The sequence below is a fragment of the Perissodus microlepis genome, chromosome 17, assembly GCF_051167445.1.
Source record: "Perissodus microlepis isolate ML-2025 ecotype Zambia chromosome 17, ASM5116744v1, whole genome shotgun sequence".
Classification (NCBI taxonomy): Eukaryota; Metazoa; Chordata; class Actinopteri; order Cichliformes; family Cichlidae; genus Perissodus; species Perissodus microlepis.
Window position 1 is genome coordinate 9753848 of NC_140477.1, and position 434013 is coordinate 10187860.

At 40.5% G+C, this 434013-nt stretch overlaps 6 protein-coding genes and 6 non-coding genes across 46 annotated transcripts; 7 read left to right on the top strand and 5 right to left on the bottom strand.

The window, feature by feature from the left end:
- Positions 1-5442: 5442 nt before the first annotated feature.
- Positions 5443-93050, bottom strand: wnt5b (wingless-type MMTV integration site family, member 5b). 2 transcript variants are annotated; one of them, XM_084909912.1, is made up of 8 exons: positions 92461-93050; positions 47568-47657; positions 17166-17314; positions 16191-16278; positions 15751-15910; positions 12130-12422; positions 7531-7689; positions 5443-7445 (listed from the first exon to the last, which is right to left on the bottom strand). In XM_084909912.1, exons 2-8 carry the CDS (start codon positions 47583-47585, stop codon positions 7146-7148), a joined length of 1167 nt encoding a protein of 388 aa, XP_084766038.1. In that variant the 5' UTR covers positions 47586-47657; positions 92461-93050; the 3' UTR covers positions 5443-7145. The 2 variants fall into 2 exon arrangements, with proteins under 2 accessions (XP_084766038.1, XP_084766037.1); XM_084909911.1 differs by lacking the exon at positions 92461-93050 and having other exon boundaries at positions 47568-48429.
- Positions 39739-43569, top strand: fbxl14b (F-box and leucine-rich repeat protein 14b). Its single transcript, XM_084910704.1, has one exon. It carries the CDS (start codon positions 40415-40417, stop codon positions 41615-41617), a length of 1203 nt encoding a protein of 400 aa, XP_084766830.1. The 5' UTR covers positions 39739-40414; the 3' UTR covers positions 41618-43569.
- trnak-cuu (transfer RNA lysine (anticodon CUU)) lies at positions 80014-80086 on the top strand. The gene has a single exon. It is a non-coding gene; the product is annotated as a tRNA-Lys (tRNA).
- On the top strand, positions 81958-82030 carry trnak-cuu (transfer RNA lysine (anticodon CUU)). The gene has a single exon. It is a non-coding gene; the product is annotated as a tRNA-Lys (tRNA).
- On the top strand, positions 86068-86140 carry trnak-cuu (transfer RNA lysine (anticodon CUU)). The gene has a single exon. It is a non-coding gene; the product is annotated as a tRNA-Lys (tRNA).
- trnak-cuu (transfer RNA lysine (anticodon CUU)) lies at positions 86760-86832 on the top strand. Its single transcript has one exon. It is a non-coding gene; the product is annotated as a tRNA-Lys (tRNA).
- Positions 89320-89392, top strand: trnak-cuu (transfer RNA lysine (anticodon CUU)). Its single transcript has one exon. It is a non-coding gene; the product is annotated as a tRNA-Lys (tRNA).
- A 14673-nt stretch (positions 93051-107723) lies between the features above and the next one.
- LOC146369221 (ELKS/Rab6-interacting/CAST family member 1-like) lies at positions 107724-263770 on the bottom strand. 16 transcript variants are annotated; one of them, XM_084909639.1, is made up of 24 exons: positions 263564-263770; positions 253379-254202; positions 251032-251109; positions 250671-250826; positions 229183-229430; positions 228909-229080; positions 225157-225231; positions 224114-224269; positions 221763-221855; positions 219993-220160; positions 219726-219893; positions 217115-217252; positions 214392-214532; positions 211525-211665; positions 209160-209353; positions 203971-203982; positions 193048-193183; positions 190344-190475; positions 185015-185068; positions 181287-181447; positions 149037-149184; positions 139229-139336; positions 130591-130776; positions 107724-109716 (listed from the first exon to the last, which is right to left on the bottom strand). In XM_084909639.1, the coding sequence occupies exons 2-24, from the start codon at positions 253877-253879 to the stop codon at positions 109579-109581; spliced, it is 3504 nt and encodes a 1167-aa protein (XP_084765765.1). In that variant the 5' UTR covers positions 253880-254202; positions 263564-263770; the 3' UTR covers positions 107724-109578. The 16 variants fall into 16 exon arrangements, 11 of the variants coding, with proteins under 11 accessions (XP_084765765.1, XP_084765766.1, XP_084765764.1 ...); XM_084909640.1 differs by having other exon boundaries at positions 221772-221855; positions 263490-263770; XM_084909638.1 differs by having other exon boundaries at positions 263490-263770.
- trnat-cgu (transfer RNA threonine (anticodon CGU)) lies at positions 140895-140967 on the bottom strand. The gene has a single exon. It is a non-coding gene; the product is annotated as a tRNA-Thr (tRNA).
- Positions 263771-267306: 3536 nt separating the features above from the next.
- LOC146369223 (E3 ubiquitin-protein ligase TRIM39-like) lies at positions 267307-271883 on the bottom strand. Its single transcript, XM_084911099.1, has 2 exons — positions 271792-271883; positions 267307-269838 (listed from the first exon to the last, which is right to left on the bottom strand). Exon 2 carries the CDS (start codon positions 269618-269620, stop codon positions 267977-267979), a length of 1644 nt encoding a protein of 547 aa, XP_084767225.1. The 5' UTR covers positions 269621-269838; positions 271792-271883; the 3' UTR covers positions 267307-267976.
- A 2425-nt stretch (positions 271884-274308) lies between these two features.
- LOC146369224 (ninjurin-2-like) lies at positions 274309-313070 on the bottom strand. 8 transcript variants are annotated; one of them, XM_084909956.1, is made up of 5 exons: positions 312789-313070; positions 277935-278071; positions 277713-277792; positions 276789-276978; positions 274309-274826 (listed from the first exon to the last, which is right to left on the bottom strand). In XM_084909956.1, the coding sequence occupies exons 1-4, from the start codon at positions 312882-312884 to the stop codon at positions 276809-276811; spliced, it is 483 nt and encodes a 160-aa protein (XP_084766082.1). In that variant the 5' UTR covers positions 312885-313070; the 3' UTR covers positions 274309-274826; positions 276789-276808. The 8 variants fall into 8 exon arrangements, with proteins under 8 accessions (XP_084766082.1, XP_084766085.1, XP_084766087.1 ...); XM_084909959.1 differs by lacking the exon at positions 276789-276978 and adding an exon at positions 277262-277441 and having other exon boundaries at positions 312789-313069; XM_084909961.1 differs by lacking the exon at positions 276789-276978 and adding an exon at positions 277278-277441 and having other exon boundaries at positions 312789-313068.
- A 20050-nt stretch (positions 313071-333120) lies between these two features.
- Positions 333121-428710, top strand: wnk1b (WNK lysine deficient protein kinase 1b). 12 transcript variants are annotated; one of them, XM_084910682.1, is made up of 38 exons: positions 333121-333732; positions 336753-338369; positions 377894-378066; positions 382682-382902; positions 383651-383808; positions 391517-391605; positions 392364-392503; positions 392731-392810; positions 393052-393258; positions 393830-393899; positions 394121-394314; positions 395892-396194; positions 397955-399382; positions 401632-401721; positions 402471-402545; positions 405694-405957; positions 407467-407537; positions 407671-407824; positions 408003-408119; positions 408821-408943; positions 409088-409139; positions 409358-409492; positions 409906-410782; positions 411059-411378; positions 411463-411521; positions 411921-411977; positions 414423-414537; positions 414619-414692; positions 414843-415130; positions 415248-415498; positions 415719-415794; positions 415885-416002; positions 416586-416783; positions 417186-417278; positions 420342-420383; positions 422006-422178; positions 422579-422635; positions 423195-428710. In XM_084910682.1, the coding sequence occupies exons 2-38, from the start codon at positions 337440-337442 to the stop codon at positions 423618-423620; spliced, it is 8298 nt and encodes a 2765-aa protein (XP_084766808.1). In that variant the 5' UTR covers positions 333121-333732; positions 336753-337439; the 3' UTR covers positions 423621-428710. The 12 variants fall into 12 exon arrangements, with proteins under 12 accessions (XP_084766808.1, XP_084766806.1, XP_084766796.1 ...); XM_084910670.1 differs by lacking the exon at positions 395892-396194 and having other exon boundaries at positions 333122-333732; XM_084910675.1 differs by lacking the exon at positions 395892-396194 and having other exon boundaries at positions 333122-333732; positions 417186-417257.
- Positions 428711-434013: the final 5303 nt, after the last annotated feature.

Sequence of the window (434013 nt, forward strand, 5' to 3'; positions counted from 1 at the left end):
TATTCTGTATTCACTGAGATATTTGAATGCTAATCAATAAATCAATAAATCAAATCAAACAAAAACATGTTTACATGCGAGTTTCTTTGGTTTGCTTTTGCAGATTATAGGACTTAAACAGTGTATTACTGATCACAGTTGCTAACTACAGGCAAATTATTATGTTGATATACCAATAAACTGTTCAGTTATTGGTTGTCTCTTCTATTACACCAGCTCTCTGCATCTCCAGCATCCATGAATCTTCTCTGTGCTCTTTTTCTTTCTTTTTTTGCGGTAAGCTTCATATTCAACATCCTTTGTCCAGTATATCCACTATCCTCCTCTGCACATCTCCAAACCATCTAAGCCATGCCCCTCTAACTATGCCTCCAAAATGCTCAACCCAAGCTGTTCCTCTTTTCTAACCTTGTCCTTTCTGGTCACGCACGATGAAAATCTTAACATTTTCAGTTCCATCTCTTGTCTTTTTGTTAGTGCCATTGTCTCTAAAACATATATCATAGCAGGTCCCACTACCATCTGACAAACATTTAACTCTTGCTGCTATCCTTCTGTCACAAATCCCTCCTGACACTTGTCTCCACCTGCTTCACCCTGCATGTATTCACTTCTTCACCTCTATTGTGCACTGTCTGGTATTTAAACTCACCTGTCTTGCATCTTTACTGTTACACCTGTCTCCTTCTCATTCACACACATGTATTCTGTCTTGCTTCTATTGTATTTCATTTATCTTCTCTCCAGTGCATACCTATACATCCTCGGGCTATCTTCCACCTGCTCCCTCCTCTGACTATAGATCACAGTGTCATCCTAGCCATCATAGTCCATGGAGACTCATGTCTGACCTCATCTGTCAACATGCCCATCACTATGGTATTAATCAAGGTATTTCTTTCTACAGCTATTATAACATGATTGTTAGCAATGTTCACTGACGTGCTGATGAGAATTAGAGGACTGCTCGACTAACTGCTCTCAACGGTCTCTGCCCCGAGTGCTGCAATTGTGGCTGATTCTGTGGAAATGGATTATGCAAGGCTCTGGTAGCTGAGTGTGGGCCAACACGGGGTGGTTCATAGTGTCATTGAACTGCTTAAGCAAGTTCACAGTACCATTTCAATTCAGTTTAGTTCAGGTTTATTTAAATTGCGCCGAATCACAACAGCAGTCACCTCAAGGCGCTTTTTACGATTAGGTAAAGACCCTACAACAATCCAACAACCTCCTGAGAGCAAGCACTTCACAAAGCTAGCATTTAACAGGAAAAAACCTAAAGCAGAACCAGGCTCGGAGGTTCTGCTGGAACCACGTGTTTAACAACAGATATTGTCTTACTTTTAAGAAATAGTATTTGGAAAGAGTGACTTGACTCTGAAAACACTAAAATCTTATATCCACTGCTGCGCTGAAACAGATAATCTCTGTGGCAGGCAATGCATGACGTTACCTCAGAACTTTGACCTGATTATATCTGTGTTCTTCTGTTGCAATTGGGATATCTTATCACTAAAGTTTTATCTTCTTTGAATTAGTGCATTGGATTGATTCTATATAGATTACAAAGAGACAGATAAAACAAGGATGCTGCGTGTTACAAAAACAAGTACAGTTAAATAAAAAAATTTGAGAAAAGAATTGGATTCATTTGCAAAACAAAGAAGTTGGTAATATTGACAAGATCTCATATAACTTGTAAATTATAATTTTATATATCTTTACCGAGGTTTTAGAACTTTTGTTGATGATAAAAAATGTTTTTAAGCAAATCAGTTTATCTCAGCGACCATCACAGATTTCATATCTTCTTACAAAGGTTTCTTGTTTACTTTGCAGTGTAACTGATGTTTCTTCAAATGTCAAGGACTTAGAGCGCATGAGTACATAATGTGATTTTAACCTTGTGTACTGATACCAAAACTGATAATTTTTCTCTTTTTAAAAGCACATGACAAAGTGTGCTCAGTTTCTCTGCTGGGAAATACAGCAGACAAACTACACAATGGAATTAGTTTTCAGCGTCGCACTTTAAATGTTTACGTGCAAAAATAAAGCTTGGGAATTGGATTTTTTCTTCCAAATGCTTGATTAGGAAATGATCTAAACATTTGCTTATAAAACACCTTTTCAGCTCCACAGCTCTCTAATGAACTCACAGTCGTGTGGTCATGCAGGTTTGCATAACCTTGATTACTGTTGCACCAGGTTCTCGTTGCTAATCCAGCATTTAAAGCTTTTTTTTTTGTTGCTCTGTGTTATTTTGGAGTTTGTGGCCATTTGAATGATCTGTTGGTTCTGTAACAAGCGGAGAAACACAGACGACTTGCCTGCTTTATTAAAGTCAGGAAGATGGTTTTATTTGGCTAAATAATGAAATCATAATGATTAAATGTTTCATGAACATTTGAGCATTTACAAGTCTAATCTATGCACAGTAAACCTGATCATGTAAAAGTAGAAAATTAAGAAATGCCGGGGAGAAACTGACTTGATTTCTCTCAAATAAGTCATTGTTTACATCACATTATAAGACTGCAGACAGCAGCAGTGTTTCTTCAACTGTTGCTGGGATCCAGGTATCCACAACATGACACAACACACCTGTACACACCTAAACCAGATTCACACCTGTGTTTTCTTCTTTGCTAAGGTAAGTGTCACTCAGAGTCATTTTCTTTTGGATCACACTGCCAACTATGGTTAAAATGGTTAAAAATGATCTTGAAGAGAACAGCATATTAAAATTGCAAATTGGGTGACTGTTAGTGATAGAAAAGTTTATCTGTAATTAAGAATAAACTCATCTCCACAGGTTCAAATAAAGCAATAGAAAGTTTTATTTTAGCAAGCTTCCCCCTCCCCCATGGTCACTTGCACGTGTCCTCGCAGGGTTTACAGATGAATAGAACACCTGATGTTAACTGTGTAACACCCACCAAACCTGTTAAGGTTACCGCACCTCTCATTCTCTCCTTCACAGGCCAGGGCAAGTTTTAATTACTAACTAACTAACTAACGTAGCTTTCAGTTAAGCAAAGTTGCCAAGCAAGACAAGAAGACTATGCATTTCTAATTGTTTGGTTCCTTAGGTGTAGTTTGCTAGATCTGAATACTGAGTCTGTTTTGGCATAACACTTGAAAAGGCCCTGAATAATTAACAAGACTGGCTTAACTTGATGTTAGTATATTCTCGTGACGCCTGGTTGCTTTATGTTTGGCGTCACTCTTCATTAATAAACATGTTGGTTTCTTACATCTTTCCTCATTGTGCAGTGTTTTTTTTAACCTGAATAAGCATTTTGTGTAATTACAAACCGTGCGATAAACGTCAATAAAGGACGAAAGAAGTTGTTGCTGTATTGATGTGGGAACTGACCATACATGGTTTTTCCACATCTACAGAAGATTAGATATTCTGGTTCATTGGGACTCAGTGATCCGTTCTGCTGCGGCCAAATCTTGCAGAAAGCATATGGTTGAATGAGCTTATGGATAAGTGTCTGAGCATCTTTGGTTAACTTGGTCTTTGAGCTCCGAAAAAGACACAAACAGAGCAGCCGACTCAGAAACAGGCTTTTGAGTTACTGTGCGCATATGTGTGTGTCTGAAAAAGTGGGGTTGTGTCTCTCCTTCAGTTCAGCTAATCCAGATCAGAGAGTTTGCATATAGATCTCTTTAACCACAACAGCTGCTGGATAATCTATAAACACCACGTGTGACATCCCCATGTGTAGTTTGCTTCTGGCATAATGTACAGCCTCAGTAAAATGATGAAAAGCAGCTTTGTCTTGATGCTAAATACAGTAACTAAAATAAAATGCAGTTGAATACCAATGAAATTATAACACTTTATCACCATGACTCACTATGGTTTGTACAAAGAACAACATGTTCTGCATATTTAAACGCATCAGATTTGTTGTAGTTCACAGCTATTTGCTGTTATTTTTTCTCCCATAATGGAGGATTTCAGCCTCTTAGGTTGCTTATCGCTGGACATGGGACAAGCAACCAGAGCTTCCAACTCCTTCTCCAACATGTGGGGAGGACAGGTTGTACAGGAAATGAGCTCATTGCTCAATGTCAGAACACCTCTGAGAAAGGAAACAAATGTTATGATGTTATGATAAATTGTGAGTCATTGTCATAGCAATGTAGTCCAAGTGTATAAGGAAGAAAATATGCCGTTAAACTGGTTAGGCTAAACAACTAACAAGCTGGCAGTCAGACGCCAAGAGGTCTTCCTGGAGCCGGGTCTCATTAATGGTGTTCCTGACTGGTTTGCAAACATTTTCTGGTCAACAAAACATGTTTAAGTCAGACAGTTTGGCATCCATACTCTTCTGAACTATAACATAACCAGTAATATTCTCACAGGATGAGAAGGCCTCATCAAAGAAAGGAAGAATTACTCACTGTTGGTTGTTTGTTTCAGAGAGTTCAACTTAGCAGCATCACAACAGCAGATGGCTGTCAGGTAAAAAGGATTAGACTGACCATCAGGTTACACTTTCACTCTTCTAATCTCCATTAAATGCACACATATGCCGATGTGCCACAACATTAAAACCACCTGCCTAAAACGGTGGAGGGCCAACATGCCACCGAAATAGCAGTGACCTCGGATGTCCCCTTGTGTCCAGTGCTGAGATACTGAGAGCATACCTTCTGCTTCCTGTGGGTCCCCTAAGGATTTTCCTTGTTTAATTACACACCAATGATTTTTTTATGTGATTAGGATCTGCAGAGCTTTGGTGCTGCCTCGTTTTGTAGTTTTGTCTGGCTGAAGAAGGCCAATTCTGCCATGGAGCTTGTTTTAATATTGTGGCTGATAGGTATGCATTTGTAGATACACAACCAACACGTGCACACTGAAATGATCATACTACCTAACCAGCAAGTGCAGATTGCCTACAAAAGTAGGTGAGGAGGATTACAGAGGGACAGCGCTGTAGGTCGGTCATGGTGCTCTGGTCAGTAGTCTAATCCAATTACTCGTGAGCAGCTAAAAGTAATGGGATCGTTAGTAAGGTCACCGTACAGACCTGCTTAACCGTGACTGTGCACTTGACATTCAGCTTTGAGCAAATTCTGCTGGGATATTTTACAGTTGCAGATGCATTATGAAGCCATCCTGCTGGTTCCATAAAGAGGCTGTGGGAGAATCCAGCCTTGATGATTTAGATATAAAAGAGCAGAAGAAGAGTCCAGGACTGGACAAGCTGTTTGGCCATCTGATGGGATCAAAGGTCTCAAGGAGGCGTGAGAAAATTAAGAAAACTGAATGATTAATAAGCGTAAGCTACTAATAAATCAGATCCTTAAGGTCATTTATGAATATACATCATATTTTACTTTTTCTATATTGGAAAAAACCAATGCATTCACATAAAAACAATGGACGTGAGAACATTCATGTCTTTAGGCTACTGTAACACTGATATGATCAAGAAAGAGTAATTTAAGGTTCATTTAAATGTAAATGTGCAGATTAAGTCGAGATTAAATGTCTTGTTGTCCCTAATAAAGTTCTGCCTGTACCTGAGAAAACAGCCACCCGATGACAAAGACGTGTCTGTGCTTATTATGTTGATGGGGAAGACAGGGAAAAATGCTGGCCCGGATAAAAACTTTCCCGGAAGAACTGCAGCAGACTTAAAACACAGAAAACCTCATTTTTTCAAAGAGTAGTTTATCAAAAGAATACACAGTAATGCTCATGTATAAAAACATAGAAAACAGGAGAATCAAAAACAATAATAAAATATACTTTCTGTTCTCGTCTACTATTTGTTCTTTTTGTTAAACGTAATAAACCTGCAGTCCTCTCTGTTTTTGCACGTCCATGAGTTTCCACGGCGCGCTCCGTCCTCGCCTGCTCACTCTGTCCTCTTCGTGCCAACTGCATCTAACATCTGTATCACAACTGAGCCAATAGAAACGGGCTAAAAATCACGCTACGACAGGACTGCTAAGTCGACACCACGGGGGCTGTTTGCTGCTCTTATCGAGTTGCGCTACAACGCGAGATGAAGATGTCCACTCACAGCGAACGTGTCTCTCAGTGTGGCTTCATTAAGGCAGGTACAGCACATTAATCTCACTAATGGAGGTTTCGCTCACTTTACTGTCACGTGAAGGTCACGGAGCCGGACGGCTGGTGTGAGCTGCTTGTTTAAACAGCCGTGGTGTCAAGATGGCTTCAACCACCAAGCCTCATTAACCTGCATAGTCACACTTGTCAGGTCACGGGTGCAGGATTACTGCTTTGATGATACAAGGAACAGCAGCAGCTACACCCTCTGCTGCTACTTGTACAAAACAGGTGGTGCATTTAGTCTTTTGAAGAGTTTTTTTTCCCTGAACCTCACTGTGTTGTGAAACAGAAACAGATGCAGCTTGTGCGCGCATTTGTGTATTCCTACTTTTCATTTATTTATCTTTTTGATTAATTTCCTACCTTATTTACACCACCAATCGGAACTTTTCTGCATTTCTGCCGTGCATGATAACACATCTCTTAAATTCAGAATCTCTCTTGCAGGGTTAAAAGGTCAGACAACATACATGGTGACACAAGTGATCACTTTTCCCAAAGCATCAATAGATTTCTCTGAAGGGTGGGGTCCAAACTGTGTCCTGGGTTTATTTGAGTCTCTTTAAATAGCAATCAAGAGTTGTGTATTTATTTATTATTTAATTATATATTTATTTTTTCATCTCACACCAGTCACATCTCCTCTCACAGATCCAGTTGTTCATCCTCAGTATCATTCATTGTCCATCAGCTTTGCTTGTTTCCTTTATGATTGTGATCAGGACTCCAAAGACGACAGCAGAAAGCGATGACAGAGGGTGGGGAGAAATAAAAATCCGAGGTGTCTTTTGCCCTACCTTTCCATCCATTGATGTGTTATTTACTTCCAAAAAATATGCTGCACAGGTGCTATGCAGTTTTTATTTTTTTTTATTTTTTTTTTGCTTTTTGCTTGGCTTGATGTGAAATGGTGGGAGATGAGGACATTTGTCAGAAATCTGATTTTTGTGCGTCTAATCCTGAACAAAACTCTCGAAACATCACCGTCCCGTCACCTCCGGCGCCCTTAGTCGTCACCGCCGCCTCCTCCAAATCCTGAAGTGCGCTATTTACACACAAACTGATCCACGAGCGTCGTGCAGCGTTTGCACTTGACGTAGCAGCACCAGTGGAACTTGCAGTGGCAGCGCTCGTGCTTGTAGGTCTTAAACTGGTCGTAACCTCTGCCGCAGCACATCAGCTCGCAGCCGTCCATGCCCTCCGAGGTTTTGTTGCAGAGTCGGCCCTGGGTGCCCAGCGATCCTGTCGTCTCATTGCGGAGGCAATAATCCGGGCTGGGGTCGATGTAGACCATGTCCTGAGTGGTGGGTGGGTTGAAGCGCTTGTCTAGAAGCTCCAGCTTTCCCTGGTGGATCAAGGACAGAATTAGCAGAGGCAACACTTAAAATGGTTCCTGAGGGAGGAGACAGAGACATGATTGGATTTAGTACCTTGCGTCCGACCCGCATGGCTGCTGCGCTGTCGTATTTCTCTTTCAGGAACTCTCCAACACGTCTGAAGTCGGCCAGCTGGAGCCAACAGGTCTTCAAACTGCAAGAACCCGAAACTCCATGACACTTACAGGCCACATTAGCCAGGTTGTAAACCGCCTGTTGGAGTAATAGAAAAAAGACATAAATGTTAAATAATCAAAATGTATACAGAGATCAAAAACCCCCAAAACTCCACCTTAGTTTTTACACAATAAAGGTTCACTACAGACACAGATGTAGACTTTATTTAATCCCACATGGGGGAAATTCACAAAGCACAGGAAGAAAAAGTGAATAAAGAGATATTAGTAAAAAGAAAAATAGTCTACATACTATACTACTAAAGGTTACTATATACAGTAAAATACACTAAGACAAGTGCAGTGGGAGGGATTACTATGCACAAGCTGAAGCAAAATAACCCATGTTTCTCTTTCCTCCTAATACCTGTCATTGTGATGCTTCAGTCTCACCTCCAGGTCAGCAGCTTTAGCTCCAGCTCTGTGGTGCAGATTTACAATCGATTTGCTGCTAAGCTGCTGCCATCTAGTGGTAAAAATTTGTAACTGCTCAGCTCTCATCATTACAGCGAGCACATAGTGAGAGGGGAACATAAAAAAGCATCATGGAGCTGCTACACTGCTGGAACGGCCAATTAAAAGACCCCAAAATATAAAGAAGAGATGAGTCGTGCAAACGTTGCTGCACACACACACACACACACTGCAACATTTTCTCCAAAACTGGCTTTGTGGAGGCAAAATTATCTGTTTATTTAAGAAACCTCTGTTAGGTGGGCTATACAATGAACGCAGAGTGAAACAGATAAACAGGAGGGAAAATGGAAAGCAAAGAAAATGATTTTTTTCTCCATATGTGCTGTTCTTCGACGCTGCTGTCAACATGACTCCACCAAAGTAAAACAAACAGCTGACTTGGAATAAAAGGCCCGCTAACTGGAGGAAATGTTCCTCTATTGTAAGTAGTCTTTCCCACATAGTTCCCATAGAAAAAACTATCCCTTGAAAATAATTGGAACATGACAATTATTGATTTAAACACATCAACATGAACAAGCTTTTTTTCCCCCTTAAGATAAAACAGCTCCTACTTTACAGCGTTTGGCCTTGTTAGAAAAACAGGAACAGGAAATCTAAGATTTATTGTCCTCACAGCAGTGGGCTTTAGGGGGAGCCCTTCACCCCTGCAGCTTTACCAGGTCAATTAAACCGCAATATAAACAAACCAAACAACCCACACCCACACCCCAAGCATAGACACACAAACAAGTACAAATTGTTCTTGGTATTGTGCAAGCACCTACAACAACTTAAACAAACTCCAGCGCATCTCCACGCAATTCTTGCCGAATCGAGTTCTTCTGACTCCCGATTTCCCCCGATTCAGCCTCAGACAAACGAAACCCATCACTCTGTCTCCTCACACTGCCTGATCTCAATTACCTTCTCACCTCTGTTAACCCCGGCGTCCCAAACAGCCTCCCCAGCGACCCCCACCTTCCACCCCTGTTCCCTCTCCTCTACTTTACTACCCAGCAGGCATAGCACTCGGCACCCTCCAATCCCATGAACCGACCTCAGTGACCCCCCCATCAGACGGGGAACAGGGGACAGTGTCATTTTGTGGAAGGGTAAAATGATTTTTGGTGATTCTCTCTTTGATACGTTCTTAAGTTTAACTTAAACTGAAAGAACAGAAGAAATAGAAAGGCCATATAATACAACCTTTCAGAAATGTGTTGTAGCTTCAGAAGAATGGTGCAACTTGGGACTCTGAGAATTAAGAAAAACTTTCAGATATAAGTTTAAAGGGGGAAATTCTCATATTTTATGACTCCTTGCCATTTTTACGAGCCTTTGTTTTCACTGAGACTCCCGACTGTGTGGTTTATGACATGTTTACAGCGACAGTAACATTTCACGTAACAAGGATGAGGAGGCCATTACTATGTTTTTCTGTGCTAATCTTCCCAATTAACATTTCTCCACAGCCAGTGCTTAATTTTGTGACTTTGTTTCATTTCCTTCATTACTGTGAACATCATTGTTTGATGTATAGAGCTTTTCATTACATACTACCTGCCAATAGCCTCATGTTGCTCAAACCAAACCATGCATGTGTGTGTCCAGCATCACACTCAGCTATTTGGTAGGTCATGCCTGCTGGGCACAGTGACACTGGACCTGATGAACACACACACACACACACACACACACGCTCAGTGATCCGTGGTGGAGACACAGTCTCTGTGTCAGGCACAATAGGTTTTTACTCAGACAGGGTTAGGGATTTAGGAGCTGTGTGTGTGTGTGTGTGTGTGTGTGTGTGTGTGTGTGTGTGTGTGTGTGTGTGTGTGCGTGCATGCAGAGTGAGAAACAGAGAACACAGCCCACCCTTTGTGACAGCGTAAGCAGTGAATGAGGAATGAAAATGGCAACACGTTTCCCTGCCTCATCCTCTTTTTTGCTCTGTGAAGGATAATGTTGCTATATTTGGCTACATTGTTGCCTATATTTTAATCTAATCATGTGAAGGAGGACTGAAATTTGTTTGCTTCTTCAGATGCTTTTGATGCTCTGTAACGGGCAGGTTTAGATTCCTTCAAAGATTGCTCTAACACTGAAAGAAAAAGCAAAAAATGAACTTTCAGCTACATGTGTCCACCAAGCTGCAAAGCACCAGTAAATGTGTTTCTACACTGGGTGAAACTGGCCCATGCATACTCTATCTGCTTGTGCCAGCACTTAATTGAAGCTTCTGGATTACCATACTTATGCTGAATTAAATAAACTGAGTTTTTAGGAAACACTTGGGATGTGCTGGGTGCGATTTTCTCGCACATTTCATTGCAATAAAGTAAGATCTGATATCTTTGGAACAGTAAGGCACGATACTACAGACAGTGATGACATTTCACCTCCAAAAAAGTAAAGACAGATAAGCACCTAAAGTGCCACATGATACCCCCCCCCCCTATTAACAAAAGGACCCAGGGGCTGACATACTGATTGAAAATGATCTTGTGTGTTCAGAGCAGAGGCATCTCAAAAAAGGCCGGGAATGTATGTCTGGCTGTTTTTTGGGTCTGTGTAACAAGCGCTGCCTCATTTGATTTATGTGGAGACAGTGGAAGTTAGTAGCTCTCTGCGTGTGTATTTGTGTGTGTCTGTGTGTGCGTAAGTGTGCGAAAGTCTTTGAGAGTCACAGAAGTGTGACCGAGGTCCATCCCTCACCCTGTGTCTCTGTCTCCAGACGTTTGTGCACACGGACGACCACGTTGTCCACCGCTCACACAAATCAAATGAGGCTGCAAACACACACACACACACACACACACACACACGGACACACACACACACACACACACACACACACACACACACACACACACACGGACACCGCTGTCACCTCCACAAAAGCCCTGTGGTTTGCCTTGTTCAACCAAGCAAGACAAATCCTGCTTAGGACAAACCAGCGTGTCCACGATAGAAAGACAGAAAGCAGGGTGGGGCCGGGGGGATAGAGAGAAGGAGAGAAACTGTCTTCCTGTCTGTGGCTCTCCTCCTTTTCATCTCTCCCTTTGCCTCTCTTCCGTTTCGATGGACAGACAACAATGAAAGCAAAGGATCAAACGGGAGACAGGAGGAAAAGTCATTCAAAAAAGCATGCGTATGTCACTGAACTGTGCGTGTGAAAGGTTGCTGCAGCAGTAGATCTTTCCCTCATATACTCTCGTAGAGCCCCAAAGGGACTCTCAGCAGAAACACAACCTCTCCAGACCCTCACCTTTGACCTCTGACGCACACATGCACAAAACTAGGCTCACCGTCTCATACACAAATCAAATGAAGCTGAGGTGAGCACACACACACACACACACACATGCACAGGCAGCGTCTCTGTCTTGTAAACAGCTTAAACAAAGCTTCTCTAAGTGAAGATAAACGTGTTCTCCTGTTCCAGGGAACACCAGAATGGGCAAATGGAGAGTTTACGAGAAAGGTGTGTGTGTGTGTGTGTGTGTAAGAGAGAGAGAGAGAAAGGCAAGAGGTTTCTTTCTCTCCCTACCTGAGAACCTTCCAGACAACTTCAGTTACTAGATCATTTGTTGAATCACCATCATTGCCATTGTTCAGTAACTAGAGTGGAAAGGAAGCTTAATGACCATCATACCACCCCAGCTTTGAGTCTGTCTCTCTTGTTTTTAATGTCTTGTAAAATTTCCTTTAAAGCCCCTCTCAGTGTTGGATTTTTGTATGTCTGTGTATGTGCCTGTGTGTTACACCGGAGGAATGTGCTCTGACCTGTCAGCCCCGCCAGACTCCAAGGGCGTTACCAGTATACCATTTGGACCCTCCCAATAAATAACCCCCACACACAGGCATATAAATACTGCCCGGTCAGGCAATCAGAGGCCCACTCAGCTTACACACATTCCTGACAGGGAAACATATGAAGAAGACAACAGTAACCTTGGGAAACTTAACACAGCGATGGTTTTGTTGAGAGATAAAGCTTTTTTTCGTTGTCCCATACCTGTCTCCCTGCTTCATTATTATGCAAGTTCATCAGCATCCGGGCATGCTCGGGTGACCCTCGGGGGTAATTCTTCTCCCTCTCCCTGGCGTCGACAAACTCCCGAGCAAACCTGTAGCCGTAATGCACATTATCACCGCAGCCACCCCAAAGCCAGTCACGCGGCAGGTCTCTGGGGCGAGCGGCGCGGCTGCAGCCGCAGGTGGAGAGCTCGCCCTCGCGGCACGCACGGCTGACGGCATTGACCACACCGGCTGCGCTGATGGCGTAGGTGAAGGCTGTTTCCCTGGAGCCTGATGGAGGAAGGAAAACAAGAGTTAAGCATGTGAATTCTGACACACAGTAAAGCTGCAGTTTTGCTGTCACATCACTGACAGGAAACACAGGTAGCTGCACAGCTAAATAACCCCTTCTCTCTCTCTCTCTCTCTCTCTCACACACACACGCACACACACACACACACACACACACAAACACACAGCTAACAGCCCCACACCCCACTTGAACTAACAATAGACAATAGAAGTGATTTGAGGCCCTGACCTCATACCTGGTTAACTCCACAACTTTAAATGCCAGATCATCCACGTGCAGCATTTAATGATGTAAACATATCAGTTTCTCCAGCATATCAGTTTTCCTCATGTGGTCGGCCTCTGGGTATATCTGTCCAAGTACTGGCTACTCAACCATAACGTTAAAGTGTTACTTCTACCAGATTACAAATCATCATTGCAGCACTCATGCGATAAGAACTGAACTCGTGGAGCTTAGAGCCAAAAGGAAATACATCTGAAACATTCCTTCCCAGTTTTTTACTTTAAAGAAGAGAGATTAGTTAAAAAAAATTAACAAATAAAGAACTTTCAGAAGAATTGTACTGCTGTATCCTCACCATTGTATGGGGCTAAAAGAAATCTGAGTGATGGATATCCTAAAAGCAAATAAAACCGAACTGTCTGCATGACTCGATGGCTCCAGAGATAATCTGTTTGTGTAATTTGGGTGAACTGACCCTTAAAGGAGATAACATGTAGGAATAAGAAGAAAGGAGCTGGGCAAAAATCCATGGAAGAAACTTCTGGGAATGTTTGTCACACTGTGCATTTAATGTAGATGGTCATCTCACAACAATTTACATAATTTCCAGCCAGAGTAATGCACTTTGAAGGAGTTTGCTTAAATGCAACTAGCTTCTAATAAACAACTGTGTTTTTACAGCCTTGGTCGCTCTTTGAAGTGGCCTGGGTGCAATACATTTCACAGACTGGTCCATATTAATGATTTCCATTCACTAACACCAACGTGGAATACACAAGACAGCCTGCTTGTCCTATTCTCTGCATTAATACACACTTCAGCGCACAAAGAAGTGACAAGGACAAGGACAACGGCCTGACAGGTGGAGACTAAGTGCTCTGAAACACCATGATTTACATGAGAATAACAAGGAGCTTTGAAATGCTTTTCCTGGTAGAGGCAGCATTCACTGAGATGATTAGCTTCAATATGAGTGTTTGAAAAGGGCAAAATATCTGTATTTAAAATATACCATATGCACGACCTTACTGAGTGATCTCTACACCCTCTGTCCTTGCTTCCAGCATAAAGCTGCTACAACAGTGCTTATTTAAAGAGTAACCTTACACAGTGCTTACCTTCAAATTCAATTTAAATAAAGATTTAAACAAAATGTGCTTTTTGTCTTTCTCACCATCACCTTACTGTCATGGTCTCTACAGCTACAATATTGCAGCTTTTTTTAAATATTACCCTACTTCACATTATTCTTATACACATACAAACCATTTATTAGTGTTTATGCCATACTCTAATATACAGAACGCAAAACTTTCACTTTCCTTGTTGTTGTTTTTTTTTGTTTGTTTGTTTGGTTTTTTTTTTTTTTTTGCACTTTTATTATTTAAATAGCGCACAATGGTCTCTATATTAGACAATTTCTGTGGCCCCGAATCAACAGCAGCCAGTCAAGACAGGAAGGTATGCATGCAAATATCCGTTCATGTTATGCAGCAGGATAAAGAAAGCCAGACAAGACAGGGAGATAGAGAGCGAGTGGTTTTATGAGACTGCGGAGCCTAGACTTCAAATAGCAGGTCCGGATCTGCCGGCTCGGTGTCAGCTCATCAGTGCATTTCAAAAGAAGAGCCGCAGGACAATGGACCGACTAACACCTCCATATAAACCTGGAGCTAGACTGTCAACACAAAGACAGGCATGGAGGCAGAGTGAGAGAGCCCGCAGCGGATTTGGCACATACTTGTTGATGAGGCGATTCCCACATCGCCTGCTGGGAATTAGACGCGCAAGTTATCGATCCGAAAATCTGCGCTCCGGGTATCTGTTTATTAAAATACTGGAGATATGCATAAAGCGTACATGCCTTTCCTGTTTTATACCTACGGAAGGCTTCCTTTGTGACCGTCTTTTTAATCGAAGGACTAAATTTTTCGTTTTAGTGCGCCTGCGTAAAGTATACCGGCTTTTTTCACGGTAATAGTTGGGTCGAAATGAATATTTCAGATGTTGTCATATGTTGGATTTTTAATGAGGTTTTTCAGTCTGAATTTGAGTTCTGTTTCTCTTTATTTTATAATTTCTTGGGATCGTTAATGATCAATTTCTTTAAATAGAACAGCATGCGCTTGGCATTATCATGCCTAAAATGCGGAAATGGGAACATTTTGAGGGACATTTATTTTACACACATATTATATTCTAATGACATCACTTTTTATAATGAGAAATATGGGACATCTTAATATCTCTAAAAATAATTTTACACTGTCCTTATATATGTGTGTTTTATGTGTATTTATATGTTATATGTAGCATCTGGCTTAACACTATTTACGTGATATGTCTTTTATGCTAATCTTAATGCCACTGCACTAACAAACAACAATCTTTCCACTTCTTCTGTTCTATTTCACCTCAAGTTACCCGTCTTTTTACCACATAACTCATATCTATATATGCCATATTTTATTGGATACAATTACAGGCTAAAAAACAATGTAATCAAAACCTGTAGCTACCTATTTTTTAGAATGTGACCAAAAAGTGGAATAAATCTTCTTTTTAAAACTGATAATCTTAAAAAAAAATCACCAGAATAAAACTATAAGAAAGAGGAGACATATGCTGCCACAATGAAGTAAGAGCTGTAGTTGAAAGTGAGCCTTTGGCTGGATGCTGAGCCTCTGTTATCTGTTGCTTATATGGTGTTTTGAAACAGGCCATCACACATTAGCTGTGGTGCCGCTGACATTTCTTTATCTGTCTGCTTTTACTGAGGGCCATAAAACCCACACACATGTAATTTGAATTTTCTAGGATGGTAGGAGCTCAGTTTGAAATATCTTGTGTTTAAGAAGCAACAGAAACAGAGCTGACATACAAAAAAAGCACATGTAAGCATTTATAGAATAGTTGGTGATAGATTTTGAAAAGATAAAATCCCAGAAAAAGAATTGAAAACACAAGATTGTAATTTGCTGTTAGTCTCATACTGTCTGACAGATTTTAAAGGCACAATATGACCATTGTGCCATGCCCTTTTAATCACATTTTTTTCCTCCTCAGTTACAGTAAACTCACCAATCTGCATGACCCGCCCAAACACTGAAGTGTTGTCCACTGTGCTGCAGTTCCACCTCCTCTGTCTGAACTGGTACTGACATTCCTTGATGCCTGTCTTGGCTCCATCTCCAATATAGGTCATGTGGTCTTGGTACAGCTGGCACAGCTTCCTCTGACCCTGCAGCAGCAGAGATAAGATTAGCAGACATTAGCTGGTTAACAGTTTTATATTTCAGTGGTACCTGCAGGGAAATTGCCCTTTTATTCGACCATCTCCCCGGTTAGGTTGCAAAAGGGTACAGAAAAGGAAGTGACAAGAAGATCAGGGCTTATTCTTTAAAAAAAATCATGCAGAAGAATCAGGGGTGCAAAACTGAGATATGCTTTTATTCTAACAAAATAAAAGCCTTGTTGACTTAGAGGAGAATCGTTTCCAAAGCACACAGATACTAACTTACCTGGGAGAGACCAGACAGCTGACTGCAGAGAGGCTGAGCTCCAATAATGTACATCTCTGGCCGCTGCATCGGGGTCAGACCGAGTGACCTGAGAGACAGAGGTCATTTCAACTGAGAATTTACCCTTTAAAAAACCGTAGATGATGAAATTAAAACAGAAATGCCTCAATCTGAGTTTATGGAATCTGTGACTCCTTTGTGAGTAGAGGTCAGCACAGCAGAGGGCAAAAATTCAGACACATGCTGGGTTTATTGGTACAAGTGGCCAATAAAATATAGATAAGAGTCTTCTGGTGAACATCTCTGCAGCCACTTCCTTTCCTTTCAAATCTGACTGCCTAACACAGAAAAATCATGTAATAATCTATTCAGATCACCTGGGCTTTGAAAGTTTCCCTTTTAGTCTTGAACATGAGTGCAAACTACTGAGTATCTCAGGCTGTTTTAAGGGCTAGACTTCTAAGATGGACATCTGGTCCTGTAATTTCATTCTGACCTCTAGCAGTATCATTCCACAGAGCCACCCTGAACTGGGCCACCGCAGTACGTTTTTGTAAGTCAAAAACAAGTGTGGCTAATTTGCGATCCTGTAGGCACAGCAGCAGCCCGCCATGCAATGCCATTTGGGGCTCAGCCAGAGTAAATATTGTGACAGAGCCTTCACATTTGTTCCATTCACTGTTAGTGTCCCACCACTAGCGCACCACGCAAAACTAACCCCCAAAACACACACACAAGCACAGATGCAAGAAGCAGCACAAAGTGAAGCCATGGCTCAAAGAAATTCCATTCATTATGCTTCAGCATTACAGAAATCAACAAAAATTGGTCTATTGTGCGAATCTGATGTTTTTCTTATTTGCTCTCTTGACGGCACAAAATTTGGGGAGGGTCATAATTCACTCACCCACGTTTTAGTCGCCGTTAATCTACTAACCATAACTTTCAGAAACCAGTGCGCAATCATTTACTTACCACCACGAGTTCGCGTCCACCATCAGCAGTTGCGAGCTGCAGACAAGGAAGGCGGCAGCCAACAGCAGATGTCGGACGGCACCGGTTCGTTTTGTCCGGACAGGCCTGTTGTCCATGGTCCGCCGCTTCAACGCCGGGAAAGTGCTCTGCTGAGGAGACATGAGCAGTGAATGAGGAGTCGTCCTGCTCAGTCTTTGACGGTTTAGAGGCCTGACAGGAGGCAAAGCGGCGGGTTTGAGTACGACGAAATCTGCTCCTACCGACCACTTGTTTCTGCCTGCTGTATCCTCTCGTCTCTAGTTTGATCAACTATATTTACAAAAAGCAATTTTTAAAAATCCAATAAAAAGACGGAGATTGTAATTTTCAGGTGACCTTACTGTCGTTGGGTAATCTGAAATCACATTAACGTTTTCCTAAAGGTCAAATAATCCAGTTTATTTGCTGAAATCCCAGGTCTAAGTCGTGCGTAAAATAGTTTGGAATGAGTTTGGATTTTACGCACAGAGCGATATGAATTCTCCCTGGAGAAATCCAGGGCCTTATGATAAAATAAATAAAACAAAAGTAAAAAGTGCGATCCCGTTTTTGCCTCAAGAAAAGATTAGCAAGGATATCAAAAAAAATAATTGAGCAGCAAAGCGACTGTTCCTTGCCCTTCCTGTCCCCTTACGGCCACTCTACTACCACCACCACTATCTCTTTCTCACGCACACACACTCTCTCGTATACACTCCTCCTCCTTCTCTCACCCCCACTTCACCTCAGAACCCTCTTCTGCCCTCCCCTCCTCAGTCCTCTATACATTATGCACCGGTGATTGTGTGCAAGAAAATCAGATGACTATTTAACACTTTGAACTTTCAACGCCAAACCACTTCTAACACCTGTGAGGACTATGAGGTTGTTGTTCACTGGGATTTGACATGAGCAAAAACTTGTTAGATAGACAGAGATTCTCTCTGGTGACCATTTTTAAGCATCACCTCCGGAATAACACAGCTAATACCTCTTTCTAATCCCTTTCCCCCCTCTCTGATCAGCGTTTGGTAAACGGTCCATCAAGTTGGGACATTTTACTAAGTTAAATTAAAAATGAAAAGTGTTTATTTATTTACGTTTATGTCTGGGTGAAACGTTATCAGGACAGTGTTTCAATGTTTAAACTGTATATATAAAATATATTTTAGTAGAGGGATTAGTCTGGGGCGTTTAAGCGCAATACGCGAACAAAGTTCAAAGACGTGATGGGGGTCGAACGTTTTGGAAAAACCTCAATCAACCCTACAAAAAAAGTTCACGTGGGTCAGATTCCTTTGACTAGCTGAAGTGAATAATTTGTTTGAATAAAAGGTGAGTGCTTCAAAATCGCCTAATCCTCTCTCTTTTGGTCAGCAAATATAAAAGGCGATGCTACCACGTCTTACACACACACATTTCACATTTGTAGCTGGACACACACACGCGCGCGCGTTCAGGAGTAATGAAAAGTCTAGAAGTAAAGAGAAGGCGTGTTGAAGCGAGTTCTCCTCAATTCATAACCCGGTCAAAAGCAAACTACGATGGGTCGGTGGGCGGTGAACCTGCGGAGGAATAGGCTCTGTTTAATGTGGTTCAATGCCTCTCAAAAGAGCGCGTCCACAACCGGAGGGAAGAAAAAGGAAAAGACTGGACTAGGAGTTCCTGAAGTCCAGAGAAACTACTCAGAACATTAATCAAGCAGGCAAGCAGGTATATACTGGGCTTCGTTAGAGCAGTGACCACTTTTAAAACCACCATAAGGCTCACCAAGTTCAGAAACAACGACGGGATACGAGAATATTACGACACACTGCCCACAGGTTATAGTGGCTATACGTAACGAAACTTTATAGTAGCATAATTTAACACACAAAACGATGGTGAAAATCCTTTGCTGCCTATATATACGTTAATTGTGTAAAATAAGACAAAAAAAAATCTAATTAACAACTTAAGGTGTATCCCGGGTGCGTAAAAACCTATGAGGATCAAAAATATCGAATTTCTCTTTTTAAACAATTCACTGAGAGAGGTTTAGTGAACGGGGATGTGTATTTCCCCGTTCACTAAACACGGAGTTTCTGTCGGTGTCAAAGTGGAGCGCGCTAACAGAGAGTGGCATGTCTCTCGTCTCTGCATAATAATAGACCTGCAATAAACTTCCCCAACACGCACACGCATACACACATTTAGTTTTTAAGTGATCTAAGTGGCAGTCACATGTGACTGACATTCTGCAGTGTTTTATGTGAGCGGGTCAAAGTCTGACAGTGGAATAAACGGACTCTTCGAGCCCAACAAAACCAAAACTGCATAAAGTTGTAGATGAAAACTTCTTTATTTTGACTTTCGCCAGTGACATTTCACTCCGAGGTCTCTATGACAACTGTGTCTTCATCTGGGATACACACATCTACTCCTCCTCACACAGTGACCCAAATACACGCGTTCAGATTTTCTTTTTCAGTCAGTCTGCATCCATGCCTTCATACAGCGCTCTGGTAGTACTCATATAGTCATGCCAGTAAAGCTATTAGGATTAAAGTGAACTGAATACTTCAAGCATACATTTCCACTCTATCGGTTTATGACTACAAGGAGACAGTATGTGCTGCAGGATGTTGCTATTTTATAGATGTAAAATAAGCAAATTTATTTAATCTCATTCTCAGTGCTATACACGCCATTATGTATATATACTGGTACTGTAAGTGAACATAATGAGAGGCTGGGACACAGCACGCAGTTTGAACGACACTGCAGCTCCATCTACTGATGCCTTGCTGCACAGCATTTGTCACTAAAGGTTACCTTTAACCTTTAACTTTATTTTTAAAAGTCAAATCAAATAAGAAATAAGTCACTTTCAGTCACTTCAAGTCTTCCGCACACTGTTTTTTCTAACCCCTTTCCTGAAGCTGAATCTGCATTTTGGAGAAATGTCTACAAATATAAAGAGGACTCTCCTCCTGAGAATCCGTGTAATTAAAAATAATCAGATTGATTTCGGCGCTAAAGAGAAAAACAGGTCAACCACCTATTCTGGGACATGACCTACAGCTTCAGAACTACAGGAGCGGCGCAAGCATGATGTGTGTCAGCTGAGACTGGTTTACTGCCAACTTGTGATGCTCGTTTAGAAACACAAGGAGGCGCAGTTTATCCGTAGCGCTCGACACAGTCAAAGGAAAGGGTAAAAAAGACGAAGGGTGGGGCGGGGGAGAGGCACAGAAAAGTTGGACAAAGTGAGATGAAGGAGGGAAAATAGAGAGGGTGAAAGAGAGAGGGAGTGCCCAAGTAATGGATACAGAGAGAGAGAGAGAGAGAGGGGAGTGGAGAGAGAAGAGAGGGGGGGACTTGTCCCTAGAGGATATGAGCAATAGCTATGCAACAGGGAGCAATGCCTGAGAAAGTCGGCAGCTCCTCGCTGGATTAACAACAGCCTCACTTCTTATTGCCTACAGTGCCAGAATTCAGCAAAACAACCAGCCCGTTCTCTCCTGCAGGGGAAGCGGCAGCTGACGGAGCCTGAGCTGATTGCCTGGAAGCTGCTCGGGACAAATTGTTAAATATTATTTTTTAAAAATCACTGTCACTGCTGCGAACTGACTGTATTTAGAGGGAAATATTTAAAGTAGACTCAGCAACTGAAAGACAATTGAGACTTTGTCTAATCATGTTGGGCACTTTTTTAATGTACCTGCTTTTACTTTTGTAGGAAGCAGGAAAACCTTGGCCTTGTGTTTGAGTCAAGGAGACCACCTGAGCTTGCATCAAAATCAGATGGTGTTTCCTGTCAGGGCTACTGCATCAGTACTAACACAGTCCAATTAGGCAGTTTATAGTAAAATTTGATTTAAAATAGTGTATTATTAAAATTAAAGTAAAACCAATTACAACATTTTATTTAAAAAGTAACCAAATACTAATGCTGTGGTCAGAAGTTTGTATTCACTCATCATAAGCATGAATTTCATGGTAATTTCAGGCTTTTGTTAACTTCTTTGAACCCATCTTTTTCCAGGGTGAAGTGATTGTACAGCATACATCTTTGATGGCTTTAAAAAAGAAGAATTGGGTGTACGAGTTTGCATTTATTTGAGATTTTCTGTAATTCACAAACCTAAGGGTTGTTGCATCATGATCAGATGCTTTTGGTAGCCATCAACAAGCATCTGGCATATTTGTGGCTGGATATTTGACCACTCTTTTTGGCAGACAATTTCTTCAGTAGTGTTGAGGTTGGGGGCTTTTGGAAAGCAGCTTAATATTAGCCCGCTTTATCCATTCCAAAACCAGTTTCGATTTGTGTTTGGGGTCATTGTTCTGTGGGAGCACCCAGCTGTGTCGAAGTTTCAACAGTCTAGCTGTTGACTTGGGGTGAAGTTGGAGAATTTGGGGAGAGTCCTCTTTTATTTTTTCATCCGCTTTTTGCAATGCACCACTGGCAGCAAAACAGCCCCAGATCATGATGCTACAACCACCATACATGGCGTATGGTGCAGTGTTGTTAGGTTTAAAAGCCTCACCTTGAATCCTTCAAACACATTTCTTTTCATTGTGGTCAAACTTTGTCAGGTCTGACCATAAAACCTTTCCTCAGAGGGTATTTGGCTCGTCCATGTGGGTAGCTGCGAATTTCAGTGGTGCCTGAAGGTGTTGATTTTTTTTATCTTTCTTGGTCGGGATCCTCTCAGTCCATGACAATGTAAAACTGGCTTCACTATGGACAATGATCCTGGTGGTTCAGCATTTTCCAGTTCATCGCAAGCTTAAGCTTTGGTGGTTCCTGGACTGTTCCTGAACATCCTAACCAGTTTTCTTTCAAATGAGGCTGACAGTTCGGGTCTTCTTCCAGACTTCTGCAACGTGGTGACACATCTGAAGAACTTGGAATCTGCAGTTATTTAGAAATGGCGTCCCGCGTTATGAAATCTACAGTACTCCTCCATCAATCTTCACCGAGGTCCTTGGACTTGATGTCAAACAAATCATTTTTATGCTGGCAAAGAGAAACTACCAGTTGCAGTCAATCATAATCATTAATGAGAGGTTAATAGGCCTTGGCCTTGTCAAATTAAAAGACATTGTAGAGGTTTCAGCACCACTTGTTAAAAGATTTTTATTAATTTTATGTTAATTTTGACCCTTTGTGGTTTAGAGAAAATCGAAAATTAATTGTCCAAAACTTGTGCATCCAATTCTTGTTTTTGAAAGTCATTAATGATGTACGCTGTACAATTATTCCACCACAGAAAAATCACATTCATACCTATGATGAGTATGCGGGAATTTCCGATATACAATTTCATAAATTATAATTACAACGTATCAAAAAACTGGACCCAACAGTGACCGTTATTGTTTTGTTTATGATTACCACTAATGCGTTCACATTTAACTTTGTATTATTGTAGGGTCTTTGTCTTACAATATAAAGAGTCTTGAGGCAACTGCTTTTGTGATTTGGCGCAACATTTAACTGCATTTTAATTTTTCAAGGCCGACTTAATATGAGCGAAACAGCCTTGACTCTTACACAAGTGATTTTCTAATGTCTTCTAATGACTTAAGACATGAAGCCAGAAGAGAAAAATCTGCAGATATGACATGAGAATTTTACCATCCATGGGTCAAAATCATAGTAACTACAGCTACTGGAAAAACGTCAAGTACGATTAAAGATTTACATGTTTTATGAACACTTAAAGCACAAATGCCTGAAATTTTCATTGGGTGCTGCCCTCTAAATGCAAGAGGTGTTTATGTAATTTGTTCACAATAAAGATATAGTATGAGCATAAACAAGTTTATTGCATTCAATAGGCAAACAAGACTGTGATTTTTCTGCTACTTCTATCTGAAGGTCAGAAGTCCTGCAGAGCTGCAGAACATTGAGCCTGTAGATGGCCGCAGGGATTCAAGGGTTTTCTCAATGAGGCTTTTGCAATGCAGACGTCTGTATATACAGCGAGTTCAAACACCAGTTGAGCAGTTGAGGAATAGTCTTTTTTATGAACAATGCAGCCAACTAACAACTAATATTCTACGCACTATATAATTAATCCATTTCCACAATAAACACACAGCCAGATTAGATTTTACTGAATGTGTTTAATGAAGGGTTCGCAGTGATTTATCACCTAGCACACCTACTCTGTCTACTGTGCCATGACAGAAACTGTATTTTCAAATGAAGCCTCTCCTATTCCACGCACAGCTTTAAGCCCCTGCTGTTTTCTTTGGAAAACAACAAGAAGAACAACCTGGAACAGATATATAATATTTACCAACTTTTGTGCAGACGCTCAACAAAGAAAGCAGCAAGAGAAAGAACTGAAATTCAGCCACAGCCGCACGTGATGACGAAACTACCTGCTTCGCTTACTATACCAGCGCCGCTCTCGCCTTCTTTCTGTCATCCCGAGTGCTCTTCGTGTCTCTGTTCCCTTTCCAAAACACACACATGTGCACGTACACAATCACACACGTGTGCGGCAACAGACTGCTGCGGGGAAATCTGCTGCTTATATCATCCTCTCTCACTCTCACACACACATACACCCCTGGGGGAAGTTCAGCGGGACTTGGAAGCAGCTGAGATGGGCCCTGGGCTTTATATCTGTCTCTTTGTTTTTTCGGTGTACATGTGTGGTTGCATGTAAAATGGCCTGTGAAAACTCATTCTCTTCTATTCTGTTTTCCACCCTTCATCACCCCTCTCTCTCTCTGTGCTGTCCCCCTCCTCCGTCACACTTGCGCTCCCCTCTCTTCCTTCATCTGCTCCATCCCTCCTCTTCCCAGCTCTGTCCACCCCGCCACCACCCCCACCCCCAGCCCCTTTCCTTGTCTCCATCCATCCTTCTGTCAGCTGGCAGAAGATGAGTCATGCCTCTAGCTGGGAGGCTAAAACTCTCTCTCCCTCTTTCTCTAAATATATCTTCTCTACACTTCTCCATCGCAGTCTTTCTGTCTCCTTTTCCCTCGTTCTCACACATCTCTCTGCCCTGCATCACCATCTGTTTCTCTGCATCTTTCTGCTTTGTTCTGTTACTCCACTACGAAGCCCGTGCCTCCTTCATCTCTCAATATCTCTCACGCGTTTCTGTTTCTCTCTCTCAGTCTGAAAGTCAGATTGCCGTCTTTGTTCTTATCTGTCCCTCTCTCCAATCAGATGTGCAGAAAGACGTCCATAAGAAGTCGCTCTCACGTTCCCTTTTCTTTAATGTCACGAACACCAACACTTTCTTTTTACTCTTCACTGTTCTTCATTTAACATGTCCATGAAGTGTGTCTCGGTACTGTATATCTGGTGCTCGATGTTACCACATATGCAATTTTTGTTAGCCTTGATTGCATATCTATTTCTATAAATGTATATATAGGACAACTATTTCTTGTATGTCAACATACTTGGACAGTAGAGTTGGTTCAGCTAAAGGCATATCAGGTTAAAGTATATGGTTTTGTATTACTTTGCCAAAAACAAAGCCATTTAAAATATTGCAAACAAGTGCACAATGACTGGGTCTGAGAATTAAAGCCGACAGAGGAAGTACCAAAAACCACAGTTGCCTAAAATGGCTACTTGTGAATGGCTCCAAATGTGGGTCAATACTTGTATTGCCCCATTTCAAATGCCCAGATTTACAATCTACATAACCAGCTGTCTATGAAAGTCTTTACAGCTGATGTGCCTCTTTACGGGGGTCAATTTTTATGCCATTCACCCAATTAAATTGTATTAAGGCATAACGCGTGGCAGCTTGGAGTGACAAATGGGTGCGGACTAAAGGGACTTTGATGGTTGGTCTACACATTGTACTTGCTAGCTGTCATCAACAGCTACCCAGAATTAAAATAAATAGGAAGTGGCAACTGCAGCTGCTATCGTGTTTTTCATGCAGTTTTAAAAAAAGAAATCTCTACTGCTTTTTCGCACTTCTCTTTATGTGGTGGACTCTGCTGTCGCTCCTTTTCCTGTTCAAGCCCATTTTGTAGCCAGTCAGCATTTAACCTAACTGCAGTGTCATCTCCGTCCAACTATGTGCTTTTCTTTGCACTGAAGCACATATGCATAGGAAACATACCAATAATCCTGTTCCAGGTTGATTAGCTGTCTGTTAGGTACCACCTAAGTGAACTGGACTTCATTCATGTTTGTGCCAATGGTGACCACAAACAACCATTTTTAATGAGAGTATGACACAAATGCTATGATTTGCTGTTATTTTCTGCTCTATTTTGTGTCTGTGTGATGCATACAGCTTATGGATTCACCTTGCTTATCGTATTAGCAAGCAATACGTGATAAACACTTCGATCTGATTCAAACGACACAAACAGACACTTTAGTCAAACTCAGTCCTTCAAAGCTGTACTCCGCAAACAAGGGGTGACATCAGGATGATTAAATTCATCTTCTAAAGCAGCTGCTTGTTAACGCAAATATTTAATCAGCCAAACACATGGCAGCAACTCAATGCTTTTAGGCATGTAGACATGGTCAAGACAACTTTGGGAAGTTCAAACCGAGCATGAAAAAGGGGAAGAAAGGTGATTTATGTGACTTTGAACGTGACATGGCTGCTGGTGCCAAACAGGCTGGTCTGACTTTTTCAGATTTGCTGATCTTTTGGGGTTTTCCCCACACAAACATGTCTTCGGTTTACAGAGAATGGTCGGAAGAAGAGAAAATATCCAGTGTGCAGCAGTTCTCTGAGCAAAAGTACGTTGTTGATGTCAGAGGATAATGGCCAGACCAGAGCTTTGAACCACTTCAACCACTCATCAGGACCAAGGTATGCAGAAGCATCTTTGAACACAAAACACCTTATGACCCCACCATCTGAATAATGATGGGGTCATAACTTGGTGTAAACAACATGAAAGCATGGCTCCATCCTGCCTTGTATCAGCAGTTTATGGTGTTGCTGGTAGTGTAATGGTATGGAGGAAATCTCAATCCAATGTGCAATTAACAAATCAGCAGAAACTGTGTGATGCTGTCACGTCAATCTGAACTCAAAAACTCTCTGAGGAATGTTTACATACCTTGTCAAATTTATGGTAAATGGCCTGTATCTGTATAGCGCTTTAGTCCCTATGGACCCCAAAGCGCTTTACACTATATTCAGTCATCCACCCATTCACACACTGGTGATGGCAAGCTACATTGTAGCCACAACTGCCCTGGGGCACACTGACAGAGGCGAGGCTGCCAGACACTGGCACCCTCTGACCACCACCAGTAGGCAACGGGTGAAATGTCTTGCCCAAGAACACAACGACTAAGACTGTCGGAGCCAGGGCTCAAACCGGCAACCTTCCGATTACAAGACGAACTGCCAACTCTTGAGCCACGATCGTCCCACGATCGAATCTATGTCACAAAGAAAAAAGGTTAATTTGTTGCTCGGATTTAAATCAACTCTGTTAAGAGTAAAATGGCATTGTGTTTTCTTGGAGTGTGAGTGTGAGTGCAAGTGGCGCAACTGAGAAAATTCTTGTTGGCACTGGACAGGAAACCTGGGAGAGGCTGAATCCCTGATCAGAAAGCCCAGGGAGAAGCCACTGAGGCTGGGCCAGATCCCCAGATTCCCTGTGCCCTGGAGTTCAAAACTACACTGGTCTCTTAATCCCCTCCCTGGAGAAATTAACACACAAACAAATACGCACACACAGCAGATGTGCACACATACAGAAATTCATGAGCATGGTCATGTAGAGAAAAACAAACACATTTTTGCTCTCTGCCTCACTCACCCTCATACACATGCTTCAAATGAATGTCAAAAGCAACTTCTCCACCCTCTGGGACGGAGAACTGAATGTCTTTGTGACATGGAAGAGCTCTATACGCACTCACACATATCAGAGTAACACCAATAAGAAATTGGCCCATAGAAAGTTATAGTAAGACACACAGACACGGTGTGGGTCAGAACAACTTTCACATGCTCATCAGGGGATGAAACAGCGGAAGTCTCGGCTGGTCTGGCCTGATTTAATGCTCGTCTCTGAATTGATTCATATGGCCTGTAAATCCCTGGGAAGCCTTCTTCTGTGTCAGGTCAGAACACACGCAGTCCTGTTGCCATCACTTGGGAGGACATTCAGTTGACTTACATTCATTTCTCAGGGCTGTACTTTGACCCAAACCATAATTTCTATATACTTAGCAGAAGTTTTACCCTTGCCTTAAAATAAACCAAGTATACTCTCACAAAGTTGACAGCCTTCCAATTTCAACTCTTTCAACATTTTTTTATGCTTCAGAATCATCTTAAAATAGATTCAATTCATGTTTTATTTTCAATTTTTTTGTGTCACTAATCTGCATAAAACAATTTTGATTTTGATAATAACAGTCTGAATAATCCTTTTATATATTACTCAAGGTATCTTTTGCAGTTATGAGAGCCTCAAGTCAACCCAGGAGTGATTCGACAAGCGTCACAGATCATGCTTTAGCTTCAGGACCAGACTCTAAATCAGGTCCAGTATCATTAGATTTTTGTGTGTTGTAGTGTTTTTGTGGCAGTATGGTCCTCCTGAATGATCCTATCACCACCATGGTTAACTTTAACGGCGATATTAATGGGGATGCTCAGTGCTGGCTGTTCCCACATAATCTGTTTTGATTTTTGGCTAATATGTTCAATCTTTGTTTGATTAAGGCATAATCAAAAACCTCTGGGAAGCTAACAGCTGGCTGTCATGTGACTTTTTATTGAGGGATGGCCTCCAGTTGGCCACTTTGATGAAGGCCCAGTCGTTGAAGTGTAGCACTGATGGTTGCCCTTGGCTCTCATTGCTAGTACCCATTGGGATCCTGGTTACCTGTTGGCCCAGGATCATTCATTGCATTCATTAATAAGACCTTGAGATGGAGCTGGACACCTTCAGTTTATCGTTCGTTGACAGCATCCAGTTTTGTGGGCCTCCATGTAATTATTTCATGCCTTGGTTTCTACTTTGATGTACACTGTGTGAACTTATGTAGACAGCTGTGTGCATTTTCTAATCATTTCCAGTAAACTCACTTAGTTACAAGTAAGTTGCAGAAGTATTTCAAGTAGCACTGAGAGACGTAAGACATACAAAAGCTTAGGTGCAACCATCCATTCATCTATTTTTCTCCCTTGTCTTTACCTTACCTTGGCCTTCTACAATAGAACATCAGCATTGTGATGTTCATATTCTCTCAAAGATGAATTGTGCAGAGGTCGATTACCATTATCATCACAAAGTCCAAGGTTTTCTTCAACTCTCGTTCTCATCATCTGCACGTAATTTTTGCCATAAACCCATATAAACATGCATACTTGTTGCTGTGGAAGCAGCTATCTGTCATTTAATGTTTATAACGACGACACCGGGACATGTCACTGTAGGCAAATGAGAGAGGAGTCCCTGCAGTTTATAGAAAATTTAATTATTATCTTATTTTTACTTGGGAAGACGTACTTTGCTAAATTTTATTTGAAAAGGATTGTTCAGAGGATTCAAATCTAAGCTGTTCTGTGTACGAGTGGCAAGCGACCAAAATAATGTGAGATTAATAAAATGAACGCAACCTAAATTTGGAATTAAATCTTTTTCGTTATTTAAAATATCTTTGATGTGGGAGCCAGCTGGTGAGTAAAAATCTGTTTGGCAGCGCATTTATCAACTGTTGGCGAGTCATCTGTGTCCTGAATATTTTTTATTTTTCTCATTCAAGCGTTGATATTTCAAAGACACGTCTCGGTATGAAAGCTCAAGTATTTTAAGATTTATTTTGGTCTTATGTTTGGTTTTAGATTTTGACTAAGTCCAGTTAGTGTTTTTTTAAGCCTACAGCTTGCTTGTGTGACTTTTGCATTTCTTAAAGAAGTCCCGTGTTTTCCAGAGTGAGTTTCACACCAATTTAACACAAGTCTTAACAGGTAAAAACATTTGAACAAATTCTGGTTAAATCGTTTGAATAGCTCTTGTCTTGCGGGAGGACTCAGGTGATTGTGCTCAGTCTCGTATTTGCTCATTGCTCTGGCATTGGTATACGCACTGTATATCCACACCACCGAGAGTAATTTCTAGGATTGAAAATGAACTGTTTTACACTTTCATGGGTCCCGGTACAAACACAGAGACATGGAGAGATCCTGTCAGGCTAATGCATGCACACACACATCCACAGACACAAGCACACACATAAACACACACAACAATATGCAGGCTATTCATGCCAAAAGATGACAGAGTGCATTGAGAAAATGCCAAAATGCTGACTACTGAGGGAGAGAGAGCACACGGACTGAAAAATCTCCTATGTCAGACTGCAGAGCTGGCAGAAAAGAAAAGCATTGTTGAAGGGACACACACACACACACACCTAGGCAGCCTGTGTGGTGCAAAAAATTGGAGCAAAGCGGCAGTGCATAACATAGACACACACTCATAGACATGCATGCACACATGCAATCTTTGAGGCATTGTGGTGAGATGGAAGCACAGAAGAGCTGCCAGAGAGGGAGAGAGAGGTAGGAGAAAGTGCACAAAAATGAACAAATAAAAAGAAATGGAGGTAAAGATAGATAGAGATGGATGTAAAAAAGAGCGACACAGATACACAGAAAATAGGCTTGCAACTCCTGGCATTGACCTCCTGGTGTCTCCACCCTTTTGTGCATCACCCTTTTTGTCTTTTTGCTCTTAATGGCCATGTATATTGTGCCATAACAGAAGGAGAAGGAGACTGTGCAATAATGAAAGAACATCTGTGGGAAGGAGGCATCCCTAAAACACAAATGCCAAATGGCTGCTGGACCAGAAAGCAGCAGCAATCCCTCAGATCCAAAGCAGAAAAAAGTAACATCACTAAGTCAGACAGCAAGGCGTGAACAGCTGGACAGCTGGACAGCACAAAGATCTGATCTGATTATATGATTACCTAGGAGCAGGCAGGTCCCCACAGGGGTACAACTCCTTCAAACCCCTAGTTGATAACCTGCCTCTCAGGCATCATAACAGCACAGGAATAATGCTCAGAAGGGCATCAGAAGGAAAAGCAGAGGACAAATCCACCAGCACTATACGACAGAGCAGTCATCCAAGACTCTAGCCAGACTAATCTGAGCCCCCCCTGGATTAACTGCAACAAAGCCTCAATGCCCTCGCGGATCCTAGAGTTCTTGACACTTTAACCCTCACTGATAACCTTCAAGAACTCAAGCAACTGAGGAAAACAACACTGGAAGTTAAATCAAAGGCCATTGCACAGCTCACCACCAAGTGTCGCACGTACAAAGGTGATGCTGCTGTTTTGCTGTGTCCCAAACTCCCCTCAGCCAGCTCAAAGAGTGAATATGGATGCACACTCAAAAATGGAGTGACCATCAGCCACCTCCTACGCATGGATGACATCAACTCACTGTCAGTGCCAAAGCTGGATGAGTGTAGCAAATGTCATCAGGACACTTACAGGACACCTACATGTACCTGAGTATAGTACAGACCAAGAAGGTCTGCAACAGTTAAATACCTCCAGAGATGGTAGACAGGTGTTAAGAATCCCTGCTCAGTGGTAGGAAGTAGACCTAAGCCTTGAAAATCATTAGATAATCAGCTAGAATAGTAAGCTGGACACAGAAAGAAATACATCATAATGATGTCAAGACAGGAAAACTTCTCACAACACACAGAGGGTTTAACCCTAAGTCCAACACCTCAAGGCTCTATGAGCAATGCGATGAAGCAGAATAAGGAGTGTTAAAACCAAAACCTGGGATGAAATAAGGAACATCTAACCCTAACTACATCAGGAAGATGGCCCTTAGGATAACCTGGCCTGAAAGCGCTTCAGGCAGAAGACATATGGTGCTAAAGATGAGGAAAAGCAAATACTTTGAAAGACCAGAGGTGGAAGGAAGTGTCTGATATCAAGAGGTATTACCAGAGGCTTAAAAAGGACAAGGAGCACACAGAGACTCTGACCATGGCAGGGCATGAACAGGTCCCAAGTACCATATCCATGAAGGCAGATGTCTATCACAGTTGACAGGACCCAAGGTTCAGGCTGCATGAAGATGCCCCTGAGACACTCCGGTACACAGCAGGATGTAAGATGCAAGCTGGGGCCAGCGTAGACTAAAAAGCTCAACCAAGTGACCGGGATAATGTACAAAAACATCTGTGCCTCATGCGGATTATACGTCTCCAAGCCCCGCTGGAGCACGGCACTAAAAGCAGCTGAGAATAACGGGGCTAAGATCCTGTGGGACTTCAAGTTCAAGACAAGCAGCTGCTGGTTAACCAACCAGATATAGCGGTGGCTGATCAGAAGCAAAAGAGAGCAGTTGTGATAGATGTGGAAATCCCATCTGACAGTATAACATCAGAAAGAATGAGCACAAGAAGATTAAGAAGTACCCGGGGCTGAAGGAAGCCTAAAGTGATCACCACAATGGAAGAGTGGCTCCAGCAGCATTCCATCCACAACATCAGAGGTCTCTGTCCATTAGAGTGCAGTCCTAGGGACAGCTAAGATACTGTGCAGAACCCTGAAACAGGTTTGCCTCCAGAATTTTTTCATAGGGGTGGCCATATGGGGGCCACTAAAAATATTTAGGTGGCACACCAAAAACATAACAGTGCAGGGGCGCAGTAGAGGGGAGGGGTTGACGACAGGAAATCGGGAGGGACATACAAAGTGACGTAATACGAAGGGCAAAAACTGTATATTGCAGAAACAAATAACAAGTTAATGTTTCAACTCATTGTAGGGTGTCTTCCTCTCTCTTGTGATCATGTTTTTTTTTTTAATTATTACCAACATAGGACAGTCTTGCCAGGGGGCCCACTTGGGGACCAGCAAATTTTGGGGGTTGGCCAGTGCCCCACCCTCTAGTGGGGGTCCCTGCTCTGAAACTCCCTGGCCTCTTGTAGAGAACGTGAGCTTAAAGAAGACACACCAGCCCCCATGTGAGAGGGAGATTATTAGAGAGGGAGAGAGAAAGAGAGATGCAAGAAGGGAGCTGGGAGGGAAAGAGGGAAGAGAAGAGCAGAGAAGCTTTGAAGGCAGGTGTAAAACACACACACACACACACACACACACAACCATGTTTAAGTACTGTACAGTTGAAGCGAGGCAAGACCTGAAGGAACATAAAAGATTTAAGGTGTACAGTGTACAGCGTGCATATGTGTACACACCCACATGCATCTTAGGGCCATTGAGGTGTTGTTACTGTTTTCTTTCATATGCTGGTGTGCATGCATGCATGTGTGTGTGTGTGTGTGTGTATGTGTGTCCGCGCACGCATTCTTTATGTTTTGTTTGTGTGCTAAAAAGAAATATAATCTACCGAGTCATGGTAATATCCTTTCAGGAAGGTGTTGCCATTCAGGGATATGTGTTGACACACGCCCATGTAACCTTGGCAACCAGCAATTGCTGTGGGTGCAGAATCACATTGTGGAGGAGAGCAATTATCCAGTTAGAGTCCTCCCCTGAATCATCAAATACAGACACATAAAGTTACACACAAACACATGCACAAAAAGACAGACACACACACACACACGTCTGGTCACATGACGAGTAGAGTCTTGTGTTCTAGAACACTTTGGAAGCACACTCTCTCTTTCTCTCTCGCTCTTTCTCTCTCACACACACACACTGAATTTTTCAACCTCTATTTTAACATACTGACACTCTTTTCTTCTACTTCCCTTTTCCGTAGTCATTCCTCCCCCCCACATCTCACTTTTTGTCTTCCTTCTCTTATCCATCTATCCCTCTTCCGCTGCTCTCTCACTCAGTGTGAGTGCTAGCTTGGGCCCAGCGGGTTTTCTAAGAGGGGTATGACACACCACAGCAGCAAGACGACGCACACACACACACACACACACATACAGAGCTGTGATGTGAGGCAGACAGAGGGAGACAGGAAAACAGGAGAAAAAAAAATGCAGTGTGCACACCACACGCACACACAGACACACACACAGACACACAGGCAGGTCATGCAGAGACAGACTCAGCTACTGCTGCTGAGGAGAAAGCCTGTGGCATATAGACCTGCCTCTCAGTTTTTATGTCATTTCTAGACTATTTATTTACGCATCTTTTACCTCGTCGCTCTTTCTTTCATCATGCTACAGATGACGAGAGCGACAAACCAAAGACACTTTTGGTGATGTGTATAAAGTTTTTTGAACAAGCCAGTCTGGCTACAGTCTTAAGGTCAATTTTTGGTATGAATACACAGAAACAAGTTCAAAATCCATGTACGGTTTAGTTTAACTAAACAGATTATGGCTTTCTTCTTTCACCCCTGTTGATTTCCGGGAGGTTTGTCCAGCAGACCAGAGCTGGCCACAGTTTAGCCACATTTAACTGAGAGCTGGTGTTAATCTCCCACCATGTTTAGATCTCAAGGTGTTTGCTGTATCATTATATGGCTTGGTATTCATGTCAGGTTTGCTATTTTGAAAATGCATGACACACTCTGTGCCCGGATACCAAGGACGTAGGTGTTGGCAGCCACAGGGGACAGTGCAGTTAACTGCTTTGTTTTTGCCCTTGATGAAGTTACAGAATATAAGCTAAAAGCAGAGTGGGACATACTAGGTGCTTTGCATTTATAAATACAGCCTTTATGTTTCTTTGATGTGTTTTAAAAAGCTCAAATCGATGTTTGAACCAAATACTACTATGTTATCTATACTTGGCTACTTGCAAATAGTAGTAATAATATTCACACTGTATATTTTAAAGTCTAGAAGCGGTCTTCAATATAAGCCATGGTGTCGCAGTCATGGTGTAGTAAGACAAAATTACAGAAGTCCTTTTAATTTTTGCTTTTATTTTTCTTTCTTTCTTTTTTTAAAAAAAATTATTATCATTATTTTTTTTTTTTTACAGAGGAGTCTCCCCCTGCAGCCCATTAGAAGGACTACATATTAAAGCCTTTTTGACATTGGCTTCACCTCATACTGCTGATTTAGACTTTTACCCACACCGGTTATGATGTAACCTATCTGAGGGGCCGTAGCCATTATTCATGCTTGCGCATGGTGTTAATTACCTTGTGCGGTGCTAACCACAATAGAAAAGAAATAAAATCCTGGGACTTTGTTGTTTTTCTCTCCTGCCTCCCCACTCTTCGTTGTGATCACGTGTTTTTCTTGGTTTTTTGTTTAGCTAATTTTGTCAATCTCTCACATCTGTGAGTCCTGTGACTCTATAATTATTATTCCTTGTTTTGAGGTGATAATCCTTTTTCTTTCACTGTGAAAAAGTAGCCGTCAATGCATAGGAAGAATCAGGCCAATCACGATAGCTGTGATCTGCGCTGATGTGATGTGCGCATCAGGTTCCAGCATAGAGTTTCAGACGGTTTTGCAGTTACAGTGTACCAAAAGAGCATATTTAAAACAGAAACCTAAATCCCCTGTTAGTCCCACACTTTTTTTTTTTTACGCAGTTTATGACTCTGCACTGTTCCTAACCAGAACTTTGCAGATGAACATTTGTGTATCTGCTATTTATTTTTTTTTTGGATTTTTTTAGCTTTGCTTCTGGGAAAAGGCAGAATTAATAGATGACAAAGAACTTATTTGTAGCAACCAAGGGATAAAAACCATTAAAACTGTCCACTGTGCTTCTCATCAACATCTCTTTCATGTATTTTGTGTTTCTTCCTCTGCTGAGTGAATTTCCCAGTGGTTGTTCCCTTTACTCTTAAAGCCAGCAATCAGTATTTAACCTACACATAGTATCATTGCCCAAAGGTGACTTGCAGTTGAGTTGTTGCAGGCAAGCATGACTCTGTACTGGCTGGATCCCCATAATACTTCTGTGTTCACACTGGAGGCACGAGTGTTTTCCAGCCTGAGACAGATATTTTGATGAATGTTTATACTTTATGAGGCACACACAGTTACAAGCAGAACTCACAGAGAGCACCTTGTTGTGGATTGGGTTTAAACTGTCGGGCTAGTATGAGCAATTCTTCGTGCTAAATTATAAACACTGTTATAACACATCTTGTATATGTGCTCATTCTAATTCATGTTGGTAATGTTTTAACGCTATGATTCATGGCAATAATTTGGAAGAATTGTGAAGAGAGGCAGAAAGAGAACGTAGTGAAACAATGTGTGCATACAGTACAATTTCAGAGAGACAGAACAGACAGTAACACAAATTAGGCTGCGTACTGGAAAACATTTGTTTGATGTTGTTAACGTAGAGTAGGGCATATTAGTCCCAGCTCAGCTGAGCTGAGACTAATATAAGTCATTTGAGAGTTTTACATGGAACAAAGACAGTGAATTTTATTTTCTATGTCTTTCAGTGCATATGCATATAAAAGGATATGGGGAACATGGTCATGCAAAATTATTAAAGAGATCAACAGCCCTTTCAGTAACATTTGGGCTTTGCATTAAGACGAATCTGAACAGCCATCATGAGGAAGGAGAACAAGAGAATAAGAGGGAGAAGTGGGAGAAAGGAGAGTTGCCGTCAGTTGTGCATGGCTGCTTTTTTTTCCACGTAAAAGCGGCGTTTTCTGCAGCCCCTCTCCCTCTGTCTTATCTGCACCTGATCACTGTTGCCTCTCTCCTATCGCTTTGCCTCTATGTTTCTCATCAGCTCTTCCTCTCTCTTTGCTATCTCGCAGCCACTCTGCCACACTCCACGGGCTACAGCAAACGGCTCCCCTGTCGTTTTATCGCACATACACGCACGCATGCACACAAACGCGCACACAAAGAAGCCCATGCGTGCATGTGTGTGTGCTTGAGAAGATGCGAACATTTAAAAACAATCGTGTTTACATGACGAAGGCTACAGAATCACATAGATATCCTGTAATGTGTATGCATATAGCAACTGACAACCTCTGCTGCTGAAAAAATTAAGCCATGCAAAAAAACTAGAGTTTCTCATAAGACTGCCTACAAAAAAGTTTTAGTTTCATTAGATAATTTAGAAATCAATAATAATAACTGAGACAAGGGATCTTGTTTATAACTAACCCTTTTCGATTTGGTTAAGACTTAAAGTAAAAGGCTTAGCTGTAGTTAGCATCAGTCTGCTCTCTAATTTAATTGAATAATGTCAAATAATATGACTTGCTGTGAGGTATAGTCTATCTGAGAAGTTTGTGCTCCAAACTTCTGAGCACAAACTTCAAGTATTTTATTAGTGTTGCACTAAGAAAAGATATCTGTATCTGTGCCGTGCAGTTTATGAAGACGGCTTGCTAACAAAATTTCCTTGCTTTTTCTTCTTCCAGCTTATCACTTTAGAGGTTGTTACAACTGACTATCTGCCTTCATTTTACCCTATCCCTAACATCTTCCTGTCACATCTCAGTCACACCAACCCTTTGCATGTCCTCCTTCACTACATCTTCCTCTTTTTTTCTGACCTGGCAGCTCCATCTTCGACATCCTTTGCCTAGTAAATCCACCATCTGGATATCTCCCAATCATCTCACCCCCTAACTTTGTCTTCAAACTACTCGATCTGAGCTGCCCCTCTGATGTACTAATTTCTTATCCTTTCAATCCTGGTCACTCCCAATAAACATTTTACAATGTTCAGCTCCACCTCCTGTCTCTTTGTTAGTGCTACCATCTCCAAATCATATCAAAGTAGGTCTCTCTACCATCGTATAAACCTTCCCTTTCACTCTTGCTGCTCTCCTTCTCTTACAAATCAAATCTCATCTCCACTCTCTTCTTCTCCTCCCTTGAGCATTGCCTCTTGCTACGGATGGTTGAACCCAGGTATTTAAACTTATCTACTTTTACTACCTTTGCTCCTTGAAGTTTCACTGTTACACCTCTGTCCCTCTCATTCACACAGATGTATTCTGTCTTGCTTCTACTGACTTTCACTCCAGAGCATGCCTCCACCTCTCCAGGCTCTCTTGCACCTGCTCCCTGCTCTCACTACAGATCACAGTGTCACCTGTAAACATCATAGTTCACAGTGACTGCTGCCTAACCTCATCTGTCAGCATGTTGTTGGCATGTTGTTGGAAAATACTGACAGCGCATGGACGGACAGCCCAACAGATGCCACCACTGTCTCACCGTCCTCATACATGTCCTGCACCACATCACATCAATAGTGTTCTTTCTCGGCATGAAGCCATGCTGCTCACTGATCATAACCTCTCTTCTTAACCTAGCTTCAAAAACTCTTTCCCATATCTTCATGGTATGTCTCATCCGTTTCATCCCTCTGTATGAAAAAGTTTGCAAACATTAGTTGATAATTTAGCACTACACCCACGATGGTCACTTTGCAGCAACAAAATTACACTGCTGCTTTGAGATGCATCCACATACACATATAGACACAGCTGCCTTAGCAGTGGAGCATATGGGGCACTGGCATTCCTGCTACTAAACTAAGGCAATAAAAGTTATAGTTTTGCCAGCCATATCTTATCATTACACAGTCCCTGCAATCATCCACTAGTCCCCTTAGTCTTAACCACTAAACCAGCCAGGGTCATGGGGGATGGAAGCTATAACACTGGGTGAGAGGCAGGGCATACTGTGATCAGGTCAACAGTCCAGCACAGGGCTAATACAGAGAGACAGAGAACCATGCACACTAATTTAGAATTACCAGTTAAGTTAACATGCACGAAACCACAGAAACTACAAACTACACACAGATTCCCCAACTGAGCAGTCAAGCAAATTCATAACCAATAACGCTCTGGAAAATACTGACAGCGCATGGACGGACAGCCCAACAGATGCCAGACAAATCATGTACAAAGCAAGAAATATCCACAAATCTATCACACTGTAATATATTCACATGCACGCCGCTCCAAGTGAGCGGCTGCAGCACAACGGCTTGCCTTTCTCTTTCGTGCTGTGTGCATGCAGAAAGAGTAAAAGTTTCAGACGAACACTCTGAAACTTTCTTGCAATTCCCTACGGCTTTTTGATTCATCCAAATTGTTAGCACTTTGTTGCAGTTAGTAGATTTTGAAGATGCCCTCATGAGGACTGACTCTCAGATTTAAGACTGTTCAGGAAGGTTCACTTATCCAAATCATGTTTGAATTTGTTCTTTGGCTATTTCATTTACAGAAATCTTTTTTTAAGATGTCATATGGGCTACACAATATATTTCTATACTGAAATATCCATTTTTTTTCTTTCTAATAATCATTCCCTATCCTTATCGACTTGTCTACATAGGTTTCAGATGCATTCTTGGTTTATGAAACATCCTAAATCTAACTAAATTAGACTAGTGCAGGTGATGGTTTCTTGACTTAGGCAACAAAGGTAAATTTTAAAATGTACCTTTATTGCTATAATTGGTCATTATTATGGTTTGATACACTGAATAAGCAACATTAGAAAACATCTATATATAGCAATCTATTACTGAAACTCACACACACTGATATATTCTCAGTGCCATCAGCTGAGACTAAAATAAGTCTTTGATTATTCAACTATCAAAACATAACCAATGCCAGATGTGAGACAACAGCTTCAAAGTTTGCTTCTTTATGAGAGACACATGAGAGAAAGAAAGCCTTTGACATTTTATTTGCTTTACACTTTATAGAATATTTTATTACCACAGTAATCTATGCTCTAACTTTAATGTATGTATCTTGTGCATTTGTATATCGCGAAGCTATTAGTTGTAAAAAGTGGCTGTAGAACGGCAACCTTATATGTGTGTGTGTATGTGTGTGTGCCTGTGTAGTGAAGGGAGTGACCCACACACACTGACACAACCTTTGATGTGGTCTTAAGGCTTTGGTAACTTTCTGCCAAATACCAAGCCAATAAAGCATGTTCAAATTAATTAAAAGGGATTTTTACTCACGGGTTGTACATTGTTTTCAGCGTTATTTAAACTATTCTTTAAACTCAGTTTTGTTTTATTGGAGCCACAGTTATTCTTCCCAGTATTTGACTGATGACATGTTGATTGATCGTCTCTGGAAAAGTACATTTATTTTCTGGTTTTGCAATAAAGTAAAGTGTTGGAGGAGAGTGGACGGAGAGGGGCTGTTTACAAAAAAAGACAATGAACGCGCCTGGCAGCTGTAGAAGCGCTCTAGTTACAACACCAACAACAATAACAAAAATTCAGAATAAAAATACTAAACGTTCATGCCAAGTAAGCGGACTGAAAGGAGCTTCTCCACTTGGCTTCCCTGTGTTTCCCGTGTGGTCCGCTCAAAGGGTTAAAGCCCAAAGTGAACTGAATTGTAAGAAGTTGGTTTCCAAGGGAAACTGTTCGCACCGTTCCAGCTGAGGCGGGACAAACCAACTGTGTGACACGGAGGGGGTAGGGGTGGGTCGATAAAATAGCGAATTAATTTCAAGCTACATCTGCTATTAAATCATTGTAAGAACGTTTCGGTGTAACGACCTGCTATTAAAACGCCCGTAGTAACGGTGGTTGTCGTTAAATACATTTTAAAGAGACGAGGGTGATATTATTACTTCCCTCCACCCCTTCGGTACAGCTAGAGTGCTGGGGTCCCTGCCAAGTCGGTTTGAAAAGAGCAGACAAAGGCTTTGAGCCCAGGACGCCCCTCTCTCTCTCTCTCTCACTCTGCCTATAAAGCCGCTCCAACTCTATCTTTTTTGCTTTTCTACCATGGGGTCGCTTCTTAATACGTGTCGGTAAGCGAGTTGGTTTTGTTTTTACTTTCTTAATCTGAAATGTATGACCGTCTGGATCCTCGCACGGCGGAGAGAGGAAGGCTTTTTGTAGGTATAATACAAGGAAGCGTCGTCTGAGAGAGGGAGCGAGAGGGGGAAGGATTGACGCTTTTCCTCCTCTCCTCCTCCTTCTTCCTTTCGCCCCCTCTCCTCCTCTTTTTGGCGGAGAGAGGGGTTGAGGCAGGAATAAACGCTCTTTTTTGTTGTTTTTTTCCCCTTTTTTCTTTTTTAATACATTTGAATCCTACTGCGCAACCAGACCGGATCACGTGGCACTGGAGGGAGTTTGATCGATTTTGCACAGTTCAGTGTGAGAAAAAGAGAGAAACACACAACTCCAATTTCTTCTTCTTCTTTTTTCTTTTTTTTACTTCTGTGGATAGCTGGGACTGTTGATACTTTTGCATTTTGTGCGAGAGAAGGGTGTGATTGAGTTGAGTCTTCTGTTTTTCTTTTAAGCCTTGGAGGTGTGGAGTATTAATTTTTATATGCCTGGGTTTTGAAAAACAATGGAGACGCACATTTCGTGCCTCTTCCCAGAAATTTTGGCAATGATTTTCAGTTATCTGGACGTGAGGGACAAAGGCAGGGTAGCCCAAGTGTGCATCGCTTGGAGAGACGCATCCTACCACAAGTCAGTGTGGAGGGGGGTGGAAGCCAAGCTGCACCTCCGCCGGGCAAATCCCTCCTTATTCCCCAGCCTCCAGGCCAGGGGCATCCGGAGGGTCCAGATCCTGTCTCTGCGCCGCAGCCTGAGCTATGTCATCCAGGGAATGCCAAACATCGAGTCCCTCAATCTGTCCGGCTGCTACAACCTCACGGATAACGGGCTGGGCCATGCGTTCGTGCAGGAGATCCCATCACTTCGGGTTTTGAACCTGAGTCTGTGCAAGCAGATAACAGACTCTAGTCTAGGGAGGATTGCTCAGTATCTGAAGAACCTGGAGGTGCTGGAGCTTGGTGGCTGCAGCAACATCACCAACACTGGGCTTCTGTTGATAGCCTGGGGCCTCCACAGACTCAAGAGCCTCAATCTGAGGTCCTGCAGACATGTCTCAGATGTGGGGATTGGACATTTGGCGGGCATGACCCGTAGTGCAGCAGAGGGCTGCTTGAACTTGGAGTACCTGACCCTCCAAGACTGTCAGAAACTGACAGACCTGTCACTCAAACACATTTCCAAGGGGCTGACCAAGCTCCGGGTACTGAACCTGAGCTTCTGTGGGGGGATCTCAGACGCAGGGATGATCCACCTCTCACATATGACTTCCCTGTGGAGCCTCAACCTACGCTCCTGTGACAACATAAGCGACACGGGGACAATGCACCTTGCCATGGGCACCCTAAGACTCTCTGGGCTTGATGTTTCGTTCTGTGACAAGATAGGGGACCAGACTCTGGCGTACATCGCTCAGGGGTTGTACCAGCTCAAGTCCCTGTCTCTGTGCTCGTGTCACATCTCCGACGACGGGATAAACCGGATGGTGAGGCAGATGCACGAGCTGAGGACCCTTAACATTGGACAGTGCGTGCGCATCACGGACAAAGGGCTGGAGCTCATAGCAGACCACCTCACCCAGCTGGTGGGCATCGACCTGTATGGATGTACCAAGATCACCAAGAGGGGACTGGAGAGGATCACACAGCTCCCCTGCCTTAAAGTGTTGAACCTGGGACTCTGGCAGATGACAGAGAGTGAGAAAGTGAGGTGATTGGAAATGCTTGGTTTTTTGTTTTTGTTTTGGGAGTGTGTGTTATTTTTCTTTTTTGGATGGAGACAGAGCAGGAAAAGGGAGGGATGTGTGGGCAGAGGAGTTTCTTTTCTTATTTAAAAAGAGAGAAATCCTTCCTTTTTCCCCTTCTGTGTAAGGTGTGCTTCTCCCATGTGACCAGGATGTATGCTCAAAATGTTTTATTTTTCTTTCTGTTGGCCTTGCAGGACTGAAATCAGTGTTTGACTCCAATATTCAGCCTGGCAGAAAGCAATTCAAAACTTCTGTCATGAGCTCACGAAAATCCGTGTTAAACGCAATGTTTTGATCTCAAATCAAGTTTTAAGACCTCACAAAAACTGGACTTGGGACTAGAATAACTTCAGCTTGTTTGTCAGATTTTGTTTCCAATCAGGTGTCGTTTTCCCTAATGGACGAATCGGCTTCTCTTCCTCACACTTGCTTCCAGAAAATTCTGGATGCGAAAACTTGCATCCATCCTTAAAAGTCAAAAAGCGAGGTTTTAAAACTTCAATGTGGGACTTTTATTTTTGCAGTGAGTCTGAGGCATTTACGACTAATCTCCGCTACAGCCATCACGCCTAAAAAAAAAAACAAAAAAACAAAAAAAAAAAAACCAACACACACACAGACACACAAAAAACATTTGGCTACCTCGTATGTGGTTATTTTCAAAGGGTGTATACTGTTAAGAAGGAAAGAGAGACTGGGAGAAAATGTGCCTAAAGGGACTTGTGTCTGCCCCCTCCCCCATCCCTCCATCGCCTCTCTCTACCCTCCCTCCCTCTTCCCTGAGCAGAGCTAGAGAAAGGAGACCAGGACACAATCTAACTACCTTTGTTAATTTACCCCCATAAACAAGAGCAATTTCCCAGAGAGAGCCACGAGAGGGGGAAAGGGGAAGGCGGGCTGTCAGATCCAGTCAGAGAGTGAGAGGACGTCGCTTTATGCAAAATACATTAAAAACCTGCTTGAGTGCAAGAGCTTTTTATATTGTTCAGTTTTTCCTTCCTTTTTTTTTTAAAGGGATAAAGTCCAACTTTACACCCTTTTAGAGATGCATTGCATTCAAGCTTTGATCAATATAAAGGAGATGCGATTGCAAGCCTGTACCTGTAGTGATTCTATAACGATAGATGCATGTTAAAGGTATGATCGGACCATCGTTAAAAACCCAGTGTATGTCCTTAAAGGATTATTAGGCTGTAGGTATTTTTGTTGTGAAAGGGATGCTGGTGGAGATAAATGTCAAGTGAATGTTGCTCAGAGCGTCGTACTTCAAATTGAAGTGATTTCTATATCTTAGCCTTTATTTGTGGAAACAAATCAGGGTTCGTGGCTTTTCTTTTCCCACGTTTATACCGACACATTCATATTCATGTTGCTCTCACCGGTATATAGAGAGAGGAGGAGGAGTTTTTTTGTTTTTTTTTATACCCTTTTCTTTTTCCTACCATCTCTCACCCTTCTCCCCCTGAATAAAAATACCCCAAATCCATTTTGAGACATGCTTAGAATAAGGAGTAATCGATTATTTTTCTTTCTCTCCCTTCCCGTCTCTGGTTACAAGCAGAATGCGTCTCTCTCACTCACTCACTCACCCTCTCTCCACCTCGCTATTCCCCATCTCACTCTCTCTCTCTCACACACACACACGCATTTAGGCTGTACACACATGCACACGCGCGCACGCACACTGATGCCAGTGTGTGCGCGTTTTAATGTAATGCAATGACCTGCTAGAAAATTAATCTACGGATGTGCGTCCTGCTGAAAAAGCTGTGTGTGAGTGAGTGTGCGTGCGTGTGTTTGACAATAAAAAGATGTACTGTATATTATGTGTTTGTAAAGAGAAAAAAAATGCAGAATCCCAAAATTAAATTGTTTTATATTCTTACGGTTAAAACAATTAAAGATATTTATATAATGAACGAACGAGAGCGGTGTGGATTACTTTTGTGTAGGTGTAGCGCTCCATTGTTTTCTGTTTTGTTTTGTTTTGTTTTTTTGGAGGGGGAATATAAAAAAATACCCACAAGGTATTTTAATCTTGTTTCCCATAAAGACAATCACAACTGCTCTGCTCTCGTCCTACAAAGATATATTCCATATTCAGGCGCATTGAAGACAATAAGGTCTCTTATTTTCATACATTACTCCCAATAATCGCCCACGCATCTCTGAGCATTGTCCCTCATCAGTCCTGTCTTGCTTTTCAAAAGGGCTGAAAAAATTTCTCTTGTGTTGTTTTATTATTTATGAGCAGATTCAAAATGGATGCTTGCCGTCTTGATTTGGCTGCCAGGGCCTGTGTAATTAATTATCACCAAGGCGTTTATTGCAGGAAACTGTTCTACCCTGCTGATTTTTTCTAATCGTAAACGTCTGTTTTGTTTTCTTTTTTGTTCTCTACAACGCTACCAAAAGGTGTTTAGCTTAACTGAGTTCCAGATGCAACTCTCAGGGGTTTTTTGGGGGGTGGGGGGGTGGGGGTGTATTTGGTGGATTTCCTGGTTTAAATGAAGGGTTTGGGGCATTTAGTCTGGATCCTTTTCGCAGTGTTTTACTTCACATGTGGCAGAGCTGCGTCTGTGCAGCTGCATGTGCGGCGTAATGAGATCTAAAAGTTGGTTAGAGCAGATCTCCCTCTTCTCTGCTTTCCATCAGGACGTGTCCTGTGTGTGAAGTGACACCACACACACACACACGCACACATAGGGGGTTGCCAGGCCAGTCAGTAGCCATTGTCTCCCTTTAGAAGTTAGAAAGGCAGGTTTGGGTGCTTTTTTTTTCTTCTCTTCCTCTCTTTCTCCTCCTCTTGTTCAGTCACGCATACCAGATCCTAGACCAGGCAAGAGACCCCTCTCCCCCTTACTTTGCCCCCCCTTCCCACCATGCACACACACACACACGCACACACACAGACTGCTTTTTAGCATTCCACACCATCATTCAAAGCATTTAAGCATTCCCTCTCCCCTGACTCTCTGTCCATGGGGATTTGGGGATAAAGGCCAGCAGAGGGATTGTTGACCACAGGGACAGAGAAAGACAGAAAGAAAGACACACACACTCACAGAATGCCAGTGTTTGCTGTTTCTTAAGTTTGCTTTAGCTGGCCTTTGGTCTTGTGCAATAACGCTGCAACCAGTGCACACTGAGATGTGGAAAAAAGAAAGAAAAAAGAGAGACACAGTCTGTGACATTTTGAGCAGCTTTGTCCCAGAAGCATCTCAAACCTGTTTGTCAGCCACAGAATGACAGGACCTATGAGCTACTGTTGCTGATGTAATTTGACCCTGCATTAGTGTTGCTTTAAATCTACCAGAAAATGTGTGTTTATGTGCTAAATGCCTGAGTTAGATTAGGAGTTCCTACATGCTGCAGCAAGGCGACATGAAGCCATAGGAGTAAAGTAAAAGAGGTGTGACACTGAGGTAAAATGTAGCTTGGATGCTGTTTAATGAATAGAAGTGGGAGATGTACAACGCAACTAATTGTTTCTTTATCATTTGACATTTGTGCATGCAGACCTTTACCGAGCAGATACGGAAGAGAAGGTCATATCGTGGGTTTCTACAGAAAGGTCGGCAGGCTGAAGTGTAGACTGACGAAGATGCAATCAGCTACATTCAAATGATAATGCAATACTTTAGTAATCCCTACAGGGAAAATCCCTTTTTGTCCACTACACTCCATAGGGAGGTCAAAGGTCAGACTCTGCTCCTGAGCCCCCCGCTGCTGGGTGCTACTGGGGGACACACGAACACAGTGAAGAGCTCTCATGTTTTAACATTATATCTGCTTGCTCCTCACTGTTTTGCTGTAAGTCCCTGGAGGTTGTCCGGAAGAACTAAGAGGCATCGGCCCTTCCTATTTTAAAATATTGAAGGTTTTCTTCTCAATTGAAAACAAAATCTCATCAATAATTTAGGAGAATACAAAAATGAATGTTATTGTACAGAATGACTCAATTTGCATTTCGAACAAATAGAGAGAGAGCTGAGTGAGTTTAAAACCTGGGTGTTCAGCATTATGTGCTTAGTAGGCATGATATATCACTCTGTGCATAGACTACAAGTACAAAAACCAGGTTATACCAGTGTTTTCATGAACAGTAAAGTAACTTGCATGAAGATATTGTGATTTGTGTAAAAACTAAACATGTGAGCTCATTTGCACTGAATGTTCTGAGTGCACACTCTCCTTTAGGACAGTTGCACTTCTCTTTGGTAATAACTGTACAAATGCACAGCAGGAAAAGCCGTCCCTCTTCCTGCAGTTTTGGTTCGTTTTTTGCACATGACACGTGCATCATTTATAATCCATCTTAAAAAGCAGTGAACAGTTTGGCTCCTGCCTGATCCTATACTATAGGACATAGTTAGGGTCACAAGAATGTTAGCTTTTGGGAGAAGAAGCTTGTCTGCTTCAGTTTAAGTCAATTAAAACTGCATGCTAGCTTACAAATTAAAATAGCTGTAATTTCCACATCCAATCCAAGGTCCTATCTTCTATGGTTGCTTAATGATATAATCTCTCTTTAGCCAGCAAAACCAAATGTCCAGACATGATTGATCCACATGGCTAACAAAGAGGAATTTACAGCTTCAGAATAACATTGAGAGCCACTGCTATGCTTTTAAGCTCTACTTATCCTTGTTGATGAATATCACAAAAGGCTGATCACCTGACTACCACCACCCTCCTCAGGTTTTCACTTTGTCGTGGATCCTAAAGGTTCAGCATTGCGCTCGGGCAAAGCAGCGTGTGCACTGTAGGAAGCTCGGATGAAAAGGACTTCATGTAAAGAACATGTTGTAGCTTCCTCTCAGTGAGATTGTCTCTTCCCCCTCACAGATACTGCCTGCCTGCCTGCATGACTGACAGCTCCCAAACAAAGTTACTTCAAAAACTTACAGGCACTTAAATCAGACAAAACCAACATTTCTGCTGCATATAGGTCACTGAGAAAACCTTTTTATACTATTCATAGTGCTGTTTTTGCTTTTGAAATCTGTTTTGTGTGTGTGTGTGTGTGTGTGTGTGTGTGTGTGTGTGTGTGTGTGTGTGTGTGTGTGTGTGTGTGTGTTTGGCCTGCAAGTTGTAAAAGTTGAACTGTGACTTGTCACGTTGCGCTCTGAACCACATTTCCTGTCAGGTGGAGAGGAACGGTGTTATGTATGTGTGCGAGAGTGTTTTACTGCTATCATTAAAGGAATAGTTCGCCATTAAAAGGCGAACTGGGGTTTTTCACAACAAAGCAGCAGGGATATTAGCAGCGGAGTGCTACTGCCCTCCCCCACATGCCTTTGGCTGCAACAGCTTCTTGTCTGTCTCTCCCGTCTGCTGTGTTGTCTGTCTGTCTGTCTGTCTTTCTGGCCTGTTTTTAGATCTCTGCCTGTCTGCTGGTCAGCTTTCATCCTCGCCTTTTTTTTCTTATTCTTCTTGTCAACTTATTTTGAAGCCTTATTTCCTTCCTGTCTCCTCACCTCTCTACTTCCCATTCTTATCTTACCTTTGTCATTCTCTTTTCACCACCAACTTTATTTCTCTTTTTCCTTTAGTGCTCCTTTCTTATCTTTCTCATTCTTCAGCCCCCGCCCTTACAATTCCCATTTCTTTCCCCACCATCCCTGCCTCCTTCCTCCTCTTTGTGGCACCTGGTGTTGAGGTGTCACTGAGGTACAGTGGACTGCTCTACCGTCTGCTGTAGAGCTGTCCCCAGGGCCCTCGGGGGCTCAGTGTGTCTATGTGCTTCAGTCTGGATAACTTTTTTTTTAAACCAGCAGCTCCAGTCAAGAACATGTACCACTGCTTCTGATTTAGGCATCCATGCACATACTGTACACACTTTTCAGAACCAGTGTTGGTCAAAAATAGCATTAAAAGAGCAGAGGGGGGATGGTGTGGTTTTATTGTAACTTACTGGTTTTAAAGCTGGCATAGTCAGGGAAGAGGCAGAGAAGCGGAAGAAAAAGCACCTCTGTCCGACAGTCTGCTGTAGTCAGCACCCAACCTGTAGATAGGAACAGTGGCAAGGCAGTAAAGCAGAGAGAGGAAGATAGAAAAGTAGAGAAGTGGTAAAAATTGAGGAGGGGAACGGGGAAAGAAACACATGAGAAAAAGTTGAGGTTGGTGAGAAAGAGAATGAGAGGGAGAGAGGAATCTGTGAGTCACTGTTTAACTGTGGGCTGCAAGAAGTCGGCTAGCCATGTTAAAATACCGTCTGTGCGCACACAAACACACACACACACGCTCCAACAATATCTGGCTCAACACACACATGTGCACACACATATTAAAATGACCTATGTAAAAGAATAAAATAAAAAAAACAGTTGTGCTTTTTTTGCCCAGTAGACCAGCTAATTATTTTCAGTTGCACACGAGGCACACACACACCTCTGCTGCACATTCCTATCAAAGGAATGAGCTGCTTTTCTACAAAGGTAAGACTTTAGGGATAAGTCAAAAGAGTTTTTTTCCACTTCTGAAAATCTAACTTTTACAGGAAAAGATGGAACACTGACATTATCCAACCTGTAACTGATGAATTAGTGAAAAACCTTCCTAACAAATGAATTTGATTATTTTTGCCTGCTAGACAGAGGCGAGTCTGTGGTTCTAACTGCTCTAAAGACACACATCTAACATTTTCATGTCTTCATCTTAGTTTTTACATTTTTTTAAAATTTGGTTTTCGACTGCAGCAAATGTCTGCTTTTATTACGAGCCAATCAGTTGATTAAGGTATAATTTCCTAGAGGTGCTAAAGGTAAAATAGTGGGATCACCAGACAGGATCCCATTATTCCTTTGAGGAAAACAAACAAACTGGAGAAACTCACTGATAAAAATCTTAGTATTTATTATTAGGCAAAACTTCTTAAGTTTTATTAAGAAGAATACTTTTCAGGGACAAGAGGTAAAATCTAAATCTGAACATTTCACCTCAAATTATCACAATATGCACGGAGGTCAGGAGAAAGGTACAACAGTGAGTACAGCGATCTTGTCAGAATTGACAGAATTATGGATGCAGAAAAAACATCAAATTTTGATGTTCCAATACCATCTGGATTGATAACAGCTTCATCTTTCAGAAAGCAATGACCCCAAATGTGTGAAAAAAAGAAAATAATCAGTAATCAATTGTCCTCAAGTAGCTGGACCTCAACATTATTGAAGCAGTGTGGGATCATCTTGAGAGACAACAAAACAGAGGGCAGCCAACATCCAAAGAGGAGCTTTGAATGTCCTTTGAGAAACCTGAAGAATTATTCCTGAAGACTATTTAACGAAAGGTCAAAGTTTGTCTAAGAGGGTTTAGGGTGTGTTGGAGAATAAATGTGGTCAAACAATCGCAAACATTGACCTTCAAGCTCATTAGAGTTGTACAAACTCTGTTTTTGCCTTCTATATTGTACTTCTGGGTATGCTCGCACATGCTTCAATAAATCTGTGCACTTACTTTCCAAATTTTCTAGCAAAATATAAAGAAATGAAATGTAACTCGAAACTTTTGCACAGTACTGTAACACACTGCTACTTTGTAGTGAATCCTCTGGGGACAATAAGTGCTTCCACTGTTTTATGCCACTGCACACTTGTTGCATTTGAGATATTTCACTGTGCACAAATTGGGTGACTAAACAAAAGAGCTACATTGCCATATTCTGGTAGTGTGGCGTAAAGAATCAGTTCAAGTTATGCAAGCACTCAGTGACACCCAAGATGGCGTGTTATTGGCTCCCCAGCTGTCAAAACCCGGACATATTCAACGTATGATTAAAATAAAAGAGGACTTTTTGCATATTTGATAATCATTTCACAGTGACTAAAGCAATAAATCACTCTTCAATCTTAGATCCTCTGGGTGTTCAACTTTTTATTAAGTCATATACCGCTGTGGGCTCTTTGAATTTTCAGTCCGTCATCATCACCATTATGGCTATATAGTACAGAGTTTTTATAAAGATATTTAAGCAAGAGCTATGTTAAGAAAATGATCAGCGTCGTTACATTTGCCAGACAAGCCATTCTGTGCTGTTTTCCGACAGATTGGATAAGGAAAACAACACACTAAATCTTTCATTTTAAACATAAGATGTTGCTTTATTCAAAATCAAAACATGGACGTTGTCGCTGAATGTTTTATGAAAGCCTTGGCAATTACAATTGGAAGACTGAGAATTATGCAGCATGTGATGCTGACTTCTGCTCCCTATTTCTGCTCCACACGGAGAACGGCAGGAAGGAGGCGAAGGACGGAGAGAGGAAGAGAAAGAGGGAGAGAGCGAGAGAGAGCCTTTCTTTGTCTTGATGTGAAACCACGTGAAGCTCTGACAGAAATGTGACAGATACCTGCAAAGTCAAAAACCAACAGGCTCGCACTCATTCTAATTTGTCAGGTGAGACAGTGTGTTGGGAGCGTGGGTGGTGTGCTTGTGTGTGCTTGTCTTCCCGCATACGTATGATTGAAGGCCCGCGTGCATAATGCATGTGCGTAGACACTCGCTTTGAGTGTGTGTTCCTCTCTGCCAGCTCTCCGTACCTTCCTGTCAGTTGAACTTGTCATTCAAGCATCAATAAAGTGAAAACTTTTTCTTTCTCTTTATTTTGTTAAAAAAATTTGTCATGCTTTTCTCAAACGCGGGAAGCGGGCAGAAAGGGAGACAGAGAACTGCAGCAGCAGTCGATGGGGTTTAACATGTGTTTGACAGGGAACACTGTGCAATGGAGCAGTTTTCACTCCATTAAAATGACTTTTCAGAGATGTTTTTTGGGGGATGGGAGTCTTTAGAGGGCAACAGAGGGCAGGAGGAAGATGCTGAAAGTGATGCCATCACAGATACCTGCGTTACTGCAGACAGTGAAACATGTATTTAACAATGTAGAAACGGCATGGCAGAAAATGGTGAGCTTTAACCTTAAAATGCATATATTAGACACTTTAAATGTCCCTAAAAGTTATGCGTTATGTTTTAAAAGCCAGTTCAAACTGCAGAGGTGCAATAGCTATGAAAAAGAAAGAGAGAAAAAAAAAAGATTCAGGCAAGTTTCTTGGAGTATGGGCAGTTTTTCACCAGAGAGCGCAAACATGTTGAGATCCAAAAATCTATATTGATGCAATAGCTACAAAAATTCAAGGCTGAAAAATAAAAACACAACAAATCTCCTCAGACTTTAACATCAGAGGTGTGGAGACCAGCTTTCTTTGGCATTTGTGGTCTTGATAAAAACCTACAACTCCAGTCAGCGGTGACTGATATTAGAATGGTAATCACGAGCTTTCCTTCTATAAAGGAAGTTGAAAAAATACATAATACATGCAGTAGCCCTTTAATGCAGCACACTGTGATAAGGGCTGGACTCAGGTGTATGCATGGACTGTTAATGCTCTTGTGAAAGTGAAGTCAGCAATGTTGGGATTGACTAGCTCTGACTGAGAAGGGAATTAAGCGTATTTGTTTTAAGAGGTGCTGGCTCACCTACACTGTAGGTTTCTAAAGGGCAAGGTTAGGACGCTCTAAAACCCTTTACACAAACTGGTTCCACTATATGATTAGGCACACACACATACACACACAAATCACATCTTCGGAAGATCAATACATCAAACCTTGTTCGCTGAGAGATAGAAAAGCAGCTGCATCAAATATACAGAATCCACTAAATAAAGAATGCAAGCTATGTGCAAAAGTCCTGTCAAAAAGAAACCCGTCTAGCAGCGGTCTCAGAGGATGAGCAGCAGTCTCTAAACCGCTTTTCTGAAGAGGACACAAGACAAATGCTTGGGGTGGGCTCAGACCAGCATTTCACAGCAACTGACTGGGGAAAAAAAACAGTGTGACTGACTGATAAATCCATGTTTATTTTGAGAATAAAGCCAGTAACAGATGGGTTAGGAGAGATAATACAGCAGTTTATTGAACCCAGACTGAATGCTAAAATCTGGGTATGTTTTGCTACTCTGGAGCTGAACACCCACAGCGACCGGACTGTGCTCCCACTCCCCACCTTCACAACAATCGTGTTTGCATCTTTGGGAGCATGATGCACACTAAGAAAAGCAATTCCAAACTCTTCAAGCTTTGCAAGAACTCTGTGACACTGTTGACACTGTTGTTCCTCCAAAGCCATCACAGCCTTATAACATATTTATAGGTGCACGTGAAGACTAAGGTAAGCCAAGCCTTCAGGAAGCTCTTACTATGGGTTATCTGGTTGTGCACAGAGGGGAAAGCTCAAGTGAATGCTGTTGTTAAACAAAAAGGTGGGGATATTGAATAGTAAGATACAGAAAAAGACCAGGATGATCAAAAGCAAAAGGAACCCTGAAGTGATCCAATCACAAGGGAATTCTTAAAAATTAGCCCGCGAAGGTGTAAACTGGTTCAGAGTACTGGTCTATCCCTGTTCATTTCAATTAACCCTGGAAGTGGACATTTAAACCATAAGAAAATCTCCATCAAGCAGTTATTTAATATTCAGTATATAAAGGCATTATTGAGACAGAGGAGTGCTCTTATCTCCCTGTGAATGAATTATAGTTTCCCAATTTGCATGCTGAGCGAATTTAACTCAAAGTGCCTCAGACTCACCAGAGTGAGTCCACCAGAGCTGTAATGTCCCTGCTGATAACCAGCCTGTCAACTCAGGATTTGGTAAACGCTTGATTCACACTTTATAAGAAATATGGGGGTTTTGATTGGTTTCTATGTGTAGGCGTGCGTGTGTGGATCTGTAAGAAGTCCTATGGGAGGAAAAGAGATTCACACTGGAAATCTTTCCAACTGTTTGCACTTGTCCAGCCTTATTGCTGGACCTTTTGGGTTTTTTGTGTGGAAAAAAAAGAAAAGCTGTAAGGCTTTAAATATTACAAAATTCTATTTAAATAATTTATGCCCTTGGAATGTTTTATTTTGAAAAACAGCTATACAAACGTCATTCTTTTCCAAGTTTTTCAAGACATCCATTTTTTAATAGTTCAGATAATACGTTTGAGTAATGTCTATTTAAATGGAATATATTTCTATTTGCATAATAATAATATTTATATTCGTTTTTTCTTTGGTGGTTAGCACCATCGCCTCACAGGGTTTGACTCCATGAACTAGCTGGGGCGTTTGCGTGCATGCACCCACAGTCCAAAGACATGCATGCAATATTAGGTTAATTGGTGATTCTAAATTGGCCGTAGGTGTGAATGTGAGCATGAATGGTTGCCATAGATTGGCAACCTCTCCAGGATATACCCCTCCTCTTGCCATATGACAGCTGGTATAGGCTCAAATTGTGACCCTGATGTTGGCTAAGCAGAAGAAGATGGATAGTTTCTCTTATTTCTTTTTTCAGAAAAGTACCACATGTGGTCAGTGTTGAGAATTTAAGTCAATACTGGTACCATAGATACCAAAATTCAAGACCAGGCTGGACAAAACCTAAAACCCGTCAGAGGAAATTAATATTCTGACACTCTGACAAAGGGTGTAATTCTTCCCCAAATAATAGCAATTTATTACAAACATTTTGATCAGAATAATTGCAGCTCATTGCAATAAAGCATGGATTGAGATGCATGGCAGCAGGTGAGTGATGGCAGATTTATAATATATATCTTTCAAAATATCAGTTGAAACATGTGAATTGATATGGTTCAACTGATATGATCAAACTTAAAGAAACCCGCCTTAACAGGTTTGTTACCGGACAAAGAGTAAATTAGGCAGCGACATACAGGTGTATACATGATTAGAGCTCGAACTACATGAAAGAGAAAATAGATATTCTAAAAAGAGACTAATGTAAGAGTGAGAAAGAGATATGGGAAGGGGAGTGAGAGAAGATAAATAGAGAAACTGAGCGTGGAATACAAAGAGGAGACTGTGCGTGCGTGTGTGTGTGCACCAGGTGCGTATCTGCAGTCCCCAAGGTCCTTCTAGCTGTCTTCTCCTATTGATTAGTTCATATTGATCTGGCCTGACACACACACACACACACACACACAGCATGATTCACTTGATTTAGCCAGGCTTTGACACAGGGGACATGAGGGTACATTGTTAATACACACACACACACACACACACACACACACACACACACACACACACACACACACACACACACACAAACCCCGAATCCTTCCATCATTTGGCCCTCTTAAAAGGACAACCATCTTCTCTCACTGACACACACACACACACACACACACACACACACACACACACACACACACACACACGAGCGCACGTGCGTGTGCGTGCTTGACAAGCAGCAAACATTCACTCTCCCTGTTTACTCATGTGCATTGGTTGTCTGGCAAACAGGAAGGAGAAACAATGAGACTGTATGAGGCAAACTGTTGATAAATCTTTTTGCCTGTTTTTATTCCCTCAAAATTGTTGGACTCTTCTTCAAACGCCATATGTAGCACTGTATGTTTTGTATGTTGCAGATATGCAACAGTAGCTAGATGATATCACAGCTAACCCTAACTGTAAAGCTACTGTAATCAATATTTTTAACAAAAAATGTGATTAATCATATTTGTGGCCTCTTTTTTGACAGCAGTGTTTAATTATATTAAGGCTTTCATTTATGTATTTTTTAGGCGTGTGAGCATAGGAGTGCCATTTCATCTTATTTAGCATTAAGTATTAATGACCTTATAAGGGCTTGCTTTGCAGTTTAACTGATAAGTACAGTGCTGTACAAAAGTCACCCTTTATGTCTTTATATTTTGATTCCATGGAGCCAGACTTTCTTTTCATTTTTAAGGTGGTATTGAAGAATAGTTCTCCAGGCATTCTGAAAATCTTTCAAAGTGTATTCACTCATTTTCGGTCTAGTCCTTGTACCTGACTATATTCAGAGGAATGATTTTGATTGTTAAGCTACTTAACACAGTTCTATGAATAAGTTTGAAACCATTTGACAAGCATAAAATTGTATTTTTTGCACCAACATGGCACATCTCAGCATGATGTGGAGTGTGTCCTTAAAAAATTTGAGCAAGGCGAACAAATGGAGGACAAAAGAAAAAGTGGCAGGCCTGAAAAACTATCCACAGTAGATTAACAGTATCATATGAAAGTTATGTAGGAAATAAAATCCAGCATTGACCTGACACATAACCTGAGGTCTTGCCCTTCAGTTGATCCATCCACTGTTCAGTGAAGCCTCGTTAGAAATGACAGAACTATGAATGCAAAAAGGTACTGTCAACTTTTGAACCACCATCATTAGGCATAAAGAAAGCTCAGACAGGACCACTCGAGCTTCAATCCGAGGAGACTTGTTTATACCCCACAGACGGACAGCATTTGGGCAGAACGTCCTCTCTGTCAAGGGAGGCCATCTGTGGAACAGTCTTCCTCAACCCATTAGAGAATGCTCTACACTCAATTTGTTTAAGGCAAAGGTTAAAAACTGGTTATGGACAAATCAAGTGTGTGATCATGTATGAGTTGTATAGTTTTAATGTTTTATTTGGGAACAGAATGGTGTGTATGTGTAAGTTTGGTGATGGAGTTTTTATTATGAATGAATGATGAATTTTTATGAATTATTATGTCTATTTTTTATGCTTAAGGACAACAGATGGAAATTAGCCCTTGGCTATAATCTGGTATGTTTACATTCATGTAATTTTTTTTTTACATTTATGTTCATTAACATGCACTGTCCTAAATAAAATAAATAAATAAATCTGGAAAGCACCTGATTGGCTACAGCTGGCAACTCCCTGGCAAAATAAAAACGCACAGTGAAACACTACTGGTCATGGATTGGCTACTTCAGAGCTTGTACCTCAACATTATTGAAGCATTGTGGGATCATCTTAAGAGAGAATTGAACAAAACGCAGCCACAGCAGCTAACATACTTTATATACATTAGATGCTTATGTCATATCTGCTGTTGTAGCCATCAAAATTAGTCATTGCAGATTTAATGTATTTTTTTTTTTTCACAATACCCTGATGCTCTGACAAAACAGTTAAGCAAATAAGCAAATGCAAATACAGTCGACTGCGACTGCAATCGTAGCAAAAAGCACAGGTTTGCAACTGTAGGGCCACCAGTGCTTAACAGCGGTTCCCATTTTCAAACACAAGAAGAAGAAGAAAAAGGCATTCACTTCAAGACAAGGTGCCCTTGAGCAAAACATCTCACCTCCAACCGCTCCTGAGTCGTTTAGTGGCAGCTGCTGAAGAGTGTTTTTTGTTCAGGCCAGATCCCAGTGTGACTGTGTGGAGGTGTGTGAAGGTGAAGTAGGTCTAGGCTCACAAAGAGTTTATGCTTGCTCTGTCTGTGTCTACGGAGATGGAAGGGAGAGGAAATAATGTCAAAAAGGTGAGAAAATGGTGAAGCAAGAGTCTGCTCATCAACAACCCTCTAATGAGAGGGTTTGGTCTGGTTGCAGGCTTCCTGACACATATCAATATGTATACTCAATATGATACACACCACACACAGACACAGCCCCAGATCTTTTAAAAAAATGTATTTGTCCTTCATCCAGCCTCTGTGCTACACTTTCCTTTCCCCCCTCTTTGTCTCTGAATCAGAAGAAACGTCACTGTCTGTCTTTCCCTTTAGTCTTTCGTGTGCATGTACGCATACACATACACCGACACACCAGTACAGTACGTGCACAGATACGCAACCACCTGCACCCACAGAGACTAAAACACACACACATACACAATCACACACACACACGCATAGACTGCCTTCTGCTGCTGTGATGGCTCCGAGCTGTCAAAACACCCTTGCTTTCTCTCCCTCTCTCACCAAAGCAGCTTGACTGAGCTTGTCTATGCAGGTTCACAGAGACTGCTGTCTATCCACCCTCATTCTTTCTTTCCTCACATTCTCCTCCGCAGTTTGCATCTTGATTTTGCTTTCTCGAGCTTTTCAGCCCTTGCCCACATACATTTTAAATAATGCTTTATTGTATGTCCCTGTTTATTGTATTAGGCTATCATTCAAATGTCTCGGTGGAACGTTAAGTGTTCATAAAGGTTTATACTGACTTGTCAAGGTCTTTGTTCACAACACATTCCCGCATTATGTGAAACAGTCACAAAATTGAATCCATTGTTTTGTTTTCCTCTCCCCCCCTTTTCTTGCTTACATGGACACCAACTTTTATCCTCCAGTTTGTATCCATGCGTGTGAAGATTTTTTACACATTATTACTCACAATACAGTTTGAAACCCAGTGAGTTTTGGATTTTATTTGGAAGGGCTTTTACATGTGAGTTGTGCTTTTACTTGCTGTTCGGTTAGGTGTAGGCACCAGAACTAAGACCAGAGGTTTTGGATACAGTGTCACATTCTTCAAAGCTGTAATGTGCCCCCCTTAGAGAAGCCTCAAAAACATAGACAATGTAGACACAAATCCTTCTTCCCATTGAAATACATTGGAAGGTCGTGTCCACAGTGAGGCAGACAAACAGACGAGGTGCTGTTTACGTGTGAATGTGTAATTTTTCCAATAATGAAACGGTTAAATGGCATTAGTACTCTTAAGTATGGTCTTTTACGGCCCACCTGTGGTCCAGACACAACCTGGTTATTCTGTTTAGTCTCAGTTTGCACTATGCTGGCTTAAGTTGCTGACATAGTCCATAATGGACACAGATGTTGGCAGCAGGGTTCATGGTGGATGTGCACTGGGTGCTGTTTACACTACACCAGCTGCCTGCCTGCCTATGTGGTTCACCTATGCACAGTCAGCCTTGTTTCATGTAAAGGAGCATCAGCGGTTCCTCTACGTGACATTTATGCCAGTATGATTTAAGTCTGAAAATGCTGCTTAGATGTGGAAACAATGTGCATTCACGTCACTAATTTCCAGCTGAATTTTCAAACCTGTCCACTCCTGGACATCCTGTTTTCCACTCCTGTATTTGTTTCACTAAAAATGTTATCACTGTATGTATGAAATACTGCAGATTCCAAATGCTACCATTTTATTACAATCCTCTGCTTAGCCTGGTAATCAAACGCTGCTTTATGCAGAGGGAAAGTAAACTGACCACACAGGCATTGATATGGGTTGATGAGATGCCTCCCAGCATTCAAAATGAGTTGCTGGTGAGGCAGTTGGTTCCTGCACCTTTCTGCTCACCTCTAGAGGTGAGCAGAAAGGTGCCCTTCTGGGCACATCTTTTTCTTTAGCCTCTCCAAGGATTTGAAAAGTAGTAACAAATTGTGACTCGGAGGCATAATTTGTGAGGAAAAAGGCGTGCTTTTAAATTTAGCCACCTTGTTTTCTGCATTACAGGCATCACATTGCATGTGTCGAGGCTAGATGAGGCATTGTTAAAGCCTTACATGCTTATTAAAAATTAATGTAGTACTCAAAATATATAAGACATCAAGGTCATAACACACACGTGACCTGTAAAATCTAGTACAGAGCACACAGATGATTTTACTGCACAAAAAAACATGATGTTAACAAGTCATGTGTGCAAGGCAGGTAATTTTTTCCCCCTGAAATAGTTCTTCCTGGTAAAATATATGCCTGCTCTCTCTCTCCTAGTTTGATTTGCTTCCCTTTTCTTTTCTCAGTCTCTGCTACCACACACACACACACACATACACACACCACACGCAAGTGCTGTGTGTTTGGCCTGCAGCGTGTGCACAGTGGGGAGGAATCAACCGTATGGCAGGCATGAGGACGAAGCCAAATCTGGCTTGTACACATGGTGTGTGGCCGTGTTGCCCTGTGAGTGTGAGTGTATGTGTGTGTGTGTGTGTTTAGCTAAAGGCAGCCTGCACTTAAATATATATCAGGGGCAGCGGTTGCCTAAAGGTGAAAGCTGTGTGGTTTTCACTGGAAGGCTGCCGAACGAACGAATGAAAACCACTCTCCATTCCCTCGCCAGCTACTGTCACTCTACCCCTGAGCAAGGCACTTAACTGCTGGATAAGAGCAGCAATGTGAATAGAAGCTAACTAGCGTTTCTCATTGCTTAGAATAAAGTCGTATATTTTCTGTGTTACTGATTGCACTCTAATCATGAAAGCTGAGATATTGGGAACAAATTTATAAACAAACAATGGAAAGATTTTTTTTAAAAACGCACCATCTAAATGGTACTAATCACTAATAATAACCTCTCTCTCCATAGGAAAGCAGTGGCAGGTATAAAAGTTAGACTTGTTTTGTAAACTGCAGACAGTTTGAGTTTGGGTCTTCAAGCTTGAATTGTATTGCAATGGCAATAACAAACTAGAACATTTCTGTGTATCTAAATGCGAACATCCATGACAAAAATCCATGCTACCTGCATGGACACCTGCACAAGAAAAACACATGACTATTCTTACACAATCCCAAATCCGATTACAATCAAGTATTTAATTATGCATACAAATGGTTGACAATTTCAAAGCATTACCACTGGTCTGCATGGAGGAATATTAGAGCTTCCTTGAATATACAGATACTGTCTTTGCACTTTCCTTGTGCATGTGCAAAGCGTCAAAACACTTCTCATAAAGCATGGGGAAAGCATGTGTTTCTGCATGCGTGTCCAGGTCTGTGTCAATATATGCTGCCTGCAGGAAAATATGCATGTAATTTAATTGTATGCGCATGTGTGCGTGTATTGTATACTGCGTTTGCTGCCAATATGCAAACACACATTGAGCGCATATGTGTGAGAGCGTCTCGGCTCGTGGTGGTTTTGTAAGTGCATGAAAATCATTTATTTATGTTTCACTCTCTCTGTGTCTCTTTCAGTGTGTGTGTGTTGAATACAGAGTCAATTTTTGTCTTGCAAGCGTGCTCTAATAGCTACTCTTTGCTTACATGCGAAGCTAAAGGTTAGGCTATCATGTCTTTATTTTTGAATACTGAATGGTGTGTTTATGTTCTCCATCTCTTTTCCCTTTTATATCTTGGCAATGAATACATATATATATATATATATATATATATATATATATATATATATATATATATATATATATATATATATATATATATATATATATATATATATATACATATACATATATATATATATATATATATATATACATATATACATATATATATATACACATATACATATATATATACATATATATATATACATATATATATACATATACATATATATATATACATATATACATATATACATATATATATATATACATATATACATATATATACATACATATATATATATATACATATATATACATACATACATATATATATACATATATATACATACATACATATATATATATATATATATATATATATATATATATATATATATATATATATATATATATATATATATACATTTCTTTACCCTAAATCCTCGCCTCTTTGCCCCATCTACTCTTTGACTCCTCTAAATAGCTATCAGAATTGTGTGTGCGCGTCTGTGTGTAAGGAAGCTTTAAAAATGCATATATTCTATAAGAGGAAAGAGGAAACAGAGCGTGGTGAAAAGAAAAATACAGCCTCTGTGTGTGTTGTCAGTTGACTTGACATCTGATCTTGCTGAGTATGGTAAAGAAGAAAGTGCTGAAAGTACTCTGTGTGGGGGATCCTCTGTGTGTGAGCGAGTGTGTGTGAGCTAAAGTGTGTCTATGGTATTTTGTGGCCTGTGTGTGTCCTCGATTCTGTGTGGGTGGTGAGAGGAGGGAGTAAGGGAATAGGGTGTGTGTGATTGCATTTAGTTTAAGTGTCAGCATGCCTTCGTGTGTGTCTGTGTGTGTGTGTGTGTGTGTGTGTGTGTGGTGAGCAGGAAAAAGAGAGGGGGAGTCAGACAGTGAAAGAGAAGCTGAGAGATGGATGGCAGGGAGGGTGACGAGGGAGGAAGAAAGGAAAAGGAGAGCAAAGAAAATGCTGAAGAGAAAGTGAAGGGAAAGCAGGAGATAAGATGGAAGGGTGTTATGATGGAAGGAAAGCCAGTGCCCGTTCTTCTTCTCTTTCTTATTCCAGTTTATGTTTTAGGCTTCTTCACTGTTGTATAAATGTTATATGAACTGCAGATGCTATGAATGAATGTTACATAAAAAAAACTCTCTTTCTTCTCTTTTTTTTGTTTTGTCTTTTTCAGAAAAGATCTCCCCAGAGTTTCTCCTGACAAATAGACCAGTTTGATGCACACATGAATACACATCACATGTGACCAACTGCTTCTTTATTGTCTACAAGCAGGAGAAATCCTTTTACCTGTTTCTTCTTTATTTGTGTCCTTGTGTGTATTTTATGAGTTCCATCAACAGGAAAGTGTCCCACTGAAGGAAATCTATCAATGTTTAATCTCCTGTGTTCTGAAAACGCACTCTTGACAAACAAGAAACAAGGCAGAGTGAGAAGGCATGACTCAAAACAACGTAACATATCGAGTACTTGTACCTTTTGGTTAGCTGAACAAAGATTTTGAACATACATGCAAAAAAACGGGGTAAAAAAAAAACTGGTGAATGCAGGCAAGGCAGGCAAAGAGGAAATTTGCATGTTTCTTCTCTTCTTTCCTTCATTTGGATTGCGGTGTTGATCTGTTTCCTGGATCGTTGTGCTGGCATCATAAAAAGCCCATAAAGTCATCAGTCAGGAAAATGTTTAGTTTGGACAGCAAGGCTTCTATAGGGCTTCTATGGTCATTACAAAGGATAGCGGTTTAAAATGCTTAAAAAAAAGTGGCTTCACTTTTCAGACCTAAAATTAAAACTACAGTCTTTGTTGTCTTTTGTGCTTCTTTCTCTTTCTGCTGTAGTAGTTAGCATTCCAGTTCAAGCGAGATGTTCAGCCAGTTAGTATTCAACCTACGCATAGCGTCATTGTGTAGAGGCAATGCACTGCTGGCTTGTTCAGGGACTGCACAAAAGTGCAGCTCTGTAACCTCCACACTGGTTTAATTCCCATAATCCTCTCAGCAGAAGTAGAAAGCTAGTCAGACAGGCTGGAACCCCCCTGGCAACCTCTGGTCACTAAGGAAAAATGTGTATTCCTTGAGGAGTTGGTGAGCGGTTGCTGGGTAAAATCAGACACAAAAAAGGTGCAGCACCAAAAGCTTTTTGTGATTGTATATGTCACCAGAAAATTACTGCGGTCACCATATCTGCATTAAAGATGCTGACTTGTCTGCAAACAGTTAGTAACTAACCAGCCAGCAGTTGGTAAACTTGAAAAGGGGCAACGCAAATCCGGAACAGAGAGCATTTGCCTACAAAGCAGAAGGTGCACCTTTCTGCTGCAGGCAATGCTTTTCAAATGGGACACTTTTCACTTTGAAGGGGAAAAGTCTCTATTTCCAGCTGAGTCGCACTCTAAACGTTTCATTAGCAGTCAGCGACTAGTTGCAGAGTTTTTGCAGAGAACTTATACAAACTATAAGTGACTGTGGCAACCTGCTAACAACCAAGAAATCACAGCCACTTGCCAATATTTCCCTGACTCGCCAGCTTTCCATGACTGGGGCTTTAGCAATCAATATCACACCTTCGTCCAGCAACCACTTGCAATCATTTGGGGAATACAAATTTTTTCCTATACCAGTGGTTGCCAAGTGGACACCAACCAGTCTGTAGGCCTGTGTAACAGTGACCTAAGCAATATTTGGATTTTCTTTCCTGAATTAAAACAGATTTATATTACTATAAGCTCATCATTCTTAGATTTGAACATCTTTTTCTACCTCTGCGTCTATTTTTACACATGAACCCTGGACAGTGTTTTGAGAATTCCAGAAACTTTAGCCATTGTCCGCAACTCTGTTAAACTCAGGGCTACAGTGTATGTTTGAGAACAGCATTAGATGTCAAAAAGAAACAAAAGAGAAATATCTAAAACAAAGCTGATGTGGATCAATCAATAACTGTAATTTGTCTATTTGGATTGGTGCTAGAGTGAAAGGAAAGGTGTCACGTCACTTCATTCATCTTCATCTCTCTCATGTGTTAAAAGTTTAGCTGGAAACAAAATGAAACAGGGAGGACACTTCTTTGCAATTAAATGCGTATTTTAAAAGGAACAAGAGGGTAATTTTAATCAAAAAGCAAAACACACTAGGGTTTCATGGGCATCTTCTTCCATCCTTCCTTTTTTTCAGAAGAAGGAAGGAAAAAAAAAACATGAGCCGTGAAAGAAAGAAAAAAAAAAACACAGATGTCTGATGTGTTAGAGAGATGAAAGTATGTCACACCACACCGACTGAACATCCCATAGGCTATGTTACTATGGTGCTGACACAGGACTTCAATTAAAGCTAAGAGACCACTGCCACAAATGCATGCAGACAAGACAGTGCAGACAGGCCTATTGACTTGTGTGGCAACACTGTCCTGTCACCACATACAGAGCTACTCTACCTCTGTGACCTCTCCCCCCCCCCCTCCTCTATTCTCATGCATGTGTGTATGTGACACTTTTCACCTCCTTTTCACTTCTCCCCCACCTCCTCTCCTTTCCTACCATCTCTCATTACTATCTCTTCCCCACATTTTAATCCCGCTCCTTATACGCCCCCCTTTTTTTCTTCCTCCATACAGCTCTATCTTCCCCGCTGTCTTCCTCTTGCCTCTTCCTTCCTTTCCTTTTTCCCTCCCTTCCTTGCCTTCATCCAATCCTTTTTTGTCTTAAAAGAATTCTGGTCAGGATGAATTGATTGGAGACACAAAGGTGGAAGATGCTGGCATTTGTTTTGACATTTCTGCGCATATAACACACACGCATGCAGAAACCCACATAAATACACGAGTGGCTACATACACAGATAAACCCGTACAAATAAGAGAATGTCTCACCAATCCCCCTGAGAGCATGCTCGAGGAAGAGACAGAGATTTCCTGCTGTGTTTAGAAGCTCTGGCAACACTGCTTCACAGTGATGCCAATACGTGAGCAGAAAAGAACAAGAGGGAAAAAATGCACATATAAAGGGGGTACAAAGAGTAGAAATAAGGCTTAGAAAATAGCCACTTGCTCCAGTCATTTACACTGAAAGCTTTAACACTACGATTTCATACTGACAGTTTCATCCAGCCAAGGTATCACTAAGAATGCCAAATCAGGGGTTTCCTATTAACCATTAACATTTTAAATAGTTGGGTAGCTGCACTGTGAGCGTGGTAAGTGACCATCTAGAACCTTCTTCTTCTTCTTCTTCTTCTGGCTGCTCCCTTTAGGGGTGATCACCCTCCATCTCATCCTATCTCTTGGATCCTCTTCTGTCACACCAAGCATGTCTTCATTTATTTTTTTTTAAATGTTTTTTAAGATTTCTATATAACATCCATATATTCCAAATTCGTTACAGATAATTTCAAGCCTTTTTATGGTTTCATTACAATTACAATTTACAGATCACTGAAATCTGAAACACACATTATTAGAATATTTACGTTTTTTAAATTTGAGTAAATTACTACTCAAACAGTATCAATACCATGTATTTCTCAGTCAACCATAATCAGTCTGCTGACTTGACAGTTGTCCAGATGACTATTGTCGACACCCTCCACCAGGAGGATAAGCCACAGAAGGTCATTGCTGAAAAGGCTGGCTGTTTGCAGAGTGCTGTATTGGAACATATTAATGAAAATGTGAGTGGCAGAGAACAGTGTGGTAGGAAAGGACTTGAGGAAGCTTCAGAAGGAGTGGAGTCAGGCTGGTGTCAGTGCATCAAGAACCACCAACACAGATGTCTTCAAGAAAGGGACTACAGGCGTTGCATTCCTAATATCAAGCCACTCCTGAACTAGAGACATCAGAAGCATCTTACCTGGGCTACAGAGGAAAAGAACTGCTTCTCAGTGGTCGAAAGTCAGACTTGAGAAAGAGTGGAGAGGGACAGAATCCAAGGTGTTTGATGTCCAGTGTGTCTAGAAGTTGATCTTGAACTACTGTGGCTTCCAGGTTCTTCGTGGTCACATTTCTGCTGAGGCTTGCAGCGCAATGCTGGGAGTTTGGTATACATGACGACAAAAGCTCTGTGGGGAACTGCCACTTTAATTTTTTTGATTGAGCTCAGGAAATATTATAAATGCAAGATAGTGGAGTTTGGATTTTTATGATCTAAGATCCAAATATTAAAATAAAAAAGAAAAAGAGCTTGAAATAATCAATTTTACATATAATGAATATAGGAAATATTACCTTTTTTAATTAAACTAGGAACTAAATGAGCTTTTTTGTAGTTTTACAATTTGTGAGATGCACAAACTAAGTGCTCACAATGCATTCTGGTTCCACGGTGTGAAGTGCTACCGTTCTGTCAGAGGATACTGGCGTTGTAGAAATATGCACAAAACGTTTTTTGGCAATGGTAATCAAGGTCTTTATGCAGTGAGACGATGCGAAAAAAAATGTGAAACTAAATATTTTGAAGCAGAACTTGTTGTGTTCTGCTAACGATGTGCTTTTTGCAGAAAATTCATCCTCAAAAAATGCACTGTGAAAAAAATGAAGTCGGTATCAGAAAAGGAAGAAACCGAAAATCTGGATTCATCCACACTGATTGCATTGGTAGTGGAAAGATTGAACTCTTAAGGCCTTTACACACTGGATGCGTAAAATCTGTGCAACTATTTAATGCGTTAAAAATAATATTCAGATTCACCTAGACACACAGCTAACAAGTACTCTGGGTCAACCGGCTCTCTGAAATGATTTCTTTGCCTCCTTAGAGTTGGTGGTCCCAGCTTTGCCAAAAAGAGCTCAACTGCTCCACTCACATCCTGAAATATGTGCAAAGATGGTTGTGACACAACTCCTGGATTAAACCATGTAATTCTCCCAGCTGTTGCCTCCATGTGAGAATTTGATGCACTGAGAATTTCCATTTCTTTCTTTTGCTGTTTAGAAACATCAGAACCAGTTAATCATGGCTTGATGTCAACTCCACTTTTTTCAAATTTTCAGTGTGTGTGCATACATTACATGTCAAATCTGGATCTGAAAATTTTTCAATTTCGTGTTTTTTGAGATGATTTTTGATGTATTTTTGAGTTTCTTTTTTTAAGAGCACCAAACTCAACGGCTGGAGTGTCCATTTTTGTGTGTGTTTTAAACTTTACTTTTGCTTCCACTTGCTGGTTAGTCGCTGAAAGCTACATAGCTAGGTTTTGGTTAAAATGCACCCTGCATTAAACCTGCAAAAGGAATAAATTACACTTTACATGTTTGTCAAAACAGGACCCAAATGCAGAATGGAGGAAGCAGAAATACTGAATGAAAGAAAAAATGTCCAAATAATCCAAACAAAACAAGTACCTAAGGGCAGGCACAATAGCTTGAGGAACACAAAAGAGTATGTGGAAAACAGGTGGGAAGGAAAATAGACAGTCTGATAACTGATAAAGGGACAATGCATACACAGGGTTGTTTGGTGACAGGTGAAAAAAGGTGAGTACAGATGCAACCAATAAGGACGGGCAGACAATTACAAAGGTGTGAAAACAAAAAGGAAGCAAAACAACCACAGATGAAAACAATAAGTCATTACCAAAATAAAATGAAAACTGATTACAAAGAAACCAACACATATGCAAACAGACGGAGGGACAAAGAGCTAAAAGGATGGAAAAGCTATCAAATGTTTATTAGATTACAAACAACAGGAACAAAAATTCAAAGAACAAGAAAGAAACCTAACTCAAGAGATCACCAAAGTGGAAAGATATTTTGACCAGGATATGTTTGTCAATGTGCATATTAAACAAATATGTAGGACTCCTTTCTTGAATTTGTGCAATATCTCTAGAATTAGAAACATCCTGTCTCAGAGTGATTCTGAATAATGAGTTCATGCATTTATTACTTTTAGGCTGGACTACTGTAATCCTAAAAACTCTCTGAAAAGCCTTAAGCTGATTGAAAATCCTGCAGCGACAATATTACCAGGGACAAGAAAGACAGAGCAAAATTCTCCTATACTAGCTTCTCTTCTCTGGCTCCCTTGATCAATCCAGAATGGAATTTAAAATCCTGTTCCTCACATACAAGGTCTTGAATAATAAGGCCCCATCTTATCTTAATGACCCTATATTCCTGTAACACCCCAACAGAGCATTTGGGTCTCAGATTGCACGCCTGTTTGTGGTTCCTAGGGTATTTAAAAGTAAAATGGGAGGCAGAGCCTTCAGCTTTTAGGCCCCTCCTCTGTGGAAACAGCTCCCATTTTGGATTTGGGAGACCTACACTCTCTCTACTTTTTTAGATTAGCCTTAACTAGAAGCATATAGTCAAAGACATATCTTTGACTAAGTGGGAAATGTGTGTCTGTTTGACCCTACAGACACACACAAACCTTAAATCTTCACCTTAAGGTGCGGTATGTTTTAGGAAGACTTGGTTTTTGTCCCCAGAAGGGAGGTGCGTCCCTACAACGACTAAAGGGATTCATGTCCCTACAATGTCAGTAATACAAGTACACCCACACAAATACACGGCTGCCTGTCTGCAACGGTGCTATTTATATTTAAAGAGTGGGTCTTTTAAGTGAACCCAGTGTGGGACACACACACACACACACACACGGTATGTTTTATGAGGACTTGGTTTTTGTCCCCAGAAGGGAGATGCGTCCCTACAACGACTAAAGGGATTCATGTCCCTACAATGTCAGTAATACAAGTACACCCACACAAATACACAGTTGCCTGTCTGCAACGGTGCTATTTATATTTAAAGAGTGGGTCTTTTAAGTGAACCCAGTGTGGGACACACACAGAAAAAGGCACACAGTCTGTCTCTGCAGGCAGGTATTCACTCAAAAAGCTTAACCTCATTCACACTAAAGCTTAACTTTAAAGAGCTACTATTTTAGTATTATATAGGGATTCAGTCCCATGTTGCTTTCTTCATTAAAGAAGCAACGCTGCAGCACTGGCCCTTTTGTGGCTTTTGATCAGTGGAACAAATTAAAGTAAAACCTTCAAGTCTGATTTTACTGCAAATCACTCTGTCTCCATAGTTAAAATGAATTTTGTGACTGTAAATGCAAGCAAGCATAAAAACACAACTCACTGTGGTTGTTTATATTCAATGAATGTCTTCTCATTTGCTTTGGGTTTTACATTTGTGTGGATGTGTGAGGTGGGTAAATGACTCAAGAGAAAAAGAAGAAAAAAGATCAGTCAAATCGATATCTGTAACAGATCGGAGTGCCTTAACACATCTGGACCTGTGGACTGTCTGCAGGGGAAGACTAAGGGTAGAGGGAATACATTAGAGGAGTATTTTGCACTGCCTTATGTTTCCAGGACCTCCCACCCTCCCATCTACTCTCCTTCTCTCCTTTTCTCTCTCCAGCCAAAGGAAAACTCCTCCATGCCCTGCATTCCTCTCACATTCCTGCTCTGGGTTTACCTTCTCCACCTCTCTTTCTGCAGCAACATCATCATCTCCTCCTCCTCCTCTCTTGCCTGTGGCTGTCTGTCTGTTTCCACCTCTTTTCCTTCTTCTTTTTCCTTTCTCTTGGGGTCTCTGTTTCTCTCCTTCTCTTTCATTCCCTCCTCCCTCTTTCTTTACCAGCATGCTCCAGTAGGCCGGTGAAGGCAGGGGGCTCGCCTGAACCCTCCACCCCCAGCAGGGGCCCTCCAGCTCAGCCTGGCTGGCTGGCAGGCTCCCTGGCACACTTCCAGCACACACAAAAACACACGCACACTCACATAGCTTCTTTCTTTCTCTTCTTACTGTCTTCTGTTTATCAGCCTGTCTTTCTTTTTAGAATTCTTCCCTTTTTAATCACTTTTCTTTTTTCCTTTTATCTGGTTACACTTAGCGATGTGTGCTCTGGCTTATTTAGCACTGACTGCCCACAAAGATGACACATTCACTGCATCTTTAATCGATTTCTTGTCCAAGCTCCATTATATACAGCACAGTATATTATCCAGTATAATTAATGTAACTAGATAGATAGATAGATGGAGAAGAGAACTATATATATATATATATATATATATATATATATATATATATATATATATATATATATATATATATATATATATATATAGTCAGGTTCAAAGCTTTGCAATGACCACAGTTTATTCTTTACTAAAGCAAAAATGAAATAGTGCAGGGTATGAAATGTACTCAGAGTATAATTGTAAAAGGTAGCTCTTTTAAGGACATTTTTGTGATCACTTTTTGTGCAAAGTTGCCTTTTACAGACATGTCTTTGCTTTGCACTTTTTTTGCCTCTTTTATCTCTTCGTCTTTTCCATGAGTTGCACCAGAGATGGATAAACCAACAGGATTTTCTTTTACGTATTCCTGTTACCTCCAAATTGGTTTCATATTTTACAATAACCAATAACTCACACCAAAAAATGTTAAAACTAAGGAGCAGAAAGTAGAGATAAATAGAGAGTTAAATATACCCAAAAACTGTACTGAAGTACAGCAACAAAGTATCTGTACTTTGTTACGTCCTATTTCTGGTAATGAGTGACCAGATGTGTGGATGTGAGCAAGTGTGGACTATTGCTGTGAATGTGTGTGTGAATGGGTGGATGATTGTGTATAGTGTAAAGCGCTTTGGGGTACTTAGGACCAAGTAAAGCGCTATACAAATACAGACCATTTACCATTACCATTTATTGCTGTCCATTTTGTGTTTGCAAACAAGCTAAATCAATTAAATCTGCCCACTTTCTATGCCCGCTTTTCACTCGTTCTTTGAGTGTGGCAGAACAGAAGTGTTACAAAGATGAAGCAGATAATGAGCGAGTGAGTGCGCGCGCCCACTATGTGTGTGCATGTGTGTGTGTGTGTGTGTGTGTGTGTGTGTGTGTGTGAGAGAGAGAGAGAGAGAGAGAGAGAGATCCTACATAATTTGGTATTTCCTTTTTAGACAGTGGAGGAAGGGCCAGTGCCCTCGCTCATGCACATGCGCACCACACACAGCTCCTGTTTTAATGACCCCTACATCTGCCTGTAGGCACTATGAGAGAAAACAGCTAGATAGATACATAGATAGATAGATATGCACTGAAGGTCAGAGTTGAGAGTTCATAGTCATGACAAACAAATGCACACACACACGCACACACACACACACACACACGTTTACTTCAGTGTGTGAGTTCAACTGGAGGTTAGACCTTCAGGCTCCACAGCTCAACAAGAGAGAGAAACACGGAGAGAATTCATAGCAGCTGATTCAGCATGGAACTGACTGGTGTGATTATTGTAGACCAGAGGGGACAAACAAGAGGAAATCTTCCAGTTATATAGATAATTTCTAGAGGAACAAAATGAAAATTTAAGGCAGATGGTGGCACAAAGCAATTGGTACTTTAGTGGAATGAAGGAAAGGCAGAAAGAACTGAGAGACTGACAATAACTCTTTTACAACTTAAGCAACAGCTGAAGATGTTACTGTGTCTCCAGACTGTCTCTCGTACAAACACACACTCACAGGGCCCTGACCTTGTTGATGGCAGCTGTCGACAGCACTCTCCGTGCACAGTCCAGAACTACAAATTCCCCCTCAGTGTGTGCACACAATAATCCACAGAAGACATCTTTAAAATGATTCTCTATTTGAGAAGGCCTTATTTCTCTAAGTTTCCACATACTGCAGATTTTCTAGCTAGTTCATACTTTGCCAACTTCAAGTCAAGTAATTTTACCCAACGTGGGGCTTGAACACAATGAGGTTAAGAGCCTCATACTCTTAAACTCAGCCCACACATTCACAGCTAACGTGAATAGTGACACAGACTATGGTGGCATTTTTATCAAAACAAATTATTGACTGAATTATCATTTTTAAGCATGTTTCTATTATTATGTTTAGTGAACACAGCCAAAATTTCACCTTTGTCGCTTTCTTTCAAATCTGCATATTGCTCTGCTTTCTTCGTTTTGCTGCTCATGGTCTTTATGTGTGTGATATGTGCCTAATTCCTGTCATTTGGGATTTATAGGTTACACAAATATACGTGACTGCTACATGGCTTGCGTGCTTGCTTTGCACATTGTTGCGTTTGTACGACATTTGTGTTTGACTTCTCCTTACTCCGATGTGTTAGCCCTTTGACAGACTGGCGACCTGGACAGGTCACATAAAGTATCTTCCAGGTCCAAAAAAACCAAATACCCCCCCCCCCCCCCCCCAAAACCCCCCCCCCCCAAAAAACAAAACACTGGCACTGGAAAAGAAAAACATTCAAAATGTGCAGTCCAAACTACATCAAGCTTTTATACTGTATGTGGTAGATTTTGAGTTAAGAAACTCCCGTATGGTGCTGATAGACACAGATTAGTTTGAGTGGAGAAAAGCGGAGAAATTTTATGTAAAGTAAAAACTATGTTGAGCATAAGTGTAATGTTGGATTTGATTTCATGCCAGATACATATTGTGAGTCCAAATGGTTGATTAAAATCTTTTGATTACAAAATGATCAACATTAAAAATTGGGCTTAAACCCTTGACTATTTTGATGTTGAAAAAAAATCCTGTGTGAATTCCACAGCATGTCTGTTGTCCTGTCTTCCTCCTCTCACCCCAACCGGTTACAGCAGATAGCCGCCCCTCCCTGAGCATGGTTCTTCTGGAGGATTCTTCCTGTTAAAAGGGAGTTTTTCCTTTCCACTGTTGCCAAGTTCTCGCTCATTGAGGGTTGTCCGATTGTTGGGAGGTTTCTCTGTATTATCATAGTTTTGATTTGGCACTATGTAAATAAATTCTGTGCTTAGACACATGATGTAGTTGGACTACCTAAAACACGTGTACATGTCCCAACACTCTTTTGATCAAACTTTGATGACACTGCTACAGAGGAGGATTGGGGTCACTGACAAAAATCTCTTTATGGGTTGTCATTCAAAAAAAGTATTGTAATGTTTTTTAATGTAATGCATTTTATTACTTTCTGAAGAAAGTAATTTGTTACACTATTTGTTACATTGCTTTCCCCTGGCGCCATAACAAGGGCTGGAACTGCGCCATGATTACTTGTTAGAAAACCTTAGGTTACAGTCCCACAAGCTGACACAAATCCCTACTCTAATGATGACACAAGTTCGGTTAGTGTGAAAATAAAGCAATCCCCACTATGTGTCTACTGCAGAAACATGTTCAGGTCCAAATACAGGCTACAATGCTAAAAGCCTGACTGCTCATCACTGCCTTTGTTGCTACTTTAAAATCAGTATCTGGCCTCTGGGCTGGGGTCAGCATACACTCAGCTTTGCAGTCAATCTGTGTTCATGGCTAGCTGTTAGCATCTGTTTGTGCAGATGTTGTTTTTTTGTGCAATAAAAAAAAATAATGTCTACATCTCCACTCCTCAAAAGTTTCAGACTGCTCCACCATTTACCTCCTCCCTGCACACAAACCAAAATCGATGATTATAGCACAACTTCTCTGTATGTATTATTGTAGTGTCTACCTTAAAGCGCCTTGAGGTGAGTGTTGTTGTGATTTAGTGCTGTATAAATAAAACTGAATCAAACTGAACGGAATTTAATTGGATTAAAATTACTGTGATTTCGTATGAATTTGTCATGAATACTGAGTATCGCGAAGATGTTCCCTATAAAACCTTAAAAAATGTAGCACTGCTGGAAAATCAAATAGATAAAGATTTTTTAAAAATCCAAGTATCGGCTCTGCTTATCACTTAGGCTTTGTTACCTTTAAAGTTCACAAGAATAAATAAGCTTTACACGTCATCAACTGAATACAAAGCAACAGAGGGGCAGACTTGTTGGATGCGTTTTTTTCCAATAAACAACATGTGTTAAAAAACTTTAGTGCCAAAAATACTGTCAGGAGCAGGATTGGAACCCACGCCTCCATTTGGAGACCATAAATCCCATGAGTGAGGAAGGACTGCATCCTTGAATCTGGCGCCTTAGACCACTCGGCCATCCTGACACCCACACTGCTGACGGCTCAGCAAAGTCACTGATGATTTAAAACTCAGAGACCCTTAATATGTTTCACAGTCTGTTATAATTAGTCACTGTAAGGAAAGTGACGTGTTTTAGCTTTTTTAGATCAGATCTTTCCATCTGATAGAAGAATGGATGGGGTGCCTGATGAATGCCTGGACAGATGGTCTCGTAAAAAGACAGATAGGTGAAGGATGGATGGATAGATGGATGGAGGATGGAGAAGGGAGGGTGGTTAGGGGAGGGGGGCAGGCGTGTTTGATCCTCCCAGTAGAAATAATCAGCAAAGCCCTGGAGCCCTAAATGTGTGTGCATATATGTGTGTGTGTGTCTCTATATGTGCGCTGTGGGGTTTTCTGGCTGCATGCCAAGACCAGCTCCTACCAAGAGATAGATCAAAGACTGCGCTCTCTCTTTCTTTCTGTCTCTATCTGTCTCTCTTGCTCATATTTCTCACAGTCGTTTCTTCCCCGTCCCTGCTCTGTGCCCTGAAAACACTCCTCTATTTTATACCAGAGGGTAGAAAATTACAACTTTTCCTCTGGAAAAAGAGAAAAAGAAAGTACAGCAATGAAAAGACCAAAGCAATAAAGTGCAATGTGAAGACAAAGAAAGAAAAGGGAAATCGCACAAAAATCCTCACTTTTTTCACTTGGTGTTGGGGTTGAGGTTATCACAGGGTTAAAAGTTTGAACACATTAACACTGACTTTTTTTTTGTTTTAAGGCCTTAATTTCTGCTCTTCTAATTTCTTCTGTTCACACCTAACATCTGCACTACTCCAGAAATCTTTTGGAGACATAAGAGAGAAACTTCTAGAAATGCTGCTGACCCAGTTTTGGTTTGAAAAAACTCACAGATTGGGTTTTAGCCTTTGGGCACAAGCTGAGGCTGTTAGAAAGAAATTACGGGGACACCCTTGTAAACTCCCTGATTCGATTTTGGCAGCCACAAAAATTAAGGCAAGGCTCACACAGTGATGTCCTCCTATTTGTGTACGTACTCCTTTCCAATTCCCATGGCTTCTTCTGTTGAGGTTAAATCTAGCACAGGATTGCTTTGGAAAACGTTACACCCAACACTGCCCATTTTTCAGTAGTGTAGTAATACAGTGCATTGCTGTACTAAATTCAGTAATTACCTTACAGTTACAATTATGGCCTTACTTGAATTCGGTTTGTGTGCAGGGAGGAGGTAAATGGTGGAGCAGTCTGAAACTTTTGAGGAGTGGAGATGTAGACATTATTTTTTTATTGCACAAAAAAACAACATCTGCACAAACAGATGCTAACAGCTAGCCATGAACACAGATTGACTGCAAAGCTGAGTGTATGCTGACCCCAGCCCAGAGGCCAGATACTGATTTTAAAGTAGCAACAAAGGCAGTGATGAGCAGTCAGGCTTTTAGCATTGTAGCCTGTATTTGGACCTGAACATGTTTCTGCAGTAGACACATAGTGGGGATTGATTTATTTTCACACTAACAGAACGTGTGTCATCATTAGAGTAGGGATTTGTGTCAGCTTGTGGGACTGTAACCTAAGGTTTTCTAACTAGTAATCATGGCGCAGTTCCAGCCCTTGATATGGCGCCAGGGGAAAGCAATGTAACAAATAGTGTAACAAATTACTTTCTTCAGAAAGTAACATAATCCATTACATAATAAAATGTTACAAGTACTTTTTTTGAATGACAACCCATAAAGAGATTTTTGTCAGTGACCCCAATCCTCTTCTGTAGCAGTGTCATCAAAGTTTGATCAAAAGAGTGTTGGGACATGTACACGTGTTTTAGTTTTTTGTAAAAGTCCAACTTCATCTTCTGCCTAAGCATAGCGCCAAATCAAAACAAAAGATAAAGACCCTATGATAATACAGAGAAAACCCCCAGAATCGAATCAATCCTCAATGAGCAAGAACTTGGCAACAGTGGAAAGGAAAAACTCCCTTTTAACAGGAAGAATCCTCCAGAAGAACCATGCTCAGGGAGGGGCGGCCAGCTGCCATGACCAGTTGGTCATGTAATAACTAATGATTAATTAAATTACATTTAAAGACATGTCTGGTGTTACCTTTTCCTTACTCACAGTACTTGATGTTCGTCTTCTCAAGCATTTTCTATGTGCAACTAATGCTATGCTATCTTGTTTACATCAGCCATGAATATTTTTGCAGCTGAGCCGAATACTTGTCTGGGTGGAGAGTGCCAAAGTTTTTAAATAAAAACATCTTAGTTTGTAGGGATTATGGCTAGGACAGGGGTCTTCAAACCTTTTCTGGCATGCCCCACTTTATATTTTCCCACAATTTTATCAAGCGTTAACAATAAATCAGGATGCAGATAATCTTACTGATGACCCATCTAATTTTAGGGTTTTGTTTTAGTCATGTGTAAAATTGGCAAATCTTCAGACACCAGAAGATGTTTAATTTCAAAAGAAGTTCCATCCTTCATTTTTCTTGTTAAAAACCTTTACATTTAGGAGTTCTAAATAGGTGACATTTTTATAAAAAGATCTTGACATGAACCACACTCAAACCTTAACCCAACTCTAGATGGGTCACCAGACACCTGGTGGTTGCTAAGAGGTTAATTATGAGTGATGCAAATATCAGGGCACCGGCATTCATGCAACTCAGTTTCATGCCACATTTTTCCCCCTTATCCAACCTGCGGTGGCTTAATGAACACATTTTATAGGTTAAATTGTATGAGATCCGTTCAAAGCCCTTGCAGAAACGACTCCCATGCTATTAGAAAACGTGGTTTTTAAAATCATCAGCCAAGCAGAGGATCTTCAAAACTAATAATGAAGCATTAAAGCTCTAAAATGTAACATAATAACATCTTTTATTTCACAGCTTGCAATGACATTCACAGTAATCATCGGCACGCTTGAATATTCTCCTGGATATTGTTCGCTTTGCAGTGTTATTGATCAGGGAACTGAGGCTCATTTGCACTCTGCATATGCCGTTCTGCATAACAAAATCCCCTAAACGTCTAAAGATGTAAATGTAATTGTGAAGATAATGTATTTTTGCTATCGAGCATGCTGCACTGCGTGAACTGCACTGTGTCATTAAACCAACACGTACTAACCCTTCGCAAACAAGAGCTAAACTTTCCCTCCTCCTGTTTCTCCTTCTCTTCTACGTGTCTTTTCATGCAGCTTGCAGATTGGGTCATGTTTTTTCTTTTTTTTTCTGCCATACTTAAGCAATATGCAAATAGAAACTCAGAGCCTCTCACAAAATCCCAATCACTCCCTTTCTGACCCTTTTCCGTTTTTCCCTTCTTTTTTTTTAAAGGCAACCCGCCATCACTCATCTTCTCTCTCGTCCAATGCCTTTTTAGCTTTGTCGCTCAGACCATCTCTCTTTCTCTCGCTCCCTGTCCCTGCATCCCTTTTCCTCCTGTCACCCCCCCATCTCCCCTTCTTTCCATCCACAATCTATCCTTTCCAATCTTCCCTTTTCCCCCTCTCTCTATCATGTTTCCCCCCCTCACACACTCACACTCTCTTCCTCTACCAGTAGTCATTCTACTTATAGCCTCGCCATAAATCAAGCTGTCATTCTCCGTCATGCTCGCTGCATCTCACTGGGGCTCATGGCACATGCACACACACATGCACGCACGAACACACACACATAAAAGGGATAGCAGCCCACACATACACAAGCTCAAATGCAAGAATATACATATAGACCAGTATTATGCAGATAACACACATGCGCTGCAAGTGTATAGGCGATACTGATTACAATAAAAAATACACACACACAAACACTTCCTTTTTTAATGTGACACAAACATACAGTTTTTGCACAAACTCCAGTGTCCAAAAAACGAGCTGACATGCAGGATATCACACAAACACACACACACAAAAAAACACAAATACACACACACGGAGCAGTTGAAACTGTCCCAAGATCTCAGGGCCCAACCACCACCTTAAATTCTTCCCTCCTCTTTACCGGTTCACGTCTCTGTACTGCTCACCTGTCTCTTAGGCTGAACTAAAAATACATATACAAATTTTTACAAAAACTTCATGATTTTCATATATTAAGTAGTCGTAATCGTAAGCTAATTTCACACACACACACACACACACACACACACGCAGTGCAGGCCTAAACTTTTCAGGACTTTCCCGACAGAGGTGCAGGTGCAAATGCAAATGTCTGACGCAGCCACACTGGACATTGGTGTAATTAGGAAAGCTCGGTTAGACTTTGACATAAAGTAACATGAAAACACAGGTGTCGCCAATGACATTAATGTAGGTTCTGTTCGTTAGGTGCAGAGCCTCAGTTAGCATCATTAGTATCACCTGTGTTTACATGTCAAAATGACTGCGAGGAAAAAAGGTCTATTAGCATGGTGGGTGGCAGGAGCCAGTGTTTACCCCATTTCCCCTGAAAGTTACAGAAACCAAAGGAAGTAAAGGGCAGCTCACTCTAAGGCTGAATCTCGGTTTGAAAATTGCTGGGAAAAAAACACGATAATGTAAATACGCAAGTCTACAAAACACATGTCCAGTCTTTTTCAGACTCATTAATACCTTTCTTCGATTATTCCTTTTCATGTACCCAGACTTTCTCTCGATACGTGTCCGGAAACACACTTTTAATAATCACACTTCCCCTTTGGCTGTTATTCAGACAGAAATTTGGATATTATTTGAAACAAGCAATAACAGCAGCATGTAAATGTATTGTGCTGAAGATATATTTGCTCTTTTTAAAACCACAGACCATCAGCTTATTTCCTCCTGTCCTTCCGTGACCAAAGCAAGAGCCTCATAAAGACCCCTAGGAGTTTGAGGATTTCATGGGGCTTTGTGTTTGACTGTGTGTGTGTGTAAGATACATGTGGAATTCAAGGTCATGTAATCCCATGGCCTTCACTGTTATTGACACATACAGCACATTCTATGACCTGGACTGGCCTTGCATGCATACACAATCTTTAGACATTAAAAACATTCATACTGATACTTTGTGGGTAGTCGACAACTTATACATAATAATTCTTTATCTGGTGATATTGGATATTGTGCCTATTGGTAGTAAAAACATTTAAAAACCTGCCTGTGTAATTAATAAGCTAAAGCCACTGGCATACCAGACACACAGAAGGGGTCCTTTTGCATCTGTATCTGTACCTGGGTGCAACGTTAGCAACTCAGCACATCAGGTGGGATGCCTCCTTTCTTTTTTTTCTTTTTTTTTATGAGTAACCTATTATCTTATTAATAAATCCTACTACTAAGAGAACTACTGACCAATCACATTTGAGCAGGCTGCTTGCAGCAAACACATTTGCCAAAATTCAGTTTGAATCCCTTTGGCTGTGGTCACTGATTTATTATTTTTCCATTAGATTTGAGTTGTCCAAGGTTGCTGTGGGCTCTCCCATGATGCACTGAGCCTCTGTCCTCTGTTCCCTTTTTCTACAGTTTCATATAACTATTGCCTTTCCCCCCCAAACTGGTCAAGGAAGATGAGCTTGAGCATCCCTAACCGTGTCACACAAATTAATTAAAATTTTGAAGCTTCTCTCATATTGCAACTCAAATATTTTGCTTCGACCCAGACGTGGATCAGGGTGCTTTATTTTCACGTTCACAGGCAAACTACAGGGTGGTACAGCCCAGCGTCTAGCATCAGACTCAAATGCACTGTGATAAGCAAACGACAGGTCAATCAATCAATAAACACATGTGTTAAAATGTACTAATGTATGCAAAATCTGTGCTTCAGATAGCTTCCTTTGTCTAATAATACCCAGCAGTAACTAGAGATCTAGTGCCAGCAACGAGTTGTAACTCACAGACACAAATGCAAAGATATAGATTTCCAAGGTCGCATTTCAGACATTCACTACAGTATCTTATACAAGTCCCCCACTCTTTCTCTATGCGCTCCGCTGCTCTCCTCTTCCTCCTCTTCTGCATTCTTCTCTCCTCCTCCCTCCATCTCTTGCCACTGTCTTTCACACAAACCACACACACACACTCACACACACACATAGTCTCTGGAGACATGTCCGTTGCTCTGACCTATCTCTCCTGGGAGTGCTGGCTGTCTGCCCGGCTCTCTTTTTTCTCTCTTGCTTCACACATTCTCCCTCCCTGCATCTTTCCTCCTCCTCTCTCTGTGTCTCTCTGTCTATTGATCTATCTGTTTTTCTAATCTCCTTTTGTCTTCCCCATCTCTAATCCTCTCCTCTGTTGCATGTCTCCCCTGCTATTGCATCCTCTTATCTCTTTATCCTTTCTCAGCCCGATTCTGCACTTCTACTTTTCTACCCTCTTTTTCACCCTCTCCTCCTTTAAAATCCGCTCCTTGCGTCTCTTTTCTCGCAATGCTTCTCCTTTACACATTCTCTGCTCCTATTGCTTTCTAGGCTTACAGGGTGCCAGTGTGGCTGCGGGGCTCAGCCCGGAGCTCTCTGCCCTGCTCGTGCTGCTTCCTGGGCACCGTGCCCACAGAATAGTTAGGCAGGACTGAAGGAGAGCTGGAGGGGTGCGCATGTGTGCGTTTGTATGTATCGAATGATGTGGATAGGGGGAGGGGTGGGACAGAGAAAGTGGATAGGGAAGAAAGATTGAAAAGAAAGGAGGAGGGGAGTTGTTGACAGGCAGAGAAAGAAAAAAGAGGCAATGACAGAGAAAGAAGAAATGATTTTTGATGAGTCACACTTTGCTAGCTGGAGTTTACTGTGCAGCACTCGGCGTATGTTCAACAGAAAAATGTGAGTGTGTGTGTGTGTGTGTGTGTGTGTGTGTGTGTGTGTGTGTGTGTTTTTCAAACGACAGTAAAATTTTTAACTATATTTAAATAGAATCACTCTGCATTTATTACAACACATCTCAAATTTGTATCTACAGTCTTTTTTTGTTAATTGGTTAATTTAGTCAGAAATACTTTGATTTCTTCAGCAAATTCAGCAAACACCAAGAAAATCTAGTGATGTAAGCGAGGAGATTCAGTTAACTGTCTCAGAACTGCTGCAATTACAGTTTGTGGGTATTGTCAAATTTTTTGGAGTGACTATTACTTGAAAAAAACTCATAAATGAGCAAAATATTCCGATCCCAAGGAGTCACATGCTGCTGTTCTGTCAGATGCGGCCATGATGCACTTGCTACTGCAATATTGCACACCTAGAAAGGATGGTCCACTTTTAAAGAGATATGAAGTCCATACTGGGAGGCTAGCAGCCTAAGCAGAGAAGCCCAGACCTCCCTCTCCCCAGCCACCTCCTCCAGCTTGTCCAGGGAAACACCAAGGCGTTCCCAAAATAGCTTAGAGATATAATCTCACCATCGTGTCCTGGGTCTGCCGCAAGACCTGCTCCCCAGAAGGGCATGCCAGGAACACCTTACCCTAGAAGCCCCCGGAGACATCCCAGTCTGAGGCCTGAACTACCTAGAGTTGCACCTTGTACAGCCCGGCTAGCTCAGTCGGTAGAGCATGAGACTCTTAATCTCAGGGTCGTGGGTTCGAGCCCCACGTTGGGCGCATCTGTTTTAGAACAAAATTAATTTGAGTTGGACCATATCACCACTATCACCCCCATCCCTTGTATCCTCACAACAACCCCGTCATTGGCATTAATGCCCTTTGCTAATATATCACTAGCCAATCATGTCCAAGCTATCTCAGCTTTGCCTCTTCTCATTTTGATGCTGTGGGGGCAGCACTACCGCTTTCATCAGTTGGTTCCTATCAATGTGGAGATATAGTGGCCTATTAGTCCTCACCCTGTCTCTAAGGGAGTGGGCAGCCACCCTTTGGGGAAAGCTCATTTCTGCCACTTGTATCTGAGATTTTGTTCTGTCTCTCACTCCCGACCGTGTAACCATAGGTGTGGGTTTGTGATGAAGCCAACAGAACCACATCATCTGCAAAGAGCAGAGATAAAATCCTGAGGTTTCTGCCACCTTTGGCTTTGCCTAGAAATGTAAAGATTATGAACAGAATTGGTGACAAAGGGTAGCCCTGGAACCCTCCAACAGCCAGGCAACGATTGTACAGATACCAAAAACAATTATTGCTCAATTTCATATTGTTTACAAAAGGAAAAGTCAGGAGATTTTACACACGTATCAGGAAAATTTACAGAAAATGTACAGGATTTATGGATTTCATACATGGGGGGGGAGCAAAATGGGCAAATTGCTATGGAGGAAACCAACTCCTGTGTTTGATGCCGATATATGACATTTGGTACACACATGTAACATCCTGAGATATACAAAAAAATCCTCTTGAGGCCATGCCCTAAACCCATCATACTGTCAATTTCAATCCAGCATTTAACAATTCTGGGTTTTCTACTTTAACAAACTCCTGCTAGACATGAAGTTTGACTTTTTTACTTACCTTCTACTTCTGCTTTTACTTGCTTGTTAGGTTTGGATCCCAACACCTTTTAGGTATTTGTGAGACTCCAGCAACTCTGACAACACTGCAGTATTTCATGCTCTGGCATGAGAGTGGGCTGAAATAACTGCTACCAAATTAAAGTGGGGGAAACATGCAGTGCTGTTAATTTAACTTCTATTGCACACATTTGGAATGTTATCAGCGTGCTGAATAACCAGTTGCTATATCAGCTGCCATCAGTCCCATTCATATAGTCTGTAGATGGCTCCTCCACTTGCAAATAAGTAGTTATCACCTCATTCAGCGGTGGTTGTTCTGTGGATAAAATAGGTACTTCCAGGTTAAAATAGCAACACAATTCTAATTTTTGGACGCTGGACAATCACACATTGGTTCAAGATCCATTTTATTCACATTCTATTTTATCACATTAAGTTGTTTACTTTTGTTTTCAGATGCTATTAAGATGAAGAAATAGCGACTTTTAGTGTTAAAATAAATGCCTTTACCACGTGAAGCATGCAAGCAGGCTTACAACATTTACCATCTCCTACATAAGCACTGCTGTTCCAACTGAGCTGGCAATGTGTATGGGACTGATAACAACTGATAATGGGCATTCTGTCAGGATGTGCTGCGGAGGACCCAAATGGAGGACAAGGAGAGACTGAATACTGAACAAAAGCAAACCTTTATTGTGGCTGAAGAAATTTCCCAAAACACATAAAGGAAGAAAGAGGGAAAAACAAAGAATCCACACTGGAAAAACACAGAAACTCACAGAGTGGACAGCACAGCAGGGGATCTCTCTGATTAGGGATGAGCTATGAGTAGGTGGGGAAAACAATGCAAAGGCGGAAACTGTGAAGAAAACAGGAGGGAAGACAAGGAGCAAAAAACTGCAATGATAGAGACGAGAAACACTGGGGATAAAATGCTACTGAATTTGTAACCGCTCCAGTTTAGTTGTCTATGTTCATGTTCAGACACAGCTCAAGCACACAGCCCGGCTAGCTCAGTCGGCAGAGCATGAGACTCTTAATCTCAGGGTCGTGGGTTTGAGCCCCATGTTGGGCGAGCTATTTTAAGCACAAAAAGTTAGAGCTCACTGTCATCGCACTTTATCCCTCTTTCCCTTACATTCTCATAAAATCCCTTTGTCATCCAAGATGGCCAATCTACCTGCAGAGAAAGGTGTGGCACGACCAGTCTGTGAGCCCTTTCTGTCAGAGAAGAGTTAAGTAGAGCTGAAGTGAAATTCAGTGTTAAAAACAATACAAAGCGTTCACTGCAGCCAGTCTTCGCTTTTCGTACTGAATTGTGGGGTTTTTTTTTCAATGTTTGTAGTTCAATAGAACAACAACAAAATCAAAACAGAAGCCATAACTCATGAGATTTAAAAAAACAGGACCATGAAAATTTGAAGACAATTCAGAGGAACTGGCAGGCAGACCGCAGGTGGATGAAGTAAAAAAGAAATCATATGAGAGAAGGACATTTTTTGTTTCATCCAAGGGCTCTGGACCTCTGTGTTTAACCTCCCTTCTACAGATATAACCAATAATTTAATCGTTTTGATGTTTGATTGTAAATGTAGCGCTCCTGATGACTACACTACATCAGATTTAAATGTCCATAGTGACATTACATAATAAGGAAAGGCTTTGATAAACAGTAACCAAACTTACAGGCTGAACATCGGCCAGAAACACCTTCTACCTTTGTTTTGGGCTCCTTAAACTTGACTGATCTTATTTCCTGTTTGATGTGCATTCTGTATGGGCGACTGCACTTAAATTGATGCTAATGGCGAGAGACTGAATGACAGAGAGAGCATCACCACACCTGTAACCAGCTGCATGCAGAGAAATGCAATTCCCCTGCTGGTCACTAATGGTACGGCCCTGCTGGAGTGGAAGCAAATGGCCTGGACCCAACCACGCATGATGGGAATGAAGAAGGGGAGGAGGATACTGGTCAGGCAGTGGTAGAGTGAAAGAGAGGAAGATGTAGTAAAGAAAGGTTGTAGGAAGAATAGCTGCGATTTGCGATTTTTATTTGATCAAAGTGACCAGGACAAAAAGGAAATCCACAGAGGATGATGGGCAAGCGAGTGGGGGAGGATTCACACCAGCGCTTAAAATGTCGCCTTCAACTGCCATCTCTTCGTAGCACTGATTATCTCCTCCATCTCCTGTCCTCGCATTCCTATCTCCCTCAGTTTTCCTCCTGCTGTATCCTTTCATCTCCCCCTTTAACCTCTCACCCCTGCCCGAGCCTCCCTCTCTTCTGCTCTGTTAGGTGTCCAGTATCTCAGAGAGGAGCCCCAGTGATGCAGTGCCCTCTGTCTGCGTTCACCGTTACTGCAGCAGCAGCTCGTTCGAAAACTTCAGCCTCTGTAAACCCGCAGCAAGTCCTCTGACGGTGAACATTTGAGTGCTGTGGATTTAGAGCGTTGTGATTTATGGCAGCTGTGGCTCGTAAAGCCACATAAAAAACAATTATGAAGCGAAACAGCGCCATAAAATTGTGATAAACTTCAGATGTTACAGACAAGAAAGCAACTTGTGACAGTGTAAAACGTGATGAATGACCGTTTAGCAAGAGGCTGCTTCATATAAAGGCATTTTTTAAGCCGAGGTCCTGCTGTCACTGCACCACGACACGACGGACCCCTGAACATTAACTGAAGGTGATGACAAACACAATTCTGATCTCGATTCAGGCAGCATGTGCGCCTGACAGACGATGCGGCAGCTCAGCAGTGGCAGATGCTGATGTGAAATATATGCTGCCGGATGTGTTAAAATATGCAGGATAAAAAAATTCAGGGGCTAAGTGTTTTAACCCTTTATGCCCGAAGATTAGCAGGGTTTAAAAGGTTTGTGAGCTGCTGCCCAAAACAGCCACTGCCAACAGCTTTATGAAGCAGTGCTAGGATATCGTTACTGTTTCATTGCAGTTTGTTAATGCACTCCAAAGTACAGTCACTAAATTGTCTTTTTTAACAAAGCGTTTGCAGAGATTGCTTTGTCTCGATTTTCATTTAAAGGATAATGCAAACTCTTTTTTTTTTTCTCTTTTCATTAAATATCTCATTAAAGAAATGGATTAAACAGTGACAGTGTTTTAATTTTAGCATTGTGAAATGATGTTGGTGCACAATTTACTCAATTAACTGCAGGCCCTGGCCTCTGTTGATGTTCAGTGCGGGGTATAAAGCAGCCCGGAGTCATAAAACCTCAAAGAAAGTGGACAAACATAGGTGAAACAGTCTCCTCGTTATCCAGAAAGCTCATTTGGGAAAGAGTCAGTGTCCTCTTTCTTTTTTCTTTTTTTTTTATAACGCAATGCAGTGCTCTGCTCCTGTCTGTCCAGTCTACAAAACCTCAGCAACAATCACTTCCTAATAAATCACTTCAGCCAATCAGTGATGGATGTGTTTTTGAAAAACAAAAATTGCGCACGTATTTGTGTGTAAATCAATGTCGTGTGCTCGCTCTGTGATTTTTCCCCCTCCCACCAGACAATGCACTAATGTTTTGTTGATCCTTCTGCACACACACACACACACACACACTGCAGGCAAGAGTGTACGATAAACACAAGGAGGATGCTCAGAGGAGAGAGACTGGGAAAAAAGAAAATAAAGGAATTCTTGAAGAAAAAGGTAGAAAGAGGGAACAAAACAAAGATTCACGACTAAAATGACATTTCTTTCTTTTTTGTTTTGACATCAGAAACAAGATAGTGGGAATAAATTTCTGATTTAATCCCCCGCCCCTCGCCCTCGTCCCATGAGTGTGTGTGGGTGTGCTGACAGATTTGGTATTGCCTCAGTTCAGAGATTGGCTACAGAAAAACACACTCTGTAATTATCTAGAAAGAACACCTGGGCACAGGGAATCTCATTATATTGTAACCACTCCTCCAACACACACACACGGAAGAAAATACACAACAGAGTGAAAAGAGACCAAAAAATAAAGGATGATTTTTTGCATAAAACAGAAAATCAAAAGACAAGATGAAAAATAGCAAGAATTCAAAAACACCTAAACTACATACACGGAGAGTGAGGAGCCTTTCTAGTTGTAAGAGCTTGAAACTCACTGTTGTGAGACTTTGTGGATCATACGCCGGCGTTTTATTATGCGGTAAGACTCACAAACAAGTGAAACCCGGCGATGGTGAAGGGATCATTTGAATTCATCTGTTGCCATTTCTCTAGCTGACTTTCTTTATTCCACGCGGTTTATATATTTTTTACAATTCTGCAAAGCACAAAGAAAACCGCAGTGACTGCAAAGTGATCCAAATCCGTGATGCATAAAACACAGCGCTGCAATTATTAAGTCATACAACACTCTTGTGTTCTCATTTTTATTCCCTTCATGTTTCCTTTGATGTGCTGCAGTAGCAGATCTTCACCAGTAAGAGGCAGAGTTTCCTCTCATCTGACTGACTAAACCTCACTCATTACCATCACTCTTTCTTTCTCTTCATCTGGACTTGTGCTTTCCTCTGCCCTTTCTTTCATCCATCTCCCTTTACATCCATCAGAAACAGTGCTCATTATCAATTTTATGAAAATGTTTTGCATTTGCTGTAAAGCAGCTCGCATCCTCCAAATGGGAGTCAAGTCGGGGGGTGTGCGTGTTTGTGTGTGTGCAAAGGAAAACCCTGCTGATGTGAACAGATGCATTCATTGCTGTGTTTTGACAGGCTGACAGCGGCCAGAGTGAGATGACCAAAAAGGGTCAACAAACAAGCGACGCACCAGACACACACACATACACACACGCGAACTGTGTCCGGTCATCTAAGGTAACGTGGCCAAAAAAATAGATCAGTGTGAAAAACTTGATTTTTTAAACATCTTAATGACACAACAAGGGGCATATCAAACCTCTAAGCAAGTTTCTTCTAAGAGAGTTTATTAAACACTTCCATCAGAATAAAAAGTTCCAAGCCAATTAAGGACAGGGCGATTTATACCTTTTCAGAAACTGATCAAACAAAACTTATCATTAAACAACTGGACTAGATCACCCTTACTGTAGTGCTTGAGATATTGTGTGTATCTTTTGGATCTCATCTGAGACCCTAACCTAGCTTGGCTAGCTCAATCGGTAGAGCATGAGACTCTTAATCTCAGGGTCGTGGGTTCAAGCCCCAAGTTGGGCGCAAGATTTTAGAACACAACACCCCCTGCACATGTCCACGCCATCTAACCCTCTAACTTTTCCACTACTGCCTTCACTCAGTTTCAAACGTTTTCCATTCAATTGGGTACCACCTGATGTGCATGGTTATAGCGCCGCAGCCAAAAGTGATGTCATATGTATGCCACAGACACAACACAACAATGGAAGATGTCACAACGATGGTATTCCTGCGGCTTTTTGTCAGACTTAGGGACCATGGTGCTTGTTTTTATGTGGCCATTTTGCCATTGCTGGGCTTCAAAAATGGTGGTTTTGACTTTTGTGAAGGAGCATCTCTTATGACTCATCGAGTGACGCCACTGACTAACCAATCGGTGGCATGCAGTCTCTTGACAAAGCATTTTCTTCACTATCACTCTTGCTGCTATCCTTCTATTCAATTCAGTTTTAATGGTCTAGCACCAAATCACAAAAACAACAGACCATGGGGGCTTTATATTGTAATGTAAGGTCATTTTATGTAAGGTAAAGACCCTACAATAATACAGAGAAAATGACAACAATCAGATGACTCCCTAAGAGCAAGCACTTTGGTGACAGCGGCAAGGAAAAACTCCCTACTATTAGCTGGTGCTACAGCCCGGCTAGCTCAGTCGGTAGAGCATGAGACTCTTAATCTCAGGGTCGTGGGTTCGAGCCCCACGTTGGGCGTGAATGTTTTTAGAGTAGACTTCAAATAATTGAAAAACAGTATTAAGTGAGAATGATGGGCCGTCCACACAACAGACATTTGGTTCTAAGAATGAGAATGAGAAAGAGTCCAGCAGTAATGATGTATTACAGTAGAAGACTGCCATAATAATAAAGAGCAGAACTAACTGCAATGCCCTTTTATAAGCAAAAGTTAATATAAATCAATTAAGAGGTGAAAGAGTTCAAACAACTATTACTAAGTCAAACTGGTCTTGGATAGAGTCCTATGGTTAATGCTCAGTCCTATCACTATCCACACATGCTGACGGACATTTTTTTAACAGTACATTGACATATTTTTTAATTAAAAATGGGAATAGGGAAACTGCTCTGCCTCATGAGTGTGACAGTCTTAATCTTCGTCGTACATTTTTTGACAAAAATAGAAAACGCCTTCATTAGGGTTTCAGCCAAAATAGTACTGAATCACTATTCAGTCAAAGAAGTACTGAGGCACACGAAGACGAAGAGAACAAACAAAGAGGAAACTAGGAAAGCGGGACAGAGTTAAAACGAAATGAGAACAGACCTACTGTAGTGAGCATGTGCTAAATAAAATGCTTGTTTGAGTTTTTGTTTGTGTATTGTCTATATCCTGCGCATATGTGTGTGACTGGCTTTCAACCTCAGTGCAGGTGTGTTGCTGATAGTTTTATCAGTGCTGGATCAGGGCAACTGAGAAGAAGGGAAAATGAAAATTTTGCTGTTTAGATTTACTGTATGTGCTGTAACACAGTTTTATTTCAAGAAACTTGCTCAGGTGTGCAGACTGCAGGTCCAAACTGAGGGCAGGGTAATGTTTCCAACACTGATGTCTTGATGTATTTTCAATTAAACTAACACTGATAATTCTCAGTTACACAGAACTATAAAATACACAGTTTCACAGTCAGTTTAAACTTTTGTGCATTTAATTTGGACATGAAAAAACTACAAATATATGAAGGTGAAATTGGTCAGTTTAAAGTGAAGATAAAGGAGACAACTTCTGGTTTCCTGTTTCCAGTACAGCAACCAGTCACGACAACCATACACAGGCATTAAACATCATCAACTGGACTTAGACATTTGAGTGTCCCAAAGAACAATATGCTTGTAACAGTACATCAATCGATCAAAGCACCCACGCCCTGATTTTAAGCTGCAACATCATCAAAATAGGTGAATTTTAAACAAATTCTCCCATCACACGGTTATTATGAAGGGGGGAATTAGCTAATTCTTTGTACTAGGCTGTAAAAATGCTATTTTCACAAGGTGTTCATGTTAACTGTGGAGTTTATGGGCACTGGCTCACTTTTGGAGCCTGCCTCAAGTGGCTATAAGAGGAAATGCAGTTTGTGCCACATCTGAGTTGCCTTCATTTTTTGACCGCAAGTTGAAGTCTCTTCAAAAGTGAAATAAACTGATAATTAATACTAAGAGCTATAGTCTATACTCATAGTTGGCTCATCATAAATTCTATTGTCGTGGGTTGAAAGCATGTGAATCTATGGTGAGGAGAGACATTTTCTCCTTTTCCTAGTTAGTTAAGACACAACAGTGCTCAGTAGCTGCAGCTCCTCTGGTGTTGTGTGTCTTGTGGCGGCATGGTGTGCGTCTCTCTCCGTTGTACCAGCCGCCGGATTTATAAAATGGTTTCAGGCCCTGTCAAGTGCCCAATAAACCACTTTTACTATTAGTGTAGGACACAGCTAGCATACAGCTGCTGACCACTGCTACCACTGACCATACACATCCGCATACGCTGACACACTGAGGCTGACATGCTCACACACATGTACGAGCGCACAGACAAGCGGGGCCAGTCACATACTTGCTGGTCAGACACATTTTTAGGGCTGCTGGAGTCGGGATCAGAGCCAAGCTCTAACCCCATCTCACTCCACCCTGTTGCCCCCAATGACATCATGTCATATCCTGAACCGCCGACTCATAAGGGCCAAACACACACACACACACACACACACACACACTCACACTGCCTTCACCTTGTAGTACAGAACTTTTTGGAGCATCAGCCTTATTAAAAACTACAGCATTAATAAGTAATTTTTAAAACACTGTACCGCAGTGCAAACGATGCATGTAGCCACTGTAAGGTCCTCCTGTCCTGTTTTGAAAGTTTTCTCACCGTCACCATTTTAATTTTCTGTACGATATGACCTGAAACTAGTGCTTGAGGGCGCAAAGACATCAGGAAATTACTCACTGAGGTCACAGATAAATGGCTGTTTTTCAATGGTCTTTTTGCAAGCACAGAGTCGCCCCCTGGTGTCCAATAAACAGAATGTAGGCTTCACTAAACAGACCTAGAAGTTGCGCGTCTTTTATGCTTTTTTTTTTTTCCATACATGAGCACATCGCATGACCGATATCATGCAATGTGTTCATGCGAATATCATATTACAATCAGTCACAGCATGTCTGTGCGACATACATGCAGCCCGGCTAGCTCAGTCGGTAGAGCATGAGACTCTTAATCTCAGGGTCGTGGGTTCGAGCCCCACGTTGGGCGCAAGATTTTTCTCGAGTCATTGGAGAAAAATGTACTTCCGTGAGATCATGTGCACACAGCTAATGCTGAAAATCATGCTAATCTGCATTTCACACCTCTCATAAATGAGGAATTTTGGGATGACAAAATAGTTTTTGCTAATATTTTATAGGGTATTTATTTTACAATACGAGGCAACTTTGTTTAAAAAAAAAAAAAACGTGTCGCTCGGTTCGCGACACAATCAGTTTTTAAATTTTAAAAGAGTAAGTTGCAAACCTCTTCACTGAAAACAAAAATACATCAGGGGAGGACTGGAGGGTTACACACTGAGAAGAATTCCAAAGATTCAATACAGCCAATCAGAAATAAGAGTTTAAAACAGCAGCTCTTCAGCTAGAGAGCTGAAGAGGCCATCCTCTTCAAACTGACCACCATCGGTGTGTGAGAGAGAGTCCAACTTAGTCATTAGTGCTCCTGGAAGCTGAAATACACACACGTGTGTCACGTAACGCACTGAGTGCAGACAATCCATTCAAAAACTTAAACTTGATTATTTTCACTTTAGATGAATCGCATGTTTGAACAGCCACTTTAATGAAATATTCCCAATTCCTATTCCTCATTCCCAAATCTACTGCTTCTGAACACGTGGGACACACACAAACACACACAGACCTTCTTGAATGACCTTGAGGACCCATTTGTGCTTGCAGACAAGCCATCTTCTCAAATGTCTAGTGCGGAGACAAATACACATACTCACTTACTCCCCTTCCCTAATTACCCAGTCCCAGGGGATGAGACACTCAAGAGGCGCTTCAGTTAAAGAAAAGGTCTTTCTCACCAGTTAGAGGGCAGACAGGCGGAGAGAGGTAAATGAATGAGAAGATGTTCAGAATACAGATTTGCTGGCACCCAAGTATACTTTAACTGCTCCACAGTTTCCACATGTTACTGTTGCATAAAACCGGGTGAGTCTAAAAGTTTGGTTCACTGCTCACCAAACCCAAACCAAACCCCAAGTTGAGAACATGAAGAAAAGTAATAATAGATGAGGCACGTGAAAATGAAGGTCCTGAGTGAAACAGTGAGGGGGATGGAAGAGAAAGAACAGAAGTTGACTGAGACGGGAGGGCGGAGGAAGAGAGATTATCTCTCTCTAATGGCTAACTTGTTGACAGCAACACTTTTCAGCACCCCTATCTACACATCTAATGTTACTATCTATCCTGAAACACACACACACACAGAGGCACACACATGCACACACACACCACCTCTCCTCTTGCAAGGTTTATCAGCCCGGCTGTCGGCTCGGGCCACATTTCATGTGGGTTTCGGATTTTAAAACCATGAGAAACACAAAGTGAGACGGAGACGTCACTGCCAGAGATGACCTCGACATTCTCTCAGCTCGTCTGCAGCCATAACATCGTGGAACATGAATCTGATCTGAGCCCGCTTTCAGATCCTGGGCAGACGGTTAAAAAACTCATCCTCTGCTAGGTCACCTTCTTGCAAACATGTCTCAGTTACAACACCAAGCTGCATTTGTCACCAGTTAATTTAACTTGTCTTTATAAATGATAATAAACTGCTTTTGGCTGCTCCCTTATTCACAAGGGGTCGCCACAGCGGATGGATGTGTCTGATTTGGCAGATGTTTTAGGCTGGAAGTCCTTCGTGACACAACCCCAAAGGTGGACATGTGAGAGTTTGAGGATTTATCCTCTCTCTTTTTCCTTTAAACAGAAATGTGCCACAATTGATTCTGCTGAAATATGAATATGAATTTATTTCTGTTTTGTAGGGAATGAAAAAGACACATCAGCCTCAATAACACTGCTAGACTATACAGCTAAAGTTTAAGGAGTTTATTATGAGAGAACACTTAATGGATATTAAAGTTATCCATGAATTTGGGATGAAAGTGTATGTGAAGAACCAGACAATAAGGTTAACCCAGATGCTATTCTTTATGTTAAATGGTTTACTTTTCCCATTGTTAGTGGTCAACAGTCACCATATAAACTTGAAGGTGCATAGGTCAGTGAGTGTCTCATTAACATGAACACACACAGAAACTTCTACATAAGGACACAAGAATCCATATTATCAAGACATTTAAATACACTTTCATGGTGCTATGGAACATTTAGATCTCACTAATGAACAATCCACCCTTTATAGACACAAAAAAGATAATTTTTTATTCAAAACTTGGATAGTCTGCTATGGTTTCCCATTTCCATGCATTTTTACCTGCTGATTGCACAGCTGGTCTCGAAAATACAGCTGTGACACTAAATTCAGAGGCCACAAACTGTATCATAAAGTAGATATTCAGTCAAAAAAGAAAAAAGAAAAATAACATTCCAGCTGCTACATCCAAGACTTTCGCGCAAAATAGGGAGAGATTCCTGGTTCAGTGAGTTTTACGCTGGGCAGCAAAATTAAATGGTGAACCAACATTCCCTCACAGTTACAGTCGGACTTAGTTGCCATCCAGTCCTCTGGTCCAGATGAAGGCAGAGCAATTTCTCTAAACTGAGAGAAACATTTGTGCAACATTTCGACCAAAATAGTTCTGGTCTGCACCGCAAAGCGAGAGGGCTGCCTTCATTTGGGCCGACGGGGTTGGCACACGCACAAACGCACAAACAGACACACTCTGCATTTCACCACTGTCATGTGCGAGCCAAATTCAATGAAATAAGCCCATTCTGTAAGTAGACTGTGACAACGGAAACATCGAGGGGACAAAAAGTTAAAATGGAACAAAGTCCCAAATGTTTTCACACTGACTTCAGATGTCCTGTTCAGAGAGCGCAGGAACGGCGAGATTTCAAGTTCAGATCTATGATTTAAAAAACCACATCCACTCTTGCAAAGTTTGAGTTTTAAAGTTACCTCATCTTGTGGGACAAAGATCAAAATCAGAAAAGAAACATGACACTGTAAAACTATCAGAAGTCATGGCACAAATCACTGAAAAGTTAAATCACACACCTCAAATCCACCGCTAACATTCCCATTGTGTACTTTGTGTTATCATCTCGTAAAGCATTTAAAACGAATGTGCTTACCTGGTGTGTTGTGCTGGATTAACGTCGTTGATCGGTTGTCCAAGAAAACTTTCTCCACCCACCATCAGAAGCGCAAACGACCGAAAATTGTTACTCTCTGTCCGGTTGGGAAAGTGCAGACAGATCGCTGTTTTCAATGGAAGGAGATATCCCGTTCGGGAAGATCCCACAGCAGCACGCTTCACAGTCTGACTTTCACTCCTCGATGTCACACGAAAGTCGTTGTTTGAGTAAAAAAAAAGTTGATTTGTGGGAATGTACAGAGGTTTGCGACTGACAGTATCCAGAAGTCCCGACAGAAAAGAGTGGCACTCGCTGCGCTGTGAGCTGTGCTCTCAGCAACAGGTGTCAGAAATAAAGTGAGATTTTTTTCACGGCCATCACAAGTTTCCAAACACTCTCCAACTAATTACGCACGCAGGGAAAAGGGGAGGAGGAGGAGAAGGTGGTGGTGGGGAGGAGGGAAGCAGAGGGGAGGGTGCTCCGCAAAGTTTTTACGCGTCGAGAAACAGAAGGAGAAGTGGAATGAAACAATAGAGCCCAGAGCGCGCGCTCTCTCTCCCTCCTCAACAATTGCGCTGATGTGAAAACTGCCCGCCTGGCCACCGGAGGAGAAAAGGAGACAGAGGCGTAAAAGAGGGAAAGGAGGTCGTTTTACACAGAATGAGAAGGAGAGTGTTTTTAACCAATGGGTCTCCATTTGGAGTCCATTAAACTCATAGCCTTTAAAACAGGGCTTTTACCCCTGAGTCTGGCCCCTCTCGCTATATTCTTACAAATAAACTTCACTGCAGTGAGTTTATAGGGTGAAAACTGTTGTTGGGTCAGCTATCTGATTGCGTTTCAATTTTAAAGGACTGCGTTTTATCAGACTGTGTGCACAACATTAACGTCACTTCAAATAAAAAATGATTGATCAATCAATGTAAAAAACACCCGGCTTTTCAAACTCCCGACAGAGTTGAGTGAAAATCAGTGCAGCGGACTCAAGAGTTTTTGCAGTACCGCAGGTTGTTAATTAAGTCATTTTTTGATGGCACAGGACTCTGGTAATTTTCGATCTTAAATAATTTTTATTTACTAAGAGGCAGGCATAAAGAAAGCACTTCTACAACTAGAAAGCATAGCAGCACGCCAAATACAGCTTTATCTTACGGGAAAATACATTTAATAGCATAAAAGGTGTTGTGCCAAAAAGGGTACCCGATGTTTATCTGTGTGTTCTTTGTGTAATGTCTCTGCTTATAACGGTAAATAGATTATTATCAACAAACAGCTATATATAAAAGTTATTATACCTGCTTTATAATACAATTAAAAAGTCATTTTTTGGCTACTTGAAATATTTTTCTAGAACTGTTGTGTTTGTACAGTTTCTGCTGCCCTCTTGGTCAGATCTTTCTTAAAAAATTCCATATTTTTAATCTTTTAATTACACTTTTTAACTGGATAAATAAATCCATCCATTTTCTTCCGCTTATCCGGGGCAGGGTTGCGGGGTAGCAGCCCAAGCAGAGAAGCCCAGACCTCCCTCTCCCCAGCCACCTCCTCCAGCCTGTCCAGGGGAACACCAAGGCGTTCCCAGGCCAGCCGAGAGATATAATCTCTCCAGCATGTCCTGGGTCTGCCCCGGGGCCTCCTCCCAGTGGGACATGCCCGGAAAACCTCACCTATGAGGCGCCCAGGAGGCATCCTTGTCAGATGCCCGAACCACCTCAACTGGTTCCTTTCAATGTGGAGAAGCAGCGGCTCTACTCCGAGCCCCTCCCGAATGCCCGAACTTCTCACCCATCTCTAATAGGGTGAGAAGAAGGGAGAGGCCAGCCACCCTTCGGAGGAAGCCCAAGAAGAAGATAAATAAAGGTTATACAAAAGTTGCTTTTAACAAACTGATGGCAGCTCCTACAAGAATGTTATTTGTGACTCAAAATGACCCGATATCAATCATGAAAGATATGTTTGACACATGCTTCACAGATTATAGGCCAACAAGTCATTTACAACAGTTTAAATACAAGCAAACACTTTTTGGCATGGCACTCTGGATACATTGTCATGATTATCCCATTTATACTGCAGACCTAATCTGCTCTGGAGTAGGTTAAGTCTGGAGATGACCAATCAGTTCTCTGGAAAATTGCATCGCAATTACTGGAAGATTAGTCAGACATCTAGTAAGAGGGTAAGTAGGGGTAAGGGTAAATTCTTAGACTATCAGCTTTATTTCTTGATTTTTCCTCCTGGCACCTGAAAACAATTTTACAACTCTATTATTCTATATGCCTCAATATATAATCCTAAAACGTGGCTTATACCGGTGGACCTTCTATCAAGCGCATAATTCCATGTTTTAATTTTGTTCTACTTATTCTTTACTTGCTCTCAGACCATTAAACACCACTGGCGTTGCAGATGAAAGAATAAGAATGCAAACTTTATCATGCACATCCAAATATTTGTTTAATTTAATGGAAAAAGAAGTGTAATCCTTCAGATTCTTCATTGCCTTGACAGGGCGCAGATATAACCTTAACTCACACGGTCAGCATTTGATGCGGCCTTGTCTCCCTGCTTCAAACAGTATAAACTTCAGTCTTTTTTGTAAAATCAGCCGCTCTGCTGCCAGTCGACTTATCCATGTCTGTGACTAGTCAGCCGCTGCCAACACTGCCCTATTCGTCTGAATGGACTTGCAACTAAACTGATAAACCCTGGGTTAACTTATTCAGGTAATAACCACGTTCATGTGACCAGTCGGCCTGACTGCCAGCATTAGGGTAAGCGAAACGAGTTAACAGAAGAACTTGCTACCCAGTACAGAGCCCAGGACGTCCAAGGTCAAATGTACCAGAGACAAAACAGGTCTTTTATTTTAGCAGATAACAGAATGTCACAGAGCAAAAGCTAGGATAGCCCCACGACAGGTCAACAGTCCATTATATAGCTGGGCATTAACATACGCCACCCAAAAAGCATGCTACAAGAAGATGTGTGTGTGTCCCTCTAACTCATGCTTCTAATCAACATTCGAAACAGATTCATAGCCCAAAGCAACGTGTGAAACCAGAGGGGTTAGTGAGCAATCTTTACCGGTAACTTAAAGTCAGAGTTGTCTGTGTCAGGAAAGTGGTTCTCTTATTACCGAGGTAAATCACCATGGTTACTCATACTCAACCTACTCGGGAGCAGGTTATGTTTCAGTTTAGAGCGCCACATTTTCACTGACTCTTTTATTTACAGCCTGTTTTAAGTGTAGATTGTCGGCTGGGGGAAGGTTTATTAATGTTTATTAATAAAATGTTAATTTTATACAAATATATAAAAAAATATATAAATGTCGGATCTAATCTGCTGCTAAGGGTCTCTTACACTGCTGAAATAGTAGAGCACAGATTAGAAACTGGATCAGGATGTATATCACATATATAACTATTCAGTCAATCAAATTAATTTCACTTTGAAGGCGGGAAGGAAAAACTCCCTTTTAACAGGAAGAAACTTTCAGCAGTGCCGGGCTCAGGGAGGGCCAGCCTTCTGCTGTGACTTTCTCTGAAGAAAAGCAAAAGGAGAGTTAATTATATTGTTTATCAAAGAGGAAACAGTCTAATCTTTAAAGTAGGGAGGGTGTCTGTGTAACAAATCCAAACTGGAAGCTGGTTCCACAGCAGAGGGGCCTGATATCTGAAGGCTCCGCATCCCATTCTGCTTTTAGAAACTCTAGGAATCGCAAGAAAGTGAGAGTGAAGTGCTCTATTAGGGTAATATAGTACTATGGGGTCTTTAAGATATGATGGGACTGATTATTAAGGACCTTGTATGTCGGGAGAAAGATTTTAAATTGAATTACAGATTTAGCAGGGGTCCAATAAAGAGAGGTCAGTATAAGAGAAATACGAGCTATTCCTTGTCCCTGTTAGTATGCCCACTGCAGCATTTTGGATTAACTGAAGACTTTTCAGGGAATTTTAAAACAACCTGACAATAATGAATTATAATAATGCAGCTTAGTGGTAATGAATGCATCAACTATTTTTTTTTAGCATGGATTACTGACCTATACTAGGCTATGAGACAGTAAGTAAGTAAGTTTAATGATTCAGAGCAGCAGTTATGTTAGAATAAAAGAGCAACATTACAATGTATTAACTCGAACCTGGTTCTGCTGCGTAAGGACCTGCCTTACCGTAGTTGTTTTTCTGACTGCTTCGGTTGTAGGTATACAAGTGAAAAGTGAGGCAACATCAAAGGACACTATGGCTTTGTATGGAGTCAGCATAAGTTTGTGGACTTTGTTGGTGAAGTCAGCGGATGATGTGTCTTCGGAAGTCCATATATACAGGGTGTGGTACTGCCAGGGTAAGAGCCGTACTAAGGTTGTTCCCTTTTAAGTTGTAGCTGTAGTTGTAGTTACTTGTGGGGTCTTCCCATATGAAGACCCCACAAGTAACTATGGTGCACCTCCCCACTGACTGGTAGTCTGGTGATGCTCTGGTCTTTATTTGGGGATGTAATAGGCTCCTTTTCTTGAATGGTGAGGTTGGACTTTTGCACTTTTATTGGACTTTCATTCTGATTTGCTCTGCTTCCGTTTGTGTTAGCTTATTATTTCTTATCACTGTGATGAGATCCATTATGGGCAGCTGTTGTGGAGATATTGAGCTCTTTGGCGAGCACGTCCTTTCCACGTTTAGTGAAGTCCTTATCGGACAAGTTCATCACCCATCCCGTTCGATCCTGTCTGTCTTTAGTTTTTATTTGCAGTGTTTGTAATTTCCAAAGTTGTCTTTCTTTGCCTTTCATGTACTGTGCCAACTGTGCTTTGTAAAGTAAGAGTGTTATGAAACATCTTGAAAGACTTAAAGAAGTCAAGTTGCCTATTTTCATCAAGCTTACGAGTACCATGACCTGGATGACTAAAAACATAGAAAGACAAGAAAATGCTTAGACATTTTCCATATCACCAGCTGAACAAACAAAACTTTAGTGACAATTCGAGCAGAGTTTGCTGTAACTTTATAGCTGGAAATCATTCAAAACACTTTCATGACACAGAAATATCTGACTTTAAGCTTATGATTGCTCCCTAACCCGTTAAATATTGCTTTGTAGTAAAGACCTAAGAGGAGGTCACCAGCTCCAGCTTTTAGATCAAGGGGAGCACAAATTATTTTATTTAACCAACAACCCTGGTAGACCAATAAAACACTAAAATTAAACTCAAAATTCTGAAAACAAGACGTCAGAGTACATTTTAAGAACCTTTACTATTACATATTTTTTTAAAAACCCCACACATCATAGGTAATACAAGAATTTATACCACTGATTCAAACTCTTCCATCATTATCCAGGTATTTATTGAAATATATATATATATTTTTAATAATCTAATCATAATTTATTTGTGATTAAGAAAATGACACTGCCCAACAGCATGCTGAACAATGGTGGCTTGGAAGCGATGAGGAAATTGATTATGCTCCCTTGGTGACACAGACATGGATGGCTGGAGACCCGACAGCCAAGTAGTCACTCCTCTTATACGTCTTTGAAGTCCATCGCCTAAGGCACCTGCACAGTTAGTGCATTGTAATGTAAATTCTCCAGGGACAAGTTTCCATGTTCACAAAAAAGGTACACAGGCAGACACTTGAACAGACCCTCATGCTCACCATCTAATAATAAAATTGACATAATGTGGCGAGACATTATAAGACTCGCCGACAGAGTGTGTAACTGTTGCTTACCTAAAGGGCTGTAGGTAAAAGTTGCTGTCGGGAGAAGGGTTTGGACTAATACCTCACACCTAGTCACTGGGATTTGTGCAGCACATCTTAATCTACTCACCCATCCTGCAAACATGCAAGAAAAATTCTTCCAAATTCAACCTGGCAGGTAAAGCTATGTCAGACCGTGCAATGCATTTAAAGTCAAACGTCGGTAAACAAATTCATTTTTATGCCTTTTTACTTTTTCTGAAGTTTTCTTTAAAGGCAATACACATGTTGCAAATCACTATCAAAACACTGGATTCACCTTTGGTTCCAATCTTCACAATAGAAACAATCTTTATAGTATCCAGACATGCACTGCATTTAACTGAGTAAATCCATTCTTGGGCATGAAACCTTTGGTGGAGGCAAACCTTTTGCCTAACCAAATGAAATTACACATACCTACAAGCAACCTTTATGTAGCCTATGGTTTTATTTGATTCTATGCAGATGACAGCGATTGCTTTGTGTCATTTCATGAGGACACAGTCTACATAAAGCATTCACACAATGAAACTCCTTCTTACAAGACTTGTGTAGAGGTTTGCGTATGATTTAACCTCAGACTAACTTTCACGTGACCTTGCGTTTGCAATTAACAATAAGAATCAGCTTAATTCCACTGGCTGTTGCTGCGCGGTAACCACTACACTAAAGAAACACACATGCTATTCTCACTCACGGTTCAAATCAAAAGTCTAGTCACCGTCAAGACAATAATAAACAACAACTAACTGTTTTCAACAGGACAGACACCATCACCCAAATTTTTATGTGGAACCAAAACACCCTGCACCACAATCTGTGAAACATGTACACACTGACACTGCCCAACTGTATGCTGGGTAATAAGCAGCTCGGAAGCCATGACTGTATGTGCTGCGTGAATGCGAATTGGCTGAAAACTTCGCTCTAAAAAAGGAGGAATGACGGGAAAAAAAAATGTTGGGATTTCTGTGTTTTGTATTTTTCATTTCAGATTTATATACAAAACATGGCTTTGGAAAACCTATTCGAACTCTTCCAACTATAATGAAGATATTTGCCGGGCTAGCGTGTTATTATCCACCATGACCTGTAGATTAAATAAATGTAAAGTGTCAAGTCAGGAGCGGGATTTGAACCCACGCCTCCACCCGGGAGTTGGACCTTGAGTGACCGCATCTTAGACCGCTCGCCCATCCTGACAACGGACACCTGGGGAGGTTACAGAGTCCGCCTGGAGAATACAAAGGTGAGAAGTAAGACACAAGTAGCGTCTTTTTTTTTTTTTTTTTTAAACTCTGTTTTGGTTGTTGCGACACAAAAGCGTAAAAGAAGAAAATCTTTAAGGGGTTGGCTGGTTTTTGTCTCGTTGTACAATTAGTTGTTGTCACTAAGAAATGTAAAGTGTACCCACGCGAAATTGCGGCCTTAGTCGTATTTTTCCTTTGGTCCTAACAATTAATTTTTTCGCGCAAACTTGCAAATATTCCTCGCATTTTTTTGAAGATGGTGAAATAGCCCAGTACTCAGAGGGGGAAGGTTTGAAAGTAGCCAATCCGAGAGCGTTACTCATCTCTTCTTACGGTATCCCAGCATTCCCGCATTATAACAGTTTACTGCGTGTGGGTATTCTGGTAAAGCCACTGGGGAACCTGCCCCAGCCTATCATATTCACCAGCTATAAGATGTGAGTGGAGATTGAGGCGCCTGAGAAGGGTGACTGATGGTTGGTGTTGAAGCCACCACCTCTGTTCAACAGTGGTTGTTCGAGAAATTGTTGTTGTGTGAGACTGTAGTCCAGGGTTCTTACTGCTAGATGGTAATTATGAGACAGTGTTTTTCAGGTCATTTTACTGGCCATTTATGTAAAAAGGGAGTGAATGTACCATCTTATATTGCTTTGTGGTTGCAGCCATTGCTTAATTCTCTGTGAGTGATAATCATGGTCATTGTGATTGGTGTACATGTGCATATCAACAGTCATTAAACGGAAGACCATGAACTGGCAACTTACCTTTTTTTCAGTATATCGTTTTGGGGTACTGTGCGTAAAATGAATTTTTTCATGTTCGGGCGTGTGGCAGGCAGAGTAAACGTAAAATCATAGCTTTATTTACACTGGCAAGAAGGACAGACGAACGGTATATGCACAGGATGAGACCCGGGAAGGGCAGACACAACCGGGGAACACAGCTGAACCAAATCTAACTGAAGAGACAGGGGAAGCAAAACTGAACATGAAGAACACATAATGAGGGACTGTTAAGATAAAACAGAAACTAAAATACACACTGACATCCAGACTACGACGCAAATCTGACCAAGACAAAAATATGGAGACATGACAGACCACAGGGGAACACAGAAGGATGAAAAACAAAAACAAGAAGGGATAAATATAGGGAGCAGGACAAACATGGGAACCACACCGAACCAGAGAGACCAGACACACACATGGGACAGGACCAGGGAGATAGAAAGGATGACAAATACTGAAACACTGAAGATAAGACATGGAGACAAGACTAAGACAGACTGGAATAAGGAACTAAAAATAGAAAATAGAATATTCAGGAACTAGAACATAATTTATCTTATACTTTCAAAGAAAAAATAACAAATAAATCATAAATAAATCCAGAACAAAACTCAAAATTTTGGGTCTTTGACCCAGTGATTTAATCCATTTTGGAATAAGGCTGTAATGTGATGAAATGTGGAACAACTGAAGCGCTGTGAATACTTTCCAGATGCACTGTATGTATCCTTTACAGAAGTGTTTTTACCTTCAGCATATAAAAAAAGGCATGGAACACAGATGCAGTATATCAAACCGCAGCATGAACCGGGCATTTTAATCAGTATAATGCTTCAGTTATCTAAGATTATCACATTTTTCCCTTTATTGTTTCTGTGGGTGTGATTAAAAAAAGATCCATCCATCCATTTAATTTTATTTATATGGCGCCAAGTCACATCAACAGTCACCTCAAAGCACTTTATATTGAAATGCGAAGAGCCTACAATAATACAGAGAAATCCATCCATCCAACCATCCGTCCATTTTCGTCCACTTATCCAATTCGGGCTCGTGGGTGGGTGGGGGGTCTGAAGCCTAAACCAGCTGTCATAGGGCGAGAGGCATAGTACATCTTGAACAGGTTGCCAGCCTGACAGCAGATGGTTTAAAGGTGAACAAAGTGAAACAGAGCTCTGTTAAAGAGGTGGCAGAGGTAGTCATGTGAAACCAAGAACCTGGACAAATGAAAAGAAACACAAGTGGACAGGCAGGGAAGGAAAAGAGGAGAGAAGGAAAATGTCATCGGTGTTGGAGTATGTTTGGGCTGTCAGCGGCTAACAGCTTATTTTAGGAGCTACACTCCGCTCACATTGTTTTTATTTCCTTTCCAAGGTTTTTCCTACCGCTCACTACCTCCTCCTGTCCCTTATGCCGAGCCAGCTCTCTCCATCTACTCCTCCCTTCCTTTTTTACTCCATTCATTTCACCTACTGCTTATTTACTTTACAAACCATTTATTAGAGACAACAATGCCACATCTGCAAGGAGCACAAAAAAAATGAACAAAAGACTGAAGCAACAAGCAAACCACAAGTGAGAACATTAATTATTGAGCATGAAAACCTAAACTATATATCCTGAGTGTGTTTGAAGTTGGACTGCTGTTTGTTTTGGTGTCAACCCTTTCTCACTCTCATCTCTGCTTTCTCCTTCTCTCAGTCACCCTCTCAATCATTTTTTTCTCAGTCATGTGCGATATGATGTGTGATGATTGAAACCACATTGTCCCGAAGCCAGTGCAAGCCCTCCTCATTTCCTCTGCAGTCACTCACTTCTTATTCCTCCTCCTGCTTTCCTCGTGGGCCTCCTTCCTCCCTCGTCTAGCTCGTATGTGGAAAGGCGGGAGCGCTGCGTGGATTACACGTGTTCGCATGTTATCTCAAGGACATCTGGGTTGGTTTTTTTTGGGTGCTGTGAACCACCAGTATCAGCAGCATCTTATCCACACATAATCTCTGTAAAGAAAGGTGCGGTGCATGAGAGTGACAAAAGATAGAGAAACAAATCCAAACAGGAGAAGAGATAAAGGATCGCTGCAAATCCCAAACACAAACCGATTACTCCGTTTTTATAACTGCATCAGAGCAATAAAAAAAAAAGAAGAAGAAGAAAGAAGTTTCCAAAGCACAGTAATTTTGAGCATCGGAGATGTCGGGCTCTTGTGTGGCAAGCTCCTCCCCTCTGGTGCACCCGGCAGGATAAAACAAACACAACTTCTGTGTCCCGCTGACTCTCTACAGTCATGTGAAAAAGGAAGTTTTCACAGGACTCTGTGCAGTCTTGTGAAAAACCAAGCACACCCCACGATTCAGTAGCTTGTAGAACACATTCAGCAGCATTAACTTCCAGTATTTATTTTCTGTATGACTTTATCAGTCTCTCACATGGTCACGGAGGAATTTTGGTCCACTCTTCTTTACAAGGTTTTCTTTAGTTCATTGAGGTTTGCAAGCAATCGATTGCACAGCTCTCTTAGGGTCTCACCACAGGACTTCAAGTTGGGCAGAGGTCTCGACTTTGGCCCATTACAGTACCTTAATTCTTTTCTTTTTCAGCCTTTTGTTCTGCTGGTGTTTCCATGGTTACAACATTTTCTTGGTGAGGTGAAAGGTCGGTCGTTTGATTCCAGCTGGACAGAACTTTAGGATTGCATCAGGAAAAGCAGCGGGTGTAAAACATGCAGAGTTACCCTTGTGACAAAATTTGTGGTTGGTCATTGAGCCTCATCTGCTCAAATCTATATAGACTATTAGTCCATATACACAGTTTGGGCCAATGTCCTGTTTCATGACCCAATGTCAGCCAAGTTTTAGCTGTCAGAGAGATGTCCTCACAGGTGCACCGATGGCTGACTCAGAGGCTGCAGAACAAGCCCAAATCATCACCCCTCCACCACCGTGCTTAACAGTTGGTATGAAGTGATGAGTTGGTATGCTGTGTTTGGTTTCCACCAAATGTGAAGCTGTGTACCATAACCAAACAGCTCCACTTTGGTCTCATTTCTTCAACTGACATATGAACCACATTGCTCCAGAAGTGTTGTGGCTTTTTCAAATGCCACTTTGCAAAGTTAAGCTGTGCCACATGTAGTTTTCAGAGAGAGGATGCTATTTCTGGCAACCCTCCAAACAAGCAAAACTTGTCCAGCCTTTTTCTAACTTTTAACTAACATGCTAACTGAGGCCTGTAGAGTCTGAGAAGTAGCTCTTAAGGTTTTTGTACTTTCTCTGATCATTGGGATGAATTTGCTGAAATATATATCCACTCCTGGTGAATATTGAGCCATTATGTTGAGTGAATGATCGAGAACAACACTTCTGCTTTTATAGAGGTGCTCACACTTGCAAACGATCAGTTAAATTGTATTTGATTAGCAGTACCAGGCTGCTGCTTACTATCTTAAGTCCTATGGAAGCAGTAAGGGTGAACTTAGTTTTTCATAGGACTGTATATCAAATACAATTTACCGCCACTTTATACAGATTTTGAACTAGAATGTTGTGATTATTATTTTTTCCTTATATAACTTGACCTATTACGTATGGACTGACAAAACCTGTTTTGTTACAGAGTTAGCCAGACTGAGATCATTAACATCATTGCAGTGGCACAGAAACAAAATGTTAACATTTTTAAATTGCTGAAGGACAAATCATCAACTGTTTATGGTTAGTCGGTCTTATCACTTGCACACATAAGCATACCTGTCATGTGAAAGTACACTGTGAGGTCTGTAGAGAATGATTCTGCCAGAGTGACTGTAGTTAATGAATGCAACTCCATTTCTATGATTTGTCTTTAGGCCTCTGAAGGGTTCACCCCTGGTTCTGTGGGATTGGCCCTGTGCTCTGCTCTGCTTTTCTGGAGCTGTTTCACAGTTTGTTTTTCTTTCTTTGCCAGCTTTAACAGCTCTCCAGATTCCTTTGTCCGTGGCGATGTGGGACAATACTGCACATGAGCAGCAGTCAAGAATCAAGGGGATTTAGCATTTAGTGTTGAAGTACTTGGAGCAGAGTGTTTCCTGTGATGCTTGTTCTTTCTGTCGCGCACAGCCTCAGTTTTCCAGCCCGAATGCACACATGCGCATATATAAAGAGCACAGATTTGTTGGACTGGAGCACAGATTTAGACTTATGCGAACTTGCAGGTGAATGTAGCTGTAATTGTTCCTTAAAAGTAAAATGATGTGGAATCATAATGATTGCAGGTTTTCTTTTTCCTCAAGTGAGGAATATCACATGCAAGCCTTTTGAAAATAATCTTAATATCTATATTTGAAAAGTGAACATTTAGACAACTTTAATATAAAAATATATCCTTCTTTAGTGCATATTTCTGATGTTTAGACATGCACTTTTGTGCACAGGGCAGGTAGAAGTACATTGTGCAAAGTTAGAGCTGTAGAAGAGATGGGATGAAGTGTTCAATGGGCCATGTTTCCACTCATTTCTACCTCCCTCCCCCTTCCTCTTTTTCTCCATCACATAAATCAGGGAGTCACAAAGGCGTATCTCTTTCTCCTCCTCTTTCTCGCTCTGTCCATCCCTCCTGTCTCCCTTCACTGGCTTTTATTGGGACAGTAGATAGAGAAAGCAGAGCAGATCCTCGACACACACTGACGCACGTACAAAGCGTTGCCTTATGTGAAGCTAAGCACCAGCATGTATGCTACATTTACAGACTGCCAGGAGTTGGTTCTCTGAGTGTTGTGTGAAAACCAGAATGGCCATAATAACAGGATGGCGCTTTGATCCCTAAATGGAAATTCTTCACAAGTGAGGGCAAATGTCAGGTGAGGGTCGAGGTTCAAGGTCAGGCGAGCTGGGCGGGTCTGTTAAACCAAATTTTCCAGCCGAATGAGCCTAACAACTTTAAACATCTGAGTCATCTTTTTGTGTTAATTTAAATTTAACTACTGTGTCATTTTCAGAAAATTAGCTACAATTACTCATATACACTTACTTTATTAGGTATACCTTAGTAGTACTAGGTTGGATCTCCCTTTACATTCAGAATAGGGCTGTGCGATATGACGAAATATATCCGATGACGAAATGAAAACATCTATCGTTTCAAATTATACGCTATGGTTTGTTTCGTGGTGTCGCAAAATACACTGTTTACAGCAATATTTTTGCATCAGGGCACAGAGAATACCAGCATAGCCAGTGAAGATGAGGAAGAACCAGGTAGCTCCAAACAGAAGGACCAGTCAAAACAAATCAAGGACCTTATTCCTAAACGAGGGGCTACCTTTGTAGCATGGACTTGGTTTGGTTATAAAAAGTCTGACACAAACCAGAAAACTGTACTATGCAAATTATGCTGCAAACCGGTCCCCACCACAGACTCAAACATGACAAACCTCTTCTACCACCTACGCAAGAATCACGTGAAAGAGTATGGAAAGAGTTATATAGTTTCATGCATCGGACTCTAGGTACATGACACCCAGCTGAAAACACTTCTTCCCAAGATTCACAGAATTTACAGAAAAAGCACTATTTTGTGATATATATCATTATCGGGATGAGAAATGTCCTATATCGTGATATGAGATTTTGGTCATATCGCACAGTCCTAATTCAGAACTGCTTTATTTCTTTATGGCGCAGATTCAACAAGGTGCTGGAAATATTCTTGGTAATCTGGTGACTGTGGAGGTCATTTGAGTACAACGAACTGTCAAGTTCAAGAAACCAGTTGATGATTTGAGCTTTGTGATATGTAGCATTAACCATCAGAAGATGGATGTAATGTGGTCACGAAGGGACGGACATGGTCAGCAGTAATACTCAGGTAAGCTTTGACATTTATACTATACTCAGTTGCTATTTAGAGGCCAAAAGTTACAGATTAATACACCATCAACACGAGCCTGAGCCGTTGATACAAGGCAGAATTCCAAATTCGGACCCCCACCTTCCAAACGTTGCAGCAGAAATGGAGACTCATCAAGCGAGTCAATGTTACTTTTAATCTTCTACTGTCCAACTTTTGGTGAGTCTGTATAAATTTATAGCCTCAATTTCCTGTTCTGACACCCAGTGTGGTCTTCTGCTGCTGTAGCCCATCTGCTTCAAGGTTCAATGTGTTGTGTGGTCAGAGAAGCTCCTCTGCATACCTTGGTTTTAAGAAGTGGTTATTTGAGTTACTGTTGCCTTCCTATTAGCAGACTAACCATTCTCTTCTAGTATGAAAATGTAGTTCAAACAAATCAAATCAAAATTTAGTTTATTTCATGTGTTGATCTAAAACAAGCTCAGGGCATTGGGGACAATTTAAAACGCACGAAACTGTGTGGTAGAGAAGTGGAACAGGATGAGGCTGTTCTGAAATATACTGGTTTAGATAAAGAGGACTGGGGGATGGAATATTGTCATTATTGTGGGCGGATAGGAAAATGAACCACAAGATAAGAGAAATAGTTCAGTGTACACATGAAAAAACACGGCAGAATGAAGGAGGCAAAGGGAATGGAAAGCTGAAGTCAGAAAAAAAGGACAGAACTACCTAAGTATGCTCACTAGCTGCTGTGAAAGAAAGTTAGCTTTTATGAGTTTTTTTATAGTAGTGGAACACAGTAGGGCTGTGCGATATGACCAAAATCTCATATCCCGATATAAGAATTCTATCGTCCGATAATGATATAAATCACATAAATGTAACATTTTCTGTAAATTCTGTGAATCTCGGGCAGCTCGACTTGCGGGAAGTGTTTCCAGCTGCGCGTCATGTACCTGGAGTCGAGTGTTTTAACTGATGCATGAAACGATACATTTTTAGACATAAGTTGTAACGGCCGCTGTTTTCTTTGTATTTATTACACGGCGTGCTGCAGGGAAAAGCCTGTTCTAACGTTTGAGTCTAAGGTTTATTTTTTAGCACCTGGCGGCTCTTTTTTACTTCTCATCCGTAAATAATCTGCTCTTTCACGTGATTCAGTTTATTTTGAAAAGTCTCAACAGGATCTTGAGCTTTACTGTGAAAGGTTTATGTGGAACATAAACAAGCGGACACGCGATGGTGTTACCGTCGTTGTTGCTAACCACAAAGCATAAAAACAGGCGCTTGTCCGTCTGTAGTGTGGTTATATTAAATATAAGAGAAAGAGAGAACTTTAAGAAATGAATATAGCCACTACAGTGACCATCAAAACGATGAAAAAATATTGCTGTAAACAGTTTATTTTGCGACACCACGAAACAAACGATAGCGTAAAATGAAACGATAGACGTTTTTATATCGTCATCCGATATATATCGTTATATCGAACAGCCCTAGAACACAGGATACTTTTTACATTTGATTAAAATTGATCAGAGGCCACAATCAAGCAGTGTTTTCTTCGTTTCACTTGTCACATATCCCAGAGAATCTGACAGCGAACAAACCAGAGAAAATAACAGGCATGACATGAGAAATAAAGATAAATCCATATTTTATTACATTCTCTCTCATTCTGATTTTTAATCCACAAGAAATTTAAAGTGAGTCCCAGTCATCATCACCCCCAGTGACAAACATTATCAGTATAAAACAGACAACAAATACTGAACTTACAACACACTCAGATCTGCTGGGGTCCCCTCTTAAAACAGAACCACAAAAAAAAGACATCTGAGGAACCTTCAACTCAGTGTGAGATTTCAGGTATCTTTGAAATGAAGCTTCTCGTTTGCACCCCTGTGACTTTAAGCTTTTTAAAACGCTGCTCAGGTGCCAACAAACAAAAGCTGTTTTTTCCTTTTTTCTCATGAGCGTCCCAGTCAGATTTGAGAGCGTAATGTGAATCTGTGTCTTTAGATTTTGTGTCCACCAGGTGTTTCTTACCAGGAAGCAGCGCTAAACAGTTCCCGTCATGGCCTCATCACTCAAAACAGTATAAGGGATGGGGGAAAAAGAAGGAAATTTTGCTTCAAGCTGAAACAATTTGAACCTCTAGTGCTCACTGCCGTAAAAGTTTAAATCATGCTAAGGCTGTCAGCACTGTGGGAGACATGCAGTGTCATTTCCACTGTAGACAACAAGAACAAGAAACTGAGTCTGAGAAAACATTCCCGGTGGACACAAAGCCTTCTGTAGGTGCAATACACATTCCCAATAACAGTGTCCAAGGAAAAAAAAAAGAAAAGACTTTGACGCATTACCTTATGCTAGCATACCAACCAACAGATGACGACACTTTCAGTTAAACAAGATTAGTGTTTAATATATATTACCAAAAGCAAAAAAATATATATAACATTTACTTTATATTTTCTCCCCTCCCAAAACAAAGAAAAAAAGACGTTTCACTAAAGGTAAATGAGTAAAGTTCAGACTTGACACCTCATGTTAACGCTAAAGGGATTGTCATAAAAGGGGTTTTCTTAGCTGAACCTAATTTTGGCATGGGCGCCATAAATGAAGGAGACGTGTGATTTTCTGTGGTGAAACAGAAAGTCAGACCATCCATGCCAGTGTGTCTTCATAAAGGGAGTTTTGCGAGTTATTTACTGTAATTTGTCCCTTTCATCAATAATGGGAAACAATAGATTAATGTGTCATGTTACCCCTGACGAAAGTTGTGTATGTGTTAATTAAACCGCTCCCTTTACAATTTACACAACTATCTAGAGAATACTGCTGAAAGAAACTGCATGTTAGGACATTTCATCAGACAAAAACAAAGAAAGTGGAAAAAAAAAGGAACCTAAAAATTACAAAGATAGCAGCAAATGATGTAAAGAGCCAAAGGCAGTTGAAATAAACATATTTTGAATCTGAACTAATACAATAATGTGGCAACAGCGTGTAAGAACCTGGCAAGCTCAGCTTATGTTCAACTTTTTGTTAAGGTTTGAAAATACTTTTTGCCCCAAGTCACGAATACAAATCCTCCCGTTGAATCCCAGGACATGGGAAGCTCGCTATAAGGTGTCGCATATGGCCGGTGCAGTGAGGGCTCTTTCTGTGTTGGGGTAGTAATGTAAATAAATGTAGATTACCAATTATTTCTAGCTGACTTGCATGCTGATATAGTGCTCTAAACAGAAAATTAAAGCAACTAAAGCCCAGTTTTCAGTAATAATTAGATTTTTTGTCTTAGTTCCCCTTTTCTGTGAAGGCTGGGAACGTATTCCTATTCATGTGCAGCACTAATTTTATTTGTGCATCGGGGAATTATGGGGCCAAGCTGTGTTAAATGTTTGCCTTCTGACTTTACATACGACTAAATGTTTGAATGTAACCTTTTTTTAAAAAATCATTTTCTGCCAGTGTGTGTGCATTAGTGTGTCAGCAGCTGTCCTCCAAGGCGTTGACAACTTGCTCTAAAATGTCAGGGCATCGGTCGGCGATCTGCTGCAGGACTTGATTGGCGTACTCCTGGAGCTCCGCCCCCTCCCTCTCACACAGTGCTAACTCCGCCTCCAACTGAGGAAAAAAAGGCCAGAAAGAGAGAGGAGAAATTTTAGACTTTTTTTTAAAGCCAAAAAAAGAAATACTTTCATGAAAAAACGTTCATATTAACTTTCTCTCTGATGGTGTTCAGGTCTGTAGGATAAATATGCAGCCAGTTCGTTTAGCTCAGAGTAAAAACTAACAGGGTGCCACTTCCTGGATTGAAAAATCAAAACAAGGCCAACTGCTGCCAAAAACTGCAGTTCCACAAATATCCACTAGAAGTTGTGTCCAAAACACAGAACGCCCCCCCCCCTACCAAAAAAATAAAAATAAATAAAAATAAATCACAAATTGCTGTCTGTGCAAAACTGACTTCTGGTGCTGCAGAAGTCTCAGCTACTCATTTCAGGCCATACTGCATTAAAGTTTTTTTCTTCTGACGTCATGTGAACATAACTAAAGGTTTGCCCATGACAATCTGTTAGCATCTGTTAGCTGAGCTTCACCTCAGCTAATGTTATTCACTGAACTGAAAAGGTGTGAAGTTAGTATCTTGTTATCTGACCAATAATACAGCTGGCTCTGTAGATAGTTGTCCTAACAGTCTGTTGAGCTTTTGAGTCAAATTGTGATATTTTATTTCTAAGTCAGCACTAAAAAACATCTTAACTGCACAACTATGCAACCTATAAACAGAGCTTGCTAGCATAAAATGCTAGCTTAGCATTTCACCTTATCGTGTAAATAAATAAATAATTTAGCTCCCAGACAGTCAAAATGCCCCCCCCCCCAAACAAACAAACAAAAAAGAATAAAAATGGGAATTACAAAGCACTGGGTGAAGTTTTTATGCTTGCTATATCTACTTTTTACCAAAAACAAACACAGCTAGCTTTAAATGAGAGCAACAAATTTATTTTCCATTAGATGTATTATTTCTAAACAATCAATAACATCTGACTTCTTGGTTGGTTAGAATGATTTGACATTTCCAGAGATAACAAAAATGTGATATGCTGATAAACTATTAAACTGAACAAGAATCAGGGTAGCTGTTTACACCTATATCTTGCTAAGCTAACTAGCAAGTGGTTATGTCTAAGAAGAACGCCAAACTATTCTGTTAGTATTTTGACTGATGAGAAGCAAAAAACAGTCCAATGGATGATCACTGAGCAGGGTTTAGGACACACAAACAAACACACACACACACACACACACACACACACACACGCATCAGACTTCAATCTTAAACACCAAATTGTAGTTCTTTCTGTTCGGACAGAGTGGAAAATTTCTCTGAGAGAGCGCTGATATTATTATCTTTGGCTGCAGTTGGGCTGAGACGTCAAACCTAACTGACTTAATGACCAATACATCTGTATCAATACGAGAGCCGCTGAAACGGCCATGTAACACAAGCCCACATTTATGTTTGTCTGTGTCTGTGTGTGAGTATATGTGTGTGTGTGAGGCCTGGGTCAAATATTGGCTAATATTCCCTTGTTAAGTCTTAACCTCTTCCCTCTGCTCTCATCTGTTATCCAGAAAATCTCAGTGGTATTTTATATCACAGTGACTTTATTCTTTATGTGTAAAACTGATGCAAGTAATAACACTATTAATGATTAATGATAATCTATCTAATAAATTACTTGGAAAAGGAAGTCATTATCCATATATCATGCTGTCTTATTAATTATTGGAAATAGGTTGTGTATAAAGGCACAATGAAAGTGCTAATCAAAGACACTATCAAGTTGCATTTTGGGAAATGCAAGATGTGCATCAGGGAATTTTGTTTAAATACTTGGACCAGAAAGACAACGAGCTGAACGTTTTACCACAGTTTTGAAACTCCTTTTGTTTAGCATGCAAGTCCCCAACTTTCAGGAAGTTAAAATGTAAACTGCTGAAATGTCATCGAGGATGTTAAAAAAAAACAACCCTCTTTTAATATGAATCCAATTTTGTATTGAATCTTATTAGTTGTAGATCCATCCATTTTCCCTGGTGGAGCCTATGACATTAGTGGTTACTTCTCAGTCACAGAAACAGAAAACCATTCATGCCAGCAATGAAACTATAGCTCATCATCTTATTCCTTTGCTTGTTTTTAGGGGTCACCACAGAAGATAATCTGTCATCATCACATCCTTTCCCCAGTATCCTCGTTTGTCACACCAACCCTCCTCTGCATGTGCTTCTTCGCTATAATCACGAACCCTCTCTGTAGTTTTCCTCTTGCCTGGCAACGCCAGCTTTAACATCCTTTATACGATATAGCCACTATCCCACCTCTGCTGTTGTCCAAACCATCTCAGCCTTGCCTCTCGACCTGAGTTGTCCCTTTGATATGCTTATTTCTCATCCTGTCCCTCTTTGTCACTCAAAAAAAACCTAGTATCTTCAACTCTGCCACCAGCTCTGCCTCCTGGCTCTCTGCTTCAAACCATACATCACATCACTTGCCTTTCAGTCCTGCTGCTATCCATCTGTCACAAATCACCCCTGACACTTGTCTCCACCCACTCCACCCTGTCTGCACTCTCTTCTTTACCTCTTTTGTGCACTGTCTGTTGCTTTGTATGGCTGACTTCACATATTTACACTCACCTGCCTTCACTACCTCTACTCCTTGCATCTTTACTGTTGCACCTGCCTCTCTTTCATTTACACACATGTATTCTTCTCTTGCTTCTACTGAATTTCATTCCTCATTTGTCCAGGCTGTCTTCTACCTGTTCCCTACTATCACTGCATCTTATCTACTTTCACTTAACTGCAGTGGATGGAAAAAAACCACACAGACACAAGGAGAACATGCAAAACTCAAAGTCGGAAACCAGAAGCTGAGAGGAAACCAAGCTACCTAAACTAAAACATACGATTTTGTAGAGCCAAAAAGAAAGTCTGACAGGCAAAGAATGCATATAATGGGAGAAGATAATCAAAGTAATATGCAAGAAGAGAATGGGACAGAAATGGAGAGAATGAGCAAGTTTGGTTCAAATTGGCATATTCGGAAAGCCCCATTAGTTTCAGACAGCAGGGAACAACCCCCCACAGCAAAAACAACAACAAAAAAATTAATGACTTATTCAGTCTTTCCAGGTGATGTAAGCAGAAAACAGATGCTTTGCAAAACAACAACTTTGGAGGTCTATGGAATAATTTTGACACGTTCGTTCAGGCCTCTGATGAATCACGGTTGCGTGGACGTGATGAGCTGTCAAACAGTGATGATTTTTGAGCACATAGTCCAACTTTTATCACTTATCTCTCTTTCTGTTCTATCTGCCCTCATTATCTGCACCTTGATTTTTTTTTTATCATTTCCACTGATTTGCTGTCCTCATTCTTACTCTGGCCAATGTCCTTGCACACTCGTGTTAGAAGAATCAGAAAGCCCCGTCACACTTTTTCTACACTGATGGTGTTTGCAGGTGATTTAGCTTAACGGCCTTGCATTTTAGTTGCAATCACCCAGAAAAAAACAGCAGTAAAGATAAGAGTGTAAGACAACTGAGAAGAGATAAATAGTTTAGTATCTGTCTGCTGCATCTGCTTTCTGACTCAGGCAACCTTGACCTACACCGGAGGAAAAAGACTTCAAAAAGTGCCTAAAAATCTGAAATTAATGGGTTAAACACAACTTAAAAACAGGATGACGATTAAAAAAAAACAAGAGCCATGCTATAATGAGATTACGTTATAGCACAATCCTCATGTGTTTTTAGGCATAAAATTGATCAGCAATGTCTTGAGGAAATAAAAAAAGCATGTTGGCTACCACCTCAATCATCTTACTTAACGAACACCAGAACAGCTGTAATAATTTGCACATTTAGTTTTATAAATTCAATGCCTCTTGTGTCCATAAGAACATATCACATCATGCAGAACAGTCGACTCTGTGGTCATTGGCAGCTTTTATTTAAAACCAGCTTTAGGAAAATTTTGATGTGTGCAGTCTGGAGCTTGTTTTTAAAATTTAGTCTGTCATTATTGGACTGGTGATTTAACAGAAAACATTACAATGCTGCAACATTTGTTACACCTCAGTTTAGAAAATCAGCTGTTCCTTAATTCTTGGGTTTTTGACTAATTACAATAACCAGCGTCTTCTTACACTCTATCCGAAATTGTATGCACAATTTTTACAAGGGCATACATTTTTTGTCGTAGGCTACCTCTTCTGCTCAACATTGGTTGATCCGGTTAGGCACAGCTCTGTCAAAATATCTGTCTTCTCTGTCCAAAATGTGAACATCTACAACAGGGGTGTCAAACTCCAGGCCTTGAGGGCCGGTGTCCTGCAGGTTTTAGATCTCACCCTGAGTCAACACACCTGAATCACATGATTAGTTCATTACCAGGCCTCTGGAGAACTTCAAGATATGTTGAGGAGGTAATTTAGCCATTTAAGTCAGCGGTGTTGGATCAAGGACACATCTAAAACCTGCAGGACACCGGCCCTGGAGGCCTGGAGTTCGACACTAGTGGTGTGCGGATCGATACTGAAATATAATATACCAGCAATTTATGTTCTAGAATCGATTCTCATATTATAATATCGATATTTTAGTACTCTGGGGTAAATTTGTAGTTTTTCCATTAAAATGAACGCAGTGGAAAGAAACTATACCATTCGGGTCGTCTAATTTGGAAGGAACTACTTCCTCTTATGCCTTTCATAGTCATATGCGAAATACGGCTGTATAAATGTGTCGCAGCCCATGGCGTGCACACTCACAACAATGGCTGAGCGCAAATAGAGTCATGTGTGGACGCGTTTTACCTCCACAAACAGCCCAGACGCGGTTTGTGATATATGTGGCAAGACAGTGAGGTGTTGTGGCAACACCACTGACCTCGTCAAACACCTCGGAGTAAATCACATCACAGAATATGATAAGCTTATGTTGAGGTGAACTGAAGAGGAGGACAGGGACAGGTGCTGCTAGGGCGAGACAGACGTCTCTCGCAGAGTCCTTTAGTGCTGCAGGCAGGCAACATGCTCAAATAGCGCACAACGTCAGTTTTTTTTTTATTTCTATATGATTATTCTGCATTATTAAGCAATAAAAACAAGTTGTCTGATGTCCTCTAATCATTATGAAGCAATATGGTTATGTTATTATTACAATTACATAATACAATTATATATTGTATTATGAAATGCAATGAAACATTAAGTTTTTGTACAGAGTATCGGTATCGGATCAGTATCACCGATACCACCCTGAATTTTACTTGGTATCGGATCGGAAAGGAAATCAGTGGTATCGCACATCAGTATTCGACACCTGTGATCTACAATGTAAGAGCAGTTTCTCCTATGATATACCATAGACCTGTGGAGTGGTTGTTTGGTCCTCTTATGTATAGGTCCTGGCAAACCTCACTGGAAGTTGTGCAGTGTTGTGCATGCTGTGCTGTGAAGCAGAGAAAACAGATGACTGGAGAGAGGTGATGGCCTACGACACCAAGAGAGCCCTTCCCAGGCGATCCAACTGCCAGTCCACCCTCAGCCATTTGACTTTAACAACTTACATGGCCATAGGGTGGGCAATGATTCACAAAGATGTCCTGACATGTCCCACTAGAGGTTAAATACCTGGGACTCCTCGCCAGCTTTTAAAACTATAGAAGGCTTTCGAGAGGTCTTAAAGAGGTTCTTTAAGAGGTCATCTTAAAGAACCTAAAAGAAATCCAGTTGCCTTTGAGTCAAGCACTATCGTGAGATGGATGATTGAGGATATAGCTACTAATTAATAAAGTTTAATTATATTAACAGATTTATAATTAAGGTCCCTGGTACACTAGCTAATAGGGTCGATGTCATTGATAACCCACGCTGCCTATTGGCAAAAGTCATATAGGATAGGTTATTTAAGTCACTTTAGCCTGTCTAGAGTTGCTACTTCATCTGCAAGCTGCTTTGCAACCTACGTCTACATGTTTCTTCTTTTCATTGTGTCTCAATCATGTTCAGATTTTTGTGATGTCTGCTCTGTTCAGTACCAAAGGTCTAACCGCTTTTCTCTGCATAGAACAAAACTGTACTGCCAAATGTAAATTGCTGCACATGGAATAACAATCATCTTTTAGACCAAAGTGGCCCTGACTGAAATTATTTCGTGACCGACTGTAAGGAAATCTCCAATATGATCCCCTTTTTCAGTAATGAAAACAAAAACCAATGTGATGACCTTGATTCCCCTCTTACTTCCCCCCTTTTTTCATGCCTGCAAGTATAATGGTCTCCATTAAAAAGCTGAGTCGCAACATTCTTAAATTGTTACAATTAACCCAGGGAGAAAAATATTCTCATAACTGATATCATGACTGATATGATGAATGATGGCCAGAACTAGAAAAACAAAACGCAGCTTTCTTTAGAAAATGATCAAAATTTAATACTCGGTAGGGGAAGAAAAAGTCTCTTTGTTGCCAAGCAATAGACTTCCTCTCTTGCTACACATAATCCAAAAGTCGTTAATGACCCAAAGAAATTAAATAGAAACAGTTTCCAGGTATGAGGTACTAGCTTGGATGTTTTGGTTGTAAGCTCCCATGGATCGTGTCTCATGCAATCACAGTGTGTGGTCAGAGAGAAATGCAGACGAAATAATGAAAGTGGGAAAAATTTGCCAGATTCATGACTCTTGTAACTGCGTGCGTGTTTGTGTGTGAGTGTGTGTATGCACATGCATGTATGTGTGTGTTTATAAGTGTAGGTGTTGGTGAATTGGTGTGTGATCCAGTGGTTTGGGTTTTGACATGCCAGGTGTGTGTGTGAGTGCACAGCGTGAGGCTAAAGCAAACGCTGTAAGCTTGAGGTCTGATTTATGGAGTGGCAGAGAGGATTGTGGGAAACAGAGAGGTAGACAGAGGTACACGTAAGATGTGTGTTTGTGCAATAGAGAGAGAGAGTTTGACGAAGATGATTTTTACTGCAGCCATTAAAGCTCCATTATGGTGATGGATTACTATCTATCATGCACACGCACACACACAGAAGCGCACACGCTGGTTATCAGCATGAGAATCAGAGTGAGGTACGGTGTGTGCACACTGACCCTTTGACACACACTGCAAAGGAATGCTTATATTTTCTAAAGAAACCGTAGAGATAGCGTGCTGAGATTAACGGAGAGAGAGAAACGATCAAACAGCAAAGAGGCAAAAAGACAGAAGAACAAATATATAACTAGAATGCATTAGTATCTGTAAGCAGAACAACTGCCTGCTGCAGACACACTAGCATCTTCTGCTTTGTTACTACAGTTTTTAAGTTAGAGATGATTATGAGGCCAGAAGTCTATGGATGCAGCTTGTAAACTAAGCTCGACTTGGTGTTACCCGTTAACTTCTAACTAGATCGTCTCAATTAAGAACTCCACTTCATTACAGGGAGTTCAAAAGAACTATACATATAGTACAATCGTATCTAGAGCCAGTTTTTGTTATTTGTTCCCTTTTTTTGGCGTTATTGTGTCAGGAACTGGTAGTTTACTGACATTAGTGATCAACAGTCTTAATTTCATAATAGAGGGGCTAAGATGGAGAAAGCAAAAACTATTCAATTTCTTTTCATTGAATTTCTGTGTAAATTCAACACAGATCCTTCACATAAAAATCAGTTGAAAAATCGAGGGTAGAGAAAGGCCGATGTACAATCCAATTAGTGCTTAATATAGTAAAAAACAACAACAAACAGAGCAGTTAAAACAAAAAGAAAAATACCGTGCTTAACACATTTATTAGATCTCCACCCAGTCTAAGGCTCATGCCACAGCTGCCTTAAATTAACAGCATTGGTGATTACCAAAACCTATTTTTAATGTTTTTGTAATGGTTAATCCATCATATTTTAATGCTAAAATATAATTATTGTTGTTTTCCATCAATTTTCATTTATTTTTATACAAAAAAAGCTGAAAAAAATTGTAAATTTTATTTTTTTCTGTGGTTTAGCTGTTGATTGTTATGCTTGATTAATTTAATTTCATTTAATTTAAATAATTTCTGACTTCTCAGAGAAGTCCAGTGTGCCAGCTCAAATCTGGGTATAAAAATGTAAATGTAGCTTTTTATAATAATAAATAATAATATTATTTTTATAGTTTTAAATTAGTTTATGACAGATTTCTAAAATATTTGTGTTTTCTTGTTTTTATAACAGCTGATCTAACAAATGTGTTAAGCTCTGTATATTTTTTATGTTTTTATATCGTACAGTACTGTATATTTGTTTCTTTTTTGGCAGATATTGGATGTCTAGGACTGGCAGGACATTTAGAGCTAGAAAACAAAAGTAGAAAGTTTATTCTTAACAGTTTGCTGATAAAGTGTAACAATAAAACACACAAACTGCAAGAACATTAACATGTTACAACTGACAGAAAAAAGTACAGCGCAGCAAAAAGGCAGGAAACGGTTAGGGTAAAAGGTGAAACGGTTGTTTTTGCATTAATGATATAATCTGCTTGAAACAACACTGGAGAGTGATCGGTGATGTCGGGATACAGAAAAAGTCTAGTGAGCAAATTTTTGCCTAATAATATCCCGCAAGAGCATAAATGCAGGAAGTAAAGATGCAATCACAGAAGGTTTATGGAGCTTCTCTGAGTGGTGCTACAGAAACTCCTTTATGAAGAACAGCAAAGGGATAAAGTATAACAGGCCTACACAGACGGTCATAATCCCTGTTGCTCTGCCCGTCTCTATTTAAACCATTATACTCTAACCGGCTTATACTGTATGTAGACTGCTTTAGAAGTTGGCTGCCTTTACTGCGCCAAGCCCAAAAGCACCAAAGTGTGTGTGTGCTTTCCTGCCCAGGCAGCTCAGCTAATAACACGAGCTAACAAGCTGCAGTGGGACTAGAGCTTGAGGACTTGTGCCTTAAACTGTTCCTTGAGGACTAAAACACTGCACCGTTCAAGCACCACAGTTTTCTAAAGAAAAAAATCATGGGAAGTGTTTTTCAGGCAATTCAGCATCACTTGGTAATTTTATTTTATTAGGTTATATAATCAGCCAAACTGACTACAGGAACATATTCATATTTACAAGCCCAGAGTGTGGGAGGAGTTTCTTGGGAGGGACACTCAAATTTGGGAGCCCTCAAACCGTCCGATAAAGGTGCTTTTGAATATATGTGTGGTAACTGTAACAGTGGGATACTTTTAAAGGGAACCAAACTTGCAGAGTGAGACCTAAAACCTTAATCGGCCCTAGAGGAGTGACTATATGTGGCTGGACTTACAACACTAATGGCTGCAGAAAAAAGCAGCAGAAACAGACTGCAGCATTGACTGTATATACTGTAGGTGTAACCTCCCAGAAGGCCAATCTGAAAAGATGGCAGTTTAATATAAAATAATCCACAGTTCTAAGGTTGTACAAGAATTTATTTATTTATTTATTCTTTGGTTTGATTTGGTTTTCTTGTTAAAATGAAAGTGCTACTTTACATGCAATGCAAAGGTGCAATAAAAATAAGCCTAGATGTTTTAAAAAAATGAATATGCTTTTAAAGAAGAAAGACACCAAGCAAGCTAAGGAGGGTCCAAAGCACTTTTCAAAAGCTGGGCAATTTATATTAATATATCTAAAAGCTTTATATTGAGCAGTTTCCCTCACTAGGACTGCGGCCAGGCAAAAATCTTAAAACAGAGCTGAGAAAAAGACGTAAAGAACCTGCGTGGTACTCACACTCGCTGTTTTTAAACCTATAGGTGCGCAATTTTTTAAATATATTACTTTAGTTTTAAATTAGTATTACAGCTCATAGCATGGCATACTGACTGACTCATCAAACTTACATCAAACACTTAAAAACTCCTAGGAAGTCAATTTTTTCTATTTATGATGTCAACATGTATCTGTAGTAATACACAAGGAAAAATATAAAGCTACTTATCATTTTGAATAAGAACAAGCACAACTGAAGTAAGAGGAGGTGTGTGTCTTGAATGATTAAAAAAAACTGTATAGCTATCAGTTAACACAGTTTTGAATTTTATCAACAAATTCTATCTTGGCAGTCAATGCCATGCCAGAAAATCATATTCCACATGAAAAAAAACTTCATTTGCAATTCTTCCTTAAAAAACACACACACACACACACAAACACACACATTTGTCTGCTTGCTTAAAGCAGTGAAAGTATGACATCTGCACAAAATTAATTGTTCCACAGAAATCTGTGTAAAATGTTTTTATGGCTATACTTAAATAAATTCCTGCAGCATGGCTATAGAGCATCAACAGGAAGCTGGTGAAGGAATGGCAGCACAAATACATTAAGCTGCACTTCGACAATAGCAGCCACTGTAAAAAAAAAAGTAAATAAATAAATAAAAAAACCCAAAATGCTTCAAATAGAAATAAAAAAATCTTAGAGTAGAAAGCATTTTCTTTGCATATCTTGTTGTGTTTGAATTGACATCTTTGACCTTCACCTGCTGCTTCTTATCAAGAAAAAGGGGGAAGAAAGAAAAAGATAAAAGTGGAAAAGGGAGGTAGAGATCGAAGGCAGAGCTAAAATGGTGTAAGAGAGAGAAACACAAAGGTGGTGGAGACTCAGCAAGGGTGAGTGACAATAGCAGAGTGTGGAGTGGGAAAAAATATTTCAAAGAACAGAGAAAAGCAAGAGAGGAGAGTAAAAAGACAGAAGAGGAAGGAGAAAGTGATAACCAAAGACAGGCGGAGATCAAGGGTAAAAGAAGTGAAAGACAGGAAATGACAAATGCATGTAAAAAGAGAACGACTGGTAAAGCCATTAAGACTGCATTCAATAAATCTGCATAAAAACCAGCAGCTTGTCTGTAATGACCGACGAAGGCCAATGTGTGTGTGTGACTGTGAAAAAGGTGCAGAGGACATGTGCATGTCTCACTGCGCCTCTTTTTAGCTGTATTTCTAAGTATATACTGTGCACTTTACTTACACTGTGAGGACATCAAAGTGTGTATACTGTTACACTGTGGAACTTCCCTGGTATGAAAACTTGGTTTAAGTCAAGTAATGGTTATGGTAATTTAGCATGAAATTAATGTGATGCATTGTCCTCTGAAGTCATGCATACACAGCTTTGTGTGTGTGTGTGTGTGTGTGTGTGTGTGTGTGTGTGTGTGTGTGTGTGTGTAATGATCGCGGAGGACCTCAGTGTCGTGTTTAGAGAAAAAACAATCATCCTCGAGCAGGAAGCAGAGCTGCCTAATGAAAGCTTAGAGAGACCCCAGACCACAATGCGACACAAATAGATGAGCCTTAATGTCTGCTCAGCTCCCAAACGTCTCCTCTCCACCCCTTCCTCCTCTCTCTCATCTACTACTCAACTCCCGTCTTACAACTTCATTTAAACACAGACAGATGCACTTTGATTTATAGCTAATTAATCAAAAAGCTCAGATGAAGGCGCAAGCAAAACAACTTCCCAAGTAAATGGAGATTTAAACCATCTACTTCAATCTAATCTAATCTTGCAGCAATCTAAATAACAATTCTGAGTTGTGAAACTCTCAAAGTTCAGCTTCTATCCTTCCACCATATATAGAGTCAAGTTGCAGTTTACACCCTATCCACCCAGGCTTGAATAATAGCGTATGTAAAAGTTTATATGATTGAAACAAACAATGGCCAGGTTTACAGTGACAGTAACGGGTTTATTCTTTAGGCTGAGTGAGCAAAATTTAAAGAATCCACCTCTGGGCTTTTAAGAGAATTCATGAAAACAACAACTTAAAAAATCTCCAGCCGCGACTGTTCGCTGGGGGCTGCACATTCACACTAAACTATTATGAAAGACAAAGCCACAAAACAGTACGACAAGCAGACAGGAAAAGTAGTTACACTGGAAAACTATCACCACACCTACAGTCTACAAAGTACACTTTTAAAAAAAACTCACAGTGGATGTTCAAATTCAGCATTAACAGATACACATTCTCACAACTGGGCTATCACTGCCATTGTTGTACTGTAGTCACGCTCTGCATTATCAGTTGTGATGTTAAAGTTCCAGCTCAACCCTGTCCTGTTTTTCTATGTCCTGTCCATCAAAAGTCTTCCAATCAGTCACAGACACATGTGGTCTTTGAAGAGGGCATCAATTTGCTACAGGGCATCAGGGTGTAGAACTGAAAAAACATGATAGTGTGCATTTGAAACCTAATTTGTACCTCTGAACAGACTTCAAAGTTTTAGTTAAAGAGCATTTTTGCTTTAACTTGTTATTATGAAATCTCCACTGAAATATCAGTGTTTAGATTGGTTGCCTATAAATCTTTCTTTTAGTGCTGCCACCGTGCTGGAATTTTCCCATGCTAAAGGGGAAGTATGTCAGCAACTGCACAAACAAACCCAGGTTAGCTGTAAGTCTATTAGCCTATCTTCAGAAGGCAATGCCACAGTAATTTTCTCACATTTTCTTAATTTATGAGATTGCACACCCCTCAAAACTGTAGTTTCAAACCTTTTCTTGTTATCCAAGGAGTCAAATACTTGTAAATCACAATGTGCTGAACACTGCTTTCACCACAAGAGTCTAATAGTATAAGCGATATGTAAAAGTTCTTACCAGATGTTTGCTCCAGCGAACATCTTCTATGTCATAACCGCAAACACCTCTGAAAGCCTACCGCAAAACCTGACGTGAACTTCCCGAGCAATGTCAGTACATGCTGCACAGATTCAGTATTGCAATTCTGTACCACTAATTCCTCCTAACAAGCAAACCTTGGTTTGATCGCAGGAAGAGACATCAGTCCCTGTTGGTATCCAGCTTACAAACATGTGAAGCTACTCGCTGTGGTAACCCCTTGTGAATAGGGGAGTCTCTGAAAGTAGATTCTTCTTTTTTTGATTTTGTATTGTTTTGCACAGTAGCATTCCTGAGAGTTAACTATGCTGTTAACCATCAGTCAACATGATTTGTAATCCAAAAACAGGTTAGTCAGTCAATAAAGTTGTTCCTCTTCCCTTAAGTGTTGCTGGAGTTCCTGCATTCTGAATTGTTTCATCCTCTCCATGCACCTTGGAAATAGGTGAAGTTGTGCCAGAAGTTTTTACTGTGATTTAATCCAAAAACAAACAATAAACAGCCAGAAACACACTGACCTGTGCATTCTGTTCATGGGTTAGAGAAAAAGTAAGGGTTAGTAAAAAAAAAAAAAAGGGTCAAGTAGCAGGATCAATTGAGGCAATGCTAATGTAAAAAAAGAAAATACTCACAGATACTACTTATGTATGTAAAAAAAGGCAATGAATGACTGAATTTTTACGGATGCCTATAGGTAGCGAACAAAGTTATTTCTTCTTTGTTGATGTTGGTTGCTCGGGTATTAGGAAAACAAGACAGTCAAGCACTTGCGTCTTACCGACAAAACCTGCTGCAATACCATTCAGAATCACTAGAGGGCCAAGTTATCTAGCACAGCTTTAAAGTCATTTAAAAGGGCCAATTAATCCTAATTTGAGAGATAACACTGTCAGTTATATTTAGAACTACTAATTTCACTGCTTTTATCTCCACATAACAGCTACAGAGTCTTTAGTTTTCTCTTCTTTACAAAAGCGACACGTCTCGGGCTGCAGGAGCAGAATGGTACATCTCCATTGCTGTGGAAGTTTGTTAAAAAGCCATGAGTCACTTTAGTAGATTTAACAACTGTGAGGCTGTGGAAACCTCACAGATTACTTGTTGTATAACTTAAAAAACAAGCAAAGAGAAAGCTCATTTCTCTCTGACAAGCTTATTATTTGGAGATCACACTGTAACAACAAAGACATTTGAAGTGTGTAATTGTGCGGTGTTTTCTTTCATTACAATGAGTTGTAGAGTCGTAAATATGAGGACTCGGTTTTCGTGGTGTTTCTCTAGTTTGAGTTGGCTAAGAAACAGTCGCAGCCACTCACTGGGAGCCGTTTGAGTTTTAGCAGATAGAGTGTCATGGGCTGACAATTCAAGCAGGATTCATAAGAGCAGTGATAAAATGTCCAACTCGGCCAATAACACTTAATACATTTTTTTTTTTTACAGGACCTAATGCACAAATGTCTTCAGTATGGGCTTAAAAAGACTCGTACACTTACACAATCTCATAGTTTTCAACAAATATACAACAAACTTGACCTTGACGGCTCTTTCAAATACTCGAACAGTACAGACAAACAGCCATAAACAAACACAGCCAAGCGATCCTTATACCTTCACTCTTATAGCCAGACGTAGGCCAGAGAGAAGCGCGTGAGAGAAAGCCTTCCTGTGTGTGCACGCGCGAGTGTGTGGAAGAATATGACGCCAGTTCTCTTCAGTGCTTGTTAGAGACGTCATTGAGTCATAAAGGTTATTATTATGACTATGGCACAGAAAACAGCCCTTTTAGTAAAACCTCTCTATTGGAATCATTGTTACTTTTGTAGTTCAGCCGAGGTTAAAGAGAGAGATGGAAACAAACACATAGAAACAGAAGAGCAAAATAAATGTCTCCGGCAGATCCATCATCATTACTGAAACTGGCCTTTCGCTAAAAGCTCACTACTGTGCTTAGCTTAGCTGAAAGATGACACGTAAAAGGCTGACCTGGATAATGTTAAGTTTCATTAGTCTAACACTTTCACTAAGTAAATGTCAGAACAGTGGATACGAGAGAGGGCCCAGTCACTCAAATGTCAAATTCAAACGAATGGCCTCATTTGCAAAAGCTCTTCGGTTCAGTTCAGTTCAGTCATTTTGTTGTCCCTGCTGGGAAAATTGGTTTACTGACAGGTTCTGAAGAAATCGCCCACAAAAAGAACAATATAAAAGCACAAAAAAACAATGCACAACTGCCACAAAAAGACATAATCCTGCACTTAAAAGAAAGAAAAAACACTAAAATGTATTTTTTTTAAAACATAAAGTATTAAAAGTTAAGGTACAGATCTACTTCTACTGCTTTTACACCTCACAAAAACACAACTGAAGTAAAAAAGAGCAGCTGTGCTTTAAAGATGAACAAACAAAACTTAAAGTGTGTTATTTTTTTAACCATTTTAAACATCACTTGCACATCTTAGGGAACAAACGCTCTTTCATTTTATAACATGTATCAGTCCACACTACTTCAACACATGCATGAGATTTATATGCCCTATATATCTCCCGCTGTTCTGAGCTTCTTAATAAATTAGGTTATGGTGACAAGTACGGGGTTTACGCCTCTTATACTTTGAATTCAGGTGTTTTCACTCATTGCCACAAGTGTATAAAATCAAGCACCTAACCATGCTGTCTGCCTTTACAAAGATTTGTGAAAGATTAAGACTTACTCACTGAATTCGAGTGTTGTATTGTAATAAAATGCTTCTGTCACAATGAGACAGTTTTTGAAACTTCTTTCCTCCTAGATGATCAACTGTAAGTGGTATCATTGCAAAGTGGAAGTGTTTAGGAGCCAAAGCAGCTCAGCCTCAAAGTGGATGACCATTTTCTCTGAATCCTGAGGCGCTAAGTGGGTAAAAGTCGCCGATGCTCTACTGACTGCATGACTGAGTCCCCTGTCATTAACATCAGCACATAAAGCGTGCACTGGGAGCTTCTTTCCATAGGGAAGCAGCTCCTGTAAGCGTAAAGTGACAAATACTTTTATCAAGTATTTACGTATTGAGAAGTATTTTTGTCAGACAAGAGCTATTTGACACAAAATAAAAACTTGTGTCTCGAAGGTGAATTGAGATTTCAGACACGTTTATCACTTCTCATCTTGAAATTGCATCATCACCAACAGCTACATGTCCATTAAATGCCAGCAACTGCAGTATTTATGACATGGACACAAGTTTCAGTCTTGCTGTGTATTATTTTTGGCCACCGTGTAATGAAAAATTCACACAGACGCTGAAATAAATACAATAAATGTAGTCCACTATGTAGAAAACAGCGAGTGATTTTGACAAAGCCTTCATACTTGTCAAATCTGAAAAGTGCAGTCGATTGATCAAAGCAGTGATGCCAGAGGATGACACACTGAAACGCACAAGATGCATCTAAAATCAGAACATTAAAAAACCCACAAAATGTCATATTTTGAAATAAAAGAAGCCTCTTTCTACAACTCTCTCCTTCCACCAGACAAGCGTGAATATATACACTTGATTACCCACTTCATCCTTTCATCTCTGCTTACCTCATATGCTGACCTTATTGCTCTTTAGCTTTACCACTCACTGATCCTGCCTGAAAGACTTATGAATGTCTAAGTCTGCCACCACGGGTTGGATTTGGTAAAGTATGAAACTAAGCCCATTGAAAAGAATATGTTGTCTACCCCAGCATTTCAGCTTTAGCATAAATTAATTAGCCGAAACAATTTTCTACATTGTAGTAACGGTCACTATAAAGCTTGATCACGAATCCCATGTTAAATTGTATCCACTGCTGTGTTCAAAGAGGATGCTTTTCTACACCGCTTACACTGGAAGGAAGTAGAAAATCAAAAATCTAGTTTCTTAGAGAACCTAATTTGTGATTTACTCGTGACCTAAAAGTCAGAATCTCTGAGCACAAAAGCGATATAAGAAATGTTGATGAAAGCATTTTAATGCAGCTGGACATATTGGAGTTCCCATAAATTCCAAGGTATAGAAAGTATTTAATACAAAGGGTTGCAGACTGAATTCAACCACTACACACAGAAACCCCCTAAAAGCTTGAATCAAGAGCCATTGTGCAGCTGTTTTAGTGATTTGGTTTTTCTTGTGATATTTCATGTACGGGCTTTTCTTCAGATTGTTTATGTATTTTTTGATGTCTGATAACTTTAGTGGAAACACATTTTTCTGTTTACGTTTCCTATTCCAGTGGTTTTAATACTGTTGTGTTTGCTGGTTGTGTGTTGATACTATTTTTGTAGAACTGTAGGAGTGTATTATGATTAGGATTGTTGGCACGCGTCTGCTACCTTTGGCACGTTTTTTTCTGCCGGTGTTTTTCATTATGTAATTACAGCTCTGATTTCTGATTGGTAATGGGATCTCACCTGGCTTTTATATGCTGTGATTGTTTGTCTTAAACCTCGCTGATGATTGCTGAAACACTTCCTTCGTTTTCCCATTTTGTTTTTTTTACAATTTTCAATTAAATATAGTGTTTATAGATTTATAAATCGTTGTGTTCTTTCCATATTTGTATTGTGCATTTTTGGGGGATAAGCGGCACAGCAGAGTGTTAGTAAAAGTTTTGAGTTTGTGCCGCATTACAGAAGCACACAGCAAGATAGACAAGCCTCCAATGGTCATTCATGATTGCTGTGCATTCATGTTAATCCATATGTGGGTGCCAGACATGTAGGTTTCTGCCTGTGAGATTTTGTCTGCATCTATGGGTTTTACATGCTATTTTAGTGTGAGCCTAATGGGTTTACAGAGTGCCAGGCATTTTAACAGAGCCAGGGAAAGGCTTGTAAAACACACACACTCACCACAAGACAGAGAAGAGAGGCTGGCACACTGGAACATGGTGGTCTGGAGGGAGTCTGTGTGCGCATTAAGAGGGTCAGCCAGGGTGATGCTGACACATGATGAAGGAAAACGAGAAACACGGGTCTGAATGAAAGACTGGCAGTGTGTGTGTGCGATTGTACATAGGCAGGGTTGGGGTCTTAAAAAAAAAAAAACAACAATAAAAAAAAACACATGGCGCCAAGTGGTGCCTGAATATGGGTGGGTTTGCAGAAAAAGGGAGGAAGAAGAAGAAGAAAGATTCAAACTGTGATGTTGTTAATGGAAACATCCCACTAAAAATAGTATAAAAAATAACTAATGAGTACAACTGCATTTCTAAAAAAAGTGGGACTCTGATTTATGAATCATTTGAACCCCATATTTATTTTAAAACAGCACAAACCAAATCTGCCAATCTGCTGTCAGTGCTAGGAGAAAGGTCGAATGTCTGTGCATAATTTTATACCTATCCATTTAGCGGATGACCACTGTACTGAACATGTAACCCTCACATATAGACTAAAGTCCAGTGAACCCCAGCCCTGGACTCTGCTGCACTCAGTGTGGAAACACTTTCCTCAGTACACACCAGAGCATCATTCATAACTTAGAGCTTCCAGTGACCAAACAGGGTTGGGAGTGGGTGTAATTGCTTATTCAACAGTTAGCCACACATCACTAAGGATGTCAAAGAAAGACAGGCTTTTAGGAATAAATACCCTTTGGGCTTGTCTACAGCATAAAAATAACTTAATTAACTTCTAAGGAAAGCAAGAGAACCGCAATTTAATCCAATATAAAATAAAAAAAAATCTGTGGGGCTGCATGGAAAGCACAGCAGATATGAACTCTACCACACAACAGTTCACCACGCTGGACACACAGAGGAGAGTGAAACACTCAGGGCTTTCTCTCTATGAATTTAATGATGTGTCCAAGAGGCTCAAAGGAGAAGCACAGCAGTTATTGCCCATCCACAGTAAAACAGTCTTCCCACCTTTATGAGTAAAACACCCTCAAAGGAGCTCACAGTAACACTGTCACTCTTTAGCATTAAATACCACGTCCCTCTAACAGATCTGTACCTCACACATTAGTCACCATTAGTATTTTCTGAAAGAGTTGTAAACATGTTCGCGATAACAGCTGACCCACTTCTAAACACACTGATCTCCAGTGGTGGTGTACAGAGGACTCTGTCACTAGTCTAAGCCACCTCTGAGTTAACATCTATAGGGCCCTTTAGCTCAGCTTTTCATGAACTCCAGCCTCACTTCCCAGTGCAGGAATTAAAAGACATTCATGTAAAGGCTTTATTGTTTTTTATGGAAAAATCCAAACAGGTTAAAGGAGAGCTTATTAGTTACTAAATTAGTTCTGAAAAAAGTTAATATAGCTCCTCCACCTCTCCTTTAGCTTCGTTCTGGTTGGCTGATCCACATAAACAGAAGGTTTGAGCAGCAGGTGTGTGGGTCCTCTGTGCCAAACCAGAGCTGTGTGCCTGAGATGACTATATTAAGAATATCCGCTCTCTCTTTACCAACTACACATCCAGCAGTGTAAAACAGAGTGTTTATAGCAGAGTGAAGTCTAAATTGTGGCTCGCGTGGATTATGTGAAGATATACTGACCCCATTATTTGAAACTTTGGCCACATTGTTGAGCATCAACATATGTATGACAGAAAATAAGGGATAAGTACCAAAGTTCCACTTCAAGGGCAGTTACATCAGGTATTAAATTTCTTCTTCAGCTTTATGTTACATGACGATTGGTAACCTTACGTGTATATAGTCACCACATATACAGCTACTTTATAATAATGCAAGGATAAGTTTGACTGCAGTAAAGACAGGCACAGCAATTTTTTTTGTAACTCTATTCTAGGAGTTCATTTTGCCCCTGCAGCAAAATAACAAAAATCAAAACATTGCACCCTGCCATGAAAATGGTTAATGCGAAAAAGGAAAAAAGTCATTTGCGGTGAATTGGGAAGGTTGGTCTGTTAAGCTCTTTTTTCCTCTGTTGTAGATTTGACTTGGATGTGGCCGTGAGCGCAGTTTGGTACAAATGTTTTCAATATTCTGAAAATGTTTTTATAAATATAAGTTAGGAATAAAATACTGCAGGCTACATTCAGCCTCGTTAGATAAGCTTTCACAGCTGCCCACATAATCAGTTTTAATAGAGTATGTTTTTCTTTTGAAAATGTAGATCTTCAGCCACTAGACCACAGAACAGTCTGCTTTTGTTTTTATGAAAGCAGGCTGATGGTAAAAAATGTCCACGAAAGGCCTCCAGACCATTTCTTTGTTCATTTAATGTACCTGTGATTAAATGAGAAGTTAATTTTACATATCGAAAGTTTATTTAAATCGACACCACGCAGCAGTGTTTTTGAAACACTTTGTGCTTAACGGAGACATTTCCTTGCATTAAGACACAAAAAGGGCTTTCATACAGACTGTAGAAAACTAGTCCCGCTGTACCCCAACCACACACTCTGTCACGTAGCTCTGCGAGTGTGTCTAAAGTTACGTTCTTCAATGCATACCACATGTAGCGACCATGCATTGCCTGATACGTTTTCAATATGGAGAAAAAGACAGAGAGGGAGACAGGGGAAGCCGCAGAGGGCCACAATTTTTTAAATTTAATAATATACTGTTTATATTGAATATCTGAAAACACAGCTGGTTGCCATGATAATGCAGCAACATCTAAGCAAGCAAGGTTGGCCAGTGTTTCTGTAACTTTATCGAAGCCTCACCTTTTCTTTCGTTATCCTTGATTCCCTTCCCATTGCTCTCCTCCCTCTCAAAGATGACAGCTCTTTTGACAGTGAAATAAATATACTTCTCTACCCTCCTTACTCTGCACTGTATATGAACCAACCCTTTCCCTGCTGCCAAAAGCTTGAAACAGAGTTTACTCCCAGTAAAATAAAATGTCTGAAACGGTTTTTGTTCCGCAGCCAGGCGCTTGTCGTCAGGTGACCTGCTGGAGTAAATCTTTTCAATAATGTCAAAAGCAGCGCCAAAAACCTGCCAGGCAAGCCCAAGTGTGTGCCCCTACTCCTACATGCAAACACACACACACATCTGCACACTCACAGCAAGAACAAGCATGCAACATCGTGCATGTCAACACATACAGCATGTAAAGGCAAGCACACAAACACACACAGTGGAGAGTTTTAAAGAATTGATAAATGAGGAGCGACTAAATATTATCGCTTTTTTTCCTCCACGCTTCTCAAAAATAGAACACGCTCTTGCTCTTTTCCCCCCTTTTTCTTACACACACAAACACTTTTTTTGAACCGCAGGAATGACTGATGTCGTTGCATTTCATTTTTTCCTTCCTCTCATCTCTCACTCAGAACACACCCAGGAGTCCTCACCTGTTCCTGCGTCATGCTGTGCAGCTGCGTATGCCAGGAGGCGGAGTCAGAGCGGTGATAGGCGGGGGGCGGGGCAAAATCTTGCAATATGATTGGGTCTCGCTCCTGACACAGTGAGGTCAGGTGACTGATGTACAGCTTCAGCTTACTGCGATTCTGATTAAGATCCAGGAGAGGAGAAAGAATCTGAAGGAGGAAAACAGAAAATTAATTCTTTTTTTTTTTGTTTACTGTATGAAAAATAGCAAAACAAAAAACATGAACAAAACAAAATTCCCCATAATAACGATTTTGCAAGAATACTAGACCAGATGGACATGCAGTGATGGGCAAATGTAAGATGAGTAAGACAAAGAAAATGAAGCAGAGGCACACTGAGAGAAAGCCAGAGAAAGCGCTTCTAATAATGAGGATCAGTGCACTGTTTTTAATTGCATACTGTCACAGCTGTGGCTGAGACTGAAAGAAGACCCTCATGGGCAGTTTTCAGCCGAGAAAACCATTTAAAGTAGTTCATTTAAAGAAAAACAATGTGCTCAGTTTCCACAAACACTGCACCTACAGCAGCTGATCCACTGTGAGCACCAAGGTTATTGTAGTTTATGGAAACAAAACTAAAAACTAAACATAAGAAAAATTCAATTAACTGAAATAATTTCATGAATTGAAAAAAGTAATCAAATCAAATAAAAATATCAGTGATATATGCATAGTTTCAGTATTTGTTAGCTTGGTAAAAGTCTTCTTACAGCTTGCCTGATGAGACACTGATGGATGTGTAATTGAGACTGCTTTCAAAAAGTTAATGCACACACATTCCCCTGATGATGTGGTGCTTCTTTCAGCAGTTTCTAGTAAAGTACAGCTTAACAATTTGCACATATAAGACACAATCCCCCAGCAGAGAATCTATAATACGCTTAAAACATGTTCAGCATAGTTACCATGGTGATTTAGCCAGGTAAAAAAAGAGAGCTGCTCTTTTCTGACAAGAGTTTTAAGGGTTTTTTTGAGCCTGGCGCAAAAACACAAAGAAGCCTGGCTGTGTTGAACTTGATTTATAGCACACCTCTTCTCAAATCACTTCCCTACAAATCAGTTGTTTTTATTTTTAGTAGCTGTTTTTTCACAAAACTCTAATTTTAACACTGGAAAAAAATTTACAGGGTCAAAAAACAAACAGATTTCATAGAATAGACTAGAATAGCCCTTTATTGTCACTGTACATGTACAACTGTGCCGGAATAAAATATAAATAGTAGACAGGAGGAATGAATAGCAAACAGGAGAAATATATACCAAAACTCAAAGGCACACAAGTTGCAAAGTGCTTGGAAGTAGTAGGAGTTCAAATAAATTGCAAACAAGAAAATATGGCAAAAAAATAGGAAAATAAGGCAATGCAAAGCAATATCAAGTAATTTCAGACACCACAGACTGTATGTTTAGGGCAAAGTTTACCTCGGTGCAAAGTAAAATTTGTTTTGGCTAATTCAGACATTTAGATTAATGAAAGACGAATTAATTAATGGAAAAATAGACAGAGGAAAGAGGTGAACATATATATAAAAACATATTTTGTTGGTAGACTGTCATGCTCACGAGTAAACAGAATACTGGAAGAACATATTAATCCCCACCAATCCACAGGTAATGGCTATTATGAACTCAGAAGTAGAAAGCCGATTCTCTTTAAAAAGCATCATTTCTTGTTGAACGTCTGACTATATAAGTGCAGATGAGCAAAACAGATACATGCATTCTAGGCGCATGACATGAGACCTCCCAGGGCACACACACACACACGCGCACACACACAGCGATAAGGCAAGCTGACACACACTGTTCTCCTTGGGGAATACTAGGATTTAAGTGCAGAGGAAGCATTTTAAGAGGGCTGTTAGTGTGTGTGTGGGTAAAGTATATTTAATCCCAGCAGCGTCTGTCCACACTCTGCGAGCTGTGCTCATCGTCACTCAGCATACCCACACACAAACACAACCCATGTGTTTCATTGACAGGATCCTCAGCGCAGTAACATCTTTCTCTCTAAACTCTTCCTCCACTTTTTAACCTCGTCACGTCTTCACTTTTTACACACAAGAACTACAAATATCGATGTGAATTTGCCTCAGGTTTGGGGTTTTATTATATACATTCATTTTACACAGAATGTTATTTGGTGAAGTCAGTGAATATCAATAAATGAATGATGATATGACATCATCAGATAAATATAGCAGGAAAAATAATAATGGTTTTTGTGTTGCCAAACACTTCATCTACATTTTTTTATATTTTTTCTCAATTTGATCTTGTGTCACTTAATTTTTATTTTGCATATTATTTATTTTTATTTTTCTCTGCTTGTCTATGTGTGTGTGTCTATCCCAGATACTCAAAGTCCTTAAAACAACTGGCAACACGGTGTCAGCCATCACTGGCTAGGGTGAAACTGGTCACAAAGAGGTACATGGTGCTACGCCAAAAACCTCCTTGTGCCTGCTTGGGTCACTTGTGAATTGTTGAAGTCGACCTTAGTTTTCATGGACGATGCCCACCTATCTCCAAACGCTCCCCAACTAGTTGTTGAGCGATAATGAAAGTTGAAAATGTGTGACACAAACTGAATGCAGAGACCATTCATCTTTAAAATAAAAGTTGTGCCCTTTGAAACACGTTGGCAGCAACTTTACTGAGGCCTTAATTGTAATGGTACAGCGAGTGTCATTGCAGTGTAATCTTGTTCTGGTTTCTTCATTTTCTTTTGCCGTTGCTTTACTGTTTGTTGATTCCCCAGGCAGCAAGCTGTAAGGAAAACCTGTATTTTCTCTGCAACATGCAGGCTTAGTCAAGTCTAGACTTTACTTGTGCTCCATGTCTCTGTGTCTTGTTCCATTTTTTATTGCTGATTAGTTGTCCATCACCCTGGTGTTACAGCAATGTACACTTGAGTATACTCAAACTGCTATACCCCCACCCATTTAAAGCTTCATCTTGTACCAGGCAGTACATCTGCTACATTGTCCATTTGGTTATATCTCCCAGTAGTAGTCAACATTATTGTCTGAGTTAAGATTATCTTGGTTTTGATTGTAGAATTGATAATCTGTTTCCTTTCCCGCCGCTTTTGTTGTTCACCTCCAAGGTTGCTTTAACCCCTGCCCTGTTTAGTCCGTTAACTCTGGTTTGTTTTCCCTCTTGGTGCAATTCATCTGTGCAGATATGAACATGATAATCGCACTTGGGCACAAACCAAATCAGCTGCACCAAGACCCTTTGGAGGAGGCCTGGTTCCAAATGATCTCCAGAGTAGTTTGTTTATGGTGAGAATGTGCCCTTGATTTGACCCAGCTATTGGGTCTAAATTGTAAGTTTGTGCCAAATGCACATTCTGGGTTGTAGCAGAGTACAATAAATGTACAGAGAATACAAACTTTGAAAATTATTAGGAATAAATTCTCCATGTTATCCAGCTTGAGCTATCGTGCACCTTTGCGTCAGCATTGGAGTACAGCTTTAAGCAGTCGCTTACCTGTTGCCTACTTGTCCTAGTCACTGTTAGCATGTTTTCTAACTATAAAATATTTATTTGGTTATCACTTAAACACTGACAAAAACATAATTTAATTGCTCTGGCATTTGAGAATCCTTTCGAGGTTAAGTTCATCAAAAGTAGATTGGATGGAGGGAGTTTGTGAAAAAAAATTGTACTCCATTCTTTAGTGGCATTAACGCAACAATGAAAAGTGACAGTACATCAGAGGAGCTGTCACTTGTGATTTTGAGTCTTCCCTGATTTGCTGCACAAACAACTGACAGAAAAAGTCTCAGCAATTTTGTGTTTTTCCAGTGAATCGCCAATACTCACCAGCAGCGAAACCTAACCCTAACACACACAAACACATAAAATATACACTTTTAAATGTGTGGTAGCACAAGTCAGCGCAACACACTCATACACACGCAGACACAAATAGGTTACGACACAGAAAAACATACATACACACACTCACACTCATTCATGGTGGTTATCAGCTTTGTAAATGGCTGCAGTTACAGTATTTTCCAGGGAGGACCTGCCAGTAGGTTACAGTCCATTACAAAATACATTACTGAACATTTCCCTCTGGAGGAGAAAGGGAGGTAGACCGAGAAGGAAAGAGAGGGAACGACAACATTTGGAGTTAAAAGGCTGAAGAGATTCTACACATTCGGCGTTTCAAGCCCTCTTTCTTTGGCTCTGAGTTATATTTGCTGATGGCAGATGTGCAGTGAGGCCGTTATCTCTCCCAGACTAATGTGTAATATGGCAATATCTGAAGAAAATTCTCCAAATTTGGCTTTACTGCTCTACAAACATACTTAACATATGTGTAACAGCTGTCCTCTCACACTTTGTAATTCATACTATTCTGTCAGAAAGCTTAAAAAAAAATCACTGTCCACACTTTCCAGACCTGCAGTGGAGCTCTGCGGATCAAATACAAGACGAATGAGAAACAGACACGAAGAATGGAAGGAATGACGGCGATATGAGGAAGACATTAGGAGAGAAATAACACGAGTTGTTTCCTTTTCTTTAAGTTCTATTATAAGAAAAATGGCGGAGGAATTATGGGATAAAATACGAACAGAAACACAGACCACTGAAAGTATTCGCAAGACTTTCATTAAGGTATACGGCAAATATGTGTCTACATGTTTTTCTTGTATTACACAGCCTCCAAAAGCCAACATATGCAGTGTGTGTGTGCGTGTGGTTAATGGGTCCGCAGTGCTTCTCAGTATCTTACTGTAGTATGAAACAATCCCAAAGGAGAAATAACTTTATACAGCACTGTGAGTCAGTGTGTGTGTGTTTGTGCTTCTTTATTAGACTCCCCTGCCTGCCTACCAGATTCTTACTGTTCTATGAAAGAACTCCATAGAGAGACATTCAGCTAGCCTCACTGATGGGATGCATTAAAAAAAACCCTCTATGGCTACATTATATGGTGAAATCAAGACTTTTCTTCCTCCGCAGAACCCTCTGAGACAAATACACACCAGCAAAAATGCACATATTTGTCCAGGATCAGCATCAGTAGTGGGTGTAGGCTTTCACTGCTCTGTAAGTGCTATCTCAGTGACCCAACCGATGAAGTCTTGGCTAGTAGATGATCTTTTAAACTGCCAAGCAAATGTATCATCCGGTTGTAAAACTGCTCGTCAGTTTGTTGCAGAGCTAAGACAGAGAGACCGACAACCATTCACTCCTACATGTCTTTGGACTGTAGGGGGAAGCCAGAGTACCCAGACAGAACCCATGCAGACAGGAGAGAATACGCAAACACTATACAAGAGGCTGCACGGCATTAGTGTTTGCCTCACATTAAGGTTCTGGGTTTGAATCCGCTGGTCGTCTGCGGGTGTTCATTGTGGAGCTTGGATCTTCTCTATTCGTACTCTGGCTTTCACCAACAGTCTAAAGGCAGGCTTGTTAGGTTATGTGGTCTCTATCTCTGCCTTAGCCCTGTGATAGACCGGCAACTTGTGCAGGTTGGGGATGGGCTTCAGCCCCCTTATGACCCGAAATCAGATAAGTTGTTAAGAAAATGGATTATATGGGGTGTGGTAGATGAGTCACTTCGAGCATGAGCCCATGTAGTATACATTATGACTATGTTCTTCATTGTAACTTAGCAGTCCCCAACCTTTTTTGCACTACGGATTGTTTATTTCCAACAATATTTTCACGGACCGGCCTTTAAGGTATCGCGGATAAATACAACAAAATAAAACCAGCACCGGTACCAGAAAAAAATAAGATTTATTCATAACACACGGGAAAAGACCCAGGGAAACCGAGTTCATGCTAAAAACCAATAAAAACCCTGAAAACCATAAATTTCACACCCGAACCTCAACTCTTGTGGCCCGGTACCAAACGACTCACGGACTGGGTCGTGGCCCAGTCCGTGGCCCAGCGGTTGGGGACCGCTGTTGTAACTGGATAATTTGAGGGTTTTGGGCTTGTGAGATGGGGAAAAAAATGGCAAAACGTGTGAAAAACTGTTTTGTTTCACAAGCTTCATTAAAATATTGGTGGCTTAATTGATAAGGGAAACAAGAGCACTCATAGAGCACAACTCTCCCTGAAGAGCGTGACCATAACCCGAGTTTCACCAAAATGAAATCATCTCGGGCTGTTATTGTATCTACCATCACACAAAATCTGAACATGATGTCTTTAAAACTGTGGATGCTAGATTGCTAACCAACAGCCAAACAAGCTGAACCAATTACATGTTTAGACTGTATTTTCAAACTGTTTAATCCAGCGGTCCCCAACCCCCGGGCCACGGACCGGTACCGGTCTATGAGTCATTTGGTACCGGGCCACGAGAGTGAGACTCGGGTGTGAAATGTATGGTTTTCAGGGTATTTTATCAGTTTTTAGCGTTATTTTGTTATCGTTTTTTTTCGTTAACTCGGTTTTCCTGGGTCTTTTCATGTGTGTTATGAATAAATCTTCTTTTTTTGGTACCGGTACTAGTTTTATTTTGTTGTATTTATCCGCGACACCTTAAAGGCCGGTCCGTGAAAATATTGTCGGGCACAAACCGGTCCGTGGCGCAAAAAAGATTGGGGACCGCTGGTTTAATCCACCTTACAAAAAAACATCTCAGAAATAAGTAATGTAAATGTAATATCACTTTCACTTCCATAGATATGGTGACAGATTTTAAAACACATTAAAAAACTCTGAAAAAGACACTTGCTAATTTATAAAATGTACATTTTCTACTATTTTTTTGTGTAGTTATGCATCTAATAAATCTGAAAGCTATTTGAAAAAGCAAAATACCATGAAGTGGCCTTGACAATGCCTGATGTGTCTTAAGAGTGCTCCCCTGTGTTTCTGTGCAGCAGCAGTTGTCTCTGAAGCATTTCATTGTCCAGCTGCAGCACAAAATCCCCTCACAGAATACACACAATCACTCACTGTGCGGATGAAATGTGCTATGGCAAATTACCAATCTTACACACCAAGAGAGTGTGTTTTCATGTGGCTATGTAAATACAGAGAGGTGGAAACAGAAAGAAAAGGAGATAGAGTATAAGCTGTGTGTGTGCTGCCTCTCTCAGCAGGGAGGTGCTACCTCTAATTAATAACCAGGGTCAAACTTAGATCCAATGGTGAACCTTTGGGCTTTTAGCATCCCAATGGGAAATCCATCTGGAGCAGCTGAGCTGCACTAAAAGCAGCATGTGCAGCTCATATGTGGTGCCGTCTCTGCACTGTGGTCTTAGTAGATCCAACCGTTTGGATGCCTTTTAATAACCACTAAACTTAGAAGAGCCTTTTAACCATTAATTGCTTGAAATGTGTAAATATTTCCAATTCACTTGTTTCAAGAGTTTAATGGGAACAAGTGACTTTGCCAGTTTGGCGTTGAAACCTGAACACTTGCACTACTCAATGCTCAGGTTTCTTTCTTTTTTCTTAAGAAAGACTGCTCTACATTAGACGTATTGTGCTTGGGTGTCTTTTGTTCTTTCTTGAGTTGAATCTTGTTACGCATCTACAATTAATGACCTTTGGGCTTTTGAAATACTGGAAAGCCCCCATTGTATGATTAAAAAAACAACACAGGAGCAAGGTCAAAGGAAAAACCTTCTTTTCATCATTTCTGACAGAAAAAATATACTTTTTACATAGCAGTTTAGCAAAGGTGCATATTTCCAACACTACATCACACATTTCAGTTGATTTGAATAAGAATATGGTCTCAGTTGGCATATGATTGACACATGAAGCTTACAATATCAAACCAAAGGCAAGACCCAAGTAGACTTGAGGAACAAGGGAATCATCCAAAAGATTAATGAAGGTTGAAATAATGAAATCATGGGTATAAAAATGCACAGGGAAAAAATAAATCATAAAAAAGAGTTCAGAGAATGCCAACTGGAAGAAATCCTTATCATGAGAGGATGAAATTATATTTAAGGATGAGAAATTGAACAAATGAAGCACAATTCAAGATTTGATGGCTGAAGGGAAAAGGAAAGGAAAGATGAATCACAGAATAAAAGATGCATTTCAAGATTGGATTTCAATGTTAGAAAGAATGGAGGAAAACTGAATAAATAAAAAACGATATGAGGCCACAAATAAAGTGAAATGACAGACAATGATGCCAGAATGAGATCACAAAGTCACGGATGAAACTAAAGAAAAGGAAGACGAATGACACGATGGCCATGATCAAATCCAAACAGAGAAGACGCTCACCCTTCTGTACACAATGATGGACTGAGGGTGAGGAAGAAGGCATGTGATTGGCTAGGCCCAAATGCCCTCCTCATCGTCCTATCGGTTAGTTCAGTCCAGCCGCAGCGTGAGTTCAGAAACAGGAAGTTAGTTTAGCAAAAAAGGGAAACTTAACAGAGATATAGAGAGTGCAGAACAAGTAATAGTGCTAAAAAATGGTTAACTTTAATTAGTAAATTTGAAGAGAAATAAGCTAACATCCAATAGCCCAGAAATGGCAATATGACTTGCTGGAAAGTCTTTCATTCAAATATTATTAAAGAAAATAAAGATTTCACTGGTTTGGCCAATGCACACCGTCCGGGGCAGTTATCTTACCTGGTCTGGGGAAGGTTTGTGATTGTTGGGCTGCTCTGAGTTTGGGGATGAAACCTTCAAATGATCATCCTCATAGTTGTCCGCCATCAGCTTCATCCTGTTCTGCGTCTGCAGAGACAAAAATAATATATCTCATTAGAAACACGTTTTTGTTTTTAGGTGGAATTTAGCACGATCATCATTATGACATTTGTGTTTTAGACGGAGCATAAACCAGTGTGTGTACGTGTGCGCGTGAAGTTAATTTGGAGAGGAGTAGATTTTTGAGTGAGTGCCATGAGCTTTGCCTGAAAAAGTGTGCATGTGTGTGTGTGTTTTTGTGCACAAGAGGAAAACAGTAACAGAGGGCTTCCCAACTGTCCATTTGTATTTGAGTTTCAAAAACTGGGTTGGTTCATCTTGCACATTTCAGACTGCAAACACACACAACCATCATGCAACCTGTTGTGTAGCTTGTTAACCGGCGCAGAAAAATAACAGGCTTGTTAAGTTGCCACTTGAGGGGAGATCCATAAAGACTTAGACAAATATTAGACTGTACACATACAAAGGCCTCCAAAACACTTTCATCTCCTCCTCCGCCGTATCTTGCTCTTCCTTTCCTCCATTCTCATTTCTCCTGTCTTTTCTCTGCAACCATCTTTTTGCTCCTCGGATTACTGTCACATCCCCCCCCCCCACTTTTCGTCTTGCTGCTCCATCTGTTTCACATGTTATAGTTATACTTCAGGTTTTACAGTAGGCCTGCAAAGTGTGAGGGGTGAGAGATGAAAAGCAAGAGATGGAGTCAGTATAAATCTGTAAGTCTTGTATACTCTAAATCCCCTTAGCCTCACACTGAGCCCTGCAAGGAACAGGAGCTTAAGCAGGACAGACTGAGGTTTTGTGTGTGTGTATGTATATATATATATATGTGTGTGTGTGTTTGACAAAAAGTAAAAAAAAAATTTTTATATGCATTTGTTTGAAAGCTAAATGAAAGACTGCACTTTTAGGAGTGTGCATGTGAGCAAAACGATCACGCGTCTGACAGTGTGTTACACTTGGTGAGTATCTGGACCTGCACAAACGAGCCCATGCCGCACTTAAAAACACCTATAAAGCAAACTCGCAGAGCAGACAGTTTATCTCCACACCACACAAGTTTGAAGATAAACACGCGCAGAGCTGTAAAGTCACCTTTATTAGTATCTGACCGCAACTTCCACCTGCCCTCCCCCGCAACCGTCGTTACACAAATTATTATTTTTTTATGCTGTTGTTGTAACATATGGAAAGTTCATATGCACCAGACACTGGCTTGGGAAACGCAAATTTAATGAAATTAAAAGAGCAAGTAAGACTTGGTCCAGACTGTACAATACACACACACACGTGATAGTTGCCTGCAAAAAAATATAAATACATATATCACTGCCACTTCACTTTATGTACATATGTAAAATTGTGTATTTTTTTTATTTGTACGCTATTGTTTTTCTCTTTTATTTATTCCAATTATTATCTCTAATTCACTTTTTCTTGCTGACCCTTGTGTTGCTGTAACGTGTGAATTTCCCCAGTGTGGGATTAATAAAGCCGGTGTCTTTGTTTGTTTCTATGTTCTTCTGAATGAAACCTTGTATAGGTTCAAAAGTGCTGTCGATTCACAACCTAAAAGCAAACACGCCCAACGTGGGGCTCGAACACACGACCCTGAGATTACGAGCCTCATGCTCTACTGACTGAGCTAGCTGGGCTAGAAAGCACTGCCCAACATTGCAGGAAGATTCCTTTTATACATCATATGCTTTATTTAAACCATGAGGTTTAAATAAAGACCTTCTTCATTTTCAACACAGCTGTAACTGCGCAATTATCTCAAACATGGGCTTGACATAGCAGCAACACCCTGGAGCCTACCAACTGAGCTTGTTGGCCATCTTAGCTAAGCATCTCTTTAGTGGACTGTGTCACACTGAAAGATGGAGGAAGAGGTCTCGTGTGTGGAGTCTTACGGTTAATTTCTAGAAATATGCCTACATGACTTATGCCAGGAGTTTGCCTCAAAGATGAAAATAGATAATAATAACCCAAAACCCCAGGTTCATATGGAGCACGTGACATAAAGCTGAACAGACAGATGTGCCTCTGTCCTTAGGAAAGTTTATTTCATAAAGGTTGAGAGATCGTAACTAAACATACATTAAAAACATTTGCTCCAACACTTGCAAAAAAGGCTCTGGGATCTGGAAAGCAAGAAACAAAAAGGAGGAAAGACAGTTAAGAAGAGGATAAGCTGTGTCAAGAGGGTGCCTGATTTCTGATCTCTTTAGTATCTTCTGTCCTACCTTTCTGTAAAAACACTTTATCTGTGTCCTGTCCTCTTTCTCCTCATCCTAGAGCTTTCTGTATCAAAATAATCCCCAGTTCCTCCCACTCTTCCTGTCTTCATCCCTCACCTCTGTCATACATAATACTTTTGAAGATTAAGTATTTTTACCCAAATACCTAATGCACTCCTTTCTGTAGTTATCTAAGCTCACTTTGCACTGATTTTAAGTGTCTTCTTCCCATCTATAAACACAGTATTTCATTTTTTCCTGCTTCATTCTCTCATTTTGAGCTCCATAACTTGATTTTATCTGTGGCCAATTCCAGCTTCTGTTTGTTTCCTTCCTTCTGCTTGCAACATGTCCTCTTTCTCTCCTCTTGTTTTCCTGTCTAGTCCACTATTTCGAGTTCATTTTGTTTATTTATTTATTGTTTATTTCTTGAAGAGCCACTTGAGGCTGGCTCCAAAAGCAAGTCAATCCCAATAGATTGACTTTGGCACCTTAAATACGGATATTAAATGCTGCAGAAATAAACATGTTTACAGGTTGCTACAAAATGAATTTGGTCTTTAAAGATAAGCAAAAGTCTTTGTTCTTTTTTAATCGCAATTTAAGGCATGAAGTGGATCACCCGAGCATATTTGTGCCTTTTGGCACATTATTAATGCAATAATATGACAAATAGTATGAGTTACAGTGTGGTTAATTGTACAAACAGCCCCATCCTGTTACATTCGTACCTTATGTCTATGTGAAGCAGCTTTCTAATTAATCTAAAAGTGCAGTGTTCTGCCGTCTCGTCCAATTGTGGTAATTTTGTTTCTAAAAGCTTTTAAAAATGACTATGGCCAAAATTCTAAAAAGAATATTTTTATTAGTCTTTAGTAAAAATCTGTCTTTAAATGATGGAAAATCTAGAGAGCAACATGCAAGAGGAAAAAAAATCCTAAAAATGAAGTTGATGCAAATCGGTGAAGTGGAAAGACAAAGAAGAAAGTATGGCTGAAGAAGTGTCCTCATTTTCCACTTTGGCCTTTCTTTACATTTCTCCTCTTTCGCTAGCTGTCAGGAATGCTGACTTCAGCTCATTTGTTCTTGTGCCAACTCTCTTTCTCACTTAATCTAATCATCACACCATTATTTCACTCCTCCTCCCTCAAGCTTCTCTACGTCTTCTTCCCTCCCCTCCGCTTCTCCCCCACACATCCTTCATACAGCTCGGCTGTAACTCGCTAGCAATCGAAAGAATGAGAAACAAATGAAAACGAGGTGAAGTGGGGGGGGGGGGGGGGGGGGGGGGGGGGGGGCTGCTGAGCCACGCTTGGAAGAAAATTATTTCATTACGATAACGCTCTGGGACATGAGATTATTGTTTCGCCTTTCTCTCCGGTGGCAATAGAAGCGCCTTTGTAGATATCTCTGCAATTATCAACAATGAAAAGTTGCTGAGTCATGGTTTGACAAGAACTATTTCATCATGATAAGAAATTAGATCACTCTTAACCCATTTTATATCAAGAAAAGAAAATTGTTAATAAGTGGAAAAATACAAATGATAATGAATTGTGTTTGAGCTGAGCGCTGTGGAGATTATTTCATTGCAGTAAGTCTCGGCGGTGTTATAAATTTGATTAGATCCCCATTTTTTCACTTGCCAGTAACACGGGAGGTCATCATAACTACAAACAAGAAGTGATGAAGAGTTTAGTGGGAAAACAGAGCATGAACACTATGAACTGTGATTCAGAAAAGAAGAACAGGGGCGTTATACTATTAAAGATGTTTTTAGTTCACAAATAAAGTGGAGATAATTTAATTTGCAAAACCAAAATAGGAAATCTAGAATGTCAGGACATATGTTCTAAGAATGCAAATATTTGTTGTGTAAAAAATAATTTATGTAAAGATTTAAAGATTAAAGATTTATTTAAATATGTTTTGACCCTTTATGGACCACATTATGGATGCGGACAGATCTCATTCAGGTCAGCTGGAAATACAATATCACCACAAAAAGAGCCAAAGTCTTAAAAATGTCCATATTACAGCCATAGAGGTTTGGACCGAGGACCATAGCCACACATACATCCCTGACCTGTAACTGTTAAACATGTGTCTGCTAAAGGAGAGATCCTGCTAATTCCTCACCTCCACCCTCTTCTTTCTATTGTACCATTTCATAAAATGTTACAAATATTATTTGTTCTTTGCTTTTGAAATTGAGTGCGTGGCACAGATGGAGTTCACAGAGAAACCAAGGACACTGCAAGATAATATGACAGTGACTTGTCAAGGTAGCCACACCAACTGCTTTTTCCTCAATTTGATACAAGCTGGACCATAATTTACAAAATGAACACTATGGTGTGTTGGATAAGACCTCAAACTAGCAACTAAAGCCATAAATGATAAATGGACTGATTCTTATACAACACCTTTCTACTCCAGCACCCAAAGCATTTTATACTACATGTCTCATTCACACAAGCACTTTTTTCTTGTGTACTTCCTTTTCCTGTACTGTGGGATTCTGTATCTTGCCCAAGGATACTTTGGGACATGGACTGGGGCAATCAGGGATCAAATCAACAACCTTGCAATTACCAGATGACCTGATTTACCTTCTGACCCACAGCCATCCCAGATAAAAAAAAAGTATGCTAGAAAAATGCCTATGGAGGTCAAAAATGAGGTGAGAAGCATGGTAACTTTTTACTTTTACATGTTAGATTCAGTCTACGGTATAAATGTGGTCACTACTGGCTTCGGAAAATCAAGATGGTGACAGCCATAAAATGCAAAGTAGAGCCTCCAAAGATGTGATGTTAAACCAAAGGCTGACTGCATCTTTCATATACACTCTATGCATTTAACACATAATATGTGTCAGGAAAAATCAGTTGTTAATATTTGAAATACACTGCACAGTCCAGGATCCATGAATACCAGTGATTTGCTGTAAATTCATCAGAAATTTACCATTGCATTGGATTTCTCACATTGGCACAGGTGGATTTTGTGCTAGGCAGGCAAGACCAATCCAGTTGTATCATATATTTGGGTTGTCACATGCACTTACGGCAGGTATGTTGAGAAATGTTTAGGGCTTCTGCAGATGTGTGAAAACTGCTTTAGAGGGAAGAGGAAGGAGACTGTGGGATACACAGGAGAGTGAAGAGAGCTGAAGTTACCTTGATCTACAGCCTCCTGCAGCTGGGCGTCAAAGGTTAACATGCAGGAAAAGCTTTCAGGGACACAGGTGCGTTTTAACGTATGCAGTATAAGCGCAACAAATACAAATCTTCTTTGCTTGTATTCACTGGTTTATTAGTCTGTTCTGACTAAATGTGCTTACAATCGCCATATCATTAGTACACAGCATTAATACGTTGCAATGGATTAACTGAAATAGTTTCAATCTATAATAAATCTCATATTAGATAGGGTAAGATCAATTCTACATGCCTGTTACTACTCTGCTCCACAAACAGCTCCATGGCACGAGAAATGTAATTCTCTGAATTTAACCTGCTCTGTAGTGGGCTCTGACAGCTCTGCGGCATAGGTTACTGTGCTGTGTGAAACCCAAATTCAGACCAGACTGGAAACAGTATTTAAGCACTCCATCAAAAAACACCCCAACTCTGACCTGTGACTCACTGAAGAGTGGTCGTCGTCAAAAAAACAAACTTCAAAAACTTTTTCAAACAACTTTTCTAACACACGCATAAGTGAACCGCATTCATAAAACTGCAAACCCAGAGTATTAACCCAAAGTTAGCTTGCTAACTGAAACACTACCTGCCACATGAGGCCTTACGACAACCAGAGTTTACTCTTCATCAAAAAACTCAGTTTTAATTTTATGCTATCACTCTGCCTCTGTCCACTTGTCAGTTAATTTATAAGCATCTAAAAGTCAATCCGTGACACAAGAAAATGCTACATAAGCCTCAGCTTACTTGATAACATTACAAACAGATGCACGCGTACACACAGGAATACTGAGGAAGTCTCCGCTGCGATCCATCACTGGAGACTGAACATTATGGCTCTACAGAGAGAATGGGAGCGAGAGAGAGAGTGAGAGACTTGGAGCTGTGCAAAACGTTACACACCCTTGCGTGCATGCGCACACTCATAGCAGCAGACAGTTGAGTCTCTGTGTTGTCAGTAACCACCTTCGAGACCCTGAAGTGTCATAAATGACTTCAAATAGAACGCGGAGACGGAGACGAGATGGAGGGATGAGGAAGGAAAAAAGAGAGAGGGTGAGGACTGTTACTCTGACTTCATTTGACACTACTTTCTAACACCTTGCACTTCTCTCTTAAACATCTATTCAAACACTGTGGCGTGCAAATGTTGCTTTTCTTTTGCATAGCCAATGCTTGTCTTTTTGAAACCTCGGAGCTTCCATACATTAAGTCAACTTTTGGCAACATTGAACACGAAAGTCTTGTGATAGCATTTGTATTCTGGGGGTCTTTATGACAAGTTAATCGGAACCATGGGATTTTAAAGTGAGTGTAAAGCGCTACGATTTCTGCTTAGTTATGATTTACCATGTGTCGTTATCATATCTGTATGCCTGGTGTGCACTGTGCTTACGAGATTGCTGATTACACACAGAGTATGCTTAGATAATACATTTTTATATGATCTAAGCGAGTTTAACAGACAGTTCCACCAGTGAAAGTTACATTTCGTGCAACTATCAAATTTAAAAAAAAAAAACAAACTTGGATGGTATTTCTGTAGGGTTCCTTTGTCTGGGATGTATTGGCAGTAATTGAGCAAAACATAAAATGGAAAGCCTGGTTGGATAGTGCAACAGATAACAAAGGTCAAAGGTCAAATAAAAAAAAAGTGAAATGTAGAAAAATAGTGCAAATAGAGGAGGGAAGGAAAAAAGTTAGAAAGGGATTCCCTGTACAGTAATTTTCCTGTTTTTTCACACTTCCATGTATAATTTAACAGCTGAATTTTGTTAAGATCAGTCCTGGGGTTGTTATTATGTATAATGTATGAAACGTAACACCTTTAGTATTTGAGTTCTTCCACAAAGCTGACAGCAAAGTTCGTGAAAACTAATCCCAAATGTACTTGACAGAAAACATCTGTTCGACTGTAATTATGAAAGGGCTTGTGAATGATGCTACAAGCCTGACAGTTAAGCCTGACAGTCTCTGCTTTTATTAGCTACTAAAAATCAAGCTTTGGCTGTGATAGAAGTAGACTCATCTTGAGCATCATAACTCTGTGTTTGGGGTTATTTGCTACTAGCTGCGTGTTTTAGCAAGTTCCTTTGTCAACGTGAAGCATGTTTTCTATCGATTTGGACTCCACACTTTGTTGCCCCTGGTCTCTGCTCATATTTGTGATATTCATGGACAGTATCTCATGACCTAGCCAGAGTGAGTCAGGTGTCCATTATGGAAACCTCAGAATAGTATCCTTGCTTTTTGCAGACGATGTGGTTCTGTTGGTTTCACTGGCGCGCAATCTTCAGCATGCAATGGAGTGGTTTGCATCTAAGTGTGAAACAGCCTGAATGAAAGACAGCACCTCCAAGTCTGAGGCCATGGTTCTTTGCCAGGAAGTGCTGGAGTGCTCTGGCTCCCTTTGGTTTGAGGGAATAACTGTCCCAAGCAAATGCTTTCAAACATCAAGAATCTTAATCAGGAAGTGGAACATGAGGTGGATTGTTGTGGCATTAGAAGGAGCACAGGCGTTGGACTGGACTGGTAATAAAGAGATAAGCCAAAATCCATCCATCCATCCATCTTCTTCCGCTTATCCGGGGTCAGGTCGCGGGGGCAGCAGCCCAAGCAGAGAAGCCCAGACCTCGCTCTCCCCAGCCACCTCCTCCAGCTTCTCCAGGGGAACACCAAGGCGTTTCCAGGCCAGCCGAGAGATATAATCTCTCCAGCGCGTCCTGGGTCTGCCCCGGGGCTTCCTCCCAGTGGGAAATGCCCGGAACAGCTCACCCAGGAGGCGCCCAGGGGGCATCCTTGTCAGATGCCTGAACCACCTCAACTGGCTCCTTTCAATGTGGAGGAGCAGCGGCTCTACTCTGAGCCCCTCCCAGAAGGCCGAACTTCCACCCTATCTCTAAGGCAGAGGCCAGCCACCCTTCGGAGGAAGCCCATTTCTGCCGCTTGTACCCGCGATCTCGTTCTTTCGGTCACCACCCACAGCTCATGACCATAGGTCAGGGTAGAGACGTAGATCGACCAGTAAATTGAGAGCTGCGGTTTTACACTCAGCTCTCTCTTCACCACAATAGACCAGTACAGCGTCCGTATCACTGCAGCCGCAGCACGAATCCGTCTGTCGACCCAAATATACTTATTCATACATTGCTTTTTACAGAACTTTGATCTAATATTCTGACACTCTTAATTAATGTATTAATGTATCAAGGGCAAAATGAAGAATCTTGTAGACACAGGGGATTAGTAGACACCCCTAAGCCACAGCTGTCTCGTCAGAGATCCGGTTAGGGTGCCTCCTGGGCACCGACCTTTGGAGGATTTACAGGCAGACCCAACAGAGGGGACATCCAGAACTTCCTGAAGAGACTTTATATGTTTTCTGACCTTGTGGAATAAGAATTATGCTTCTTAGCCACTGTCTATCACAACCTTCCTTGGTAGAAGGATGGCTTATGGTTTATGGCTTACCATAAACAAAAGTTAAGGTGTATATTAATTTAATACTGAAAGTTATCTACATTTACTACTGTGACATTAAACCTAAGCTCCACTAAAAAGTGTAGAGCACCTCATCGTATACTTCGTTGGTTAAGCAAGTTAATAAAAAGTAATATCACATCCAGAGAAATGATGAGACATACAGAGGAGAGAACAGTAAAGAAGAAATCCACCAAACTCCCAGTAGGCTCATTCACTAAGGAGTTGGTTATTTCAAAAGAGCCACGAGAACCTTAACTGCGTTATGGAGTGTGTGTGTGGGAGTGTGTGTGTGTATGAATGGACCTCTGTGTGGAACCACAGAGGCATTTGGTCATGTTTATATCCTTGTTTTTGGCCTGAGGGAATGTGTACACATTGGTGTGAGCATTTGTGTGCTTGAACTTATTAACATCTAACCGTGCCAGTAAGGTGACATGCAAGGTTTTGTGTGTGTTAGTGTGCATGTGTCTGCGGACAGAACATTTACATAAATACCAGTTCATAAGAAAATGTTGTCACCAGAACTCTGCTGAAGTTCAGAACTCTGTGTGTGCATGTGGTGAGAGTAGGAGTGGTAGGTTAATCCTAAATTTACCCTTTGTGGTTGGAGTGCTGCGGTTACATCTGGACTCAGTTTCTCTCTGCCAGTCTTGTTTTTCTTTACTACTCTTGTCACTGTCACCTCACCTGTGTTCCCCCTGCTTTTATTTACATTTTTTCCCCCAGATTTGGAACCTGCATTCCTCTCAAAAAGCTTTCCTGGTTTTTCCTTGGATGTCAGTGTTTGAGTCTTACCTGCTGTTTGAGCTGTTGAACCAGACTATCCTTCTCCCTCTTCAGAGCTGCGACCTCTTCCTGGGTTTTCTTCTTCTTGGACGAGGAGAGCTCCAGCAGGGCGATATTGGCATCTTTCTCACTTATCGCTGCCAGGAGTGCCTCTTGCCTGCGCAGAGACCAATCATGATTAGTAAAGCATTCATTTTTATTAAAATTACATCAAAAGAAAGGAAAACTGTTGCTTCACACACATTCTTAAAAGCATTTAATAATGCTCCTCGCCATAAAAAATATTATGAAATAATTTTTCACTAAGAATGTTTCAGGAGAAGTGCAGCTCCTGGTCTAGTTGTGGTGTTAATGACACTGAAACGTTACAATGACATTACTTAAAGTTGAAACTATCTGTGGTTAATCTAACGTTGGACACAAGATGCCTCTTTGTGTCAACACAGATTAAAGCCCAGTCTTTTCCACCTGTTTCTGTTTGAACGTAGAAATTGCAGGAATAGATCACCTTAAACTCTGAACCAGTACAACTATAACCAACGGCGTTGTTGTAGACTAATTTGGGTGAAGCAACCCTTTAATTTTATGGCAAACCCATGTTGTGTCAACCAGAAGAGCACACTCATCTTAACCACACTTAAGCTCTATATTATGAAAAAACACGAAGACTCTTGATGGTGACTATGATGCAAAGCATGCAAACAAGAGTTTTACAGTATTGTTGCTTAGACTCACCAAAATACCAGATGCTCATTAATGCAAATATCTAATCAACCAATCATATGACAGCAACTCTGTGCATTTAGGCATGTAGACACTGTCAACACGACTTGCTGTGCAAACCAACCATCAGAATGGGGAATGAAGGTGATCGAAGTGACTTTGTATGGTTGTTTGTGCTAGACGGGCTGACATGAGAAACTGCTTACCTACTGGGATTTTCCTGCACAGGGTTTACTTAAGAATGTTCACGAAAAGATAAAATATTCAGTGAGCAGTGGTTCTCTGTACAAAAATGCCAGAGGAGAATGGCATCAATCAGGAACTCAAATAACCACTTGTTGCAATCAAGGTATGTTGAAGAGCATCAACACATCAAAGCTTAAAGCAGATGGGCTACAGCAGCAGGGGACCACACACTGAATGCATCATTTAGGCACTGGAGCCTACTTGAGTGTTGTTGCTGACCATGTGTATCCCTTTATGACCACAGTGTACCCATCTTCCATCAGGATAATGAACTACATCACAAAGCTCATATAATCTCAAACTGATTTCTTAAAAATGACAATGAGTTTTCAAATGACCCACACAGCCACCAAGTCATAGTCCAATAGAGCACCTTTGAGATGTGGTGGAATGGGAGATTTACATCCTGGAAGAACTGTGTGATGCTGGAAATGGTAAATGGTCTGGTTCCTGTATAGCGATTTACGTAACTTGCTTCATTTACAAATTCATAGAAGGACTTTTTTTCTATGCTTTTTCAACGTAACTGCTTTCTATCTAACATTCATACACATTCATACTCTCATAGATGCATCAGTGTTTCCAGCACTTTGCTGAATCTATGCCACAAAGATTTTAGGCACTTGTGGAGGTAAAAAGGGTGCCTAACAAACAATATGTTCCTTACAAAGTGCCAAGTGAGTCTACTTCCCAGTGGTTCTTATCTGGTATGTCTTTATTTTATTCATCATCAACTTTTTGCACTTTTTGATTGGCTCTTCCTGCATAAACAGTTATATAATAAGAAGATACATGACAATGATGAAAAACTAGGGGAAAAATAGGGACAATCGTGAAAGTGCATATTTTCTAACTTGGTTGTAAGCACAAAACTCCCAACTCCCCAGTATTCCAAGAAGGGCTAAGAGCACATATTTGATATTATCTGCAATTAGCAATTATGTAAAAATGTATTTTCAAGTCTCTATATGCCTCTCTCTCCCTCCGTTTCCATACCATTCTCTAGTCCCTGTCTCCATTTCCAGCCGTTTTGACTCCGTCTATCTTTCCCTCCTGCCTGGATGATCTGGTTGACAGATAGATAGCATTCCATGTGGTCGAGAAGCACCAAGCCACATCCCATTCATCCCATCAGCCACAGATTGGACAGAACCACATTCAAGGACACCCAACGTTAAGAATTCTCAAAATTATATCTGTTTTCAGTCTAAATCGCTGCTGTTTTTTCCACAATCCCATAATGCTCCTATAAAGACTTGCCACACACAATCAAACAAGCACATGAACACATAAAAAATGCAACTTTGCAAAAAAAAAAAAAAGTGGAACACATTCACTTTTCTTTTTGTAAAAGTGTCTTTTTGCAAATACAGTTTTAAGACATTTAAATGTTAAAGTAAACTCAAAAAGAAGAAACCAGAATGCATCAACAACTCACGAATTAGGCAAAAAATGTCAAGAGTTTGGACATATTAGACTTGAAGTGAAATTGGTAATTGGTTTTCTGGGGATGTGCAAGAAAACGGCAGCTCCAGCTTTTTCCAGATTCCACAGGGCACCTTTAGTGGTCTTATAGAGTCCATCGTTTAGCAGTTCAGAGCTTTTTTGGCAACACGTGAAAAAGTAACAGCATATTTGGCAGAGGTGTCCATAATGTTTGAGCCAAAACACAGAAATCCACACTGATGTAGACAGAGGTATAATTTATTAGCATTTTTTAGATTCCATTTCTGAGCGCTTTTTCTCTTTACTCAACACGCAATTAAACCCTCCCTCTCTCCCTGTCACATACACACAGAGAGATACAGCGGTGCAACAAGGAATGCAGTGATGAGGGTGTCTAAATGAAGACAGATTACATGTTTAGACTGTGTGAAGACCCACAGATTCTTCGGTCAACCTCATGGACCAAACTGTCAGTGTACAAATGTCCTATCATGCATCTAAACTGACAGGGGAAGCTGGGACATGGGTCGGTAGATTAATTTCCTGGCCAAATTAGGTGCTGTCAGGTATCCCAGTGTTTAATAATAAAATGAGTTATTCGAATATTTTGGGTTTTTTTTTTTTTTTTTTTTAGTGATAGAGTGAGGGAGGGAGGGAGATCAAAGACCTACAGGTGAAGATCAAACACTACAAACTAGGGACAAATATCATTTGGATATGTTTGATGCCTTAATTATTTGCAGCATATTTACTGATAACTCAGTAAGTAAAAATGTCATTTGCATGTATTAGTGTTTCATTTTATCTTATGAGCCATGAGAAGACCTGCTGATATTAGAAATAACTAAAATTCTTATTATGATATGAAATTTAAAATAATGAGCAATCAGTGAACTACATGAGATTGATACTTAGCCCCATTTATGCCAGTTATACATAAACGTATTGCTTTTCTTTATCCCCCTAAGACCCGAACTCTTTCATGGCACGCATTTTTAATTTCTCTTTGCTATTTGGGCTGATTGGGACCTGATGAATGTAAAAACAAAGAATTATGTTTTTTGGGGTTTTTTTAACCTGATTTTTGTTCCTGAGAAAAATTAGATCCACATATGAGGACACTCGCTTTAAATTTCGATAGAACAGTGGTAGTATAACGTCCTCGTAAGTAAAGAAATATTTAGTATTTTGGTCTAGACAACCCAAAATGTGATGTCCACATATGTGGACGCCAGGTCCTAGGAGTTTAAGGTTTTTATACCACACTACGCATCATGCAATCAAAAAAAGGGTCTTTAACTCTATGAAATACTTTTCCTCGCTATTACTAAGAATGGTCTTTTTCTTCGTCTGTGAGCCAATCAATTAAATACTTTTTATACAAACATTAGCACATGGACTTTTTCATTCCAGACTGTGAGACACTGGAACAGTCTCACAGTCTTTCCCCTTTCCTTTTATACAAACACCGGTACACAGATTCTGACTCACACGTATGCAGAGAGGCTAATGGAACATTACTCTTGTTAAAGCTAACAGTGCGTCTAGTTTTATACCATATCTGAGGGTTACCTGCCAGCACAAGGCGCTTATAAACCCCTGGTGATAAAATCATATTTATTCCAGATGCACTTGTCTCATTCTGGGCCTCTCTGTGGCTCTCCCTTCTTCTCCGTCTGACACACACACACACACACACACACACACACACACACACACACACACACACACACACACAGAAACACTCTCTATGCTTGACATTCCCAGCTAAGCACATGCTTATGACAACTGATGGTTGTGGCTACTGCTATTGCTATATAATTGTTAAAGACAACTGTTTCGAGTGCAGCACTCTTTTGCCGAATCTTTGGATAATTCTACTGTGAAAGGGCACTTAAAACATAGTATGCTCTTGCCACTGTTGCCAATCTGTCCTTATCATTAAAAATAACAAAGACAACGAAGCCAGCACATTGTGGAGGAAAGGGTCCCAGTGGACGTGCAGCCTTAGATCTGTAACTCCCGTTTCAAGTCTTTCCGAAGCAACAGGATGAAGGAAGGTCTACTAACAAAGAATAATATCTTGTTAAAGAGGTTAGTTCTTTCATACTGTAAGTTTTCCATTTTGGAATACACCTTTTGGATTAAATCCTGTGGTAATTTTACACAAAACGTCTCAGTGACTATTTGACGTTGTGTTGGCAGTAGTGTATATATACACACGGTATCTGTCATAGGATTTTGTGTTGATGAGCTCTTTTCTCTGTCTGTTAAGCCAACAAAAGCACTGTATGAGAAAAACACATTCCTTGTTATTTATTTCAATATCACTGCTGTGATGGTGCAGTGGGTGAACCAAAAAAGATTTGCCATTGAAATAACATCATATATAACATGCTGATGAGACAACTTAACAATATTCTCACAGCTAGATTCCTGAAAGATTATTGTTGGATGGAATAAGCTCCATCCCATAATTCATTACCTTGCTGAAGCACCTTAACAGGCCAAGCTTTGGACAGCTGGCCTCTCATTTGATACAACTGAGGATACTTTGGAATACAGAGGAGTTCATAGTTGACTCAGTGACTGCAAGGTCCCCAAACAAGCCTAAATCATCACCCGTCCACCACCACACTTGACAATTAGTATGAAGTGTTTGTGCTGATAGACTGTGTTTGGTATTTGCTAAATGTGATGCTGTGCACTATGGCCAATCATCTGCACTTTGGTCACATCTGTCCAAAGAACATTGTTCCGGAAGTTATCTGGTGTGTAAACTTTTTAGAGTGAAGGGTTTTAGAGTGAAGATCTCTTGGAAACTTTCTAAGCATATTTGTTCATTCTTTTCTTTAATTGTACAGTTATGAACTTCAACATTTAACATGCTAACTGAGGCCAGTAGAGTCTGAGATGTAGCTTTTGGGTTTTTTCTGCAGTTCGTCTGAGCATTGCACGGTCTGACCTTGGGGTGAATTTGCTGGGACGTCCACTCCTGCAATTGTATTAATACACTCCTAAATGCTCCAGATCAGCAAATTGCCAAAACAAATGCTTGTATAGAGGTGCTGGCATTTGCTGTTAATTGATTAATGAAGTGCATTTGATTAGGAGCACCTGGCTGTTACTTAGATTCTTAAATTCCTAGCAGTAAAGGTGTATTTTTCACAATTCTGGTTAGAGTACCATGATTACTTTCTTTTCCACATGACATGAGAAACACTGAAAAACACTAAAAACTATTCCAATGATAAGTTTACTGAGTTGTCATCATAAATTCACACATACTGGTGCACCTGCCCGTTTTTTCCCCCCACATCCTATCACCAGACAAGGGACCAGATTTACTAAGCAGAAAAAAATGAGGGTGAGACTGTAACTGGAAACAAAAAAAAGCACAGATTTCAATGGAAAGTTCTGGGGCTCATCTACTAATGTGCAAAATGATGGCACAGCTTGGAACTTGTACTCGGACAAATATAACGTAGGAGCTGTTTTTATGTTTTCTTGGGGGAAAAAACATGACAGCGCAGACCACAGAGAGGCAGAAGAATGAGATGTTTTCTGTGGAAGAAATTGCAGGTGTCAGTGGAGGAAGTAAATAGCAACTGCTGTTAAAAAAAAACAAAAAACCTCATAATTGCAATGTCCATTCTGCTCACAGAAGGAATATCTGAAATTCACTGAGGTCAGTGAGGGCAAGGTAAATGGAGTCTACAGGGGAACGTGTATTCCACTGAGGAAATTTATAAGACAGCATGAACAGTAAGGAGATGCACAAAGTAGATATCACATTTATAGAATACCATAAACCTGAATCTGACTGGTAGCCTACATTTGCTCTACTTCTATGTTTTCTTATTGTTTTTTCTTTTACACCATCAGGAATTGTATACACTTACACACTTTATCAATATTTCTTACTGCAGATGATGACGTATGATTCACCTAAATCCCCTCTCCCCAGATTTAGCCTGAAACTCTCACAAACACAAGCCACAAAAATAACTTCTGTCCACACCTTTCCATCACTACCTTTTCACTCTGTAAATCCCGACAGTAGCTTTCAGTGCCAAAGAGCTTCGGTCTAGTCCAGGAACTGATTTACTGTCTTCTCAAAAAACATTTGCCAGTGGTGACTTCAATATAATTTTATGTGTAAATTTATGGTCATGGAAAATAAATCATGGTTAAAGTTAGAGACATATAACAATGGGAAAAAATTAAATACATGATATATGCAAGACAGGCTGGAGTAGGAAAATCAGAATCAGAATCAGAATCAGTATACTTTATTAATCCCTGGGGGAAATTATTTTTTGTTACAGTGCTCCATTATAAACCAACATTAAGACAAGACAGACAATACGCTAACTAAGAATAGTACAATATATACATATATATACATACATAAGTCACTCATAAATAAATAGCTGGAAAAGAAACATGTGTAGTTGTAGCTGTAACCAGTGTGTTAAGTGGATGCGTTGTACAGGGAGATGGCCACAGGCAGGAAAGATAAAAATATATTTATTACTCCAACAACTGCAGCTGCGTGATGGCATGCAGGCTTTGCAACCAGATTGAGGTTGCTTGTGACAATGACCACCACCCTTATCCACCACCTCGCTATATTGGACAGCCTTCTTATCATAAAGGGATGTAAACTGTTGGGAATTGTCAACTATCGGTGTAATTCATTGGCCAGGAAATGCTGACTAAAGATTTCAGTCCTACAGACAGTCCATATGTTTTCATTTAAGCCTTTTACAAGTTATTAACAAGTTTCCATCTAAAATTTCTCTCACTTATTCTCTATCAGTACTCCCCACCCACACTGCAGCTCTCGTTTCCATCATTTCTTTTCCCTCATCCTTCACCACTCGTGCTATCTCTCTGTCTGTAAAGAAGACTGGAGGAATTCTTTCCGTCATTTGGCGGTCGTGTGCCATGATGTCATCGCTGTGGCGACAAGGCAGACAGTAAGCAGATATACACAAATGCACCAGGCACCTGACCCCAACCCCAACACACACACAAACACACACAGGGGCTCTCTCCTTTCTAAAACCACTTAAGGCCCCTCACTTTATCACAAACCCTAATGCCTGGTCTTAGATCACTCGCATTTTTCTACACACACACACTAAAGCAGCTTCCCATGTACGCTGCATTATCTCTTCATGCTGTTGCCCTTTAATGCAATCTGCCATGTGTATATGTGTGTTTGTGCCTATACTACTGCATTGGTATTTTGTGTAAGGGTGTATGTGCATGCTCACAGGCTCTCTGTGTGTATTCAAAGCCTTATTCCTTGCATTAGTGTCTATATGACTGAAGTGTGTGTATGTGTGTGTGCCCCTGTGTCTGTAAAGTAGATTCAGTGCAGTGTGATACTGGCCAGTCTCTTTCAAAGACAAACACAGAGCTATTTTAGAAATAATCCCCGTTCTCTGTTCTCTGTTTCCGACTGAACAAAAAAGCTCTCCATTGTTTTCTGTGACACTGTCTGCTCTGGTTACCCTCGAGGCTGCTTGTGGGACGCCAGAGTTGACTCGTTAACCCCTGTATTACGCGGTGTGTGTCAAGCACTGTGATGGGACGTTTACTTTAAAAAAAAAAAACTATATTCATGAATTGTTAAGACTTTTTAATCGCACTTAAACTTTGATATAGTTTTTAGTTTTTTCTCCCCCTGGTGCATAGTACTCCCCGCAAAACCAGCTCGACCCCTACTTAACCAGTGTTGAGAAATAAGTGAGTTTCGAGGTAAGCAAAAACAGCAAATTCACTTAGCTGGCGACTGGGGATTCGGAAAAATATGTTAATTACACTCTATAATCACGTTAACCATCAGTGCTTTGGTTCTCTTTAAACAAAAGCCGACAGGAAAGTTTTGAAAACAGCGAAACAAAGAAAATCAAACTCATTCCAATCTCCACAAACTGAGATAATTCTTATTATTTATAGAATTTATGTAGCAGTTAAAGGACTGTGTCTGCTCTCCATTAACCCTGTAGATCTGCCCATGCCACTTCTGAGCTGCTTCACCAGAAGATGAAAGAAGTTAGAGAATTACAAATTTGTGAGCTGGTTTCTGTTTTATAGGTTGAAGAGATGCCTTAAAATATATCCAACTGCGTTGCATAGAACTGAGCTTTTTTTGGTTTTTTATCTAACCAACCAATAAGATGAGTCGATCAGGCCAAAGGAACCAATTTAGATGCTCTAGATAAACTAGAGCAAAAGCTGGCACACTAAAGTCGACAGCATTGCTATAAAACTTCAACTTCTTACTTCAGCTTCGATACAAATTTGTCTGGGGAAACAGAAATATATGATCAATCCTTTATCAGGTGTTCTTTTTCTCAAATTTTCTTTATTGTGGTCTATGTGTCAGGGCATAAAATGTGTAAATGTGCTCATTTTGAGCCCTGCTGTAAAAAGAGGGCACTGCAGTGGTGAACAGTGTAGTTTCACAGCAAGGTCCTGCTTGTGGGTAGTTTGAACCCAGGACCATCTTGCTATGAGGTGACAGTGGCTACTGAAAAAGACTGGGGCGCCTTTCTGTGTGTAGTTTTGTATGTTGTCCCTGGGTACTCCAGCAGTCCAACAACACACGTTAGGTTGAATGGTGATTATAAACTTGCTGTAGATGTGAATGGTAGTCTGTCTCTCTGTTTTAGCCCTGTAATAGACTGCTGACGTGAACAGGCTATATCCTACTGGGGTAGGCTCCAGCTTCCCTGTGATCCTGTATTGGATAAGGAATTAAGACAATCAAGTGCTATGGATATTTTGTCTTTAACAGACACGTATAAGGTACTAATTGGATAGGCTTGGATCACACTTAGACAGATCACACTGAAGAACATAAATTAAAACAATTTCAGACCTTACCAACTTAGCTTGAAGGTGACTTTAGAGAAAAATTGACACATGAAAGGTGGTAAATTTGGAAATTGTGTGAACAGGCATACCATTAACTAATGATAAAAAAAAATCCAGTTTCCTGCTTTTTCTCTTTTGTGCATGAGGAAGAAACAGGGAAGCAGCGAAGGGGCAAAAGATTGACTGTGATATTTTTGTTTAAGGTCAGCTAAAAGATCATTTTTTACAAAGAGGAGAGTGCAAAGTAGAAATGAGAAGAATAGCTCGGGGCGTTTCAGGAGCTCGGGGCGTTTCAGGAGAGGTAAGTGACGGAAGTGACGGGGAAAGGTAAGCGACCCATGTTGTAGGTGACGTCAGACGCCGGAGATTTGGCGGGAAAAAAAAAAGCGAATGGTAGCATAGAATTTAACAAAGTTTCTTTAAACTTCAGTATTGCCAAATAAACTAACCAACTGTCATATAACTAACAACATCTGTCCTATCATCTCTAACACCCTGGAGGACAACGAGGAGAGTTTAGACGCTCTCCAAGAATACATCGACCGGTGCTTTGAAGATTTAGTAATGAAGAAGGCCCAGAGCGCGTCTTCCCCGGCCAAAGCTGAGACGCCGTCATCTAAAAGATATCGCCCGGCAGACTCCCCCGGCACAACATCGCCTGCTGGCAAAGATATCGTCGACATCCTGGAGTCAATCGATAAGCGATTGTCCAGTTTCGATGCAAGGCTGTCCCTGGTGGAGATCTTACACCGGGAATTTAAATCTCTAAAAGAATCCCTGGAGTTCAGCCAGCGGCAGGTGGAAACACTTGCTGCGGAAAACGCCACGCTACGGGACTCGGTCAAATCTCTAACCGATAATGTGACCCAATTAAACATAGAAAATAAAAAAATAACAGAGACCGTTATAGATTTACAAGCCCGTAGCATGAGAGATAATCTGGTGTTTTCTGGTATTCCAGAGTCTGCCGGAGAGGACCCGGAAACGACCGTGAGAAGCTTCATTAAAATCCACCTGAAGCTGCTGGAGGACACGGTGAAAAACATAGGGTTCGATAGAGTGCATCACATAGGGGCTCCGAAGACAGGAAGTGGGAGACCACGTCCTATTGTAGCCAAATTCGGCCACTTCAAGCAGAAGGAGCAGGTGAAGAGTCGCGGCAGAGAGCTGAAAGGAACGGATTTCAGCGTGAACGATCAGTTCCCCAGAGAGATCCTGGAACGACGCAGGGTCCTCTTCCCAGTCCGACGTAGTTTTATCCAGAAAGGCTCCCGGGCTGTCATCGCCGTGGACCGGCTCTACGTGGACGGACAACTCTACCGCGACCCTGGCACTACTCCGTGGCTGTATTGACCGCACACCAGATAAGAATCCGCTACACTATTCTCTTCACTCACACTCTCTTGTATTAACTTTTGCTTAACTATGTAATTTCAGTTTGCTAATTTAGTATAACGTCACCGTCACTCTCCGCCAATGCTTTAATTGGAATGTTTCTGTTTTTATTTCTTTTTTCCTCTCTCTCTCTTGTCGCGCACCTTGCTCTTTGGTTTATTTGCTTCTCTTTTCTATCACTATGTCGATCACCTGTTTCCCTATCCATTCACAAACGACACTGTCTATTTCTACATGCTTACTCTGCACGATCACGCACACACATGCGTTTAAAGGCAACACATTTACAACAGCCACACAGCGCACACAGATATAGGACACATGCACACATTTGCTCATATTAGTTATTAAGCACACACACACATAGTCAGACCTATGGAGCTTCTTGCCGCGCATTTTCTTCTCTTTACTTACCAAAAAAAAAAAAAAATGATGTGTTTCCATTTTCCTCACCCGTCTAAGCGAGACACACAGCGTACATCATTAGCCACAAACACACAACTATGGGCATGCTAAGATTTGTCACATGGAATGTGCATGGAGCTGGCTCTAGGGAAAAAAGGTTAAAAATACTTAACCAACTTAAAAAATTACAGGCAGACGTTGTTTTATTACAAGAAACCCACATGCCTGTCACAGGTTTGAATAAACTTAAAACACCTGAGTTTCCTAATGTGTTCTCAGCCTGTTATAATTCTAGACAAAGAGGAGTAGCAATTCTAATACATAAAAATATTAATTTCACAGTACTTGATACAGTTATAGATCCAGAGGGCAGATTCCTAATCGTCAAACTATCTATACTTAACCAAAAGCTAGGTATTGTAAGTATATATGGTCCAAATGTTGATGACCCCTCATTCTTCCACGGTTTTTTTAGTACACTCTCCGAACACCTAGACTGCACAATTGTTCTGGGGGGAGACCTCAACCTGGGACTAAATGAAGAAATGGATAGGCTCAATACAGCAGGAACTCAGCGTAACTGGCAGTCCACAAATATAATCAAACAGTATATGAGCGACTTTGGTCTTTGCGATGCATGGCGCTCCCTTCACCCCAATAGTAAGGAATATACTTTCTTCTCACATGTCCATCACTCCTACTCTCGTCTGGATTATTTTCTGGTCAGCAGCTCACTGCTGAGTAACATTACAGACACTGAGATTCATCCTATAGCTGTCAGCGATCATGCTCCTGTATCTTTAACACTAATACAGATGAATAATACTACACCAAGAAAAAACTGGAGATTTAATACATCACTGCTCAAAGACGAAGAGTTTATCAAATACTTTAAAAAAGAATGGACTCTATATTTAGGCTTTAATGACATTCCTGGAACATCAGCATCTGTCCTCTGGGAAGCAGGGAAAGCCGTGATGAGAGGTAAAATAATCTCTTTCTCATCACATAAGAAGAAAGAAGAAAACAAAAAAATTCAGGAACTAGAGAAAAACATCAAATCCTTAGAAAAAGCCTATGTGTCACACCAAGATCAAGAAATATTAAACAAAATACGCAAGACAAAACTAGAATTAAATGAAATTATTAATAAAAAGACTAAATTCTTAGTACAAAGACTTTGCCTGCAAAATTATGAACACGGTAACAAATCCGGACAATTTCTTGCTAACCAGTTAAAAATCAATAAAGAAAAAACAACTATATGTGCTGTTAAAGATTTATCTGGGAATACAATATATGATCCTAAAAAAATAAATAACATTTTTAGGGATTTCTATGAAACTTTATATACACCACAAATAAACCCATCTAAAAACGAAATTGATCAATTTCTCGACAACATAATTCTTCCAAAATTATTAGACACCCAAGCAATAGCACTGGATTCGCCACTGACGCCAGGTGAACTCCAGGAAGCTCTGATAAGTATGCCCAATAATAAGGCTCCAGGTCCAGATGGTTTTCCAACAGATTTTTACAAAGAATTCTGGACAATTCTGGCACCAGTTTTTCACAGGATGTTGCAGGAAATCAAAGAAAATGGTAGACTACCACCAAATATGAACTCTGCAAATATCAGTCTCTTACAAAAACCAGGCAAAGACCCTGTATATCCCTCAAGCTATCGTCCAATATCCCTTATTAATGTAGACCTTAAAATAATCTGCAAAGCTCTCTCAAAGAGATTAGAGAAAATAACCCCCCTTTTAATTCATCCTGACCAAACTTGTTTTATAAAAGGTAGGCACTCATCAACAAATACACGTAGATTACTTAATTTAATAGACTACTCATGCAGTAAAAACACTGAAACCATAATATTTTCTTTAGATGCAGAAAAAGCATTTGACAGAGTTAACTGGAAATTTCTATTTGCAACTTTACATAAATTTGGTTTTGGACCCTGTTTCATAAACTGGTTAAAAATATTATATAACTCCCCAACAGCTTGTGTCAGAACAAATGACCAAACATCCTCCCGCTTCTCTCTTCTGAGGGGCACCAGACAGGGATGCCCACTCTCCCCTTCACTGTTTGCAATTTTTATTGAGCCATTAGCAGCAGCAATTAGACAGGCTACAACAATTAAGGGCATAAAATGTAAGAATATAGAACATAAAATCAGCCTTTATGCAGATGATGTGTTACTTTTTCTCCAAAACTCACAAACCAATATCTCTGGGGTAATTGCATTGATAAATTCCTTCTCAAGTGTCTCAGATTATTCAATTAACTGGTCGAAATCAACAGTTCTTCCGATTAATTGCTCCTTCCATAATTCTTCTCCTTCCCCACTGCAATGTGGAAATATAAAATATTTAGGTATCAATGTCTCTCCTAAACTTTCAGAATTAACTAAATTAAACCACATCCCACTTTTAAAGACAGTAGAAGGCGACCTGGCTAGATGGAAATCTTTACCCATATCACTCATGGGAAGGGTCGCCGCTATAAAAATGATGATCTTGCCAAAAATAAACTATTTATTTTCAATGATCCCAAATAAGCCATCACAAGATTGGTTCAGATCTCTAGACTCGTACATTTCTAAATTCCTTTGGAAAGATAAACCCCCACGTATCAGCTTAAAAACACTACAAAGGACCAAGGATAAAGGAGGATTAGATCTGCCTAACTTTAATCACTATTTTTTAGCCAACAGGCTTCAGTTCATCTCTAGATGGTTTAAACACACCTTCTTAGATGAACCTTGGATAGATGTAGAACAGGCACTATGTAATAACCTAGAAATTTCAGACCTACCATTTATCAGCTCAAACATCAAACGACATGAATGCTTTAAAAGCATCAATATTAGCTCTTCTCTGACAGCATGGTGGGAGTTTCTAAAAATGACAGAGTCTTCATTAATCCCATGCAAACGTACACCTATCTGGAACAACCCGGACATATTACAAAACAATAATATGATAAACTTTTCAGATTGGAGTTGCAAAGGAATTAAATACTTGGAACATATATTGGAAGGAACAGACTTTATTTCGTTTGACAGACTAGTTATACAATATGGGATCAACAAGAAACGATTTTTGGAATATCAACAAATTAAATCCATAGTAAAAAAGAAATTTAATCCCAGTGAAGCTGAATTACAAACACCACCAAGTGTGGTACAATTTCTTAGTCTAAAACCCCCCAAATTATTGTCTAAAATATACAGAACACTTTCTAAAATAGATGAATCAATATCCCTTCCTATTGCAAAATGGGAAGCAGATTTATCAATCAACTTAGACCCAAACCTTTGGTCTCAGATATGCTTAAAAACCTTTCAATGGATCAGAAATCCCAGTTTGCAATTAATACAATACAAAATATTACACAGAGTGCACTATACTGGTCATAGGATGTTCAAGATGGGCTATACGCCTTCCAACAACTGCTCACACTGCACAGCAAATACACCGGACAATTACATCCACGCTCTTTGGTTCTGTCCACCAGTTCAGAAATTTTGGCGTGAGATATGTGAAGACTTATCAAAGTGTCTGAAATGTAACATTCCAGCCTCCCCTTTAGTATGCTTGCTGGGCAACTTGGATGAGGTCACTGCAGAAATAAACACAGCCCACGTTGTTTTTACGGCCCTATGCATTGCCAAGAAAATGGTCCTCATTAACTGGAAAAATAAAAATAATCTTAATTCTAACCAATATAAAAACCATCTAATAGATCACATTAGTCTTGATACAACCTCTGCCATCACATTTGATCAATCCCTTTGGGCTCCTTTGATCGGCTTCATCACCTAGTGGGGGTGGGGGGTCATGGTTTGGTCCTGCCTTCGCTATTGTGGTTGATGTGGGGGTAGGGACGGCCTTAGGGCGTCTGGGGAGTCCCTAGGGACGTTTCCCTGGAGGGCCTAACCTGGGGGCTGTGGCCATGACCTGGTTAGAAGCTCTGGGGCTCTTGGATGGTGTTTTCCTTGTGGCTGCGTACAGCGGAGATGGGGGAGGGTCTGTGCTGGCGGACGTTGGTTACTGGCCTGGTAGCCTGGCTGCCCCTGGGAGGGTCCGGGACGGGCGTGGAGGCTTGGGGGTCTGGGGGTGCTCCGCCCCCCGGTCTGGGGTGCTGGCCGGGCCTTGGGGGCTTGGGTCCTGGCTGTTGTGTCGCCGGAGCAGTGGGCGGGTGGGTGCAGGGGGGCTCAGCCCCAGTGCAGGGGACCTCTGGTGCATCGGCCCAACTAGGGGGCTCTCTAACTGGTGGGGAGGTTGTTACATCTTTGCAGGTGGTCTCCTCACTACAGGAGCTCACTCTGCAGGTGGGGGGAGAGATATAGGAGAGGGGGAGAATGAACTCAACCTGGGTGTCTATTGTCTTGTGTAGTTTGGGAGATGATTGGATGATGGGGTGGGTGCAGTTTTCTCTGGGGTGGAGTCGGGTGGGCTGCCCCGGACTCTGTGGGGCTGGGCAGTGCTGCTGCTGCGGGCCCCGGTCCGGATGGGCCTGGGCCTCCTTGCCCTGGTGGGTTCCAGAGCGTGGGGGTGCCTACTGGGGTCAGCGGGGGAGCTGGCCCCAGGGAGGGGCCGCTTGCCCCTCCCTTTCTTCCCTCCCCATCCTCAGCTGCCTCCCTATTCCCGCTCTACCACAGGGGGAGGGGAGGCACTCCCCCTCTGTCCCCTTCTGGCCGCCTGTGCCTCAATTTTATTCTGCAACCTAGACATCCACATTACTCACACTCTCACATAACACATACATATAGGGCCTTGGGGGTGGGCACGTTTTACAGCATCCAGAGGATGGTCGTTGTACTCCAACCCACCTCTGGCGCTGGTGCCCTACCCTCAATTTTAAATGCATTTAGACACTGAGGGTTTTCGGGAGGAGCCGTGCTGCTCTCTGAGAGGAAGCTAGTACCATGCTCTCCTGAGTTTTAAATGCACTTTAGAACAGCACACAACAACATTACATATGAGCGGGCGTAGGGAGGTTTGAGGTCTTCACTCACCCCGGTTCTGTTAGCCGTCAGGGCTGGGGGGCTGGGAGGAGGTGCTGGCCGTCAGACTGGGGTCTGGGATGCGGGGCCTCCCTGCTACTGCAGATAAGGAGGTGGTCCGCTTGCCTCCACCCCAGAGAGAAGGGTTACATCTCCTGGGTCTAGGTGCGGCTTGCCCCTCTGGGGGCGGGGGTACCTGGACCTGGGATATAGAGTATGTTTGGGGAGTGCGACTGTCTGTGCAGTGTCTATTTGTGTCTGTCTACACGTTGGGTGAGTGCCGAGTATTTGGTTGTGCATATGGGGGTGGGAATGCACGTCTGTGTCCGCGTGTGCCTGTTTGTCTGTGTCTATATGTCAGGTTGGGTCTTAGACTCAACCTCTCTGGGTACATCTCAGGCCCTCTAAAGTACGGAGGCCTATCTCCCCTCACCACACTCCCTGCCGGTGGCTGATGCCCTTAGACGTTGGTGTGTTGGTGGTCCTTGTCATCTGGGGCTGGGCGCTCATGCATGTACCGGCTCACTCCTGGTGGCCGATTGGCGGGGCCGGGCGCCTGTGGCCCGGCTGGGCTCCTTCCGGGGGGTGGGATGCCCTCAGGCCTCTGGCCTCTGGGCCTGAAGCTCGGTCCTCTCTGGCACAGCTGGCTGCCGGCGGAGCCCGCGGGCACGCCACTGCAACCCCCTCTGGCCTCTGCTCCGTAGCTGCGGGGTGACCTCTCGTTTGGGGCTCTACTCAGCTCTTCCCAGGAGGGTGGCACGGTTCCCCCCCCTTTGGTGGTCCTCCTCGAGTCCTTGTACTCTGGGGCCTCTGGATATCTGGGGCCTGGATCTCCTCCATACCTGCTTCATACCCTGGTGGACGGGGCTATGGCTCCCCACACTCCCTAGCAGATCGTTACATGGAGAAACCTTTGGAATACAAGCATGCTGATCCACACAGGTATGCACACAGGTGTACACACGGGTGTTCACAGACGCGGACTACACCTTTCTTGGCTGCTGCCTCAAAGCACATTGAGTTTGCGTGCTGCACAATATCGTTTATTATTTAGTATCTACTGTTATCTACTGCTAGCTAGTTTATTGTGATGGTGCTGTTTTTATTATGTTGCTCTTTGTTGTTTGCTTTCTCTTCTGTTTTTTTTCTCCATACAGGTGATCCAGGCGTTTTGTTTGTTTGTTTGTTTTTTCCTTTCTTCCCCCCCTTCTCACCGTCTCTTCTCCCCTTTGGTTTTCTTTCTCTCCCTCTCTTTCTTTCATTCTTTCTCCCTGTCCTATCCCCCAGTCACGTCTGTCCCGTTTGTAGCAACCGAAAATAAAATAAATACATAATTATAATAAAGGTCAATCAAATGGACCAATATGGCAAGGCCATGATGATCCACTTGGTAAAATAAATCCGCTTGGCATCTTTCTTGGCCTTAAGACAACAATTCTGATGGCTAAAGATCCAAACGGGACACAAAAAAAAAAAAAAAAAAAAAAAAAAAAAAAAAGAAATAAGAAGAATAAAGCTGTCTGTCAGTTGTGGCTAACAACACGTGAACTCACACATATTGTGCAAACAGACACACAGAAACAGAGGTAGTGCTAAGATATTGATTGGAGAAATCTGCGATAGAGAAAGAGAAAAAAAAGGACTTCCTCGTTTTTGTTTTTTGAACCTTTGCTGACACGCTTTTAGCTCCGTTTCCGACAATCCTCGCATGCATAAGCACATCTCTTTGGTTGGTCCTGCTGCTCATGACTGTGCATAATCTAATTGTACGTGAGGATGTAAAATTAATAGATTTCTCCTCTTTCTCTCTCTCTGTCTCTCTCTCTCTCTCACACACACACACACACACACACACACACACACACACACACACACACACAATACACACACACACACACACAGTTTCTGGGTCTCCTGAGTGGGTAGTATTTCTCTCCCAGCTGACAACTTCTGTCCTGCGGCGGACAACCAGCAAGTAGACAACTCATCTGCTTCAAGCCCAGCTCCCTCACTTTCTCTGCCTCTCTCTCTTACGCACACACACACACACACACACACACACACACACACACACACACACACACACACACACACATTAAATATATACAGCCAGATTTATATCTGACATGGAGTTAATAGTTCCTGTAAAGCAAGCCTTTGCTCCACTTTGCCCTCTGCTCTTAGACTGCACTGCAGTACACTACACAAACTCCCAAACACAAACACTCTGCTTTATAACCCTACAAGAGAAAACAGTGCAACGAACGCACACATCGGAGTAGGTTTTATGAAACATTTGTTACTGCTGGCCTGCCATGTGTGGACCATCAAAGTTAAGCCAATAAATCTCTGGTTTATAGTAAACTATTTACTGTAGCGCTCTCCTGCAGAAGGGCCAACACAAAGTTTCACTTCACCACATTATACAACTGAAGTTATTAGAGAAAATTATCGACACCTACCGACGTGGTAATGTGCGATCAAAACTTTGAAACAGTTCTCTAGGGCTGCAATAAACACATCAAAGGGATAACGCTATGCTGAAAAGGCAGAAGAATGATAAAATGATTATCGGGAATTACAGCTGAGAATGGCCTCGAAGCTTTAATTCAATGCCAAAATCCAAATCCTGTTTACTGATCTGGAAAACATACGTTCTTATCAAGACTATAAAAACTGAGAAAAATAATAATGAGTGAAAAAATGATCCGCTTGCCGTCAGCACAGCAGCCAGAGCCTGATTTGGTAGAGACTTTGTTTTATGTTTGACTGACGCTGCCTAGATTAAAGTAGCCCGATGTATAACAACACAGTGAGAACAGCAGGATTTTTTGGGCAAGAACTTTTTGAGAGCAGAGTCTGTGTCTTAAACTATAATGGAAGTGGGTCAGAGATGCTGGACATGAATAATTTAGCATGGAGAGAGAAGACGGGATGAGAGACCATCTGAGGCAAGTGTTAGGGAAATAGGTTAAAGCTGGTGCATAGGATATCTGTGTGTGTGTGTGTGCTTGAGTGTTTGAGAGGGAGAGAAAAGCTCCCCTCAAGGAGCTGTTGTACATCAGAGAGGCTTAAAAAAAAGACAGCGAGACGGCAAACACACTCACACACACACACACACACACACACACACACACACATACACATACACAGCATTGACAGGGAAGGGAATAAAATAACTGGAGGATTTGGAGGGAAAACAAATCAAAGAGACGTGAAGAAGAAGAGGCAGGGAAGCAGACACAGGAAAGGGAGGTAGAGAGACAAAGGAAGTAAGAGGGGAAGAGAGAGCAAGACGGAGAGAAGGGCAGGTGGGACTACTGCATGACAGAATGAGGATCTGTTCTTGACATATTCCCCCCTTTTTCTCGCTCCCTTTTTTCCCTCTAAAAAAACTTCTCCCGCTCCCTCACCTCTCTTTCTCTTTGTCTGTCGCTCAGACGCTCGCACACACACACTTAAAAACACACACTGTGACTAATAAGAAAAGTGTAAAAATGCATTATCTATGGTGTGCGGGAGTTTGCTCTTCCCATGAGACCACACACACATACACACACACACACACACACTCACAAACACAGAGACACACAAAGAAGTGTGACAAAGCTGCAGCTCTGTGCTCACTGTGGTTCTTTACAGTAAATCCATTTCTATGCTTAGCTACTGAGACCAAGACATCTGCTTACAATCTGTCAGCACAAACTCACTCCTGCCATATTAACCAGTGAAAGTAATGGACACCTGTGAGTCCCACATGTTCACTGAAGTGCAATTTATCTTATGACTACGTAAGAGTAACTGAAATCTTTCAGCTGATCTTTATCGGCGTCATACTACTGCGTGTCAGTGGGTTAAGGGGAAGTAGACGGAGGTTGGATGCAACTTTCACATCTTCTAATCCATGGCTCTCGAAGGTTTGATGAATGACTACCACTTCTCGGAGCTAGCTTGTGAGGGAGGGCTTTACAGGAAAAATGTGCATGTCAAACACTTTATTGTTCAGAGGCGGGTGGTTAATGTTGCTAATTGTCCTCTTTGGACTGGTTTGAAGATTTTGAATCGTTAGTGAGAAGACTGATACATTTCCTGACCCTTGATGTAATTCTCTGTGTACTTTTTCTGTGCCATTTCACTACATCAACTATGCTTGGGCTAAATATATTACAGTACTTTATGGGCAACATAATGTGCTATTAGAGGTGGTCATTGGCCAATAGACCACACTTGGAATACCCATCTTCTAATAACACCTTAAAAACCAAAATACCCTGATCTTCAAATCACGCCGACATTCATAGATATTTACAGACAAGTGACGACTGAGCTGACACCTGCTGCACACAGAGGGAGCCTGCCCTTCAGCAGACAACCCATGTTGTAATTAGAGCGTAACAAGCATTCAGTTAAACTCCATCACTGGCTGTAGAGCTCGAACGCCAGCCGTGTGGCACATTAAGCTCTCTTGTGGCGCACCATGCACAAAAACACACACATGGCTGTTCTTTTTTTGTTTTGCATCAAACCTTTGCCCTTCATTTCATGGTGCCCATCTTCATTCATCAGCACGATTATGGGCAATTTTATTGATTTTGATATTGATCTTCATTTTCTAAAGATAGCATCCATGCTGCCTAATCAACATCACATGATTGTTACTACACTGTCATCCCTGTTTTAGTGAATTCCCTTTTCCTAAACAGCTCACTCAGGGCCAATAAGATAATTAATGCAGTGAGAATTCTTTGTAAAGAAAACCATTTTAACTAGCAGTGAAAAATGTGCACACTTATGTCTGCATTCTTTCATTTGTTAAATACGAAAAAATGATAGCACTATATAAAATTATAATTATACATTTGCAGCTTTTTCTTATTATACAATATTTGAAATTGAAAAAAAAAAAAAACTACTACTACCTACTACATTTTCAGAAATATTTGTGGGTGTTTTCTTGTTTGTTTGTTTTTTGTACTACTTGAACACTAAAGTGGCCCTCCAATGAGATGACAGCGCCAGCAGTGGCCCACAGCTCATTTGATTTTCAGACCCCTGTTTTAGAGCATTGGTTAGTGAAAGGAGACTGATTGTTTTCCTGGTTATGACTGTTTAAGAGCCTCCATGATTTCTCAGTGGATTTCAATTCTCATTAATTTGTGCAAAAAAAGCCAGCCAGTGACAAGAATGCATCACTTTGTTTCTCAGCTACAACATTGCTGATGTTTTGGTTTAGCAGACAAAAAACTGTGCTCATTACAGTGAACTACAGTGAATTAATGTGTCTATTTAGTTTGACGACAGTATATATAACATGTAGAGGCTAATACTTCATATTTGTGACTGAACTTTACCTTCTACAGAAGCAAAAACGCTATTTTTAGATTTATGCGGCGCAACACTAAACACAGCTGCTATTTCTTTACATTAGAACCAAATTAAAAATGTTTTTATCATCTTTCAATGTGAATCTTGCTCACAAAACTAAGAAAAGGCAAAACTCAAACAATGATTAAAGCTATTTCACTTTGAAATATAACCCATTGTTCCCATTTCCATCGTTTTATTTCAGTTAACAATCACTTTACTGCGAGCCAGCTTTCCCAAAAAGGAGGGAAAAGTCTGAAAAGAAAATGTTATCATTACATTACAAATATTCATTATACCTATAGTTTAACCATGATTACAAAGTTGAATCATCAAACTATTTTGGTCAATTTTTAGCTTCATCTGAAGCTGACTGGTTTGTCACTGGTTTGTTCGGTTCTCCTCTGCCGGTCTTATACTGCACTTTTATTATTCCCAGAATAGAAATGAAATCGTCTGGCACTTCCAACATACAATCAGAGGCTTTGAAAGAATCCACGTTTTGTTTTCTGTTTTTCGATACGTTTTCTCTCTTCATCACTCCCTCTCTCTCTTTAATTGCTGTTTAATGATCTGTTTGATGGCCTGGCACACGCAACCTGTAATCAGCCCGAGGAAAAGAGGCAACTTTAGGTTTTGCCGCATCCTTTTTTCCTTTATCTGTTTTTCCTCTCCACTTGTTTCTTTTAGCTGTAATCTCCCTGTTATAAATATAACCCCAACCCCCCCACCCACCCAACTGAGTTTAATTCAAAGAATTGGGCTACATGTCCAAAAAAATGTAGTAACAAAGCGTACATGATGCCAGCGACATGAAAGTAAACATTCACTGGTTTACAAGGATTCTTTTGTTTTTAGAAAATCAAATAAAAAAACCCCAAAAAAACACAACTTCTGAGTGAAGCGTGTCTTTTATTGTCTCTAGTTTACCGATTCAAATGTTTCAGATTCCTACAAAAAGTAAAAAAGAATCAGAACAGAGGCAGAGAGCCAGAGTGAAAGACAAAAGGGAAATACAGAGCGCACAAAAAAGTGGAGAGAAGAGAGCGAGACATAAAGCGTGGCGCCCTGATTTGAGCTTGTAAGACTAAGTGTCAAAACTGCGTGCCCCTTTTTGTCATACTAAGCTCTGAACATGTCTGTTACACACACACACACACACAAACACAGACTTGCTTTGGCACACTGTGGATTAATCTCATTGCTGTCTGAGGGGATCAAAGCGCATCTCTGTGCTTGGTGTGCTGCCACGAGCATCATGTGTACATGCATTCGTGTGGGAGGATGTATTTTTATGCATCTGTGCGTATGTGTTTGTATACATCTCCAAGCATTCCTCTGGGAGGGAAAGCTTCTCAGCAGTCTTGCTGTCTGTTTCTTTTCTTTTTTTTGTAAACGACTGTGTGTGTGTGTCTTACACATGCAGCCATATTGTTAGTGACAGCTGTAAAAAGCAGAGATGTCATTCCATTGACAGAGCCTTCGAAAATGAGATCTTCGACTACACACACACGCAAAAGCGTAAAAAGAGAGCCCGACACGTCATCGATTAGTTTCAGTATGTAGTGACAACGGTGAAGACACGGACGGTGGGAGATATACAGCTTGCCAAACAGAAATCAGGGAATAATGACTTTGCCAGACAGGTGTAGGCTTAAAAGAAGGGATGGCAATGAAGAGATGAATGGAAAGAGATGAAGAAAAGTGGAAGGGAGGATGCAAGGGAGGAGACAAAAAAGGAGGATGGAATGGACTGAGAGAAGTTATTTTAGGTTGAAAGATGAAGTAAAGGAGGGACGACAGGAATGAAGGGAGGGATGGCGGAAAGGGCGCAGGGGGAAGGAGTCTGGTAGGGAGATAAAACGGAGAACAGAGCAGCTAAGGAGAAATAAATTGAATTTATAGCATTCACCTTGAGGCATCAGCCAAGGTTCTCACTGCAGGAGACTGAAGACAGCGAAGCCGCTTCGTGTGTCTGCAGACTTTCTTTATGGCCTAATTGTACACGAGGCTCAAAATGTAGTCTTTGTGTGCACAAGTGAAAAAGACAAATTTGATATTTTTTTTCCTCAAACGGACTCTCAATCTACTAAAAAGCTTCATCTTAGTGGGTTAAAATCAGTCCAGTCTGTTGTGCGCACAGGAGATCCAGTTCTATTATATCCAGATGGAGTTTGGTGTTGCTGGGAATTTGAAGGAAAAAAAATTCTCAGTGAATCACCTCCTAATACGAGATTATCACTACTTTCTCAGCCCGAGGCAGCATCCCACACACAGATTAAATAACTAAAATGTTCTGCGTCTTTCTCTGCAGAAAGGAAATAACTGCCAGTGCTGCCAGTGACTTTGTTTGCCTGTTGCTGCAAACCTTGACGTCATGCATCGTCGCCCTGATTTCTTCTCTTCTTTGAGTTTCTTCAGTGTTTTTTTTTTCTGATGACCTGTTTACAACATTTGGTGCAACAGATGATTTCTGAGGTTCATAAAATGTTAAGTGAATTTTTCTTGTCTGGTAAAAATATGGTCAATAAATTAGTTGACATAAAGTTGTGCATAAAGGTAGGGCATGAAAGTAAAAGAAGGGGACATTAACCATAAAGTGTCATCTCAAAGATTGATGGATGAACGGAAGATGGAAGGCAGACAGAGATGAAGGGAATATCATTTCTTTGGGATATCATGCAGTTTTGTTGGATATGTTGTAAGTTGTTGTAGGACAGCTGTCTTTCTCCTTTTCTCTCTGCCAAAAAGACATTTTCTGCTTTTCTTTCTTTCATTTAATTTATCCTCTTACTCCTTCCCTCCCTAAAGCGACTTATACTTCCTGCCCTGACCTCTTTACTGTCTTTTCCGCTGCTTCCTCTGTGAGCCCCTCGTTCTCTCCTGCACATCTCCTCTCCTCTTATCACTTTTTAATTAGGTAAATTAACATTTGACACATTATATAATAATTTCAATAAAAAACCAAGGCTTTTGATTTCAAGAACAGAAATGATATGTATAGATACCAGTCGTCTAGGAGGAGAAAACAATCATGGAGACATGTTTACGCTTTAATCATTATAGCATGATGTATCGTGTTCTAGCCCTTTATGAGAGCAGCATAATTAGAACCCAAAATGTCTCAAAATCTCAGAATTAAGAAGCCAGAGTTTACACCTCAACAAACCCAGTTCTGTTGGAATGGAAATGTCATATGAAGATGGATGGATGGATGGATGGATGGATAGATGTCATTGCTTACAAATCCATATCCAGGATTCAACATTATTTGATCAATATATGTTTAACTATGTACAAGTCTAACACATTGAACATACACAAATAAAACCATTTTCAGCACGTAAACCAGAACAACAACAAACTACATTTTTACATAAACTAATCACGCTGTGTTTAACACCCGCTTAATCTCTGAGCTTATTTTATATCTATGTGACAAACACCTTAATGAACACTTAAGCTTGGGTTACTCTGCCCTTGATCTATAAAAAATGGGGACACAATGAGACAACTCAGTCACTGAGAGGAAGATTTCCTATATTCATGCAATTTATTATTTTTGAACAATTGTGTGAATTTTTGTATTGATGTACTTTTCTTGATTTCATCTGTACGGGTGTTCCACACACTAACTCCTCTGACTGTAATGCTGTCATATTTTACATTTGTCCTTACTACAGGCTTGCTGAACATAAGGATTCCTCTCAGGTCATGAGTATTTGGTCTTTTTTGGAACAAGTTCTGAATGTTGTGAGGTGAAGATTTATTTGCTGCTCTGTACATTGTTTGCGCAGTTCTGAGGTCAACCAAATCTTTAAATTTGAGAATATTTAATCTGATAAAAAGTGGATTTGACACAAACCGTATCAGATTTCCAGCACAACATGGTGGTTATCGCTGTCACATGACAGCAACAAGGTTCTGTGGCTGAGCCTGTTGGTTGGCCGAGTCTTTGCTGTAGCAGCTTCCATTTTTTTGTCGAGTCCTTCAAAAGAAAGCAACTGGAGGTTTGTAAAGATGTTTCACGTCCCATCCAAGAGGCTTCTTGAGCTCTACAACAACTGATGGTGACGAGAACTCACATGATGGTGGTGTGGGGCTTAGAGGTATCACACCTTGGCCCCAGTGATGGTAATGACCCACATTTTTGTTCATTATATGATTAATAGTGGGTTATTGACGCTCAGGACCACCTCCAGGGGGACAACCACAAGAGATGAAGTCCCAGTGATTCTCCATCAGAGATGATCCAATCTCCATCATCAAAAAAGCCTCTCGGATGTGGCTAATACATCTTCGGGGACTTAAAGAAGCCCAGCTGCTTTATTGTCTCAGCACTCAGGACTACCATGACCTGGATGACTGAAACCTGCACGAGTTTCCATGCTCTTCTTGTGCCTGCGTAGGCTTCCTCTGGGTCTTGGGTAAACTGTTGCTTCTAAATTGACCACAGTTGTTAGTATGTGGTTGTCTATCTTTTTGTGGTAGCCCTTGCGACCTGCCCACATTGTATTCTGCTTCTTGCTCAGTGTCAACAAAGAGAGGCTTCATGTCCACCGCAATTCTCATTGGATAAGCAGTCAAGAAAATGCATGGATGAATGAGAAGTTCAACTGCTTTGACATGTTTAACTGTAATCTGGGTGTTTGTGTTGACAGGATCTGGTCTTATCATGCTGAATGAGTTAAGGGGTGAAATATGTAACAACTCGTCATCACAGTAAAAATCGTAAAATTACAGCCTCGCATTAAAGGTTTTCTTGGCAGACTTTTCCCTGTGAAAAATAAAGGCATAAAGGGCGTTGCTGTCCATACTGTAAAGCCTTTTAAGGAAAAGAACCTCTTTTTGAGATGACTTACATCCATCGAGTCCTGATGGAGATGTTAAAGTTATGGTTCTGCTGGATTTACTGTCTCTTCGTCTTGGACAACGAAAACAGCTGCATCAACTGAAACATTACCAAACACATCACATGTACCGGGTTTCTAGCTTACTGGGAGCTAGAAACTGTCCCAACACATACAGCAACCATAAAAGATGGACACGGATGTGTGTGTTTGACTTTGTATGAAACTGATGAATAGAAATGAGGGAAAGACAGAGCGAGGGATGTGTGTTAAATGTCAGTTAAGCTGAACAGCAGAAAGCAAAATAGGCTTTAATTCATTTAGATTGAGATTTCAGACCTGACACCCTGCTGTTACGCACACACTGTCAGCACATTCCTGCAGCTGGCTGCGACACACAGTCGCACACACACACCTGCATATGCCAAACTATAGAAACACATGACAGCGCGCATGCACATCAACCCAAAGGAGACTGGAAGAAAATGAGCATGTGCATTTTTAATATAAACCCCGAAGAAAATAAGTCACGTGTTGGAACCCTGCAGGGCAGATGTGCGTGGCTCTTTTTGTGTATTTGTACTTGTGTGTGTGTGCATTAAAGTCTGTAAAGACATATAGTACCAGCTGCTGAGAACTACAGCACAAAGATAGACTTAAAGCCTCACAACTTTACATCGGTGTGTGTGTGTGTGTGTGTGTGTGTGTGTGTGTGTGGAGGGAGGAAACAAGAGAAGGTGAGAAAGCGAGACAGAACGTCAGTATGTACATTCGCTTAGCTGTATTTGGTATATGTTGCCGCATGGGAGTGAGTGTTTGTGTGTGTTTGCCCAAGAAACCACTGAAACATGCTGTATCATATATCATGTCTTACAGCAACATTAAACCTTACACCGATGTAAAACTGGGCAGCAAATCAGACATCAAACCCCCAAGAGTTAGAGCGGCCCGTGTGCGCAGAGACAGCTTCATGTGCATTACATTGAGATATATGAACACAAGGGACGCCGCCACCTTAAACATCTCATGTTTCACGTGTGGGAGAAAGCTAGAAACAAATGACGTGTTTGCTGACCGTACTCTAATGTCTTGTGAAAAATATGAGCAATGGCGTCATGGGCATAACTCACTGAGAGGCAAGTACCAGCTACCTGAAATGTCTAAATTTTTCACTAAGGAGGAACAGACACAGATATGCATTATCCCAAATGTGTGGAGAGACCTGCAACGGCATGAAAAATATAAGAGCTCTAAAATCCAGCGTTGTTGGATACTCAAATAAATTACATAAGCTCCTGAAGGCAATTCATGGAGGGTTTTTAGAGATTTGATAAGGTTGCTCTAAAACAGATACCAACTGAAAACAGTAGACTCAGCCAAAAGACAAACAAACTACAGCCCAGTGCATACTACTGTGCCAACTATAATCAGTATTTGTGAAGGAGATAAACAGTTAGTTAGACAAACGTAAAGACGTCTGTCTGACGTTTTATTAATTTAAGTAGGACTTGATCTATCAGTATGTTATACAAACATAATGTTTCATTGTTAGGAAAATTCTACACCAAAAAGAAGAGTTTGATGATAATTATAAATTTGTCTTGACGTTTCTTATGTGTGGAAACACCACAAAGAAACTTTAATAGTAAAACACACTGCTGAGTTAGAATATGTGTTAAAGATTGAGGCCAAGGGCAAGAGGGAAAAAAGAGGGGGGGGGGGGAGTCATTATTTGCAGACACATAATGAATGTATAATTCACTGATTTGTCACACTGAACTTTATTAATCTGCTCCAGAAACAGCAGAGGTTATCAGCAGAGTAAATATTTGGTTTAATGTAGAGTAGGTTTGATCTGTGTATGGAAACACGCAGTCACCTCACAGTTCAGGTTGCAAGCTGGAACAAAATGGCGACAGGAGCTTAATCATGGGAATCATGCTATATTTATACACGCATTCACACATACATTGAGGGGGTAGGAGAGGGATGTTAAATGATGCACAGACTAAACTGGCTGCTTGAGATTGTTAATTAGAGTCTGACCAATAATGGATTCTTGTGGCTGCTGCAGCAAAAAATTCCTATACTGATACACTGGACAGTATTTAATACAAATATATCCATAGGTTATATGTTAGACTTACGTTAAAGGGGAAATGTGACGGTGCCATTACTTATGATCTTGCCAGCTCTTTCTTTTAAAATCTAGCTGGCAATTTGTAGTGAAGTTCCCCCTCCTCAGCTGTGATGTTTTTTCTGGTACATGTGTGCCAACTTTTTCTACTAATAAAAATCTAATAATAAAAAAAACATGACAGAAAAGTTCCTGTTTTTCTACTATATACAATAGAAATTTCAGTTTTTTCACAAAAGGTAATTAATGCGCAGTTAAACGTCCTTATAGTGATGGAAAGGAGAGTTTCTTTGGTCCGGCTCACTTAAGACCAAAGTGGGTTGCATGTGGTCCACGATGTATAATGAGTTGGACATCCCTGGTCTCAATAACCTGGTGAATTTCAAAAGTGAGCATTGGATTTTGGAAGAAAGGATTTTCCCTATAATATAGCAAAAATAAAGGAATCTTTATCTTTAAAGCCTCTGATTAACAGTAATTCTTTTTGTTGTCTTGATGCATGCTCAGTCATCCAGGTAAGTAAATCTCCAAAAGTTGATTCTGTTCATCTGGACGTAGCGTTTGGTGGAGCTGATCACAGCCACAGAAACAGCAATTCGTAACAACAATATTGTAGAAGTGGAAGCAGAACAACTACGGACGAAAGTTTCGGCCTGTCTCAGCAATGCAAAGCCCCCAGCATCCAACATCACCATGGAGGAGAGGAAGCCACTCACATCACTTAGTGATGACAACAACATTATCATCCTTCCGGCAGACAAGGGGAGGTGCACAGTATTGCTAAACCAGAAAGACTATCATGAGAACATTTTGTCACTACTCAGTGATGAAAATACTTATGAGCCCCTGAAACAAGACGCAGGAAGTGGCTACAGGAAGAGGCTGATAGACTGTCTGAAGCAGTTAGAACAAGACAAGGCTATTGACCGGACCTCGTACCACAGGCTATACCCAGGGGAGTCTACACCAAGTCTGTATGGTTTACCGAAAATACATAAACAGGGTGCACCTTTAAGACCGAGGCTCTGCAGTCTATTTACACCTACAGACCAGTGGACACTCTTTCAAGGATGAGGATGTACACATCTTGGACAGGGAGGAACGCTGGTTTGAGCGCAGAGTCAAGGAGGCCATTTACGTGAAAAGGGAAAGACCATCTCTGAATCGAGGAGGGGGCCTAAGGGTACATCTTTCGCCATTTTACAATGCTGTGATTGCAGCCATACTCAAGGCCATTGATCAGTGGGCTTTGGTCAGTGGTTGTTGATCAATGGTCATGAGAATTTGCATAATTAAGATTAAGGAACTGACCTCCCAGCCCATTGTTCCTTCACTGGGCTGGTTTCAGTCATTATGGAAATGTACTGTTTATGAGATTGGGGAAACCTGCAGTCAGCTGAGACTGAAGAAGTCACTTGGATGAGTGACGAAATGTTTCTACCACAAAACGCTACGTCCAGATGAACAGAATCAACTTTTGGAAATTCTTTTTGTTTTGTTTTTTTACCGTTGAACAAGTAACATGGAAACTTCTTTTTTTAACTTTCAGCAGTCAGTCATCATGCTGTTACTGCTGTGTGTAGTCATGCCCAGAAGTACGATTCTGAACCGTGAAAAACGCCTGGTACTCTATACTTATGGGGTGGTCAGCGTGTATGTGTGTGTTTATATGACGTTAATATGTGTTTGTGTGTTCTCTGTTTGTAACTGTGTACAGGATATAAGAAGCATGTGTGTCTGTACGTAACGTCTGTGCCTGTTACGTAAATATTCATCATGAAGTCATTGTATGTATAAAAGAAATGCTAGATAGGGCTTGACATCGGTAAATCAATCAAGAGTGCGCTTGCACACGTGCGCGCACACACAGACGCAATTTCATGCAAACACAACACCACACATTCTGATTCACTGACGCCTGCAATAATCACACGAGTCATTGCTACACCAATAAAACGGTCCGTAACTCTGCTCACCTGGACTGTGAATGGACATGCATAGACTTACACACACACACTGTCTCCCTAAAAAAGAACAAAAATAAAAATGCAAACTTGGAGTTCAGGAAAACTAAATCACAATGGAAGCCCTCATTTCCCATGATCCAACAGTTGACTGTCCCACAATCTGTTTAAATAGACAGGGCATGCTGACAGTCTCTTTGGCATCTCTTTCAGCTCAGTGCACTGTTCCACTAAACTGGACCTTGTTGTAAGGTCTCAGTGAGGATATAAAATAGCAGAAGGGACTCCTCTTTGCTGCATTTAAGCTACAAACCCATCTATTAAACCGTACCTTGAGTTAGACTGTGTAGGTGTCTGTTAATGTAATCAATCATATTACGAGAGCTTTACAGCGGTACATGGTTATTGCATTATCGCAGTACTTAAGTATATCATTTTAAAGTGTGGAGAGAAAGAGAGAGAAGATAAAAGAAGAAAGAGGGGGAGGAATAAGAGGGGAGAGTTAATGAGGTGCCGGGTGAAGATCATGTCAATGTGACCAGTCATAGAAACTGAAGCAGCAGAAGAGACTCCTGGAGATATCAAGAGTTGATTGTTCTGTATTTAAATTCTAAGCAGTGAGAATAAATGAGAAACTTTGGAAACTTTATACTGTTAAACTAAAACTGAATGCAGCCTTTTTACGTTAACCTCTGCATTAAAGAGAATAACATAGCACGGCTGTGTGCAAAATGTACCACAAATCACATCTCTAGGAATTGTATTTTCAGACCGGATATTGACGTATGATACAGCAATCAATATTTTCTAGGACATTTGAGACATCACCCACGCTTTTATTAGATAACGATGTAGTCGAATAAATATTTTTAAAATGTTGAGATATGTCTAAAAGCAGCAGGTTTCCCAGTCTGGCTTCCCACAAAGCATACTAAGACTTTACATTTCACTGGGTAAATGATTTATACTCAAGAGTTTGTATGAGGTTCTGGTCAGTGTGTTGCCAACAGTGGATGGCAGTCGGCACACCACCAAGCAGAAAGGAGCACTAACCCGCACAGAAACTAAAGCCATGCAGAGTATGTGCATGTAAAAGAATTAATATAAATTTAAATGAACCCAATGGGGGGCAGCACGGTGGCAAGAAAGTCCTGAGTTCAATTCCACCATCAGGCCGGGGTCTTTCTGTGTGGAGTTTGCATGTTCTCCCCATGTTCGCGTGGGTTCTCCCCAGGTACTCCGGCTTCCTCCCACAGTCCAAAGACATGCAGTTAGTGGGGATAGGTTAATTGGAAACACTAAATTACCCATAGGTGTGAATGCGGGAGTGAATGTAAGTGCGATTGGTTCTCTCCTGAAAAGGAAGCCGATGGATGGATGTACAATATTTCAAACTCTTTCATCGCTTTTCAAGATCAGGGACATGATTGGAGAGCACACTGTATAATATGCCTTAAAAGCTCAATGGGCCAACAATGTATTTAGACATTTTTAACAATGTGATAAGGTGGTGCAAGCTGAGAAATATCCACACAATCATTTTCGCCATTCATTCATGTTGTGGTCACATTTTTACAGTTTTAGAGGGAAATTAACTATTTTTCCATTATATTGTTATTTTTTGCTGTTTTGATGAAACTATAACGCAGCCACATGAGATGGCTGAAAACTTAAATGAATAAAACTGAATGAACATAACCTTTATGAGGCAATGTGCACGTTTACGTACGCCGCGTGAAAGGACAGAAACACGAAATGTAACCAAATGTAACAGCTTAAATTTTTTTCAGTTAGATGGAGAGAAAGACTTCTTCTTACTTCATCTCCAGGACCTCTTCCAGGTGCTTCCGCCTCTCGGCCCGCAGCGAAGTCAGGTGACCTTCCTTCTCAGCCAGTGAGAGTTGAGTTGATGACAGCTTGGCTTTCATCACCTCCAGTTCCTGTTTCACCTTCTCCATAGCAACCAGCAGGTCCTCCACCTGACACATACAAGTTAACACAGTGTAAATATTTTGGCTCATTTTTTTTTCCTCGCCTTTCCTTTTTTTTTTTGCACATATTAGTCTTTATGTCTTCGAGCGTGTCGTCTATTACGGTGCATATGTGACCTACTGTGTGTTGATTTTCCTCCTCCTTGTTTTCCTTCCCCTGTCTCAGTTGTTTCTCTTTCTCCCGCTCTTCTCTGATACATATTCTGTGTCCCACTCTCTCACTGGGCATATATCAGTTTGTCAGTTTAATGTGAGTGAGGTCAGTGTGGATTTCTCTCAACGACGTAACCACTACACACACACAAGCACACACATTTTCTCTTTGGAAACCTTTTTCTTTCCTTTCCTAGTTATATACTACACACCTCTAAAGTTTTAAATTAGCATAAATTCGTCTTGCATCGCTGTTTTTCTGAATGCTTAAAGACAAACAGTGAACTTGAAGCATTGTCTCTGAGACCTTACAGCCAAATTAATGTGCAGTCTCTGCTTTATACTGAGATTGTAATTTAATAACATATTTATTTATTTTGCAAAAAAAACCTCACAGCTTTACAGTCAGATACGGCACCCTGGATAGTACTTTAAACACTGCTGAGCTCAGACAATATTACATGCCATGTGGAAGAAGTTCTTCTGACCTGAACCACAAAGACAGTGAGATCTTCTCTTCTTATTTCCCCTTAGTTTTATTTGGATAGCCATGTTATGTATACACATCCGATCTTTACATGTTTGGATATCTTTACTAAATCTATGGAGCCACGCATACACACAGACAGCCAAACAAAGTGTTGCTTTCACAAGATGAATGAACGTGTCTGTTTTGGCTACAGATGTTTATTTGTAGATGTGTATGAATGGTTTAGGTTGCATACATGGATTCTGAACGTCAGATTAGCTTGTAAAGAAAGATGGCTCAAACATTTCTGCAAACAAGTCACCATAAAGAAATGTGTGTTATGACTGATATTTATAATGGGATTCAGCATCTTCTCCACCACCACTATGATCTTAATTTCTGGCTCATTCTCTCCTTTAGTCTCTCTCCAGAGCACTGACGGTGATGCAGAAAGGCAGAGTTCAGAAAGTTGTTCTCTGTTGTTTTCTCATTAATATTGTGATACATTTGTGTACACCGGTGTCAGGTTCAGGAGATCGAAACAAAGGTAATCAAAGTCTGTGGTTTTATTCCTGTCCTTGGGAAAGATACAGACTTAAAGGCTGTATGTGTCATCGATGTGCAGGTTTGTGATAGTGATTCTGGTTTGTACAGGGAGTGCAGAATTATTAGGCAAGTTGTATTTTTGAGGAATAATTTTATTATTGAACAACAACCATGTTCTCAATGAACCCAAAAAACTCATTAATATCAAAGCTGAATGTTTTTGGAAGTAGTTTTTAGTTTGTTTTTAGTTTTAGCTATTTTAGGGGGATATCTGTGTGTGCAGGTGACTATTACTGTGCATAATTATTAGGCAACTTAACAAAAAACAAATATATACCCATTTCAATGATTTATTTTTACCAGTGAAACCAATATAACATCTCCACATTCACAAATATACATTTCTGACATTCAAAAACAAAACAAAAACAAATCAGCGACCAATATAGCCACCTTTCTTTGCAAGGACACTCAAAAGCCTGCCATCCATGGATTCTGTCAGTGTTTTGATCTGTTCACCATCAACATTGCGTGCAGCAGCAACCACAGCCTCCCAGACACTGTTCAGAGAGGTGTACTGTTTTCCCTCCTTGTAAATCTCACATTTGATGATGGACCACAGGTTCTCAATGGGGTCCAGATCAGGTGAACAAGGTGGCCATGTCATTAGTTTTTCTTCTTTTATACCCTTTCTTGCCAGCCACGCTGTGGAGTACTTGGACGCGTGTGATGGAGCATTGTCCTGCATGAAAATCATGTTTTTCTTGAAGGATGCAGACTTCTTCCTGTACCACTGCTTGAAGAAGGTGTCTTCCAGAAACTGGCAGTAGGACTGGGAGTTGAGCTTGACTCCATCCTCAACCCGAAAAGGCCCCACAAGCTCATCTTTGATGATACCAGCCCAAACCAGTACTCCACCTCCACCTTGCTGGCGTCTGAGTCGGACTGGAGCTCTCTGCCCTTTACCAATCCAGCCACGGGCCCATCCATCTGGCCCATCAAGACTCACTCTCATTTCATCAGTCCATAAAACCTTAGAAAAATCAGTCTTGAGATATTTCTTGGCCCAGTCTTGACGTTTCAGCTTGTGTGTCTTGTTCAGTGGTGGTCGTCTTTCAGCCTTTCTTACCTTGGCCATGTCTCTGAGTATTGCACACCTTGTGCTTTTGGGCACTCCAGTGATGTTGCAGCTCTGAAATATGGCCAAACTGGTGGCAAGTGGCATCTTGGCAGCTGCACGCTTGACTTTTCTCAGTTCATGGGCAGTTATTTTGCGCTTTGGTTTTTCCACACGCTTCTTGCGACCCTGTTGACTATTTTGAATGAAACGCTTGACTGTTCGATGATCACGCTTCAGAAGCTTTGCAATTTTGAGACTGCTGCATCCCTCTGCAAGATATCTCACTATTTTTGACTTTTCTGAGCCTGTCAAGTCCTTCTTTTGACCCATTTTGCCAAAGGAAAGGACGTTGCCTAATAATTATGCACACCTGATATAGGGTGTTGATGTCATTAGACCACACCCCTTCTCATTACAGAGATGCACATCACCTAATATGCTTACTTGGTAGTAGGCTTTCGAGCCTATACAGCTTGGAGTAAGACAACATGCATGAAGAGGATGATGTGGACAAAATACTCATTTGCCTAATAATTCTGCACTCCCTGTAGTATGAAGGACTTGTAGTGAAAAGCTTTGCATAAGTACATTAAGATTTAATTTGCAATTAAGAACACACTGGTGATGGAATGAGAACGGAAGAATAAGACGGGAACTGAGACAAAAAAACAGAAAAACAGAGAAAAAAGAAAAGGCATAGTGTTAGTTCAGGCAGGCCACAAAGTCAAGCTCAGCTGCAGTCCCAGCACATTAGCTGATCCCCACGGCACCTTCAGCAGCTGAAGGCTCAGCTGACACTCTTAAAGATTCCCTCCCAATCCATTCCCTGCATTATGCCTAAATGGCTTTCAACGTATGCCAGTACAACATAATTCCCCCACATTAGAAGGAAATGACAAACTTCTTTTGACTGAAGTGGCCCTGACTGAAATATGTCTCTTCATATCCAAACCCATATAAGGCCACTGAAAAAAGAAAACTAATTCATAGTGTACCGTATGCATGCCCCAAAACATTTCTACCAATTAACAAATCAAAGTCTTATCAATACAATACTACTTTTTTTACTTTCCATCAAAGTTGCATCTGTTATCTCATCAAAATGAACAGATCCAATAAAAGCTTTTGTTAAATGGCTTTTATTTTAATTTTTTTATTTACAACTTACTGTAAAAAATTAAGGAAATATAATAAAAATTAATATAAAATTAAAAGATGAACAAATGTAAAAAGCAGACGAGCAAGGTATGGGATGATTGTTTGTTACCTTTGACCACCTAAATCCGCTTGTGATGAACTCATGCATTGGAATGTGAGAGAGCTGCATACAAAATAACAGAGAAAGAGATGTGAGAAGAGGGAATGACAACAGTGAAGGAGGTGGAGACGGACATAAGGATGTAAAATGGGAGTAAAGGGATTGCTAGAGGAAAGGCGGAGAATACAAAGGGTAATGAAAAGATAGGCGCAAAGACAAATCAAGGAAGCCGAAGGAAGAAAAAGAAGGAAGAAAAGAAAAGTGATTGTTTGTGGCGAGAGATGTCAAAAGAAAGGGAGAAAAAATGCAAAAGAAGCAAATGCTAAGCTGATGAAAGAGAAGCAACCAGACAGAGGAAAATGCACAAGAAGGAAGACACAGACAGGCAGCAACATGAAATACAGTTCAGACTAGGGCTGTTCGATATAACGATATATATCGGATGATGATATAAAAACGTCTATCGTTTCATTTTACGCTATCGTTTGTTTCGTGGTGTCGCAACATAAACTGTTTACGGTAATATTTTTCATCGTTTTGATGGTCACTGTAGTGGCTATATTAATTTATTAAAGTTCACTCTTTCTCTTATATTTAATATAACCACACTAAGGACGGACAAGCGCCTGTTTTTATGCGTTGTGGTTAGCAACAACGACGGTAACACCATCGCGTGTCCACTTGTTTATGTTCCACATAAACCTTTCACAATAAAGCTCAAGATCCTGTTGAGACTTTCCAAAATAATCTGAATCACGTGAAAGAGCAGATTATTTACGGATGAGAAGTAAAAAAGAGCCGCCAGGTGCTAAAAAATAAACCTTAGACTCAAACGTTAGAACAGGCTTTTCCCCGCAGCACGCCATGTAATAAATACTCACAAAGAAAACGGCGGCCATTGCAACTTATGTCTAAAAATGTATAGTTTCATGCATCGGTTAAAACACTCGACTCCAGCTACATGACGCGCAGCTGGAAACACTTCCCGCAAGACGAGCTGCCCGAGATTCACAGAATTTACAGAAAATGTTACATTTTTGTGATTTATATCGTTATCGGGACGATAGAATTCTTATATCGGGATATGAGATTTTCGTCATATCGCACAGCCCTAGTTCAGACAAGACAGAAAGATAGTGGACAATAGAAGAGGGTTGTTTGTTAGGGGTAAGAAGGAAAAGATGGGACATGATACTAACCTGGAGTTAAGAGAGAGGAAGAGAGAGAAGCGTGATCATCATTAAAAAACGATTAGTGGATGGGGGGATGGTGGGAGGGTGCGAGGAGAGACAAGGTCTGGCTGGGAATGGACAGCAACCCCTTCAGTGTTCTGAGAGTGTTTCCGTGTGTGAATAAGGGTGATTTCAGCTTTTATTTTAAGCATAGGAAAGTATGAATGAAAGAAGGTGCACTGAGTTCAAGAATTGAAATTGTGTGGTTAATAAAAGACGGGAAGCAGGAGAAGAAGACGTCTGTCTTTGGTTTCGGAAGAGACGGACATGGTGTGTCATTCTGTTGACTCATTTCTCTGTCACCCCCACACACACAAAAACACAGCTTCCTTCAGCGATCACAAATACAGTAGTGACTAATGTCTTGCAGAAAAAGTTAACAATATTTTTATGTGGTGTTTATGCCGGAAAAACCCTGTTCATCACACAGTCGCACACACACACACACACACACACACACACACCTACAACTATGCAAACACGTGTTGTCTCTATAGCTGGACATAAAAGTTGTGTGTATGGCTCCCAATATGGAGTCAGGATGCGAGTATAAATGTCCCTGGTTTGGCCGCATTTGCATATGCGTGTGTACGCATGTGTGCCAACCCCATAATAAGTGATGTGTGTGTGCCTTTGAACAGGCCGGCCTCATTAAGGGAGGAAATTGTCTGCCTCTGTCATCATTTTATAATTTATTATGTGAAAGGTTAATTGCAGTGACGCAGTTGTAAAAAAAAGAAACACCAAAATATTTATTTACAATTTACTTGTGGGGACAGAGGCGAGTTTCCAGTTCCAAAACCAAACTTGGGTCCATCTGGCTCCAGCTGAATGCAACGCTGTGCAGCGCCGGCGTACTGTTTAAATAGCAGTTAGCACTTCTTTCTGCCGTGTTTGTGCGTGTGCATTTAAAGAAATAAGTATGCATGTATGTGGTCCGCCGTCTTGCATATTACTTGCACTGTCTGCGAGTGCCACATCCACATGTGCATGTATGTCTGTGCTGAAAGGTTGAGTTAGTGCTGTTGGGAGAGGGCTGCAGGAGTGTTTGGCTGCCATCTCCACTCATTCACCACACGCTGACGCTTTTTGCTCCTTCCTTCTCGACTGAAGCATTTTAACACGAGGACACTCTCCAGGACCCTGTCCTGGCCTAAATGGCCTCTGTTCTATCTAATTAAAGCTGTCACTTGTAGCATTTTGAAGTTTTTCCAGCCAAATGAACTATGATAGCTTAGCAAAATTACAGTAAAGACATTAAGCAGCAATTTTGTTTTCAGGTTTTTTTTTTGCTCCAGGAAATAAGCAACCATTAAACTCAGGACTCTGGGACTTTCTTTGAGGCTGAATTTTAAGACAGAATTTAAATAAAAGAATTATTAAATCATAAAAGAAACACATCAAGATTAAAAAGAAAGAACTCCTGTCTCCCACGTAGCAATGATGCTGCTGTAAAAAAAGAAAAAATGTGTTTGCTTTTCTTGTTCACCATCTTCATCTCTCTCTGTAGCTCTCTGCTTAGATGAAACGTCAAACCATTGACCTAATATTAATACTTGTGGCTTTCTGTGCTTCCTCACTGTGTGAACGAAGTCCAGCCAACTAATAACAGCAGCGAGGATTGTGTTTGACCAATGAGTGATGATTAGCTTTGCAAAATCTAGCCAAGGAACTTTGCTTTGGGCTTTTCTTGTGGTTCGTGAAAAGACTGTACTGAAAAGAGCTAAATTAATAATTTTTCTTAGCTTTGTTTAAAACTAATGTAAGGTTCCTGAGGGCTTTAGAAAATTCCTACAGTTAAAAACAGCCATTAAATATTGCTGTTTTGGCATTTTGAAAAGCTTTCCTCACCAGTGAGACCGGCCTGTCACGCACTCAAACACACCATATAAGTTTTTTTTTAAACATGCAGAGTTAATTTTTGTTTGTGCTGTAACTTCTACCGCTCTCTAGGCTAGGTCTCTCCTGAAAATAATAATAATAACAATCTTTTGCTAAATCTAACCATGCAGCTTTTAGTGCTTAAATCTTGATTAAAGGAATGAAAGGAAAACTAAAAAGCAAGTCCAAATGAAAAAACATCAATAAATCAGTGCAGTCAATGAAACTTTAACATATGATGATTCAACCCATCACCATTCATCCAACCAACCCCTGAATGTGGACATTTACATTCCTTAAAAGCAGGCTGGTATCTAAACTTATCACGAAAACTAAGGAAATGTTTTTGGTCGATTATTTATTTGTTGTAACAATTTTCTTGGCAGTAAGTCTTATACCATTGGAAAGCCTGTTTATTTCCCCTTAACTGGTGCCATATCTATGGGGAAAATGTATTTGTGGGTTGTGGCCATGGAAAACTTCCCAAAACTTCTCCATCAAACAAACCAAACATCTTATTCTGCTATTGACTCTTGTTTTGAGCTTCTGGTACCCCTGGTGCTGCTAGCACCCTGCTACAGCGGGTGATCCGGATGGGGCCCGTGCCATAGGGCAACTTCACGCTGGTGTTCCACAAAATACAGATTTCTTTACTTTGTGTGATGAGTTTATTACCATTCAATGTTGCCATGGGCAGTGTGTCAAAGAATGGAAAAGACCTTACGGATAACACACAGAAGAACCAGTATTTGACTGGCAAGTATGATAACATGTTGGTAAAATACAAAATGAAGATTTATTAATGTTCAAACACCACAAAAGGCATCTATACTGCTGGGAAAGCAAATAAATGTCAACTACCTGAGCCATGCTCCAGCAAATGGTTTTAGAATAAAACTCAATAAATTACATTTCCTAATTAGAATATCAGATATTCACACATGTTCGTTTCTTGCAACAAAATCCCAGAGAGTTAAATATCTAAATGCAGAATGCTATTTCTTCTTGGTTGCATCATTACATCAAAAGGCAAATTCAACCTGTCGTGCAGATCACCTTAAACATATTTTCCTGTTGCACTAAGCACCTTTGAAAACTTCCCGATCCTGACTAGAATCTGAAACATAAAAACAACACTTCTTGTTTGCACATGGATCTGAAAGAGCTACGTCTTATTTCACCTGTAATTACTATTCCGGATAATAACCTATCGTGTGTCCCCCAGGCCGGTGTCGTCTATCTGCTTGACTTTGCCCATGATCTGTCTTTCCTCTGTTCCATCTCTCTGCCTGCTACTTGTTTGGCTCTGGTGCTCATTAACATTTACTGCGGGCAAGGATGTCAGCAAAATACCTCAAAAGTAAAACATCTGTTTGCATGCCCGTCTTTACATGTCGGTCCAGAAGTAGTCCGGTAAGTAAAAGCCAGAACAGGCAGCCAACATTTAGCAGGAGTAATAACAATGGAGTCCAGCCGCATTGCCAACAGCTACAGCCGACCGTGTTTTCTCAGGGCAGTTTTCATCCGTACAGCCCACACAGTTTTTTTCTCCCACTTGTCAAAACGCATCCAGGCACTGAGGAACATTTCCCATCTCTATGGGCTCGTTAAGTCACTGGTACCCAGGGGAACAACACATATGCAGACTCCCTGTGGTCTGAGGTTGAATTCACCAAAAACCCTTCCGTTCTGAGCCTCCCTTAACACCGGTATGAGCTTTCCTTAGTGCCTCAATATAGATAAAACACATGACAAATTGGAGTGGTCAGCGCGCGCTTCATTTGAAAAAGCTGTTTGTGTGTTGCAGGCTAAAGTGGACAAAATGCAAGCTGTTCTTTAAATAGAGATGTATTTACCTCCCCTGCAAATGAAGAGTGACTGGACAAACACGCACACACACACACACACACACAGAGCCACACCTGAATGAGCTCAGTTGGCAAGTGTACAGCTACTGCCATTAGCCACTTTTGGCACTGCGATGTTTAGCTATGTCAAAAAGAGTTTTTATGTAGCTTTAAATATGTTTGCCGATATGTTTTTTCATCATATGTCCAAATGTGCCACAAAGTAAAGGAATGAATGAGGAAAATCCTCAAAAGTGAGGACATTTGTGTCTGTTTGAGAAAATAACTGATAGGGGTTGAGTTTAAGGAAAGGTTTGGGTCCTTATACATGCAGTTTCATGCGTGCGTGCGTGCGTGAGCAACTGAGAGAGACCGTACTTGCTTCTCGGCCTGTGTGCGTGCCTGCTCTTCCTGGGCGAGCACCACCTCCCTCTCGGCTGTGATCTGAACGCTTTCTCTCAGCGCTTCCTCCAGCTCCTCAATGCGCTCCTCCTTCTGACGGAGAGAGTCCTACAAAGCAAACGTATGGAAGAAAAGAGTATTAGTAGATGAAAAAAGGGATCCCAAAAGTTAGAACAAATAATCTTGTCTCAGACGTGAACGTCTGAACCAAATTTGTGCAAATCCATTAAAAAGTTACAGCAACTTTTCAGTCAAAACTGAAAATGTAGCTATGATGGGAATAGAGAATAAAGTCACTAAACTTAGTGGGATTCATCATCTGGGGACCCTTAATGTTAAATGCAGAATATATATATAGAAATCTATTCTATGTGTGAGTGATGGACATATATAAAACCAGATATATGTGCTTTAAAATTAAGATTTTCACAATTTTCACATACCTATGTTCTACATTTGTTATTATTATTAGTTCACAATACATCGTATTTGTCTTATATTGGGAATTAGTGCAACCCTTTAGCCATCCTATGCCTAAATCAAGCTGTTTCTACTTAAGCTAATTTTCCTTCTGACTGGCTGTTTCTCACTAACACAAGATTTGAGTGGCAGGCAGATGAGGCATCAGTGCTCTGACTGTGCCTCGAGATGACCATATAAAAGTCTCACTTTCACACAGAGCCAAGAGTAACAACTGAATCATATTAAAAAGGAATTAAATGGAGTGTTTAGAGCAATCTTTGTGGCTCACAAAGATGCCAGTGTGATTGTGTTTTTAATTTCTCCAAGCTATTTTGGAGTAGTTGGATCTAATAAGTATAAAAGCTAAGCTTCATCTTTGAACATGCAGTTGTTACGTACTAAATGATGTGCAAGAAAAGTCAAAATGCCATGTCCCCATGGGATGAGGCTGAGGCTAAAGACGATGCAAAAACTGCTCAGAAATTGCTTGAGCGAGGTTTAAAAAAGCCTCTGAAGTGCTCATGTGGCCTAGGATAATTGGAACAAGCAGAACCCGTGGAGGTCTGACCCCACAACAAGCAGGACCCAAAGGTTGTGCTCCCAACGCCCCGGTGCCACACAGCGCCAGAGATCCATTCTCCAGTGGGTCAGAGCTGCATGGGCACCACAGTTTTAGGCAGGTGGTCGATTAATATACATCATAACTTTTCTTAACTCAGAAGTTTCTTCGCATCACAACGTACCTACAAATGTCTTTTAGTAATTTTGTATGTGTGAGTAAATGACATGGCTAACTCATCTGGTTTTGTTTGACATCCATCATATAATTACAACGTGCTCTGAATTTTCTGTAAAAGCAGCTGCTTAGCATGCCCCTAGATTAAAACACCCTGGACACCCCCTCCCATTCATGTTTGCAGAACCAGAATAAAAGACTCAGAAACAAGAAAGTCTGATTTCCATCTCCCTGAGACGATTGTGATCACACATGAAGCTGTTTCTAATAAAATGACAACATGAACTTCCCACCAATTCCCCAAAAATAAGATTTATTTTTCTTCTTGCCAGCCAACTGACTTTGCTGGTTAAATTAGAGCTGAATGAATAACTACTGGGAACGGGGTGAGAGGGAGGGGACACTACAGTGGCCATGAACAAACCTCCAGAACATCTCCAACACATGTGCTGAAAATCTCAGTCGTCAGTGTTCCAACATTACTTGGTGTCTAACTATGCAGACTGAGATGGACTTTAATTCAAAACTTCTTATTTGTATTAAATGAAATTTATTGTCTGAATTACTCTCAGATTCCATTTACAGTCTGCAGTGCTGTTTGAGCTGTGCATAATGACTTAGCACTGACACACACCAGTTATGGTTGTAACCACTGCGGTCTCATATGTCTGAATGACTCACACAACCATCAGCTCATCTCCTAACCACACGCATACACATGAATGACAACTTTTGAACTCCTTTAACCAAAGATCAATCATAGCTAGAGGGTGCATACGCATATGCATTGAGTATTTTCATCTGCCTATAATCAGAGAGGCCACTGAGGTAAACAATTACTGGAAGTGGAGGAGGAGGAGGAGGAAGATGGACAGGAGGGGGGGGGGGGGGAATAGAGGAAGTGTGGGAATGGTAGTAAGAAAGGATGAAATTATAAAGAGAGAAAAGTGAATTGAAAGAAAAATTACATTCTGCAGATATATGAAGAAAACCGAAGTTAGAGTAATCACCCCACATATGTTCATCTGACACGCCCAGCACAGTTGGGGGGTGGGGGGGTAGCTTCCAGATCCCGGGAACCATTTTAAAACCCCACAGCACTCATTTGGCAGCTCTCTTCTTCCTCCTCTAATCACCTCTCCACCTATTTTATCAAACTTTTTCCCCTCTTCCCACCATTTGTTATCTCCTCACCTCTTCTCTCTCCATCTTCTATCTGCTCTCCCTGTCAATTATCCTCTTCAGTTATCCCTCTCACACACTCCCCGACTGAGAGCTGCATCATGTGTGTGTGTGAGAAAAAGTTTGACATTGCCTTAGGCTGCTCCTTGTCACATTATGATGATACAGTGTTGTTATAGCACAAAATATTCAAAGGACACCGAGAAGGGGAAAAACTTTTTCACCCTCTCATTTCACCCCTCCAACTTTCTACAGCTCTCTTTCTCCTCCTTCCTGCTTCCTCATCCTCCCCCTGCATACCTTTATCTGCAGCGAGCTTTCGTTCAGATTGTCCTCTCTCTTCTTGGCCTCTTCCATCATCTGGGCATTCCTGCTCTTTTCCAGCTGCTCCTTGTGCTTCAGGTTGGCCACCTTCTTTGATTGGTCCTTCATCTGTCTGTATAGACACAGAAAAATACAAAATAAACCCACAGTCACCACTCTAAAAAAAATAGGCTAAAAATAGAAATGAGATTTGTAATTTGGGCTCTGTACAATACCACAGTTGATTTTAAATTAATCAATATGCAGAAAGCACAGAACTTCAGCTTTAATTCAAGGGTTTTTTATAAAAGTTCTGCATTCATTTTTTGGAAATTAGAGGCATTTTTATCCATAGTGCCCCATTTTCAGAGGCTCTAAAATAATTGGACAATTGACTGACAAGCTTTTCATGGTCAGATGAGGCCTGTTCTTGGTATTTCATGACAAATCAACAAGAAGCTCTTCAAGAGCGCAAAACTCCATATTTACTTTTAAGTGAGTAGTATTATATTTTGTATATTTGTATATCACTTTGTTTTCTTTATTCTTTTTAAATGTCCTTTAAGATGTTTGCAGTGTAGTAACAACCAGCAAAGGGCTGCATGACAAGTTTATTTTGATTACAGGAATATTATGTAGAAATAGATAATGAATAATAAGTATCTATTTGTAATTAATAACTTGAGCTTATTATATCATATTATCAACAACAGTTCTCTAACTGACTACAGTAGGCAGCCATTTCTCTCTCTTTCTTTAAAGATTGATATTGTGGGGTCAATTTGAAAGAAAGGCACATGAAATTTTAAAGTGAGAGTAGTCCTCTCAGAATTCATCCAAAACTTTGCAAACTATCGTATTTATAGACAAAATGACACGCACGCAAACACTGCCAAAACAAATGACCTCCTCCGTGGAGGGAGATGACAGAATTATTTCCATGGTTAAGAAAAACATGTCTGAACACGGGAGTCACAAGACTTAAGGCAGAGAGGATTATTGCCACCTTAGCTTCAGTTGATCACTACAGTGAGTGCTCACCCATATCAAAGTTAGTGATAGCAGCTAGCTAACCTTATGCGAGTGTGTAACTGTAGTTCTGCTAGCTTGCTTTGTTAGTTTCCAGAGCGTGTCCAAATAAAATGTAAAATCTAAGTGATATTACAAAAAATCAGAAATGTGGCTTGGCTGTAGAAAATCATTCTTTTCCTTCTTTACCTGTCTCTAAGATCCTGATAATGTAAGTTGAATATCCACAAGTTCAAGACCATCCTTTTGCACTAATTCCCCTAAAATAAAGACTACCTAAAATATACTTTGCTGAAAAGGGTAGCATTACTGACCATACGTCGTTACAAACCCAAAGCCCAAATTAGAAAAGCTTCATGGCATCACACTGAGAAATTGCTGTTTAGAATGATGTAATTTCAAAACAGGTGCAAATAGGCAAAAGTACGAAATTCCAGCTTTGTACTTTAACAGATCTTAAAAACTCTCTCAGCCAGATCATACCCACATGTATACAGACAGCCTGAATATGCCGGTGTTTACAGTTAAAGGCAAGAAGTCTGGGTGATACAGTAAGACTGTGCGATTCTTTGCAGTACAATGTAGTAATAAAATTCCCTTGGGCTTCTATAACAGATCAGATCAGTAAAGAAATTCAATGAAAAGCTATGAATCAATGACAAGATGACATTTTTGATTTCTGCACGGTGGGAAGCACGGGGGTCTTTTCACAGAGGGATTACCGTGTGTCGGGAAGCAGAGTCTAAATCATCATCTGGGAAATGAAAGGAGACAGAGCGATAGTGAAAGACGGAGAAACAGCGGAGAGTAATTCCTCCTGGGAGAAGAATGGTTCGAAGAGTTTAATCCCTGTTTAAGCTTTCTGCAAGCCTTTGTGACTGTGTCACAGAACTATCGGCTATCACACCAGCTTGACTTGATCTGGACCTTTCATACCTTTCATGCTGCAGACATACACAGATGTGGAGTAACTCAAGCTAATGCCAGTAAGGTTTAACAAGGTCTACTGAATCATGACATAGATGAAAGATAAGTCAAACACGAAGGGTGAATGTGTAAGCATAGATTTGCCAGCGCATACACACTGACATTTCCATGAAACCAGCACACGTCCAACAAAGACAAAACTAAAGCGCTGACCAGCACAAAAGAAGGCGATCAAACTCAATAAAAGTCATTGTTCTCATACTATATATGTCCTTGACTCATTTTTATGTTTACATTTTGCACAGTAGGCATGCTTTCACTGTACAAATGTTTATGCATATGTGTGTGTTCCTGTTCTAAGTTTTTACAGGCTTGCAGATAAATCGTCATATCTGTGGCTGCAGCTGCCAGTAAAAAAGACCTCCAGTGAGGGGAATCCAGAGCGTTTGCTCTCATTGTAAATCCTTTTTACCAGCCGTAAACTGCATACTTTGTTTCCGAAGGTGTAAACAGGTTCACATGACCTTTGACCTTAGTCTGTGCACTACAAATCTCCAAGCTTAACTCTGCACATCTGTGATCCCACAGTTTACTTTAGTTAGAAACATCTGTCTGAATTAATGAGTTCAGGTTTATTTGTTTACATATAGAGTTGTACACACATTATAGTCTGCATTCAATTGCAACCTTTCCTTCATCGTTCTCATCTTTCATGTCTCTTTAAGCTACAAACTAGCTGCTATTCTAATTTAAACTAGCTAAAAATAATGAGAGTAATCCATCAAATATCATTGCCAGAAAGGCTGAGAAATGTTATTGGCAGTAGAAGGTATTATAAAATCCTCTATGTGTTTGCTAAAAGGTCCAGAAGGCCTGATTCCAAACTGTCCAGAGAAATTTGTAAAGTTGTAATAAAAAAGACTAAATCTAATGATAGAGCCAACATTATGCTGCTGCACCTGGCTGTTTAGCACTCACTGAATAACCATTAGTGTGCTAAGATGTGCGTGTATGTTAAAGAGCATGCATGTGTGCCTCATGTGCTTTTAGGGGTTCAAATATTAAACAGAAGGCAGATGTAGTAAGCATGCATTATCTGTGTTTTTCCTTTAACTTTGCACCATGATTGGGAAATAAAGTTGTATGAATATGTTTGGGAATGATGTTTTTGTGCTATACGCCCATGTGTGTGTAACAGGTCATAAACAGGCAGGAATGTTCCTATTGGAGGATTTCCAGGAAGCTTTCTGAGGTTTCTGACCTTCATGCTGCATTTACTGTACATATGTGAGAGTACGCGCATGTGGAAATAGACTTTTATTTTTTGGCGTTTCCTAATGACTCAACACTCGGTCCCCTGTCTTTTCACTTTTTCTAATGCTAAACACTTGCTTTGCTTGCTTTTTAGCATGTCGGTCATTTGCATTTGTAACTATCACACATGCGCATCAAACCGTACCAACTTCATCCTCCTCCTCCTCTCTCATTGAAATTTTCTTGCTTGCAAAATCCATTTCCTCCCACTTACATGCCAATATTTTGCATGTCGCATTATAATTACATGCATGCAAAGCAATTATTTATTTGCACTGAGCCAATGTTGGAGAACAAATGTACCGCTTCTCTTTTCTTTCGGGGTTCCTTTCCAAATGCAACATAACTTTTTCCTTTGGATAAAATGCTTTCATCAGACCATAGACCATTTCTATATTCTCTTCCTCTCCCTAGCTCTTGAATCTCCCTCTTTTGTCATTTCCATATCTAGTGCTTTCCTTTCTTTCCAAACTCCTTGAAGGAGCCAAAACAAGCTTTTATGCTATAATGATTATCATGTGAATATAAATCATACTTAATATGAAATTCATCCTCACAAGTATGCTGCACCTGTATGTTACAGTCCCTCTAAATGGTTTTAGATGTAATTTATAACGATCAAATGTCTTTGGGGTTGTGTCAGGAGCATAAAAATCTGCCAAATCAACCATGTGGAGCTACCTGCTGTGGTGACCCCTTTGTGAATAAGAGAACAGCTGAAAACCTCTTTATCAGACAAGACAAGGTAACAAAATAAGTTAGAAGTTATGCCTGGAACTAATAGTTACTGTCAATCTTGACTGAATAATCTGTAGTTCATTAAAACAAAACAAAACAAAAAAATAAAAATCAGACACAGTACAGTAGATCTTTTATCTGGTAGGTTAGTTAAAGGTAAAGGCACCATAAAAGGGAATACAGTTGATAGAATCAAATGGCTTCCATGGTCATCAGATCTCAATCTAACAGAAGACCTTTAGGATATGGTGGATTGGGAGATTACCATCATGTATGTGCTGCTGACAAATGTGCAGCAACTGTGTGATGCTGTCACGTTAGTATAAAACAAAATCTCTGGGGAATGTTGTCAGCAGCTTATTGAATCTATGCCATGAAAAATCACGGCCAGTTCAAACAAGGTGTATCTAATGAAGTGGCTAGTGTATATATATCTAACAAAAATGTGTCAGTTCATTTCTTTCTTTATATTTCTCCTCTCTCTGTGTTGAATAACAAACCGGGGGTAATATGAATGTACTGTTTAAAAAACTGTAGTTTGCATTTTACACGTTTAAGTAAAAAGCAGAACACTTCACTCGTTGCTCGGTGAACTTTCTGCCTCGGCTCAGCGGAGGCTCAGTGCCATTCCAAGTTGTTTTAATATGTAAAATACTTCCTTTTCCCTCCCTCTGAAATCATTTTCAACAACTGCTGCAAACCGCTGAAGGAGGAGGAGGCGGAATCACAGGAGAGCTCACTACCCACAGCGCTGTAAACACGACATACAAATGTGCAGTGAAACCACGTCCGCACACACACAAAATACGCACATACGCAGTTATACACGGGGTCGTGTTCCAAACACAACCTGCTTTGTATTAGATCTAATCTCTGGCTCGGACCACACACAAATATTTGAAGCACCCACAAGCAGTTGTGTACATACAGAGGCGCAGCATCGCGTAACACAACAACAAGCACCCATTTTCCAACATTCCCATATAAATGCACATAAACAAACACGATGACACACAAGGTAAATAGATATTATGTGTTAACATTCATACACACATACTGATATACTTGTTGACAGGATTTTGAACTTCCCTAATTCTTCCAACCCCCACCCAAAATATCCCCAAGCACTGACCATACACACACACATCTAATCATATAAACACAAATGTGCAACCCAGTCAAGCCTTCATTAAACCTTAGAGTTGTACAAAAATCATATCCTGAATATTGGTGATAATTAGCAGGAAAAAGGAAAACACACATGCACACAGACAATCTCACAAACTTCAGTAAACCTCAAACCCTTAAAAAAAAGAAAAACTTTTCAACCTCCCTCATTAGCATGTTGCTGATATTCAGGGACCCACATTAAGGTAGTATTAATATTACATTTGGAGTCCTGTATAAATATTTGATCACAAATGCTCGCGGGCCTCATGTATGTTTACTGCACATAGTTCGCCCAACATTAACATCAAGGATTTCCTTTTAAGTATTTGGAATTCAGTATTTCCTTTGAAAATACAGGAAACATTGGTCTGCTTCACTGAGCCCATAAAAACTATAAAATACAGAAAAGAAAAAAAAACAGCGAAAACATAATAGTTGAGTCTTTCCTGCTGTCGATGTGGTAGAAAAACATTTTGGAGGAATAAAGAAGGAGGTAGTTATTTTATGACTTGAGAAACAACTCTAGAAAATCCCTCAGGTAGAGGGTAAGTAAATTTGTGAAGTAAATAAGGAGTAAAGGCAGCTAAGACCCGTGTGCATGTGTCTACAAACCTTCACAGTGTGAGTTACTGGAAACTAACTGTAAAAACACTGTGATACAAACAGAAAGAAATCGCTTCTGTCCTTATGAAGATAAATCATATTTAAAGGGTATATCTAAACCAAAGTGTTTTGGTAATAGTAACAGTGTAAGCATGTGACAGAGAGCCAGAGTTGATCTTGGCAGTGTCTTTGTTTAACATGGTGAACCATGAGGTCCCGGAATTAAATACTGACGCTCTGTTTCTAAGTCTCATATTCATCTTTTGATGAACTTAACTGATCCAAACTGAGATTTTATTATAGATGAGTCGACTCACATTTAGCTCTGTATCTTAACGGTGCTTTTAACTCGGTGCATAAAACATAACCATACAGGGAAGGGAAATAGAGTTGCATTCCTTTTCTAAAACAACCTTACAAAGCACAGTATGAGGAAAAACATACATTACACTGAGTATCGGTAGCACTTTATGATAATGTCACACTAGTGACATTATCATCATTTATGTCACATTAAGCCTCCTTAGTATGCCATTTATAAATAGAGATATTTTACTATGACTACGATTACAAGTACTATTAGCTGTGATGTAGTAGCAGTGTTAGCTGTACATGGTGTAATGGATGGGTGGATAAACATCAGTATTTATAAATGGCATACTAAGGAGGAGTAATGATATATAAATGATGAATAAAATAGTTGACAATATTTTACATTACTATTGCTTAAAAGTATGACATTATTATAAAGTGCTACCTGAGTATCTACTGTTAACTGTACTATAGGCTTGTGATTCTTAAACAAACAAGCTCTTAAACAAAATTTAAATGACAATAAACAATTAATTGAACAATGTAATTATTCATAAATATTGATTGATTACAAGCGGAACATCAATGAAAGCGGCCATTTTTAGCTAAATTTGTTCTGTTGTTAAATGTTGTGTTGATAAGCTAAGTGATTGAAAAAGCTCATTGATCCAGCTGAAAAACACAGCCGAAAGCCTTTGTGTTGATTAAAGAAGCATTTGGTTTGGGTTGAGTGATGGTGCCTCCATTTAGAAAAAGCCAAAATGCAAGATTTCATACTATAGTTTGTGACAGTTTGTGAATGACGTAGGACAATCTTTATCTTATGAGTACCTTATAATGACAGGTACTATCCTCACATCCACCCGAGGAGCTACACTATAGGACAAAGATATCGGGCCACAGCAGTCTGCCTTTACAAACATTTCAGACGGAATGAGTGGATGGGAAATTCTGACTGGAAAATTTCTTTCCTCCTAGATATTCCAACTGTTTGAACCGTAAGCGGTATTATTGCAAAGTGGAAGCATTTAGTAACTCAGCCACAAAGTGGCAGACCACGTAAAGTCACAGAGCACGGTTGGTGAGGCGCACCATGTCTAAAAGTTGCCGGTGGTGTGCTGACACAATAAACCACCTCGGGGATTAACATCTGCACGAAAACTGCACCCTGGGAACTTCATGGCATGGACTTCCATAACTGAGCAGCTCCTGGTAAGGTGTAATGTGTAGGTGATCAAGTACCTGTATTTCTTAAACTAGACACTAGGATGTATTTACAGTTGCACACTGGGTTCTCCTACTTCTCTACTAGGATTTCACAGTTTGCTCTGTTCTGTGGAGAGACATGTAGACGCCATTGCATTATACTGTTTTTTGTCTTTTTGGCTATTTTAGCTATTCTTTGGTCTTGTTTTTTCTTTACTATTTTAATCAGAATAGCAATTTTAAGATGGGGGATTTTGGAAGAAGAGGGTTTTTTTAAAGATCAGCTTCCTCCTAAAAGGCTAAACTTGCAACACAATGTGCTACTGAACCGTACCCCTCCCCATATATTCTATTAAAATAAATATTTTTTAGTCAGTTAGACCAGTTTGGATTATTTAAGCGGTAGTTAAAAATCAGATCTGTGAATTCTTTTTTTTTTTTTAATTCACAGATTTTGTTATAGATTCAATGTGACTGCAGGGTTTTTAATTAGATAACTCTCAGCAGCAATCCCTACGGTATCACTGTCACCTATTAGCGGGCAAATTCCTACTTGTGTGTGTATGTGTATGTGCAAGTGTGAAAGAGAAAACAACAACAGCAACAAAAGAAGAAAATGTGCATGGTCTGTGATAGTGTGCGTGTGTGTGTCTGCGCGTTGTCAGCCATTAGCTGACAAATCCCTGCACCACCTCAATGCTCAGGACCTCAAACAGATACACACACAAACACACAGACCAAAGAAATTCCTTTTTAAGCTCCACAAACCTTGATGTCAGACATTTGGCAGTGGATGAGGAGTTCCTTAGCTCCACATGAAAACAACCCGTGAAAAAAAAATAAAACAAAAAAGCACAAAAAAGGACAGAAGACGAAAAGATGTCTTCTGTCGTCTACCAGACACCAAGGCAGTACTGTCTTTTCTTTTGTTTTTTTTTCTCCCCCTGAAGAGTTGGATCACAAAAAAACAAAATAACAGCAATGAAAAAGCTGACAAGTCGGCAGGGGGAATAGTGGCTCTAGAAGTTGAAAAAGAAAGAAAGAGCAAAGAAAGTGCTGGAAATGGGGAGACCTTAACAGCAGAGCTGAGCACACAAAACAGACCACCAGATTTATGCAGGAAACAGAAGGAAGAAGTGGTTATTATGTGGTTGATCACAATCCGTATGTCGGACAAATCTCAATATGACTTTGATATGTCGGTTTACAAAAAAAAAAGGCAAATTCAGGATTTTGGTTTCTGCATGCTGGAATCTCATTACATTATGACGTCTTGAGTGGGGACAGGAATATTTAAAAGTTAAACAAGTTTGGAAAGTTTGGACAATGAAACTCTAAATTGGATAGTTAAATGTTTTGGAAAATCAAAAAGATGCATGTCAGACCGGGTCATTTTCTATGTATTTGTTTAAGCCAGTCACCTGCCAAACCCCAGTATTGCTTGTAGGACTGGATGCATATGCCAGTCAAATCCCTCAGCAGTTGATTTTAATTGGCCAATTTTTGCATTACTTTTTTTTTTATTGTTTTGCTTTTTCAAAGGACTGTCTCTTTGATGATTCTCCTCGGTAAAGTTCAGTCGGTTATAGTGCCACAAGGTGGTACCTTCCTTCTTTTTGTTGTGTTGAACGAGAATTGAGAGTTGTACACAGAGACTGAGGAAGGAAGGTAGAGCAGGTTCTCTATCATTTAAAGGTGGTTCAGTCTCTGCTCCTCCAGTTCACCTGACGTTTCCCTAAACTGCTCACAATGCATCCTATTGAAGTGCTTTCTTAACAGTTAAAAATGTACTAAAAGTGAATAGATTAAAACACCGAATTCAAGCATGTGAGTGCGAATAGGTGAAGTAACAGCAGGAAAGCACAATATAAATATTGGTCCAATTACCATTCTTATCATGTATGGGTAGCAAATAGGGCTGTTCGATATAACGATATATATCGGATGACGATATAAAAACGTCTATCGTTTCATTTTACGCTATCGTTTGTTTCGTGGTGTCGCAAAATAAACTGTTTACAGCAATATTTTTTCATCATTTTGATGGTCACTGTAGTGGCTATATTCATTTCTTAAAGTTCTCTCTTTCTCTTATATTTAATATAACCACACTACAGACGGACAAGCGCCTGTTTTTATGCATTGTCATTAGCAACAACGACGGTAACACCATCGCGTGTCCGCTTGTTTATGTTCCACATAAACCTTTCACAATAAAGCTCAAGATCCTGTTGAGACTTTTCAAAATAAACTGAATCACGTGAAAGAGCAGATTATTTACGGATGAGAAGTAAAAAAGAGCCGCCAGGTGCTAAAAAATAAACCTTAGACTCAAGCGTTAGAACAGGCTTTTCCCCGCAGCACGCCGTGTAATAAATACTCACAAAGAAAACGGCGGCCGTTACAACTTATGTCTAAAAATGTATAGTTTCATGCATCGGTTAAAACACTCGACTCCAGCTACATGACGCGCAGCTGGAAACACTTCCCGCAAGTCAAGCTGCCCGAGATTCACAGAATTTACAGAAAATGTTACTTTTTTTTTTTTATTTATATCGTTATCGGACGATAGAATTCTTATATCGGGATATGAGATTTTGGTCATATCGCACAGTCCTAGTAGCAAATGTAGCATTTAGGAGAGCTACTATTGTATGGTCTATGCTTGATTCTGGAGAAAAAAGCACCAATGTGGAAATCTCTATTTCTGGATAAACGATCCCCATGAATAGTCACGTAAAAAAGAAAGTTTTCAAAGGCCTCTGTTCTCCTGTAAATAGCTAAGTACATCCTTAGTGTGTGCATAGGAATTAAGAGGGTAAGCATTTCATGACACTGTCCAGTCATTGTCCAGTCCAGACATAACCTCCTCTGTATGCCAAAGTGTTTTGAGGCTAATTTGAGGACATCTATCTAAAGCTTTGCTGAAACTCGATCATGCAAAAGCACAATGATCCCAAGCACGCCAGCAGAATGGATTAAAAAAAAAAAAGAGTCAAGGTGTTTCACTTGCTTACTTCCATTTACTTTTTACGGTTTAAAATCTTTAGTTTCAGTTAAACATTTATACGTTTCAGTGTTTAAGTTCTTTATCATTATATGTGTGATACTTATTAGAGGCAAGTTTTAAGAATTTCAGTAGTGGTGTCAAGAACATGTGAAAAGTGGAGTAATTTCTTTAGAAGAGCCACACAGACAGAAATCCAACAGAGATAAAAAGACCTCTGAGCAAAAGTTCACAGCTGTCCAAGTTAATTATGGAGATACATTTTGCTCGTTTGCTGTGGTAGCCTCAAATCTGAAGTTATTAAATGAAGCTCTGGTATCAAAGTTTAACTGCTAGTGTGGTGAAGACTCTGGCAGGGTGTTATAATGGAAAGTGAAAGGAAGAAACAATGTTTCCTCTTCAAAGCGGCACCAATGTGACAGCAAGAGTGAAGTGAAAGTCAAGGTGCCTCCTTCAAAGACAGACAGATATGATGAGAATTATTAAAATCAGAGTTTATGACAGAGTGAAGTAAGTGTCTTGATGCAAGGACACGCAGTATGACAATAAAGGAGAGAGATGAGAGAAATACAGGGAGAATGACGAAGGAAGAAAAATAGGCATGCTGTACTAACCTTGAGGCAAGACTGAGTAGAGCGGGAGACAACGTTCCATTGGAAAGTTAAAAGAAAGGGAAAGAGAGAGAAGGAGAGGGAAAGGTGAGAGGGGAAACAGGAGTTGAGAGCTAGGTTAGCCAGCTTGATCAATCTTCAAAGCACAGGAAAGACATAAGAGACAAAAGAACAGACTGAGAGACATAATTACCCAAAGAGAGACAGCAGGCAGACACTAAGACAAGAAGACAGGCATGACCAAGCAAACAGTTAGGCAGGCAGACAGTCTCATAAAAACAGGTTAGACTCAGGCTTTTCTCCTTTCAGTACAACACTGAGGGCTATGAGAGGCCCGCTCAACTCAAATGACCCCTACAAACATTTAAGGGCACAATGACAAACCATGGAAAGTGAGCAATTAGCCAATCAAAGCAGAAGCTGAGGGCAAGCTCTCTATGAAATATTTCTTCAATGGTTCAGATTTTGTGGATGACTTCTTTTGCTTCCCACTGGGGCCACTTAAACAGTTCACCGGTTGTGGATTTGCAAAGTCTCAAGCAAAGGGTAACCAGCATGCAATCATTAAGACATGAAATCTTAAAGAAAATTCATTTCCTAAACTGGCATACCCAAAACGTTTTCCATGCAATAACTCCTCATAACTGAACTTTGACTGAGCATGCCAGAGACAAATTGTCCATTACTGAGGAATATAACAATAAACTTCTCTAATTTCTCACTACTCAGGTCTACAGTCTACTTCTCGCCAAACCTCCTCCCGTTTTCTCATATTTCTCTCTTATCCTTTTCCCATTTCTGTCTTTTCCGCAAGTTCTGTTTTCTGTTTCCCTCTCCCTGCGACGCAGCCCGTTCTTTCCCTTCTCTGTACGTCTCCTCTCGTTATTCTGTTCTTTCTTGCTGTTTTTCTTCTTCCACCACGTTTCTTTCCCTTTCCTTTTTCTGTCCTCTCTACGTTTTCCACTCTTCCATCCAAATCCTTTATTTTGGCCATCAGGGCAGATTTTCAGCCCCATTTCCCCTCAGTGTGAAGTCACTCAGTCTGCTCCAATTACTGTCCTTGTTACTGAAATAAATAACCTGGTGCCATTGCAGCTGGATTTACACTACAGGGGAAACAGAGAGGCTTGATTCTTACCCTTGTTTAACCCACATCTGATCTTTTCATTAGTAATGCTCCCGCTGCTCACTTGTAGCCCAGGGTTAGCCCCGGTGCCAAGCTAAGAGTTGGCCTGTGGCAAATGTATTCTCCTCTGACATACCTGTTAGCTCCAGACAAAGTCGTATAATTCACAGCAGGCTTAGGCAGCTTGAGGATAAAATCAGCATTTGTACATATAAGGTTACAAGGTCATCGCTTGTGTTTCACAAAAGCCTTGTTACAGAATATAAGGTTGCTATCTCAAGCAGGGACTGCAAGCTAATTTTAACCATCTATCTGTTTAGACCAGCAGCTACGCTAAAACAGCTCACTGGTATCTTCAATGATTTATGTCCTATCAGATATAAGCAGCCATAACCAGAAACATCATAATAATCCTTAACATGGCAGTTATCAGACTTCTCCAGTCAAATTTCGAAAAGTAGACTATTAAGACAAAAATGTTATTCTTTCAATTCTGGTGCAAAAAACAAAGCAACTAGCCATGCAGTCTCTTTTTTACAAACATTTGTAAAAGAACTGGTTATTCTAAAGTGCTGGCTGAATTAGAGCGTGGTACAATAATAGGACGGCACCGCTGCAACAAGTCAGTTGGTGCATTCACCATCTGACTTGATGACGTCAGAGCAGGGTAGCATAAGCAGCTCTGTCCCAAGACAGAAAAAAATCAACTTTAGAAATGACAAGTGGAACTATTTTATATGAAATCTAAGGCTTAATGTTTTAAGAGGCAAATCCGCTACCACTATCACTGCAATCCACATGATATTTAATCGAAACAAAAGTAATAAAAAGGATATCCTGACATACCTTTTTGAGCTATGTCTAGTAATTTGCGGAAACCTGTGTATACAACACTGCCACAGTAAAGGAGCAGTGCACTCCAACCTACAGAAAATGTACCTCAAAGCCTGTTGCATCAGCCTATCAAAGAGATTGTATGGCTTAATCACTGAAATTAGCCATGGATAGTTTCCCTCATCACACCCCTAACAGCTAAATGAATCTGCTACATGATAAGATGTACAAAGAACTGCATATCCTCTGATATGACTGCTGTACAACACTTCACTTCACAGCAATTACTTTAAGAGCAAGTTAAATTTACTCATACTTAATCTAAAATTTTGTATTAAAGGACACTTTTCTAAGTCTAAATGTAACACTTTTCCACTTACCAAAGAGCAGCTTTCAAACTCCAGATATTAAATATCACTTTTAAGATGCTTTTATTTTATTGTACCCTACTGGGACAATGAAACATCTTTCCATATAAAACCAATCTGCAATTTTAATTGCTTATAAAGTTACTGTATAATGTTGTCTGTAAACTTAGTACTGCTGTAAATCTGCATCTGTGGCTACTGGCAGACTAAACATCACACATACACACTTAAAACACACATGTTTGAAGTTACCCGGTGCTGAATTATTAATAGTCCTGTATTTCTACTGGCCAAACAGAGACGCAGTGAATCTCCCTGAAATCATTAACAACCATAAATCTCGCAGTCGCATCGCTAAACGCACAGACAGAGAAAAGGAGGCGAATCTAGAGTTAGGATGGGTGGAGATTGTGTCCAAGAAAGAAACTGAAGTAAAAGATTCAAGAGACAGCAAGCGAGTAGGCGCTGACAGATGGCATAAGAAAGTTCAGAAATCAAAGGCATAAAAAGCCATACAGAGAGAGGAAGACAGGCGGGCTATAGACACCATCTGGCCCATTTAACCAATGAAGATGAACTCTAATTTCACAAGAGCAATGCATTCTCCATTATTCAACAGCAACAACTAAAAATGCACCAAACACACCATTAAAAAACTCAAACCACTAATATCGAACTGCTGTCCATAATATAAAGGCCACTGATTCTGCTTAAGCTGTTCTCATAACAAATTTCTTTACGTACTGGGGCTAAACAGACACAGAGGCACAACATCAAACAGGTATTCAGGTAAACACAGAGTTAGGGAGGCATGCAGGCAGACAGAAGCTACAGGCAGAGAAATAAGCAGATATAAGCAGAAAGTAAAGGCAGAATAAGAATAGCTAATGAGGTAGACATGGTGTACACAGGCAAGAAAGGTTGAGAGAAAGGTTAATCCAAAATTGCACAGCAAGGTGGAAAAGTGGATAGAAACATCTGAAAAAGAGTCTGAAAAAGAAAACGATTGTGGTAAACTCTGCAAGTCAAGCATCCTCTGCTGAAAGTGAAGCAAAAGTGAAGCGAGAAAACAGAGCCACTAAATGAAAGAGTTGCATCATTGACAGGAACAGAGGCTCAAAGAGTTTCGGTGCTGTACAGCAACTTCGGTGCCAAACTGTGCCCTCATTTTACAAACTTTGGGGAGCTGTTTGGCTTGTCATACTGCAGTAACAGGTGACTAAGACTTTGTGCTCATGCCTAGATATGTAAGAGTACAACTAGCTCCAATTTCTGGACGTGGGAGAGAGAACAGTACAAGTACACCATAACAGAGAAACTCAGCAAGTAGTGATCCAATGCCGCAACTCTTTGATGGTGATTATTAGTGAACATACTCAGCTCTGTCCCATGTGGAAAGGGCTGGCAAATACAAGAAAACCTGACGAGAGAAGATATTTTTCAGTGTTATACACAACCTATGATGAATGAAGTATATGTGTAAGATGCTGTCAGTCAATATTTTTTATCTAATCAATCCAGATTTATGAATTTGTTTTGCATGTTTTTCATCTAAAATCCAAACTTCTTGCCCTGTGGCTAATGCTTCATAGCCTTTTCCACATGGGTGGGGGTTATTATCACAGTGCTCTTCTGACAAGCAAAGTGAGTTTCTTTCGTGCAGTGGTCAGACAAATAACTGACTGACAGAGCTGTCAGCCACTCACGTGCCCAGGTAGTCCCATACTAGCCCCCCCATTGGCTGCTGAGAGGCAGCCGGGGCAGGGGCCTGTTTTCGCGACTGCTGAGAACGCCACAGATGAGAGGCAGCAGGATTTCTGGGATGTTACGGGATGTTATGAGCGCAAACACACACAAAAAAAAACATAAACGCACTCACACCAATGCGAACCAATGTGAATATACACATATTAGTGTATAAACATGAGAATAAGAAGGGGAATGGATGGAGAGATGAATTAGGGTGCAAGAAATAAAGCAGAAAATGGTAGGAGGAAATGGGAAGAAAAAGAGGGAGAGGAATGAGCCTGCGACAACTAATGAGTTCGTCTTACAGGAAAGATCACCAATGACTCTAATCGGCTTCAGATTCAGTCAGAAAATAAAAATAATGGGTGGTAAAGTGGAATCTGAGACAGTCTTTCACACAACCTAGAGACAGGTCAGTGACACCCTGACAACCACAGGTTGCTAGGGGAAAATGTGTATTCCCTGATCGATGAGTGAGTGAGTGGCTGTCACAGTCGCAAAGAAGGTATTCCACCAAAAATCTCTTTGGTTGCTAGAACACTGCTTTAGTCACCTGTAGTTTGCATCCAAGACGCCGATTTTGCAAACACTCATCATTATTCTCCGAGCTTTAGTGAAAGGAGAATCCTGGAGAACATCTGCTTGCAACAGTTTTTTCCATGCAAACTACTGGCAACCACAGCAACCTGCTACAGACTAAAACACTCATAGGGAGGTTTTCAGCACAGCACCGTTTGCTTTTTTGTGATCAATTACATGCTAGTGGCTACCAGCAACCTGTCATGGAATTTACTTTTCTCTAGCGAGTGGTGGTTACCAGGGGATCACTACTGTAACTGGTATTTAGACCAGCATGAATGAGGCTTTAGCAACTGATTTCACAGTCACTGCCAGCAAACTCCAGTAGCCCCTTACAGCCAGTGGAGGAATACTAATTTTTCCCTCGGGACCAATCTCTAGGCCTGTGTGACTGAGCCTTAGATAAACAATCATTTCACCAATAAACACAATTTATCCATTGATTTAGGTTAAAGGAAAGAGATACACAAGTATTAAAAGAAAACTGCTCAGTGTCGCTAATTGTTTAATCTACCATATTTATCACCCTTTCTTACCTCTCTAGTTCATGAATCTTTTTCTCCTTGTCATTCTTTTCATTCTCCATCTCCCTGAGGATCTCGAGAAGTCGTTCCACCTCAGATTGGGCCTTCCCAGCCTCCTCTTTGCACCGGGTCACTTCCTGCTCAAGGCTGGAGATCCGCTCAGAGAGTTCAGCGTTGGCCTGAGACTCTGCCGCTGCACTCTGAGCCTGGAACAGGATTTAATTATTAAAAATAAACCAAGTGTTAGCTTTCAAAATGAGGTGACCATCACGCGATTGAAACAATAAGCTCAAACCAAAAAAGGACGTGCCAGTAACAACTGGATGAGCTGGATGGATTTTAAAAAGATGCATGCTTTTAGAAAATTTTTAGTGGAAGTGTTCCTCTTAAATAAAATGACATTTAGCTCTAAACATTAGGCTTTAGCGGTAAGATACAAGATTTGTATATATCAGATTTTAGATACTGTATTTACAGTAGCATATAAAGCAAACTGTTGAAATAGACACCCCAGTATCGTAGAAATTATGTACAAAGCATGTTACACATTTTTTTAAAGGGCTCTAATTGTTTCCAAATATTCCTAGTGGTTTTTTTTCCATGTTTTCCACTCCAAAAAACTTGGATAAAAAGAAAATTTTTCTGTTTACTAGCGAGAAATGTGAAGGCCTGTGCTGGATGTATGTGCACATCCTTCACCTTAATTTAGCAGATAAAGTCTGAACAACAGTATTTCTTCAGTTTTGAGCAGTCTCATACTCAGCGAAACACAATACTGTTTTCTTCTGAACATTTCCAACAGGCGTCTGGGATGCCAGGGGACAAACAACACAGGTTTTGTGGCATAATATAAATTTTCATTAACCATTTGTATTGCAATGGCTTCATTCTAGTTTTAGCTGATTGTTTGGGGGACTTAAATTTTTTGGTCCACATGTCTCTAGCAAATCTATGATGGCTTCTTATAAACTTTTATAGAGTTTAGATTTTCAATTGTAAGATTTTCAAGACTAGACAGGTTTGGTTCCGATGCTAAAAGCTTATATTTGTATCAAATTAAATGTCTCAGCTGTGAATATTTAAAGTAATGACTTTTAAGAATGCCACATGTTTGACACAATTCACCAAATCTAAGAAAGATGTCATCTAATAAACGTCTCCTATCATTTTTACACCCATGTTAGACGATATTTTTAAACCACCCTCTGCCCTAACTGCTCTGAAATATCTGTTTCCCCATGGTAAGGAGAATAGGAAGATGAGGAGAATATAATATAAATGAAAGTATTAGGCATATGTGTTTCACACACTCGCAAATTGGCACACATATAACATTAAAAAAAAGACAAAACCACAAGCTAAATTTCTGGTAAATGTTAGCATGAACGATGAGAAAAGGTGAATAAATTTAAAAAGCATCTAAGTTTTAGTGGCTCTCTTCTTTCTTCTGCTCTGTTCATCTAAACATAAGACACAGAAAATGTGAGAAGAAGAAAGAAAAAAAACAAAGACAAATACAACAAGTTATAACCAGCTTAGAGGTTAGAACAGCTGTGTATATTTCCCAGAAGTAAATGTTGCTCTTGGGATGGACTTAGTGTGTGTGTGTGTGTGTGTGTGTGTGTGAATGCCTTGCTCCTACAATACATAAACCCTATTAGTTTTGGAAGTGTACAACAGTTTTCATAAGTCTTTATGTGGAGAGGAAATGTTTGAGAAGATCTGGGTGGAGCAGAGACAGAGAAAGACAAATAAAGGAAGAAAGAAACATCACGCACACAATGTCACATTCAGAATTTTTCCATCCGCGTTACAGTAAAAGAAAGAGACTGAAATCAAGTCTGATGAGTAAAACACCACACATTCCCCCCTTTTCTCTCACACACATATAACAACACACATGCATCCAGAAACACACACAGCTCTGGATACACATTCGGCATGTGATGGTGTGCTGTCTTCACCAGTCTGTGAAAGTGACTGTAAGGCTGTCAGCAAGCTGTCACACACACAACATTTTCTGGGCTGCTGTGTGGGAGAGCATACGTATGTGATATGCACACACACACGTGCACGTACACACTCTCTGCCTTCCTAGGAAGGCGCAAAAAGAAATGAGAGGTTAGGTTTAGTTTTCTGCTGTTTTCCTGCTTTAACTGTAGCTACTCTAAACAGCTTTTCACCTCTGAGTTTCATGCAGTAGATAATCTTGTAGTCGTCAGGAATGAGCCTAGAAAATTCCACCTGCTTTTGTCTAAATGCCTAAACAGGTGACATAAAATGCTTCGCTCTCTCTTTGAAAGCATCAGCGTTTTTGCTTTCATAGCTCTATGAATAATTTGCTATTTACTTTATATTTACAGCCTTTTCAGCTAACCTTCTTTAGTTGGTTCTCCAGCTTGATGCACTCCTCTTTCTTCTGCTCCAGGTTTATTTCCAAACTTTTCAGCCTGTTGTCCTTCTTGAGAGTCGAGGAGGCCAAAGAGGAAGCCTTCTCCTTGAGATCCAACACTGATGTCTGGGTGGAGGAAAAAACATTGGAGACAGCTCCTTAATAGTTATTACTTACTTAGCTTATTCTTCACACCCATTAGAAAAAAACAATGGATTAATTACATTTTTTTATTTTTTCCAACCTATAACAATAATGTTATATTTAGCAAAAATAATTATTATGAGGTAGGGAAAAAACATTTGTGTGCTTCTGATTATATTACAGAAAGAAATTCTTATTCATAATATGTGCTATTAGACAAACAGATTTAAAGTGATAATAATCTGTAAGCCCTTCTTAAACCCTTCGGTCATGCACTCTGTTTGTCATTACATTTCCTGTGACCTGTCTCTTTTCGCACTCTCAGGCTCAATCCGTCTGTCTGTGAAGTCTCTCTTTTTCTTTCTTTTCTTGGGATTTCCTCTTTTGGTAGGCGCAGTGAAACAGAAACCAATGAGACCAGAAGGAGAGACTGTCAGACATGTAATTTTACCCATGACTGACAATAACAACTCTAGACTCCGGATCATCATGTTTGACTGGGCTTTGGTCAAAGAAACCTTGCTCTGATTATATTTAGGTACGCATATATACTCCTGTTGTCAGACAAACCCCACATCTGCCTTCAGCAGCAGAGAGAGGAATGCTTGTTTTCTCTGAGAGTTTCCCATGTATTTCTGAAATTATATTATAGGACTGTGACAGGTTTTATGACCCCACAATCACTAAAATTAGTTTAAGGAATACAGTACAGTCAGACAGGGTACAGAGAACTTTTTACAGTAACAAGTAGAAAACTGCCCATTTAAAGGAACAGCCCGAGTTTGGTAACTTTACCTAATCAATTTCTTGTTGAAAAAGATCAATAGGAGTCTTCATATCAAGAATACAGTACCTCTATGCTAGCCAGCCTGTCATGGTCCTGGGTTATTTTGACCCAGTGTTCTTAGGTTTCTTATGTTTTTGTATTTTGTTCTTTATTCATTCCATGGTTCCTAGGTTGTTCAGTTTAGTTTACTAGATTTGCCGTCGTGTCTTTGCCCCCAGTGTCCCCCTCCACGTGTCTGAGTCCCCATGCCTCGTTTCTCCTCCTTGTGTTTTATTTCATGTTTTCCCCGGTCCGCTATGTCTGTGTTCTCTTCCTCTCTGGTCTGCGTCTCTGTGTACTTCCTGTTTTACTTTGATAGTCTCCCGTCTGTGTACGTCATTGTTGTGTTTACTCCTGCCGTGTCTCGTTACGATTATCAGTGTCACCTGTGTTCCCCGTGTGCTCCCACTTCCCTCATTAACCATCTGCGTATTTATGTCCGCGTCTCCCTCAGTTCTGTGTTGTGTTCTCCCACATGACTGTGTGCCCTGCCGTGTGTTTCCTCGTGAGTCAGTTCCTTTAGAATCTCCCAGTTTAGTTTTATATTATTTTGTATCGCCTTTAACTTCTGTCAGCAATAAAGTATTTTGAGTTCAGTCCTGTTTCCCGTGAGTTTGCGTTTGGGTCCAATTCCTGCCTGCACACAGCCTAATTGTGACACAGCCGATATCATTCTACACATCCAAATGTGATTGCTTTACCCTGCTTACAATTCTTGCTCCCTCTGCAAGCAGCTTTGCAACCCACCTCAACCCCAGCTCCTCATTTTCATGCTGCATCTAACTTTATCAATGTCATGTCTGATGCCTTCACTGTTTTTGTACTGGAATATTCCCACCTTGTGTTTTCCAGGTATGCATAAGGAAATCTCATCAACCCATCATTGCAGATGGCTGCTCCTCCCTGAGTCTTGTTTTGCTATTGGTTTCTTCCCTTTAAAGGGTTTTTTTTCCTTCCCACTGTCGCCAAGTGCTTGCTCAAAGTGGGTCATTTGATTGTTGGGGTTTTCTCTGTATTATTGTAGCTATGTTACAATACACAGTGCCTTGAGGGGACTCCTGTTGTGATTCTGCATTAAATAAAACAGAACTGAAATTGAAGACAATCCTTTACAATAGAAAACTGCATTTCTACATGTATTGCTCTCTAAAGTTCAATTCAGAATCAACAATTAACCTGACATTCATTTCTCTGGACTGTGGGAGGAAGCCGAAGTACCGAGAGAAAACCCAGAAAGTTACAGGGAGAACATGCAAAGTCTACCCAGAAAGGCCCCAGTCGCTCACTGGATTAGACCCTTATATGCCTTAGTGAAATAACTAAGGCACATAGTTAAATTTGCTCTTACTGCAAATCCTGCAGTAAACAATAGTTTAGTTTTTACGGTGTCCCTTCTGATAGTTGTGTTGCTTCTTAATTTTCTTTCTTGCCTTTTGGCTTTAAAGCTTCAAAATCAGCATAACAGGTCCCCTTCTAATCTCAACTTCATGAATTGGCTAATAGTAACTTTTATTCTGTTGTGCTGCAGGGTGAATAAAGAGAAAACAGAGTCTGAGAATGCTTTGTCATTCTCTGCATCTCTCTGTCTTTGCCTCTGCTGAGGTGTTTTTTACAAATCACAAAGGTCACAGGCAGAAAAATTCAGCTCTGATCATTGTTTCTTTTGGTTGTGGGCCTTGGATTTTGTTGTCAGGGAAACATGACTGTTTCATCGTTGTCCTTCAGCGAAAGAACTCTGGGAGGATTCAAGGTCTGCTCTACAGTGATAGATCAATCACATATTCTTGACAGGAACACAGTGAGGAAGGAGAGAGAATGTGTTTTTCTGACTTTTAGCACAAATATGGACGTGTGTTTTTAAATTCCTGAGAGTGTCTTCTACCTCACGGTCAGCCAGTTCAGCCTGCAGCTGGGAGACTTTCTCCCTCAGCTCTTTCAGCTCCTTCTTGATGGTCTCCACTTCCTCCCCCTTTTCCCGCTCCTCCCTTTCCCGCTGCTCCTTCAACCGCTCGATGATTCGCTCCTGGAGTGAAAAGAGAGAAAAGGGAGAGAGAAGGAAGGAGATTGGAGTGAAAGAAGGTAGTCAAGGTAGAAGAAGTGATGGAAAATAAGAGAGGAAAAAAAATCACCTCATACCCTCCAACAGTCATTCACAGTCACTCAATATCAAGTTTCTATACTAATAACAGTCATATTAAACTTTATGTACATGGCAGCTTTGACAGGATCTAACAGCCAACAGCGATTTTAGGCCCATAATATGTTTTGGCAGAAGATGTAAAATTCACAACCACTAAAATACAATAACCGATCTCTATAGCTTGAGAAGAACATAGTGGCCCGTTCAAGTCAAAGTACAAAAGTTCACACGTGCAAAAGCAGTGCAAAGAGTGTATACTGGGTCTGCAGTGTGTGTTATTAAAATATTATTATTATGGGTCCTCATTTGACTTGTACAAAATAAAAGCGGTGGCACTTTGGCTAAAGGTTAGTTTAAGGTTGACTTTAGAAGTAGTGTTAAATCTTACTGCAATAAATTCAATCTCTAACTCTCATCCTATATTATCAGGGGTTGAGCTATCAAACCTGGCACACAGATACATCTTGAATGTTCTTACGTACATCAGATACTATGATCTCACCATATTGCCTAACATTGACCTGTTAAATGTGATAACATGACCCTTTTTATCATTAATGCATCTATAACACTATAAAAGCATTGCATCTTTCTAATTTCACAACAACAGCATCTCATTGAAATCCTCAAAGCTTGAATATTATCATGGTTACTAAGCAGCCACTTGGATCTTAGATACACCTGCTCAACTGCTCATTAACACAAAAATTTAATCAGATAATCACATGGCAGCAACACAATATATTTAGATATACAGACATGGTCAAAATTACCTGTTGAAATTCAAGCCAAGCATTAGAATGGGGAAGACATGTGATCTAAGTGACTTTGAATGTGGCATGGTTGTAGGTGCCAGACAGGCTAGTGTGTGTTTCAACACTTGTTAATCTATTGGGATTTTGCCACACAATCATTATAGAAAATAGTATGAAAAAGAGAAAATATCCAGAGAGTGACATTTCTCTGGATAAAAATGCCGTTTTGATGCCTGGAGGTCAGAGGAAAATGGCCAGAATACCCCAAGCTTATGGGAAGGGAACAGATACTTATAAAACCACTTGTTACAACCAAGGTATGCAGAACAGCATGTCTAAATGTGCAACACGTCGACCCTTGAAGCAGATAAGCTACAGCACCAGCAGACCACACAGGGTGCCTCTCCTGTCAGCTAACGGGCAACTGAGGCTATAGTTTGCATAGAAAAAAGAAGATTGGAAAAACAGTGCCTGGTCTGATGAGTCGCAATTTCTGCCACGACATTCGTATGGTTTCCTGAACATGACAATGAGTTCGCTGTACTCAAATAGCCTTCAGAGTCACATCACGGACATCCAGCTGACAAATCTCTGTGATGCTGGAATATTATTTTCGCCATATTGTAGCAATGCTATGAAGAATTAAGCAATTAAAGAATTAAATAGTTACTATACAATCACTCTTATATTTCTCTTCCATCTAATTCTCTACCACCTCTGTTTTTCATATTTTGCACCTTGCACTTTAATGGTTAAACTCAATAGTTTGTAAAGACAAACCAATGAGGGTCTTCCTTAGTCAAGACTTTAATTAATTAATTAATTCTGGGTTTATTGGTTACCACTGTAACATCAACATTCTTCAAAATAATTATGATAACAGAATGAAGGATGCAAATATTTCAGTCATGGTTGTTTCTACCGTTTACAGAGACAAAAATACAGAATATAGCTGCAAACACCATCAAACATGAGTAATATTGTGCATAAAATTCAAGCACTGGAAAGTTAAAATGCAACATAATTCATCTCAGAAGCAGAAGAAGAAACGAAAGCAGGGCAAGGAGATAAAAATGGATGCAGAAAGGAAGAAAGCTAAAAATGAAAGGCGCCAGCAGAATGAAAATGAGAGGAAAAAAGCTCGTGAAAGCCGTGCGAGTGAAGCAGGAGTCGTCGGCCACATCATCCTGCCAACACTCACACGTCTAACTGACACCCTCAATATTAGTCACTGGACAATTAATAGGCCTGTTTCCTGTGCGCGTGCAAATGCAAAGGAGATTGAGTTGGTAACATAATCGTGCACAACACCGCAAAAATATATTCTCATCAAACACTTTAAAGTGTTCTGCCGCTCTAAATGTCGCTGGTTAGATTCCCAGAATCAGGGTTAAATCCCCACAGAGAGCAGAGTCATAAAACAGTCGGCTCTGTGGTTAAAGTACCTGAACGTCCAAACCCAAAGAGTGACCAATGAACTACTTTGAGCCATGTGGCTGCACATTGGACAGTTCCTAATCTTTTATGAACACAAGCTCTGGATGATTTAATAATGAAACAGCCAGTGTGATTATTGGTCGATTTCCATTTATCCAGAGCCATCTGGTCATCGTGTGGGTGGTCTGCAGTTTTGCTCATCAAGATTTTATTAATGCAACCTTGCTCAAGAGTTAAACGGTCGGGTGAGCGTGTACGTGCATGTGTGTATACCTTCTCAGCCAGAGCCTCCTCCAGCGTTCCCAGTGCAGTGTCTGTGTTTGAGGTGTCTGTCTGCAGAGACTTGACTCTGTCTTTCAAGCCACTCAGCTGTTTTTCTTTATCCCTCAGTTGATCCTGGAGGTTCTCTATCTGCAGAAAGAAAAGGAGAGAATAATTCTGTGGGGTTTTCAAGAATAATTTGCGCATTGACCACTCAGTGAGATTTTGTTGGCAGCTCTATTGGCTCTAAGACTCAGCCAAAGTGAAGTACTGTAGCAGGTGCTTTTAAGTCCACAGGAAACTGAACTTCTGCAGAAGAAATGCAAATATAGCAGCACATCTTAAACATGTGGACAAAGTGTGTGTATGTGTGTGATCACGTGTATCAATCTACATAAGCAACAACTTGAGCTTCAGGCAAGTCTGAGGCTCTTTGAGGGTTCAGGTTAAACTGCAGGGTGAAGGTTAGAATTACTGTAGGCTGGGGTTAGGGATAGTTTAGATGTGACTGCACAGGGAAACCATTATGTAAATGAGGGTCCTCGCAAAGCTAGAAGTACCAGCACATGCGAAGCTCTCTGTGTGAGAAAAAGGAAGGCGGGACAGAGAGTGATCACAGACAAAGATAAGAAGTTATGTCAACTTTGTGGTCTTCATTAAGAAATGGATGGAACAAAAGGTTGAACCATACAGAAATAACAGAATCAGGAGGAAAATAGAGCTTGAAAGCTTATGTAATGTCTTCATATGAGTGAACTTGGGTGGGATTATTGCACAATTTCAATCTCCCTCTCTTTATGCTTCTCTTGCCTTCCCCTTGCCAGAGAGAAAGTTAATCAAATGATTGGCAAACTCTCACAAAAAAAGACTGGAGTCAGATTGACATCACTGCAGGTGAGACACACACACACACGCAGCACTACAAAAATTGCGAGCATGTGTGTGTGTGCTTGTGTGTTCATACAGTAAAACATTTCCAGCACCTCATTAATCAACTGTTGACCTGACAGGTTGACTGACACGTTCTCCACCTCCTCCTCCTCTCTGCCTCCTGTCTCACACATGCACATACACACATATGTGAACACACACTTGACATTGAGAGGCAGTGAGAGCCTTTGATCTGCATTTCCTGAACCTGACACACACACATACACACACACACACACACTCACTGCTTCTCTCTTGTCCTATTTTAGTTCCCAAGTCATCTGTGATAATGACCCAATACAAAAACAATGATCAGCTATGTCACAATGTTCCTCGCAGCAGAAATCATCTATGTACTATTAAAACACGAGGCGGAGGGCCACAAAACGGAAAGAAGGTATTTTTTGTGTTTTCACATGAAAAAATGAGACCAAATTCATTTTTTTTTTTTCAGATGATATCAAGAAGGAATCAGCAGCATCTCTGCCTCCCTATCGGGCTCTGAACTGTTTTCCATTTGAAGATGGCAGAGGTCATCATTTATTAATCAAGAGGAACTCATTAGTATGCATCTAATGATTTTAAACACACTCTGTCTCTCTCCTCCCCCTCCCTGTCTTGCTTTATGTCTGTCTGCTTGATTGTCTGTATCAATTATCTGCACACAGTCTCCATTTCTACATTTTTTCTACAGGACACAAATGCTGCGACTGGGTGAGGGAGAAAATTAAGACGCAGAAAAGACACAAAAGACTAATGATGGAGGAATGCAACCTCGCGCTGGCTTTTCTGTAAGCTTTGCACTTACTGTGTTAGATGCAGTGGCCTAGATGACTGCAAGAATCTTCCTTTAGATATCGCCATTCAAAACCACTACAATAGCTGTTATGGTAGTTTGCTTAAATTGTCTTATTCCAAAAGCTCTTCCACCAACATATCTGACAAGCACAAGAGTTTTTAGGATAGCAGGGTGAATGTGTGTGTGTATATGTGTGTGTGTAGACAGCCAAGACAAGGGGTCACTCTGGCCCATCCATCTAACTGACAGCATTACCGCAGAGATACTCACAAAAACTACATAGTGAAGACCAGGAAAAAGTATGCAGAAAACACCAGAGACTTCAGTTTTGCCTAAACGGCCTGTCTGTGTGCAGCTGTGTCTTTCTTCTCACCTGTCTGTCTGACTGTTTGTCTGTCAACGTCTGCTTGCATGCTACATGCTGTGTTAGAGCCCCATCTAGTGGTCATAGTATTAAATGTTGGCATATTCTCAGAACACATTAAATTTTATCAGCATGAAAAGGAGTAAAGGTGTGTCTGCTTCAGCTCTAATGCATGTTATCCATTATCCAAAAAGTCTGAATATCGCAGTTTTCCTCTGGACACAAAGAGATATTAGAGGTAATGGTGATGCTGGTTTATTTGGAAGTAAGCTAGCACTATGAGGGCAACATGACCAGAATCAGCTAAAAGAAAAAAAAGTACACTGCCTCAATAGGCAGTGTACTTAATGATTATTAAGGATAACACTCCATAAATGCTCACCCTGTAACATTTTAAACCATAACAGATGCAGTGCATTAACCCAGGACTCTACAATTACTGGTTAGCTCAGACCTAAAACAGGGATCACAAGGACTTCAACTTTGCTTTATGTGTCTATATTAATGGAGTGCATTTTGTGTGTTCTCACCTTCTTCTGTAGAACATTAACTTTGCGTTCCTTGACGTCCATCATGTCTTTGAGGTCAGTGATCTCTCCTTGCTGAGTGCTTTTCTCCTCCGTCAGCTCTGATATCTGCTGACTCTTTTTAGAGAGGAGCGACTCCTTTTCCTCCAGTCGGAGACGCAAGGCATCCACCTGTGAACCCACAAGTAGGTACGCAAAAGTGCAAATAAACATTCACACACCAAATATCAACGGTGAAGCAGAAAGGTTGTAATGAGTGTGTAGCTAAACCTCAGTCTGTAGTATGGCAGCTCTCTGTTCCTTGGCGGTTAGTGACTCTTTGAGTACATCCACATGTTGTTTGCTGTCAGAAAACTGATTGTTCAGAGTGTCCAGTTTGGTCCTGAGAGCCAGCAGCTCGCTGTCCTTACGGCTCAGCTCTTGCTTGGCCTGTTCCATCTGAATAACACAAAATATAAAGGGACAGACAGATAAAAAAAGAGCGTGTAAAGGTGTGTACTGGAGAGGACGATATGCTTTCTAATATCATATATAAGCATTAAAATGTACTACAAGCTTTGCAAAGTAAGCACTCAGTCCTAATGTTAGTTTTAGCCATTACTCTGCAGAAGACCAACTGTAAAAGAAGAAACAGGTACAATAATAAGAAGTGCACGCAGCTGACTGATAATGCTTTTAAGATACAAATCTTTTTTTAAATGCACAACTTTACTGCTTTATTCAGAGGGAAAAGAACTTGTTATGGAAGATTGCAGATATTTTATTAAGGCCTGCAGACAAATCTACCCTTTACGAGTAAAAAGAGATGATGGTTGCGGTGATGGAGAGAGGTACAAGACTGCTACAGGTTTACCTCATCCACATAAAAAGTGAAAAACAAGAACAGACCGTGGTTTTAAACTCATCCCTCTTACAAAGGTTAGTGCGTCAGTTTATCTCCTAAAGCTGTGACTTTGATCAAATATATCTTGACACAATGAGGACCTTAAAAGAAAAGAACGGCCATTTATTTTAGTTCTTCTCCTGAAAAGTAAACAAAAGTTAGACATACATGGAAGTCAGTGCAGTATTAATCTATTTTGCTCTTAGCTATACACTTCAACTAATGGGTCAGGGTCAATTCTTTCACCTGGCCAAAACTCAGGAATCAAATACAGTAAACTGCCACATTTCGAGAAGTTGCGTATTACAATTTCACTCCTTTTAACATGAAATCCAGTTTGCAGGTGTTGTGATTAGGGGTGAATTTAACATGACACAGTACAAGAATGGACCCAAACCATACAGTAAATCAGTCATATAAAAGCAAAGCAAACCCAGGAGCAAAGTGGTCTAAACTAAAAATGGACTGAAACCTCATGCAAGGACAAAGAGAAGTGTGTTAGTGATACAGACACTGCAGCACAGAACAACTGGACTCTGCTGGAATTCTGTAGCCGTATCATTCAGACTGCTGCGTACGACTATTACTATCAAAAGCCACTGATCTCACACACAAAAAGAACTGCAATTCCTGAGGTGTTTATAGAGACTAACTTTGTCAGCTCACCAAAAGAATAGAAAATGCTTTCTCCTGGTGTATTTAGCAAAGTGTAGAAAACACATTTGCTAACCCAGGTTTTGGAGAATGGCTCGATTCATTTTAGACTGGCTTTAAACTCAACCTCTGTAATTCCTCATGTCTTGAACTGGTTCAAAACAGTTATAGGATGCAGATATATATATGCAAAATGGACCATGTTAATGGCAATATGATGCAATAACTACATGAGAAAAATAAGTACACCTCATGAGTGGATATTGGGTGAACGGTCCACGATGCTCTCTGCAGCTGGTGTGCATAGTTTTGACATTTGAATGTTATAGTTGCTTACTGCTGTCTGAACACACAGCATGCTACCGGGAATCTATTGGAAATCTACTAGAACTACGTTAGCCAGTCAAAGAAAGAAAGAAAGAAAGAAAGAAAGAAAGAAAGAAAGAAAGAAAGAAAGAAAGAAAGAAAGGATGCGCAAACAGACACAGAGGTGTGTCTCTTACTGCCGACACCTCCTGCTGAAGCTCATTGGCTCGTTGCCTTAGTTCCTCCATCTCTGACTCGCTGTGAGTTAGCTCTTCCTTCAGCTGATCAACCTGGCAGGAGAGGAGGGCATCAACATGGGTGCTTCCCATTAGCCAAGCTTTGCTTCTTGCTTCCCTTACTCGTGTTTCTTCCTTGCCTCTAACCTGCTTCCAATAAGTCAGAGGTGTGAGGGCAGCAACAGCCTGCAGTTTATCTTATCATTACTACCATTAGTATTAACATAAGTAACATTACAGCCTCTGCAGGTACCTCCGTTCCTGTTGTGTGCGTTTTGCCTACAGTATTATAAATAATACCGTGTTATACTGAACTGTTTCCACAACAGCCTGCCTGCTCCTTTTACTGCCCCATCAGATCAGCTGACCACTAGATAAGCACATGTTGACCGAAAGCTTTTGCTGGGAGCATCTGCTCTTCCAGCTTAGATTCCAAAAAATGCATTAAAAGGATTAAAAACTCCAGATAATGGTGTTTCTTGAATCAATTTTGGAGTGAGTGGCAGAGCTTTGAAGAAGGGCAAACATCTAATTAGCAAAATGGAGAGCACACCGGGCCATAACAAGTATGTTGCCACAGTTGCATCTGGCATGCTTAAATAATGTATATAACCCCTACATTGTTTTACAGTACTGTGTCCTTTGAAGACTTCTTACTGGAGCATTTCTGAACATGTGAAGAAGCGTGCATTATCTTTATTTTGATTAACAAATTAAATGGCTCTTTGTTGCTATTATTAAAAGCTCTGATTGAGGAGAGCTTTACACCTTCGATTAAATACACGTTAAAGCTAATAATGTCCAAAACAAGAATGCATCTAGTGTATTACCACAGATATGCATGCCAACAGCAATGAAATCCGACTATAAAAAGGTACACCATGTAAATTACTTCCTTCCACACAGCAAAATCTCCAGTGTTAAATTAACACTAGAGAGTGTCTATATGGGTCCACACCTCTGAGTGTTAAATACAACACTGTTGAGTGTTAAGTTAACACTTTTGACAGTGTTATATGTTTAAAAGTAACCTAGTCAGTTTTGAAGATTAACAATGGCTAACACTGAGCAGTGCTGATTTTCTAACACTGGAAAATAACTCAAAACGTTAGAAATATTCCAGTGTTAGAAAATCAGCACTGCTCAGTGTTAGCCATTGTTAATCTTCAAAACTGACTAGGTTACTTTTAAACATATAACACTGTCAAAAGTGTTAACTTAACACTCAACAGTGTTGTATTTAACACTCAGAGGTGTGGACCCATATAGACACTCTCTAGTGTTAATTTAACACTGGAGATTTTGCTGTGCAGTTTTGAGACACAAATCCACTTCAGAGAAAAACAAGAATATATCAGCTCGCGCACACAAAAAGTCTGCTGAATTTCCAAACTGGATCGCCTCCCCACACGACAGACGTATACAGCGTTTCCGTTTTAATGAGCACGGCTCCCACAGACACTTTTTATTCCTGACAGTGAAGTTGTATCCGTCAAGGTAGTGAGTGTGAAAAAGCAAATTTATTCTCAGCTAAGCAAGAAAATCCAGATATTGTTCAAAACACAAAGGGAAAAAATGGTGAGACAAGCAAATACAACCAGACAGGCAATAATGGAGCAAAACCACTTTTTTTTTATAGTCTCCAGCACATTGACTAAAATTTGACAAGATAGAGCAGTGTAGCCCTTTTAAATCATACTGGGACTTAAAAGGAAGTAAATACACAAGGTCAAACAAATCCTACATGCTAACTATTCTATTTAGAGTCTTTTGATGGATATAAGGATATATTCTTATTATTGTTTATATGTTTATTTGATGCTTTGCCTTCACTGCTGCCACCTTGTTGCTGACAGAACCACTGCCATGTTTGAGAGATGAAACGGTTTCGTATTTCCCTAAATTATTATAAGGTTTGTATCATTTTTTAAAGATTTTAAAGTTTGAATATTTCTGACTTAGTTTGAAAAGTGTGTCAATTTAAAAGTAATTTAATCTCACCTGAGGCAGTAAAGAACTGAATGAATGTCTGTACGAGGTTTGGCTGTTAGTTTGAGATATCAGTCTATATAAATCTTTGTGAAGCTCTTTTAGTTCCTATGACTTCCAGGGAATTCCTATGTTGTGAGACTTTATCAGCTGTTTGAGCCCCACTGCTACCTTTCAGACTTGCATGGTGGCCTCGTTACTCTATTTACAGGCAATTTGTCCTCAAACTTAACAACTATTCTCAACTCTTAATCAGTTTAATGCTGTATCCATTATTATGTTTCAGTTACTGTCTGGACTGTATGTGTTTGTACATTTATCACCTTGTTCTTCATGAACTTGGAGTGGGATCTGTAGACCTCCATCTGTTTGATCTCCTCCTCCCTCTCTTCACTGCTCAGAGCGCCATTGGATTTCAGCATCATCACCTCCTCTTCCAGCTCTCTCATGCCACGCTCCAACGAGCTGATTTTTGCATCCTGACAGGAGACAAACACATCTAACTAATCAGACCATAAACAAATATATATAGAGAGGTCTAAATGCAATTAAAGGAAGTCTACGTGAAAGTAATGTAAATGTAACTACTGTCGAATGCTTAAAGACTTTATCTAATAATCCATTATGTTTTTAAAATACTTGAATCTGTAGCTCAATAATAATCAGTGAAGCCCAACAGACATAGCAGTTGGTCAACTTTATCTTGTCAATATTAACTGCAGAGACAGAAAGACTTTTAACAGAACGTAACAAAAAAGATGCTTTGGGTATGTTTTTCCAGCAGGTAGTCGAACGCATTTAGAGGTCAGAAACACTAATGTCCAGTTCATGCTGTGTGTTGGATAAACCTCCGACTGAGATTCTGAAAAATTATTTGTTTTCTTCTTTTGAGTCTAAAATGTTATCCAATGCAACAAATATATTAATATGGGATATTTAAAGTCTTGTTTAGTGAAACTGCACTTCATGGTGTATTTGTGTTTATTCTTTACCTTATTTTCCATCATATTTACCCAGCAACCACATGTACACTCATTAAACTTTTCATTAACACTATTAATAATCAGCAAATCATACAGCAGCAACTCAGTGCATTTAGACATTGATGAAGACCAGTGATAGTCCCAAGTATTTGGACTGTGTAATTCATTCATGCTCTAGCAATCCTATGTCATTAATAGCTATAATATCCACATAATATGCACATTAAATACAGCACTACAGAATTAGCAGCATTTCAGATAATTTTTGTAACAATTTGTATTGTTGGGGTCAAAATAATCCTCTATAAATGTAGACATAAATTTAAATCCTTGTATATAGATATATACAAACACATTTCTAAATTACATTAGCATTTGTTTACCTTCATTTCGATGACTGTCTGCAGGGCCTTGGTCTTTGTTGATTCTGGAGCTGCTTCGTATCTCCTGTGCAGCTCCTGAGAGGCACAAACAGCACGATCAGCAGATGACAGAGAGGGAGACACAGTGGGATGGAGAGAGGGATGGGGCAAGAGAGGAGAAGGTCGAGGGCCAGGAGGCGAGACGAGAGCAACTGATGGGAAGGGATGGAGTGAGGGCTGAACCGTTGGTGTAGGACGAGGAGCAGGTGCAGGAAAGGATGGCGAGTGCTGGAGGGACGGATGAGCGGAAGGGTGGACAGAAGAGGCAACAAAGAAAGAGGGAAAGTGGGGAGGACAAGAGGAGGGGGTGGCAACTGGATGGTTGTAGTGCCGGTGAGAAGGAGGGGAAGGGACAGGGAAGGAGGGAGACGAACGCAAAAGGTGATGCCGTGATGGGGAGAAAGCAGGAGAGGGCTGGAAAGGGGGTGACACATGGAAAGGAGGGGGAATAGGGATCGAGGGAGAAACAGGAAAGGAGGGAGATTCAGCTAGAGGTTTCCCTCTAGGAGAAGCACTGGCTTTTAGCCTCCTTGGATCAATCCGGCCATCCCACATCATTTGAACTACTTGAAACAGCACTAATGACGCTAACTGTGTTTAGCCTGTGTTTAGATTTTAATGATCAAATCTGACAGCCTGAAATTGTGTTAATTCAATGAATTAGCTCCCAAGCTTCAGTATCCATGGATTAAGAAAAATATAAAATGGTTTAAAAGTCCAAATTAACCCAAAGTCCAGAGTGTTTTTTCTCTAAAATCATCAAAATTCTCAAAAACATGCTATCTCACTACTCCAATTTACTAAGAAAAGTGCAGTAAAATGTCTAGCAGGTCTGGCAGCTGTTACTTCATCACTAGTCGCTAGTCAAATGAAGTGAGACGAAAGTAGGGGGAGTGCAGTTGGAAGGGCACAAATAGAGAAAGAAAGAGCAAAGGAGGGAGTGAAAGAAAAGGGGAGGACACGGCTGTGTATGCATCACTGCTTTTCTTTGAAGGACACACACAAAGAGAGCTAATGCATAAGCCAGAAAGCATAAAAACATGTGAGTGAAAGGGATAGTAGGAGGCCATTGCTAGAGGCGATGACAAGGATGGTACAGATGCCCACACACACACACACTCACACACACACACACTCACTGTGCTATTCACTGAAAAAGTACTGATACAGCAATTGCAAAAACAAGAATGGAATTACAGCTTTAATTATGAAATATCAGAAAACATAACTGTAAAATTTAATCACTGCTGAAAAATTGCCTCCATCGTAATTTACTTTAGAGATTACGGCACCCTCATCTTAACCTAACACCTGTTTTCTGGGTCATTTAGAGGAGTTGTAGCTTAACTGACTGTCAAACCTGTGTCCGAGGTCTTTGCATGCACAAGTCACCTGACATCACTCGTGTTATATAATTATTTTTTCCATTTCGAAGGTATTTTTTGTTGCTTTAATTATATAAAAGTACATTGGCACACGAGGACTCGTTTCTTAATAGCCAATGCTGCCTAAATACTGCTATAGCCCTAATCTAGCCATAAGGATTTGATTACATACCAACTAGCAAAAGACAACTTTAAAACAGGAAATGGGAAAGGATGTCTTTCAGGCAATTGAAAAATGTCTTAATTTACACACGGCATAATTTCCTGCTATTGAAACGACATTTAAATATAAACCCACTGAGTATTTTTCCAGCGATTCTAAGCCCAAAACACATCTAAATAATACATAACTGTCTAAATTAAACTGATATCAAGTGTGGTTTCAAAATGAAAGTTAGGTGGGTGTCTAGATCACTCCTACATGTTATTTAAAGAGCTATATTTTTGAACAAAAACATGCTTAACATACAATTGTGTCTCAGACTTGGACCCCAGCAGTTCTAGTCCAACACTACACCTGTTGAGCCAATAAACAAAAATCTAGTGCACACTATGTCACATTTAATATGGATATATGCAAATGGCATAAACAAATTTTGAGAAAAATTCCTAAACCCTTTGACATTCAGTAACCATAAAGGGAAGACCTTTCTGTGTCCTAAAAAGAGCACTTTAAAATTAGTTCATGTTTTCAAAAGTCTGAACAAAAGGAAGGAAGGGAGGAATATTTTTAAGTTCTATATTTGGTGATTTTGCTGATTAATTACTTTATGTGATTAAGTGGCATTTTACAATCAAGAATCCAGGAGGTTCGATTAAAAGGCTGCATGTACTTTAAGCAGAGGATTATTTAATAACTGCACAGCAGCATCCCCATGAGGGACATTGTTGAAGGGTATGAAAATTGTGCTGCAGGACATTACAGTCTAGTTTGTTAATTAGCAAAATGAACAATATCCCGAAAGGAAGTGTCAGCACTGAATCAGGAAGTTAGCAAGACTTGCTCAATAGAAATTTGCATTATTTAGCACTGTAACATTCACTAAACTCTGTAATGAATCTTTACTTCAGATACTGCAAAATGTTTTTCTCATTCTCTCGGTTGGTTCCAGCTTTGTAATTTAACATCTTCGAAACAAAAACTCTGTCCAGTGTACTGATGCAGTGAGATGAAAAATCAGCCAGAAAATATGCAGACTCCCAATTGTTCTTTCTTATGGTCTTATCATTTGCTGTGATTAATTTACTGAAGTATGACTTTATATCACCCCTCTAACATTATGCTGCATTTGTGCATTTGTCACCCTGGCTAATGCATTAGTATACTGATATGTTTTTGTTGTGCATTTTTTTGTTCATGTTTTAGCTGACTTCTATATTTTGATTATTTGTATGTTTGCATGTTTTTACCACCTGTTTGCTTATATGTTGCCTTTCATATGTTGTTTTTTTATTGTTTTACTGTTTATATTTTCTTTTATTGTTCTATCCATCCAACCATTGTCTTCTGCTAATCCTTATCAGAGCCATGGGAGAATGGCCTATCCCAACTACCATATGGCAAGAGGGAGGTTACACCCTGGATGGGTCACCAATCTGAGTCCTCTGTGTTGCAGGACTAACAGAGAGACAGACAGCCATTCACAGTCACACACCTATGTGCAATTTAGAATCACCTAAACAGAATTTCATTGTTATTTATTGTTATCATTTATACTGACAATTGGTGGTTTGCATTTTTGCAAGTTTCTCCTGTTTTTTTGTTTTAATTTACCTTATGAGCATTCTGCCTTTGTTCACGCGTTGAAGCATGTGTAATCTCTGTCTTTAAAGGTGCTACATAAATCAAGTTGATATAACTATTATTATTACTATTGTCAGATATGAACAAGTGCAAATCTGTAATGTCAGAAAAATCTCTTAATCTTCAAGAAGACATATAGGTCAGTCAAAATATTTGTGAATTATTCCTGAAAATGCAGCTTAAAAAAACACTGAAATTGGCAGTATGTGCTGGAAGGATGGATGTAGTACACTGACAGCATTTTGCCACTAGGGGGGGCTTTTGTATTAAGAAAGTGAGTGTAACTTAAACCAGCAGAAGGAGAGAAAAAAGAAACGTGAGTGGAGAAACTGGGATAAAGTGTACACTTAAGACTGGAAGAAGCCAAGGGCTTTGCCTGGATATGATACACTCTGATGTGAACACATTCACATCTGGATATGCACAAAGACTCTCCCCTGCACACATGGTAATACTTGATTGCATATTGTTTCTTCTTTGCCAGTGACACACATACACATACACAAACACACACACACACGCACCTCTCTGAGTTGTAGCATCTCCTTGTCTTTTTGCTCAAGCAGACCCTCCAATTGGTGGATGGTCATCTCAGCATCGGCGAGTCGCCTCGTTCGCTCATGATCCTCCTCGGTTGCCCGAGATGACAGGCCTTTACTCTGCAACATTTCCAGTAACTTCTTGATTGACTCGTCCCTGTAAACAAGAAAACAAGGAAGTTAATAGCATGCTTTAGACAAGGTCACTGAAATCGTACCTTAACAAATTACATTTAAACTGTCTTTTTTTAATCTTTACCTGGCAGTTAGTGTGTGTTTCTGTGTGTCTATCCTCAACTCCATTTCTTCAACAGTCTTCCTCAGGAGGAAGAGCTCTTTGGCTTGCCTCTCATACTCAGCATGGAGGCGCAAGAAGTTCTCCTCTGTCATTTCTTGAGGGGAAATGGGCTGGCTTCCGAGGCCGGAGTAATCGGATTGGAAGAGCTGGTTGAGATCGCGCTGGATTCTGAGCTCATCTTGCAAAGCCTGGATGGTGCATTGAAGATGCTGGTGGGAGGGAAACAGGGATGTTCAGCTTACGAATGAAAGAGTGAGCGATTACTATAATGGATATTCCAGACCGTGCAATGTCCATCATAGCGACTGTCTAATGTCACCTATAATCCTTTACACCTATTGCTAGTCACTTCGCTTGCTCGGTCCAAAGTTGAGATAAGTTTAACTTGGTACCTGCTTTCTTAGCTTCACTAATGGTAATTTTATAAGTCATTGCTACAAGTTGCTAAATTTTATTGACATGCCACATACTATCCTATTGTACAACTAGACCTATCTGCAGAGATCTGAAAGATTTGTTGATCAGTTCTATTAATCAATCTTTCTTACTGTAGTTAACCTAACCTAATCTAAACCTAACCTAATCTGGTGATTATAAAAACTAAACTACACAGTAGTGAGGAAAAGACTAGGTGGCTCTTGTGTAACTATTATTGCTTACCAGACACTTCAATCTAATGACTTTTGTCTTTGTTTGACACCTACATGCAAACCATACTCAACCCACTGATTTCTATACCGTCCCTTCCTTTTGTGCATCTTTGTATGTAAGTGTCACACGTCTTGGTCAGCTTACTTCACCAACTCACTCTGTCTCTGTAATCTCACTGTACACCAGAATACCAATAAGCACATCTATACAGTAACCTTTGGTGTGTGTGGTAATTTGAGGTTACTGGGACATCTGCTGCCGTAACACTGGCTTTTTATCAACAGCTCCGTGTTGTTTTTCCACCTCCTTTTTAAGAAGTCTGACCTCATGCCTTAAACATGCTGGAAGGGATTATACAGTATCTCCAGGGTGACCCAGGAGCTCTTGGGGCTCACCAGTGCAAAGCAAAGACCTTTGGCCTGCTGTGGGTCATCCTGTTGTCATTGCAAGTCTGATAAGGATAAAAAAAAAATGCAACAGAGCAGGCAGTTTTAACCAGACTGTGGACCTTTGCTGTTTGCTAAGGTTTTTAGTTGTTTAGATCGTCAGCAGGAATACACCAATCAGAAATTCACAAGCAGTAGTCCTGTAGTAAAATGTTGCCTCATGTTTTGTTTAACTCAACGTAATCAGTGAGGGATTAGGAATTAAAAGGTAAAGAAAAGCTGAATTAATGAATCCCTAATGGGATTGCTCATTTTTTAAAGGCATATTACAAGTTTTCTAAACTGTTAATAATACAACCCAAAAATATAATTCTCTGAACTGGAACTGAAATGCACCATTCCTTGTGCAGTTAAATAACTTAATAAATATATTAAATAATCACATCATTTTCACACTTACTGCAAAACTCTAAACTCAGTTAAAAAGATTTTGCACAGTGATTTCATTTCTTAAACACAACTACCTCACACTATTCCTTCTTACTTCTGATGTCACTTACCAATTATGTGCCTGTGCACAGTCAGCAAGGTGAGATAAGAAGCTATAACAAGAATGGCTGGAAATAATCTGAGAAGCAGAGGAGCTAACATTTGAGCCGCGGTGACAGGCTGTGTTCCTGTTCTTGGAATGGCGATGGATGACATATTGTGATTGTGGTGTGGCTCCATAGTGTAGTGGTTTACAGCCCTGAGAGGAGACATGAATCCCTTTGGGGTTGTGTCAGGAAGGGCATCTGGTTTAAAAATCTGCCAAATAAAAGATGCAGAGCTACTGGCTGTGAAAACCCCTCGTGAATAAAGGAGCAGCTGAAAGTAGCTTCTTCTTACTCATAGCAGAAGCTACTTTCACATCTTTCTCATGCAACATTCTGTAATGTTTACAGGATTCATTGAATTCTTTATGCAAAATTATGCTGTGTGAGAAAAATGTCAAAACAAACACATTCATTCATTCACAATAATAGACATGGATGGGTCTTATGAGCCCTAAAATGCATGTGAAACCTGAATATGGACTATTTCATTTTATATTTTTCCATGAGTATGAGTAAAGCAGGACAAATAATAAAACCCAGTCTCAGCAGATTTACCACAGTCTTGAATATTTTGTGTATCCTGCGTGCATGTGTATGTTATTTTTGTAGAATTGCAAGATTAGATTGCAAGATTGTCGCGTCTAAGGGAGCACTGAGCTGAGAGGCAAAGCTTTCAATTTACCAGTTCATATGTGTCCCAAGCCTGTTTTGTGGTTATTAAATCTAAAAATGACTGCAAAAAATCAGGTTGTGAATATCAGCAGAGCTTCCTCTGTAGGGTGGCTGTGCTCAGCCTTAGAGATGCAATGAGGAGGAGCTCGGACATCCAGAGAGATGTCTGAATAGAACCACTGCTCCTACATGTCAAAAGGAGCATTTGAGGTGATTCAGGTATCCTGACAAGGACGTTTCCTGGTCACCTTCCTTTGGTAGTCTTCCAACTTAGCTGGGAGAAGACACAACCTGCAGATTATACTGTTTATCTCTGGATTCCTAGGAATTCAGGATCTCCTAGGAGAAACTGGAAAGTGTGGCTGGGTAGAAGGGCAGGTAGAATAACCTGCTAAGCCTGCTGTCACAGCAACCCAACTGATAAGGAGAACAAGAGGGATGGGTGGATGGATTAATGAACGGATAGATGGATGGATGGATGGATGGATGGATGAATGGATGAACGGATGGATGGATGGATGGATGAACGGATGGATGGATGGATGGATGAACGGATGGATGGATGGATGGATGGATGAACGGATGGATGGATGGATGGGTGGATGAACGGATGGATGGATGGGTGGATGGATGGATGGATGTGTGTGTGTGTGTGAGAGTTTTTTCTGTGGTGCTGTTTTTACATTTTTCTGGTATTTTGTGTAATGAATGCTCAGTAGTTTATTGCTTTTACAGGCTGTGTGTGATCCTTTGAGGATAAATCAACCAAGTTATAATTTGATTGTTAAGTTTTACCAAAAGAGTCCAATGTTTTGCAGATGTACTCTGAAAATTGTGTGTTTACAGTTTTCGGAGGAGCATAGAAGGTTTGAAAAAGTGTATCTTAGAAACAGAGAAGAGGCTTCTAGCAACACTTCACCTTCTTCAAAGAGAAGAGCATAAAGTCTGACGAGCTTAAAGCGTCAGCAGCACTTGTAGTGTAAGGATCGACTTTATTAGTGTCCCTGATGAAGGCCATGGGCTGAAATGCATCAATGAAATAATAAGTTCTTCATACTAAGAGTGTGGGTGGACCTTTAACATCTTCAAAAATGTATCTGTAATTAATAAACTGCAGTGTGTCAAATGAAGAAATCCCAAAGTAAATCATTAGATTTTATTCAAAACCATGCACAAAATAGGTCAAGATCGAGCTTATCCAACATGTGAGTAGCTGACAGACCAACTGAGGTAGCATATGTGTGTCATCTCTGTAATGTGTTCTAAAAGTTTCCTGTCAGGTAAGTATCACAGCCATCATGACAGGAGATGATGTGACATGGCTACCTCTTAGTCACACAAAAGCAGCACATTATAAAAGTGTGTGTGTGTACGCGCGCGTGTGTGATGTCACACTGATGTCCCCAGGCTGTTTTAAAATACGTCACAAACAACCTGAACAGCGGCCAGGTCATCGCAACACTAGTCATGGAGTATTTCCAGAGATAAAAATAATACAGGTACCAAAGCGCTGAGAGAGATGCACATGAGTGAGAGCAGAAGTAAACAGGAGAGGTTATTAAAAAAGAAGAAAAGATGAGATGCCATCGCTCCCCTGCAGCTATGATTGCTGAACACTGACGAAGAAAAGGGAAACGATTCAAGCAAAAAGGAAAAAAATGATTAGTGAGGAGACAAAAAGAAACAATCCTTAGATATAAAAGAAGAGAAAGAAGAAAGGAAAAGGAAATAGCAGCTGATAGTGATCACAAACATAGTGTATGCTCGTATAAACAGACACAAAAAATTGGATAAAAGGTAATACTGTAGCAACTGATGGTACTCTGCTTTATGTCACACGAGAGCCAGCGCAGCATCTCTTCTGGTTTGTTTCAAATTTATGCATTTGTATTGAACCAAATTAAAGATGGTGAACATCTTTATTGTCTTGATCATTTTCTCTCTTTATCGTATCGCCATGTGTGGGTCGGTTTGCTGACTCATACAAAAGCTCCTCACATGCACACACATCTGACGGCTGAGGCTGACATTTCTAGGACTCCCCTGAAGATTTAGAGCCAGACAGAGAGTGACAGAAAGCATCCCTTTCCTCACTCAAATATTCTTTCTCTGGTTTAATCCTCCTTCCTCCATCCCAACTCTAATTCCTACCTCTGACATGCAAACAATGACCCACCCATATCCAATAAAAATGCACCATAGCTTCAACTGCTTTAAATAAAGTGTTCACACTAAGTTAACTGATTGATTAGTTGCTCAAAAGACACATAACAATTTTTAATTATCATATCTTAAACACCTTAGTGATTTAATTCTGCTATATAAATTGCTTTGGCAAATAATGGTAACCTACAAATTAACTGATATATACACTCACTGGTCACTTCATTAGGTACACCTGTTCAGCTGCAGGTTAACACAAATTTCCATACAGCCATCTTTAGGGCTTACGGAGATCAGAAAAAGAGCGGTGAGCGGAGGTCCTCTGGGTAAAAATACCTTGTTGACGTCAGAGGTAAGAGGAGAATGGCCAGACTGCTTCCAGCTAATAGGAAGTTAACCGTAACTTAAATAACTACTAAATGCAGCCAAGGTATGCAACACAACCTTGAAGCATGGCTACAGCTGCAGAAGACCACACTGAGTGCCATTTCTATCAGCTAAGAACAGGAAACTGTGGCATTTTGCACACGCTGGAGACTGGAGGAACACTGCCTGGTGTGATGAGTCTTGATTACTCTTGCGAGATTCAGATGGTAAGGTCAGAATTTAGAGTAAACATCTACACCACCATCCTGCCTTGCATCAGCGAGTCAGGCTGCAATATCGTTGTTAACCATGTCCACTCCTTTATCACCACAGTGTACCCATCTTCTGATGATTGCTCCCAGCAGGATAATGTCCCACGCCTCCAAACTCATATCATTGAGTTCACTGTACTCAAATGGCCCCCACTGTCCCCAGGTCTCAGACCCAGAGAGTGCCTCTGGGATGTGGTGGAACAGCTGACTTGCATTATAGATACGCAACCAACAAATCTGCAGCAACTGTGTGATGCTACTGTATCAATACGGAGAAAAATCTATGTCATTCAGAATTATGGCAGTTCAGAAGGAAAAAGGGCCACAGTGTTCCTAATAAAATGTCCATTTGAGTGTATCTTATGACAGGATAACTACTTGGGGGCAACATTAAGAATACAGGGGAAAGCTGGAAAGCTGGCATGCCAAAAGGAATAAAAGAGAGAAACACAAATAACTATGCTCATTATTATAATACTGAATAGTATGTACTGTGTTTCATGTGCTATTCAAGCATTAATAAAACAAACCCATGCATCACATTCACACACACGTACACACACATACACACACTCACATCAAGCACCCAGAAGCATGTCAGAGTCATGGAAACAGTCATCCTCACGCAAATGCGAATCCATGTGCCTCTCCATTAAAGTCAACCATATGCAGTATGAACATACAGAAGCACAAAGTTTACACACAAACAATTCAGAAACAGAGCGCGCACACACTCACACACATGCGTGCAGAGTTTGTGTTACTGCCTTCCCCCTAACGCGCACACAGCTGGAATGTAGTGCTGAGAAATGCCAGAACAGGAGAAAGGGAGGGAGAAAGGAGGGAAATATTATAGGAAGCAAGAAGAAAATAAAGCAAGCAGAGTGGGAGATAAGGAGAAAGGGAAAAGGGAGAAAACAGTGTTAACTGTGTTTGTTAGAAACAGAAGGAGGCGAGAGAGAAAGTTCTGTTTTTCTTCTCAGTTTCTGCTGAGTCATCTGTGGCTATCACCTTTGACCCTGTCAAATATTTCCTGATTTCTCATGGGAATGGGGGCGTATGCACCAAACATGCATACATGTACACCGACTCGGTTTGAGCGTATGGTCAGAATCACGAAGTAAAAGAAACTTTACTCAAAGCAACACGTCATGGCTACTGAAAATAAGGAAATTTTTTACTTTCACTTTGCATCAGTTTTCTTTCTTTCTTCTTTGCAAAAACAACTCACCTAAGAGCGAAGAAAAGAAGAAAATCTAAACGGGGACAAAAAACATGAGATGACAAATCAAGATGATAAATCTCTCCCTCAGAGGAGCTGAAGCTGCATTTGAAATGTATAAATCAGATAGAATCCACTTATGTGAACACATTGGAGTAGGGCTGTTCGATATAACGATATATATCGGATGACGATATAAAAACGTCTATCGTTTCATTTCACGCTATCGTTTGTTTCGTGGTGTCGCAAAATAAACTGTTTATGGCAATATTTTTTCATCGTTTTAATGGTCACTGTAGTGGCTATATTAATTTCTTAAAGTTCTCTCTTTCTCTTATATTTAATATAACCACACTACGGACGGACAAGCGCCTGTTTTTATGCGTTGTGGTTAGCAACAACGACGGTAACACCATCGCGTGTCCGCTTGTTTATGTTCCACATAAACCTTTCACAATAAAGCTCAAGATCCTGTTGAGACTTTTCAAAATAAACTGAATCATGTGAAAGATGCAGATTATTTACGGATGAGAAGTAAAAAAGAGCCGCCAGGTGCTAAAAAATAAACCTTAGACTCAAACGTTAGAACAGGCTTTTCCCCGCAGCACGCTGTGTAATAAATACTCACAAAGAAAACGGCAGCCGTTACAACTTATGTCTAAAAATGTATAGTTTATATTGTATATTGTATGCATCGGTTAAAACACTCGACTCCAGCTACATGACGCAGCTGGAAACACTTCCCGCAAGACGAGCTGCCCGAGATTCACAGAATTTACAGAAAATGTTACATTTTTGAGATAGAATTCTTATATCGGGATATGAGATTTTGGTCATATCGCACAGCCCTACATTGGAGGACAGTGGTTTGAAATGTTTAGTGTGAGAGTAGTCAACTCCTTAAATGTCATGATTATTGTAAATATTATCTATAGAGGCTGTCATGACTGCATTTACATGCACATCAGCACCTGTTACACATCAGCATAAGTTACTCAAAAAGCAAAGTATACATAAAATCACAACCTCTAAAAAATATAACGGCATAGATTAAACACACAGGGTATGTTCTAAGCAGAACATAGACTATCACCTGTGATTTTCATTTGCTCTTTTACCAGATCCAAGGGTGTCAGATTATGTATTTTTTAGCAAAAATATCAAAATGTTCAATTCTATTCTATTTGAATTTGAATTTATTTGTATAACACCAAATCACAACAGTCGCCTCAAGGTGCCTTATATTGTAAGGTAAAGACCATAAAATAACATATATCAGACAAGCCCCCCTATGAGCAAGCACTTGGTAACAGTGGGAAAGAAAAATTCATTTTAACAGGAAGAAACCACCAGACTAAGTGAGTGCCACCCATCTGCTGCGACCAGTTGGGGTCGAGGAGAAGGAGACAGGAAAAATGATTAAATGCAAAGTGGTGTGTAAAGGCATAGAGAACTGAAAAGAGGTAAGTGAAGAAGAAACACTCAGTTCATCGTCCAAAGCCCCCAGCAACCTAGGCCTACTAGAGTGGTTCAGGGTCACCTGATCCAGCCCAAATTATAAGATTTGTCTAAAAAGGAAGTTTTAAGCCTAATTTTAAAAGCAGAGGATTTCTGTCTCCTGAATCCAAACTGGGAGCTGGTCCTGAAAGCTGAAGACTCTGCTTCCCATTTTACTTTCAAATACTCTATGAGGGGGATATGGTAATATGAGGTCTTCAAGATTACATGGGACCTGATTATTTAAAATCTGTCTTACTAGCATAACTGGTGAGGGTGAGGGTGACCCCTCCCATGACACAAATGACAGAGGGCACTTGTAGCAAGGTAGAGACCAAATTTCCAAATACTAGAAAAATTACTGGAACCAAATTTTTGCAAAAGAAAGTAAAATTTAGTAGGATACACTGGTGCTGTATGTTTGCATACTGAAATATCATTTATTGCTTAAAACAGAACATGAATGAGTCGATTAAAAAAAAATCATAGACAAATAAATAAATGATGTCTTGTAATCTAATGAGCAGTCTACATAATTCCTATTCATGGTTAGAGGAGAAAAGAAAATCCATTTGTGCGCATAGTCACAATTTTTCCATCCAACGTCATCCCTCCCTCCGGCCACCGCTCATCTGTCGTTCAATATTAACCATCCCTTCGTTATTACTCCTCCGTCTCATCCCTCGCTTATTCTGCACTCATTGGGTGAGTCATGCTTCCCCCTTAACAAAAAGACACACTGTGACAGAAACATGTATACACGACACACACACACACATTAGGATGGACGCATGATAATGCCCACACGCAGAGATACACACATATGCAGGAGACAACATAATGTTGGAGGCAGCGGTCATGCTGTGTGTATGTGTGTGTGTTTGTGTGCATGCGTGTGTGTAATGACCATGAGCAGTTTGAAAGAATCGCCCACTCAGGCATTAGACAACAGGCAGATTAACACACTCCCTCTCTTCTTTCTCTGAGGATAAAGGTGGTGGAACATAATGAAGAGGATGAAATCAAATGCAAAGAAGAAGAATGGCTGGAAGACACACGAGAATGCAAAAACAGCATTATTACATGCATCTATTAAAAAAAGAAAAAGGAAAAAATGAGGATGGAAATAAGTATGTGTGACAGAGGAGTATATATATGTGTTATATGTTGACCCTAATCAGTAGCTTCTGAGAAGAGAAGAGAAGAGAAGAGAAGCTCAATCATATAGGACTTTAGAGGCAGACTGAAGGGAAAAAAGACAAGCAGCAGAAGAAAACGTGGGGGGGAGTGACTGTACTGTAATTCTGTCCATTCCCCCATCAACTTCTCCCAAACTCACTCCTTATAAGGAAAGCCATGGCTACCGCAGGGACCCACATACACAAAAACGCAGAGAGAGAAAGTGAGAGGGAAAATTCGCAAAATCACAGCCTTGTGTGAAAGCAGAGAAAACTGACCCTGTGCTTCTTTTCAGTTTCAGATCGTTCTGTCTTTCCACTGTAAAACGAACACTGGGTCTTTCTGAAAAGAAAACCATGGGGAAAGAGTGCTGTTTCACCGTGTCTCTGCATTGAAGTTAAAGTTTTATAACACTCCTGAGTGTACAAGTCTCCTCCCTTTTCTCTCTCGCTTGTCTTGCTCTGTTTTCAGTTACAGTTTACTCTCTACATGCAATATAAACCCTTCTTGTGCTTTCTAGCCCACACTTTGTTACCTTTGTCGTCCTCTCCTCTGTCCATCTGTTTTTTGGTGCCCTGCTATCACTCTCTGTATTTACTTTATTCCCTCTTCCTTTCATCCCTCTCTCTCACCTATCTCTCCATCCTCACTAAATAAACACACAGGTTTGGGGACCATCTGTTACTGATGAGCATTTGTGTGTGAAAAACGCACGCACACACACACACACAAAATTCTCCCACCACAATAATTGGAGGACACACAAATGCTGGGATAACTGCAGGAATAGTGTTTTATTTATTTGACTTCAAAAGGTAGAAGGTGCGACCGTCTGACACAAGTACATAAACCTGCACATGCAAAATGACAGCATGCATACACAGACACACACACACACATAGAAAAAAACAGTAATAATGAGTCATGAGTCCACATGCAGAGGATGGAAAAAGGCACAGACTGCAAACAACAGAAGGAGAGAGGATAGAGACAAAGATATCATCATCACTGCATGTGGAGAAGTGACTTTTTAAAACTTTACTGGCCCTGCCTGCTGTCTTCTCCACAAGCACCCTGTATCACAGATCCTCTCAGTCAAGCATCAATCTCCCCACTGTGTTTAAAGAAAATCTTCCAGAAGCAACGTCTTATTTGTTAGTTTTTGACCATCTGTAATAATGTTCTTGAAACTGCAAAATGTGTATTGTACTTGTTAAATTAAAGACACAAAAAATGGTAAATGGTCTGTATTTGTATAGCGCCTTACTTGGTCCTAAGGTCCCCAAAGCACTTTACACTATACACAATCATCCACCCATTCACACACTGGTGATGGCAAGCTACAGTGTAGCCACAGCCGCCCTGGGGCGCACTGACAGAGGCGAAGCTGCCGGACACTGGCACCACCAGGCCCTCTGACCACCACCAGTGGGCAACCGGTGAAGTATCTTGCCCAAGGACACAACGATCGAGAGTGTCGGAGCCGGGGCTCGAACCGACAACCTTCCGATTACAAGACGAACGCCCAACTCTTGAGCCACGATCGCCCCAAAAATCAGACATATGGTTAAATGCAGTCCCTTAAACTGCACAAAACTATTTGGAATATAAACCAAAGGAAAACTATGAGATCAGGTATGAAACCCAATTTAACATACTGCTTTTATTATGAAATTCTCCTGCATTTACACTAGTTGTGCTTATTTCCAAATGAACAGCTTTCAATATCAACCACTATAGTGAAAAAGAGATTGATATTTCCATCTGCAACACATGTCCCCTTCTATGTCTATAAATGGCAAGCGTAAGGCAGTGAGAACGGAGCAGAACAGATGATCAGTTCAATTCAGTTTTATTCATAAAGCACCAAATCAAAACAACACTTATGGAAATTTATTTTTGCAATGTTAGAAAAAAAGTTCAACAATCTGAAGATCTACTGTGAGCATTCTCCTGGAGATTATGAAAAGGAAGAATTCCCTTTTAACAGGAAAAGCCCTCCAAACAAAGGAAAAAGGCTCAAGGAGAGGCAGCCCTCTGCCATGACCAGTTGGGAGGTGAGGGGGAAGAGAAAGAAAAAAGGAGATTGCAGAGAGACGAGGACAAAACACAAACTATAGATGAGAGAACACAAAAGTTAATGACATGCGGTAGTGGCAAATAAACACATGGGGAGTGAGGAGTGGAGAAGAAAAATTTAGTGCATCATGTGAAGTCTCCCCCGCAGCGTGAGCCAATAACAGAATAATTATGGGATGGTTCAGGGTTGCCTGATCGGGCCTGACAGCTCAAGGCTCTGCCACACAATGTGCTTTTAGAAACTCTAGGGACTGCAAGTAAGATTGTACTAAAAGGTCTTTAAGATACGATGGGTCTGATCATTCAAGTCTTTGTATGTGAGGAGAAGGATTATAAATTGAATTCTGGATTTAATAGAGTGCCAGTGAAGAGTAGTTAATACTGTAGAAATATAATCTCTCTTTGTAGTTCATGGTAGCACTCTCCCTGTGGCATTTTGGATCCAATCAGATATGCCACTGACTGTGAGACAGCAGGGAAGGAAAAGTGGGGCTAGAGGTGGGTTGCAAAGCAGCTCACAGATGCATAACATCTGTTGGCAGGCTAAAGAGACATTTATACTATGCCCTCAGAAGAGGCACAAATCATGCTTTGGTATAATTTTGGCCGATTGTGTCCCTATAAATTTTTATAACCTCATGTGGGTGGCATGGCTGAAGACAGGGGTATATGACTCTGGCAGCTTTTAGTGGCTTTTCAATGACATATCAGTGCAGAAGCTCAAAGATTCCCAGATCACGTTCAATTTCGTTACCAGCACTACTACAGAGATTTTGGACGAGTGGCAAAACCTACCATGCAGGCGAATATGGCACAGAGTATAAATGCGCGTGAGTCGTGGGTGACATTATTATTTGGGCACAACATGACCAAAACCATGATTTATGTGAGGTTTACCAATAGGATGTGTAGAAGGGTAGCAGCTGAGCCATCAGCTGAAATCAGCTAGCACTGAGTTGAGATGATCTTCTGGGATTGCAACTGAGCTTGACCTGATGTCATGCTTGAACAAACGCTACGCTCGATTTAATCTGGTTAAAGCCCTGGCTTCATTATAACCTCTTCAATCATCCGATTTTGCTGTATTGATATTTCCAGATCACAGAAATTGCCTTTATAGTTCAACGTTACCATAACAAATAGAGCTGAAACCAAAAGTAACCAAATAATAAATGGCCTGTATTTGTATAGCGCTTTACTTAGTCCCTATGGACCCCAAAGCGCTTTACACTACATTCAGTCATTCACCCATTCACACACTGGTGATGGCAAGCTACATTGTAGCCACAGCTGCCCTGGGGCGCACTGACAGAGGCGAGGCTGCCGGACACTGGCGCCACCAGACCCTCTGACCACCACCAATAGGCAACGGGTGAAGTGTCTTGCCCAAGGATACAACGACCAAGACTGTCAGAGCCGGGGCTCGAACCAGCAACCTTCCGATTACAAGATAAACTGCCAACTCTTGAGCCACGATCGCCCGATAAGCTAATTATAGGAAGAAGAAATTTCATCGGCTTATCAACAAGTAATTCTGTTTTTATTTCTAACCAAACAGAAATACCCATTTTACTCAGCTGACTGACTGAATCAGCGAACAGAAAAAGAGACACCGGAGATTACAGGGCTGAAGGGCTGCAGGTGGGACTCCTGGACAAAATCTTTACAGAGTAAATCTGTCTTCAAGCTCTGCTTTTTCTCTTTGACTCTTTCCATAATTCTGTAATTTCTCCTCTTCTTCTGTTTTATCTGCCCCCCCATCTCAGAGAGCTACATGTGGTTAAGACTCAGGTGTCTAGTTTATTGAGAAAGAAATATTTATCAAGGGCCAGTAATGACAAGAAAGTAGTACAGTGCAACTATTTCAATAGCATCTTATTTTACTTTTTATTCATGCACATACATTTCCCTTCATTTTTCCACATCCCGACGTTCTTTTTCATCACCTACTTTTAAGTCCGGTCTTTCTTTCTCTCCTGTGACATCAACACCCATCAGTCTTTCTCTACATTTCATCTGCAATCTTCAGCCCAATTTGTCTGTGCTATTCATCTCTCCTTTCACCACTCACCCCCCTGCTTCCACGCTGATCTATCCTCCACTCTCCTGATTTCCTCCCTCTGACTCGCTACATTTTATACATCTTTACTCAATCCACTCTTCCTGATCCATTCTTCACTATCCACCCCCGTCTTTTTTTAAATCTACGGCAGCATACAGATTGCCAGGCGAAGCATTTTCACAGCCAGCTGGCACAGAAACTCTTACTGGAAACATTTTTCTTTTCTGTGCAGTAAATGGAAATCTAACACAGGAAACAATTGGCGACGTCAGATTCTATTGGATTTAAACTCATTTGAGCTCATGAGGACAATCTTAGTGCCAGCTCGGAGTAATGAAATTAAAACTTAAATCTAGGTGTAATAACATTAAGTGCTGAGGAATGATTACAACGTAAGTTTTGAATCAGTCAGCACAGAAGCTAAAGTCCAAAGGATTTCTCTTAGTTTGATGTTTTACCTTTAATTCAAACTGTGCCTTGTTCTCTATTTAGTGATCTCTCAATTCATAAATGTATTTTATTGAGGATTCAGAAAAACATTTCCACCGCAGTGAGGGAAGAGACCTCGGCTCTGGTGGCACCATCCATTTACACATTAACCTGAAGGCCTGATTTACTGCCATGTTCATGAAGTGGAAAATACACTCAAGTGCCAGTTTGTGTTTCTATCTATCCAACTTTGCTGCTCAGGGCAAAAGAGAAAAGGAAAAATGACAGAAGAAACACGAAAGAAAGACTATCTTCTCTGTTTCTCCTCTCTGTTTATCTCCTCTATTCCTCCACCTGAAGGGAAAATGTCGCCCAGGTGTGTCGGGAACTGTGCACAACTGCCTGTTTGAATTACCCTCTTACTTATCCAGCCTCATTCACACTTTCACAGATTCATTTCTCCAAAAATAAACAGAAAACAGCACCTATGGCTTCAAGTTAGACCAATATGCAGTACATGCAATGCTTAGACAACTTTAAATGAATTGTAAGAAGAGGAATGCCAACAAATTCATATATTATGATGGGAGAAAAACATTTTCTGCCTCTCTACAGTGACACACACACACACACACACACACACACACACACACACACACACACACACACACAGTTTTATTTCCCATCAGCACCTTAACTATGAAGCTAAATAACTGAAAAGAATGAAAACAGTGCAGCAGTATAAAAGCGATTGGCAGCCAAAACAAAAAGACACACATGGGTGAGCGTGCATGCACACTCCCACAATCCCACAAACATCACAACACTGACATGTGCCTTCCAATTCTTTAAAATCCACAAATTTTTGCATGCAAGTAGAGACATATGCACAAAATAAAAATAGTAAGTACAGAGTACGTAGACGTTCTCTGCAAGATATGCACCTGCAAGTCTGTGTCTATGTGCGTGATTTGTATACACGCTTAACCCATATGCAAATACAAATACACAACAATACACATTTTGTGCCCCCGCAGACACACAAACACAGACACACACACATGTGCACACAAAAGCCCAATTGTACTGACGTGCACATAAGCCTGCCAACAAGGACACAGATTCCCTCATGGTACTCTCTTTCACATCCAGCAAACAAACACAACAAAAGATGCATACATCCAAATGACAATGCACACAAACACACCCTGCATAAATATAGAGAGCACAGCACATACATGCACGCACACATTTACATAATCACAACCACTCCTGACACGAGGCTGCTATCAGAAAACAAGCAGGTCGAAAACTCCTATTTCATACATACACACAGTCGCTCTCTCTCTCTCTCTGAGTGTCTTTCACACACATTCTCACACATGTTGCTTCTGACGTCACATGACTCGCCGCGAGTACAGTAGATGACAGATTGCCTCTAGCAGCTCCAGAAATGGACAGACAGAGCGGTCATTGTTCAGACGGGGTGATTCAACGCTGGGACAAACTGCAGGCAGTAAGACTCCTATACTTAAAATGAGGAAAACCTGTTAACAATTACAACGTGTAGCACAACGTGCATATCGCATTACACTTTAATCTCATTATTTAGGTTGGATTGCAGACCAAATAGCAGCATGTTCTGTTTTTTTTACTTCTTCTGTCGTGCACGGATTTATTTTTGGGAGAGAACACCAACAAATGGAAACTATGATGCTGAGTTGCTGGACGCCATAAATACTAACTGCTATTGTGAGTGTGTGAAGTCACATATTTTTTAAAGGAAACTGAAGGAAGCGTGACAGGGGAGAGGAGATACAAAAAGATAAAACTGCTTTGTTTATGAAACAAATTAACAAAGAGAGGGAAAGGATGGGGAGAAAGTAGGGAAAGTGATGCTTCCCTTGTGCATTCCAAACATTCCTTCATCATTTTTTTTCCCCGCACTCTCCCCTCTTCCTGCACGAAACATTGTACTTACCTACTGTGATCAAAGGGGTGGAACAAATCGGGTGAGCGCACTCAAACACGCACACTCAAACACATTTCAGAAAGTGAAGCAAGGCCGTGCACTAAACGTGACAAGTAAGACAGACAACACTGAACAGAGTGGACGTGTGTATGCAGATCAATAGATTTGTGAGACTATGGTGTGTCTATTCTTTTCCACGGGTGAAGAGTGAGAAGAGGAGTCCCAGACTAGGAGTGAAATGGTGAGGCTATCGAAGAAGAGATGGAGAGGGAGTCAGCAATAAGCAGGTGGAGGAATAACTTGATAACAAGTAGAAGAAAATTAAACAATATAAAGCAAATGAGAGTACAGCAGGAGAATAATAATCTAAACCTCAGCATGGACATGACACAAAAGCCTCTCATTTGATTCAACTGAGAACCTGGCAAATTTCCTGTATTTGCCCAAATTATTTGTTTTTGTTTTCATCTGAAAGACACATAAAACCTCTGTGAGTTTGTCAGAGCTCTGGAAAGACTAGGGATTGGTGTTGAGAACCCGTACTAAATTGGTACCTGTACCAGAACCAAGGTACAGATAGAAGCCAGGACAAACAAACAAAGTTTTATCCCTCCTATAACACAGTTGACTTCCGGTGTTAGGCGAGTTTGTTTAACATTGTTGTGTGTTTCTCAATCGCTAGACAGGAAAACAGTCTTTGAAAGATTTACCTCATTACAGGAGAGTCATGCTGGTTTAAGCACTTTTTGCTGAGTAGCCATTGCTAGCTTAGCCACAGGTGCTAGGCATAATAGCAGGGTTTATGCTTAAGAACACAGGATAAGCATTTTGTTCTGGTATAGAACTGACTACCAAGAATCGTGTATTTCTACTGTTATTGCTATCTCAACAGCCCTAGTACCAAGAGCATCGGTATTCATATTATACTAATAAAATCCTAACTTAAAGATTGTCTTAGCAGTGAGCTAAGACAATCTTTAAGAATGCCACACTAAACAAACCCCTTTAACTCCATCATCACACAAAAAGCCTCAGTGAAGCCTATTTTTGTATTTTTGCTCTATTTTTTTCCAATCATAAGTCAATTTAATGTAAGAAAGCAGTAAAAACACTCATCGAATGAAATGAGATGTGAAGTTTTGCATGATTTAACACTAAATAAAGTACACATGTTCAAAATATATATGTTCAAGCTATATTATTAATTGGATCTTGCCTCTATACATATGAGATCAAGGCTGCCTGTCTTCCTGGCTTTTACAATGAGACACTGAATGTACTTGTGAGGAAAGGAAAGACACAAGGAAGTCCAGAGAGAAAAAAGAGGAAAAGATAAAGAAAGAAGCTGGTGGAACAGAGGTAAAGATAGTAGGCTGAGCATGTAGGAGGAGGTGAATAAGTAAGGAGGAAAGGAGGGAAAGGAAAGACAGAGGGTGGAGAAGAGATGAGCATTCCTCAGCAGGGGCGTGAGCCACTGTGCATGTGTGTGCGTGTGTCTCCAAACTCACATATCCCAAAATTACTGGGAGGTAACTTAATTCGATTTCTAACGCGAAGATGATGGTGAAGACAGAGAGCGGCAGGAGGGAGGGTGGAAAGAGAATGTGAAAGCTGACTTAGCATGTGATGACAGAAATAGAAGAGAAGGAGAATGAGTAAGAGGGGAGAAAAATGGGAGTGGGAGGAAAACAAAAAGCCAGAAAACACTGAAAGAATTAGACAGAAAAAGAGAAAGTGGCAGGACGGCGAGAGCAGGCAGTGAAACGGATTGTGTTAAATGGGTGTGATTTATCTGGAGGAAAGAATGGGAATGAAAGTGAAAGGAGAGGGGGGGTGAGCGTACAGAACATATTTTCTAATAACACAGATCATGCCTTGGCATGTGCATTCACTCACTGTTATGGCACAGCACAGTCACACACATGCACACGCACAAAGCAGTGCATATGTGTGTGTGAAGGCAGCTGAGGATTAGTGTAGGGCTGGCAGCTGGCCAAGTACATGATAGATTAATCAACTTATCATGTGCTCCTTTGTTTGATCTATTCTCACACACTGAACCACTTTGAATTAATGCGGACACGCAAAACACACATCTAAACTCAGCTTATCAGGAGCCACGCACACACCGCGCATGTTCCAACACCTGTGAAACTGGCTGAAATTTCTCTTACACTGATTTAATATTTGGTGATGTAATTTCACAACCTGAAATCCTTTCCCACTTTTTTTCCGCATTTAAACATCAAAGCCTGTCACACACACACACAAACACACACGCATGCAAAGATCAGAGCAGGTGTTAAATTGCCAATGTGACAAACTAGTACATGGGCCAGTGACATGGTTGTATCAGCAAAAGTGGATGACACGATCAGTTCAGGTTTATGTGTAAAATGTTATAGGAACTGGTGACACCACTATGACAGAAATGTGACATCATCTGTTAGCTCGCCAATCAAGTATAAAGCCTTGTCTTCACATTAAGTACGGCTGCAACGATCTTTACAAGCTTTAGGTGTCTGCTGCCACCACCAAATCCTGGAATGACTCATTTACACTTAAAAACATCTTAAGACACCGTTTAACTCCACCTAGACATACCATCACCTTCTTCCAACAAATACAACCCCAATTCCAAAAAATTGGATTCTACATAAAATGTAAACAAAAAACAGAATGCAACAATTTATAAATCTCATAACCCCTTAATCTATTCATAATTGAACACAAAAACATATATAACCTGGAAAATGTACCATTATAAGGAACAAATAAGATCATCTTGAAGCAACGTTATTGAAGCAGCACATCTCAAAAAGTTCATAACAGTCTGCAAACATCTGAAAACTGAGGAGACCAGGTGCTGGACAGAGTTGCTGGACATTTGGGATTGTTGTCCTATTCTTGATTCTAGCTGCTCAACAGTCCTTCGTCTTCTTTAACCTGTGTTTCGTTTCATGATAGGCCAAATGTTTTCAGCTGGTGAAAGGTCTGGGATGAAAGCGGGCCAGTTCAGCACTCGGACTCTTCTACTACAAAGCCATATCGTTGTATTGGATACAGTACGCAGTTTAGCGTTGTCTTACTGAAATTTGCAAGGATTTCAGTTAAAAGACATCATCTGGATGGCACATGTTGCTCTAAAATGTGTATATTCTCTTCAGCACCCATAGTCCCCCGTACCATTAGAGAAACGAGTGCTATAACGCTGACAACATTCAAATCTATTTCCAATTGTCTAATGACCTGCCAGCTTCATTGAATCGTTTGTCTGACTGCTTGAAAGAGGTTACAGAGCGGCTGTCAGCCCTTTCTCTCATTTTAAATGAGAAGAAAACTGAGATTATGGTGTTTGATAGTCACACTCCACGAGACCAGCTAGCTGCCCGATTTGGTCCCTTTGCTGGCTTTCTTACAGATACTGTAAGTAATCTAGGTGTTTGTCTGGATAGTTCATTTAAGCTGGATAAACAGGTTTCCTCAGTGGTTAAATCTGGCTTCTTCCAATTTCAAAGGTCAAACACTTAATATCTGATCTTGAAAAAGTGATACATGCCTTTGTGACCTCCAGATTCGATTATTGTAACTCGCTCTACTCTGGACTCCAACTTGCTCACCTCCAAAGATTACAGCTCGTTCAGAATACTGCGGCTCGTCTCCAAACCGGAACTAGAAAGTTTGCCTCTATTACTCCAGTGCTCTCTGACTTACATTGGCTGCCTATTACATTTCGTATTGATTTTAAAGTTCTGCTGCTTACTTTCAAATGCCTAAACAACCTTGCCTCTGACTATCTGACTGACCTCCTCAGTCTCTATACTCCCAGCCATTCTTTACGATCTTCCGGTCAGTTACTTCTGGCCCAGCCCAGGCACTGCCTGAAGACTAGGGGTGATCGTGCTTTTGCCTCTATAGCACCAAACCTCTGGAATAGTCTTCCTGCTACCATTTGTGCCTCTGACTCCATTCAATCCTTTAAAGCACGCTTGAAAACTTGGCTTTTCCGACTAATTCTCACCGCTCATTAATTGCTGTATTGCTACTCATTTCTCTGGATAATCATGATCTCTCCCTATCTCTACTTACTAATGCTTTTTGTTTGTGTTCTCTACTTTCTCTATTTTACCTTGTTTTAATGACATACTGTTTAATGTAATCATTTACTGTTATTTTTACTGTGAAGCACTTTGGTGTACCCCCTGGTTTTAAACGTGCTATATATATATATATATAATTGTATCGTATAAGAAGCCAGATGGTGTCGCTCCTTTTTACCTCATAGGACGCAATGTCCATTTTTTCCTAAAAGTATTTCACATTTTGATTTGTCTGACTACTTTGCCTCAGTCCATTTTAAATGAGCTTTGACCCAGAGAGCAGTGTTTCTGTCACATCCACACTTGGCTGCTACTTTGTTTGCATGACCTATATTTGTAGATGGCACGGTGAACTATGTTCACTTACGGTGATTTCTAAAAGTCTTCCTGACCCTGTGCAGTGGTCTCCACATCAGAATCATGGCTGTTATTTCATTCAGTGCTATCTGAGGGCCTGAACGCCACAGGCATACAAAATTAAGTATTGTCCTCCGTCCCTGCGCACAGAGATTTCTCTAGATTTTCAATTATTCATAGTCGTGGCAATTCTAAGATGAGGAACATTATTCTGAAATTACAGATGCATTTTATTCCAGATAATTGCATTCTATCTATTGCCATTTAACATAATTAGTTTCAAAATGTTCTTACAGCTGCTTATTTTTCCATCTTTTTTTTTGTTCCATCTCTCATCTTTGACACATGTTGCTCCCATCGAATTAAAATCAGCTGACAGCTTCTGTTATAAGATTTGAAAATCATTGCATTCTGTTTTTATTTTTTATTTACATATTTTTCTTTTTTTTACACTGGGCTTGGACATGCAAGTCTATAAATGCACTGAATTGGACAAGAGTATCAAGATAAATAAACAACAAAAGAAAAAAACCAATTTTGCATTATTTGTCCTATTTATTTTCACTACTCTATTTTCAGTTCAGTTTAGAGTCATTGCTTAGCGTTGTCATTTATGCTTGTGCTAGTTTCTCCTTTCCCTTTGAGTTCACCTCCTCTTCCTGTGGAGTGAAGCCGACAGAGATAGGTAAAGTAAAAATATTAAGTGAGCTGACAACAACACATTGTGTTCCCTTAAGTGCAACAAACGCTTCTAAAGCTTAAGAAAGTGAGAGAGCGAGAAAGGGAGAAGGCAACAGGGGAAACTGCGTCTTTGTATCTTCTCAGTTAGTCACGTTGTGAAGTACCTCTAAACTGCTGGCCCTTTGCTGCTAGCATCTTCCATGCTGTGTTACTTAGTGTGAGTGACTGCAAGTGCACATGTCTGCGTGTCATCACTTGTGTAATATTTCAGCCTGCTGCATCACTTTCTTATCCAGATGGCTTCAGCAACAACAGACAGCTAGGAGTCCCCAACCAAGCAGCCTATTTCATCTGTTTACTCATCTTTGCTGATGCCTTGCAGCAGCAAGACAAATCCACCAGAACAGTCCAGAAAAATTATCAGGATATCATTTCTTTAGCATTTTTGCATTTAAAAAAATGGTGCTATACTAAGAGGAAGAGCTATGTCAGAGCTAGTTGAGGCTAAAAGCTGTCTAAAGCAACAGCTATAAAGACTTTCTACAAATCCAGGATGAGCTGAAATGATGGGGGAAATAACTGAAGTCTAAATAGGATATTAAAGTTGACATACTGCTCTGTCCATGTCTTAATTTGTTCTTCAGCTGAGCAGTGAGCTAAGCCAGTCCAGGGATATAAACAATGAATCACTGTATTAGATTTTGCAACACAGAAACACACAGAGACATAAACAAGCACACACAGACGCACACATCATTTCCCTACCTGTGTCTCTTCCTGTACGACTCTGTACTGTTCCTTCCAGACAGCCATCTTTGTGGCCTCATCCTTCCTCAGCGCTCTCTCTTTCTTCAGCTCTGGACTCCAGAACGTCTTAATGGAGTTCATAGAAGAACTCAACTTGGACTCTTTGGCCTCTAGCTGTTAGAATACAAAATCAAGCACAGTGACTTCATGTTAATAAATGTGTTTATTTGTTTGCATAAGCAAATTCTCCTTATAGCTATAATCTTACAACAGCAATTCCCACAGGAGGTCACAATGAAACAAACAGAAGATATCATATGTTGCATTATAAATGAATTTATCTTCATAGGCGTGGGTGTACGAGTACAAGCGTTCTTACGTCTCTGCGCAGCAGTTCGTTCTCCCTCAGCACTTCTCTCAACTGAGTCTGAAGGTCTGACATTGCACCTTCTCTCACCTGAGAACACACACACAAACAGTATTAGTCCACTATGTTTTTCACCACTAATATTAAAAGTTTCTGCTCATCCGTATCATTTTCATTTTTTCTGTTTGAAGCTGCCACTGCTCGCAGTTTGTGAAGTGATCTTGGACGACAACACTGAACATGAAGCACTCTGTGCAAAAGCAACAGCTGACGCTGAAATTCCACACAAATCTGAAAAAACAAACATGCGCAGCCATTTGGGAGAGTTACTGCCTTTAAAGTCTAACAAGGCAAATAATTAATCGCTAGAAGATCAGAACAGGGTATTCTAGATATACACCCATCAGCCCCTTCATTAGGTGCATGTGTTTAACTGCTTGTATATCTAATCAGCCAATCATATGGCAGCGACTTTGCATTTAGGTATGTGGGTATGCTTTGTATCAATGGTTCAGGATGATGGCGATGGTGTAATAGTATGGAACATATTTCCTTGCCAGGGGTTGGGCCCCATAGTTCACAATGTGCATTGCTTAACTGTCACAGCCGATTTGAGCACTGTTGCTGACGATATCCATCCCTTTATGACCAAAGTGTACCCATCTCCTGATGAGGACACTGTTTCCAGCAGGATATCACACCATGTTCCAAAGCTAAAATCACTTCAAACAGATTCTTGAACATGACAATTAGTTCACTGCACTCAGATGGCTTCCACAGTCACCAGATTTCAATTCAATATAGCACAGTCTGGTAGAACAGGTGCATCATGGATGTACACCTGATCGATCTGCAGCAACTGTGTGATGCCATCACATCAGTATAGACCAAAATTTCTGAAGAATAGTTTTAGCACTTCGTTGAATCTATGCCATGAAGAGTTAAGGCACTTATGAAGGAAATACCTAGTGCTGGCAAGGTGTACCTAATACAGAGGCCACTGAGTGTATTTTAGCAGGTCATGAATAACTGTGCTTAAATTCCTTTCATATACTACATAAAACATTTCACCAGGAATGAGAAAATCTTTAAAATATCAATGTTTCATTCATGATACCACCAGAACGACTCTATTAAGAATTAAACAGAACTTGGATTCATTTTTAACAAACAGACTCTGCTTTGGCTTTGAAAAACTTATTTGAGGTTTCTAGGCTGTGCGCAGAGCCAGTTTTGCAAGTGCAAAAGTAGACCAGGTTAAGGAAAACATGCATGTGAAATGCAGAATAGAAAACCCTGTAACAGTAATTACAGCTGAAGAGATAAATTTTATTTTTGCTGCTTTTTTAAAGAAATAAGAAACAAGTGGAGGAGGCGAGCTAACTCTTCAGAGATGAGCTAGCAGGTTATGACTACTAGTGCAGAGGGAGTAGGACGGCAGACCTTAGTCTATTTAAACACACTGTGTGAATGCCCACACTTTTGTTGTTTCATTTGGTGTAGGGCGGACTTCAGAGGAAAAATTAACCATTCAACTAAAAAATCCCACATGCTGCATCTAGACCACGGGTGTTAAACATGAGGCACGGGGCCATAATTGATCAGCCTAAAACTCCAAAGTGCCCAACTGGATTGCTTTGGAAAATGCTTTTGAAGAAGCGCATAAATTTTAGACTTTTTAACTGTATTTTCATTAGTTTTACAGCTTTTCTTACTGATACAGACCTTCCCCATGGCACTTCATACTACACCAAAGTAAATAAGTAACAGATAAACAATTAAATGACAGGAGGTTCCTGTTTATTCACTATTTACTAATGAAATCTATGATTACTGCAGTAGGATCGCAAAAAAAAAGAGGGCATTCTATCAATTAACAAAAATTATCCATTTTATAATTGCAGGACAGTCAGCACAGTGAGTTAGCACAACTTTTTCTATAATTTTACAATTTAAGCTCAAAGCAGCATTTCTTTTCTATGCACAAAAACTGACATTTATTGCTGAAATTTCTTTTTGATATTAAAATTTCTCTAAACTTCTTTACTCTGACAGAAAAAGGAGTCTAACTGGTCAGTTGAGGCCAAAGTGGTCCCATGTGGCTCATGGTGTAAAATGAGTTTGAGATTTATCACCGACACTTCTCTCTTTTTTAATGCTTGTTTCAGATTTCTGTATTTTGCTTAAATTGAGAGAAAAGTGAATTTTGACATCCCAAAACCATAAAGCTGAACTAGAAAAATCACCATTGAGTATTTACATAATACAGCACCTTTTGAAAATGTTTTCCCTTCTACCACACTTTAGGTATGCTATATACAAAATTCTGTCCTGAAAATAAGAAAATTCAGCACTTTACCTGTCTCATAGAGTGAGGCACAGTAGCCGCCTGTGGAGACTGGTTTTGCATTTCCCCACCGAACGCTATTGCATCACTGGGTACAAGCGCTCCACTTCCACCTCCTCCTCCAGAGTTTATATTAGGACTACTCCCCATTACAGCCGCTCTGACCCCATAGGGGACCCTGGCCCCAGCCCTCCCCAGGGTCATGGTGCTTTTGGGCAGCGAGGGATTCAACCCACTGCTCAGACTCCCAACGCCGACCGGGTCTTCAGCTGTGTCAGTGAAGTACATGGCACCAGTTGCATAGGCAGCATTAATAGACTGAATATTCTCCATGGATAAGGTTTTACCAGTGCCTGTAAGTCCTCCAGTGGAGCTGCTGCTGCTGTTTCGCCGGTGTCCTAAACGTGGGGAGCGAGGCAGGCGTGGGGAGCGACCGGGACTCCCAGATGCTGACCCGTTCCCATTGGATCCAACAACATCCAGCTTTGAGACGGAACGGGAACTGCCGTACATGGTGACAGGAAGAGTGGCGTGCACTACAGAGATGTGTGTGATTGAACAAGTAAATCAACTTAATCAAAGAAAAACATGCTCAAAATTAAAAAAATAAAAATAAAAAAAAGATGGATGTCCCCCACAAAAAAAAAAATCAGTCAGTCTTCAACTTGGGCTCTTTTTGACTTGAAATATGTCATAGTGGAGATGCAGCTGTGATCAAGGCCTTTTCAACACCCTTGCTGTAATCCATGGGCTTTGTTAGAAAGTAGGAATCAATAGGGCATCCCTCTGGATAAAGCAAGCGAGGCAGTCAACAAGGGTTTGGATGATGGGATCACCTAAAAAGAAAAGAGATGAAGAGACTTGATTACTGGACAAAGACAAGCTGCACTTAAGGCACAAAGGAATACGATTTTTACTAGGCTGTGGTTTGGATCAGCACAGTAGCTGGGTAATCACATCTCTGAGTGCAGCTAGCAAATACAAAAGCGATCTGATGAGAAATAAATTGCACAACATTTGCCGGTCATAGCAAAGGTTTCGTTACTTGTTTTTATTTTGAATCACTTTTTTATGTTAATCTGCTAACAAGACAAAATGTGACTGAAAATGCCTCTTGAGTTTCTAGATGGAAGCTTGACTATTTCAGACAGTCATTGCTGCAGCATTTGCACTGCAGCAGTGGCCACAAAACTGTGTCCACAAAGACACTTAAGGCACACTTAGCAGCCAGGCGTAAAGCTGCCACAGATGTCAGCATAAATTAACAGCAGGTTAAAGGACGACCTTACTGGCAAGAGTATTACACTGAGCTATATGCACACTCACAGCAAAAAAAAATTAAGGCTGATTTCTTTTTCTACAAAGGCTGCTTTGTCTCTCCACCACCCGTTATGCCTTGTTCTTAATCACACCGTGCACCATATCAAACATTGTGTCCTAGAGCTGTGCAGCATCAGATAACATTCAATCAGCTGACTTCATATTTGGAACAAGCTTTGCTTTGCCTCTGTTCATTTCAATCAGTTACATTTGTTTTGTTTGTTTGCTTGTTTGTTCCATTTAATTCAATTTAATTATGCAATAAGATGCCAAGAAAAAATCGTATTTAAAAAAGATGATGAATAAATTTCCAGCAGTCTGTATTTCTATTAAAGCCTCAATAAAGAGATCAGTTACAGTGGTAATTGTGCGTGCGAGTGTGTGTTGGATAAAAAATAACTTACTAAAATTGATTAGCCAGTCACATCAAACAGTTCTTTTAAATTTTTTTATTGTGGTGCTAAAAATGAAACACGCCATCCCGGCTGCGCTCGCCTGTGTAATCAATTTAAAGGAGTAATCCCAAATATTTTGAACATGATTTATGAGCCTGGGCTCACATGTTTGTGATAAATGTCTTTCAGGTTTCTGAAATTTCAAACTTCCTTTCATGAAGGCTATAAGCTTCCAGGGTTTCAAAACTTTTATCTAGTATGTGGAACCCACTTATTATGAATCGAGTGGACTAAGTTACAGACTGAGCACCAATGTCTAGGGGTGGAAAATGGTAAAAGTGAGTAAATGCAGACTCTTGTGTTAAAATTCCCAACTTAACAGCATGTTCACAGCTTCTATAAGTTTGTTTCACTACACAAGAGCCCTCAAATATGTTTTTTGGCGATGTTGGTGACGATCCTAGAAACAGCTGCGAATCTACAACACTGTGGCTGATGAAAAGAGAAAAAAAATGTGAGATCCGAAGATGAAAAAAAGAAAAGAATTAAGGTGTTGCAATCGCCCGAAAACCAACTGAAACGCTGTTTCCGGTGTAAAGAACGGGCCGAAATTCCTCCACAACAGAGAATGATGAAGTCATGCAGAAAACGATTACTTCAAGTTACTGTTGCTAAAGGTTATTCTACAAGCTACTGAATCATGGAGTGGATTTTTCACAGGACTCTGCAGAGACCTTTCTCTTTCGCACCATCCAACAAATCAGTGCTTCAGTCTGGAGGATGTTTCCATATTTTATTAGTCTTTTATTTAGAGCAACTTAGTTATTTTCCTGTGCCGACACCCATCTTTAGTATACAGAGTATATTTCAAACTCTAAAACAATTTGGTCTGTATACTCGTCGGTACAGAATTTCTCATTGTTTGGCTACTCTTTAAGCCAGTGATGTTATCTTCAGGTCAGTGGACCCAATGGACACCCACACTGGTCATCCGATCCATATCTCTTACAAGAAGTGCAGCTTCAGATACAGTCAGCGCACACAAGAAGGGAAACTTGTTTTTCTTGTGCCTTGCCTTTTCACTATTAAACAATAATCCTTACAGAAAATGCAGAAATATTTACCCTCTACTTACATATAGCTGTTTTATCTTGAAGCTGATGTTTATCTGCAAGGTCATATTTAAATTGTTGCACTTACTTTGGGGCATCAATTCAAAATAAAAAGAATAATATTAGCAATAAAAGTTAGATGTAAACAAAAAAAGTCCATTCCTTAGTTTTATTATTTAATTAGTTTCCCTGAGTATGTGAGTTGTGCAGCCCCTCAGTCAAACAATCTGAATTTTCCTTCACCCGAGCCTGGCTTTAAACAGGCGTATACTCCCCAGTGATGCTCTGCTAGGCACAGATCTTTGGCCAGGGAAACGTTACTGACAGCCAGTCAGTTACAGCCACACACACTCATACACTCTGAAACAAAAACAGGGACCATCTGCTCTATCCCCCCACGGGCCAAAAACACACACCTGGATAGAAACAGGCCAAAGACCTCCCTCTAGCACAAGCACACACCCACGCATGCACACACTGGCATACAGTATGGACATGCACATTCACACAGATCAAAACTGAGTAAAATTAATATATACGGAGAGATGAATCCAGCCATACAAAAAAAAATCCAAATAGAGACATTTCAAGTTTCCGCTGTGAGTGATCGTGTCATTAAAAACACAGATACATCTAACGCTTGATTTGAACATGAGTCTGTGGAGATGGAGACAGAAAGGGTGGATTGGGGGCTTTCCTCCTCCTTCCCTAAAGATCTGATGACCTGTAGATAATCCAAGTGTTCACGTCCCAATTCTTGCTTTAATAGAAAAATCTACAGAGTCAAAGTCTTTTTTAGGTTTTATTTAAGCATTTGTGGGCACATACAAGGCTGATTTTCAAATTGCTATGACTGACAAACTACATTGGGCACTGAGTGGTTGTGGCAATAAGATATTGGACAAGAGGCAGGGTACACAACGTACAGTCAGAATCTATCACACACACAGACTCTTTTTACTTTTATTTCCTTGAGGACCTCATGGAAAACACAGCACTGCCTGTGTTGTGTTTTCTGATGTTCAAGTCTGAGGGTCACATGAATAAACCACCAGTGTATCTCACAGGTTGAGGCTTGTGTTGGTTTGATAGCCAGAGCCAGAGGTCCAAAAATACACAACAAAAACACCACCAACAACTCACACAAACCCACCTATGATGCAGCTGGTATCATGAGATCAAACAAGCACTAGCATATGACTCTCCAAAACCCATCTGTCAAGAGGCTTGCCCTTCCTCACGCCATTTCTCACAAATGTAAAAAGGGCAATATTGCTCAGCCTTAAGAAACATCTGTTAAACAATGCTACACTGAAAGTTCAATAAAGTCATTCTTGACCTTGGAAACGGTAAAACTACACCTAAGGTCTATTCACTGGCTTAAATCAGATCAGAGCTTTTCCGTCTTTCAGTATTCATCAGCAGCTGGAGTTTGCTGCACTTGAAGACACTGGGAAAATCAGTGTGAACTATTAAACAGTAAATTTATTTTTATTTTTTTGCCTTATTTGATTAGAAATATTGTTTGAGCAGTTTTCAGTATTGGTGCTGATGTAGCTCTCTGTGGTGCTCTGCTAAAGCCACAATGTCTTTTGAAAATCCAGAGAATTCTAGAACAATGACACGCAACACGGGAAACATTTTAGCTTATTATGCTGTTCTACTGACACATCCATATAATTGAGGTTCACGGCCATTTCAACTGGAGCTGCTGTTCAAGTTGGTACTTTGACACACTGATCGCTAATGTTGTGCACTGTGCTCAAGTGTAATAGAAGTAAGGCTCGTGGGGGGGAAGCTTTCTGAACATTATTTTTTTGGGAAAAACTGATAAACCTTTTAGAAACTTTTACTGGATCTGACTATACTATACCTTTACCAGTGATCACTGAAATAAGCTTCTGACTCTGTCCGTTCATTAGATACAGGCATCAAAGATGGCTGCAAGTTGCAACACTTGCTTTGTTCATGTTTTCTTGAACCTCATAAAATACCCAACTAAACTACCAAGGATTGGTAACATAATAGCAACAAATCAGAAGGTGCAAGAAGAGACAGTCTCTAAGAACTCCCACTCTTGGAACTTCCACAGTTTCACTTTTCCTTTTTCTTTTTTTTTGATAGAAGAAGTTTTATGTAACTATGCACCTTTCATCTATTGTTTGGAGCATGCCATGTCATAAATTTTCAACTGTCCAATCAACATGGATTACCAGGATATCTTATGGGCAAGCTTCTTTGTGAGAAAAGGTTATTATTATTCCATACATATCATCAGTAATGTTTTTGTGACTATTAAAAATGATCATTTTGTCTATAACAGGTCTAAAAAAAACTATTTTGACAATTTAGCTGTTATGTGAGTGCCCTTTAAGTGAATTATAGACAATCTGAGTACAATGGGATTAAGGCTTCAGTCACGCAGGTCTAAACACCAGTTAGCGACTTCCTAGCAATCTGTGTATTCCCCAGCTAATGCGGTTGTAAATGTGGTTGTGATTCATTTCATTTCTTTATTTATTTCACACATGGTTCAACAGTGTTTCAGCAGGACGTAGAGAAGTTGCGACAGAAAGTACAAGTTTGTGCGAGTGTGTGTGTATGAACGGGACTATCTGCTCGACGGTCTTTGTTGATACGCACATTATGCAAACTACCTACGAGAAGCTGGGGACATTTCTGCTCGAAATCCACCGTGCAGCTGCTCACTTTTGTTTTAGCGTCAAGAGCCTGCACCACCACTGAGATATCTGTTTCTGTAAAGAAAACGTGTCCTCCGCCTTCTGGAAATATTGGACAACAGAGCCTATAGAAGCATCATAAAAACTACGTCTAAAATGAGTCTAGGTTTGACATTGAAAAGACGTCCACAATGACCACATTTGGATTATAAATAACCCGTACTTAGAGTTCCTACAAACATCAACACTAGACGTTCATTAGACGTAGAAAAAAAGAAACAAAACAACCCCTTCAGTGGACCAAAATTGTACGTCCAAAAAAGATGTCTTCCATACACGATACTACGAATGAGTATGGCAATTTGATAGCAACCAAAGCAGCTCCCGTGGTCACTTGCCAACTAGCGACCTTGGTTGTCAGGAGCTCACTGAGAGATTTTCATGCCTTTAACAAAAATGGAAAGGCTCCCCAAAGATTTGCTCTGACCTGATAATCTGGTGACAATTTCGTGCACCCCTAGATGCTGAAACTATAACAATCATAGAAGTATTTATGGTTGAACGGCAAGCCCTTAAATTTTGAGTGTAGACATCCATTATGTACATTGAGAGTGAAAAATCCCAGTTATTTTTGTATTACAAAATAACCACAGATCAATGTGTAAGTCAAAATCTAATCCCACACAAATAAATAACTTTTGGGCATTTTCAGTAAAAAAAAGAAGCTTTCTATACAATAACAGTATAACTACACTTCACTAAAGTTAACTTGTTAGGAGACAACAAGATATGTAAGACCTACAGAACAATGCTATACTTCATATCAAAATTTTACTTTTCCCTAGCTGATAAATACATATCCAATCCTCACTATTTCTGGCTGTTTTACACCAGTTTCTGATGGAAACAGAAGGGTTTTTAGATGCTAAAGGCTCCAGGATATTTACCATATAATTACTAGCATTGCTGTCTAGCAGTTAGTGACTGGTAAGTAGTGTCGAGCTGGGTTTTTAGAGATTTTATGCTAATAAACAGCTCCCTGCTGCAGCTGAAAACAGTGCTATGAGTGGATAAAAATGTATGCTGTAAAATTAAAACAACTACCTACAATGTGATACAAAGCTCTGCAGCTCAGCTGATTATCTTAAACACATAGAAGCGGTCATGTAATCTTCAGCCAAGATAAAAAAAAGACTATTGATTATAGTAGTTTTAATTAGCTCTAATGATGCAGATACCAATGCAGAGTTTGTGATAGGACCAGGCAGACATCCTAGATGGCTCAAACAGAAGATCTGGTCGAGAAAGAAGGCTTTTTTGATTTTGTTACCTAATATTAGCGGCAGATGGTGCTTGGTTAGAATACCTAGACTTGAATGTCTTGTTTTCTCTCATCACACTCATTCCTGTAATGCCTCATTTCCCTCTCTGACTCTCCCTTGTCTCCCTGATGCTTTCCCTTCCTCTCACTGCCTCTCTCTTTTACCATCAGCATTCCTGAAGGTGTTCAGCATGTTCTATTTATGTGGCAACCACACATCCGTCCGTCACGCCGCACAGTGCGACACAAAAACACACACACCACTCAACCTATACTTAGCCGGCTGGTATTTCAGTGTGGGAGACAATTTTGACAAAGTTCGACTCCCGCCTGAGGACTGGGGCTCATAAAAACACATTATGTTCACATTGAATATTACTATTTCTCCATTACTCTCTGTTCCTGTCAGGCTCGTTGTGATTTGCTGTGGCTGGAAAGGACTCACTGGTGCTGTCCAGGGTTACACATCTCACTGAAAGTCATCTCGACAGCCCCGCTGAAGGGGAGAGACGTACTCGTTTCCGAACGCAAGATTTAAAGAGATGCCGGCTGTTCACTAGGTTTTTTTTAAACCTGCAACAGGATTACTCCTTTGAAAAGCCGACTGCTCTTTTTCAAGAGTAGTCACGTTTGCGCACATTTTGACTCACATTTTGATTTATCCAACATTTATCCAACCTTCGTGGCTTAGTGGTTACTCTCATTTTTAAGCTACAAGTGCTGTGATAACACTATAGCTCTAATTTATCCATCCATACATACATTTTCTGCTGCTTATCTGGGTCCATCCAGGTTATGACAGTGCCAGTCTAAGCAGAGATGTCTGAGGAAATCTGTGGCATTCCCAAGCAAGCCAAGCAATGTAATCTTTCCTGGGTCTTCCCTCTGGTGTGCATCACAGTGCATCACATCACCAAGAAGGCACCCAGGACTCACGCAAGTCAGACTAAAAGCTTTTTTAAATGGTTTGCAGGTAAGGGTTAACCCTAACCCTAACCCAGGTGAAGGATAATAGCTTTTATCTTTCACAAAAGTCCATTTTCTCTTTGAGCAGCTTGATAGATTTAGGCCAAAGGTCACTCCCAGTATTGTTTCTCACTACATCACAATGTATTTAAGATTACTGGGGTTCATTTATGACAACTGTGCATTTCATAGCTCATTCCATGATGCTGTTGGTATTTAAGCAATGTATTATTAGTAATATCTGACTTGATGCCACACAAAGAAACCATCATCCATACTGATTAATGCATATAAACATATTTTTAACACATCTAACACTTTTCTGTGTGATTTTAGTAAAAAAAAAAAAAAAAAAAAAAAAGCCCACCTTTATCACTTAACTTGTGGTTCAGACAGTCTATTTAGGATCAGCTATAGATTATTTTCTGAAATGCCTTGAAAGAGGCCTTTATATAAACAGTGAATTCAGTGTTAGGCAGTAGATATCTTGGCATGATACAGATATAAAATTTGCAACTTTGGTCCGTGCCACTGGTCCTATTTGTAACACATATAATATGGCTTAGTCACTGGAAAGCCCAAAACTGATAAGGGACAGATACAATCAGCTCCAGGCTATTGTGTACCACAGGAAATTAATCTAAGATGCGGGCTGGGCAAACATACATGCATACATGCACTATAACTCGTACACAAGCACACACATCCACATCGTGCACAAAAAATATACACTGATGTCATACGGACGCAGCAACACACCGCGCTTATCTAATCTTGGCTTCTGCCTACATAACAAATATGGAAAATGTACCGTTGAGACAATTAACGCAAGCCAGGGAAGAACAAAACTAATTTGGGAGTGTGTAATGGAAGAGAAAGTGAGCGTGCAACTCCCCCAGGCTCTCCTTTAAAGAAGAATGTGATCATCAGCTTGCCAGGCTAAACAAGACTAAAAGCGAGAGGAGAGGGTGACCCATCTTCCCATCTAGGAACAGTCTCGCCCTGCCAGAGTGATTAAAAAAAACAAACAAACCACCAAAGATTATACGGTCTTAAGGTAAAAGCAAAGTCTGTGATAAGAAGAGCTGCTTTCTGTGTCACATGCTGGTGTTGCTGCAAAGCCTCAGGCCCTCAAGACAAACCCTTTTTTTTTTTACCTTTGATGTAGGGAGACTGAGACACTGTTAAGGGGTGTGGAAATTGTTCAGTCGGTGTCAAAAGTTTGCAGCCAGGTCATGCTAAGCTAAAAGAAAACATATTAGTATTTCTACTAAACCTAACTCTAAGAAGGGAGTGCTAGAATGACATCAAGGCCTCGTCAGACTAAGGTGTGTGGAGCCTGGGCTTTTAAAAATGTCCAGTGTTTACAATAAACTCAATGGAAGGAAGCAGCTCAGTTCCCTGACTGGATGTTCCGGAGGAGGGGCGGTGCAAAGAAATGGAGCTGTGAGCGTCCCCCACTCCCCACCACCACCCACCGTCCTGCCTTCATCAACACGATCATATCAAATCTATGTTTTTGCTCAAGTTTGCAAAGACGCTGTTGTCACTGGTTTTGCAAAATCAGTGCGTGCAATCTGTCAGCTGACAAAGAGCTGAGGCATCCTGTTGGAAATATTGCAACACAACTAAAAAAAAAGTCTCCACGGGATTATTATGGGGAAGAGACGAAACACTAACTCAAGCGATCGACTTCCTACACTTCAAGTGCCCCAGGGCGTATCAGCGATACCACATGAGATAAACCCGAGACAGTAATGTCAGTAAATGGGCGCTGTGATGTTACAGAAATATTATAGCCACATAGCGTGGATTTGAGAAGGGCTGTCAGCTTCATCTGCCGCCTGCAACACGCCGAGCAGACTGATAATCGCATTTGGAGGTACAATACAAGACGTAGTGTTGTAAGTCTACCGGCTGCACAGCTACAACTGCTTTACTGAACAATAAAAAGAGGGGGGGGGGGGGGGGGGCGGCTCACACTGTCGTTGTACCACAATGACAGTCAAGCACGCACGGAGAGCCCCATCACAGCTGACCCAAAACTGCTGCTGCCTCTGCTGCTGCTTCGCTTAAAGGAGACCATCAAATATTAATTATTTAATTATGTTAGTGCCAGTGTTCCTGTTATTTCTCAAATCCAAACAAACACACACACGCAGAGAGACACCACACATGTGGGGTTGACCCAATAAGTGGCCAATATGACTACAACACACACTCACACACACAAATAAACACAGAGATACACAAAGGCCTGTGTTATAAAGCATGCATGTGTGTACATACGCACACACTCAAGAGTGGCAAGGAACTTCCAGTACTCACTGCGGCTGTGTTAACGTCCCTGCCCTCGGTTGTGAAATAAGAAAAGAGAAGGGAAAAAAAGGCCAGTCACATACACTCTTCAGTTATTCTGCTGCTGTCAGGGGTTAAAGTGGCGTGTGGTGGCGGACGGTGAAACGAGGTGAAACGCTCTGTCTCGGGCTGTGTTCCCGTTTCCTCTCCGTCTCTTGTCTATCTCCTCTATCTTTCCCTCTTTTCCGTCTTTGCCAGCTCTACCACTGGTGGCTTCCCCACCGCTCTGCTCGGGCGCTCCCGTGACGTCACGACGGTGGAGCGCGCGCCTCCGACACGTACCCCCGCCCCCTCCCCTTTCCACCCCTCCATCCCGCTCTCCCTCCCTCTCCATCGCGTGCACGTCAAACCATCCTCATTAAAAGTCGCAATGACAAAACACCTCATGATTATTATCCATTTATCACGTGGTGATGTGTCACATATTTTTTTTTTAAAAATCGCTGCTTTTTCATTTAAATATACCTGAGAATACTATATTTCCCGAATTTGCAGACAAATAGAAATTGGGTTTGATCCTATGAACCTATTGTGGTTTCCTTTAGTTCTGTCATCCATACACTGCTGTGCAAAAGTCTTGAGCCACCCCTCATTTCTATATATTCTGTTTCCAAAGAGCCAGTCTTATTGTTTTTATTATTTCTTAAAGAGTGGCCTTGAGCAATAGTACTCCAGGCTTCTGAAGGTCAAAGTTTTTCTTTGGACATTGGCTCCATTTTCACTCATTTTTAGTCCAATCCCTTTACCTAATCATAGTCACAGGAATTTTCTTTTCTTTTCCTTTCTTTTTTAGACCTAATAAGGTCAGTGGTAAGCATAAAAACATAAAAAAGCCACCTAACTCAAGGGACGAACCAGTGGTATGTCTACCACTTGTTTAGCTTGCATAAAATTTATTTATTTATTTTTGTGCCAACAAGGCTAGTCCCAAAAAGCTATTACCCAAAAATTTGAGATCCTTAAAAAAATCAAGCAAACTGTGTGGCAGACAAAAGAAGTTTCAGGCCTAATAAAAATTCTACAGCAGATTTCTCCTTAAGAAATATTAAAAAAGGGAAAAACAAGGAGAAAAGGATGAGGTATGCCAAAATACACAAGAAATGGACTGAAAATTACGGGATGATGAATCCAAACTTAAATTTTTTGGTTCAAATTGTAATCAACAAATACAGAGGAGGTAAGGAGAGAAGTGCAACAGTGAGTGTCTACAGCAACCTGTAAACGACCTACTATCATGGACTGGGACACTTTTCAGCCAGCGGTGGTGTGGATCTCCCCGGGCTAAAGCTCATTTAAAAGGATGATGGTAGGAGGGTGAACTGTCAGCTTGCATTTTTGGAAAGACACCATCAGTGATGAAACCTAAACCACATACTGCATCTATTTTGTGATAGATGGTAGAATAGTTCATGCTAGAAGAGTTTGGGTGCTGAGCTGGCCTGCCTGTAGGACACATTTGACATATCATGAAACAAAACATAAAAAAAATATGACAAAGAAGGACTGCTGAGCATTTAGAATCATATATCAGACAACAATGGGACAACGGTGCTCTCCCAACAGTCCAGCAGCTGATCTCTCAGATTTTCCCAGATGTTTAAAGACTGTTGTAAAATAAAGGGGGGATGCTGCATAGTGGTAAACATGTCCCTGTCCAAACCCTTTGGAAATGTGTTTCTCCCAAAAATATTCCCCCAGTTCATGTTTTCATGATGCTGGTGGAAAGTGCGGTCTAACACGTTAGTCCAGAATCTCATATAAGTGTTCAACTGGAGTGAGATCTGGTGACTGTGAAGTCATATCATTATCATCCTCAACAAATCAGCAGTGTTAATTTACACTCACTCTTCTCTTGATGGCCGCAAACCATGCCAACAGAGCCACCAGATCCTGTTGTTGTAGTGGTCAAGGGTTCAGGCTTGTCCTTTAATTTATCTTCTGTCCATGTGGAGCGTGAACTAACTTACTCTTAAAAAACAGTAAAGCAAAATTTTATACGTTATTTGTCCGTACAGGTGTTTAATGTGACTTAAAAATAAATGTGGTATGATTAGTTAACTACCTAATACACTGACTCAAGCTGATCACCTGTTCTTTTGTTGACAGAACAAATAGCCCCTCTGACTTGTAAAACACAAATGTAACTAATGTTATTATGCTGCCCTATATTGATGTTCTTTTCTGCAGGTAGAAAAAACATCCCAAAACATAAATAATCTATATTAAGATGAGAAAAAATGCTCGGCCATTAAAAGGACGGCACAAGGATTTATCTGAAGGAAGGCAATACCAGTAAAGTTAACCTTTATCCTATCAGTCACAGAGGATTTATAAAGTAAACCTTTGGCTATGTGATTTTCTTCCTCCACACTAATGGATCTTTATTGATTTTATCAGATGATGGATTTGAGGATGAGTACTATTTTTAACTTGAATGTGAGAAGGCCATTTGGATGAAAACCTTAGTTCCTTTAGATCAGTAATAGCCAGATTCATCATAAAAGTCTACAGTACTTTTATGTTTTAACAAAATTATCAACAAAAAAATGTAGCTACGTCAGTCTTGAGTTATTCTTTATTCCATACCATATGACAGTCAGCACATTTGATTTGTAGTAAGATCAATTTTACAAATTTATTTCTGTGCTTTTAGTGAATGGGCCTGTCAGCTTTTTAGTGTGATGCTCGTAAGTTATACTTCAGATTTATGGCACTCCTGGAGCTAGCTGCTTGATGAGTAAATGACTGGAATACAGCATGCATACAGTATGTTTGCAGATTTCCCATAAGGTTATCCTCATCTTCTTGCTCTACATTCACTGGCCACTTCGTTAGATGCACCAGTTCAACTGCTTGCTAATTCAAATATCTAATCAGTCAATCACATTGGCAGCAAATCATTGAGGCTTTTAGACAAAGTTCAAACTAAGAATCAGGAAGACAGGTGATTTAAGCGACTTTGAATGTGGCATGGTTGTGGAAGTATTTCACAAACTGTTGATCTACTAGAAATTTTTCAACACAACAATCTTTAAGGTTTTCAGAGATTGGTTCAAAAAGGAGAAAATATCAAGAGAGCAGAAGTCATTTAGGTAAAAATGCCTTGTAAATGCTGGAGGTCAAATGACAATGGCCAGATTGCTTCAGGCTAACATTACAAAAAAGGTGTGCAGAAGAGCATCTCCGAATGCTTGAAGAAGATGGGCTAAGGCAGCAGAAGGCCACACTGTTTGCCACTACTGTCAGCTTGGCATCTTGATTTCTGCTCTGACACTCACATGTTAGGGTCAGAATATGGACCAAAACCTCCGATTAAAGTTTCCAGCACCTTTTTGAATGTATGCCACCAAGAATTAAGTCAGTTCTGCAGGCAAAAGGTGACCAGTCAGTGTATTGCATTATCTGTCTCTCTAATGCACTATTAACACCTGATCCTAAAGAAATATTTCCAACTAGATGCTAAGTAAGTACGCATGCACACAGACACACATTTACAGTGTCCCAGTTCCCTCGGCGCCAGTCAGTCAGACAACTAAGGTATAAATAGTCTGCTAGCTAAAGTTCCCCCTGAGAGAGGTGGACCAACACGGTTTTGTAAACTGTGTTTGCAAACTTCAACTGTGAGCATTTTTAAAGTTGTTTTTTTTAACACTCTCCATGTGTTGGGCATTCATAAACAAGGCATAGGTGAATATAATCTGAAGTTGCAGAAAAAAAAAGGTCCAGAAGAAATTTCTAAGAAATACATTTTTAATAGCAGTATAATACAACATACAACCCCCCCCCCCCCAAAAAAAAAACAGCTTGTCGTCAGATGATGGTTTTTGGCATTTTGTAAATCCATCTAGTCATTTTCATAAATGCTCCCAGCTGTAAAGGGAGAGGTTATACTTCAGAGAGGTCGTCAGTCCATCAGGAAACCCACACACTCACTGGAAGAACATGTAAACTCTGCACAGAAAACTCAGAACCTTCAGCTCTGCTTTTGGATGCACTGATGATAAGTTGAAAGAAAAGTAAAATTGTTGACTGAATTACACAAGACAGTAAAAATGTTGACAGTCAGTGATGTCAAAAGCAAAATTGTAGACAATGAGTCCAAAACTAACACGTGCATAAAATATGTATATAAGCATTTTTGACTATAAATGCAGTTAATTTCCCATGATGCCACCCTCACGGCCCTTTATTTCTAAGGCAGCACATCAGCACAATGGCTAAACAATGGTGCTACCTACTGGCTAAATACAGGTAATGCAACCATTTATGTTTATAACTACTTTGTACATGAATCCGTCCTCCTGTACTATGTCATTCTACTACGTCTGCTGCTTCTGAATTGTTATGAGGTCTTGGCTGCAGAACATGTTTAGCACTATGTATTCAAAAGCACGTAGCCTCTTCCTCAGTGATAACAACTTAATGACACGTGGCATTTTAAGTTGTGAGGTCCACAGTTAAGTTGTGATGGATATTTGGTTGGCAAAATTATTACCTATCCGAAAGATTCCAAAAACAGGATACAGCTTGCACCTGTTACTTAAAGGAAAACCAAGCAGATAATACAGAAGAGCTTTTAATGTTGATGGGTTCTGAGTGAAGGTACATCCTGTGAAGGAGTACATCAGGGTTCTGGTATCCACGTCATAGAACGAGACCTCTCCTTTCTCGTAATCGACAAACACACCAACTGTTTTGGGTCTCTGTCTCACATGCAAAAGAAGAATCTCGGAATCACAGGCAAAATATTGCACATCCCATCCAGTGTACCGTGCGCTTAATGTCCAGGCTCCATCTTTGGGGGTGGGAGGAAAACCCATGTGCTTGTTCACAGACTCTTTGACCACTCCCAAAGTCCAGACTTTACTCTTGCTGACACAAACCTCATAGTAGAATCTGCCTGAGGAGAATCCTTCAGTCGCAAGGACATAGGGTTGATTTAAAAATGGTCGCTCAAAAAGAGGAGAGTAAGGCCGTAAACGTATATTAAGTGTTAGTTTTTTGCCACCCTCGTACACCTTCAGTATTGGATGGGCTACATGGGGATCAAAAGTTAGAGTCATCAAATTGCACAGCTGGATCATCATTAGCTTGTCCCGAGGTGGTCTCCACTCCTCTTCAAAATCATATTCTCTTGATATCCCTTCTCCTTCAATAAAATCGTCTCTCATTAGTGGTTCTGCTGTAGCAGCCTGTTCAGCAGCATCACAGCCATCAGACGAATTGAGCTCATGAACAAGCATGCCCACTTCTTTACTGAGTATCTTTTCTATCTGAGCACTGTACTTCTTCACCATCCCCAAATATATCTGCTGACTCATTTTAGAAAGGCTGTCTGTAAAAGGAGGCACACCGTGGGACAGAGGTTTAAATACGTCCTTATTGAATGCAACGTAGTGGAGGGACGAGCAGCTGTGCAGGAAATGGAGATGGTCTTCTGTCTGTAAAAACTCTTCCAGTTCAGCTATCCCCCTTCTTAACTCGTCTACTTCTTCTTCCAGCAGAGCTATGTGGGTTTCAGCTTGTGTTTCTACTGCTTTGTGCTTCTCTTGGATTAGCTTAATTAGCTCGTCCTGGTTTTTTAGCAGAGAGGCCACCAGAGCTCCTAAAACCACAGCAATATCTGCTAGCTCTCGTTCTGATTCGTCCTTGTTTTGCTGAGCCGAGCGTTTGGCTTCCTTCACATGACTGGATTTGGTCTTTTCCATTTCTTTCATTTCTGATGTTAAGCTGTCAAGCCGGGCTTTCCCCTCTCTGAAAGCACGTTCGGAGGGGATGGTTACGTGTGTCACGTGGTCGTCTTTCAAGCACATGAAACAAATACACACCTGATCTGTGCAGCAGAAGCGCTCCAACATCTTGTCATGCTTCTGACACACCCTGCCCTTCAGGTTTGATACGGGGTCGATCAGCTTGTGCTTCTTTAGGCTTGCAACTCTCTGATGAGGCTCCAGGTCGGCCTGGCAATATGAGGTCAAACACACCAGGCACGTCTTGTGGGCCTTTCGCTTTGGTCCGATACAGGCATCACAGGGCACCTCCCCCGGTTTAGCAAGAACCTCTCCATCCTTTACTCTCATGCTGTTGAAACACTCCATCATATCTCTGAACTCTGTGTTGACCTGAAGCTGAGGTCTGCGGCGGAACCTCTTCTTGCAGAGGGGACATTGCGTTACATCACTGCTGTCCCAGTACTCTGTGATACAAGTCTTGCAGTAGTTGTGTCCACATGGAGTAGTGACAGGATCAGTAAATGTGTTAAGGCAGATTGAACAGAGGAACTGTTACTCACACAGCAAGCTGCTGGCTGAGGCCATGACTAAAAAACAAACGAACAAAGAATGAAGATGACTTAGAATTTCAAATAGACAAAACATTAAATTGTATATAAAAAAGTGTCTTTCAAGGTTTTACCCAGTAAAACTTATACATATATATGCCTAGCAACGCTGAGATTAATCTGTTTGACCTAATATTTTACTTTAGTGAAAACACAACTGAAAACAACATTCTGGATATCATATAATTATTTGGGTTTTTTGTTAAATTCCTTATTTGTAAGAACAAAAATCAACAGGTCAGCTCTTCTACACTTCAGTAGTAACTTTAAATATTATAGCACCGTCTTATATAAAACCAAAACCAAAAAATTTAATTAAGACATTTACTGAATTACTACAATATGCTACATACACTCACCAGCCACTTCATTAGGGACACCCGTTCAAACTGCTTATTAATGCAAATATCTGATCAGACAATCACATGGAGGAAGCTCAGTGCATTTAAGCATATCAACATGGTCAAGATGAGCTGCTGAAGTTCAAACTGAGCATCAGAATGAAAATTAAAGGTGATTTAAGTGACTTTGAATGTGGTATGGTTGTTTGTACCAGAAGGGTTGGTCTGAGTATTTTACAAACAGCTGATCTGCTGAGATTTTCCTGCACGACCATCTCTAGGGTTTTAAGAGAATGGTCTGAAAAAGACGAAATATCCTGAGGATGCCAGTTTTCTGGGTGATAATTCCTTGTTGATGCTATACAGTGGCTACACAGCCAAGGCACTTGGAAGAGCATCTTGAACCCTGTAGCAGATGGGCTACAGCAGCAGAAGACCATACTAGGCGTTACTCCCATTTACAAAGAATGGTAAACTGGGCTGCCATTCACATATGCTCATCAAAATTGAACAACAGAAGATTGGAAGATGTGTCTTGGTCTGATGAGTCTTGATTTTTGCTGCGATGTTCCGATGTTTGGGTCAGAGTTTGGTGTATACAACATGAAGGCATGGATCCATGCTGCCTTGCATCAAGCTCAGGCTGATGATGGCTGGATAATGGTGTGGGGGATATTTTCTTGTCACACTTCGGGCACCTTAATGCCAACTGAGCATCATTTAAACGCCACAGCCTACCTGAGCATTGCTGCTAACCCAGCCCAGTAATGTGTAACTAATGTATTGGCCAGTGCATGTATAAGTGATACTTCTGGTATTATCAGATTGTAAATGTGGTTTGTTTTGTTTTGATATTTCATTTGAGAATTATCTCTGCTTGAAACAGGTTAATCATGGAAGAAAAAAGAGCTTGATGTGTAAGACATAAATAGAAATAGGGTCACAACCAGTAAACAAAGATGTTGTAAGATATGGTTATATGCACATTCATTATTTCTACACTGAAACTTTAAGAACAAAATCAAAGCAAGTAGCAACCTATTCTAGTCTATGCTGGCAAAATACGGAACTAACTTGGAGATCCGGAAAGTCAAAGTTACATGTTATTAAAAGACAAACAGTTTTTAAAAAATAAGTTTGCTTCTCTTTGCCTATCGTACTAGCTTTAGCAAAGTGTTCTGCTTGTGACTTACTGCACACACACACATTCATAAAGCACAACCACAAAACCCTGAGATTTGTAGAAGTTGACCGACTTTGCGGATTAGCGTTTGCGTTTGGCACATCGCTAACACGAGGCTGTGTACGTCGAAAAGACGACGTTGTGTGGACGTTTGTTCACAACCATGACCTAACTATACTAGTTGCCAAAAAAAAGAAGAAGAGCATAAAAGAAATCTATATTTCTAACTTTATCAGAGACCGTCAAAGAGCTCAGCTCTACGCGGAAACAATGTGGAAGTCCAGGGATGGGTTCACATTTCTGCTGTCGTACCTCGCCCAGTTTTGACCGTATCACGTCGGCGTTTCAACTATCTTTGCGGAGTGTTTTAAAAGAAATTACACAAGATAAAAAAATGTCAAAGCTTACCTGCCCAAATGTAGCGTTGAGATTTAAAACAAAATGCAGCCTTTTCACATTAGGCGTGTAGTTTCATTTCCCATTTCATCATCCATCAGTTAATGCGCAGTCTCCGAAGGAAATAGGGTTTTTTTTTTAAAGAAAATTGTTTATTTATTTATTTTTGCATAACAACCCCTAATTTCTTTATATTTTACTTCTAAAGAGCCAGACTTTCTTATGAATTTTTTAAAAGTGGTCTTGAGCAATAGTTTTAAAATGTTTTTCAGTCCAGTCCTTGTGTTGAAGGGTTTTGTGTGTGTGTGTGTGTTTTGTTTTTCTTTGTTAAGCTAACACTGACATACGAGTAACTCAAGCATAAAAAATAAACCGAACTCCAGGGATAAACCAGTGCTGTGCCTACACATCCCTGGATTTAGTCTATTCTAATTCTTTTCTTTCTGATGTTACATTCTCAAACCCGGCTTTCCTGTCTAGTGGGATAATTGCAGAGGGAATACTTGTCACATCACTGCTGTGTCAGAACTCTGTGATACAAATCTTGTAGTAGTTGTGTCCATATGGAGTATAGACAGGATGGGTGAAGTCATGCAGACAGATAAATCACAGGATGATTTTGGTTTTAAAAAACAAACATTTTAAAGCACGACTACATTTACATTGTAACTAATAGCATCAAAAATGATATGTAGAAGGGGAAGATTTCAGCACCTGCCAAAGTTGCCAGAGCCAAGTTGACCACCTTCATCTGCTTTATTTGGCAAAGATTTTATGCCGGATGCCTAGCACGGGCACAGTCAAATGAAAGAGGCATTCTTGTTGAACTGACCAACATAATTGTTTATAAGATGGTGTCAGTGCAGATTCACACTTGAACTGACTAAAACAGTGATACAGCAAAAAATTCCTGTAGAAAATCACAAACTGAAATGATCAGACACTGCACACACTGTGCAAACTGTCAGCCTGACTGATTATCAAGTATTTTGAGATTGGTTGTTAATCTATAGGCTACAGACTTATGGTGCCAAAAACTAATTTCAGTTTTTTTATTTATCCTAAAAAAGTAAAGAGTATCGTTGACAGTTCTACTGGCTGCTCTCTTACCTTGATGAGGAGCACTGCCCTCAGTGGTTCCAGCAACTTGAGCCTTGCTTCTGTCACATTTTCCATATTTCTGTTCTCCACAACATCATTGGATGCCTTTGCACAGTGCAAAGGTGCCCCCAAAGTTTTGCAATTCAGATAGCAGATACTTTAGAAAGCAGTTTTAGATAGCAATTGTCATTTTTCACCATCAGGGGTGACTTTGAGGCATTTTGCCTTATTACTCCTACAACATTTTCTATCATTTGAGTTGCTGGCACCATTGTGCTTTTTCCTGAGATGATACCTTTTTACATCATTAATCAGGCTTACATGCAAGTTGACTCCATTAGTGTGGACAGTCCTTACAAGGAGATAACAATGATCCAATAGCACCTCTGACTTCACCTGAATCTGGGCCATTTCAAAATCAGTCCATATTCTCCCTTTCAATTTTCTTTTGATAGCCAGTAAATTAAACAGCCTCCTCTGGGAGTGAACCATCTTACTGTTGTTCTTCTTTTTGTGTACAGTACTCCCATTTCCACCACCTCCTGTCTCACTTTCTCATCTCATCTTCTGTCCATTACCAGCTCGGCTGAGCTGCAGCCAACTTCTGGAGAGTCTTGCAAATAATTTAATTTCTGGGGAATGATAGATGAGTTTAAAACCCTGTGGTCAACCTACCAAAGCAATGGACAATGCACAAAAGAGGTGAAGAAGTGAGAGCAACTAGGGTGGAGTGGATGGTGATGACTGTTGGGGTGATTTGTGACAGAAGGATAGCAGCAAGAGTGAAAGGTAACTATTGTTTGGAAACAATGGGATTTACAAAAAGACAGGAGGTGGGGCTGGAGGTAGCAGAGTAGAAGATATATGGCCACTTTGGGAGTGACCAGGGTTGACAAAATTAGACATGAGTATATCAGAGGGACAGCTCAAGTTGAGCGGTCTGGACAAAAGCTAGAGATGGTTTGGAAATGTGCAGAGGAGATATCTTTGCTATATTAGGCGAAGGATCTTTAACATGGAGCTGCCAGGCAGGAGAAAAAGGAATACCATAGAGAAAATTCATAGATGTGGTGAAAGGGATGCAAAAAGCTGATAGAGAGAGGAGTGTGCAAGGCATAGGGTAATATGGAAGCAGATGATCTGCTCCTAAAGGGAAGAACTGAAACAAGAAGAATAAGGGCAAGAAGAAGATAGCTTCTGGTCACCTTTTCCTGGAAAAAGTTACTAAAACCAAGAAACACCTGCCTTTATTCCAGTGCTAGTATTACACACATAAAATCAGACTTTATTATCTTCTTAAGAAAGCTCCATAAACCTGTTTTACATATCTGATAACATCTGGAAATATATTCCCTTGTCCATTTCCCCTGTCTGGTCACTAGCTGGCCCCATTAGATGAAGGCAGTGTGGAAAAAAAGAGCCCAAACAGTAAATTAGAGCTTTTATTGCATTCAAATAAAGTGTGATCCTTAGTTTAAGTCACTGAGAGGGAAATTGTTCTCACATGTTTTGATTTCACTGTTTAGAAACATGACAAAGAAGAATGAGTCTTGTGTGTTCGAGTTAGAGCTCAACAAACTGGGGACTATACATGTTACATGTAAGGAATGCATACAAATCTGTTAAAATGGATGTGTGCGCAGTCAGTTACCCATGAAATGCCCAAAACCTGCATGAAAAACTCTCTAGTATGAACAAACGTACATTTTAAGTGGTTGCAAGCATGCTTTTATGGTGGCGCAACTCTAAAAGTGCAATAGTTTACACATGTGCATGTGTATATCAGTGAATGCGCATCATAAGCCACGGGAAGTATCCAGTGCTCTTCATGGCAAAGGTACTGATGAACAAATTGATGCCTGAGGTGATGAAGACTATAATGGTGGTTATGTTGTTCAGGTAGTCCAGACGCTTTTGTAGAGTGGAATTGTTCAGGTTCCGACGGCCTGTGTCGCACACACACGCACACAAACACAATGGAGAAAAACAGGCATGAGAACAGATGATGACACATTTCTTTTGACCAAAATGCCTTATATATATTTTTAATCTGCCAAAAGAATAGTATAGATGCAGGCCCAAAATAACAATGTTCAGTAAAAATACAATAAGCCAAGTATAGCTTTCTTTTTAATCACTCGTTTTATTTAGCTTTTTATTCACAAAGATATTTATCCATTTCATTTTTTTTTTCTATTTTTACTGATGTCAAAGATGTTTTAAAATAAGATGTATATTTAAAATCAAAATAAGCTCTACACTTTTACCGATTAGGCACATAAAAGAAGGGAAGAATACATGTAAAATGCACAGAAAAAGTAGAGACATCTACAATAAAAAAGTACAATATTTGCACAAGCATGTCATTGGCGCAAATAAAACCATGCATGTTTAAATGACAGCTGGTTAAAGTTAAAATATTTTAGTTCGATTACAGTGTGAGAAATTTGACAAGTGTCTGAATAGGAATTAAGATGCAATGTTTGAACACGTGGGATTGTTTTCCAACTTTGTCTTAGGCCAATGTGTCATGCTACTGCACAGATGAAATACTGCTGCAAAGCATGTTGGTGGGTCTGTGCATGACTTAGATATATTTTCATAGTTTTGTGTGTCTCAAAAGTGGAGTCGAGCCAACAGCCAGCGGAAGAATCCGGTCCTCTTGGAGCCGAAGAAGCTGATGAAGAAGTTAATCACTGTGGTGGCGAAGATGATGCCTGTAGCAATGTTGTTCAGGTAGTCGAGTCGTTTCTGATTGGACACCACGTTAAGGTCCCTGCGGGCTGCAACATGCACACACATGCACACAGACAGACACACAAACACACAATTTCAAACATTTCAAACACAACCACCACTCTCACAGTTAACCCATACGTACAAACGTTCAGTAATCCAAACAACAGCAATATTGTTGGCTCATCACTCATGCTGCCCTCCATCCTCTTTGTAGTCTATGTGAGTTTGACCGGTTCAGATTTCACTGTAAAACATAAAAACTGAACAGGATTAAACCAAAGTTTGGATTGATGAGCAAGCTCTGTGTTGTGCCCATTGGAGAAACTGGCACTGTGACGCTAGCTCAAAAAGTACACCAGTCCTGTAAGACTTCCTTGTTAAAATGCCCAATGTACGTCCTGGTAACAAAATAACGTTTGGGCTCTACTGAGGTTTTGCATTGAACTTAACAGCAAACCATGTGATGTCATTTGTCTCCATTTTGAAAGTGTGACAAGGTAGGGTCGAACGAATAAGCTCTCAGTCACATAGTCTTAGAGAGCAGTCCGTGACTATCAGGAAATTATCGATCACAGGAAAAATGTAAAAAAAAAGACAGAACCAGCTAGCTAGCCAAACTTGCTCGCATTGGCTAGCATCTTAGTGCTCCACTTTCTCAACTTATTTTTGTCTAACAAATAAGTCACTTAGGTTTTTTACGCCCACCTTTTATATAGTCTGCGCAAGCAGCTTATTTTAATATATATACCATAAATCTGTGTGTTTTATAATGGTAAACAGCAAAGGATAGAGCTCAAAGACTGCGCAGGAGGGAAAAGTTAGCCCTGCTCCTTCGAAGAGAAGCTGCTCACGGCTAGCAAGAAAGCTAATGAGTATATTTAAAAATCAACTTAACTTTACTGGCATGACTGAGAGCTTGCTCCCACTTAGCTCTAAGACTGAATGTTGAAGCAATCTTTGACTGTAAAGTGTGTATACCTTTTAAAAACATTCATTCATCCACAGCTACTGAACAAACAGCTATTATGCTACAGTAATAGCTGTTTGTTCAGTGGCTGTGGATGAATGAATGTTAAAGGGGACTACTTTGTGGCCAAATTTGGTGTGTGCAAAGTTCAACATTTCATCAGCAACATTAATCAAATGTTTACGTTTATCAATGTACATACATTTGTCTGCTTAATCTGTCTCATAGAATAAAGCGCTGAAATAGCCATCGCAGCAAGCAGCTGCGCTGTGTCCCAAAGGCCGATTTAATAATGTTGATAATGAAAGTGAGGCAGATGATGCCGGTAATTAGATTGTTCAAGAAGTTCAAGCACCGCTGACAAGAAGGGAGGCGGGTCAGCTCCAATCGAGCTGCACTCACACATACACACAAATGGAAAATGCATACATGCATTGCACACACACAGATAACCAGAACACAACCATGCAGACAGAAAAAACAGAGACAGACACACATCTAGTTGGTCCACTGGCCCAATCCATCCATACTGAATTAAACAATACAATAGTAATATAGTTGATTAGTTAGTGAGTTGGACAATATGTTACACTGGTATGTGTTATGATTGTGTGCTTGTGTGACCACAACCTAGTTATGTGGGTCAGATCTTACTTTCTAAACAGATGTACATACTAGAACCATTGCCTACGTTACACAGTCAGAAATGCATCCTGGCAAAGAGGCCAGTGCGTTCCATCCCGAAGACAGTGATGAAGATGTTGGTGACAAAGACGAGAAAGATGGTGATGGTTAGGGTGTTGTTCAGGCTGTCCAGGCGCTTCTGGTTGGCTTCTTCATTGAGGTCTCGCCGGGCTGCAATGCACATATACAAACACATACCAAAAATAGCAACAAAACGAGAGCATAAAGTGCAGGGAACCATCATGTTTCTGTAGTTCTTGCATATAAAATGCATTAGATGGCTTATGGATTTTATACCTAAAGCCACTACCTTTAAACCTGCACTAGCTGTATTTGACTACAAACAAGTGTCAGTGAATTAGTGTGTTAATATGATGGGTTAAAAACATGGAAGATGGATTTCTGAGTCAGAAGATGTCCAGCCTAAATCTATAATGCCTACCGATTATGATGATCAGGATTCCAGCCACTATCTGAAGAGCCAGGGAAAAGGAAATGAGCGTCAGAACAGCGGCGTAATACCTAGGAACGAAAAGGAAATGCAATGCAAACAAAAGGATAGTGAATAGATAATATTTTTGGCAAACATAAATGCGATCATGGAGAAACAGCTCACAGGTAAACAGTTACGGTTTTGCCTTCTTCATATGTACATATATTGTACCTGTAGCCTGCACCCTGTTCAATGACTGTCTTCATGTGTGTAATGTTAGCCAGGAACAAGGCGATGTCCAGCATGCCTTCAGCTGCTGTTTTCTTAGTAGCATACAGGTTCATGTTCAGGTTGGAGGCTGAACCACCCTGCAATAGAGAGACACAGATTTCAAGTGGGTTATCTTACAATTTGTATCCACACACTTCTTTTCAAGTAAGTAGAAGTACAAGAGTGTAAGATACTGATGGCAAAATGCAGTCCCAAATATTCAGTCATTTGGTTACTAAATACCTAGCCATGCTTTTTACAAACTACATTTAAACTCATTCCAGCCATTATAATGCAGCAGGGATCTTACCTTGTAATACAAAACGTTTTCAGATAACTGTTGTCATGAATTGGTGCTATTTAAACAACACTGAATTGGATTCCTTAAAATGATCTTTTTTTAAAGTTATGCTGATATTGTGCTTTTGATATTATCAATTATCAGAAATTATTAAAAAATTTAACTCAGTAGCGTTCAAACACTCATCTCACCCCCCAAACAATTAATCAACAAATATAAAGAGCTAAGACAAATACTGTACTGAACATCATTTTCTTTAACAAGGAACTGGCCACAAGAGGGCAGCACAGACCAAGGATATGGTTACAGAATTTTCTATTATATTATTTATCATATTCAATATTTGCAACCAAAGGAAAACCAGAGATATGATGAGTGGGAAAGTCGGTATATTGAGTTCCTCTGATACTCCTCTATGCAATCTATTAACAGACAAATTAACTGTTTGAGAACTGCAAGAGAAGAAGTGCATTAGGCAGTTTGTGGCTCATGTTTCAGAAATTGAAATTGTGTGCATGTGTGTTGATGTACGGTTTTCTGTGCCTCTGTGTTACTGCAAATCTTCTTATCTCCCCAGGACAATGATTTGGTAGAGCAGCAGGAGATGAGTTTGACTAGAAAAGAAAGAATCGGCCTGGTTTCGTGGTTTTGGCAATTTGGCAATAAAAACGGTGTGTGCGTGTGTGTGTTTACTTGAATAATCATTGTTATGAGGACCTATTTGAGATTTTAAACCATTAAGGCGAGGACAGATTGAGTGGTCTTTCCTTTCCTTTAAAGGACTATTCAGAGGTTTGGATTTGGTTTTAAGGTTCAGGTTTTAATTACACTATTACACTATTTGGAGAGGTTAGAATGTGCATTACCATCTTTATAAAGGTAGCAATAGTGAGCGTGTGCAGTGAGACGAGAAGAAATGAAAACATGAGGCATCATTACGTTACTGTATGACTCACAGCACATATAAAGGGCTAAAATTTTCTAGATCTAATTGTCCTGCTATAGAACACAGACTGCAGATGCACATATTGGATTACATAAGACTTATCTATATACTAAAGTGCTCTGTTCGCAAATGGATGGCTGTGTGTATGCATGTGTACCATAAATCTGTTTTTCTTCAGCCTGCATAGAAAGAGAAATGCACTTAGGGAAGACATAGATCACATAAATGAAGTCAGTCATATTCACACTAAGGGCACATTGCACCTCATGACCTCACTGTGCTTTAATGTGCTTTGCTGCTCCAAAATAAACAGCGCTGACATTGTACATGTGCAGCAATTGTTAACACTTCAGCTCCTCTGTTTGCGCCGTGTCTGTTTTTATAATCACCAACCAATTGCGACTGATATTGATTTCAGCTTTTAAGCCATGTATATTCCATATACATGTGCATTAAGAAGGGTTATAGCAAGTATCTGACTTTATAGACAAGGCCTTTCATTAGGTTTAAATGGCCTTTAATGCAACCAGCAAGTTACATGGTAGTGGCTTACAGAAAGGCAACAGTAACTCAAATAACCACTCGTTACAACCAAGGTATGCAGAAGAGCATCTCTGAACACTCACACCATGTTGAACCTTGAAGCAGACAGTAGTCAAGACCGCCTAAACCAAGACCAAGACAATACCAAGACCAGAGGGTATCGAGACCAAGACAAAGTCGAGACAAGACCAAGACTGAGACAGAGACTTAAAAGTCTTTAAACTGCAGCCAGATGCTGCTTTGTTTACGGGTGTCAGGCATATTTATGTGTTTTTGCGATGCACTCGCACAGCCCTCCTCACCGCTGAGTCACTCACTTACTGAGAGGACAGACGCACGCTCCACTTGACTGTCGCGTCTCTCACCCTCTCTGTTTTTCACATAATGATATTATCCTATATCCTCGCATGTGATTGGCCACAATATGGAGAGATCGGAGCATAGCTGAGCCACTGTGTGAGAGCTGAGCAGCGAAAGGAAATGAAGTGAGGAGCCGGCTCTCGCTCAATGGGAGTCGACTCTTCTGATTCACTACAAAGCACTCTCTAAGCACGGCTCTTAGAGCTGATGCTTTTGTGCACGATACATGATCGAACGTTACGTTGTGTGTCATGGATACTGTTGACTCCAAATCTCCCGACCACTATGTCGCTTTGAGACAGCAAGACCGAGACAGCGAGACCAAGACAAGACCAAGACCACGTAAAAGTGGTCTCGAGACAGAGACCAACTCTAGCAGATAGGCTACAGCAGCAGAAGACCACACTGAGTGAACTAAAAGAAAGGAAGCTGAGGCTACAGTGTGCAAGGACAATCCACCAAAACTGGGACAGCAGAAGATTTGAAAAATATTAAGTGGTTGGATGAGTGTCAGTTTCTGCTGATGTATTTCTGCTGATGTAAACAACATGCAAGCGCTGCTTGATCCTGGCTTGTATCATGTATGCTACCTGTAGTAGCAGCTGTGTGATAACATCATGTCAATATGGACCAAAACCTCTGAGCAATGTGTTGAACAAATGCTTTTAGGAAGCAGTTAGTCTTCAATGTGATGATCTTTTGTTGGTTATATATATAAACCATCTTCATCAGGCTCATCTCTTCCTCTCAGGATGATATTACTATTATAATCTATCACAGGCAAAAACTATTGCATAGATCATGGTAAAGCATGACATGGCCACGGTCAAGCCACAAACCCAGTGCTGTAATGCTATGCAGTAATAAACACTGTGGTTTTGACACCCTCTAGTGGAAATTATCTGTTATTGAATAAATGTGGCGTGTTTTGTTGCCATGCCACAAAATACATAATAAATCATGTGGAAATCATAACAAAAGCAAAATCTGTTCCTATTTTTATAAGTAATGGCATAATTTAGGCTCGGGGGGGTGAATGCCCTGCAGTATTGGACTTCAACCCAAGAAGAAAGCTGTTAATAGCCTGTCCTTTTTAAAACATAATTCCATAAACGTAACCACTTGTTTATTATCTTAAACCCGACAATGAATCTGAACAAAGCAATCTTCTGAACTGAAATGTTTGTAGCTCTGCAAAAGCCAAGAGTCCAGCCAGCACACCCACACCACTCAGGCCTTTGCCAGATGTGCTGCCGTGCAAAAGTAAGCAGGGCTCACATTGCTTACTCTCTCTTTCAACACACCTTTAAAATAAGTGAAGCTGGTTTCAGATTTGTCCGCTTTTGATGAGGTGGTCAGAACACAGAAATGTTTGGATGATCGTAAAAGCCTGGCAGCAGTCACTATCACGCTGTTTTGCCAGTTTGCTGGCTCCGTGAACATATGGAAACGCTCCAGAAGTTGTAGAGTAGGTGCACTCTGAAGGATGTAAACACAACGTTCTTAAAGGTCACATGTTTAGGTGTCTTCCTTGCATTCTGACCACAACTGCTGCTAGCGTAGCCATTGTGTTTACATCCTCTTCCTTTCCTTTCACTCCACAAGTTCTGGATGTGTTCCTTCTGCATGGAGACGGCGATTTGCAAGGTGCGCTTTGGTAGCAAATAGCTTTCACTGACACTGTTCATATGAGGTCTGTGGCTTCTCATAACTGTGCTGCTGCAGTTTCTCGAGCAAGCTGTTGATCCTGACATTTCGGTTCAAGTGCCGCAAACCAAAACAAACTGTCCTTTCATCAATGAGGAAAAAGTAGCTCTGTTTTTACTCGGTATTTTTGAATATACTTTACATTGCACTTTATCCAGATGTTTACCAATCCCAGGATATAAAGTCTTGAAATGTTTCTGTGGTTGGCAGTTTATCTGTCATAATGTTGTGATTTTCATCAAAATAGTGCCTGTGGTGTACTTTAGTGCTCAAAGCTTGATTTCATCCTCTGGTACATTTTCATCCAGACTGCGTAGATCTCCGAGAAACTACTCGGCAATTCCCAGAACTGTAAGACTGTCAAAACACCATGAGCACATGTACCGCAGCTTTTCTGTGTTTAAGTGTGTGTGTAAGAGAGAGAGAGAGAGAGACAGACAGACAGAAACTTGGTAAGAGATAGGAGAGAGAGCACAGAAAGAGAGAGAAGCACAGGGTGGGTAGTGAGGAAGTGAGAAAAAATATGCAGCATTGGAAAGAGCGAGACGGGGAAAAATATGCCTGTACACTGGCATTTTTCCATCTTTTTCTCCTTTGGGGACTCGTGGTCGCACTTTATCAACATCAGCCTTGGGAGTGCTGCCAAAACACACACACCCACACACACACAAACACACACACACACAGACGCACACCACAACCAAAACATTGGAGTGGCCTATACAGATTTACTTACCATGCGTGTTGTTTAGTGTAATGTCTCTCTAAATGTACTGACTGCACTTTTATCATTCTTAATCTGCATTTATCTTTATTTATTAACACTGAATGATAGACAGTTCTTTTAACTTTTGTTTCACACACGGAGAGAAGTCCTTATTTGCAGCAGGGTTTAGGAGAAGCAGTTTGATGAGGTTAGGACAGTTGGACACATTTAGGCTGTAAAGCTGATCTGAGACAAGCTTTATCATGAAGAACCAAGATTTTTTTTCTTTTTTTCATGCAGAATTATTGAAATACTACTAAAACACCATTACACTGCCACTACCAGCCTGAACTGTTGATACTAGGCAGGATCAAGCTTGTATTTTGTTTACACTAACAGAAACTGAGGCTCATCAGACGAGTCAGTTTATTCCAGTCTTCTGTTGTCCAGTTTGGGTGGTTTGTCTATACCAGTGGTGTCCAAACCCAGGCCTCGAGAGTCCTGCAGGTTTTAGATGTGTCCTTGATCCATCACAGCTGATTTAAATGGCTGAATGACCTCCTCAACATGTCTTGAAGTTCTCCAGAGGCCTGGTAATGAACTAATCATTTGATTTAGGTGTGTAGACCCAGGGTGAGATCTAAAACCTGCAGGACACCGGCCCCTGAGGCCTGGAGTTGGCCAAGCCTGGTCTATGCGAATTGTAGCCTTGGTTCCTGTTAGCTGACAAGAATGTTACTCAGTGTGGACTTCTGCTGCTGCCCATCTGCTTCAAGTTTCAACATGGCGTGTGCTCAAAACTGCTCTTCTGCATACTTTGGTTGTAGTGAGTGGCTATTTGAATTACTATTGAATATCCCAGCAGATCAGCAGTGTTTGAAAGAAGGTCCTGAGTTCGACTCCACTGCTGGCACCTTTCTGTTAGCGGGGCTGGGTAATTGGTAATACCAAATTGCTCATAAGTGTAAATGTGAATGGTTGTCTGTGTACCTAGATTTACCCTGCCTCTCACCCTAAGGCAGCTCCAGCCCCCTCCCATTGCCCTAATAAGGATAAGTGTAATAAAATGGATGGTGAAAACATCTTTCTTCTCCATTGTCTATGTTCAGTTTTAATTCAGCAAGTTGTCTCCAAGCCTAAATGCACTGATTTGCTGTCATGTGATTGCTTGATTAGATATTTGCCTACCTAATAATGTGGCCGAGTAAAAACTTGGCATGATGATACAGAAGAAGAAGTTTACCAGAGTTACTACAATAAAAATATTCAAGTTATTCCATCAAACATTTCCCATAACATTTTAATGAAAAACAACATTTTGGCTGTTTTGTGGATCTCGAAGAATATTCTTGTATTCATTGTGAGCCATAAATAACAATTTCACTAGCTGGGCCCACGTCCTCATTTTAGGTTTGACAGCGTTTTAGTAGGTAAAGGCGAATGCTTGGACATGAATTGAGCTGCGGTTTGGAAAAGGCCTCGAAGGGGACTGGCAACGGCTCCCGGGCCTGGCAGATCCCTGTGTACTAAATAGAAGTGAAGAAGTTAAAGAATTGAAAAGGGGAGGGAGGGTGGGGTACGTAAACGAGAATGAACAGCTTGCAGAACTAGTGGAACCTATACAGATAAGAACCGGAAGGAGCGTGGTTAGACAGAGGCGTGATCCCGCTCCAGAAATTCTGATACATAATCTCCAAAAGATGCAAAGTAACCATAATTTAGTATGTTTACTATGAAATAGTGTAGAGTAAAGTAATATTCTTATATAAGTTAATGGTTCCCTATCATGACACTACGGTGGGAAGAAAATTTAAATTTCTGCACACAGAAGATCTATTTCCTCTTGTGGTTTTGAAAATTGGATTTATATAGTAAACTTTTCCCAGAACCACAGAGCCCCTGTAAAACTCTCATTCCCCCCCATCACTGAACCTTAACCATAGGCACTGTGCCATATCACATAGTGTACACAATCCACACCCAAACACACAAACCCTTTATAAGACAAATAATGCATACTTGCCTTATGCATATACTATGAGGCACATACAAAAATATGTTGCCCCACGTGTATTGGCAAGCACATTTGTTCCAATAATACACGCAAAAACATGCTTACAAAACTGTACATCTTTACACTGCTAAATGCACACACACATACACACCAGACCACATGGGAGGCCCCCTTCATCTTCAAAGGAAGTGCTCCACCCCTGTACTCTTATTGGTCACTGTAAGGGCCAATGAAAAGGGAAACCCAACTAGGAGTGGACCTCCGGTGTTCCTTTACTATCTTAATTTTACTGAGTATCTGACTCAGTGTAAATGTACTTGCTTGACTTTCTTGTTCTTCTTTCTTCCAAGGCTCTCAATGCCTAAAGGCAACATCTTTCTGTTTATTTTAACTGCCATTTAGGGTGAGGGAAGTGGAAGAAAGCAGAAAAGTACCTGAAAAGAAACAGACAGAAAGAGAAATAGTCATCAAAAAGGGAGGCAGAAAGGCAGTAAGATAAGATGTGTTTCCTTTCACTGGCTGAGGGGCAGCAGAGTATTGTCTCTAGTTAAGACTTACCTAGATTAGCTTGTATCCCACCCCGAAATAAAGCATGAGATTGGAAGAAGATGTGTCACGTCAAGTTTTCTTCAAAGAATTTCCAAAACACAGTCACAGGTTGTTGATCTCTGATCAGACCTATTACCTGCTTAAAGTCATGAGACCTATGATAGTCTAAGAAAATGCTCACATGCAAGAATTCGGAAAAAACAATATGCACCTTTGTGATGTGAAGGAAAAAGCTTGTGTGTGCACATTACCTGTTATGAGTAATGTCCAACAATGTTGTTGACCATCTTTCCTCCGTGTTAAGCATATAAGTACAGTACCGCAATGTTAAGTGGTCTTAGACCATGGCTTCTTTGCCCAAAGAGGTAAGGACTGACTGACACCCCCCCCCCCCACACACACAAAAGTTCTTCATGACAACTGAATTTTTTAGCATGGCTCACCCATTTGATGGAAGATTTGTAAGACTCTATAGTTATTAGGTTATTCGGGGCATGAGTGTAACAAGTTGGACCCCCTTTTCCAGCTAAAAGTGACTCACTTTATACTTTTTTTTATTGCTAGTCCAAATTTGCATCACCGTCGATATGCTATTTCACATTAGAAAAATCACACGGCACACCACCAAACAAAAATGCCACAAAAAGCATATTGATCATTGTTAAGGACCGGATACCTGGTCTTTAAGTCTGACGTCATTAGCCGTGTCTGGGCCCAAATTCTGCTGCAAGCCCCTAAGTCAAATGAACACTGCGGCATCACTGAGAGTTGAAAAACTGTCTAAATTCTTTCATCTGTAATAAAATGATCAGCGTTCTGCTCTACCAGGTGTAACAATTAAGTTTAACATCCAGGCATCCATGAAAACAGAATTTATAATATTTAACGGAGTTAGAAGTTAGCAGGGAGTTAGCTCGCTAGCTTCCATTTAAATATAATATACCATGTTCTGACTGAGGGATTTATGAAACAAATTAAAACGTACAGCTCTGCTATCACTTCCAACAAAAACGAAGACAGGAGAGTAAACAGCAGTGACGTTTGTAGGGTTACTGAAGTTTAGTTAGCTGGTATATAATGATATGCTACGTGATCGATAGCGCGACAAAGCTATGTTAGCATTATATAAACAGTAAAGCTGTAGGACGAACGCTAACGAACGGAGTACTTTTTTCAAACGTGAGGGTTCCTAATGGTTAGGGGCAAATACAATCGCATGGCAGGATGCTGTAAACAGACCAAACGTCAGTCAGGAGAACCACCGAGATAATCCATCCAAAATACAAGGTTAGTCATTAATATACTGCTGCATGGGCTGGGCTGTAGTTACATTGTAAGGGTTTAAAAACTGAGCTTTAAAGTGATTAGCAGTAATAAAAACCGAGAGAGGGGCTGAAAGTGATCACTGACTGTTTTTAGGGGCTTGTTGAGATTAAATAGAACAAGATACAAAGCATTAAAACATGTTAAAAACACAACAGCCTTATTAAATAAAGACTACTTTGGGCCCGGAAGCAGGATTCATCACGTCATCACTTAAAGAAAGGATAGCGGAATTGGTTTGGTTTGTCTCCAGTATACCTTTTTTCCTTTTTCTGACCACTACTCAAGCTAGGGCCTTCATCTGGGTCGGAATTTTCTCCAAGACCCAGGTTAGATTGACCACTTTTTCATTTCAGTAATTATCTATCGCTATTACTCGCAGCATTGTCTCACTTCTTCTGTTTTACTGCCAGTTGGCAACCCATTTAATTAGAGCAGGTATTTGTACTGCCCTCTAGAGCAAGAGAATGTAATTGCTCTACCCGTTACTCATGCCGGTCACTTAGAGTACTAATTAGGTGGAACCAGATAATCTTCCGCAGCACACCTGATCATTTCTCACAGCACACCTATGTGCCACGGCACAGTGGTTGGGAAAACTATTAAGTTTTGGTGTAAATTTAAAACTATTAAAAGCACTATTGAGTCACAAATTATCAAACACTGTATGAAGGTGCAGAAAAGTCAAAATGTAATGTCTCCTTATGAGGACACAGGGTCTCAAGAGTTTGAAATAGAAGTCAACAAACCAGTGAGTCACAGTCTGGTAAACCAAACAGGAGCATCTAGCAGCTAAAGTGACGGTTCTTTATCTGAGGCGTGGTAACAACCAAACAAAAATGAGACAAATGACTCCAGATTAAGGGTGTAAGATGTGACGTTTTATCCTATACTGGTAACCTGCCAAGGGTGTACCCACCTGTCACCCTTCAAATCCATTATGGATTTTGATTTTAACCTGAAGACTGCCACATTTGCCATCTGCTCCAGATGACAGGTAATGATGGGATGTAGTAAAGTAAGTAAAGTAAAATTTTATTTATATAGCACCTTTCAAGATAAAATCACAAAGTGCTTTACAAAGGCAGAAAACAGACATTAAAATCTCAAACAAAACAAAATCAACCAAAAGCAAGTTTAAACAGATACATTTTTAACTGCTTTTTAAAAGACATGACTGAGTCCACAGATCTCAAACTCAAAGGGAGTGAGTTCCAGAGTCTGGGAGCCACTGATACAAACGCTCTGTCACCTTTTGTTTTTAACCTTGTATGCTGGACAACCAGCAACCCCTGGTCACAAGACCTCAGGGACCTGCTGGGGTGATAAGGAAGAAGAAGATCACTTATGTAAGTTGGAGCTACACCATGTAGGGCCCTATAAGTCATGATTATGATCTTAAAATGGACCCTGAACTTAACAGGGAGCCAATGCAGTTGAATCAGCAGGGGAGTGGCATGGGAGTATTTGTGATGCTTTATCAGAAGCCTAGCAGCAGCATTTTGAACACACTGCAGTCGTTCCAGTGAGGCATTACTTAAGCAAGTAAACAAGGAATTACAATAGCCTAAGCGAGATGAAACAAAAACATGAATAATCATTTCCAATTCGGAACGTGACACAATGGGACTCAGCTTAGCGATATTTCTTAAATGGTAAAAACAAGAGCGAACCGAAGATTTAACGTGTGTGTCCAGCGTCAGAGCTGGATCAAATGTAACACCAAGGTTCCTGATGGAGGATTTAATATAAGAAGCAAGAGGGCCTAGATTTTTAACCATGAGGGGAACAAATTTTTCAGGAGCAAAGACAATGACTTCTGTTTTATCAGCATTTAGTTGAAGGTAATTACCAGCCATCCAATCTCTAACGGAATCTAAGCAGGACTGCAAGATTTGGAGCTTAGAAACATCAGGTGGCCTAAAAGAGATATATAACTGAATATCATCTGCATAACAATGATATGAAATATCAGAGAAAGAGCTAAGAAGTTGCAGAAGAGGAAGTAAATACAGTAGTTATTCTCAGTAGTTATATGTGCTCATCTGTTTCTCAACTTTATCAGTTCATCAGAATCAGAATCAGAATACTTTATTAATCCCGAAGGAAATTAGGGTTACAGCAGGCAGCACGCTAATGGCGCGTGCGCACTTACAAAGGAACTTTCTGACCAACTTTACACAAACATCACATTGGGGAGACATGTCAGAAAAGTAGGCTGATAGGGAAAAAAGAACAACGAAAGTACATAACATGAGGTAAGAGGAGGAGAAAAAACTCCACTCAGACTGAGCTCCTAGTGGGAGAACAGTTTGATAACAGAAAAAACACCTCAGCACAAAAAGCACATGACTATCAATACACCATAGAAACACAAGTTCATAATTTATATAATGTGTTTATCTTCAATACAGAATTACTTTAAAAAATACCAATTTTCAGGGCAAACACTGAAAACTAATTTTGAATCATAAAAACTCTTAGAAGTCAGCTGACTGCTAAGTGCCAGTTAATGAGCCCTTTTGTCATTTTCTGGGCTTGTTTCCTTTGGGGGCTCAGGTTAGCACACGAAACACATGAAATGCTTCATTTCAGGTCGTTTAGTTTGTGTTTGTGAGAATTGGACAGAGGATATTGCCAATGAACACGACTCAAGTCCAGAAGCAAACAAAAAGAAGATAAACTCGCACACGTGCACACAACCCACTGAACTTTGACATCGAAAAGACAGGAAATAGGCTGTTATCTATACACGCACACACAGACACACGAACACACAACATTTATCTCTCAGTCACAACACATGCTGTAGGTTTGCAACTTGAGAGAGTGTGACCCTTGACCTTTCCCCCAGTTAGCTAACAAAAAAGTGCACGGAAAACGGTGTAAATAGTCAGCAACAGCACATAATATGAGCATGAGGCTGGTCTTTACATGTAGTGGACCACATGTTCCCACAGACACCAAAGCAAAAACAAAAGATGTTCCCTAATTAAGATATCCCCTGCTTTGCTATCTATGGAAAGTCCCACAAGTCAATTTAATACCCCAGATATGACCATTTGACCTTTTCCTTCTTCTTGCATTCTACTCTCATTATCTATCACATAAATCACCTCTTTCTTTCCAGCTCTACTTTCTTTGACAGTCAGACAGAAAATTATTATATTTGTATCAAACCAGCAGAAATCTTAATTTATTACAAACATTCATGGATCATAAATAAAACCCACCAGCTGATGCTGTCTGATCCCCTTCTCCTCCCCCGCCTCTTTGTGGTGATCAAAATTAATTTTCCTAGTAGCAAAACAAGTAGGAGGATAGCTGCTTCTATAATTAAACATGATGTTCATCTGAATATAGGTGCTTTGTGAGTTTACAACTTGAGGGCAAAAAAACCTACCCTATAAAAAGCTCTGAACTTTAGGGCTAGGATCAGTAGGGTTGTGAAGATAAAGGTGAGGGGAAAGCAAATAAAATGTATCAGAGAGTGGCCCTCACAAGTATAGAAGCATAATCATGTTTCAAAGCAATTTTTGATCATGTTGTTTGCTGTAAAAATCACTAATAGAGGGAAACAACTGGGTATTAAACCAAGAGAATATAGTAATTGATTGAATTTAACAGACTCTCTTAGGTGCTGTTCTCCAATAGTTTTAAGGTAGACACACATTAGGGATCATTTATGTTGCCTGGTCATATAAGGTGTGGCTATTAAATAACAAGTATAGCCAAGTACTACTGTGATTATTTTATAACCACACATTGCATTAAGCCATTAAAATGAGCTCCATCTCCATCCAACTACATCGTTAAAATACTTACTTAATGTTTCTGCATCTGTTATGAAAATCCAGAAATCCAGTATGTGATAATGTCATTTTGAAAACGGCTATGACAGAGCTCTTTATTCCTTTTTCTTTTCTTTATTTTTTTTTTTTTTAACATTGTTGATGACTCAAAGTCCTTTAACCTTTTAAGCCTCCATTTGCCATCTGGACGGAGGAGAACAAGCGTGTCAGTGATATAATATCATTTGACTCTCAGCATTCCTCACTATAACCACATGGTCTAACAGAGTGTCTCATATCAGTGACTTAGCCAGCTGGCCCCTCCAGCTCTGCAGGGGGGCATCCGAGGTCAGTAGTCTTATAGAAACATCTATACATGTAAATTGCTGATTGGTTTTGTGTTCACTGTAAAGACATGTTTTCTGCAAAATTTGAGTCCATTTCTTAGTAGAATAAATGTTAAAGAACAGTCACTCATTTACACTCAACTAAACGACCTATTCCTAAAACAGGGACTATACTTTCCACGTCTGCGAGTCCGCACTGGTCCCAATGATGCAAATTTTGTCATCAGATGCTTAGCGCGAGAGTTATTCTTGTGACCACACTTAAGTCTTAATCTAGGCTTAAGTCTGCCAAAGTGCTGTCCCTGCCTTAACCTAACCAGAGGCATGGTGTAACCTCCTATTGGGTCCTGGGGAATTTAATTGCTGTTTATTTAAGGTTTCATTTAATTCAGGAAAATAACATTAAAGAATAAAAGTTTATAAAATCTGGATCGTCTTGTTGCAGTAATAATAATAAGTTAGACACATATCAGCTCATCTGAACTGAATTCACAATTTTTGTGAGAAAAGACAGTTTTTTGTCCTTGACCAACAGTCTGATTTAATTCATGTCTCTAATGCTACAATCTCACAAACAGTGGTTTGAGACCAAGCAGAGTTATTGCAATCGTATGCAATTGTGTTGCCTTTAAAATGTTTGCCTTGAAGACAGGGACCAAGTCTATAACCACCTGCAGTCATTTACAGTGTGTCAAGTTGGTGATAAAATGGTCATCAGTCTGCTATCAGTTTGCAACTGAATGGGGACAAGTTGGCAATTACGTGCAATCTGTTTGTGATGATCTCATGAGTAACTCTGCCAAACAGGTGACAATCACAAACCTGTTGCTGTTGACATATGCAGAAATTCACATCATCTACTTACATTCAGAGTCCAACAGCTGACATAGGCACTTGGCTCCTTTGCTTTTATGTAGGACTATAACCAGAATACAACTATTTAGCAACGAGCTGAGTCGAATCCCCTATTGGAAAGATGCATTGCAGATGATTTGGAGTCGTTGATGCAGACTGACAAGATCTGGTGTTTTAATATCCACAAAAACTACAAAAATTAGACCCAATTTACAGTTAGTCACAATATAAGAAGAAAGGGTAACCCGTTAAAGCATGCAAAGACACATTCTGACTATAGCTCAAGGTGCTGGTCTGTACCTATGTTTTTAAGTGTGTGTGTGCAAATCCAAAAATAAGTGTTTCTCCTCTGAGGGCAGTCACACTATAAGATTGTTGCACAAGAGGTAGGTGTGTTTTTCTTAGTATTAAAGGATCATCTGGAATGCTACATACCTTTGAAGAAGTGTACAGCAGATGTGTGAGTGTGTGTGTGTGTGTGTGCCAGATGGATATGGGAGTGCATCACATGCCAGGAGTGTGTGCACCATCGGTGCGTTCTGACAAATTACACGCTGTCATGGCAACATAACAAACACACAAATAAACAGAAATGTTCTTATTGTCTCCAAAGTGTTTTCTCTGCAGTGAAGTTCAGAGATGGAGAGTGTGAATGACAAGCATGCAGCAGCAGAGTTACCTCATTTTTTCATAACAAAGGTTAACTCTGTTGGACTAGAACCAAGAAGATCTCCTATGGGCCCATAAAAATTACATAAGATTTATGTGAGGTTCACATGACCATATAGTGCAGCTTTCCACGTAATAGAAGAAAGAATTTGCACCATAGTTCAGTTCAGACAAGCAGCAACTGCTTTACGCATAAATTAGAGGTAACATATGGCATCTCATTTATTCATTATTTTCCAAACAGTGGGAAGGATTTTTAAAAAAAAATCAGTCAGATTTTCTCCAAGTAAAGTCAAGCAAAGCAAATTCGAAAAAGCGAAGCCAATTCCAAATTTTTAGGCTCTGATCCAAGAAGAATCAACAACAGGGCAAAAGGAATCATCAATTCCAGACAAGTTTTCATTTTGTGTGTTACGATTTTGGTTTGACTGATGAAACGTGTCCCGTGCATACAGGAGGAACTGTTCCTCTTCAAGCATGGATGGAAAGGCAATAGAGGCTAAAAAGATAACATTAAAATAGTGTGCCACCAGGTTGTGTGTTTGAGGATTAACACACACGCACTCAAACACACATGATTTGCATGATGGTGACATTCATTTGTCTCCAGGCGGGTCCACACGCTGTGGAAACACATTTATGTCTTTAAATGCACGTAAACGCACATACACACTAAATCATACACATGTACCTCACACAATGCCGTGTTAAAAGAACCTTGATAACAGTAACGTCCATCATGATTTGTTGAGTTGCAAAAGTATACTACTCATTGTTAAGAGTTTGCTTGAAGTTGCTATTACAAGGAAGGCACGTTTGGAAAGTTGTCAGCCTGATGTCAGCGAGTCTTTGTGAGCACAGCGATGGCAGCAATAGCTGGAATTTCTTGTCCATCTCTGCAGTGTTTAACCTGTCATAAAAAGAGCTTTGCAGTTATATATATATATGCACTCGCTGAACCAGGGAATCGCAAATACCATTTGTTTTTCTTGGTAGATTATACCATTTTAAATTGCTTTTTGAGTTGTCAACACCTTCAAAAAGGTTAGGGGTAAAGAGCAAGTTGGACAAAGACTCTTTATGGTGAAATTGTTTGCTCTTATGGGAGCAGGATTAAGACCTTTGTTGGAGGAATGCTGTCTGTAAAAATCGTGCCGCGCCACTGCTGCAGCAGCACACCAGTCATTTGAAAGGGAAATGCTCCATGAAACAATGTTCGTGTGACAGACTTAAACATTTCTCAGAAAAAAAATATACCTCCATTTCCTTTAAACTTGAAATATGCAAATAGTTCTCACACCAGTGCTACTGTAGGACATTCTGCAGTCATGACCAAGAGGTTATTTCAAGCTGCAAACATGCAAAATCTTCTCTTGCGTATGCGTGAAAGACTGAGCTGCAGCCATAAATTCTTAGGGACATGACTCTACCAATGCTCAGCACCTGCTGAATTATCTCTAGAAAGAATCTGAATTTAAAAACTAAACTGGAGGACATATTGCAATCAGATCTGAATAGTACACTATATTTAGCACCACAGCTGTTGGATTCAGAGCTTCCTGGGGCCTTTCTGTATGGAGCTCTCCCTACACACTGTCTGATTTCCTCCCACAAATGAACCAGTCCAAGAGAATGGGGATTGTTTTGCCTTGCTAGTGCTGTGTTGGGCACCCATCATGCAGTTAATGTTGATTTGTCTTCTTGACATCCATGTGGTGAACCTCTTTTTCCACCACATCCCAAAGGTGCTCTATTACAGCGGTCCCCAACCTTTTTTGCGCCACGGACCGGTTTATGCCCGACAATATTTTCATGGACCGGCCTTTAAGGTGTCGCGGATAAATACAACAAAATAAAACTAGCACCGGTACCGAAAAAAAGAAAATTTATTCATAACACATGTGAAAATACCAAGGAAAACCGAGTAAACGATAAAAACGATAACAAAATAACGCTGAAAACTGATAAAAACCCTGAAAACTATACATTTCACACCTGAGCCTCAACTCTCGCGGCCCGGTACCAAACGACTCACGGACCGGTACCGGTCCGAGGCCCGGGGTTTGGGGACCGCTGCTCTATTATACTGAAACTGTGGAAACCACTTTGAGATGATTGGACATTGTGACATGGTGGGTTATCCTGCTGCACCAGAAGATACTGTGGGTGTGGATGGGTGCATGGATGGATGCAACAACACTCAGTTAAGCTGTGACCTTGAAACTATGCTCATTTGGTACTAAGCAGAGGTGGAAAGAGTACTAAAATATTTTACTCAAGTAAAAGTACTATTACTTTGCTGAAATTTTACTCAAGTACAAGTAAAATTACCTGACTAAAAATTTACTCAAGTAAAAGTAAAAAGTAGCTCATTTAAAATTTACTCAGAGTAAAAGTTACATAGTTACTTTTTTGTCAGCAGGAGGACAGCCTCTTCTGAGTAGTGCAAAAAAGACAATGGGATAAATCTCAAAGTAGTTGTTTTTTAATTAAAAGAAAAACTTTACAAATTAAAGTGCAGTGGCAGTTAAACTGCAAGTCTATACATCAAAATGGATAATGGTCACCAAACCAACCAACCAAACTGTCAAAACCATATAATTCTTTTACATGTGAATGTGTTTTAAACTGTCAAATAAGAGAACAAGTACTGAATTGAGCTGTACGGCAGCTGCTATAAAAATGTGTTTTAATTTTTTAAACTTGGCCCTGCTCTGTTAATTTTGAGGAGCAATTCAATTCAATTCAATAAAACTTTATTGATCCTGAAGGTTGACCCCGAAGGAAATTGGGTTAAGGTTGCCGACCTTTGCCAGCGTCATCTTACCCTCCGACCATACATACATTACACAAACATCACATGGGGAAGACAGGTCAGAGAGGTATAACGATGGAAAATGCACCACGTGAGGAAAGATAAGGAGAAACAAATAAGTCCCCCTAGACTGAGCTCCAACAGGGAGATCAGTTTGAGAACAGAAAAAAAACACCTCTGCACATAGCACATGTTATTCTTTTGCCTGCAGTGTGAACATATGTGGGTTAAGTAAGAAAGTAGCCGCTTCCGTCTTCTGTCTAATTTAACTAATTTTTTTAAAAATAAATTATTATTATTAACAAACAGGAAAAGTGAACACATTTTCTTTTGGCAATCAAGTAAAAATATTTTAAGTTGCGTGGACAACAACGTGCCCAATAACAGCTTATGTCTTAACTTAATGTGATTAACTTCAGCACAGCCTTTTTTGCTAAAATAAATGTACAAGTTTCATTTAACTTACCTCTACATGCTTGTGCAGGTTTGATGTGGAATTTTTAAAAGCTGCTAACTCGGTCTTTCTGGGCAAACACAGCTTACACTGCATAATGAAGCCGAAATGGTCCCTTAAATACGGCCAGGGGTTCACATCGGTTTCTTCGAGTTCAGGGTCAGCAGAATTCGATGGGGTTTCTTTTTTCGCTGGATCCGTACCACCGATGTCAGACTCCATTTTTATCGTGACCCAACGCTAATTTGTTCTACTACCCATCATTCCCTGCAGTATTTCCGAAGCGCAATGTTGGGTTTTTTTTTTTGTTCTTTTAATTTACTCAGTAACGGGTGTGATTGAAAATGTAGCGAAGTACAATACTTTTTAAAAAATATACTTAAGTAAAAGTAAAATTACCGACTTGGAAAATGACATTAAAAAGTACAAATACACAAAAAAACTACTCAATTACAGTAACGCAAGTAAATGTAATTCGTTACTTTCCACCTTTAGTACTAAGGGGCTGAAAGTCTGGTGAGGTCTTCTGCTGCTGTAGACCATCTGCTTCAAGCTTTATCGTTTTATGCATTCAGAGGTGCTCTTCTGTATTCCTTGATTATAATGAGTTATTTGAGTTACTGTTGCCTTCCTATGAGTTTCAAGCAGTCTGGCCATTATCCTATATTTTCTCTTTTTCGGACAGTTCTCAGTAAACCCTATAGATGTCCGTGTGGGAAAATCCCAGTAGACCACATTCAAAGTCACTTAAATTTGTTTCCTTCATTCATTTGAATGCTTTTTTTGAACTTCAGCAGGTTGACGTGACCATGTCTGCAGGCCTAAATACCTAAAGTGGCAAGTGGATGTATTTTTTTTTTGCGTATGGATCTTGTAAGGTTGAAGTGCTATCATGTTTGTGGTGCATTCTGCTATAGTGGATGTGTTCAGATCTACATTTTATCATTTTGAGCTACTACACATATGTGAAGTTTCTTGAGTCTGTTTTGCACAGCTGCAGTGTCAACAGTCCATCAGTGTCAGAGTAAGTAAGGAAGACACTGTGCACAATACAAGACTAATTGCATCTCCTGTTGATATAGTAAAGGTCAATACTGGGGCATTTAAAGAGGCAGGTCACCTTTTTTTTTACTCACCAATACCACTAAAGTTTTGAGTTTATAAAATAAATCTTAATAATTAAAGAGTAGTCAAAAATTGTCATTTCTACATTGTTGCTCCTTACAAAATACATAATTTAGATTTAGACTAAAAAAAATCAGTCGCCAATTCCCAAAGGTAATGTGGAAGGTAGAAGTATGTACAGTAGATGTGGGGCATATGCACTTTTCATATATTTTGATATATAAAATTATTTGTAATGGCAGTTATAATGTTAACCATGGGTGTACAGTACTGACTATAATGGCAGTAGAATATACAATCCCCTCATTGAGATTTACGACCTTTCTTAATCTGAGAATGGAAGAACTAAAATGTGGCCCTGGTCTCGAAAGAAAAACTAGCATCTTGAAATTCCAACGACATGCATGCACAGAGAACAAAAACAGTGTTTCATCTAGCAGTGAAAACCTTCAATCACGTACTGCTCCTGATATTATACAACTATTGAGCAATGCAATATTTTCCTCCAAAATCCACACTGTGCTTGCATGTGTGCAGTTTATGCTTGTGTGTGTTTGGCACATTGTAGGCACGAGTACAAAAACCATTAAACGATCAAAAACAGCACCAAACATCAGACTTATGAGTCATATAAGCCTTAGAGTAGAGTGACTATATTGCGGTTACACAACGCGTCCTAACTGTGGTTGTGGTTTTGAGCAATTATAATTCATTGACCCAAGCAGGTAATTTTCCACAATTTGATTTTGACTTAAAACCACACCAGACTGCTTGTATCCAAAACAAACATGGGGAGAGGACTACGGGAAAGGCTCACTAATACATTTCTGCGTGATTGCGTACAGTATTGTTAAAGTTGCCTCGGGGCCTAAGGTGTGATGTGAACAGGTGTAATGAAAGGAAAACTCCTAACGTGAATAGGTGACACTTGAAGAGTATTTTGTATTTTGTTTCTCTTCACTTATTCTAAAGAGATGTTTTTTTCCGCAGATGTTTGGTCTTTAAATCCCCCTCAGGCCTGCAAGCTTTCATGCCATGTGTGACATCGCAGGACATTCCTCACCGCAACTTCCTGGATTTAATGACCCGGCCTTCATCGCTGTCCGCAACACACACTTCCTTCCTCTGTGCATGCGTGTATGTTGGTATTCCTACTTCCTGAGTTCCACGAATGCCGCTGTTATGCACTGAAACTGCATCCCATTACATGACACATTTAAAGAGACAGGCAGTCAGATAGAGACAGTGTTGAAAATTAAATATATGCATAAAAAACAAAACATAACTGAAACACTGGGAGTGCTTTCTGTTAATCTCACAGCATTTTGGAAATGTTACTTCTTGTCTGGTCATTTTAAAAGTCTTACTTGAGGTGAACCATGTGGCCGCGTGTGTTGACTGACGCACACATGACTGAGTTAACTAATAAACATGTTTTGGTAGAATTCAATTAACATCAGTGATAACAGTTTATCTTTTTCAGCTCTATTTACGATATGCAGTAAATATTTGCCTATCGTGCATTTTCAGTATTCCCAATTTAATAGAGCGCATGCTCAATCCTGAGCCCATGTGTGAAGGAATGGGCTTGAATATTACTCGCTGCAGCACCAGCACAGCATAGATACAGACCATTCTCTTAATGAGAATGGTAGAAAAAAGAATATAGAAAGCACGTTCAGCTTTCACTTTGCCATAAATATGTCTTGTTTTTACGGCAGGAACTGCACACATACCACGCCTCTCCCCATCACAAGTAGGTCTCTACAAAGTTTTAAGGAAACATAAACACAAACCAGAATGTCATTAACATTAAAGCTCATCTGGCTCATGATCCATCACATACTACAAGTTACTGTAATGTGTGATGTAACGAGAGAAAGTAATATGTTTTCTTGTCATTGGTTGGCTGTATTGCATAAACTAATGACAATTAAATTCTACCGAGAAGCCAAGGAGGCTCACGCACAGTCATACCCAGAACCATCAAATGTAAGTATTTGAGTCCTTTGCCGAAATGAGCTAAAAATGAGCCGTGTCTGAATGAAAAAACTTATTCTGTGTCTGAAAAGGATTTTATGGAGAGATTACTTACACTTTGTGGCACTATAATATTAAAACTGTGTAAAGGTCTTTCATTAGTCATAAAGGAACAGCATAACAGACAATAAATACCTTGTAAGAAACTATAAGCAGAGTTAAGTATTGGACATATGGCTAAATGAGCACTTTTTACACAATAATATCAATGTAGTCATGAAAGTACAGCAAGCTGTTGACTAGAGCAATCATAACTGTACCAGAATAACAGTGTGAAGTGTGAAGAGAGAGAAAATGGACTGACTAGACAGGAAGGTCACCATGGACAAAACCAAAATACACCCAGTTTTTTCATTATAACATTTTAGAACATGCTATATTTAAGTTTAGTTATATTTTCAAACATCTCTCATCAGCAGATCCCTTCTTGAGTTAATCGCTAGTCCCACATCCTGTCCTAATTAATATGAGTCTTTCTCTTAATTTTCATGTATTTACCTTTAACCCTGTTTTCACTCTGTGTACAACCAGCTGCTCTACTCTACTAATATTCATACACAAATGACTTGGGCTTAGACATTTTAAGTAAGCAACAAGGGTCATTGTTCAACCTCTTTTGCTTTAACACCTTTTCAGTGCTAACATGCAAAATACCAAGTCCATACCTAGTCGTGCTATTGACGCATTAAGTGTTTTTCCTCTGTTTTCCAACCTGACTGGCAGTAAACACCATTGGGTTTCTTTTAAGTTAGCGAGTTAATTATAACCCTGTCAACATTTTACTCAAGATGTGACAAGTGGAAATCTACTGAAGCTGAACGTTATACAGTTGGTGCTTGCAACCTAATACCTGCTCAACCAGTCAAACATGACTTAACACGTGGCACGGTCACGGTCTCTTTGGTTCTGTGTATATACATAGCACTTGAATCTGCACTTGACTTTATTTTCTATCCGGATGTTTGATGAGCTAAAAACACAAGTTAGGCATGTGTGTAAGGAAAAGCAACAATGGCTAATTACTACGTGGAAGTATAAGATTATGATGAAAAACTTCCTTATTTGACATTACCAAGATTCAACAGGCACAGTGTGTCTAAGTCATGCATTACGCGATGTAGGTAATATGAAAGAAAACTTGCAGGAGCCGGTACAAATGCCCTAGGACTGTGTGGATACATTGGTTTATTATGAATTTATTGAGTTTCTTTAACTCTACAACAGCCATTTTACACACATTAAGTGAAAGAATGGATTTCCTGTTGCAGCTAAGTCATTAAGGTGCACTTCAGCGCAATAACTTTTGATACATCTGTGAAGGTTCTCAGTCATCCAGGTCATCGTAATCTAAGGAGCTTGGAAAGAAAAGTGTCTGGACTTCTTTAAGTTGCTTGAACCTCTCATCCGAGAAGCTTCTTCAGTTCTAGGGTCAAATGGTGGAGAGTCCCAGATTTAAGCCCTGTGGGAGTATCCCCCCGAGAGGGCCAAATGGACCCCCACATGAAATCACATGACAGGGTGGGGCTAGGTTTCACAATGAGCTCACCTGAAACCTTGGCTGATTGTGACCTACACCTGTTTTCACACCTGGGCTCGTGTGATTAGGTAGAGGATCATTAGGGGGTCCATGTTCCTCTTGGGGGGACACTCCCACAGGGATTAAATCTGGAACTCTCCACCATTTGACCCTAGAACTGAAGAGGTTTTTCGGTTGAGAGGTGAAACGTCTTCAAGCAACTTAAAGAAGTCAAGAAACTTTTGATACCAGTCCAGCCACAGTGGAGAACAACTTTTACAGAGTTTATGTGCAATCATTATCAGCCTGAAAGAAAGTCTAGCTATCTCATTACAAAAAGGGTTTGTATCGCAGTTGCAATGTGGGAATGATCATCATACATTTAAGAACTCTCTGACTAAAGCTTTCTCAATAAGCACTTGTATAATTTCCCATAACCACAAGAATGTGATGTCCCACTGCCACTCCTGGAAATGAATATGTATAAACATCATTTTGCTCTTTCACTGCCAAACTTTTGACTTGACTTGACTTGCAAACACACTTGAAGCATAATACACAAAGTGAAACAAAGTGACTAGTTTTCATTCAATTTTATAACGTCTTTGGCAAGCCAAGATTTAAAATGCTTTGCTCTTGGAAAGACTACAATACTGATAATGTTGAGTGTCCGCCCAGTCCTTATTACAATACTGGAGAGTTTTTCTTGAATTATAAATGGGGTAGAGGGTTTCACTGATTGGCATTGCTGTAACACAATAAAAAGAACAGGACTCTGTTTTACCTATTAAATGTTTCATGCACAGTAAGACAACATACTTTCTATTGTCTCCCTCAGTTTGAAAATCCCGCCCCCTAATAAAAAGCGAACAAAGAAATGTCACAGTTTTATTCCTTGGAATGTTTTATAGATTTTTTTAAACTGTAGCCCTTTTTTTTTAACTCTCCCTTTCTCTCTCTCTCTCTCTCTCTCTCTGTGTGTGTGTGTGTGTGTGTGTGTGTGTGTGTGTGTGTGTGTGTGTGTGTGTGTGTGTGAGAGAGAAGAGGATTTATGGCTGGGTTCAAGAAGTTATGGATGTTTGCTTTCAGTGAAGAGGTCAAAGTTTCAGTAGTTGGTTTTGAAGGATATTCCTGAACAAGCAACACACACACACACACACACACAAGTGACCAAACACCAGTCTGGGAATTTATTTAGGTCCTCTAAGGATCATAAATGTGATATATATGTTTGTTCAGAGTAAACTTATGTGGAGAAAAAAACCAATAAATATCCTAGGAAATCTAATGTGTGTGGTTATGAGCATTTTTTTTAATAAAACAAATAAGAGCACAGCAATGTGCTTGTTAAAACAGTTTAGAGTGGAAGCAAATGCCTACATTGTATGCTTTAAAGGAGCATAAAATCAACATGTGTATAACTAATTTGTTAATAGTAAAACCTAAAGTCTGCAGCTTTAAAACATTTAAATGTGGAATATTTTTGGGAAAACTACATAACTGCTTAATAAAAAACATAGTTTTCCCAGCGGTAAGAGAATATCAGAACAGTTTGTGTGTAAACAAAAATGGGTTGCATTGACTCGTGGCTTTACACAGACAACAGTTATTAAGTGGGTGCCTTTGTTTCACACTTAGTATGATCTCATAGGGCTGAGCTCAACAATAGTCCCATGAGCACCACATACACCAAGGGGCATCAGTGACAGAGCCTGGATGAGGTAAGACTGACCCTCGCCTGCCGCCTGCACTTTCGTTCTTTCCCTGAATCACTGCTTTCCTGCCCCCAGTTTTTTTGTTTAAGCACAGATAATTATATGACCTCACAACAATGTACTGCATTACAAACTAAAACAAGAGTTGTTTAAACAGAGCTTGAAGTGGTCTTAATATCCTATCAAATCACCAAATTTGTGTACAATTGAAAAATCAACCAAACATAAACAAATCTAAACAAAAAAATGAAGTCACCTCCTGTCCTCAGAACCATTTTCCCACTTGGACGAAATGTAAACTAGCTCAGCAGTCCCCAAACTTTTTTGTACCATGGACCGGTTTAATGTCAGACAATATTTTCACAGACCGGATCGCGGATAAATAAAACAAAATAAAATGATACGACCAAGATAAAAACTGTGGTATTTTGTAAATATAATAATAAACGCGAATTCACTGTGTAATAGTGTAACGTTATTTGCAGCGTCCTCCTGAAATGCGACAACAACATTGAGAGTAACATCCTCCTCTTTGCCCCTTAATGCTCTCTGGTTGCTATGGTAACGTGTAAATATTTCTTTCAAAATAAGACACACAACTACAACAGGGGAAAAGACCCAGGGAAACCGAGTTAATGATAAAAACCCTGAAAACTATACATGTCACACCCGAGCCTCAACTCTCGCGGCCCGGTACCAAATGACTCACGGACCGGCACCAGTCCGTGGCCCGGGGGTTTGAGACCGATGGACTAGCTAATCCAGGTAAATTGTTGACTATGTAACTATTCAAAGATGCAGAGCAACATCAGAACTTATTTGCTTTGATTCACTTAATAACCTTAACTCTACATGTATGCTGTTTTTGACCTCTATGCTTGGCAAAAGTAGCTCACCCTTTAGAAACTAACCTCTACAGTATGTCCACCAATAAGTGGCAGCTCTGTCTGTCTGTCATTTGGTGCTGGGTACATAGCACTCTACAGTTGAGAAATAAATGAACAATATGCTAGAGGTGGAGGTTTGTGTGTTGCCTATTAATGCATGACTGCTATTGTTTGCCTTGCTTTGCCCTGACAGTGTTCCACTGGGGCAAGCGAGATGAGCAGTGCTTGTCCATTGAAATCTAGACACGACTTAAAAATACAATGAAAGTGATCTCTCATCCTCATTCTTAATGAGTTTTCTGTTCCGTAAGCTTCTTTCGTTGCCTGTTTGTTACATCCTCTAGATTACAGCTACCTTGTGGCAACAATTGGCTCTGATCTCTGGAAGCAGGATTAACTTTGCTTGCCTTGGATTCCACTGAAATCTGTAGAACAGGTCGATTTTCATGTTTGTCTCCCATTAAACATTATTGTCCTGCTGTGTCCAGCTGAAGAAAACAGGCAAGTTGAATAGGTGCAGACTCAACCAGCATTTTCAGATTATCATGTATAAGAAATCACTTGGTTGACTGAGTGTAAGTTTATCCATCAATTTTGTTAATACAACATCTTTCTTTTTCATTGATATTTTTAATTGCCCTGTGATGGTTAACAATTTTACACAGTGCTCAAGCCTTTTAACTCAGCTTTAACTATTTTTGTGAGTTTCTTAAAATATGTTTTTTTTTCCTTAATGTATGGTTTACAATTGACTGACAAGATTCCCAATTCGGTCCCTGGAGGAGACACAAATTCCTTTGGCGTTAAATCAATTGTATGAACTGTGGTGTCCTCTTGTAAATAATAGAGCAGGCAAAATAAACTTTTGTACTATAGATTCAAAAGAATCTTTCGTATCTATACTGTGCAATTATAGAATTCCATGGGTTCATTGTTTCTGTCAAAAAAAGGTCACGCTTTGAATATCTAAGATATTTATCAAGTCACATTTCCAAGGACGCTGCAAAATTAGCTAATTCTAACAAAGAAAAACAAACAAGCCCAAAAAAAATGCCAATTTCATATTTGAAGACGTGGTAGTGCCAATGCTAGGTGAGCAATGAGAAAACAAATAACAATAAAGTTGCAGGATTTATAATCTAAAAGGTGGGTTAGAAGACAACTAAACCCTAATATAGCTGAAGAGGAGGAGGTGAAGTATAGAGTTATTAAACGTCTGATCTATCCTCGATTGAAATGTTTATTAAGAGTCACTTTAGAGTTGTATTTTTCCATTGTTTTGATTCAAATAAGTGCAGACAAAGGACCCTAGCTCACCGGGACTTTTAACTCTGCACACACCTCTGACAGTAGCACGTATGAACACAAACAAACTGGCAGCCATACAAGCTTGACCAGAAACATTCAGGGCTGGGTGTTTTTCCCACACAAACTTTGTCCAGTCCAGTGACCTACTACTCATGCTGGAGGAAAGGAAAACACAGATAAAGAGAGGTCTGTATTTACCTCTACTTCAACCCTCAATTAACATAAACACACACATGCTCACACAGACACATGCGCCGCCCTGGCCAGCAGCCCGGCACACAGCCATGCATTTCATCAACAAAGATGAAATCAGATTCTCTATGTGTGTTTGCATGGCCCGAATTACTTTTTCTTTTTCTCTACATGCCAAGCTGCATCGCCCTTCGGTCCTACTTCTTGCTTTCTCATGTGTTTTCTATCACTTCCCTCTCTTAAAGAAATAGCTCAGCCTTCTGGGGAAATATGTTTATTCGCAATCTTCTGCAAGAGTTAGATGAAAGGTTCTGGTTCACTGTGCATCAATAAACACAAAGGCTTTGTTCATCACAATCCCTACCACATGCAGCCTCTTAAGTATTGCATATGTTGTTTTTATGCCTATTTTTACGTTAATGCTTTTTCACAGATCTGTGCATATGTGGGTATCTCTATATTTATGTGGCAACAATTTGAGCACAGCACACATCGTGCAGGCTGCAGGCAGCTCAAATATAGTTGAATATAGTTGTAAATGCTGCAGAGAAGCAATACATAATTCCTCGAAAATGTTTTTATGAGAAGGGTGTGTACACAGAGCCTGTGAGAAGATTGGCATACAGAGAAGTTGGATTTATAAGCCTGGTGTTCATCTCTGATTTATGTTCATCTCTGTGTGTGCATGCATGACTTAAGTGTTGTGAGTTACTGTCCCTGCAGGGAACCCTCGGCTTTCTCTTGGCAACTATGACTGGAACAAGTGGATGAAGAACAAAAGTCTGTCACAAAACTCTTGGCCTTAAAGCTCCTATTAATGATTTATTTCTCATGTAAAAATCTGCTCAAATTTTTAAAGATGCTTGTTGGTTACTTTGACAAACAATGTCTTCATGAAATATGTCAAAACAGACGAGTCCTAATATACAAAGACTTTAAATCCCACTGAAGTGGAAGTAAAACGGTGGACTTGTGTGTGTCATGAGAACACTTGTGCCGTACATCTGCCTTTTTTCAGTGTGACACTATAATTGTGGGTTTAGGGAATAGAACAAAACAGGAGACAGACCAACTGGTCCTTGTGTGATAATTTAATTGTTTATATGCGGTAGGATCTAAAGTTTCATCTGGTATCACTCATCTTGCCCCCTTTTTTTTTTTACACATACTCTCTTTAACGCTTTTGAGAGAACCTTTTCTCACACACACACGAACTCATGCACACATGCACGCTCACACACAAAAATTGGGCATGGCTCCTTTTAGAACTGTTTTAGATTCAAATGGAGTTAGCTGTCATTTCCCCTGCAAAATGAAAAGAAAACACAGTATCCCCCCTGGACAGAGAAGAGAGGAAGAACAAGAATAGAGAGAAATGAAAGGAGGAATAGGGTAACAAGGAAAAATGGAAGAAAAAGATGAGGGAAAGACAGAAAAGGATGGTGGTAAATCACACAGACAAGGACAAGTATGATGTATTTTCTAATTCAAATAATATTTTCAGTGGTAGACGATCAAAGCAGATATGCAGATAATGGGCCCATATCCTGCTTTCAGGTTGTTTCTCTTTCTTATAGTGTTTTATATAGCAAAGTCACAAAGGCAAATGTCAACGCCAAAGGTTTTACTCTCACGAACAAAAAACACGGCTGTTGAACCGTTTGCAATGCCATTTTATAAACAGCTTATTTGCATCACTTTTTCCTGCATATGAGAAATTGGTAAGACACAAAGAGGGTTTGGCTTCTAAAGTAGAAGTACTAGGACTATAATAAAAAGTGGTTAAAATTTACTCAAGTTTAAAATATACTTTTTGTATTTTAAGTGTCTTAATAACAGTCTTTGTCTTAACTAAAGTACAACCCACAAATCGGGTTGGCTTGCTGTGTAAACTAAAGCGTTGGTCTATGAGAGCTGCAAATCACTGCGTTCTTTTTTCTTTATATTTTCACAATGTCTCAACTTATTGGAATCGGGGCTTATACGAGTGATTACATGTTTAGTTACCCCTGAAGGCTACCAACTATGTAAGACATTTGCATAATACAGCTGCTTCACTGTTTTGTGTCCAGGCCATGCTGCTAATCTAGTCTCAGCCAAATGTGGCAAGAGCAACACCTGGTATCTGAGGAACTGAAGACCAATTAGATTAATTTATTTTCTGATTTTCCGACACTAGTTTGAAACCCATAACCAAGGATTCAGTGTGGGTTACATGTGAGTACTATTATTACTGTTAAACTACAGTGAAATATAAAATTGGTCTGTTGGATTTCTTCATATCCTCTATCAAGGTCAATCCATCCATCCATCCATCTTCATATTTCAAGAAGAGGGGTAACCCTGGACACGTCAACAACAATTCACATCCACATTCACACCTGCAGCTAATTTAGAATAACCAGTTAACAAGAATGCCTTTGGACTGTGGGAAGCAGGAGTACCCAGAGAGAACCCACACAAGCACTGGGAGAAGATACAAACTCTACACAGAAGAACATACAAATGCAATCTAGATCTGCATCAAAATTGAATTAGTTCTCTCTTTGTCCAAGTTCCATTTCTGCCAAATTTAATAAAAATTTGGCTTAATAGTTTTTGCACAATCGTGCTGACAGATAGACAAACAGCACTGGAAGCTCTGCTTAGCCGCACGTTTTTTCCTTGACCTTGGAGAAGGAATATATCTTTGTAACAGAAGCAATTTTGGAAATGGTCCTGCATGAAAACACTGAATAAACCATTGGCGTCTCTTTTTGTACTGGGTTTGATCTTGTTCTGGTAAAGTAAATAAACAATGAGTTATTTTTCCCTGTTATTGTAGGATATCATTTGACTGCTTTAGCAGCTGAACAAATGTCCTCACTTGACTCAATGACTGCAAGGAGCCCAGGTCCTATGGCTACAAAACAAGCTCAAATCATCACCCCTCAAATCATCACACCATGCTGACAGGTGGTAAGAGTTGTTTCTGCTGATATGCTGTGTTTGTTTTACATCACATGTAATGCTGTGCATTATGGCCAAGAATACTGTAACTGAGGTCTTGTGATTTGCTCAGATGCAGCTTTGCAAAGTCCTGTCTTTTTAAGAGAGGAGAGGCATTCCCCTGGTAGCCATACTTGTTCAGTTTTTTCTAATTGTTTGGTCATGAACTTTAACAATTATCATGCTAAGTAAGATCTGTAAAGTCTGAGATCTTATTTTAAAAATGTTCTGAGCATTGCATAGTCTCACACTCAAACCAGCAAACTACCAAAACTTGTATGGAGACGGCCATGTTTGAACCCAGACATGAATTAGAATTTTTCACCTCTAGTTCCCTTATTTTAAAGAGAGTTTTTAAATTGGGTTTTTGGTTAGATGTCTGTGATTAACAAACGCTTTCACGTTCACATTTAATTCTACAGTTTTATAACTAAATTTTGAATTTTTTATGTCTCCCAGAAAAGGTCTCTGATAATAAGTAGCAAGAGATAAGAGAGGCCTGGATATTCAAGGTTATGACGACAAAAACAATGATTGCGTGCCATCTCTGAAACTGGTGGTATAGTTCATTTATAGACTAACCTTCATCTCTGACAATGCCATTTAAACTTCAAAAAATGTGGTTTATAAAAATTATCTTGCTAAAAAAATTTCCTAATCTGTTATCTTCTAAAAAGCACCCTATTGCAACTGACAAATCGTTGCTGATGCACCATGCAATAAGCTTTTTAAAAACAAGTCGCTTTGGACAAAGTTGTCACATATTCTGTGCTGTACCATATAATTACAAGCTACTCACACTCTGTTGTACATATCTGGTAAATTACACAACTCTTTCTACTTGCACACATATACAATGGAAAAGAATGCGACCCACAGTTTGGTTACACCTATTATACAACACGAGTCATTAAACAACAACAGTCATTGCATTTCAGTTAAAGATGAGGCTCGGCCGGGCGTCAGATGACGGTTCCCAGAATTACAGAGACATGCATGCACTCTCATACTTCACACCTACACTCAGAATGTAGCATTTGCCATTTAGGGGCCAAGAGGTGGTTACACGCACAATCACAGACATGCACACAGACTTGTGTTTCCATAACTTTAGAGGCCATTATACTGATTTACATTTCTAATCAACTGTGTACTCGTAGTATTTAACCTAGCTTTAAAAAGCAAGAACCCAACTATGATGGGTTCTTGCTTTTTGAGCCCATAAGGAAGACACTTGTGCAAATAAATGTAGATCTCCCCAAAGAGTTGTTGTTGTGATTTGGCACTATATAAATAAAATTGAACTGATGTGATGCATAGCTCAAGAAACAAGAAAGACAAAGCATAAGCATGCATCAAAAACAAAGTTTTGTGATATAGTCCTTGTTATATAGACACTACAGTAATGTACACTCTGCATATTTTGTTTTGAAGAAGCCAGACTTTCCTGGATTTTTTAATGTGGTCTTGAGGAATAGCTCTCATCTTTTTTATATATATATTTGCTGCTTTTCCACGCGTTTTCAGTCCAGTTCTTGGACCTGATCATTGTCAGATGAATGATTTTGTGTTTACTGAACCAGTGTAACAAACAACCTAATGAAGCAACTTATCTAACAAAGAACTTTATCTTCAGGAACTTTGTTAATAGTCTAATCTAATCTAAAAATCTCAAGATAACACAGTCTGACAGGTGTAAAACAGTATTTATGAGTCAACAAGGAGTTTTCCCAAAGAGTTATTGTCTAGGACTTAAGCAAACTAGTCAAGTGGAGGACAAAAGAAGAGGTGACAGGCCTAAAAAACTATCTACAGCAGATGAACCGTATCTGAAAGTCATGTCCTTAAGAAATAGGGAAAAAAAATCCAGCAAAGACCTGACACAGGACTTGAGAGATGCATCTGACCCTTCGGATGATTCATCTACTGTTCACCACAGCCTCAGAAAAGGTCTCAGTGGAAGGGTGGTTGCCAAGAGGCCATTCTTAAGGAAAAGAAACAGGGAGAAAAAGCTGAGGTATGCCAAGTTACAAAACCTGGACTGAATGCAGAAGAATATGGTCAGAATTCGATTCACCACGCAATATCATGGAAAGTATCTGAAAGAGTCTGATTGGCAGGATATTCCTTTTTCAGCATGATAATGACCCCAAGCACACTGCCGGGGCAGTAAAGTCGCACCTGGACAGAAGAACACACAAGGGAATGCTATCAGCCATGTGAATAATGTTGAGCCTGGACCTCGACATTGTGTAAGCAGTGTCAGATCATCTCGGCAGAGAATGGAACAAAAGGAAGCCAACATCCAAAAAAGACCTTTGAATGATGTTCAAGAAGTCTGGAGAATTTCTTCTGAAGACTACTTCAAGAAATCAAAGGAAGCTTGCCTAGAAGAGGCAAGGCTGAGTTGAAGAATAAAGGCGATCATACCAAATATTGACTTTCAAGCTAGTTGTAAAACCTGTTTTTGCCTTAGATAATGCATTTTATGTACTTTTGCACATTTTAATAAACTGTCGCACCTACTAGGGTGACTCAAGAATTTTTCATAGTACTATATAAGACACATGCAGACCTCCCTTATTATATTTAATCTTTGGTAAACTAATATGTATATCACTACTATTTTTCTGTGATTGGCGTGCAAGACTTGCTCTGAAGTGGCCTTTCTTTCCTGACATCTACCAAAGTCAGTTGATGGCCAGCTCAGGCTTGCTCACATGATTTTACACTTCTCTGAAATAATTCTTATGCCTGTGTTTCAATTTTCACTTTTTGCGTTATGTCCTCACACTAAGATATTGATGCCATTTCTATGTCTGTAACAACACTATGGAAGCTGAATGTCACCACTGAATAAGCTAGAAATCCTTGAAAAAGCATGGAAGGTTTAATCTATAAGTGTAAAATTTTGCAATGTTGGTAACCAAGGAGATCCATGGTGTTGGAAGAACAGCAACAATTTAAGTGTTTACACCAAATTCTAGTCTTTAATGTTTGCTTTAAGGTTATTTTCACTTTATTGATTTCTCCAAGTAATCTTAAGAACTTGTTCACAATCAAACACTAAAAATAAGAGGGTTTTTCTAATCACTAAACTTACCGTGACCATCCTCCTCGAACAGTGTGGTCATTCTCTTTCTTTGAAACATGAGTGCCAAGCTTGGAGAGGCCGTGTGATTCCTCCTAATTCTGTATTGGCGCTCCACACCCTCTTGCTGTGCTCTATACATAGAGAGTGACTTAGAGGTGTAAAGCTTTCACACCATGGAAATAGATTCATCATGACAGGCTCACAGAGACACTGAATGAAAGCCTCATAGATCTAATTTCAGAAAATAATATGCTTCTCTTTGGGGAAGCTCTCACTCTGAAGCTATGCTACTGCATTATATCAGGATATTGTGACGATGTCATGAACTCAAAGACCAAGAAATCCTTCTGGGTAATAATTCTGTATCAACAGTCCTGTTTTATTCCACAGTAGCATATATGAATCTAAATCTCAACCAAAAAGATTCCAGCAATTCCTCAGCTCTATTACCTTATTGTGGATAACATTATGGAGGCCTGGAGCCTATTCTAGGGGCAGGGATAGGTCAGTAGGTAGAGTGGTTGCCCCATGATCGGAAGGTAAAGCCTGGACAGGTGACTACATGGACGACCACCTACTGCCTATATCAAGCTCAATTTATAGTTATTTTTTATGTGTGTATATCTGACAACCCTTATTTGCCAACATTTTTCATTATTCAATTCAATGATGCAATTTTTTGCTCTTGTCGCTGCTGATGACTGCAACTCGCTGAGCCTGGTTTCGCTGGTTATTTTCCCCAGTTAAAAGAGAGCTTTTCTTTCCCACAGTCACAAAGTGCTTGCACAGAAAATTTAATCTGATTGTTGGGGTATTTACTAGAATACTGTAAAGTATAAAGTACCTTGATGCAAGTGTTTTGATTTTAAACTGCCTGTTGGCACAACACAACAAATACATATGACATGCATAATAGCATTAGCATTAGTCATATACATACAGACCACAAGTTTGAGCTGGCATAACATACGGGATGCATGTTGTGCTGAAAGAGTGAGTTCTTAAACACACGCTTCCTTAAACACGCATCCATGTGCACGCATGCTTTGGTAAACTTGTTTCTGCTTTACTGAAGATCCCACATTTCCCTCCTTGTGTCTGTCATCATATAATTATGCCACTATGGTTCAAATGAATAGTTCCGGGGAGGACTTGACATCTGCAGATATACATATATTATAGTGATATTATTATCACTGGAGTCACTAGTGGCAGAAAGTGGCCAAATGGTACTGTACAGGTTCTCAGCTTATCCAAACAAGTCTTTTTCTTCTCTCTCTTCAAGCCTTCCTGTCTTATTAGTTGCTGCTAATATATTCACATTCATTCATATTCATAACCCGTGCTACAGATATGCTGAATACCATTTCAATAAACTGTAACATTGTTCTCTGTTTAACTGTTATCAGATTACGACTTATCAAAACAGAACTGGTGAAAAGTCAAAGAGTGTGTTATGAATCTCAGTTTTATGAATAAACAGTACAAGCATTCATGCTACATTTGGATGTGGTTAGCAGGCAGATAACCTATGAGATAGAATGAAGTTATTGCTAATGTGATAACAGTAGGGGGTCATCGAAAAGGACATTTACTGTCTGCGTTGAAAAAGCATGCATTTGCAAAAATGTATGTACAAAAAAAAGCAAACAGCACTTTATTTAAGATCCAGAATTCTGCTTATCTCATTGATAATTTTACACACATCATTTACATACCAAAATGATGTATAGACAATAAATTTATATGTAATATGGACATTTACATATGCTGATGAACTGAGCGAATACCCTGTCTTCCACATCTATCACTGTCTCACACACTCACGCACACAAACACACACAGCTTGTCTTAAGTAATCCCACTTTGTTCAATGGAGACTGTGTAGCTAAAAAATACTGTTCCAGTAACTGATAGCTCTGCTGGTTGATGTGGAGGAACCCTGTTACCTCTATTACAGACCAGCAGAAGACACCAGGAACAGTTATGTAAATATCTATAACTTCTGTGAAATTGAGTCAGATGATTATTTGAAAAAAGAAGCTTCAATCTTTTTGAATAAAATCCAAAATATTTGTGAATAAACTAAATGTACCTTATATTTGTGTGTAAAGTATGGGAATATCAAAAAATAAATGAATAATAAATAAATCTCTATATTCGTGCATACCTGTTTCTTTGACCCACAGCTACTTTAAAAGGTATTATTAACCTTTGCACCCAGGCCCTAATTGATATTTGATGGATGCTGTAGTTGTGTCTTAGCCTTGGGATCGAGTACAGGCACTTAACCTAACCAAGAGAACCACAGGGCAGCCTTTTGATCCTCAGCTCTCACACAGGCAGAACATACCACAGCTTTGTGGTAAAGCCAAGATAGAAGCAATGATTCAGAGTAACAAACTCTCAGGACTAAGAAAAAAGTCAGATTAAAGAGTGAGGGAAATAGGAACTAAGGAAGAGGGTGAAATAAAAGGAAGGCAGATAGGAAGGCAATGCTTTTGCTTAATAAAATAAGCAATTCACCTATAGTTATTTATAAGTTTTTCTGCCTTTTCAAGTATACTAACCTGAAGGGGGCCGCTGGCTGGCATGGTGGATCTCAGCGATGTCAGGTCGATGTCTCGGCCCTGCTCTCCTCTCTCGGTCTTTCCCATTCCCTGCATAATGAGGCCCGTTGAGGAGCAAGCAACTAAACACACGTACACCCTTGAATGCTACCCTCACAGCAGTGAAAATACTAATGCAAGAGCGGCAGTGGTCGTTGTGAAGGGAAATCACCCTGGACGCCAGGCACAAGGCAAGCCCAGGGTGGACAACAGAGGGACAAACAAACAGCTTATTCAGCCTACCCTGGTCTCTCTCCCTGTGCCTGACTCTCGCTTTGCACTCTTTCAGTTTCCCACTGTCTTTTTTTTGCCAGTATTCTCTCCTTTAATCTATTAAAAAATTCTAAAAGGCTCGAAAACAAATACATATTTTGTGTGTCTATTTGTGCCTGTTTGCACAACAAACGCATTGCTGTATTTCTGTCAAATTAACTGAGGTCAGGTGTGCTCCCATTAAAGCACTAAGGCTTCATTGTTGGGAGTTTGCAGCTTTTTAAATTCAAGGAGCCCAGGCTCTGTGAAACTATGCTCCATACTATATTATGTGGACACAGGCCATATAATTTCAACATGCAGCTATCTCAAAAACTGGACACGTTATACCAAAACTATCTGCATGGCTGCAGACTACTATTGATGAGTGAAATGCTTTGCTACTCTCAAGGTTAACTTTGTAACATTTTTCATACCACTTAAAAAATATTAGGCTTTCCACAACTGTTTTGGTTGCCTCTAACAGCCTGTGTATTGATTTCCATTCAGCCTATTTTACCACATAACATCAGAGTCCCTTTACATAATTCACCTCCTCTCCCCACCTACAACACTAAAAGTAAGAAACATAAACAACGACTTATAATGACTTGACAAAATGATAAAGTGAGTCTACTAATTAGTGACGTCATTAAAGAAATACAACAAAAATTACATTACAAACTCCACATAGTTAATAATTATGTGACATGAGGTAATACCTTGCTGGTGACAATGTTAGCAAAAAATAAGCTAAGTTTAGCCAGCTAGCTGCTATGTTAGCTAACAGGTGATTGACCGTAGTTGACTTAAAATCCTCCTGTGTCATTTATTGACATTGACAGTGATTTTTTTTTTGTTGGTTAACTGTGAAGCTTTAAAAGCGGCTTTACGTTACAACAAATGACAAGTCTAATGACAACCCTAAAGAGATTATCACCCAAAGGTGCAACTTACGTCTTAGCTCACTGTTACTCATTCTCCAGCCTGACACTTTTTATTGGTTAGAATTTGTTTTGTTCTTTTGTTTTTTTATACAGGCAGCTGCAATTTTTATGATCATTTAAATATTAAAGACTTTTGTGTAAATTTAGGTGTGACTCCATCCAATAGCTCAGACATATTAAAATACTGTTGCCAGATAAATATCCAACAAATAAACGGGCCAGCTTTCTAATCTGTGCTAAATCTAAATCTAAATCCATCTATATAGTACCTAAAACATACTGTAAATAAAAGAATCATTCAAAATGTGACAGTCCCAGCCCATTTTAAACTCTAGTCAAGAAAAACTTACACTGAAAAATTGTGACTTTAAATTTAGCCCAGCTGGCTTACAGATTACTCTCGATATGTTACCCATTAGTATCTGTTCAGATCCAAAGATACACTAGCTGGCGACCATTTAGGACAGGGGTGTCAAACTCAAATACACAGTGGGCCAAAATTCAAAACTGGAACAAGGTCGCGGCTAACATTAATATTTATTGAAAAAAAATCTTCCTCCAGATTTAAGAATGAATCTCTTCTTATGGACTCAAACAAGTTTTGGCAAGTATAATACAAGTAGGCCAGCTCTAGTAGTAATTTGGTATGGCTTTGCGGGCCAAATGTAATTAGGCTGGGCCAGAGTTTGACACCTATGATTTAGGACTAGAACAACAAAACTTTTATAAAGTAAAAAAAAAAGGTTTATTAGAGTACATAATTTAATGGCCTCTGTTAGAGGTTGACTGAGAAATACAGGAACTGAAAAAGGCACCAAAAATAACCCTCCATAAACAAATACAGCAACGGCACAAACTTATGATCTCTTGTTATTTTACTTCTCTTTCTTTCTCACTCATACGTATTTAACTCAACAAAGCAAGTGTTTTCTTCTCTCTTGTTTAAAGACGTTAAAATTCAGTTGTGTTTGGGGAAAGGTCAAAAATAACTAAATAAACTGCTCTAAACACAAATCCTCAAAAATCTCAGAAGGGAAGAGTTTCATTGTGTGAAGTGAGAGAACATAGCAAATTCAGAAACAATGTAGCAATACAAAAAACTGAGATATTTTACTATTTCATGGAAAATATTATATGTTAATTTTCAATCATTTTGAACAACAGATCTAAAAAAAAAAAAAAAGGTTGAGACCGGACAATAAAAGGCTGGGAAGTAAGTGCTACTAAAAAGAAAGAGCTGTAGGAACCTTTTGAACTAATTAGATTAATTGGTTACAGGTTAGTAACATGATTGGATATAAAAAGACATCCAGGTTTCTCAGAAGTAAAGATAGAAGTTAGTTCACAGGTCTGCAAAAAACTTCCTGTAATTTGTGGAACAAGAGGAACATTTTTAAGTGTAAAATAATGAAAAGAGTTTGAACACAGCCTCTACCTAATATCATCAAAATAATGTGGCAAAATCTCTGTGCTCAAAGGCCAAAAATATATATTGTATAGCCGTGATCTTCAGTCCTCAGGTAGCACTACATCGAAAACAGGGATGATTCTTTGATCAAAATCACAGCATTGGCTCAGGAACACTTTGAGTAATCACTGTATGTCAACACAGTTTACCGCGCCATCTACAAAGCGCTATCGTGCACAGAGGAGGCCGTACATGAACATCATCCAGAAATGTCTGTCGGCCAAAGCTCAATAAAATCGACTGAGGCAAATTGGAACGCTCTTCCAGACTAAAGATGAGAGAAACCTGCCTTCAGTTCAAAACCATATGGAATTAGCATCTTGCACTGGAAAGGCAAAATGAGTGCTGAAAGGTAGATACAGGTTTTAGAGCAACATACGCTCCCATCCAGACTCTCCTTTTTAGGGAAAACCTTGCATATTTCAGCAAGATAATGCTAATGTAACTGCATCTGTTACAGCAGCATGGCGTCATAGGAGAAAGTGACTGTCTGCAGTCCTGACCTTTCACCAAGTGCAAACATTTGGCACATCATGAAACAAAAAATAGCCTGACGTTGTAAACAAAGATGTCCTATAGGAGCAGTCGCCACACTAACATGCTTGAAACTGAAACTAACACCAGAGATAAATCAGATGACATTTAATTAAAATAAAAGGACAATACAACCACTGAATGGTTGTGTCAGCATTAAAGATAAGCAGCTTACTAGAATTATTATGCAATATATCTTTGCTACAGAGCTTTTCCTCTCAAATTTTAGATATGTGTCAGTGTGGTTAAAAGCAGAAATATCTTCCCTTTCACTTCTTTTTTAGTTTGCTGCTTTCAGCTTCCAGGAACTGTACTAATCTCAGCTGACACTGTCCGAGGAATTATTTTTGCTTTTGTGGTTTTCCAGAATTAAACATCTGTCGTCTTTAAGGGATTTGGAGATGAATAGTAATTATTTAACAGCCCGAAATGGGCTACTTGACTTATGTGAAGTTTGTTGGCCCATTTAAGTAATAGATTCCAAGTTAATCCGTAAATGAGAGGTTAAAAGCCAACTGTTGTGCCCACAAGTTTTTTAAAAATTCCGTAATCATTCCTAGAAACCACTGTTTACACGAGACACCTCATTACTCAGCCAAACCTTTTCATTCTTCGGTTCCTAGAAACAGAGAGTCTTTGGACTGTGCCAGCTAGAGAGCACGCTGACTTTAACCCAGTTCTTGCTTAAAATAATACCTGCTGTGGAGACAAAATAGTTCCACTTATGGGCTAAAATCTTTACTTACTGCCATGGTTTACAGAGACCTACAGTGGGTTTTTGACCAGCAGCTAAATGTGTAATCCCTCTCAAAAATAGTGTTTCACTGTAACGATAAAATGGCACTTTATGGAGAAGGTTCTTGAGTACAAACCTCCAACAAGGAGGTTTTTAACTACTGAATGTGCAAATGAGGACTAAAGAGCAGTTAGCGCTTAAGCTCATGTGTTTCATTTTGCTTCAGTAATCCCAGAGCTTTGTGCTGCTTTAGCTCTTCATGTAGCAGTTTAGCTTGACTGTAAACAATGCTGTATGAAGGTGTTGCTTTCTTTACTTAAAGTGGGATCTGTGCTCCTCCTCAGAGTATTTTAGAGGTATTTACTTCCCTTTCCAAATTCATAATAGAATTACAAAAGAGGGCTGAATTTTGTACACATTCTAAACCACCTTAAGGCAAATGCGATATGTGATAGTGGATTAGATAGATAAGATTGACTTGACTCGACTTGACTTGTTGTGAATCACTTACAATACCGTGCAAAACACTGAATGGGAGCTAAAAGACTTCAGTGCCCAGAACTGGAATACTTTTAATGGAATGTAAGTTATTTATAGCATCCAAGCAGATTTCTGTTGTGATTTGCATGCAAGCATTTAAATCGGATGAAAAATGAGTCATGTTACTTGTCAAGGTAAAAGTGATACACACACCACATGGACCAGGGTGAATAGTGTTCTCCCTCAAAAACCCTTGAAGGACCATGTGGTGTTTTAAATCTACTTAGAGCTGCAGGCATGACACTCATAATGAGGAGTTACGGTATGAATTGTTTCTGTGAGCCCTTTACTGGGAATGCAATGGGAGGCATTTTAGAGAGCACTACCGACTTTCTTTTTATATACAAGCTGTAAACAAAAAGAAGCAGTGTGCACTTTCTAAAATTATCCTGCAAGATCTCGGTTAAGGCGATGCAGGAAAAACATAAGTAAATATGTTAAAATGGCAGCATGGTGCAAACTTAGCATTCTGAAGCAATTTTTCTATGAAAGTGTCCTTGTTTGGGACGTCCTGTGTACGTGAATGAGGACACACACATGTATGGAGGCAACTAATGCCATCTACAGTCTTAGCAGTGTTGGGGAGGCTACTTTGAATACACCTCTATGTACCCAGCTGGAAAAAGTTGAACTACACCAAAGTTACCTTAGGGAGAGATCGATTTGACTAACTCAAGCTAGGTGGAAAAATAGTTCAAACCATTTAAAAAAAAAAAGGCAATGCACATGTGGTACAAAATTACAAGAAGATATGAGTTTACAGGCCATACATAAACAACAGAAAAATGCCTCATTACTTCTGGTGCAAGGAGTTTGAAAGAACTGGTTTTCATCATCATGCTGGCATCTGACCATGACTTAAGGTAATTCAAATCATTGAACTGTACCTCCTGACTGTGGTTATAGTGCTGGTGCCTCGAGAAGCATGCAACTATTGGTCAAACATTACGGCATGCTGTGTAGTTAACTGCACTAACAGTCCTTCTGTACTTTGTACTTTTGAGAGTGAAACTCCACTATTTTATTTGAATGTTCCTCACCACTTATGCATCCATATTGATTCCCTTTCTCACCAAGTTTACTGATGTTAACTGATAATTTAACACTTCACTGTGTCTTCCAGGTAGGCATGTCTCTTCCTCCAAAAAAACCCAAGATGGCTAAAATGTAATCTAAAGTCTTCAAAACAGGGATCCACAAACTAAAGGTTTAAGTCTGGGTTTGGGTCCAGGTGGTATTGTGCCCTCTAAAAAAGCATGGGACATCTTATCTGAACATTTACTAATAGATAATTAATAGTTAACAATACTAATGCAAAATTGAAATAATATTTTGTTTATTCTCAAGAAATTTTCACTGCAGACTACTATGGATACTGTGAAATCTCAACCACATAGGGATTGTCCAATTATGATGTGATGGCAGTGACTGGCTGTGGTTTAAGGGGTATCAGCCCACTAATAACAGGAGGCTTCTCCCTGTATTGAAGGAGAATCTGGAAGGCATGGTGTGAGCCTATCGAAGTGGTGTGCAGAGGCTTTTCTTGTAAGCCTCTGTGCAAGGTCTATGAGCTACTTGGGATCTCAAGGGCTACAAAAAGGAAAGCAATCGAGTCTGCCATGGAGGGCTTCCAGATGGCTTTGAATCAGGAGGAATGGTCTGTGGGCCAGTGCTGCTGGAACACAAGCCAGGACTTGATCAACCCTGGCTGGCTTGGCTGAGTGAGGTTACATGATGCTGAAAGACCCCAAACATTCAACACTGAATATGTGTCCCGGTGCATTATGGGATGTATCTTTGACTCAGGGTTTGCAATGCTCCTTCTGTTCATGCATCTAAGTGCTCCTGCGCAAGAAAGGAGCACAAAGACAAGTGGGCTCAACGTAACGTCAACGGCTAGCACCTTATATGACATCGGTTTTAACCTCAGTACTTTATAAACACTTTAGCAATTTATTAACCAATGTATATTGCTAATATAAGCTCATCTCCAGCAAGCTACAGTGCATAAAATTTGTCAGCAACAGCTGACATTTTAGTTGGCAAGTCTCAGCAAGACACGGGAAGCTGCTTTTGTTTAATTTTATCTGGAATCAAGGAGCCTGCAAGTGAGCCATGTGGGCATGGCAACTGTGAAAGACAATGCAACAATAACAAAGCAGGCTGTTTGCTTTCACTCACAGCAAACAGTTAATTGAGACAATGCTTGAGACCTCATTTGAAGCTTATCTTGGGCTTGTCTTAAATGACCTAAGACTTGATTCAAACTCCAAAAAACCTAAAATCAACTGTGATGTGACACTTTGTCATTATGCATTGTTTTTGTGCCGTTAGTCATTTGTTCATGCTCTCATCCCATCTCTCTTTCTCTGTCTGTCTGTCTCTTTCTCTCTCTCTCACACTCACACACACACACACACAAAGATAGGGCTTCAGCAGCTGAGTACCAGGCAGTACTGACCTCTCGCTTTGTACATTGCTGTCATACACACACATGCACACTAAGCAGACAGTACCAGTCTCTCATCCAAGCACTGATAAAAGGGCCTTTATGCTCCAAAGGTTTTCACTGCAGTAATGCGCATGCGTGCACACACACACACACGCGCGCACAGTCATGTTTCCATCACATCAGGAGCCATTACAGCCCCTTACATTCCATGACGCGCTCCAAAGCATAAATACTGCTTGACTAGCCTTTACTTAAACTTAAATGTCTTAACCTTTACATTGATTTATGATTTATTATGCAGATACCCAATAGTACAATTTCCCCACAATACCCATAATACACACACTCTCTGGCTGGAAGGATAAAACACTTCACAATTTTAAAGTTAATATGGCGAATTTGTACATCTAAACATGTTATTTGATCTGATACCATAAGCATCGCTGGGCCGAACAAAACTCACACTGTAATGCCCGCATTAGCAGACAAACATACACATCCGATGCAGCGGGGAACTGTGGGATGACGGTGTAACAGATCAAAGCACTAGTTTGTTTTCACTGACAGATGAGCAGGTGCACACTTTCATCTTCCACCTGCTCAGGACATGTGTTGTAGTTTGCCATTTTTACTTGAGTCTTTTCATACACAGACAAGCACACTAATCTCTGTATGAAACAAGCATATAACACATTCAGCTGGCAGGTAACCATGCTTAGTCCTGCTATGAAGACAAGTGCATCTGAGTTTTTAAAGCTGGGTCTGTGACAAGTTTTTGGCATTAATGAACAAAACAATGCTTCGACCTATAGTAGTTAACCCTTTAAGACCTACCATAGAACCAAGTCCGCCAGAGCTTACTTTATATTTTTACACGCTGTAGAGCCATTTTTGGGAGCATTTCAAGTTGCTATACATCAATACATCTGTTATAGCCCAAATTTTAATAATATGTATGCATTAAGTCAATAGTAACTACATAAATTGCAAAAAAGTGCAATAAACTACAAAAAAATTGAAAATTGTTTTTGTTTGGGTTTTTTTTACATATATTTCTACTTAGAGAAATTTAAGAGGTTTATCCCTCAAAACTTTAAATACAAAAAAGTTGCACAAAATACTTTACAACAACAGGAAATTTATTTTGAGTGTCTTCATATTTTTATTTTTGAGATATACCAATTTTTATATACTGCAGAAAAAACGAAAAACAATCCTACACAGCAAAATCTCCAGTGTTAAATTAACACTAGAGAGTGTCTATATGGGTCCACTCCTCTGAGTGTTAAATACAACACTGTTGAGTGTTAAATTAACACTTTTGACAGTGTTATATGTTTAAAAGTAACCTAGTCAGTTTTGAAGATTAACAAAGACTAACACTGAGCAGTGCTGATTTTCTAACACTGGAAAATAACTCAAAATGTTAGAAATATTCCAGTGTTGAGCTTTTGTTACCTAGTAACTACACAAGCCAGGAAGCACCAATGACCGGACTTTGGGCTGTATCCCAGGGTCAGGGTCTGCAGCCTTAAAGGCCGCATTTTAAGGCCGATTACGTCACAGTGACACGACGAAGGCTGTCCCAATTCAAAGGCTGCTCGAAATGCGGCCCTCAAATGAGTCCTTAATTTCCCTGAATTTTAAGGATGGGTCGGTGTAGCCTTCATGGCCCAACATATCCCAGATTTCATAGCGCGGCGGTGGTGTGGATAATTTTGCCGAAAAAAACGGCGGAAGCGGAGCCGCCGAAGAGTAAACTTTCTGAAGTAAGTACTGAATATTATGTCACTTATTTATGCACAAATGTTTTTATAATGAAGAACATTAAAACATTACTGTTATGTGACATTAGCGATGTTTGTACTAACTTGGTTTTAAAGCCTTTACTTCAAAATATAAGTCAGTGATGCTGCTCGGTTTGCAGTCCTGAATATCACAGCACAAGCAGGATTCACTGCACTGTTAATGTTAGCTATGTTATATTGCTGCCTCTGTTCGGTGGTGTCGAGCCAAACGGACTTTAACGTGTGTTTGAACGAGCTGATGGTTCACTCGTTAAGCTGAAAGAAAGATGCTTTAATCACAGGAGTCACACATGTGTCCACTGTACCATCTGGGAACTCTTCTTGTTTCGTAATAACACAATCCTCCTTCTCTTGCGCTGTTTTGTAGCAGTGTGTACACCTGAGACTGTCACCTGTCTGTCTGTCCTGCACTCTCTCTCTTTTTCTTTCTCTCTGATTGTGTAATAAAAGTATGAACATTCATTTATAAGTTACACTTGTGTTTGAATCCTGCAGCTTATCACACATTTGATGTCCATGTGTGACAACTGCAAGTGTCCAGAGTGAGGACAGACTGAGGGACCCACTGCTGCACATCATCTGTGAGGCTTTGCACCCCTGATGATCCACCAGGAGAAACTCAGCAGTGTGTGAGGAAGAGGAGGAGGAAGAGCCAGCAGCAGCTGACAGATGGAGAGAATAGACAGACTGTTCCCTGTTTGTGAAGGACTGCTAGGAAAGTTTAACATAACTAACTGTCTGTCCTGAATCAGTCTTATTAGGTAATGTTCAAATAATTTTATCATTCCAGTGTTTTCAGTGTGGGAGAAAGTACTCAGGGCCTTCAATTTACACACTATGAAAGGCAGCAACAAGTTTAATGTTCAGAAACCTAAAGTATGTATCAGCAGCAGAATGGACCTAAAAATAAATGTTTGTTTCAGTTCTATGAAGCTTTGAGTATTTTGGATTAGTAGCACTGCTGTGTTTGTTGCATCATATTGCTGTAATTGTTTATATGCTTTATATATTCTGAGGTAAGTTGATCTATAGAGTTACATCATATTCTATAAGGATGTTTGTATACTTTCTGCCCAGTTTGACCCATTTAGCAGAAGTCAGCCTGTTTAAGGCTCTGATATCTATTCTGTATGACTTAAAGCAGTTATGACATGGTCTGATTTTCTCACCCAATAAAGGAATATTCAATATATCGGTCTACTCTTCATTTTATCAGAACAGTTATCACAGCTTGTACATTTTCTTTTTATAAATATATGTAAGCAATGAGCCAAATTTAGTAATGCCAACATACTGAAGGAACAACATTTGTCTCTTATATATGATACACCTATATATGCACTGTCAAAGATACTTGTCTTTGAGTGAAGATTTAAGGTGATAAGACATATAAATAACTGCAACTTGAATCTGTACTGAGGCTCAGTATTTGACACAGAGTTCATGTTCACTGCTGTAATAGCTAATAATGATTAATATAATAACTATAATATTGGCCATATTATATTTACATTACCAAAGTAATATGACTTTAGTCTCATGAACAACATTAGCTAATTGTTATTTACTAACTAATCTTAAATGACCGTTCAGTACAGAAATGAAGCCCAAAAATCATGTTTTACTGTCCTGTGGTCTCAGCCTCAGATACTTATCAAATCACACAAAGCTCTTGTAGAAACAAACAAACAAATGAACAAAACATGTTCTCCTTCATTTCTGTCAAACAAAGTTGTATGACACGTTTTAAAGCGGTTAGTATCATGGTTGCTAGGCAACCTGGGAAGCGCGACGGAGACTAGACCGTCCCATACAGACAAACTTGCCGTTTATTTTGCAAATCGAGCTCAACACTGCCCCTAGCGTCCTGGAGCACTTCCGTTGTGTTTTGGAATTTGCATGTGTTTTGGAGTTTGTACGTGTTTTGGAGTTTGCAAGTGTTTTGGAGTTTGCATGTGTTTTGGAGTTTGTACGTGTTTTGGAGTTTGCAAGTATTTTGGAGTTTGCAAGTGTTTTGGAGTCTGTACGTGTTTTGGAGTTTGCAAGTGTTTTGGAGTTTGCAAGTGTTTTGGAGTTTGCAAGTGTTTTGGAGTTTGTACGTGTTTTGGAGTTTGCAAGTGTTTTGGAGTTTACAAGTGTTTTGGAGTTTGCATGTGTTTTGGAGTCTGTACGTGTTTTGGAGTTTGCAAGTGTTTTGGAGTTTGCAAGTGTTTTGGAGTTTGTACGTGCTTTGTCTCTAGGGGCCACCGTACCTCCTACCTGAAAAAACATCCTACCCAATGTTTCTGCGCACAACACCACGGGCTTTAAAGGGTTAAAGAGGTCAGAGTGAGTGGGAACTACACTGTTAAACCTCTTCTGCATTCACTAACTGGTCTTAAATTGGATAAGCTGAGGAGACTCTTTATTGGGGTGCGATTAGTTGTTTTACAGTCACTTCAGCTTGATGTTCGACTTATAGTCTTGGCTAATTGCTCTGTTTAAAGTTTCTTTTTGTTTTTCTGCTGCTAAAGAAAGTATAAGTAATAAAAAAAAAACATATCAGTCATGATGCCTAAAACCTATGGAAAGCTTGAATGATGATTGTTGAGCTATAAATATAACCTAACAATTAGACAATGAGTGGTGAGTGGTTCCTGAAGGTTGCTAACAGAGATGGGCAGTAACGCGTTACTGTAATCCGATTACTTTCTTCAAGTAACGAGTAAAGTAAGGGATTACTATTGCAAAAACGGTAATTAGATTACCGTTACTTTCCCGTAGGAACGCTGCGTTACTGCGTTACTAAAACCATGATTTTTTGCAAGAATGTCTCATGACAGTGATGTAAGCGAGTGCGACCTTCGTGACAACAGCTGTGTGCAGATCAACAATGGATAATAGTGCGGGAGAGAGTATGAGCGTGCAGCGTTTAAAGCGTGGAAGTACTGACCTTACTTTGAGTTTGATTCCATAAAAAGTGACAAAAACATTAGCGTCTGTTGTGCGTGGGAAGAAAACTTCTTTTTACAGCGAAAAAAACCCCTAAGCTTCCAAGCAAGCACCGAATGCGCTATGACGTAATGGGAAATTCACAGAGAAACTCGCGGATTCTTCCACTGACCGCCGCGGCACACCTGCACCAGGGTAAACCTCCGCCTACCTCACTCCTGCTTTACAGGTGAAAATAGAGCAACAGGACCGCTAGTCTGTGACTTTATTTATTTTCTGCTGTGTTTTACTTGCATCTATTTGAAAGAGTGAGTGTAAACACACACAAAAAAATATTTTATGTGCTGGAATGTGCAGAAAATAGGTTTAAATGTTAAACTAATTTATTCAAGTCAGAGAATGTTGCATATAATTACATTTTTGCTTGATGCATAAAGTTAAAAGATTAAAACTAATAAAACAAGTTTTAAAAAGGGACTTTTCCATTTGATTACATTTTGTGATGGATTATGCAGAAAAAGTAGAATTGGCCTGACAGATCTATCACTTTATTACTTATTCAGGTTGTAAATCGTGTTTTTAAAAAGTAACTAAGTAACTAAGTAATTAATTACTTTTGAAAATAAGTAATCAGTAAAGTAACGGGATTACTTTTTTGGGTAAGTAATCAGTAATTAGTTACTGATTACTTTTTTCAAGTAACTTGACCAACACTGGTTGCTAACTGTTACTAGGTAAAATGAGTTGTAAAGAGGGCGCTGCAGCAAAAAACCTGCTTGTGATTGCTCTGGTCACTGGCAAATTGCCTGTAATGTCTGCAAACACTTGCCAACTACTCTCCAAACGGCAGTAGAATTTGAAAAAGTGCATCGCAAATTGGAAATAGAGAACCTTCACCATCAAAGTGAAAATTGTGCCTCAGAACTGCAGACATTACGTTTTGTCCCTCACTTTCTACAGTCTTGCAATTGCTCGCAGAGTAGCTGGTGAGAGTTTATAGACTAGTTGACGTCATACATGCAAATTACAGGTTTCTGTGGCTGTCTGCTTGGAATCAAAGTAATCGCAAGGAGGTTAAACAGGGGTAAGCACAAGAAACTACTGAAAACTTTGGAGCCCTGAGTGTTAGCGAGGATGATCTGGCAGAGAACTGTGGCACCCATCTGCCTGGAAATACCCAGCTTGATTAAACAGTAGGAGACAAGTGGGGGGAGAACAGCCAGGGGAGGAAGACTTCCACTCACGGGCACAGTGCCAATCCAGTAACTCCACCTGAGGCTAAAAGCAGATACGTTAACACACACAAAAAAGAAAAACAGAATCTAAAGCCCATCCTGCCAAACCTCATAACTGTCTTGTCTCTAGGCTTGTGTGACTGGGCCTTATTAACTCGATCCAACGTTGTCACCTTTATCAATACAGGTCCAAAATGTTAACAAGTTAACCTCACATGGTTAGTGGTCACATCTCTGCAAAACCTCAACATCTTGTTTGTTTAACATACATTAATCTATTAACTGAAAATCTTGGCTATGGTCTTGTCAGCAACTTAAAAGTACAACCCTCCACTTCTAATGACAGCTGTTTAAATATAGTTTATGAGTGCAGTCAGCCTTTTATAAAATTCAGCTCTGTTCTTTATTACTTTTACCTTCACAACTATTTTGCTATTGAAGCAGAACGTTAAAGCACTGACAAGGCTTGACAGCTTTAGAAAAGTTATAAAGAAAAATGGGTCAACAATTGATTGTTACTAATTTAAGTGTGTCTCTGGCCTGGTTTCCCGCAGCATCTATTATACTCTATTATAAGATGCAGACTCTTCTTCCAATGATGACTAGATGTTTCCAAAGGTGCTGTAAATTTGAATGACTCACACACAGCAAGGGGGCTTTGATAAAAGAGGTTGGCAAAGCACTGAATGTGGGAGACCGTCTCGCAGACTGCATACGAAATGAATCACATGCTCATATGAATAAAAGGTCCTCAACAATTTAGAAAAGCAAATGCTTTGATATTCCTATTGTAGAATTGCTGATAATGCCTCTTCTTGTGTCTAAAATTACCCCTACTTGAAGCGTAAAGTGGAAGTGGACACATTTTGCAGACATCTATTTGCACAAAAACACACACTCTGAAAGTGAAATCTGATTTTCATGTGGCTTCAGTTAACTTTCCCTTTGAAACAGGAAATTAAATTTTAAAACAAAGCTGCAGATAATTAAAAATGGTGCACCCACTCATTGCTTTGTTGTTACAAATCTTAAAAATGGTAATATGTAAAACATTTCACCTGCTACACGCTCTTTTTTTAATCCAGTGACACTGCTTTTCTGATGAACACTTGCATGTCTGGTCCAGCCAGTTGTTGAGCCCCTGGCACAGTTCATCTCCCATTTACAGCTTCTGCACTCTCGTTTTATATTTATTCTGACAGGATACAGTTGAACCTTGAGCTGCCTGTTTAGCAAACCTAGTAAGTGGGAAAAGCTGAAAGGTTTAGCCTGTGTTATTGGCTTTACAGTTTATTTCATGAAAATACTTTGGTATTTATGGCCACTGTTATTTTTACAATGTGGCTTTAGGGCAGACTGCAGACTACAGCACATGTGAGCACACAGTGGTGTGAACAAGCACACACATGCTATGAGTCCTGGCTTCTCTCAGCTGCATTTTGCAGTTGGATTTCATTAAATAATATCCCAGCAAATTCTATGATTGAAACCTTTCAGCTATGAAGTATTTGTAAATGCTTAGATTTAACACCCAAGAGGTACCAGGAAGCAAAAAGATACAGAGGATTATTGTGACTGGATGTCGTTTGTCACACAGCCATCTATTAAAGGTGCTCATTTGCGGGCACATGAGCAGGTTAAATATGACATGGTAGGGGTTTTTTCTGAACTGCAAATTAGAAAAAAGGAGAGGTAATCATATATATATATCTATATATATATATATAGATATATATATATAGATATATATAATTGCCTTCAATTTGAGCTGTTACCAGGGAGATTGTCCAAGAGCAGAGTAATGGGTTTCTAACAAGTCTGTGTGGAGATGTATGGAATGGAGTGAAAGTGCAATCAAACTTTGGCAATAACAGACTGGACTCTTTAGTGTCACTACCTGGTAATAAAATGTATTGCACAATTATTCAGTCCTCAATTCCATTTGACTACAAGTACACGCCACTAAATTAGTTAATTATCTCAAACATTAGCCTACATTGCACAGTAGATCCAGACATTGAGCCTTTTTTTCCTTCTCAGTGCAAGGCTTTCTTTAAAAGCTACACACACACACATACACAGACACATAAAGGCACTCAGGAAGAAAGAGAGAAAGAAAGAGCGAGCTGCATGCAGTATAACTGAGAAGGGAAGTGACAGGTTCAGTGTTGCAAAATGAGAGCTTTTAAAGCACATCCTTTGACACTCAGAAGCACCCACACACTTTCGTTGGAAGCTGTAATTCAAATAAGTTTAGGGTAAGCTAATGTTTTGATGCAAAACAGAAAAAGAAGGAAAGAAAGGACCTTAAAAGCATTAACCATGCTATTCTCTTCCTCTGTTAATTCTGCTCCAGTCCTTGATCAGTGCACTCAAAATGCAGAAATTAGTCGTTTAAATAAGTCTAAGTGTTTCCACACCCACAGAAGGCAAAGTTAGAATAGCAAGAAATTAGTCAAATGCTAGCATTTCTTTTTTAAGTGCAGAGAAGCATTAGTTAGTAATCATAGCAGCCAACCAGCATCTGATTGGTCACAGGCCTCACGCATTGATCAAATTAATATATGATACAGCAGTTAAAGAGGAACATAAAATGCATATTTCCATGCAAGAGATGCAGCAGTGACAAAGACAGGTTGCCAAGAAGATGTACCCTGGTGTTTATTTAAGTGAAAGATACACATACAGGCTTAGTTTGACTACCTGAGCCAAGTTTCGACAAATTCCCCAGCCTGCTGGAACTTGCTTGGAAGGTCAGATTCTTTCTGACATCAACAAACACGGGACACAAGAACCCATACTGTGTTTATTGTGCACTATGTTTTACATATAGATACATTCAAATCGCATGAAGATTCACCCACCAGTAACTGATGTACTTGCACTGCCATGTCAGCAGCCCTCCTTTGCATATTTCCTCTTTACATATTCTTGGTTCAGTTTTGGTCTCCAGCTTCCTCTTTTGCTTGCTTCTGCATGTGCTGAGTGGGTGAGTTTCAGGGCCAGAGTAAGACGTTTTTTAACAGCGTGCACTGTAACACATAGAAACCTCTTTTAGTATCATTATGAGGTGTAAGGAGCTCTGCAAAAAAGAAGCTGTAGCACATACTGCGGAAAAGCACAGCCCGCACATCCCGTAAAGGATGAAAAATAATGAAATGCATTATAAGGAGATGTATGAGTTGAGTTGAGTGACCATATAGAAGGAAAGATAACACTGAAACGTTGCACTTTTATCAGTAAAACTTGGGGATAATATGAAATGTTGTTGTAGTGGAGTCAATATAGCCAAAGGGTGGAATAAGCCAACTGGAATTTAATCAATCACATTTCCTGGTGACTATGAAAATAATGTTGTCATTCTAATGTTTAAAAAATGAGTGAGAGTGTTATTTTAAGAGTGTTATTATAAATGCAAACAAAATTTCTCATGCTTTTGGCATAACTTCAATCATTATTATTATTGTTTTTTTTAAACGTCAGATTTATGGCGGCTCATTTAACTAGAACTAACAGCACCCAGATTACATTGAAAAAACAGGTTGGACAAGCAAAACGGACTGGAGTGGGGTAGCGCTGTGTTTGAAGCAAAGTTAGATAAAACTAGGTTACTGGGGCATGAAGAGAAATGACAAAAAAGGAAGTGGTTGAAGTGTTGCGTTGTGTGTTTCAGAAAACCCTTTGTCAGTGAATGAAGCTTAACCTGCCTGAAGCTCTAAGGTACTGAATTTCTGTGAAAATGATCTGCTTGAATGTACAGTCATGGTAAAAAAAAAAAGAAAAAAAGTACACCCTCTGTCTGTTCTACGATCGTACATGTATGGACATTAAAAAATTTAGTCCTTTCAGGGCTTAGAATTAGGTAATTGTAACCGTTGATGAACGGAACACATGACATATTACACTGTGTCATTATTTGCTTAACAAATACTGAGCCAAAATGCAGAAGCAGTGTGTGTAAATATAGTACGCTCCATGATTTAATAGCTTGTAGGACCACCCTTAGCACCAGTTTAGAACTTTATCAATATTTCTCATGTCATTGTGGACAAATTTTGTCTCAGTCTTCTTTACAATGTTGCTTCAGATCATTGAGGTTTGTGGGCACTTGTTTATTCGCGTGCTTCTTAAACTGGACTGGACCATTACGACACCATGATTATTTTCTTTTTTTTTGTCATTCTGTTATAGATTTACTTCTGTGCTTGGGATTGTTGCCCTGTTACATCACCCAGTTTCAGCCAAGCTTTAGCTGTCGTACTAATAGCTTCATATTTGACTTTAGAATACTTTGGTATACTAAGAAGTTCATATTTGACTCAGTGACTGCAAGGTGCCCAGGTTCTGTGGTTGCAAAACAACCCAAAATCATTGGCCCTCCACCATCATGTTTGACAGTTGGCTTTATCTAAATATGGCTTTGTGCATTATGGCCAAACATCTCAACTTTACTCTCTTGCTGCCAATCTGCTGCCAAGCTCATTTTAGAGAGAAGGGGCTTTCACCTTGCAACCTTTCCAAACAAGCCATAGATGTCCTGTTGTTTTCTCATTGGACTGTCATTATTAACATGCTAAGTGAGGCCTATAGAGATGTAGCTCTTGGGCTTTTCCATTTTCTCTGAGCATTGCATATTACCTAACCTTTGGGAGAATTTTCTGGGACTTCCAATCCTGGGAACGACTGGCAACTATGTTGGACATTTTCCACTTTTGAATAATCTTTCTCACTGTAGGCTTTAATATTCAGAAATAACCTTATAGCTCTCCCCTGGTTGATGCGCAGCACAACAACTGCTTATCTAAAATCATGGCTGATGTTCTTCCTTCCTCCTAAACACATACTAACAGTGTAATATGTCATATTTTGTTGTTCATCTGAGGTTATAGTAACTTAATTTTAAGACCTGCTGAGGACCAGATTTGTTTTTGTTATGTCCTGATATGTAAAACTTTAGAATTGACAGAGGTTGTGCTTTCTTTGTGCTTTCTTTGTTCCATAACTGTAGCTCTCCGGCGACTGTCTGCACTCTGAACAACAATTAAAGAGTTTCAAATGAGTCTAATTCTTTAGATAATGGATTCCAGGCAACCTGGATTCCAGGTTTTACAATGCAAACCAAAGTGACTTCCTGTGAAATGACTGCAATGGTAAAAAAGGAGAAGCTTTCAGTTCTCTCCAGGTTATGCTTGAAAAGCATAAACAACTGTCCTGGAATTAGAGACATGATAGTTAAAGGTGAAAAGACTATTTTGACATTTTGTGATATGCTTACTGATTTCCTTGACTAAATCTGAGATAACTGAGAACTCTCTCATGACTATACATTAAATATTTATGTGAAGCTTTTCTTCTCTTCTTGCAATTTCCACAAATTCAAATTTTAGCAGAATGTCATCCATATTCGCCAACACCAGTCAGATAGTAATAAAAAAAGAAAAGTGACATTAAGCCTGTTCAGCCTGTTGTGTGGGGGGAAAGCAGACTGGAGTATCTTGGTCATGCATGTTCTCCATAAACTCTCTGTGTGCCTCAAGTTATAATAACGTACTCTGGGATGTAATATATTAGGATGCACACATTAGGATATTAAGCTTTAATTAGGCTTGCTTGACGGCTCAGCCAACTCACAGCAAGAAAGCAAATATGCATACATGCCCAACTGCTCCTTTGAATGAGATTAGCTGCACGCTATAGCACAGTGGGGTCAGGATGCTACCTGAGCTTATAGAAATGTTTAATGTTTATCGATGGGCAGCACTGTCACTTCACGGGAACTGCAGAGGCCTTTGTTGTGGCCTGTAACTTTGTGGAACAAAATATGTTCTCCTATGAAGACACATTTTGCATTTTGAGTGTCACAGGCTGTATTTTTACGGACACTTCCTGCATTCAGTAGTGCTTTTGTATACTTTACCTGCTTTAGTCTGTACTTGGCTAACCTGTTTTGGCAACCTCATAATTCTTTCTTTGCCTAAAGGAAAGTGCAGGATAAAAGTGTGCAGCATGCACACACAGGCAAAGGAACACCACCTCACACACACGCACCAGGAACGAAGACCAGGCTTGAAAAAATTGATCTGCGTTGAGACACTCGTTCCTGTTTCGCTGGAACATTAAGCTACAGGTGGCCATGTGAAAACTCCAAAAACAAAAACAAAAAACAAGTTAATGGCTCACTTTTTGCTGTAGCCTTGCCACTGCTTCCAGTAACAAACACAGGTAGAAGTCACAGGTGTGAACACATCCTTTTCAGCTCTTTACCAGCTGATTTTCCTGTACCAGCCACACAGAGCGAATCATCCTGGTGTTCACCGTGGAAACTTTAATTTCAGATGAAAGCTGTTGGTGATGACTGTAAAAATTAGTCAGCAGTTTTCACAATCCACAAGCCAGTTCAGATTTTTGTGTCTGTGGCATTTTCACAACAGTTGCTTTAGTAAAATAACATTTGCTTGACAATCTGGAGGAAGCAGCAAGCGTGAAGTGTGTTTCCAAATTAGTGAAGTGAAATTTTGTTTTAAAAAAATTAAAGAAAACGTGAGCATAGAGTGGGCCTGCTGCTGAAGTGAAAGCCTCTTTCTTTCAGGGTAAATTAGTCAATATTTAGGAAAAGATGGTGGGGGCGTCATTGAACAGCCTCAACAATTATCAGTCTAAATAAAAAAATGGCAAAGCACGTGTTAAAAACAAATGAAATAAAAGCACGATGAGCGGCGCGTGTTGGTTCACACTGCTGCTGTCTGGTGGATCATTATGCACGGGTTTGCCTCCGGTAGCCGTTGTAAATTGCCTCAGCAGGAAATAAAACCATTTCCGGCTTGAGTTGTCAAAATAAGATCGAAGCGTCTGCTGAATAACCTTTTCTCTTTGCTTGACAATGAACAAAAAATGAGCCTAAAACAGAAACTGTCTTTGCTTGCTTTTCAATACAGACAATTATTAATTATTAGTCAACTATTAACTTAAAAATGAAAAAAAGTCAAATCAATTTCGGATCCATTTCTTCCTACATTATAAAATAATTAACACGTGTTTCTTATTTCTAATGACTGAATAATACATCCCACATTATATGATAGCTTTTCTATTAGAATGGCACTGAGAGCTTGAAATCTTTCAGTACTTACTATTGCTGAAGCTGCTCCAGTAGATCCACGAAGGGGCACAGCTGAATCTCCATCACTTCAACATATATGCTTCAAGTACCTGAAGAAAACAGAATCTGGTGGGGGCTGCATTGCATGAGTTTGTACTCAACAACAGCCCTTTCACGACTGAACACGCTTGCAGGAGGGATATAGGAAGTTTGTGAGTTTATGAGGTGTAATTTATTTTATTTTGAAAAGCGGCCTTATACAGCTCTAGCATCCTCGCTCACAGCATTGAATTGATGCGGCTGTGCTGCGTGAAAGCCCAGCAGTTGCTTTGACGAGTCATCGCTGGAGAAGATCCCAGAGCAGACGGATCCGCTGTCTGATGGCTTGAAAACGGGGAATCACTGTGGACCGCAGCGGATTTATAGCATCGTACGAGCCCGGAGGAGCGACGCGGAGGCGGCACGAGCGGACCGGGTGCCGACACGGGTCGGGATACATTACCTTTAAGTGAGGCTGTTATCGTTTTTTTGTTTTTGGAAGCCTTACACAGACAACACGGAGAGAAAAGTAGTACCACAAAGCCTCCGCGACAGCAGCGGGCGAACTTGTCATCTCTGTCCTGTGGGAGGTCTGTCTGTCGGCTTGGGGCTCTCTGCACGCACACCGCTCGTCTCGTCACTGATTGAACCTTTTTAATTTGAGGGATATTTGTTGTGTTTTGTACAAATCGCTCTTATTTAGTGTTTTCCCTCAACCAACTGTGGCTTTAATGTGACGCACCACACTGACACTTGTGCTGTGTGTAGAGCAGACCCTCTGCAGAGGAGTAAAAGGCTCCCCGATCAAGTTTTTCCCCCCTTCATATTTCTGCGGCAACAGCACAGACCACACCGATGTCATAGGTAATGCTTCGCCTTTGTTTTTGCATCGCAATGAGTCGTTGCTCGCGTCTTTGTTTTTGCCTGTAGACAAACTTGTCGACACAGCCTCGTTTTCTGGAGTTCCTCAACAGGCAGCAGTGAAGCCGTCACTGCACGGGGTTGCTCTGCAGCTTTAATTAAGCTCACTGCATTTCCACTCTCCTCAGTGGCAAGGCTTACAGTTCTCACGAGTGCAGCACTGCTGTTGTCATACATCATACCATAGCAATATAAAGACCACTGAGCGAAAGCCAGCCAAGGTTTATTTTCTCATGTGCACACATCAGGCTTTTATGATCCGCTCGTAACCGCTGGAGTTCATTTACTGATGATGTGATAACAAAGCCTTTATATATCAATAATAATGTTGGTGCTTCTACCTGTTTTAATGCTGCCCTTATCATTCTACTTGAAAAATAAGTTTAGATCATAGAGTTTTGCTTAGGCAAGTGGTATCAAACATGTGGCTCGTGGATCAGAAACATGTCCGTTTTAGAGCCCATGGATGTCTTAGCCATGATATGCCATGTTTTCTCAACAAGCTGACACTCATTTAATAAGAAGAAGTAATAATCTTTCTTGTTGCGCCTTCTTTGAGGCATTTTTTTTAACCTGAGCTTGTAATTTCAAAGTTAAAAAGAAATCTTCCTATTAGACCAGATTTGCTTATATTGTATATAAATTAACATTGTATACATACTTTACACATTTTTTTTTTAGCAGTGGTGCAATAGAAACACAAATATAAAAGCATCGGGTTATTAAAGGGACACTTCAAATTGGTACTTGGGGGACACCGGTGATGCAGTAATCCACAGTACTTATTGCAAACACTGAAGTTTAAGTCTGACTGTATCAACCTTTTTCTGACTGTTAAGAGTCTTTATTTATGCCTCACTGCTTCCGTCAGCTGTTATGAAATCACAGCAGTGATCTATAGACACACCTGCAGTGACTCCATCGTGTAGTGGGTTACACATTCAGTCCCCAGTCCAGTCTTGGGAGGAGACACAAATTCCTTTGGGGTTGTATCAGGAAGGGCATCTGTTGTAACATAGCTGATAGGAGCTTCTTGACATAGGCACAACTTCATGTTTGTTTTTTCCTACCAGCAGTATCAGTGCAGCCATCGTTTCAGACAGCTGTCCAACAGAGGTGCTACACTTTCAAAGATCGTTTCATGTGAAGAGCTGTTTCATAGTAATCTCAACCTTCGATTTCTCTTTAGTTGCTGTCACTTTATTGGCTTCATTGACTGCTGCGTAACCATTCGCTCCCAGACTGGAACCTAACTCGTCTGAGTAAAGGGCTTCTCTTAGGGCAGAATGTGTGTAAGGCTTAATAATCTGTGGTATTATTTCATGGAAATTTAAACATTTGCTTAAAGATTTGTGTCGTTATGCATGTAATGGAGCACCAAACATAGGTGTACGGTGCAGATTTCAATATTACAAAGGGTTCAAATAAGCAGTAAGGTCATAGCTTTCAGGTGCATCCGTATTATAACCTTCTCAGCGGTTGTCTTTTAACCGTTTCCCTAAATTGAGACGATAAAAAATAGCTTCTGGGACTAAATGAAACACAAATGTGGCTTAAAAATATCTTCTGAAGAATAGCGCATATGTAAATTTAATGGCCACAAACTGGGACCATCCTCTGCGTTCTTCTTTGCACATCAGTGTCAAACTTGTGAAAACTTGCTTTGGTTTGTTTTGAAGCTTGAATGAGTTTACAGTGAATTGTTTCTAACATCACACATGAAAGCAGCTGCTCGTTCTCTGTGCCGGTGCCACTGTGATCACTGAGTAGAAGGTGTCTGTAGGACGTTATGCGAGCCGACTTGCAAGTTCTGAACGTAGTGCTTAGTTATTACATTTCCTCTAACACAAAATGCATAGTAATATATTGTGCACTGTCCTCAGATATGCATTTCTGTGAAGTAGTTCTGTCTGTGTCACTCTGAGTGCCCCTCATCTCTCATGTTAATCTGCTGAATTGCTACCGAGCAGTCTAACCTCGGGGTCAGTCAGGCTGTGCTGACTTGGGCTAAATTTGGAACATGGAGCAATTAGGCACAGTCTCTGCTACATCTCTTCACAGCTTTAACTATGGAGGGGCAGCTGGGAGGGAGAGACTGGTGTGGGATGCAGATCTCCATCTGGTTAACATGCTTAAATTAGAGATTAAAAAAAAATTGTGCTGAGCTCAACCAAAGGCAAATTTATTTCACTGAAAAAATATCAAACCAAAGCCTGACCGAGCTTTTCTGAACTAATGACTCCTGACAGTGGGTGAAGTACCGTGAACATTCACTCACCAGTTCAAACCCAGTTCTTTATTCGCTCTCATTTTATTAACCAGGCGGTTCATAACAAGAACAATAACAAAATAAGTGACTCATCTTTACTTTCTTGCCTGGGAATAATACAGATTACATTGTGCCCAAGCCTACGGCACCATTTGGCAGCCTTGTTTCCTCTTCTGACGTTGTCAGTCCAGTCTAGTACACCCATCGCTTGTCATCTGTTGACTTGGTCTTTGGGACCTGAGGTGTCGCTGTTAGCTATCTGGCCCACAGTTTCCATAGAGCACAGAGTGTGGGTGATCTTGGAAACAAAAGATGAACTTCGATGGCTTGTGTCAGACATGATGAATTAAAGGGTGTGCAAAGGTCAACTATAAGTTAAATTATGATCATTTTAATCGCGCAAAGTTGCTACACGGATGAGGATTTTTTTGGACTCCTGTCTGAGTCAGAGAATAAAAAGATATCCAGATAGAAATCAGCCGGATAGTCCCGGTTTAAGAAAGGAGAAAAAAAAGCCAAGGTTTTGAAATTGCTTTCAAATTCCTGCAATAAAATGCAATTAAAAAATATCTGACGGCTTGTGTGTTCTTATCAGCTACTTTGGCAGGCAGCCAGGTATGTTGAATTCTGACATGTATACTCATACCTATAAATAAAACAGTTTCACTTCATAGTTTTCTCTTTTTATTTCCAGGGACAAGGACAGAAGCAGACCAAGCTGGGCCAGGCTAGGCCAGGCCTAGGCCTACCTAGCCATCAATCTGGCCTTACAATAGAGGCCAGCAACCTCTCTTGGAAGTCTTTTGTTCAGGCAGCTGAGGAGGCTTCAGCCTGGTCTTACAGAGACATCCCCAGACCTAAAAATCAAACTTTGGAGTCCAGGCATCTTCTGTCATCTTTTAAGAGGCCATACTGGTCTAATAGATCTCCAGTCATTCCATGTTGCGGTCATCCCAGTCTGGTTGTTGGCAGCAGGATGGAGTTACGTGTTGATTTGACGGTTATCGTCTCACTGCAGTGCTTGCACCCCTCCTCTGTTGACTGCCTTTCATCCCTTCCCTCCCCAGTTTTTAAGAGAAAGCCCCTTCCACTCACCTGGGGCTTCCCTGAGCCCTCCACGAAAGGGCCTTGTAGAAACTGTGTGTTGTTAATTTAAAACATTGCAAAGAGGAAAACAAAAAAATACAAAAGACATCAAGGATTGCTGCATTCAGTCGATTTTGTTTTTTGTTCTATTGCACATTAACTTTCCTTTTCTTGCGGTTTGATTAATGAACTAGGAGGTTGAGATCTGTGCTCAGAGTTTACAGGAATAAGTTACATAAAAGTCTTTACATACAGATTTGCTCTTTTACAGTTTGAGCTTTTTTTTTTTGAAAGAATGTCTGAAGAAAATAGCAGCAGCAAAGCAGTGAAATTCATTGCTCCTCTTGCCCCCGTTTCTTCTCTGTCCCCCTGCCCATCACCCCAGACCCCCCACAAGAATGTGAACGGCTCTGCCAGTTCAGACACGCATGTCGTGGAGAAGCTTGGTGGAGAGCCGGAGGTCCAACGTCGGCGCCACACAATGGATAGAGACTCTAAAACGGCCGAGCACCGTTTCTTCCGCCGGAGTGTCATTTGTGACTCGAATGCCACAGCTTTGGACCTGCCCAGCAAAGCAGCTGTGTTACTCACATCACCCCCAGACTGTGAAGGGACTCCCACCATCTTCTCTCCGCAGCTTTTAAACATTGGAGGACAGGATTATGAAGTTGAGGAGTCCCAAAGAGGTTCCTATCTGCAGAGCAGTACCCTTCAGCCTTCATTTGGGCATGGTGGGGCAGTCGAAGAGGGGGATCTACAAAATGCCGAGGGAGATTTGGATGTGTGCACGATTGCTGTTCCTACCAGTAGCAGTGTTGAACATAGTGCAGATGGGGCAGTAACAGAGCCCAGCTCGACAGTATTGGATGTTACCAATAAAACAGTAGCCAAACAGCCTGACATCGTATTGCGTCCCAGAGGGTTTCAGGAACAGGTGGCCAAAGATGGAAAAGCAGTAGGAAATGTGTATGAGGGAAGCATCAGTAGTCCAACCGAGGAGAAAGACAGGGAGACGGAGGAGGAGAAGGGGCTCGCGAAAGCACGGGCAGAGCAGAGGGAACGGGAGCAAGAGGACATAGAGGAGGCTGAAACAAAAGCTGTAGGGACTTCACCAGATGGACGCTTCCTGAAGTTTGACATTGAGATCGGGAGAGGGTCTTTTAAGACTGTCTACAAGGGTTTGGACACTGAGACAACAGTGGAAGTGGCATGGTGTGAGCTACAGGTAAGGCCACGCTCATAAAACTGTGACCTCTTCAGTGACTGTGCTGTCATTTCCTGTTTATTTGCCAAAGTCTCAAAAAGTTGCCATCCAGGTGCTGAATTTTACCCTTTCTATTTGTGCCTCTTGCTTATTACCTTGACAGGAAGATATAGTCTTCCTGTTTAGGCAGAGACTTTCTGTGTAATTGTGCATGAAAGGAGATCAGTCTGACTGGGACTGATGTACCAGTGCGGATTAAATGGGAAGTGTTTACAACAAAATCCAACAGAGGTCTGTGTGCTATTTAAGGCAGCGACTGTGACTTTGGTAAATGTACATTTGCTGTGAGTTTGAGCGCACATTTTCTGCTTGTGTGGTTTTTAGTTTAAGTTTCACTGCATGTGGATCTGAGTGTTGAGGTACACTGTTATCACAGTGGTCATAGTATTTGTAGCCCAAGCAGCAGAAGACGTAATGAAGATCCTCCAGTAATTGTTTTCATGAATAATGGATTCTAACTGTAAGTCAGTCGTTAAAAATCCACTGCTTCTTGGACTGATTTAATGCAGCATGAGCTGTCACTCAAGGGACTACACTGCTTGAAATTATTTAGCTGACTGGTTATAAAAATGTTTATAGCGCTGGCCTGGACATTTAGCACCTCCTTAGGCCAAAGTTGTATTTTTCTAAAGCTATTGTCTCTCATCAGCTGCAACTCTGACTTCTGTAGACATCACCTGTCGGAGGTGCACATGAGAACGCAAATGTCCCACCTACTGTAGTCAGATCAGAGATCTGCCGGTTTTTAAACCGGTGGTTCGACCCTTTGGTCCTCCAGGTTGGATGTCCAAGTATCGTTGGACAAGATACTGAACCCCAAGTTGCCCCGGATGTATCCTTTGGATTGTAACTGCATGAACACAGAGAGCATTGCTAGGGTCTGCGATTAGAACTACTAGAAGTATTCTGCTTGGCAACGGATCTGTCTAAATAGAGGCAGCAAGAAACACTTTGCACTAGGGAGATGACAGTTTAAAGATTAAAATCTCTGTATTGACTAGGTGGGACATATACGTTCTCATGTGCACCTCTGACAGTGGATTTCTACAGAACGTAGGATAGAAAATAAGTGTTTAAAAGCACTTGTATGTCTCTTGTGTATGAATGAGGATTGTAGTAAGAAAGTGCTATGATTGCTCAAATTGAGTAGAAATGCACTATATAAGTACCAGTTCATTTACCATTTTAAGACATCACAGTTATATAGTTTTATATTATTAGATATATTAAGATATATCAGTGCAGTAACCTGGACAATCTTCCAAAGTTCGTGTGTGAAAATGGCTTAAAATGTTATTCAGTGTTTACCTGGGCACTGCATCACAGATAGAACAAAGTGTCAAGCTGCAGCTCAGGCTCTTCGTTTTCTCTTACTCATGCATGTGTATTTTCATTATACGTGTGTCGTGGGTCTCTGGTAGTGACGGTTGACTTTCAGCTGCGAGTGAGCGGATGCTGTGGTGCGTCACATCACCACCACCGCATGTATAAATGAAAGCGGAAGAGGATACTAAGCAATATAGGCCAAAATGCAAGTGGGGTCGACTTCCTGATGACGGTGTCAAATCAGATAATGACACCTGCTTGATATCTGCAGTATCAGAGATGCGGTATCCTGTCTCAACATTTGAAAAGTATTCAAAGGGGACACATAAAACTATTGCATTTTTCCAGCAGTCTGGCCAACTTTTGACAGGATGGATTGCAGCGCACCACAGGATGCTGTTGCTTCATTGTGGTGCACTGATGCAACTTCTTTATTGAGTATTTGTCTGTCACGGGGCGAGGTGTGAACAGGAGACGTGTAGACAAAAAGTGTATCGGTTGGTGAAAGGTTGTGCAGCATCGAAGGAAAAGGAGAAAGTCTTTCAGCTTTTGTCGATGAGCAGGCAGAGAGACAAGAGGTGCGGTGAGCAGTTGGAGATGTAGAACAACAGTCTCGGGCGGTCATATGACGTTTAGCACACTGACTGAGCCGAGGTTTCAGCGGAGGAAGAAAACAGTGACATGGACTCACGTGGAACTGCTTGCTGTGATGAAGCACTTTATACTGTGCCACAAAAACAACTTTTTTGGCTTATAAATGTATATTTCATGTTTTTCTGCAAAGTTTTGTCATATTTAGACATTTAACACTGATATAAGGCATGAATACAGATTTTTTTAATTTTATTTTTTTTTTAGATCTTTTCTTCTTTGTTCATGTTTTTTTTTTTTTTTTTTTAAAGATGCAGACTAATTGTTAAATTGATTAGAACCTTCTCTGCTAAACCGCTGGTGTTTATGTTTCTCAGCGTGTGCTTGTTTCCTGTGGGAAGCATGTGCTTGTTTTTCTGTCATCTCCATCACAAGATGCTCCTCGAGTCTTCCTGAATCCCAGGAGCTAAAATCAGCTTTGCCTGATGCCCTGCATCTAGGAAACGGCGGTGTGTTTATCAGAAAACAAACGTCTAGCCTTTGTTGAGCTTTTTTGTCACACATGCTTCTCTTTATCTCCGTCTCTAACTCTACTACTTGTCGAAACTGACAAACTTGGGGATTCTTGACAGTTCTTTGTGTCTCGGAGGTCTCCGTCTCTGAATTGAGATTGGATTTTTAAAACTATTGCTTGGTTAGTTTGCTAAATGATCAGAATAAACTTGCTGACATTTATGTAATATATATCCTGAATTACTGGAATGCAAAATGTGGTTCATGCATTATATTCCGTGCATGTGTTATATAAGAGTATTGAAGGACTGTGGTGATTGAGTTATATGCATGCAAAGGCAAGTACTCTTCTACATAAGAGGCTGTAATCTGGTATCACTGTGTGTCTGTGACTGAGCAACTGCTGACATGTGGCAGAAAGGTGGGAGTAGAGTTACACACACACATACACACATGCAGACACACACACACTAGAACCAATCACATTCACTCACTGGGTGGGCATGGCAACTGGAGATCTGTGGGAGTTGGCATCATCTGGAACTTGTCAGTTTTTAGCGTGGAAATATCTCTGTGTGACGTGAGTATGTCCCCCTTGCCATCCGCACCCACTTGTCACTGCAGTATGCATATGTTAGTGCGATGCACATGTGTGTGTTTGTGTTTGCTTGCTTAAGAGTTGAAGGTGTGTGTCTTTCAAATTCCTGGCTTTGGATCCCAGAACGGGTTCATATTTGTGTCCAGAGAAATTTGTAGTTACATGGAAGCACAACGGGAGATGAGAAGGGAGATGGAGCTGGTACTTTGCTTAAGCGTTTGATGAATAGCTAGAGGGGGGTGGAGAGGAAGAAGGTCATCCAGTAGCTAAGGTGCCTTATCAGAGTGTCTGTTGGAAGATGGGAAAGAAGAGGCTCCCGTAGGCGTCCTGGAATGAAAGGAATTCTTGTGATCAGTTTGAACTTGGGTTACTTAAAGCTACAGATCATAATAAGCTCATGTAGTCTTGGTAAGATAACTAATTGTAAGTTTTGGACTTTGTTTGTATCTCAGTGACTCATGAACTAGACCCGGCAGCTGTGACCTAGGAGCGGCCGGATTTCTTGCAATTTAATGTTGCACTTAATTTATGCATCACCCGCTATGATGCTGATTGTGAAGGCACAGACAGGACAGAGCGGCTACATATATGCAGCTCTCCACGCAGGAGGAAGCAGCAGACGCAGCGAGAGATCATTGAGTTTATTTCCTTCTTAAAGCATGAAGAGAAAGCATCTTATAAATACACCAGCCAGAGAGTCACACTTGACCTTGTTCACTTGAACGCCGACTGTTATTAATGAATATAAGCCATGGCTATCAGCTCGTTAGAAGTTGAACATTTGGCTGTTACTTTTCCCAACCCTACACTTTACAAATTGGTCGTAGGTGTGAATGTGAGCACGATTGGTGGCCCGTGTCTTTGTGTTAGCCCTGTGATAGACTCGCGACCTGTTCAGGGCGTACCCCGCCTCTCGCCCTATGGCAACTGGGATAGTTTCCAGCCCCCCGCCCATGACCCCGAACTGGATAAGCGGAAGAGAGAAACGGGTTGTATGAAAGACCAGAGGCTGAGGGTGGGAGGAGGGGTACGAGTCAAAGTTCAGCCTGATCTTTCACAAGGGATCTTGAAGAGCCGGTTCAGCATTCGACCACCGAAGCAGTGTACTCTACCAAACTGATAGAGGGGGTTGAGCACACAGGCGGTTTAAATCGGTTAAAATATTAAACAGAAAGATTGATAGGTGGAGTTGGAGAACTTTTGGAGGGAAGTGGGTTGGAAGACGGGAGTGGGGGAGGGGCTGCTAGACGAATGGGGGTGGAGTTTGAGTAAGTGGAAGGTGATTGTGGAGGGACCCCTGTGAGAAGCTGGAGAAACTGAAAACACGGGGGAGGAAGGAGGGGAAATAGTGGGAGAGAAAAGACAAAGGAAATGAAAGGAGAGGATGATCAAGAAGGGGGAGAGGAACATAGAAACGGAGGATGAATTGAAGAGAGAAGAGGGTGTGTGACCTCAGGCTCGGGCACCATAGACTCCCAAAGACCTTCAACAGCACCACAAGGCGGATTAGCCCCCTTCCCACACAGACACACACATGCATGCTTTGGGGCTTTGCAACTGTCCTTTAAAAATGGTTATTCAATCAATCCCTTAAGATAGAGACTAGTTGCTGAGTCCAGGCAGCTTTTGCAGAAATGGAGATTATGCATCAGTTTGTTGACATCTCTCATATCATTATTTTGTATTAGAAATTCACACTTGCATGATTTTTATTAGCAGAACTATCATGACATTGACAAAATGAGGCTAACAACATATGCTTCAAGGTGTCCGATTTTAGCACGGCAGAGCACTGTTGTTGACCCATTTTAACCTGGTGTTGGCCTGAAATACTTCCATGTGCAGGTAAAAGGACAGAGCGAAGAGGACATCGGGCATTTATAAAGTATTATGTCTGCAAAGCAGTTTCACTAACAGTGCGTTCTCCCTATCTTTATGAACATTGCTAGGCTTCACCTACACAAGCACCTGCCAGGATTTGTTTTTTATTAAATGAAAAAAACCTTGTCCAACAAATATATAGAACCTATTTCAAACTCGAATCAGAAATCCTGATTGGACCGTTTCGAAGGTCACGTGATGCTCTTGGAAACTATTCCATGCAAATATTTTCAGTTGATGATGTATCAGACAGAGCAAAAGTATTTTACAGCGTGATAAAATATCCTTAGATAACTTCAGGGCGGCAGAGCAGAGGTGTAACGGTTAGATTTTCCAAGGGTTCATATTTCTCTGACAAAACAGCAAACCGCAGCAGTGTCAAGGCCTTGAGCAGAGGCTGCTTCTCCCTGCTGATTGATTCTGGAGTTACTGTAGTAGTCAGCATTGGACAGACACACATTATAAAGGGATAGAAAGTGTGGGTTCACTTCAAGCGTGTTCTTATAAATGTTTTAAACACCAGCTACGAACTCTTTACACAGTTCCCTTTCCTTATTAGCATTAAAGTAGTGCTTATGTGCCTGTTAGGTTTGGTCTGTGCTCTACATGAGTTTTTGTGTGCATGCAGTTGGGCTGTACTGGTGTGAGCTCATACTGCAGCATGCTTCTGGGGATTGTTAACTTATTCATTTGGCTAGGCTGCAGACGAGCTCGACTGTTTAATTATGGAAACTTGCTGGATGTTTCCTGTGTTTTTGTTGTGATAGATGGATGTCTAAGTTCTTTAAGAGCCACCTTTCTGCGTAACAGTCAGGGTGGAAAATCACCACCAGCCTCCCTAAAACCACACCTGTGGTTGTGTGTTTATCAGCCGCTAATGGTCATGATATCACGTCTCATGAATCTCTTATTCTTTACTAAATCTTATTGTAAAACAGGTGCATGTTGCGTTTCCACTTTGGAATCTATAGCAGTCACTGTGATCAAACAAGTTTGTTTTTTGCCTTGTAAACTGCAGGAATGCAGCACATACAAGAGAACTTTAGTATCCTGTGTTACAGTAGGTGAAAACCTGACGCACACTTTTACGTAATAGCAACAAAATCAGATGGAGGAGCAATCTCTCTGACTGAAGAATGTAGTATGAGGACGTGCGTCAAATATCAGTTCCTAGAAAGGCCATTTGAAGCTGGCCCTAAAAGCAAGTCAATTCCCAGACTTCTTTAAAATGCTCAGTTCCAGCTATGAAATGAACATATTTATAGCTAGGTACAAGTACTGGGTTTGGTCTTCATAGCTAATTTTCCGCTTGAGAGCAATATATTTTATATAAATTCTATTTGGATAATTTTATAGCTTGAAATTAAGGGAGTGGCATTTTTTATTAACAGGCGTAGCCGCTGAGGTGAGTCACTGAACTGAACCTATTGTCTAGGGCCTGACCAGTATGACAGCTCTGGATACTGATATTTTGTGATTTAACAGGCCGATTTTTTTTTTTTTTTTTTTGAGAAATAAAACAGACGTTGTCCCGAAACATTTACGTGTTTATGCCATGCTCGACTCTGCCCTGATCAGTTGCTTGTTGTACTTACGTTGTTAAAATATGTGTTTTGCATTCAGGGATTTTGAAGAGTGTCCTCTGGTGGACAAACTGTGCAACAGCAAGACACATAACATTGTTAAAGGGTGGTTTTCCAGTCGCTTCTTTACTTTTAGATTTTAATGTATTAGTTATTGCAAATGCTGATGCTAATAGGTAATAGTCATAGACAGAAAATGTCTCTTGGCTGATAATATTGGCCCACTGATAAATCGTCAGGCTATATTTTGGCTATGTTTGAGAGTTTACCACCTGCAGTGTTGGTGATTAAACCAAGGACACATTTAGGAGTCTCTGCTTTTTCTAGTGATCAAAATTCTATGGATTAATTTGCAATAAGTAGTAGGTATCTGTCTGTGTGTTGCATTTTTACAGTCTATAAATGCATTCTTTTAACCAAGCTTGCTAGCATCAGCTAAAAAGTTAGCAAATGCTCTCTGGTTCAAATATGGTTGCTTCAAAAAAACAAGATGGCAGCGACCAAAAATGCTAACTTTGAGGCTTCAGAATACGAGCTCCAGAAATAAAAGGAGGTAAAATTGCAGTGGCCATCTTTTATATACAGTGTTTCAGATACGCAACAGCTCCAAAGCCCAGCCAGCTGGCTTTATAAGGGAAAAAAGTGGAAAAATTCCTAAGCTGATAAAGTTATTTAGCTCTGATGTCAGATAACCTGGGAATGATAGAGGGTGGACATAGAGGAAATATCACTTTGAATCATTTTGTTACTCATCCTCATTGCATGACTCTGTCTTCCTCTTGCTTTGTTTTTGCCTTGCCTCCATCCATCCCCCGGCGCAGTCATATGTCAGCAACCAGCTGTGAGAGGCAGAGGAAGAGAGGCACAAGCTGGCACTTCATCATACTGTCTCCATTACCACACACATTAACTTCCGGTTAATGAGCGAGCGTGTACACCAGTTTCACATAATGTAGAGCGGTGCGGTCAGGCTGCGCTGCCTTTCATTAGTATTGATTTCGGTGGAGGGTTGAAGTGTCACTTGGCCTGGATTTCAGGTCATGTTGTGTTATCAGCAAGGAGCGGGGAGTCAGATAGTGCACGCGGAAGGTCACTAAAACAGAAACCTTCCAAGCGTGGGAGTGAAGCATTTTATCACACAAACATAAATCTCACTGGAAAACTTTAAAGACCCGGATACGTGTGCTAACAGTTTAGTTATGCGAAACAGTCACATTGACTGTGCGCTCAGAATTACTGACCTTTCTCCCTCGCAGTCTGTTTATTTAGAAAAAATGAGAAGCAAGTGTATTAGTGAGCAGACTTTCAGCATATCTGTGTGTGTGTGTGTGTGTGTACACAGGGAGACGATGCTCAAGTGTTTGGTAATCTCTTCTAAATAAAGTCATTCTGTAAAATGAAAGGATCTGAGAGCTTTAGCAACTGCTCAAATGGGTGTGTGTCCGTGGTTATGTCACACTGAGTGAAACACAATGCGTGTGTATGTGTGTTTAGTGATTATAGTATGGTTTAATTAGAAGCAGGTTGTGTGTATGTGTGTACTGTAGGCTCACAGAAAGACTGTGCTTACAGTGTGTGTGTGTGTGTAAGTATATTGGGGTTAGTTGGGGACAGTAAATGCATCAGGCAGATGTTAGATGACTTGCACAGTGAGACATGTTTTTCTATTCCCTCTCACACGTTCTTGGTTTTTTTCCCCCCTTTTAGCCAAGCGTCGTTGCTCTATGATCAGATTGACTCTTTCTTTCTTTTATCTCCAACCACTCCTGCTCATGCTGTCCTAATCCCACTCCTCTCTGCCTGGTATCAATCTTTCCTTCACGTTTCAACCCTTTAACATTGCTTACTCATCCAGCCCATAATTGATCTATGTGTAATCACAAATTTGAAGATGAGTTTTTCAAAGACATCTCTCATCTGCTAGATGTTGCAGATAGTCCAAAAAAAGGGTACTGTAAAATCAGTATGTGTGTTTACAAGCCTGTGTACACACACACACACACACACACACACACACACACACACACACACACACACACACACACACACACACACACACACACACACACACACACACACTGACGAGCGTAAATGCGAGTGTGTGTGTGCGTCTGATTAGTGAAGAAAAGCGTTTTGGTTTTCCCCTTTCTTATTTTTCCTGCCCAGACGGCCCTAACAATGCTGATATTATGCGAACAATCGCTTCCTGCTAAATCCAAAGCTGCGATTGGCTGACAGCTGCAGATCAGAAGCAGAGGATTGGATCACGTTGTTTTGAGCCTCAAGTGATAAATCTGGGATCAGGTGGACAGTTTTCTGAAACTAGTCTGGGGACAGAAGGAAAGACAAAAATGTTGCTATTAAACATTAGGCTGTTATTCAGCAGCATGAATACTTTCTTTTATCTAGTCATCTGGTAGAAATTCAGTGTGTGCTTATGAATTAAACAAATCTGTCTTGTTGCCTACAAAATGTCGAGAGTCTCTGGCTGAAATGAAGCCTTTGGCACTTGAATGATAGGGCGTTATCACCACTGGAATAAAGGAAAATTACACTTTAAAAAAAGATTTTACTTCTGGTGATATATGAAGACTATTTGGAAAACACGGTCATCAGTCAGTATTAGTAGAATGCACAAAAAGTCATCCCTTTATGTATCTCCATTTCACTTCTTTTCAGTTTTTCATCTACTCACTACATGCATAATTTATTGCATTTGTGTTGATACCAGTGAGTCATTTCTAATGGACTTTTTTCTCATATGAAACTAGAGCCTGAAGATTTGTGATTTATGATTTCGGCCTATGAGAATAAATAACTTTATTTAAATGCCTCCCGTTGCATTTTGTATTTACAGTCTTAAGACTGTTTGGATGGATGGATATATATTTGACCTGACATCAGACACCCTTTCTCAGCATGGTATGGTATAGATTAGATTCTGCTGAGCTCTGGTGGACAGCTGTTGGGGAATTCAGTTATAATCAGATAGTTATTACATGATTTATGAAACTATTATTATTATTAATTTAATCCTCTTATTGAAAAACACAAAGCGATCGACCGTTGGTGACAAGGTTGACTGCCCACTCAATAGACCCGTACATGCCATAAGAAATTGGTACAGGTGATTGCGTAAGTGTGTGCATCCTGACCTGAGTCTAAAAAAGATCTCGACTCTAAGCTGCCTGTCGTCTGCACCAGCGTAAAGTGACCTGGGACACACATCACCGTGTGTGTGCGTGTGAACCTGTTTGTGTGTGTCTTTGCTTTATATTTGTGTTTAGTCTGCTTTTGCTTTTGTCTGTGCCCTGACAATGCACAGACTGTTCTGCTGCGTGTGCAATGCTCAGTCTGTTTTTGCAGAGGAGCTACTGTTTCTGTCTTTGTGTTCACCTTTTATTTTGTGTGTGTGTGTGTGTGTGTGTTTGAGGAGGGGGCAGCCCTCTGGGTTCATTGTATCCCTCCCAGATTCCCCGCATTCCATTGATAAGATGTCATTCCTTAGTGAAATAGTGTGTGGGGGTGTGCTTTAAAATATGACACCCCTCCCTCCCCCACAAACCCCAAATAAATGTGGGTGTGTTGGAATATCTTTGGTTCCTGAATCTCTGCTCCATATGGTTTTACTTTTCAGATATCAAAAGTCAATGAAACAATAGAGTACTGTAATATATAACGTTATTTCTATAGAAATAACGTTATATATTACAGTACTCTATTGTACTGGATTGTCTATAGACGCAAAATTTGAACTTATATACAGTGCTGTGTAAAGCCCTCATTTCTTTACATTAGACAGAATTTCTTGTATTGTGCGGTGGTCTTCAGCAATAGTTCCGCTGATTTTCTGACACTGGCTGCTTTTTAACCCATTTTCAGTCCAGTCCTTATACCTGACATTTTTTTTCTTTGTCTGGTCTTCGTTACTAGCTGCCCGTCTCATAAAGACATAATTTGTTCCCATTTTAAAATAATGTTTTTGCACCAACAACGTGATTCCCAAAGAGCTGGCAGATGAAACCTGGCCTATCTCAACATGCTGTGAGTTTGTCCTTAAAACATTTAAAGAAACTGGAAAAGAAAAAAAATCCTCCGCAATAAATCTACAGCAGCGGTCCCCAACCCCCGGGCCTCGGACCGGTACCGGTCCGTGAGTCGTTTGGTACCGGGCCGCGAGAGTTGAGGCTCAGGTGTGAAATGTATAGTTTTCAGGGTTTTTATCGGTTTTCAGCGTTATTTTGTTATCGTTTTTATCGTTTACTCGGTTTTCCTTGGTCTTTTCACGTGTGTTATGAATAAATTTTCTTTTTTACGTTACCGGTACTAGTTTTATTTTGTTGTATTTATCCGCGACACCTTAAAGGCCGGTCCATGAAAATATTGTCGGGCATAAACCGGTCCGTGGCGCAAAAAAGGTTGTGGAAGGTTGGCTGTCAAGAATTCCCTATTTCTTAATCAGGGAAACATGGAGAAAAGGCTGAGGTGTGCCAAACTTAAGGTCTTAAGGAGTGATGAATCCAAATTGAAAACTTTTGGTTCCAATTGTGAATATATATATATATGTAGAGGAGGTCCAGAGCAAGAGGGAGACACCCAACTGTAAAACACGGTGGAGGCTCTGTCATGGTTTGGGGCTGCATTTCAGTCAGCTTGGTCATCAGATTTTAATTCACCATTCAACACCACCTAGAAAGCTTCTGATTGTCAAAAGCTTCATTTTTCAGCATGACTATGATCCCGAAAGCATTTCTGGATTGAAGAACACTCAATGGGACATTATCGGTCATCACTGGTGTCTCCAGAGCCTGGACCTCAATGTTAATGAAGCGGTGTGCGATCATTTTGACAGAGAATGGAACAAAAAGCGCTCAACATCCAAAGAAGATATTGTACAAGAAGCCTGGAGAACTATTCCTGAACACCACCTAAAGTATACTAAGACCTTAAGAGATTTTAGGATGCACTGAAGAATAAAGATGGTCATACCAAATATTGACTTTCAAGCTTTTTAGAATTGTTTAAGCTCTGTTTTTACATATTTTTGCACATTTCAATAAATCACTGCACCTGTTACCCCTTTCTCTTTGCAAAATATTAAGAAATCAAGGGGGGCTCAAGAGTTTTGCACAGTACTGATGATCAGAAAATAATAACGGAGTGCAAGTAATCCCAGTTGATGCTCAGGATTAAAAGCTTGATTTGGGTTTAACGAGTTCATTTGCTTCTGGAAATAGAATTAAAGAACAGTGAGACAAAAGGAGCAAAGCGTTGTACAATCACACACTGCCTGTGTCTGTGTTTGTCACACTGCTTTTTTTCTCTCCTCTCTCCTCTGCCTCTCTCTCTCTCCCATTTTGGGTGTCTCTCTGTCTCTGGCATCGTCTCTCATTGTCTGGTTCTGTCTCTTTTTGTCTCTCCATCCTCCATGACCTTAACTAAAGCCTGTGAGGGGGGGAAAAGACGAGAGCGACGGAGACAGAGGGGGGAGCAAAGAGAAGGAGGAGATGGGATTTTTTTTCCCTCATTTTTTTTCCCTTTCTGTTCTATAAATAGCAGCAGAGCAGCAGAGTGTCATCTGCCGAGCCATAACTAGAGCAGAATGAGTGGGGACTGTGTGTCGCTGCTTGTGTCACACTGTTGCGGTTTTGTGAATAGGTCTACTTTTTGCGCTTTCCCTACCTAAAAAAGATTTTCCACTTAGAAGTTAAAGTGTTAAAATGTGACAACAGATTTCAGAAGGGATGCTAAAATTATTGAAGTTGTAATTTTAGCCTCCTCTCTATCATAGTTTTCATAACCTCTGACAGTGTAGTATATTTTCATTGGTATTAGCATATTGAACCAGTCAATACTGCCATTGTCTGCCACTAATGGATGACAGACATGTCTGCGAGTTTGAGCTCTAGTTTCGAAGGCCTTAGTTACAGGCCTAGAGACCAGTTAGAGACCAGATCCCGTGGGAACAGCTGGTCAAATGTGTATTCCCTGACCGGCTGGCAAGTGGATGCTGACTGTTACTGGGTGAAGTTGGTTGCAAAGAGGGTGCTGGAACAAAGTCCTCCTTTATCCATTTGCCAGTAGTTTTTGTCTGTGAACACTTTCTACAAACAAGTGGGATGCAAACTGGAAAAAGAGAACAAAGTAAATGTAAAAATTGTGCCTTTTGAAATTGTTGGTTGCAGCAGTGAAGCGGGACTTTTACTCTGAGGTCAAACGATCAGTGTTTCTGGTTTGCGTTGCACTTTTGCAAGCTTCAATACTCGCTTCCAGCAACTCGCCAGCTGGTTGGGGAATGCACATTTTTCCCTTGCAACTGGTGACTGCTAGGGGATCACCAACCAGTCTCTAATTCTATGTGACTGAGGTCTATAGAAAATCTTTAGAGTATTTGTATGATACAGATGTTTATTATAATTCAAGCAAACACTGAAATAAATTATTTTTGCCTTGGCTTTCTCTAGCTCTCTTAAGGCTATCTTATTAAATCTCTATAAAAGCATTTGATGAATTGGTTTCTAATTTAGTTTCAATTTTCATGACCAGTTTGTGGAAAAAGGAAGCACATGTTCGAAATGCAATGTTGAGTGGACACACACAGAAAAATGCACACACAACAACAGACTCCGTGGTCAGTGAGGCAGGAAGTTCTCCTCACCAGATTAGGAGTCAATCCTTCAAAAACCACACTTGCATGATGTAATCACCGCAGCCTGAGATCACATGGATGGTATGCAGCGCTCAGTGTCATTTGAATTGAATGGGAAAGCCCCCTTTGGTCTATTTAATGCCGTGGTCGGGTGCAAGGGTGAGCAGCTGCATGATTTGCAGCCGTCATCTGCCACAGATGATTCCAGCTGTGGTGCTAAAGGACAGTAAAGTTCACCAAATAGCATTGCTTTTTGCTTTTAAAACCCTGCAAGCTGTAAAAAATGCTAAATTTTTGTTTTGCTAGTGTATGTACCTGTCTGTATCATATATCAGAGGGTGTTTTTTTTTTTTTTTTTCAGTTTTAAGTCTCACCACAGCTGTAGTCAGGTTGAAGTCATCAAATTCATGATGAAATTGTGGATTCAGGAAACATCTGTCTGATTCATCTGATCGCAGTTTTTATTTCCCCCTCCAAAAACGAGTTGCTGCTGTGAGATAAGGCAGGTCATGGGGGTATTGCCTCATGCTCTTATCACAGAATCAACAGGTCCTATGTTGGATTAAGCAGCCTGTGTCCTTTTGATGTCATTTCAAAGTAAATTCCCATCTTTTGTAAAGCTGGTCTTTTGGCTAAAGCCACAAATAGCAGCTGATCACAGCATGGAAAGAACATAGTAAGTTTAGCAAAGCGCCACAATTTTCACAGAAGTTGGCAACGCGGGGAAAATGGTTTTTTGAGTCGCCTTAGGCTGTTGAAACCTTAAATTAAATCCAAATTGAATCAAGGATAAACAGTCAGATCTTTTTTTCTAAACACAGATAACTGATCTTAAATATTTCCCCCTTTTTTTAAAATTGCCAAAGTGGCAATTTTAATGTTATTTTATGGTTAAGGCTCCATTTGACTGCTTTAGCTTAATGGTGTAGTGGTTATTCACAGTGTGGGCTCACTGAGAATAATATGGAGTGCATTGTTAATATACTGGTAACATATGTGTTTTTGGTACAATGAGTCAGCATGTCTGAAGTGCAAAAGCTTGTTATCCATTCTGTTTTCTAGCATGGATTAGCAACAGGTGTGCAAGACCGCTTAACATAGAAGCCCGACTCTCAGGGGCTCATCTCATTGTATGCGCCGGCACCACCACAAAATTAAAAAACAAAAGTGTGCCTCCAGGCTTTTCTTGTTCATGTGTAAAAGCGCACACACAATTACAAGTTATTAAAGCGGGGTTAACAGAGAGGTCAGGTCTGCTTGTTTTCAGTTGTCCTTCCTCCTTGTTCATTAACGTGTGTGAGCTGTGTTGCATCGTCTGTTCATTGTATTAAGTAGGGCTGTTTGATATAACGATATATATGGATGACGATATAAAAACGTCTATCGTTTCATTTTACGCTATCGTTTGTTTCATGGTGTCGCAAAATAAACTGTTTACGGCAATATTTTTTCATCGTTTTGATGGACACTGTAGTGGCTATGTTCATTTCTTAAAGTTCTCTCTTTCTCTTATATTTAATATAACCACACTACGGACGGACAAGCGCATGTTTTTATGCGTTTTGTTTAGCAACAATGACTGTAACACCATCGCGTGTCCGCTTGTTTATGTTCCACATAAACCTTTCACAATAAAGCTCAAGATCCTGTTGAGACTGTTCAAAATAAACTGAATCACGTGAAAGAGCAGATTATTTACAGATGAGAAGTAAAAAAGAGCCGCCAGGTGCTAAAAAATAAACCTTAGACTCAAACGTTAGAGCAGGCTTTTCCCCGCAGCACACTGTGTAATAAATACTCACAAAGAAAACAGCGGCCGTTACAACTTAGGCTACGTCCACACGTACACGGGTATTTTTGAAAACTGAGATTTTCCGTTTTAGTTTTAAAAAATAATCCCGTCCACACGTAAACGCAGAAATGAAGGAAAACGCTGCTAGGAACATGCCAAAGCAATAGGTGGCGATATATTCCTAACCGTGTAGAAATGTTGGCCAATCAGAAGTCTAGAAGCCTCGGTGGGAAATAGTAAACAAAGATGGGGCATAGAAGCAGAACCGAGTCGTATGTGTGGAGTAACTGTGTGTGTATATGTAAGCATTTAAACACTGCAGAGAGTACAATTAACAGTAATGTAGAAATTCATTTAACCGAAACAATAACGTGGCGCACAGTGTGACGTCAAAAAAGGCGCACACCTTTGACGCTGCGTTTTCTGCGTTTTTCTCGTCCACACGTAAACGCAAAAACGGAGTTTTCAAAAATATCCACCCTGGCCGGAGTTTTTAAAAATCTCCGTTTTCAGTGATCAAAAACGCCGTTTACGTGTGGACGAAAGGTGCAAACGCATAGAAAAATCTGCGTTTTCAAAAAGGTGTGGACATAAGGCTATGTCCACACGTACCCGGGTATTTTTGAAAATTTTTGAAAAAATGTTGCTTTGGCATGTTCCTAGCAGCGTTTTCCTTCATTTCTGCGTTTACGTGTGGACAGGATCATTTTTTAAAACGAAAACGGAAAATCTCCGTTTTCAAAAATACCCGTGTACGTGTGGACGTAGCCTTAGACTCAAACTTTAGAACAGGCTTTTCCCCGCAGCACGCCGTGTAATAAATACAAAGAAAACGGCCTTTACAACTTATGTCTAAAAATGTATAGTTTCATGCATCGGTTAAAACACTCGACTCCAGCTACATGACGCGCAGCTGGAAACACTTCCCGCAAGTCGAGCTGCTCGAGAGTCACAGAATTTACAGAAAATGTTACATTTTTGTGATTTATATCGTTATCGGACGATAGAATTCTTATATCGGCATATGAGATTTTGGTCATATCGCACAGCCCTAGTATTAAGGGTGATAAACGGCTCATTGCTGTCACGCCGACTTTGTACTGTGTTCAAGAGATGCTTAAAAAATGGGCTCTGAAAGAAATTAAACCCTCCCCCCCCCCACAAAAAAACATAGCGTTTGGGTACATATTTTATATCTGCAGTTTAAATGCGTTGCATCTAAAACTGTTACCTTGTTAACTCATTAATGTCTTAATATTCTTGCTGATTTAAAAACCAGGCAGTGGGACGAATATAGATTAAAAAAACATATATATGTTTTTATTGGGCAGGAAGTGCAGCAAAACCTCGGTGAATGTAGCACAGAGACAAACAAACTTTAAAATAGGCTGGACATATAACTTGCAAGCCTACACAAGAAAGGGCTGAAGGCAAGAGCAAGGGCAGAAAAGGAGCTAAACAATTCAGAGAGACGTTAATGGCTGATGAGCAAACCGGAGCGAGAGCGAGATATTTGCAAAGATAAATGGAGACGGACAGAGAGAGGCCGATAAACCGAGAGATGCAGGCAAAGTCCGAGAGAGGCGAGGCGGCACAAGAGAGGGTGACACAGACAGGGTGAGTGAGCGTAAGACGGAAAGTTAATGGGCAGCTTTAGGAGGTAATGGACTGTAGATCCCCTGCGGTCTGACGGCAGTCCCATTCAACCTGTGTACTTTAGGCATTGTGTGCTCCACTGTATATTCAATTTCCAGATGCTCCCATGCCCACGGGCTTTTGCACAAGAGTGCGGAGCAGCTCTCACAACCATCAAAGGCAGTGCGGCAGTTTAGTTTCAACTTGAAGGAATTATTTGACATGTCAGGTTGAATTTTTGCATTTTTTTTTAATTAACTGGTTTAGTTTTATGGTTTGAAGCATAATGAGACATTTTGAGAAACACACATGAGGATGGCTTTGTAGATCTTGTGCACTCTCATTTCTAAATGAAGAAAAGGAGGAAACAGAGATTATGGGTTCATCCGATTCTCATGAGAAGAAGCAGCAACAGGGAGAACTTGATGGTTTGATCCAGGAGTTGAAGCTGTATCACAACCGCTGTACACATTTTAGGATGTCAGTTTGAGCTCTTGTTGGCAGAGTTAGGGCCTATCTGAGGAGGCAGAGAAATAATTACAGAGAGCCGATTGATATAGAGCATTTCCATATAATCGTGCACTCACATCAATGCAAAGTTTGAGCTATAAGTGCACTTGTTCCCAAAGGCAGTGATCTGATTGATGAGATCTGTTTATTTGGATCCCAAAAAAATCAGAAAAGTGAAGTTTGATCCAAAAAAAATTTTCACACATGAAATATTCGCATTAATTTTTCACTTCTGCCGTGTAAAGGCCTCAGCATGGTGAAAAGCTCAAAGACTAAAGCAGGCTAAGATCTCTTTGTTTACATGGACAAATGGATAGCAGCAAGATAAACGAACAGTAAAAAATATTGGCTTTGCTGTTTTAAACACGGGTATCCACCCAGAATTTCGCAATCCTGCAACCGTAAATTACTGTACTGCAAACTTGCACCCTGCAGTTGATATTGATAATACCTCAGTGAGCTTCTGTGTGTGCGAGTGTGTGTTTGAAGTGTGGGTGGTCATGCATTTACGCATTTGCAGAAGAACAGGTTAGGGTGTTTATGTATCTTCAAATGCTGGCCAAGAAGAGCTTGTGCTTTTTAGCATTCTAAATATTAAAGCTACGTTTTTACTGACTATGTATAGTAGAAAGGAGCTTTTCTTTAGAGCAACTGTGCATGACATGTCTCTGCTGCTGAACTCATTCTTCATATGACCAAGCAAACCCGATAATAAAGAGGCGCGCGCACACACGCACGCAGACAAACACGCTGCATCCTTAAGTTGCAGGTGGGACTGAAACCACAGCAGTCTACAGCATATCCGCACTCTGTGGTTACTGCTCGTACACATAACCGCTTTGTGCAACTCTATTTCTATATGTTAGAAAACAAATTCAGATATTGTGGTCAGCCACCAACAGCCTGCTACCTGTGCATATTCCCTGCGTAGACATGTGAAAAACAAGAGTTTTTGCAGGTCTGTGCAGTCTTCAGTGACCCGAATGCCTGCAAACCTCCTCGGCCTGAAGCAATGTTATAAAGCAGAGTGGACCAAAAGTCCTCCACAGCAATGTGAGACTGATGAAGTCTCACAGAAAACAATTACTTGCTGCTAAAGATCATTCTACAAGCTGTTGAATCACTGGGATACTTAGTTTGTCACAGCACTGCATGTATTCTGTTTTTATTAACTTAACTTAAACTATATGTTGAGGACACGTAAGCAAAAATAAATATTTGTAATTGTTGCTTTGTCTCATTATTCTAATGGAATTCCTTCCTCAGATTAACTATATCCTGATACAACAGCATGCAGAGATCATTTGGCATTTAATTTCCCCACTCAGTGCGATTAAACTTGCAGCAGAGAGCTTTGTTTTGGGGCGACTTGAGAAGTATCTTCCAGCATATTTTAGGGGGGATTTACCAGTAAAACTCTTTTTTTTTTTTTTTTTTTTGTTGAAACAGCAAATCTGCTGTGACTGCAGTGGTGGGGAATGTCCTTAATTAGCCCAAACATTAACTGTGTTTCAGCTCACTAGCTTAAAGTGAGCAAAAAAAGGGGGTCAGAAAGAGAGGAACAAGGAAGTGCACAGTGACAGTACGTGTTAAGCTATCAGCATTAAAGTGTAATTACAAAGAAAAAAAATCACCTGTGTCATATTACTCACTGATTTTTATCTTTACTTCACCAGAAACGCATCTGTAAGGTTTGATTAACAGTGATATGTGCGTCTTGTTTGTCAGCGCGTGGGGAAGGAGCACGTAACAGGTCATCATGGGAAGGGCCGCGAGCCAAGGCAAACAGTATTACAGTGTACTCTGTTGTCACCCACTCTGTCTCGACATGTCTGCTTTACTGCGTTCACCTGGTATTTTGGATCCAGGATGTTTTCTGTCATAATTTCCATCTCTTGCTTTATAACTGATTTTTGTCCCCTTCCAATTTCTTTTTTTTCCTTCTTTAACCAGAACAGGTCCTGCCAGCAAACGTTTCTCCCATGTCAACCAAACATAATGAACGATTGTTTCTTTTTTTTCAATAGCATGAATAATACTATGCACAAACACACACCTGCTTTTGTTCAGGGTTTCCTGCAAGTAGTAGATCATAACTGAATGCCACTTAGGAGCCGAATGTTGGGTGTTTTGATATTTTGAAATGTTTTTGCTCCTCATGAATTTGAGGGGAACGCATGTTGCCGACTTATCTCCTTGTTTTTATGTTTAAGCTACTAAGCGACTTTGGTGTCATTTGGGAAGTCGGGAAGCTCTGCTGGCTGGTTTTCAGTATATTTTGAATTAATTATTGGAGAAATGACCTGCAGATGAATCGGGAATCCCCACTACTCTAAATTGCCTAAAAAGACAACAACAAAAGTTTCGTTATATCATTTGAGTGTTTCATTAATCAGGCAGGTTTATTCTTGACAAAGCTCCTGTCATGTTGTCTTCTATGTTGGCTGTCTGCCCTTTCTCACAGACTCAGATGTGAGTCAGGCACATACACCTGTCTGAGGGTGGGGGTATGTGCAGGTCTTAAAAACAACAGACATTTTGCACAATACTTCAACTCCTTTTTTTGCCTTTAAACTTTTCCTCTCTCGTACTTTTGGCCTCCCATTCCATCCATCCCACAGATGACCACGTTTTGACCCTGGTATTTTCTCAGTCTGGTGCACAATCATTCGTCCTTCTCCCCATTCTTCCCATCCCACTCTTCTCTGTCTCTCTGCCATGAACCGATTTCTCTCTCACTCCACACCTCTGTCTTTCTCTCCTGGATTTTAACCACTCGCTGCTCTCCTTTTATGTCTCTCTGCCCCCCCTCCCTCAGTCTTTCCCCTCTTCCTCCAGCTGTCGACCCTCAGTGTTATGCTGTTGTCTTTGAACTTCCATGTTGCTATCATTTTGCTCCCTCTCTCTCTGTCTCTCTGCCTATAAATAGCAGTCTCGTGGGCTGGAGGTGTTAGCAGCAGCAACAGCAGCGCATGATTCATATTTTCAGCTCTGCCTTTTTTATTTACCTTCAGCAGTGTCCTAACTAGACTCCTCACTGGCTCCTTCTCGTCTTCTATTTTTCCGCACTTCTCCTCATTTCTTTACACATGAATGCATCTGGATCACGTTCAAATTGCTCTCACCCTGGTAAACTGTGCGAGCGTTTGCGCTTATGTGTGTGTTTTGAACAATCATGTCCCCCATTCATCAGTCAGTCTCCCCTTTAAACTATGGCTTGACCTTCAACTCCTTAGTGCTCAAACTTGGAAGTGGCTGCTTTTGTTGTCGGGAAGCTGGATTTATGAATGTTTTAGAATGCCCAAACAAGTCAAATTTTAGGCATGGAGTGAGACAGACTCTGTTTACTTCTGAGGAAAGTTTGTTTCTTTTACCTTCCAAAGAAAGCAAACACCGATATATAGCAGAACAGTAGGTCACTGAAAACCAATTCATAAGGTGATGTGTGCTGCAGAGTTAGGTCCATTAGTACCAGCTGATGCAACAGGAGGGTAAATGGCAGTACAGCACTGAAAAAGTTAGGAAACACCCTTCATTTCTTCTTATTTTGCTTCCAAGGAGCCAGACTTTCCTTTAAATTTTTTTAAGTGGTCTCGAGTGAAGGTTCTCCAGGCCTTTTGAAGGTCTTTCAAAGTTTTTCTTTGTACATTTGCCACTTTTTCACCCACTCTCAGGACACTCTTTGTACCGGACCATTTTCTGAGGAATGTTTTTTGTTTTTGTTTGCTAAGCCACTTAACACCGACCTATGAATCATTCCGGCATAAAAAGGTCTCCTTACTCAAGAGATGAACCAGTGTTGTTTCTACATATAACAGACAACTTATCAAAGAACCGATTCAGTTGCTGAAGCCTCATCAGAAATGGTCTCATCGCAAGCGTGATGGTCAAGAAGTCATGCCTAAGGAAGGGAAATGTGGAGAAAAGGCTGAGGTATGCCGAATTACAAAAGACCTGCACTGATAATCAGTGGCAAAAGGTCTTATGAAGTTATGATTCAGAATTTGACATTTTTGGTTAAATTTTGGGACATATGTACGGAGGAGAGAGGAGTGACGAGAGATATAACAGTGAGCGTCCAAGCAGCCATCTGAAAAACACACTGGAGGCTCTATCATGGTTTGGGACTACATTTCAGTGTTGTTGAGGGTCTTGTCAAAATTGATGAAAAGCATCAGATCTTGATCTGCCGTGCAATACTGTCTGGAAAGCATGACACTGGTCTCAAACACACTGCCAGTAAGTTTCAAGCTTGTTAAAATTGTGCAAGTCCTGTTTTAGTCTTATGTACTGTATTTTCATGTATGGTTGCACGCTTTAATAAATCGCTGCATGTATTTTCAATTCTCCCAGCGAAATATAAAGAAATGAGGAATAACTCAAGACTTTTGCTTGGCATTTTTTAATACCTAAAATAAGTCTAAGAAGCTTTCATCTCCAGATGTACTCTGTGATCACAGTACATCAGCGAGCGTCAGCTGGCTCATGGGAAAGCTTTTTCTGAAAAGGATGGAGTTTAAAATATTAAAAACAGATTTCTGTCACATTTTGACTAACAGCCCGAGAAATTACATGTGAAAACAGAGAAGATGAGCCACAGTAATACTATTGGATTGCCTGAACAGGCAGCCGCTCTGTTCTTTAGAGCAGTAGTGTTTTTAAAACCAGCCTTTGGATATGTAAACCAAAGAGCATCTCTGGTACTCTGCCGTGATAGAAGACTCTTGTGCTTCCATTTTTGGTCATTTTGGGCCGCAACCAACAATTATCAATCAATTTATGCTGCTTTTATGCCACCGATTAAATGATTTGAGATTTTATATTAATAATTTATAAAAGCCAGTGGGAAAGGCCTGTTATAATCAATTATGCATTTATGTAACTGCAGTTCATACATTGCACTACACATACACTAACTGATGATTATTGTAATCATACTTTCATATAAAAAACAAAAACAAAACCCAAAACAAAACAGAACCCCCCCACCCAACATGGCACACACAAAGAGCTACACACTTAAACACATGTACAAATAGAGAGCACAATATGAGCATTCACACTCTGGCATGCTTGCAAACACACACATGCACCTACTCAAGGAGAGAGATTGAGGGTCCCATTGAGCACAGAGGCCCGGGGTCAGATTTTAGGGTCAGCATTTGGGTCACTTGACGTGTCTGTCGGGGGAGACTTTCAGAGTGATGAAGGACTGGCAGACCCAGAAGACAAACACAGAGGAAAACGCAAAGAGCGTGAATCATATTTGACGATCTGCGCTGACTGTGAGCGCGCATGCCGATCCCTCATCAATTATCTTCATCACCATCTGACCCCGGAGTGGTTTGGGAAATGGTTTGGATTTCAGTGACAGATGAGTCTGTGTTTTTGTGTTCGCTAATCCACGCTAGTCTGTTCCATCATTTGCATGTTCTGTTAAAACGGTTGAGTCTCTGTGTTTTTGTGCGTGTCCTGCTTCTGCTTTCTCATCTGCCTTTTTCTGTTTTAACAACACCATCTCTTCCTTCAGAGAGATTATGCATTCGGCTCATTCCCACAACACAAACCCGCCTGTTGAGATCACCACCAGTGACGCCTGTTGGGTAGATGCCTTGTGTATGATTGATACTAAATAAATAACTGACAGTTGATAAGCTCTCTTTCAGACATGTGAAGACCCGTCAGACACATGTGCATTTGCACCTCAGGTTCTTCAGCATTTGAAGAAGTATTTTTATGTGTATTGAAATAAACCTAGATAATAACCATGACCGTACAGAGTTTTAATAGCAGCTGTCAATAAATTATGTCAACACAGTAGGGGAAGTTTTAATGGTTCAAGATTTATGCAGTTTGCTCATACTCCTCTGCATTGTTCATCGATCAAGTTTGCAGTCAACAAGTAATACTGCCACATGAAACCTGTGACTAATGTTGTTATCTAATGTAACTAGGAAGTTTTGCTTGGGCCCAGCTCTTCAGGTTTGGGGGTATGGTTCCCTCTACAGTCGCAGAAATAAGCTTTGAGTAGTAAAAATATCATAAGAAGAAGCTTGAAATGTTCTAGATATCGCAATGTGTGGCACGTGTCGCTCCTCGGGTGGGACAGTGCAGCCGGGCGAGGTTTTGCATTCCCTGCTCAGCGGGGGAATCATGACAGTAACGTTTCCAGATGGCGGGGGTTCAAGCAGCAAAGTAGGCCCACAAGTTTAATCGCCCGTACCCGTGATACACTAAGAGAACTGTTTGTGGATGTCAGTATCTCTAGTCTGACACGATATTTTCACAAATGCCAGTTAAGTTCTTCATACAGTGAGACCATGTCTGAACATGTCTGAGACAAATGCGTGGGTGTTGGTCGGGTTTTTATCAGAAAAATGAATGATTTACTCTGGATTGCACGCCGCAACATTCACGAACAGCGATGCTGCTTCACGTGTCGGCACGGCACTTGTTACAGGCAGGTGTGGGGAGTCGTTTTGAAGTTATGGTTCCGATGGATCGTGTCTTGGCGCACACGTTTCCCTTCACCGCTCACCAGTCATCACATAAAGGGTCATATGTGTCAAAAAGCTGCTTGAACAGACAGCTTGTTATGGCCAAGCTGTCTTATCACAAACCAAATGGATTTATCAATGCAAACAACCTGGCTGTGCAGCACTTCCTTTAGCGTGCATCCATACATGTTATGTGTGCACTGCACTGTGTATGAATTCATGTTTGGCTCTTGCTCTGTTTTTGCCCGACTGGAACTTTCTTACCTACTTTTTTCTCCTCTCTGACTTCAACCCTGTTTTTCTGACCTCTATTAAACCTCCAGCAGCTGATGTAACGTGTGTGTATGTGCGCACGCGCTCATGCTCTTTTGTTTTTATCTCAGCCAGCGAGTCTAGAAGAGGGATTTCTGTTGGCAGCGCGCTCCTATTGTTTTTCTGCTCATTCATTTCGAATATATGTAATCTAAATGGACGAAAAAATGCATATGTGATTAAAATACAGCTAAACATTTGTTTCCAATTTGCATGTTTTATATATGCATCTGGTCATTTTCAATTTATGTACGTAATTTACTTAATATTCTGTTACACTGTTAAGATTATTATGATATATACTTTTACTTTTTACCACATTGTCATATATAATGAGTCTAATAAGCAGCACTTGGGTTTTCTTTAAATTCTTACAGTTATTTATGGCAGCCCATTCTTACATACCACACCTGTTAAAGTAGTTAAAAGGGCCAGGAAATAGTGAGTTATACTCCTGCATACTGCTAGCTAATGAGTTCATAGCTGGCCAAGAAACAAAATGCAGTTGTTCAAATGCATTTTGCAAAGTCTTTCCAAGATATGGTCTCCTGCTTACCCCATATCATCTTCATAAATAAATACATCCATATTTTCTTGCTTTTTGACTAGAATAGAGGAAAGAATAGACAAGAGGAGAATTAGTGCCTCTTACACCTTAATCCGACCCTTATTTCTATTTTAGGCTACAATTGTTCTACCCCAGGCTTGAAAATCATATTGTCATAGCTTATTGTTGTCATTGTTTCAAAGGAAGAAGGTTGGACATCTTTCATACTGCGCAGAATTCAGGTTACAGACACAGTGAAAGTTTCTTTTACAGTTACAGCGCTTTTACCACTCAGTGGTGATAAAAGCTGGTTTATTCTACAGCTCTTTGTAAAGCTAATTGTAGCCAGATGCACCTTATGATTAATTCTATTGTTTCCTTTCAGAGGCAGCAGAGCTGTACATTATTGTAATTATCCAGTTTCTCGCCACATAACAGAAGAGTCTGACAACCATCGCAGCAAAAAGAAGCAGCTGAAATAACAGGCTAACTTTTTTACTATAGGCTGAGACCCAAAGTGATTCACGAGATGCTCCTCTGGGATAATAAAGTAGTTAGTAAGGTGAAGTAAAATGTGTTGTCTTGGACAAAAAAAAGGAAGCACTTCATTGCAAACACACATGGAAATATAACAAGCTTTAGAGTTCATATTTGGTATGACCACCTTTATTCTTCAACTTAGCCTGAACTCTCTTAGGTAAACTTTGTCATTTCTTTAAGTAGTCTTCAGGAATAGTTCTCTAGGCTTCTTCGTGAAGGACATTCAAAGCTCTTCTTTGTGTGTTTGTTGCCTTTTGTGCCCTTTGTGCCGTTCTCTGTCAGCATGATCCCCTGCGTCCATAATATTGAGGTCCAGGCTCTGAGACTAATCTATGACTGACATTTTTCCATTATGTGTTTTTCTATCCAGATATGCTTTAAACTGCAGTGTTTGGAATCATTGTTCTACTAATCAATAAAGCTGTTTGCAATCACATATTTTCCAGAACTTGTTGCATTGTGGTTGAAAACCCAAAACTACTTTGCTGCATTCACAATTCCACCAATTTTGACAAGATCCCCAACACCACTGGCTAAAATACAGCTCCACCCATGACAGATGGCTGTAAAAATGCTATGTTGTAGCTCTATCCTGACCTCCTCCATACATATTGATGACAATTAGAACCAAAACTTTTATATTTTGAGTGATCACTCCATAGGACCTGTTGCCACAGATTTTCAATCCTGTTCTTGTGTAATGTACAAAGCTCAGCCTTTCTTAGTGTGTCTTTTTCTTAAGAATGGCTCCTTGACAGCCACCTTCCATTCAGGCTCCAGTAAGGAAATCAACCAAAGGACCAGATCCACCTCTCATGTCCTGTATCAGGTCTTTGTTGGATTCCCCCCCCCTACTTTTTAAGGATATGACTTTCATGTCCTTAGGAAATAGGCATCATGCAATATATATAGTTGTTTTTAGTCCTGACAACTCTTCTTTTGTTCTCCAGTTGTACAGTTTCCTCAAAATTTTAAAGGGCAAACTGCACATCATGTAGTGATATGTCAAGTTTTCAGCTAATAGCTCTCTATCATTCTCCGAGCACTATTATGTGTGGTTCTAGACTTGAACACTAGCATCAAATAACAGTATTTTATTATTTATTTTATTATTTTATTGTTTATTTTATTTATTTATTGTATTTTAGATTCTTCCACCAGTTTGAGTCCCTTCTTTGCTCCAGTTCACTTGAATCGGGGTCAGTACAAGTGCTGAAATTCAGTACTTGTACTTGTTTGTACTGTAATGTTAGTGATACTTACAGGTTACATGCACACTGTTGTTCATAGTCTGGCTGTGGAAATTTGGAAAAGAACAGTTAGGATCATTATATTGGTAAAAACCTTCTCAACATTCTTAATTAGAATTAAAAAAATACATTAAGAGCTTGCTCTGGGCTTCAGAGGGGAAAAAAGGAAACATTTCCAGCTTTAAAAATGAAGCTATTTCATGCCTCATTATTTTAAACAATGTTAGCCTGAGCAGAGGTAAGAACTACTGATTCTGGCTGTCGCTCTATGAATAAACCTTTTGATTTTTCTCCTTTTGCAAAAGTGTCTTTGTTAAACTTTTAATCGGGGTTATCTTGGTATAAGAGTTCACTTTAGGAAAAGTTTGTTATATTGTGTGCAAATTTTTGTAGTAGTCTCATTAACGAGGCCTCGTTGCCATTATTACTCTTATCTATGCCGAGAATGAGACTCATTATGAAGTTATACAAGTTTGCTTTTGTCTCAATTGACAGCTCATTATATGCACATCTTCCCTCCCACTCTTCTCGTCTCTGCAAATCCAGCATGTCCTCTCGTTCTTTCCTGTTATTATCTTCCCTTCTTCCTACTTCTCCTCTTTCTCTTCTCTTGATCATCCTTAAAACCTCCGTCTCCTCCTCCCGCTTTTCTCTCCTCTTCCGTTCCTCATCTCCTCTTCTGCTCTGCTCCCATCAGCCCTCCTTCTCTATACTCCGTCCCCTTTTCTTTCCCTTTAATTTCCCCATTCCTCTCTACATCTTAGCACTATGAAAATGCCATACCCACTTCTCTCTCCTCTAATTCTTGCTAAATAACAACCGAATCGAAACCAGAAAAACAGTGTTTTCATGCATCAACAACATCAGCGGCACAGCCCTCATTTTGCTTGACAAAGGCAGCGTGTTTTTCTAGTTGATGTAAGCGTTAGACTGACTCAGGCCTTGTGACATTGACATCTCTGTCTCTCACTGAGGCTTTAGAGAGACAGACAGGCACCTCTGCAGTAACCCTACACCATGAGTGTGTGTTTGTGTGTGCACGTTCACACAGTTATTGCATCATTGTCATATAATCCAGTCTCCATTTCTGCCTCTCTAGACTTTTCTCCATCTCTCGCATCTTTTGTTTTCACAGTTGGCTGGATTGTAGCTGTCAAGGAAAGCGCACTGTTTTTGAAATCTTTTATTTTCTTTGGACTTCACAGTCTTGTCCAATTTCCTTGTTCCCTGAGAAACGTTATTATCCCAAACGTGTACAAACGCTGTTTTTCACTGTATGGAATATCTCTGCATTGTGTGTTGTCCCAACAGGAAACACTTCAGAGGACAAATATGCCCATTTCCTCTTCCCGTAACCTCACTTCCATCCTTGCTTCTGCTGTCACGCCTCTTCCTCGCTGCCTGCTTTGTTTGTCGTGTGCGCTCGTTTTCAGCACGTTTGCATCTATAAACGTATAAAAGGAAAAAGGAAAGGGTGCAAAAAGTCAAGACAGATGGGTGTCTTCTTAAACATTCACGTGTTTAAATCAGTTTGATTCAAATCAAACGTCTGCGTGTGTGCATCTCAGAGGGCTACTTGAAGAAAGTACAAGAAAAACTAGGCTAATGTCTTGTAAGACCGTGCACTTTGGCAGTAACAGACTCACATCTGGAACAAATTAACCCTAAAACCTGCATGTAACAAAACCACAGTCACTCGTCAGACAGACCCACAGAGAAACGCACATAAACACACACACACACACACACACACATGCACGCACGCATAAACATGAACACTTGGCTGCAGGTCATACTGGATCTCGTCCAGTTGTCTCTCACAGATTACTTCAGTTTTTATTGCATGGCTCTATCGGTAGCCTGTATCTGTTCAACTTCTCTGGTTACCCCGGTCAAGGATGGAGCCTAAATGGGTTGCTCTGCCTCGCTTTAACCAACCAGCTGCAAAGGAAATATGGGCCATTGCTAAGTGAGGAAAAGGACAGAAAAGGGGGGAAATGCAGATGTTCTTTTGCATTCACTTCCACTTCCAGCCGTTTCTTTTGTCTCATTTCCTCACATCTCTTTTCCCACTCTCTTTCTGTGTTTACATGAGCTAATCCTCCTTTTATGTTTATTGTATAGAAGAGAGTTGTGAAGTGGTGTGTGTGAGTGCGTTTGTGTATTTATGCACACATGCATATGGTTTCTTCTCCGGCTGTGCATTTCCTTTAGTAGTTCTTTGTGTGCATGTGTGCGCCTTCAGTGTTTCTGTTAATCTGTTGACAGCCTTGCAGGCTTGTGGAGGAGTCTGAAACAGCACAAGCACACAAACACATCATTGACATAGTGTGTAGTGTCCTACAAGTCGGTGTGCGTTTGTGCTGCAGCAACACTATATTCATGTAAACACCCTGTTGGTTCCTCTGACTAAAGTGGTTGTTAGACTGACAGAGCATAAATACTGAGCTCTTTAAATATTCAGCGCACAGTTTTAAGTGCACGCTTTTACTCTCCTCTCTGTTTGTGACCTAAAATTATGATTTATGTAAAAACAAAACAACTAGGATGCTTCTAAAAAATAAGGGCAGCCCACGAAAGTAGAAGATAGTATCAGGTCATCCATGTGGCCTGTTGGTGCATGGCACCAGTGTGATTCTGTAAAAAAAGTGTAAAATCTAGAAATTCTAAAGTAACAAAGAGGTGAACGTGGCAAACCTTGAAGAGGTTGTCATCATATTAAGTCAAAAAATATTACCTAAAAATTCTTCTTGTCTTCATCTTTGTCTTTGATCATTGTTTGCTACCCGTCAGTTGAAGTGCTTGATGCTGTATGGCAGATAAATTGTAATAATTCCTGTCTGCAGTTTAAAAGGGTGTGCATGAAGGATATGCTTTACTCATTAAAAACATCAATTCTGACATTACATTTGCAATAAAAAATAGAAAAATGTCAAGTAGTCGTGAACTAGATAAGTTAATACTTAAAAAAGATTGAAATACATAGCTTAAAGAAATAAATAGTCAGTTGAAAGAAACAGGTAAATGTTTAGTGGACCTGTTAGGCTTTTCCTTGTTTTTTAGCATAGTCCAAGTCTGTGTAGCTACAGTCATTTAAAAAAGACAAATTTGAAAGCAGTCTATGCAGTCCTGTGAAAAAAGTATGCTCGATTTAATAGCTTGTGGAACCAACTTTAGCAGCAATAACCTGAAGTAATCATTATATGTATGATACCCTTTCACCACAATGCTTTACACTTGTGTTTGTGCTGAGGTGCTGTGTTTGATTTTTCCCAAAAAATCTGTCCATTATAGCAGCGGTCCCCAATCCCCGGGCTTCGGACCGGTACCGGTCCGTGAGTCGTTTGGTACCGGGCCGCGAGAGTTGAGGCTCAGGTGTGAAATGTATGGTTTTCATGGTTTTTATCGGTTTTCAGCGTTATTTTGTTATCGTTTTTATCGTTAACTCGGTTTTCCTGGGTCTTTTCACGTGTGTTATGAATAAATCCTCTTTTTTTCGGTACCGGTACTAGTTTTATTTTGTTGTATTTATCCGCGACACCTTAAAGGCCGGTCCGTGAAAATATTGTCGGGCATAAACCGGTCCATGGCGCAAAAAAGGTTGGGGACTGCTGCATTATAGCAAAACATCTCCATTTTGGCCTCATCTCTCTAAAGGACATTAATCTAAAGGTTTGTTCAGATGCAAACCCTTTGACACACTTTATGACTGAAAAGTGGCCTCTTAATATACTTGCCTGCATAAGACAAACGCAATCAGAAAATAAGCACTAAGAAAAGTACATTTATCTTAACAAAAGCCTTCCAAACAAGATATACTTCTTTAGTCTTTTTCTAATCGTATGATTTAAATTGTGCTGTTTAAAGTTATTTCAAATTATATCATATGAGCACATGTCAAACATGATAGTTGATGTTTCTACTGAGACCAGTAGAGCAAAGTCAGAAATCTTGTTTTGATGAAGTCTTTGAAGAAAATAAATCTAGCTAAGTTTGTACAGGCTTCCATTGGACTCTGCCACAACTTATAAGATGTAATAATGTCATGCTGTACTTGCTCACTTTCTAAATAAAGGAGCTTTTTTTTTTAAACCACATTATTTTCTAGCTGAATGCCTTAATAGGCCATCCTTTTTGTTTACTGCAGTGTGTCAAGACACACAAAGTGCTGTCATGTGATTGGATGCTGATGGCTGCTGATCTTTAAAGTGAAACTGGAGAAGTGCTGAAGTTCAGCTTAGGCGTTAATAGTGGAGGCCTAGTTTTAATGGCGTGTAAAGTGATAGTCCTCACAGATTATGTCACAGATTTTTTTCTGGGACAGTCTGAGTCCCTTCTCTAACGCTGACCCCAACCCTCTGTTATTATCGGCTACTGCGGCCACGGCGTAATGTGTCATTTACATGTTATAGAATCGAGGAATGGCACACACCAACGTACACAGCATATAAACACACAGACATGGATATTAGGTTTCTCGTAATGAACTCCTGCCGGTAGCATCTGTTGGTATTTTAGTCGGATTTAGAAGGGATTTTATTCATGATCCTTCCACAGTATATGGGATGTTTCCTCTTTCTTTAAAACTTCAGAGACTTTCACAGAAGTGCATGTTTTTGTTTTTTTCCCCCTGGCATTGAACATACAACTCATTCAGTTGAAGGGACATTAAATAAGATTTAAAGGTCTGAGGAGTATACACTTCAGGATCATTTCCATTCTGTCTCATCTGCTTATGATGTGTATATTAAGACTACTGCCTTTTAAACAGAAATATCCTATCGCCATATACACACAAATGCAACATACACATGCACACAAATAGGTAGAAAAGAGGCACGGGCTTCAAAAGCATTGTGACGTTCACGTCATACAGTACTGCTACACAAACACAAGTGATTATGCACACTTGATCTGGCAAATTCATTTCAATGGCACAGAGGATCTATTATGCTGAATTAATAAAGTAGCTTTGCATGATACTAGTTACAAAAAATCCACTTTTTAACAGATATCCTACTATGCAGACCCCCACTTCATTCTCTGAAACAACAGAATTTAGCTTTTGTCTCTTTAGCAGCGTCTTCTATCCGTAAAAGCCTGCTTTTTTTTTATTGGTCAGCTTTGGGAAACCTGCTGAGGGGCAGCACTTAGTGTTTGGGAACTGTACTGTCTGTGCTGTATTGGTGTGCTTTGCCTAGAAGAGACGACGATGTAAAAAAGTAGAAAATCTTTACATACTGAATATTATTTAGAGTGCGTAAAAGTTTATAAATATTCAAAGACTGTTCGGTGTTTTCAATGGAGACAGGATTCTGACCTTTGAACTCTCAGTACAGACTGCTTGTGTAGAATTAATTGGACCACCGCATACTAAACTAATTACGAAATTAAAGGGAGCTTAAAATCTTCATATTTCGATTCTGTTTCCTTGAGTCTTCAACTCACGAACGGATGACACAAATTAAAAGAAAGGAAAAAGCAAGCGAATTATTACAGCTAATGAAAATAAACATCTAAACCAAACAACAGCTTGTTCCCTACAGCAAAGCTACTGTTTTCTTTCTTAATTCAAAACCCTTCCGTTGTGGCCAGTGGTAACCTTTCCACTGTATCCCCCTATTTTTATTATTATTTTTTTCATGTGACTTCACTGGATCTGTGTTTATGGTTTGAACGACAAAGGAACCCATTGTTGGTTGCTAATCATTTCATTTAAAACTATATTCAATGAATGCAGCTTTATAAGAGTCCTGCTTTATGCCTGTTGGCATTAGTGCGGTATTAGACTGTAAGCTTTGTTGTAAGAAATCATGTCCTGTAACTTGAGCATGTTCAAAGGGCGATGAATTGTGCCTCGCTCTTTGTTTTTGAGGCAGTCGAAATGCTGAATATCATTATTTATATCCTGTTTGGTCATCATGAAGCTGGCGTGTCAAAGTTTTACTCATTAGCTCCTGGAATTGGGATTATTCCAGGTATAATGAGATTCTTTGTTCATGGCATGCTGTTGCAGATTAACACTTTAGAGCGAAGAACTTTACACCAGAAGTTCCACTCGTTATCCTCAGATTTCCTCTCATTAGCCTTGGATCAAGATTGGATCAAGTGACTGAATCGTAGAGGCTGATGTCAGAAGGGGGGGGGGGGGCATATTTAAAACCCATCCTGCTCTTAATCTGAGGGAATGTGTGAATGGAAAATGTGTAGGATAGTAAGGGAGTAAAAAAAAATTGCCAAGGAAAAACACTGAGGAGACAGGGCAGGGGAGGGGAGATGAAGCATGACCAACAGAGCAAAGGGTAATGACTACACTGGCAGAGTGTGTGTGTGTGTGTGTGTGTGTGTGTGTGTGTGTGTGTGTGTGTGCCTGGCTGCACAGTGTACACCAACACAGAGAGTTGGGACAATAGTGCACAGTGAGTGGCAGGATGAGATGGCACCTATTGTTAACATTCATGAGCATACAGCATAGGCACACACAGCCGGAGGTCCCATGAATGGGTCTGTTTGTCTACGAATGAGATAAAGGAAAAATAAAACCCCCAGAACATCAGTGTGTGTTCCACCTGTAGGAGAAGGTAAACCGAACCATCATAAATCCCATAAATAACATTTCGCCCAGCAGAATATGTTCAGCGAACATCGTGTATCTCACCTCATTTTCTGCTGAACCCACTGCTTCTGCTGCACCTAGATAGCATTACAATACACACACGTGCACACATGGCCCTGGTTACTGCAATGCGTAGAGTGGTGATTGAGGGGAAACCAAAAACCACCGTAATATGAGGAAGGAAAGGGGGTCTCCGAGTGAGCCAAGCAAAAGCCGAGTGAGAGACCACAGCATAACGCAAAGACAGGCGCTGTTTAGGTGTGGATGCCTTTTTGAAATGATCAGTCAGTCCCGACTTTCTCTGCCTTCTGTTTCGTCTCGTTTCATCCATTCTTATTCACAACAGATGCTCGTTCTCTGTTCCGCTCCCTCGCGCTCTCTTATGCTGGCTAACCATAACAAGCTGTGGTAAAGGTCTTGGCGAGGTTTGGTTTGTGTGCCTAAGTGAGACATGTGTGGGCCTTTGTGCGCTCTTGTTTATTAGATGTGTAGGCGCGTGAGGGTATAATGGGGGTGCTGGGGGTATTCTTTGCAGGAGAATGTTTCCAGACTGTGGGGGGTCTTAATGGAACGTACCGGCTCTTTTTCACGCACACACGATGAGGTCTTTAAAGTATCTAGACACGAACCAGCTCATTCACTCAGCTAAGGGGTAATTAGGATTTACATGTCCTTGTTTTCCTTTCTCGAGTTGCAACTTTCTTCAAAATTCGGGTCAGGACTCTAAGGTTTATTAGAAGAAATTCGAATGGGGTCAGCAACTCAGTCTGGCAGATTTGGATCAAAAGTTTATTGCACGGTTAGGCTGCTTGAAGGGATTGCACGATTATAGCAAAAACACGATACTGTGTCGTGATAGAATTTGTTTTAGTGAAAGCTTTTCTGTCGACATTAACCTGGGATGAGGCTGGATAGTCGCATGTAGCACACAACAGGAAACAGTGCACTTAAGTTGCGATCGCACCTCTGGGAATGTGATTTAGGTGAACCTGGGTAGTTTATGCAGGATGCAGGACACACAGCGCCAGGGGCGTATTAGCTGTTCGCACATCAATGCATTCCAACATCACACTGATTTTTATGAGGAGGCTGGCAGGTTAAAGACTGTTTAATGTATAATCCAATCATTTGCATTCTCACGTGCATCTGTAATCAGGTAATGCCAAGAAATGTCCAGGCTTGAAGTTCCGATATCGAAATTGCTTAGTACTCACCACTTACATTCCTCGTATTAAAAACTTTTGACATGGATGCATCATCTGGTTTTAAAACAAAACATCTGTTAATGTTTTTAGCAGCATAAACTGGATCTAAGCACTCTATTTCTCCGTATCTTGGACCCAGAGCCTACAGGAATCTGCCAATTTGCTCGTCATCTTAATATTTGGAACATAACTCTCAGGGTTCATTTGGCACACCGTGCAAAATCCCCTTTTTCTTTTAGTGTTTTCATTTTTTTGGTCTTATTTTGCAACATTAAACTGCTGTAATATTTGATATTCACTCAGTGAACATCAGAATACCATTGATAAAATCCTAACCATGTATAATAATGTACTTTTTCATTTTACAGTTGCATCTTGATCATTTTGCTGATGAATTCTACAATTTCCTGTAGTTTTCTATAGAAATGAGGGTTTCCTGTGATTACAGAGAGGTTGATTAGACAGTCTTGTGCCCTGTCTGTTTTAGTTTTTGAAAGCATTGCTGGCCACTCACAAGCGCACACCATAAACGCACACACACTAAAAATCTTGGTGTCCTGCAGGTATTTTTCCTCTGAATCAGGAACAGATTTTTCTTTAAATCACTGGGAAATACCCTGATCTCAATTCCCTGTAATACTTTGTACGATCAGATATGTAACAGGTCTTGGCTGGTGAAACAGTTTAGCATTTTCCCAACCAATTAAACTGTCAGAACAGTGTCTTTCCCTTCTTTTCCTTATGTTTGTGTCCTTTTCATTAAAAAGAAAAACTTAATAAAATTGCTGTTATATAATGTAAAGCCTGAGAAACAGTTCTCATCACGTAATCGTGTAATCATTTACGCTATATTTAGGCATCTGTTGTCCCCATGGGGATTAGCCACTTAAACAATATCCTGTAAGTTTGAAGAAGATACCACAAATTTACCAAGTCACGTCGTGCTTTCCTGGCTTTCGCGTTGTTTTCTTGTTCAGTCCATCTGGTGCTGCGGGTGTTGATCTCCTGTCGGGGTGCAACAGACCAGAGAGGAGCATATCACATGATCATAGTGTTAAAGCACAGAGGGATGTCCAGACTAAATTAGCCGATCAGAGGGTATCAGCTTGCAGCATCTCTGCAGGAAACTGCTTAATACTGTAACACTGCAGGTTGTGTTTCTGCCAGCCTGTCTGGACTGCCTTGGCTGTATGTGAGTGCATGTACTGTGCAAATAGGGCAGGCATACTTAGTGCTGTCACCTTATGCAGGGATGTGTATACGTGGCTTCTTTCAAGTTGTCAGATAGGCTAAGGGAACACAGTAAGATTACAATGCAGGGATTAGAGGGTGAGAAGTCCTTATGTTAAAAAGACCTGTACGTGTGTGTGTGTGTGAGTGTCAGATAAGAGGCTGCTGATTCCAGCGTGGAGGCGTGTCTCGCTTAAATGCGCGTGTATGAGAATGAGAGAGAGAGAGATGTGGGTTTGAATGAAAAGTGAGGATATTTTTGAGTCTGACAAACTCGAGTCTCATGATGTTTTGAAGCATGGCGAGAAAAGAAGGGATAAAGAGAGAGAGGGAGAGAGAAAACATCCATCCCCAACAACATGACTAATGTGTCCCGGATCAGATTTATTCCTTAAATACCCGCATCCTACCACCAGCTTTGTTTTATTTTAAACGTGCTCTTCTTTTAGATATAAATCCACTGTCTCTGAGTAGAGTGCTGGAGCCACTACTACTATGTGCATCAGAGATGTGTGTGTCCATTTATACACTAGAACGAAGAAGGAAACATTAATAATGGATTAGCAGCCCCATTAGACTTGCTGTCTGCTTTCTCAGGCCCATGTCTGTGGACACAAATGCGCACACATGCACTTGTGTTTTCATTACTTGAGAGAACATCATGTTGACTTGGATGCATTTCCTGCAGACTAACTGTAACAATAACCACAGCGCCCTAAACCTGACCTTGAACCAAATCTTCACCTTATGCAGCACATGTTACATGTAACACACTTGCTTATAATTTGACTGTTTTTGCACATTTACTCGTGAGAAATGCGAGTACACACACAGTGAGTGCATGAATGAGTGATTAAGTCAACGAGTGAGTGAATCTTCTAATGCCCAGAGGGAGGTGTCTTAGCAGAGATATGAGTGGTCAGGGTCTTTTCTAAGTGCTGCTGGGAAATGGAATGCTGGCTTCCAGGCAGTCAGGTGACCTACAGCCATGGTGAGCGTGGAGTCATGTGATCATAATAGGAAAGAGATAATAGAAGAGCGAGGGGGTACAGTCAGCACTCACATGGATGTTTTGTGTGTCGATTGCTAATGGGCTATCGCTGGGCGAATGGTTGCTGCAGGATAAAGGGATAAGATGTTACAGGTCATAGAACACTCACACCCTCCCTGACACACATTAATGCACTTCAGAAACACACTAAACCTTTCCGACATCCCCCTCTCCTCTCTCTCTCTCACTCTCGAAGTCATATGATATAGATGAGGCCCTGGGTTATACAATATGACAGTATGAGATCATCACCTCAGAGATTGTCCTAATCTCTGAAGGAGCTCACAAGATTTTCTAATAGCTTTATAACATTTCCGAACGCTTGCTCATTGTGACCGAGCAGCGTCGAACTGTTTGAGCGGCTGTTTGTTTGTCAAAGCTGGTGGTCTAAACGCTTATAGTTTTTTTTTCTTTATGAAAAATAATCCCCTATACACACAATTTAACTGACTTCAGAACTACAATTATTATAAAATAAATTACTACCAAAGCTGGGGTCTTAGTAGTAGTAGTATTTAGAAATTCATTTAAGAACCTGAAGGTACCGCAAGTGGAGATTTATTCTTTTGGAAACACTGCGCACACACAAAAGGAACGAAGAAAATTCCCCCTCACATTTACACACAAGTGCTTGAAATGATCAAATATTGCATAAAAGTTATTTTTATGGTGATTTACCATCATAAAATCTAAATTAGTTTTTCTAAAATACCATACAGCACTTCTTTTTGTACTCATTGGATTTAAAAGTTTCCATCTGTTCACTTAAATTTTCAGGAATCTTTCCAGCGCGCCACTGTGTCCAAGGTTTTTTGGGGTGGTTTGTGGGGCTGTTATCAAATCAGACTGTGTACAGTGTCTCGTCTGTCTCAGATGATTTTGCTAATGCACTGGATGTTTTGTGTTGGGTCGGATTCATATTCAAATAGAGTACTAAAATAAAACAATACAAAGCTTAAAAAAAAGAAGAGCAGATTAACAGCGTTTTATGAAAGACAGCGTTGATGTTTTGGACTGAAAAAATAAAAGAGTTGAATGATGTGCCCTCATTGGACCTCTTTTTAAAAAGAGGTTGCCTTGGCGATAATCCCAGTAACATTATGGGAGTAGGTGTCTAAGCTCTGACGTCTATAGCCTCTAAACCACTGCCGTTTCTTATATTTTTAGACTGTATACTGTGGTGTCTGCACCTCGATGGAGTTGCAGCCCTGTGTGTCAATCCTGCTGCTCTTTCTGTGCTCATCTGTAAACCAATCTGTCAGTTCACTTTCCCATAATTTCATCCTCTAAAAGGGTCACCGACGTTATGAAACGTCCTGGATGTGTCACGACTTCCTGTCAAAGCACAAATTTCTGTTTGTCCCACGTTAATTGGAGCACCTTTTTCATATTTGTTTTAATCCTTTTCCCAAATCTGGCTCAACTTGCTTGTAACTGCCAGACTTAATAATTTAGAGAAATTTAGACTTTTTTGGGCCTAAATCCTGTGAGCACTGAGGTGTCGTCACCTTATTTTATCGTCGTCAGGCAGCCGTGATTTTGTTTATTTTTGGGGAGCGATGTGCTGAATGTGTCAAATATGGTTAGACACAGAGCTGGTGAAGAGCGGTTCAAAACACATGCAGACAAAAGCAAATAATCACACAGATATTAAGCTTAACATTAGACATTCCCACTAAAATTGATAAACAAGCCTAGCACAATTTACTAAATAATATACTCCTTTAAATTGCAACAATTTAGTTTAGTTTTATTTTGTGAATATGCATTTGGCACTTTCTGTGGTGAGGTGAAAACCCTAGCAGTCAGACGATCCTCTATGAGCAATGATTTGGTGACAGTGGGGTGGAAGAACTCCCTTTTAACAGGAAGTGACCTCCAGGATGACAGGAAGAGCCCAAAGAAGACAATAACAACAAAAAGACAGCACAGAGTGATCGTTCACTTGTTTATTAGTAAACTACTTAGGATTTTCCTGACATATTTGTCAGTGTACGAACGCACAAACGCGGGCATGCTTAAAGATTTTTACAGCAGGTCCCCTGCTAACATTGACTTTTTCGTTTTTATTGAGGTATCAGTGGTTGAGCTGAAATTCCTGTTAAACTGTGTGGAAGATGTTTCTGAGAAGCCAGTATTCCACAGGAGGGTGGAATGCAGACTGTGGCTTTTTTTTCCTCAGCTTGTTTTGGTCAACCTCCTACGGTGAGGCTGCTACCACTTCAGGTAAAGACAGCTGAAGCTTGGTGCAAGCGCTGTAGACTGCAATTCCCATTGAGAATAACATGATGACGTAGGTGGTGGAAGCCGAGGATTTGATGTGTGTTCATTATCAAGAAGCCATTTACTGCAACAGTTGAGTCCATTTTCACTTAGATAGCGATCTGGGGGGTTAGCGTCTTATGATTTTCTGGTTCTGGGTTTTCAGACAATGAACTTCTCTTTAAATCATCCTCTAAACCTAACGGTTTTATATTTCCCAATAAAATAGTCACTAGAGTAGCTTATCAATTGGTTGAACACTGACTAATTTTGTAAATGTAGGATTGCTGGCAAAATTTCATGAACACATAAATGCAACACAGGTGTGAATATTAGCCTTTGGTTTGAAACAGAGTGCTTCACCAATAAATATCGCACAGCTCAGGTCAAAAGAAGATCGAGTGTGGAGCTGTTCGTCACTCTGTCTAATGGATTTTTGTGGAGTCTTTGAGTTAAGATGAAAGGACACTTCTCTTTTATCCCTGTCCTTTACTAGTGTAATGCAGAAAGGTTTTCGGATAGTATCAGGTTTCCCCCCGTTTCATCTGCACTTGTATTTCAGTACAGTATGTTCAGCTGCTGTTCATCAGTGTAAAAGATTATTGTTATCAGTTTCTCTGAGCTTATATGGAGTCATGTTTCATAGGAATTGTCATTCTCCTCCCCTCCCATTTTCGTTTCTGCGTAATCTCTTTGTTCTCTTCTGATTAGCTCTCCTCTCCAGCCCTCGAGCATCTTCCTGACTTGATTTGATTGTAATTGCACATGCTGTAATAATGTTGTACTACAGCATGGTTAATTTAGGAAAAACATTCCCTCCCTTCTGATTCACGTTGTAACGTTTCTCTCGGTTTTTGTGTACACGTGACCAAGTTTCCCTTTCTGTCCCGTTTGCAGGATCGTAAACTGTCCAAGTCCGAGCGTCAGCGGTTCAAAGAGGAGGCCGGCATGCTGAAGGGTCTCCAGCATCCTAACATTGTCCGCTTCTATGACTCCTGGGAGGGTCCCTGCAAAGGAAAGAAATGCATTGTTCTCGTCACTGAGCTCATGACATCTGGCACGCTAAAAACGTGAGTATATGAGGGATAGAATTTGTTTTCCAACATGTTAATTTGCTGACTTTTAAGATTAAGAAGCTGTGCAGGAATCTTCTGAGAAGCCAAATATTAGGACACCAGGCCCATGTGAATAAACTGAAAACTATAGCTGTGACTGAAAGGTGTGAACTGCGTGATGTTAACACCCACACTTACAGTAGAGTCCACTCTGACATTTTTCTCTTGAAGAGCACTGTCAGCACAGATGATGACTCACCTCCAGTCTTTCATTGAAATGTAAAACACACACACGTGTCATCCTCTTTGCTATTAAACTGATCTGCAGTCTTTCTCTCTTTTCATATGTTCAAATGGCTTTTCACAGTACTGTTACAAGCACCTCACATCCTGATGTTTCAGTGCTGATTGCAGCTGTGAGTCAGCCAGCCTGCCTGTGTTAAGTACGGTATTTATGTCACTTACATCACCACAAAGGGTGAAATGACGCAGAATCATCAAAACTCTGATGCAGTTTTTGAGTTTTTATTTATTTATCTTTTTGGACACCAAACAGTTGAATAAAACTGCTGCGGTCCCATTTGTGTCACCGAAAATGGCTCGATCTTATCAGGGCAAAGGACACAACACATGTGGGGATCCTGTGAGGTTGCACTCTCAGCCTGGGGGCCTCTGTGAGTCTGATTGGCATTTGAAAAGTTTGAGGGTGTGTCAACACTGTTATGTTCATCAACGTGTTTGGAGTAATTTTCAGCGTACATATGTGACAAACTGTACGTCGATGGCCTGCCAGCTCAACGGGCAGTTGTCAGTGTCTGCCTCTCAGACTGTCACCCCACATGCCGCGACTGAATGCCAGCCTCTTTGCCGATTAGAATAGATGTGCATCTGTGTTTGTCAATGCGATTGTTGAGCTCCTGACACAACAGAAGGCTAAACGTGGGGTGACGCAGCCTGCGTCATACAGTACATCATGCGACACTGGCCCACCTGCCAGCTGCTGCTTCTGCTGCACATTCCTCTCATTCCCGACATCATTCAGGAGTGACACTGGTCATCGTCCACTTAGTTTAGGTTAAAGTGACAGAGAGGGAGACAGAAGACTACAGTGTGAGAGAGTTATGCGCAAATATTCTGATGAATAGACAAACGGATACTTGGACGTACAGTTTGAAAGCCGCTCGGTAGAGTGACAAACCTGTGAGCAAAGCACTAACAGCACTAACAAGGACCGTAGCGCCCCCCACTGGAGGACTACAAAAATTTCACAGGGAAGCTGAGCAGACACGCTCAGTCCTCTGCATACACCATAGAATAAACACACATTTAGCAAATATAGTTTTCTATTTTCCAACTTTTTTTGGAACTCCCCACTACCTACTGAGTGAGAAAGGAAAAAAAAGAGAGAAGAAGAGCTGTATCCTTTTTCTTCTTTTTGAATTATACATGATTAAATTAAATATTCAGAAAAGACCTCAGTCAGAAAATCCAAAAAACTGCTTGGAGCCAGAAGTGTGTGTGCCAAACAACTATAATATACTCCAAAGTAGTAACAAGTAACAAGCAGTGCACTGAACTCTTATAGATACATGATGCATACATGATATCAGGATTGCAATTCTGGTTACTTTTATTTTCCATTAATGTGTTTTTATGCACGTATTGAAACAAAGATGCAACATCGTGTTTACCAGAAGACACTCCCATTTGAAAAACTGGAACCAGTGAGGGAAAAAAATACTTGCAAAAGAATAATTTTATATCAAAATTGTTGCTGTTTAACTTTTTGTTGATCGACACAACAAGGTTTCTTTGTTTAAGACTATATGGAGCGGATGGATGTGCCCTTATGAAGAGGATCAAGGCATCCGAGGGGTTTGGCCGTCATCCAGAAAAATACTCAGAAAGGAGAGGGACCGCTGCACGCTGAAGAGATGGAAAAAGAAAGGGAGATGATGGGAGGGTGGGGGCGATAGGGGAGGAAGATAGGATGGAAATACTTGCCACCACGGAGTGCCCTTATCTGTGTGCATCTGTGTGTGTAAGAAATGTTTATACTGCTGTCATCTTTCTGTTTTGTAAAGGTTTATTTTCGGAAGAATACTTGTCTGTTCACAAATAATAAAAACTGTATTTACTGCTCATGAGAGCCGCACGTTCGTGTATCTACAAGTGCTAATTTGCGTGCTTGGAAACATAGCGTGGCTGAGTGAGCGTGCAAGCTCGCTCGATGCTTTGTTGCAGCGTCACTCTAGCGCTGCATGCCACAGCATTTTCCCTGTCTTTCAACGCTGTTCTGAGTTCAGAACGACAGAAGAAAGAAAGCAGAGGGGACGGGTGAGGAGGGGACTTAGGTAAGGGGGAAGAAGAGGATAAGGCGTGTGGCTTCTTAAGAGAGACATCAGAGGTAGCAGGAGAGATGAGAACTTAAGTTATTCACATGCACATTTTAAGGTTTGTTCACTTTAATAGTCCCTAAAATGATTATTTATGCTCTGCACACTGAAAGCCACTTTGTTTTTCCCTGTGAAAAACAAATTGAATTTACCCAGATTTTTAAGGCTTTTAATGACAAACCATAGAAAAGCGGTTAGAGGATTAAAATAAGAAGCATATAGAAGACTTTGATTGTTAAAAATCAGGGTAAAGACTTTACCATATAGCAGAATAGCTGAATTAAAGTTGTTTTTTAATAATTAGCCATCTATCTGTTCACCCATCTATCCGGTTCACAGGGGGGTGGAGTCTATCCCAGCTGTCGCGAGACAGGATGCACCTTGGGAAGATTTAGTCAGTCTATCAAAGGGCTAACATAGGAGAGACAGACAAAGATTCACACTCATATTCACACCTACAGCCAATTTATAAGCACATATGTAACCAGCATGTCTTTGGACTGTGGGAGGAAGCTGGAGAACCTGAAGGGAATCCACACAAGCGCAGGGAGAACATGCAAACTCCACAAAGAAAGGCCCCAGGCAGCCTCAGGAATGCATGCAGGATTTTAGAAAGAAGTATAGGATGCAAATATCCAGTGTTTTTCTCTGGGAAGAAGTTGAGTAGAGGTATAAAGTGGCACCAAATGGAAATGCTCAGTTAAGCCCAGCACTCAGTGAGTGTACTTTCCACTGCTCGTTAATGGATGCTTTCTGCTCCGTCAAAGATACTGGGTCACAGCTAAAAGTTGTTGAGCCTCTGTGGCTGTACAGCAGTCTGGATGTGGCTTAAGCACACCGCTCTATTATGCTGTAATGCTCACACGGTGTTATGTGAGAATTACTTGTCAGTTAGGACAGAGTTGCAGGTGCTGAATTATTAGAGCAGCTAGTGACACCGTGGAGCTGACGGTAATGCTGGAGTCAGACTTATTGATGTCGCTCTGCATCGGGTCAGCTGTCTGGAAGCGGAGCTGGAAGAGGGCATTGCTGGCTGAGACAGAAACATTGTTTGCAGAGTCAGTCTATAGTTCAGTCAGCTGCCTGCTATTCACCAGATCCATGGAGACATTTCTGAGCTAAGCTTGGATATTGAATTAAATACACTAATTAGATCAAAGCCACGATTACTTAGCTCCTCTGCCTGCTTTAAGGCTGTGAAATTAGCACACCATGAAGAAGACTCACGGGGCGGTTGATCTCAGGAGTACGCCCTACCTATTGTGCTCATTGGTCACATTTGGCACAATACCGAGAAGAGGATGACGCACATTTCTCTGTAGAGTTGAATTGATTTTCAGTCAGCTAATCAAGACAGACAAATGTTTTCTGATTGAGTTCTTAGAGCTCTTGGAAATAACAAGAACTGCCTCTGATTTAATCAAAAACAAAATCAATCAAGTGCAGTGCTTTGCTAAGAATAGGAGAAATGTTCAGTCTAGATTCACAGTACTTTGCTGTTTTGTTGTAACATTCCTGTGGAATTTCCTCTCATTTTCCTCGCACATTCCAAAGACTTACAAACCAGGTGGATCGACTCAGTCACCCACAGGTGTGGATCTGAGTTGGATCTATGATGGCCTGGCAACCTGTCAAAGGGTGTTTCCCTGCTTTCCGCAGGGTGTTCACTGGGATGTGTTCCAAGTTTAGTGAAGAGAGAGAAAAAAGAACTGATGCAGAAGTAGATCTGGCTGAATTATAAGCAACGTAAGATACAATCCCGATTCATAGAAGCCGGTGCAGGCACCTGTTGCATGTACGGGACAGTAGTCGAAACCTTTTGATTGCTGTGTACAGTTGCCTTCGGAGAAAACACGTAAATAACAATCTGCTGAATAAAGACAGAGATTATGAGTGCTGGCTGCTCATTGACTCTACAACTGCTTTCAGACATTTCTGTGCAGCACTACATGCTTCTGCTTTTTTACTCCCTTATTCGGTCCTTGCATAGCTGTGTCTTTCATAGTTTTTTATGCAAAGTAGAGCAGCTGCATTAAAAAAAGTGATTTTCTGTAGCTAGTGGTTTTACACAGTGTGATATTCTGAGAGGCCATATGCTGGCAGCTAGCGTGCCGGGACAAAGGCCACTTGAACAAGATACAAGAGCTGAATCTCCTCCTGTGTGCATAATCGTGACCACTTTCTCTTGCTTTGCAAAACACAGTTTCTTATGTGAGATGTATTTTGTCCTGCAGCTACCTGAAGCGATTCAAGGTGATGAAAATCAAAGTTCTGCGTTCATGGTGCAGACAGATCCTGAAAGGCCTTCACTTCCTGCACACCAGAGCGCCACCCATCATTCACAGAGACCTGAAATGCGACAACATCTTTATCACAGGGCCCACGGGCTCGGTGAAGATAGGGGACCTGGGGTTGGCCACGCTGAAGAGAGCCTCTTTTGCCAAGAGCGTCATAGGTAGGACGGTGCATACGCAGCATCCCAAATTCTCAGAAATGCTAAGACACAAAAATGTGGTTTGCGAAGGCTGCGAAACTGAAATAACTGGGATCTTTTATTTGAGCTCGCTGCGGCGATAATAACCACTTTACATGCATAGGCACATTATGTACACGCCCACTGTAGATAAATTTTACTACTTGAAAAATGTCTGGTTGTTAAAGCGAACCGCAGGCATGTGAAAAGTGATACGGCTTCCAAAGAAACTGTTAGTAAGTTGGGATTAAGTTGTCTGGAAATGTAACCGTTACAAACACATAAACCGAAAGCGCACCGCACTCGGACAATGTTTATGACACATACTTTGAGTCTGCAGTTTTCCCTCATAATAACCTGGGTACCTTTCAGTAGTTTTGTTGTACAGCTGACCACAGGTATTCAAGCTCTGCTCGCACCAAGTACGTAAATATACACTCTTCTCTGCACTTGAGACAAGAATGAGAAGCTCAGTAAATCTCACTGCTTCTTTGTAGCAATTAGGCAAACCTCAAGTATTCAGGCTTCACTTCCACAAACTGAGTCTGTGGCAGCACTAAGTGGAAGCAGGTTTGAAATTTTAGCCCTTTTATTTCCAGCTGGAGTTTATTAGATTTCAATCTCTGATTTTATGTTTTATCATTTTTACAGTATTTGTACATCATGGTGTGCAAGTTAGGAGCATGTCCTAGCATAACATACATGTTTTTCTCCACTTTCTAATCACCAGGTACACCAGAGTTTATGGCTCCAGAGATGTATGAGGAAAAGTATGATGAATCTGTAGACGTCTATGCTTTTGGGATGTGTATGCTGGAGATGGCTACCTCAGAGTACCCCTACTCCGAATGCCAAAACGCGGCCCAGATCTACAGACGAGTTACTAGTGTAAGTATGCATTCTCTGCTCAGTCTGTACCTGCAGGTGCATCAGCTGAGAGTGGTAGGAAACCAGTTGGTCCCATTTATGTCGTATCTAACCGTCTCGTTTGTTGTTTTTGCCTCTTGTCTCCATTTTCCGCTGTGAGCCACTGCTCCTCACCCTTGTTTACTGACTGTATTAACAAGTTTGGCATGAGCTGCAGAAGATCCAGTCATATGATTGTGTTTTTGCCCTGATTAGTCTTATGCTTTTGCTTATGCTCTCTCCCTCTCACACTACATTGCAGTTTGTCTTGCGAAGGGATAAAAGCGAACGGAAAGCACTTTTCCCAAACGCAAATCTGAAATCGATAGTCAGTCTATAGTTATTTTAGACGAATTGACACTTATTGAGAAGCTTTTATTCCACTTAGTGTAATGCAGTATAATTAATTCAACTGTCCTATAAACACTAACGCTGTGAGCCGAGCTGGGGAGAGTACAGTTCATCTCCATAAATGTCAGCAAAAGCAGTGAGAGTGACACACTGCGCTGAAATGAAACAGCGCATGAGAATAACATATTTTTATCGCCCGCCTGAGGGAATAGGCCACACCCCCAGCCGGGAGGTAGTGGGAACACTGATGGCACTCTGGGGCGTTTTTGAGGTTGCATTTTAGTCCATTGTCAGGTTAAAACAAATGTTCTGTGTTTACTCTTTACTCGGTCCACTTCCAGGTAATATTGGAAGTGGACACAGAAGAGATTTTTAGTTGAAAATACAATGAATGACAAAAGAGTGATTTCTTTAGTCTGGGGGGGGCTTTAGGCCTCAAGGTCCTGCAGGTTTTAGATGTGGCCTTGATCCAACACAGCTGAAGTTCTCCAGAGGCCTGGTAATGAACTAATCATTTGATTCAGGTGTGTTGACCCAGGGTGAGATCTAAAACCTGCAGGACACCGGCCCTCGAGGCCTCGAGTTCCCCGCCCCTGCTTTAGTCTAATAAAAGATTAATTTGCTTTTGAAATGACAAATTTAAGAAGAAGAAATATTTCCAGTAATGAAAGTAATAACATGGGTTTTATGTTGTCTGGTTAGTTTAGTTATTTGTTAAGTTATTGGAAAATGTCTTCTGATTACCAGAAATTACATTTCAAAAAATGTACTGGCACAAACACCTACTTTTTTCTTTTCTTCGTCTGGCATCATCCCATCCAGTCAGATTTCATAAGATTTCTCAGATTTGGTAATGTCCCTCCTTTTCTAAAATTTAGTTGACAGTTGGCTGGACAGACAGACAATAAAGCAAATGCAGAGAGGACCAGATGCAGGCTGTTTTAAGCCTAGTGCTGCTGAGGTCATCACCCCAGCGCGCGCACACACACACACACACACACACACACACACACACACACACACACACACACACACACACAGACGAGCGCTGTCTCCCTCTTTTCGTCACTCAACTCAGCTCTCTGGATGCTGACAGTGATGCTTAATAGATGTGAGGAATATTCTAGAACTCTCTTCTCATTTTCAAGATCTGAATGCAGGACAGAGGGGCCGAGTTCAAAACAAAAGCCCCGTCTTTGTCGTGGCTCATAAGTCCAAAACATAAATCTCAAACTGAGGCCAAAATGCAAAGTGCCAAAAATCCACAACACATGGGGGAAACAACAATGAATAAATCAAACACATATTGCTAATTTATTCAAGGACACAGGGCGCACTGAGAGCTAATGAGAGGAAACAGGTGAAAGTAATTGAGCGTAACAAAACACAGGAGATAAAAGACTACTAAAATAAAATAGGAAGTGACCTGCTACACCCAGATTTAAGATCCTGTCACACCTAAACTTGACACAGAAAGACACAAGAGGGATGGGGTAGAAGGATAACATAAAAATTTCCAATGACGTTTACCAGAATGCTAATGTGTATAAACAGGAACTGAAAGAAAAAACCCAAATGGAATATTAAACAAACAAGAATCAGAGTCTCCAGGACTCAGGAACTCAGGAACATGACACTTTGTGTGTGTAATGATTCTTGAAAATGGAACATTTTTAATGCTGCTAAAGTATCAGTGCTAAACAAATAGGATGCTCAAACACTCTACAGTTATTTTGGAATTCCTGGCTAACGGTGCATGTCGTTGAATTAAAAGAAGTTTATCATTTGTTACAGATGAGTGCAGGATCCTCTCCAGCTTAAACAACTGCTGCTGTTACCCGAGGAGAGTCGAGCTTTAAAAATTAATAACTTAATAGCCACACTAGGAGCTGATTGGCTCTTATCTTAATAACCCATGTGTTAAAACTCTAATTAATGTGCATTTAGATTCAATTTAAATGTTCATTTCAGCTTCTTTTAGTGTCCATCCATACAGTCAAGCCCATTCAAACTGAAGGGATTTGGATTAGGATTTCCTCCCTGTTTTTCTTCCTTCTTTCATCGTTCAGTCTTTGAATCTCTCATTTTAATTTAAGAAGCTTCCTGGGCGGAATAAACTCAGACAGTATATTTCAGTCCACATGTCCGTCTGGCTCTCTGCCTCTCCTACCTTCCTGTTCTTTGATTGGTTTTTGTATTTCTTCTCTGTCTCACAAAAGCAAAATCGCATCATCAATTTGATCAAACTATTACATTATCGTAGTGATGCTTTGTTCTGCTTGTTTCCCATGAACTGGACGTAACTGGCCAAATAGCTAACGTCAGTTGTTGTCACGCTCAACACAGTGGCAACGCCAGGGTGCCTCGGTCAGCTGCTTCCTTTCATTTCACTGCCAAATCCATGCAACCAGCTCTCCATCCTCCATTTCTCCCCCTGTCGACCCTCCTCATGAGTTAGTTAACCCCTGATATGTTTTAGCTGAAACAGACGGAGAGAAACTCAGCTCACTGCCTCTTGTAACCAGATGTTTGTTCTTTCATTGTCGGCTGTCTGCAGCAAGCTGCTTCGGTAGCTCCAGTTGCTCCTCTGCCTTTCTTCTGATTTACTTCCCCTCCCAAACAAAAGATTCGAACACCACCGGCTCTTCTTGCAGCCAGAGCTGTGTGCTGAGATGACCCTGTTGCTCGCATCCTCTCACTGACATCACACTGAGCCAAGAGCCTAAAACAGAATATTTAGAGCAGCCTCTCAACATTTCCCAAAAAGCATCTATCATGTTAACAGTAGCGTATATGATATAAAAAAAGACAAATAAGGATCACATTTCCACTTTTAAAAAGTTTGGCAGGAAATTCTGTTAATTGGTTCTTTTCTAGAAATAAAAAAAAGGCTCTTTGTATGATTTGTGCGTGACTGGCAGGAAGATGTGTTGGGTATGCTTTATGGCTTAGCTTCTTACAGCTTGACAAATTGTGTTGTTGACATGCTTCGTTGTCCTTCTCATCCTGGAACATTCCTTGCCTCCAATCAGCCTTATTAAACTAAAATCTAGCTTTCTCTCCATCCCTCTCTCCTTCTTCTTCTTCTGTCAGGCTTAATAGCATTACGTCCCCCGTCAGTCCTAACTTTGTTTGGCCTTGGAATCTCAGAGTGTGTGTGTGTGTGTGTGTGTGTGTGTGTGTGTGTGTGTGTGTGTGTGTGTGTGTGTGTGTGTGTGTGTGTGTGTGTGTGCGTGCGTGCATGATGGGGAGAAGGAGCGAGATAGGGTTGTTATGTAATGGTGAACTGGTGGGGTAGCAGGAGAGAAACATGCCAAGAAACAAAAGAAAGGAGGAAAGGAACCTGGAAGAGCAGAAAGAAGTGGTCATTTGCTGGTTTGTGTGTCTGACAAGCAGCTGTTAGTCAAACAGAGTAGCCTAAAACTCTTTGTTTTTCCAAATGCATCAGTCAGTCAAACTTCTTTGACTACTTTCTTGGTAAGTGATAAAAAAAAGTTTTTTTCTTTCTCTCTAATCTTCTTCCTGCTGTTCTGAATGTGTTTTTCTTGCTTCTGTGCAGTTTGAGATTTGCTCGACTCTGATTGTTTTACCAGCCAGTTGCATATTTTTAATAACTGCATTTCAGATGGGCACCTAGGAGATGCAAGACTGAACAAAAATCTATATTCAAATTCAAATTAAAGTGTGTTTTCTTTTGCTGTCTTGTATTTATTAATGAATTAGCTTCTGCTCCTTTCTTGTCTGTGGTTGCTTCAGTCTGTTTTGTTTCTCTGTAGTATAAAATGGATTTGAACAAAAGTCCAGCTCATTAGGATGCTTTCTGCTATGCTGTGTGGCTTAAACTAGATGGGATTTCAGGCGTCCCTTGTTCCTACTGCAGTTACTTCTAAGTGCTGAAAAATCTCTTACTCTGTAAAACCTGTGTCCTGTCATGCTAACATCTATTTTTCACTGTTTGTGTCTTGTGTATTTTTTTCTTTTAATGTTTTTTAAACTATATTCTTTTTTTCAAATAATTTGGGAGTCATTCCCAGTGTTTGCTAGGCCTTGGAGGGGGCTGCCCTTTGGGTTCCTGCTGATTTGTTCTGTTGATGTGCTCTTAATTGGCTCTGAAAGGCTCCACTTCATTATTTATACCTGATGGGACAACTGGATTTATGTGGAATTTAACCCTGGGTCAAACTATTACTCACTCTCACAGTTCAGAACCTCTTGTCTGTCAGCTGTTTAAACCCTAACCCTCAATTGAGTATAAGTAGTGCAGGGCTGATAATGCAGTAATACTTTGATCATTCACCAAAATGCACAGAGACAACACAATAGCGCTTTCTCAGCCCAATTTGAACTATTCACATTGATCCGAACACTTCCTTCAGTGTTCAGTTAAGTTGAGATCTGATGACTTTAAATGTCACAGCATAATTTTCTCCCCAAACCATTCAGTGGTGCCTCATTACCTTTGGATGGAGACATTAAAGACACCCTTCCCATCAGGATTGACATTTTTCATCATAAGCTAAAAACAACCGTGTGATTTGTAGTGACTGCTTACTTAATTGCTAAAGACATGCAAGGGAAAGAAGTGGTTGGAAATGTGGCACAACCAAAATAATTGTGACCTTGTGTAATGAGCCTTTGAAATAATGAGCTTTGAAGACAGGGACCAGTTCTGGAACCACTCGCAGTCAGTCTGCAACCAGTCCGCTATCAGTTTGTGATTGAATGTGGTCAATTTTCATTTACATGCAGCCTGTTTCTGATAATACAGGGAGTGCAGAATTATTAGGCAAGTTGTATTTTTGAGGAGTAATTTTATTATTGAACAACAACCATGTTGTCAATGAACCCAAAAAACTCATTAATATCAAAGCTGAATGTTTTTGGAAGTAGTTTTTAGTTTGTTTTTAGTTTTAGCTATTTTAGGGGGATATCTGTGTGTGCAGGTGACTATTACTGTGCATAATTATTAGGCAACTTAACAAAAAACAAATACATACCCATTTCAATTATTTATTTTTACCAGTGAAACCAATATAACATCTCCACATTCACAAATATACATTTCTGACATTCAAAAACAAAACAAAAACAAATCAGCGACCAATATAGCCACCTTTCTTTGCAAGGACACTCAAAAGCCTGCCATCCATGGATTCTGTCAGTGTTTTGATCTGTTCACCATCAACATTGCGTGCAGCAGCAACCACAGCCTCCCAGACACTGTTCAGAGAGGTGTACTGTTTTCCCTCCTTGTAAATCTCACATTTGATGATGGACCACAGGTTCTCAATGGGGTTCAGATCAGGTGAACAAGGTGGCCATGTCATTAGTTTTTCTTCTTTTATACCCTTTCTTGCCAGCCACGCTGTGGAGTACTTGGACGCGTGTGATGGAGCATTGTCCTGCATGGAAATCATGTTTTTCTTGAAGGATGCAGACTTCTTCCTGTACCACTGCTTGAAGAAGGTGTCTTCCAGAAACTGGCAGTAGGACTGGGAGTTGAGCTTGACTCCATCCTCAACCCGAAAAGGCCCCACAAGCTCATCTTTGATGATACCAGCCCAAACCAGTACTCCACCTCCACCTTGCTGGCGTCTGAGTCGGACTGGAGCTCTCTGCCCTTTACCAATCCAGCCACGGGCCCATCCATCTGGCCCATCAAGACTCACTCTCATTTCATCAGTCCATCAAACCTTAGAAAAACCAGTCTTGAGATATTTCTTGGCCCAGTCTTGACGTTTCAGCTTGTGTCTTGTTCAGTGGTGGTCGTCTTTCAGCCTTTCTTACCTTGGCCATGTCTCTGAGTATTGCACACCTTGTGCTTTTGGGCACTCCAGTGATGTTGCAGCTCTGAAATATGGCCAAACTGGTGGCAAGTGGCATCTTGGCAGCTGCACGCTTGACTTTTCTCAGTTCATGGGCAGTTATTTTGCGCCTTGGTTTTTCCACACGCTTCTTGCGACCCTGTTGACTATTTTGAATGAAACGCTTGATTGTTCGATGATCACGCTTCAGAAGCTTTGCAATTTTGAGACTGCTGCATCCCTCTGCAAGATATCTCACTATTTTTGACTTTTCTGAGCCTGTCAAGTCCTTCTTTTGACCCATTTTGCCAAAGGAAAGGACGTTGCCTAATAATTATGCACACCTGATATAGGGTGTTGATGTCATTAGACCACACCCCTTCTCATTACAGAGATGCACATCACCTAATATGCTTAATTGGTAGTAGGCTTTCGAGCCTATACAGCTTGGAGTAAGACAACATGCATGAAGAGGATGATGTGGACAAAATACTCATTTGCCTAATAATTCTGCACTCCCTGTACTGCATTTATTTATCTGTTGAGCTTTGCATAACCAGAAATTCACATTAACTACTTGGATTCAGAGTCCTTCCTGAACAGAAATTCCAATAGAAAAAGTGACAAAGTTGTGCAGGACAGGGATTTAACTGCAAAATGACACAGGCGCTTGGCAGCCTTGCTTTTGTATAGGAATGAAACCACAATACAACCTTCTGGTGATCAGTTGAGTTGAGTTGAGCTGAGCTGAGTTGAGTGCCCTGTTCCAAAGAAACACATCAAAGATGACTTGTGCTCATCGGCGCAGATTTACTCAGACTGATTGCAATGTGCATGTAATCTGTTTGTGTTTATAAGTTCAACAGCACTTTTTTGCAAACCTTCAACAATCTGTCTGAGATTGATTGCAGTTGGACCAGAGACCTGTGCAACTGAATTTCAGTCAAAAGTGAGGGTGTTACAGAGCTGCCAGATCACCTCAATATGGGGATCTGGTGTTTAGGTTTTGCATTTAATTGTCATTCTGTATCTAAAATGAATAAATATGCCAACTTTATGGTAAATCTCATCTATTTAAGGAAAGAGTTTAAAGCTACTACACATGTAAACTTAGCATTCTTAGGAACTGAGACCTAACAAACAGGGTAGGGCATTGGTATTTAATGGATCTAGCTATATGATTATAACATCTTTTGAATTGATTTTACATTGATCACCGTGTCATTATATGCTTTGGTTGGTAAGTATATATATATATATGTAAGTAGCAACAGATATCATGTTGAGAAGTGGTCACTCTAAATTTCTGGCACAGTCAGAATTTTTCCCCAGGCTGTGTTTAATGGAAAAATTGTTCTAGTAACCAGTTTTGAACTGCTTGCAGGAGCCACTGCCAAAGATATAGTCACACTAGTCATGATTTGTCTGGGACAGCCTAAAATCACACAGTGCTCTTTTTATCCTTTGTGTGTGTGCTTGTTTGACTTCTCTGAAAGGTTCCTTCCCTTCACTGCTCTTCTATTTTCGCTGTGCAGGGAGTGAAGCCTGCCAGTTTTGACAAGGTCGCCATTCCCGAGGTGAAAGAAATTATCGACTGCTGCATCAGAACTAACAAGGATGAGAGGTGAGTCACAGACAAAAACCATTGATGCTAAATGTGCATCTGGGCTTGGTGTGATTTCTTAGGCTGTGGATGTTTGCATGTTTGCAAACTCAACAATTAAAAATGGCCTTATTTAATCGATTCCATTGTTATTTAGTCTCTTCATGGGTAGACAGATTGATCCGTTAATCCTCCTCTAAAAAAAAGGTTAAATTTTTTTAAAATCTCATGCCTTCTTGGTTAGAAATTAAGAAGTGCTCTGTTTTCTCTCCACGTGCTGTTTGCCTGCCAACACTTTTACCACAGTCTCTCGTCTTCTGCTTCACAAGCTTAACCAAAGCAACTTTACCCCTCGCTCTCATACTCGATCTTCTTTTTTTTTCTCCAAATTATCCAGGTTCAGTTACTGTATCTTTTTCATATTTTTCTAGGAAACCAATAACCATTTTTAACATTGCTGATGTTTTTTTTAAACTACTTTTCTTTTCCCAAGAAACATTTGGAGGCTCCAAAAGTGATTGCACAATTTTCAAAGCTATCTAAGGACAACATGTCGTCAGCATGTTACGATTCCCAGAAGATTATTCAAATACCTTGTCTTTCCTCTTAGCTCATGAGTTAGGGATCAGCTCACAAGGGATTGCAGGTCTTGAATAAATTGATATCAAGTGGTATCTAGAAATAATTCCAGTTCTCTCTCATTTACGGTATAACTCTCCTGTTGAATCTCCAGTGAATATATTGTACTGAGCTTGATCCATCTCGCCTTGTTCCTCTAGGTATGCCATAAAGATCCTGTTGAACCATGCCTTCTTCCAGGAGGAAACAGGGGTCAGGGTTGAACTGGCAGAAGAGGACGATGGAGAAATGATTGCTATTAAACTGTGGCTCAGGATAGAAGACGTGAAGAAGCTCAAAGGTAAGGCATGATTTTATCATTATTGATGATGCCATTATTCACATCACAGGACAAAATCTGACTCTATTTGTCATATGTGTTCAGATATAAGTGTGTAGCCGTTTTTCTTAGTGGTTCAATATATTAAACTGGTCAAAAACCAAAGCGCGTGTTTTGTTGGACAACCAATAACAGTACATCAATACTATAGGTAATTGCCTGATTGGCAATTTTTAACATGTTTGCAGGAAAATACAAAGACAACGAAGCCATCGAGTTCTCCTTTGACCTGAACAAGGACGTCCCCGAAGATGTGGCCCAGGAAATGGTGAGTACAGTGAATAGGAACAAATCCATTTATTACTCCATTCATTGTGGAATAATGGATGTCAGAGGGAGAAAATGATGGATTTAGGAAGGACAGAGGAGACATATGGGAATGAGGAAAGAAATATATTGTAATGAGAGATGGAAATGGGACATTCATTCATATAGGAATGATGAATGGCGTTAAATGGAGTTGTGCCTTTTTTTTTGTGTCTCTGAGTGACTTCTCTTCAATCCCGCAGGTTGAATCTGGCTATGTTGCTGAGGCTGACCATAAGACCATGGCCAAGGCCATCAAGGACCGCGTGTCTCTGATCCGGAGGAAGCGAGAGCAGAGGCAGCTGGTACGAGAGGAACAGGAGAAGAGGAAGCTGGAGGCAGAACAACAGCAGCAGCAGCAGCAGCAGCAACAGCAACAACACGAAACACACAAAGCTTCACACACACAGGTCTGTCGGACTGACGGGCATCGCATTAGTTTGGTGTCTAAGTTAAAAAGCACTTTAATAAGTCTATTGAACCAGCAGACAATTTGGTGCAGTTTAGTATTCTTTTTAAGGTTTGTAATGAAAACAATTACTTAGCCATCTACTGCACAAGCTCAAGAATTAGGACAGGTAGGTAGATAGGTGTATCTACCAGGAGGCTGAGGGGTACCACTGGCAGCCGCAAGTGTTTTTTTTTTCTTTTCAAATGATTACAACCATCCAAAAGAGTCTCGAAGAACAGTTCACAGTAAGGATTGGGACTTACTATCAAACATTTGAAGGTGGTACATCCTCTTCTGATGTAGTCATGGTTACAAGAGCACACTGAGATCTGGTATCTTAGATTTATCTTTTTAGTCAGTTACTTAAAGCCCTGTTTTTCCAACATGTAAGCATATCAGTCATTTCTATCCACTGCTTGCTCTTCCTATTATATGGTGGAGTCATTTTTTTTACATTAGGGTCAGAGAAATAGGAGTTTTATTCTTATTTTGCTTCAGTTTGACCCTCTCCTGTGCATGCTTGTCTGCAGGCAGAGACCGAGGAGACTGAAGTGGAGCAGCACCAGCTTCTCTATCAGCAGGCGAGCATCTCACACACATGTAAGTACCCAGATAAGGAGGTCTAGTCTAAATAGTCGATTTCAACAGTTGTTATATTTGCCCACCAAGGCCAGGAAGGTTTTCTAGCATCAAGTTTAAATGTATTCCTTCAAATCAGAAGCAGCCATTCTTGGTCCACTTTTCAAATTCGATACAGTATTTAGAGTCGGGCATTAGAAAAGTTTACTCCAGTAAAAAGTCTGTTTCTGTGTCCCTGTCAGCTGAAGGAGGCGTGGACAGTGGCCAGGGTTCCTCTGTTTTCTCCTCAGACTCCCCCCACCTGGGTCAGCTGACCATGTCGTACAGCTGCCCCCCTTCTAGCCAGCCTCCTTCCCAGCCCCAGACCCCCTATCCCCCCACCCCCTCCGCTACCCCACAGCAGCACCCGGGCTACGCCCAGCCGCTGCAGCCAATGGTAAGTGGAGGTTTCATTCAAATGAGTCACTACACGTGACAGTCATGCCACATCAGTGACGGTTAGAATGTTCTCGGTGCTCACGGATGTGATTAAACATGACTCGTCAGTTTGCAGTGAGCGTTGCGTCACGTGTTGGAGTGGGAGTGAGTTGGAATGAACTTTGCGGTGCTTGGAAATGGTGTGGGGAATTTCAGCCGCCTGTATTTATAGAAATAAAAGAATGCAGTTAATTGGCTTTTACTTGAAGATGGTAACTTTATTACACTTCAGGAAGATAAATAACACAAGGCACTGATTTGACTTATTCTTCACTGAGGCATGCAGCCTTCAACATTTAACCCAGTATGGCAGTTATAATACTTCAGCCACTTTAATCCATCAGTAAGGTCAAACATAGTCAGATGTATTATGTCTGTACTACCAGCGTAGTACCTTATGTCATCATCTGTACCTTGTACCTTGGATGTCAGTGAGTACTCTCTTTATTCCAAAAAAAGCATCTCTCATTATCAGACAGTTACCACCTTTCTTCTCTGTCTTTAAACCCTGCTTTCCTGTCCTTGTGTCTCTCTATATTTTTTCCTTTACAGTTATAAATTTCATTTTTGCAGTCATTCTGTTATTTCTTTCTGTTTGGTGTATTTCATTTGTTTTATTCATTCATAGTCGGGCACATCTGTTTGGACACACGTCAAACAGGAACATGTTGAGATCGCTCGCAGGTCATTATTTATTTACAATGCATTCGATATTTTTTCTCAAGGACCTGACATAGTTTTATGCTCTTTCTCTTAGCGGCCAAGATTTAGATCTAGGTTGACTTATTTATATCTGGAGCGTATGAATCACATTTCTTGTTAAAAGTAGTGGTAATGGAGAGGTGAACGTTTTAATTTTAATTTTCGCCATTACACGCGATGACCTCTGGTTTCTATGCCCTCATCTGACTTCTAAATTACCAGAATCCACACAGACTGAGACTGCTGTTGTTCACCTAGATGTAGACCGATTGACTATATAACTAAATAATGTCCTTTTAAGGCTTTCTTTGAACTGCAACTGAATTACTCAGAAAGCTTATTTTCTCATCAAAGCCAATTTTTGGAGGTGGTGAAATAGACAGACTGGCTTGTTTATAACATCAAATGAGGTCCTAATGAGTTATTTTGAAAAATCATTCTTTGTTCTATTTGAAGTCTGACATATTTTTTTCTGTTTCTTTAATTTACAGTTTATTTTTGTGTCTTTGTGATATTTGTGAAACTAGACACTTTTAACGGTATGATAGATGACTTGCAAATGATTAGCTCCATTGAGAAACTTGTTGTTTATAAATCTGAAACATTTTCGCTCACAAAATAACTGTAATTGTTTTGTTGGGGTTTTTTTTTTTCGATGATGTAAAAACTGTAAAACTGTGGCTTTTATTTATGGTATGATTTGGTTTTTATTTTAATTTTCTCAATAACTGCTGCGATCTGTGTTTAAGTACCTTTTCTCCTGCTTTTTTTTCTTTTTGTGTTTGTTTTTCATGTTGGTCACTCCCTCTTCCATCAACCCTCCCTGGCCTGCAGCCTGTGTCGCACCACCGTCGATGTCGTAGCATGTCTGTTTGCGTTCCCCCTTCCTCCTACTCCTTTTCTCACGTTCCTCCGCCCCTGGTTGTTCCTCCAAAACAGCCCGCCACACCTCCAGACCTGTCCTCCTCGTCCCCTTACACCATTGCCTCATCATGCACACCTCTCACATCAGAGAGGGACACATTCACTAGGTGCCTCTCCAAGGCCCTGGAGACAGTCCTGCCCCTTCACTCTGCCTCGTCTCAGCCCAGGGCCAGGCAGCGGCGGGCCAGCCTACCTGCCCTGTTCTCAACCCCTGTAGGTTCTAAAGAGATAATTGGGCCATAGTGGTGGAACCAAAGAGGACGAGAGAGAAAAAGATGATGGACATGGGCCACATTGAGTCTGAAATGAAAGATTTATAAAAATGCAAAATTGCATTATTGAAAAGTTCCAAGTGATGCTGCATATGGAAACACAATATGACACCATCTACATATTACTAACTGATACAGTTTGTTTCATGCTCACTAGAGTGCTGATTATTTTTCTTGGTTACGATTTGAACATTTTTCTGGTTTAAGCAACCAGGATAAGGTCCTTTGTTGATCTTAAGAAATGTACATTTGCACTATTAAATATAGAAAATATACAAGCTCATTGCTTCAGAGAAATTCAGTAAAAGTTAAAATGGTGAGTTAGAAGAGCAACAGCTGGCATAAAGGATACTTTACATGAACTAAATGTAGTATGCTTAGATTAGCGCTACTTAAGTTCTCAAACTTCCTGTAAGGGTTAGTGTAGCAAGCCTGTTACACAAAAATACATGTATTACGTGTTCACTTTTTTTTCCATTTAGATTTTCAGACTCTTTTGTGAGTCTTTGATTCTAGACATACGTCTCTATAAAACTCTCTCCGCCTCCACTGGCCACCGCATAGTCCTATTAAATACGCAGTGATTGCACTTTACTTTAACCCTGCTCTGTAGTCAAATGCTCTAATAAAATGTGCATCCTGAATCAGGAAAACTGGTTACTTTACAGCAATTTGGTATAAAAACAATGCAGGATGTTCCCATAACATGCAGAGACAGCGAAGATGTGACATAGGTCGGCGGTCCCCAACCTTTTTTCCGCCATGGACTGGTTCAATGTCAGACAATATTTTCACAGACCGGCCTTTAAGGTGTCACGGATAAATACAACAAAATTAAATGATACGACCAAGGCAAAAACTGTGGTATTTTGTAAATGTAATAATAAACGCATATTCGCCGTGTAATTTTGTAACTTTATTAGCAGCGTCCTCCTTAAATGCACCAACAACACTGAGAGTTGGCGCATTTCAGGAGGAGCTTTTCCTCTCTGCCCCTTAATGCGCTCTGGTCACAATGGTAACGCGTAAACATTTCTTTCAAAATAAGACACACAACTACAACACGGGAAAAGACCTAGGGAAACAGAGTTAACAATAAAAGCCCTGAAAACCATAAATTTCACACCCGAGCCTCAGCTCTCGCGGCCCGAGGCTTGGGGACCGCTGACGTAGGTGATGGTTGAAGAATCTGTGAGAAGATATTTGCACTTTCTGGAAAGTGTTGCAGTCTACCTTTTCTTGCAAGCGGCAGCTGGCTGCTTAAAAGGTCAACATTTTGCAGAGATATGTTTGAAATAAAACACAATTTTCCTGATTGCAGATGCATTAGGATAATGTCAACCTTTGAGACAACCTTTCCTCTCTTTGCATTTTATAACTCACTTTCTCTCCACCTGTGATGGTGTATATCTGTCCTTTTCTGTCTTGTCTTGTGTCTTTGTGCTGTAGCTGTGTGTGACTTGATCTGTCTATTGTAACCAGTTTCCCATCTCTTCATTACCAGTTTGGTTCACTTTGTTAAACAGCTTTTAACCACATAATTTTCCTTTAAGTGTAGGTGACTACCCCCCATCCCCCTTTTTATTTTGGGGTGTTCTTTGAAATTATGCTCTTTTTCTCCATTTCATTGGGCCTTTACTGTGGTTCTGTGTCATTCTCTCTGAGTGTCATTCTTAAATCCATTGTATCTCACTGTCACAGCAGCATTCAATGCCACACCCTTTCAGCGGAGGACCAAGCACAGGAGGAGGAGCAGGAGGGAACGTCCCTCTTCCAACTCTCCCAGACCCCCCGACTATTTTCTTCCCCTCTATCCCTGAGCGTCCCATTTCCTTCTCACCTCCTCCTACTGGGCCTCCAAAGGCCTACAACACTCAGAGACGCAAGAGCACTTCCATTCTCGAGGCGCATACACGACACTTTCAGCCTGCTTACCCTCGTTACGGGAGCAGCCTCCACCCTTTTTCTGGCATGGAGGGCGTTGAGGCTCCTTCTCTCTTCATGGTTAATCCTGGTTTTGCAGCAGCTGCTCAAAGACTTGGTGTTGGGGAACCCCTCCATCTCCCAGGACAATCTGATCCAAGTTTGTATGGGTTCAAAGACATGAGAGCAGAGCACGAGGAAGCAGTGAGGAGACTCAGTCTAAATCAAGCAGCCTTATTGGACCATTATGAAGCAATGGCATATGGAGGCTACCCAATGACTGCACACCAGCTTTTCCATCAGCAGAGGCAGGCAGCAGCTGCAGCTGCTGGTTTGGGTTTTGATCCTGGTCCTCCATCTCAAGCAGGGTTCTTACATCCTCATATCCTGCAAAGAATGAGTGCACACAGTCCAATACCGCCACCCTTACCCCCCATGAGTGCATCCACGGTTGGCTCTATGTCTTCTTCATCATCCGAGGGATGCTATGCTCCACAGCATGCTTCCTCATCCTCCTTTCCTATTTCTGCACCTCCAGTAATGGCCGACGCCCCGCCACCTACCGGAAGTGTTTTTGAGTTTCATTTAGCTGCAGCCGCTGCAGCTGCAGCCGCTGCTGGAGATCCAAGCCTCCTGGCATCCAGACTTTACCGGGCCAGACGGAGTTCTATGGATCTCCCTCTAGAGGACAGCCCTGGGACGGGATCCAGTGGCTCCGGCACATATAGTCGTCTGCAGCCAGTGACAGAAGAGCTGTACTCTTACGTGAGTCCGGAGCTCCCTTTACCTCCGGGAAGTCTCCTCCTTCACCACGCAGGTTTGGCTGTAAAAGACAGAAGTCCCGATCCTTCCAGCGACTCTCTGACCTCCTCTGATGCAGGAGAGTTCCAGTCACCACCTCCGCCACCTCTTCTTCCTTCCTTCGAGTCCTCAGCTGCTCAGTCCATCCCTCGCTCGTCCTCCACTGCGCCTTACGATTCACCAGGGGGAGTTCTTCACGCAGATCCCCAGGGGCATCCGCCTTCAGTGCAGAACTTTCTGCCCACCACACCATCGTCCGAGCTCCCACTTGGGGGGTCGTCATCAAATCAGCTGGAGTCTCTGATCCAGAGCTCCTGGGCCCGGCACGGGGGAATGGTGCCAGCTCAACCTGATATGACATACCACGAGTCACTGCTGGCCATGCAGGCCGCTAACCCCCCTCTGGTACAATGTTTAGAACTAGAAACCACACGTAGACCTCTGGGTCAGTTACTAGTTTAGATTTTGAAATTTATACCAAAATTTTACATAGAATGTTTTGACTGATGGTTAAAATGTAATTCCTAAATTATGGTATTTTCTGCTTTTGATTATAAATTATTAACAGCTCACAGATTGACAGTCTTGTTCTTGGACCCCGTAGCCAGTAAATAATTGGAACATAGTTGTGCAATGTAGTAAAAGAAATTGAATTTTATTGGTAATCTGACCCAGAGTCTGTTACACCAATCCCTGTTGTTTTTTTTCCTCCATATTTTATTTATGGTATTTTTTTTTTCTTTATGTCATCATGTAGTCTTTGTGATTTAATCCCCCTTTTCTGTCATGCAAGCACCACAGAGAGTCTGCCTTCGTAGTTTCTTCATTCTTCAACAGCAGTAAAGGAAAAGGGGTGATTCTTTCAAATATTTTAGTTAAAAACATGAAACCAGAACCGTTTAATTTTAAGTTTAACATATGAGGCATTATTTTTAGTAAATGGATAATTACGTTGAAAGTAAAACTCTTTGGGACACTCTGTGGTGTAAAAGCTTTATGAGCCGAGTCTAAGCTCCCTTCTTCTCTGTGTTTATGTTGTGAATTTTTGGTGTTATCAGTAAGTAATATTTTGTCTGTATGTTCATATATGAAAGTATATGAGAAATGTGTGTTTGTGCTGGTATACTGTGTCTACGGTATACTTGAATTTTAGCCCATACAAATCCAAAGTCAGTTTGATCTGGAGTTTAAAGGTTAATGGTTAAGATGAATAATCTAGATGTACATTTAAAAAAAGCATCTTTAAGACGTCGACGTCCGCGCATTTGATATCATTTTATGACATTTAACGCAGCGTCTGAATTCACATAAAGCTGTAAGACTTTGCTGATTTGTATGCTTAAACACACAGAAACATACAACAAAACTAAAGGAGGCTTAGACAAAATAGCAATGTAACCATGCAGAGAGACGTTCATCCGTGTGTTTCACAATTTGTGTTGTAAATGCTAAAGAGCTTGGCTTCGAGCCAGTTCTTTAATTTAACATATTATGTTATCATTTCCTGCCCACAATGAAAATCAACTTCCTACACAGGGTTCAAAGGTCACAGCTGAAATTCTTTAAACCCTTAGAACGCTGACATTCTTGTTTACTTTCTTTCCTTTATTCTTTTTCATTTTCATCGTCCATCAGTAGCTATTTTTTTCCATCTCATTTATATTAAGTTCTTGATCTTTTTAGTAACGTTATTTATTAAATATCGCGTATGTGCAACCTCTTATGTGCTTGTGTTACTCCCTGTAATGTTAGAGAAAGCTAGGTAGTCGTACGTCTGGTGCAACGTACCATACTTGCGCAAGCTTTCCCCATACTTTCCCAGGATGAGCTTCACGACAAGTATACAGTTGCTTCCGGCCTTCTAAGGGTTCAGTCATCAGTGGATTGGTTGTAGTCATCTCTGTGCTACTGTGGAGTATTTGAAGAATTCGTTAAGTGAACACAGGAGCCTGTCAGGGTGATGACCATCATGAAATTTAAAGGATTGAAAATCAAATATACAATTGAAATGATAAGTTGACTCAAAAGAAAGCCTGCATCATTTCAAGTGAATCAGACTTTCTGTCAGAGTCAGAGGTAGGGCCATGACAGGACATATGGTGTTAGGATGAAATCTGAAAAAGCAGCAAGTGTTTTAAAACATCTTAGTTAATTCATAGAGAGTATTCCAATTTTTACTCTGTGCTTTGTTGGCTATATAACACCTTTTTATCATCACTGTTAATGACTTAGGTCCTGACCTGCATGTTAGATAAATCCTACTTACACCCTGCCTAACCCCAGTGCCGTGCCCATACTGTTGTACATGCTATACTACAAGCTGCGTATATGCATACATTAGATATCAGTGTGCATATATCTGTCGTCGGATTAGAGTATACGTGTCTGTGTGCATGTGTGCATACACAAGAGGAAGATCTAGATTAAAAATGCTAGAGAAGAGCAGAACTGCCTTGTGTTTGTACTCATGCATACTGTTGGATCCAAAAGCTACAAACATGTTCTAATTGTCTTTTTCTCTCTTTTACTCTCTCTTGTCCATAATCTCTCTCAATTTCTCTCCTCCATCCTCCATTGTTTTGTCCTACGACGTTGCATCTGGTCCTGTCTTTCCATTTTTCTGTCTTTCTTTCTCTAAATCTGACTCTTAACAGCAGACTCAGGTGTCCTCCCCTCAGCCAACTTCAGGACCTCCTTTGGTCCCTGCCAGCACACAGCCACCACTTTCTGGGACTGCCCAACAGGTAGGCATTGGTTTTTAGCATTATTTTCAAGTCTCAGTGTTTTGGCCACCTACATATTAGTTATTGGGAGTTAGATTTGAACAGAAAGGTGGAAATTTATCACCTCAAGCTTTATTTGGAGCGGCAACCTGCAGTTTAGTGAGGTCAGTTAGAGGAGGTGAAGCCTTGCTCACAGCTCTTTGTGTTGGCTCAAATGTAGCTCAAAGTGGACTACTCCCAACTACAAGAGTAATTTCAATGTGTTAATCAGTACGCTGTGGGGTCCAAAGAACTGAACTTTGATTGAGCAATAAATTATAGTCAATTATAACATTTATATTATGACCCTTTATAATTTGGTCACATTTAAATTTTTATTGTAACACTTATTTTGTCAGAATGCAGCCATATTATCTTTTGGCAGTTTGCTAAATTAATCATTTTGTTCGGTGTCAAACACATAAAGAGTATCTTTGTTTATGTAAATATCTACAGCAGGGGTGTCCAACTCCACTCCTCGAGAGCTACTGTCCTGCAGCTTCTAGATGCATCCCCACTCCAACACAGCTGAATCAAATGGTTGGATTACCTCTTCAGCATGCCATCAAGTTTGGCAAAGGCCTGGCAACAAGCCATTGATTCGATTCAGGTGTGTCGAGACACGGATGCATCTAGAAGCTGCAGGACAGTAGCTCTCGAGGACTGGAGTTGGACACCCCTGATCTACACTGTTTTCTCTCACCCACGTTTCTCTGTTTGTCCCTCTCCAGGTTGCCTCATCTAGCCAGAGTAGCACATCACTTCAAAGCCCCACACACACACCTCTGCCACAGTCACCTGCACAGGTACAGTTATAGTTGTATTTGTTAAATATATATCTATATGTGTTTTTAGCTAGGACTCTTTCTTTTCAAAGAGGTGCTATTCTAGATTGAGTATTTAAATATACATTAATTTATATATTATTATTTATTAGGAAACACTGTGTAACCTAACCCAATCCACTAAAGCAGCATTTCCATGAATGTAAATGTTAAGTTTTTATTTTGGTTGACATTTCTAGAAAGTTGATCGTTTAACTTTTTAACAGTAAAGTGATTGTGGGTTATTATGGCATACTGGATTGGCTTAGATTGAAGTGTTCCTAATTGTACATGTGGGTGGTGATAAGTCTTTTTAAAGGTGCCTGATGGCTCGTATATCTGCATTTATCTTTAGTCATTTACACACTTATGCATATAATACAACTGCTCGTCCACATTTTAAATTCTAATCTGAAACAAATCTGCTAAACGCAATTCATTCACAATTCACACAATTCATAACAGTGTCTGTTATTTCACCTCAGGGCTAGAGTACAAGTTGCCTTTAGCATTTCCTCACTTCTGTACCGAATACCCAGAGACAAATGCACATACGTATCTGTGGATATGTAGTGAGGCATTACACCTGCTGTTTTTGAGTTATTTTGTCTTGTTGCATGTTCTGCTTTCTTCACTTTTCTTCTGTTTTTCTTTCCATTTTCTGGCTTGCTCGTGGGCATGCTGCCTGTGTTTACCACCGGGTTTGTTTTTACGTGTTTTTACGTATCCACTTGTATGTCATTGTGTTTGTGTGGTATGCCGTGTGGTTGCGTGTTTAGTTTTGTGACTTAAGTCCATCTCCCAGTTTAGAGCACCTTTATCTTCTGTACCAAGTTGCTCAGCTAGCTCTGTCTCAGGTATCGTCGTAATTGACACTGTAGTTTGTTGTACTGTAAGTGGCTGTGCCTGTTTGTCTCTGTCCTCACGTAAAACTGTGATGTATTAACTGAATCCTTTGAACAGAACATAGACCTTTTGAGTAAAGCTGTGTATTCTCCTGACAGTGCATCTTTGTTTACCCCACATGCTCTCACTGACCACCTTAGTAAAAGCATGGACAACAAACACATGAGCACGGAAATGGAGATGGGCAGTATTTCCAGTAATAGTCCAGTATTTACTTTGGTATTAAGGCTGAGTCAATATTTTGTTGGAAAAAGAGTGTTTTTTTTCTCTGTACTCCACTGCAGTGCGTTTTAAGTAAAGCAGTCGACATGTGATTGAAGTGCAGACTTTTAGCTTTGATTTAAGGGGTTTAACAACAATTTTGCATGAACTGTTTAGGAATTTTAGCTATTTTTATACACAAGCCCTGATTTTCAGATGCTCAAAAGTAATTGGACAAACTGACATCATTTTAAATATTAGAATTGATTGTCTTTGAAGTTGATGACCTTAACACTATGGACCTTAACACATGGGATGCCCATGGGCATCATTTTAGTTATTTCATCTGTCCGAAGATTTTCTTTTCCACAACTGTGAAGACTCTTTGAGATGTTTTCTGCCAAAGTCCTTATCAGGCCTTCTTGTTCTTGAGGTGAAATCAGTGGTTTGCACCTGTCTGAAGCCTTTGTGTTTCCATTCATGAAGCAACCACCTGATCGTAGACCTGATACGTCCGGCACTTTGAGGATCATAAACTCTGTCATCATGCACCTTCAGGCCTTTTGGTGTTGCTGAGGTCATCAGTGCATTTATGTTTTTTTTACAGAATGCACAGGATGGTAAAGCCTCTACTAGTCTTTATTTCTTCCTTCATTTACACTGACATCTTTTTGGGATGCTGTATCCACTCCAGATATTATGTCTCCTTTATTTATCATGATAATGAAACAGGTCTCTCCTGGCCATGAAACTGTTTGTCAGTCCATCGTCTGGTTATTTTTAGCCTCTGGACATCAGGGACGGTGTATAAAGTGGTTATAATTACTACACAATTAATGCAGTATTTAACCCCTTGGATAAAGCAGGAAGTCTGCACTTGAATTACATTTTGATTATTTGATTTTAACTGTGGATCTGTACATAGGCAAAACTACAAAAAATTGATTCTCTATCTAACAAATTATATCTTAAAGAATTATAAAGAGTAACACGTCACGTCCGATTTAAAGACAAAATATGGAATTTAAATTTCATAGCACGGATATTTTAGTCTTTTAGTTTTACAGTAATGATTTCATGACTTGCATTTTTTTTATTTTTAAACCTTATAGTATAATTTTCATTGTTTCAAACAGTGAGATTGGCCACTTAAACACACCATTAACCAACTTGATTGACATTTTTTTGTATATAAAAATGAATGTAGTATCTTTGCCTTGCTGTAAACGATTAAAAATGTGTTTTTCTAAATGTGTAGATTGAATCTTTGAGTAAAAGACAGCCAATGATTCAAATATTAAGCAATATTTTTGGTTTTGTTTCTTTAGCTGTTAAATTTTCTTTTCACCATTTCTGCAAACATGCAGTTTTTATTGTTACTGTATGTATTTCTTTTATAACACACAACACCAAGCAGTAGGTAATAATATTTATTCAGGACGTTGGATCTTGAAGACTAAAACTAGAAAGCTGTTTTCGTTTACAGTGTTTCCATATCTTGACTCTTGAAGGTTTTTAGCCTTCTTTTCCCATTTGTGATGTGGTGTTGAGAGTGTTGCCCATCTACATTGTAAAGCCGTATTGCACGTTGTCTGTAGGGTTTGCTCTGTTGTTGCATGGTCTTCCAGTGGTGTGTGTATCACTCAGCTGTTCTGTCACACAGTGTGTGTTGTTTGGTTTCAGAGCTTGGTATGTCCTTACTAACAGGCTTGATGTACGGTCCTGTTGTCTTGCTTGGTTAAGTTTTTGTTAAGGGTGTGAAACATGTCAGTAATGTGTTGGAACTGTGGATGACTCGCTCCTTTGGCGTCTTTATTTTAACATGATTTATCATGGAGACCAGTAAAGACCCAGACTCAGTCTGTCCATGCTTGTCATGTCTGATCCCTGGCTGGGTTTTTCTACTTCCTTATCCCCCCATGACTTTGCTCCCGTCCTTTTCTCATCTTCTCCTCTTCCTTATCTTCTTCCTTCTCTTTTCTCCTTTCTTTTCTCTTTCCCTCTGTTCCTCCTTCCTTCTCAGCCTGGTGTAACTCCACCTACCTCTACCGTTCCTTTGGTGACCCTTCCTTCTCCGTTGCCGTCTATTGCCGTCACAATGCCGAGCGCGGCCGTGGCTCCCCCTCCCTCTCCTCTGCCAGTCCCTGTTGGGGTGGTGCCTACTATTGTTTCCCCTCCTCCTCCTACTCCCGTACCCACATCTGTGCCTCAGGCTTTGGCCACGGTGGTGCCAATCATCAGTGTAGTCAGCGCCCCGCCTGATACCCCCATGGAAGCCCCCCCTCAGGTACTGCTTATAGATGGTCGAACCCACCAAAAGTGAATGAAATGAGAATTTTCCCAAATTTTAAAAATCTTGGAACTCATGCATGAAGTTTTTTGGGTTTTTTTGTTTTTTTAACACCATCACCCTTTCTACTGATAGGACCTCACAAAGTTACGAAGTTCTTGTTTTTTAATTTGAAATGCACATCCTGGAGTATTGTTATATGATAATTCTGTTTGTTAAAGTTTTGCGAGTAAGAAATGGAAATGCACAGCTACAGTTTTGTGTTGTTTAATTGCCTTTTGTGGGTTTAAGTGTAACAATATACAGTCAGTTAATAATTGCTGGAAAAGCTTCCATGTCTTGTTGGTGGAGTGAGTCAAAAAAATAGAAAAAACATGTTTAACCTGCAAAACCAAATTTTTTGATTAGTTTAAAAATAAATCTAAATAAATATAATGTCCTGTGGAACTGATCAGTAACTCTTCTTGGTTCATATTGGTTCGGTTCATTGAGGTTTTCAGGCGTTTGTTTATGCACAGCTTTCTTAAAGACCTGCCGCAGCATCTCAGTCAGCCTGGGGTCTGGACTTTGAATGGGTCATTGCAGCAGCTTGATTCTTTCTCAGCCACTCTGAATTGCTGATTTGCTGTGACATCGTCTTGTTGCATGATACAACTTTGGCCGAGCTTTAGGTGTGGGACAGATGGCCTCAGATTTGACTTAAGCAACTTTGGTACACAAAGGAGTTCATGGTCTGCAAAATCGTCACGTCTCCGTGCTTGACAGTTGATATGCTGTGTTTGCTTTTCTCTATACGTGGTGCTGTGAATTACGGTCAAACATCACTACTTTGCTCTTGGCTGTCCATGAACATTGCTCTACACGTCCTGTAGTTTGTTCAGATGTGGCTTTGAAAACCTAAGCTGTGCTACCATGTTCTTTTTAAAGAGAAGAGACTGTGTACTCCATACTCGGTCATTTTCTAGTTGTACTGTCATGAACTTTAGAACTTAACATGCTAACTGAGGCCTGTAGAGTCTGAGATGTGGGTTGGGTAATTCACAGTTTCTCTGAGCGTTGCACGGGCTGTTCTTGGGGTTGGGAGGGTGGAGGCGGGGTAGTGGGACACCTGAATGCTCCAGATGAACACTGGCTGATGATCAGTTCATCAAGTCCATTTGAATAGCAGCACCTGGCTGCTACTTAACCTCATCATTTCTTTGAAAGGTGTAAGTGTGGACTTGGTTTTTCACAAGTTTGAATAAAGTTCTAATTTAAAGGATACAGTTTATTCCATCCTTGTTCCATATTCTGTTTTTGACATTCTCAGGATTTACTTGAACTTCTGAAAATTCCTTGTCTTATAATCTAGCTAGCATTTGCTTCTGTTTTTACACCCGCGTTAACTGTTATAACTTCCTGCTATTTTTCCTTCCCTTCAGTGTTCCTGATGTTTGTGGTGACACCAAACCCGTGTGTGTCATGCGTAGTTTCATGCATATATCTGTGTGTATGTGTGTGTTTCAGCCTGCCTCACAATCTTCAGAGTTACCTCAGTCCCAGCTACAGCCGCCTCAAGTTCTCTCATTCATTGAGAGGTAATACTTGCACGTAAACACACACAGTTACTCTTCCCTGAAATCAAGGCAATTTCTCTGAATGACATTTAAGCACTCAGTGCTCTTTTTCGGTCTTTCTCTCTTACTGTGTTTTGCTTATGTTGTACCTCAGTGGCCATTCTGAGACTTCAGGTTTGAGCGACGGCAACGAGGGAGGAGGAGGAGGTCGTCATGAAGGGCGCTCGGCCAAGCGACACCAGAGACGTTCTGTGCGAAGTCGATCACACCATGAGAAGACGACCAAGGCGAAACTCAATGTTCTCAATGTAATAGCGCACACCTGATAAGTCCTGTGAGGTCAAAATTAAAAACAGGCCCTGTTTTCTACTGCACCAAGTATCTATTTAATGGTTGTTAGAAATGTGTCACTTACAGTAAAGTTATTTATTTCCATTCATTATCTTTTCTTTCTGTGTATGTATTTCTTGATGTGCTTGCATGTAGATCTCCAACCTTGGAGACAGGGTAGCGGAGTGTCAGCTGGAGACCCACAACAGGAAGATGGTGACCTTTAGGTTTGACTTGGATGGAGACAACCCTGAGGAAATTGCCCAGATCATGGTGCACACAATATCACACAACGACTCACATCCACTGTTTTGATTCATTTCCACTTGCTCCAAATTATAGTTGTTCTAAAATTCTGTATATGAATTGAGTTCTGAAGGATTTCGTATAGTCTAAGTTCTGTTAACCAGTTACTTTTGAGCAGACTGCATGCATGTAAACAGCCCATGTGGAGAGCAAGTTTGTCATTAGCTTTTTTAATTAAATAAATTTAATTCTGACGTTGCAATCTATTAAAAATGACTATATTACTTTGTATGACCCGTCAGTGGAATTGCATGTTTCAACAGCACACAGTTACCAGAGTGGATATTAAACAATATTTCCTCACAGCTGACCAGTTGCTACTTTGAATATGAGCGAATGTTGGCTCGTCAGCTTCAGCCATCCAACATTCACGTTATACTGACTGTAAATCCCTATTAATAGCTCTGTATTAAGGCTGGATTGTTTTTACGTGCCGGCGCGCCTGCTATCTGCTCTGCGTCATCCAAAACCACTAAAGTACATGCTCTAGTCCTTGCACTTTCATGGAGAGTTCTCATCAGACTCTCACACAAGGCAAAACTACTCGTATGTTACCTCACACTCATGTAGGAAGAAGGCTTATATAAAGAAATATTGCTATTTGTGACTGATAATATTACAAATTCATAAGCATGTGACTAAGCGTGACCTTTTCAACGTGCATGCAGGTCGAGAGTGAGTTTATCCTGGAGAGCGAGAGAGAGTCATTTATTGAACAGGTCAGAGAGGTGATAGAGAACGCTGATGAGAAGGGTCTGGAAAGAGATGCCAACAGCCAGACAAAGAAAACAGTGAGTCTTTATTTTATTCACTGCTACTGCTATTGAATTTTTATAGCCTATCTATGGTGTGTCTAAACTTACTGGTCATCTCTATCTTTGCCTCTAACAGACCAACTGTCATTGTTTAATGCATGCTCTCTTGTTGATCTGCAGATGGCAGGTGACACGGAACAGCAGAATCCTGCAATATCTGCCCCCATGCAAGGTAAAAAAATGACGAAAGACAAAGCCTTAAAATAAAATAAATCCGAGACCAGGTTTATTGAGCGGCATGGACCCTTCAGACCTTCTGAATGCCCTTGAATTTCTGAATGGAAATCAATAAATACACTTTTGTAAACACCTTTTTTTTTAGCCTGAAAACCTGCAACAGAACATGTCCTAACATATCCAGGCCGTGTCTCACTCTTCTGCCTTTTTTAGGCATCCCACCCAGTCCATCTGCACAAGTGGTCCACTCGGCAGGTCGGAGATTTATCGTCAGCCTTGTACCCGAGGCGAGGCTGAAGGAACAAATGCTTCCCACCTCTCCTTCTCTTGCGCCTCATGTTGAGACGGGTAAGGATTGTGTGCATTTGCGTGCATTACCTGTAGAGATCGTGTGTTGCCTGAGTGGCCTTAATTTTCATTCTATCAAATGAATTCACATGAAGTTGAATAAAAGAAACAGAAACATTCTAACTGTATTTTCTGACAGTGCTGATCTAATTTGCCCAAAATTGTGTAGGTTGAATTTGTTGATTTTAGATATGTTTTTAACATGATTCTTAATTGATAAGGTGTAATATATACATAGCTTACTATGTATGTGGTACACTGGCTGAAATTTCTAATTTAATGGCTCTGCACACTATGTAGGGTGTTCTAAATAATTTGGTTACAGTGACCTATAAATCGGTGTAATCTGTGTGGAGCTAGGAATTACATATAATCATGTGGTGGCTTAAAATAGTTTAATTTTTCTCTTCCAGTTTCTCCACCTCCATCACAGACTCCAGGTCAAGGTTTGGGCTTGTCCCATTCTACAGGAGCAGTCAGCTTACAGCAAGCATTCTCTGAACTCCGACAGAACCAAAATCAGCTTGATTCAGGGCCCAACACTGCCCCACCCTCCATCCACTCCACCCATTATCCACTTCTGGAGCCTGCAGCAGCTTCTGTCCCTTCACAGAGTAGCACACTCACTCCCACTGTGGATGCCGCTGCTGGGCATGTCCCTTCTAATTTAAACACAACACAGGATGCCTCTCTTCCTCCTCTTTCTGTATCCTCGACCCCTTCCGCCATCCATCTCAGTCCTCCCTGTTCCTCTTCTTCTCCCCCTACAACAGTGAATCAAAGCATCCTTCAATCACAGGTACTTCCACAGCCAGTAACTCAGGCTGTCTCACAACCCCAGACACAGGTACAAGCACAGCCTCAGCCCCAGGCTTTCAGCCACCCTCAGTCCCAGACAGTTTCTTCTGTCAGTGCTGCTTCAGTACCTTCCACTTTACCAACAGTGGTTCCCCCTCAAATGCTCACCTCCCCTCCTCTAGCCCACACTATTCCTTTTGTGTCCTCCCCGCCCTCTTCATCTCTTATAGCCAGCGAAGTCTCCTCTGATCATTCATCAGTCTTGCCAACTCCTTCCCTGACCTCCTCAGTCATCCCCACCACTGCCATCCTAGGTCCCCAGCTCGCGCCCTCTGTTGTCTCCCTCCCTGCTCCTACTCCCTCATCTTCCGCTGGAGGACTTCTGCCGGTGACCACAAATGTCCCCACAGTCCAACCAACTTTGGTGCACTCTCAGCCTCAGACAGCAGCCCTGCCTGGGCAGACACACGCCCACAGTGACTGCGAGCCCAGGTGAGAGGTGGTCACTGTGTATTTATTTCTATTTGTGAACTGCTTTAAGCAGTCAGTCGCTTAACAAGGCAAAAAATAAAGTTAGTTTACCATATATATATATATATATATATATATATATATATATATATATATATATACACACATACATACATACATAGTCAATTTTAGACTATATTTTGTGTGGAAAAGTTCTTGAATTCTTACTTACTTATTAACTTATTTACTCATAAATACTGATTATTTCTGAGACTTGTTGTCACCGATCTCCTTCAGATGTGAGCACTCCTCTGAGTCGCAGTGCAAACCAGACGACATCCAAGCTCTGGAAATGAAGCTGCGCTCTCTCTTCATGGACCTCGGAGGCGGGGTGCCTTCCACCCAGGGAGACATCATAGCTGCTGATCTGGCTGCTGTGGCAGGTACCTCGTCGCCAGTAGGCCCTTGCTCCACCTCCACCACATCTGTCGCAGCATCTGGCTCCATCCAGTCAGCCATTCCTCCTCAACCCCCTTCCAGCCTGGCGCTGGGATCACTGGGATCCCCTGCTCCAATCCAGGGCCCTGGGACGCCTGTCTTCACCCCTGCACAGTCTAGTAGGAATATTTTAATCTTTTTTATTTAGTGGTGGTTAATCTTTTCTTCTTTTTATTTAATGTTGCTTTCTGCATTTTCTATAGTCATCCCTGTCTCATTAGGCCAGACCACTCCATCCAAAACGCCCTTATCCAGAGTACCGGTGAGTTGTATAATTCTAAACTTTTTCTAAAACTAAAGGTTTTTTGAGATGTAGTTCAATAATTTTTTGTATTATGAAGTGTCGTGTGGTCAGACAGCATGTGCATGTTAGCTAATTTTAACTACATATTTTTTTTGTTTGGAAGTCACAAATAATGTAGTTTTGGGCGATTTGTACAAGTTGCGATCAATGAAATACCAAAATCTTTTTTGATCGCACCTCGTATGTCTTCCACAGTTTTTCTCCCCAATTTCCTTAAAACTCATCTGGCATGGAAATTCCTTGTAACATTCTTAACCATAAACACTATTCTTGTTATCTCCTCTACAAATCTCTTCTCTTGTCTTTCTCATTTGTCCCGCTCCCGTGCTTTCATCACTTCTCTTTCTCCGGGATTAGGCCAGTTCTCCTCCTTCAGAACTCCCGCCACCCTTCCCTGGACCTTGTGTAATACAGGTGTTCTTTTTTGGATCATTTTTTAAGACCGATGTGTCTGATACAGTGCAACACTGTTTATAGACTGCTCAGTGTGTTTGTAATGTCTTTTTGCAATAGCTTCATCGGATTTAATTTGTGCTGTGCATAAGTTGTGCTTCTGCTTTTTTTCTGCCTTTTCTAAATTCCGCTAAAATGATTCATCTCTCTGAAACAGCAGCGTTATTACAGCTAATCTTAAAAAACACTAAGATGAGACACTTAAAGACCCAAAATAAAAAAGCTGCAGAGATGATACAGCTGATACAAAGCCTACAAGGACAGTAAAACTTAAAAAAGAAGAAATCTAATGAAACAATTACATTAAACAATTAAGTAATTTAACTTCAGTGTTACTTTAAAAAGAAGTCAAAAGCACATAAATGCAGTGTCAGATGGGTTGGTTGACAAATGAGATAAGGCAGGAGTCTCTGTGGACTACGATGTTTGCAGATGATGATGAGATGATCTTTAGTGAAAGTAGGGAGCAGGTAGATGAGAGCCTGAAGAGGCGGAGGAATGTGCTGGAGAGAAAAAGAGTGAATATCAGTACAAACGAGACAGAAGACGTGTGTGAATGAGAGGGAAACAGGTGGGAAGGTGAAGTTGCAAGGAGTATGTGTTTAATACATGGGGTCAACCATCCAGAACAATAAACAGTGCACAACAGAGGGAAAGAAGAGAGCGCAGGCAGGGTGGAAAAAGGTGGAAATGAATGTAGGGAGAGAGGACACGCAGAGAGTTGGTGTGACTAAAGTGGATGCCAGGCGATCCATAATGGGAGCTGCTGAAAGAAGAAGACGAAAAAGTCTCTGTGGACTTTTAAGATAAAGACTGGGAAGCACATGGAGCACTGGTCAAAGAGAATGACCAAACAGATTAGAACAGTTTGTCAGACAAATGCAGCAGTGAGCAGTTTGAGCACCAATGACTTCAGGACAGACAGACAATGATTTCAGGTGCCAGACCGTGAATGCTTCCGTTTAAAAATAGGCTTTCCTTTCAACCAGACAAGCACATTGAATAAATAGAGAGATAAAACAATCTGATCTGCCCGGATACAACATCCCGTCCCTTATGTAAGTCTCCTGGGTGAGACATGTCTCGTTTGATTAAGATAATCCTGCGGTCGTTGAAGTTCACTTGGGATTTGTTTTTAATTATTTATTTTGTAATTGTAGTTTAATTGCTCAAGAATGAATGGCTTTGCGCAGCTTCTGGATCACATTGTTCATTGGCGAAGGAGAGAAATCTGATTTTTTTTTTTGGTGAGGAACGGTGTTAAAAATTACAAATTTTAGACTTTAACTGGTCCTAATTTGTATGCTTTGCCAAGTTTTGAGGATGGTTAAAGCATCCAGTTGGACCAGAGGTTAGTTTAATCAGTTTGCATTTTTAGTCAGATGGTATAACTGGAAGTATTTTAATTACAGTTTGCTTGGAAATGTTCATTTAGACTAGAGGATTTTTTAAATAAACTTCAATGATATTGCACCCTATAAAACAGTGTTACAAAATCCTTGACAAAGAGAATGGAGCATGGTGTATATTCAGGTGGGCTATGAGATCACACACAAGGGCGATCCAGCTCATCGCACACCAGACGATGGCTCAGCTGACTCAGCTACACATCAGTAACATCATTGGCAAATCTCCTATAGGCTGCACCATATAAACTGCTTCAGCCTTCCAAAGGTTGTAGTACATCTGCAAACCGCTTTGCAACCCTCTCCAGCAAACCTGCTATTTTAATGTTGTGTCTGACTTAATCAGTGTGCCGTATCTGTTGTCTGTTCCACTTGGGAGGTTTTGCTGGTGCTCTTCTCATGTCCAACTTTCCGTGTATGTGTGCAAAGAAGCAGCAAGGTCCCAGAGTTGAGCTTTGCTTGGAAATATGAATTGCTGCTGATAGAAACAACAGTCTCCTTTTATTATTAGAATACCAGCTTACCTAAATAAAACAAATATTCTATCCCTGAAAACAAAATTACCATAAAAGCAGAAAATAAAGACTAAAAAACATAATTGCACTGAAAAAAAAGTCCAAGATTGTGCATACATGAACGGTGATTACAAAGATAGCCTTGATTATGGAATTCTTAGTTTTCCAGGCAGTGAGCTGCAAAATAGAAGGAAGCCAAATGCGAACCAGATATTCAGCAAGAAAACACCTGCCTGCAGATCTAAGACTGCAGTCTAACTCACAGCGGAGCAGCACTAAACAATGAATCAGTTTAGCTGAGCTTGGAGTTTGGTGTTGCTTTAATCCATAAAATCTTAAAATCAACTGAAATGTTTGATTCTGGCTGATCTGTGCTTATGTTGCTAATCAACAGCTATTAGTAAAACCTGCGTGGCCAAGCCTGCCTCTTTTTGCACAGTTTTTGTTCTTGCATGGTCTAACAGTTTATCTGCCCACCTCTTCAGTCTCAGCAGCCTCTGGAGGACTTGGATGCCCAGTTAAGGAGAGCGTTGAGTCCAGAGACTGTTCCTGTGGGCGGTCAGGCCTCCCACATTAGTGTGGCTTCAGTTGGACAACCAGGTATGTTCGATTATACCCAAATCCTAATGTTATATTTTTGTATCTGTGTGATTTCTAAAGTATCCATCATATGTTCCTCAGTTCCTTTTCCAGTGGAGGAAGAAACTTTGTCCTCTCCTGTTCATCCCCCTCAAACTCAATTAGGACGATTTAAGGTAAAAGATCTTCAACACGAGACACCGCACATGAATACCGTCTGCATGTAAGGCTAGCATAATGAATATACGCTGGATCCCAACTGACAAGTAGGATCCAAGTGTTTCTGTGTCTCATAGCCTTCTTCCATGTTTCTCTTCGATGCTTAGGTCTCACGGGCTATCGAAGAGCCCGCTGTCCAGCGACCAGCCTGCACCGAGTCTTCCTCCACCACCTCCTCCACTTCATCTTCTTCATCATCCTCTACTCTCTCGAGCCCAGAGAACACATTGCACAAAAACTCCTCGTCGCCTCTGAAAGCGGAAGGAGCAGGAAAAACAGGAGACGTGGTGGACGGGCCCCCTCACAAGACTCCCGTTGGATCCCACCACCCCTCCCCTCTAACATCCCCTTGCCCCTCCCCCAAACCGCCCACCACCACCATAGGACGCTTTCAGGTAATCGTTCACTTTATTTTCTCTGCCGCCTCCTTTCCTTTTCATCTTGTGTCCTTTTTTCCAGTTTGAATTCTCTCCCCTCCTCTTGTTGTTTTGTTCATATTTTCAATTTTTTAGGTTACTCCTAAACCCGAGGCCCGCGTTGGTAGATTCTCAGTCAGTCGTGCTGAGGAGCAGAGTCCTCCACCTGCTGCCAAAGCTGCTAATGGACCCAGCGATCCTGGCCAAGTTTTGACCCCAGATTCTACCCATAAAGCTTCTCTGCCGAGTCTAAACAACTCCTTCAATAACTCCTACATCAGCAGTGACAATGACTCGGAATTTGAGGATGAGGACTTCAAACGGGAAGTCACTCGGCTCAGAGAGAAGTGAGTTATCCCTTTCTCATTTTCTTAAAGTGTCAGAGGAAAATAGATTCACACGTCCATTCTTTGTTTTATTGTCCACCTTTGCTTCTTTAGTAAGGTTAATGGCTTTGAAAAACGTGATTTTTCTCTCCTTCTCGTGCGCTTTTCTTCTCCTTTTCCTTCCAAGAATGATTCCGTTCTTGTTACTTCTATATATCTTATTTTACTTTTCACCCACCAGGCACATGCGTGAGATTCAGGAACTTCAATCCCGCCAGAAGGAGGAAATAGACCGTCTGTTCACCAGGCTGGGAAAGGTAACCAGCGAGTAAAAAACAAAAAAAACTGCAATTAAGGCAGCATCACAAAAAAATGGAATGCGAGAATTCTTTCTTTTGGCGTTGTAGGTTCCTCCGCCTTCAGTGATCCCTCCTGTTTTGGCCTTGACTGGCAGGAGGAGACGGCCCACCAAAAGCAAGTCATCGAAATCGTCCAGAACCAGCAGCAAGAGTCCATTACAGCCAGGTAGGCTTTGGTGAAAAGATGAACACATGTAAAGGCTCAGTTCATTCAAAAAACGATTTCTTTCCCACACACATGTGAAAATAGTTAGTTTCTATTAACAAAATAGACAAACTCGAAAATACTGACACTACCAGACCATGAAAAGGTGTTCTTCTAATTTGGTTGAACTGACCCTTTAACGTTCCACTTGCAAACAGAAGCACACACGCACATACACGGAAAGAACGACCTTAATCTTGAACCCTAAGCCCACTACAGCCAGGACGGTTCAAAAACCTTTCTCTAACATTGCATCCTCTCTGTGTTTATGCATCCATGTGCACATGTATGTATGTGTGTTTATCTGCTTGTGTACACCTGCACGTGGGATCAGGCTCGGAGCTTGAATATTTCTGACTGCTTTCTCCGTCTGTTTTTCTCTGTGTGGTTGTGTGTGGGGGCGTGTCTCTGTAAATGTCTGGGTAAATGGGTCTCTTTAACTATCCATTACCTTTGTGTTTGTGTGTTTGTGTGTGTCTCTCTGCTTTCTGCGATTGGTCCTGGCCTGCTCCTTCCTCCTGCCCATGCCTTCTGCTATCTTCAGGCAGCACTTTATCCGCCCAGAGCGTCCCGACTATGTACCCCGGCCAGCTGGCTCTGCTAGCCCCAGGAGGATTAGCCGATTCGAACAGCAGCACTCTGCTCCAGCCCCTCAAACCCTCTCCCTCCAGTGACAACCTGTGTTCAGCCTACACCAGCGAGGCGGCCCTCTCTGTGCCCAGCCTGTGTGCTCCCACCCCAGGTATGCATCCGCTGAGAGTCCCGGGCCTCGTTGCATCTCCACAGCATTAAAAGTTCACACAAACAGCTTATTGTATGCTTCGCATGCAGATTAAGACAAATGCATGCTGTTGGTTTGTCTTCACTCACTCACAACAAGATCTCCCATCTCTTTCTGTTGTTCTTTGTTGAGAGAAAAAAAAACTGTGAGGGCTAACTCAGTGTCCTTTCTGTGTATTCTTCAACTGTGTCTCTTTTCATCTTTTCCTTCTCTTCCTTCTTCTTATCGTGTCTTTTTTCAATTTTCTCTCTTCGGTTTTATCGCTCTCCTTTCTTCTCCTTTCTCCTCCCCTTCACCTCTCTCTTCTCCGTACTTTCCTCATCTCCTCTCTCCTCCCTTTCTTTCCCTCCTCCCTCTCTTCAGGCTGTGTAAAGTTCAGCTGGGGTTCGGAGCGTTTGGCCTTCAAGCCTGGCGGCAGGAGGACGCGCTTTCTGAGTACGCCCTGCTTGGCTCTTTGTGTGTAACGCTCTATTTCTTTGCTCTTCTCTTTTATCTTTACTTACTTTTGTTTAATTTTTTTCCCCCATATATCCGTCGAGTCACAGTCATCCTCTCCTGTGGGTTTTCTTCTTTGGTGGAGGAAGACCCGCTCCTGATATCATCAGTGCTCTGCAGAAATCTGTTAAATTTACAAAAAAAAAACCACGCAAAGTCAGTTGAGTAGACATAAACATCAAACTTTGTGATTTCAGAAGTTGAAATCTGAGTATTTTAGTTAAACAGACAAGCAGAAACAACATTTTTACCTTAAAAAAGGTTGTAGGTGCATAAAAAAAGTAAACAATATAAGATCTTACTGCAGGACGCAAAATGTTCAGATAGTGATAGTTCGTCACACCCAGATCTTCCGACAGTCATCTTTACATACTATTTCTTCATTTGTAATCTTGTTTCTTTCTTTGTCTTCCTTGCCAAAAATGTTATTTTTTTAACTGCCTTGGGCCCTTTTGGCTACAGGAAATAAGAATCGTTTTACTATAATAAGGTCAAAATGACTGAAATTGACAGAAGATGCAGTGTCAAGGCCCTGAAATGATCAAAAGAGACACTGAATTAGTGACACTAAGGCTTTTTTCATTTTTAAACAAGCCCATGTATCTAATCAAAAATCAGGTAGTGTGGCTCTGGGTCATAAAAATCTAAAAATCCAATGAATTCAGAAATTGACAGCATTAGCAGGGAACTAAGTTTCATTAGACGGCTCCTGGTCAAAGCCCTTATTAGTCCTGCTTGATTGATGACAATATGTTGCAGATTAATACTGCAGAAATCAATTTTAGAGCTACTTCTAGCTTCTACTGCCGCTGCTCCGTCGCAAATACAACAGAAGAGCCGATTGACCAAACATATCTATGCTGTTGCGATAAAGTTTGCTGCATGATAGCAGTTGGTTAGTTTTTCCGAGAATTTAGCAGGAAAAACTTAAGGATGACGTCTTCATTTGAATTTGACCCTTTAAAGTCAAGTGTATCATATTTGATACATGTTTACAAGTTTTTGTCAGTTTTTGAGTCTTCTAGATCATCAGTGTGATGATGTAGAAATAAACTGCACGATTAACTTTTAAGGATGATGTAGCAAATATGATACAAATTAAAACAATTAAAACTTTTCTGGCGATTATTTCGTGATTCGGGCTTTAAAGGGCTTTAAAGGGAAAGCTAGTGAATACAGCAGCTAAAATGGACATGGATTTTACAAGCAGCTGGACAGTCCTGTACATTTATACTTAACCTTGTAACTAATGTTCTTTGTGACGTTATTCAAGCTCAAATAAGCTTCTATCCTAACAATAATCATTACAAACATTCTCCCTCTGATCGATTTCATCTTCGGTTCTAATAAATTAGAGACAGATGAGGCCGTTTTGTTTGTCTGCTGGTATTAATTTCAAATCCTGACTGCTTCCATTTCTAACCCTTATTTCCAAATAGCGAAGGACGGACATGTTGATTATTTTAGCTTTCCTTTCATGCATTTTGAATTTTTTTAAATAAGCAGTTTGTTTTTACATCAATTAAGCACACTTCAAAGCTTTGATTTCTATTTTACTCTTAATAAAGTGTTTCTATTAAACCTTAATCTGTAATGCTCAAATGTTTTGTGCTTAAGGGACGTTTCTGAATGCTTCTGAACCCTCTGCAGCTCAAACCCTGTCTCTCCCTTCCTTCTTTCCTTTCCTCACTCGGTGTCCTCACCGCCCGCTCAGCCGTCCCCATGTCGCTGCATCAGCAGGAGTGGAGAGAGGCATACCTGGGTCTTAGTGGACTCGAGTTATTCTTGTTCCTTAACATAGTTTTAAAAAGTGGATTCAAATTCTTGCTTATAATCAGGGTGTGATTTTATGCGTCCCTCTCATTTTTATCGCTGCACTTTGAAACAGTCTACAGCACAAACTTCAGTCTAATTGGGAGCTGATTTCACTTTCAGTGCTTGCAGTCTTTTTAAGTAGAAATTTCACTGCATGGGGCGGGCTTTTCATTGAGCCAAAAAGCACCGCATGTTCGTTCATCTTGTTGAACTGCAGCTATGCATGGGGCCGCTGTCTGAGACATCCTGCAGACGTTACTCACATGCGGTGGTGCAGCTGCTATGATAGGCTGACAGAAAGTAAGTAGGTGCACTCCTGTGTAAAAAGATCCACTCTGAGTCAGTCATTAAAGCAGGCTGTTGTTTAAGGTTGAGACGTAGGATTGTACTGCAGCAGAATATTTATTCAGCCTAACAATTCTTTAAACTGACAGTAATCTTTTAGCTTATTTCATTTTAAATAGTGACGTTATGGCACAGATGGATTTGAGTCTTGCTTGTATCATTAGGATTGATTGGATTGTGACTGAAAGCACAAACGTGATGCTGAGAATTTTGCACGTTAATTTAAAACCAGAATCCTTTTTTGCACAAATCCCACCCTGTTTATAAAAGTCTGAAAATCATAGTCGATTACAATATTTGACCCAGGTGTGGTAAGGCCCTGTGAGCTGCAGAGAGTATCAGAATCACATGTGAAACCAGGTTTTGGTTTGCCCATAAGCATCTTAAAGCCACAGTACACATTTATGGCACATTTGGCTGTGTGCAAAGGCAAATCTGGATGGTATGATATTGTTATTAAATTGAAAGAAAAAATGTCAAGAGCTTTGGTTAAATAATATGTTCACCTCTGGGCTAAAAGTAACTGTCGATTGAGGTCTGCATATCTGCAGAAAATTGTCTGTGTATCTTACCATTGTCAGAAAATGCTTTACTCACTTGTGTGGTTGTACATTAAATAATAATAATCAGGTGCAAAGTCTCCTCCACTATTTGCTTTGTGTTTCTGGGGTCACGTTACATTGTGTGACAGGTTTTTAAGATGTTCCTGGGCAGCTCAACACCAAAGTCTCGTTTGTTTCAAGGTCACATTATTATGCTTATACCTGTCACAATGTGCATTGTGTTTGGTTGTTGTGTGTTGTGGGCGGGGCTTAACTCTGACTCTCTCCCGATCCCTCCAATTGTTGTCTTCCGGCCGCACAGGGAAGATGGTGAAAAAAGTCTGCCCCTGCAACCAGCTCTGTAGTAACTATCTCTCTTTTTGGTCTTTCCTCCCTCCCTCCCTCCATCCATACCAACTCCTCCATCCTTGCACTTGCTCTCCCACGCTTCCTCCCGCCTTCTGACGCCCTGTCGGTTACAGCTCCGACCCTCTGCCAGATTTGAGATCCGTTAACTTCAGTTATTTCAGCTGCTGCGTCTAAGGCGAGCTTTGCAGTTTCGATGATGACGTTTCAGGGAAAGTCCAGTTTGAGGGCTGAAATAACTGAAGTGTGTAGCCTTAACAGATCTAAACTGACAGCGCATGCACCTGCAAGCTCTCCCTCTCTCTCACACACACATATAATGTGCCAAACACTAACACATACAAGCTGCCCCTCCCGTTCCTCTCAGCCTTCACCATGGCTTTTGGCTTGGACTACATAGACCAGAATCCCATGCTGCTGCAGTCATTCATGACTCAGCGTCTCCTCATTCTTATTTTCCTCCATTTTGTTTAGCATGACATGACAGTTTATTTCTATTTATTGATTTATTGATTTATTTATTTTTGTCAGACCAACTGTATAATCCTTGACAATCCTTGCATATTCTGCCTGTTCTCATTTAACATCTGATATGAACAAATCATGTCAATATTTAACGCCCATGCTCATTCTGCTGGCATGGCTTTGGGATGATCTTGTATGCAAAGGAAGTGCATCAGCTTCGTGTGATTGTAAGGGTAATGTGCAGTTATGGGGATGTTTAAAACATAAGAAAACACGATCTATCTGCAGTACGTGTATATGCTTTACATATCTTTATGGTTTTCCTCGTAGCATTTATAAATGAATCTTTATCTTCTCTTCCACAGACCTAAATTATTTATAAAAATTGCATATTTACAAAAGATAAACCTGTATTCTCAAAGACTTGTCTGCAGTATAAGGGATCCAGAATTAAGGGACTTGAAACTGTTGTTTGAAGCGGCAGAGTGTGCAGCGTCTTGTAGCAAAGAGCTAATTTCACAGGCCAGTGTTTGGTGGTTTCCTATTGGACTGATTGACCAAGTCTGTGTGCTCTTTAACACACAGATGCCAAGAAAGCCAGCCTGCAGTGTGTGCTTTTTTTGGAGTTTAGTCTGCATTAAGTTTGGTAGTGGGTGAAAAAAAAAAACATAATACTTCCTGATACAGAGCTTGAGCACCATCTAGTGTCTGGGAAATGTATTCAGAGTTAAGAGGTGCACAGGGTCACTGCAGGGGCATTTTGAATGAGACTGTTGCTCTACAGGCTGTCCAGTGTGATCTGATTCCTTGTTATAAATAAGATATATATATATATATATACTATAAAGGGTTCAGCATTTATCCTAACTGCCAAAGTGCCCTTCCTCTGCTATCATAAGTTGTCTCTTATTCCTGTTTATCATCATGATCTCCATCATTAAAACTAAACAATGCAGTTCTGTGACCATGTCGACATGCTGAGCTGCCCTAAACCTCCTGACCTGACCAACCTCTGTCTGCCCTTTGTGGTTAAGACAGAGCCGCCTGCCGCCAATCACAATCATCCAGATAACATCAGCTTTGCCTCACCTTTTAAACATTATCTCACACTATTTGCTCTTTTCCCTCCTCTCTTGTGTCTGTCTTGACTCTCAGGGACTAATAGCACCAATGCAGTGAGCGGTTCAGGTGGTTTGGGTCAAAGCCAGGGGGGTTCTCAGTGTCTGGCCCCCAACATGCCAGCCCCACACCAGAGGAAAGGAACCTTCACTGATGACCTTCATAAACTGGTGGACAACTGGGCCAGAGATGCCATGAACCTCTCACAGGTTTAGTGCTGTTTTTGAATGTATATTTTAAAACATAGCAAGAGTTTTCATATCAAAGAAAAATATATTTTATCAGTGACTCAGCAGGTCCCATAGTTAGTTCACTAGATATGAAGACAGAGAGGAAAGAGCTTAAACTCTAAAACCTCCTTTTTAGAAATGCAAATGTGTTTGATCTGTTGAAGAAACCTGATCCAAGGCCTTTTGGATGCATGCAAAAAGTGTTAGCCATAACTTTGAGCTATTAATAAAAAACCCTGCAGTGTTAATCTTAAGAGAAAGGTCATGAACATGATAAATATTTTTTCTGTTATCAGTGGACATGGAAGCAGTTTTTTGTGATTAATTATATATTACATCATTATGTTTGTACAGTAAATTAAATATTGAACTTTTTCAGGGTAAGAGGAGTGCCAAACAGCTGCAGCAGGCTCCGGTGCAGGGACACAGCTATGAGGTTAATATTAAAAAACACCACATCACATCATTTCTGCACTAAACTCTTAGAAAAAACACAAAAAGCTGTTTGATCCCTGCCTGCTTTACTACATTCAGATTTCTGGATGATGTGCTATTGTATTCCCTTAACAACTGATCTTTTGGTGTTTAATTAAAATGCATTATTTTGCATCATGTGCCATTTAAAAACACAATAAAATTTACAAGTTATTATATTACAATGTGATGTTGATTTCTCAAATTGATACTTTTTACTTTTCAGACATGCAAATTCCTACAAAAATGTTTTGGTTATTTAATTATTAAATTCCACCTGACATGAAGCAAATCTGCTGTGTTGGTGGTGCAGAGAGTAACACAGTTTCTTTAGCTAAGATAAATGTCGCATGGCTGTATTTTTGGGGTTTTTTTTAACTTACATTTTAAGCAGGCTTGGTTAATAATTAATTTTAACTCCTTGAAAGACATCTTTACCTAGCACAGGGAACTAGAATCAAATTATTTAAGAGAAAAATGCTTAATTTTGAATTTTGAATGACGTTTGTCCTCCCTTGCAGGTTATCCAGTCAGCCAGTCTGGGCAGGAAGTACTCCGCTCCCAGCCAGCTGTGTCCCAGCAGCATAGGTGGTTCAGCCCACATCCCAACAAACTCCAGCACCGCTACCTCTCTGGCTGCCCGAAAGGGCTCTTTATGCCACCCTCCTGCCTCCTCCACTCCACCCCAACCCCAGCTTCCCCAGTTCATCCACTACACCCCAACTGCTGCCTATAGTGCACAATGGTCTGGTCCAGCTCACAGCCTGTCCACCCCACACCAAGCACCAACACAGCCTCTGCTGGTCAGTACCTCCCAACCCCTGGGCCCCTACCCCACGCCCCAGGGCCAGATTCCAGGCCAGGGGCCACTCCAAGCTTTCCATGTGACCAATACCCTGCAGAAATCAGTCAGTAACCCGGGAGGACCCAACTTGAGGACCACGTAGGGCTCAGAGTCGAGGCCGGTTTAAATCACAGCCTGAGAGGACTGGTGTGAAGTGGAGTGTTCATCGCTGGATTGACTAGAAAGTGTGATTGATTTTATTTCTTTTGTTGAGACGGGGGTAGGAATTAAAGTGTGCATGAGAAGCCACTTCAGGCTGCACTTCAGAGAAAAGAAGTGCAGCCTTTCTGCTGTGGGCTTGTAGCAAAAGAAAAAGACTCAGAGTACAATGATAAAAGGCCAAAGAGGTTCTGACAGGGTGTGTGGGCTTGCTGTCAATAACTGTCTGCATGTTTGCTCTTATGGCTGGTTTACACTTGTTGGATTTCACGCTCTGACATGAGTTAACATATCTTTACATAATATGGGTTAGTGAGTCGTGCTTACTAGACAGAAGACATTACATCAGGCTCAGGAGGAGGAAGAATGTGGTAGCCAGCTTTTACAAAATCCAACTTGAGCCTTTGTGTCCGTGCAGTACCTTCTCATCAATTCCTGCTTGTACTGATTTTAAGGCCTCTGCTATCCATGTTTATCAGTCTCTGCTAGAAATCCCATCAAAAAAACTTGCAAATATGCATTTCTTCCATTGGGGGTGAGCATTGCATTGCTAGTCCTCACATTAACCTATATTGTTGCTTAGTGTTAGGAATCAAAATCATCAGTGTTTCTGACAGCAGTTAGCGTCCTTAAATCAAAGGATTACAGGAGGAGATGCAAATGGCAGCAGATAGAAGGGTGAGGTGAGAGCAGAAGACGAGTCCGCATAACTCTAATCGAATGTTTCAGGAAGTCTGAAGTTGGAGAGCCTTCCTAACCTTTAAAAGCACAAAGCGAGTCAAGATTAAATCAAATACATATCGAGACTAGATGTAGTCCAGCATCTCCGCCGTCCTCTTCTCCCCCCTCCCCACCGCTCAGTATGACAAAGTATTCAAGCAGGTAGAGAGACATGGAAGTGGGAAAGCCCTCCATCAGCTTCCTGTTTCAGCTCACTTTATGTCGATGGGGGTCCCAAACGGGCAGAACAGATGCTTCACGACTTCTTTCGTCCCTCTCTCTTCACCTCCCTGTTGCAATTTGAAGCAATAACAGCAGAAACCTTTTAGAAGAGGACAAAAAAAGCCCGAACACAAGAGAACTCAGTGTGTAAAAGTGACCTTGTTATCAAGATGATATCCATGTATAGTTTGTGTCTGTTTTTTTTTTTTTTCGAATGTCTGCTATGATGATTCCATTTTTTTTGTGTGTGTCGTCGGGTTGGTTCCCTTGTTGCCCCCTGCCCCACCCACCTAGCGCCGCCCCAGCTAGCAATCTGACGCATACACATTCACACACCCACGCAACTCTTATGACATTCATATAGATACACAAAGCCGCATACAGTCATTCACAGACTCATGTAAATACACTCACGCATAGTTGGAGGTGTAGCAGCTGTCAGACTCATGGGCCGTGCCTCAGTTCTTAGTGTCATAATTAGGTCGTTTTCAATATCTGGGTTGAAATGCAATGTACATTATTGTCATAATTATTGTTGTTAATGATTGTTCTATTTAAAAAGAAACAAAAAACAAAACCGTGTTCTGTCAATGGACCTGTTATATGTGCACATCGCTGTATGATGTGGAGACACTGTGATTATTGTTGTTTGTTATTAGCAAATGTTGTTGGACAACATTAGTTTTAGGGTGAATTTAAAAACAAACAAAAAAAAGCATATTTAGAATAGTTTTTCGGGGTCCTTTCGCTTTCAATTCACAGCTTTCCACAAACGAATTTTTGGAGATCGGTAACCCCTCTCTCTCTTTCTCTTTTTTTCAATAAGCGTCCTTCTGTCAGTTTACTGAGGACACACTTCCAAACCAATGCCTTACCAACAACTAATCAATCCGTTTTTTCAGGTCATCTCTATAAACTGGGTGAATTGAAAGCCGAAACTGACCTGAGTATAAAGACAAACCGGCGTGAACGCCAGGATAGTCGATATTTAGATAATAAAGTAAAGCTAGCTATTTTTTTCTTAATACAGTACTTGTCTATCAGACACTTTAAATAGCCCTCCTCTTCCCTTTCTCCCCTGGTTTTGTTAGATGAATGTGAATGTATAAAAACCAATGGTGTCCATTTTTAATGTACTTGAAAAAAAAAAACCCTGTCTTTTATTTTCGCTTGTCTTCGCTCCCCCTGACCCCTCTAGAGCCTCTAGTGATGGCTGGAGGTATTAAACTAGTGCCTTGCTTCCTTCCTGTTGCTTCTCCATTGGAGGTTAAAGTGAGCACATTGGACAGAATGTGTGGAGGATATAAGGTTGTTGCTGTGAAGTTTAGCGGATGAGGCCTGCAGTGTATATGTGCGCGCACGTTTAGGCCGGCTTGTGATGATTCCTCCTGAGTGTATTTTCTGCAAAATGGGGAAATTTGGAGTGAAATGCTCTGCTGCCGTTTGAACGAAGGTTGAGATTGACGTCCAAAGACGGAGAAAGGCAACCGTTTGTTATCAGTGTTGTTTCTATTGCTGTATATTATTATTTTTTTCTTCAGTTTTAAGGAGGGAGTTTATTGAAGATTGTATTCGAAGCTTGGACCACTCTGTACTTTGACCCGAGTGCAGCATACTTGCGGGGAGAGCATGCCGTGGTACAGTGACATAATGTTCTTTTTAACGTGAGATCAGCTGATATTAAAGACTCGTTTTAGCTTTCTGTCAGGATTTGAAACTCTGAGACCATCAGAGCTAACCAGGAATGTGATATAGGCCATGATGTCGTACTCTACTGTCAGAATAATTTGGGTTTACTGAAATATTGTGAGAAGCGCAGGCTAATGGCCCTGTTTAGGTATGTCTGAAATCTGTTTATACTTGGCGTTAAAATGTATCTGGAGGGATCAGATCACATGTGGATGTGGCACTAAATATAAAAAGGACCACCAAGGCACACTGTGATAGGCTGAGGTAGTCTGCAGTGCATCAGGCCACTTCTTTTGAAGTGTAAATATCGTTGTGCCCTGATGCATCCCCCTCAAGGACTTCAGAGGAAAGCATGTCACCAGTGCAAGATGTACAGTATAGGTCCTTTTCCTATTGTTCTGCCTCCTTTGCAAGTCACAAATGAATTATCTGTGTTTGTTTGCTAGCCTTTAACTATCTAGCAGAAGTCACATATACAGGAAGTATCCAAGCAGTCAGCTGGACACTTTCAAACAACAGCTGTAATCTTGTGATCCGGTCATGCATTAAATGCATTAGTCAAACTGAGTCTAAAGAAGGTTCGGTATATCTAAATAAGCAGCAACCTAACACTTGAAAATGCAACTTTAAAAAAATGTAGCCAAAAAAGTGTTTGGTGCATATAGATACTCTGTGACATCATCTTTTTCTGATACATTTTAAACTAGTTGGAAGTAACTAGCTGGAAGAATGAAAGGAATAAAGAAAAACAAGGCAGTACTTTGTCAGGACCCATAAAACTTCTGCAGTGGTGTACCACCATCCCTGCAGCGGTCTTATAACCCACGATGCCATTTTTTATGAGGAAAAATATTAACGAGGCTGCGCAGTTGTCAGCTGTCTTTACAGAAATTGAAAAACAAACAAATAAAAATCAGCTTTAACGAGTTTTTGAGTGAAGGTATGACAGAGATGATGGCAGTCATGATGATTGATGGATTTAAGGGAGTACGTGCAAGGCCTCTGGCACCCTCTACTGTTTTTTTTTTTTTTTTAACCTGTAACACAAATTAAACATTTGGTACAAACTTCAAAGCTTTGCATCTTTCCATTGCTTTTTGCCAGATTGTGTGTAAGTTACTTTGTAAAGTTTGTGCAAAAGAGCATAGATCTTTTTTCCTCGAGAAAAATAACGCGACATTTTTTACTACTTGGCAAGTTTGGTTGAAGCTGTGAATAGTCATTGAGCCACTTTGCTTCTGAGTTCTCAATATAAGCATTCTGTCAGACCTTTAATGATGCCACAAACTCAGTGCCATTTGATTTTTTGTTTTTGTCAGTGGAGGAAAAAAGTGGCATAGTTACCTGCTTTAATTCACTGGAGCTGTTTAATTTGCCAGGTATCATCCTGGATCTGCACTTTGCAGCTGCAGATTTGAGGTTTGGTCATATTTTACTGTCTCTCTGTTACGCAATGATTACAATAAAAGGAATACCTGCTGCGCTGCAATGCCGTTGCATGCAGTATTAAAACTGTCACTTTAATAATATCAATATCAAACTGAGATTACAGTAGGTTTTGACGGCTATGCCCCTGCTGGAAGTGGGTGCAGTTATTGTGAAGTTTTGGAGTTGTCGTGGAGGAATTTTACTGTGAAAGGCTCGAAAGTTTTCCAGCACAGGCACTCTTATTGCGAAGTTTCCTCGTGTTAAAGTGGAAAAGTAGGATTGTGTGTTTCAGGAGAGGCGTGCACGGTGTAGCAATAGTTTGAACTCGCTTGCATTAGAATCAGTTTCCTGTTGATGTGTTTTCCAGTTTTCGCCTCTTCAGGACTCGCTTACCCTTTACGCTTTTCACTGTAGAAGTGCCCACATGTAAAAAAACAAACAAAAGAGAGAGAAAAACAACAATAAAAGAGATTCTGCCTTTCAGCGCACACACACACAAAGCCACAGTCACAGATACATGCAACTCCTCGCTGTTTTATGTAGCTTGCTCCTGTGAAATGATGTCTTGAAAACAGCAACAGTTTCTGTGAGCGTTGCTGAAAATATGTCGATTTTCTTTCTTGTCTCTCTCCACTCTCACATTTAGTTTTTTTGAAATCTCACTTGTTTTATGTGCCGTTTTACTGTCTCTACCAGCTCCTAATTTAATTCATTGCTTTCCTTTTTCTGTATCGTGGTTGACGTTGTTCAAACGTGGTCGGATTTTAAGTAAACAAATATGGAAGAATGAAAGAGAATAACAAAAAAAATAAATACATGTAAGGAGTCATCGACAGCCTTTAATGGTATGTTTTGCACTAAGTATAGAGTGTTCAAGCTTCTTATTAAAAACAAAACTTTGCGCTTTGCGCTACAATACAATAAATTTGTTACTTTATTTGTAAAAACTTAATAAATAAAAGTTGTTTAAATGAATCTGAGTGGGGTTTTTGTGTATTATTTGGGTTGTTATGGCTTAAATAGTTTTTCTCTGCTGACTCAAACCTTTCAAGTCTGGATGAATCACTCCATAATAATTATACATTCATTAAGAATGTATTCTTAACCTTCCGCTGAGAGCATTTCTGGTGATGCTGCTACCTCTCATGTCCTGTGTCAGGTCTTTGCTGGACTTTTTTCCTATTTCTTAAGACATGACTTTCAGATACTTTTCATCTGAAGTATTTTTGTTTTTCTGGGGGGGGGGTTTTGGCCCCGCCATTTTTTCTTTTGTCCTCCCACTTGTCCAGTTTTTTAAGGCAACACAAGTTTTCGGCTAATAGCTCTTTGGGAATCACCTTGGTGGTGCAAAAATGCTATTTTTATTCATGCCCAACTGCATTATCTTTGACATTTTTCACATATTCAACTAAAGAAACAGGAATGATGTGTTTTGCACATCTGCGCAACAACACAAAATGCTTAAGGATATAATTTACAATCGATTCTTTGTTAAGTTGTCTGATATGTGTAGAAACAGTACCGATTTAGGTTCTTTTTTTTTAATGTTTGAGTGATTCATGGGTCGAGGAGTAAGGTGTAAGGAATGGACTAAAAATGAGTGAAAAGCAGACAAATGTCTTAAGAAAAACTTTGAAAGGCCTCAAGAAAACCTTGAGAACTATTGCTCAAAAGGACTTTGAAAATGCAAGAAAGTCTGACTCGTTGTAAGCAAATTACAAAGCAATGAGAGGTGGCTTAAAGAAAAGTAAGTGTGCCGATGTGGATGCTTGCAGCGACTGCTGTATAGAGGCCATCCTGCTACACATGAAACACATCAGAGTCATAATTTTAGTCACGTGTTTGTTTATTATCCTTATTGTTTTATCTGGGACTGTTTGCAGACATCTCAGAGAGAGGAGACACCAGCATCTGAACAGAGACTCAAACCAGCAACCTGCAGCTCCCTGCTTGGCTGCTCCAGTTTTCTCCTCACTCATGTTGCCCACCAGTGATTTCTAGCTACCCACCCACACAGCAGGCTAGAATATGCGCTGAGCCTCAGCACCCAATACTTGGACATGTTTTCTTTATTAAACAATGAACCAGACCCCAAAAAGTAAACAGCTGTTATTGCTAGGCAACGGGAGCAGCATTTGGTGATGCAGCACCTGACATTCCTGACCATGTGAGCGGAGCATGCATGAAATGGAATGTTTCGTAGAACTGTGCAACACAAGCACTTAGTTACAGCATTTTTCATTGTATCCAGACACAGCTAGAGACACATCTACAGCAGCATCTCTGTGCAGGACAAACGACAGTTGACGAAGAAAACATCGAAAACTTCACTTCACTCCTCTACAATACGTTGGTTCCTTTGTTTAAAAGGCCAAAATGAATCAAGGGAGAACGAGAAGAGGATCGGCGAGTGCTTCACCATACAATACAGTACAGCTGATTAACCTGCAAGAAGAATTTCAAATGATACAGGCTGAAAATGTCAAATTAAAAGAAGAGGCGGAAAAATCAAGAGGAGAAGCTAAAAATTCAAAGTTTGAAACTGAAGTAGTATTGCAGGAATTACTGCATGTGGGTCTCAAACTTAAAGGAGAGAAAATGGGAAAACAACAGGCAGAAAACGAGAATGAAAACATGAAGAAAGAACTGTTGGAAGCTCAAAAAGCATTGGAGGAAGAGAAAACCACAGCACAAGAAGCCAAAAATAAATACCAAACTGCAAAGAAGGAGGCAGGAAATGTGATACAGGAATTACAGGAGGTGCAGGAAGCTTTTGAAGAGGAAAAAAGGAAAATGCAGTTGGCAACACAAGAAGCTGCAAATGTAATGGCTGAAGCTGAAATACTAAGGAAGGAATTACTGCATGCAAAGCAACAACTTGAAGAGGAGAAAAAACGTAAACATGAGGCAGAAAATGAGATTGAAAATTTGAAGAAAGAATTGTTGGAAGCTCAAAAAGTGTTGGAGGAAGAGAAAATTAAAATACAGGAAGCAAAGAAAGAAATGGAAGATACAAAGAGTTACACTCAAAACATGAAGAAGGAACTGATGAAAGTGCAAGAAGAACTTGCAGAAGAGAAAATTGAGGTGAAGGCATTCAAGAAAGAAATGACCGGCTCTGCGGTGACCAAGAAAGACTGCAAAGACGCACTTAAAGAAATACGAAAGCACAAAAAGGAAGCTAAAGAGCTCCTCAAACAGAAAGTGAAACTGGCCAAACAGCAGCTGAAAGAAAAATGTAAAGATGCCGAGGAGCAGCTCAACAAAACCTTAAAAGAACTGAAGGCAAAAGAAAAAGAAAAGAAAGCCGAGGACAGGAGGGGATTCTGGAGCAGACTGCTGAGAAAGAACTGACCCAGCAGCATCAAGTTTGAGGAGATCAATAGTTTCTTCCTCCTTCCCCCTCTCTCCACCTTTCTTTCACCCCATCCTTCTTCTTGGGACGTTTGTTTGTTTTTTAAAAACTCTAATCTAAATACATGTACTGACATACAAAAATAAAATTGCCATAACTTGACTTCATGTTGCCTGCTTCTTTTCTTGTGTGTCTGTGGATGTTTTCATTTTAAAATGCAGTGCAAAAAACTTCTGATCTAAATCTTCTTTTTTTTTTTTTTAGCAAAAAGCTTTTTTTTTGCCTGTTGTGGAAGTTTTCCATTTAAATAAAGCCTGCAGACGAGCGGTGAGCGGTAGCTAACATTCTTTAATCAAAACACACAAAGAACAGACAACCAAGCTTGATGAAGTCCCTGCATGACCGCGGGACAGACGGTCAGCAGAGTCTCCCTGAGCCTAGCATGGCTCTCAGTTAAATAACTTCTCCAGGAACAAAAGGCAGTACACAGCTGTTTCACACCTTAAGGTTCACACTCCCTTGCTACCTACCAGAGTCCTCAAAGAGACAAAAGACTCTTCCTGTGGAGTTGTCTGCTTCCCCCAACTTCCTTACTAGACCCCCAGCATTTGTCTTACTGTATGAGTGTGAGACATGTTAAAATCCAGTGGCACCAAGGTATCATACAATAAAATAATGTGATTAATACATAAGTAAAAGAAATTCCTATACAATCCCACCCTTTGATTCTTAAATCAAAGAATCACATTAATACCAGAATTTCTTTCCTGACATTCTGTTTATCACATCAACATTATTGTTCACTTAAGACTTTTGCACAATATTGCAGTAAATATTATTATTCTTATGTTTGTAAATTACAAATTCAGACAGGTTTGTGTTGTCTGTGAGCAAATTGAGACGTTGTTATTGCAGTACCAGTTCTTGCCATGTGGCTGCAGCACCTAACTGCATTCAGTCTGCCACCTGCAGGTTTTACAATATATACTGGCCTACTTCCTGTTATCCAGACTTTATTAAAGAGCTTCTTGACTCAAATCCAAACAGGAAACAGCTCGTTGTGAGGTGTGAATCTGTGCTTATTATCTGATACCATGGATACAATGAACACTGTTCAGTTATACCAGAGAGAGAGAGGCCAGAGGAAGGAAGAGAGGAAGGAAAACGAGTTTTACCGGTACATTAAAACAATAAATTTCCATCATGCAGTTTTCCTGCTATGTTATGAATACTATACTGCACACAGCAGTCCTACAGTGGGATTGTTGGGATTTCACTCTGCACTTAGCTACACTTAGTCTTTCAAAGCTGGAAGAAGATATGAGGATACAAGAGGTGCACATTTTCAGAGGTATTGTCATTATTTATCTCCTAGCTGCTGCTGTTCGTGCTTGAAGGGGGACAGATGAGGACAGATGGTACACAAAACAAATTCTGAACTTCATGCACACTTGGACTATTTACACCACAAATGACAAGGTCTCATATTCTCTCTACAACAGATTACCAAGACATATTTGGCTTCTTTAAGCTTTGCATCAGATGTTTTTAATCTATCGTCCCCCCCAGTATGTACATAAAACTTTGTAATGTCACCAGCTACTTGCTGAAACAGATTTAACTAACTAGAGTATATTGAAATAACAATATAACGCAGTTTTTTTATTACAGAGAAATTCAATTATTTCTACTTCATGTGGCAGGAAATCACAGACATGTGGAGCCTGAAGTTTGGGTCGATGGAGGCTTGAGAACAAGAGTGTGTGTGTGCGTGCACCTGCGACAGAAACAAATCATTAATTAAGATCTAATATTTATCGTTTTATTTTAATAGTGGTTTAGATGTAAAATGCATTTTCCGGAAAAAAAAAACAAAAACATCAAAGCAAACAAATAAATTTTTCTCTCATAACATTATTATCTTAACAAACACACATTTATCAGTGCATATTGATAATTTAATCTCTGTCAGAGAACACAGATAAGTTCATTTTTCAACAGTAGAATGTGTATTATATCCACAGACTGCTCACTGGTTTATGCTACAGTAACACTTCAAACCAGTAACTGAAGACTGTGACATCAACGATGAACTTGTGATCCTCTTGCCTTTGAAATGGTTTCTTTGAAGACAGGGACCAGCACTGTGCATACTTGTAATGGTCATTAATAGCTGAAGGTGAGGACAACACCATGCCCTACCTATCAAGACAGGGAGACGCTGGCTTACATCATGCCAGACAGAAATGCTACTATGACTTTAGGCATCAGCTGGTGATCTATTCAGTCGGTGACCTCATCATCAACCTGATGGACAGTGTAACTTCAATTGTTCACGGGCCCCCTCTGGGTGTTACAGAAGCTTGAGGAGGTCAAGTACAGGTTAGCCAGGTTTGACGCAGGCAAAACGTGGGAGTCTTCGACATCATGAACATTCAATCATTCTATTCCTGGATATTCTTCTTCTGGGTGGTGGGCTCCAGTAAGCAAGGGCCCAGAGGAGACGGGTGCAGGGGGCTTGAGCCTTGCCCTCGACCCCAGCGGATGGCGACACAAACCCCTGTCTCCAGCATTGCCTGATGGGGAGGCGTTTGTTTCAACTGGGTGCAGCTGAAAACAATTATCATTGCTATTAGTGGGAGATGTGACAGCCGTTGTTACAGCATTGCACCACTAGGCACTCCTCCTTTGCCAGGTCTTTGTTACACTGTGAGTGTGTAACGGCCAGTTTGACGGTCAGCAGAGTCGAGTCCCCGGTTGCAAAGAAATACGTTGCAGTCATAAGACTGACTCAGATTAGAAAATGTTGGCAGTCTGTCTGCATTTATATATTAGACTGTGCTTAACCTTCACCAGCCTGTCTGAGACTGATTGCAATCAGTCCAAATTGGTGACTGACGAGATTGCAATCGTGACGGTCACC

Excerpts from the sequence above, each read along its gene's own strand:
- fbxl14b (XM_084910704.1), top strand. The coding sequence starts at position 40,415 with ATGGAGACGCACATTTCGTGCCTCTTCCCAGAAATTTTGGCAATGATT.
- wnk1b (XM_084910682.1), top strand. The coding sequence starts at position 337,440 with ATGTCTGAAGAAAATAGCAGCAGCAAAGCAGTGAAATTCATTGCTCCT. Across the intron at positions 338,370-377,893 it reads TGGCATGGTGTGAGCTACAG|GATCGTAAACTGTCCAAGTC; the intron begins GTAAGGCCACGC and ends TCCCGTTTGCAG. Across the intron at positions 391,606-392,363 it reads AGAACTAACAAGGATGAGAG|GTATGCCATAAAGATCCTGT; the intron begins GTGAGTCACAGA and ends TTGTTCCTCTAG.
- LOC146369221 (XM_084909648.1), bottom strand. The coding sequence starts at position 253,879 with ATGTACGGCAGTTCCCGTTCCGTCTCAAAGCTGGATGTTGTTGGATCC. Across the intron at positions 214,533-217,114 it reads AGGAGGCTCTGGCTGAGAAG|GAGCGAATCATCGAGCGGTT; the intron begins GTATACACACAT and ends TTTTCACTCCAG. Across the intron at positions 211,666-214,391 it reads CTGAACTGGCTGACCGTGAG|ACATCAGTGTTGGATCTCAA; the intron begins GTAGAAGACACT and ends TCCTCCACCCAG.
- LOC146369223 (XM_084911099.1), bottom strand. The coding sequence starts at position 269,620 with ATGATGGAGTGTTTCAACAGCATGAGAGTAAAGGATGGAGAGGTTCTT.
- wnt5b (XM_084909912.1), bottom strand. Across the intron at positions 16,279-17,165 it reads GTGGACGCGAACTCGTGGTG|GTCACTCGGTCTGACCCCGA; the intron begins GTAAGTAAATGA and ends TCTGTCTCTCAG. Across the intron at positions 7,446-7,530 it reads CCATGCGGGTCGGACGCAAG|GGAAAGCTGGAGCTTCTAGA; the intron begins GTACTAAATCCA and ends TTGATCCACCAG.
- LOC146369224 (XM_084909956.1), bottom strand. The coding sequence starts at position 312,884 with ATGCAGGGAATGGGAAAGACCGAGAGAGGAGAGCAGGGCCGAGACATC. Across the intron at positions 278,072-312,788 it reads CAGCCAGCGGCCCCCTTCAG|GGTGGTTCAGCCTCCAACCT; the intron begins GTTAGTATACTT and ends TCTCTATTGCAG. Across the intron at positions 276,979-277,712 it reads AATCCTGATCATCATAATCG|CTCGATTGGAGCTGACCCGC; the intron begins GTAGGCATTATA and ends GTGTGAGTGCAG.